Source organism: Pantherophis guttatus, chromosome 8 (genome assembly GCF_059756535.1).
Source record: "Pantherophis guttatus breed Tessera chromosome 8, ASM5975653v1, whole genome shotgun sequence".
In the NCBI taxonomy this organism is placed as follows: domain Eukaryota; kingdom Metazoa; phylum Chordata; class Lepidosauria; order Squamata; family Colubridae; genus Pantherophis; species Pantherophis guttatus.
In genome coordinates, this window is record NC_142070.1 from 69393173 (window position 1) to 69912969 (window position 519797).

Sequence of the window (519797 nt, forward strand, 5' to 3'; positions counted from 1 at the left end):
GGGAAGGATTTACGGTAATATATCTAAGGCAAAGGCCCCCTTTTCAATATTCATTCCCCTATCATTAATTAATCATCAAAGGCTAGATCAATAAGAAAATTATCTTTTTATAATTAAGATAAATCATGTGACACCAGAAGTTCTGACAGATACCAGGGACCAAGACAATAATGGGAGATTTGAAATTAAAAAAAAAATCTAAATTGCCTTTGGCAAACCGTAGAAAAACCATAATAGTGCTTGTATTCTGCTTATTAGATTTCCATTAGTGATCCGGTTGGCCACTATGAGAACAGAAATGCTGAATATGATAAGATTTTTTTAATCTGACATAAATGATGGTTCTGAACTAATCTAACCCTGTAACATGGATATATTTCAAGTTGTTCATTCCACTTAATTATCAAGACCTTCCAGTTACCAGATCTCTTGAAATCTGTGACATTAATATAACGCATTAATGAAGTTCCTACCAATCAAAGTCAGCAACAAGGAGACAGAGGAAAAGAGATAATAAACTTTAAAGTGTTACAATAGTCCAGGCGGGAGGTGACGAGGGCATGAGTGACCCTACGCACGGTCACTCATGCCCTTGTCACCTCCCGCCTGGACTATTGTAACGCTCTCTATATGGGGCTCCCCTTGAGGAGCACCTGGAGGCTCCAACTGGCGCAGAGTGCGACCGCACGGGTGGTAATGGGAGCGACGTGGCGCTCCCATGTAACACCTCTCCTGCGCGAGCTGCACTGGCTCCCGGTGGTCTTCCGGGTGCGCTTCAAGGTCTTGGTTATCACCTTTAGAGCGCTCCATGGCTTAGGACCTGGTTATTTACGGGACCGCCTGCTACCACCAACAGCCTCCCACCGACCAGTACGCTCCCATAGAGAGGGGCTCCTCCGGGTGCCGTCGGCCAAACAATGTTGACTGGCGGCCCCCAGGGGGAGAGCCTTCTCTGTGGGGGCACCTACTGTCTGGAATGAGCTCCCCCCAGAGATACGAAGGATCCCAGACCTGCGCACCTTCCGTGAAGACCTTTTTATTCCACCAGGCGAGCTTGGCCTAATCCTTTCCCTCTTTTTTTAATATGTAAATTTTAATTTGTTTTAAATTATTGGCGTGTTTTAATTTGTCAGGGCCAAAACTATTTAATTCGATTTTATCTGGTTTTTAAAAATTTTTGTATCTATGTATTTTATTGTTTGGCTGTTCACCGCCCTGAGTCCTTTGGGAGTAGGGCGGTATACAAATCAAATAAATATAAATATAATATATAATATAATATATAAAAGATTTGATTCAGATTGGAGATTGATGATTTGAGAAAGGCATGAGTCAGTTTCAAGTTTAGTGATCTAACTTAATTCAAACTGCAATGAAAGTCCATTCAAAGAAGATTTGTATCCACTGGAAAAAACACCGAATAATAAAAGCTGCCCCATTGTTTGGGGCAGAATAGGATGAAAATTGCATAGATGGCAAACCGTTTTGCAGGTATTCACCCTGCTGTGTTTCAAATAATGCTTTTTTAAAAAAACGTAAGGCCCTCTTTTTACATTTGCTTTTATGGATGCCAAGCATGAACACAACATTAAAAAAAAAAAAAAGATTGTTTTCTTTCCATCATGATTGCTAGGCTGCCTCTGATTGCTTGGGTTTTTTTGGAGGGGAATGCCAAGAGAGTTGCCAAGCTTGGGCTCATTCATCACCAGTTGTGATGCCAAGCTGTATGAGCCACACACATTGGCAAAGTTTGGCATTTCCTTGGCAGGACTTTGAAGAATGACTGTTGACTTTTCCTTATGTGGAATGTAGATTTTGTTGCTTCTAATTGCTGACTTTTGGGGATATCTGGTTGGCAAGCCTGGCTGATCCTGAAAAGGATTTCAACCAGTATTGGCAGAACTCAGTTATCATCAGAGTTGCCATCATTATACAGCAGGAGTCTCCAAACTTGGCAACTTTAAGACTTGTGGACTACAATTCCCACAATATCCAAACCTCCCAATTCTGAGAGCTGAAGTCTACAAGTCTTAAAATTTCCAAGTTTGGAGATCCCAGCTATACATCAATAAGTGTATAAATATACATCTAAGTGCCAGAGCTCACTGTAACAGCATTGTCAAAAAGGCATTAAGAGTTGTTAACCTAATCTTGCGAAGCTTCCTCTCTGGTAATATTGTATGCAAACTAGGGCATACAAAACCTTTGCTAGAGCAATTCTTGAATACAGCTCATCTGCCTGGAACCTGCACTGTATATTGGACATTAATACAATTGAGTGAGTCCAGAGGTATTTCATGAGAAGAGTCCTCCACTCCTCTGCTCGCAACAGGAAACCTATGCCACCAGGCTTGGAATTTTGGGATTAGACAATTTAGAACTACTCTGCCTTCGGTCTGACCTAAGCGTAGTATACAAAATTATCTGCTACAACGTCCTACCTGTCAATGACTACTTCAGCTTCAACCACAACAATACACGAGCACACAATAGATACAAACTCAAGGTAAACTGCTCCAAACTCGATTGCAGAAAATACGACTTCAGCAACAGAGTGGTCAATGCCAGGAATGCACCACCTGACTGTGGTTACTTCCCCAAACCCCCATAACTAACCTTAGACTGTCTACTGTTGACCTCACCCCATTCCTAAGAGGTCTGTAAGGGGCGTGCATAAGTGCACCAACGTGCCTACCATCCCTGTCCTACTGTCCTCATTTATTCATATCCTTATCCTGTATTCATAATCATGTTTATACTTATATCTGTTATCTTATACGTGTTTGACAAATAAATAAAATAAATAAATAAATTATCAGATGCAGAAGAATAATGTTGGCAAAGCGAGATTCACTACCACAAAGACAGGTAGACCACAGAACAAATGGCATTTGTAGTTTGTCCACATATACAACACACTCCATTTTTGGAGCAACATGTATCTGTATTGGCTTGGCATCATTCATTCCTTATAAAGAGCTTTAAATAAAGCCTTTGAATTTAATGTGACTCCTGGTGAATGAATCTGTATAGTATTTCTGGCAGCATTATGAAAACACCTTGCTATAGTCTTTTTCCAAGTTTTTTTATACTTCCCAGTCTAGCCAACACCTATCCAAATAATAACCGTGGCTTAACTTCTGAGACCAGCCAAGATCAGCTAAGAACAGCCATGCTGATGCATCAAAACACTGAAATTTTCTCAAATGGATGCAGAATTCAAAACTACGGTTTGATCCAAGTGTGTGTCCTGAAATTGAACTTGTCTTCAGAATACTGAGAGCTGACCTGTATCTCCGGGACAAGCATGGAAATGCAATATCCCATTAGCACAAAAGAAAGCGGAATAAAAGGTGACCTCATTAATGAAAATAAGATAATCAAAGAAAAATCACATGTGAATTCCCAGATTCCTTGTTCCAAGAAGGAATGAAACAAACGTGGGATCAGGAATAATGTTAAGTTTTTGGAAATTGTACAACAAACTGGCTCGAGCTTAATTATGTTCCCTATTCTCAAAAGGGGTAAAACAAGTTTTTGCAGCTTAGCCTAATATTAGCCATAGTTATTAACTAAGCCATAATTCCTTATTTCAAAACAGTGACTTTTGACTCCTTAAAATCAATATACACTTGTCAAGACTCATTATCGTACCCCCCACAAAAGTGCCTTCAACAACTAGGGGCCAATCCATTTATTCAGAGTTCAATATATACCTGCCAAGGGCAAATCAGGTTCTTTGTAAATTCTGTTCTATCATTTTCCACAAATAAATAAACCATCAGAACAGCACGAAAGTGCATTTCCAAGTGATTTGGAAAGAAAATGATAATACAAGAAGCCAAGATACGAATAACAGAAGAAGATCCAGGACCCATGGCTGCTAAATTAAGAAACAAGCTTAATATTTGCATAATGAAGAATTATAACATTGTACTGAACCTTCAACACAGCTTTTTTTTTTAAAATAACCAGCCTCTGCATACAACTAAGTCTGGACATTTTAGCTGTCTGTAGATTTAGGGTCACATGCCCTAGAAATCAGAGCTTTTATTTTAAGAGCATCATGCCTCAGCCAAATAATTTTCCCAGGATTTTTTTTTCAAGAAACAGTGGTCTCAACTCTTCCAAGCCATTTCTCCAAAGCAAAGAACAAACTTCCTATTTGCATGTTGTTGTCAAAATTGCATTTTCAGTTTTCCAAAAACTTTCAGATAATAATGACCCAATTTCTTCTCAGCTACCCTGAATATAGTTGAAACAAGACAAGTATTTGCAAAGAAAAACACAAATAGATTAAAATTCCTCCTCTATCCCACATGCACATATTTATTCCAGCTATTCATTTAGACAAGAGTGATGGTACCATCTGGAAGGTATCCCTATATGAAAAGAAATAGGCTGATCAGGGGTGAAATCCAGCAGGTTCTGACAGGTTCTGGAGAACCGGTAGCAGAAATTTTGAGTAATTCGGAGAACCGGCAAATGCCACCTCTGGTTGGTCCCAGAGTGGGGTGGGGATGGGTATTTTGCGGTATTCTTCCCCTGGAGTGAGGTGGGAATAGAAATTTTACAGTATCCTTCCCCTGCCACGCTTACCAAGTCATGCCCACCAAGCCACACCCACAGAACCTGTAGTAAGAAAATTTGGATTTCACCACTGAGGCTGATTACCCAAATACATAGAAAAAATTAAGATAGCAATAGCACTTAGACTTATATACTGCTTTACAGCCCTCTCCAAGCGGTTTAGAGAGTCACCATATTGCCCCCAACAATTTGGATTCTCGTTTTACCCACCTCGGAAGGATGGAAGGCTGAGTCAACCTTGAGCCTGGTGAGATTTGAACTGCCAAATTGCAGGCAGCCGGCAATCAGCAGAAGTAGCCTGGAGTACTGCACTCTAACCACTGAGCTACCGTAGCTTCAAGATGAAGATGCTTCAATCATATTTCTACAGTAGGAGTCCCCAATCTGTGGGCTGTGGCCCACTAGTGGGCTGTGAGGGGATTGCAACCGGGCTGTGGAAATAGCTGGCGAGCACATGCCTACACACGTGCATCCTCATTTGCATGAACAGTGGGCGAGCACGCGCATGCGCTCCAAATCGTTGCAAATTAGGCTTGTAAATGCATTTGCTGGCATGCAGGTTACACAGCAGTCTGGAAATATTGGATTTAATTATTGGAAAATCTGAAGTGGATAACTTTTGTATAAGCAGTCAAATGCTATACATTCTGTATACGGACACAAGAATGATTTTAGATCATTTGAGTCTAAATGCTTTTCATTGCTGGATCTGATAGCTTTCACTTAAATGAAAAAGTCCAACTTGGCTTCATAAAACTGAAATTACAAAAAGAGTTTCCCAAGAAGAATACATTATTTGCTAAAAACAGTTAGATTTTGATATAAAGACAAGACACATTAACCGGGTATCAGCAGCTAGCATCACATGGCCAACCTTAGGTAGTCTTGTAAGCTAGGGACTCAGTGGCTCAATGGCTAAGATGCTGAGCTTGTTGATCGAAAGGTCAGCAGTTCAGCAGTTCGAATCCCTAGTGCCGCGTAACGGGGTGAGCTCCCGTTACTTGTCCCAGCTTCTGCCAATCTAGCAATTCGAAAGCACGTAAAAAATGCAAGTAGAAAAATAGGAACCACCTTTGGTGGGAAGGTAACAGCGTTCCGTGCGCCTTTGGCATTTAGTCTTGCTGGCCACATGACCATGGAGACATCTTCGGACAGTGCTGGCTCTTCGGCTTTGAAGAGGAGATGAGCACCGCCCCCTAGAGTCGGGAATGAACTAGCACATATGTGCGAGGGGAATCTTTATCTTTAGCTTTAAACTAAGCTCATTCAAGGGTTGGGTAATAGTTAGGAACCGTCCCAGAACTATAAGCTAAAATGATGTCAAAACCATTCCAGAAGAAGATAGTGGCAAGTTATTGTCCTATCATTGCCAAGGAAACAGTCACCTCCAAGGTTCCTTAAAACTCTTATTATTCTGTTAATTTTTTTAATATGTGCAATAGCTCCTATTGCCACAAGATGTCTCCATTTCTTCAGTCATTTCTTTTCCGCCCCTGCTATTTAGATAATGGTTTGGTTTAGGTAGTTTAAAACTGACCATAAAAACAAAATCTGGATGAAACATCATCTTAACAGCTTTTTTGAGTGGTTCATTTCTAAAACATGCATTTCTCCTCCATAACTTTCCTGGCAGTTGTCTATTATTCCAGAGCCCTTCTCCGTTAAGATGTTTATATTGCTGCATAGATAGTAGCTATATATTTGCTAAAAATTTTTATAAAATATTCCCTATAGTGTAATTAATGTTGAGCAATTAAAATCTAAGAACCACCATGTCTACCTGCTACCCCTAACAGATATTTTGCTTTTAGAAACTAAAAAGAATATAATTCTTTGGTACCCCGGGCACTGATACTATAAGCTGTGATGGTGCAGTGTTTAGAATGCAGTATTGCAGGCTAACTCTGCCGACTGCCAGCAGTTCAATCCTGACCAGCTCAAGTTTGACTCAGCCTTCCAATCTTCCAAGGATGGTAAAATGAGGACCCAGATTGTTGGGGTCAATGTTGAATTACAGATTACAATTACAATTGCAGATGTTGAATCTGTAAATTGCTTAGAGAGGCCTGTAAAGCTCTATGAAGTAGTACGTAAGTCTAAGTGCTGCTGCTATTACTATTATCTGTGCAGGCTGAAGATGATAAATTTTACACCACTTTGGCAAAGGTTGATATATGGCATGGTGAAGACACAGAGCAGGCTTGGGCTGTGGAACAAAGATGGGATGTAAATCTAATAAATAAATGAATAAATCTGCCACTAAAAAAATGGAGAGATTATAAAGTTTAGAATAGAGTAACCTTTTTACCTGCTTTCTTCTTGAAGCAGAAGACATAAATAACATGTAGAAGTCACAGTGATTGAGATGAAGAAAGATATATGGAGGGGGCCAGTTTGGGAAAAGAGAATAGAGTTTCTTTGATGTCTTTTTTTTTTATTCACTAAAACCAAAACAGGAAAGTGTTACTGATAATTTTGTTGCAAAGGGAAGACTCAGAGCAAAAACAACAGTTAACAAATATCCTTTCATTCATACGATTTGGTCTTCTACAATTCTGGAATAAAATAATATTCTAGTTAAGTATCTCAGTGTAATCTTAAAATATATTCCTAAAACTTGGAATCTTATCCAGAGCTTTGAATTTTTAAATCTGCAGAATGAAACAATGAAGTGGACATTTAGCACGTGTGCATTCATTCAGCCTTCCAGACAAGGGATGGTTGTCACTTACCTTCGCTACCAGTTCGCAAATGTGAGCGCATGTCAGTGGTGGGTTCCTCCCGGTTCGGCCCGGTTCTCCCGAGCCGGTAGTGGTGACGATATGATGTCACCAAACTGGTTCTGCCCCACACACACACACCCTGCGCCCCCCACCCACCCCCCGCGTTATTCTTACCTTTTATTTGGCCCCACACCCAATCTATTGCTGCCACATGAGTCCCAGCTGATGGCTAGAGGGAAAAAAACTGTTTAAACTCTTGCTGTGGGGCTTCAAAGGGCCGCCCTACAGCTGATCAGTGTTAAAAGAAAACAAATGAGTAGACCAGTGCCTGCAAAAATACACGAGTAGATCAGTGCCTGCAAAAATAAATGGGTAGACTGGTACAGCTCTGCAAGCAGTTAAAAACCTGGTAGACCAGTACCTCTGCTAAACCCCAAATAATTGTCACATGACCATCAAGCCACGCCAACAAAATAAGCCATGCCCACAGAACCAGTAGTAAAAAAATTTAGAACCCACCCCTGGCACACATGGCACCTCCAGGCATGCGCAGGACCTTCTGCAAATGCGCAGACCATCAAAAATGGGATGTGATGACATCTGGGTGGGTGGGCGGAGCCTCCCACAGCCGACGCTACCGATTTGCCCAAACCTGATAGAACCAGCTAAATACCACCACTGCTTCCAGATACTTTGTGGCCCAGATGATAAGGATAAAATTCAATTCTGAACATACGTGGAAGAATTATAATCCTATTACTCTGGACTTCTCTCAATTTGTTTCAAAAGTGGGTTGACATCACCGGGTTTATACCTATGGCAGCAGTGCATTATTTCCCACAACTTGGAACTCAAACTGAGAAAGACATTGCTCTTTGAATAACAGAAGAACAGAGTTGGAAGGGATCTTGGAGGTCTTCTGGTTCAGCCCCCTGTTCGGGCAGGAGACCCTATATCAAGGGGTGCTATTCAGCAGGTTCTGACACGTTCTGGAGAACCGGTAGCGGAAATTTTGAGTAGTTCAGAGAACCAGCAAATACCACCTCTGGCTGGCCCCAGAGTGGGGTGGGAATGGAGATTTTGCAATATCCTTCCCCCAGGAGCGGGGAGGGAATGGGGATTTTGCAGTATCCTTCCCTTGTGACGCCCACCAAGCCACACCCACCAAACCAGGCCCACAGAACCGGTAGTAAAAAAAATTGAATTCCACCACTGCCTATATCATTTTAGACAAATGGCTAACCAGTCTTATTTTTTAAAATCCTCCAGCGATGGGGCACCCACAACTTTTGAAGGCAAGTTGCATCACTGGTTTATTGTTCTCACTGTCAAGAAATTTCTCCTCTTCTTATCTTCATCAGGATTATGGACTTCTTCAGCAGAACCGAACACTGGGCGTATTTCTTTCCATGAACAATGCACCGATAATTTCTGGGCTCACACTAGCTATATTTTGGACCCGTTTTAACAAAATTCATGGTGGCTGCAGGTAGTCCTCAATTTGTGACCACCATTGGAACCAGAGTTTCTATTGCTAAGCATGTTGTTTGTTAAGCCAGTTATGTGTTAAGCACCAGGAAAATCAGGAGGTCGAGATAGTTCAAATGGGCGTAAAGATTTATGGTAAGTTTTAGCTCTCAACAAGAATCTGAACTACTAGTGGCCAAAGGGAAATTAGCAGGAGATAAGAGTGGAAGGAATTCAAGGTAGGGCGGTCTTAGATCTCTTGTGGATGTGAAGAGACTCATAACTGATAATGCATTTGACCCCTGCCTTGGGCTCCGCCTGGTCATCTCCTACAACACGTCTGATTTTACAACCCTTTTTGCGATGGAACGTTAAGCAAATCATTCCAGTTGTTAAGTGAATCATGTGACCATTAAGCAAATACAGCTTCTTTCATTGACTTTCATTTTCTATTGGCTTTGCTTCCTGTAAGCCAGCTGGGAAAGCCACAAATGGTGATGTCATGAATTGGGACCGTGATGGCGAACCTATGGCACATGTGCCGGAAGTGGCACACAGAGCCATTTCTCCGGGCACGCGAGCCGTCACCCGTTGTTCTTCCAGGTTCCGGTGCGCCAGCCAGCTGGTCTTCACACACGCGGGAGCACCAGAAACCGGAAAACCAGCTGCCCAGAGCGCATGCACATATGCATGCGTCTGCGTATACACATTGGGTGGCTTCTCTTCCGGTTTCCAGGATGCGCATGTGCACCAGCCAGCTGGTCTTTGCGCTCACATGCGTGCCAGAAACCGGAAGACTAGGTGGCCGGTGCGCATACGCACACTGAGAACCAGAAGAGCAGCTGCCCAGCGCACGTATGCGCACTGGCTGGCTGCTCTTCCGGTTTCCGGCACATGTGCATGCACACACATGTGCTCCAGGGGTGGGTTCTAATTTTTTTTACTACTGGTTCTGTGGGTGTGGCTTATTTTGTGGGTGTGGCTTGGAGGCCATGTGACTAGGTGGGCGTGGCTAGCTGGTCAGAGTCATTTCTGGAACGTCCTCGCACTTACGACCAGTCCTCGCACTTACGACCCAACTCATTTGTTTGCTTTTAACACTGATTAGCTGTAGGACGGCCCTTTGAAGCCCCGCGGCAAGAGTTTAAACAGTTTTTTTCCCTCTAGTCATCAGCTGGGACTCAGGAGGCAGCAATAGATTGGGGGTGGGACCAAATAAAAGGTAAGAATAACGTGGGGGGGGAGAACCGGTTCGGTGATGTCATATCGTCACCGCTACTGGCTCGGCCGAACTGGACCGAACCGGGAGGAACCCACCACTGATGTACTCTCATTTTGGCACTCGGTGCTGAAAAGGTTCACCAACACTGATCTGAGACATTGCAATCCTTGTAAATACTTGCTGGTTGTCAAATGTCTGAATTTGATCATGTGATTATGGGGATGCTGCAACAGTCATGGGAGGGAAAACCAGTCGTAATTCATTTTTTTTTCAGTCCCGCTGTAATTTTGAACAGTCGCTAAAAGAATGGTTGTAAGTCGAGGACTACCATTAATGCTATCAGGCATCGCCAGTCAGCGCTAACTCTCTAACAGTTCTGGAATCAGAACAGAAATCTTGTATGTGCCCATTGTTGGAGATCAACAAAAGTATCTGATTGGGCACTTAAGGAAATTGATTTTATGGAAGAAGACTTTGTAATCGATGCTTGCTTTAGCATGTGTACCAGTCAGAACTTTCAAAGTGTAGACTGAAGGGGAACAAGAGATACCAATACATCTATTCTATTCTATTCTATTCTATTCTATTCTATTCTATTCTATTCTGTTCTGTTCTGTTCTGTTCTGTTCTGTTCTGTTCTGTTCTGTTCTGTTCTATTCTATTCTATTCCTAATGAAATCCCCACTCCTGCCCTTCAAACTATCATTTCCAACAGCAATTCCAGTTCTTGCTAATCCCACTTAAAAACATCAGCACTATATTTAATAATTGTTTACAGCTGTCCAAATTCCAGCAGTAATATGTTAACATGTTTTTCCTCTTGCAAATCTATTGTTCTCCCTCATCTCTTAAACAATTAGCATTTTACAGATCCTAAGAAATAATTTCAAGCTTTTGTCAGATCATTTCAAGATTTCTAATATTCAGCTATAAATCTGAAGAACTGCCGACAGCAAGATATGATGTATGCTTGCTCATACCATCTGGCAGAAAGGGTTCCTATCGGGAATTGTAGAAATCTGAAGTCTTATGTGAAAATCAATTTGGCATACACAACCACAAATAAAGAGGCAAAATTAAAATAGCAGATGAATGGACAACTTCCAGATGACTGCTCCTAGCGTAACTATGCTTTAACATCTGTTGCTATACAAATCTTATAAACCTTGATAACAAGCCAAACGTACATATTACACACTTCTTTCTGAAATCTAGAATTATCCATTGTTTTATGCCTTTGGTGAGATTGTGGGTTTATGTACATGCATGCATCTATATATTCACATGCCTTTCCTTTCATATCTACTTCAAGCACATGGTAAATTTAATCCTCAATTACACAATCATAAGTCATATATAGTATCTATAGAGAAGTAAATCCATGGGAAGGACTTCTCAATATGATTGTAGAGTAAACTTTCTCAACATGGCAACTTTAAGACACTAGTATAGAGATTGCAGCCACAGATACAAAGAAGGAGGGGGGGAACCCCATCAATCTGGAAAGCTACTTTTAGAAATAAAGAAAGTAAATCAACTTGTAAATATGGTAGTAATCTCATGATATGAAATGCTGGCCTTCTCTTTAAAGTGTATCCCTAAATTGCAATAAATTATAGACATGGATTGGATTACTTTGTACGGATACTTTTTTTCCTGCCAAAGATCTTTCATTGAAATCATTAAGAAGTCAGCACACTCTCTAAATCTTGTGCCCTGAAATTATGTTCCTCTAGTTTTCTATGTGGAGCAGTGATCCTGCTTTGCGCGTATAAGCCCCTTTCCCAAAATAAGACTCCATCAATTTGCTGTGTGGTCACAACCAGGGATGGGTTTTACTTACCTTTACCACCGGTTCGCAACAGGATCGCACGCGCACGCTCACTTCACTCAGACACGCACCTTCTGCACACGCACAGATCGCTGATGATGACATGTGGGATGGTGGGCGGGGCCTCCCATCGGTTTTACTACCGGTTCTTGCGAACCGGTCCAAACCGGGGGCAACCCACCACTGGTCACGACCCACAATTTCAATACAGTTGGTCTAGATTCATAAGAAGGTAGGCCTAGGCCCGTGATGGCGAACCTATGGCACAGGTGCCATAGGTGGCACATGGAGCCATATCTGTGGGCACGTGAGCGTTGCTATACCTCAATCCAGCACGCATGTGTGCGCTGGCCAGCTGATTTTCAGGCCTTCCGGGCCCACTGGAAGTCGGGAAATGGGCTGTTTCTGGGCCTCCGGAGGGCCTCCGGGGGGATGGGGAAGGCTGTTTTCGCCTTCCCCAGGCTCATAGAAAGGCTCTGGAGCCTGGGGAGGGCAAAAAAATGGGCCTACCGGGCCCACCATGCCATCACGTGCCAAAAGCAGGGGGAGAACTGGGGGGTCATGCGTGCATGCATGGGGGGATGGGGCACATTGAATGATGGGTGTGGGCAAGTGCGTGCGCAATCCCCCCCACTACCCCCGCTTTTGGCATGCAATGGCGAAAAGGTTAGCCATCACTGGCCTAGGCTAACTCAGAAATCTTCATGAATTGTTCCCCCCCCCCATTATTTTTAATCCATGTAATTAATATCTGCCACTTTTTTTAAGTCAAGAAAAATATACCGTATTTTTCAGAGTTCCTAGGTCCCTTCCCTGCAGCCCTGCCATGCTTGCCAGCCTTCCATGTGGCCTTCTGCTTGCCTGCCTTTGCAGGCTGGCCATGGGGGCACTGGGAAGGCAGCGCGGAAGGCAGGGAAGCATGGCAGGACTGCGGGCCACAGACCGGTTTGGAGGCATGGCCAGCTAGCAGTAGCTACCAGTTCAGCGAACCAGCCCCAATGTCCGCTACCAGTTTGTCCAAACCAGTCTGAACTGGTAGCATTTCACCCCTGTTCCCCAGGCTCCAAAGGCTTTCCTCGAGCCTCTGGGAGGGCGAAAACAGCCTCCTCACGCTCTGGAGGCCCTCTAGAGACCAGAAATGTTTCCAGCCTTCCTGAACCTCCAGTAGGCTTGTTTTTCACCCTTCCCAAGCCTCTACATGTGCCCTGCACTTACCTACATCTAAAACAGGCTGCGTGGGGACTCCTGGGAGGAGTGGGGTAGGGTGGGAAGGGCCAGCCAGGAGTGGGATTTGGGGTTCTCCGAACTGCACAGAATCTTAGGTAGAGGTTCTCATGACCCGCTGTGAACCCCCAGCAGCCCACCCCTGAGGACCATCTCAGCACCTATTGTCTTTGGAGACTGGTGTAGATGCGGAATGGGATACCTTACCACAGTCAACTCACTGCAGGACAACTTACCATGGCCAACTCACGGGACCAACTCATGGGACAATTTAACAATCCTATTTAATTATTTAAAGTAAATAAAAAATATTTTAATTTTTGCCATTCACATTTCATTCTGTCCTTCCTTTTGAATCCTTTCTTTAATGATTCCATTTCACTATTTCTTCTTCTCTTGTCCTGCAGTGAGTTGGCCACGGCAAGTTGGCCACGGCAAGTTGGCCATAATGAGTTGGCCGTGATGAATTGTCATATACCCTGCAGATGTGCCCAATCATTCTCTCCACCTTGGGGACATTCAGAGGGAGTCAGTCTTCCTTGCAAGCCTGATTCCCTCTGAATCCACAAGAGAGCCAGTTTCCATTTAATCATGGTCAAATATTGCATGTACTGAGCTATGATGGCTTGTTCAACAAATCAAATCATGACATCATTTGATATGTAAATAAGATCAAAATTTTATAACTATGATGCATTGACTTTGTTGCTTGCAAAGAAAAAAATAATTATTTCTAATGAATGTCACTTTTACATGTTTTTGATATAAATCTTTCTTTTTTGATGCCTGTTTTAATTTGCAATTAAAAGAACGCAAATGAAAAGCTTCATGTAATTATTTTTAAAGTATGTGTTCTGAATGTATTTTTTTCAAAATATACATTTTTATTTACATCAGCTGAAACATTTCCTGAAATATTCAGAATTCAGTGCAATGGAAATCCAATAAAAAGCTAGGTTCCACAAGATACTGTATATTTGGGAGATACAGAAATCATGAATATCAAATATCTGTTTATTGCATTTATGATAAATATTGGGGGGGGGGGAAACAGCTAATTACACCTGAAAGTAATTTTGTTACTATTAAAAGATCAAGACTGCAGATCTATTGCCATCCAAATTCTCTTATTTGTTCAAAAGTATAATTGGTTCTGTCTATGTTTGTCTAATGTCATAGACACAAAATTGATATAAACAACTCACATAAATATAGTAGTATTTTTCTTTCCTTAATAGAATGTTGCTTAAGCATAAATATTATAGTTTTAGAAGAATCTCAAATTAATCCAGAAGACCTAAGGCATAGAACCTCAATACACTCCTACACAAACCCAATGACTATTTTGATTATTATTTCACACAAACCAAAAAGTGGACATTTTACCTAATAAAGAAATTTGTGGATAAGACCAGAAATAACTGTATTTATGTAAAATGAGTCAGAAAAGGTTGGACATTTTTCCAATAAGTCACTTAACTGCTTATATTTTTAGAGCAAAATGTTTTGTGAAAGGAAACAGGAATTTAGAATGATTTATCAGAATGATTTGTCCTTAAATCATTCTAGCTTTAAAATGCCACTCATTCTGGTTATGTTTTAATATTCTAAGATTAATATTTTCAATTAATGATACCTCTTAATCCCATTATTTGATCATAGGGCATCTGAAATTAGGGGTGCATTTCAATAAAGCATAAAATTATTACACAGAATATTTAAGTATTAAAGTATGAAGAATACAAAGGACAGAGTAAGAAAAACTATTTTTTCATACATTTGAATACAAAATCCTTTTTGATAAAGTCTGGTGACAGTGGACTTCCATCGAAATCCTTTCTATATAATGTTTGAAAAATTATATAAATACCTCCAAGTATTAATTTAAATTTTAGCTTATGTACAAAGAATGTGTGATTGAGGCTACATCAAATTCCAATCATTATTTCCATTCAGATATGTGATTTATTTCAGTTTATCCCACACTGAAATTTAGTGGATAAATTGTTCTGATTCAGTTTGATTTGATTTGAGTTTGGATCAGTTTGAAGAATTCTATACCTAAAGAAAAGCCATCCAAAGTGACAAAATCAATAAGAATTTGACTCAACACTTGGAAAAGGACTGTTGGTTTGATTCAGAAAAGCAATTTAATTTAGAAATTATCTATTTGCCTATTGACAGCCATACAGATTTTGTAGTAGTGATGAAAATGAGTGAAAACAAGACATGTTCCCATAAGATTTCACTCTCCTATTTGCCTGTATATAAAGTTCAAGCTGTCTGCTCCTTTGTTCGGGAGATCTAACATGCCAAGAGTAACCCATGCCAAGATGAAGCCAAGGTTAATTTAAGATTAACATCTTGAAGCTTAAGGATATTTGATATCTATTGTTTCATTTGGCCTATTATAGTTTTATAAAACCAGAAAGACACCAAATACTTAATTATGTCTGACGCATCACTTTAATTGATGAGGTGATCCAGGATAGCTTTGCCTTTATAATAAGTGTCTGATGATGTGAATTCTGAGGGGATTTGTTTTTTCATTTCTTGGTGTCTTAAACCTGATATTTTCTCTTAGCATTTTTTTTAAAGCCTTGGTTAATTGACTGTTTTTGTAGATTCTATTTTGAGAAAAAATAATCTTGGTTCTTTAGTTTATCTCAATTTAACCTCTTTTGTTCTGTTATTGTTATATTAAGGCAGCAGGTTGAAAGGCCTTTGGGAGCTGAGACTTTTTGAGTATCAATACTACAATCAAAATTCACCTAAGAATCAAATAAATATCATAACATCACCATTTCTCTCCCTACACACCAGTATGTGACATTACCATACAAGAGCAAAAGAGACGGAGCTTGTATTATGATGCAAGACTCATTTCATCATTTGTCCCTTCCTGCAGAAAAAACAATTACTACCAACCTGCCTTCCATTGAGGACCTGTATACTGCACGAGTCAAAGAGAGGGCTGTGAAAATATCTACAGACCCCTCGCATCCTGAACATAAATTGTTTCAACTCCTACCCTCAAAATGATGCTACAGAGCACTGCACACCAGAATAACTAGACGCAAGAACAGTTTTTCCCTGAACGCCATCACTCTGCTAAACAAATAATTCCCTCAACACTGTCAAACTATTCTCTAAGTCTGCATTACTATTAGTCTTCTCATCATTCCTATCACCCATCTCCTCCCACTTATGACTGCATGACTGTAACTTCGTTGCTTGTATCCTTACAATTTATATTGATTGTTTCCTAGTATGATGTGATTGCTTATTAGTACCCTATGACTATCATTAAGTGTTGTACCTTATGATTCCTGACGAATGTATTTTGTCTTTTTATGTACACTGAGAGCATATGCACTAAGGACAAATTCCTTGGGTGTCCAATCACACTTGGCCAATAAAGAATTCTATTCTATTCTATTCTATTCTATTCTATTCTATTCTATTCTATTCTATTCTATTCTATTCTATTCTATTCTATTCTATTCTATGTATATGGGTATCATTGCCAAATTTTCCCAATATACAGTTATCCTTTAGAAAGAGCATATGTCTAATTTTCTGTAACAAACTGCATCATCTGTTTTTATTTTAAAAACTCTTCATTTTAAAATCCAGTGCATCCAAAAATTAGGTATATAATAACTGAAGATTACTAACTGTCCTAACTGCTCTTAAATGAGAAAGAAAAAAGTAATTAGAGTAATTAGGAATAGAACAGCCTGTAACAGATATATATTGGAAAAATGATCTCCAGCTGTAATGTTGTTACCTCTTACAGCAATCTGCAAAGTGGCAAGGAGACAAAGGGACAGCTAGACAGTAATTTAATACAAGGACAACCAATATTTCAGGCATATTGTTATCAAAAGAAAGTCTTACAATTGAATTGTGTACTTGATTTTTAAAAATTAGATTATTGGAGCTAATCTGTTCTAATGGTTTGAGGTACTGGAAGTAAAGCCCATTAACCTGCCTGAATAACTAGGGAGAGGGGTTTTATTCCCAGAATAATACAAAGGTTGTAAAGGTCGAGTTAATACAGCTATTCAGGGTTGGGCTGCTGGGGGTTCGCAGGGGTTCGGTAGAACCTCTAACTAAGATTCTGTGCAGTTCAGAGAATCCCCAAATCCCACTCCTGGCTGGCCCCGCCCACCCCGGCCTTCCAAGGAGTCCCCACGCAGCCCGATTTGGATGCAGGTAAGTGCAGGGCGCACACGGAGGCTTGGGGAGGGTGAAAAACGGGCCTACCGGAAGTTTGGGAAGGCCAGAAACGGGCCCGTTTCCAGCCTCCAGAGGGCCTCCGGAGCCTGGAGAGGCCGTTTTCGCCCTCCCGGAGGCTCAAGAAAAGCCTCCGGAACCAGGGGAGGGCAAAAATCCCCCACACACCATGGTGCATGAGGCCGACTAGGACACAACCACCATGGCCACGCCCACCCAGCAACCGAACAGAGAACCCCTTGCTAAAATTTTTGAAGCCCACCCCTGCAGCTATTCCATCTGTAACAGTCTCGTTCAACTTTCAACAATGGCTAGAGAGATATAATCATACAGCTCAGGCGTGAACCCAAGAATACTATTCTGGGATTGGCTTTGCATAGGAACATAAAAGGCACCTTAGCAATGCTAGAGGTGATCAGAAGAGCAAGATGGCAGTTGTGACACCATGATTGAAGACCTGCCCTTTTGTATGAAAGCACAGGACAGGGCTTTGATCAAGTAGCTGTGCCCATCGTATTGGCTGTTTTGCTGATTCCCTACAGACATCCCTTCCATGGTGAGAGAAGAACAGGTTTTGGGAGCTCTTGGAAACATGGCCCTTGGTCATGATTCTTGAAAGTGGCTGATATACTTTCCTGTCATTTTGAGCTGAAAAAGTCACAACACCGGGAAATAGAATATAAGTCAATTATTCTCAAACAATGCAGTATCATAACCCTTCCACTGATAAGAGTGGGCATTGTGGGCTTGAGAGGTGGGTACAGGGAAGATGGTTACAGCAGAAGAAAAAGCTTGGGCATGTTGATTTAGGGGCTGTTGAAGGATGGCATTAAGTTAGCTAGTTAGTTTAGTTAGTTTATTATATTTATATACCGCCCTTCTCCCGAGGGACTCAGGGCGGTAAACAGCCATGGTAAAAACAATGTACAACAAAAATTAAAAGCTTATTCAAATAATTCAATCATTCGGCCAAATTTAAAACATCCAACTAAGTGCACCTATTTGTTATTGTTCAGTCACTAAGTCATGTCCAAATCTTTGTGACCCCCATGGACCATAGCACATCAGCCCCCCCCCCCATCCTCCATTGTCTCTCTGAGACTGCCCAAACTCATGCCCACTGCATCACAGACACCATCATAACCACCCCGTGGGTGGTTATGGGCGCGATTCGTTGTGCCCACGTGACACCTCTCCTGCGTGAGCTACACTGGCTCCCAGTGGTCTTCCGGGTGCGATTCAAGGTGTTGGTCACCACCTTTAAAGCGCTCCATAGCTTAGGACCCGGGTACCTTCGAGACCAACTTCTGCCACCAGTAGCTTCCCATCGGCCAGTCCGCTCCCACAGAGAGGGGCTCCTCAGGGTGCCATCGGCCAAGGTATGTCAGCTGGCGACACCCAGGGGGAAGGCCTTCTCTGTGGGAGCTCCTGCCCTGTGGAATGAACTGCTCCCGGAATTGTGCAAGATCTCCGACCTCCGTATATTTTGCTGTGCCCTCAAGACCCTGCTGTTCCACCAGGCCGGGCTATCAATGTAAATGATTTTAAATTGGGTGTTTTAAATTTTCAGGTTTTAATTTGGGCCGAAATTATTTAATAATTTTAATTATTTTTAATTGATGTCTGTATATTTTTGTCTTTTTAATAGGCTGTACACCGCCCTGAGTCCTTCGGGAGAAGGGCGGTATAGAAATAAAATTATTATTATTATTATTATTATTATTATTATTATTATTATTATTATTATTATCTCATCCTTTGCCATTATCCTTCTCCTTTTGTGTTCAATAAGGGCACCTGTAGAGGTATTGATTGATATTGAGTTTATGATTTTGGAGCTTGTTGGAGAAGAATTGGTTAGCTTTGAAATGTGCTCTGCCAGTAATGGATTTTAAGGAATGGAGAGGAAGAGAACAGAACTAAGGTGATGATCGATGGCAATATGAAGCATGCAATAAGTTTTAAAGAGAACAAAAGGTTGGCTATTTGAGAACTATCTCCTTTCTGGGTCAGCTGCTTAACCTCAGGAGCCAGAAGGTTAGGCCATCAAGTTCTGGCTGCTGCAAATTTTATTTTCCTGGGCTCCAAGATCATCGCAGATGGGGACTGCAGACAAGAAATTAAAAGGCACTTGCTGCTGGGGAGGAAAGCTATGGCAAATCTAGACATCATACTAAAAAGCAGAGACATCACCCTGCCAACAAAAGCGCATATAGTCAAGGCTATGGTTTTCCCAGTTGCAATGTATGGCTGTGAAAGTTGGAGCATAAGAAAGGCTGAGGCCTTTGAACTCTGGTGCTGGAGAAGACTCCTGTGAGTCCCTTGGATTGCAAGGCAATCAAACCAGTCAGTCTTAGAGGAGATCAACCCTGACTGCTCTTTAGAAGGCCAGATCCTGAAGATGAAACTCAAATACTTTGGTCACCTAATGACAAGGAAGGACTCACTGGCAAAGACCCTCATGCTGGGAAAGATTGAAGGCAAAAGAAGAACGGGGCGGCAGAGAACGAGGTGGCTGGATGGAGTCACTGAAGCAGTAGGCATGAGCTTAAATGGACTCCCGAGGATGGTAGAGGACAGGAAGGCCTGAAGGAATGTTGTCCATGGGGTCGTGATGGGTCAGATACGACTTTGCAAGTAACAACAACAAATAGTATGTAATTGTGGACAAGAGGACAAATGTGCCTTGAATTACCAACCTTTAAGAGGTTGAATAGGGAAATATTCTCCTTTCTGGAGATCCCATTCATCTGGATTCTGAAATTTAACAAGCATTGACCCCAGATCAAGGAGTTTGGGGAGTTCTACAGGCAGTTAGAAGTACTTTTCCACAGACAGACAGACATATAACCCTGGATGAGTGAGTGTCTAGCACAGCCTTTGCACAGCTCCAGTTGTATTCCAATTTTAACTCCTTCTGGAGCAAAAGGTTTTATTGATAGTTTCTCATGTCCTTCATAGTTCCTATCTTAGCTCTCCAGAAGCTACAACTGATTTAAAATGCAGCAACTCATGTGCTGACAGGTTCTGTCCTATTTTATATAAGTGATACATCCCTTTGTGGGAGCTTCTGAGTACAGTTGGCTTCTGAGTACAGTTTAAGGTGCTAGTTACTATATTTAAACCTTTATATGGTGTGGATCTATGACACAGCATTCTCCAAATTTATTTTCTAACCTAATTTGCTGTGAAAAACAATAATTTATGTTACTTTAATTGATTAAAGCTTCAATAACCCAAGCAGTCAGTACTCAACTGACAGTTTTTTGTATTTTCAATTTTAGATTCTATGTTCTAATTCAGTGTTGATGAACCTTTTCGGCACCGGGTGCCAAAATGGGAGCGCACATGCGTGCACAGGAGAGCATCAGAAACCTTGTCATCTAGTCTTCCGATTTCTGGAGCGCATACGCGTGTGAGGACCAACTGGTCATGAAACTGGAACCTCAGCTTCCTGGTTCGCGCATGCATGCCAGGGATCTGCTCCTCAGGTTTCCGGCACTCCCGGCCTCGCGAAGACCATCTGGCCAGCACGCATGTGCGTGCCAGAACCCAGGAGAACGACGGGCGATGGCTGGCGTGCCTGGAGAGATGGCTCTGCATGCCATTTCCGGCATGTGTGTCATAGGTTCACCATCACAGTTCTAATTTTTCAGCTTTTCAGATGAACCAATAACGCTGTAGCTAACGCATAATACTTTTATACAGACATTTAGTTTAATATGATAATTGGTAATTTATACCCTGTTTCTCCCAAAATAAGACATCCCCTGATAATAAGCCCAATTGAGCTTTTTGAGCGCATGGCAATAAGGCCAAGCGCTTATTTCAGGATTCAAAAAAATATAAGACGGGGTCTTATTTTCGGGGAAACACGGTAATCTCACAGTCACAAAGTTAAACTCCAGCAATTCAGGTTTATTCCTGCTAAAATCAGCAGGACACAGAAAGATGTTCTTAGTTTTGGTTTAATTGTGCTCACTGATATTCAATCATTTCACCATTTATTTAATAGGACTCTAGGTCCAAGAATAAAATATATTTCCTAGGTCTTCAGCTATATATTCAGCCAGAGAATTTCATGCTGTTTCTCTCTTGCTAATTTGCATAAGAGGTATTTTCACCCAGAGGGCTTGTGCATCCTGATGTCAATACCAGGAGCTTTAGAAATTAGATAGTATGGATGAAAAGCGGTACATTTTTAATAGTAATGCCTATAGCTGGAATTTTCTTCCTACTACTTTTGTTGCTTTCTGCTGAGCTAGAAGCAAGAGCCAGCATACATTAAAGAAATATCGACAGTTCTTCACATAGATTGATCTCTGTTTTTCTTTTTGACCTAGAGGCACTGAGGGATTAGAAGACAGCTGGCAAACTAAAGCTCAATTCAAATAAGAAAATGGTAGAAGATTCCCCAAATCAGGAATTAGGTCTTTCTTTGAAAGTTAGAGCACTATCTCTGAAGGGACAGGTACATAACTGGAGGGCTCTCGTTAATTCCATAGTGTGATAAGGGGCCCTTCTCTCCATTTCAGCTGGTACACCAGCTGTAGCTCTAGCCTAGCCTGAAGGATATGTATCTTAATAACATTACAAGTGAATTAATAACATTACAAATGTGGAGTAGGAATGGATTTCCAGAGGAAAAAAATTGCAGACTACAGGAACCAGGAGCACTACTCAGGTGACCCCGAGGACACAGATAAACCTCGAAGTGCTTCAACAACCCTCTAAAAGGATGCAAAGGACCAGCTGTTTGCAAGGGGTATAAATCCTTCCATTCCCCACTATCCTGTCAGAAGCTTCTTGGATGAGAAGTGAAACATCTTCAAAGAAAAAAAAAACAAGGAAGTGCAGTTGCCTCCTGAAAAAGCACCTTTGGGACATGATTTGAAATTTGCTGAAGGTATCACCAACTCTATGGAAGGCTATCCTTGAAAATGTTCTGTAAAAATTTATAGAATACTATTGTCTGGTTGTTAATCAGGGTAGCCAACCCATAAGGCCACTCCTAAAAGCTCTGCATGGCTAAGGTGACCAGATTTTAACATTGGTAAAGAGGGACATTGTGGGCGTGGCTTATTTTGTGGGCGTGGCTAGCTGGTCATGTGACCGGGTGGCCGTGGCTATGTCTATAGGGTAAGGTGAACAGATTTTAACATTGGTAAGAAGGACACCATTGTGGGCGTGGCTTATTGTGTGGGCGTGGCTTGGAGGCCATGTGACTGGGTGGGCGTGGCTACCTGGTCATGTGACCGGGTGGCCATGGCTATGTGTATAGGGACTACTCAGAGGGCTGAAAAGTCATTTCTGACAGGTCCTCACACTTTTGACTGGTCCTCACACTTATGACCATCCTCACATTTATGCCCGTGCACTATTCTTAACAACCATGTCACTCATTTCACAACTGCTTCTCTTCAACAAGGTGACAAGATAGGGCAAAAATGTAAAATGTGAGGACAGTCGTAAGTTCGAGGACTGGTCAAAAGTGTGAGGACCAGTCAAAAATAACTTTTTCAGCCCTCTGAGTAGTCCATATGCACAAAAGGACTAACCAGAGGGCTGAAAAAAGTCATTTCTGACAGGTCCTCGCACTTTTGACTGGTCCTCACACTTATGACCATCCTCACATTTATGCCCGTGCAGCATTCTTAACAACCATGTCACTCATTTCACAACTGCTTCTCTTCAACATGGTGACAAGATAGGGCAAAAATGTAAAATGTGAGGACAGTCGTAAGTTCGAGGACTGGTCAAAAGTGTGAGGACCAGTCAAAAATAACTTTTTCAGCCCTCTGAGTAGTCCATATGCATTAAAGGATTACAGCAATAGAGAGGGATGAAGGAATGGAAATTAGAGTAGGAGTGAGGGTAAGAGAGGGAGGAAGAGAGGAGGAGAAGGAGAAAGAAAGAGGAAGTAGGGAGGAGAAAAAGAGGGTGGGGGGAAGAGAAAGTAAGAAGGAAAGAAAAGAGAGAGGTGGTAGGTTTGAGGAGAAAGATTGCTGTACAATAAAAAAGATGAAAGGGAAGAAAGCCAACCCCAAGCAAATATAAAGATATTAAGATAAAGAATGAATGGTTAGACTTTAAAGAATAAAAGAGAACAAATATGAATAAATAGCAATAATTAGAAACACACATACAAACATACAATGTATTTTCTTTGAACAGAATATTTGGCTGGTTCACAAATTTAAACAGCGTTTAGTCATTTCAATTAAATTTACAATTTCTATATTTCCTTTTTGCCATATTTATTCCTCATCTATTTTTTAAAAAAACCAATATTACCCTTCATCCTCATCTCTAATCTTAATCAAATTCAATTTTTCCCTTCTATTCTATATTATATCCCTTCCCATTGTCATCTATTTTTATATCCATCCTCACATTGTTTAATTATGTAATTATGTAATACAGTTGTTTAATACAAATTCAACATTTTAATATAAATCAATTAGTTATAAAACTATCTTTTTTGTATATTAATCAATATGAACATGAATATTCCAATTATTTCCATGCAATCCAATTTCTTACAAATCAATTAATTATATTTACCAATAATAATAAACCAAATAATTTCTCCCATATATTCCTCCGAACCACAACTTAACCATTTCTGCTTTCAACACAATATACAATTAATAGTATCTCAATTATTACAATTCCCTAGTTAAATACAGCTTTTTTTCCTTTGTGTTTTAAAATCTTGAACTCTCCTTCTAAATTTCCCATTGTTTGCAGTTTTTCACCTACCTTTTTTGGGGAGGAAAAATAAAAATAAAAATAAATCTCTCTCTGCCTCATTTTGTCACGCTGCACCAAAGACCCTGGTTTCGGTTTCGTTTCTGAAGCTTAGCTAGGGGAAAAAAAACTGCTTTACACTGATTGCCTGTAGGGCGGCCCTTTGAAGCCCCGGGCAAGAGTTTAAACAGTTTTTTTTTCTTCTAGCCATCAGCTGGGGCTCAAGAAAAATCAGGACTTTTTTGAAACGCCGCGGGACGCGGAACAAATTGCTCAAAAGCGGGACTGTCCCGCCAAAAGCGGGACGTCTGGTCACCTTATGCATGGCTTCCTAAGAGCTGCTAGGCCCAACCTGAGGACTTTATGCTAGCCAATAAAGCCTGACATGGATTTCACCCACGTACGTGCAGAAAAATCAGATGGAACAACGACTGATGACCACTTTCTATCCGTCTACAATAGAAAGTATCCTTGCATACTGTATAACATGTAAGGTTATACTGTACTGTATATGGTACGCTGGTTTAACAGCTGCAGACAGGAAGGCACTACAGAGAATGATTAATTCGGCACAAGAAATCATTGGTTGCTCTCTAACAACACTAGATGACATAGCCATGTCTCGCTGTTTCAGCAGAGTAAGGAAGATACTTAGGGACGATTCACATCCTGGTCACTGTCTTTTCTCACATTTACCATCGGGCGGAAGACACAGAGTATAGTCAGCTGGACAAGCAGGTTTAAAAACAGCTTTTATCCACGGGCTGTCAGACTCCTAAATACAACTACAATCACTCCATGCATACATGGAAACATATGACTGGTTTCTCCCTAATTACTTGTATAAGGACCATTTTCTATATTATTCATGTTGTTTTGTATTTTGTTATGGATTGCACCAGTGGAGGCTAAATCAATTTTGTTGTATATATGTACAATGACAATAAAGGTGGTTGTTGTTGTTGTTGTTGTTGTTATATACATTATTCATTAAACATGAAACTCAGTCAACTGAACATTAAAAAATGCATCACAAATACCATTGACTGGTGCTAATGGTTGATATGCATTGCTGCCAGCGTCCTAGGTATCAACCAAGTACCTTCTTAAGGTGTACGATGTTCTGAGTAGCGCATTTTTTTGCAGTTCTGCTGCAATTATTATTATTATTATTACTTTTAAAAAAGCTTTCTTAATATCTTTCGACTCATGTGCTAAGATCAGCTGGAGAGACCATACCTACGGTTGCGCAGTTTAGCTCAAGTGCTATGATAACCACCACCCCTCCCACTCTGTCTTTCTCAGACAAGTGTTTAGAATGTTTTTCTGAGCACTCAAGCCCCTTTATGCAAACCAGTGAGATGCCTATACCACATCATAGTTTCCAAATTTTCAAAAGCATTCAATTTAGCATGCTTCAACTTTCTTTCTTTCTTTCTTTCTTTCTTTCTTTCTTTCTTTCTTTCTTTCTTTCTTTCTTTCTTTCTTTCTTTCTTAGTTCCATTTATGTGCTGCCCTTCTCCAGAGACTCAGGGTGACTTACAATGCATTAAGCAATAGCCTTCATACTTTTGTATATACCTGTTTAGTAGGGCTTTTTGGGCCCCCCCTAAGCAGTGTTCTATTTTATACAAAGTCAGCTTATTTCCCCCACAAACCTGGTCCTCATTTTACCTGTCTCGAAAGGATGGAAGGCTGAGTCAACCTTGATATTCTTCCCACAATAGTTTGGAGCAGAGGTGGGTTTCAGCAGGTTCTGACCAGTTCTGGAGAACCGGTAGTGGAAATTTTGAGTAGTTTGGAGAACCGGTAGTAAAAATTCTGACTGGCCCCGCCCCCATCTATTCTCTGCCTCCCAAGTCCCAGCTGATTGGCAGGAAATGGGGATTTTGCAGTAACCTTCCCATGGAGTGGGGAGGGAATGGAGATTTTACAGTATCCTTCCCCTGCCACGCCCACTAAGCCATGCCATGCCCACCAAGCCACACCCACAGAACCGGTAGTAAAAAACGTTGAAACCCACCACTGGTTGGGAGTGCTGATATAAAAATGTTTCCTATGAACCGAGACCATGTTCCTGCGGACAAGGGGCTGATGAAACGGCAGCTCATGTCCTGCTATATATTGTATCCTTTATAAGGGCTTAAGGATCCCTCTTATAATATTTTATCTGGTAAAACAGCCAGGAAATTGTGCTCTTTTTTATGTACAGTTGTTGTTATCTGATCAATGATTTAGTTTCCCTGATTTCCCTAGCTAAATGTTGTTATACTACCTATACAACTTGATAGGCTTTCATTATCCACTGACAAAGCCATGAATTTTAATATTTTATCTTGTTTTGTTTTTACTTTGTTTTTATGTTTAATTTTTGTTTGTTTGTTTGTTTGCGATTCCAGTCATAATAAAAGTATTATTCATTTAGATCAGTGTTAGCTAGTGCTGGGGAATTCTGATTACTGATACTGATAATAGAGATGTGATAATTCTACAGTAGAAATACTGGGGTACTCTGGGAGTTGAAGTCCACACATCTTTAAGTTTCTGATGTTCTCTTACTAACAAAGAAAGATATGCCTCCTTTCACTGAAGTAAGATAACAATAATTTCAGACCAGCCTAGAATTTTCAAAATGAACTCAGTTTTATTTTTTAATTATTATTGTTTTATGAAAATGTATTTAAAATGCTTTCATTGCTTTCTTGTTACACATCTTGGGGAAATAAGTAAATAAATAAATTTATTATTATTATTATTGTTGTTGTTGTTGTTGTTATTATTATTATTATTATTATTATTATTATTATTATTAGAGCCGTAGTGGCACAGTGGTTAAAATGCAGTATTACAAGCTAATTCTGCCAACTGCCAGCAGTTTGATTCTCACCGGCTCAAGGTAGACTCAGCCTTCCATCCTTCCGAGGTCACTAAAATGGGGACCCAGATTGTTGGGGGCAATATACTGACTCTGTAAACCGCTTAGAGGGGATTGTGAAGCGCTTTGAAGAGGTATATAAGTCTAATTGCTAATGCTATTGCTAATAATAATTCTGTTTGCACTACTTCATTTCTCATTACACCTGTAATTATATAGTGAAGGAAAGGCAGTTTGTCTAGCTTCATTGACAAAATCTTTATTAGTGTCGCTGTTGTTTTTGGGCACTGACACCTCTAAGTATATTTCATATTAAAGTGTGCAGGGGGAAGTTGGAATTCTGTTTTGTTGAATATATTAACAACCATCATTTCATTTGCAAGTCTACCAACTTCCGGTTGAGAGTTTTACATGAATTCCCTTTTTATTCTCTGTGGGTAGGCTTATTCCACTAATTTGGAAGAAACATTTCAGGAATAGCACCTTCCAGCTATTTATTAAAGAAACCACATCTTTGTTTTCAGGGTTCTGGATGAATCTGAAACAAATGATGTAGTTGCCTTAAATAAATGAACCATTAAAACAGTGCATCTTTAGTACAACTCTTAAAGCAGTGTTTTCATTTTGTGTGGAAGTGGAAGCTGAGAAAAAGAGATGACCACTTTAATGAATAGCAGCAAAATGAGGTGCTTCTATGTGGCCCATAGTTGTTGTTGTTAGTTGTGAAGTCGTGTCCGACCCATTGCAACCCCATGGACAATGTTCCTCCAGACCTTCCTGTCCTCTACCATCCCCCATTTAAACTCCATTTAAACTCATGCCAACTGCTTCAGTGACTCCATCCAGCCACCTCGTTCTCTGCCATCCCCTTCTTCTTTTGCCCTCAATCTTTCCCAGCACTAGGCTCTTCTCCAGTGAGTCCTACCTTCTCATTAAGTGGCCAAAGTATTTGAGTTTCATCTTCAGGATATGGCCTTCTAAAGAGAAGTCAGGGTTGATCTCCTCTAGGACTGACCAGTTTGATCGCCTTGCAATCCAAGGGACTTGCAGGAGTCTTCTCCAGCACCATAGTTCAAAGGCCTCAATTCTTTGGCGCTCAGCCTTTCTTATGGACCAACTTTCAGAGCCATACATTGCAACTGGGAAAACCATAGCCTTGACTATATGCACTTTTGTTGGCAGGATGATGTCTCTGCTTTTTAGTACGCTATCTAGATTTGCCATCGCTTTCCTCCCCAGGAGCAAGCGTCTTTTAATTTCTTGGCCCAAATTTCCTAAGGTCCCAAGTACTCCTGAATAATTTTCCAAACCATGTGCAGATCTAGTGACTGGAAATCTATATCATATCTGAACACTATAAATGTTGCAAAAGAGCAGTTTTGTAGTCACAAATTATTTTCCTCTCCACATAAAGTAGGGGTGGGGAACCATGGTCCTTTTGTGGACTTCAATTCCCAGAATTCCTGAGCCAGCCATGCTGACTCGGGGATTTTGGAAATTGAAGTCCACAAGTCATAAAAGGGCCATTGTTCCTTACCACTGACATAAAGCTTTCATGCCTGTTTAGGGCTGAAATTTCATTTGGATTCAGTTGGGAATGGATCTGAGAAAAAATAATATGTAATCGAATGTAATTCTATTTCTACCATATATTTTTTTTAAATTAGATTTATATGCCGCCCTTCTCCGGAGACTCAGGGCAGCTTACAATGTGTTAAGCAATAGCCTTCATACTTTTGTATATTTTATACAAAGTCAGCTTATTGCCCCCACAAACTGGGTCCTCAATTTACCTACCTTAGAAAGGATGGAAGGCTGAGTCAACCTTGAGCCTGGGGAGATTCAAACTTGCAATAATTGCAGACAGCTGAATGTTAATAACAGGCTTTTAGTCTCTTGAGCTATCCAGGCTCCTAATTTAAATAATTTAAATAATTAGCAAAAGCTAAAAGAGGAATTCCGGTCTTTGGGCATTGATCCATATTATGAACTGGCTGAGTCAGGTAGAATTATCAAAGATGCATTAGACAGAACACTATCTTTGGGCATGCAGTACAGTAGCTGTAGGAATGTAGTATTCCTCAAACCTCACCATGTGGATAAGAGCTTTCTTCTCTTTTGTAAAAAATATTCTAACCAATTTGCATAGGTGTATATGCACAGAACTTGTGTACCTTAAATACAAATGCTGGCATCAAGAGGTACAGTGTGATTACCTTTTCTGTTAAGAGCAGTACTTTGAAATGAAAGATTTCCTGGTGAATTCATTATCAGCCTTCAGTCCCACCCCTTCCAGTTGCTATATACAATAACAGGATTACTTCTCAAGAGTTGGCTGGGTTGTGAGGAAAAAATAATTGCGTTCAGTCAGAAAGCAGCACTGCTTATAACCAAGGTAAGAAAAGCATCTTTCTACTTCATACATACTGATCATAAACTGTTGAAATCTAAGCAATGTTTGTTGAAAGATGTATAAAAGCTGTTATGAGAAGTCACTTAACTGTAGCGAAATAGAAAGAAGTGGGATGAACTAGAGCACCTCACTTTTATAGATAAACATCTGATTGTGGATAAATTGATGGCTTTCTCATTTAATGGAAAATAATTTACCACAAGAAACAAGTTGGGCATTCATAAATACAGGGTTAATAATTTCAACTACTTTTATTATATGTATTTCTGTGTGTGTGTGTGTGTGTGTGATTTGAAACAAAAGGTTTGAGTCTGTGCGCTATTCTTCAAAACTGCCTATTCCAAATATCAGTGAAGATTATGTAACTTGTATGTACCCGTAATTTTCAACTGGGTAACCTTTTCACAATTTTAGTTTGAGATGTTTTTAAAAATATAATTTTTTTTATTCTCAGTTAAGTTAATGGACTGAGCACCCAGCATCTTTCTAAGAAACTAAATGAGTTAAGTTTAATAAGCTAATGGCATAGCAGCATTTGCAAAACCCAGCTAATCAGTAAAGTGACAAATGGAATAATCTCTGCTCTTCAGGGTGAAGAGTTAATTGAATGAGTGGACTATTTTTTTTTTACATTCCTAATGGATACCTTCATTTCAATCATCTTTAAAGTAATAGATACCCATTCTTAATTTAAAGTCTCTTATGTTTTTCAGCCAGTTGCTTTTAGCTGGGCAAAGGTCTCAGATGTTTATATTTTGAAGATTAAAATTGTCAATATGATGTACTAGAAAGCATGTATTTATAACTGTAAAGAGATCTTATTAACCTGTACTTGGAATTACAGCGACATTCAAGAAGTAGAAGCATTAAGTAAAAGTCAAGAGCTGTAATAGAGCTGTATATTTAGCCCCATTTTCTAAAGTTTCAATATTCAGTATATAGAGAAAAGAATGATACACTAGGAACAGCCAGGTAGCTTCTTTCAAAGAACAGAAATAAGGCATTGTTTTGCATTCAAGAAATGGCAACATTTTGGGGCTGAGATTGGGAATACTCATATTCAAAGATCCCCTCAATGGTTGATTAGATGAATTACTTTCAGAAGAATGTTGTAAAGATAAAATGTCTATTAAAATATACCACCTTAAAGCACATTAAGAAACAAAGGAATGGCATAAATGTAAGAATATTTATTTTAAAAGGCAGCTAAAGTTGAATATTTCTAAATCCTATTGATTTCAGTGAAAGAATTTTTTTGTTGTTGAAGCCGGCAACTTCGGTCTCTAGCATGATTCAATGAATTATTCTTTAATCCTTTGACATTTTAAGTATATAATAAAAGTCAAACACATATACAATATAGCAGTATCTTTGGTCTAAGATCTGGGATTGAAATGTCCCTTAATACAACAACGAGCAGCATGAAGGCTTATTCTACAAGTCAGACAAATAAGACATGATAGTGTTGAAATGATAAAACAGACCAAAGGTGGACTAAGAATCCAAATCTGAAATCATTACCATCAGGAGAATCCATATTTCCATCGTTCAATTTCCTGCATATATATCATGAAGGAAAAAATACAAATAAAGGAAGGTCATTTGGAACAAATTTCCATTTACCCAGGGAGAATGAGCTAGTCTGAGCCTTTTTTTTTTTATTCTCCATGAAAATCCATTCCTAATCTGCTTTGCAGAGACTAAAACCAGAAAAAATGTTTATGCAAAATGATGAGAAAGGTAGATGCAGTAATGAATTCAAGTCCCAGTTGCAGTATCGAGAAGGGCAAGGAAAGGAGTGGAAGAGATGGGTTTTCAGGATGGAGATAATACTTAGCATTACTATTTTTTTAAAAAAAATAATCTTTATTTATTTACATTTTCCATTAAAAACAAAAGGAGAACAACACAATATATAAATAACATACAAGACAACACAACAAAAACCAACAAAACTAGCATACCTATAAACAGTACCTTAATAACCTAGTACTCGGTACTGTATATCTATATTATAATCCGGAGAAGACAGAACATCTTACCTATCTTTATAAAACAATTAGGTCTATCCGACCTCACTTTACTTGTATAATATAAGTTTCTCAGTACATATAATTCCTCTTCTAATTTGGGTTATATTTTCCTTTTCTCTAGCCACCTATAGAATTTTTCCCAAGATAAACATATTTGTGTTTGATCTCTATCTTTTAATTTTTTGGTCAATTTATCTGCATTACTATTTTTTTTAATCCCTTACCATCAGCCACTATCTTGTTCTAATAGGTGTATGATATTATTTTGTTGGTTGCTTTACCTCGCTACTCTTGAAACTCATTTATTTCATAGAGGACCTTTTAAATGTATTTCCAACTCAATCACAATATTCAGAAAAGAATGTCATCATTTTTTATAAGCATCCTTTTCCCACAGAAGCCTTTTAACCCGTTTATCAGAAATTGGCCTCAGTGCTTGGTTTGTGTGTGTGTGTAAATATATATTTATAGTATGTACAAATGTATAAAGGCATATATGTCTATTCAGGTAGTCCTCGACTTATGACCATAATTGAGCCCAAAATTTTTTGTTGCTAAATGAGACATTTTGCCCCATTTTATGACCTTTTTTGCCACAGTTATTAAGTGAATCACTGCAGTTGCTAAATTGCTTCTCCATTGACTTTGCTTGTCAAAAAGCCACAAAAGGAGATCGCATGGTTCCAGGACACTGCAATCTTCATAAATATTGCCAAGCCTCTGAATTTTGATCATGTGGCCATGGGAGTGCTGCAACAGCCCTAAGTGTGAAAAATGATAAGTCATTCTTTTTCAGTGCCATTGTAACTATGAACAGTCACTAAATCAGAGGTGGGTTTCAGCAGGTTCTGACCAGTTCTGGAGAACCAGTAGCGGAAATTTTGAGTAGTTCGGAGAACCAGTAAATACAACCTCTGACTGGCCCCATCCCCATCTATTCTCTGCCTCCCGAGTCCCAGCTGATCAGGAGGAAATGGGGATATTGCAGTAACTTTCCCCTGGACTGGGGAGGGAATGGAGATTTTACAGTATCCTGTCCCTGCCATGCCCACCAAGCCACACCCACCAAGCCATACCACGCCCACCAAGCCACACCCACAGAACCGGTAGTAAAAAAAAAAATGAAACCCACCACTGCACTAAATGAATTCTTGTAAGTCGTGGACTATCTGTATGTACATATGTACATACACAGAGAGAGAGAGAGAATACAGTAGTGGCCAAAATTGTGGAAACCTTTTTGGAAAAGTGTATTTTCTAAAACTAGCTAATAACACCATTTTTATTATTTTTTTTGGATTAGTGCCATAAAATTATATATCAATGGAAAGATAATTTAATCAAAAATGTAATGCAATAACTTTTATGAAGGATTTGCTATTAGAATAGCAGTTACAGTATAAAGAAGAAAAGTGAAACACGGAGAAAAAATGAGATATACAAAAATTATCACCATGTCAGTTAATACTTAGTTGAGTAACCTTTAGCATGAATTACGGCCTTACAACATCTTCCCATGGAGCGAACCAAGTCTTTTAGCTATGCAGCTGTTATAATGTGAAACCAAGATTGAATGCTTGTTTCTATTGACTGGGTTTTATTGCTGGGTCATTTCTGACTAACAAGTTTCTTTAATCAGCTCCATAGATTTTTCAATTGGATTAAGGTCTGGGCTATTCCCAGGCCATTCCAGCCGTGGAATAGGATTATCTTGAAACTCCCCCCCCAAAAAAGTGGTGTTATTAGCCATCAAACCTCAAAAATACACTTTTCCCAAAAGGTTTCCACAATTATGCCAACTACTTATACAGACATATAAAACACACACACACAGAAACATATGCACACATGTGTATGTGTATAACAATTGCATTGTCCTGGGGTCATGTGATCTCTTTTTGTGACTTTCTGAGAAGCAAAGTTAATGGTGAAGCAAGATTCACCTAACAACTATGATACTCATTTAACAACTGCAGTGATTCACTTAACAACTGTGGCAAGAAAGGTCATAAAATGGGGCAAAACTCACTTAACAAATGTCTCATTTAGCAACAAAAATTTTGGGCTCAGTTGTGGTCGTAAATCGAGGACTACCTGTATATGTATATATGCCTTTGTAGATTTATAAATAGACATATACTTACACACATTCACACACACACATAAATATATATTCTAAAAAAGAAAAAAATCTGTGTATCTTTTCCGGTGACTTTATCATCACACGATGAGTCCAAGTTGCTGAACCTTTAGCTTCATTTCTAGTGCTTCCATGAATAGTGTGATTTTTTTTTCTTCATCTAATTGAGAAAATTGAGAATATCGTGTGCAAGATATTCTCAATTTTCTCTAGCAATACAAGCTGAAGGCATCTGTTTTATTTTGTCAATTTTTTTCACAGCCATACGTTGCAACTGGGAAAGGCATTGCCTTGGCAATGTGTAGCTCTTTATTGTTTTGCCATTTGAAAGAACATTTTAAAAAGTATATTTTGCACTTGCTTTCTGCAATGATGTAGTCCATTGTATTATCTTGGATTGCTCTCCTTCATTTGTAAACCAGACTTGAATTTTGGCACATTTCTATTACAAAGTATGGGGCTGTAGTAACATGCAAATTTTGCCTCTGCTGTTAAATCCATGACTCCTTACACATACCAAGATGTCATTTATTTATTACATCTTTCTGCCAAAAGTGTTTAACAAATTATCTTTAATGATGAGTCTGAGAATAGGTATGAGAAAGCCTTGGCCGGGAGAGGGTTATGTTTTGGCAGCCATATGCCATATTTTACATTTTGGGGGAGGAGGGTATCCACTGCAGGTTGATCCAAGGTGCAAAGTGGTAAGATTATCATCTATATCTATATTCTCTGTCTCCCTCCCTCCCTCCCTCCATCATCCATCCATCCATCCATCCATCCATCCATCCATCCATCCATCATCTATCTATCTATCTATCTATCTATCTATCTATCTATCTATCTATCTCTTATCTGCCTGTCTATATCTATCTATTCATCCATCGATTCATCGATTCATCGATCCATCCATTGATCCATCTATCTATCTATCTATCTATCTATCTATCTATCTATCTATCTATCATGTTTACCTGAAAATAAGATCAGGTCTTATATTAATTTTTGCTCCAAAAGATGCATTAGGGCTTATTTTCCAATTTGGGTCTTATGTTTCAGGAAATATGGTACTAAATGTGTCCGTCTTGCTGACGATCTTAACTGGGGCTTATTTTGGGGATAGGGCTTATATTACAAGCATCCTGAAAAATCATGCTAGGGTTTATTTTTTGGCTGAGTCTTATTTTGGGGGAAACACGGTATCTCTCTCTCTCTCTCTCTCTCTCTCTCTATCTATCTATCTATCTATCTATCTCTATCTATCATCTATCGATCTATCAATCTATATCTATATCTATATCTATCTATCTATCTATCTATCTATCTATCTATCTATCTATCCATCCATCCATCCATCCATCCATCCATCCATCTTCTTGATGCTTGAACTTCTTTCTTTTTCACCCATCCAAAGCTTATTTAGAACTATCACATAGCTTTTCTGGGTGGTTGTTTTTCTTTTTCAAAATAATGGGAAATTTTACCATCAGAATTCAATAACTGTAATCATAAAGATTTTTGTGGGTGAGAGTGCAAAGAGAAGTTCAGAGGCCACATGTGGCCAAGATCTCAGATTGCCCATTTCCGGCCCTGAGGAATTTAAAACCAGAACTGGCTTTGATGTGTGGAATCAATCATAGACCCACATAAAAAGGTTTGAGATACGAATGTATTTTTTTTTAAATAAAACACATTAAAACAATAATTACACAAAAGTAAAAACACAAAAATACACTTAAAAAGCATATGTGTATGTGCACACACATACACGTATACATATAGTATATAGATGATTGATAGATCATAAATCCATAAGGAGGGGTTCAAAACATTAAATAAATATCAAAAAGCTAGTTAAGATATGACTATCACCATACAAAACCCTTAATTATTTAAATACCCATTAAGGTTAGTTTGATGCACTAGTCATCATCTGATGCATTTTATTTGCTACTGCACAGATTGTATATTGGGCAGGATTAATGTCTGCAAGCAGCAGACAAATACGGAATTGCCTTGTGTGCACTGGATATTTATTCAACAATGATGAATGGCTTTGATGCCATGCTTTAACAAGAAGCTTCTTGGATGAGAAGCAAAACATCTTCCAAAAAAACCCAAGAAAGTCCAGTTGCCTCTTGAAAAAGCACCTTTAAGTCTGTCATCTGCATCTCTATAACTGTCTGGTTTGGTTCCGCAACCCAACAAGACAGACACAGACTTCAGAGGATAATTAGAACTGCAGAAAAAACAATGGCTACCAACCTGCCTTCCACTGAGGACCTGTATACTGAACAAGTCAAAGAGAGGGCTGTGAAAATATTTACAGACCCCTCGCACCCTAGACATAAACTGTTTCAACTCCTACCCTCAAAATGACACTATAATTCAGATAAATAGCAATTTTAAGCAGGCTATAAAAAGTACATTGGCTACCTTTATTGCCAAAGATTGTTGTCTGGAATATCGCAATGCTATCTTTTTCAATGATATACATACTGTCATATTGATAGAAACTGAAAGAAAACGGGCACAGGAGAAGCATAGGTGTGTTTTCAGTTATAGAAACCCTCTTCTTTGAAAAAAATAATCCCAAAATATGTAAATTGCTTTCCTTGTATATACAGTAAAAGCACAGGGCACAGAGAGTTAAGAATGCTGAGTAAATCAGAATAGTTATGGAATAGTGAATGTAATTTATATTTTTAAAAAGTAGAAATCAAATAGTGAGGCAATTGGAGGCCTCTAACAACCTTGCTGTATTATTCAAGAGGAAACCATCCCCATTAGAAAATAGGTTGGGATACAAAACCTTCATGGTGGAATCTGTTTGTTTATACTTTAATTTTCTCAGCTAGAGAAAAACCATAGGATTGTAAATAATTTTACCTGAAGTCCTACTGAAACGATTCATGCTGATTGTATTTACCTTTGAAATTCAGGTATTCAAACCATTTCTGATTCCTATTTTCCTTTTACATCCTTTTATTTTAAATTGTATATTTCTTTACACAACTTAAGCACATTAACAAAGCCATAAGGACATACTTTTGCCTTTCCTCTACAAAAATGAAAACCAATTTGCTTGATAAGTCTGTATCTCACTTTTTCCCCCCTCGGAGCTAAGATAGCTTGGCACAAAGATGGCCAAGAATTCCTAAGATAATTCTTTCTTGATTGATATTAAAGAGTTCTGTATGATTTTTTTTTCCTGTTTCTCACAACAACAGAAAAGTAAGTTGTGACCCAACTTTTTGGCATCAACTATTCAGTTGTGTTTGCCCTTAGTCACTCTTGGATCAACACTTTCCATGCCCCTCTGTCTCTCATGGGCTCCTTCAGATCCGCCACCGTCATCCCAATGTCATCCTTTATAGTGTCCAGCCAGCAGATACTAGGGCAGCCCTTTCTCCTTTTCCCAGTGATCACTCCGAGCATGATTGACTTTTTGAGTGCATCAACTCTCATGACATGACCAAAGTATGACAGCCTCTGTTTGGTGAACTCGTCTTCAAGTAATATTTTTGGTGATGTTCAGTCTAGGACAGTGATGGCTAACCTTTTTGCCATCACGTGCCAGGAGGGGGGGCGGGGGAGGGTCGCGTGTGCACGTGCCCCCCCGCTCCTGGCACATGATGGCCTGGTAGGCCGTTTTTCTTTCTTACCTGGTTCCAAATCCTCTCTGTGTATCTGGGAATGGCGAAAACAGCCTTTCCCACTCCCTTGGAGGCCCTACAGAGGCTGAAAGGGCCCATTTCCCAACTCTTGCTGTTCCCAGCCTCCAGAACCTCTCTAGGAGTCTCTAGGAGCCTCTCTAGGAGTCTGTAGGAGCCTCTCTAGGAGTCTCTGGAGGCTGGGGACAGGAAAAAACGTCACTTTCTGTCCCACTGGGAGTGGGGAAATGGGCCCTTTCAGCCTCCGTAGGGCCTCCAAGGGAGAGGGAAAGGCTGTTTTCGCCGTTCCCAGATACACAGAGAGGATCTGGAGCCAGGTAAGAAAGAAAAACGGGCCTTCCCCACCCCCCCAGGGCCTCCAGAGGCAGGAAACAGCCTGTTTCCCTACTTCTGGTGGGCCCAGAAGGCCCGAAAATCAGCTGGCCGGCATGCGCATGCACCTCAGAGCTCAGCTGGCGTGCCCACTAATATGGCTCCGTGTGCCACCTGTGGCACGCGTGCCATAGGTTCGCCATCACGGGTCTAGGACTTCTTTGTTTATTATTATGTATGGTATGTGTAATAGTTGCCTCCAGTTCCACAGTTCAAAGGTGTTTCACCCTTCTCCTGTCTGCCTTTTTCAAAGTCCAAGTTTCATAGCCTTAAGAAGTAGAAGTTGGAAAAATTATTGCTTTAACTACCCTGTTTCCTCTAAAATAAGACATCCCCTGATAATAAGCCCAATCGGGCTTTTGACCGCATGCGCTAAAATAAGCCCCCCCTCAAAAAATAAGCCCTCCCCAAAAATATTTAAATGCATGTGCAGCCGCGGTCCCTGCCATTTCCTCTGGTTAGGGTTAGGGAGACAGAGCTGGAAATCAGGTAAGACGGCAAGAGGAGCCCCGTCTTGCTCCACGCAGCCCAAAATAATAAGACCGCCCCGAAAATAAGGCCAAGCATTTATTTTGGGGTTAAAAAAAATATAAGACAAGGTCTTATTTTCAGGGTCACATGGTAGTCTGCGTTTGGTTGAGAGGATGATGCCTTTACTCTTCCATATGTTATTCACGTGGGACATTGCAGTTCTTCCAAGTGATATATGCCTTCTGATCTCAGGGCTGCAGTCACTACTTTGGCTGATTTTAGAGTCCAGGAAGATGAATTAATTAGAATTAGAATAGAATAGAGCTGGAGGTCTTCTACTCCAACCCCCTGCTAAGGCAGGAGACCGTATACCATTTCTGTTGTGGCCCCGCCCTCTGAGCCTATCCCATCGGAGGAAGAAAGCTCCGAGCATGAGGAAGAGGAGTCAGCCAGGCCTCCCTCTCCAGGCCCCTCCCCTCTGGCACTGTCTCAGGAGCCGGCCGAGGGAGAGGAGATTAGCCGGGAGACAGGTGTCTCGGATGAGAGTGAAGGAGAGACGTCATTCCTGGATGCACGCCTCCGAAGGCATGATAAACGATTGCAGCAGCTCAGGAGGCATGCTAGGGATTAGAACTGAGTCACTGGACCACACCCCAGAGACTATATAATAGAGGGTGGTGGCCAGTGATCCCTGTGACGAACAAAAATAAACCTTGGATAGTTCCGGTTTCCTTGTCTTCGGCGACGGCGGCGCTCTTTGAAGCTCCGCCAGCCCCGCCGCCTGTAGAGCCGCTTCGAGACGAAGAAGCGGCTCGAAAACTTCTAAATCCACAGGATTGAAGAAGGAGAGATCGCAGGGCACAGGTTGAGCCCCTGTAACCCCCCAGGGAAGTTTCTGGGGAGAGAACAGGCGTGGCTCCCTCCCAACCTGCTGGAACTCCGGGCGACGTGGGACGATTCTGCTTTTGCAGAACAAGCCGGCTGCAGGAAACTTAAAGCGAAAGAACCAGCTTTAATAAACAGCGAAACTACCTGAATCCTGAAATTTGGAAACGCAAGTATTAGCACTTTGTTGACTTTTCAATCTGAGAAAATGCGAATGAGTGAAAGTGCTTTGAAAAAACATGGCGCCTAGCTTCAGAGTTAACGAGCCAGCGAGTGTGGATTGGTGAAGTTATTTTGTTTTGCTACAAAGTTTCCAAGTTGCTACTAAGCTGCCTTGCTTGTTATAAGAGAAATAACTGGGAAATTTTTTCCCTTTTCAATATTGGACTTTGCTTTATTTTAACCCTTGTTTGATCAAATCTGGGGGACTTTTTTAGAAGTCTTTGTGCTGGAGGGAAAGGAAAAGGAACTTCCCTCTTTAGAAAAACTAGATCACGAGCCAGGATGGCTTCAAAGAAGCAGGAAGGGAAGGCATTAGGGGGGGGATCCCCCACACACAAACATCAAACGCAACTTCCCCCTGCTCAACAGCTACAAACTCAGAAAAAAGAATTTGATGTGGGAGATTTAAAAGAATTTATTTCTAAAACTCTGGATGACAAATTTCAAAAATGTCAACAGGAGATAGATGATAAACTTCAAAAATCACATCAGGAATTTATGCAGGAAATTAATGAAGTTAAAGACATGGTGAAACAGAATCAAAATAAGGTGACCAAAAAAATATCAGAAGTGGCGTCTGGCCTGGCAGAATTTATTGGGAAAGTTGATTTTAAAGTTGAAGAATTCAAATCAGAAGTTAATGTTAAGATGAAAGACAATGATTATAAAATTGATGAAGTTGACAATAAAATGCAGAGAATTGAAGATGAGATTGTTATGATACAATTCCGGGCGATGGAATTTGCCATACGGCTTCGGGGAATTCGAGAGGAGGAGAGACAGGATTTGAGACAGGTTTGCTCTGAAGCCTTGGCTAAGATTTTACAAGCTAATCCTGATTTGGTATTTCATAAAATAGATAAAATTTACAGAGTGAACTCTTGGGTGGCCAGACAAAGACAATTGCCTAGAGATGTGGTCATATACTTTACTGAGAGAGAAATTAGAAATGATATCCTGCAAAAATCTTTTCACACTTCTGTACAAGTGGGGGGCTCACGACTTGAAATTTTTAAAGAATTACCTCCTAAAATGCTGAAAGCTAGAAAAGAATTTGGTTTTCTTGTTAAGGAATTGAGAAATTAACAGATACCCTTCCGGTGGGATGCACCAGCTGGGATAATTTTTAGATATAAGGGAGAAGGATATCGGTTGAATACCGTGGAGAAGGCACAACACTTTTACAGTACTATTCTTAAGGAAAGAACACCATCTCCACGTACATCTACAGTTTTGGAGATTAAGGAGAGTGAAGAGAGGCAATTGAAAGAACAGTCTAAGCAGGAATTAGAAAACGTGCAAGGTGCAGAAGGAGGTTTTCTGAGTGAGCCCTTGTTGGATTCTTCTCCAATTTTGGATTTGATTCAGTTGACAGAAGTTAAAGATCAACGTATAACTAGAGCCCAATCCAAGCTACTTAAACAAAAGCAACAACAACAACAGGAAAGACAAGACAAGAAGGCAGTTAAGAGTACCGTACAAGAGAGTGGAGCTATGGGAGGAGCGAGATCGAAGCTCTCGGATGAACTTCAAATATTTTGCTCTGTGCTCCAGAAAGAGGCTGATGACCTTTAAGTGTCTATCTTGGAATGTCAATGGGTTGAATTCAGCACAGAAAAGGAAGAAATTATTTACATATTTGAAACAATTTAATAATGATATAATATGTTTACAAGAAACGCATATCACAACTCAAGATCAAAAATATTTGATAAACTCAAAACTAGGAGCACATTATATATCTTCAACTTCGCAGAAAAAGAATGGTGTGGTTATTTATGTAAATAAAAAATTAACAGCGAAAGTTATAGAAGCAGATCAAGATGGTAGGTTTGTAGCAATTGAATTGCTCACAGCAAATGGTCAAATTCTTTTGATTGGAATTTATGCTCCCAACCAACAACAGGATTATTTTTATAAGATGTTACATACTAAAATATTGCAATGGGACTATAGATCTATTTTAATTATGGGAGACTGGAATGGAGTAATTGATTCTAAACTAGATAAAAAGAGCTTGGCAAAGTCTAGAATTAGACTACCACAGACTTTTTTTGATATGAAAGAAGATATGGAATTAAAAGATGTTTGGAGAATACATAATCCAAATGAATTGGACTACACTTTTTTTTCGGATAGACATAGATCTTTTTCTAGGATCGATTTTATCCTGTTGTCAAATGATCTACTTGTTAAGACAAAAAGAACAAAGATTTTTCCAAGAACTCTGACTGACCATAGCCCTGTATGGATAGAAATTGAGATGGATAAGGTTGAGAGACGTTCTTGGAGATTAAATGAGAACTTGTTTAGATATGAAAAAAATACAATAGAACTTAAAAAGCATTTGAAAGAATTTTTTGAAATAAATTTGAATAAAGGTACCCCAATTGAAATTGTTTGGGATGCAAGTAAAGCTTATATGAGAGGGGTACTCATCTACATGAATTCTAAACATAGACTGTTCCGACAAAAGAAAAGATTTGAGTTGGAAATGGAAATAAAGAATAAAGAACAGTTACTTATTAAAAACCCAACAGATGAAAGAATACGAAGTGCTATAAAACTTTTGAAAGACCAATTTCAAATGCTTATGGCGGAACAAGTTGCAACAAGTTTACAATACGCGAAGCATAATACATTTTGCAACGCTAACAAACCGGGCAGATGGTTGGCTTACACATTGAGGAAAAAACAAGGTATACGGACTATTGATAGTATTGATATTGGAGGGAAAGAAATCTTTCAACAAAAACTAATTAAAGAAGCTTTTGTGGATTATTATACTAAACTATATGCCAAAGAAGAGGTGCAGAATGGACTTATAGAAAAATATTTAAAGGATAAGAGAGTTACAAAAATTACTGATCAACAAAAGGAAAGAATGAATTATCCTATAACAGAGGAGGAGATAACAGCAGCAATTAAACAGCTAAAAACAGCCAAAGCTCCTGGCACGGATGGTTTGACCGCAGTGTATTACAAAACTTTACAAGCTGAAATGGTGGGACAACTTAGAGATTTATTTTGCAATATTCAACAAGGGGGCAAAATACCCCCATCCTGGACAACTGCTTATATATCTTTGATACCAAAAGAACAAGTTGGTCCTAAAAAACCAGAGAACTACAGACCAATATCTCTTTTGAACACAGACTATAAAATTTATGCGAAGGTATTAGCCAACAGGTTGATGCCAGTAATCCAAAAGGTGATTCATGCGGACCAAGCGGGATTTATTGAGGGCAGATATATGAAGGACAATGTAAGGCAAGTAATAGACTTATTGGAATATCTTGACAAGAATAAACAGATTTCTGCAGTGCTGGTTTTTTTGGATGCGGAGAAGGCCTTTGATAGAGTGGATTGGAATTTTCTACTAAAGACTTTAAAAAAGATGGGCTTTGGGGACCAATTTATACAGGCGATCTCAACAATTTATCAAGAGCAAAAAGCACAGATTATTATTAATGGAAGTTTGACGACAGAGTTTAAAATTGAAAAAGGAACAAGACAGGGATGTCCGTTGTCCCCACTTTTATTTATTTTAACATTGGAAGTCTTGCTAAATACAATACGGGACTCAAAAATTTTGAAAGGCATAATGATAAAGCAAGAGGATTATAGAATAAAGGCATTTGCAGATGATCTGGTGGTTACCCTATCACAACCAATGGAATCAACAATCCTGATGAACGACATTATACAAGACTATGGTAGAGTTTCAGGTTTTAGAGTGAATTCAAAAAAGACTAAAATGATAGTCAAAAATATGACACAAGATCGTAAACATGAGTTTGAAAGGAGGGCAGGTTTTGAAATTGTACCTAAGGTAAAATATCTTGGAGTTCAGGTTGCAGAATCAAACATGAAATTGTTTCAAAATAACTATGAGGTGTTGTGGCGAGAGGTTCAGAAAGACATGGAGACTTGGAAAAAGCTGCAACTGTCTTTACTTGGAAGAATAGCAGCAGTTAAGATGAACATTTTGCCAAGATTTCTGTTTTTGTTTCAAATGATTCCGGTGCTTAAAAGTGATAAACAATTGAAAGTTTGGCAAACTGGACTTAATAAGTTTGTCTGGAACGACAAAAAGCCGAGAGTGAAATTGAAAATTATGCAAGATGTTCCAGAAAGAGGAGGCCTTAAACTTCCAAACCTACAGTTATATTATGATGCAGCAGCTTTAACTTTAACAAGTGATTGGTTTGGAAGTAAAAAGGCTGGAATATTGAATGCAGAAAGTTTTGATCTTGAATTTGGATGGCATGCTTATCTATTTTATGATGACAAAGTTGATAAAGTATTTAAAAGTCATATACTTAGAGACTCTTTGATGAGAGTTTGGAAGAAGCACCGACTCAAATGGGATTATAAAATACCGCTATGGCTGGATCTTGGTCATACCTTGTGGAATACAAATATAATGTCACTCGGGGGGTTTTTATACAAAGAGGTTCTTTTTACAGATGTGGGCAGATGGCAGCTGAAGACATTGCAGACACTGTTGGACGAAGGGATTAATTTAATCTGGTTACAATATAATCAATTACAATTGAAATGGAAAGAGGACCAAAAAACTGGTATTATGTTGCATGAGGAAGAATTGGTTAGACATATAAGAGAGAAAGGTCCAATGCATATTAAAAGGCTTTATAATGTTTTGCTAGAAAGGGATTCAGAAACGGAATTAGTTAAAGATTGTATGATTAAGTGGGCACAAAATTTTGAAGAACCAGTGATGTTGGAAACATGGGAAAAAATTTGGGTTCAGAATGTTAAATTTACACAGTCGCAGAATCTGAGGGAAAATTTTTATAAAATGTTTTATAGATGGCATTTAGATCCTAAAAAGCTGTCATGTATGTACCCTAATGTTCAGCCAAAATGTTGGAGATGCGAATGTTTGGATGCTACGTATTATCATGTTTGGTGGACCTGTAGGAAAGTTAAGGCTTTTTGGATAAAAATATGGTGGGTCATGCAGAATGTTTTGAAGAAAAAAATTCAATTTTCTCCACAATTGTTTTTATTGGGTATAGTTAAGGGTTTTACACGGGGTGAAATAAAATTAATATTGTATATGATAACAGCAGCAAGATTGTTGATAGGTAAATATTGGAAGAATGAAGCTTTGCCTACTATCGAGGAATGGACTTTGAAGATGGCCAGTTTTGCAGAGATGGCGAAGATTTCAGCATATTTAAAAGATTGTTCACAAGAGACTTATGAATGGGAATGGAAAAGGTGGATAGAATATGTTCAGAACAAATACCAAACTAGAAAGTACCAAATAGCTTTTATTTGAAAACAATGTATTAGAAATATCTTAATGTAAAGAGATAAAGAGGGAAAATTATATAGGGGGAGGGATGGGTTCAGGTATATATATCAGTATTATTAGTTATGAGTACATAATAGGGAAGTCTGGGGGGGAGGGTTAGGGAGGGTTAGGGAGGACGGGAAGTTTGGGGAGGGAGGTGGGGGGGTGAAAAAAGGGGTGAAAATGTAATTGTAAAACTTTTGCAATAAAAAAAATAATAAACCTTGGATAGTCACTAAAGCATCGTCCGAAACTGCTGAGAGGAATATTATTTCTGTTGGACTCTTGTACGCTGAGTATATTATCTTTCTGTTTCTGTGGAAATAAAAGCACTTGGCAGACGGTGTGTATATCGCTGCCAAGTTGGAGATAAAGACCTGGGTGTGTGCCAAGTGCTTCCTTAACCCTCGGCTGGCTGTGTTTGTGTGTGTGTGTGGACGGGGACAGATCACATTTCAGACAACTGGCTGTCTAGTCTCTTCTTTAAAACCTCCGGTGATGAAGCACCCATGAAGCAATGATGAAGGCAAGCTGTTCCACTGGCTAATTGTTCCCATTGTTAAGAAGTTTCTCCTTAATTCCAGGTTGCTTCTCTCCGTGATTAGTTTCCATCCATTGTTTCTTGTCCTTACTGTTCTAATGGTCTCATTGTCGGTCTCCATTCTAACCTGTGTGGTCTTTGCAGTTGCCATTATCTCTCTTTTCTTGATGTTAAGGTGTAGACCAAATTTTTCACTTTCATCTTTGACTTTCAGGATTAGCCACTCCAGATCATAATTGATTTCCGCAATGTGGTATTTTGGCGGCTGTTGATATTCTGTTAGGATATTGAATGTAGTAGCTAAAACAATAAAGTGTACAATAAGCCAGAACACACAGTTGTAGTTGATTAGTTAGAGAAGGCTGACTCATGTATGAGGCAATCTACTCTCTGATTGGTTGCTGTAAATATAAAGGGGGCGTTTCCCTTTTTCCCCTCTTTTTTTCTTCTGTGTGTTCTGTATATTGTTTAATTGATGTCATGATGTTCCTCTGCTCCTGACTATCTTGGGTTTTTCCTTTTCTGAATGATGACAAAGACAGCTGTAAATTTGGGTGTTAAATATATTTATATTTACATAAAAACTACAAGTTAGTGTCTGTGTCTCGGACTTCATCTGGACAGCTGCTGTATAATTCCATGACATATACTGAATTTAAAAAAATCATTCTTACCACCGATTTTATCCCATTTTAATTTTAAAAAGACACAATTTTTAGTTATTAATAAATACAATATTCAATACTTGGAGCCAACCCCAGCCTTCTAAGAATTGCATGGATATATATGATTAAAACACCAGACAAGTATTTATGATAAGCTGCCAGAAATTCTGATCTCTCCACGCCAAATGTTTTTCCTTTCCCTCTGAATCCAGTTTAAATAAATGTTCTATGTCAGTTTTATTTTTGGTATCCAGAACTTCAAGGAATAATTGTTTAAGAGGAAAAAAACCATTCCAGAATAATTAGAAACAACATTTTGGACAAGAAGGACACGAAAATCATGGGGCCTAATCTACTAGATGAATGGAACTATTTTAAGATTCATTATTTTACCTGGAACTTATTTTTCCAAGTACAGAGAGAGGGCTGGAAGTATGTTAAAACTGAAATTTAAGGATGTTAAAATTAATAAAATTTAAGTATAGACAATATCCTTTTAAAAAAAGACTACATTATATAAAATTTGTACATGGGAGCGTACAATAGTTGGACTGGTTTTGACAGTCTAAACAGCTTTTTTATAAATATAAGAAGATTGCCATTTTTTCTAAAATGTAAATGAGACATAAAATTGTGGCATTTTTTTAAAAAAAAATCCAAAGTAGTTGCTTTACTTTTTGGTTCACAGAAATAGCCATGCAGGAACAGTACACATCTTCAATAAGGAAAGTGACACAAACTCCTTATACATATGTCCTCTAACATAAACATTCATTAGTGAGACATAGGAACTTATACCAAGTCAATCCAAATGAACGGCAGCCATGTTTTAGATTCCAGAGTGGAATCTCCAGGATCCCTAATCCTTTAATTAAGGACTACAGAACAAGTTGGTTAGTGCTAAGTCATGGCAAACCATGTAGACTTACGCCTTCATGCAGATAAAGTTCTTTCAAATGAAAAAACAAACCAATATAAGTCCCTTATGCAGTATAAAAAAATATATCGTTCTGCTCACAACCAAGTTAAAAATGCTTTGCACGAAAAGCAGATGATTATATGTAGGGATGACTGGATTGGATTAGGATTACACGGTAGGTGGAATTGTTCATCCAGATGTGTTGTTGCATCCACACACCTGTAGAAATGCTTTGGTGATGTCTGCAAAGGCAAGCCATTCAATTTGTTAGAATCATTTTCAATGAAAAGCAAATAGGTAATTTATTTATTTATTTATTTATTTTATTTTATTTCTATACTGCCCTTCTCCTGCGGGACTCAGGGCAGTGTACAGACAAGATAAAACATTGCATATAAAATTTAAAAACAATTTAAAAAACAATTAAATAATTTCGGCCCAAGATTTAAAAACAACCCAATTAAAATCGAATTCAATTAAAACTGAGAGGATGGGATCAAGCCAGCCCGGCTAGATGAAATAGGTGTGTTTTCAGGGCCCGACGAAAAGTCCGGAGGTCTGATATTGTGCGTATCTCAGGGGGTAGGTCATTCACTTCTGGGTGCGCTTCAAGGTGTTGGTGATCACCTTTAAAGCGCTCCATGGCTTAGGGCCAGGGTACTTAACGGGACCGCCTTCTGCCACCAATAGCCTCCCACCGGCCAGTTCGCTCCCACAGAGAGGGCCTCCTCAGGGTCCCGTCGGCTAGACAATGCCGGCTGGCGACCCCCAGGAGGAGAGCCTTCTCTGTGGTGGCACCTACCCTTTGGAACAATCTACCCCCAGAGATACGAGTGATCTCCGACCTCCGGACTTTTTGTCGGGCCCTAAAAACTCATCTCTTTCAGTTAGCCGGTCTCTCTTGATTTTATGATTTTATGGTTGGTTTTAAATTTTGATATGGATTTTAAATTGATAAATTTTAAACTATGGGCCAAATTTAATTATTTTAAATCTATTTTTAATCGTACTTATGTATAAATGTTTTTATTTTGGCTGTTCACCGCCCTGAGTCCGAAAGGAGAAGGACGGTATAGAAATTTGAATAATAAATAAATAAATAATAATAAATTCCAGAGGGCGGGTGCTGCCACAGAGAAGGCTCTCCCCCTGGGGGTCACCAGCCGGCACTGTCTGGCCGACAGCACCCTGAGGAGGCCCTCTCTGTGCGAGCGAACCGGTCGGTGGGAGGCTATTGGCGGCAGAAGGCGGTCTCGCAGATACCCTGGCCCTAAGCCATGGAGATGAAAGGGATGAAATGAAAAGAAGCCTTAGAATTCCTTGGAGTCACAGAAAGTCACATCTGTAGTGTTAAAACTGAAGGCCTTTTTTTTTTTACCACTCTAATTACCACTCTAATGGCAGAAAGTGAAGAAGGAAAGTGCAAAAGTTGGCTTGCAACTCAACATTAAGAAAACTAAGATCATGGCACTCGGTCCTCTCAATTCCTGGCAAATAGATGGGGAAGAAATGGAGGTAGTGACAGATTTTATTTTCCTGGGCTCCAAGATCACCGCAGATGGGGACCGCAGCCAAAAAAATTAAAAGACGCTTGTTCCTGGGGAGGAAAGGTACGGCAAATCTAGACAGCGTACTAAAAAACAGAGACATCGCCCTGCCAACAAAAGTGCATATAGTCAGGGCTATGGTTTTCCCAGTTGCGATGTATGGCTGTGAAAGTTGGACCATAAGGAAGGCTGAGCGCCAAAGAATTGAGGCCTTTGAACTATGGTGCTGGAGAAGACTCCTGTGAGTCCCTTGGACTGTGAGGTGATCAAACCGGTCAGTTCTAGAGGAGATCAACCCTGACTGCTCTTTAGAAGGCCAGATCCTGAAGATGAAACTCAAATACTTTGGCCATCTAATGAGAAGGAAGGACTCACTGGAGAAGAGCCTAATGCTGGGAAAGATTGAGGGCAAAAGAAGAAGGGGACGACAGAGAATGAGATGGCTGGATGGAGTCACTGAAGCAGTAGGTATGAGCTTAAATGGACTCCAGAGGGTGGTAGAGGACAGGAAGGCCTGGAGGGCGTTGTCCATGGGGTCGTGATGGGTCAGATATGACTTCGCAACTAACAACAAATTGTTGTCATAGAAGACCACTTGGCCTACATTCTACCAGACAGAAAACCTACAAATTATCTTTTTTTTAACCTTAAATCTCCTCCAAATTATTTTTGAAATGGGCCGCTTCTGTAAAACTCCCAACATTCTTGGTAGTCAGCATAAAGGGAGTTAATCTGAGAAAAGTGTTGGGGTAAGAAAGTGGGAAGTCAAGGGAAAAAGAGAGAGAAACAATCTGGTAAGTATGGGGGAAGCTGTTTCATTTGAAAATATCAAACGAGGATCAGGGATTGCCAAGGAAAATACTAAAAATTTTCATCAGAGAAAGAACATCAGCAAGCGATGAATAGGAGGTTTATTCTTTGGTCGTAGGTAGCGGAAGTTGTTTGAGTTGAGAAGCCACACTAGGTCCTATTTTCAACGTAAAATCAACAGGGCATTTTAGCGGAGAAATTTTATTTCAGAGAGCACAGCATTGCTTCCGTAAGGTAACACCAAGCAAATTACTAGGTGTTTCTTTCTCAAGGCTTTTCTCTTCGTTTGCCAGCATAAGCTTCCTTTTATCACTCTAACTGCTACCTGGCAGGAGTCAAGAAAAGTTTAAGAGCATAATAGCACAAGAAAAATCTTTTTAGATCCACCTTCCCTGGACTGGAGGATGACAAATCCCTTCCATTGTTAGTTCTCAGAAATCAAAGCAGAATGCATCTCGCTTGTGATTCAAGAAATGGTAAACATCAATTGATAACTTGATTCTCAATGAACCTCTCCAATCTCTCTTTTTAAAAACAGTCCAAATTTGGTGCTATTGCCACAATTTTACTGTTACACACCATGCACTGGTGGGTTAACAATATTCTTACTATTGATTTGCCGCCCGCGCACGCCTTCCACATATGCATCCAGCCTTCCATGCATGCTCCTGGCCTTAAAAACGTGCCTAAATAGCACGGCATAGAGCTGGGGCGGGGGGGGGGCACCCGTGATCTCTGCTACCTGTTTGCCCAAATCAGTACCACCTCTGACACCCTGAGGGGGAAAGGGATTTCCTTCTGCTGGCCCTGATCCCCACACATTTAGTTCCATGAAATGACTTAATTGTACGATTGTGAGAGAGTTAGGGAGAAAAATTCTGTGTCTTCTTGCTATCTATGATGTGCATGGTTTTATGTATCTCTTTATGCCTCCCCTTTTCTAAAACTAAAAAATATATATATCAAGTGATGTAAACTCACCAGCTGTCGCCTAATTTTGGTTCCTCATATTTTGATGTGATATTTGTGATTAGAACTGTACACAACGCTCCAAATGCAATCTTAACCATAGATTGATATAAGGGTGTTTTTATATTAACAGTTCAGTTCTGAATTGCTTTCCTAATGATTAGCAAATTTGCTTCTTCAACAGTTGAATTGCTCTTTATTTGCAACACAATAAATCGCTGACAGATCTAACCTGTATTTTCACTAGCACAGAATTACTGTTCTCCTCATAATATATAACAATGTTAATGAATTATGTTAGTTATACTTATTATCCTGCTTTTTGAGACACTCTAGAACAGGGCTGTCAAACTCCCGGCCCGCAAGCCAGATGCGTCACGCGTGGGCCACTCCCCCGCCAGGTTTAGCAAAGGGGGAAAAAGTCCTGATACGTGACGTGACACCACCATGATGATGTGAGTTTGACACTCCTGCTCTAGAGTAATGGATTGGTAGCTTTAGTCAGCAGCAGATAAACTAACGTATTTAAGCTTTCATAGATAATATGCCGGGCAAATTGAAAGAGATAAATAAAAATAAGAGAATTTTGTTAGTGTGGGGTGGGAGCAGGGGTGAAATCTACTTACCTTCCTTACTGGTTCGGAAGCACACACGCCACGCAGACGTTCTGTGCATGCGCAGAAGATAAAAAACACATTACACTCGGGCGGGTGGGTGGAGCTTTGCTCCGCCATCGCTCCCGGATCGTCGAACCACTGGCCAAGATTGCTACCGGATCAGGCGATCTGGTCCGATCCGGGAACATTTCACCCCTGGGTGGGAGTTCAACTTCCTTGAAGAAGAAGGTGGTTTGCATCTTCTACTGGAAGCTATTGCTCAGCCCACCAGTTCTGAATAATTTTTTGCTTAATCTATAACCTCCATTTTTTGGGTAGTCAGGGATAATTTCAGAGCCCTGAAAAAACTTAATTAACTGGACCCTCTTCAGTCAGGTTTCAGACTACAACATAATGCTGAAACGGCATTGGTCACACTTGATGAAGAGTTTTGGAGGAGCTGAGTCAGGGGTGGTGCCCCTATTCTGGCCCTTCTCCTGTGTAGGCAACTTTCAATACCACAGATCATGGTACCAGCTATAGGGATTTAGGAGTGAGGCAACACAGTGTTATGGTGTTCCATTGTGTTAGTTATCTTTCTTTTTCTGTGTTTGGTTTCAATTGGAGTTGGCAGAGAGTGAAGATTGAGCCCAAGACTTCTGATGTGTCAGGTGCCATAAAGCTCCTACTGTTTAATATCTACATGAGGCCACTGGGTGGTTGAGGTCATGTGCAGGGTGGAGGTCAGATGTTATCAGCATGCTGATTATACCCAGGTATATCTCTCAACTTTGAACTGACAAAGGGAAGCTGTCAAGGACCTGTCCCAGTTCCTGGAGGATGTGGGGGTTTGTATGAGGAGGACGACACTCAGGCTCAACGTTGACAAGATAAAGTGGCTGTGTATATTTAGACCATCTGGAACCAGAGGCCTGCCATCTTCAGTTGTGAATGAAGTTGCACTTCTACAGAATATTTGACATTGATGTATAATTTGGGGGTCTTTCTGAACTTTCAGCTCCTGTTTGAAGAGCGGATGGCAGTTACAGCCAGGAAGGCCTTTACAAACCACCTTCTTGTGTGCAGTTTTGCAAACAATTACTCACTCTTTGATCATCAAACTGTGGATGGTTCTTAATGGGAGTGCCCTTAGAACCACTCAAAAGCTTCAACTGGTCCAGAATATGGCATTACAGGCAGATATGGGCATGATACCCATGTAACAACTCTGTTTCATTAACTGTACTGAGTCTTACCAGAAGACTTCCAAGTACAATTAAAGGTTATTATTTAGAAAATCTTCATATCATAGGGACTGTCTATCTGAAGTAGTCTATCTCTGTAGCATGTTTATTCAGTTCAAATCAATAATAGTGCCATGCTTGAGGTCCCATTAATTAAATAAACAAATCAGTAGTGGGTTTCTATTGGTTCGGCCCGGTTCGGGTGAGCCGGTAGCAGCGATGGTGAGCTGAGAGAGAACCGGTTCTCTCTGATGGTTAGCTTGGCCCTCCCACCCGCCCATCCTTGCTTTATACATACCTTATATTCAGTCATTTTTAGCCCAGCTGAAAGATGCGGCAAAGCAGATTGCCACGTCTCAGCTGTTCCGTAATACGTTGCCCAAGACTGGCGTGCATAAGAGCAAAGCGAGCGCGAAGTGAACCGGTGGTAACACCGGTTGAAACCCATCACTGAAACAAGCCCTTAAAACTTGGGACTTACCCTAGCCATCAGGTAATGGCAACACTAGATATCTTGTGGGAAGGTTTAATGCTAAAGGATGTGTTTCTATGGCTCTACCTTGGATATACAACATGCTTTTCTGTTTCATAATATTCCAAACTGCTTTAATTGTGAACCCTATCTAGAAATGTTTTTTTTTACTTTTTTTTCGATTAAAAGTTTTTATTTTATAAACAAACAAACAAACAATACATAATCAATCATTCAATATATCTTCTGAATACATCTTTTATATCTTCTTTTTACTCCTCCAATATTTATCATATCTTAATATTATCATTTCCTTTATTATGACCTTTTCCCCACACTTCTTACTTCTATTAATACATTTATCTATCTTTTAATTTTATTAAAAATTAAACAACAATTTTATCCCCAACAACCTTCAACCCCCTCCCCCTTCCCCCACCCCCAACTTCCCAGAGCAAAAACAGGGTGTGACATTAAACAAGCATAAGCTAAAATATACTAACTTACTACAAGATTCAAAACTCCCTCAGACTCTTTAACTCCTCTTTTAAAAATTATTCATCAGCCTCCTCTTTTAAAATTCTAAATTAAACATTTTAAAACTTTCTTTAAAGCATATCTTTTTAAAAGAAAAGAAATATATATATATTATTTTAAGTTAAACCTTTTAAAATCTCTTAATACTTTTAATAAGACATTCTTCAAGATATAAGTTTCAAAACTTTTTTTTTTCTGGTGTGGTCGCGACCCCTTGTTCTGCATAAAGCAGAATCATCCTGAATCCAGAGCACTGAAGGGCTTTCAGGGAGCTCTCACCCTGCAAGCCCCAGGCTTAAAAAAAAAGCCTGGGGGTCTAGGGGAGCTCTACCCAGACCTTTCTACTCTTCTCTCCCCCTTTTTCCCTGGGGGAGAGTTTCGAGCCGCTAGAACAGCTGATTTTCGCTGTTCTAGCGGCAAACGGAATCACAGGGCTGGAGCTCCTAAAGGAGCGTCCATTCGGGGAACGCGGAGCCACCAGAAGTCCTATCTAGAAATGTTTTGAAGTCAAAATGAATAATAAACAAATACATTATTCTGTTAGAATTTTCCCTTTGTATTCATCACATAGTCCATGTGTTAGAGAGATTTGAAGTTCCCATCTCCCAAAGTTCAAATAATTGGGTATTATAGAACAATAATGCTCTATTTATACATGTACTGCTATTAATATATGCACTGCACTGAATGTATTGCTGAATTGCTTTATTTTACAAGTGCTTTAAGGAGATGCAACTCTTCACAAAAGAAGTAGAATGATACCCATGTTGATTTAAATCAATAGTACATTTCCTCACTTTGGGATAGCAGTGAAAAAGCAGTATCAGCTTCCTCCATTCATCCAATATCATTCTTTTTTTTCTCTCTCTCTCTAACAGATGGATACATAACAATGACCTTCCAAAATAGATAAATATGTGGTGCAAATGTGTTATATAAATAGTCCCGTAAGAGTAGATCTCATTTGTATGATGCTAATAATGATGCAGAGATTTGATTGGTTCAGAGAATCTGAGGCCAAATAAATTGCAGTAAATACTACAGGTAGAAAGATGAACTGATCCTTCCAAATCATAAGAAATTCTAACAGAGATCAAGGATCTTTTACTATTGATCATTGCAGGCTGAAACATGAGTTGTAATCCAAAACATTCGCAGGCACTAAAGTATATAGGTGACTGACTAGGTGGCTCAGTGGCTAAGACACTGAGCTTGTCAATCAGAAAGGTTGGCAGTTTGGCGGTTCAAATCACTTAGTACAGGTCTCCTGCGTGAGCAAGGGGTTGGACTAGATGACCTCCAAGGTCCCTTCCAACTCTGTTACTGTTATATATTCCCAAATTAAATAATCTGGTAAATCCAAAGGCTCTAGTGGCACCTCTATTAAGGAGATGAAACACTATTTATTTATTTTTATTTTATTGGTTTGATTTATATGCCGCCCTTTTCTGGAGACTCAGGGCGGCTTACAATGCGTTAAGCAATAGCCTTCATACTTTTGTATATACCTGCTTAGTAGGGCTTTTGCCCCCCATTCCCCAAGCGGTGTTCTTTTTTATACAAAGTCAGCTTATTGCCCCCACAATCTGGGTCCTCATTTTACCTACCTCGAAAGGATGGAAGGCTGAGTCAACCTTGAGCCTGGTGAGATTTGAACTCGCAGTAATTGCAGGCAGCTGGCAGCTAAGTGCTACTTAACAGCAGTTTACTCCGCTGCACCACCAAGGCTATGAGGTATTATTAAAATATTTTCTATAAAGAATATTGACACGCTGTGTATAAAGTACTTTGAAAACAGAGAAAGTGGTAGCAGAAGATGATGCTTTGAGCTATATGGCGTCTATATATTAAAAGTTTGGTCTAAAAATGCATGTACTATGCTGTCCGGGAATTTTAATTTTCTGTGCAAGGCAAATGAGAGGATCTAGGTGAAACAGAACAGCCATTTTTAATATCTAATTGCCACATAAAATATTAAACTAAGTCATGTGAAAGAGATGAGTAAGTACCATTAAAACTAAACCACTGTTGTGGTGAATACTTTCTTTCAGAAAGTGTAGCTCTGTGACTTATGTAGGTTAAGAGATAAATATAGCAACCAAAGTATAGTTTTTTCTCAACATAAAACAGCTTCAGTTTCCCTCAGGAGGTACAGTATATTCTCTTGTCTATCCAACATCAGTGCTGATGTTAATGATATTAATCCATCTGCACTCTGCTGTGTTATGCTTGTCTTGTCTTCTTGCCTCATGATAAATATGGTCATTTCAGAGTTCATTTCTTCTTGTTATCACGTTTTTAAGTTTACAGAAAAGAAAAGAAAGTATTTTATAAATAACAATTTGCAAGGGATGTGATGGCTCGGTGGCTAAGATGCTGAGCTTATCGATCAAAAGGTTGGCAGTCCAGCGGTTTGAATCCCTAGTGCCGCGTAACGGGGTGAGCTTCCATTACTTGTCCCAGCTTCTGCCAACCTAGCAGTTCGAAAGCACGTAAAAAATGCAAGTAGAAAAATAGGGACCCCCTTTGGTGGGAAGGTAACAGCGTTCCATGCGCCTTTGGCGTTTAGTCATGCCGGCCACATGACCACCGAGACATCTTCAGACAGTGCTGGCTCTTCGGCTTTGAAACGGAGATGAGCACCGCCCCCTAGAGTCGGGAACGACTAGCACATATGTGCGAGAGGAACCTTTACCTTTACCTAAATAACAATTAGCAGTAAGTAAGATGAAATAAGAGGCGCATAAAGTAAAATATGAATTGGATGTTAGTCTTCAGTTTTGGAATACGATAATAATTTCAGGAACACTTACATAATGTGTATCTCAGTAAAGACACCATCCTAAAATAAAGCCAACGCAGGGGACAGTTGCAGGGAAGACCTAATTACTGAAGGCAATCAAGATGATTATAATCGCCTTCTGCATTCTCTTCCTTTACAGATAAAAGTAAATAATGTGGAAAGGAAAGACTTGTTGGCACCACTTTCCCCCCACCCCACCCCAATCAAAGCCAGGGGACCTTTTGGTTATATTCCCACAGTTGGAAACTGGTTGGAAGCTGGTTAGATTCCCACAGTTGGAGACCTTTCCTGCAAATCTGAAGCGCTGACTTTATACACCAGATGTAATTTATTCTTCATAAACATTTGTCTTCAGGGAACATTACCTCAGCATTAGAGCAGCAGGCGAGCTCCGAGTGTAGATGCTGCCAAGGATTGCTATAAGTCCTTCAGCCATGTGCTTCGGGTGCAGTCCAGAAAATAAGATGGGCTGGGAAAAACTGAGAAGGAATAAGCTTGAGCCTTTAGGGAAAGTTGTACACCGCAGATGGCCATATTGTGGGAGGTTGGCCGAAGGAGAAAATAGAGGAAACTTCAAACTCCTTCTCTTTTCTTTAGATCCCCGTAGTGCCTCAAAGTGATATTATGTTAATTAAAACCAAGATCACCGAGAAGCAAAGTGAAGTTCATTTGGCAAATATGGGTTTCATTTCAGAGTGTGCCATAAACTCTTTTTTTCCTCTTTTTTTTTGGTACATGATGAACATTTTCAAATATTACTTCAGAGCTTCTCTGTGAACCTGTCTTTGGGGTACTTCCAAACTGCGAGAAATGCAAATATCAGGCAGTAAAATTACCCCATGAGAGATTCCTGCATTGGAATAAAGCTTAAAAATTGACAGGAATAGAAATACTGAGCATGTAGAAGTTATCTCCCCAAATAGAATATTTTGAAATTCATTTGTGTCTATGTTACACATCCATGTCATTACAATGTCCCTTTCCCTTGCCACTTCTCAAAATAAAGTAAAGTAAAAAGTAAAACAAATAAAATAAAATAAAATAAAATAAAATAAAATATAAAACAAAACAAAAAAATAAAATAAAATAAAATAAAATAAAATAATAAAATAAAATAAAATAAAATAAAATAAAATAAAATAAAATAAAATAAAATAAAATAAAATAAAATAAAATAAAATAAAATAAAATAAAATAAAATAAAATAATAATGGGACCAGGAATTTCAAATATATTGTCAGGAGTTTCACTAGGTAACATTTTCCAGAATCTCAGAGAGGCGCCTATACCAGAGAAAGTAATTTTAAATTGGCAGAGTTCATTAACCTGTGCCTGCTAACAAATGCAATATCACTTATGCTAATGTAGCCTGAGAATTTCATTTGTGCTTTATAGATTATAGTGCCATCTGGTGTAGACAATACCAAATCAATTAGTTCAGAGTCAGATTAGATAAAATGATTAAAGATCTAAGCTTGAACTCTTTCTTCCCTACTTCTCCCTAGGGTTGTTTTGTTTTTTGTTTTGTTTTTTTGCAGCGAATTGAGATTGTGGGGGATAGCAAAAAAGAATGATTTATATAAGTCTTTGCTCTTCTACTTCTCCTAATCCCAATCATCCTCCTGAAAGTAGTGCTTTTCCAATGGAGAAAGCAACATCACACTTTCCTCTGCCAGACTGTCCTTACCAGATAGATTAATTCTACAGTTCCTACCATTTCCATCGATCATGTTGGATGCCTATATGGGGAGTGTAGTTTTTCTTTGGCTATTTCTTTGGAGTAGCACTTCTCCCACTGCCATGTCGCTGGCGTCTGCTTGGGTTGTTCGGAGTCAGGATGCTTCAGCACCGGTTCCTTTGCAAGAAGCTCTTTTAGTGTTTCAAATGCCTTTTGGCACGTTAGGTCCAGGGGTGGGTTCTAATTTTTTTTACTACTGGTTCTGTGGGCGTGGCTTATTTTGTGGGTGTAGCTTGGAGGTCATGTGACTAGGTGGGCATGGCTAGCTGGTCGGAGTCATTTCTGGAAGGTCCTCGCACTTACGACTAGTCCTCACACTTACGACCCGACTCATTTGTTTGTTTTTAACACTGATCAGCTGTAGGATGGCCCTTTGAAGCCCCGCGGCAAGAGTTTAAACAGGTTTTTTTCCCTCTAGTCATCAGCTGGGACTCAGGAGGCAGCAATAGATTGGGGGTGGGACCAAATAAAAGGTAAGAATAATGTGGGGGGAGTGGGAGGGCGGGGGGGAGAACCGGTTCGGTGACGTCATATCGTCACTGCTACCGGCTTGGCCGAACCGGACTGAACCGGGAGGAACCCACCACTGGTTAGGTCCCACTGTAGGGGCTGCCCCGGATGGGTCTTCGTCCCTGGGCCTCCTGTCTTTAGGAAGTCTCTGGTCTGGTTGACCTTTTTCTTTGGTGTCCAGTTGCTTTCTCATGTTGTTGGTGCGTAATCCGCCGTCAACTTTAATGGCTACTCGGAACCACTCAGACAGTTGGTTCAGGATGTCCCGATAGGCGGTTATTTGAGCAATTTGCTTATCCAGGCTTGTTCTGAAAAAAGGACTAATAGCCACTCCGGAGCCTCTCCCCCTCCTTAGGCCAACTGGTGGCCCTTGGCTCCCTAGGGATCACCATACTGATGCCGAACTTGGTGCGGACACCAGATCGGCATAGCCCACTGGAGCTGAGCTAGGGCAATGCTCACGTGCCCACAAATATGGCTCTGTGTTCCACCTGTGGCACGCCTGCCATAGGTTCACCATCACCGGACTAACTCAATCCATCAGATTAGAAAATCCATCAAGTAGAAAAATAGGGACCACTTTTGGTGGGAAGGTAACAGCATTCCGTGTGCCTTTGGCCTTTAGTCATGCCGGCCGCATGACCATGGATACATTTTTGGACAGCGCTGGCTCTTCGGCTTTGAAATGGAGATGAGCACCACCCCCTAGAGTCGGGAACGACTAGCACATATGTGCAAGGGGAACCTTTACCTTTACCTACCAGAATTAAACTACAGGACTACGACAGCATTGCACTGTCCCGTTGTCACAAGGACAACCATCTGTTTTTAGTGGGCATCTTAGCATGTAACAGATTCTTATCTACCCATGCCATGTTGTGTGCCTGACATCAGTGTAATTTGATTTAAGGAGCGTAGTTAAGCCATGCACAGTCAAGGGTTCAGGAACTCCTGCTAATTTCTGTTCAGCAAGTTTTATCGTTTACATTAGAGCTGTTCGGATCTGCAATAATCCAACTATATGACAGAAAATAAATACAGAAAACTCGAAGACTTTGCTGCAAGCGAAGGACTGAAGTTTTGCAGTCCAGAGTTTTAAGCTTGGCAGTTTGGACCATTAATTCATTGTCACGGTGGGTCTCTGCATGTATGTGAGTTTTCACCAGGGAAGCCTAGAAGTAGTTTTGGAACTGCAGAAAAATATGTGATGGCCAACCTTTACAAGACTGTTATATAAATGTGAAATGATTATGTGGGATTCAGGTATATTTATATATGTAGAATATAAATATTGCTTGGGGGAAGATGTTAATACCTTAATATGAAGCTTTACCCGTTTGGCCTCACTCACCCTCTCATAAATCTGGAGGGAGAAAGGTAATCCAAAAGATATGTTATTGGCAGCTTCAGAAATATTTCTCAAGGCTCCCCCCATCCCAAAATCTATTACACAAAGTTTCATTTAAAATCAGCATTATTCTCCTCTATAATTAGTAGGACAGAAAGGGAATACCAAGTAAGGAAAGAAAAATCAAGAAATAAACTTAAAATATCGTTATATAATGGAAAATGTAGATAGGTATATAGAGAAATATAGAATACCGAAGTAACTTTCTTTTTTCTTAAGACGCAAGTTGCAAGACTTGATTTAAATGTATAGTTTGTTTATGTTGTGTATTGTATGTGAGCCTTGGTGGCGCGGCAGACTAAAGCTCTGTTAAGTAACACCATCTGCCTGCAATTACTGCAAGTTCAAATCTCACCAGGCTCAAGGTTGACTCAGCCTTCCATCCTTTCGAGGTAGGTAAAATGAGGACCCGGATTGTGGGGGCAATAAGCTGACTTTGTATATAAAAAAGAACACTGCTTAGGGGCCCCCGAAAGCCCTACTAAGCAGGTATATACAAAAGTTATGAAGGCTATTGCTTGATGCATTGTAAGCCGCCCTGAGTCTCCGGAGAAGGGCGGCATATAAATCGAACCAATAAATAAATAAATAAATAAATAAATAAATAAATAAATAAATAAACAAACAAACAAACAAATAAATAAATAAATAAATAAATAAATAAATATGTATGTATGTTTTTGTTTATCTATTTTTAATTAAATAAATAAAAAATAGATAAAAATAAAATCAGCATGATTGATATACCTCATTGTCCGATAAATCATGTATCACTGGGGCTAACGTTGGATGAATGTTTTCATTTTGCGTTACAGTATATAATGAGGTATGCAGTATGTGACAGGTATATTTAATCCAATATCCAAGAGTCCCCTTTTTTCAAACAGTATTGAAAATGCATTTTGGCCAGAAGAATTTTTTTTAGACTTTGATTTAGCAAAAAGAAAAAGAAAAAAAAAGTTCCTAATAGCCATGTGGAAATCACATTTGGTCTGCAGACACTCACAAATAAAGAACCCTTTGACCTCATTAGATTTAGGTGGTAGCCAATGAAATGTAGCAGATTGAAAACAGCCCCAATACTTCTTTTCAGATGAAGTATTTGGTGCTCACCACAGGCTGTGATTATAACAAGAATGTATTAGGTGGGTTCAAGAAAATAAAGAACAAAATACTGAATTATTGATAGATAAATAGCCTGTCTGTTCTCAAATGGGCCACAACCTAAACAATGTTAGGCCAGTGCATTTTGCTGCATTCGTTACCCTTCTGTCAAAGGACCTGTATACTGCACGAGTCAAAAAGAGGGCTGTGAAAATATTTACAGACCCCTCGCATCCTGGACATAAACTGTTTCAACTCCTACCCTCAAAACGACGCATAGAGCACTGCACACCAGAACAACTAGACACAAGAACAGTTTTTTCCCGAACGCCATCACTCTGCTAAACAAATAATTCCCTCAACACTGTCAAACTAGTTACTAAGTCTGCATTACTATGAGTCTTCTCATCGTTCCTATCACCCATCTCCTCCCACTTATGACTGCATGACTGTAACTTTGTTGCTTGTATCCTTACGATTTATATTGATATTGATTGTTTCCTGATTGGTTATTTGTACCCTATGACTTTCTTTAAGTGTTGTACTTTATGATTCTTGACGAATGTATCTTTTCTTTTTATGTACACTGAGAGCGTATGCACCGAAGACAAATTCCTTATGTGTCCAATCACACTTGGCCAATAAAGAATTCTATTCTATTCTGTTCTGTTCTGTTCTGTTCTGTTCTGTTCTGTTCTGCTCTGCTCTGCTCTGCTCTATTCTATTCTAGAAGGAAAGAATGTCTCACCCCAGAAGTTATAAGATTTATAATTAGTCTGCTTCCTCAAGAAATGGTCTTCCTTCACTATGATAATCCAATGCAGAAAGGCAGTTTTTGTGTAAGTGTTGCCTTTCATGTATTGGTTTGAGAAAAGTACACGAGAGTGGTATTCCATGCCCATAATAAAGTTTTACAAAATTTATTTTACCTACATTTATGACATCCATGAACATTAAAGCAAAATATATGCGCTGGTCGTGTCAGCTAATAGAAAAATAAAATTGTAGTTAGTTCATGTCTGAGAGCTATCTTAGAAAGTCTATCCCATGCCATTTATTCATTATAAATGTCCAAATCTTCCTCTTTTTTTTTCTTAACCTCAGGAAACTAGAAATTAATGACATACCAAGAGTCTGCACTCATTCCATGTTTAGCCTTACATCTTACAAATTGCTACATTATTTTGGAGTGAAATTTTTTAGAATTCAAGAAAATTCAAGAAAACATTTGTATAAGCACTTCCACCCATAGTGTGTATCAACAGCCTAGAATGCCTGTGAATAAGATGGCATATAACGTTGTTGTGTGTATCCGTTGGGTACATCTCTTTCTCCAATATACACAAACTTTGAACACATAGATAGTTGCCAACTGTTTTGAAAAATATAAAGAAATGTGCTATTCAAAGCAATAACTGAATTCTGTTGAAATTACCTGATAGATTGAATTTTAAAAAAATCTGATATCCTTGTTAGAAACAAATCAAATTGCCTTTTATACTCTACTTTTACAAGTATCATATTTTCAGACTAATATATCCTCTTGGAGGGACGCAGTGGCTCAGTGACTAAGATGCTGAGCTTGTCGATCGAAAGGTCGGCAGTTCAGCGGTTCGAATCCCTAGTGCCGCGTAACGAGGTGAGCTCCCATTACTTGACCCAGCTTCTGCCAACCTAGCAGTTCAAAAGCACGTAAAAAATGCAAATAGAAAAATAGGGACCACCTTTGGTGGGAAGGGAACAGCGTCCCATGTGCCTTTGGTGTTTAGTCATGCCAGCCACCTGGCCATGGAGACGTCTTCGGACAGCGCTGGCTCTTTGGCTTTGAAACGGAGATGATTCAGGAACGACTAGCACATATGTGTGAGGGGAACATTTACCTTTACCTCTTGGAAGTGTTTTTGTTTATCAGTCACCTGATTCTGTTCGTTACAGATTTGAAGTTAGAATGTCCTACATGTAGAACATCTGCTAGACTACTGAGCTAGCATTTCTGTGTTGTTGAACAAGGCACTGGGTTATCTAATCATGCTCACAAGCTCCTCTCCTCCCCATGAACCCCCACTCCTTCTTGAACAATCTTCATGGCTACACAAAGAATAATCTTAGTTAAGATGTCTTTTGCCATTCCTGTAACATTCCAAAGGAAATACTTGAAGACACATGCTCATTTCATGTGTAGGGGCAGAATAGTTTTCTTGATTTGATATGTCCTCATTGAGATTGAGCCAATTGTTCATTGTTTGTGATTCAGCTCTAATTTCAGGCTTAATATAATGATGTGGTACATTAAAAACATCATGTGGCTTTTCCTGCTGCCACTGAATAGATCATATGATTACTACTTTCTTTTTCTTTTTTTTTAAGTTTAAAAACAAACTTTATTGAATTTAAAAATATTAACAAACAAAAACGAAAAGAGAGAATGTACAAATTTTCTCTCTCTTAAAATTTACATTTTCAATCCATAATTACACTAACAAACTAAGTACATATGAATATATAAACATATATATACAAATCTACAAACAGTGACTTATTTACCTTTTCTATCTATCTTGCAGTGCATTTTTTTTTTTTGCATTTCCTCTAATTCTTATCTTTACCCTTTTTTCCTTTGGTTTATCCACTTATACCATCTATTCCATACTATAAAATATTTTGAGTCTTCCTTATCTTTTAATTCTAGAGTTAATTTATCCATTTCTGCGCATGTATAATTTTTTTGTATTACTTCCTGATCTGTTGGCATACAGCATTCACAAGCTATGTGTCTGTGGCTTAGCGTCTTTACTTAGAATTGAGATATGTGTCTGACATTTGACATTTTCTGCCACTTATTATATTTTTAAAAAGGCCATTAATGTAGAAATGGTCACCGGACAATCAGAATAACAAAAGAAGATGGAGATAGAAGACTAGTGAACATTGGTGTATATTCCAGAATGTGCAGTTTCTATTCCTGTTGTTTCAATTACTGGTGAATAATTCATGTTTGAAACCATGGAAAGTCGGAAAAATTTGAGCTACATGAACCAGTGCTTTGATTTGATATAAGTCAACCTTTTATGACTCACTTTATCTCCACTATTTTTTACCAGTTAGGAATGGAATAGAATAGAATAATAGAATAATAGAATAATAGACTAGACTAGACTAGACTAGACTAGACTAGACTAGACTAGACTAGACTAGACTAGACTAGACTAGACTAGAATAAATAGAATAGAATAGAATAGAATAGAATAGAATAGAATAGAATAGAATAGAATAGAATAGAATAGAATAGAATAGAATAGAATAGAATAGGGGTGGGCAACTGTGGCCCTTTTACAACCTGTGGACTTCAACTCCCAGAATTCCTGAGACAGCCAAGTTGGCTCAGGAATTCTGGGAGTTGAAGTCCACAGGTCATAAAGGGGCCATATTTGCCCACCCCTGGAATAGAATATCTGTATTCAATGACTATCATTAAGTGTTGTACCTTATGATTCTTGATGAACGTATCTTTTCTTTTATGTACACTGAGAGCATATGCACCAAGACAAATTCCTTGTGTGTCCAATCACACTTGGCCAATAGAAAATTCTATTCTATTCTATTCTATTCTATTCTATTCTATTCTATTCTATTCTATTCTATTCTATTCTATTCTATTCGGAATAGAAATAATAGAAATAGGAAGGCACCTTGGAGATCTTCTAGTCCAGCCCCCTGCTCAAGCAGGAGAAGACCCAATACAATCTCAGACAAGAGACTGTCCAGTCTCTTCTTAAAAACCACCAATGATGGGAGCACCCACGATTTCTGAAGGCAAGCTGGTTCCACTGGTTAATTCTCCTTACTGTTAGGAAGTTTCTCCTTAATTCCAGTTTGCTTTTCTCTTCGATCAGTTTCCAAGCATTGTCTCTTGTCCTGCCCTCTGGTGTTTCCCCCCTGTTAGCATTAAACTAACATATCTATTAATTTTGGGGCGACTGTGTTCATTATTGCTTAACTCAGCTGGAAATGAAACTCTGGCAGCTTTCAAAGAGAGAGCTTCCTATTTAAGGTCTGACCTTCACAGAAACTTTGCTTCACTCTTAGGTAAAGATGTGGCTTCAGCAATTAAATCATTATTGTCTTTCTCTACAAACTAAAACTATCTCTCTCTTTTTTTCCCTCAGCAGAACAAACTATTAGATTAGGCTAATTACTCTGCTGAATTCACTGAGCTGAAATTATTCTGGCAAACGCTTCTCACAGTGGCTTTGAATTGCCCTGGTAGAGCAATTTTCAGTCTCACCATAAATATTTCCTCCTGGAGACTGACATTTCAAATACTAGACCCCACAGCTCTTTTGTGAACTGAATGCTGGACTTGGTCCTAAGAACATAAGAACAACGCTGCTGGGTCAGACCAAGATCCAGCTTATTCCAAAAGTTTGCTTCCACAGTCGCCAACTAAATGTCTCTGAAGCTCTTGTAAACTGGAAAGGAACACAGGCCAATTTCCTACCCTATTGTTCTCCTGGACCTAGTTATCCTGGCTTCCTTACCAGTAGTTAACCCTAATTTGGTACTTAAGCTTGGATATGAGTAAGCAGTGTCCTCCTCCCCTGCTGAATTCCCTCATAAAGACCCTCCCCCACTCTTTTGTAGGAAGTTAGCACCCACCCCTTTCCTGGAAGAGTGAAATATTTTGGGAAATATTAAAAAGGCAGAATATTATATTTCCCTGGATGAGAAATGGAGAAGCATATTTTACAGACAAAGCAGCTCCCACCTTCCTGCCCCCCACCCTTTGTTAATGGGCCAGAGGCAGAAACCCAATCCTTTGTCAAAGGACATTTGCAACACAATAGCAACAGAAACTAACACAATGGGCCCCATCTAGCAACGAAACTCACCACATGTGACCTGGGAAGCATGTGACCTGGGAAGCACATGTGACCATCAGACAGCAAGGCTAGCTAAGACCCCAACCCCCTGGGAGTCTGACAACCAATCAGGATACTCTTTTGGGGCCCCAAGAAATGCAGAGCCAGAGAGAGCATAAAAACCCAAGGATTTACTGTATCTGCCCCTTTTCTGTTCAGGAACTCAAGCCATGTGATCCTGTCCACCATTAAACCATCTTTCCAAGCAGTCTCCATATTTCCAGTGTCTTTTTCCCCACTTGGAGCAGAACCTAGAAGGAGATTTCTTCCAACACTTTACAAATCACATTCACTGGGAACGTATCCACGATCCCCTCCAATTATAGACACAAAGAATTATCTAAATTATTGCACCCAGAAAATAAGATGGAATTTGTAAAGTTTGTGGTCACACCGTTTTCCTATGCGTCATCCCTGCCAGAAGCAACTGCCCACGTATTTAGCCAGGAGTCTATTCTTCTACAAAAACTAAAGTGAAACACACAAGCTGCATTTCTACCTAATAGCTTTCAAGTTATCTGTTCAACACCTACTTTGGGGCCTGAGCCCAAGACATATTCAAGATAAAAGGTCCTGTATTGTATGACATGAATGGGGAGCAGTTGTTGTTGAAGGGATAGAATCAAGATCAAGTGAAGTGTTAATACCACTTTATAATGCCTTGGTAAGGCAACATTTGGAATACTGCATTCAGTTTTGGTTGCCACGATGTAAAAAAGATGTGGAGACTCTAGAAGGAGTGCAGAGAAGAGTAACAAAGATGATTAGGGGACTGGAGGCTAAAACATATGAAGAATGGTTGCTGCAATTGGGTATGTCTAGTTTAATGAAAAGAAAGACTAGGGGTAACATGATAGCAGTGTTCCAATATCTCAGGGGCTGCCAAAAAGAAGAGGGAGTCAAGCTATTCTCCAAAGCATTTGAGGGCAGGAGAAGAAGCAATGGGTGGAAACTAATCAAGGAGAGAAGCAACTTAGAACTAAGGAGAAATTTCCTGACAGTTAGAACAATTAATCAGTGGAACAACTTGCCTCCAGGAGTTGTGAATGCTCCAATACTGGAAGTTTTTAGGAAGATGTTGGATAACCATTTGTCTGAAGTGGTGTAGGGTTTCCTGCCTTAGCAGGGGGTTAGACTAGAAGACCTCCAAGTTCCCTTCCAAGTCTGTTATTCTATTCTAACTATTAGTATTCCTCGCTCTTACCAATCTGGTTCAATTTTTTATATAAGGCGCAATTCCTTGGCTATTTTTGGTTACTTGCATCCTGTTCCAGTTCTTCCAAAGAAGAAGGAGAAGTTGTACCACTAGGATCTTATAATTTGCAATTGAGAGTGAGGTCCTCTGTAACCTAATGCTTTTTTCATTCTACAATGAAATGAGTTCCTTCTGCCTCCTTCCAATCCTTAATGGCTGATTATAACCAGTAGGTCTGCTTAGAACAGCAACCACAATAATTGTGGGGCAATACCTTCCATGCATCCTACAGGGACGCGGTGACTCAGTAGCTAAGATGCTGAGCTTGTCAATCGAAAGGTTGGCAGTTCAGCTGTTCGAATCCCTAGTGCCGTGTAATAGGGTGAGCTCCCGTTACTTGTCCCAGCTTCTGCCAACCTAGCAGTTCGAAAGCACATTAAAAATGCAAGTAGAAAAATAGGGACCACCTTTGGTGGGAAGGTAACAGAGTTCCGTGCGCCTTTGGCATTTAGTCATGCTGGCCACATGACCACGGAGACGTCTTCGGACAACACTGGCTCTTTGGCTTTGAAACAGAGATGAGAATTGTCCCCTAGAGTCAGGAACAACTAGCACATATGTGTGAGGGGAACCTTTACCTTTACCTTTACCTTCCATGCATTTCAATACTTCCCAAGCGAGTATACAAAATGTATATTTCCTGTAGCTTCAACAATTTTACAGGACTTGGTATTAACACTTTTCCACAAATGCGGGTCTGTCCTATGTTTGGCATTCATAAGAAAGCTCCTTTCTTTGGTGCATTGTATTAAATTGAAACAAACAAACAAACAGGTTAACTAGTTAAACCCCCCTCCCCAATTACGGCATTCTTCTCTTTAGAAACGACAAGAGTTCTTCCTGATAGTGTGTGCCATGTAAATAGTTAACATTTATTATTAATTGATACTCTAATTAAAACCATGCCAGTGCTTTCCATTAACTTACTCTCAAATTTTGACAGAGCTGTCTGTCTGGTTTTAATCAAAACCAAATGGCAATCTGAGTTCCCAGGCTGGAGCAACTAAGAGGAAATCGTTGTGAGGAGGCAGAAGAAGCAGAAAAGATAAACAGCAGATAGTTTCACCAAATCTGTATAGAATGGAGGATGTAGTTGCGGTGGGCAGCCTCAGAGATATGATTCAAGCCCTCTGTCAGATTGCAAAAGAGGAATTACAAGTGCTTTATGTCAACCGAATTGAAATGTGACAAGATGGAGTCTATCTATGTGCTTTCCCAGAGTTTGGAGGATTCTCCATAGAGGTAACGTGGTACGTTCACATATGAACTGCAACTAATTTTAATGCCAGTTTTTGTTGTTCTTTCTGTCATTTTTCTTCGTTTTTGTCAGTTCGTTGATTAGAACGTTGTCACTGAAATTTATCTGCCTAAGCTTTAACTATTTTCTATTCTTTTTTTTTATTATTATTTATTTTACTTCTTTCTTGACTCTCTCATTCTTTGCTGGGTGTACTAAATTGCTTTTAAAAGTTTGCTGTGTGTGTAGCATGGTTCTGTCAGCATTCTGTTTGCATTAAGGAAAAGAGTCAAGGAAATTAGCGTTCTCGATATGTGCCTGTGTTCATGAAATGGCACATTTAGAAAATTTGGGAAATTAGGAAATCCTGCAATAAATACCATAAATCAGGCTTTTAATGTGTAATCACATTTTCCTCTCCCCCCTCCCTCCCTCCCTCCCTCTCCCCCTCTCTCTCTTCCTCCCTCCCTCCCTCCCTCTCTCTCTCTCTTTCTCTCTCTCTCTCTCTTTCACACACCCACATGTACACACTTTCACATGCCTACAACTCAACAGCAGGAAATACTTTTCAAGCAATCTGGACCTACTTCTCAGAGGCCCCGTCTCACAAAACATCAGCCTACATTTAGTAGACAAAAGTAACAAGGGAAAGGTTGGTTAAATTCCATTTAGTTAAGGCTCCTTCCAGCTGCAGAATATGTTTTGGTCAGAATCACACATCTAGAGCAAAAGTGCTGAGAATAGAGCAATGATCTCAGCTATGAAATCTGAACTTTATGCTGGTGGTTGCTGAGACGGATTCTGGGTGGGTTCCCCCTTCTTCTCTTCCCTCCCTTTTTGTATACACAGCCAGAGTATTCAGAGAAGTAATTTTGACTATTTCTACCTCCCTTGCCATTCTATGAGGTCAATTCTGGAAGCTTTTTACCTTTTAAAAAATATAAGTCGGTCTGAAATATACAGATGTTTTCTGGAATCCGTTAAGCCAAATACTAGGACTCTGTAATGAATCTTTCAGCGCTGAGGATTTCAACTGTATCAGTGGATTGAAAAAAAGTCACAGTAAGTGGAATTTGCATGCCAACAGTATCTTTAAATCTTGTCTGACACCCCCATATCTACCCAAACCAAAGTCTTCTTTTCTCTTTTTAAGCGTCAAATTCCATACATTTATGACCCATTTACAGTATAAGTAGCATTCACAATGATATTTACAATGAATATAAAGCCAAAAAATTAGAAAATATTTTCTCTTTTGTGTTTTCTTTTGTTTTTACTATTAAGAAAAACAGGCATTGGAGAAAAAAGTCATGTAACCCTTTGGTTAACACGTTGATTTATAATGCTTATTTGGAAACAAAATTTCAGCCTTTACTGTTCTTACCAGCTATCTGTCCTCTGAGCTTGGTTTCTTCAACCCACAGCACAAAAATTGTGATATAAGTCTGTTTGTCATTCAGTATTTGAATGTGAAGTTATCAGATTGAACAGCATTCACTGTCAAATGCAGTAATTTTAATGGTACATACAATTTAAGAAATTATTTATCATGATACCAAGATCATTGCCTAAAATACAGTCCAAAGTTTTCATTCAAAATTCCATTTTAGTTTCTTCCAAGTGCAAAAGTTGTTTTGTGCCCTAAATGGAGCCATTGCAAAACTGAGATTCTTTCTCATACATAAAATCTTAGCGGCAAAGAAAATATTGTGCAAGAATTCCACCCATTGATTAATAAAGATTTATCTGGTCATCAAATGTGTCTGAGAGAAACTTAGATTTAAAAGAGGATTAAAAGCCAATGATTCTGAGTAAAAATGCCATATATATCAATCCCTCTCCCTTCTTGGTCTTAAAAAAAGATGACAGAGGAAACATATGACGTTTTCCATATGTCATTAAAATCACATTGTTTTGTTTATGAACAAATATTAACTGATTATTGTTTGGAATCTACGGACCATAACTTATTATAGTGTTCATACTATATGATATGCTGGAGGGTCATTATAATGTTTAGTTAAACTTAGTTTTAAAATAAACTATGTTTCTTGTTACTGATCTATTTCTATAGTAATAGAAATAATTCGCGTATCATTCTGAGTTTAATTGATATTTGCTTGATAGTAGCTCCATTGAAATCAATGGAGATCTGTTTTGAGTAAACTTTTATAAGTGAGTAACTTATTAGGGTCATGCAGTGTCTGCTTAGCATCCTATTTCCATCAGCAGCCAGACAGATGTGTGGGTTTGTGTGTAGAGATAACTCTGGCTGACTGCTTCCAGCAGCTGATATCAGAAGACATAAAAGCTTTATTCTGCAATCAGAACTCTTAGAACCCCTTCTAAAACTATATCTCTATATTAAATTATTTATTTACTGAATTATTTTATTTTATTGCTGTTGCCATAAAAGCTAACTTGAGAATAGGCTCTTTATAGAGAATCTTCCATAAAGTTACCTATCTAGATGTGGCCATGCATCTTGGTAAGGATCAATTAAGGAATGGCACTGCTCATCATTGTGCAACCTATTTCTGGTGCTAATCATTATCATCAGTTATGTCAGATGATAGGAACCACAGACCAATTATGTGTGAAAAGCCACATATAATCCATTATGCAGGGCTCTGAAGGAGTGCTTCAATTTGACAAAGCCTAATGTATCCTCTACAGGTGAAGAAATGGGATGGGATGGGATGGGATGGGATGGGATAGGATAGGATAGGATAGGATAGGATAGGATAGGATAGGATAGGATAGGATAGGATAGGATAGGACAGGACAGGACAGGACAGGACAGGACAGGACCTTGGAGGTCTCTAATCCAACTCCCTGCTGAAGCAGGAGACCTTATACCATTTTAGACAAATGGCTGTCCAGTCTCTTCTTACAAACCTCCAGTGATGAAGCACCCACAACTGAAGGCAAGCTATTCCACTGGTTAATTGTTTTCATTGTTAGGAAATTCCTCCTTGGTTCTAGGTTGCTTCTCATTTCCACCCATCATTTCTTGTCTTGCCTTCTGGTACCTTGGAAAATAAGGTGACTCCCTCTTCTTTGTGCCTTTGCAATACTGGAACACTTTGCATACATGTCACCCCTGGTTCTTCTTTTCTCTAGACTAGCCATGCCCAATTCCTGCAACTGTTCTTCATAGGTTGTACTGCAAAACGTCGTATCTGTGCAGTTGGTCAGTGAAAGTGGATTGTACAGTACATGTGTTTTGCACGTGAATGCAAGTCATTTCTGGTGATTTAAGGCAGAATGTCAAAAGGAATGCTTCTCCAGTGCTTTGTCCCATGAAGCAATGCACCTTATTGTATCAAAGTGACTTGTAAAGCAGAAGGACTCATTCATAGAATAGAGGATCCTATCAAGGTATGCCATTGTTTCTCAACCTCAGCTACTTGAAGTGAAGACCTCAACTCCCAGAATTCCAGAGCCAGCATGCTGGTTGGAGAATAGGAATAGCAATAGCACCTTGACTTATATACCGCTTTACAGTGCTTTACAGCCCTCTCTAAGCAGTTTACAGAGTCAGCCTATTGCCCCCAACAATCTGGGTCCTCATTTTACCCACTTCGGAAGGATGGAAGGCTGAGTCAACCTTGAGCCTGGTGTGATTCGAACTGCCAAACTGCTGGCAGTCAGCAGTCAGCAGAAGTTGCCTGCAGTACTGCACTCTAACCACTGTGCCACCGAGGCTCTTAATCCTAGGAATTGTAGTCTATGCTTCTTAAAGTTGCTGACATTGAGAAATACAGTCGTATACCCAAAATACAGTATGTCTCTACCGTATAATTCTTTTTTTAAAAAAAATCTTAAATCGGTACAATAAATAAGCATAGAACCTCAATGGTTGTAGAAGGCCTTGAAACTGACAATTGTTCTGCACCGCTTGCATGCCAAAGCAGTTATTTGACCACATGCTAAGGATTGCAAGTTTTATTTAAAATGCTTCCTTTATTCCTCATGAAATGTTACATTAAAGTTGAACAAAATGTGGAGACCAGGCATTGGATTCTGGGACTCCGTCACAGCAAAGAACAGCACACAGTTCACACCGGTTCAGGCAAACCGGTAGTAAAAAAAAAAATGCTACCAGTTCGTCTGAACCAGTATTTCCAACGATCAGCTGTGCCGCGCAATTTATATTCACTAGAAAGCAGGAAATCTTGCTTTCTAGTGAATCTAAATCTTGCGGCACAGCTGTTCCCCCTCTCACTGTTCTACTTACCTTCTTAAGCCTCCTTTTTCCACGCGAAGCATGTATTTGGCGCACACCACGCATACGCACGTAGCAAACCGGTGGCAAACCTTGGAGGATTTCAAATCTGATCTAATGGGAGACCATTAGGACATCCTCCTTACTATAGATTAGACTGGGGAATAAAAGTCTTGGAAGAAGCCGTTAGCAAAAGAAGAAGAAAAAACTCTTTATATTGTTACCAACAAAACTAAACATCATTTTTATGTAGGCTCCATGATTTGGACATCAGGGAAGCTTTACTTTTTTATTAGTTCTTTACATAAGTCTCGTGATTAGATTTGTTTAGATCTTTATCCTATTCTGTGCTACTTAGAGTACAGTGTTGCACGACAGAATATATTCTACATCACTTTTGTCCCTTTCTCCATTTGTCTCCTTTCTTGCCTATTCTGTTGTTGGCCTTCCTTCAGAAATCTTTGGTGCTTCACATTTTATAAGCCAGATAAACTAAAATCAGGGAATGCATGCCAATATACTTAACTTGTGTAATTTGTTTTCAATGCACAATTTGGATTTCCTGGAAGAAAAATCTGGATGAATTTGGCATTACCACCACATTAAAAAAACAAAACAATGAAAACTTTCTTTGTAGGCTATGTCAAAATGGTACATGTAGATGCAATTCAGGTATCTAACGTGACAAAATGTAACTCAAAGATTGACCATAAACTTTGGTTGTCTTCTATGAGCTGTGCATTGCTGTGAAATATTTATTTATTTTATTTTATTTTTATTCATATATCAAACTTAGAAACCACTCTTCTCACTCACAGAACAACTCTGGGCAATGTACAATAAGTGGCTGGCTGGAAAGACCCAGAAGGGAAAAAAATATCAGCTGTGCTGGCATCTTTTTTTTTGCTCAGTAATAAATCTTGTTTTGAATTCATTGCTTCTTTTCCTGAAGAAAATTCACATATTAGCCATCCGAGGCTTCTGAGCAGTGTGAAGAGATTATAAATTGGGTGAACATTTTTCTATATACAGTCGTATTTGATATAATTATAAGGAGCTTTGGTGGCGCAGCGGACTAAGTGCTGTTAAGTAGCATTTAGCTGCCAGCTGCCTGCAATTATTGCGAGTTCAAATCTCACCAGGCTCAAGGTTGACTCAGCCTTCCATCCTTTCTAAGGTAGGTTAAATGAGGACCCAGACTGTGGGGGCAATAAGCTGACTTTGTAAAAAAAAAGAACACTACTTAGGGCGGGCCGAAAGCCCTACTATATATACAAAAGTATGAAGACTACTGCTTGACGCATTGTAAGCCACCCTGAGTCTCCGGAGAAGGGCGGCATATAAATCGAACCAATACATAAATAAATTAATTAATTAATTAAGTGATACAGGAATGCTGAGAGCCAATTTGGTCTAGTGGTTAAAGTGCCAGTTTAGAAACCAGAAGACTGTAAATTCTAGGCATCCCTTAAATATGAAAGCCAACTGGGTGAGTTTGGGTCAGTCACTCTCTCTCTCAGCCCTGCATACCTCACAAGGTGCTTGTTGTGGTAAAATAAAAGTGCATGTGTTCACCACCTTGAGTTTCCCAAACTATATTAAAAGATGAGGTAAAAATCTAATAATAATCATAAGTATGAAAATTTAGAAGAAATAACTTGGTGACAAGACAAAAACAAAATAACATCCTAAATCAGGGGTCAGCAACCTGCGGCTCTGGAGCCACATGTGGCTCTTTCACCCCCTCTGCTGTGGCTCCCTGGCACTCAAAATATGCATCACAACCATCAATGTGTGACACCCGCCGGCACGTGATTTATTGAGCTTTTCAACCCCCGGTAGGCCAACCATGGATAAATCCAAGAAAAAAAAAGTTCAGAAGAAAACAGAACATTTAATTCAACTACCTGGGCCTGGTGGCTCAGCAGACTAAAAGCATTGTGATTAACACCAGCTGTCTGCAATTACTGTAAGTTTGAATCTCACCAGGCTCAAGGTTGACTCAGCCTTCCATCCTTTCTAAGGTAGGTAAAATGTTTGTGGGGGCAATAAACTGACTTTGTATAAATATACAAAAGTATGAAGGCTATTGCTTAACACATTGTAAGCCGCCCTGAGTCTCCGGAGAAGGGCGGCATATAAATCAAATTAAAAAAAATTAAAAAAAAAAAACTACATATGCTAATTTTGTGGCCGCTCAAGAAATAGTCAGGCACGGGAAGGGTTTTGTGACTCCCGGTGTTTTCTTTTTTGGGTGGGAAACCGGTCCAAATGGCTCTTTGAGTGTTTAAGGTTGCAGACTCTTGTCCTAAGTTATAATGGAAGGAAGACATGGAAAGAGAAGAATCCTATTGCCTATAGGAGCAGTGGTGGTATTCAGCCTGTTCTATCCGGTTCAGGTGAACCGGTAGCGGAGGCTGAGGAAGGCTCCGTCCACCCGCCCGGACATAATCACGTCCCATTTATCCACGTTTTTGATGCTCTGTGCATGCACGGAAGGCCCTGCGCATGTGCAGAGGTGGTGCGTGTGAGCGAAGTGAGTGTGCGGGCACACTCGCATTTGCAAATTGGTAGCGAAGGTAAGTGAATACCACCCCTGTACAGGAGACATCATTTCTACCATCAGCCTCTGCATAGGATAATAACTCCAAAAAGTTTGACAGTAGACTATAAAACTATGGAACAGGTATGTAGCTGAACTGGGTAGAAACAAGAATAAAACTGTATTTCCAGAAGCACTGTTTCCTGAGCAGTCTATCAGCCAATACAAGTTTATAAAAGACTATTAAGTTGGAGCTTTTTCCTTCCAAGAACTGTTCTTGCTTCCACAGTATTTATTTCTTCCATATGGTTATACAACAGTTTTCCATGTGCATGCAGACATTCACATATATTGTAGCTCAGCATCAGAGGTGGTATTCAGCCGTTTCAGTCCGATTCTCCCGAACTGGTAGCAGAAACTGCCCACCTGCCCCAGCTCTATGCCATCCTATTTAGGCATGTTTTTGAGGCTGGGCGCATGTGCGGAAGGTGCATGTGAGAGCAAAGCACATACGCGAAAGGCCGGGAGCATGCACAGAAGGCAGTCATGCGTGTGAACCGGGCACACACATGAAGCGAGTGTGCGCGGTGAACCAGTAGTTGTTGTGGTCCACCAGCAGCCTGCGGAGCTGGCAGCGGAGTCGGACAGCGATGAGGCTGAGGAAGAACATGGGCCAGTCCTGGAGGCTGGTGAAGGCCCAGATGAGGGCTCTGTGCCAGAGGCAGAGATGGGGCCAGGGCCATCGGGGAGTGATGTGCAGACTTCGGAGCCTCCAGAGAATGACAGTAGAGAGGAAGAGGAACAGGAGGAGTCTGTTCCTAGTGCACGTATGAGAAAAGCTGCCAGAAGGCAGGAGCAGATAAAGCAGAGAGGATGACTCGGGAGTAGGGCCAAGAGATCCCATAAGGCTTAAAAGACCAGCAACGGCTCTTGGCCTCTTTGCTGGAAAACAACTTTGAGAGAATTGGTTCTTGTTTCACTGTATTCATTTCTTGTCGGCATCTTCTGCTTCTGAACTTTTGCCAAGAAAAGCCTTTGGCAGTTTGCCTAATTATCCCAAGGTCGGTGATAAACTGTGGAATGGTGTTTTGAAGAATTTGCTTTAATTTAGTTTGGACTACACTGAGAATGAGTTAATTCTCAGCTGTTCTAATAAAGTCTGTTTGTTTTCAAACTGTTTGTATTTAATACTAACTACTTGGGCCTGGGTCACAACAGTAGTAATATAATCTGAAACCCACCACTGCTCAGCATATAATATACTGCTCCTCCTAAGTGGCAAATAATAGACTGATTTCCTTGAGGTTGTCTATATTTTAATTCACCCATAGAGACATGTCCACTCACCCGCACTCAGTGCAATTCTGTACATGCTCATTCAGAAATAGCTTTAGAAAGGGCTTACTCAAATAAATTTGAATTTAATTACATATTAATGCTTCTAATTTTCCATGTGTGGAAAATTGTGTTCCATGTGACACACTGTACTTGTGTCATTTTCCAATTTAAAAAAACCCTTCATCTTTGAACTTTGTGAGACTTGGGATAGCTTTTATGAGAATACTCTACCCAAGAGAGTTCTCTGCACTCTTTCCAGAGTCTTTTCTAAGTGTGTTTTTCCTTTCTCATTCTTTTAAAGAATCCCAGCTATTAAAACTCTTGGTCTTCTTTAGCAGAAATGAAATGATGGAAGTCATTCCATCATATGGAAGTCCAGGTAAAGCAAAGCAATGGTCCTTTCAATCAACCATTGTCCACATTGTATAGTCCACAGAGACTAAAGTATACTGTATCTTCCTTTCTGCAGTTCCAGAGCACTATCTATTAGGCACTATCTATTAAGGCTGTGTGGGACGCAGTGGCTCAGTGGCTAAGACACTGAGCTTGTCGATTGAAAGGTCAGCAGTTCAGCGGTTCGAATCCCTAGTGCCGCATAACGAGGTGATCTCCCATTACTTGTCCCAGCTTCTGCCAACCTAGCAGTTCGAAAGCACATAAAAAATGCAAGTAGAAAAATAGGGACCACCTTTGGTGGGAAGGTAACAGAGTTCCGTGCGCCTTTGGCATTTAGTCATGCCGGCCACATGACCACGGAGACGTCTTCGGACAGCGCTGGCTCTTCGGCTTTGAAACGTAGATGAGCACCACCCCCTAGAGTCAGAAAAGACTAGCACATATGTGTGAGGGGAACCTTTACCTTTATTATTTTATTTATTTTTATTTTATTATTATTATTTATTATTAAGGCTGCATACAGCCTCAAAGGGGCAGTTTTCTTTGACGATGCTTTGAGTTCCTTTGAAACTGGTTTTGAAGCAATATTGCAAATGTCCACCTTGCTTTTAAGGAGCAAACATTGCGAATGTCCACTTTTCTTCTAAAGAGAACTGTATAGCTCCAAATAATCCCAACTGCTTCAGGGGTGAAATACTCCCGGTTCGGACCGGATCACTCGATCCGGTAGCGATGGAGGCAGGTGGTTTGGAGAACCGGTAGCAAAAATCCCTGCTTCCCCCCCCCCCCATGCCCAGCTGCGCTGCGCGATCATCAGAGGCTTTTTTTTCTTTTAAATGCCTCTGACGATCCAAGCTGAGTTGCCTGATCGGCAGAGGCTTTTTAAAAAACCCTCTGACAATCAGGCAACTCAGCTGTGATCATCAGAGCCTTTTGAAAGCATTTCATTTTTTGTAGAAAAAATGGTTTTAAAAGTTTTTAAAAAATTGGCCACACCCACCCAGTCACATCCCCCCCACACACACACCAAGCCATGCCCACAGAACTGGTAGTAACAAATTTTAGATTTCACCACTGAACTGCTTGTCCTGGCATGTCCAACAGCCTTCAGTTTGTATGTAACATACTGTAAATACAGAACTGTCTTCTGGCCATGCTGGACTGATGCAGAGTACTTTAACAAGGTGAATAATGTTACGTCCACAGTGCCTTGCCACTAATCGAGTCAAATCTGGCCGTCGGGCACAATCTGACTATTATTCCACTGGCATTTAGAATGTGCTGTCACAAACCCTTTGGCGCAAAGAATTCCCTAGGCTTGTGAGTAATAACAACTAACATAATGCAACTTTGTGATTTTTCCCTTATAAGCTTCTGTTGAAATGAATAAGAAAGTTGTTCGGATTATCACAGCCCACGCTGAATTAGTGTAGAATTGATGCGTTGAAAGCCCAGCCTTCCTTAAATCTAATCAAAACCCCTCTATAGAAAGCCTTGATTGGATATGGAGAACTTGAGACTTCCCATGACCTGAATAATTGGTTAGGTATGTGAAGCATGCAAAGCCTAGCTTTTGGGTTTCTTTCCAATTTCTAATCATATTTTATAGTGATTTTGCTCCTTCCTGAATTAACAGTTCCAGTCTGTGTTATGGGGGAAGGATGTGTGTCTACCTATTGGCTGCTGCCTCAAAGGTGCTTTTTATTTTCTTTCAAAAGGCAACTGAACTATGTTTTTGCCTTGAGGAAGAAGACATTTCGCTTCTCATCCAAGAAGCTTCGTCAGTTCTGATTGGATGGTGTTGCGTGATTTAGACTTAATCCTTCAATCCAGTGATCGGATTCAAAAAATTCTACTACCGGTTCTGTGGGCGTGGCTTCTGTGGGCATGGTGTGGCTTGGTGAGCATGGCATGGTGGCGTGGCAGGGGAAGGATACTGTAAAATCTCCATTCCCACCCCACTTCAGGGGAAGGTTACTGCAAAATCCCCATTTCCTCCCGATCAGCTGGGACTCACGAGGCAGAGAATAAATGGGGGCGGGGCCAGTCAGAGGTAGTATTTACTGGTTCTCCAAACTACCCAAAATTTCTGCTACTGGTTCTCCAGAACTGGTCAGAACCTGCTGAATACCCCCTCTGCTTCAATCCCCCAGAACTAATCTTTGCATCCCTCCTATCGTCTAGTCAGAACTGATGAAGCTTCTTGGATGAAAAGTGAAATGACTTCTTCCTCAAGGAAAAACATTTCTTCCACAAGGAAAAATACATTTCTTCCACGAGGAAAAAGTCATAGTCCAGTTTCCTTTTTTTAAAAAAAAAGCACCTTTGAGTCAACCATAATCTGGCCACAGACATATTAGCTGCTGCCTTTTCCTCTCTCTTTCCCTAAACATTTCTCTGAAACATTGTGGAGAGGTAATACATTATGTGGACTGAGGTATCTGAAAGTATTTATTCCAGGAAGTTTCCAGCACTGGTCATAGGAGGCAATTTTATTTTTCTCTCTCTTAAGGAAGTAGAAATTTACACCTACGTACACTTTTTCTCCAGGCTTTAATAAGGATGTGTGCATACATGTTGCCTGTGTGTATCTTTACCAATGAAAGCTTAATCAGGAAATGATTAAGCCATGATGTTGCTGTGGTTAGAATGCAGTATTTCAGGCTAACTCTGCTCACTGTCAGGGGTTCGATCATGACCTTCTCAAGGTTGACTCTGCCTTCCAAGCTTCCGAGGTTGGTAAAATGAGGACCCAGATAGTTGGGGGCAATATGCTGACTCTGTAAATTGTTTAGAGAGGGCTGTAAAGCACTGTGAAGTGGTATATAAGTCTAAATTCTATTGCTATTGCTATTACATATACTCCATCTTGAGTCATGTGATTAGATGGAGAAGATAAGTGGGCTTAAAGAGATGGCTGCACTCGAGTCATAACCCAGTTGCCTCTCTCATGGAATGAACTGGGGTGATATTTTATTTTATTATTATTTTCCCCCACATAACTCTCAACTAGATCTGGCCCCTTTTCAAATTTTTATTTTGCAAGCTTCTTCCTCACCTCAAAGCTGCTCCAACTCCATTCTTCTTTTCAGACAGATGCTCTGTTTAAGGATCGAGAAAGACCCAGGACCCTTTATGTGATTTCCTTCCAACATTCTGTTGGGTTGAAAAGAATAAAAAGGGTTTCAAATTCTGCCAAAAACTAAGCTCTCTTCCTGTGGTAACAAGACAAATCTTCTTTTTTGGACCTAGAATTACCCTTTTTGAATGACCTTATTTTTATTTTATTTTTTTAAAGTTCTATAACCAGAGAAATATTACACTCCTTTGTTGGTTTACTAATCTCTCCTGCTTGTTACTGAATCTTCATCTGTAACTCAGAATGATTTTAGAAGTCATTATTGTGATAAATGATGATTGTCTAAGTCTAGTAATAGAGGGTTCCTTTTTTACATTGCCATTTTCAATGTAGCTTATCCTAAAGATTTGTCTAAGCACATGGGGACTTCCTTTTTACTTTCTTCTTCATCCCTTGACTCCAACACCAAGGTTACTCATGCTCTTTCCCTGAATTTGGGCACCACACAAAGAAAAATATCCACAATATCTCTTCCCTTTTGCTTTTTGGTTCCCACTTCAATTTCCCGCCTTTTCCTCCTCAGAAGCAGTCCAAGGAAATATTGTGTCTCTCTTTGACCAACTTCACTCCTTATCTCCTGTCTGATTCTCTCTGTGGTGACCTTAAAGGTAAAGGTCCTTCTCGCACATATGTGCTAGTTGTTCCTGACTCTAGGGGGTGGTGCTCCTCTCCATTTCAAAGCTGAAGAGCCAGCACTTTCCAAAGTCGTCTCCGTGGTCATGTGGTCGGCATGACTAAATGCCAAAGGTGCACGGAACGCTTGTACCTTCCCACCAAAGGTGGTCCCTATTTTTATACTTGCATTTTTTACGTGCTTTCAAACTGCTAGGTTGGCAGAAGCTGGGAAAAGTAACGAGAGCTCACCCCATTACACGGCACTAAGGATTTGAACCACTGAACTGCCGACCTTTCAATCGACAAGCTCAGCATCTTAGCCACTGAGCCACCGCGTCCCTATGAGACTACCTTAGGAACTACTAAATTGCTGTTTAAAAGCTATCTTTGTGAATAGCACTATTTACTTTCCATGGTTCCTTGAATATGTTATGAATGGCCATCTTTCTCTTGAAAAACAAGCTGTTAGTTGTGCTATGCTATTATTGTATTTTGCAAGAATGTAAATCAGCTTCTGGGTACAGCCTATTCTCGAGCAGAACAGAGTCGGGCTCAACATGGGAAATGTTTCTCCTTACAGCAATAGGCTATGTGGTGCTCTCCAGATGTTTGAGCTATGAATATCCCAGTTGCTTCTAATTGGTCTTTTTGGTTGAATCTAATGAGCTTTGAAGTCTAGGACATGTGGAAAGCACCTGGTTCCTATTCCTGCCCTGACATACTTGAATTTGACTTTTCTCCAAGCCTTCAAAATCCAGATAATCTCCAATTCATAAAGGAAATTCTTTCAGAGAATAGCTCATCTTCCTCCTGGTTCTCATCTCTGCATCAAACATGGAAGGATCCACATACACATTGGCATCCTTCAGTCTCAAGAGACAATGGTATCGTGCTCTGGAAAGAGGTCCTAAAACAGCATCTAGTGTGACTAAAAAGGCCAATTCGAGAGTGGCCATCCCTTCCACACTGAGGGCAGATACATTCGGTCCCCTGCCCAACCCCCAGATTTTGCTGGTTCCAGGACTGCCTCTTTGCCTCAGCCTGCTGAACAAGTGTCTCCTCGAATTGGAGAAGGCCATGCTGCGTCTTTAGCCTCCAAGCTGAACGATCGGAGGTCAAGTTTTCCCAGTTATTAATCTCCATTCCCAGGGCCTTTAGATCCCTCTTGCAGATATCCTTATATCGCAGCTGTGGTCTCCCTCTGAGGCGCTTTCCCTACACTAATTCTCCATACAGGAGATCTTTCGGAATCCAACCATCAGCCATCCTCACGACATGCCCCAGCCAGCGTAGACGTCACTGTTTCAATAGTGTATACATGCTAGAAATTCCAGCACGTTCCAAGACTGCGCTATTTGGAACTTTGTCATGCCAGGTGATGCCAAGAATACGTCGGAGACAGGAAGGATCCAACTCAAATGAAATTAAAGCAAGAAACTCCTACTTGAAAATATTTTATACTTTCTGCTTCGGCTAGACTGTCAATTAATAAGCTTTTCACTTAATGGAATTAATGTGAATATTATGGTAACTTTGCATAAATGTATAGCGAAAGGTTAGCATGTCAACACTGTTATGGTTTAGCATATGAACATAAGGGCAAAAGTGTTCATGATTGTATGGTATGTCACTTAAGATCTAGTGTGTTGAGATTTTCTATTTATATTTGACGTCAGTCTTTAGGAATTATTTATCCTGTTCTATGATATATTTCCTCTCTGCGTGTAGTGTAAAATGAACCATGCTACTGTTTGGCTGTCTTGTTTGTGTAAATGGGCTGAAATAATCTCAATCTACACTGTTTAACCGTAATTATTTATTTCTAAAGTTAAGCAAAAAATTTAGCAGACTATAAACATATAGTGAGCGAGCTCCCTCTTTTGAAGCACAATTTCTGTTTATCACTTAAAAAAAACAATTGCATAATAGACTGATAGTAATTCATACGTTGCTACAGTTAAGTGACTCCACAATCTTAATCAGAATTTGCATTTAACTACTTTGGTTTTCTCTCTCTGTAGCTGCTATCTTTCCTTGACCTCCAATTTGTGGATGCAGAAATGCTAATTTGTTTTTAAATAGCTTTCTCGCCTTAAGTTTTAGATAGTAGATTTTACTTACATTTTATCCTTTCTTTTAAAAGGGTTATTATTGTTTTTATTTACATTAGATAATGCTACTCCCCGCAGCTCCTGCATTCTTCTATCAGGGCAGTTGATCGTAAAGTTAATTAAAATTTTAATCATGGGTTTTCCTCATTTGTTTCATACAAATGTGACATATCGAGAGATGACTGGAAGTCTTGGGGCTAGAATCGGGCTAGTCAATGATCTTCCTAATTGACTAAGGGTTTAAATTTAGTGTCCTGATTTTAAGAAGACCTATTTACAAAACAAGGGACGCTAAGATGCTGAGCTTGTCGATCAAAATCAGTGACTAAAATGCTGAGCTTGTCGATCAAAAGGTCGGCAGTTCAGCGGTTCGAATCCCTGGTGCCGCGTAATGGGGTGAGCTCCCGTTACTTATCCCAGTTTCTGCCAACCTAGCAGTTCGAAAACACGTAAAAAATGCAAGTAGAAAAATAGGGACCACCTTTGGTGGGAAGGTAACAGTGTTCCATGTGCCTTTGGCATTTAGTCATGCTGGCCACATGACCACGGAGACGTCTTTGGACAGCTCTGGCTCTTCGGCTTGGAAATGGGGATGAGCACCGCCCCCTAGAGTCAGGAACAACTAGCACATATGTGTGAGGGGAACCTTTACCTTACCTTATTTACAAAACACTATGTGTATTTCTTGAAAAAAAATGAGATGTTTGAAATGTTTATTTGGGATAGAATATGATGCTAAGAGTTTAACTAAGATCACACTGAAATAAGTCTTTTCATGTTTTTAAAGGCTTCCCATTCATTTTGACCCCCAAGTGACCTCCAAATAAAAGAGAAGAGTACAGGACTCAATGCTCAGGAAAAATACTCCCACTTAAAACGTCCAGTAAACTTACAAAAATTTCTATAAATTTATAATTATAAACGTGGCAGAGCAAAATTATTGAATGCAGGGGAGCTAACACAATAACTGTATTTCATTACAGATGGCCAGATTTGGGAAAGCATAATTTTCATCCAGTTTCCAACCTTCCCTTCTCAACAACTCTCCAGGCAGGTTGGCGAGAAGTTGGCAATTGCACAAGTTGTGGGGAGAGGAGCTGCAAGAAGTGAATTATCTGAACCATTTTTAGTTGGGTTTCAGGCCAGGTTTTAACACAGCACTGGTCATACTTGTGGATGACTTTTAAAAGGGTCATGATGAGTCTTGCCATCCTAGATGTCTCTACAGCTTTCAATACCATCAGCTACAATATTCTTCTGGAATGGGAGTGAAGGGCAGGGCCTGGAGTTTAAAACATATGAAGAATGGTTGTAGGGATTGAGTATGGCTAATCTAGTTAAAAGAAGGACTGGGGGTGACATGATAGCAGTGTACCAATATTTGAGGGGCTGCCACAAAGAAGAGGAGGTCAAACTATTATAAAAATGCCTGAAGGCAACTGAGAGAAGCAATGGGTGAAAACCAATCAAGAGAAGCAATCTAGAACTAAGGAGAAATTTCTTAACCATGAGAACAATTAACCAGTGGAATGCCTTGCCTTCAGGAGTTGTAGGTGCTTCATCACTGGAGGCTTTTAAGAAGAGATTGGACAACCACTTATATGAAATGGTATACGGTCTCCTGCCTGAGCAGAGTGTCAAGATCCCTTCCAATTCTGTTATTCTATTCTATTCTATTCTATTCTATTCTATTCTATTCTATTCTATTCTATTCTATTCTATTCTATTCTTTCCAGCTTATGTATGTATGTATGTATGTGTATGTATGTATGTATGTATGTATGTATTTTCTTTAAGAATCATTGATAAAAATACATACATACATACAAATATCTAGCTAGCTATTTCACATTTTCTCCTTTCTTAGTTAAACTAATATATAGTTTAACTAAATCAGATCTATTTATAGCATGTAGGTCCACTTTCGTTCTGTCTGGAAACTTCCTCCCACTATCTATCTCCTTAAAAAGATCATAGCAGTGTTTTTCTTGTGGAAAGCCACAATTAGCAATCCTCTCGTTTTTAGTCTGATTCAATGCGTTGGGGAAAGACATTTTTAGTGTCCAAGAATAGGGAGTGAATCCTATCACCTCTACATGCATGTCTATGTCTTCTGTTTTGCAGACATAACAATGTGAACGCAGGATAGAAATAAGACAGTCTTAAAAAAGAGATTAAAGGCTTCTGTGCAGCCAGACATTACATTGTAAAAATCACTTTGTCCTAGCATATATCCTTACTGAAACTCAGTCGAATGGACATAATTCTGCAATTCTTTCAAGGCTGCCTCTTTTTCTACTTTTAGGCATGTGATTTGTCAGGACAGTCTTGTGGTCTGGACTATGCAATTGGAGCTTCCCTTGGTAGAATGAAATGACCCAGAACAAATGCAGTAGTTAATCTTCTTTATTGCTGAAATCAATAAGCAGATCCATGCAAAGTGTTGACAGTTCCTATGGAGGGAGCGAAAAAGGAAAAATAGCAGTTCCTTGAACTTGTAAAATGTTACAGCCAATAAAGCTCTTTACTCTCATTACACTTATTTCATCAAAAGGTAGAGTTTTTTTTCCCCAGAACATAACAGCATGAAGGGCAGGTATAAGTATTCACACATATGCATAGACCTACAGGCATCATGAATAGAATAGAATAGAATAGAATAGAATAGAATAGAATAGAATAGAATAGAATAGAATAGAATTGAATTGAATTGAATTGAATTGAATTGAATTGAATTGAATTGAATTCTTTATTGGCCAAGTGTGATTGGACATACAAGGAATTTGTCTTTAGTGCATATGCTCTCAGTGTACATAAGAAAAATAAAATACTTTCATCGAGAATAAAAAGATACAACACTTAGTGATAGTCAAGGTTACTAATAAACTATCAAATCGTACTAGGAAACAAATAAAAACAATATGAATCGAAAGATACAAGCAACATTGTTATAGTAATAAGTGGGAAGAGATAGATACCAGTAAGGAAGAGAAGAATAATAGTATTACAGTCTTAGTAAATTATTTGATAGTGTTGTGGGAATTAGTTGTTAAGCAGAGTGATCGCATTCAGGAAAAAACTGTCCTTGTGTCTAGTTGTTCTGGTGTGCAGTGCCCTATAGCGTCATTTTGAGGGTAGAAGTTGAAACAATTTATGTCCAGGAAGTGAGGGGTCTGTAGATATTTTCACGGCCCTCTTTTTGACTCGTGCAGTATAGAGGTCCTCAATGGAATTTAAATTTAAATTTATTATTTAGAGATTATTTTGTTAGTTTTACACCATAGACAATGTGGATATTTGTAGAGTCTCTTTATGCTTATATCAAGGGGAAAGAAACATTCAGTGGCATTGGAAGATATCACATCCAATCTTAATTTTGCAGGAAATCATGGGTTACAGAAACATAGAGTTGTAGAGTTAGAAGTGACCGCAAGCGTCATATAGTCCAACCTTTTGCATAGGAAAAGTTATTAAGCCATCTTCAAGAGAAGGCTATCCAGATTCTTCTTTGAAACCTCCAGAGATGGAGAACCCACCTCTATAGATAGACTGTTCTACTGTTATATACATCATGCCATCAAAAGATTTCTCCCAATATTTAATCAAAATTTGTTCTGTAGGTTTGCAGCCCAGCACCAAGTCTTCCCCAATTAAAAAAAAGAGAGAAAATTATTTTAATGAACAGTTTAGAACAAAAGTAGTTAAATAGGGTCAAAATATCTGGAATTTTAAGAAGGAATAGAGTATGAAAGAAAAAAAAGTCAATATGAAGAAACTAGGCATAGATACCTTAAAACAGAGTGGGCAACTATGGCCCTTTTATGACTTGAGGACTTCAATTCCCAGAATTCCTGAGCTAACATGGCTCCAGTAGAGACCTGTATTTCATCACAAAGATTAAAGGAAACCACTAAAAGCAATGGAGCCACTATAATTTTTAAGACAATACATTTTAGCAATGGATTAATGGATGAAACTGATACTGTGGGTAGTGATCCTGAATGGATTAATGAACGAAATTGATCAGTGTGTACTGATCCTGAATATATACAACTGTACAGAATTCAAAATAATTTGAGCATCAGTGATCCAGATACTGTTATCAGATTAGGATTCAACTCTTGAAGACATTCTATTTTCTGTCAAAAAAACAACAACCCTATCTTGTTTTGCAGTGGCAATGAATACAACTCAAGAGCAAATAAGACATTACAATGGATGTATCTGCAAAAGGGACGCAGTGGCTAAGATGCTGAGCTTGTTGATCGAAAGGTCGGCAGTTCAATGGTTCAAATCCCTAGTGCCGCGTAATGGGGTGAGCTCCTGTTACTTGTCCCAGCTTATGCCAACCTAGCAGTTCGAAAGCACGTAAAAAAAATAAGTAGAAAAAAATAAGGACCACCTTTGGTGGGAAGGTAACAGCGTTCCATACACCTTTGGCATTTAGTCATGCCGGCCACATGACCACGGAGACGTCTTCGGACAGCGCTGGCTCTTCAGCTTTGAAACTGAGATGAGCACTGCCCCCTGGAGTCAGGAACGCCTAGCACATATGTGCGAGGGGAACCTTTACCTTTACCTTTTATCTGCAAAAACCAGCCAGTATCATGAACAGTTATACAAAGAAAAGCCCAGGGTGAGATCATTTGAAACTTTTAAAATATTTTCATTTGTGAAGAAGCTATACAAGGGCATTGAGGGAAGAACAAGGCTATTGTGAAAGGTATTCTTCAAAATACTAATGATGGGATACATTTTTTTAAAAAAAATAAGGTACTGCTAAAAGGGGGAAACTCTGTATGCTGCAAAGCAAGGGTCCCCAGTCTGTGGCATGCCAGAAACCAGGCCGCACAAAAAAACGAAGCCCAATCCAGGCAGTACACAAAACCACACCCACTCTGGTCCACGGGAAAACCTTTCTCCATGGAACCGGTGTCTGATACCCAAAAGATCGGGGGCCGCTGCTGTGAAATTAAAAGAGTACATTAATACCAATTGATATAACCAGTGGTGGGTTCCTCCCAGTTCGGCCCGGTTCGGCCGAGCCAGTAGCGGTCACTGAACCGGTTCTCTTTGTTCGGGAGCTGGGCCCTCCCGCCGCCCCCTGCATTATTCTTACCTTTTATTTGGCCCCACCCTCAATCTATTGCTGCCTCCCGAGTCCCAGCTGGTCGGCTAGAAGGAAAAAAACTGTTTAAACTCTTGCTGCGGGGCTTCAAAGGGCCGCCCTACAGCTGATCAGTGGTAAAAAGCAGTTTGGTGGTAGACCGGTGCCTCCAAAAACAAATGGGTAGACCGGTGCCTCCAAAAACAAATGAGTAGACCGGTGCCTCCAAAAACAAATGGGAAGACCGGTGCCTCCAAAAACAAATGAGTAGACCGGTGCCTCCAAAAACAAATGGGTAGACCGGTGCCTCCAAAAACAAATAAGTAGACTGGTACAGCTCTGCAAGCAGTTAAAAGCCTGGTAGACCAGTACCTCTGCTAAATCCTAAAGAATTGTCACATGACCATCAAGCCACACCCACAAAATTAGCCATGCCCACAGAACCGGTAGTAAAAAATTTTAGAACCCACCCCTGGATATAACGGTAGCCACTGCAGCATATAACAACCTGATCATTAAAGTGCTGAACAAAGTCAGACTTGCTTTTAGTAATTAGATGGAGAACCACAAGGAATCCCAAATCTTTAGTGTAGATGTGAAGTTAAAAATTCATCCCAAAAGAAGATTATATCAAGGATGAAAAAAAAATGTCATAGAGAAGGATATAGACAAGTCCATGTAATCAGCTCAATTTGAAAAAGATTTTGGCTATTTGAATCCCAAAAAAGTTTTTGCTTCTTAGTTTTTTACCCCCAAAGGCTACTATCTAAATTTCCAGTTGCATCTATGTAGCTTGGATGTCTTCAAACAAGAAGAAATGAACAGGAGTTACCCCCAAAAACATTCCATTTATTGTTAATTTTAAAAAAATCTTCCCAATATATTCTTGATCCTGCATTTCACAGCCTAATATCCATTTTCTGGTTTTTCTTCAGAAGGAAAGGGAGAATGATTTTATGGGAATTGGCTCAATGTGACTTTAAAAATCTGGATTGAGAAAGCTATAAAAGAGGAATTGGGAGAAAGAGCAGACAGGAAAAGGGGGGTCTCTCTTCTGTTGCAATCCTCCCTCTCCATGAAACTCCTGTTCATTTCTTCTTGTTTGAAGACATCCAAGCTACATAGATGCAACTGGAAATTTAGATAGTAGCCTATGCTAGTTCTTCTACATCAGGGATGTCAAACACAAGGCCCACAGGCTGGATCCAGCCTGCGATGTGGTTGGATCTGCCCCGTGAGGCTGTCCTGGAAAAAGTAAGGAAAATATAAGGGGCTGCCCCACGTTGCTTTGGCCCAGTCTCTTCAGTGCAAAGAGGAAATATGGTATTGTGGCTCCGTTACATGAGCCTGTGTCATCGGCAGGAGAGGACTCCGAGAGTGAAGGAGAGGAGTTGGCAAGGCCTCCCTCTCCAGGACCCTCCTCTCTGGCAATGCCTTCGGTGTCCGCCAAAGGGCAAGAGATAGGGCCGGGGCCAAGCACGTCCACGCAGCCACAGATGGACAGTGATGAGGGTAATGAGTCTTGGCTGGATCCACGCCAGCATCGCAGAGATAAGCGCAGAAGAAAAGGCGTGCCCGAGATTAGACTGAGTCACTGGACCACACCCCACAAGGTATAAAAGGGTGGCCAGTCAAACCTTGTGATGAACAAAGCTGAAAGCTTCCACGCCATTCTGCATTGCTGGACTTTTGCTATAGACTTTGCTGGATTATCTCTGGATTTGATTGACTCTGTAATTATTGAGCTGTTTCCTTTGATGAACCAGAAGCGGGGAGAAGTTATCTCTCCTCTTCATAAGTAATAAACTCTTGGCAGGCAGCCACTAGGTTGTTGCCAAGTTCCGTTATCATAAGGAAAAGGATTTTGCCGGCTGGTTTGGTCTTTAACTCTTGAACGTCTGTTGGTGTGTGTGCGTGTGGGACTGGGACAGAACATATGGCAGCAGTTTGGGGAGTGGTGTCAAGCTGGCCACGCCCAACCAGTCAGCCATAGCCAACCAGTTGGCCATGCCCACCCAGCCCCCTGAGGTCAACCACAGCCCTGATGTGACCCTCAATGAAATTGAGTTTGATACCCCTGTTCTACATGAAAAGACAGATTTTGTATGAAGCAGCTGGATTGTTTGCTTATTTCCTCAGCAGAAACAATAGTTTTATACAAGGATGTCATATATCTAAGAGATGCTTTGTAGCAGCTCCATCTTCATTTAGTAAAGGTCTCATGTTCTGGTCAACAGAATTCAATTAACTCACATATCCATTGACTGAATGATTATGTGCGATCAAGTCATTTTTGACTGATAGTAACTACATAGATAGATTTTCTCCATGACGATATATTGTTAATATGTTCTTTCAAGCCTCCCAAAGATGCACTGATTGCCACTTCAACAGAGTCCATGCACCTTCCTCCTGGTCACCCACTTCTTCACCTTCCTTCCAACTTTCCTGGTATTAGAGCCTTTCCCCATAGAGCTGGGTCTTTGCATAATGTATCCAAAGTAGGGCCTGGTCATTTGGGCTTCCAGTGCAAACTCTGTTTGTTTCATGACCCATTAGTTTGTTTCAGTGGTGGAATCTTCCGCGGGTCGCGACCAGTTTGCTGCCACGCATGCGCAGTGCACATCACACTCATGCTGCACACATGTGCATACACAGTGCACGCCAGATTCATGCTGTGCGCACATGGGCAGTGCAACCAAATGCATGTTTCAAGCACATGTGCAGTGCACACCAAATGCGCATTTCATGCAGAAAAATGAGGTTGAAGGTAAGTAGAACAGCGGGGGGGAACAGCTGTGCCGTGCGATTTAGATTAGCTAGAAAGCAAGATTTCCTGCTTTCTAGCTAATATAAATTGTGCGGCACAGCTGATCATTGGAAATACCGTTTGGGACCAACAGGTAGCTTTTTTTTCACTACCAGTTCACCAAACCGGTAGATTTTATCACTACCGGTTTGCCCGAACTGGTGCAAACCGGTAGGATTTCACCACTGGTTTGTTTTCTTAGCTGTTCAGGATATTCTCAGGAGTCTTCTCCAACAATGTGCTTCCTATCCTGATTTTTCAAAGTCCAATTTTTGCTTCCATAGACTGTCACAGGGAACACCATGATAATCCACATATCACATATCCATTAAAATAAGAGGAAAATCAGAGTTAACCAAACCCTACCTATATTCAGGTTTCTTCAAATAAAAAAAAAAATCTTGTGTTTGAAAGAGAAGGACTGAAGCTTGAGATTGATAGAAACATATCATAGAATAGTTCCTTTATCAAGAATAAAAATGCAACTTTGGAGAAATAGGCTGAAAGTAGCATAATGAAATTGTACAGAAACAGAAACAAAATTATTTACTTAGGAAATAAAAATCAAATGCACAGGTTTAGGATAGGAGTGTAGGCATTCTACCTACTTTAAATAACAACCCACTTAGCAAAATGTCTCTAATTGTTAGCATCCTAATCAAATCTAATTTTCTTCAAAGGTTTTAGGTAGGTTTTTTATTCCATTTACTTGGGTATAGCTTTACTAGTGTAATAAATATGACCATTTAAAACATAAGAGTCATTAAAACCCAGCTTTTTGACAATAATGCTAGGCTTGGCTATTTTGAAATGTTGACTAGTATCATGAACTCACAAGATTTGATAGCTTTTAAACCCATGGAAAATGGTTGTCTTATGATTGAATCAATGAAAAAGGGTCATTGTCAAAATTTGGCTTAAGGAACCTGTTATGTTCTCATAGAGTTGTTTATAACATTCTGTTTACTTCATTGAGGGAGGATTCAGCAAAGAGGATATGCTTGATTATATCTATTTAACTACTTAATAGTTTGCAAACGATTAAAACTGTTCTACAAAACCATTTCTTCCTAAAAGTTTAAGGAATATGTGAATGCTTTCATTGCTTCTTACACTGGAATTCCGTCTTTTTTTAAAAAAAAATACAGATATGCAAGAGCAAGAGCCATTTCATTGGATGGAAAAGTTTATAGAATCCATAATGTTTCCTCCAGCGTATATTATGTCACACTTCGGAACCAATTGTTAAATGCTATGACATGTCTCTAGCAATCAGAAAAAGGAGCTGGGAAGAACATGTGACCCAATGGATGAGCTTGCATTTTGGATCTCTTGATTCTAATATATTATGCAGACATGGCTTAGTAGTTGACAACTTGCAAGCCGGAATGGAAAAGAAGGAACTTCGGTGTGAAAATCTGAAAGAAAAAAGTGCTTCCTTGCCAGATTGCTGTCATGTTGGAGAGTTGGTCGTCTTCCCCTCGAAGCTTTTCAGCAACGTTTCCAAAGAATTGGATGAAAATGAAAATCATCAAGAAGAAGGAGACTTTCTCTCATTGGAAGCTAGTGTGGAAACTTTAGTCAATGTTTCTGTTGGAAGCGATGATGGCAATGGTGGCAGCAAGAACACGGACCTCCCTTTGGAGACCATCAACTGCCAGTTTATGCCTGTTGAAGATAAATTGTTAGCTGAAAAGAAGAGCTTAGAGGAACCTTCAGTGAAGATCATCTCAAGAGCAGAAGCAAAGAAACAATGCGATCATACTGCTGAACCAACTGAAAAAATGAGCACTTCTCATGAGGGAGCAATGAAAAACAATAGCAGAGAAGAAGTTCTCATACTTGGATACAACAACTCTCATGAAAGTAAAGATGTCTCAAAAGAAAAAAATTGGGAACCTGCTGTGGAAAAAAGTATATTGGAGGAGCAGATAGTTTGTGGAGCTACCGCCCTACAATATGAAAAATCAGATGAGAAGAATGACTGTACTTTATTCCATGATGAAGATACGCTTTCTCAGCATCGGGGCAATGATGCGATTATAAGAGATTCCAATCATTCTCTTGCACACTTACCTGGTTCTCACATCTGGTCAGAGGATAATAATGTGGATGTGCGTAATGTTACAAATGCTGAGGATGAGTGCATTCTGAATGCACCCTTGGTCTCGGAAGTATCTGATTTAAAGAGTAAAACAGTCACATGCCAACCTACAGACTGTCAAGTTGTCCTGCGCAAAAAAAAGGTAAGTTCATGTTTCCAGACTTACACAGAAAGATTAGATAGATAGATAGATAGATAGATAGATAGATAGATAGATAGATAGATAGATGAATGGATGGATACATACATACATAGATGATAGATGGAAGATAGATAGATAGATAGATAGATAGATAGATAGATAGATAGATAGATAGATAGACAGACAGACAGATAGATGATTGATGGAAGATAGATTGGTAGGTAGGTAGGTAGGTGGATGGATGGATGATAGAAGAATGGATGGATGATAGATGGATGGATGGAAGATAGATAGATAGATAGATAGATAGATAGATAGATAGATAGATAGATGATAGATGGAAGATAGATAGATAGATAGATAGATAGATAGATAGATAGATAGATAGATAGATAGATAGGGATGGATGGATGGATGGAGGATGGAAGGTAGGTAGGTAGGTAGGTAGGTAGGTAGGTAGGTAGGTAGGTAGATAGATAGATAGATAGATAGATAGATAGATAGATAGATAGATAGATAGATAGATAGATGATGGATGGATGGATAGATGATAGATGATAGATGGCTGGCTGGCTGGCTGGCTGGATGATGGATGGATGGATGATGGATGGATGGATGGATGGATGGATGGATGGATGGATGGATGATGGATGGATGGATGGATGATGGATGGATGGATGGATGGATGGATGGATGGATGGATGATGGATGGATGGATGGATGATGGATGGATGGATGCATGCATGCATGCATGGATGCATGACAGATAGATAGATAGATAGATAGATAGATAGATAGATAGATAGATCATCAAAAAGATATTATTTATTGTTTTTTCTTGGACTAGGCAGAAAGATTTGGTGATATAGTTCAGTAAAACAATCAGTCCAATCCAGAATGAAATTCAGACTTCATGAGCATGCTTAAAATAACTTGTTTAATTGGAAATAAAGCTAAAAAAATGGAATAAGATACTGTATGTAGATCCATTAGGAAAGGGAAAAATTAAAATTCTACTATCAGGTTCAATCTCAGTATTCTTAAGTGACAGCCACAATTCAGAATTGATTTTACAGTTGGAATAAGCTGAGCTGCTGCTGCAAGAGTCTTCATTGTCATCATAATTGTCAGTTAGCCATGTATCCACTCAAGTGGCATGCCAACAAACTTAACCAGCTTGTTATTCAGTGTTTCAAATATTTTTCTGAAGTTAAAAATCTAGTTATTGAATTGTTTTCAAGGTACTTACTGGGTCTACAGCATATTGGGATCAAGAATTATGGCCCCTTTATGACGTGTGGACTTCAACTCCCAGAATTGAAGTCCACACACCAAAAAGGGACCATAGTTCCCCACCTCTGGTCTATGTGTTCTTCAGATAAAGTTCCTTCAGTACCCTAAAATGTTCTCATCTATTCCTAGAAATGTAATGTTTTAGGAATAAAAGATCAGGGGAAGGTCAAAACTGAGAAGCTGGTAGACAGAGCACTGTGATGTCATAATGCAAACTCCACCCCCTCCACCACATAGTAAAAGTGTAATCTTTTACTAGGAGAATCATTTTCATTTCACTTTAATTAGTATATAAAATGTGTTCATATGAGAAAAATCTAAAAATCTATGGAAAGCATAATTAAGGCTATTATTTTTAATGGGGGAAGAGGTCAACAGGATAAGGGACCTAATGGAAAAAAAATTTTCACTCAGCTGATTTAATTCAAATTTATGTTTTGTTGTACCCTTGTTAAATTTATTTAGATTACTATGCAATTTCTACTTGGAATTTACCCGCAAACAGTCATAAATATTATTTTTGTCCCTTTGGAAGCCGTGGAATGCTATCCCACAGACTTTGGCCATGTTTGGATAGAAGAATGATGAATTCCAAACAATCTGAAAAGTATTTAAAACAAATGCCGAACAAAACACAGTTAGGGATGATCTTTATGACCATTACACCACCACATTTATGCAAATTTGAATTTTGACACATTTTTGTGACAGCAGACGGTGATAAATTTTACAGACTGCTAGTTTTGTCTAGACTGTGGACCCAAAAAATCATACTACTGCAGTTATGCCCCAAGACAGGAGATATTTGAGTTTCAGCTGCCTAAAATGGTAATAAATGCAGCTTTATATATGACTATAGAAGCATATGCCAGGATTTCGTTAATTTGGATTATGGTTTTAAAATGTAGACGAATCGTTCAAAAATCTACTGTAGTTTCTCTGATTATTTCCTGTTGAATGCGTATGTGTGTGTGGGCATGTATATATTTAATCATATATTATTTTTAAGGATCCATGTAATCCTGTAGTATCCATATGTGTAGTTATGTTAAATGGAAAGAAGGCATTTTTAGGAGCAAATTCACACAGCTTTTGGGGTGTCCTACCTTGGCAACTTTAAGACTTGTGGACTTCAACTCCAAGAATTCCCTATCCAGCATAGCTAGCTAGGGAATTCTGGGAACTGAAGTTCACAGGTCTTTAAAATTGCCAGAGTTGGACACACCATGTATAAATAATTATTTCTCAGTTCTTTCAGAAAACAAAGTTCCCTAATGAAGTTATATCTCTATGTCACTAAGACCATCTTTTCTTAATTTCCTACCTGTTCCAAATACATATTTTATTATTTTATTATTTATTATTATTAGTCATATTTCTATGCCGCCCACTCTCCGAGGACTCTGGGCGGCTTACACCAAAGACAGTATACTAAATAGCATATTGCACCCTAACAATCTGGGTCCCCATTTTACCCACCTCGGAAGGATGGAAGGCTGAGTCAACCTTGAGCTGGTGAGATTTGATCCGCTGATCTGCTGAACTAGCAGTCAGCTGAAGTAGCTGCAGTACTGCACTCTAACCACTGCGCCACCTCGGCTCAGACACTATAGTTATTCCCTATTCTAATCTCCTCCTCCTGCCTCAATCTTTCAAGATACCTTTAGAGCAGCATTTCTTGGCAACTTTAAGGTAGAATTTCCAGCCAGCACCTAGGCTGAAGTCCACTTATCTTAAAAGTTGCCAAGGTTGAAAAACGCTGATTTATAGGATAGGAGAGTACGTCATTTCACCGTGACCAATGTTTTGTTCTATGTAGCAGGAGTCTCCAACCTTGGCAACTTTAAGACTTGTGGACTTCAACTCCAAGAATTCCTCAGCCAGCTGTCCACAAGTCCACAAGAAGTCCACAAGTGTTAAAGTTGCCAAGGTTGGAGACACCTGCTATGTAGGATTGTGGGGGACAGGAGTCACTTTTTAACATGACATTAAAACGGCAGCCTCCATTTTAAAGAATGATAACTTGAAAAAAAAACATATTTTTTTCAAACATGGCAGAGGCTGTAAGTATTCTCAACGTTTCTTCTAACTCATAGTAGATTTTGTTATCGCTCAAGACTTCCTTTAAATCATAGTTGACTTTCATTATCACAATGATTTCCAGTGCAGGGATTTTTCCTATTTTACCACAAGGATTTCCCAAGTACATTTTTTTTTCTCTTGGGAATTTTTTTTCCTCAAAATTTTCTCTTGGGAAGTTTTCAGCAATCAGAAATTTCCAATTAATCAGCAGCTAATGGAAAGGAAGAGGGTGGGTTTTTTTTGTCTGTCTCCAGAGCTTTAGAATACAGTAGCCCCTACTGATGTGAACAGATATTATTTTAAAGGTAAAAGTAAAAAATAATGGCCCAATTCCTACATTTGGGGGTCATGCCATTTTCCCCCTTACTGGAGTTATTGGCTATGTTCATATCACAAAGCTTTCCCATGGACATTTCACAGAAAGAATTTCACAGCCGTTATGAAAGGTTTTTTTTTTTTAATATAACCATTTTTTACCATTTTTCACTATTTTAGAAAATATAAACAATAATATAACTACATTTTTTTTAAAAATTATAGTTTCAGAATACAGGTAATCCTTGACTTACCACAGTTCATTTAGTGACCGTTCAAAGTTACAATGACAACTGGAAAAAGTGATTTATGAACTTTTTCACACCTATAACCACTGCAACATCTCCATGATCATGTGATCAAAAGTCAGAAGCTTGGCAACAGGTTCATATTTATGACAGTTGCAGTGTCCTCAGGTTACATGATCTCCTTTTGCGACTTTCTGACAAGCAAAGTCAAGGGGGAAGCTAGATTCACTTAACAACCAGGTGACTAATTTAAAAACTTCAGGGATTCACTTAACAACTGTGGAAAGAAAAGTTCATAAAATGGGACAAAATTCACTGAAATGTTTCACTTAGCAACCGAAATTTTGGGCTCAATTGTAGTCATAAATCAAGGATTGTAACCCAGCCATATTAAAAGTATCTCTGAGGCTACACACTGCAATCAGGGGTGAAATCCAGCAGGTTCTGACAGGTTCTGGAGAACCGGTAGCGGAAATTTTGAGCAGTTTGGAGAACTGGCAAATACCACTGGCCCCAGAGTGGGGTGGGAATGGAGATTTTGCAATATCCTTCCCCTAGGAGTGGGGAGGGAATGGGGATTTTGCAGTATCCTTCCTCTGGAGTGGGGAGGGAATGGGGATTTTGCAGTATCCTTCCCCTGCCAAGCCCATCAAGCCACCCCCACAGAACCGGTAGTAAAAAAATTTGGATTTCACCACTGGGTTACTGCTTATCTCCCTGACTCTTGATGGTGAATGTCTAATTATGAAATAGACCTTAGGTTGTTTGTTGATGAGATGAGCTTTTTTTTAAAAAAAAAATGATGCAATCTGCTTTTCTGCATTATTTTCTTCATGGTTCGTTTGATGTTGCATTCCTCATGGGACTCATTCTTTTCTTTTCCTACAAAAATATACCTTGAGGAGAAAAAAAAATGGAATAGTCACACAGTATGGTAATGATTGGAAGAGTTCATCTAACAGGAACTAATTGGGACTACACATTTTTAATGCTTCCAAACTTTTTTTTTTGAAAATTCTTGTTCTTGTGTCTTAACTGTCAACACCTAGAACTACAGCAGTGGGAAAGGGAGTGGGCCAGCGATCCAAAATTTAAGAATAGGCCATTCCCAGATTGTGTCATCTTCGATGTGGCGTGTTCATTTCCAGAACTCCCAGTCAAACTTCCTCCCTGCTATTTCATGTCTGTTGTCAGATTCTGCAAATATTTTACAACGTCAAGTGGGAAACAAAAAGGCAAGCGTGAAGAAAAAAGTTCAACAAATAAAGCTGAATTAATATTTGCCTGGGGTGATTTTTTTTTTTCTTTCTGGATTCTCACAGGATTTTTTTTTTTTCATTGACATTCCAGCCTGGCTCAATTCTCTGGTCAGGAAAGCAAAAGAAAATTTAGGTGAATTGTACAACTGGAAAAAAACAACAACCCTAAGATACAGGAATTTATTTTCATCTCATCAGTCTTTCCTGTCCAAATTTTCTTGGCATGGGCTCATCTCAAGACATTCTACACTCCTACTTCCTAAGCGGCTCTAGATATTCATATCGTATTGCAGCTATGATCTGGAGATGTAGGAATTCACATGAAGTATAGTACTAACTTGAGGTGTGCTTTATGTTGAAGTTAGAATCGGCCCACATTTCTAGAATGCCATTTGTTGTGGTATCATTCTTACCTCCTCACATTTCCTGTCTTAAGCCTCATCTTACCTCTGCCAGTGCTTAAATAGGACTTTCCTACATTATGTTCTTTTTTTAAAAAACATCTGCTATTAAATTTTCATAATTAAATTAGAATCTCCTCATGTCTGCCCTGTGGACCATGGCCTTCTTCAAATCTTAACTATCAGGGCTCCTATCTCTCCTCCTTCCTGTTTTGCTTTGACTTAAATCAATCTATCTTAGAAATGTGAAGGGACATAGGACATAAACATTAAAAGGAACTGCTATTCACTAGACCAAAATACTCTAGCTGAAACTTTGAAGAACCACAGCTGTGGTGGTTATAGGTTCAGCAAGACTATATGTTAGCAAAAGGAGCAGCTGTGCCATAGAATGAAAGCAACCCAATTCACTTCTCCTCATAAAGCAGGGATCTCCAACCTTGGCAACTTTAAGCCTGGCGGACTTCAACTCCCAGAATTCCCCAGCCAGTTCCCAGAAGTCCACCAGGCTTAAAATTGCCAAGGTTGGAGGCCCCTGTCATAAAGGACCTCTGAAGTTTATCTAGGACACCAAGTTGTAGAAGACTTCTAGGTATTTGGTCTTAAATCAGCCTTCCACAGCATAATTGGTTTAGGTTTTGGAAGGCTTACCCAAACACCATCTTATTAAGACATTATTAATTAAGACTTATTAACAGTCTGTAGAGATTATCAATCATCCAGGTCATGGTTGTCCCAAAAGTGCTTTTTCAGGAGGCAACTGGACTTTGCTGATTTTTCTTTGAAGACATTTTGCTTCTCATCCAAGAAGCTTCTTCAGCTTTGACAGGGAATGTGGGGAATGGAAGGATTTATACTCCTTGCAGACAGCTGGTCATTTGCATCCTTTTAGAGGGTTGTTGAAGCACTTGGATGTTTATCTGTGTCCTCAGGGTCACCTGAGTAGTGCTCCTGGTCCCTGTAGTCTGCCATTTTTTCTCTGGAAATCCATTCCTACTCCAACGCCATTCAAAGGGTGTGCATCCCAAATTGTATAGCTAAAGGTCTGTAGAGATTCTCAGTCATCCAGGTCACGGTTGTCCCAAAGGTGCTTTTTTCAGGAGGCAGCTGATCTTTCTTGGGTTTTTTTGAAGATGTTTCACTTCTCATCCAAGAAGCTTATTCAGCTCTGACAGGTGGGGAATGGAACGCTACAGACTTTGAGCTATACAATTTGGGATGAACATCCTTTGAATGGTGTGGGAGTAGGAATGGATTTCTGGAGAAAAAATTGAAGACTACAGGAACCAGGAACACCACTCAGGTGACCGTGAGGACACAGACAAACCTCCAAGTGCTTCAACGACCCTCTAAAAGGATGCAAATGACCAGCTGTCTGCAAGGAGTATAAATCCTTCCATTCCCCACCATCCAGTCAGAGCTGAAGAAGCTTCTTGGATGAGAAGTGAAACATCTTCGAAGAAAAAACAAAGTCCAGTTTCCTCTTGAAAAAGCAACTTTGGGACTTATTAACAGGTTATCTGGTAAAATCAACAACAATCAAGAATGATTGATTACTCATTTTCTGCAGTTGCTTTGGATAAATTGCATACAGATGATCCTCGGATTATGGGTAATACCAGGAGCATTCAAGTGGTTAAGTCAGAATAGATGGGAGTCCCATGCAAGTAAGCTGGTGGGAGAGCTCTGGGTGGGAGTGGGCAGGAGGAGCAGGCACTATGGAGCACAGGAAGGCAAAAAATTATTTCTAACTCCCAGCTAGCTTCCCCATTTTCTTTGCTTGTGGAAAGCTGGGGGGTATTTTGAAAATCATGGCCACTTTACAATGGAACTTCAGAAACCAGTCCTAAATCTCCCTTGTTCAGCGCCATAATAACTTTGAATGTTTGCCGAATGAGTGGTCACAACCTAAGGCCTACCTGTATAACATATAGCAATAGCACTTCAATTTATATACCGCTTTACATTGCTTTACAGCCCTCTCTAAGTGGTTTACAGAGTCAGCATCTTGCGCCCAATGGTTGAAGTTGGCTTAAGAAACAGAAGGGAACATCATGGAACAGAACCCAGATTAAGTTGCAATGTGGAATTGCCTTACTCTTACTAGTATCATTGGAAACTTCAGTTAATTGTGAATAGCAGTGATTGTGAATATAGTGCAGGTAGAATATAGACTAAATTATTTAGTGGGTACCTAATGAGTCAAGGTTGACTCAACCTTCCATCCTTCTGAGGTGGGTAAAATGAGGACTCAAATTGTTGGGGGCAATATGCTGGCTCTGTAAACTGCTTAGAGAAGGCTGTAAAGCCTTCTGGGTTCTCATTTTACCCACCTCGGAAGGATGGAAGGCTGAGTCAACCTTATAAGTACAATTTGACTAGCATGCTCTGATAATGGAGCAAACAAATGAAAAGAATAAAACCAATAACTACAAATTTACTTTCCGATAACATCAGGAAAAATTCGACAATTCTTCAGTGAAATTGCTACTTACAAATGGGAATTATTAGACTCTTCGGTCCGCAATTCAACCCATATTTTCCTGAGTATAAATGTCACTTTTATGTGATTTTTATCAAGTTTCATTGCTACCTAACTGCATTTATATCCATTTTTTTCATGCACATGGTGGACATTGCTCCTTTCCAGTTCTATCAATAATATTAGCATGGGATGTTCCTTAACAGGACATTATGGTGGGTGGTTAAACATTAAATATAAAAACAATTTAAAGAAAACAGTTAAAAATACTGAGTTTACTTTAGAAAGGAATATATGAATTCCCTTAGCAAAACATGAAGTGGGCTGTACAGTACAGCATCTTATATTTTACTCATTCTTTAAATTTTAATTAATTTCAGTCAATCTATGACTTTTAGTTCACCTACAAGTGTACCTTTGGGAGTCCTGAAAGAACAGATTAGGGATAAATCGTCATGAGGGAAAAAAATCTTTCTATGTGGTTGCTAGGAGTTGAAAATGATTTGATGGCATACAACCAATCACAACTTTTTAAATAATTTTTTCTAGTTTTATAATAATTTTATAAATTTTATAAATTTAACTGTTTCATTACTGCTTTTACTGGTTCTTGGTGTAGACCAGAGGTCTTCAAACTTGGCAGGTTTAAGACTTGTGGACTTCAATTCCCAGAATTCCCCAGCCAGCATAGCTGGCTGGGGAATTCTGGGAGTTGAAAGTCCACAAGTCTTAAAGCTGCCAAGTTTGAAGGTCTCTGGTGTAGACTATTTTTCTGTTATAATTAGTCAGTTCCACACTGTTGTTGTTGTTGTTGTTGTTGTTGTTACTTCATGCTGGGCAAGGACTAAAATAAAGATGTTGTGCTATAAAATATAATTTAATTCATTAATTCAGTTAAGCAGGGCTGCTGCTGGTAAAATACAGGTACAACATCTGAGGGAAGCCTGATTTTAAGATCCAACATTATTCTCTGGTGAGATCTATTTTGAGTCACAGCTCTGACATTTACAAGTTTCCTCTCTCTCTCTCTCTCTCTCTCTCTCTCTCTCTCTCTCTCTCTCTCTCTCTCTCTCTCTCTCTCTCTCTCTCTCTCTCTCTCTCTTCTGGCTTTTAACCCTTTCCTTTCCTTTCCTTCCCTTCCCTTCCCTTCCCTTCCCTTCCCTTCCCTTCCTTTCCCTTCCCTTCCCTTCCCTTCCCTCTTCTCCTTCCCTCTCCTTTCCCCTCCTCACTTCTTCTCTCCTCCTCCCTTCCCTCCCCTTTCCATTTGTTCATCTATTTATTTATTTACTTACATCCTTATTTATTCCCACATCCTAATGCCTTTCCTTTCATCCTCTCCTCGGTGATGCCTCCCTTCTTGGCTAATCTTCCTCAGCCTTCTCTGTATATATTTATTTCCTGCCCTTTCCTTCTTCCTGTCCCCTTTTGCTATGTCAAAAAGATTCCTTCCCAACAAACGCAAATAATGATGCTTTGTGGATGACACTATTAATTACATTGGGCATAAGGGATCCGGAATACTAATTTAAGGCAGTACTGTAATTAACACTTCAGAAAATTCTACACATTATAGCAATAGCACTTAGACTTATATATTGCTTCACAGTGCTTTACAGCCTTCTCTAAGCGGTTTACAGAGCCAGCATATTGCCCCCAACAATTTGGGTCCTCATTTTATCCATTTCAGAAGGATGGAAGGTTGAGTCAACCTTAACTCATTAGGTACCCACTAAATAATTTAGTCTATATTCTACCTGCACTGTATTCACAATCACTGCTATTCACAATTAACTGAAGTTCCCAATGATACTAGTAAGAGTAAGGCAATTCCACATTGCAACTTAATCTGTGTTCTGTTCCATGATGTTCCCTTCTGTTTCTTAAGCCAACTTCTGACATTCCAGATTGGGATGCAGCTGGTTGACAATGGGTTGGGCTGGTGCTCAGTGTAGAATATGGCTGATTTGTCATTCCTCCGATTCATGTTCTTCCCATTTGTGCTGAAGGCAAGACACACTAGCTGGTTTCTGTATAGACCAGTCTACCAATGCTGGCTTTCCTTTTAGAGATTATTCATATCTCACTTTGGCTTTGTTTTACTTTCCAGATGTTTACACACCTCCTTACCACATTGTCTCCTTTGACATTACAACAGAACCATTTCCCAGCCCCCTTAAGGTACTAACGATGCTCTGATGCTCCCATAATCAAATCAAAAGAGAATGACATGTGGTGTTTTCATTCTCAGCAAAGAAGAGCTGCTCATTCAATTTAGTAGAACTAAGATACAACATTTCTATGTTGCAACTTTCTTTTTTTTATGGAAAAGCGGGGAGAAGATTGCTTTGCAGAACTCTAACTGGAAAAGTAGAAAACCAAAGAGTATATATCTCAGGTGCTTTTTCAAAAGACAACTGAACTTTGTTTTCCATGAGAAGACATTTTGCTTCTCATCCAAGAAGCTTCTTCAGTTCTAAGGAAGCTTCTCGGATGAGAAGTGAAGCGTCTTCAAGGAAATACAAAGTCCAGTTGCCTTCTGAAAAAGCACTTTCAGAAGGACAGAATGAGATGAGAATGAGAATCTCCATGGACAAAGAGAGCATCCTTTGTCTAATCTGAGCAAAACTGAAAAGATGGTGGGAATGTAAAGGTTGAATGAAAGTTGAACTTGTAAAAGTGAGGGCAGTTCATTGATTTAATTGATCATCAGTGTATCAACAACAACACAGGACAAAACAGATGCCCAGGCAGTGATCACTGGAAGAAAGGGATATGCCAGGCTATTGATATGCAACCCCAGATCAATTGAATGTGAGGTTGCTAATAGATGAGTACATTTCTTTTGAGGATTAAGCACCAGAAATCAGAAAACTAAAGCTGGAAAACACATGTGGAAAGTACATTTCCAATGGGTTAGAAGGGGGAGGAAGAAAATGTCTATTTTTGCATCCCAAAAGTGGGTGGCTCATACTGGTAATGAGCCAAGCAAAAATCTTCCCAATGTCTGAATTTAACCTTATTGAGCTCAGCCTGTTCAAATATGTTTGATATTGCAGAAATTAGAACTGTGTTCATTTAAAACTGAATCCTAGCTAAGCAACAGCACTTGGCTGACCAAATGCAACAGTAAAAAGGTAAAGGTAAAGGTTCCCCTCGCACATATGTGCTAGTCGTTCCCGGATGAGCACTAGGGGGTAGTGTTCATCTCCGTTTCAAAGCCGAAGAGCCAGCACTGTCTGAAGACGTCTCCGTGGTCATGTGGCCGGCATGACTAAAAACCAAAGGGGCATGGAACGCTGTTACCTTCCCACCACAGGTGGTTCCTATTTTTCTACTTGCATTTTTTACGTGCTTTCGAACTGCTAGGTTGGCAGAATCTGGGACAAGTAACGGGAGCTCACCCCGTTATGTGGCACTAGGGATTCCAACCACTGAACTGCCGACCTTTCAATCAACAAGCTCAGCATCTTAGCCACTGAGCCACCGCATCCCACAATGCAACAGTAGGATGCACCATATCAGTGTAACACAGAATACTACTCTAACTCTTACTCTTCAAACTCTTTTTATTAGTTGTGAAGCATATGATATATTTCAGGATCCAAATTTTACAGAACCCAGTTCTGTAAAGAGAACCCAGTTCTGTTCAGAACCCAAGACATGCTTCCAAAATCAGGTTTCTTTGTAGGCTCAGAAAATTGCTTTTTATTACCATTTTGTAGCCTTCACATAGATCAGAGGAGAAAACATTCTGTAATACAGGAAGATAAAAGTCTTTAAATTCTCATTGCAAATGTTGAATTGTGATTGTAATAAACTTTACAATGCCCGATTAAAGATGAAGCATCTAACAATAAACACAGAATTTTAGCTTTAGTTTTTCTCACTTCCACATCTGGAGTTCAAAAATCTGGATAACTATGGAGTGGGCATTTGCTATACGTTATTGACCAAAAAAAAAATCTATTGTCATAAGTTGAAGTTCAAAATACTGAATTATGGTAATTCTATATTCACATACAAAATAGAATTGACCTTGATATCAATTTGTTGTGTGCTGTTAATGCTAAAAATACTATAATATTCCAAGGAGTCTTTGAACAAACTCAGTGGCATGCATTGTTAGTTTTTAGTTCTTAAAGTACAAGGGAAAATAATTTGTGCTGGGAACAACGATTGACTTTATTTGGCTGGAATAAAATCAAGACTCTGAAGGTGAAAGGACAACTGATTTTGGCTCATTCAGTCATTTCCTGTGAAAGTTAAAAATAAGTTTTGCTGGGGGGAAATATGGCTTTTGTCCTTTAAGAAAAATGCTTTACAATATTGTAAGAGCAACTACACGCAGTAGAAATTTCTTTGTCATATGTATAGATTTTCCCATGTTTCCATCTTAATAATGCAACTAAACTTGGAAAAGATTTTTCAGATATAAGCTTTCCATAGTATGCTAGAATTGTGATTTTTGCATCGACTTGTGATTTCCAAGGGGGACGTACCAACAGTTTTGTAAGTCATCTCATATTGTGAAAGAAAAAACTGCTGGGAACTTAATTCAGAACTATTAGGAGCAATACGCAAAAGGAAATTAGCATTTTTTTCCAGTTATCACTGAAGTATTTACTTACAGTCACCACAAAGCTTCCTTTCGGGAAAAAAAATTACTTTAGCCAATGCTTTAAGGCCAATAAACTTCATTACATTTTACTGCTGCTTAGTGTTCCTGCATCCAGGAAAAAAGGAGAAAAAGCTGAAATCTGATCATGGAGGCAGAATTTATTTTTTAGAAACACAATCTGTATACAGTGTATGTAATCACACCTGTCCCATTTGTTATAGTTCACACCAGACAACAGAAACCCAACTGGGATTAAACTGACAATTAAATATAAATTCCATGGAGCTAAGCATTTATGACAGTGAAAGATAAATGTTCCTTGCATCGTATATCATGTGATTGTGTTTTCATAAATTTCTTATAAAAGATAAGGAATTCAAGCAAGGTTCAGTAGGAATATTCAGCACAACCTGATTAAGCCACAACAATCCAGATAATTTTGACATGGCAGAAAAGGTTTCTGATCTTACATGACAGGAATTTTGCAGCCTAGACTTGAAAACCCACATAATATCTCATTTATGTTCTTGAATAAGAGAACTGGAACAGAACTGACAGCATGAATATGTTCAAAAGAAAATAGAAATGCCTTAGCTCAGTAGCTGAAATCAGCCTATCCTCAAATAATTTATCCATCTATGGTAGAATATACATATCCTACCATAATAATACCTTAAGAGATAATGGAAATAGTAGAGAGTTAGCCTTTACAGGAAAAGAGTCGCGGTGACTCAGTGGCTAAGATGCTGAGCTTGTCAATCAAAAGGTCAGTGGTTCGAATCCCTAGTGCTGCGTAACGGGGCGAGCTCCCATTACTTGTCCCAGCTTCTGCCAACCTAGCAGTTCGAAAGCACCTAAAAAATGCAAGTAGAAAAATAGAGATCACCTTTGGTGGGAAGGTGACAGCGTTCCATGCGCCTTTGGCGTTTAGTCATGCCGGCCACCTGACCACAGAGACGTCTTCGGACATTGCTGGCTCTTCGGCTTTGAAACAGAGATGAGGACCGCCCCCTAGAGTCGGGAACAACTAGCACATATGTGCGAGGAGAACCTTTACCTTTACCTTTTAGCCTTTACAGAAAGAAGGAAGATCTGTTACCAAAAACACAAACAGATAAACAAGGCTTAAAAAGAGGTTTACAAAAACACCCATGGCAGGTAATCCCTTAATTCATATGAAGATAAAAAAGGAAGCAGGCAGGGGAAACACATTCAAACTTGCAAGCCATTCCAATAAAAGTAATTTTCGGCATAGACAACATGTTTCTTGATCTGATCTACCTTGTGAGTGCTGATAAGAAAGAACCTTCATTTTTCCTTAAGTTCTCTTCTTGGAGCCTCACTTCATCATCTTTGTACCAATGTATTCCACTGGATAATTATTATTTATACAACAGCATTCCATCTGCAATTTTTCAACTCACATCTTTAAAGTCAAGCCAAATGTTGACAATATACTGTTTTAGCAGCACCCTGCAGAAAGAATCACTGAGTTTTATAAAATCTTTGATATATTCACCACTGTCCTGTAGGCTATGTAGGGAGACACTAATTATACAAGCAGTCTGAGAACAAAATAAACAATGTCTTAACAATTGGTCAACAACAAGTCAAAAAAGTCCTATTGATTCCTATCCATTTATAGTAGATCAGCAGGTGATATGAAAGTTGACTTGTGGATTATTTGGAAATATTTGATGTGGAAAACCTATTAAGCAGGTGGATGTTGACAAGAAATTACCGGTTAGCCTTTTTTAACTTGTAAAATTGAGACAACACAAAACTCCCACTTTCATCTTTGAAAGGAAAAAAAAACTATTTTCTGTTTTAAAATCCTTTCATATAGAATTTCTTTCCTTAAAAAGTTAAAAATTTGGTAAGAATAGAAATACATTTATTTTATCCACTACAAACTCAGAGAGCACCAAGGACTCCTCATTTCAACCCTGAGCTACAAATATTCTCCTTTATTGGGTTTTTTTCCCACTGTACAGTGTGATGTACTCAGGTAACAAAGTGTGGTGTTACTCAGGTAACAAAGCTCCTGACAAAATATTTGAATATCCTATCAAAGTCTCTTTGAATATAATATGCATAAACAGTTTTCAGGGCTTGGGCTTATTTTTTTGTTCTTTCATTCTCATGTTACTAATACAATGTCAGGAACCCCGGATCTCTGTTCTTGATCCCTTAGAAATGTATAGTCGTGTTTAACATTATACTAGCATATCATCTCTTTGATCTTCTTTGTCAACATCTGTAGGCTGGAGACTGAGCTGGATAAGATAAAAAGAACCTTATTGTTCTCCATGCATTTTTTTTTCAAAACCGAGTGAAAGTAAAAAACACATCCAGTATCACAAGCTGTATTGTGTACCTAGGTTATTTTTTCAGATGGAGTCCCAAAACAGTGTAATTACATAGCTACATTTAGAAATGTTAGTTACTATAAAGAGTAAGAGGCTCAAGGACTTTAAGATATAATTCTACTTTGTAATTTGGGCCCTATAATAGACCTGGAGTTGGAATGACTTCAAGATCTTGATGTATTTCTCCTCCTTGTAAACACACGTGATGACACCATGTCATTACCAATTCACATCATTATGTGTCAGGGATGTGGTACCTAGTAGAATACTATAGAGTACTATAGATCACACCATCTTTATCTTAAGTAAAATCAGACTTGACAGTATATCCTTTTGTTGAGGATTTCATTCCCACAGACCAGTAGTGGATTTCACTTACCTTCACTACCGGTTCAGAACTGTGAGCACGCACGCGTGCATGCACACAGTCAGGGCCGGATTTTCCTATAGGCTAACTAGGCTTCAGCCTAGGGCCTCAAGATCAAGAGGGGGCCTCAAGATCAAGAGGGGCCTACATTCAAATTGTTAGCAAAATTAAAATTACACTTTCATTATAGGTGAAAGGGCCTCACAAGTGGAATAGCCTAGGGCCTCTTTTCATCTAAATCCGGCCCTGCACACAGTGCTTCTGTGCATGCGAAGAAGCATCCATTATGTCGTTCGGGTGGGAGGGTGGAGCCTCCTGCCACCGCCACTACCGCTTCGCCCAAACCCGGGGTGAACCAGTAGAAACCCACTACTGCCACAGACCTTATACGAGAGAATTTGAAGACTGAAACAAGGCCAGAATCAAAATTGTATGAGGCAGGGTGGATTTGATTTAAATCGAGTTGATTTAAATCACAATTTAAATCAGGATTTAAATCACTAGTAAAAAGGCTTGATTTAAATCAACTCGATTTAAATCATAATTTTTAAAGAGCAACTGTCATCTCTGCTACTCCTTTGACCCACTGTTGACTCACCGATAGTCCCAGTGTTGCAGAATATACAGCCTCATGCTACATAACTAAGCTCCAGTTCATGCTGAATAAACTAAATTATTTATGTATCTTAAATAGAAAACTATCTTACGATAGATTTTTACCCCAGAAGATTTTTATTAAAATAAATTTGATAAAAATTTAAAAAAATCCGATTTAAATAAAAAAAAATCTGATTTTTTTGATTTTTTTTTTTTTAAAAATCATTGATTTTTATCCACCCTGGTATGAGGAACATATTGATTCTTTTGCTTTTAAAAAAGGCATTTTCTTCCACTTTTCTGACTCTCTTTAGAACAAAAGGCTAGAAAAGGGGCAGATCATTCCTTTCAGAAGTCTGCTATGTTTACAGAACATTTTGAAAGTACCTGATGAGTTCGTGTATAAGAACAACATATAGTCCAAGGGTTGCAGAAAGAATGTACAGTATTTATTGCTTAGAGAATGTGAAAAGCAAATGTAACTTATTGCTCTGTAATCCACATAGTACTGAAGCTGTTGTTGCCATGACCTTTAACTGGGAGTAACAGCGCATCATAGGCCAACAATTTTTGAACCGGAGTACCTTAAATGGGATCACTTACAGAATGTGTCCAAAATCTGGGATTCATGACTCAGGAGGAAATGGAATTTTAGGAAGGTTGTGGTTGCTTCAGTGATGCTGGCTGTTGCTGCAGTCGTGTAAGCCTCATGTTCAACGTTACTGACAGTTTAAATAAATATACAGAAAAGCAGAATAGAATAGAATAACAGAGTTGGAAGGGACCTTGGAGGTCTTCTAGTCCAACCCCCTACTCAAGCAGGAGACATTTCAGACAAATGGCTATCCAATCTCTTTTTTAAAAGCCTCCAGGGATGGAGCCCCCACAACTTCTGAAGTCAAGCCATTCCACTTGTTTATTGTTCTTACTTTCAGGAAAGTTCTCCTTAGTTCTAGGTTGCTTCTCTCCTTGATTAGTTTCCATTCGTTGCTTCTTCTCCTGCCTCCTGATGCTTTGGAAAATAAGTTGACCCCACCTTCTTTGTGGCAGCCCCTCAAATATTGGAACACTGCTACTACTGCAATGGTCTCTACATGGGGCTCCCCCTGAGGTGCACCCGGAGGCTCCAGCTGGTCCATAATGCGGCGGCGCGGGGGATTATGGGAGCGACGGGGCGCTCCCATGTGACACCTCTCCTGCGCGAGCTGCACTGGCTCCCGGTGGTCTTCTGGGTGCGCTTCAAGGTTTTGGTGACCACCTTTAAAGCACTCCATGGCTTAGGGCCGGGGTATTTATGAGACCGCCTTCTGCCATCAATAGCCTCCCACCGGCCAGTGCACTCGCACAGAGAGGGCCTACTCAGGGTGCCGTCCGCCAGACAGTGTCGGCTGGCGACCCCCAGGGGGAGAGCCTTCTCTGTGGTGGCGCCCGCCCTCTGGAACAACCTCCCCCCAGAGATACGTACAATATCAGACCGCCGGACTTTTCGTCGGGCCCTGAAAACTTATTTATTTCACCTAGTCGGGCTGGCTTGATCCCACAGTTTTTGGTTAAATTTAATTGGTTTTAATTGGGTTGTTTTAAATTGCGGCCAAAAATATTTAATCATTTTTAAACTGTTTTTAAATTTTGTATGTTCTGTTTTATTCTGGCTGTTCACCGCTCTGAGTCCTGCTGGAGAAGGGTGGTATACAAATTAAAACAAATAAATAAATAAATCATGTTGCCCCTGGTCCTTCTTTTCATTTGACTAGAAATACCCAATTCCTGCAACTGTTCTTCATATGTTTTAGGCTTTTTGTTGCTCTTCATTGCAGTTTTTCCAGAGTCTCAATGTCTTTTTTATATTGTGACAAAAACTGGATGCAGTATTCCAAATGTGATCTTACCAAGGCCTTATAAAACAGTACTAACACTTCACATGATCTTGATTCTATCCCTCTGTTAATGCAGCCTAGGACTGCATTGGCTTTTGGGGCAGCTGCAGCACACTGTTGGCTCTTATTTAAGACTCCAAAATCCCTCTTGCGATTCTCACTATTGAGCCAAGTTTCACCTAATCCGTACCTGTACATTTGGTTTTTCTTGCCTAAGTGTAAAACAGTTTTTTACATTTAGTATTACAGTTTCCCAGTCAGTCTTGCAAACCCTCCCCACACAACAGCAGCTGTTCACCTGCTTGGAGGTAAACAGGATGGGAAGGGGCTGGGAGGTGAGAGGAGGGGAGGGGATTTTAGATGTTCTCTGCAGAGGTGGGTTTCAGCAGGTTCTGACCCGTTCTGGAGAACTGGTAGCAGAAATTATGAGTAGTTCGGAGAACTGGTAGTAAAAATTCTGACTGGCCCCGCCCCCATCTATTCTCTGCCTCCCAAGTCCCAGCTGATGGGGAGGAAATGGGGATTTTGCAGTAACCTTCCCTTGGATTGGGGAGGGAATGGAGATTTTACAGTATCCTTCCCCTGCCATGCCCACCAAGCCACGCCCACCAAGCCATGCCACACCCACCAAGCCACAGAAATGGTAGTAAAAAAATTTGAAACCCATCACTGGTTCTCTGCCAATTCCCCACAAGAAATTCAGTGGGGAAGCCAGTAGGAAGTCAGAAGTCGCACTTGCTGCCACTGCTTTTTGCGCACCCATGGACATTCTGTTTCTTTGTTAGGTAAGAAAACAATCTGAAGCGATGTTCCAAAATGGAACAAGTTGTCTAGTCCAGGGATGGGCAACTGTGGCCCTTTTACAACCTGTGGACTTCAACTCCCAGAATTCCTGAGACAGTCAAGCTGTCTCAGGAATTCTGGGAGTTGAAGTCCACAAGTTGTAAAAGGGCCACAGTTGCCTACCCCTGGTCTAGTCTCATCTAAATGAAGATAAAAAGCAAAAGAGAAAGTTTTGGGTAAAGAACTTTTCTATTGCCCCTAATTTAAAAGAAGACAACATCAAAGCAAGCTGTCAGGAGGAACAAATTCTATTTTTTTAAATTAATTTGGTGTGGGGGGGACACAAATTCTGAAAACATAATATTCAACTTTTGTAGACTGTTCTTACCTGCCTTCACCTCTAAATTATTCTGCATGAATCCCCATTATTTGTTTTCTGTTATATGCCTCCTGCTGAGTTTGTTTTTTTGTATTCACAGCTTTTCCTCTACCCTAAATAGCAAAACAGTCCTGAATCCATGGGAAAATTACTAGTAGCTGGTCTGGGAGAATTTATTTTATAAAGCCAGGGGAGGGAGAGAAGAAGTTTAAATTTCATGTGAATAAACTGCTCTTCAGTTCCAGGGGCTCCTGTAAGTAGACTGTCTCAATTAAATTACACTGCAGTGGAATTTGCTAAGCAGAAAGCTAATCCATGGTCCTTTAAGGAAAAAGGATCCAGTAATTAGCTCTCAAAGGACTCAGCTTGTTATTTTACAACTGAGAAGAAAGCACAGAAGAGAATTTATTTATTGATCTAACTATCTGATAAATCAAGGAAGAGAGCAGAGCTATGAAATCTTTTTGAATAGACCACCTCCTGCTCCAGATGAGGTCAACACCCCCCCACTCAATTTCCTGTCCCAGAATGTGGAGAAAGTCTGGTAAACATAAAGCTGAACGGGATTTAAAAGTCTCCAGAGAGGGTTTGTGGAAGTGGGTGGCATTTGAAGGAATGGATCTTTTGTTAAGTAGAGTTCTCAGGGAGGGAGAGAAGAGTAAAAGAAAGAAAAGGGAAGAAAAATACACCAAAGATGGATTGTATTTAGCATATTGATTTAAAGTTTAGCAACAGTAGGATGTACAGGAAGTCAGGAGAGCCATCACTTCCAACCCCATGCTGGCACTTCCTCTTCGTATAAGAAATACACTGCTAAATTAGCATCCAACTTCCAGACCAAGATAGTGAGATGCAAGGACTCTCCGCAGTGCATTTTCCACGTAGTGCACTCTGTGAATAGAGTTCTTGTGTTGAAGAAAGATTATTCTCTTTTGGTGCAATATTTACATCATCTATATGTTCTAGCCATTGCTACATTATAGCAGGATATATAATCTTTCTGTGGATTATATTATAAACAGGATTTTATTTTGTATAATAAAATATCTGAGGGACCATCTCTTGACGGTCACATCTACTGTACCTGACCCATCGGTTGTGGGGAGGCAGGGAATGTTGTGGGTCCTATCCCTGAGGGAGATACACCTGGTGGGACCCAGAAGAAGGGCCTTCTCCGTGGTGGCTCCCTCTCTCTGCTACATCATTCCCCCAGAGATTAGAATGGCCCCCACTCTAGCACTCTTATGGAAGGCACTGAAGACCTGGTTCTGCCAGTGGGCCTGGGTAACCCAGAGCGGGATGGAGTCCATTAAATGGCTTGTGTGATCTGCTGTCGCCGGGGCGGGGACGGGAGGTGGGGGTGATTTTTTTAATATTGTACTATATTACTTTATTTGATTCTTTTTGTTAGTTTTTATTGTTTTAAATGTGGTTTTATATTCTGTAAGCCGCCTTGAGTCGCCATGAGCAAATAGGCGGCAATATAAATTCAATAAACAAACAAACAAACAAATAATATAAGCAGAGCTCATAATCTTGCTGTGGATTACATTATAATCAGGCTTTATAGTCTTAGAAATAGAATAACAGAGTTGGAAGTGACCTTGGAGGTCTTCTATTCCAACCCCCTGCCCAGGCAGGAAACCCTATACCACTTCAGACAAATGGTTATCCAACATCTTCTTTAAAATTTCCAGTGTTGGAGCATTCACAACTTCTGGAGGCAAGTTGTTCCACTTATTAATTGTTCTAACTGTCAGGAAATTTCTCCTTAGTTCTAAGTTGCTTCTCTCCTTGATTAGTTTCCACCCGTTGCTTCTTGTTCTACCCTCAGGTGCTTTGAAGAATAGTTTGAGTGCTTCTTCTTTGTGGCAACCCCTGAGATATTGGAACACTATCATCTCTCCCCTAGTCCTTCTTTTCATCAAACTAGACAGACCCAGTTCCTGCAACCGTTCTTCATATGTTTTAGTCTCCAGTCCCCTAATCATCTTTGTTGCTCTTCTCTGCACTCTTTCTAGAGTGTCAACTTGATGTGGAAACCTCCATTTCTGGAGGTTTTTAAGATGAGATTGGACAACCGTTGTCTAGAATGGTATAGGATCTCCTGCTTGAGCAGGGGATTGGACTAGAAGACATCCATGGTTCCTTCCAACTATGCTATTCTGTTATTCTGATTGGATCCCTCAGAAGGAGTTGGAGGAGGGTTTCCCTAGCAACTGGCAGCCCCACAAAGATTGTGTGAGCAGAGCTAAATTATTTGGCATTTTGAAAGGGTTGTAGGAGAAAGTTTCCAGCTTCTAAAAATCAAAATATTTGGGAAACCTGAATCTTCTATTTCTTTATTGTGAAAAGTGATGTCGCTTATTTTGTGTAAGAGTGAGAGTGTGAGAGTGAGTGAGAGTGAGTGTGTGTGAGAGGGAGAGAGAGAGAGAGAGAGAGAGGTGTTAATGCAACATCACGCTGCCAATCAGAATAAAGACTGTAGTACAGGAAGTGCATTTTTTTATAGGATAAAGAATGGCCTGCATGTTTTAATAAGACTTCTGGGAAATGACTGCCATTGTCAGGAAGAGGGTTCAACATTTCAGTTCAGTGTGTGTCTCTTATTCTCACTCGATAATTAAAAACTCTTCTAATGACAAGCAGGAAGATACAGCCTAATTGTTCAATCAGACCTTCAGATGAGGACTCGGAGCCCCCAGAAATCATGAAAATAATTGGGTTGTCTTATCCTAAACCATAAACTTGTCGTGAAGACAAAATGAGAGGTTCCTTGGGTGTAACAATGGAATTGTTGTGATCTATCATGTGTGTGATTTTGGCACAGAGTCAAGCGTGAAGGACAGTTTAGAAATGGCAGAAAAGCCTGAACATTTGATCCTCTTTACACATCAAAACCAGGAAACAAGCTTTGCCAGAAAACTTAGTCTTCAGACAAATGAAAGCTTTTCCACTGGACTGAATGTGTTATAGTATGTGTGGGAACCATGGTTAAGTGATACAGCATTTGTCTGCTACACAAAATCCCAGGTTTAATCATTGGCACTAAGAGGTCAAATTACGGCACCAACATGTTGTGTGTGGACCTTTGATGCCCATCAGATTCCCTTCCCCATAATTTTAGATTATTATGGAAAACTGCAAAACAATGTCTCAGCCTCTATCCTCATTTTTATTTTCAAAAATGCAGCTGGGCCCTATTTGGAAATAAAAAAAGGTTGAATAAAAAGGTGCTTTGCCTGGAAGTGTGCTATCTGTAAGAGAAAAGGACAAAAGTAAATTGACACTGCTAGGCAGCATTCTGAAGGACTAGAAGAGACAAGCAATTTCACCAGTTTGGCTTCTTATAACAGGCCACATCTAGCCATTGTGTGAAAGTTTCCTGCGGTTTTGGGAGAGTGAAGTTGGCATGCTCCTATGTTCTTTGTCCAAGTAGGTAGGAACTGTTACATGAATATTAACCCACATCCTCCAGTTGCTGCATTGGTTGTCAATAGACTTCCACAGGGGTGGGATTGAAAAATTTTAGCTCTGCCTGGTTGCTGGGTGGGCGTGGCCATGGGGGTGTGGCCTAGTCATCTTCCTGCACCACAGCGGGGGCATTTTCACCCTCCCCAGGCTCCGGAGGCTTTTCTTGAGCCTCTGGGAAGGCAAAAACAGCCTCCTCCAGGCTCCAGAGGCCCTCCAAAGGCCGGAAATAGGCCTGTTTCCAGAATTCCGGTACTTCCAGTAGGCTTGTTTTTTGCCCCCCCCCCAGGCTTAAGAGAAATTAACCAAGGAGAGAAGCAACCTAGAACTAAGGAGAAATTTCCTAGCAATGAGACCAATCAACCAATGGAACAGCTTGCGTGCAGAAGTTGTGGGTGCTCCATCACTGGAGGCTTTCAAAAAGAAATTGGACAACCATTTATCTGAAATGGTATAGGGTCTCCTCATGAGCAGGGTGTTGGACTAGAAGACCTCCAAAGTCCCTTCCAACTCTATTATGCTATGTTATATTTACTTGTTGATGTTTCTAATTCTTATTTTGTAGCCTGTGAACAGCCTGGGATCTGATTATGTTGGGTGACATAAAAATACTGTAAATAAATAATAAAACGTGCTGTGGTTGGGATTTTTGTCTCTTTGTTTGTTACACACGCAAAAAAAAAAAATCAATGTTGATTTTTCATATCTGAGTCTCAGGACAATGGTTTACATTGCCTCTTCCCTGCAACAGGTTTGTTTGGAAAGACTGCTATGTCTGTTCAACATTGAGAAATATTTTTTAAAAAGATTTGTGTGTTTCCATAAATGCCATAGAAAGTTGAATGCAAAGCCCTTTTCTCTCAGGCCCATCTTTATAACTCTCTTAAAAGTTATTATCTCTGACCAGAATGTGTTCATTCAGATTGCTTTAAGTGCTACCGAAGCCTCTTGAAATATGACTCTCCTAGCAAAAGAGGAAGATGTTCTTTTTCAATCAGGCTAAATGAAGTACTGTTAAAGACAGAGGAAAAAATACAAACATGAATTGATTATTTTTTGTTGTTCCTATTTTGGGTATCTTACAGCTGCCTAGTTTTGACAAAGGAACAATATAATTAAGATAACAGGTTTAGCAAGGTTCAATAATTTCTGGTTAGTCTTTTAGCCTTATTCAGACAGAAGTGTGACACATTGTGTGAAGTGCCCCTTTGTCTTTATTGTAACTTTGTGCTGACAACCAGGTGTTTTAAACTCCTACTGTGTAACCTCCATTTATAGAATGGATTTCCTCACTCTTTTTTTTTTTTGTCTCTATTTTTATTTATTACCTCAACTCAAAAGCTTAGATATCATGTGCCTCACAGCTGTTGCTCTATTCCCTTGCTGATGCTTTAACAGCACATTTTAACATTTTACATCTGTAGGTTTTGTTTTGTTTTGTTTTTCTTCTACATCTGTGTTTTCATGAGGGATTGGGGTTGTTTTCTAATTGATTCCGCTGTAAGTGAATTCCAGAAGTATCATTCATGTTATAAAAATTGTGATAAACATGCTGACCAGTGGGATATGTTTTTCGAAAAATAATGCATGTTATTTCGGCCATTTTAGTTGTTTTCATCTTTGGGTTTAGTAGAATTCAGTCTGTTATGTGGATCTTCCCTCATCTATCATCTGAATCATTTGCCTTTTGGGATGGCTGAAAATTTGAGGAGATTCTTGAGCTAACTGAACAGCTGGGAAAAACCACAGAAAGTGTATTGTGTATGTGTCGAGTAAAATATATGATAACTGAATCAGCTTGAGTTGCGTTTTGCATGAACATGGAGTTGAAGGTTGAATGCTGACTCTAATGAAAGCAATACATAATGGAAGTACACGTGAATGGAATGGTTGCCATAAATGATTCAACACTGAGCAGAGAGTAAGTCAAGGGAAATATATTAATGGATAAAAGTATAATGATGCTTATGGTAATCGTAGAAATGTATTGGTTTGAGACACAGTATATGTCTACTTTTGCAGGTGGGTGATGCTGTCTTATCAGCTGACAACTTGAATGTTTCATTGTGAACATTAGATAGATTACATAAATGGAGTAATAGATTTGAAAATTAATATACTAAACACCTAACTAATTGTGTTTGACAGGGGAAATGGAACAAATTGTTGCAAAAATAGCAAAAAAAAAAGTAGAGCAAGTAAGGAAAGCCGTATTCTTTGAAAAAATGTCTACGAAAATGGGAAACTAGAGAAATTTAAGACAGGCAAATACTGATAAAATGATAAGAAATGAACAAGTGTTGAAAGAATTTTTTAAAAAAGGATCTGAGTGTAAGAATGTACTTCTGCCCAATTGCTACATGGAAATGAAAGTTAAGTGTATAAGCAGAAATATGACACTAAGTTATAAAAGCAGAACTGGAGAAGCAAGAAAAGATATGGTCAAGAATGAATCTATGTTGGCTCACTGAGGGCCAAACACAAACAGAGTAACAAGTACAAAGGAAATAAAAATATATCTGTCTGTCTTCTACCTGTGTATCATTGTAATCAGTCATAATTTGCTAGGACTCCTGGATAATTAACAAACTTTAATGCATGACTTAAAACGTTCATGGAAATCTAAATATAGTATCCATACATTTATATCTTTTGAAACAAATGAAAAACAATAAAACAGAAACCTAGAAAGCATCAGCTCAACCCCAAAAATCTGTTTGAAAGAATTGCATCTTCAGTGTCTCCCAAAATCAATACACCAAGTAGGCCAACCTATACTCATCTGATAGACTGTTCCAAATGTTTTCCACATCTCAGTTCCTCAGGCCCCTTACTTCACAGAAGAGTAGTCCTACTAATAGCTTCTTCCAGGACACATAAGTCAATTCCAGTTGCAGAATGCAGTCGGCACTGACATTGGATAAGACAAATGCTCTGTTTTACACATTGGCAAAAAAAATCAGAACATAAAATACAAGCTAGATGGACATGACCTTGTAGACGACCCTCACTCTGTCAAGGACCTTGGAGTACTCATCTCTAAAGATCTAAGTGCCAGAGCCACTGTAACAACATTGCCAAAAAGGCATTAAGAGTTGTTAACCTAATCTTGCATAGCTTCTTCTCTGGTAATATTGTACTACTAACTAGAGCAAACAAAATATTTGCTAGACCAATTCTCAAATATAGCTCATCTGTCTGGAACCCGCACTGCATATTGGACATTAATACAATTTAGAGAGTCCAGAGATATTTCACGAGAAGAGTCCTCCACTCCTCTGCTCACAACAGAAAACCTTATGCCACCAAACTTGAAATTGTGGGCTTAGACAATTTAGAACTACTGTATGCCACCTTCAGTCTGACCTAAGCGTAGTACATAAAAGTATCTGCTACAATGTCCTACCTGTCAATGACTACTTCAGCTTCAACCACAACAATACACGAGCACACAATAGATATAATCTTAAGGTAAACCACTCCAAACTCGACTGCAGAAAATACGACTTCAGCAACAGAGTGGTCAATGCCTGGAATGCACTACCTGACTCTGTGGTTTCTTCCCCAAACCCCCAAAACTTTAACCTTAGACTGCCTACTGTTGACCTCACCCATTCCTAAGAGGTCTGTAAGGGGCGTGGCATAAGCACACCAACGTGCCTACCGTCCCTGTCCTAATGTCCCTTTTTATTCATATCCATTTCATGTATTCGTAATTATGTTTATACTTTTATCTGTAATCTTGACAAAAATAAATAATTTTTTAAAAAACAAACCAGAGATAAAAAAAAAAGACCTGAATTGTAGAGCAAATGTATAAAGCATGAGTACATTTTCAAGAGGAAGGGGAAATCCAAGATAGTTTTATTTGGATGAAGTTGAGAAGATCCTCAAAAAGAGAGAGAGAGAGAGAAGTGAGAAATTCAAGATCAAAAAGCGGTCTATGAAACAGTGCATGGACATGGTGAAACAAGGATGTTTTGCAAGATAGAAAGATGTAGAGAAGCATAGTGAATGCTGTTGATGTGAGCTATTTCCCTTTCTTCTCTTATCTCATACGTTTTGCTTCCTTTGCTTATTATTTCATGTCCCTTTTATGCGCTTTGCATAATATTGGATATCGCAAAAATAATAGCAGGATGGGTATTTATGTTACTCTTGGAGAAGATCCCCCTTGGATCACTTTGTCAAGATTTTTCTCATCATTTGGATCAAGATTTCCTTTCTTCTGTAGTCATCTTCCCTCTTATAAAAAAAATAATGCGTTAGAAAAATAATATGTGTCATTCATCATAAATATAAAGACTGTATGTGTTCATGTCAGAAAAAAATCATCTACCTGTTTAAATTATGCTTCATCATATTTAAGTGTATGTATGTGTAACTAAGGTCTCCTTTTCCGACCTTCTGCCAAATAAAGCCAGGTTCACTTAACAACCGTGCTACTTATCTTAACAACTGCAGTGATTCGCTTAACAACTGTGGCAAGAAAGGTTGTAACACGGGACAAAACTCACTTAACAAATATTTCATTTAACAACATAAATTTTGGGCTCAATTGTGAGTCGTAAGTCGAGGACTACCTGCATTTACAACATCACAATAAAAAAGGAGGAAAGCCCACAAATCTATACCAAGTCTTAAGTATGCATTTAGGTTACATTAATCACACTATATATGTATTTTCTTCATTTCATTTTTTTTTTCTTTTCAAGGAGAAGAGGAAAAAAAATGTTCCCTAGTTTTCAATGTTCAATTATGCTTTGTTTTGTTATAAAGTTTCTGGAGGCAAATCAGTGGTGGGTTTCAATTTTTTTTACTACCGGTTCTGTGGGCGTGGCTTGGTGGGCGTGGCATGGCATGGCTTGGTGGGCATGGCAGAGGAAGGATACTGTAAAATCTCCATTCCCACCCCACTCCAGGGGAAGAATACTGTAAAATCTCCTTTCCCTTCCCAATCCAGGGGAAGGTTACTGCAAAATCCCCATTTCCTCCCAATCAGCTGGGACTTGAGAGGCAGAGAATAGATGGGAGCAGGGCCAGTCAGAATTTTTACTACCGGTTCTCCGAACTACTCAAAATTTCCACTACCGGTTCTCCCGAACTGGTCAGAACCTGCTGAAACCCACCTCTGGATGATATGTACTGTGATGACAGAATATATAGCAATTTTCTTTTACCCTTTGGAATTAAACCTCTGAGCAAAATGCATTTAACCAGTTTGAATGCACTCTTAATTATTTGGTGTTTTTTTTTAAGAGAAAAGAATCCTGGCTTACTCAAAATTAACATCCCCAGGTTTTTTTGGGGTGGGGGTGGGAATCTTGGGACAGACACTTCTTGTTGAGACTATTGGCCATATGCTTTGCCTCTTTCTTATCCTTTTTTTCTAGCTCTTTTTCTGCCTGAAATACACACCTCTTCCCTTGGATGTGAAAAACAAGGGGAGGAAAAGCATGAATTACCTGTCAACATTATGTTGAAACAGCTCATATAATTAATTCTTTCCCTTCAAGAATATAGCTCCCATGGACTACAATAAGAAAAGGAGTAAAAAAGAAAGAAAAGAAAGAAAGGAATCTTTAAACATCTGATTCGATTTAGTAATGTGGGAAATATTCTTGACAAACTGGAAACCAAGAACAGCTTTACACATATTACCTTACTGACTACGTATGCATAGTTACAGCACTGGGCTACCCACCCCTAAATCAAGTCAATCTTTTCTACACCCTGAAATCTGGAGCAAACATTTAAATTCCAAAACAGAGGGCTGTCCTTTAATTCAAAACACAAGGCTCGTTTCTGCATGCAAGACACTCCCAAAAAACAGCGAAGAAAGGAATAGTTTGCAGGAGATAGTTGGATGACCAAGATAGAAAACCAGATGATAACCTATAAAAATGAATTAATGATGAGCATTTAACAATTTATGTGCTAGGGGCAGAAATATACCGTAGGTTTTTTTTTTCCTACCACTTGGTGCATGCTAATATACCAGTGCCCTAATTGTAGCTAAAATTATGGCCAAAATTATGGAAATCTTTTGGGGAAAGTGTATTTTCTAAAACTGGCTAATAACACCACTTTTTTTTTCCTGAGTAGTACTATAAAATTATATATCAATGAAAAGCTAATTTAATCAAGAATGTAATGCAATACCTTTTATGAAGAATTTACTATTAGAATAGCAGTTACAGTATAAAGAAGAAATGTGAAACACGTAGAAAAAAGAGATATACAAAAATTATCACCATAGAAAAAAAGAGATATACAAAAATTATCACCATGGCAGTTAATACTTAGTTGGGTAACCTTTAGCATGAATTACAGCCTTACAATGTCTTCCCATGGAGTGAACCAGATCTTTTAGTTCTGCCGCTGTTATAATGTGAAACCAAGATTGAATGACTGCTTCTATTAACTGGGTTTGATTGCTGGGTTGCTTCTGACTAACAAGTTTCTTTAGTCGGCTCCATCGATTTTTAATTGGGTTAAGGTCTGGGCTATTCCCAGTGGAATACGATTATCTTGAAACTCCAAAAAAACCCGTTATTAGCCATCAAACCTCAAAAATACACTTTTCCCAAAAGGTTTCCACAATTTTGACCACTACTGTGAATAGTTAACTTCTACTGACAACAGAAGATGGAGGGAATGGGATATTGAAGAGCAGGTAGCATTTATGTCCATTTATTTCCACATGTTTGGATACAAATTGTGGCTGTTCCTTAATTGGAAGGTGCTTCATACACTACTCATATATTAATCAATTCTCAACTGGATTATTGTAATGGCCTCTACATGGCTGCCCATGAAGAGCACTCAGAAACTATAGCTAGTCCAAAATCCACCAACTCAAGCAGTAATAGGTTTGTGCATGTGTCCCCAAAGCTTCATAAACTTCAGTGGTTTTCTCTTAGGGCAAATTATACTATCTAGCTCATGTTATTTCATAAACATGTTCCATGTTGTTCAGTGGAATTTAATTCTGAGGAAACCTACTTTAGAAACAAGATTGTTATGTGTACAATTTGCTACACAACATACCTCAATTCTGTTTCTTATCAGCAGGAATTAAGTGGCTTCATTAGGAACAAGATAAAAGCGTAAATTTGGTTAACAGCTTGTGTGAAAAATATGACAGACCATGGATCTTTATTCAGAAACACAGGGAAATGCATTTGAAATCATTAAGATCTGTCACTCACTTTGCAGGAATGATTAGTGAAACGGACAGAATCTGCTGAGATAGCCAAACTAACCCCTTTAATTAAGGAGAACTCATTATTGGAAACCCTTTATGGACTGTTTACATTAAAAAAGAAAAAAAATTAACTTATGGCTTTGATGATTAGGAAATAAACGATTATAGAAAGAAGTGAATTGTGAGGTTTAATTATAACTGCATGCGTAACTACTGAGAGAAAGATCAGAAGTCATTACTTTATATTTCTTTTTCATATTTTCTGTTCATTTATTTTCTCCGTTTTCCAGTCTTCTTTTTTAATATATCTTTCAATATATATTTTTTTCTTTGAACATACTTATTGTTATACATAAAATCTTTTAATAATTAAGATCTGCCAATAGAATTGGAAGTCATGAAATGTAAAAGAGCGTATTAAATACAAAGCAGATACAGTTTGATATTTTTGTGACAACCAGATAGGTTGAAGGCTGAAATAGTTCATCGTTTGACAACTTTTAGAAAGTCAGAAGATTATCAAACTCTAGTGGCCTGGTATGATCTCTGCATGCAACACCATTTCTTTTCTTTCTTTCTTTTTTCTATTGAAAGTTTTATTGCAGAAAAAGTGTGCAGAGAAGACGCACAAAGATGATGAAGGGTTTGGAGGCTAAATTTTATGATGGACAGTTGAGGGAACTAGGTATGTCTAACCTATTGAAGAAAGGATTATGGAGGACATGATAACCATCTTCCAATACTTGAGGGGCTGTCACAGATAATACTGCAGTGACTTATTCTCCAAAGCATCAGAGGGCAAGACAAGAAATAATGGGTGAAAGCTTGTTAAAGAAAGATCCAGCCTAGAAGTAAGGAGAACTTTTCTGAATGTGAAACAATTAATCATGGAACAACTTACATCCTGGAGTTGTAGCTGTTCCATAACTGGAGGTTTTCAAAAAATAGATTGAACAACTATTATACAGGGATGGTGTAAGATCTTTTGCCTTGAGAAGCGGGTTGGACTAGAAAGTCTTCCATCTCCATGTTCATTACTTCATTTAAATAATCTGGAATCATTTTTCTGATAAATTAATTATTTATCTGCTGAGAAGAAATCCTCCTGCATTTTTCTACCAATGTCATCATTTAATTTGGAAAAAAAATATATATTTTTTCTCAACAAGAATTTCAAATTCTCATGAGTAATACAGTATGTGGTGTTTCTGCACTTATCTACACTATTTAGAGGGTGACCAAGCGATATGGTTTCTCATATTTCAATTACGTCCCAATAAAGATATAATCACAAAACCCTTTCTAATGTGCTTTTTAGTTGTAGGGTTGACATATATTTCAACTTCAATGTCAAGGCTCATACTGTTGTGGCCCGCCAGCAGCCTGCACAGATAGTGGCTGATCCCAACGACGAGGAGGCTGGTGTGGGGTCGCGCCAGCAACCTGCACAGCCAGCGCTCGCGTCGGACAGTGAGGAGGCTGAAGAGGATGTGGTGCCAGAGGCAGAGACTCAGCCAGGGCCTTCAGAAGCTCCAGAGGCTCCTTCAAGTGGAGAGAGCAAAGTGGAGGAGTCTCTCCTCAATGCTCGAGCATGCAGGGCTGCCAAAAGGCAAGAGTGGCTACTCAGGAGGAGGAGGTCTCCTCGAGAGTAAGGTTTGAGGATAATTGGCCACTCCCTTAGCCTATTTAAGTCGCACGCAGTTAGTAATTTCTTGCTGGAAACAACGTGTAATTATTACAGAGCATTTGGGAGAGTGAGTGTCTTATCGTATCTTGTTTTCTGGGCTGGTTGCCAAGCTTTACCAGACTTTATTTATTCTTGGCACATTATAATTTTGTTAAGGACCGTTGGTGTGTGTCACAATCCTTGGGAATCTGAAGCTGGGGCAGAATACATACTTACAAACATAAAGCCTACAACCACTGTAACACTTATCAAGATGCATTTAATTATAGGAATATACTGTAGCTCTCCATAGAGCATCAGCATTCAGGTTGATTGACAGACTGATATGGCCATATGTATCAAGGATGCTTCATAGTTTTCTGACAGGTCAGTGTGATCATTTGCAGGTTACATCTTCCTTAAATCTTGAGAAGTTACCTAAAGTGACTTACGACCATTTTTCCCACTTACGACCATTGCAGTATACCCATGGTCACCTGGCCAAAATTCAGATGCTTCACATCAGGTTCATATTTATGACAGTTGCAGTGTCCCAGGGTCATCTTTTGCAACCTTTTTACAAACAAAGTCAATGAGGAAGCCAGATTCACTTAACAACGGGGTTACCAACTTAACAACCGTAGTGATTCTTCAACAGAGTAGCTGCTATTAGAGGACAACTGAGGGGAAAAATAGAAATCAAATGGAACTACGAGTCTCTCAACAGAGTTAACTGTTTTCCATCATTTGCTACTGCTGCCAAACGGATAGTGTTCGTGATGAATAATATGCATAGTTCTGAACTTCAGACCATAAAACTGGCCAAGCTTGTCAAATTATGAGTCAAGCCACCAGGGTACATGACAGCACCTTGAGAGAGGAAAGTAAGAGTCCAGAATGAAGATTAAAAGGAAGTTAGTGGGTGGGACAGAATCATTCTTTTGCTATCACAGCGCATAAAACAAGCAGGAATTTCATGAAATCATCAGTGACGAATTTGGACCACAGAATAAAAAAACGCCCTTTGGAATGTGGCTTTCTTAAGAGGTCAGCTATTTAATCTGATGCCTAATGAAGTTCAGTCATTTCTCTTATGACACTTGATTTTTCCTTCCAAGCCTCTTGTTGAGGTTTAGATTTGATGAACCCAAATTAACTCTGCCAAAACCACTAATACCAACTTTCATGTCCAATTCTGAGGGGAAAAAAATGCTACTTGTCTCATCCAATTCAGGTTAAATAAGCCATCAATAGCATCAAGTTTCTTAGGTGAGTCCTGCAGATATAAACCTTACTAATCTGTCATTTAGATTCTTGAAATGTCTACTTAATAGCAAACAGAGGTCTTCCTTTGCAGGGGCCTACAAATAAATCTTTTGGGAGACTGGGGTTAAAGAATGTTTCAACCTCACAATCTAATATATTCTGAAGTCAAAAGAAATAGTGAGCTCTAAAAAAGCCCAGTATTCTAAGTATAAAAACATATCCTTTAATATAAATAGATAGAAAACAGTGTGTTTTAAGGTAAGAATATAACAATGTAAAGTTTATGAAAAAATACAGATTGATGAGGAAAAAGAACATGCTTATGTATAAACACATCCAAAATTAATACAGACCACAAGAATGTTCATTTCTAAATAGCTAGGTTTAAAATAAGCAAGTTATTACTATAAACTCAAACTGTGAATCTTCACATCCAAAGGTAGCTAATACTGTGAAAGATGTCTTGAATTTCTTTTTTTCAAATAATTTTATCAAAAATTAAAAATGAAAAGAGTAAGTCGACACAGGCTACAAAAAATAGAAACATAAAAGTGCAAAAGAAAAAAGAAAAATTGGATGTGAAAAAGAAAAGGAAAGAAAAAAGAGAAAAGGATAGAGAAAAAAAACTCCTTCCTTTAGGTAAAAATGATGTTAGTTGTTTATTACTAACTCTAAATAAAACTCTCTTCTCCTTCTGCTCATTTCTTAGATAAACTCTTAAATATAAAAAAGGCCAAATGCTATACAATCAGTATTTAGCAGTAACAGTCCAGTAAGGAAACAAACATAATTTTTTTTTCTTTTACGCCTGATCAAACAAGCCAATCTTATAAACCTTCACTAATTTTTTAAAATTTGTTCAAAAAAAAGTCTCAGAGGTAATTTGCCAATGATGTCTTTCAAAGCAAAACCCATCTTTACAGATTTCTTTTGTATCGGTAAGTAAAATTTACTCCTTTGTCACTTCTGAAAAAGTCCTTTCAAATCTTAGCAGAGTTCTTTTATCTATCCAGAAGAGAAAAAAAAAACTTAAAACAGTTTCCTTCTTTAATATTTATTTGTCCCCTTTAAGGAATAAGTATCCATTGGTATTGATTTGTATTACATTTGAAACTCCCTTCTCATTAATTTCATAGACATCCATTGCAGCTTGTTCTTATTTTGCAACTTCATTAGAATATGCTTTGTTAATTTGATCAACCATTTTGTCCAAAAACCTGAATGATTTCTGTTCCATTTTTTAAAAAAATTGATTTATATGCCGCCCTTCTCCGAAGATTCAGGGTGGCTTACAATGCGTTAAGCAATAGCCTTCATACTTTTGTATATTTATACAAAGTCAGCTTATTGCCCCCACAAACTGGGTCCTCATTTTCTTTTTTCCCTGGCAAGTCCAGTCTTCAAGGTCTCCTTATCATTTTTTTAAAAAAAAATTAAAAAGCCATCTCCATTTTTCAATGCAAAAATATATTCTAATTAATTCAAAACTGTAATTCCAAAACCCTCTGTCCCTTAATCCAGGGGTGTCAAACTCAAGGCCTGGGGACCAGATCTGGCCTACGAAGTGCTTAGATCTGATCCTTGGGCCACCCTGAAAACAGTGAAGGACCGGCCCGCAGTGCCTCCGCCAGTGAAAATGGAGTTTGGAAGGGCCACACATGACCCTCCCAAGCTCTGTTTTCGGCTGCGACAGCCTCCTGAAATCCTCTGCCAGCGAAAACGAAGCTCGGGAGGGCCTCATGTGACCCTCCCGAGCTCCATTTTCACTGGCACAGTGCTTGTACCACCACAGAATCCTCCAACACGAGTGACATTGAGCTGGCCATACCCACCCTGGCCACACCCACCCAGCCCCCCTGCGGTCAAACACAACCCCGATGCAGCCCTCAATGAAATTGAGTTTGACACACCCTGCCTTAATCCATTGTTAACTTTTCAAAATCCACCTACGAAGCATCCTTTTGCTGCATAGTAGAAATCATATATTTTAAAAAACTTTTAAAATAAAATTTACAGCATTGCCTATTAAAAGGAGGTGTAAGACTCACCCAATAAATACAGTAGAACCTTCCCAGTTCAAACGGTCATAATCTTTCTAATATAGAAAGAAATTAAAAAAACCAAAAAAAGTAACTAAGATATAAGGCTTGGTCAAGTTTAATGGTTGCTTCGCAAGTGCAAACTTGATGTAATCCCAACTCCTAGTCACTCCGCTCATAAACCGACTATAAAAACAGCAGTTTCCATGGTCTACTCAGGAGAAGCAGCTTAAAGTTCTTTCCTTTATTCCAGGGAAATTATGCTAGCTTGAATCCAGCATCCAGCTGTGATTCCCTTCACAAAAGTTATCTTGCTAGCCAACAAAAGCCACTGAGATGTCAGCTCACCGTAGAAGTCATGGGAAATAGGAAGATGTTTTGAATTTCTAATGATGGTACCTAATGACCCCATGATTTAATTTTTACCCTGATTTCTTTAGTAACAGAGTAGCTGCACAGAGGTTACAGTAGTGGCCAAAATTGTGGAAACCTTTTGGGAAAAGTGTATTTTCTAAAACTAGCTAATAGCACCACTCTTTTTTTGAGTAGTAGAACCATAAAATTATATATCAATGGAAAGATAATTTAATCAGGAATGTAATGCAATAACTTTTATAAAGGATTTGCTATTAGAATAGCAGTTACAGTATAAAGAAGAAAAGTGAAACATGTAGAAAAATCAAGATATACAAAAATTATTGCCATAGAAAAAACGAGATATACAAAAATTATCACATCAGTTACTAGTTGGGTAACCTTTAACATAAATTATGGACTTACAACGTCTTCCCATGGAGTAAACCAAGTCTTTTAGTTCTGCCGCTGTTATAATGTGAAAGCAAGATTGAATGATTGCTTCTATTAACTGGGTTTTATTGCTGGGTCGCTTCTTCTGACTAACAAGTTTCTTTAATCGGCTCCATAGATTTTCAATTGGGTTAAGATCTGGGCTATTCCCAGGATATTCCAGCAGTGGAATATGATTATCTTGAAACTCCAAACAAAAAAAAAAAGTGGTGTTATTAGCCATCAAACCTCAAAAATACATTTTTCCCAAAAGGTTTCCACAATTTTGGCCACTACTGTACAGTAGATTTAGCTCCAAGTAACTACCTTGTAAAAGGTAATGTAAAGGAGTCTCTGTAGATTTTACTAGTCATGGTCAACTATAGCGGACGGTGCTCATCTCCATTTCAAGGCCATTAAACCAGCACTGTCTGAAAACATTGACATGTGATGTGGCCAGCATGACATCATAGACCACTGTTACCTTCCCACTGAAGTGGTACTTATTTATCTACTCGCATTTGCATGCTTTCGAACTGCTAGGTTTGCAGGAGCTGGGATGAGGATCACCCCTCCGCATGGCATTCAGGTCTCAAACCTAGGCTGTCAGGTTTCCTAATGACAAGCCCAGCATCTTAGCTGCTAAGTCACCATGCCACCTCAATTACCTTGTAGGCAGGGTGGGATTCAAATAATTTAACAACCGGTTCTCTGCCCTAATGACTTCTTCCAACAACCTTTTCACCAAACTGCTCAGTAAATTAACAACTGGTTCTCCCGAAGTGGTGTGAACTGGCTGAATCCCACCACTGCTTGTAGGGACTCCAAAACTCCTTTCATAATTCTGCTTTATAGTCATTTGCTATATGCTGCTGCCAGATACTAGCTCCCTCCCCCAAAAGCCTCTGTGCAATTATTAATTGTTTAACTAATCCTTTTCTAGAATGAGCACTGCTGGTTCATTGAATAAATCCAGCACAATGCTGGAAAAGAGATATCTTGCCTATGATTTCAGAGTGAGAGACTAACCCTGGAAAACACACTGCAAGGCAAAATTGACAGTATATATCCCCAATAGAGGTTTAACAAAATCCAAGCAGAAATAGCTCCCTTGTACACAATATATCACCAGAGCAAAGCTGAATTAGACATCTGGAATATGGTTTATAGGGCTTAAATAGGAGTTAACAACAATTACTAATCTTTGATGCAAAGTTTAAATGTTTAAACTGCGGCTAGTGGTTGAGGATACAATCAGAATGGAAAGGGGGTGTGGATTGTATCAGTACAAAGTCTTTTTCTTAACTGTGTTTTTAAAAAATCAAAAGGTAGCCATTTTTAATCCTGATGGTTTTTTCCTCCTGTTTTTATATTTCTACCCACATGACACTGATTTTTTTAAAAACAGAATTTTAAATAATTACCTATATTTTTCAAGAGCGGACAAAAAAGGAGAAGGAATAAATTGTTTTCAGAAAAGGTTGATTTTGGTCTTCTGCTCTCTCCATCAAAACTTTATAGAAATCCTTGCATCAGAACAAATTCACCCAACCAGATCCCAGCTCGCAAAATAAAATAGGATCTACTTCACCATAACTTGATTCACTGATCTACTTTGATGTCCAAATTCACTGGATTTGTTTTCTCCACTATGTGGATTTACTACACTGTGATGTCACATACATCTTAATTCACCTTAGATCAATTTGGAGGCTGTGTAATTCCACTTAGGGACTAAATCTGAATATCAGTTCAGAAATCCAAATATCTGTCTTGCCTTACTATAACTGCAAAACAAAACAAAACAAAAAACCCCCAAAGCCTTTGAACTTATTGAAAAATAGTGTTGAAATAAATGTGACTAAAAATCCTGAATGCTCCCAAGAGCAAATAAATATATGTTCTGTTTTCAGGAACACTAGTCCTGAATGGGAGAGCGATGTCCAGAAATGGTATTCAGCCATTTCGGACCAATTCGCCCAAACCGGTGGCGGAAATCATGGGTGGGCCAGCCCACCTGTCCCTGCTCTATGCCATCCCATTTAGGCACATTTTGAGGCCAGGCGCATGCACGGAAGGTGCACACACCAGCAAAGTGCATGCGTGGACATTTGTGAACCAGTAGGGAAAGTAAGTGAATACCACTCCTGGTGATCTCCTTCCTTCCTTCCTTCCTTCCTTCCTTCCTTCCTTCCTTCCTTCCTTCCTTCCTTCCTTTCCTGATAAATGCAAGGATGTTCAAGAAAGCAGAAAAGGATTTTGTTTTGTTTTCTTCCAACGCAATTGGAAGCAATAGTATATGGTTAACATATAGAAAATGCAAGGGAAAAAATGGAGAATGTGGCAGCAGAAGGACTTCATATTTAGTCTTTTCTAAGTAAGCTTTCCATTCATAATGCTCCATAATGGTCCTTGAAACTCCACCAACCTTCTTTCAATATCCTTACTCCTAAGGGAGAGAACAAAGACTTCAGTGTACTGGAGCAAACTTTCAACATATAATTTTGATACCTACACATATAAGGGAGACCTAGTAAATTTATTCAGCAAGGGTTCCAATGATAGCACTGTGGTATATTTCTCTCACTCTTCTCCAATCTGGCGTTATCATTATGGAGAGAGTTGGAAAGAAATGTATCCAGACTTACTTAGGGCCAGGGGTGGGCTTCAAAAATCTTAGCAAGGGGTTCTCTGCCCGGTTGCTGAATGGACGTGGCCATAGTGGGGAGGGGGCATTGTTGCCCTCCCCGGGCTCCGGAGGCTTTTCTCAAGCCTCGGAGAGTGAAAACAGCCTCCCCAGGCTTTGGAGGCCCTCTGGAGGCCAGAAACAGGCCTTCCCAAACTTCCAGTAGGCCCATTTTTTGCCCTCCCTGAGCCTCTGTGTGCGCCCTGCATCCAAAACGGGCCGCATGGGGACTCCTGGGCGGGGTGGGGTAGGCGGGGCCAGCCAGCAGTGGGATTTGGGGGTTCTCCGAACTGCACAGAATCTTAGCTAGAGGTTCTCCCGCCCTGAGTCTCTGAAGAAAGGCGGCATATAAATTGAACTAATAAATAAATAAATAAATAAACTCCTGCGAACCCCCAGCAGCCCACCCCTGCTTGGGGCTCTTCCCCACATTCCTCTAATGTCAGAAGAGAAACTGTTATGCCTTTTGTCATGTCCCCAGAACGTTGCTTTCTTTTTATTCCCCAGCCCATAGAGGTCATTTAAACTCCTCCATAACTGTTCTAGTTTTCAATAGTGTTTTCCATTTTTTCCTCCCCCAACCATGGATAGGAGTTTAAAACACTTCATCAACGATGTGGTTGTTGGCAAGAAAAGATGCTTGGCTTCCACAGAGACATTTGCCTGTAATGCCTGACCAACACTTTCCATAGCACTTGTCAATTCTTCTGTGGGCTTCTCATAAATAGAGTTTTAGTGCTCTTTGGGGGGAAAAAATGCTAGACCTGTTTTGAAAAGCAGGTGTTGCAATCTTTTGAAGGCTGTGTTTAAAAACAGAAATTACACTCCTTCTGAAATACATTGAGGACGGAGTTAAAGAAAGAAAGACATCTGGATTCTACCAACTGCGTGCTATTGGCTCTGTCATCATTGGGTGCATGGCAGGTTTTCTGTTATTTATGACATCCAAGGGTCTTTCTGTGGCAAGCCTTGTTACACTTTGCAGGAATTTGGGGAGTGGGCTTTACCATTTTATCTTCGGTGGCACTAAATATTATCCTCCACAAGATCAAGAAGCCAACCCTGAAGAGAAACCTGGCTGATGCCATCTTTGTGACTTCAGGGTTGCCACAAGGCAGAAGAGGGGATAGGGAGGGGGAATAGTTAGCTGGGGCTTTACAGTCAAAACAAAAAAGTTTTCCTGTGGGAACCAAGGTCATTCCAACAGGTGTCAGGGAGAGGAGGAGTGAAGTAACCAAGCAACCGGCCAGCACCTCTATTGGATGATGTAACTGATGACTTGGGGAAAGGGGGAAACTTTCCCTTTTTAATTAGGTGAAAACCCCAGGAATGTTCAGAGTCGGTTTTCACGAGTTGTGCCAATATGATGTATCCAATAATTTGTTCTTTGAGGAATCCATCTGTCTCAGAGTTCTGCTTTCAATGGGTGCATTACTTGGAATGCTGACACAGAAGTCAATTTCTTCTTGATTCATTATTAGTAATAAGATTCTCTTGAAGCAGTGCTTTCCTGCCTATTATCATTGCCTCCTGTTTCATTCTGGATTTTTCCTGCATGGCTGTCATTTCTCAGCATGTCTATTTTGAATTCTTCTTTTTTTAAAATGTGCTAATTCCTGGCTCAGAAATAACCTGATTGACAGATCATAAGAGAAGAAGGAGGGTAGCTGTGAGACGGTCGTGAGGGGAATTTTCTTCCACTTTACCCCATCCACATAAACACACACCTCAGTGGTGAAATGCAAAAAAAAATTGCTACCGGTTCTGTGGGCATGGCTTGGTGGGAGTGGCTTGTGGGGGGGTGTCATGTGACTAGGTGGTGTGGCCAATTTTTTTTTTTACTTTTTTTTTTTTTACTTTTTTTATTTTAAATTACTAACATTACAAACAACATATACAATATTTCACCCTGTGCTATACATAAGAAAGGAAGATTTGGTTCTTCGGATATATCCTCATGATCGCCAAAATCCATGTTCTCGGGGTACAGGTACCGAAGCATCCAATTTTCCCAGCGCATAGTCCACAAATGGTTTCCAAATTTTCCAGAAAATGTCTTCTTTATAGTCACCATTTCTAATTTTAATATCACATGTCATTTTATCATTTAAAGCTAATTTCCACATTTCACAATACCATTCTTCTATTCTAAAATTCACATCTAATTTCCAATATCTGGCTATTATAATTCTACCCATTATAATCATAATTCTAATCAATTCTTTCTCATATTTTGTTGGTTCTATTTCCTTAATTATCAACAGTAATATAGTTTCTGGTCTCAATATTATTGCTTTCCCCATCATTTCAAATATCATTTCCTCCAATTGTTGCCAAAACTTTTTAACTTTATCACATTTGTACCACATATGTTCATAAGTCCCTAATTCCATATCACATCTCCAACATTGTTTACTAATTTTTTTATCCATCAATGACAATCTTAATGGAGTCAAATACCATTTCCAAACAACCTTATAATTATGCTCTTTAATCCTTACAGATAAAGTCTTCATAATTCTACTCTTCCAATTCACGTTCCAATCTAAATCTGATATTTTAATATTAAGTTCTTTTTCCCAATTCATCTTCATCACCCTTTGTGGTTTTCCATCAAAATTTATAATCTTATATATCTTACTAACGAGTCCCTTTAGCCCAATTTCATCTTTCATAATTTGGGATACTAAATATTCAAATTCAGTTTTACTTGTACTTATCGAACAATTGTCCCTTACCTTCTTAGTCCATTTTTCTATCTGTATTTTTTCAAACCAGCCTAAACCCAATTTTTCAATGATTTCTTTTTTCCTCCTTTCATTTTCTGAAGTTTTTAACCAATCTATTATAGTTTGTATATTTTCATCTTCCATTACCCTATCACGACTTATATTAGTTTTAATCGGCCAATTTTCAATTGTCTTCCCTAAGAAAATTATATCTGGAATTAAAATTTTAACAAATTTGTTCCAAATTTTACTCAGTCCCTTTAACCAATAGCTATTAATTACACATTTTGATTTTGCTTTATCTAAAAACCATGTTGAGCCAAATCTCTTGATGTCCTTTAATTCTAAATCTCTCCAATGACTATCTTCACCTTTAAATATTTTTACCACAGTCCGAATAGCATAAGCCCAATAATAATTGAGTAATTTGGGGATTCCTAATCCACCTTCCTTTTGATTTTGATACCACATTTTCTTCACTAATCTAGGTCTTTTCCCACCATTACAAAATTTATCCAATTTCTTCTGATATCCTTCAATATCTTTCTCTGTCAAGTTTAACGGTAACATCTCAAATAAAAAATTAAACTTTGGCAACAACATCATCTTACACATTGCAATTCTACCAAACCAAGACAACTTTATCATTTTATATTTATCTATCTTTTTCTCAATTTCATTCATCACCACATCATATTTTAATTTTTTCATTTCTTTAACTTTGAGTGAAAGTGTTATGCCCAAATATTTCAATGTTTTTTAATCCTTATCCCAAGTTGTTCTTGCATATTCTCCCACTCCTCACCATTATTATTCATTAATAATTCCGATTTTGACCAATTTATTTTCAAACCTGTCATTTCCTCAAATTCTTCCAAATGCTTATGTATCCTTTTCAAATCTTTCTCTATATCTTTCAAAATAATCAAAGTATCATCCGCATACAGATTTATCTTATATCCCTTATACCCTTCCAATTCTTCATCTTTTTCTATCATTTTAGTCAAAATTTCCATAACTAATAAAAATAATGTTGGGGACAGGGGACATCCTTGTCTTGTACCCGCTTCCAATCTTATCTCTCCTGTCAGCCTTCCATTCACCTTCACTCTTGCACTACTTTTTTGATACAGTTTTGAAATAACATGTATAAACTTATTACCAAAACCTAGTACCTCAACAATTGTTTTAATAGTTTCCCATTGTACAGAGTCAAAAGCTTTGAAAATATCTAATGATATTATATATTATATGTGACTAGGTGGTGTGGCCAACTTTTTTTTTTACTTTTTTAAAGTATTTTTTTACTACCTATTCATCCGAACCGGTAGTAAAAAAAATGCTTTAAAAAAGGGGAAAAAAGGTTTTGACGATCACAGCTGTGCCACGCGATCGTCGGCACAGCTTTAAACTTTTTTAAAGCATTTTTTTACTACCTGTTCGGGTGAACAGGTAGTAAAGAAATGCTTTTAAAAAGTTTTTTAAAAAGGTTCCGACGATCGCACGGCACAGCTGTGATCATCAAAACCTTTTTTTTTTTACTTTTTAAAGCATTTTTTACTACCGGTTCACCTGAACTAGTAGTTTGTTTTTTTTTAATTTTATTGTAATTTTTCTTTTCCAAAACTCCAAAAAGTGTCATTTTTATAGATGTTGGATTAACAGTTCATATGAAATCTACATTATATACATATATATACATCTTCAACTTCCTTATAAACATTACCTATTTTTATTTCTGTTATCTATCCACCCATACCATATTTCCCACACCGCATAATATTCTGAATCATCTTTTTATTTTAATTCTAAGGTTAATTTATTTATTTCGGCACAAATATTTTTTGAATAATCAATCCCTCTGGTGATAAGTTATGTTCTTTCCAATATTGCACAAATGCAATTCTTGCTGCTGTGAATATGTGCAGAATCAAATAGCTTATTTTTTTTTATCATATTTGGTTTTTAGTACACCCAGTTTTTATCACTACCGGTTTACCCAAACTGGACCAAACCGGTAGCATTTCACCCCTGACACACCTGTACAATTGTAATCTGCTACAAGCAAATTAATAGATGGAAAACGGATTTAAGGCGAATTATTGCAGTTGTTAAGTGAATCACATGGTTGTAAAGCAATTCTGGCCCATTGATTTTGCGTGTCAGAAGCCCCCTAGGAAGATCCCAAATGGCAATCACATGACCCCAGGATGCTGCAATCATTATAAATGCAGGCCCGTTGCCAAACATCTGAATTTTGGTCACATGACTGTGGGGAAATGCTGTGATGGTCAAAAGTGTGAGGACTGGTCATAAGTCACTTTTTTCAATGCCAGTGTAACTTCGGTCACTAAATGAATAGTAAGCCAAGGACTGTATGTCTGAAAGAGATTTCTTCTTGGTTGATAATATACTGTATTTTTCGGAGTATAAAATGCTCTGGAGTACAAGACGCACCTTAGCTTTTGGGGAGGAAAATAAGAAAAAAAAAATTTTGCCTTTGCCTACCAGCATCCATTGGTATTCATCTGCCTAGCATCCTGTCAACATGTGAGAGTTGAGGGCTGTTTGGAAACTGAAATAGTATTTGCTGTGTGAGCAACAAGGAGATAACAAGGAGCCTGGGTGTGGCTTAGTTCACCTGTTTTGTACTTAAGCTGCATGCTGTGCTGAGCTCTGAAACTAAAACTGAAACTGAAACTCCTCTCCTCTGCTTGTGTTTTACTTGTATTTACTACCACATTGGAAAACCTGCTTTTGGTATTGTATATTTATTTCATATGTTATATTGTATATAAAGAGAAGTTATTGAATCCTGCTGAATCAGTTACTTGTGTGTGCTTTCTGGATGTGATTGCTGCTGCAAATTCTGACACGTCCTTGCAGCAAACAGAGAACAGCCAGGTCAGCTTCAGAACATTATTACAGCCTGATTCAGCACGAGCAGCTGATTGGCGGGTGGATCGGCCTCCCGGAATACCCCCAATCAGCTGTTCCAGGCTGCAGGGATTGCCACAGATTATCGCCACCTCCGTGTCTCACGTTTTTGGCTACATTCGGTGTATAAGACGCACCCAAATTTTCATCTTCTTTTGGGAGGGGAGTGCGTTTTATACTCCAAAAAATACGGGCTTCAGAAGAGTTGGAATTCAGGTGTTCCACTTTGAACAGATTCACTTCGATTTGGGTACCTGCTTTTTTTCAGATGAATATTTTAGGTTCTAGATTTAGAATGATCTGAATCTGATAAGCTATCCCAGAGAAGAAAATCATTAAGCAACGGAGGGCACTAGGTGGGAGAAGATTACTCCATGCCTTATAGTTGTAGTAAAATATTCTGGATGTTCCCAAACACATGTAATTGGCAAATGAATTGCTTTATTCTTAATCCGACATAAGAAGAATTTGTCATTGCGTATGACAAATTAGGAATCACATTGAGAGATGAATTCAGTAGCCAAATATTGTATCTGCAACTTTTCAAAATTTCCAACTTGTGTTACAAAGCACACAAACATAATATTGAAGGTGGTTATTGAAATAGACAGCACAGATGAACAAGTGTAGATGCCAAGCTTCTTTTCTGTTCCCAATTCTATTTTTTTTTTTTTGATGATGATGCAAGAAATCCTATCAAATATATTGGACGCTATCTTAATAGTTTCTTTTATAGTGTAGTAATTGTAATAAAATTATATCTCTATGTAAAATCTGCTATTTTCATGAGCAGCTGCCCACACTGATGTGTCCTTGGCTGAGGATCAATCCAGACAGAGTTGGCTTTTTATTTCTTTTCAGTTTCCATTATGAATGATTGTTGGCTACAATTCTCCTGATTGGGACAAAACTGTGCTTATCTTGGAGGCTTGGCAAAATTCTCAATGATCAAGTATGATTGCAAATGCTGAATTTAATAACTACTTTGTTTTGTTCTGTGTCTTGAAATATGGTTCCCTTGTTCATTTCCCTGACAGTTTCACCTTCAGTTTTCAAACTTGAATATACTGTCTTTCTCATTATTGTGCAGTTGGTTTCAATGGTCTTAGAGCAGTGATTTAAGTGGAAATGGACAAAGTTGGAAACCACTCGTGAAATTAGATTTACAAGAATGCTTCTGATTGTTGATCACTTTTCACTCTGCACATAGCATCAAACAAGCATGAATCTATGCCAAGAGTTTTCTGGAATCTGACATTAAAAGGCTAGCAATAATCATGGGACAGAGAACAAATCCCTAATAAAATGTAATAAAGGATTGATTGTATAACCAGTTTCATAACTCAATTCAGGAGAACTATAAAGGCAAGCCACACAGATATACACAAATTCACATGGTTGACAACAGATTCTACTGACATATTGCTTGGAGGATTTTGATTACAGTGTTATGTACTCAATACTCAGTTTACTGGTTTGTATCCTGTACTTTCTCACAACCTACATTGCTGATGATAGCAACTGCAATTGCAAAAACCCATGGGGACTCTCTAATATTGTTTCTTCTCCTTTTTTGGATAGCCTTCTGGTTGTTTGCATGCATAATCAGGAGAAGCTTAACATGTAGTGTCACTAGTACCCATATCCCCCCTTTCTTAGGACCTCATTACACATCTCCTCCCTCCCGTCCATCCTCTTTTTCTGAAGAGGGAAGGAGGGAGGAGAAGAAGGAGAAATGGAGAAGGAGAAGGAGGATGGGGGAAGGAAAAGAATTTAAGATGTTTTAATCAGTTATGATGTAGTTCATAGTAGAGAACAATATAGGACACGCTGCTGATCCAGTTCTACAGAGGAATTATTGAGTCTATCATCTGCACCTCTATAACTGTCTGGTTTGGCTCTGCAACCCAACAAGACAGACACCGACTTCAGAGGATAATTAGAACTGCAGAAAAAACAATTGCTACCAACCTGCCTTCCATTGAGGACCTGTATACTGCACAAGTCAAAAAGAGGGCTGTGAAAATATTTACAGACCCCTCACATTCTGGACATAAATTGTTTCAACTCCTACCCTCAAAATGATGCTATAGAGAAATGCACACCAGAACAACTAGAACAGTTTTTTCCCGAACACCATCACTTTGCTAAACAAATATTTCCCTCAACACTGTCAAACTATTTACTAAGTCTGCACTACTATTAATCTTCTAATCATTCCCACCACCCATCTCCTTCGACTTACGACTGTATTACTGTAATTTTTTTGCTTGTATCCTTACGATTTATATTGATATTGTTTCCTGATTGCTTATTTGTACCCTATGACTATCATTAAGTGTTGTATCTTATGATTCTTGATGAACATATCTTTTCTTTTATGTACACCAAGAGCATATGCACCAAGACAAATTCCTTGTGTGTCCAATCACATTTGGCCAATAAAAAATTCTACTCTATTCTAAATTTTATTTATTTATTTATTTATTAAATTTATATGCCACCCATCTTGTAGCTCAAGTTGACTCTGAGCAGCTTACACTGACAATTATAATTATAAATAAAAGCATATTAAAATTATAAAAAATTAAAACAAACCAAAAAATATGGGTTCAGGTGGAGACATGGTGCTGCCTTGTCTGTTACTACACTAGATCTCAGCTTCTCCTGCAGGACCCCATGCCAGCTAGCAAAGCCAGGCTTTTCCTGAAGGCTAAATGTGGGGGTAGATCTTACCTCCTGTGGCAAGATGTTCCAGAATAAATAGATAGATAGATAGATAGATAGATAGATAGATAGATAGATAGATAGATGATAGAATTCTTTATTGGCCAAGTGTGGTTGGACACACAAGGAATTTGTCTTTGCTGCATATGCTCTCAGTGTATATAAAAAGAAAGGATACATTCGTCAAGAATCATAAGGTACAACACTTAATGATAGTCATAGGGTACAAATAAGCAATCGAATCATACTAGGAAACAATCAATATAAATTGTAAGAATACAGCAACAAGTTACAGTCATACAGTCATAAGTGGGAGGAGATGGGTGGTGGGAACGATGAGAAGATTAATAGTAGCGCAGACTTAGTAACTAGTTTGACAGTGTTGAGGGAATTATTTGTTTAGCAGAGTGATGGCGTTGGGGAAAAAACTGTTCTTGTGTCTAGTTGTTCTGGTGTGCAGTGCTCTATAGCATCATTTTGAGGGTAGGAGTTGAAACAGTTTATGTCCAGGATGCAAGGGGTCTGTAAATATTTTCACAGACCTCTTTTTGACTCGTGCAGTATACAGGTCCTCAGTGGAAGGCAGGTTGGTAGCAATTGTTTTTTCTGAAGTTCTAATTATCCTCTGAAGTCTGTGTCTGTCTTGTTGGGTTGCAGAACCAAACCAGACAGTTATAGAGGTGCAGATGACAGACTCAATAATTCCTCTGTAGAACTGGATCCTTGGGCAGTTTGAGCTTTCTCAGTTGGAGCAGAAAGAACATTCTTTGTTGTGCTTTTTTGATGATGTTTTTGATGTTAGGTGTCCATTTTAGGTCTTGAGATATGATCGAACCTAGAAATTTGAAGGTCGCTACTGTTGATACTGTGTTGTCTAGTATTGTAAGAGGTGGTAGTATGGGAGGGTTTCTCCTAAAGTCTACCACCATTTCTACGGTTTTGAGTGAGAAGAAAGGATCCATGGCAGAAAAGATTCTCCTGGATCCCACCAGCCAAAATTCCTTGGCGAATGGGATCCCCAGTAGCTGCTTCTGCCAGCATGAGTGCGGTAGGCCAATCCCATTGGCAAAAGACAGTTCCTTAGATATTCTGGACCCAGGCCATAAATGGCTTTAAAGGCAAATAAAGGTAAACTTGGAAGCAGAGTGGAAGTCAGTGCAGCTCACACAACAGTGGCACTTCATGTGCCATCCTAGGGGCCTCCAAAACTGTTCATACCACTGTGTTCTGGATCAATTGTACCTTCCAAACACTCTTCCAGAAAGTCCCATGTAGGAGTATGTTGCAATAATTCAAGTGGGAGATGATCAGTGCAAGAATGACAAGGCCTCACAGTCCAGAAAATAGCACAATTGATGCACCACACAAAGTAATGCAAAGGCTTTCCTAGCCACAATTGCCACCTGGTCTTTGAGCAGAAGCTAGAAGTCTAAAAGAACCCCCAAGTTGTATACCTGATCTCTCTGAGGTAGGGCCAACCCCAGTGGTGGGATTCAAACGTTTTTACTACCGGTTCTGTTGGTGTGGCTTGGTGAACGTGGCCAGGGGGTGCAACAGGCAGCACTCAGCCTCCTGGAACCCCCCTATGACCGAAAACAGGCTGTGGTGGGGCGACGTGCCCACAGAAGAACAATGTGTAGCACTTCTCTTCACTGTTTGTGCTGATGATGGCTGCTGGTAATTCTCAGCCTTCCTGTGCCAGATTGAAATAATGATTTAGAAGACTGCAAATATTCTACAGAGCACATTATTGTTTGTGACACAAAGGGAATGAAAAACTCAACTTCTCTTGAGAAACTCTGATTTTTTTCCAACTCTAGGTATCAGGCTAAAAGTTTGTTGAAAGACTGAAGTTGATTATATAGCCTTTGTGAAGGAGAAAACACAGCGACACCTGCACGATTCTTTTAACATGTGAAAAGGCTTACTTTTTTATTTTGTCTGTCACATACAACATTGTTATTACTGTGGAGTCTAATGAAAGGTAACCCCCCTCCACCCTTTTATCAGAGTGAGACAAAATACCCACACCAGTTTCTCAGCTTAATAATTATTTATTTATTTATTTTATTCAATTTATATCCCGCCCTTCTCCAAGTGGACTCAGGGCAGTGCACAGCCAGAACTAAAACACATATCAATACAAAATTTAAAATTATTAAAAGAATTAAATAACTGTGGCCCAAAAATTTAAAACATTGAAAACTAAAAACCCCTTTGACAATTTAAAAAGCTAAAAAACTAAAAAAAAAAAAGCGGGGGGGGGGTTCACGCCAGCCCTGCTTGATGGAAAAGAAAAGTTTTTAGGGCACGGCGAAAGACCCAGAGATCCGATATCCTTTGTATCTCTGGGGGCAAATCGTTCCAGAGGGCGGGAGCTGCCACAGAGAAGGCCCTCCCCCTGGGGGTCTCCAGCCGACATTGCCTGGCTGACGGCACCCTGAGGAGTCCCTCTCTGTGGGAGCGTACTGGTCTGTGGGAGGCTATCGGCGGCAGAAGGCGGTCCCGCAAATACCCAGGTCCCATGCCATGGAGCGCTTTAAAGGTGGTGACCAACACCTTGAAGCGCACCTGGAAGACCACTGGAATAATGGTTGTTGTTCCATGAAGAAAGGATTTAGAATCAAGCTGATCTGATTTATATCATTGCTTGCAGAAAAGGGCAGATAGCTCTGAATTAGGATGAAGACAGCAGTTCAGCCGGTTCGTACTGGTTTGGGCGAACTGGTAGCAGCGACTGCGCCCCACCTGCCCCGGTGTAATGCCGTCCTATTTAGCCATGTTTTGCACATGCGCAGAAGGCGTGCACATGAGCAAAGTGCATGTGTGGAAGGCCGGGTGCATGCGTGGAAAGCGTGCACACGCATGAAGCGAGCGTGCACGCGTGCGGAGAACCGGTAGTAAGAATATGTGAAAATCACCGCTGGATGAAGAGTATTGTCTTCCTTGCCTGTCTTGTTAGTTCAGTCGAAGAAAACCTTGCATAACTGTCCAATTCTGCTTGAGTAACCCAATATTAAGCAAAGCAAGACAGGGATGAGAACATCCACACTTTATGCAACGTGTAATATTAGTGCAAAATTTAAACCGAGTCCAACTGGCACCAGATTAAAGATGTTCAAGGATTTTTTGCCAACAATCTTTGTAAATGAACTCTTTCTTCTGAGGATGGATAAGCAAGGACTGCTTTGCCAGTCCAGAAAAGTGACTGCTGGTAGAACTGAAGGCTTACAGTACAGCATAATCCTTTGTGCATTTTTTTTTTTTTTAGAAATCAGTTTCATTGAGACGTAGAACTTATAGTGCACTTGTAAACTTTCCACAAGACAGTATTCTTGTTATTGTTCTGCCCCAGCTACGGACCCAAAGAACGCAGCACACACAAAGTCTGTACAAATTTTAGTTTACTAAATCAAATCAGTCTTTTTCAAACAAAGGCTGTTAATTAACTTTCTTAACAGCCTACAAGAATCCAAAGAATAAATAATCGTAATCTTACTAGGATTGGCAGAAAGCCCAGAAGCAATTTGCAAGACACTGATAAAAGAACTAAGATCCAGACGCGAAGGAGAGTGAACGAAGTTGTTCCCTGCAAATTGCCTCAGTCGTCGTCCATTCTTAAATAGGCTAAGGGAGTGTCCAGTTAGCCCCAAGCCTTACTCTCAAGGAGACCTCCTCCTGAGGAGCCACTCCTGCCTTTTGGCAGCTCTGTGCGCCCGTGCATCGAGAAGACGCTCCCCCTCTTCTTCCTCTTCAGCCATGGAAGCTTCTGGAGGTTCTGAAGGCCCTGGCTGAATTCCCACCTCTGGCACCACATCTTCTCCAGCCTCCTCATTGTCCGACTCAAGTGCCAGCTGCACAGGCTGCTGGCGCAGCACCACACCAGCCTCCTCGCTGTCCAAATCAGCTACTAGCTACACAGGCCACTGACGGGCCACAACAGTTATATTATACAGTATCTTCCACTTGCTGTTTACCATATCAAAAATAGTATGGCTCAGTGGTTGAATGCTGCTAATTTAACAACTGGTTCGGTGAGCACGTGCTAAAAATGGAGCATTTAGAAGCTCAGCTGCTTACCTTCCAAGTCACCAATGGTAAGTAGAACAGTGAGGGGGGGGATCAGCTGTGCCACGCAATTGAGATGAGCTAGAAAGCAGGAAATAAAGGACAGGATAGGGCGGGGGCAGGTGGGCAGGTGGGCAAGGACAACTTATCATCGGAGTTACCAGTTTGCCCAAACCAGTCTAAACTGGCTGAATTCCACCTCTGGTATGGCTATTATCTACTAGCAGATTTCTGTATTCAGTCTTTGATCTTGAATGGGGTCTCCAAATTTTAAGGTATATGGACTTCAACTCCCAGAATCCCCCATTGCTGGTTGGAGAATTCTGGGAGTTGAAGTCCACAAGTCTTAAAGTTGCCAAGTTTGGAGACTCCTGATTATGAGTAAGAAAATATAAAACTTGCTAGATACGAAAAATGTTGTGTCACAGCTCTGAATACTTGATCCAATTTCTCATAGACAGCTACATTGGCATGAGAACTACCACTTGCACATGTAATGTAACCATGAGTCATCAAGTTGGGCATGACTGCAGATGACAGAGAGCCAATCTGATATGGAGGTCGTGCCATCAAACCAGAAATTAGGAGTTTGTGTGTTCTAGTCCCACCTTAGGCACAGAAAGCATGAGTGACCTTGGACCAGTTATTCTCTCTCAGTCCTAGGAAGGAATATCTATGGAGATTCTCAGTCATCCAGATCATGGTTGTCCCAAAGGTGCTTTTTTCAAGAGACAATTGGACTTTCTGATTTTTCTTTGAAGACGTTTCGCTTCTCATCCAAGAAGCTTCTTCATGTCTGAGCTGAAGAAGCTTCTTGGATGAGATGCGAAACGTCTTCAAAGAAAAAACAGAAAGTCCAATTGCCTCTTGAAAAAGCCCTAGGAAGGAAGCAATCAGGGGTGAAATCCAGCAGGTTCTGAAAGGTTCTGGAAAACTGGTAGTGGAAATTTTGAGTAGTTCGGAGAACCAGCAAATACCACCTCTGGCTGGCCCCAGAGTGTGGTGGGAATGGAGAATTTGCAATATCCTTCCTCCAGGATTGGGGAGGGAATGGGGATTTTGCAGTATCCTTCCCCTGCCATGTCCACCAAGCCACGCCCACCAAGCCACGCCCACAAAACCGGTAGTAAAAAAATTTGGATTTCACTACTGGAAGCAATGGCAAACTACTTCCGAAAATGTGGCAAGAAAACCGTAGGAACTGGTACACACAGTTGCAAGGAATCAATATTAACCGAAAGGCGCTCACACACACACACACACACACACACACACACACACACACACAAATCCAAGAATCAGAGAAGACCTCTATGCTACTTGTACATATACAGCACGTCTGCTACATAAGAACTGAAGCATCAGAGTTCATCACATTGCAGTGTTTCAAATGAATTTGCTTTCAATGAAACGGTTAAGACTTGTAAGGCTATTTTTTGTGCATCTGTTTGTGTGTTTATTTCATTGGGATCCCAGTCGCTTAGATGAAAATAACTCCATAATTGCTAAGCTATTTTGTTGATTTTTTTTTTTTTTTGGCTTTTGTAGAACTATATTTTGCTCTTGCTTTTCCTCCAAGGAGCATGAATAATTTGTAGATGGTCCTATTTTAAAAGACTTCTTACTAAATAGGTTGGATTGGAGGGGAGTTACTGGCTTCAGGCCACCTAATGACTGAAGTTTAGAACTCAGGTGCGCTTGGCCTAAATTCAACACACCTGCTTCCTGCCTCTATGTTTAAGCTGCCCTTGAATATGTCTGAAAATACAACAATAACAAGTCATCCTTGAACCAGAGAACTTCAGGAGCTGCTTATGATACTGGAAATTCTCTCATCAAGCTGATTTTGATAATGGAAAATACGAAATAGTATATTCGAGGCACTAGTGTTATTAGAAATCTCTTTGGTTTCTAAAAACCCTGTAAAGAATGTATTTTCAGCACATTTTCTAGATTTCTCTTTATCCCTAGTCTCAAGAAGAACATACACAATCCATTACGTAATCGGTTTTCTCCACATGCTTATATGGGATCATTACTGAAAATAGTGGAAATTGCCAAGCGTTACCTCAGAAGCAGAATTTACATTTAAATAAAGGAATGTTGAAAATCTCAGGGTGACTGTGACCAACCCAGACTCAACTTTGACGCTAATCAAACATGGCATTTATAATATTACCATTTTAATCTTACATCAGATCTTCCATGTCGGAAAATATGCACTGTATAGTATTTCCCAGAAAACCATGGTAGCCAGAACTATCTTTCCATATCACAAGTATTATGTCACTCCAACTGTAACCGAGTAGAAGTAAATAATTTGAATTTGTGAAATGTTTTGTGTGTGGAAATAAAGGCAGCTTCAGATTAGAAATTGGTCCTGGGAGCAGAAAAGAAAGATTTGTCTCATTAGGAGACAAAAGTTGGATTTAGATTTAGTTCTATGTGAAAACATTGGTTCCAATCAGTAAATCATGACTTAGTTTCCTATGCCTTACCGAGTTCAAAGATGGCAATATAGACATAGAATATAAACAGATATGAATGCTGTCCCTTTCAACATTCTGGTCAAGATTTTCTACATACTGTAGGTTTTTATGTGTATCAGCTTTAATTTTTTACGAGTGCATTTACTAGCTGTTTAAAACTCTGCAGTATACCATGTGGAAAAGTAATAAATGCAAAATATTTGTTTTAATGCCTGAAGTAGAATTCAAATAAAAACCAAAGTATTTCACAGCATACTTGGCGATCAGAAACCTAAATTTCTGAACGTGCCTTTAACCAAATTCTTGAATGTGAGTATTTCTCCTTCTGCGTGCAGTACTGTAGGGATTTCTGAAAAAAAGGTTCTGCTCAACTCTTCAGGGCAGCCCGAGGTATTTTGCTGCCTAAGATAAAGGACAAAATGGCATCCTCTCCAATGAACTTACTGGCAAACAAGTTGTACTTCAAGAACAGCAACACCAAAGAATTTCTCTGAGATGAGCAAGCTAATCTAGGCGATGCTGAACAAGTGGAACAATGAAACAATAGTTGGAAACTAACCAAGGAGAGAAGCAACCTAGATCTTAGGAGAAATTTCCTAACTCTGAGAGCAATCAACCAATGGAATAGCTCGTCTTCAGAAGTTATAGGTGCTCCATCACTGGAGGCTTTCAAAAACCTTTGAAATGGAATGGGGATTTTGCAGTATCCTTCCCCCAGGAGTGGGGAGGGAATGGGGATTTTGCAGTATCCTTCCCCTGGAGAGGGGTGGGAAGGGAGATTTTGCAGTATCCTTCCCCTGGAGTGGGATGGAATGGGGATTTTGCAGTATCCTTCCCCTGGAGAGGGGTGGGAAGGGAGATTTTGCAGTATCCTTCCCCTGGAGTGGGGATGGAATGGGGATTTTTCAGTATCCTTCCCCCAGGAGTGGGGATGGAATGGGGATTTTGCAGTATCCTTCCCCCAGGAGTGGGGATGGAATGAGGATTTTGCAGTATCCTTCCCCTGGAGAGGGGTGGGAATGGAGAATGGAGATCCTTCCCCTGCCATGCCCACCAAGCAACGCCCACCAAGCCACACCACACCTACCAAGCCACGCCAACAGAACCAGTAGTAAAAAAATTGGATTTCACCCCTGGACAGAACCAATGGTTTCTCATATATTTCTCAGAGTAGAGGAAAACAATCTTCATTTATTAAGAAATGATAACTTGGGCCAAATCTCTCATCGTTACAGTTCTAAATATAATAAAAAGAAACAGAAACATAATTAGCTTCTTCCATGTAGTCAGGTAATATTTGTGCTTATGAAGGGAATGCAGCAGAATCATTTCCAACATGCATGCATTTAATTTACTGTCTGTATAGCCAGTGGTAAGATTCAAATAATTTAACAACCGTTCTCTGCCCTAATGACCAGCTGGGTGGGCACGGCCAGGGGGTGTGACAGGCAGCACTTGGCTTCCTGCACCCCCCTGGGAGCCAAAACGGGGGAGTGTGGGGACTCCTGGAAGGGGCAGAGAGGGGAGGGGCCAGCCAATTTAATAATCGGTTCAGCTAAACTGGCCTGAACCGGCTGAATACCACCACTTTGTGTATAGCGCCTCATATAAAAAGTGATTGTCCTGGAAAGCAAAATTCCTGATTACAGTATATGGAAGAATTCCTGCACACCTAACCATAGAATGCTGTTTCAAGCATTATGAACGTACAGCAGGGGTGGGTTCTACTTATCTTTACTATCGGTTCGCAATGGGACCGCGTGCGCATGTGTAGAAGCGTTTTGATACGTCGGGCTCGGTGGGCGGAGCCTCCCTCCGGTTTTACTACCGGTTCTATAGAACCAGTCGGAACTGTGGGCAACCCACCACTGACCTACAGTACACAATATAAATGTAAAGCATGCTTACTATTATGGCGTCACTCTCCTGATTTTTAAATCCACCGTATGTAAAAATGAAAAACATATATTTCGAACTAATAAAATATATTTCATGGATTTTAAGATTTAGTTCATTTTATGAAGGTCCTGTATGTAATCTTGAGAACAACTTTCCCAACTTTTTATTGTCAAATCTGTGTTGGATTATAAGTGCCATTATCCTCAGTCTGCTTGGCTGGGATATATTGTGCTCAAGAGCAGCAAAGCAATGAATATGGCAATAACATTAAATGTAAAAGTTTAGTAGGATTCCCATTGTAGCTAGCAACATTGGTGAATCCCTCTTCTTAATTCTCACTGTCCAATTGCAGAATAAATTCCACTCTGGACTTCGTGATTTACATGATGTCTGAATAAATATTTCCACAGCACCAAAAAGCTTCAAGTGTTGCAAATCGTACTCAATGCAGGCAACATGTGATCAAAAGAAAGTCAAGACATTTTCTTGTGCTCCAACTATGGAAGGCTAAACCTCAAATTTTTATGTGGACTTCCTGAACCTACCATGGAAAAATAAAGCTCTTATATGGAATTTGGGGCATACGGCAAAAAAAAATGTTTCAGTAGAATGCTTTGCTTATTCCAAAGAAGTATATTTCCTTTTTCCTTTAGACTGGAATGTATCGAAAAATATGTGAGGAAAAGCATGTGGAGTTTCCTGTTCTATATGCAGGAATGTATATAGTGGAGCAAACAATATGGCCTGTATTTATCATGGAGGAAAAGAGAATTTGGTATGATAATGAAATTGGGATCATCAAATGTGAAAGCTGGTCCATGATGTCCATAAGCAAAGAAGACTCTGCTCAACAGTTTGCAGCAGGGGTGGGTTCTACTTACCTTTACTACCAGTTCGCATCGTGCCCGCGCGCACGCTCTTCGGATCACCTGTGATGACATCCGGGTCAGTGGGTAGAGCCTTCCACCGGTTTTACTACCGGTTCTTACTACCGGTCTGAACTGGGGGTAACCCACCACTGGTTTGCAGCCTGGAGAACTCTCAAATTTAGTCTCCTTGGTTCAAAGCTACTCACCAGCTGATGGCCCTTTTCCCCCCTCTATTCTTGATTTTTTGTTTCAACAAAGGGAAAATTAGGGACAGGCAGAAAAATTGGAAATAGAAATTCTGTTGAACTGACACGGGGACAGAAATAATCTTTTCCAGAATACTACAAGACCTGAATAACAGGTGAACCAGAACAATAAGAGTCCAAATATACTTTGCAGTGGTGGGATTCAAATAATTTAACAACTGCTTCTCTGTTCTAATGACCAGCTGTGTAGGCGTGGCTTGGTGGTCATGTGACCGTGTGGGCGTGGCCAACTCAATGTCACTCACGTCAATGGGCGTTTCGCCTTAGTTGTTACAATGTAACAAGGGTTAACCAGAGAGGGAGTTTCTGTAAGCAGGGCAATAAAGATTAGGCTAGAAACACCACCAGAATGTTTCCTTCCTGCCTTCCTTACAGGATTAGCCCTGTAAAGTGGAAAAAACAAAATAAGATTTCTTCCAACAACCAGTTCTCTGAACTGCTTAAAAAGTTAACAACCGGTTCTCCCAAATAGATGCTAACTGGCTGAATCCCACCACTGATATTTTGCATTAAATATATAGCATATCCTCCAATAAATTTTTAAAATAAAAATTAAAGAGGGAAGCAATGTAAATAAAAGTGAAAGACATGAAGCTCAATACTGCCCTTCCCCAAATGCATTATCTTCTGTAAGGCAGTGAAAGTTTTACTAAATTTTATCCCTGTGGATAATTCTACCTTAGAGGAATCAGGCTATGAAGAGAAGCTGAAATGTCCACTTCTCTTGTATTGGCATTAGCATCATCTCAATTATTATCTCCGTGTTTTGAGTAAAGGCTGTACAGCTCTATATGAAATAATGTGCAGCTTGATATTTTAAAGTTCAGAATTCTAGAATCCAGTCTGGAGCAATCATCAGGACTAGAGGTTTAGCCTTCCAAGCTTTCGGACTTGTGCTGGAACCCATCCTCAAGAAACTTCTCTCCAAAGTGTGTGTTGGGCTATTCTATGTGTAATATTTATGTGGTATCTGGATGGGTATGGCTTCTTATTGGTTGATTGGGGTATTGATGGCTGGCTATTATGTCATTGGCTGTTGTTTCCTTCTGCTGCCAAGTCCTCAGCTCCTAAGTACCTGATAACAGTGGTGAGTTGCTCCCGGTTCGGTCCGGTTCTATAGAACCGGTAGTAAAACAGGTGGGAGGCTCTGCCCACCCGCCACAATGTCATCATGGGTGATCTGAGCATGCGCAGAAGCATACACTTGTGCGTTCCTGCTGCGAACCGGTAGTAAAGGTAAGTGGAACCCAACCCTGCCTGATAAGCTGGTGGTAAATCAGCATTCCTGTTGACTGATGAGGGGCCCATTTCCCAGGCTTTAATCACTTCCCTGGCTATTTTTGTACCTGCTCGGCCAACAATCTAAGTAGCTGTGAAATAGAATGTATGTCCTTGTTCATTGCAATGTGTGGCTACCAATGAATTTGGCTCTCCTTGTCTGACGGTTCACTTGTGTTCTTGCAATTTGGTGGTTAGCATCTTCCCCGTCTAGCCTACATAGTCACAGGGCCAATCTGTGCAGGGGATCCAGTAGATTACATTAGAAATACCTTCTTTGCAATGCTTGATTTGTCCTCGTATGGTAGCCTCTGGGCGATGTGTGATGCCAACTTTCAGATTTTGTATCTCTCCCTTTGGGACTGTATAAAATATTCCAGTATTGTTTCAGTGGCTCTGGAAAGTTCTCTCTTTTTGACATATAGGTTTGAGATAAATTGATATATAGATTTTCAGAGATTGACATTAAATCCCTTTTTTATCTCTTGCTTATTGTTCATGTCACTCTCCCTACTTTTGCCTGTGTTTTTTGTTGTTGCTGTTGTTCCTTTTTTGACTATGAACTGTTTTTGATATTTGCCAATAAATAAACACCAAGCTATATTTTTGGCTAGCTGCACTGAGTAGCCTTCGTGCCTGTTCTGATCTGGATTGACTGGGAGTGTGCTAGGTGGAAATTAAATTGGAAATTACTTTTAGGAATTTTCTCACACTTGCCATGTGCCAGCTATGAACACATACACATGCCTTGGTGATAGACCCTGGTAAGAGAATATTTATTTATTTATTTATTGGTTCAATTTATATGCTGCCCTTTTCTGGAGACTCAGGGTGGTTTACAATGCGTTAAGCAACAGCCTTCATACTTTTGTATATACCTGCTTAGTAGGGCTTTCGCCCCCCCCCAAAGCGGTGTTCTTTTTATACGAAGTCAGCTTATTGCCCCCACAAACTGGGTCCTCATTTTACCTACCTCAAAAGGATGGAAGGCTGAGTCAACCTTGAGCCTGGTGAGATTTGAACTTGCAGTAATTGCAGGCAGCTGGTGTTACTTAACAGTGCTTTAGTCTGCTGCGCCACCAAGGCTCAATATGTACATGTAGAAACAGATGTGAGATATTATCAGTGGTGGGATGCTGCCGGTTTAACGACCAGTTCAGTGATCGTATGCTTTGCGCTCACGTGTGTCAAACGCACATTGAGCACACGTGCACAGTTTTACAAATACTAACCTTTTGTGTTACCACTTGGGAGTAACACAGCTGAGGTGTGGCAATCCTCTCTGCCATGCCAATCAGCTGAGAAGATAAAGGTAAGTAAAGTGCAGGGGCGGGGGGGGGCAACCTGATCATCAGAGCGAACCGGTTTGCTCCCAGATGATTGTTGGAGCTACCAGTTCACCCGAACTGGTAGAATCCCATCCCTGGATATTATTCAGAAGAAAATACAGTTGCCTCCTATGATGGCAGCTAAAAAGGGGATGGCAGCATTTCCAGAGGCCAAGCTCTACATGTTTTCCTACCTTCTTCTCTTTGCTTATTTTACCAATTGAAGCAAAAGGATGTTTTTGAGACCCTCGTCCTTTCCAACGAGACTTTGCAAGAAAGTTGATACGTCAACCATCCCACTCCACCATCTAGCAAAGAAAGACTCCCGACCCATTGTTTTACCAAGAGTTTACTTTACTGAAGCCTAAGTGGTTACAGAAAGTAGTGAAGCTGGATCTGGCGTTTTGCAAGCAAATGATATGATTAACTTTTCCTTTTCCCCAGTTATCAATTAATGTCCCTGTTACCAGTTAATGTGCAATTAGATGTTTGTATATTGTTCGGGTAACGGACCTTCAGTTTGTGGGCTTTCCAGTTCTGCATTCTGATGGTTGACCTTGGGCTGGCTGATGCTTCTTACGCCTTGGGCCAGCACGGCTTGGTTTCCATTCCCCCCCCCACTTCTTCCCTACATTATAATCCTCTCTTCCCTTCCACAGTTGCTAATGTCAGGCTTGTGATGCTTGGCTAGCAGAATGGCAGCCATGACAGGATATTTCAATGTCCCCATATTATCAGGCATTATGTATGTTCCTGGTCAAAGTTAAGTCCAGTTGATCTAGAGCTGAGGTGGCGCAGTGGTTAGAGTGCAGTACTGCAGGCTACTTCATCCGACTGCTAGCTGCAGTTCGGCAGTTCAAATCTCACCAGCTCAAGGTTGACTTAGCCTTCCATCCTTCCGAGGTGGGTAAAATGAGGACCCAGATTGTTGTGGGCAATATGCTGACTCTGTAAACTGATTAGAGAGGGCTGTAAAAGCACTATGAAGCAGTATATAAGTCCAAGTGCTATTGCTATCTTAATAAATATGGTCTCGTGGCATTGACTCCTCAGGAATGAACAATATGTAGGATTTAGCCATATTGGACCGTAATAGCCATCTGCTAAATTATGATTCAAGGCTTCATCAGTTATGCCTTGGCCTTAGAACTGGATGTTTTGTGTGGGATGATTCCCATATAGAATGGGACCAGACGGACTGCAATCTAAATAAGGCTCCTTTCCTATTTCATGCCAGAATTCAGAATACCTAATTCTGAGTTCTCCAGTGAACCTGAAGGACTACCTGTGGCTTGCTGTGGGGGGGAAATTGTAAGAAAAGGGGGCATCGGGCTACAGGGATTGGTCTCAGCTAAGCTAGCTTAGTTCCTATCTAGTTCCAGCCAGAGATGCAAAATGGAGGGAAAATACTTCTCAGTGAAGTCAAGGCTTGGAGTGAAGAATGCATTGATGAGAGAATGCAGCACAGTGCTCCCTCCACCCCTTTCCTCCTCCTCCTTCTTTTCTCCCCAAATGTGAGCTTGTTGCCTATTATCCAACCCTGTTTTGTTAAATTAGAGAACAGAGACTTTTTTATTCCTTCCCAGAAGTGCCCTTTCAGATTCTGTAACTGCGTTTTCTAATCCTCAGGAAGCCAGAGACCAGGATCAGTCACAACTGGACTCCATGATACTACTCATTCTGAAACTGGATCAGCTGGACCAGGATATTGAAAATGCTCTCAGCGAAAGCTCTTCGCCTTCCAGCACATTGACACAACCACAAAAGCCCATCCCTGTAAGTCTGGTTGCTGAACCTTCTTTCCCCCCCCCTCAATTATTTATATTTACTTGCCACGTTTTTTTCTTGTTGCTTCTTTTACTTTTCTTACCCCTCCCCATTGTCCTTTCAGCTCAAGTATCTGCAATTTCCAAAACCTAAACACCAAGATAGATTTCTTTTTCTTTTTCTTAGACCTAGCTCTGTCTTCCAGAGCAGTGGTGGTTTTCAAAATTTTTTACTACCGGTTCTGTGGCTGTGGCTTGGTGGCCGTGGTTTAGTGGGCATGGCAGGGGAAGAATACTGCAAAATCTCCATTCTGTCCCCACTCCAGGGGAAGGTTACTGCAAAATCCCCATTTCCTCCTGATCAGCTGGGACTTGGGAAGCAGAGAGTAGATGGGGGCAAGCCCAGTCAGAATTTTTACTACCGGTTCTCCGAACTATTCAAAATTTCCGCTACCAGTTCTCCAGAACTGGTCAGAACCTGTTCAAACTCACCTCTGTTCCAGAGGCACAGAATTATTGTTCTCATTGTGCCTCCTGGGAGTTCCAGTCTAGAACAGGGGTCTCCAACCTTGGTAACTTTAAGACTTGTGGACTTCAACTTCCAGAATTCCTCAGCCAGCAAAGCAAAACTGGCTGAGGAATTCTGGAAATTGAAGTCCACAGGTTTTAAGTTGCCAAGGTTGGAGACCCCTGGTCTCGAATATCTGGAGGCCACAAGGCAGACCTAGCTTCTGTTTCTGCCTTTGGTCTTTCTCCGTGCTTGGGGAATGATAAGACGCTTAGCCCAATTCTGGTCTAAACTTTCCAAACTTGCCAGAGCTTCTCTATTTTTAAAGGTAGAATTAAAGTCAAGCCAATCAGGTGATCTGATGTAGTTGGTGCTGAATTGGAAATGCTTTGGAAGTATAGATGCAGCTGTCCTCAGTTTACCTATTATACATTTGAAATAAAGGTTCAGGGACTGCTTTAAAATCCTGCCTTTCTAAAAAAGAAGAATTTCAGTGTCTGGCCCCAAATAAGTCCACCCAGATTTATTGTGCCCAAAGGATTATAGAGAAAGGATAAGTAATTATTTCTATAATATTCAATAATATTTAGGGATTGGATTGAGTCGGGTGCTATTTAAATTGATTAAATTGAATTTCTTCAGATTATGGATATTATAGTATTGCAGACATTCTGCTACATACAATGATTGTTTATTGGATCCTTTCAAGCATTTACATGACATCTTTCACGATAGAGTTCTTTCTATAGTGATCTTTAGATATAAAGATCTTTCACATATTTCCTAAGAAAGGCTACGAAAACTAACTTTATGTATAAAGCAAGATAATTGAATGACATTCAGTTATCGTATGCATATTGCTAAGACTAAGCATTTATAAACTTCAAGATGTTGGCATATTTTGAATGATTCCCTATAAAAAAAATTTTCTTACCTCATGCAGCTGGAAACATGCATTTGATTATCATATCTTTTTTTAAAAAATGCATTGATACCCATAATTTGAAACGGCATATAGCCAAGTATGAGCTTCTGGGGGTTCATGGAAGTTCGGGAGAACCTCCAGCTAAGGTGGAGGTAGGGCACGTGCGGAGGCTTGGGGAGGGCAAAAAAATGGCCTACCAGAAGTTTGGGAAGGCTGGAAACAGGCCTCCAGAGGGCCTCTGGAGCCTGGGGAGGCCGTTATCGCCCTCCCGGAGGCTCAAGGAAAGCCTCCGGAGCTCAGGGAGGGCAAAAACACCCCACCCCGCCATAGTGCAGTAGACCACACCCACTATGGCCACGCCTAACCAGAAACCGGGCAGAGAATCCCTTGCTAAAATTTTTGAGACTCACCCCTACATATAGCCCCTTCTACTTCATAAGCACCCCGTATAAGCCAATATGCAGTGTGGTGCGCATGTCCTGCTATATTCAAAGGGACTTCATTGTATGCAGTGATTGTGTGTTGGCTTGTGGTCCTTCCTGTAAACGGTACAGAGGGTTTAAAACCCTGAAAAAAAATGAATGTTATCAGATGTTGGTTTGCATTTTAAGTGGGAAAAAAAAGAAGCAACAAGAGATTTCACCTGCACAAGGTTCCATCTGATGATGTCACTCCAAGTGGCTAAAGATTTCCAGATGTTACAAAAGGTTTCAAATGCTTCCAAAGACAAAAGATGAAGATATAACATGATATGCACAGGAATTATCAAGAGAAAACATGCCAGAATTTTGAAACTCCAAACTCCTGAACGAAACTACGTTTATTCTTTTATTCTTGTAGGACACCAAAGCTTTGATCTTTAAAGTACTTTTCAGTAACAGAACAGCAGAGATAGGCAGCGCTTTTAGGCGGGGGAAAGAAATGAACATGCTTTAATGTATTCCACAAAGTTAACAGCACAACAGCATAAAGAATTTGACTTCTCTTTTAAAGGATTCAGAATCACTTCCTGGAGGCACAGTCGACATCATTGCTGTAAATAACCAGCAAATGAACATACCATCACCATCACCTCCTCTACCTCCTACTCTCTATGGTGCAGATAAAGTATTTCCTACTCCAATGGCTGGTTCTGGAGCAAAACCAAAGATTGGGGTGAGCTAAAAAAAACCTTTTAATATGTATGTGTGTGCTGGGAAAGGGATCTCAAACCATGGTTCCATCCTATAGTTTTTATACATTTATGTATAGTTTATTTTTGAAGAAACTGGGATATTCCATAATGTCAAAATCTGTTGTGCAGCTAAGGTTCTTTTTTTTCCCCTGATTCAGTACCAGAACAAGAGGGAGAAGGAGATTTTTCAAAGTATTTGGAAAGTTGGCAGTCAGTGCACATAGAAAGTAATGATTATACATATTAGATTTTGGCAGTGGTGAAATTCAATTTTTTTTACTACCAGTTATGTGGGCGTGGCTTGGTGGGTGTGGTGTGGCTTGGTGGGCGTGGCTTGGTGGGCATGGCAGGGGAAGGATACTGCAAAATCCCCATTCCCTCCCCGCTCCTGGGGGGAGGATATTGTAAAATCTCCATTCCCACCCCACTCTGGGACCAGCCAGAGGTAGTATTTGCCGGTTCTCCGAACTACTCAAAATTTCCGCTTACTGGTTCTCTGGAACTTGTCAGAACCTGCTGGATTTCACCCTTGGATTTTGGTAAATATGAACCACTATCACAGGCATTATGTTCCACACAGCTCTTATTATCTTGAGGATGTAGATTATTTATTAATTATAATAACTAGTAAATCATAATGACTGCAGGCAGTTCCTTATTTTACCCATATCTTTTCAGAAGACAGTCTGGGTTTTTAACTATAGCACTACCAATAGCACTTAGATTTATATACCTTTACACAGTGCTTTACAGCCCTCTCTAAGCAGTTTACAGAGTCAGCATATTCCCCCAACAATCTGGTCCTCACTTTACCGACCTCAGAAGGATGGAAGGCTGAGTCAACCTTGAGCCGATCAGAATCGAACTGGTGGCAGTGAGCTGACAGTAACCTGCAATACTGCATTCTAACTACTGCGCCATCATGGCTCAGTGGTTAGAAGACAATAGCTTATCTTCTTCCCTTAAGTTGTCTGGATAGCCACTTATTAATACCTTTGAAATCCTATAAAGTGCTACATTTTAATCTTAACAGGAATTATGTGATTCTTCAGATGCTTACATATTTGGGTAATGAATTGAAATTTGAAATTATTCTCTTTTTATAGTAACTGTATTAAAAAATATAATTACAACAATAAAGAACTGATACAAACTAAAGAAATAAAACAATAAAAAAATAGAAGGTGCAGAAAAGGAAAAAAATAAAAATGAAACAAAAATCAGAGTATAGTAAAAATAAATAAATGTATAAAATGATTTACTCTTCATCATATGTATAAGTAATGTATTATTTTCTCTTATAATACAACAAATATCTCTTCTTCCCACGTCCCATCTCTTATCAATAATCAAATCCTTAAAATATAATCATTTCAATCCTGATCAGTAAAAGCCCATTGAGGATTACCAAAAATAACAACGTATTTATATTAACTTTGATCAAATAAACCAACCTTATGTTCCTTCCTTTTACTTTTAGCAATCTTGATTTTAGTCCTATAAAGTAATGTCCTAAACCTTGGTTTCTTTTCATCGTTTAATGTCTCTAAACTTGTATTTTAAAATTTATTTTGCTATGGATTGAAGGAAATTAGCCCAGTTCTGCAAGGCTTATTGATCCAAAGTTTCCTAATAAATAAAAAGCAGTTAATAAGCAATTTCTGAAAGTTATTAAAAAAGGAACTTTGCGCACCTAATGTCCTTTTGAAGGTGTCAATTGTGATTTGAGCAAGATGGCTACTTCCTCAACTCCCAGAACTCTAAACCTGCTGGTAATTGTTCTCTTGTGCTTTCCTCATGAGGAGCAACTCTCTGGAACACAATTCCCAGAGAGAAATCCCACAAAGACCTGGTCTATTTGCCAGCTCTTCATTCCAGTTGTTGGCTCCACTTTTGAGGAGCCATCTTCCTTTCACCATTTTTTCCCTAGAAATCTAACTTTGATCTTACTCTCATGAGAAATGCTTTGGAATAAACTTCAATTAAAAAAAAAAAAATAGTGCCAAAACCATTTTTGTATGGGAAGGAGGGGATGTATAGATTGAAAATTGGCTAAGGTAGCCACAATTCATACTATTTCAAAGGCTTTTGAAATATCATAAGAAGAATATGATTTATCAAATTATATTGAATGACAATGTATGTAGCTAGCAGTATCTAATTATGAGAAAAAGAAGAAGATAACTGGTATATGGTTATTTACAAAACAAACCTCTCAATCCTTGAACAAATGCAAACCAAATTCTTGAAATTATAGTACATAATCCTTACTCAACTACTGATGCTACCACCAGATTAGAAATAGACTGCATCTCATTTAGATGGCAAGATTATGTCGGTTAAGATTTTACTTGCTTTGGGCGTAAAAAAATCTGTGTAGAAAATAAAGGATTTATACATTTAGGTAGACAAAGCCAAACTTTTCTATCTTCCTTAGAGATCAGTTATTCTCTCCCCTTGGAAACCCTCTAATGAAGTTATGTAGATCTAGTGCTGCTGATTATGCTTCTTTTCTTGACAACCTCACAAGGCTGATAATTATATAAATGAACATAATAATCAGACTTACTGCCACGATACTGGAATAAATTACTTTTTTGATTAATCAGGCTATTTGCATAAAGAAACATAACTGTATCATAGGCTCTTCTCAGTTTCTATCTTAACCTGAAATTAAAAGGGCTTCTAATATGTATGGTTCTCTACCCTTGTAACAGGATACTATTCTTACATTCCTCCAAAACAATTACTCTTTGTATTTGATTGCAGTAATGTGGAATAATGTATTCATTATCTATTAAATTACCCATTGTACTTGGGCTTTAGAAAGAGGGCCTGTCTGTTATTTTAAAGCAGCATTGTGATAAATCTTCCATTGTAATCAGTGGTGAATGCTTAAGAGAGATGTTCCCGCTTTTTTTGTACTGGATGCCCCAACCAAGAAAAAATTAATCATTTCTTATTTGAACATTTTAGTTGTTAAATCTTGAATTATTATATATTTCATATATGTTTGTTGCAGCGATTTATTCTTCAAACGTAATTCAAGTACAATTGACTAATAGATCGACTAAATACAATTGCCCACACAATAGGGTGTGTGGGTGGCGATCATTATATTTCAATACAGGTAGTCCTTGACTTACAATGGTAATTGACCCTGGCATTTATGATAGTTATGACAGTTGTAAAGTGGGTCACTACCAGTAGTGAAATTCAAAAATTTTCTCTACTGGTTCTATGGGTGTGGCTTGTTGCGGGTGGCTTGGTGGGGGTGTGACTGGGTGGGCGTGGCTTGTTGGTCATGTGACTGGGAAAACCAACTATCACACTTTGCACAAAAATAATACAAAAGCTACACAACTGACTCACACAGACAATGCAAAAGCAGCTGTCAGCATTCCAGAAAAACCCTAACCTCAAGTAAAAACTTTTGAAACAAGCGTTTTTCAAAGTTCTATTTACTAGAATAGGTAAACTGGCACATCTGGGAAAACCTGAATCTGAGAGGTCCGGGTTTTCCCTCAGTAAATCAAAACCCCCAAAACCATCCCCTCACTCCTCAGTCGATCACATGCTCCAATCACTATCCGTCCCACCTCGAGACATCACTCCGACCACTCCTTCTCCAGATGCAGGATCAGCCTGACCTTGACCGAGAGGAAGAATGCTATTATGTCTAAAGGCAACCCCTCTACTAAATCCCCCCTCCTACTTTCCCACACGTGAGAAGGTGGCAGCATGGAAGCTTCCGGCCTAATATGGCTTCCAAAGCTGACAGCAGCTGGACTTCACACAAAATGGCCCCTGCAACAAGCAGGAACCTCACAGACTCACAGAGGGCTCAAAAACAAACCATCACACTTTACACAAAAATACCAGTTCAGGCAATAGGTAGTAAAAAAATGCTTCAAAAAGTAAAAAAAAAAAAAAAGTTCCTACGGATCGCGCAGCACAGCTGATTGTCACAGCTGATTGTCTAAACCATTTTTTTTTACTTTTTAAAGCATTTTTTTATTACCAGTTTGGGCAAACCAGTAGCATTTTCACTACCGGTTCGGGTGAATCACCCCGAATCAGTAGCATTTCACCCCTGGTCACTACATGCTTGAATCTGTTTTTATTACTTTTTTTGTGATGGTAGTTAAGCAAACGTGGCAATCATAAAGCAAATGTTGCAGTTATTAAGTCAAGGACTTAATAACATATAGTATATGTTCAATCCATTGTTTGGGGAAATATTCTTCCAGAAAGCTAATGCTGGAAATTATAGGTATAGGAAAGTAAGTCTGATTTAGTTTCATCAGATGTTCTATGAACTGTTTGAACATGCCTATTTAGAAATTTTGTGGGCTGGGCGGGTGTAGGACAATTTGCCATGGCCAACTTGCTGTGACCACCTCACCACCGCCCCAGCCAACTCGCCGCAGTCATCTCGCTGTGAGACCAACTCCCCACAGGACAACTCACTGTAGCCAACTTGTCATGGAACAACTCACCACAGAAAATTCCACACAGGATAAATGTTATCTGTCACTGTTCCTTTGACATTATTTTTATTGACAAAAATAGAAATTATGTCAAAGAAACAGTGGCAGGTAACATTTTCTGTGTTGAGTTATTCCGTGTAGAATTTTCCGTGGCAAGTTATTCTGTAGCAAGTTGGCCCTGGCGAGCTGTATCGCAGCGAGTCAGCTGGATCGAGAGGGCTGTGTCGAGTTGGCTGTGGTGAAATGGCTGCGGCATGTTGGGCGCAGCAAATTGTCCCATTTTGGGGGCAAGTATTGCCCCAAAGTCATCTCTAATGTAGCCATCTTTCTTATATTGAGTAGTCACTGACTGTAACAGACAATCCCTGTCTCTCCATCTATTCAGGAGTAAAATTCAGGATTTACCATTTGTGTGGCAAACTAAACCCTATCTGACTTAAAAAGTGAGAAACTTCTTTTTATATCTTTATGTTCTTCTTCCACAACTAGGATGGTAGTGATAAAGCAGTGGAATTTTTTTCATCCCTTCTACCACAATCCAATTTGAATTTCCAACCTATCAAGGTCCGTATCGCTGGCAAATCAAAGTAGCAATAAGTCATGCAGAGTTCAGAAAGGCCTCATTAATCCTAGCCTGGGATAAAATTATTGCAATTACTGCAAGTTCAAATCTCACCAGGCTCAAGGGTGACTCAGCCTTCCATCCTTTCTAAGGTAGGTAAAATGAGGACCCAGATTGTGGGGGCAATAAGCTGACTTTGTATAAATATACAAAAGTATGAAGGCTATTGCTTAACGCATTGTAAGCCGCCCTGAGTCTCCAGAGAAGGGCGGCATATAAATCAAATCATATATATATACATAAGCCTGATGATGGCAGATGAGATTCTGTCGAAACGTCGCTTCTACCCTTTTAGGGATATATCCACAATTACATGGGAAGAAACCCGAAATATTAACTATACACACACACACAGACACACACACACACACACACACACACACACACACACACACACACACACACACACACATATATATATATATATATATATATATATATATATATATATATATAATCTTAGGAACTCTTTTTATATTTAGTTTATCATGAACAAAGATCAACCCAAAATAGTACCATTTGGTACAAAATATAAATTGAAACATAAATAAACACCATTAATACAAACTATATTTATTTATTTATTTTGTTCATTTGTTTGTTTGTTTAGTGTTGCTGCCTGATACAAACCATAGATCAAGATAGAAAAATACTATAAAGAGTTATTTCATGGTTTGTATCAGGCAACAACATAAAAGGAAGGAAGGAAGGAAGGAAGGAAGGAAGGAAGGAAGGAAGGAAGGAAGGAAGGAAGGAAGGAAGAAAGAAAGAAAGAAAGAAAGAAAGAAAGAAAGAAAGAAAGAAAGAAAGAAAGAATCAGATCTGCCAGGATGACATACAAGAACTGAGATATCAAGTGATAAGCATGTATCTATATACTATTGCCAGGAAATTAGGACATTTTCAATTAGTTCCACCTCTCCAGAGCCACATAGATAAAGCCATTCAGAGAATGAAATGCCCACATAGGTTCAATAAAAGTGCCATCCTCGATTTTATGCCAAAGTCCACATTAATAGTTTTCCAATTTACAAGAATTCTGCCAATGGGTCATGGCCTTTTCATAAGTCCTCTATCAGTCTGGACAGCAATGTCTCATAGAGACTATTTAACCATTTATGTTGCCTCAGAAGAAGCTTCTTTGAGGTAAGGTTAATGACTATAGAACTTTATTAGCTATTTTCACTGCATATATTCAGCTTGACAGGTAGACTGGTATCATGGAGTTTCAGAAAGATAAAGTCAAGTACTTTGATATTGCAATCTGAGGTAGTATGCAATATTTACTAACAAGTTTGCTCTGCTCAATTCATTGTCCAATAATTCACTAATTACTGTATATTCCTTATAATGGCTTTGGAAGATGAGAAATTTGGCCTTTTTACTAAGAGAAAAATTCAAACCTCTATGGAAGCCATTTTCAGTCAAAGAAAGAATCATTGTATTATCCAGTAGAGTTTGGATTTGGGGGGGGGAATTACTCAGCTATCTTTGGGGAATGGAAGTTAGCTTCATTTCAGGATGAAATTAGAGAATCAACATTAAAAACTGAACAAAACTGAAGCCAGAATTGCAATTCTGTTTGGGTATTGAATGGGTATCTTTTTAATCAAATATCTCTGGGGAAAAAATACCTCACGTTGAGTTCCTTTCCTATAAAGGCTTCTGAGAAGAATAAAAACGCGACAATCCATGGAACTAGTCCCAAGGTTTTGCCAAAGTCTATTTCTATTTATAGCATCAAAAGCCAACATAGAATCCTCAAAAGCAATAGAAAAGGCTTAAAAATGGAAAATTCCAGCCAGGCTTATAATGAGTTAATTAAGGCAGAGTCTCTTTGAAAAGCTTCCTTCCCACAGATGTCACATCTGGACTGTGTTGCATCTCCTCAGACCAGCTGAACATCCCTGTCTGCCTTTCAGTCTCGCAAACAATCGCTCACCCCACATTACCCCCTTTAACATACACAGACATGTCTACTTTTAGGTAACAAAACACATCTTGGAAGGTTTCCAGATACCGTGTTGTCATCCTTCAGCTAAAAACCTGACGGTTAGTTAGGTATTCTGCTGTGCTGTGAAACACGGTACAAGAATCACTGCATCTCATTCTCCTCCTGGAAAAATATCTGAGTGTACCAGATGAATAGAATAATTATTCAGAATTACAGGGTGATGGTACATGTGACCAAAACTGTCTGTGTCCCACATACTTTAGCTGCCACTGCCCCCATCCCACAACCCCCCCCAAAAAATACTGGTTACAGATGATCTGGTTCTTGCTTCAGACCAATGGAAGCACATTCCCCACATAGTCAAAACTGCACATCCCAATTGTTTTCAGGCACCATATAAACTGCAGATTGGGCTAATTTGGGAATTAATAGTGAGGAAGCAAAGACTAACGTTTCTTGTTTTACGGAGTGGCTGTCTGTCCAAATGCCCAAATCATAATCCAATGTGAGATACAGATAGACCACAATTTACGACCACAATTGAGCCAAAAATTTATGTTGCTGAATGAGAAATTTGTTGCCACATTTGTGGCACATTTGTTAAGTGAACCACTGCAGTTGTTCAGTTAGTAACACGATGGTTAAGTGAACCTGGTTTCCCCACTGACTCTGCTTGTCAGAAGCAGTGGTGTGGGTTGCTCCTGGTTCTGTCCGGTTCTTCCAAACCGGTAGTAAAAGCGGCAGGAGGTTCCGCCCACCTGCCCAGAGGTCATAAGCAGGGATGGGTTCTAAATTTTTTTATTACTGGTTCTGTGGACGTGGCTTATTTTGTGGGTGTGGCTTGATGATCATGTGACAATTCTTTAGGATTTAGCAGAGGTACTGGTCTACAAGGCTTTTAACTGCTTGCAGAGCTGTACTGGTCTACTCATTTGTTTTTGTAGGCACCAGTCTACTCATTTGTTTTTGTAGGCACCAGTCTACTCATTTGTTTTTGTATGCACCAGTCTACTCATTTGTTTTTGGAGGCACTGGTCTACCCATTTATTTTTGCAGGCACCGGTCTACTCATTTGTTTTTGGAGGCACTGGTCTACCCATTTATTTTTGCAGGCACTGGTCTACTCAATTGTTTTTGGAGGTACCGGTCTACCACCACATTGCCTTTTAACACTGATCAGCTGTAGGGCGGCCCTTTGAAGCCCCGCAGCAAGAGTTTGAACAGTTTTTTTCCTTCTAGCTGATCAGCTGGGACTCAGGAGGCAGCAATAGATTGGGGGTGGGGCCAAATAAAAGATAAGAATAATGCAGGGGAGGGGCGGGGGGAGGGCAAAAACGGTTCGGTGACGTCATATTGTCACCGCTACCAGCTCGGCAGAACCAGGCCGAACCGGGAGGAACCCATCACTGGTCATAAGGTATGATCTGCGTATGCGCAGAAGCTTCTGCACATGCTCAGAAGCGTGCGCATGTGAGCAAAGCAAGCATGCATGCGCGCTCCCATTGCAAACTGGTAGTAAAGTTAAGTAGAACCCACCCCTGGTCAGAAGGTCACAAAAGGGGATGTCATGACCCCGGGATCCCCAGCAACCATCAAAAATATGAACCAGTTGTCAAGCATCTGAATGTAAATCACATGGCCACGGGGATGCTGTAACAGTCATAAGTGTGAGAAATGGTCATAAGTCACTTTTTTCAGTGCCATTGTAACTTTGAACGGTCCCTAAATGAACTGTTGTAAGTCGAGGACTACCTGTACAGACTATCGGCTGGTCTGAATTGCAGTATGTTGGCTCAAGACACCCATGGTAGTGCTTATTCTGGATTAAGGTTTTTAAGATGAGACTGGACAGCCACGTGTCTGAAATGGTACACTCATAATTCAATGCACCCCACTCCCCCTCCTTTTGGCACGCGATGGCCCGGTGGGCCCAGTAGGCCTGTTTTTCACCCTCGTGAGGCTCCAGAGGCTTTCTTGGAGCCTGGGGAGGGCAAAAACAGTCTTCCCCACACCCCCGGAGGCCCTTCGGAGGTCAGAAATAGCCCGTTTCCTGACTTCCGGTGGGACCGGAAGGCCTGAAAATCAGCTGACTGGCACGCACATGCACGTTGGAGCTGAGCTAGGGCAATGCTCGCGTGCCTACAGATATGTGCCACTTGTGGCACCCGTGCCATAGGTTTGCCATCACGAGTATAGGGTCTCCTGCTTGAACAGGGGGTTGGACCAGTGGTGGGATTCAAGTAATTTAACAGCCGGTTCTCTGCCCTAATGATTTCTTCCAACAACCAGTTTGCCAGACTGCTCAGAAAGTTAACAACCGGTTCTCCCGAAGTGGTGCAAACCGGCTGAATCCCACCACTGGGTTGGACTAGATAACCTCCGGGGTCCCTTCCAGCTCTATTCTGATTTTGAATTTGAATGTATCACTAGTGCAGGTTCTGACGGGCTCTTTCCTGCTTCTTGTCCTTCTCATATATACCTCCGTGTATTTCGCTGTGCCCTCAAAACCTTGTTGTTCCGCCAGGCCGGGCTATCAAATATAAAGATTTTAATTGGTTTTAAATGTGGGATTTTAAATTTGGGGGTTTTATAATGGAGCCAATTATTTAATAATTTTAATTATTTTTAAATTTTGTCTGTCTTTGTGCTTTTAATCAGGCTGTACACCGCCCTGAGTTCTTCGGGAGAAGGGCGGTATAGAAATAAATTATTATTATTATTATTATTATTATTATTATTATTATTATTATTATTTATTGGTTAATCTTTAGTGAGATTCACAGCCTTTGAGGCTGGTTAATAGATCAGCAGCTCAAGTCCTAACCAAGGACCCAGGAACTGTTAAGGTATCGTTGGAGGATGTAAGCTGTTCCGAGTAAGGTGGTTTTTTGTAGAGTCAAAATGTTCAAGTCCGGCAAATTTTTATTATTATTATTATTTAATCTTTGGTGAGATTCACAGCCTTTGAGGCTGGTTAATAGCTCAGCAGCTCGAGTCCTAACCAAGGACCTAGGAACTGTTAAGGTATCGTCGGAGGATGTAAGCTGTTCCGAGTAAGGTGGTTTTTTGTAGAGTCAAAATGTTCAAGTCCGGCAAATTTTTATTATTATTATTATTATTATTATTATTATTATTATTATTATTATTATATGCGGAGAAGGGAAACTTTGCTGGCTGTGTGGCCCCATTTTGGATGAGTCTGCCTGTAGTTGTCTATTAAGCATTGTTGCCTTCTTCCTTTCATACCCATTTCCTTTTTCTTACACAGAATACTTACACAGACTCTTTCTCCCTCCCCCCACTATATTGTTCTATTGTTGCTCTGATGCTACAGCAATTAAAACAAAGGGAACAAAGGGAATGTTCCTTCATTCCTATATTTCATGTACTTCCATAGAAACTTTCTTGCAAGGAAGGGAAATTGTCCAAAGTCACTTGTTCTGAGATGGATGACTACATAAATAGAATGAATGGGTGAATAAATAACCTGTAGTTCAGTGATATGGAAGCGAAGAACTAGTCAGTGAAACTTGTACTTCCATTTCAACCAGTGGTGGGTTGCCCCCGGTTCAGACCGGTTTGCAAGAACCAGTAGTAAAAACAGTGGGAGGTCCCACCCCTCCGCCTCGGATGTCATCGTCGGTGATCTGTGCATGCGCAGAAGCTTCTGCGTATCAGCACATCTGCAGCGAACCAGTAGTAAAGGTAAGTAGAACCCACCCCTGATTTCAACATGACTAGATTGCAAAGATTTGAACAGAGGAGGGGACAAAATGGAAGGGATGCTTTGCAATACTGTGGGGATAGGTGAGGAAAGCAAAGGAAACTGTCATGGCCCCATCGTAGCCTGAGTCTGCGGAGGAGGACAAGCCAGAGGTCAAGGGGGCAACCTCTTTGGCTCCAGAGGAAAGTGGGGAGGAACAGGATGAGGCATCTCTGGGTCTCTCAGGTCTGGGACGACTTGCCAGCAGGAAAGAATGGGGGCAGTATGACCGAGAGCGTGGGGAAGAGAGAGCAGGCAGTGGAGATGAGGAATGACAGACCTCAAGCGACAAACAAGGACCGCCCCTCCTGATCCTTGAGCACGGAGAGTGGAGAGGAAGCGGGAGTAGCATAGGCCAGCCTGACGACTTGGGAGGAGAGCGCCCCGCCCTCCTTCACAAGGCACACCTGGGGACTGAAACTTAAGGAGATGCTGTGGGGAGAGGCGTCCATTGGGAACAAGCACTGAATTCATGGAGTTTTGTGTGCTGTTGCTGACGTCTGGAGTTTGCTGGACTTCTTGCCTTATTGCTGCCTCATTCCTTTGCCTCATTGGACTCATTGTCTTATTGCTGCCTTGATCCTTTGCCTCTCTGGATTTCTTGCCTTGAAGCCATTGTGCTAACTATTTTGCTGGACTACTCATAGCCAGAGGCTACTGGGGGTGTGTGTGAGAGCATTTTGCTCTGGGACTTGCCATAAATGTGGGAGTGTTTGGGGGAAAGTTTGAGCAATAAAGGGCAGTTTGAACTATCAGCTGGCTGTGTTGCCTCCGTGCCTTGCCCCAGGTCATCACAGAAGCATTCAGAATAAGAGAATAACAGAGTTGGAAGACTTCTATTGCAGGGGTCACCAAACTTTCGAACCTCAGGGACCACTAACTTCATAATTTTAAATCCCATGGACTAATATGATCTGGTGAATGACCGGCTGGGTGGGGGTGGCTAGGTGGTCATGTGACTGGGTGGGCGTGGCCAACTTTATGTCACTCACATTGAGGGGCATCTTGCTGGCCTCTACTCACCCCTCCCCTCCCAGCCACTCCTCACCTGCCTGACTGGACTCCTTAGGGCCCCAACAGGAAGCAGTTGTTGGAGCTAAGCAGTCACCACGAGAAAGAGTTGGCAAAACAGTTCAGTTCAAATTGGATCTGGCCAAGAAGGGGGCTCAGCAGAAGCACCTCACTGAGGACTATGAGCATAGGCTTTCCAAGCAGAGGGAAGACCTGCGGGAGTGCAAGGCCAGGTACCGGCACCTGGAAGTTCAGCAGGCTGAGATGGTCAGACAGTTCCAGGACATGATGCAGTCCTACTGGAACAAGGCCCTCCAGCTCTTTGCCACCAGCGGTGCTTCCCTCCAGCCTTCACCCAAAGCCCCGCACCAGGAGGCTGAAGCAGACCCCAATTTGGAATTTCTGCCCCCCTCTGACCCAGACAAAAAGACCCCGAAGGGGGAGACTCTGCAGCAACACAAATGTTCATTGCACGTATCCTGCCCGGGGCCGTAGTTTGAGGACCTCTGATTTAGTGCAATATTTTTCTGCAGACCACCAAAATTTTCTTGCAGGCCATCAGTGGTCCATGGACCACCAGTTGGTGACCACTGTTCTAGTGCAACCCCATGCTCAGGCAGGAGCATGGGGCACTATTTCAGACAAACATAGTGAAATAGGCACTATTTCAGACAAACGATTGCCCAATCTCTTCTTTAAAACTTTCAGCCAGTAAAAATTGAAGGAAGTAATGAGCTTTAAGATCATGAGCAAGGAAAGTTAATTGGCTTAATGGGCCATTTTTGCATCAACTGCAAGATAATAAAAATGGCAGCTGTTGATCAGTAGACAACATAAAAGCTTAGCAGGATGAAATAGTTGAAGGAGAGGAAACCCTACCAAATGCTAGAGCCAACTGGAGTTGAGACTTCATTAAAAGGGAAAGAGGCACTTCAGGCCATCCACTGAAGTAGACATCACTGTCTATTGGAGATGGACAGTCAACTCTCTGATCAATTTGGGCAGATGTATCTTTTATAACTATTCCAAACTCAAATTACTAGAAATTACTAGAAATCTGTTATTCTGATATAGCAAAATTCAGCAAACATGGATTTTTTTTCCCTCAGGATTTAATTAGTTCCACTGTAAGTGCAGAAGGATATCATAGTCAATACAGTACTTAATGTTTGAATAAAATCCAACACAGCTGTAATCTTTCTATCATTTCATATATTAAAGGAAATTACATCACTCATTGGCTTTCACTTTTTTTAAAAAAATTCATTATGGATGTCAATTGCAAGAGGAATTGCTATGTCATGTCCCCTTCTCAATAAAAACTGTGAAATGTTGGAGTGAGTAGAAAAGGAACTCAGCAAATGTGCAGATAAAACATACAGAAAGATCTTGATAGACTTGAACATTGGGCACTATCTTACAAAATGAAATTCAATGGTGAAAAAAGTAAGATTCTACATTTAGGCAAGAAAAACAAAATGCACAGGTACAGTATATGTGGTACCTCGCTCAATTGTAGTGTGAGAGGGATCTTGGAGTCCTAGTGGACAACCATTTAAATATGAGCCAGCAGTGTGCAGCAGCTGCCAAAAAAGCCAATACAGTTCTAGGCTGCATAAACAGAGGGATAGAATCAGGAACACGTGAAGTGTTAATACCACTTTACGATGCCTTGGTAAAGCCACACTTGGAATACGGCATCCAGTTTTGGTCACCACGATGTAAAAAAGATGTTGAGACTCTAGAAAGAGTGCAGAGAAGAGCAACAAAGATGATTAGGGGACTGGAGGCTAAAACAAATGAAGAATAGTTTCAGGAATTGGGTATGTCTAGTCTAGTGAAAAGAAGGAGCAGGGGTGACATGATTGCAGTGTTCTGATATTTGAGGCGCTCCCACAAAAAAGAGGCAGGCCAACCTATTTTCCAAAGCACCAGAAGGCAAGATAAGAAGCAATGGATGGAAACTAATCAAGGAGAGAAGCAACCTAGAACAAAGGAGAAATTTCCTGATAGTGAGGACAATTAACCAGTGGAATAGCTTGCTTTCAGAAATTCTGGGTGCACCATCACTGGAGGTTTTTAAGAAGAGATTGGACAGCCATTTGTCCAGAATGATATAAGGCAGTGATGGCTAACCTTTTTCCCATCGCATGGTAGGAGGGGGGGACGGAGGAGGTGTGCGCGTGCATGTGCCCACACCCATAATTCTATGCGCCCACCCCATGCATGCACGTGCGACCCCTTCTCTCCCCCCTCCCCCCGCTCCTGGCATGCGATGGCCTGGTAGGCCTATTTTTCTCTCTTACCTGGCTCCATATCCTCTCTATGCGTCTGGGGAGGGTGAAAACAGCCTTCCCCACCCCCTCGGAGGCCCTCCAGAGGCCCGAAACGGCCCATTTCCCAATTTCCGGTTGGACAAGAAGTGATGTTTTTTGCTGCCCACCCCCCAGGAGGGAGGTGGGGGCACCCTCCAGAGGCAGGAAACAGCCTGTTTCCCTACTTCTGGTGGGCCCAGAAGGCCCGAAAATCAGCTGGCTGGCTCACGCATGCGCGCCAGAGCTGTGCTGGTGTGCTCACTGATATGGCTACGCGTGCCACCTGTGGCACGCATGCCATAGGTTTGCCATCACGGGTATAAAGTCTCCTGCTTGTGCAAGGGGTTGGACTAGTAGCTCTCCAACTCTGTTATTCTGTTAATTGACTGCTCTACAGTCACTCACTGATTTTCACAACTGAACATGGACTGGCTTTCTCCACCTCCTGTTTAACCACCACATTACACATTTAATTTTGATGTATTCCATTTTGCCCATATCTGGTAAGCAAAGATCTATCTTGCTGTAGCTGTGAAAGAGGTTCACCACAACAAAGTTGTTTAGCTTGGTATGTGCTTTCAGGGTCATCTGTATGTTATTGATTTAATCACTTTAGGCTTTTATTTGCCAGCCTCTGACACAGACGCCGATTTCTAAACGTTTAACTATGCATTTGGCAATTCTAAGCCACAAAGGAATGTGTATCAGTCTGAAAAACACAAGAGTCAGCAGTCTTTTGCCCCAGTAAGCATGAGAAACTTTAAGAAAGCAAAGTTAACAAGGACAAGGGGAAAGGAGATAAATATGCCAGATGTCACTGTCTGATGAAGAAACATGTCACACAGCTCTGGGCAACTACCATAGCTCTTCCTTGCATTTAGAGAAATGCATAGTCTATGTGACTGTAAAACTATAGTTATCCTTTTTGCAGTCTACTACATTAGAGATAACATCAAGCAGGATTCAAAGCTACACAAAATCCCTGCCTCTGAATTGGAAGCCATGACAGTGCTGGCAAATGGGAGGAAAAGGTTGCCCAAAGTTGAATGACAACAACAACAACAAAAGTTTTCTGCATTCCATATTTTTAATTTCCATTGCATTCGCTCTCCTTCTCTGCATTACTATTACTATTAATCTTCTCATTGTTCCTATCACCCATCTCCTCCCACTTATGACTGTATGACTGTAATTTGTTGCTGTATCCTTATGATTTATATTGATTGTTTCCTAGTATGATTCGATTGCTTATTTGTACCCTATGACCATCATTAAGTGTTGTACCTTATGGTTCTTGACGAACGTATCTTGTCTTTTTATGTACACTGTGAGCATATTCACCAAAGACAAATTCCTTGGGTGTCCAATCACACTTGGCCAATAAAGAATTCTATAAAGAATTCTATTCTATTCTCTTAATAGTGACTGTTATTTCGTAATTTGATATTCTTAAATATTTTTGAAATCATCATAAGTCTTCAACTTTTCACACCATGGGAGCATTTAGGTCCCACAAATATATATATTTACACAGGATGTAATGCCTGTTGATGTCAGAAGCTTAGGGTTCAGTGCCAATTTTTCAACTGACAGATGAGAAATGCTTATAAAAAAAGACACCTTTTAATGTTCCAATCACAATTTTGGGTGTCCTTCTAAGGGATGATTGTTAGCAGTGCAGAACACAGTATTTGCTACAGCCCCAAGGTGCTTATTTTTCACATCTTATTGAGGAAGATTTTGCCCTAATTCAGGTAATCCTTCCCTTGCACTGTCTCACTGCAAGTTTGCAGTAGAGCATTTCCTTTCAGAGGAAGAGAGAAAGATTTTATTATTTATTTATTAATTTATTTATTATTCATATTTCTATGCCGCTCACCCTCCAAGGACTCTGGGCGGCTTACATCAAAGACAGTATACTAAATAGCATATTGCCCCCAACAATCTGGGTCCTCATTTTACCCACCTCGGAAGGATGGAAGGCTGAGTCAACCTTGAGCCGGTGTGATTTGATCCGCTGATCTGCTGAACTAGCAGTCAGCTGAAGTAGCTGCAGTACTGCCCTCTAACCACTGCACCACCTCAGCTCAGTGGTTAGATAGGTGGTTAGATGAGAAAGAAAGAGAAAGAGAGAGAGAAAGAGAAAAAGAAAGGGAGATATGATGGAGATGAAGATAGAGATGTTGAGAGAGACAGAGGGAGGGAGGGAGGGAGAGAGGGAGAAAGAGGGAGGGACGGAGGGACAGAGAGAGAGAGAGAGAGAGTTCACTCAGAAATCCATCTCTTACCATAATGTGTTTGATTTCTTTACTTGCAGAACTTCTGCACCGGAGACAAGTTCCTTGTGTGTCTAATCAAATAAAGTATTCTATTCTATTCTATTCTATTCTATTCTATTCTATTCTATTCTATTCTATTCTATTCTATTCTATTCTATTCTATTCTATTCTATTATCATATGCAATATTGACAAGGTTGCATATTTTAATCTGATAATTTTATTTGATCCCTGCAATGAACTCATTCCCCCTTAAAATATCTGAAAACATTGCATTCTTTTGGACCTTATTACAGAGAATACTTTAATACATTCTTTTTTAAAGCAAATAGCACTGGCACACTAATTTAGCATGATACATTTGTAATATCTTCTGAATCATATATGCATCAGTTAAAAAAAGAGACAAGAAAGAACTTTTTTTGAAGGGACTTGCCACAATTAAGAGATATTACATTTTCAGTAAAGTTTTCAATGTTGTTTCGGTCGGGCTAATCTAAAGAAAAGAAGATTTAGGAGTGACATGATAGCAGTATTCCAGTATTTGAGGGGCTGCCACAAAGATGAGAGGGGGGGGCGTCAAATTATTCTACAAAGCACCGGAGGGCAGGGCAAGAAATAATGGTTGGAAACTAACCAAAGAGAGAAGCAACCTGGAATTAAAGAGAAACTTCCTAACAATGAGGACAATTAACCAGTGGAACAGCTTCCAGAAATCGTGGGCACTCCATTACTGGAAGTTTTTAAGAAGAGACTGGACAGTCACTTATCTGAGATGGTATAGGTTCTCCTGCTTGAAGAGACCTCCAAAGTCCCTTTCAGCTATTCTAGTCTAGTCTAGTCTAGTCTAGTCTAGTCTAGTCTAGTCTAGTCTAGTCTAGTCTAGTCTAGTCTAGTCTATTCTAGTCTATTCTAGTCTATTCTAGTCTATTCTATTCTAGTCTAGTCTAGTCTAGTCTAGTCTAGTCTAGTCTAGTCTAGTCTATTCTATTCTAGTCTAGTCTAGTCTAGTCTAGTCTAGTCTATTGAATATTTAGTCTTGCTGTAACATATGCGTGATTACATGTTTTCAGTTATTCACAGAATGGTGCCATCTACTGCCTAACGGTGTTCATTAGAAGAGCAAACTGGCTAGGATCTTCAAAGATTACTATATCCAGCGTAATGTTAATTATATTATTTATAAGATGTTCACATTTATTTGTGCATTTATTACACAAAGTTGAATATATTTCTTTTTAGCGAAACAAATACATAGAATTAATGGCTTTAAGTTGGAAACAAGTGCCATTTATCCCAGCTTTAAATAATCTAAACAGTTAATTTTGCTGTATGAAAGAGCAACTGAGTTAAAGTTGTACTGAAAATGTCACAACAGTATACAAGTTAAATTCTTCTGACTCTAAATGATTATCTCTTTGGTTTACATGGAAATTTTATTTGCCGAATATAAGGATGGCAAGTCTATGACATTTAAATGGTTTTACTAGAATAAATATTTCATTCTGCTTTATATTCATATTTCTGTTTCACAAGAAATAAGTTGGAAGATTTCCCTCCTTTTCAAAATTCTCTGGCTAATAAAATCAGTTGGAGAAAGCAATTTAGAAAGATTACTAAGGAAGTCTGTAACCATAGGTCAGATTGGGAAGTTTAAAAAACCTCAAAGAAGAAGATAGCAGTACACCACTTGCTATCAAGAACTTCATAAACATATAATTCTTCCATAATTCTCTATGAAAGAACAAACAGTTATTTGATTTCATTTCAGTCTGATGTCCTCCCAATAGGTTAGAGTTTAGTTCATTATACACCAATCAACATGACTATGATGACTTGGGTATAGTAGGAATTAATATGCAACAATGCTGGAAAGCACTACTTTTGTGTATAGTGTTCTAGAATTTTGAAACAAGAGGCAAAGAAATTATTTTCCAGCCCTACAATGCACATTTTAGTGTCTTGGAGGAAAGCCTCTGTTTGCAGAATTAACCCATGAATTAAAGTACTACCAAGTGGGAATTGGTGACATATAAAGGTGTAACTTCTCTGGCACTGCTTATCACCCTGAATATCTGGAAACCTGTGAATTACCTGAACATATTCTCTCTTTCCAACCTAAGGAAAGAATTTTTCAGAGTGAGACATATTGTGTTTCTGCCCTTCTCTATGACAGTATCATAAAATACTTATACATAAAAGATTATGTACCTGCAGTTCTAGAGACTAGAAACAGTCAAGCATGTACTCTTTTATTGCAATTTTCAATAGAGATTTCAGAAATATAGCATCACGGTCACTTTTCTCAGTGCTGAGGTAATTTCAAACGGTCACTAAACTAACTCTTGTAAATCGAGGACTACCTGTATTTGTGTGAAGAATTAAAGGTTTTGAAATTGTATGGTTCCCAGGGGATCTTTTTGGAAATCATCAGCTTTTAGGCCTTAATCAGTAGAGACGTTGTTGGAATCTTTTCTATAAACCCAGAGGTAGGCTGCTGGGAGTTCACAGGGGTTCAGGAGAACCTCTAGCAAAGATTCTGTGCAGTCGGAGAACCCCCAAATCCTATGCATAGCTGGCCCTGCCCACCCCGCCTCTCCCAGGAGTCCCCACGCAGCCCATTTTGGATGCAGGGCGCGTGCGGAGGCTCAGGGAGGGCGAAAAGCGGGCCTACCAGAAGTTTGGGAAGGCTGGAAATGGCCCATTTCCAGCCTCCAGAGGGCCTTTGGAGCCTGGGGAGGCCATTTTCGCCCTCCCGGAGGCTCAAAAAAAGCCTCCGGAGCCTGGGGAGGGCAAAAACACCCTCTCTGCCATGATCCAACAGGGTGACTAGGCCACGCCCACCATGGCCACGCCCACCCAGCAACCGGGCAGAGAACCCTTTGCTAAAATTTTTGAAGCCCACCCCTCCATAAACCATTTATGCCCCTGTCAATAAAGATTCTCAGTCAACCAGTTAGAGCTTTCTGGATGTTTAATCATGGCAACTGGCCTTCTTTCTTTTTTTTTGGTTTGAAATGGGGAGAACTCACCGCTGCCAACTCACTATGGCCAATTTGCCACAGCCAAGAAATTGTGAAGTAGAATCATTAAAGAAAAGGTGGAAAAGGAGGGACAAAGTGAAATGTGAATGACAAAAATTAAAATAAAAGTTTAATTATTTAATTAAATAATTAAATAAAATTGTTGAATTGTCCCAAGGCGAATTTTCCTGTTGCTAGTTGGGTGTGGGGAGCTGGCCAAATTGGGTGTGGGGCGCTGGCCACGGCAAATTGGTAGCAGTGAGATGGCCGTGGCAAGTCAGCCTTGGTGTGTTGTCCATTTTGTTGAAATGTTTCCCTGCTGCGAAACATTTCGAAGAAAAAGAAGTCCGGTTGAGTCACGACTCAACATCCAGACACTCATGCCCTTAGTTTCCCTGCCTTGAAATATGCTGTTGCTGAAAAGAAGAGCAATGTGTGAAGTCCCTTCTGTTCGTACTTTAACCTGTCATACCGTTCCTTTTCATATTGTTCCGTTCCTGAACAATATTATGCAGTAGACTGAAAAGAAGAGAAAAAACAGAAAGTTAAAAAGATTAAAGACATGAAAAGACAAGGGGGGCAGAGGAAGGAAAGAGCACAAGAAGATTCATTATAACTCAACATACTTTATGATCCTCACATACTATCCGTACTTTCATCACATTCATACACGGTTTCATATATTGGATTTTTACTCATTAAACTCACTTCTGTCTTTTTGAATATCTCATCAGCCATGAATGTCCCGGCCTTTCTTTTTCTCTCAGCCTAACTCATTCTTTCTTTAAATATTTGTTTTGGAATTTGATCCTCATTCATTCTCTCTCGATGACCAGACCACTCCTAATCTGCTTCTTTCATATTGGTTACTTGCTTTTGTATTAAATCCTCATTCATTCACCACCCGTTAATTTTTTTTACTCAATTGCTTCTTGTTTTGCCACATACCCTTCTACCATACCCCGTTCTCGTTGCATTTAGCTTCCTCCTGACATATCTGACTCTCTCTCTTCCTTATAACCAAGTACAAAGAAGCATGCCATTTATTCACGTCATTCTGGTTCCTTTCAACCCATGTTCATTCATCGCTACAGATCACACACTATAGCCTACATTTCTATCAGCACTGCATATATTAAAATTTCTCCATTTCTCCATTCTTAATATCAAGGAACATATAATTTGTTTGCTCTAATTTATCCACACTGGAATTATGATGGAATTTATGACCTCCTTTTCAACATTTAAAAGGGACGCAGTGGCTCAGTGGCTAAGACACTGAGCTTGTGGATCGAAAGGTCAGCAGTTCAGCGGTTCGAATCCCTAGTGCCGCATAACAGGGTGAGCTCCCGTTATTTGTCCCAGCTTCTGCCAAACTAGCAGTTCAAAAGCACATAAAAATGCAAGTAGAAAAATAGGGACCACCTTTGTTGGGAAGATAACAGCGTTCTGTGCGCCTTTGGCGTTTAGTCATGCCAGCCACATGACCACAGAGACATCTTCAGACAGCACTGGCTCTTCGGCTTTGAAACAGAGATGAGCACCACCCCCTAAAGTCGGGAACGACTAGCACATATGTGCAAGGGGAACCTTTACCTTTATCTTTCAACATTTCTTTGGACAGTATAGTGTTAATTTCATTTCCACCCTTCAATATATCACTTGTTCTTTTCACAGAGTTCATTGAAGTGCTTCTTCCAGCATTCCACTACTTCAATTTCATCTCATGTAGTTGCCTTATTTTTATTTTGAATTCCATTCACCTGTACTGCAGCTTCTGTTATTGTCATCTTCATCCACTTCTCCCCAAAATTTTATTTCCAGGAAAAATCACTCTGCATTTTTTCTGCCTCTTTAAATCTTAAGCATCCGTCACAAAGTTTAGACTCTTTATAGCCATTTTTTCTGTATATACAGTTGTATACTATCTTTCATTCACACTGTTTGCAGGAATCATTGTGTTATATGCATTTTTTTTCCTCATAGGCAGATTCTTTACCTCAAGCATTTTTTTCATATATCCCATTAGCCCAACTCCACATGCATCCAAGGTAGTGGTGGAATTCAAAAATTTTTACTAACGGTTCTTTCCATGTCCTTTCCGGTACTTTCTGACATACATTTTAAGCCACATTCATAATTCTATCTTTTACTTTCCTACATATGTTTATCAATTCCAGGGGCAGATTTTATTCAAATCTCTTACATCTCACAGCTTTAACTCCCACATTGTCAAGGAATTGTACGTTCTTCCCCCCTACCCAAGAACAGCATTATTGTAAGAGAAAATCAATGTAAACTGTAGTTTCTCTTTTCCCCAATTGTGTGTCATCAATCCATTGGCATAAAACTGCATAGTTCTTCCATCTCCTTTGTCCAGCTATCTTGAAGAGATTGCAATTGGCAAGAAGTGTTAAATGGTTAAGCCAGTTAGATCTTGCTGTCTGGATGAAGACAATTGGGATACCCAGCAACTATGTCAAGCTGAGATTATCGTGCCTTTTGTTCAAGACAGGAGAACTGCCAGCTCCATAAGGAAGCACCTGAACTTTTGCTCCCTATTTAGTCTAGGTAGCTTAACATGTTCCAGTCCTCCCTTATTCCTTACCCAATCTTCTTGTCTGGGTTCTGCTCAAAGGTTGTGCTGGAATATGTCCTTGGACGCCTGTCAAATATTTGCAAAGTGTATAGCTTGCCTTCTATAAAACAATACATTTTACATGTATTGTAAACAATACATTACAATGTAATACAACGCATTCTAGCAGACAGAAGTACAAGAAAGTTCTACTCAGACCGGCTTCCTACAACTTTATCATATTTCAGTTTTTAGCAGTTTGTATGAATTGTCTGCTAATTTCATCTTCCAGTTATGCACATGGATGTTATGTGGCAGAGTACAACTTCAGTCCCACCTACAGGATCTGAGCTAGATCAGCAACATCAACATATTTCAAGAATCCAGGAACACAATATAGATTTTCTGGAAGAATTTTAATATTCCGTAAGAAATGAAAAATAGACATTTTTGCAGAATGAGGATCAAATATACACACAGTGCTATCTGAAAGGAAATAAAAGCCAGGGGAGATTCCCAGCAGATTGTTCCAATGGGTTGAGACTTATACAAATATTTGTTTCTCCAGCATGTCTTGATTATGCCAGAAAACAGACTTTGACTCTTCTATAATGCTTCTATAATGCTCTTCTATAATACAATTCTTTTATTTCCCCCTTTTTTCAATGAATAATATAAGTATGAAAGACTATTTTGCTATCCTTCCATTTCTCATTTTAGCAACCTTCACCAACTACTAGTTCCATTCGATAATTTAAAACATTTTTAAAAAACTTTTTATAAGGATTTGCATGCACTCGAATGCATCTTTCTATAGCTATTTTCCCTAATACGCATTTATTTGCATTATTTTCAGTGTTTATGTACACATTTTTTAATTGGAGAACTGTATTGCAAAACCTGGAGACGAGTGTATTGTGAAGAACAGCTCCCTTTCATTTTACAAATTGGTTCAAATCTACAAAATTCAAGAAACGTCTTCCCGTCCCTATTTACTGATACTTAACACTTCAAAAAAAAAAAAAACACACACACACACACACTCATGGGCTTCTGAGGTATACAGGAAATTCCTGAACTCTCAGAATCTCAAAAGCTGGGAAAACATTGCAAGCTTTAAGATTAATTTGGTTTATTTAAGACAAAAGTCGCACTCAGCTAAAGATCATCTCAGCAGGACTGTTTTGACAGGAAATAATGATCAAGAGGTATTAAGTTATAGAGTTCTCAATTTAAATACATGTCCTTGATTCACGTCGTTAATGGTAATAATATTCAAGAATAATCATTTAAAGGGTGCAAATTTCTAATGGGGCCAGATGGCATGTCAAAAAATTATTTAAAGATGATTTACAATCATTATTCTCTGGAATGGTTCCGCTCTCTGATATCCTTATCTCATCTTCTTATATTTCATGAAAAAGAATCAGTTGCATCACACCCCCACCCCCACCAAATTATAAATTGCATTAACAGCTCACATTTCTAAAGGCGAAAATAGATGTGTTTTTTGCAGAACATATATCTCTCAGTTGGTGCCAAGATCTTGGTGTGATAAACCTGCCACTCATACAGATACATGTGAAATATGAAGTAGTGAGTCACCTTAGAAGATTACCTGTGTTTCCCCGAAAAGAAGTCCCTGTCTTATATTTTTTTGAACCCCGAAATAAGCGCTTGGCCTTATTTTGGGGGAGGTCTTATTATTTTGGGGCGTGTGGAGCAAGATGGGGTTCCTCTTGCCATCTTACCTGATTTCTAGCTCTGTCTCCCTAACCCTAACCAGAGGAAATGGCGGGGATTGGCTTGGTGGCGCAGCAGACTAAAGTGCTGTTAATTCCATCGTTTTGAGGTAGGTAAAATGAGGACCCGGATTGTGGGGGCAATAAGCTGACTTTGTATAAAAAAAGAACATTGCTTGGAGGGGGGGCAAAAGCCCTACTAAGCAGGTATATATAAAAGTATGAAGCTATTGCTTAACACATTGTAAGCCGCCCTGAGTCTCCGGAGAAGGGCGGCATATAAATCGAACCAATAAATAAATAAATAAATAAATAAATAAATAAATAAATAAATAAATAAATTTAAATATTTTCAGGGGGGGCTTATTTTAGCGCATGCACTCAAAAGCCCGATTGGGCTTATTATCAGGGGATGTCTTATTTTTGGGGAAACAAGGTATATCATGACAAACAACAGATATCTGAATTTACCTTTGGATTTTTCCTAGGGACTGTATGGCAGTACAAGTAATGATGTTGATAATAACAAACTGTCTTTTTGGACATGCTAAATCTGGTAACCAATAATATAAACACAAATTTGTACAATAATAAGAAAAAGAGTACATTAAATATAACTCCATTGTACAAACAAGTTGTTATTATCCTGTTTCCCCCAAAATAAGACATCCCCTGATAATAACTCCAATTCGGGCTTTTGAGTGCATGGCAATAAGGCCAAGCACTTATTTCAGGGTTCCAAAAAATATAAGACAGGGTCTTATTTTCGGGAAAACACAGTAGCTTAAAAAATGTTAAAATGTAGCAATTAAAAGCGATGAAATAGGAAATACTATTATTTTCTAAAAAACCAAGTGTGAAAGGACCAGACAAAATGCATTTAGGAAAAATGTTACATTGAATAGAATTGGCTCATAGCATCTGATAACCTGAAAGGTAAGCTAATAGGATTTCAGATGCTGGTCTCAAGTCATGGGCAGGTTCATATGGACCTGTGCATTTCTAGATTTTATTCAAGGTGGAAACTTTGACCTTAATAAATTGAGGGTGGAAGTTCGTTCTCTGAGCTTATGGGTTGGTTTCTGATCATTTCATTACCAAGCTAGGTAACATCTTCAGTGGAATTTAAGGGCATGTCAGTGTCACTGTTCTTCTGCTTATAAGATATAGAGTATTAAATATAGAGTATTTCCTATTTCATCACCTTCTGCTTATAAGCAGAATGACATCTCATAAATTCCTCTGAAAATGTTACTTAGCTTTTTCTGGGAAGTTAGATATTCTCGCACCGTGTGTGTGTGTGTGTGTGTGTGTGTGTGTGTGTGTGTGAGAGAGAGAGAGAGAGAGAGAGAGAGAGAGAGAGAGAGAGAGAGAGAGAGAGAGAGAGAGAGTGTTTGTGTGTGTACATGTATGTGTGAAAATTAGGAATATACAGTATATTTTCACTGTGTCTAGACCAGTGTTTCTCAACCTTGGTAGCTTGAAGATGGGTAGACTTCAACTCCCAGAATCCCCCAGCCAGCAGCGCTGCTGGCTGGGGGATTCTGAGAGTTGAAGTCCACCCATCTTCAATCTACCAAGGTTGAGAAGCACTGGTCTAGACTTTCTCAACTCCTACTTGTGCAAATGAAATATGCTTCATTCCTCCTAAAATATATGTTGTATATGTAATTTTCTGCCAGCAAAGTGAATAGATAAAATGTAAAGTAAATAAATAAATAAAGCAAGGGTAAAAACTCTCACACATTTGCATTCCCTCCTGTCTTCTGCTCTAATAATATGATCAACCATTAGAGTATTAAATTCCACAGGATCATCTTCCAGAATGACAGGTGGCCACACTGCTCTCAATAATTCACATTGGATAAACCCTTGTGGAATATGGACTTTGTTTTCAAAGCATAAGAGAAATTCCTCCATAACTGCCTTGGGTTTCTTCTTGTGCTAGTTCCCACAGAAACCATGAAAGCTGTTAAATGATTTTCATATCATTTCTACTTCAGATCTGTTTCCCTAATGCTGGCTAGCTAGTTGTCATAGTATTTCTGATAGTCTCAGAGTGAAGATTAAAACAAAGCCATGCTTCATACTGGTTCCACTGAATAATCCAGTAATGGTAAAATAAAAACTAAAATAACTGGTGGCCAGAGTGAGGGATAGAGCGATGCATGTAATGTACTGTAACCTAATCTTCTCAAGTTACAGTTACTTGAGACATTTCCATTCAGAAAATTTACAGTCTTTATATATATGTTATTAAACATACCTATGACATTCTCATATGATATTTCTCTGCATTTATGACTATTGGCATACATAACATTCCTTCCTCCATTTGTCTCTACAACAAACCTGTGAGGATAGGGTCGGCTGAACATGGGAGCAGCCCAAAGCCATCTAATGATAGTTTGTGTTTTGGGAGTCCCACTATTATTTAATATACTATATCTGCAACTTTTTCATGTTATTTACGGGCTAGCTAGGCAAAACAGATTCTGTATTTATATTTTACAAGTTAGACATGTTGAAAAGATGTAAATTGCAACTGCTTTATGGAAGCTGCTTGGCCATAAGTCCAAAAGGAATTGTATCCTGTACTTAAGGCACTAACATGAAGGCCACCTGAAATGATACAAGCCAAACATATTTCTTTTAGAGTCAAGAATCTATGGGAACAATCAGATTATGACAAATCTCAAGAATTTCAAGAAAATCTTGAAATTTATATAGAATAGAATAGAATAGAATAGAATAGAATAGAATAGAATAGAATAGAATAGAATAGAATAGAATTCTTTATTGGTCAAGTGTGATTGGACACACAAGGAATTTGTCTTTGGTGTATATGCTCTCAGTGTACATAAAAAAAATACATTCATCAAGAATCATAAGATACAACACTTAGTGATAGTCATAGGTTACTAATAAGCAATCAAATCATACTAGGAAACAAATAAAACAATATAAATTGTAAAGATACAAGCAACATGGTTATAGTCATAAGTGGGAAGAGATAGGTACTAGGAAAGATGAGAAAATTAATAGTAGTACAGACTTAGTAAATAGTTTGACAGTGTTGAGGGAATTATTTGTTTAGCAGAGTGATGGCATTCGGAAAAAAACTGTCCTTGTGTCCCAGTTATTCAGGTGTGCAGTGCCCTATAGCATTCCAACATTTAAATATTTTGGGGTGAAATCACATTTATTTAGTAAAAGTGTGATGTTCATGTGAACCAGTGGTGGGTTGCCCACGGTTCTATAGAACCGGTAGTAAAACTGGCGGGAGCTCCGCCCACTGACCCTGATGTCATCAAAATGCTTCTGCGCTTGCACAGAAGAGCGCACGCGCACGCGAGCAAAGCAAGCGTGCGCAGCCCTGTTGCAAACCGGTAGTAAAGGTAAGTAGAACCCACCCCTGATGTGTACTTGTGTATTTATGAATACACAAAGTGACAGGCAGAAAAAATAAGACAAAATAATACAGAAGATCTGTGCGAGATTTTTGTCTTCTTTTGTAATCTTGATCAGTTTTGTTTGTTAGAAGTAAAGAACTACTTCTCCACACACAAGAGAATTCCTGATTTGGACCATCCCCCTTCCAGTAGAAATATTCATTGACCATGAACTCAGAAGGGCCTGGCCTAACTTTCTCCCTCTTTTTAAACATTTTTAATTTTTTAATATTTTTTAGTATTTTTAATATTCAAAGTTTAAATTTGTTTTAAATTGATTGGGGTTTTAAATTTGTCCGGGCCAAACTATTTAATTCGATTTTATCTCTGCTTTTTAAATTTTCTATATATGTATTTTATTGTTGGCTGTTCACCGCCCTGAGTCCTTCGGGAGTAGGGCGGTATATAAATCAAATTAAAGTAAAGTAAAGTAAGTAAAAGAAGGAGAAAGTCACCTGGTCAATTAATTCCAAAGTGGCAGATGATCCACAATCAGTATCAAATTTAGCACTTTGTTGGACATGAAAAGAATTATGGAGTGGACATGGCCATGCATTGAAAACTCACCCTCAATCCTCCTAGATCTTTTCATGCTTAGCATGAAGGGTTGTGAAAGTGCTATCAGTGCAACAAGTGTACAGACATCCAGATAAAAAGATATCTCTGACAAGCAGTTCCCAGTCGTGACAGCTGGTGCCTAAAAACCTGTAAAGAAAACAGGTGGATGGAGCCATTGGGGAGTAGGATTTTCATGCATGCTACGTTATACTCACATTCTCTTCTTATCTTAGTTCAAGTTTATTATGCTGCAATATTAAATAGCGCTTGTTGAAAAAGAATTTGTCGAAGTTACTGTTCCGGAAAGTGTTAGAGCTAAGATCAAACATGTTTTTTCTTAGAAACAGTCCATCCTTGTGGGGGCTAATGCTTCCCATCAAACATAAAGGTTCAATTGAGATTCATTCATTTATACAACAGCAGGGTTTTTATTATTATTATTCTACCAGTCATTTGTTTAACTAATGTTTTTCTTGGAAATCCTTTTGCCACCCCAAACACATCAGTAGAGTTCTAAAATCTGGCAAAGTTAATTACAGGAACATAAAAATGTGCTGGTATTCTTAAGAGCTGAAAATTGAAATCTGATGTTTCCTTCTTCCTTTGGCAACGGTTAAAACAGACGTATCTATAAATACAATTTTATTGTAAAGTTTTCCATTTTTTATGATAGAGCCTCAAGAGGGCTCATCTATGGTTGAGATAAGACTGGAATAATTTGGGCCGCTGCCATTTCCTTTCAAATGAAAATCTGTCCTGAGATTTGAACTGGCTGTTACGTGTTATTAAAATATATTTGTAATTTGTAATGTCCTCGAATTACATCTGCTTTGAATTTAATATTAGTTCACTGTCGAAAGGGGCAAGGATAACTCATCAATAACTTATGCATAGTATTTCAGTGTATGCCTTACATCAGGGATGGGCTGTTGGGGGTTCGCAGTGGTTCGAGGGAACCTCTAGCTAAGATTCTGTGCAGTTCAGAAAACCCCCAAATCCCACTCCTGGCTGGCCCCGCCTGCCCCGCTCCGCCCATCCAGGAGTCCCATGCGACCCATTTTGGATGCAGGTAAGTGCAGAGCGTGCACGGAGGCTCAAGGAGGGCAAAAAATGGGCCTACCAGAAGTTCAGGAAGGCCCGTTTCCGGCCTCCGGAGGGCCTCCGGGGCCTGGGGTGGCCGTTTTTACCCTCTCGGAGGCTCGAGGAAAGCCTCTGGAGCCCAGGGAGGGCAAAAATGCGCACCCCCGCCATGGTGCATGAGGCCAACTAGGCCACACCCACCATGGTCACGCCCACCCAGCAACTGGGCAGAGAACCCCTTGCTAAAATTTTTGAAGCCCACCCCTTCCTTACATATGACATAAGCCCAACTTTGCTGCTTGATGCTCAAGATGGAGGATATGGTAGGAAATACTATCTTTGATGCACTGATTGGACATGCCCTTAAGAAATGTAAACTTACTCACTGTAATACATATTCTAGTAAACTCAGAATAGTAATGTATTCACTGTGAGCTAAATTAGGGTTTACAGTCGGGCTGCCCTGAACATGACATAAATATTTTTTTCCTTCGGGTTTAAATGATATATTTTTGTGGTGTGACATTTATCTCATCTTCAGCTCACAGCTGAGATATCTTTACCCTGTACAGATATTAGCTGTTCTAGATTTAGAGGATTTTTCCTTTTTCTCCTGACACAAGCTTTGCCTTGGAGACAACCTAACGCACTTAATTAATAAAGTGGTTGATGAGAAGGATTTGCCCAGCTCCTGTCAGCCATTTTAGATTGCTGTGGGCATGTTCTTTCCCCTCTAGTTGCTAAACTAGGGGGGAAATGATGGTTATGGGAGCGACGGGGCGCTCCCATGTGACCCCCCTCCTGCGCGAGCTGCACTGGCTCCCGGTGGTCTTCCGGGTGCGCTTCAAGGTTTTGGTTACCACCTTTAGAGCGCTCCATGGCTTAGGACTGGGGTATTTACGAGACTGCCTTCTGCCACCAGTAGCCTCTCACCGACCAGTACGCTCCCATAGAGAGGGGCTCCTCAGGGTGCCGACGGCCAAACAATGTCGACTGGCAGCCCCCAGGGGGAGAGTCTTCTCTGTGGGGGCACCCGCCATCTGGAACAAGTTCCCCCCGGAGATACGGAGGATCCCGGACCTGCGTGCTTTTCACCGTGCCATCAAAATATTTCTTTTTCAGCAGGCCGGCCTGGCCTAACCTCTCTTTTAAACTTTTAAAAAATTTTAAATTCTTCAATTTTAAATTTGTTTTATGAATTTGGGGTGTTTTAAATTTTGTTTTCCGGGCCAATTATTTAATTGTATTTTAATGCTTTTTTAACATTTGTATTATATGTATTTTATCTGGCTGTTCACCGCCCTGAATCCTTCGGGAGTAGGGCGGTATACAAATTCAATAAATAAAATAAAATAAATAAATAAATAAACATTACCATCCATAACAATTTGGCTTAGGCTACAGAAAAGACCAGAGTCCTAGCTTCCACAGAGCCATCTGCCTAGGCAGTGCTTAATTGGTGCTCTCCAACTCATATATCAAGCCCACATCCATGTCTGTACAGAGAGAGATGCAGGTTTGGTGCTCTTTTAGAAGAGTATTGGACCTATGTTTCAAAACAAGACTAGTGTTCACTTGAGACAATGTTGCCTGTACTACAGAGAAAGGCTGTTTACTTACTTCATTTAATATTATTGCAATTCACTTAGGACTTCACTTAGGTTGACAAATATATACCTGTATTTTTCGGACTATAAAATGCACTGGAGTATAAGACGCACCAAGATTTCAAAGAGGAAAACAAGAAAAAAAAGGTTTTTGTCTCCATGCGTCCAGTTTTTGACTTCCCTGGCCCCCAGAAGCACTCTGCAGGCCTCCTAAATCCTCTGTACATCCCATTTTTGCAAAAAATGGGCCTGTTTTTGCTGAAAACGGACCTGGTTTTGCTGGAAATGGGCCTATTTTTGGCCTCCCAAACCTCCCATGTATCACGTTTCTGCCTTCCCCAGCCCCCAGGAGCACTCTGCAGGCCTCCCAAACCTTCTGCACGTCCCATTTTTGCGAAAAATGGGTCCGTTTTCACAAAAAACAAGGCTGTTTTTGGCCTCCCCCCCCCCATGTCACATTTTGCCATCCCCAGGCGCCAGGAGCACTCTGCAGGCCTCCCAAACCCTCTGCGCATCCCATTTTTTGCAAAAAAAAAGAGAGAGAGAGAGAGGAGGGGCTTGTTTTTGGAGAAAACGGGATGCGCGGTGTGGGGTTTCGGGAGGTCAAAAATTGCCATATTCGGTATATAAGAAGCACCAACATTTCCACCCTCTTTTGTGGGGGAGGGGGAGTGCGTCTTAGACTCTGAAAAGTACAGGTATATATTTTTAAACAAAATATAAATAAAATGTTCTTAGTAACATCAGGAAAAAAAACAATACCAATAAGCAATAACGGAACAGAGACAACATAATCATTCTCAAATGACATTATTTCAAATTAGGAGGGAATACGTTCAAATTTTCTACTACTTTTATATGGTGATAGTTTTTGTTTGTGTTACTGGGAATGGGGAGACTTGTTTTTACCTGCACCACAGGTACTTCCACGTGCTACCATCCTTCTCTTTCATCCCACACCCAGATGACAGGTGATAGAATAGCTACAAAGGCCAGAAGATGATGCAGAAGTCACCTCAGTATAGCAACCTGATAATTGGGCAATTTGACAAATTCACCTTCAGAGGAGCAACCCAAATTCATCCAGTTCTGCTTCATCATTAATTAATTAAGCAGAATGATTGATGGTGGAGGATTTCCCCACAGATCCTCTCTTGGTGAGAGCCACATACAAACCAAGAGGATTCAAAAAATCTTTTTCCATAATTTGTCCCACATTAAAACTATCTAGACAACACCATGTACCTGTCTTAGAAGATAGCATAGCTCTTGGAGCCCCAAATTTAATGCCATCCTACTTCTCTTCTGGGGGGGGGAATTATACTTTAAGATGGTTACTTGGTTGTGCCCTTACATAAGGGCTGAGGAAATACTAAAGATCTCAGACCAGTGGTGGGTTGCCCCAGTTCAGATCGGTTCACAAGAACCAGTAGTAAAACCGGCAGGAGGCTCCGCCTACCACCCCGGATGTCATCATCGGCAATTTGCACATGTGCAGAAGCTTCTGCACATGTGCAGAAGCAAGGTGCGCGAGTGAGCGAAGCCAGTGCATGCGATCCTGTTGCGAACCGGTAGTAAAGGTAAGTAGAACCCACCCCATCTCAGACCCAGGAGGATGCAATCTAGGTTTCTGACCCTTAGCAGCTTGAGATTCTCATGGACAGGGATGGGCAACTATGGCTCCTTTACCTGTGGACCTCAACTCCCAGAATTCCTGAGGAGGCTGGCTCAGGAATTTTAGGAGTTGAAGTCCACAGGTCATAAAGGGGCCATAGTTTCCCACCTGTGACCATGGGAGTCTGTGGAATGGAGTAAATAACAAAATGAGTGCTATGGCATTGTGATCCAAGCTCTGTTCCTGTGATGCATGCATTCTGAAGCTGCATACATGCACAAAAGGAACAGTAGATATGTCATAACCTTTGTTTTTGTCATTCTAATAAAAATAATAATAAAAGTATAATCCCTGTTTCCAAATAATCGCATGTTTAGCCGTGTAGTCACAGGCATAACTCAAAGTATTAATTTAAATTTTGGGAGTTCTAAACTATCAGACCTATAGTTCTTTGGAAGAAGGCTTCTACCTTTCTCTGTTATTGCTTAAGATTACTTGGAAAGGGCTTTGTTTTGGTCTCTAAGAGGTGCTGTCAGTGGCATCATATATTCCAGCTGTACTTGGGCATCCTTTTTCTGAAGGCTTCTGCTGCAACTTAATAGTTCTGTTGCAAATATAGTTCTATTGTTCATCTTTCTATTTTAAGGTTGTCTTTTGTGCTCCGTACTTTTGTTTTACAATGTGTTTTGTTCTTGTTTTTATTATCATGTTTTGTCAGTTTTATTTAGCGTTTGAGTATAGAAAGCCACTTAATGGTCCTGTTTTACAAGCAGCTAAATAGGGAACTGTCTTTCCTCTACAACTAAGACTACGTCTTTGGATGAGACTTCGTAAACTACTCCTTAGCAGGCAAAGCTTTTATTTAGCACAATAATGATGTCTTGCCATAAAGCCTGGGCCTGCATACTTTCTGCCTGTCACATAAACAGTTCAAAGCCCTGGAAAGGTGGCTTTAATTAGGCTAAATGTTTTAGTTAATTAAAATGTTAGATTTAGTCAAGAATTAACTAAAGCTTTAGATGGTTAATTAAATACCCTTTTAAAAATCCTGAGGTTATACAGCTGGTTGATCTTCAAAGATACACAGTTAGCTTTGTTTTTGCTGTTAGGAATTCTCTGTGGAGGAAGGAAAATCTATAAATCTACAGGGTGAAACCCCTGGCCCACAGATCATCTCTGAGGTATATCTCTGGCTATTGAATCTTAGCCTCTCTACTGACAATTGTGGGTGACCTCTGAAAGCAAAGCTTACAAAGAAAATGTTCAGAAAGAAAAGAAGATTGAGGACATCAGCAGTGAGAATGCAAAAACAAGACTCTCTGGGATCATTTCGTTCCTATGGAAATCTAACCAGGAAATGGTGGGGTGCGGGAGGCAATCTTGGATGGGTTTTTTGTTTTTAACTTTGACCTCCCCCTGGAATTCCAGTAGCAACAATCACAATGAAGATGACAGTATGGTGCCTCTGACAAATGGGATGAATCTGTGAGAAGATGGGATCTTTTTGTGAGGATCCTCTGTTAGTTGAAGTATTTTGTTTGTTTGTTTGTTTGTTTTATTTGTCAGACATGTATAAGGTAACAGATATAAGTATAAACATGATTATGCATACAGGAAATGGATACGGATAAATGGGAACATTAGGATAGGGACGGTAGGCAAGTTGGTGTGCTTATGCACGCCCCTTACAGACCTCTTAGGAATGGGGTGAGGTCAACAGTAGATAGTCTAAGGTTAAAGTTTTGGGGGTTTGGGGAAGAGACCACAGAGTCAGGTAGTGCATTCCAGGCATTGATCACTCTGTTGCTGAAGTCGTATTTTCTGCAATCGAGTTTGGAGCGGTTTACCTTAAATTTGTATCTATTGTGTGCTTGTGTATTGTTGTGGTTGAAGCTGAAGTAGTCATTGGCAGGTAGGACGTTGTAGCAGATAATTGTGTGTACTATGCTTAGGTCAGACCGAAGGTGGCGTAGTTCTAAGTTGTCTACGGCCAAAGTTTCAAGCCTGGTGGCATAAGGTATTCTGTTGTGAGCAGAGGAGTGGAGGACTCTTCTTGTGAAATATTTCTGGACTCACTCAATTGTATTCATATCCGATATGCAGTGCAGATGAGCTGTATTTGAGAATTGTTTCAGTTCTTCTCTGCTTTTATTGCTCTCATGTGGTCAGTGGGTCATGTGACCAGCTCGTCATACCATGTGACATGTCATATAACTGGTCATGTGTGAAGGTCACCAAGTGGAGAGATGGCCCATGCCATTGTCGGTTGGTCGCTCAATTGATACGGCTCCTTAGGTGTTCATATCATACCATATCAATATGGAATGTATGGATGTTGCAAATATTCCAGGATCTGGTCTATTTGCATGCTGGCTCAGGAATTCTGGGAGTTGAAGTCCACAAATCATAAAGGGGCCATTGTTTCCCACCTCTGTTCTAAAAGGTGGAGATTATCTTGGTTTCAGGAGAAGAGCAAAGGATTTTGACAGATTCAAATGCAAACTACCATTAAATGAAGATACCTTGGGAATTGTGTGGCTGTTCTACTTATTCTAAAAAGCATTTTTACCTGGGAATTCTGCATTTCTCCAGGATGAATTTCAAAACCGACTACTGTCTACGTTCAGCAATAGAGCAGAATATTTTCTGATTCAGCTGTGATACATCCACAATTACAACAACAAATTTTTCTCTTTGTAATGATGAAAATATGCAGAGCTATATGGTCTGTTTTCCCAGTGGTGGGAACTCTTGCTACACTCCACTTCCTGGCTGCTGGACTTCAGCTGGTGTAACATTCTGTGCATGGGTCCCTAGAGGAAAAAAATATCTTAATGGCTTCCCAGGTCCTCCTTCAAGGCAGCCACTTAATGTTTTGAAAAAAAAATTGAAATACATCCAGACAAGTGCATGCCATCCTGTTGATTCCAAGCTAAAAAGTTGGATTGATCCAAGCTGTTTTCACTCTTCGTGCATCCTTGTAGCTAATAGTCCATCATTCACGGAACACTCCAATATCCCAGCTGAAGGGACTTTTTTTATTATTAATTTTTTTTATTAACATACATAAATCATAATATATAATATATAACAATATACACAATACAAACAATCAACAAATGCTCCCCCACCCCTCGGGATCATTCCTGCTTCCAAAATCTTAAAGCTTCTTCTGGTGGTAGTATCCCCCTTCCTCCCGAAAACACATATTTATTTATTTTTATTTTTATTTCCAATTTATATACCGCCCTTCTCCCTGAGGACTCAGGGCGGTGTACAGCCAAAATTAAGAACATGAAATACAAATATTAAAAACAATTAAAATATATATAAATTTGGCCCAAAAATTAAAAATCACAAACCAATTAAAACATTTAAAAATTTCTTCTTATATGTTAGGAACTGTTTCCAGATTCCATTGAATTCATTTACTTTCATTATGACCCTCCTTACTTTAATATTACAAGTCAGTTTATCATTTATGGCAATATCCCATACTTCCTTATACCATTCTTCCAAACAATAATCACCTCATGTCTTCCAGTTCCTAGAAATCATTAACCTTGCTGCAGTCAACAAATTTGTTATCAAGTCTTTAGTCTCTTTTTTACACTTTATATCTTCCAATAGTGATAGTTTCATTGGGAAATTTGGAGTAAATATAAAGGGAGGCTGCTTCTGAAGAACTCTCCATTATCACCGGTAGTAATCTTGGAAAAGTTCCCAGGGAATTTGAAGAATAAAGTGAATAAAAAGAGAAAAATAAAATGAAACTAAGGGAATGGTTAGGAGGAATGAGGACACGTGGGGAATTGGAAGAGGTTCTAGGAGGAAAACGGTTGTCTTGGTTAAATTACAGCCAAGTGGAACAATGGACTAAAAACTGGATAAGAGAAAATGGAGAGTGTAGAGAGTTAACAAGGTTCGAGGAATTAATTGAAAAAAATGAAAGTGTAAAGGAAGAAAATAAAGGGATAAAAGGCTTAATGAGTGGAATTTATAAAATATTGTTGGAGGAAGAGGAGAGGGAAAATTCAGGAAAGATGGTATGGGAAACTGATTTGAAGATACAAATAGGGCAACAGAGTTGGGAAAGAATTTGGCAACAAAGAGTGTTGAGAAATATGCCAGTAAGAATAAAAGAGAATTATTATAAAACGGTATGGAGGTGGTACTTAACTCCGGTTAGATTAAGCAATATGAATCAGAACTATTCAGATAACTGTTGGAGAGGTTGTGGGGAAAAAGGAACGTATTTACATATGTGGTGGGATTGTAAATTTGTGCAAAAATTGTGGAAGATGGTGTTTAAGGAGATTGAAGAAATTGTAGGAATAAAGGTAGAAGAGGCACCAAAGGTAGCTGAAGGGACTTTAAGTGAAATAAAAAAGTTATTTTCTCTTCCTTTCCAGTAAAAGCTCAGCGAGTTTCCAAAGGCTAGGCTGCTGATTTAGGGTTTATTTTTCAAGCTACTGCTGCATAAATTTGGTTTATGAGCGCATATATACTAGCAATTCAAAAACTTGCAAGAAGTTTTTTAAAATGGAAGGATATCTCAGTGACTTCAAAAACTCTGCCCATATTTATTTGCATACCACTAGACAAATGTGTACAATATGCTTTGGTAAATTAGAGATATAAAAGTAACATTAGTGTCCCTTGAGCTTAATTTGCACAGCAACAGCATAGAGAAAGATCCAGTCAAAACTGGTTATACAAAACTCAGATAGGGATCTTGATTATGTTATCAATATATCAGTGGTGAAATCCAAATTTTTTTACTACCGGTTCTATGGGCATGGTCTGGCTTGGTGGGCGTGGCAGGGGAAGAATACTGCAAAATCTCCACTCCCACCCTACTCCAGGTAAATTATACTGCAAAATCCCCATTCCCTCCCCACTCCTGGGGGGAGGATATTGCAAAATCTCCATTCCTACCCCACTCTGGGACCAGCCAGAGGTGGTATTTGCCGGTTCTCCGAAGTACTCAAAGTTTCCATTACCGGTTCTCTGAACTGCTCAAAATTTCCACTACCAGTTCTCCAGAATCTGTCAGAACCTGCTGGATTTTATCCCTGCTACAGTATATACTAACAGAATAGCAGAACAGAATAACAAAGTTGAAAAGGACCTTAGAGATCTTCTAGTCCAGGGGTCTGCAACCTTAAACACTCAAAGAGCCATTTGGACCCCTTTCCCACAGAAAAGAAAACACCAGGAGCCACAAAACCTGGGTGGGCGTGGCCAACTCGATGTCACTCACTTCCACCAGTCACATGACCCCCCCCAGCCATGCCTACCCAGCCGATCATTAGGGCAGAGAACCAGTTATTAAAAAACACCGGGATCCACAAAATCCTTTTGACATCTCTCTCTCTCCCCCCTCCCTCCCTCCCTCCCTCCCTCTCTCCCTGTATCTCTCGATGTGTCTCTTTCTCCCCCTCTCTCTGTATCTCTCTGTCTCTGCCCTGGCTGCTTCTCCATCCCCCGCCATCGCCCTTACCTTCTCAGGCCAGGGGAGGAGTGATTGGAAGGGGAGGGCAAGGGGCAGAGCCAGCCAGTGGTGGGCTCACTTGACAGGGAGCCACAGCTGAGGGCACAAAGAGCCACATGCGGCTCCAGAGCCACAGGTTGCTGACCCCTGTTCTAGTCCAACCCCTGCTCCCGCAGGAGTCCCTATATCTATGATGGTGAACCTATGGCATGCCACCAGAGGTGGCACTCAGAGCCCTCTCTGCCCCGGTTTCAGCAGTCAGTGCCGAAAAGGTTAACCATCACTGTCCTATATAATTCCAGACAAGCGGCTGTCCAGTCTCTTCTTAAAACCTCCAGTTGATGGAGCATCCACAACTTCTAAAGGCAAGCTGTTCCACTGGTTAACTGTTCTCACTGTTAGGAAGTTTATCCATAGTTCTTAGTTGCTTCTCTCCTTGATTAGTTTCCATCCATTATTTCTTGTCCTGCCCTCAGGTGCTTTGGAGAATAGCTTGACTCCCTCTTCTTTGTGGCAACCCCTGAGATATTGGAATGCTACTGTCCAAATTGCCCATTCCTTTGAATGTGTTCTTTTTTGTTAAAGTATTAGGTGACCTTATATTGTGATCAGAGGTGGGTTTCAGCAGGTTCCCACCAGTTCTGGAGAACCGGTGGGTGGAAATTTTGGGTAGTTCGGGGAACCGGTAGTAAAAATTCTGACTGGCCCCACCCCCATCTATTCTCTGCCTCCCAAGTCCCAGCTGATCGGGAGGAAATGGGGATTTTGCAGTAACCTTCCCCTGGATTGGGGAGGGAATAGAGATTTTATAGTATCCTTCCCTTGGAGTGGGGTGGGAATGGAGATTTTACAGTATCCTTCCCCTGCCACGTCCATCAAGCCACGCCCACCAAACCATGCCACGCCCACCAAGCCACACCCACAGAACCGGTAGTAAAAAAAATTGAAACCCACCACTGATTGTGATCCTTGACTCAAAAAAACTGTATCTCTGTTAAATGATTATTACACAGGCAAATTATTATTTTTAAACTGTAGGCAGCTTTATTAGTTGTAGTATGGTAGTGAATTTTATTAGAAAACAAAGTGTGCGAGAATGACATAACTAGTAATTTAATTTTATTTTTCTAATCACACACTATGACAATATGAAACAGGAAAAAACTGAAAGTGTATTTATTGTTCAATCATATGGAAGGTATTAGAATTGTTCTTTTGTTTCATCATGTTTAAGGAGTTAGGAATAATCTGAAGCTGTATTAGATCCATCTGGCTGTTCAGGAAAATCCCACTTAATTGCTCTTTTGCCAAAAAGGTTATATCACTTCCTGGGAATGCAATTAATATAAAACATATGGAAAGCACTGGAGAAGGTCCACAGTGAATTCAAAGATTTTTTTTTTTTTTAGATGTAGCCATTTTTCATAAGTAACAGTAAGGCATGCTATCCTACAGGGTTGAGAATTAACAAAGTATGTCAGTGTTCCACCTTAAATCATATGGAGCAGTGGTGGGTTTCAAAAATTTTTACTACCGGTTCTGTGGGTGTGGCTTGGTGGGCATGGCAGGGGAAGGATACTATAAAATCTCCATTCCCACCCCACTCCAGGGGAAGGATACTGCAAAATCCCCATTTCCTCCCCATCAGCTGGGACTTGGGAGGCAGAGAATAGATGGGGGTGGGGCCAGTCAGAATTTTTACTATCGGTTCTCCAAACTACTCAAAATTTCCGCTACCGGTTCTCCAGAACTGGTCAGAACCTGCTGAAACCCACCTCTAGTATGGAGCTTGTCAGCATTTTTTTTACAACCTCTTCAGCTGAAGAGGTTGTAGAAAAAATGGTTTTAAAAGGGAAAAAAAAAGTTGGCCATGCCCACTCAGTCATATTACTCCACCACCACCAAGCCATGCCCACAGAACCGGTAGTAACAAATTTTGCATTTCACCACTGGATTCAAGTATTTTATCTCTCCAAATGCTCCTTGGAGAAGCAGACCTTGGCGATAGTATTTCTGACTCCAGAAAGCATCTTTCTTCAATAATTCTGCCGAAATTTCAGAAGTTGGCTGGAACTACTGGCAAATATATAGACAGTTGATCAAGATGATGTGGTCAGAGTCCTGTTCGGCTGTTTGGTTTTTAATGCAAGTAATAGTTTCCAGGTGATATTTCCACATGAGCTATGAAACAGGAGAGGAATATGCTACTGAAATGCAATGTGACAGTCTGGGGGTTCTAACACTGCTGATAATAATAGAATACGGCGCACATATTTTTGTATATTTGATAAGTAATATTGGTTGCTTCAGGGGTGAAATGCTCCCGGTTCGGACTGGATCGCCCGATCTGGTAGCGATGGAGGCGGGTGGTTCGGAGAACCGGTAGCAAAAATCCCTGCACACACACACACACACACACACCATGCCCAGCTGAGCTGCACAATCATCAGAGGCTTTTTTTTTTTTACTTTTAAAAGCATTTTTTCTACAACCTCTTCAGCCAAAAAATGCTTTTAAAAGTAAAAAAAAAAAGCCTCTGATGATCGCGCGGTTCAGCTGGGATCGTCAAAGGCTTTTAAAAGAAAAAAAACCCCTTTTTTTCTTTTAAATGCCTCTGACGATCCAAGCTGAGTTGCCTGATCGGCAGAGACTTTTTTTCTTTTAAATGCCTCTGACGATCCAAGCTGAATTGCCTGATCGGCAGAGACTTTTTTTCTTTTAAATGCCTCTGACGATCCAAGCTGAGTTGCCTGATCGGCAGAGACTTTTTTTCTTTTAAATGCCTCTAACGATCAGGCAACTCAGCTGAGTCGCCTGATCATCAGAAGCATTTAAAAGTTAAAAAAAAATTGGCCACGCCCACTCAGTCACATTACCCCACACACACACCAAGCCACGCCCACAGAACCGGTAGTAACAAATTTTAGATTTCACCACTGATCTGAAGAGCAGTGTTTTCCAATTTCTGTTGCATAGTGATGCTGTGTGGCCCAGCTGCTACACTTCATTTTCTTCTTGGCACTCTATTTTTTAAGCAAGTGGATTCTGAAATTCCTCTTCCACTTCAAGTAATAGGAATATTGCAAAACCATGGTTGTTTTCTTTTCTATCCAGAGAGATGAATAGACAGGTGTCGATTATAATGGGAGCTTGTACAAGAGCTATATTGATGGAAACCACATGGTCTTAAAGATCCATGCATGGAAGGAGAGTAAGTGGTCCTTGCTTTCCAAGCATTGGGGAGTGGGTTAAAGATATGGCAGTTCACCAATGCAATCCTAAATTGCATTAACAGAGGGATACAATCAAGATCAAGTGAGGTAATAATACCACTCTATAAAGCCTTAGTAAGACCATGCCTAGAATGCTGCATCCAGTTTTGGTCACCACACTATAAAAAAGATGTTGAGACTCTAGAAATAGTGCAGAGAAGAGCAATCAGGATGATTAGGGGACTAGAGGCTAAAACATATGATGAATGGTTGCAGGACCTGGGCATGGCTAGTTTAGTGAAGAGAAGGTCCAGAGGAGGCATGATAGCAGTGTTCCAATATTTGAGGACTGCTACAGAAAGGAGGGGGTCAAGCTATTGTCCAAAGCACCTGAAGGTCAGACAAGAAATAATAGATGGAAACTGAACAAGGAGAGATTCAACCTGGAAATAAGGAGGAATTTTCTGGCAGTGGGAGCAATGGAACAGAAGTTGCCTTCAGAAATTGTGGAAGCTTCATCACTGGAAGCTTTCAAGAAGAGACTGGACAGCCATTTGTCAGAAATGGTGTAGGGTCTCCTGCTTGGGTGGAGGGATGTCCTCTTCCAACTCTGTTAACCTGTTAACCAGTCAAGATATGTTAATTGATAGTGTGCATTTGCCAAATCTGAAAAACATATTAAAATGCAATTCCAGTTTTTTATACTGGCTTTTTTAGCCCTTTTCAGTAGAGGAGAAAGAGCTTAGAGCTGTTATGCAAAAGAGCCCTAAGCTTCTTCTTTTGACTTTCCATTCTCCCATTATGTTGACTACAGTCCTCCTAATTCCCTGTAGAATTGACTTATGGGAGATATGTAATACAGCTGGAAGGTCCGTAGAATAGGGATACCAGTCAAAGCTATTGAGAGGTAAATAGCAGCAAATGTCAAGTAAGTAGAGAACAAATGTCAAAATATCAGAAGCTGCAGAGGAAGCAAATTTTCAACTTTAAAAACAACATGGCAATTAAACATAATTTAGAATCAGAATCTAAGGATGAATCTAAAGATAGTTCCAGGGGTGGGCTACTGGGGGTTCGCAGGGGTTCGGGAGAACCACTAGCTAAGATTCTGTGCAGTTCGGAGAACCACCAAATCCCATTCCTGGCTGGCCCCGCCCCGCCCCTCCCAGGAGTCCCCAAGTGGCCCGTTTTGGATGCAGATAAGTGCAGGGTACATGCGTTTCCGGCCTCCAGAGGGCCTCTGGAGCCTGGGGAGGCCGTTTTTGCCCTCCTGGAGGCTCAAAAAAAGCCTCTTCAGCCCAGGGAGGGCAAAAACACGCCCCCCCCATGGTGGTGCAGGAGGCTGACTAGGCCACGCCCACCATGGCCATGCCCACCCAGCAACCGGGCAGAGAACCCCCTGCTAAAATTTTTGAAGTCCACCCCTGGATAGTTCCTAAAATGTGTGCTTTACCAGTGCCTATAAATGTTTTAACCTTTTCATTCTTAAATTTGATGTTATGCTCTTAGTTCAAGATGGATTACTTATCTGCTGGGTTCTAGGAAATTATGTGCACTTAACTGCAAAAAGATCTCATTGTTATCTCATTGTCATGTAGAATCTTAGAAACAATAGGAAACGTTTATTAAAAAAGTGTTAAAAAAGGAGGTACAAAATTATGAAAATATAACAATGTTATTTTATTTTTTCCAGGCTGTGCCAATTATTACAGAAAAGGTGAAAGCTGGTGAGTGGATAAAGGCATACTTCTTTTGCTCTTCTTCAACTGATTTTGTGCAATATTACTTTAAATATCCCTAAAGAAACGAGCAGGCTTGAACTTCAATTTCAGCAGAAGGTGCAAATTATGAAATTAACAAATATTAAGTGCTTGCTGCTAATAATCTGTGTTTTCACTCCGCTGCAGAAAACAGCTTTACCACCACATTGGTGGTAAAGCTTTTCACAAAAGTTGAAAGATCAGTCCTGTTAAAAAAGCTAAATTTGGCCTGAAGCGATATGGCCAATGATCAGTCAGAAAGAGGAAATCTGATATAATAGGCTGGGATCTTGTTTTCTTAACCCTCAGTAACAAAGAAATTGTCTGAAATTGTCTCAGTAATCCAGAATTGTCTTCTGGATCATTTTATTGTTAGTACTTTTGTCTAGAAAGTATGTAATAGCAATTTGGAACCTATATGCAGATCGCTAAATGGCTTTTGATGGATCATCAGGCATTCTGCACATAGTTGGAAATTACACTTTAAAGCTTCTTCATTATTGCAAAATTCTCTCTTTCACTAAGAACTTAGTGTAACTTTATTATGATGGGTGGCTTTTTAAATATATATATATAACATTTTTCCGAGTTCAAATCAATTATGATTTGGCTACTTCAATAAAGGGTTGATTGTGCTCAATAAAGGGTTGAAGAAGGAATAGAACTACATTTTTTTGTTCTAGACCCTTAAATGCAGAGGTGTTATTCAGCTGGTTCGGACTGGTTCACGCGAACCTGTAGCTCCGACAATCAGTTGGCCCTGCCTACCAGTGTGCCTACCGTCCCTGTCCTACTGTCCCCATTTCGTATCTATTTCCTGTATTCATTATCATGTTTATACTTATATCTGTTATCTTATACATGCTTGACAAATAAATAAATAAATAAAATTTAAAAATAAATTAGGACCACCAGATTTGGGCTACAAAATCCAGGAAATAGGAGACACTTGCAATTTAAATTTCGTGTGTGTGTGTGTGTGTGTGTGTGAAAGAGAGAGAGAAAGAAAGAAAGTGGGAGAGAAAGAGATGGAGAGAAAGAAAGAGACAGAGAAAGAGAGAGAAGGAAATGGGGAAAAGAGGGAGAGAGAGAGGAGAGAGAGAGAGAAAGAGAGAGGGAAAGAGAAGGGGAAGAGGGGAAGAGAGCAGAGAGAGGGGGGAGAGAGAAAGAAAGAGACAGAAAGAGAGGGGGAAAGAGAGGGGGAAAGAGAGAGACAGAAAGAAAGAGACAGAAAGAGACAGAGAAAGAGAGAGAAAGAGAGGGAGGAGAGAGAGAGAAAGAGAGAGAGAAAGAGGGACAAGAAATAATGTGGGGGATCTTGTTTGCTGCTATCTACTGTAATGGCTACTGGGTTATTCTACATAGTTTTTTTTAATCGCTTTAATATACAGAGCTGAAAAGGAGATAATTCCAAGGAAGTCAATGTTAAATTTCATAAAGCATGAAGCCTTGTTTTCAAACACATTGCCAAATGTTGACTACACACAAAATGTTATTGATTTCTTTTTTATTTAAATTTATTTAATTTCACTTAAATAAAATTATTCCATTGATCCAATTGGTAAATGAAAAATAAACATATGTTAGTTATCTAAGATTATACATTTGAAGTGCACGATGTTTTCAAAAACTAATCTTCCTTGTTCTTATTCCCATGCCGGATGAATCCACGATTCTTCATTTGGGGGGGGTCTATAATTAATATTATAAACAGAAGTTTATCACAGAATCAATTTCTTAGGTTTTAAGACATAATGACATCCTTCATCATTAGGCTGTCGGGATTCCATTGATTTCAGGTCACTTAGCTTCAGTGAACTCTACACATAATACTTTTGCTCTTCAAACCATCAATACAATTTAATTTCTTCATAAAATGGAATTTTATCTCTACTAGAATCTGCCTTTAAAAGTGATTTTCTTTCCCCAATGGCCACTCAATATTTCATATTAGTCTTTAGTCAGCTCTGAAATCAATAAGCCAGTTGCGAACCGGTAGTAAAGGTAAGTAGAACTCAGCCCTGATGTGCAGTGCTCTATAGCATCGTTTTGAGGGTAGGAGTTGAAACAATTTATGTCCAGGATGTGAGGGGTCTGTAGATATTTTCACAGCCCTCTTTTTGACTCATGCAGTATACAGGTCCTCAATGGAAGGCAGGTTGGCAGCCATTGTTTTTTCTGCAGTTCTAATTATCCTCTGAAGTGTCTGTCTTGTTGGGTTGCAGAACCAAACCAGACAGTTATGGAGATGCAGATGACAGACTCAATAATTCCATACAATATGACTTCCACAACTGGAGTGACCATTGCAAAACAGCCATTTTATCATTTAAAGACAACCTTCTCATTACCTTCATTTTTTTGATAGACAAAAAGTCTTATTTTCAAATAAAGTACTGCAGTGTTCCCCTTATTTACTCTCCTCACTCTGCCCATTCAAACTGTTTTCTATGAATACCTACAGGGCTTTTGTGATGACGTCCTCCGAAATAAAAATCATGCTTTCTGATTTCCCAAGCTTCCATTTAATTTTGTAATTAAACAAAACACGGGTTTTTTTTCATAAAGTTATAGGGAGTTGAATCTTTGCTGATATCAAGGAAAATTTCTGTTAGCAAAATGATAGCTGCTATGTACCTGACATAAATGAAACTTATGAATAGAATAGAATAGAATAGAATAGAATAGAATAGAATAGAATAGAATAGAATAGAATAGAATAGAATTCTTTATTGGCCAAGTGTGGAGCCTGGATAGCTCAGCAGACTAAGCACTGTAATTTAACACCAGCTGTCTGCAATTAAAGTAAGTTCGAATCACACCAGGCTCAAGGTTGACTCAGCCTTCCATCCTTTCTAAGGTAGGTAAATTGAGGACCCCGTTTGTGGGGGCAATAAGCTGACTTTGTATAAAAATATACAAAAGTATGAAGGCTATTGCTTAACGCACTGTAAACCGCCCTGAGTCTCCGGAGAAGGGCGGCATATAAATCAAATTTAAAAAAAAAAGTGTGATTGGACACACAAGGAATTTGTCTTTGGTGCATATTATTACGGATAATATAGATCCTTTGCAGAATCAAGAGCTAGCATATAGACATCGTGACTATATTTATATAAGGTCAGGGCCTGGATTAGGAGGTCTAGTCATTAAGGCTAAAAACCAGGGGTTTGGGAGTTCTAGTCCTCCCTTACGCATGAAAGCTGGCTGGGTAACTTTGGGCCAGTAATTCTCTCTCAGCCCAACTCATTTTGCAGAGGAGATGTTGTGGGGGAAATAAGAGGAGAAAGAAATATTAGATATGTTTTTCCCCTTGAGTTTTTTTTTATAAAAATAATAAAGGCAGGATTTAAAAACAAAATTTAACACTTTGACTTAGCGAAGCATAATTCTGCTTTTCTTTGGTATGTTAATTCTTGTAGATGGCTGGTGTCTAGAAAAATCTTAGATGGAATGCAACTTTAAGTAATGTGGTAACACTTAAAAGGATTTTCTGTTCCTTGGTATACGCATGAGACTCAAAGCATACATACCTTTTCTTTTTTTAAAAAAATGTGAGTCTATCCTCCTCACTTTGTTAAAGTAGAGATGATCAGGGAATACATGAAGGTGGAGTAAGTACTTGTCTTACAATCACACAAGAGTCTCTTCATTAGAAGCTTTTAAATATAGGGACAAACCAGTGGTGGGATTCAAATTTTATTATTACCGGTTCTGTGGGCGTGGCTTGGATGTGGCATGGCTTGGTGGGCGTGGCAGGAGAAGGATACTGTAAAATCTCCATTCCCACCCCACTCCAGGGGAAGGTTATTGCAAAATTCCCATTTCTTCCCAATCAGCTGGGACTTGGGAGGCAGAGAATAGATGGGGGCGGGGCCAGACAGAGGTGATATTTACCGGTTCTCCAAACTATTCAAAATTTCCGCTACCGGTTCGCTAGAGCTGGTCAGAACCTGCTGAATACCACCTCAATGTACCAAATTATATTTATTGAATGATTTGTATAGTCAGAGGCCTTCCAATATCTGATAACTCTGAACAGTTTACAATTTAAAAAGTAAAAATAATTAGGGTAGATGGGGTAGGGTAGGATAGAGTATGGTAAAGGGAAGGGGAGAAGAAAGGAGTTTGTAATGCTAGGAAAGGTGGAAGGAAAGAAAAGAAGAGGGCAACTTGTAGCAAGGTGGATGGATTCAGTTTCAGTGGCAATAGGTACATCAGTGAAAAACCTGAAGGACGAAGTCAGGGACAAATCACCGTGTATAAAATCCATCTATGCAATTGCTAAGAGTCAATACTGAACTGATGATGCACAATCAAGAAAGGAATTTCTTTGTTTATGAGATTTATAATAATGGGAACTAAATAAAATAGCCAAATCTCAGGGCAGCCTTTTATGGCAAGAAATGAATACTCAAAGCAAGTTATTAAAAGCTCAAAAAAATAGCTATATCTAGAACTGTTTTATCCAAGATTATGTTCATTTGAGGGTGTGCTTGCTAGTGGGTTTCATCCAGTGGTGGAAATCAATTTTTTTTTACTATTGGTTCTGTGGGTGTGGCTTGGTGGGCATGGCAGGGGAAGAATACTGCAAAATCCCCATTCCCTCCCCACTCTTGGGGGAAGGATATTGCAAAATCTCCATTCCCACCCCACTCTGGGGCCAGCCAGAAGTGATATTTGCTGGTTCTCCGAACTACTCAAAATTTCCACTACCGGTTCTCCAGAACCTGCTGAATTTCATCCCTGGTTTTTCCTGCCTGGTTTTGACTTAAAGGTGATAACAGTAGCAGGGACAGAGAGTGGAATCCAGTGGAATCATCATTCCAATTTCTTTAGTGTCCCAGAAATACACTTTGCCAGATGCATTGTAGGAAATTTACAGTAGCTGGTGGTGCTAATTCCAATGGTTGAAAACCTATAAAAGGGAAAGAAATTATTGGAATGAGGAACATGCTTATTTTTATAAATGTTGTTATGCTATAAAAAAAGTAAGAAGTCAATTACTATTAGATTTAAAAATCTGTGGGAATAGTTTCTCCGCTAAATTAAAAATTACAGTTTATGCAAGCCAAGTTGGATGACTTGATTCTAAGAAATTGAATTCAACATCTGGAAAATCTCATATTACATCTGTGTTTGAATATATTTTTTTTGGTGGTTGTTGTTGCTTTCTCCATCAGTTCCAATCATTCTTTTACCTTTATCCTGTTTTCTTAACAGAAAAAAAAAACATTTTGTTGCTGAGATACACTCATCTAATGCAACTAAATATAGCAGAATCATTTCATTTCCTGGGATTCTGTTACTTACTCTCCTTGCTGATATTTAAATCCATTCAGGGAGATATGCTGCTTCCTTCCTTCCCTTTCCAGAAATAGAAGAGCATATTTCAAGATCTCACAATGCAAAATGAAATAAATTAAATTAATGTATACTGATTGACCGTTAGATAATAAGAGCAAATATTCTTACACCTTGATAAATAACAGTCATTTGGCCATGTAGTTTTCAGATTGTGTTCTGCCCCAGCTACGGACCCCAAAGAACGCAGCACACACAAAGTCTGTACAAACCTTAGTTTACTAAATTAAATCAGTTTTTTTTCCCAAACAAAGGCTGTTAATTAACTTTCTTAACAGCCTACATGAATCCAAAGAATAAATAATCTTAATCTTACTATGGTTGGCAGAAAGCCCATTTGCAGAGAACTAAGATCAAGGCACGAAGGAGAGTGAACGAAGTTGTTCCCTGCAAATTGCTTCAGTCGGCATTCCTCCTTAAATAGGCTAAGGGAGTGGCCAATTAGTCCCAAGCCTTACTCTCGAGGAGACCTCCTCCTAAGGAGCCACTCTTGCCTTTTGGCAGTTCTGCGCACCCTTGTATCAAGAAGAGGCTCCTCCTCTTCATCCTCTCCACTTAAGGGAGCTTCTGGTTCTGAAGGCTCTGGCTGAATCCCCACCTCTGGCACCACATCTTCGTGTGGGGACTCCTGGGAGGGGAGGGGCGGGACCAGTCAGGAGTGGGATTTGGGGGTTCTCTGAACTGCACAGAATCTTAGGTAGAGGTTCTCCCGAACCCCTGAGAACCTCCAGCAGCCCACCCCTGGATTGAGAGAGTTAAAACTCACAGATTATGGAACTGTTCTATTTATGAATGGTTTTAACACTTGAAATGTCTACTTGATAAAATTATTTTTGCGAGAATATACAATGTAGTTGTCTCAAACTACAAAATCATGTATCTCATACATGGTTTTATGGGACTGGATTAGGGGACTAAAACATATGAAGAACGGTTGCAAGAACTGGGTATGTCTAGTTTGATGAAAAGAAGGACTAGGGGAGACATGATAGCAATGTTCCGATATCTCAGGGACTGCCACAAAGAAGAGGGAGTCAAGCTATTCTCCAAAGCACCTGAGGGTAGGACAAGAAGCAATGGGTGGAAACTAGTCAAGGAGAGAAGCAACCTAGAACTAAGGAGAAATTTCATGACAGTTAGAACAATTAATCAGTGGAACAACTTGCCTCCAGAAGTTGTGAATGCTCAAACACTGGAAATTTTAAAGAAGATGTTGGACAACCATTTGTCTGAAATGTTATAAGGTCTCCTACCTGAGCAGAGAGTTGTCCTAGAAGACTTCCAAGGTCCCTTCCAACTCTGTTATTCTATTCTATATTCAGGAATACTTAAAATAATACCAAACCAGAATTTGTAACTTCTTATTCTCTAAACAAGAAATCTCTTCTGCTTTTTTTTTCTTTGTTTTGTTTTATCAGAACTAAATGATGGTTTTGTTTTGACTTGAGAGAGACCCAGGTGGTCATCTCACCTGGATTGTACTGTACAGCTTCTATTTTTCCTTCTATTGTGCATTTAATAAAGGAAAAGGAAACACAGCACTCATCCAAAACACCAGCTGAGCCAATCCATTGCTCAGCAGTTGCAGAAAAATGCATAGAGCATGGCTGCAGTCAATGTTTGAAGATGTCTTAATGTAATCTCCAGAAGGGTTTCAGTTTCTGGATGAATTTCAAAGACTTAAAATTGATGCATGAAGCATGCTGATTAGATGAAATTCATAAACCACCAATCTCATCTAAGTTGTGTTGGTCTTTCAGAAACTGTCTGGATCAGCACTAGATATTTCAGATGATTTATTCAATTTTAGCACAATTCATTATTTGAATTAACGATTCAAACTAGCTTAGATGAATCTTGGCTACGAAGGCTAGAGCGATGTAGCTGTACATCACAAATATCATCACATACATAAATGAACTGTTTAACATAGCTGTTCTGACCTAGGCTTCCTGAGTCATTAAAACACACGAGTAGTCCCAAAAACCTCTTTTATTGCAACAGCTGTGAATTCTGTTCATTCACAGATGAGTCCCAATTAGTTATAAAGAGTCCTTCGGGAGAAGTCCTTCGGGATAATCACCCACCTTTATCTCCCTTGACAGGCTGCCAAAAACCTAATTGGCAAAGCCACACGGAGTCCAGAATCAAACAGAGCTTCAGGCTTTAAGCTGAGCCGAATGAACAAACGTTGCTTCCTGCAAAGGCCCACATGCCTTTGCTCCTCTTTTAAGTCTTATGGGAGGGGCCAATCATCTCTCAGCCTTATTCCCGAGTCATCCCTTTTGTTTTAGCTGTTCTTGCCTTCTGGCAGCTCTGCGCATGCGCGCACTGGGAACAGGCTTCTCCTGTTCATCTGCCTCGCTGAGGTCTGACTCTGGAGGCTCCAGAGCAGCAGTTTGGTCCGGTTCAGCCAAGCCAGTAGCGGTGACGATATGACGTTACCGAACCAGTTCTCCCCCCCCCCCACCCTCCCACCCCCCACCCACCCATGTTATTCTTACCTTTTATTTGGTCCCACCCCCAATCTATTGCTGCCTCCTGAGTCCCAGCTGATGACTAGAGGGAAAAAACTGTTTAAACTCTTGCCCTGGGGCTTCAAAGGGCCGTCCTACAGCTGATCAGTGTTAAAAGCAAACAAATGAGTCGGGTCGTAAGTGCGAGGACTAGTCGTAAGTGCGAGGACCTTCCAGAAATGACTCTGACCAGCTAGCCACGCCCACCTAGTCACATGACCTCCAAGCCACACCCACAAAATAAGCCACACCCACAGAACCAGTAGTAAAAAAATTTAGAACCCACCCCTGCTCCAGAGGCAGCATGTACCTCCCAGATGGCCCTTTCTCTGCCTCCGACGCAGAGCCCTCGTCTGAGCCCTCCCCAGACTCCAGGACTGGCCCATGGTCCTCCCCAGCCTCCTCACGGTCCGACTCTGCTGCCAGCTCCGCAGGCTGTTGGCAGACCACAACACTAGCTGGTATTTTTTGTTCTTATGCATGGTTGTTTGAATGAAGTACCGTATTTTTCTGGGCGCAGATTCCAGCTTCTTTACATTGTTAACCTTTTCTAGTCCTTTAAAAGATGTTATTATACAGGTTGTCCTTGACTTACGACCACAGTTGAGACCAAAATTTCTGTTGGTAAGTGAAACATTTGTTAAGTGAGTTTTGTCCCATTTCATGACCTTTCTGGCCACAGTTGTTAAGTGAATCCCTGCAGTTATTAAATTAGTAACACGGTTGTTAAGTGAATCTGGCTTCCCCATAGATTTTGCTTGTCAGAAGTTTGCAAAAGAGGATCACATGACCCTGGGACACTGTAACTGTCCTAAATATGAACCAGCTGTCAAGTATCTGAATTTTGATCATATGGCCAATGGGATGCTGCAATGGTCATAAGCAGTGGTGAAATCCAATTTTTTTTACTACTGGTTCTGTGGGCGTGGCTTGGTGGGCATGGTGTGGCTTAGTGGGCATAGCAGGGGAAGGATACTGCAAAATCCCCATTCCCATCCCACTCTGGGCCAGTCAGAGGTAGTATTTGCTGGTTCTCCAAACTACTCAAAATTTCCGCTACCGGTTCTCCAGAGCCTGTCAGAACCTGCTGGATTTCACCCCTGGTCGTAAGTATGAAACATAGCCATAAGTCCTTTTTTCAGTGCTGTAGTAACTTCAAACGGTCACTAAATGAATTATTGTAAGTCTAGGATTAGGAAACAGGTCCTTCAAAGTAAGACACTTCTTAGAGATGGATGTTACCAAAATATCTAGGGACACTTATCATTTATCCTTTCCTTGCAATTTCATTAGCTGTCATGTGGTTAAGCTGGATGTATATTTATTTATTTATTTATTTATTTATTTATTTATTTATTTATTTATTTATTTATTTATTTATTATATTTCTATACCGCCTTTCTCCCGTAGGACTCAAGGCGGTGTACAGTCAAGAATAATATAGACACACAAACATCATAAAATTGCTAATTAAAATTATTACTTAGTTTGGTCAATTAAATAAAACCCAGAATTAGATCACATTTAAAAAATCATTCACATGTTCATATGTTTAGCCCCGCCTGTTGGAACATCAGGGTCTTGAGGGCACGGCGGAAAGCACGGAGATCAGGGATATTCCGTATTTCCGGGGGCAGTTCATTCCAAAGGGTTGGAGCCCTCACAGAGAAGGCCCTCCCCCTGGGAGTCGCCAGTCAACATAATTTGACTGATGGTACCCTGAGTAGTCCCTCCCTGTGAGAACGAACTGGTCAGTGGGAGGCTATTGGTGGCAAAAGACGGTCTCGTAGGTACCCAGGTCCTAAGCCATGGAGCGCTTTAAAGGTGATAAATAACACCTTGAATCGTATATTTAACTGTTTCATTTTTTATTTTTATTTTTTGGTACCTGTACACAATTAATTCTGACCTCATTTTTCAGACACCTAGTTGTAAGCATTCTGTCATCTTTCATATATTCATTTTGCACATGGTAAGATACACAACATATTAGCAGAAATTTATCTTCCTGCTCAATAAACAGCTGAATACTATCTTGGATTAGATTGCAAAGTCTGTACATAGTGATGTACTCGTGGTTTTTCAAGCTGCTGCAAATTTCTAAATACACTGAGGGAAAGACCTTAGCTATACTCTTTCTCTATGATTGTCAGCAGTTAGCAGTCACAGAGGGTGAAGCGATGAAGTCAATTCAGATTAAATAAGTGGCAGTGGTGGATTTCAAATTTTTTTACTACCGGTTCTGTGGGTGTGGCTTGGTGGGTGTGGCATGGCTTGGTGGGCGTGGCTTGGTGGGCATGGCAGGGGAAGGATACTGCAAAATCTCCATTTCTTCCCGATCAGCTGGGACTTAGGAGGCAGAGAATCGATGGGGGCAGGGCCAATCAGAACGTTTACTACCAGTTCTCCAAACTACTCAAAATTTCCCCTACCGGTTCTCCAGAACTGGTCAGAACCTGCTGAAACCCACCTCTGATAAGTGGGATCATTTTTTATTTATTCCATTATCAGGGAAGGGTTTCATTGCAGCTTTGCACATTATAAAATGAGAAAAACTGCTGTTAATATTCAGCTGTAAAAAAAAAAATTGGCCAAGCCACTGAAAACCTTTTTTTAAAATACTGTAAAAAAGGCTCATGTGGCCATGCTGCACTGATTTAGTTGACTTCAATCCACTATGTATATAGTAATAAAGAGTTCTACAATGTGTAAAACACTTGTACAGTAAAATAAATATAATTTGTGTAACAGGACAGCCAGTTGTTCTCCTTTATAGACTATGGCCTACTGATCTGCATCTCCAATGCCCTGGAACAAATTTAGGACATATGGGCATAAAACATTATAGGGAGGATATCTAAATAAATTTATCATTTTTTTTATCATTTTATTTGATTTCTATACCGCCCTACTCCCAAAGGACTCAGGGCGGTGAACAGGCACAGGATAAAACACATAGAATACAAAAATTTAAGAGCAGAAGTAAAATCAAATTAAATCAATTTAGCCCAAGACAAATTTAAAACCCCAGGTTAAGAACAAATTAAAATTTACATTAAAAAGAGAATGGGAGAGGTTAGGCCAGACCAGCCTGGTGAAATAAAAAGGTCTTGAGAGCGCGGCGGAAGGTGTGTAGATCCGGGATCCTCTGTATCTCCGGGGGGAGCTCATTCCAGATAGTAGGTGCCCCCACAGAGAAGGCTCTCCCACTGGGGGCCGCCAGCCAACATTGTTTGGCCGATGGCACCCGGAGGAGTCCCTCTCTGTGAGAGCATACCAGCCAGTGGAAGGTCGTTTGCGGCAGCAGGAGGTCCCGTAAATTTTGCAGAGAATGACATTGGATAGCTACTCATTGAACTCATTGAATTCAACTCAGTGTTCTAAGGTTAGAAGGCATATTCCTTTTCATTGACATTATGATGGGTCAAACTGTTGGTCAAACTATCAGATCATGGGTTATTGGGCACATCTAGAACAAGGTTTTTCATGGGACTTAATAAGTTCCCAGGACAAACTAAATGGGAAGGAAAAAAATACATGTATATAGTAAATAGAACTTTACTTTTGGTCAAATTTCTGGGGGAAATTAAGTAACACTTTCAGCAGCCTGGAAAAGTTTGAAAACTCCTATGCCACAAATCTGTCTTTTTATGCCTTAGACCAGGAGTTTGTCAAGTTTTTTAAAAAAGCTACCTATCACTTCGTTATTCCGTTTACATTTATGATACCATGTGAAATTATCCCTGCTTCTATTTTCCTAAAAATTCTATCTAAGCTAACTAAAGTTAATTGATATAAAGCTTTGTTAAAGCTCTTTTATGGCTAAACAAGAGTTTAAACTTGAAAAATCTTGCCACCTATAAAGATACAACATCCCGATGATTCCCAGAATGAAAAGGTGAGAAAAATAATATTCAGAATTAGATTAATGGAAGCAAAAGGTAAGGGATGCACGCACATGTGGGAGAATGGGGTGTATGCATGGGCCCGTGTGCGCATGCATGGGGGGAGGACGCATATGCGGGGCCCACACACAAATTGCATTTGGGGGTTCAGGCACACATGCACTTTGGGCACTTGGTCTGGAAAAGGTTAGACATCACTGCTATATAAGAATTATTAGGGTTAATGAACTTTTGTCCAATTCCTGAACTTCCTTTTCTATTCTGCTTTTTCTATTCCATTATTTTATTCGATTGTTTTCCTGCTCCCTGTTCCCAGGTATTCACTACAAAATATTTTTTCCCCCTCCAGAACATGGATTTACCTCTTGGGGTTTCTTTTCTCTCGACATTATTCCTATTCTTGGTCTCTTGTTAAATAATTTATTTATATTTTGTATTTCATGATACCACCCATCTCCCTCAAACTTAGACACTTCTTCTTCTTAGAGAGGGATATCCCAAAATATCTGGGAACACTTATCATTTATCTTCACCTTGCAACTCCATTAGCCGTCATGTGGTTAAGCTGGATGTATATTTAGCTGTTTCGGTATTTCTGGGTAAACCAATCTCATCTACCTTTCTATAATGTATGCTGTTATCCAAATCCTTTCTATCCTGCTTTGTAGTACTGAAGAGCCTCAAACTGTATGATGAGGTAGGAATCCATCTAAGCTTAGTAACTTGGTATTCTCTGGATATTGGGCTTAATGTTAGGGTTATATCTTTTAACTATCCTTGAATAAACTTTGGGATGTCTGTAAGGTAAAAAAATGATGATACAAAGGGATGTTTATGGTCAAGTAGGGTTAGGGTAAAAGACGCTGAGCTTGTTGATCAGAAGGTCGGTAGTTCAGCGGTTCGAATTCCTAGTGCCGCATAATGGAGTGAGCACCCGTTACTTGTCCCAGCTTCTGCCAACCTAGCAGTTCGAAATGATGTAAAAAATGCAAGTAGAAAAATAGGGATAACTTTGGTGGGAAGGTAACAGTGTTCCATGCAGCTTTGGCATTTAGTCATGCTGGCCACATGACCATGGAGTCATCTTTGGACAGCGCTGGCTTTTCGACTTAGAAACGGAAATGAGCACTGCCCCCTAGAGTCAGGAACGACTAGCACGCATGTGCAGGGAAACCTTTAGTTTTACCTTTTAGGAATCATACTGGCTGGGAAATTCTGGGAGTTGCAGTCCACACATCTCAAAGTTGCAAAATATTGCAATATGCAATTATAGTATGAAATAATATGTTTATCAAGAATCTTTACTTGATACTTACTTGGTAGCGCAATACTGGAAGAAGGATTCTTTGCCTACTATTGAAGAATGGACATTGAAAGTAGCGAATTTAGCGGAAAAGGGTGGGGGGAATATTGGGGGGGGAATTTTCTCTGTAAAACTTTTCAATAAAAAAAAGAATCTTTACTTGATTACCTCTGAATTTATTTATACTATCCTGTCATAAACGGAAGTACAACTTGAAAACTACTGTAACTTAGTACTATACCTGACAGAATAAGATTGAGAACTTTGCTTCTCTGGGCCGAACCTTTATTACTGAGAAGAATGCAAACAATGGTAAAGATGTGGAACTTGTCAAATTACAAGAGGTGGGATGTGGATTGTAAGGAATGGGAAGAATCCAGGGCAGAGTTTGCTTATATCATGATGTATTCTACAACTCCTCTACCACTGAGATGCAGTTTGTTGTAAAGCTTTCATCTTTCATGTTTAAATAATTGAATTTAATCTTTCATTTCTGTATAAATAACGTTTATGTTGACAGTCCTGAATACTGACAATTTCAATAAGTGACAATACTGAATATTGACAGACAAACACTGGGCCCTATCTAACAAAATGACATTCAACCTAGATAAAGGTAAGGTTTTCCACATAGGCAAGGAAAAACAGATGTATATGTCAGAGATGGTATTCACTTACCTTCACTACCCGTTTGCAAATGTGAGTGCATGTGCCTCCTCCACGTATGCACAGAGCCCTCTGCGCATGTGCAGAGGGTCAAAAACGGGACGTGATGACGTCCAGGTGAGTGGGTAGATCTTCTGCTGCCGGCACTACTGGATCATGCGATCCGGATAGAACCGGCTGAATTTCACCACTGGTACATGTACAGATTAGGTGAAAGTTGGCTCAATAGCAGTAATTGTGAGAGGGATCTTGGAGTGCACAATTTAAGCGCACAATCACTTAAATATGAGCCAGCAGTGTGCGGCAGCAGCCAAAAAAAGCCAAAGCAATCCTAGACTGCATTAATGGAGGAATAGAATCAATTCTAGATAGAAGTTCTAATATCTCTTTTCAAAGCTTTAGTAAGACCACACTTAGAATACTGCATCAAGTTTTGGTTGCCACAGTATAAAAAAAAGTTTTGAGACTCTGCAGAGAAGAGCAACAAGAATGATTAAGGGGCTGAGAGTTAAAACATATGAAAAATGGATACAGGAATTGGGTATCTCTAGTCTAATGAAAAGAAGGACCAGGGGAGACATGATAGCAGTATTCTAATATTTGAGGGGATCCTACAAAGATGAGGGGATCAAACTATTTCCCCAAACACTAGAAGGCAAGACAAGAAACAATGGATAGAAATTATCCAAGGAGAAAAGCAAGCTAGAATTAAGGAGAAATTTCCTAATGATGAGAGCAATCAACCAATGGAACAGCTTGCCTTCAGAAGTTGTGGGTGCTCCATCACTGGAGGCTTTCAAAAAGAGACTGAACAACCATTTATCTGAAATGGTTTAGGGCAGGGGTGGGCAATTGTGGCTCTTTTACAACCTGTGGACTTCAACTCCCAGAATTCTGTCTCAGGAATTCTAGGAGTTGAAGTCCACAGGTTGTAAAAGAGCCACAATTGCCCATCCCTGGTTTAGGGTCTCCTGTGCAAGCAGGAGGTTCAACTTGAAGACCTCCATAGTCCCTTCCAACTCTATTATTCTATATCCTATGTCCTATAATTGAATATAGATGTCCTATAATTGAACCATAGACTATATGGTGGTTGTTAGTTGCAAAGTCGTGTCCGACCCATCGCAACTCCATGGACCACATTCCTCCAGGCCTTCCTGTCCTCTACCATCCTCTGGAGTCCATTTAAGCTCACGCCGACTGCTTCAGTGACTCCATTCAGCCACCTCATTCTCTGTCGTCCCTTCTTCTTTTGCCCTCAATCTTTCCAAGCATTAGGCTCTTCTCCAGTGAGTCTATATTAGACTATATTAGAAAAGATTGTTTGCTCTTGTAAAAGTTGAATTTTAGGATAACTTGAAATTATCCTAAATTATCCTAATTATCCTATTGAGTCCAATAGGAGAAGGGCGGTATATAAATTGAATAAATAATAATAATAAGGGCGGTATATAAATTGAAATAATAATAATAATAATAATAATAATAATAATAATAATAATAATGTGCTTTCATGTGGGGAAAAACATGAGATTTTGTGCCTAGATTTTTTATGACAATTGTACATGCAATTTCTATCTTTTTTTTTTTCTTCTGTATGGAAGCACTGTCAGTGTTTTAAAGTCATAATATCTGAAGCAGCTTGAATTTATCTTCATAGAAACAATGGTTGGATGTATTCCATGAATGTTTGGTACATCATTGTTTACGGGGACTTTATTGTGGGTTGCATAAGTATGTTTTCAGCTAATGCGATAATTGCTGTAGTCATTTTAGGATAACTGTGTCTGACTTTTAATGAGTCAGCTTCGATCCTTGCTGGAATAAACTGACATGAAAATGGAGGGGGTGGGAAATTGTTTATCTTTAACACAAGTTGTAATTTGTTAGCAGTTATTACAAATTTTTGTTGGAAAAACTGGAAGGGTAAAAGACTAATAACAAAACAGATGAAGATTTAGTGTTCATCTAATATATCTTATATTCATCTTATATTCATCTAATATAACTCCAATTGCAAACTGTATACAATCTTATCAAACAGCTTTCTGTAAGACAATTATATAGCCTGATTTTTTTGGTTTCCATGGTGGAATATTTTGAAGTACAGTGAGTTTGCATTCTTAACAGCTCTTTCATCCTCCTGCTGCGGCTCCTTATCGCTAGTCGGCTCCACAATTGATAGGGCTTTTGGTTAGGACAGGGAGAGGAAAAAGGATGCTGCGCTAGGAGGAGATTCTATGGTGAGGGAACTGGACTTCCGGTTGGTTCCAGAACTGAATGGGGGGCTTCCGGTTAGGACCTTTGTGCCTCTTTGAGTGTTTAAGGTTGCCGACCCCTGGTTTATGGGAATGGCTTTCAAGACCCATTGAAGAATTCTAGAAATTATAACCAGAAAACCTCTTGAGGGATGCAGGTTGTGAAGTTTGAGATGGTTGCATTATGCCCTGCCTGGAACTCAACGGGTCTATTTTAAAACTGCTTTTGTTGATCACCGCTGTCTGATTCCACGGAAGTCAGCTCTGGCCCATATTGGTTCAGATGAATGGAGTTTTAATAACTTTCTTCCTGTTTCTAGGAAGTTTTCACTACGTGTCTTATTTCCTCTCGCTAATGCAGGGGTCTCCAACCTTGACCACTTACTTGAAGCCTGGCGGACTTCAACTCCCAGAATTCCCCAGCCAGCAAAAGCAAAAGCTGGCTGGGGAATTCTGGGAGTTGAAGTCCGCCAGGCTTCAAGTGGCCAAGGTTGGAGACCCCTGCGTTAATGCATACAACTTCAAAAGTGACTATCAACAATTTGGGCAAGGGCTAATTCTATGAGATGGCTTATGGCTGATGGCTTGAAAGCAGCAGGTGAAGCCAGAAGCTGGATGGCAAGATGGCTCAGTGGCTAGGACACTGAGCTTGTTGATCAGAAAGGTCGGCAGTTCAGTGGTTCGAATCCCTACTACAGGCCTCCTGCGTGAGCAGGGGGTTGGACTAGATTACCTCCAAGGTTCCTTCCAACTCTGTTACGGTTACCCAAAGTCTGCAGATGCACGCTGGCATTTTATGCCTGTTCCCTCCGACCATGAAGGAGTAAGTAAGATGCCTGTTTTCAACGCAGAGTTGATCTCTGACCAGTTTTCTTTTGCGTGTTTGTGGTGCTAGTCTTGCTTAGGCCTGAGAAGGTGACTTTCCTTTCACCTTCACCTAAGGAGTCAACGGTGCTTGTTACTCATTCTGTGTATCAGCTTCAAATTCAGGCAGCGATCCAGAAGAGCACTTAAGACACAGGCCACATTTTTTTCTTCCAACGATGTGGATTTGGTTGTGGTGGCGGGTGATGGTTTAAATAATTGGAGCTCATCTTTCTCCTTGTCAATGTGTCGTCCATAACAAGCAGATTGTGCTTTTTTGCTGCTGCTGCCTTGGCATTTTTGGGAAGAATGTGTACTCATAATGGGATAAAAGGTACCATTGGGATTTAACAGACAAAAGGGCAATTTTCTTCCTTGTCCAGGTGGAGCGTACGAAGTGGCTTGAGAGAGTGGACTTTTTGCCAAGAGAAGTGAGGCTGTCTGAAGACAGCAGAAAGCTTTGAAAGCGAAAAACAAACCACAGCTTATATAACAGGCTTACAGCCCACCACAAGCAGCTGCGAAATGGAATAATCTCAGCATTGTTATTTTGCAGAGTAATTGTCTGTATTCAGCCCTAAAGAGACAGATAATCTCTAGCGTTTGCGAGGAAGAGAAATAAAACCTTAACTGTGCATCATGTACAAGGATCTGTGCAATACCCAAGGATTCCCATTCTTGGGAATAGGAGCACATTCCTAAAGAGGCAGCATGTTGCTGCAGAGACAGGAGAAGGGGAAAAAAAATAAGAGTGGCATAAACTCTTTGCTTCTTTGCAAGGGCTTATGAAATTTGGAAGACGAGCCAACTCCAAGGAATGAAGGATTCAGTGTAAATATCTTGAGAGTTCTGATTGCTGAATGAATGTGGACAAGGAGAAGAGGAAAGGGCCTGATTTGGTTTTTCAGAGAAATCTGAAAGTATCATAGCATCCATCCATCTAGCTAGCTAGCTAGCTAGCTCTATCTCTATAATTTCTATCTCTATCTATCTATCTATCTATCTATCTATCTATCTATCTTTATCTCTATCTCTATCATCTCTATCATCTCTATCATCTCTATCATCTCTATCAATCTATCTATCTACCTTTCTATCTTTATCTCTATCTCTATCATCTCTATCTCTATCTATCTATCTATCTATCTATCTATCTATCTACCTTTCTATCTTTATCTCTATCTCTATCATCTCTATCATATCTATCTATCTATCTACCTTTCTATCTTTATCTCTATCTCTATCATCTCTATCTATCTATCTATCTATCTACCTTTCTATCTTTATCTCTATCTCTATTATCTCTATCTATCTATCTATCTATCTACCTTTCTATCTTTATCTCTATCTCTATCATCTATCATCTCTATATCTATCTATCTATCTATCTATCTATCTATCTATCTATCTATCTATCTATATCTGTCTGTCTGTCTGTCTGTCTGTGTGTCTCTGTGTGTGTGTGTGTGTAAAGGTAAAGGTTCCCCTCGCATATACGTGCTACTCATTCCTGACTCTAGGGGGCAGTGCTCATCTCCGTTTTTAAGCCAAAGAGCCAGTGCTGTCTGATGACAATTCTGTGGTCATGTGGCCGGCATGACTAAACACTGAAAGCGCACAGAACACTGTTACCTTCCCACCAAAGGTGGTCCCTATTTTTCTACTTGCATTTTTTACCTGCTTTCGAACTGCTAGGTTGGCAGAAGCTGGGACAAGTAAGGGGAGTTCACTCTGTTATGTGGCACTAGGGATTCGAACCACCGAACTACCGACCTTTCTGATCGACAAGCTCAGTGTCTTAAGCCACTATATAGCCATGTATATAGGTTTTTTAGTGCTGCTACAAGGTATTGGTGGCAAAAAAAAAAAACCCAGCAGTTTTGGTTGCATGGTACATTTATCTCATATTTCATAATTAGAAAGTTTCTGCTTTGGATACTCTCACACAACCGAGGTTAGAATCAGATGATTTCCTATTCAAAATGACAAAAATATATATTTTCCTGACCTTCACAGCAGAGGTGGGTTTCAGCAGGTTCTGACCAGTTCTGGAGAACTGGTAGCGGAAATTTTGAGTAGTTTGGAGAACTGGTAAATACCACCTCTGACTGGCCCCGCCCCCATCTATTCTCTGCCTCCCGAGTCCCAGCTGATCGGCAGGAAATGGGGATTTTGCAGTAACCTTCCCCTGGAGTGGGGAGGGAATGGAGATTTTACAGTATCCTTCCCCTGCCATGCTCACCAAGCCACGCCCACCAAGCTCACCACTCCCACCAAGCCACACCCACAGAACCGGTAGTAAAAATATTTGAAACCCACCACTGCTTCACAGAGTCTCTTTTTAGTTCAGACAATGAATCCTATATTGCTGCTATAATTATCTGAAACTTTTGCCTAGCAAGCAGACTATAGTTTGGTGTTCCAACCCAACCTGTTGTTCAAAATTGCATCATCTGAGTGCCGATAAGACATCTGCTATTCAGAATTTAATTCTGGTTGAAACAACTGGGTTGTATCATGGAGTTCAGACAGAGGGAGGCAAGAGTAGTTAATTCTGATGGCTAATTGTGTGATAGGCTAGGATTGCAGACAAATAGGGTTGAGGATGGGGAAACATATTGTGGTCTGCAATAGTCCAGCAGTTTTGAGCACCTGTTCATTTTTGGAGTGGCCGATACAATGTAGAGAACATAGAATATCGAATAACAGAATTTATTTATTAGTTCAATTTATATGCCGCCTTTCTCCGAAGACTCAGGGCGGAAGGGACCTTGAAGGTCTTCTAGTCTGCTCAAGCAGGAAACCCTATACCATTTCAGACAAGTGGCTGTCCAGTATCTTCTTAAAAGCCTCCAGTGATGGGGCACCGACAATTTCTGAAGGCAAGGCATTCCAGCTAACAATATTTCTTCCTGAAGTAGTCCAGGTAAACTTGGGCATTTCAGGTAAACAATGGCAAGAGAAGAGTACAGTAGAACTTCTGGTCACGACCATAATTCGTTCCATAACTTTGGTCGCAAACCGATTTGGTCGTGACCCGGACCTAATTTTGGAAATTTGGCGCTTGCAAAAAAAATGGCATGGAAGGGGAAATCAGCCGCGGGGGGGGGGGATGTGAATTTTTTGGTCGGAACCCGATTTGGTCGTGGTCAGAAGCATTCATGACCAGAGGTTCTACTGTATATCTTGACTTCTTGTTATGTGCATTTCACAGCAATCCGATTGGCTACTGTGACAAACAGAATTCTGCATTAATGTGGAACGAGAGAGAGAGAGAGAGAGAGAGAGAGAGAGAGAGAGAGAGAGAGAGAAAGAAAGAAAGAAAGAAAGAAAGAAAGAAAGAAAGAAAGAAAGAAAGAAAGAAAGAGATAGGATGGATGGATGGATGGATGGATGGATGGATGGATGGATGGACGGACAGACACATACACAGATAATACAGATGTACAGATGTACAAATATATATGTGTGTATAATTTTTCTTGAAACTTTTTATATAAAAGACAAACATCAAAATATATAAATTTAAAGAAAGAAAAAAGGTTTATAAAGTGAAGAAAGCAATATAGTTGAAGAAAGAAAAGGGTAATTAAAGAAGTGACTTTTGATCTTCTTTGTGATTGTTACCAATAAAGAAAATCCTTCTTCCTCCTTCCCTCAAGTTACATTACAGAGATCGCTTCTGCCCTTTATTCAACTCCTTTTTCAATCAGCAAATCCACAAATCATCATTTTACTTTATTCCGTTTTCAGCAAAAGTTCATAAAACATCAGTTATAGGTTTAGTGTTCTATAAAAAATATTCATTAGGATCAACAAATGAAATATTCCTCTTCTCTTCTCTTCATTCCCTCTCTCTGTGTCTCTCTCTCTCTGTGTGTGTGTCTCCCTCTCCCTCTGTCTCTGTCTCTGTCTGTCTGTTTGTATGTGTGTGTGTGTCTGTCTGTCTGTCTCTGTCTCTCTCTCTCTCTGTCTCTCTCTCTCTCTCTCATGTGACTTTTATATCGTTACTGAGTCTAAAATTTCAGATGCAGAAAAGTTCTCCTTTTGAAAAAAGCAACCAACTTAAAAATGGAAGGAGAATATCTGAAGACACAAAGAAATTGTTTACAACTTGTTCCTTATTTTCACTCCTAAGCCCCCCCACCACCACCACCACCAACCTATATATTTGTCACCGAGCAAGGTCCACTGTCTGTGCAAACATCAGGTTTCTGTTTAGCCCCTGGCAGATAAGCAAACCTTTGCTCATTCTAACAGAGAATTTGGCTCTGGAATGTGTGAAGTAATCATTAGTGGAACATTTGAGTCTTTGGACTGCATTTAATTGATTGTTAATCATGAGTACACAACCACTGAGCATGTTCAGAAGGAAGCGCAGTGCTTCCTCTTTGCATTAATGCTGTCCCTCTTTATCAAATCCAGGAATCGACTGAAAAATTCCATACAATATTTGCACAATACTTCTAGCCCCAACCATCACAACTTTTCACCGATTCATGCTAAATTAAAGCTACCTGTCTTATAGATGATCAAAACTCTGGTGCACCTGGCTCTGAAGCTGGAAAGCACACTTCCCAATTGTTTCTTTTCTCAGTTTCAGATGGCAGGGCTGGGCTATGGGCCATGAGGTAACAGTGATTGTTGTCTGAATACTCCTGTTAAATACTGCCATATAATCAGTCCACAATAACTTTTCACATGCCACTGAGCTGACATTGCCTATAGAGTCCTATAGATGGGTCAGCCATTTTTTTTTAAATTTGATTTATATGCCGCCCTTCTCCGGAGACTCAGGGCGGCTTACAATGCGTTAAGCAATAGCCTTCATATTTTTGTATATTTTATACAAAGTCAGCTTATTGCCCCACAAACTGGGTCCTCAATTTACCTACCTTAGAAAGAATGGAAGGCTGAGTCAACCTTAAGCCTGGTGAGATTTGAACTTGCAGTAATTGCAGGCAGCTGATGTTAATAACAGTGCTTTTAGTCTGCTGCGCCACCAGGGCTCTTGCCGTTCACTGTTTGTTTTGGTATTTCTCAAAATAACAGAATAACAGAGTAGGAAGGGATCTTGGAAGTCTTCTAGTCTAACCCCCTGCTCAAACAGGACACCATATACCAGCACTGTCAAACTGGCATGGCCACGCCCATGCCCAATTTAGCAAAGAGGAAAAAAGTCCTGATATGTCACATGATGCAGCCATGACAACATGAGTTTGACACCCCTGACATACACCATTTCAAATAACTGGTTGTCCAGTCTCTTCTTAAAAACCTACAGCGTTGGAGCACCCACAATTTCTGAAGGCAAGCTGCTTCACTGGTTGATTGTTCTTACTGTCAGGAAATTTCTCCTTATTTCTAGGTTGCTTCTCTCTTTGTTCAGTTTCCATCCTTTGCTTCTTGCCCTGCCTTCTGGTGGTTTGGAAAATAGGTCCTCAAGTATTGGAACACTGCTATCATGTCACCACTCATTCTTCTTTTCACTAGACTAAAAAGGTGAAGGTAAAGGTTCCCCTTGCACATATGTGATAGTCGTTCCCAACTCTAGGGGGCGGTGCTTGTCTCCGTTTCAAAGCCGAAGAGCCAGCGCTGTCCGAAGACATCTCTGTGGTATTGTGGCCGGCATGACTAAACGCCAAAGGCACACGGAACGCTGTTACCTTCCCACCAAAGGTGGTCCCTATTTTTCTACTTGCATTTTTTTACATGCTTTCGAACTGCTAGGTTGGCAGAAGCTAGGACAAGTAGCGGGAGCTCACCCCGTTATGCGGCACTAGGGATTTGAACTGCTGAACTGCCGACCTTTCAGTTGACAAGCTCAGCATCTTATAGCCACTGAGCCACTGCGTCCCACTAGACTAGATATGCCCAATTCCTGCAACCGTTCTTCATGTTTTAACCTTCATCCCCCTCCCAATCATCTTTGTCGCTCTTCTCTGCATTCTTTCCAGAGTCTCTACATCTTTTGTATATTGCCGTGACCTAAATTGGGTGCAATTTTTTTTTTATTTGATTTATATGCCGCCTGTCTCTGGAGACTCAGGGCAGCTTGCAATGCGTTAAGCAATAGCCTTCATACTTTTGTATATTTTTACAAAGTCAGCTTATTGCTCCCACAAACTGGGTCCTCAATTTACCTACCTTAGAAAGGATGGAAGGCTGAGTCAACCTTGAGCCTGGTGAGATTCGAACTTACAGTAATTGCAGGCAGCTGGTGTTAATCACAATGCTATCAGTCTGCTGAGCCACCAGGCCCTGGTGGTCCAAGTGTGGTCTTACCAAGGCATTATAAATTGATAGCATCACTTTTCTTGATCTTGATTCTATCCCTCTGTTAATGCAGCCTAGGATTGTGTTGGCTTTTTTGGCAGCTGCATCACACGGCTGGCTCATACTGTGTTTCCCCGAAAATAAGACCCTGTCTTATATTTTTTTGAACCCTGAAATAAGCGCTTGGTCTTATTGCCATGAGTTCAAAAGCCCGATTGGGCTTATTATCAGGGGATTGCTTATTTTGGGGGAAACAGGGTATTTAAGTGATAGTCCACTTAATGGGATCCCAAGGTCCTTTTCGCAGATATTGCTGTTGAGTTGAGTTGACCCAAGTTTCACCTAATCTTTGCCATAGTTTGTACCATCGTCTGAATAAGCATTGAATATCTATATGTTGGGAAAAGAAGTCATCAGTAATATCACTCTGGTTATCCATAAGTTAAAGTTGTACAGACCAGCTGTCCAGATTCCTGGTGATGTGTCACCGTTTTAGAAATGAAGTATGCATGAAGTACTGCAAATCATTCTTTCCTTTCACAGAAGGAGCTGAAGAATGACGCCTAGCTCTTTTGAGGGTCCATTGATAGCATGTGTGAGGGAGGGAGGGAGACAGGAGAGAGAAATGACGGGAAGCAAAACAAACATGCCATATCAGGAAAGAGGCAGCTTTGCAATTTGGGGCTGGGGGCTGGGGTCGCTCTGTTTCAGTGCCTGTCTCTTCTTTAAAAACGAAAAGAAAAATCACCGAATGTCAGCACAGCAAAGGCACGCTGCTTTGGGGGAAAGGGTCATGTGTGAATGGAGGAGAGAATCTAGTGTTTTACTTCATTGAACCAGCAAGCCTTAAGACCGTTGAGATTCTCCGTGCTTGGGGCTCCAGATCTAAACGAGAAGCTCATTGATAAGCCTTTCCAGATGTGATGGGCAGCAGCCTTAAGTTTGGCAGCCTGCCAACAGATTGCCTGCAGTCTCTCTGCTTCTCTGTATCTGCAGTGAGGAGAGCCGCAATGCTCGAGTCTTGAAAGAAAACACAGCTGACGGCAAACCTCTCCCCGTGTCATGAACCCACACCTCAGACAGAAATTATCCAGCAAACAACAGCACCACCAAACAAATACCTTTCTCACAAGGCCTGGCTTGTTTTAGTATTGTGGATGTGAGATTTTTTTTTTTTCCTGTCTGGCATTATGGATCACCACGCAGTAAGACCCCCTTTGAGAAGATCCTTCAGTGATCATATCAAGAACTCCACTACTAGAGCCTTGGATACTATCTGGAAGAGCACCAGAGATCGACGTCTGGCAGGTGAGGAGGTGGTTGGAAACGGGTTTTCTTTACACCAAGGGAATTGTGTCCCTTAGTGATAGTAAGAGATGCAACTGGACAGAATTGAGAAGATGCTGGTCCCGACAGTTTCTCCTTTACCCTCCTGCGTCCAAGAATTCGGGATTGTGGTTTATCTGTGCAAGATTCAGTAGTTGTGGGCTTGTAAAAAAAAATGCTTTCTTGAAAATAAGAAAAAAGTATTAGTAAAGAATCCCACGTCTTATGCCCTCGGATTTTGTCCTAGCATTTATTTTTATTTTTTTTCATTGCAAAGAAAACAAGTCCCATGTACCTTATATTGAAATTGCTTGCTTCGTTGGATTGCCTTAAGAATGGTTGTCCGTCGCCAATAGTGAGATAAAAGTTTCTGGGCAGAGTATTTTGAGACTGGGGGCTCATTTCCCCCCAATGACAAGGCTGCTTTGCAGTCCAAACACATGTCCTTGATGACACTAGCAGACACTTAATATGCAAATTAAATTGTGTTGACAACCTCTTGACGTTGTTGGTGGGATTTGAGACCAAAATCCAGGAGACCAGAAATGTCAAAAGTTTTCCTTATCTCATTGCTACTATCTTGTGGTCATCCAGTAGTTTGCGACCCAGATCTAATAGCATTAGGAGATGACATGTTATTTGGATATTATATTGTCAAGATTTTTTTAAGCAGAAAAGCTGAGAAATTATTCCTGATACAAGACAGCAAGTTGAATATTATAAAGAAAATGTGAATTCTCTTTAATTTCAACCAAATAGGGACAAGCCAACAAGGCAAACTCTTTTTATAGCTGTGCTAGTTTCTTACTGAACTAGATAGCCTCAATTTTTCTCTTACAACTTGTTTGTAAGTATTCAGTCAGTAACTAGTATGACTAAATACTTCCTCCTCCTCCTTCCCTCCCTCCCTCCCTCCAAATATTCCAGCATCATTTTAAGCTGCTAACTATTTTCCATGTTATATTTAAAATGAATGGAATAATTACTGCATGGAAAGGTTTAAACTTCTGAAGTAATTCTAAGAGGACATACCTATCTATGCTGGCTTCTTTAAAAGTAAATTTCAGGGTGCCTATAAACTTTCCTCTATAGCAGTGATGGCTAACATTTTTTTCCTCAGGTGCCAAAAGTGCGCCCACACCCATAATGCAATGCCCCCCCACATGCCCCGCCCCCCTGAGCATGCATGCATGACCCTCCCACACTCCCCCGCCTCCACACATGCGCATGCTCCCTCAGTGCTCCCCCGCCCCCTGTGCATGCGTGCATGCCCCCCGGTGCCCCCTTTCGGCCTAGCAGGCCTCCCTGAAGCCTCCTGGACCAAAATCGGGCCACAGGGGGGACATGCACGCCGCCCTCCATCCCACATGTGTGCGTGACCCCCCCGTCCCCTTGTGCATGTACACACGACCCCCCCGCCCCCACACATGTGCACGCATATCCACAGAGACCCAAAAATCAGCTGGCCAATAGGAGGCATGTGTGCATGCACGGTGGAGTTGACCTAGGGTGACGGCTCACGTGCCCACAGAGATGGTTCCCCGTGCCACCTGTGGCACACATGCCATAGGTTCACCACCATGGCTCTATAGGAACAGTAGATGTATACCAGAAGTCAGATTGAATTTGCTGAAATATAAGCCTCTGTAGAAAATAGAATTGTGATGGATTGTGGATGGTTGTGAAAATACATTGAGTAAGAGAGTTCAATGCATTATGAGTATATTTGTTTTCAGAGACATGGGGTGTCTTGCTGGACATCTTCCAAACACTGAAACTTATAAATTGGCAAGGGGAAGAAGGCCGAGAAGCCTATCTTTCTCTGGGAGCCATATTTCCTTGGGAGTAATTTACTAGCATGCCATAAGTGGGAAGGGTCAGAAGGAGTTATGAGCAAGGTATCCCTTCTTCTTTTACTATCACTCCCTTTTTTTCCCTTTCTTTTTGGCCCCCTCCCTTTTCCTTCCCACCCATCATGTTTTCAGGGAGGCATCGTTTACTCTTGCCAAACCTCTGATCTTATTGCTTATAGAAATTAGATCTGTAGTTTGTTTCATGTGAACCCACTCTTGTTCTTCTAAAATAAATGTTCCTTTCTATAATCAACTTATAATTCTATGAAGTAGGGTTGGCGGTTTAAGAATCTGTAACAAAGGAGTCTCCATAGCCTTTCAATATCAGATCTTTGCATTGTTGTGGCAGACAGAAATGATGACAGTGAAATGAATGTAAAATAATACATATTTTAATTATGTAAATTTGGCCTTCATTTTGCAGCAGTGACGAAGCAAGCATTCAATTGTCCTTTCGTCTTGGCAAAAACCTTGTTACCTTGTTTTTATTGGATTGTTTTTATTTATTTTTATTTTATTTATTAAATTTGTATTCCATTTCTTTGTTGATTTTACTTTGTTGTTAAGCCAGGAGTTACGTAGATGAGATGGGTGTTCATACGAATAAAATAAATCATCATATCATTTTGAGAATACGGTTTAATTCCTTTCTAGAAGCAGGAAAGATTGGAGTTCCATTTTCACATATTCTCTAATTTTTGTACAATTTAACAACTGATTAATGATATGATCTTTTGTGCTGGAATTGTCCACAATGGAGGGTGGTGCTGAGAATTCATATCAGTGGTGGGATTCTACCGGTTCTACCCGGTTCGGGCGAATCGGTAGCAGCGGTGGTTGGAGGCTCCACCCACCCACCCAGACATCACCATGGACACTCTGTACATGCACAGAGGTTGCGCGTGCAAGCGATGGAGAAGAGGAAGATCTGTCATACCGCAAGACTGAAAATCTGAAACTTGTGGGAGCTCGGTGGAAAGTAGTTAGATTTCGTTGTTATCCAATTTGTCCTGCTGGTTTTGAAAGCTATACAGGCTGCTCTGAAATGCTTTCACTTGTTTGGCAGTATATCAATAAACTCAATAAAGCCATTGAGGGATTTCATGGCAGACAATCAGCCAGCTGGGATTTCCGTCTGCTTGCTTCCTTAATATGTTTCATATCATAGAATATAGAATAACGAAGTTTGAAGGCACCTCTAGTCCAGCCTCCAGCCCGAGCGGGAGACCCTATACGAGTTCAGACAAATGGCGGTCCAGTCTCTTCTTAAAAGCCTCCAGTGATGGAGCAACCACAACTTCTGAAGGCAAACTGTTCCTCTGGTTAATTGTTCTCACTGTTAGAAGAAAATATAAAAAGATAAAGATATAAAGAAATAGTTTCCCATATCCTTTATAACATTTAATTTAATTTAATTTAATTTAATTTATCATATTTCTATGCCGCCCAACTCCCAAGGGACTTTGGGCGGCTTACAACAAAAATAATACAAACAATGAACATAATTTTTAAAAAAAAAACACATCATAAAAGCATTTTAAAAACATTAAAAACACATGCACACCATCCATGGCCGGATCTCGCAAGATTGAACAGCGAGATCAACGGCCCCAGGCCTGCCGGAAAAGCCAGGTCTTCACCGCTTTCCGGAAGGCCAAGAGAGTGGGGGTAGTCTGGACCTCAGGAGGTAACTGGTTCCAGAGAGCTGGGGCAGCCACAGAGAAGGCCCTCCCCTGCGGGCCCGCCAGCCGGCATTGTTTAGCTGACGGGACCTGGAGGAGACCAACTCTGTGGGATCTTACCAGTCGCTGGGAGCTATGCGGTAGAAGGCGGTCTTGAAGATAGCCTGGCCCTGAGCCATGTAGGGCTTTAAAGGTAATAACCAACACCTTGAATTGTGCCCGGAGACCAAACAGTTATAAGTACAATGATATTTTTAACCTCTACAGTTACATCATAACACTCTTCTTTCTTTCTATAGTCTATCCTGTCCTGCCTCAAAATCACGATTGTTGCATTTATTTATTGGCAAAAAAAAACCCCACCTCTCAATAAGGGTTTCTAGTCACCAATAAACATAGACGTTGTCCTTTCTCTAATCAAAGTCATAAATGAACGTGTGTAATAAACATTCTGTCTATGTTTGACTGAGGTCAATTCTTATGACTAAGTTAATGGAATAAAACATGGAGCATTTTTTTTTTCATTTTCATTTTATTAAATTTGTATACCGCCCTACTCCCAAAGGACTCAGGGCAGTGAGCAGGCACGAAATAAAACACATAAATACAAAAGTTAAAACATGATTAAAACCTAATTAAATAATTTTTGCTCGAGACAATTTAAAACTCCCAATAATTTAAAACAAATTAAAATTTGAGTTTAAAAATTTAAAAGAAGGGGAAAAATTAGGCCAGGCCGGCCTGCTGGAATAGGAGTGTCTTCAAAGCATGGTGGAAAGTGCGCAGATCCGGGATCCTCCGTATCTCCGGGGGGAGCTCGTTCCAGATAGTAGGTGCCCCCACAGAGAAGGGAATAGCAGTCTATTCCGTAGACAATGATTAGGTCCATTTCTGCTTCTGTATCCACCTAGTTGGAGATCTTTCCAGGAGGTGCTTGAGTAAAAGCTGTTCACAGCTCAGTTTTATTGGCCACTGATGTCAGCAGCTCCCAGGAATATCTGCCCAACCTCCACAAACACTCTTTGCAAATCTTATACCTTGCTTTTCCTCAGTTCTTTTGCAGAGAGACATGTAAAGGTATGTGCAATCTGTACCTTTGAACCTTCCATGACATACTTTTAAAACAAGGTAGGTGTTATCAAAGCGAAACAAGTGTCAATGTCTGCATATTTATTCTTTCCCCCTTGAAAAAAAAAAAAGCCAACAATTTAGGCTGGAAAGTATTAGACTGCTTGTTACAGAGACTGCTACATTCCTAGAATGAAACCAGAGCCATCCTCCCAGGCCCCTTGCTGTACGCTGATAAGGATGGACGTTTATATTCTTGATGGTAGACATTTACAATCAGTTACAGGGTTTTTTCTTTCTTTCTTTTTTCTTCTTCTTTCAAAAAGCCTCCTCCCCTCAGAGATTAGATGTTGGAGGACTGTAACAAAAAAAAAAAGCAGTGAGCATTGGATTTTCCAGAATCAGGCAAAGCTCTAAAGTTGACAGGTATAATAATATGCCTGGTTTTCATTTAGCAATAAAGCCATCGTTTATCAACCTGTGGCGGGCATCCAATCTAGCCTCTAAATTTTGACTGAAATCTATTTTAAAAGAGGGAGGGCTTTCAGTGCCCTCTGAAATTCTGGAAAGGAAAATTAAAAAGAAAGAAACTGTATGCCTCCCTTTTCCTTAAAAAAAAAAGAAGCTCTGACTTTTAATTGTTTATTTTTATGCTTTTTTTTTTTAAGCATGTGGAGTTCATCCTCACTCCAAACTTGAGAAATAATAGGCTAAAACAGTCATTCATTCTGTTTGCATGGTCAAATGGCAATTTGATTCAAGCTTGTCTAATTTAAGAGTTCAACCCCCACTGATTTTATGACATTTACTGTATGTAAATCAGAGATGGGTTTCAGCAGGTTCTGACCAGTTCTGGAGAACCAGTAGCGGAAATTTTGAGTAGTTTGGAGAACCGGTAGTAAAAATTCTGACTGGCCCCGCCCCCATCTATTCCCTGCTTCCTGAGCCCCAGCTGATTGGGAGGAAATGTGGATTTTGCAGTAACCTTCCCCTGGAGTGGGGAGGGAATGGAAATTTTACAGTATCCTTCCCCTGGAGTGGGGTGGGAATGGAGATTTTACAGTATCCTTCCCCTGCCACACCCACCAAGCCACGCCCACCAAGCCATGCCATGCCCACCAAGCTATGCCCAGAGAACCGGTAGTAAAACTTTTTGAAACAGGCAACTCAGCTGGGATCGTTAGAAAAAATGTTTTTTTAAAAAAAAAAAAGCCTCTTCCGATCAGGCAACTCAGCTGGGATCGTTAGCGGCTTTTAAAAGCATTTTTTTTCTACAACCTCCTGGGCCAAAGAGGTTGTAGAAAAAATGGTTTTAAAAGCCTTTGAGGATCCCAGCTGAGCCGCACGATCATCAGAGGCTTTTTTTTTACTTTTAAAAGCAGTTTTCTGGCGGAAGAGGTTGTAGAAAAAATGCTTTTAAAAATTAAAAAAAAGCCTCTGATGATCGCGCGCCTCAGCTGGGCACCGGGGGGGGCAGGGATTTTTGCTACTGGTTCTCCAAACCACCCGCCTCTATCGCTACTGGATCGGGCGATCCGGTCTGAACCGGGAGCATTTCACCCCTGCCATGGGGATGCTGCAATGGTTATAAGTATGATAAAATGGTCACAAGTCACTTTTTTTTTAGTGATGACATAACTTTGAACAGTCACTAAATGAACTGTTGTAAGTAAGTGTACCTGTATTGTACATGATCATGTTTATCCTTACCTTAGTGTTTCATTGGAATTTGCTTGTGCTACAAAACAAAAATGTGAAAGAATGATGCTAATCTCCAAGTGCTGGGAGATATATATGGAATTATATGTATCACTGTGTAGCTGCTGGATGTATAACCGGTATGTGTTGAGAGATGCATGGCTACTCTTCACACTTCTGTGTGTTTATTTGAGGAGACTTTGTGTACCTGTGGGAAGAGGGATTGCCCCATCAAGCTTTAGTTCAAACATTTTCGGAATGCTTAGTGTTAGTAAATAAATAACTTTATTGTCATTGTACGTGTATACACAGTATACCCATACAACTAAATTCACTTAACATCCAAAGACCAGGTCCAACACACATAACAACACACTCCCACCCACCACAAATTCCCCACCCCTAAACCACCCAAACATCCTCACAACAGACCAAGTAATACTGTCCAACAGCTCACTGATGGTGGCCCTTTAGTTCATTGTTGAGTGCAATTATAGCTCTGGGATAAAAACTATTCAGAAAACGTGTGGTCCGAGTTTTAATTGTTCTGTATCTTCTGCCAGAAGGCAACAGTCCAAAAAGATTGTAAGCAGGATGGGAAGAGTCTCTGAGAATGTTATGCAACTTTCTCAAATAGCAGGATTCGAAGATGTCATCCAGGGCTGGTAGCTGGAGTCCGATGATATTCTGGGCAGTTTTAATGATTCTCTGTAGAGCTTTTTGGTCTGCTACAGAGCTGCTCCCATACCATGCAAGAATGCCGTATGTCAGGACACTCTCAATGGTGCTGCGATAGTAGGACAGAAGTAGATGCTGAGATAGATTTATCTTCCTGAGCATTCTCAGGAAGTACAGCCTCTTAGTAGATCTTTAGTTAGTAGACAGGTTGTCTTTCCTTGAATCTAATGCTTTAAAAAAAATCTCTAAGAGATAAGCAAATCATTTTCCAACAAGAAGCCAAAACGTCCACCCAGCTTGAAATAAAAACCAACCAGTATCTTTGCCTTAATGCCTTCTCTTGAAATTGTCACTCTTCAAAGCTTTCCAATACTCCTTCACATTTTTCTCTGAAGAGGTTGTGGTGCAAATCTAGTGCTGTTTATCTTCAGCTTTCGGAATGTTTTCTTTTTCAACACCCTTGCCCTTCTCAACTGAAGGCTGATATGTGAAGTTTCCAACAGTCCTGCCACCCTACAACCAGTAGTATACTCGTTTTATCATGAATCTTGTAAATGAAGATTCAGCCCAAATGTATCAGACTCTGGCTTTCAGAACAAGGAAGATTGTTGTTGTTGTTGTTTCAGATTTTTGAAACACTTAAATCATCAGCCTACTAGAATATTGTGTTATTGTTTTCAAAAAGTGATCTTTTCTAGTTCTAAAACCATCACAGAAATCCCCAAATTTTTGGCTGATTAATCACTGAGGCCTAACTACCATAGAATAAATCTGTTAATTCGCCATATTGAAAATGTTACATTTAGGGATAACCAGATAAAATTTTATGCTTAAATGTATTTAAAAGATAGCTATCAAGAAAAACTTCAGTGAGGGAGGAATCACTAACCTTCAGGAAATTGGTTCCGTTGTTAAATTCATATGGCCCTTAGAGCTTTCCTAATACTTCCTAATAATAATAATAATTCCTAATATGCGGTGGCTCAGTGGCTAAGACACTGAGCTTGTCAATCGAAAGGTCGGCAGTTCGAATCCCTAGTGCTGTGTAACGGGGTGAGCTCCCGTTACTTGTCCCAGCTTCTGCCAACCTAGCAGTTTGAAATCACGTAAAAAATGCAAGTAGAAAAATAGAGACCACCTTTGGCGGGAAAGTAACAGCGTTCCGTGCACCTTTGGCATTTAGTCTTGCCAGCCACATGACCACGGAGACGTCTTTGGACAGCGCTGGCTCTTCGGCTTTGAAACAGAAATTAGCACCGCTCCCTAGAGTCAGGAATGACTAGCACATGGAGAACCTTTACCATTACCTTATACTTTGCTGAAACCTGCCCTCTATAGGAGCAAAAAGCAAATATTTTCTCTCTCCTTTTTAAGAGGCTTCCAAATATTTGAAAAGTAATATCACTTGCCTCCTCAGCCTTCTCCTCTCTTGACTCAATATGTGTAGTTCCAGTTTTGAATACCATTGTTAGGCATAAAGAATCAGAATCACACATAAGTTCCAGTTCGGAAGATTTATTGCTCATGCCTATAACACAAGAATCTAGCATTACACTCACACTACATAAGAGTTAACAGAATTCAAAGGTGGGCTGGATGTGGAGCATTTATGGACACGTAACAACTCTAAGCTGAGTCCTCTCTGAACTCCACCTCAGGCTCTGCCTCTTCTTCTCCTACAACCATTAATGATCTTCCCTGCACTATAGTGAACCTGTTTAAATTCGTCTAAATTAGGGATAGGCAGGGGTGGGCTGCTGGGGGTTCGTAGGGGTTCGGGAGAACCTCTAGCTAACATTCTGTGCAGTTCAGAGGACCCCCAAATCCCACTTCTGGCTGGTCCCACCCACCCCGCCCCTCCCAGGAGTCCCCATGCATCCCGTTTTGGATGCAGATAACTGCAGGGCGCGCGTGGAGGCTTGGGGAGGGCAAAAAACAGGCCTACCGGAAGTTCGGTAAGGGCGGAATGGGCCCAGAGGGCCTTCGGAGCCTGGGGAGGCTGTTTTCACCCTCTCAGAGGCTCAAGGAAAGCCTCCAGAGCCCAGGGAGGGCAAAAACGCTCCCCTCCCGCCGCCGCCATGATGCAGGAGGCCGACTAGGCCACACCCACCATGGCCACGCCCACCCAGCAACTGAGCAGAACCCCTTGCTAAAATTTTTGAAGCCCACCCCTGGGGATAGGCAACCTGTAATTTTCAACTCCATCGGACATCAATTTAGCATTGATTCAGGTCTCTCAGCAGCCTGTAATTTGGAAGAGAGAGCAAAGAAGGGATATCAAAGAGGAGAGGAAAATGTTACATGAGCATGGGTGTCCCCACTCACTCTGGCCTAAAATACTCATTTAGGCCATTTCCATTATGCATCTCCCAATGGATTATCTCCATGGAAACGTGGTTTATAATTGAAAAAGATTTTTTTTTTTAACCTCCAGGGTATATAGTCCGATGCTTCTCTGTATAATTAATTTTGCATGTAATTCTGCCAATGCCTGGGTAGGAGCAGACAGAAATACGATCACGCTGTCACTTTGTATTGATGGAAGGACGAAGTGCTCGGTTGTGTTTTGAATTTCTGTTTGCAAAGGAGTGGAGGAAAAATGGACGGTTACCACAACAATTATGTTTAATGTAGGTTGCCAAAATTATTATTATTATTTTTGCAGAAGGCCATGAGAACAAGAATACATCATTGGCTGTAATCAGGTCTGCTAATTATATTGGTGAGCTAGAATATACACAGCACATTAATCACACTCCCATTCAAAACATTTATTCTGGCAGTGACGAATGGCAAAACCTCAAGCTTTGTGCCTTTATTGCTCATGGCAGCGTTGGCTCTTTCTTTTAAATATATTGACCTACAGTGCTTCTGGCCTACCAAACCAAATACACTAGACAAGTATGATACCCCATATGATAAATGTTCTGGTTTGATGACTGTTTGGGATTGTAAAAACAGGGTATATGTTTCAAGCACTTAGTGGGTCACAATATATCTCCGCTCACTTATTGGAGAAACATAAATTTTGCAAACCTATTTTTTTTTTCCCCCACACCACTTCCAATGTTAACTTTTTAAAAAAAAATAACCTTGGGTGACTTAATGGCAAAGTATGCTTTGTATGCCTTAGAATGCCATGCATTATATCACTTTGTAAATGGAAATTGATTGATTTCTTTCCAATTTTTAAATAGTGCCATATATATATATATATATATATATATATATATATATATATATATATATATATATATATATATATTTGAAGGAATGTGCCATTTTGGCATTGCATGCATGCATTTTGTGTGTCTTGTGTATACACACGCACATAGTGTAATGTAGGAAATGTTCCCTTAGATCTAAAAGAGAATTCTAAGAAGATCAATGTATTCAACTTTCACAATATTTTGAAATACTTTTGGACATCCTTTTCTTTCAACACTATTCGGCCACAGGCCTCTGGCTACATAGATAGTATACAGTTTCTGCATTTCCATATGGGATGCCAAACATTGTTCCTTTGATGAGCTGAAGATAGAGGAGGGATAAGAAAAATGAGGCATTTGTACTTCCTGTTCTTCCATACCAAGTTCAGAGAAGTTCCAAAGCTGCTGTGAAACGATGTATTCAAAACACACATTGTCTGGTTTTTCTCAACAGTGTTCCAAAAATTAGGACAAAAATAAAATTCTAAAAAGGATCCTAGAATCGTTATATAGCAATAGCATTTATACATATACCGCCCCAGCCCCATACTGCTTTACTACAGCGCTCTCTGAATGGTTTACGAAGATCAACATATTGCCCCCAACAATCTGGGTCCTCATTTTACTGACCTCATAAGGATACGTCAACCTTGAGCTGGTCAGGATCAAACTCCTGGCAGTGGGCAAAGTCAGCCTGCAATACTGCATACTAACCACTGTGCCACTAATGCTCCTTATATGAAACAGACCAATGGTGGGTTGCTACCAGTTTGCCCCAGATTGGGCAAACCGGTAGTGGCGGCAATGGGAGGCTCCGCCCACTTGCCCAGATGTCTCTGCGCATACACAGAAGCTACTGAGCATGCACAGAAGTGGCACACGCGAGCGCATGTGCTCCCATGACCCAACCGGTAGTGACGGGATTTGAATCCCACTACTGAAATGGACAGTCCAGAGGTGGGTTCTACTTACCTTTACTATCGGTTCGCATCGGAGCCGCACACTGTTGGGGTCGGTGGGCGGAGCCTCCCACTGGTTTTACTATTGGTTCTGTAGAACCGGTGCGAACCGGGAGCAACCTACCACTGGGACAGTCATATAAGTTCTTTAAATAAATAATAAACATTTCCATTAATGCAAGAGCATGGAGGCAAGAATAAAAATTTCAGCCAAAATACATTCTGGCAACAGTAAAGCTTACTTTAAAATATAATAATTGTCTCTTAAGAAAATGGCAGGAAAAGCAAGAAGCCTTTGTGAGAAAACTGAATTGTTCCACAGTTACCTTAAAAGAGGAAACATTTCTGATTGGAGAGAAGATATCCATTTGGCATTAAGTATATGATAAAGAATTAAATATATGATGAAGACAGGGATGCATTCTATGTGAACAGCAATTATTGCCAGTGCAATGAAACTAATCCATCTTGAAAACAATGCAAGAAACAGTGTATATTTTTATTTAATATCTTTTATCATCTAACCCTCCAAAAACTATACTTACCATAACAGAGGCATAAAATGGGCCAGAATAAGTAACAGCTACATGTTTAAGACAATTCCAACAGCAGAACAGGGATAGAAAAATAACTCTAAGCTAATACTAGTCTGAATGATCTTAACAAAATAACCGAAAAACAGAGTTTATTTTTATTTATTTATTTTATTAGTCATATTTCTATGCCGCCCACTCTCCGAGGACTCTGGGCGGCTTACACCAAAGACAGTATACTAAATAGCATATTGCCCCCTAACAATCTGGGTCCTCATTTTACCCACCTCGGAAGGATGGAAGGCTGAGTCAACCTTGAGCCGGTGAGATTTGATCCGCTGATCTGCTGAACTAGCAGTCAGCTGAAGTAACTGCAGTACTGCACTCTAATCACTGCGCCACCCCCTGCACAAGCAGGAGACCCTATTCCATTTCAGAAAAATGGCTATCCAGCCTCATTTTAAAAGCCTCCAGTGATGGAGAACTCACAACTTCTGAATGCAAGCCATCCCATGGGGTTATTGTTCTCAGTGTCAGGAAATTTTTCCATAGTTCTAGATTGCTTCTCTCCTTGGTTAGTTTCCAACCATTGTCCCAAAGGTGCTTTTTCAGGAGGCAACTGGACTTTCTTTGTTTTTTTCTGTTGAAGACGTTTCGCTTCTCATCCAAGAAGCTTCTTCGGCTCTGACAGGATAGTGGGGAATGGAAGGATTTATATTCCTTGCAGACAGCTGGACATTTGCATCCTTTTAGAAGGTCCATGAAGCATTTGGAGGTTTAGCTGTATCCTCAGGGTCACCTGAGTAGGGCTCCTGGTTTTTCCTCTGGAAATCCATTCTTTCTCCACACCATTCAAAGGGTGTTTGCTCTACAGCAAAAAGTCTGTAGAGAGTTTCAGTCATCCAGGTCATGGTCATGTCCCAAAGGTGCTTTTTCAGGAGGCAACTGGACTTTCTTGTTTTTATTTACCAAGGAATTATAAAGCGGTGCTAAACTTCACACACTCTTGATTCTATCCTTCCATTAATGAAGCCTAGGACTGCATTGGTTTTTTTGTCTGGCTTAAATCTTATAACAGCCCATTCCAACCTTGCCTCAGGCAAAAGGAAGCACTTTTTGATGCAAGGCATAGCTAAAGCATGGAGTTTATTTCCACAGTTATAATGATAGAGTAGAGTAGAGTAGGGTAGGGTAGGGTAGGGTAGGGTAGGGTAGGGTAGGGTAGGGTAGGGTAGAATAGAATAGAATAGAATAGAATAGAATAGAATAGAATAGAATAGAATAGAATAGAATAGAATAGAATAGAATAGAATAGAATAGAATAGGATTCTTTATTGGCCAAGTGTGATTGGACACACAAGGAATTTGTCTTGGTGCATATGCTCTCAAAAGAAAAGATACGTTCATCAAGAACCATAAGGTACAACACTTAATGATAGTCATAGGGTACAAATTAGCAATCAAATCATACTAGGAAACAATCAATATAAATCATAAGGATACAAGCAACAAAGTTACAGTCATAAGTGGAAGGAGATGGGTGATAGGAACGATGAGAAGACTAATAGTATTAGTAGTGCAGCCTTAGTAAATAGTTTGACAGTGTTGAGGGAATTATTTGTTTAGCAGAGTGATGGCATTCAAGAAAAAACTTTTCTTGTGTCTAGTTGTTCTGGTGTGCAGTGCTCTATAGCGTCGTTTTGAGGGTAGGAGTTGAAACAGTTTATGTCCAGGATGCGAGGGGTCTGTAGATATTTTCACAGCCCTCTTTTTGACTCATGCAGTATACAGGTCCTCAATGGAAGGCAGGTTGGTAGCAATTGTTTTTTCTGCAGTTCTGATGGCCTCTAAGTTAATCATCTTTAGGAAGAGGGTTTCATAAATGAAAGGAGAAGGATACTAATGGACACTAGTCATGTAGAGCAATAGGTTTTGGGCATAGTAGGAGAAAGGTGTTTGGCTCTATTGTAATTTCATATTTTTGAAACATGAAAATGTAAAGTTAGTCTACCTTATTCCCCTATCATTTCGAAGTGCTTTGAAAAATCTACTATAACTACTGTTTTATTATTTATTTCATTTGCACACCACCTCGTCAGGAAATCACCACTAGTAATGCTCAGAGAATATTTTGTTATTCCATCCTAAACCGTGCTTTCCAATTTCCCCAGTTTCTTTTTATTTTAATTTTTTTTCCCCTCTCTTTTTGCTTGCCTTGTTTTAGGATTAGAGTTCTGCCATTATTTTAACTTTGTGACAAATTGAGGTGATACGTTTTTGTTTTGTTGTTCTGTTTTGCTTATCTCCTTTTGTTCTGCAGCCTTCCTGACTACTTGCGTTTTATGATCTAAAAAGGAGTTGGGAAAAGATGGCGGCTTCTCATTGGATATAATCAGGGGTGGGCTTCAAAAATTTTAGCAAGGGTTTCTCTGCCCGATTGCTGGGTGGGTGTGGCTATGGTGGGCGTGAACTAGTCGGCCTCCTGCACCTTGGACCCCCAGGCTCTGGAGGTTTTCCTTGAGCCTCCAGGAAGACGAAAATGGCCTCCCCAGGCTCCAGAGGCCCTTCCTAAACTTCCGGTAGACCCGTTTTTCACCCTCCCTAAGCCTCCACACACACCCTGCACTTATCTGCATCCAAAACAGACCGTGTGGGGACTCCTGGGAGGGGACAAGTGGGCGGGGCCAGCCAGGAGTGGAATTTGGAGGTTCTCCGAACTGCACAGAATCTTAGCTAGAGGTTCTCCTGAACCCCTGCGAACCCCCAGCAGCCCACCCCCGGATATAATGAACTGAGGAGAACTTTCCTGACAGTTAGAACAATTAATCAGTGGAACAACTTGCCTCCAGAAGTTGTGAATGCTCCAACACTGGAAGTTTTTAAGGAGGTGCTGGATAACCATTTGTCTGAAGTGGTGTAGGGTTTCCTGCCTAAGCAGGGGGTTGGACTAGAAGACCTCCAAGGTCCCTACCAACTCTGTTATTCTATAACTGAGAAATGAAAAACCACAAAGGCTGCAGACCAATGAAGAAGTAATTATACAATGAAAGTCAGACTACTCAAACAAACTTTGGCGATTTCAAACATAAAAAAAGGGCATGTCTTTGGCTTCACAGTTGTATTTGCCATTTTGATTTTCCCGACACACACCCTCCCTGCAGCTGCTCCTGCTCTCTACTATCCCATCCAGTTCATTACACTTCTTCCCTCTTAGATTTCATTTTATTTGGAAGCTGTTCTTTTCCATCAGATTAAATAGGAATGACTGAAAAGGAAATGACGTTCTTTTTTTTTTTTTTTAATTTGATTTATATGCCGCCCTTCTCCGGACACTCAGGGCGGCTTACAATGCGTTAAGCAATAGCCTTCATACTTTTGTAGATTTATACAAAGTCAACTTATTGCCCCCACAATCTGGGTCCTCATTTAACCTACCTTAGAAAGGATGGAAGGCTGAGTCAACCTTGAGCCTGGGGAGATTCGAACTTACAGTAATTGCAGACAGCTGGTGTTAATCACAATGCTTTTAGTCTGCAGAGCCCTTTGTGGTTTATACCAAGGTAGGTGGTATAGAGGGATTTTTGTGAGTTTAGGATAGCACTGCAGTTCTCTTAATGTACAAATAAACCTAGAATAATAGTAATAATAATATTATAATAAAACATTGACTATCTCCAAAAAAAGCCATATACAGGTGGTCCTCGTCTTACAAACAGTTCATTTAGTGACCATTCAAAGTTACAACATCACTGAAACAGTGACTGTTTTTCACACTTATGACCATTGCAACATCCCCATGGTCACATGATCAAAATCCAAATGCTTAGCAACTGATTCATATTTATGATGGTTGCCATTTCTGGGGTCATGTGACTCCCTTTTGCGACCTTCTGACAAACAAAGTCAATGGGGAAGCCAGATTCACTTAACAACCGTGTTACTAACTTACCTTCACTGGTTCACTTAACAACCGAGGCAAGAAATGTCGTAAAGTGGGGCAAAATTAATTTACCAATGTCTCACTTAACAACAGAAATTTTGCACTCAATTGTAGTCATAAGTCAAGGACTACCTATATATTTATTTTTTTAAAAAATAAGCACCTATGAAATTAGCAATAGCACTTAGACTTATATACTGCTTTATAGTGCTTTACAGCCCTCTCTAAGCGGTTTACAAAGTCAGCATATTGCCCCCAACAATTTGGGTCCTCATGTTACCCACCTCGGAAGGATGGAAGGATGAGTCAACCTTGAGCCTGGTGAGAGTCGAACTGTCAAATTGAAGGCAGCCGGCAGTCAGCCAGAAGTAGCCTGCAGTTCTGCACTCTAACCACTACGCCACCGAGGCTCATTTTAGAAGACAAGAATGGAGGTATTTCAAATAAATGATTTAAAGAGAAGAATCATCAGAACTTCTCTCTTCTCTTTTTCTCCTGCTAAACCATTTCACCTTCCTTTCCGTTGTTTGAGCTATTTTGGCAAACAAAAGTTTGGGAATACATTTGGCCTGGCATAGGAAACAATCTGACTCCCCCTACCTAAATCGAATAGCTTTACCTTTTGCTATTTCTTTCAGTCTTTTTGAAAGGGAAAGCAATTTGCAGGGTGAGTTATGAAAGAACCTTATTCAACAGATACTACAATACACTCTACCGAGCGGCAGACATCTGATGGTTTCCTGACGTCACTTGTTGGGTGATGGTTTCCAGATGTTTATGACTTATTGATGTTTTGATTAACTTCTAAGCAGCACGGTCTCTCCGTTTTGTATGCTGCATCCAACTTCTTTTGCACATGAGTGTTATTGGAAGAGAGTGGGAAATAAAATTAGTGTTTGGCATCCAGCCATGCCCTAGCTGAACTTTCCTGTTATCATCAGCAGGTTCAGCTCTGCTACAGGATGTGTGCAGTCTGTGAGAAGGTTGTTTTGAGATAAGGGGAAATTTTACTAGAATGCTACGTTCAGTTAAAAGGAGCTGCAGAATAATTAGCTAATTCTGCCTAAGATGAAGCATCGCACGCTAAAGCTATCCAGACAACAGGAAGCAAAGGAATAAGAAGAACAGGAATAGGTTGCATTTTAATCATTGTTTCACTGCTTGTCTTCCTAAAACTTCTTCCTATGCAGAGGACATTTATGAAAAAATTATGATAAACGTTTCCAAGAACGGTATCAGCTACACCAAGCTCCATTAAGAATGTTTGCTTTCTTTGGCTGCTAATGCCTGGAATTGTCTCCCAGGTACAGACCAGTGGTGGGTTCCTCCCGGTTCGGTCCGGTTCGGCCGAGCCGGTAGTGGTGACAATATGACGTCACCGAACCGGTTCTCCCCCCCACCCCCGCCACGTTATTCTTACCTTTTATTTGGTCCCACCCCCAATCTATTGCTGCCTCCTGAGTCCCAGCTGATGACTAGAGGGAAAAAAAACTGTTTAAACTCTTGCCGCGGGGCTTCAAAGGGCCGTCCTACAGCTGATCAGTGTTAAAAGCAAACAAATGAGTCGGGTCGTAGGTGCGAGGACTGGTCGTAAGTGTGAGGACCTTCCAGAAATGACTCTGACCAGCTAGCCACACCCACCTAGTCACATGACCTCCAAGCCACACCCACAAAAATAAGCCACGCCCACAGAACCGGTAGTAAAAAAATTTAGAACCCACCCCTGGTACAGACCAGGGGTGGGATTCAAAAATTTTAGCAGCCAGTTCTCTGTCCAGTTGCTGGGTGGGCATGGCCTACTTGTCCTCCTGCACCATGGCAGGGGGAGGGCGTTTTTCCCCTCCCCAAGCTCCGGAGGTTTTCTTTGAGCCTCTGGGAGGGCAAAAATGGCCTCCCCCAAGCTCTGGAGGCCCTCCAGAGATCAGAAATGGGCCTGTTTCTAGACTTCCAGAACTTCCAGGAGTCCCGTTTTTCACCCTCCCAGAGCCTCTGTGCGGGCGATGCACTTACCTGGCATCAAAAACTGGCCACGTGGAGATTCCTGGGAGGGGCGGGGTGGGGTGGGCGGGGCCAGACAGTCCTTGCAACTACAGGTTCAATGAACCAGATATAAAATTAGCATCCAATTCACCCGAACTTGTCCGAACCAGCTGAATCCCATCCCTGCTACAGACACAATACAGTTATTGCTAGTTCCCTATAAAATCTGTGTGTTCTTTTGTATTGTCAAAGATTTTCCATGTGGTGGAGTGTGACTTCTTATGGGGTTGTCTATGGAGATTCTCAGTCATCCAAGTCATGGTTGTCCCAAAGGTGCTTTTTTTCAAGAAGCAACTGGACTTTCTGGTTTTTCTTTGAAGACGTTTCACTTCTCATCCAAGAAGCTTCTTCAGCTCTGACTGGATGGTGGGGAATGGAAGGATTTATACTCCTTGCAGACAGCTAGACATTTACATTCTTGTAGCGAGTCATTAAGGTCACTTTGAGATTTATCTGTGTTATCAGAGTCACCTGAGTGGTGCAAATGGGGGGAGAGCCTTCTTGGAACTGTTGAAAGGACTGTGCCCTGTAAGATTGGAGATAGATGATGGGGTTTCAGTGAGGGAACATGAACAGCATAATTTCCTAATCCCGATGAGGATTTTTTCTCCCGATGCCAATAGTTTAGAAGGAGTGATTTTTATCAGGACTTCTGCAAAAGTGAAATGGAGTGGGAGTTTGTACAGAGCCGAGGTGGCGCAGTGGTTAGAGTGCTGTACTGCAGCTACTTCAGCTGACTGCTAGGTCAGCAGATCAGCAGATCAAATCTCACCGGCTCAAGGTTGACTCAGCCTTCCATCCTTCCGAGGTGGGTAAAATGAGGACCTAGATCAGTGATGGCTAACCTTTTTGCCGTCATGTGCCAAAAGCGTGGGGGAGCGTGGGGGGAGCGGGTGTGGGTGCCCACATCCATAATTCAATGCGCCCCACCCTCCCGCGCATGCACACGTGACCCCCACACACACTTCCCCCTGCTTTTGGCACACGATGGAATGCTGGGCCCGGTAGGCCTGTTTTTCCCCCTCCCCAGGCTCCAGAGGCTTTCTAGGAGCCTGGGGAGGGCAAAAACAGCCTTCCCCATCCTCCTGGAGGCCTTCCGGAGGCCGGAAACAGCCAGTTTCCCAACTTCCGGTGGGACCGGAAGGCCTGAAAATCAGGTGGCCGCTGCGCGAATGCGCGCTGGAGCTGAGCTAGGGCAACACTCGCGTGCCCACCAATATGGCTCCGCATGCCACCTGTGGCACCCGTGCCATAGGTTCGCCATCACGGACCTAGATTGTTGAGGGCAATATGCTATTTAGTATACTGTCGATTGTTGTAAGCCGCCCAGAGTCCTCAGAGAGTGGGCAGCATAGAAATATGATTAATAAATAATAATAAATAATAATGTACCTCTTTCACTATAGAAATTTATTCATAACAACAATAATAATAAAATGATGGTCATGATGCCACAATATAAGTTCTCTCCATTTGTATTTGCATCATTGTATTGCAAGCACAGTTGTTCTTACTCATTGTGGCAAAAGAACCCCTTGCAAATTTAATAATTTCGTGATAGCCAGTTGATTAAACATATCAGTGCAAGGATGACTTCATTTTTCATCTTACATGATAATGTTTGTGCTTAACTGCATACAGTAACCAAGCTATCTAAACTGACTTTTAACCCAGGAAAAGACTTAGTCTTATTACAAACTAGATCAAGTAACCATCTATCAACCCTGTAATGATCCGAAGTACATGAAGGCAATGTACAAAATTGAAGTTTATTCACAAAATTTCCACTGAATGGCTCTTGCGTTACACTCTGCATCTAATTTATACTATAAAGGTAAAGGTTTCCCCTATCCAGTCGTGTCTGACACTAGGATGGTGCTCATCTCCGTTTCTTAGCTGAGAGAGCCAGTGTTGGCCAAAGACATTTCCATGATCATGTGACCAGCATGGCTATACACCAAGGTGCATAGAATGTTGTTCCCTTCCCACCAAAGTAGTACCTATTTATCTACTTGCATTTGCATTCTTTCAAACTGCTAGGTGAGAAGGAGCTGGGGCAAATAATAGGAGCTCACCCTGTCATGCAGTACTCGGGTCTCAAACCCAGAATTCCAGCTGACAAGCTCAGTGTCTTTAACACAGGGGTGGTAATCACTTACCTTTGTTACTGGTTCGCAAATGTGAGCACGCGCTTCGCTTGTACGCGCCACCTCCATGCATGCGCAGAGCGTCAAAAATGTGGATAAATGGGATGTGATGACATCCAGGCAGGTGGGAGGAGCCTCCTGCATTCGCCCAAATTGGATAGAATCGGCTGAATACCGCCACTGCTTTAACCCCTAGGCCAGGGCTGTCAAACCCGCGGCCCACAGGCCGAATGCGTCAAGTGCTGCCCATGCCACGTCTGGTTTAGCGAAGGGGGGGGAAATCACAACATGTCACATGATGATGCCGTAACAACGCCCTAGGCCATCATACCCCCAGTTTATATTATATAAGCTCTGGAAGTCTAATTATTTTTTAAATGATTAACTAAAATTGAAACAGTTTAACAAACTAAATCTATTAGCTGAATTGTGAAAATGTAGTACAGTATGTATATATTTTGAAGATCATAACTATTGTGGAGAAGCAAGGAATTTAGAAAAGGGAATTAATTCATTAAATGAAGAATGAACATATTTCTGATTTTTAAAAAAACATACTGGAAAATAATTGTTCCTCTAATGGATGGCTTCCAAATCTGGAAAACAATGGAGTTTTTTTTAAAGTACATTGTGAGAACAGTTGCATAAGTCTTACTATGATAGTAACTTCCTATATATACCTGGGAGGATTGTTATGCGATGCAATAAATGGAAAAACATGTTGTTTTCTTTACGCATTTAGTTTGAATAGTGCCAACACTGTGATAATTTACTTTTATTAATAGTTTATTTCAATAGTATTTTTTTTTTCAGGTTTTCTTCCCCTCCCAATCTGGGCAAAGCTTGGAGCAATTTTCTGGCAAAATATTTAGAAGAATTAACAATTAAAGAACTGTTCTGTATTCTCCGATCTTCAATTTCAGTCTTGCATGGTCAAATTTTTGTAGATATGTTTTATGAGCTGAGGATTATAGAAATATAAGTCTTGGCCCCAGGATGGGGGAATGTTTTCCAAAATATTTGTAGTGAATTTGAATTGGATAAAAATGAGAAATTCTTTACAGTTCAGCCAAAATTTCTAAAGGTAGTTTAGACATTTAAAGACTGTGATGCCATATTATGTGAAGATCAACCAATCATTGTGCTTGGTCTTGGCAAGTGTGTGTGTGAGATTAAACAGAAAGTGGCCAATCATCTATACATCAGTTATAGTCTAGATCAGGGGTGTCAAACTCGATTTCATTGAGGGCCATATCAGAATTGTGTATGACCTCGGGGGGGGGGATGTGGCCCAAGTGGTTGTGGCCAGCTCGATGTCACTCATGTTGGGGCACCTGTGGTGGCCCCAGCTCTCTGCCAGCAAAAACAGGCTCTTGAGCTCTGTTTTTGGTTGTGATGGCCTGCTGCAACCCTCTGCCAGCGAAGCAGGGCTCCGTTTTCACTGACAGAGGAACTGGGGGCCAGTCCTTCGCTGTTTCCAGGGTGGCCCCACAAGCCAGATCTAAGCACCCCACTGGCCATATCCGGCCCGTGGGCCTCGAATTTGACACCCCTGGTCTAGATCAATGTTTCTCAACCTTGACAACGTTAAGATGCATGGATGTCAGCTCCCAGAATTCCCCAGCCAGCATGCTATTGGGGTATACTGGGAGTTGAAGTCCCCACATCTTAAAATTGACAAGGTTGAAAAACAGGGATCTAGATTCTTTCTGTGTCATGATTAATAACTGAGTTATGATCGAATGACTTGATTATAAAACTTGTGGAAGTTAACTTAGCATCTCTATTGTAGGCAAAAAAGCAAAATAATGCCCAATGACAATCTTAGCTTTTGTTCAGCTGATTTATCACACAGGTCAATATTCATTCAACCTCCCGTTCATACGTATAAGTGAGTGGTTTTGTTTGAAAAAATTCAGAGAAGGATTTGAGGGGTGAGGGCATTTCAAGCGGTGCCCACAACAGTAATTCAAGGAAGAGGCCATCGGATTTCATTGGCACAAAAGTTCTCTCTTTGTGATCCATTTCATGTTGAAGATCTACTTCATTATTTGCATTATTATCCTTTCTAATCATCCAAGTCAGTATTTCTCAACCTTGGGAACTTGAGGATGTGGGGACTTCAACTCCCAGAATTCCCCAGCCAGCATGACTGGCTGGGGAATTCTGGGAGTTGAAGTCCACACATCTTCAAGTTCCCAAGGTCGAGAAACACTGATCTAGATTGACGATTATTGCACACAAAGAAGGACAAACTAGGAGAAGAGTGTTACCAAATCATGTTGCTTCTTTTGACATGATCAATTTACTTGAAGTCTATGACATTTGATAGGAAAGGTGATTTTTTCATTAAATGCAGTTCATACGCTGTCTGGGGAATCCTGGGCAGTTGACGTCCTAAAATTGTAGAGTTGCTAAGGTTGAGAAACATAACCTTAAAGATATTCACCTTGTTCTGTCCCCGTACCCCACACGCACCCCCACAGACAGCCCGGAGTTAATAAGCCACACAACAAAACTGTTTGAAGATAAAGCTGGCAGCAACCCAGTGGCTAGCTGCCAATTCAGACTTTACTCACACAAAACAAAGATTAGACTGCAAGCATTCCGATAAAAGAGGCAGAGTGTCAACAATACAAGGATTAATCCAAATGCAGTCCGATAAAGCAGGCAAAGTCCAGTAACACAGAGATCATGGAGTATTTCCAGTTTTTGCTCATCACAAACTGAACCGGCCACCACACCCACATTTATACCCTGTGGGGTGTGGTCCAGTGACTCAGCTAATCTCTGGCACGCCTTCCCTTCTGCTGTGCACGCTTCTCCCTGCGCCTCTGTCGCAGGTCCAGCCAGCACTTATCTTCTTCGTCGCTGTCCACCTGTGGCTGCGGGGACGTGCTTGGCTCTGAGCCTATCGTTTGGCCTTCGGTGTCCTCCGGAGGCATTGCCAGAGAGGAGGGTCCTGGAGAAGGAGGCCTTGCCAATTCCTCTCCCTCACTCTCAGAGTCTGCATCTGTCGATAGCCCAGGCTCAGGCAACGGAGCCACAACACACCTTTAGAGAACAGTGCAATTCAAAATATTGTAAGAATTTTGTCTTCTGCCTTTGAAGATTTTAGCAAGATATGCATAGGACACCTTTGGATAAGTATCTGTAGGAGATGATGAGGCTGAGCTCAAGGAAGGAATAAAATGTGTCATAAGTCATGAGTCCCTGTGCACCTGCAAAGATCTAAGTTCAGCCCACCTTGAATGTCTTTCTTATTTCCTGTGCATTTCCTTAAATGCTAGTTGGTCAGATTCTTGTAGAGAACTTAAGCTTGCCAAAAATCTTTATACTCTCTTGAACTGCCTGAATCTCCTGATTTCTCTGAGGCTTAAAGGTAAAGGTTCCCCTCGCACATACATGCTAGTCGTTCCTGACTCTAGGGGATGGTTCTCATCTCCGTTTAAAGCTGAAGAGCCAGCGCTGTCCCACGATGTCTCCGTGGTCATGTGGCCAGCATGACTAAATGCCAAAGGCGCACGGAACGCTGTTACCTTCCCACCAAAGGTGGTCCCTATTTTTTTACTTGCACTTTTTACGTGCTTTCGAACTGCTGGGTTGGCAGAAGCTGGGACAAGTAATGGGAGCTCACTTCGTTACGTGGCACTAGGGATGAACTGAACTGCTGAACTGCCTTTCGATCAACTAGCTCAGCGTCTTAGCCAGTAGTGGGTTCCTCCCGGTTCGGTCCGGTTCGGCTGAGCCGGTAGCGGTGACCATATGACGTCACCGAACCGGTTCTTTCCCCCCCCTGCCCTCCCACCCCCCACCCCCCACGTTATTCTTACCTTTTATTTGGTCCTACCCCCAATCTATTGCTGCCTCCTGAGTCCCAGCTGATGACTAGAGGGAAAAAAACTGTTTAAACTCTTGCCGCGGGGCTTCAAAGGGCCGTCCTACAGCTGATCAGTGTTAAAAGCAAACAAATGAGTCAGGTCGTAAGTGCGAGGACTGGTCGTAAGTACGAGGACCTTCCAGAAATGACTCTGACCAGCTAGCCACGCCCACCTAGTCACATGACCTCCAAGCCACACCCACAAAATAAGCCACGCCCACAGAACTGGTAGTAAAAAAATTTAGAACCCACCCCTGGTCTTAGCCACTGAGCCACTGTGTCCCTTAAGTCTCCGAGTCTTGAGAGTACCTTTAGTATTTTATCACTTCTTAAGTCTAGTTTCCAATCTTCCAAACAAGGGACATCCCATGTCTATTCTTGATATCCTATCAACACCATTTGATGAAGCCAGAAAGCAGGGTGTGTACTACTATCTATTATCTTTACTATCATACTGAATATTGCAGTATTTACATGGTGATACAGCCTCCATCACTGGATCTTTCGTCCCCATTTTGCTTGCATTTCCCTTAATAGTTTAACATGTGAGAGGTTCATCAATGAGCATCTTTACACTCCTTCCTCCCTTGCTTGCAAAGGATTATGAAAGAAGTCTAATTCAAAGAACAGGTTGACATACTTTTCATTGAAGGTATGAAAACTTGTTTATTTCCAAAAACTGATGATGACTGTGCTGGCAAATATTGTTAGGACTTGGAGTTTGATAACAATTGGAAAGCCACTTATTAAACTTAACATTTTAAATTAAGAATCTCAGAGCCCATCATCCCCAAGGGAATAAAATATACTATATTCCACCTTGTTTTAGTTGGGCAAGTTTTGTTTTGCTTGTAATGTTCCCGTGGCTATGGGAACAGCGGTTTCTCGTAAGTCTCTTGTTAAAGTTGTAATGCAATAATATTGTGACATCACTTTTACATCCTTCAAATTAAGAAGGTCTAAACTAAAGCCAGAAGTTTTTGCTCTTTTGTAGCCTGGTCACTTTTTAAAGAGACCTCCTAAAGCATTGGAGCATTATACGTTTCCCTTTTTGTATATGAGAGTGGCCTGCTTAATGAACAGAGTAAGCTGTTTACGGCAGCTTACTCTGATTAGCCTGGTGGGTGGTGATGAATGCATTTTATTGAGCTTACATAGAAAGATTTGATCGCTTGAGCATTGCCTTTTCATACCCAGCAGCTGGATGAAATTCTCCATACAGATGGAGTTGTTCTGTTTGGCTTTTGTATGAGAGAGAGAATTGGAGAGAAATAGGATTTCCTTAAATTAGCCTAGTAATAATACAAAAATAGACGACTTGAAATCAGCTAAAGCAGGATTGTTTGTCGCAAAGTTACTTAGTATTAATTTTAGTTTATAGTGTGCTTAGTTATAAAAACATCTTAAAACCGCTGCTAAATGACTATTGGTAGTAATGATTTCATAGGAAAGGGATTCGTGAAGTACTCTACCACCCACTTTATTTTTGATCTGGAAAGTGAGTTCATTACAGTGGAATTTTTTAAACCAGAGTGGGGAAGGCTTCAGATTTGGAGAAACTACTTCATTTTTAATTAGCGTCTTAAGATTCATCGATAATGTCTTTTATGGACAGACGCATTCTAGAATTAAGATATAGGAATTTATGACAAGTAACTGGAACCAATCCCTTAAAATCCCTAAAGTTACTTACTTACTTACTTATTTGTCAAGCATATATAAGAAAACATATAAAAGTATAAACATGATTTTGAATACATGACAAGGATATGAGTAAAAAAGGACGGTAGGACAGGGACGGAAGGCACGCTGGTGCTCTTATGCACGCCCCTTACAGACCTCTTAGGAATGGGGTGAGGTCAACAGTAGATAGTCTAAGGTTAAAGTTTGGGGAGTTTGGGGAAGAAACCACAGAGTCAGGTAGTCCATTCCAGGCGTTGACCACTCTGTTACTGAAGTCGTATTTTCTGCAATCGAGTTTGGAATGGTTTACCTTGAGTTTGTATCTATTGTGTGCTCGTGTGTTGTTGTGGTTGAAGCTGAAGTAGTCATTGACAGGTAGGACATTGTAGCAGATAATTTTATGTACTACGCTTAGGTCAGACCGAAGACAGCATAGTTCTAAATTGTCTAAGCCCAAAATTTCAAGTCTGGTGGCATAAGGTATTCTATTGTGGGTAGAGGAGTGGAGGACTCTTCTCGTGAAATATCTCTGGACTCTCTCAATTGTATTAATGTCCGATACGCAGTGCGGGTGCCAGACATATGAGTTGCATTTGAGAATTGGTCTAGCAAATGTTTTGTATGCTCTAGTTAGTAGTACAATATTACCAGAGAAGAAGCTACGCAAGATTAGGTTAACAACTTTTAATGCAATAAAAGTTTTGGCAATTTTATTACAGTGGGCTCTGGCACTTAGATCTTTAGAAACGAGTACTTAGAAAAGCCTAGAGTAGCTTAGGAAAGCTATTAGAAAAAGAAGATTTTTCTCAAGCATTGTTTTTCAGCAGTGTACTCTATGGAATAAATAATAGATCTATTGTCTAGATCTGACCTGCCTTCCATGGATCTTCGTTTTAAATATCTGGAACTATGTATAAATAACTTGCCACAAACTGTAGAGATCTTCCTTCCTTCCTTTTCCTTCCTTCCTTCCTTCCTTCCTTCCTTCCTTCCTCCCTCCCTCCCTCCCTCCCTCCCTCCCTCCCTCCCTTTAAGCATAAAGTATGTGTCCATGTGGCAGAAGAATAATTTGTTCATCACTAAACACCTTGCTTGTTTTGGCTTATTTTTTCTCATTATCAGATGATACGATATTAATTCTTTGACCATAGCAAAGTAGAATTGGTATTCAATTTTACCATTGATCACTTAACAATTATTTGACGTTACAACAGACCTCCCCAGAGGTACTTATAACCCATATTCATGGTCACATAATTGCATTTTGGGCGCTTTGCACCCTGCTCACTATTGTGACTTTTTTTTTTTTTTTGACATTTTCTAATGTTCACTTCTGATTTCCAGCAAAAAAAAAGTCCATTGGGGAAAATAGATTTACTTAACAACCACCAATTCACTTAATAACTGAAAGTTTCACTTACTGACTATCATAAAAGCCAGTCATAGTGTCAAATCAACTCATTTGATGCTTCAACTTATGACGGCAATGATTTACAACCATAATTCCAGGTTCAACTATAGTTGTAATTGTATTAGAACCTGTACAGTTCTATAGTTTGTACAATGCATTGTAATATTAGTAATAGATATTTCAGAACAATTCATTTTTTTCCCTTTTTTTATTCTAATTAATTGTGATTTTCTTGTTTTATTTGCTGAACTACCACCAAATAAAAATTGATTGATTGACTGACTGACATCTGAACAGAGATTTCAACAAATAGTGCAGCAGATTTTAACCATCCAATAATGAATGTTTTAACAACCGATTGTAAGGTTGGCCAATTGTCAAGCATAATTAAACTTTGAATTCAAAATTTAAGCCTAATTGACATTGAATTCAAAAGGATTGATAATTTGCTTAAAATAGGGTGATGGGAGCTTCTAAATTGCAGGTACTTGTTATTAAGCAATGCATCTTATTTCAATTAAGATGCACTAAAGATTCATTCCAAGGGATGCGGTGGCTCAGTGGCTAAGACGCTGAGCTTGTCGATCGAAAGGACGGCAGTTCAGTGGTTTGAATCCCTAGTGCCACGTAACGGAGTGAGCTCCCATTACTTGTCTCAGCTTCTGCCAATCTCGCAGTTTGAAAGCACATAAAAAATGCAAGTAGAAAAATAGGGATCACTTTGGGTGGGAAGGTAACAGTGTTCCGTGCGCCTTTGGCATTTAGTCATGCCGGCCACATGACCACGGAGACATCTTCGGACAGCGCTGGCTCTTCGGCTTTGAAACGGAGATGAACACCGCCCCCTAGAGTTGGGAACGACTAGCACATATGTGTGAGGGGAACCTTTACCTTTTTAAAGATTCATTAATTTCTCCACCTTATCTCTTGTTATTAAATTGATATATAACATTTTGTTTTTTTCCATGTGCCATCTATTGTAAAATCCTGCATTTTCCTGCCATGGACTTGAGAAAATACACCCACAGCAGCTTTAGTGTTTGCAATCCCACACACTCCACAACACCTTCTGGAAATCAGATTTGAAACTCTGAAGGGCCTTAGAGAATGGCACTCCTTGTAGAGAAATGTGTGTTGCCTGGTTGAAAGGGTTACCTAGATTTAATTTCCACCTGGCCTTAACATATACTCAATAATGAGAACCATTTGTTGATTCTCAAACTAACCAACGGTTATTTTCAAGTGGAGGCGGTAGGAGTGGAACAATTTGTCATCTTCCAGAAAATGATATTAAAGAATCTTTAATCTTTAAAAGGTAGTTGTTCTGAATGTCAGTTGTCAGTCAAGGGAACAATATTTTAGCTTCCTTAACATCCAGGGGTGGGCTTCAAAAATTTTAGCAAAGGGTTCTCTGCCCCAGTTGCTGTGTGGGCGTGGCCATGGTGAGTGTGGCCTAGTCAGCCTCTTGTACCATGATGGGAGGTATTTTTGCCCTCCCCGGGCTCCGGAGGCTTTCCTCAAGCCTCCGGGGGGGACGAAAACAGCCTCCCCAGGTTCCAGATGCCCTCTGGAGGCTGGAAATGGGCCTGTTGCAGCTCCAGAGCCCCACTGGAGGCCCGAATATCTGGCAGGCCCATTTTTCACCCTCCCTGAGCCTCCGTGCGTGCCCTGCACTTACCTGCATCCCAAACAGGCGACGTGGGGACTCCAGGGAGGGGAGGGGAGGGGAGGGGAGGCGTGGGCAGGGCCAGCCAGGAGTAGTATTTTGGGGGTTCTCTGAACTGCACAGAATCTTAGCTAGAGGTTCTCCCGAACCCCTGCAAACCCCCAGCAGCCCACCCTTGCTAACATCATGTTCTGGATGATGTGAAATTCAGGTTGCACGGTAAGTACTGAGTCAGATTGACCAGTAGGAAACATTCAAAACAACTGTTGGGTTTCCTTGTTTTGTGTGTGTGTAGGGGGGGGGGCGTTCGTGTCTGGAAACATTCGCCCTCTCAGGAGTTTGCAATGTCAGTAGTCTTAAATTGCCTCTGTAGGGTGGATTTCAGGAAATGAATGAGGTGCCAGAATTATGCCGTGTGGAGAATAGATAATTATTAGTGTCTAGAATTAGAGCACCAGAGAGTTATAAAAGCAGAAAAGTGGCTTTAAATAGACTTCCCACAGCAGAGGCATCACTCAAATAAGTTTAATTTCAGATAGCGGGTGGGGGGAGGAATGGGTCCCACGTAGGGACAAAAGTGATTGTGGCTAAATACTTCTTGCCTGCTTCCTGTGATGTCTGTCGACTTTAAGATCTGTCTTACTCAGACATTGATAGTATCTTGAACGAGTTACAGTTGCCACATGCTATCTTCAAGGAATGGATTCACGTGCCAAGAAAATTCCTTCCATACTTGAAGAGGGTGTGTGAGATTGGAACAGAAGGCAAATTTTTGGGGCAGGGGAAAGTGGTAGCAAATAAGGTGAATGTATAGTTGTGTAAGCCGTAGGCCATTTTATCTATTGCTTCATGCTCTGAGGGGGAAAAAAAAGACAACAGTTTTATCTGATGTATACATAGAAGCTTCTACAGAAGTGCATTTCATAAAGGCAGATGAGAAGTGCATGGAATGGAAATATCCTACTTCTCTGTCTAATATCAACACATTCTTCTTGTTCTCTACCTACTTATCTACCTAACTGCTTTCCTACCCTGTTTCCCTGAAAATAAGACCCTGTCTTATATTTTTTTGAACCCTGAAATAAGTGCTTGGCCTTATTGTCATGCGCTCAAAAGCCCGATTGGGCTTATTATCACAGGATGTCTTATTTGGGGGGAAATAAGACAGGGTGGATTTGATTTAAATCAAGTTGATTTAAATCACAATTTAAATCATGATTTAAATCACTAGTAAAAAGGCTTGATTTAAATCAACTCGATTTAAATCATAATTTTTAAAGAGCAACTGTCATCTCTGCTACTCCTTTGACCCACTGTTGACTCACCGATAGTCCCAGTGTTGCAGAATATACAGCCTCATGCTACGTAACTAAGCTCCATTTCATGCTGAATAAACTAAATTATTTATGTATCTTAAATAGAAAACTATCTTACAATAGATTTTTACCCCAAAAGTTTTTTATTAAAATAAATTCGATAAAAATAAAAAAAAATCTGATTTAAATCAAAAAAATCCAATTTAAATCAAAAAAGTCTGATTTTTTTTTATTTTTTTTAAAAAAATCATTGATTTTTATCCACCCTGAAATAGGGTAGTTTATAATAGGAAAATTACTTCCATGCATTTATTTATAGTATTTTAAACTTTATTTTATAGTATTTAAACTCTTACTGATGACAGTTGTCCTGCACTCTTGAACTTGTTTTACTTAGCAAATAACAGCTGAGCCATTTAATAGTATATAATATTTAGAACGGGAACACGGTGGCTCAGTGGCTAAACTGAGCTTGTCAATCGAAAGGTTGGCAGTTCAGCGGTTTGGCGGCCGCGTAGCGGGGTGAGATCCTGTTACTTGTCCCACCTTCTGCCAACCTAGTAGTTCGAAAGCACGTAAAAAATGCAAGTAGAAAAATAGAGACCACCTTAAGTGGGAAGGAAACAGCGTTCCGTGCGCCTTTGGCGTTGAGTCATGCCAGCCACATGACCACGGAGACGTCTTCAGACAGTGCTGGCTCTTCGGCTTTGAAACAGAGATGAGCAATGCCCCCTAGAGTCAGGAATGACTAGCACATATGCGCGAGGGGAACCTTTACCTTTACTTTAATATTTAGAACATTTAAGACTTCAACTTTATTAGCTGTTGTGCATCTTATAGCACATCTGTATGTTGCTTAAGATAGCAATACTGTGTTTTCTTTGTAGAAGATATAAAATTTATTGGAGTCAGACTTTCTGTAAACTCATATAAACATTCTGAAACGAAATTGCCAAGATTATTCCACACTGAGACCGATAATCAACAATCTGGGAGCTGCATGCAGGTTCTAACTTCTTCTAAGCTCCTGAAGTACACTGACTTTCATTAGAAAAGTAGATGTGATGAGCCTGGATTAAACAGGTAGTCCTCGATTTACAACAGTTTGTTTAGTGACCATTCGAAGTTACAACAGCATGGAAAAGAAGTGATTTATGACCGTTTTTCCACACTTACAACCACTGTGGCATCCCCCACAGTCACGTGATCAAAATTTGGATGCTTGGCATGTATTTATGATGGTTGCAGTGTCCTAGTAGGGTGGTATGATCGCCTTTTGCAAACTTTTGACAAGCAAAGTCAGTGGGGAGTCCCAATTCCCTTGACATCTGTGTTACTAACTTAACAATGGCAGAGATTCGCTTAGCGACAGAAATTTTGGGCTCAGTTGTGGTCGTAGATTGAAAACTACCTGTATATCTAACACTTTAAAAACATTTATTTGTAATGTGTTGATTTAATGTTTAATGGGAAAAAATGTTGCTTGTGATCCTCTGGTGACATTGTTTTATTCTCTCTGTCTGTCTGTGTAATTGTCTATTTATCTTTCGTCAGTCTGTCTGTTTCTATCTATCTATCTATCTATCTATCTATCTATCTATCTACCTACCTACCTACCTACCTACCTACCTACCCACTCACCCACCCATCCATCTATTGTCTGTCTGCCTGTGTATCTATCTACAGTAGAACCTCTGGTCACAACCATAATTCGTTCCACAACTTTGGTCGCAAATCGATTTGCTCATGACCTAAACCTAATTTTGGAAATTTGGCGCTTACAAAAAAAAAATGGTGCGGAAGGGAAAATCGGCCGCAAAAAAAAAAAAGTGAATTTTTTTGGTCAGAACCTGATTTGGTCATGGTCAGAAGCATTTGTGATCAGAGGTTATCTATCTATCTATCTATCTATCTATCTATCTATCTATCTATCTATCATCTATCTTTCTTTCTATCTTTCTATCTATCTATCTATCTACCTACTTATCTACCTATCATCTATCTTTCTATCTATCTATCTATCTATCTATCTATCTATCTATCTATCTATCATTTGCTGCAAATAGGAGGCACTTGGCTTCTTGCACCCTGTTATCTGTAGCTGGCACTTTTTTTAAAAAAGGCATAGCCGAGCCCTGGCATAGCCGAACCTGGTTTAATGCAGGTTCGGGCAACTTTTGTGAATCTGGCCTCTGCATTATGGCATCTCCAATTCCTAAGAATCTGAGAACCTAAGAACACTTAAGTGACATGTTACAGCTAGAATGGAAGGAGGGAAACATTTCACCCCATTCTTTCTGTCTGGGAAAATGTTATGGTGGCTAAAATGCTGGTCTCACTGGAGCCAGGCCGTTTGCATCCCCCCACCATTAAATTTTGAAGCTAAAAATTGCTCCATCTAAATTCACCTTTTTGGGATGTGGGAAGAATACAAGTGGCAAGAAGGAAACCATAGCTGATTATTTAGGTCTTCTTTTACTTTTCCAAAATATTTGAGATCTGGTAATGGAAATTGAGAATCCAAAGAACTCTGTGTTTAGATAAAGGTCAACAGGACAAACAGGAAAGAATGTTAACTAATCTAGCTGTTCCTGTCTTAAATCTGTTTGTTCCCCGCAGCATTTTTCCTTTCGCCACATAGTGAGTTACAAATTTAATTCAGAGCTTTAAATCAAATACAATTAGCAAGTGGGAGAAGCTCATTGCTCAGGAAAAAAAAATATTTGTTTTGTTGTCCCATAAACAGATGATTATGTCTAAAAATTATATATTTTGAAACCTTCATGAAATGACATCTCAATACTCTGGAGGAAATGAAATATTGCTCTCTGCAGTTCAGCAAACTAGACAGCTGTACATTTTAAGGTGAATATAGGATTTTCCAAGTGAAACTATTCTTCCTGAGCTATATTTTCAGATCAAGAACTGCATTCATTCCATTTCCTTCATCAAATGGGCCACTCAAAAATATTCAAATGGGGCTGTTTGAAAGTTGAATATACTCATATACTGTATTTTGCAAGTTTACTTTTATATAAAGTTAATCTCTAACCTTTAAATACACACATATTTTTCATGCATTCTATTCTTTTTTCCTAACTGTCATTCAAAGCCTTTCATTTTACCTTATTTTATTCATTTGCTTATTAAATTTATAGGGCCGCCGATTGCATGTGATTCTGGGCAATCTATACAGTTAAAGCACAATCTACGAACCCAGCTTCCGATATTAAAAACCAATTAAAAACCGTTTTAAAATATAGGTAAAAATATGATAACAAAAAGATGGGGGATAGTGCAATCTAACTTATACAATATTCGGTGTAACACATGCAATTCTTGACCATGTTGTTAACATTTGTTCCACTCAATGCTTCTACACAGTCTTCAAGGGCAGTCCCGGAAACTTACTAACCTGAAATATAACTCTGAGCCACAGGGAAGAAAAATTGAAAACAGCACCCCAAATCTTCTGGAGGAGAAGGCTGCTTTAGCATTATATGAATTAATACTTCGCTCACACTGATGCGCTTTGGGAACTTCGTCTTTAGATGACTGGTAATTACTAATTCTTCTATATATTGTAGGCAGTGGTGGGATTCAAGTAATTTAACAACCGGTTCTCTGCCCTAATGATTTCTTCCAACAACCAGTTTGCCAAACTGCTCAGAAAGTTAACAACCGGTTCTGAAGTGGTGCGAACTGGCTGAATCCCACCACTGATTGTAGGTACAGGGGTGGGTTCTAAATTTTTTTACTACCGGTTCTGTGGGCGTGGCTTATTTTGTGGGTGTGGCTTGGAGGTCATGTGACTAGGTGGGCGTGGCTAGCTGGTCAGAGTCATTTCTGGAAGGTCCTCGCACTTACGACCAGTCCTCGCACTTACGACCCAACTCATTTGTTTGATTTTAACACTGATCAGCTGTAGGACTGCCCTTTGAAGCCCCGCGGCAAGAGTTTAAACAGTTTTTTTTCCCTCTAGTCATCAGCTGGGACTCAGGAGGCAGCAATAGATTGGGGGTGGGGCCAAATAAAAGGTAAGAATAATGTGGGAGGGTGGGGGGATGGGAAGGCGGGGGGGAAGAACCAGTTCGGTGACATCATTTCATCACCGCTACCGGCTCAGCTGAACCAGACCGAACTGGGAGGAACCCACCACTGTGTAGGTAGTCAATATAACTTGCCTTCCATTGAAGATGTATATATTGCACAAGTCAAAGAGAGGGCTGTGAAAATATATACAGACCCCCTCACATCCTGGACATAAATTGTTTCAACTTCTACCCTCAAAACTATGTTTATAGGGCACTGCACACCAGAACAACACAAGGACAAGTTTTTTCCCCAAATGCCATCACTCTGCTTAACAATTAATTCCCACAACACTCTCAAATAATTTACTAAGATTGTATTACTATTCTTCTTCTCTTCCTTACTACTATCTATCTCTTCCCACTTATCACTGTAACCATGTTGCTTGTATCTTTCAATTTACATTGTTTTTACTTGTTTCCTAGTATGATTTGATAGCTTATTAGTAACCTTGACTATCACTAAGTGTTGTATTTTTATTCTATTCTTGATTAACGTATTTTATTCTCCTTATGTACACTGAGAGCATATACACCAAAGACAAATTCTTTGTGTGTCCAATCACACTTGGCCAATAAAGAATTCTAATTAACAATGCTAATTGGGACAGAAACTCCAGCATTAAGGGATGAGTCATATGTTGAAAAACCTCATGATTGTGCTGCTGAGTGAAAGTAGTTCTAGCAGTCCTGGTAGCCGTCATTAAGCAAGGACCATACCAGTTGTTTAGTGAGGACCTCACATTACTGTGACTTCCACTTTCCTGTTGTCTTCGCATTGACTTTGCTTGTGGGAAACTGGCAGGGAAGGTCACAAATCACAAGAATATGACCTCAGGATACTTTGCCGGCCATAAGTACCAGTTCTAGTCATAACTACCACATTGTCATAATTTCAGTTGTTGAATGAGTGTTAAACAAGGATCATCTGTACAGATACTGCTTGATTGCTATTAAAATTCAGCATTGCCAAATCTCAGTGACAATCAGTGGCTCCAGGGACAATAAATGTGAAGAGAAAAATGAAGCATAAGATCTTATCTATGGAAACTATAAGGAGAAATTGAAGAAACGTACAGAAATGAAGGCTGGTTTTTAGAAGAAGAGTTCTGTTAGTCTACAGGGGTTAAAAAAAAATCAGGAGGAGTTTGGTTGGCACTTTTGCCAACTGAGAAATTTCATTAAAAGTCATAAGCTGTCATAAGCTTCAGCTCACAGCATCTGGGACACAAGATCAGATACCAGAAGAGTGAAGAAAACAAATTCCCTCCTGACCCAATGGTTGAATTAAATTTAATCTATTTTAGCTGGAGCAGGATAAATTTGGATGGAACTTCAGGGGAAAAAAAACATGTTTTAAGTGTAAGAGATATCTGACAGATTGTTGGCGAGATTGGCTGAATATCTATTGAAGATATTTTCTATCTTGAGTCCTGTACTGAGGATAGAGTTGGACAAGGCCAGAATCTTAGCACCATATTTTGTATCTTACTGTTATTCAAATCAAGACCACAATATGAATATGTTGAAAATATTTTGTCGATAATATGTTATATTATGACCTCAATGTTTAAGCAAGATTTTTATTGCAGTAAAATCTTTTATCCTTTGTTCACCTTACTTGTAAGTACAAGCAAAGGCTGCCAGATTCTACTAGCTCCTTTGCAGTTCTGTGAGTCAGTTAATTTTTTTTTGTTGTTGTTCATAGTGGTAGATCAGATTTTGTATGTGCCAATTGTTCTTTTAATAAAAACCTCTGCAGATTGATGATTCTGGCAAACCCGTTTTGAACGCAACAGCTTTTCCTGAGCCATTTATTTGAATTCTGAGTTCAGCACTTTTCGAGAAGTTGAAGAAGATGGAATAGGAAATCCAGAGATCCTTGTGCCACTTATGGAGACTGCTGATAACTTGCCTGGAACTTTCCAGGTCAGCTTGTAACTAAGCAAACTTCTGTTCTGAAGGAAATCCCTTCAGTTAAGGAAGGAAAAAGAGCAGTGCATAAACAAATTAGCGTCTTCTAAGTATAGCAGCTTGTAACCTAAGGCCATCCTATGATGTAGTCACTGCACCATTAATTTCAACTGCAAAACACAGATCATACATGCCTCAGCCTGCCTTCCTTAATACATAGCCATAAGGGCATTTCTGAAATTCAGACCACTGGCATTTATGGCATTCAGACATTAGCAATCATAATGAGCTCTGTGAATACGTGACAAGAATCTCCTGGAAGAGCAGGGTGATATCCAGATCAAAAAAGGTTTTGTTGTTTTTTTTTAAATGGGGAGATATGGCGAAAGAAAGAGGAAGCAATGGTCCATTTTTCTGAACTAATTTAGCTAGCTGACTGCTAGCTGCAGTTCGGCAGTACAAATCTCACCAGTTCAAGGTTGACTCAGCCTTCCATCCTTCCGAGGCGGGTAAAATGAGGACCCAGATTGTTAGGGGCAAGATGCTGACTCTGTAAACAGCTTAGAGAGGACTGTAAAAGCACTATGAAACAGTATATAAGTCTAAGTGCTATTACTATCTCCAAAATTCCTTTGCAATTGCTTTTATTCCTCATTGGCTTCAAATCTTGCTGCAGGGTGAAATCCAATTTTTTTTACCACCGGTTCTGTACGCGTGGCTTGGTGGGCATGGTGTGGCTTGGTGGGCATGGCAGGGGAAGTATATTGCAAAATCCCCATTCCCTCCCCATTCCTGGGGGAAGGATATTGCAAAATCTCCATTCCCACCCCACTCTGGGGCCAGCCAGAGGTGATATTTGCTAGTTCTCTGAACTACTCAAAATTTCCGCTACCAGTTCTCCAGAACCTGCTGGATTTCACCCCTGGGCTTAACAGTAACAGTAAAGTTTCGGAGAAGGCAGACCCTATAATTAGGCAATTTGAAATGGTCGCCTCTGCTGGAGATATTGGGAAGTATCAGTAGGATGTTTGGGCAAACATCTTTCCCATAAATTCAGTTATGTTGAAGAACACTGTCCATCTTGAAATAAGATTTATCTGCCATTCCAGTCAGGTTTGGTATGTGGAATGAAAATTTGGGTGCCATATTTTTTTATTAGCTTCAAGCAAAAAGTGATGTATTTCACCGAGCAACTGATAATGAAGGATTAGGGCCTTCTTCCTTGACAAGGCAAATATTTCGCTCACAAGAAAACATGTACCATTTCTACACACAAGAGTTTCTCCAGTCTGGTATCGGTGCCAAACTGCATTGACCCCTAGCAAAGGTGTCCAACTTGGAGAAGTCTTCCGACTCAGCTCTTACTCCAGAGAAAAGGCTCTAAAAACAATTTTGCAGAATTTGCTGTGGGAGGTGTTTGATTAATGAGAATTCCTGCTGTTAGGCTGGTTGGCATCTACCTAAACCCAAAAAGTGATGCTTTCCAAGCATGATACTTTCACGCCAAGATTTATTGAGAAGAGATGAATGGTGTTTCAAAAATTCCACAACTGAATTATATCATATCTAGGAACAATATGCCCCAATGTACATTGGGTTGAAGACTTTTTCAATTTCTTTCTAACTGTGTTCCATTTGTGAAATTCTTTTCATAAAATATAAAGAAGCTTGCAGGTGGCTGTACATAGAATAGTTTCCTGAATCTTCAGCCCAAGAATCAACTCTTACACCTGCCTTGTCTCTCAACTTCAGAGAGCTCATTCTTCCTCACACCAAGGCATCATCCCCATTCTTTTGATTAGGATTAGGGAAGGGGTGTCAAACTGGATTTCTTCGAGGGCCGGATCCAGGAATGGGTTCTACTTATCTTTACTACCGGTTCGCATCGCGCTTGCGCAGAAGCTTCTGCACATGTGCAGATCACCTATGATGACGTCCGGGTCAGTGGGTGGAGCCTCCCACCGGTTTTACTACCGGTTCTTGCAAACCGGTCCGAACCAGGGGCAACCCACCACTGGCCGGATCAGCATTGTAGTTCTCCACAGGCCAGTGAGTATGGGGGGGAGACGGGACGGACGCCTCCTGCAGCACCCTGCCGGCCAAAATGGGGCACAGGGGGCCATTCATGGCCCCCCGTGCCCCATTTCTGCTGCCACAGGCACCGTGGGCCAGTCCCATGCTATTTCCAGCCCACCCCCCTGGATTTAAGCACCCCGTGATCTGCATCTGGCCCATAAAAGTAAAGGTTTCCCTCGCACATATGTGCTAGTCATTCCTGACTCTAGGGGGCGGTGCTCATCTCCGTTTCAAAGCCAAAGAGCAGCACTGTCCAAAGACATCTCCAGGTCATGTGGCCGGCATGACTAAATGCCAAAGGCGCATGGAACGCTGTTACCTTCCCACCAAAGGTGATCCCTGTTTTTCTACTTGCGTTTTTACGTGCTTTTGAACTGCTAGGTTGGCAGAAGCTGGAACAAGTAATGGGAGCTTGCCCTGTTATGCAGCATAGGGATTCGAACCGCTGAACTGCCAATCTTTCGATCAACAAGCTCAGCATCTTAGCCACTGAGCTTATATTTACTGACAAAGAAATAAAAGGAGACTAGTATAGATCTGTTTCAAGCTATTTAGCTCTCATCAGCTAGCCATACCTTTCTGGGATTCAAACCTGGGCTTGCTTGCATATTAGGTAGATGTATTAACCTCTAAGTCTCAGGTTCTCCTCGCTTTGTCAGCTTGTACCAGGGGAGATTAAATGGGTTTTCTATCGAAGCAACTTGGTCTACCCAAATATGGGAAGGAGCATCCTGCTTCCTTTCGCCTGTCAGCCCCAATCCAGGAGCCCTCAGGCAGTCGCTTTCACGACAAACTATTTTGTGTTAAATTTATATTTACTGACAAAGAAATAAAGGGAGACTAGTATAGATCTATTTCAAGCTATTTAGCTCTCATCAGCCAGCCATACCCTTCTGGGATTCGAACCTGGGCTTGCTTGCATATTAGGCAGATGTATTAACCTCTAAGCCACAGGTTTATATATATAAATAGTTATATATATATAGTTTGACAGCCCTGGATTAGAGAGTCAATTATCCTATTACCATGGAAAGAGTCATTCATTTTTTTTTTCCTCCCCTCGTTGCCAAGCAGAATACAATGTGGCTGGAGCCAGGATGCTGACGGGAACACCGTTTTTTTCTGTCCTTTCATTCATAATTAGATGGACTTTCCATCTTCCTTTTTCTTCGTAGTGAGGACATTCACATAACAATGCAACAATGCTCTAGAAGGGTGTGGCCATTGGCTTCGTAGAAGTACCCTTAAAAAGAAAGAAGGCGCTGAACTGTAATCAAAGTTGTTTGTCCTTTTTTATGATACTCCCCCACATTTCTTGGTGAATTTTGATAATCATGGATAGGAATTAGAAGATTTATAAGTTTCTGTAGAAGATTTATAAATTCTCTTCAAGATTCATATCTACTTCCCTTCTTCCTTTTGCACATTGGCTGACCTCCCCCTTGTATTTGCTAATGTTTCCAGGACAAAGTTGTTTCCATGAGTGAAATATTTCATACGTCCTCAGCGCCTGAAACTATTCCAAGGATTACATAATATAAAGTTCATGGGAATTTGGGCTAAATTCGATACAGAAGGAAATAACCTCCCAACTGTTCTCCGGGCACAGCTACTTATTAAAGCTGACTTCTTTCAATGTTGTTAACATCTCTCTGGAACTTTTTTCTTCCCCTACCTTTTCATCCTGAGCAGATAAGTAGTCTATTAAAAAATTAAATACTTTGGTCCTGTTCTTTAGCTCTCCATATATTGGAAGTATGCTGCATTCTTACGATTCTCCAAGCAAGAACCAAAGCATAGAAATTGATTTGTTATAGATTCATTTACACAAATAATCTCTTTGGAGTTAAAGAAAAGACTTCATTCAGTCTCTCTTTCTTCAAAATAGTGATTAATAAGGCCAGAATTGATATACCAGTCAACAACAAGAATAATTTATTATTACAGACTTAGACCAGAAATCAGAACAAATAAAAGCACTCAGTCAGGGTTGATTTGATTTAAATCGAGTTGATTTAAATCACAATTTAAATCATGATTTAAATCACTAGTAAAAAGGCTTGATTTAAATCAACTCGATTTAAATCATAATTTTTAAAGAGCAACTGTCATCTCTGCTACTCCTTTGACCCACGGTTGACTCACCGATAGTCCCAGTGTTGCAGAATATACAGCCTCATGCTACATAACTAAGCTCCATTTCATGCTGAATAAACTAAATTATTTATGTATCTTAAATAGAAAACTATCTTACGATAGATTTTTACCCCAAAAGTTTTTTATTAAAATAAATTCAATAAAAATCAAAAAAATCCAATTTAAATCAAAAAAATCTGGTTTTTTTTATTTTTTTAAAAAAAATCATTGATTTTTATTCACCCTGCACTCAGTATATATACACTTAAAAATTCTAGTATAAAATAATAAATAACAACTAAAATCTATAATAAAATCCAGTGTCAATTATACATGGTCTGACTCAGAGGTGGGTTTCAGCAGGTTCTGACCAGTTCTGGAGAACTGGTAGTGGACATTTTGAGTAGTTCGGAGAACCGGTAGTAAAAATTCTGACTGGTCCCGCCCCCATTTATTCCCTGCTTCCTGAGTCCCAGCTGATTGGGAGGAAAGGTGGATTTTGCAGTAACCTTCCCCTGGATTGGGGTGGGAACAGTATCCTTCCCCTGACATGCCTGCCATGCCACGCCCACAAAGCCACACCCACAGAACTGGTAGTAAAAACTTTTGAAATCCACCACTGGTCTGACTATATGATAGTTGCAATTCCTAAACTGTGTGGCCCATTGTAGTGCCACAATTGTTATATAACATCGCTATGGTGAAGAAGACACATGTTTGCGATGAATCCTCAGTGATGCTGTACAGAATCTAACCACCTGTGCTGTAGTTAGGGACTGTTCCTCCTTAAGCAGCCACTGAAGATAGGTAGTGTTGGAACGACCAGGATACCTAGCAGTTATTGGCAGAATATGTTTCTTCCTAATCTCCATATAAAAGGAACATCTAAGGAGCATGTGACCCACAGTCTCCACTTCTCCTGAGCTGCAGGGAGAGTCTTTCAGTGAATACTTTAATACTTGTCCTACAGGACTGTTGATGGAAGCGCATGGCACCGTGCGAGTGCAAATGCTTTCCGGTGGTTTGCTGACTCCAACTGACTAAGATAGCTGGCAGGAGCAACAACGCATCTGATGTGTTGTTTTTGTTGTTGTTGATATACCAATCAGTGACTGGTCAAAGATGGAATGTTTAATGTTGGCATAAAATAATGTTTGCTAGCTCATGATGAATTATTTGGGCTTGATTAAATCATGAGTGGGAAGTTTGCATTCCCACGCCCCATTTTCGAGTGTATTTACCACCCCAGATCATACCGCTAGAATTTGGCAGGAAAACAGTCCATTTTCAGTAGTACAGATTTGGGCTTTCTTAAAAATCACAGTACAAATGAGAATTAACATGTTAAACAAATTGGATCCCACCTTCACTCAAAGGGAGGGAGGGAGGGAGGGAAGGAAAGAAGGAAGGAAGGAGGGAAGGAAGGAAGGAAGGAAGGAAGGAAGGAAGGAAGGAAGGAAGGAAGGAAAAAGAAAGAAAGAAAGAAAGAAAGAAAGAAAGAAAGAAAGAAAGAAAGAGAACCTCAATTTAAAAAGAGAGAGAGCTAAATTTTTCATCCTACCTAGTCCCTATTAATGTCCCATTCTCAAGTACTCTTGAAGTTTTTGGAGGCCAAAATATTTTTAAATTTAAAAAATGGCAATGCTGCTCTCCCAACTAAAAAGATCCCCTGCTCCTAGATTAAATGCATCGAAAACAAAAGCAATGTCTGTCAGATAAAATTATAGTAAAAATATTTAATTTGCACTGAGTGAGTGATTCCATCAAGCTATTATGCTTTCATTCAAATAGTGTTATGCTCAGTAACTAGATTATTAAAAAACTAGATTATTAAAATAAACATTTAGCCTAGTTGAGAAAAGACAAGAAAATATACCTCTGATGTAGATAACCAAGTTATGCTTATTATCTATACCTAAATTTCCAGGACTAAAGCATATGCCAAGGCAACCATTTTTCCACTTCTTCAACTATATAAATTCAAGATGTAGTCTGGGCATTATTTCAAGCCTATAGGATTTACTTTGTTTTTACTAGAATCCCAAGATTAACCACCCATAGAGACAAAAAATACTAGTTCTGGCTGCTCACAAAGCTATTTTTTTAAAAATAGATGTGCATAGAGTAACATAAGAATAAATATATAAATGTTACAGAAAACATTTATCCAGGGATTACCAAAAGACCTCAGCCAAAATAGTTTCTGCTTTGTCAGTTAGTAGATGCTATCTTGGATAAGAGCCATCACATAATTATAATTTTAAAAAATATTAAGCATACTGCATTAAATTAAAGCAATAAAAGGAAAGGGATAAAAAACAAAAACCTTTGAATCACCTGTTTACCCACAAATTAACTTTCTCTTAAATGATGATATAGATTATGATGGTGATGATGATGATGATGATGATACCAATTTATCTAGGTGCCAAATCAGCATGCAACTCAAATCAGTCTGAAAAAACTAGAAACTAAATGTAATAAACCATATTCCATCAGAAACAATTTAAAACAACCAAAACAAGCAAGATATAATCAAGAATTGAGGCCTTTGAACTATGGTGCTGGAGGAGATTCCTGCGAGTCCCTTGGACTGCAACGCGATCAAACCGGTCAGTCCTAGAGGAGATCAACCCTGACTGCTCTTTAGAAGGCCAGATCCTGAATATGAAACTCAAATACTCTGGCCACTTAATGAGAAGGAAGGACTCACTGGAGAAGAGCCTAATGCTGGGAAAGATTGAGGGCAAAAGAAGAAGGGGACGAGAGAGAATGAGGTGGCTGGATGGAGTCACTGAAGCAGTTGGTGTGAGCTTAAATGGACTCCAGAGGATGGTAGAGGACAGGAAGTCCTGGTAGAACGTTGTCCATGGGGTCACGATGGGTTGGACATGACTTCGCAATTAACAACAACAAATAATTAAGATGGACATAAGACCCATCTGATAAGAACAAGATCTTCAGATACTTCCAAAAGGCAGAGCGGATCAGACCCATATGAAATGCTTCCCACAGGTGAAGGTGTCTTGAATGGATCAATCAAATTTGTATATCTTCCCAATATTAGGGAGCATGTACAGAGAAGTACAGAGCAATCAAAAGTAATCTGTCCATGATAACATAATACACAATATCCTTCAACTCCAAATCATATCTCCACTTCCCCCAAGACAAACACCAGATCTAGTATGTGATTCCCACAGTGCATTAAACCCTCAATGACTTGGCACAGGTCTACTGTAGCCATGATAGTCACTTCAAGTTGTAACCATTATAATTTAGGTAAATTTATAATAGAATAGAACAGAATAGAATTTTTTATTGGCCAAGTGTGATTGGACACACAAGGAATTTGTCTTGGTGCGTATGCTCTCAGTGTACATAAAAGAAAAGATACGTTCGTCAAGAATCATAAGGTACAACACTCAATGATAGTCATAGAGTACAAATAAGCAATCAAATCATATTAGGAAACAGTCAATATAAATTGTAAGGATACAAGCAACAAAGTTACAGTCATACAGTCATTAGTGGAAGGAGATGGGTGATAGTTATAACAGTTCTATCAAAAATCATCTTCGTAATATAATAAAAATTAAAATTAGAGGTAATCTTTTTTATTACTGCAATTTGCTAAACTTTCTTAAAACATCTGAACCACCCACATCACCCAAGACAATAACACACAGAGAAGTAAATGGGCTATAAGGTATTTGTCAAATTTGTAGCAAAACCAATAGTGCCATTTGCTTGTTAGTAACTTTACTTCAAATCAGAAGATTGATATCCAGCTAAATAGCAATCCTTTTACAAAAACCACTACATCTGTATGATATTGATTTTTGAATTTATGACCTACTTTTAAAACTGTTTCCTTCATATTTGAGAAATGAAACCCAGATTAACACAGAGCCAGTTGCCAAATTAAATCCAAACCTTCGTTTTTGTTTTAGATTAATAATCCATCTCCCCAAATGCCTTTAAGACAATCCAGTTTTAGGATCCCATCCAATTCCAGTGTACAGTTTTAGATACAGCATCAGACAGTTTAAAGTTAGTCCACAAATTTATGAACAATACTAAAATGAAACAGGCGTGTTTCATACACTCTCCACTCTTCGTTTTCCCCTCGGGCAATTTTTCAGCAATCCCAATTGTTTTTATTGTTTCTTCATGGGAAGGTCTCTATCTAGAATATAGAACATAGAATCAGAGGGGTGGCAGGGATGTCAGAGATCTTCTAATCCAATTTCCTGCTCGACACCAGAGACTTTATACCACCCCAGTCAAATTATTATCCAGTCTGTTCTTCTTGTCCTGCTGTTTAGTGCTTTGGAGAATAAGTATGCCCTCTCTTCTCTGTGACAGCACCTCAAATATTATAAGGCAGCTATCGCATCAGAGGTGGGTTTCAGCAGGTTCTGACCAGTTCTGGAGAACCGGTAGCGGAAATTTTGAGTAGTTTGGAGAACCAGCAAATACCAGCTCTGACTGGCCACGCCCCCGTCTATTCTCTGCCTCCCGAGTCCCAGCTGATTGGGAGGAAATGGGGATTTTGCAGTATCCTTCCCCTGGAGTAGGGAAAGAATGGAGATTTTACAGTATCCTTCCCCTGCCACACCCACCAAGCCATGCCACACCCACCAAGCCACACCCACAGAACCGGTAGTAAAAAAAAATTGAAACCCACCACTGTATCACATCATCCCTGGTCCTTCTCTTTGATGGATTAGATTTATTGAGCACCTTCAACCATTCATTATACAATTTCCAGACTCATTATACAATCTCCAGACCCATTATGATCTTTGTTGTTCTTCTCTGCACATTTTGTAAGGTTTCAGCATTTCTGGTCACATTTGCGTGCTCACCAGAAATGGATGTAGTATTCAAAGTGTGGTAGCCTCATTAGTGCGGTATAAAGAGGTATTATCACTTCTCATGATCTTGATGCTATCCCTCTGTGGCTGAGGTCTACAGTGTCCTTCTTCCTCTTGAGCTGATGACTCAGTATGAGTTCAAGTTTCCACAAAAATTGTCAAAGATCCACCCCACCCTCCAAAAGAAAACCCAAATGCATACATAAACATACAGAGTTGACCCTTCAGACTGACTCCCTCAGGTGACAGATGGTGGTAGCAGCAGACAAAGGCATCCTTGTATTGGCCGTGATCCACAAACTAGGCTTGAATTCCTGCATGGAGATTGCCCTGAACTGGCTATAGAATAAGCACACAGAATGTTTTCCAAGACTAATAGTTAGTTTATTGTAAGAACTATCGGTAGCTTTTCACGATTGAAACAGTTACTCTCCACATATATTATGGCCTACAGCTGCGTAATTTAGCGTCTTGTGTTCTTTAGACAAAATCATGTGCTGATTTCTATATATTTCCCCTCTGACCTTTGCTAGAATTGGTTATAGTCGGTTTAGGCTGTGAAAGTGAGAGTAGAATACGTCCTTTGTTTTCCTTAAATTGCCCCAGAGATCTTCAGCTTTACAGGACATGGAGCTTTACAGGAGCTTCATGTAAATAGATGCTGGTGTTTTGGTGGTATCTAGCTGGTGATCTGAATTCTGTGTCAGACTGCAAGGTTCCCTTGAATGACCAAATGAAGTAAAGTAAAATGATCAAATGAAGTAAAGATAATGTTAACTGTAAACAAGAATCTAGAAAAAGGGAGAGTGTTTTGCTTGATAGGTAAAGGTAAAGGTTCCCCTCGCACATATGTGCTAGTCATTCCCAACTCTAGGGGGCAGTGCTCATCTCCGTTTCAAAGCCGAAGAGCCAGCGCTGTCCGAAGACGTCTCCGTGGTCATGTGGCCAGCATGACTAAAAGCCAAAGGCGCACGGAATGCTGTTACCTTCCCACCAAAGGTGGTCCCTATTTTTCTACTTGCACTTTTTACGTGCTTTCGAACTGCTAGGTTGGCAGAAGCTGGGACAAGTCACGGGAGCTCAACCCGTTATGCGGCATATTCACTCCGTTTGCTTGATATGCCTTATGTTATTCAATAGTGGTGTTGGAGTAGCTTAAATTGATCAAGTTAATGATGTCCTATTTTTCGTGTGTTGTATAATAGCAATAGCACTTAGACTTATATACCGCTTGACAGTGCTTTACATCCCTCTCTAAGCAGTTTACAGAGTCAGCACATTGCCCCCAACAATTTTGGTCCTCATTTTACCCACCTTGGAAGGATGGAAGGCTGAGTCAACCTTATAATAGCTGCTGTGGAAATTTAAAAACAGAGGTTTAAAACGATGATTGGGGGAAAGGGGTTCCTAATGCAAACTGATCATGCTCCTCTCATATGATCCTCCCAAAGAGGCATGCCCTTGTGTATTGTTAATATTGTTTTAAAGAAACGGGATTAAAAATAGATCTTCATGTATGAAATTTGAGACAAAAAGTGGGTCTGAAAAAGACTGAAAGTACTTGTGCCTGTTCAAATAAAACACTATAGTACTGCAGCTCATCCTTGGTTATATGGTATGCAAATACAAGAGAGCAGGTAAAAGCAACATAAGTTTGTAAAGATAATATTAGGAGGCCTAATGTGTTCAAAATGTAGACTTGGAGGGGGAGACTAGGCAGGGATGGGCTCCTGGGGGTTCGGCAGGGTTAGGGCGATCCTCTAGCCAAGGATCGCCGGGGTTGGGTGAACCCCCAAATGCCACCCCTGGCTGACCACGGCTGACCCACCCTGCCCCTCCCACCCTGCCTCTTCCAGGAGTCTCTACGCGGCCTGTTCATAATTCCAGTGCAGGGGCTGCGCAGAGGGTCTGGGAGGGCAAAAAATGGGCCTACCGGAGGTTCCGGAAGTCTGGAAATGGGCCTGTTTCCAGCCTCTGGAGGGCCTTTGGAACCCAGGGGAAGCAGTTTTTGTCCTCCCGGAGGCTCGAGGAAAGCCTCCGGAGCCTGGGGAGGTGAAAAAACACCTCCCCCCACCATGGTGCAGGCAGCCAACTACGCTACACCCACCATGGCCACGCCTACCCAGCAACGGGGCAGTGAACCCGTTGCTAAAGGATCTGAAGCCCACCCCTGAAACTAGGTTCTTGTTTGACCTCTTCTGCAGAAGTTCACTTAGTGGCTTTGGGACAGTCACACTTTTTCAGCCCAATCTATTTTACCAGGTTATCGTTATGGGTTGTAAAAGTCTTGCATAGTTAGATATAAGTGGATCACACATTAAAAATATGAACCATACTAGCTAAACCTACCAAGGACGTAGATTAGTTTGCAGTTGAAATGGTATGGTTTATTTCTTTATTTCTGAAATCCATTATGAATTTATCATTACCTGAAAATGTTCAATACTGATTTTGTTACGCAAAATATCAAGCATTAATTCTGGAAAATTAAGAGAAACACTTCTATATTCTTTATGCCTTTCTTCTCTAGTTTTCATGTGAAAGAAGTTAGATTTTCGTCGTCTAGAGATGCACAGTGATGAAGTGAATTTTCATGAGACAAACAGCATTGGGTATTATACGTTATAAAATAAAAAAAAGGAATGGGATGCCATTTGCTGCAGTAATGCTGGGCTGAACTAGACACAGAGAGGCAGACCGAGAGAGAGAAATAGATAACAGATAACAGATTAACAGAGTTGGAAGGGACCTTGTAAGTCATCTAGTCCAATCCCCTGCCCAAGCAGGAGACCCCACCATTTCTGACAGATGGCAGTCCAGGCCCTTCTTGAAAGCTTCCAGTGATGAAGCTCCCACAACTTCTGAAGGCAAGGTGTTCCATGGGTTGATTGGTCTCACTGTCTCAATGCGATAGATAGATAGATAGATAGATAGATAGATAGATAGATAGATAGATAGATAGCAGTGGTGGGATTCAAAAAAAATTATTATCGGTTCTGTTGGCATGGCTTGGTGGGCCTGGCTTGGTGAGCGTGGCAGGGGAAGGATACTGTAAAATCTCCATTCCCACCCCACTCCAGGGGAGGATACTGCAAAATCCCCATTTCCTCCCGATCAGCTGGAATTCAGAGGCAGAGAATAGATAGAGGCGGAGCCAGTCAGAGGTGGTATTTACCGGTTCTCCAAACTACTCAAAATTTCCACTACTGGTTCTCCAGAACTGGTCAGAACCTGCTGAATACCACCTCAGATAGATAGATGGATGGATGGATGGATGGATGGATGGATGGATGGATGGATAGATAGATGATACTTAGATAGATAGATAGATAGATAGATAGATAGATAGATAGATAGATAGATAGAGTTGCAACATTTGTGGACAAATACACAGACATGCAAATATCAGCAGAATATATTCGAATCCTCAAAAAATCTTGGGCATTTACATTAAGTTGCCTGAGTATTTACCACTCCCAGTAATTCTTGTTGTTGGAATAGGTCCGGAGCTGACTTGGGTGGGATTTTCCTCTCCTTGGTGAATGCTGCACTGTTCAGTTTCAGGCGAGATCAGCCAACACTTTTGGATGCCATTCTGCATTTCAGCACTTCCCCCCTCTCCCATGTGGTCTCACGGACAGTATCAAGCACACCTTAGGTTTACCCCTTGGTGGTTACTCTCAGCTGCTCTTCTCACCCTTACCAATTAGTGTGGGAAGGATTTGCACGCTGACTTCCCATCTATACTGTAATCAAGTGGTCTTCTTCAACCTGTCACTCCACGAGGCTGCTGGGACTGCAACCCCTCACATTCCCAGTTAACTCTTTGGTTGGAAATTTGGGGAGTTGCAGTCCCAAACCATTTACAGCACACTCAATTTTGGAAAGGCTATAAAAAGTATGGATCGGGGTGAAATGCTATCGTTTCGCTCCGGTTTGGGCAAACCGGTAGTGATAAAAACTACTGGTTCGGGCAAACCTGTAGTAAAAAAAAAAAAAAAAGCTACAGGTTTGATCGAACCGGTAGTTAAAAAAAGCTACCTTCCCAAGCCTCCTTTTGGCATGTGGCGCGCAAGTGCAGCCAGCAAACCGATAGAAAACCGGTTTAGATTTCACCACTGGTATGGATGTCTTACTTCATTTCTGGTGATATCTTAAATAATAAATGTTTGGATGGGGGTGTAGATGAAATGTTGGATGGGGGTGTAGATGAAAAGCTGAAATGCAGGTGAATTCATAGATAATGTTTAACTCACTTCATTGAATAAAAATGAATCTTTCAGATATGAACACCCAATGTGTAACTTTTTAACTATGTTTGAGCCAAAGTGTTTCAAGAATACTGAAAACATTTAAAGTGGTACTTTAATATGAGCATTAATATAGCATTAATGATGATAATATGACAATACAAATAATACTAATATAATAAACATCAGTCATGTTTAGAGGGGAAATGAGTTATATTAGCATTAGTTTGAAAAGCTATTTCTGTTTTCATGAACTGCACAGCGAGAATGATTCATGACTGAGTATGTGTAACTTTTTTTAAATATATATTTTGTTTTATCAACAAGAGTAAAATACAAACAAAAGGGGGGGGAGGTAATTCCAACGCTAACAACAAAAAGAAAAAAAGATGTGTACGAAAAAGGAAAAACTATGACCCAAATGTCAAATAAATCTAACATTAAACATAAAGAATCCACGTCGGCTAAATTCTGAAAAGAAAATTTTAAAAACCTGATGGATTCTCCCCCCCCCTTACATAATGGGTCTACAAATAGTTATAAGCTTTTCCATACTTATTTTAAAAAAATGCTATGATATATATATAGATGGATAGATAGATAGATAGATAGATAGATAGATAGATAGATAGATAGATGATGGATAGATAGATAGATAGATAGATAGATAGATAGATAGATGATGGATGGATGGATGATGGATAGATGGATAGATGGATGGATGGATGGATGAAGGATAGATAGATAGATAGATAGATAGATAGATAGATAGATAGATGATGGATAGATGGATTGATGGATGATGGATAGATCGATAGATAGATAGATGATGGATAGATGGATGGATGATGGATAGATGGATGGATGGATGAAGGATAGATAGATAGATAGATAGATAGATAGATAGATAGATAATGGATAGATGGATGGATGGATGGATGGATAGATGATGGATAGAGGGATGGATGATGGATAGATAGATAGATAGATAGATAGATAGATAGATAGATAGATAGATGGATATGGATAGATGGATGGATGGATGGATGGATGGATGGATGATGGATAGATAGATAGATAGATAGATAGATAGATAGATAGATAGATAGATAGATAGATAGATAGATATTCAAGAAGGGAAAATTTCTAATAATCAAATTGACCCAACATCTAATGATTACCAGTATATATGTGTGTGTGTGTGTGAAAAATAGGGAAAAAATCAACGTTAAACCAAACCTTACACTAATCTTCAAAATCCTCAGTTAACCATCTGTTATTGTATTTAACACATAGAAAGTCCACAAATGGCATCCAGTCTCTTTTAAAACTGTTCAGTCTGTTGCCTCTAATAAAGTAGTTAATTTTGCCCTCGCTGATAATTCAGTCAATTTTAAAACCCACTCTTCAACAATCAGCATCTCTTTTCCTTTCCAATCCTCAAGGAAGTACAATCCAGTTCACCATATAAAGGCATATGTACATCTCTTTTAATAAAATCAAAATTGTATTCTTTCGCGAGGTGATCTTTTAATGTCATTGTCATGAATCAAGAAGCATACACCAGTCTATTTGGTATCTTCTAGTGCAGTGATGGCAAAACTTTTCGGCACCTAGTGCCCAAACCGGAATGCGTGCATGTGCGCACCGCAGCACCAGAAACCCAATGACCAGCTGGCTGGTGCACATGCACAAGCTGGCCAGCTGGTCCTCGGGTTTCCTGCATGCGCATGCAGCCAGCTGTTCTTTGGGTTTCTGGCGCACCAGCACGCATAGCTGGCCAGCACGCATGCCGAAAACCAAAACAGCAGCTGGCAACGGCACATGTGCCCACCGAGAGGGCTCTGCCTGCCACCTCTGGCCATCACTGTTCTAGTGGATATAATCTTGAAAGACTTTAGAACTTTAATGTTCCTAATTAATTCTTTATCAGTTTATATACTAAACTATACTATGATTTCAATTTACGCAATATAACTCAACAATTCAGTAATCACTGAATGATTCAAACTGTCTTGCTAGATTTCTGTATTCCTGAATTCTCTCGGAGTAATACACAGACTAGAAGGCTCACAAGCAGAAATTAAAGGACGTTACATGTACTGGAAAATACTGAGGAAAACCAGTTCCTACCAACAGAAGGATTCAAGCTTTATGTCTAGCCTCAAATTCAAATTTTGCATCTCTTTCTCCCATCCTTAAAACATAACTGCTCATTTCTCACCAGAAGTGATTGATTCCTATGTAGTGTAATTGTAACCAACTAGTCAGCGACGCAGTAGCTCAGTGGCTAAAACGCTGAGCTTGTCGATCAGAAAGGTCGGCAGTTCGGCGGTTCGAATCCCTAGTGCCGCATAATGGAGTGAGCTCCCGTTCCTTTTCCCAGCTTCTGCCAATCTAGCAGTTTGAAAGCACGTAAAAAATGCAAGTAGAAAAATAGGGACCACCTTTGGTGGGAAGGTAACAGCATTCCGTGCGCCTTTGGCATTTAGTCATGCCGGCCAGATGACCACGGAGACGTCTTCAGACAGCGCTGGCTCTTCAGCATTGTAACAGAGATGAGCACCACCTCCTAGAGTCGGGAACGACTAATACATATGTGCAAGGGGAATCTTTATCTTTACCTTAGTCAGGTTCCATTTTGCCAGTTCTGACCTTGTCAGCTCTTGGTTTCGCAAGTGCTTTCAACAAGAAGCTTTCATTCTCCAGATGCTGTGAGTGTACAATTCTGATCGTTCCTGAACTATTCCATATAACTCTACTTTCCTTCACATTATAATACACCTTACTGATATCAGTCTCGTTGCTCTCCACCAGGTATTTCTGAAATACATGGTCTGTTTAAAAGTTCCCCTTTAAGAAACTCCATTACATAATTTCAATCCCATTTTGAGGCCACAATGAAAAGCTTTGGCAAGCTGTGAAGACCTTGTTAAACGGTACCAATGGTAACCTTTATCAGTTGAAACAAATCAGAATGTTGTCCTTAGCTTGTCCTTGGTGATATTCTCTCCTGGTTAAATTTAAATCGATCTCGTTGGAGTGTTGACTTTTCTAAAATATGCAGAGGAAGGAAATTCCTTTCCATTCTTAGTTTTATTATGGATTTACAAGATTTAATTTGGGCATTCGAGCTCTATAACTATCTTCTTTCCACGAACATTTTCAGTCAGGCTAACATAAGGCTTAATCTAGTCTGCATGCTTTGTTGTTGTTAGTTGCAAAGTCATATACGACCCATTGCAACTCCATGGACAACGTTCCTCCAGGCCTTCCTGTCCTCTACCATCCTCTGGAGTCTATTTAATCTCACGCCTACTGCTTCAGTGACTCCATCCAGCTATTCTCTCTCATCCCCTTCTTCTTATGCCCTCAATCTTTCCCAGCATTAGGCTCTTCTCCAGTGAGTCCTTCTTTCTCATTAGGTGGCCAAAGTATTTGAGTTTCATCTACAGGACCTCGCCTTCTAAGGAGCAGTCAGGGTTGATCTCCTCTAGGACTGATCGGTTGGATCATCTTGGAATCCAAGGGACTCACAGGAGTCTTCTCCAGCACCATAGTTCAAAGGCCTCAATTCTTTGACGTTCAGCCTTCCTTATGGTCCAACTTTCACAGTCATACATTGCAACTGGGAAAACCATAGCCTTGACTATACGCACTTTTGTTGGCAGGGTTAATGTCTCTGCTTTTTAGTATGCTGTCTAGATTTGCAATATCTTTCCTCCCCAGGAGCCTGCATGCTATTGTGCCATATATTTCAGTAAATCAATAGATAAGTCTTCAACTATCAAATCACATTGAGGCCTAAAAGTTAATTAAATATCACAGAAATTATGAACATTTTCTGTTCCAATGTAAAGACATTACCCAAAGAAGAATGGGATATCTCACAGAAATCTATGCCAGCAAAGAGTCCTGCCTGTTACATTTGTATAACAAATGCAATTTGCATTGTCTACGTTGTTTAGCTATGATCTAAGTTGCTAGTCACGAATTGCGTCTGGTATATTTATGTACGTAGTTTCTGTAATCAAAAGGAGAAGAGCTATGTGTAGTTTCTCATCCGCAGTGCAGCTGTTCACATGAATGGATTTTATGGTGTGCTGTCTATGCAAATAATACTTTTAAAAAACTATATAGTTTCTTTATCAGATATATATTGATGGTCGTGCTCATTTGGTTCTATGAGGAAGTTATTTGGTCAATACAGCTTCAGGTTCAAAAGGTTGTTTTTATTATTTACAAATATATACATGTATACGATAATGAACAGGGTGTCCTGTTACATTTTTACCCTAACTCTATGACTCAAATGTTGAGAGGAGAGAGAAGTTCACGTGTTATCTCACTGAGAGATAGACGAGAGAGAGAGAGAAAAAAAGGGGAAGATATCCAAGTGGTTTTTAGGTAAGAGTCCAATAAGAGAGTTCATTGGCTGATATAGTCACATGTGATGTCTGTAAAGACTTAACCCCTTCTAGTCTCTGGTGCATCATATGCAGGCAATATCTGACATTCTTCTCATTAGCTAGACTGCTGAGATACACATAGGATTTTTTTTTTTCTGCCAGGAGCTCATGTAGATGTAAAGTATATGAAAGACTCCTCTTCCCACCCTTTTTAATATAGAGGCTGGGTTTTTATATGCAGAAGACAACATTGCTGTCATATTGATTTTCCAATCAACTTATTTTCCAAAGCCCCAGAGGGCAGGACAAGAAACAATGGATGGAAACTAATCAAGGAGAGAAGCAATCTGAAATTAAGGAGAAACTTCCTAACAGTGAGGACAATTAACCAGTGGAACAGCTTGCCTTCAGAAGTTGTGGGTGCTTCATCACTGGAGGTTTTTAAGAAGAGACTGGACAGCCATTTGTCTCAGATTATATAGGTCTCCTGCTTGAGCAAGAAGACCTCCAAGGTCTCTTCCAACTCTATTCTGCTTGATTGATGACGAGCATCATTTAATGGTAACTGAAGTATTAAATGATATTACTTCTAACAATCCCTTTTAACATTGAGCTAACTTTCTTGCATCATGTAGGAGTTATTCCGTATTAACTCCTCTTTTTCTAACCCGATACTTCTCCAGCTGTATGGAAATTATAACTTTCAGAAACAAAAAATCCAGACCCTTTTCTCTGTCACATCATATCCAAATAAAATCAAGATGGGGTTATTTTAAATTTCTTTCACACATTAGCCTCTTTTTCAGGACAGAGTAGTCTTTTCTGAAGGTTGCTGAGAAGGGAATTCCCTGCTTACTGAGCAGGGGTGGGCTGCTGGGGGTTCGCGAGGGTTCAGGAGAACCTCTAGCTAAGATTCTGTGCAGTTTGGAGAACCCCCAAATCCCACTCCTGGCTTGTCCCACCCACCCACCCCACCCCTCCACTCCCAGGAATCCCCACGCGGCCCGTTTTGGATGCAGGTAAGATGCGCAGAGGCTTGGGGAGGGTGAAAAATGGGCCTACCGGAAGTTCGGGAAGGCTCGAAACGAGCCTGTTTCTAGCCTCCAGAGGGCCTCTGGAACCTGGGGAGGCCATTTTTGCCCTCCCGGAGGCTCAAGGAAAGCCTCTGGAGCCCGGAGAGGGCAAAAACGCCCCCCCCCACTGTGGTGCAGGAGGCCGACTAGGCCATGCCCACCATGGCCACGCCCACCCAGCAACCGGGCAGAGAACCCCTTGCTAAAATTTTTGAAGTCCACCCCTGCTACAGAGATGCACAAAGTCTATTATGTTAATGAAACGTTCTATTGCATACATAGATTAGAGAAAGGTAAAGACAATTCCATATTCTGCACTTTTTAGGTCAACTGGTTGGCCAACGGATGTAAAAGAAAACAAAATGACTGTGAAGCCAGGATTCCTGGCTCTCTTGCAGTCAAAAGAGCAGTGGAGACCAGCAGAAGGGGCTGGTCCTATACTGGAGCTGCTCAACCAGCTGTAACCAAACTGATGACTGTTTCTGCTGGGTCACAAGGTAGTTCCATGCACCATGAATTGTCTGGATAGAAGATTTGCCTTCATTTTCCAAAGGGTAATGCTACCTTTTGGGAACAGAAGGGGTTGTCTATGACAGAGGTCTCCAACCTTGGCAAGTTTAAGACTTGTGGATTTCAATTCCCAGTTGAAGTCCACAAGTCTTAAACTTGCCAAGGTTGGAGACCCCTGGTCCATGAGATCGAGGCCTCAATGTATAGACATTCCTTAGCAGACAATGTGGGGCTTCTTTGCACTGGGTTAAACAGGCTGTGTGGCAACCATTATTTGTTATATAAATTCAACACTATGTTTGCCAAGACTTAATAAACTCAAATCTGTCTAAGATTCATGATGCTTTACAGCTGATGGCTTTACATATCTGAACATATAATTTCGTCTTTGTGTGAGGTACAAAACAAAAAGAAACAGTTAACCACCCCAACGAAAATGTGGTGAATCCTACAAAATCAAGTTGGAATTATCTAGTATCAGTGACCAATTATTTGCTTTAGTTTATAAGCATCTTGGCAGCGACTGGAATGAGAATTTTGAGAATCTGCCTCCTTAGCAAAATAAAATGCTTGATTGGTTTTGGAAACGGGAGAAGACCACAATTAATAATCTGTGAAGGGGGATTACTGCTAAAAAAATTTTTTCTTCACCCACTGCTTTTCATTTCTAGGTAAAAAGTCAAAGGGAAGGAGTTTGAGCTTTGCCCGGTTTATACTTATCTGCAAAACACACTCAGATGAAGTTTGAAAGACAGAAACAAATAGCATGTTTAACCTTAAGAGCCGCTTGGGGCTTTTTGCTAATCTCAACCTGCCGCGGAGTTGAAAGTGGAAGACTTTGAAATGGTTTTACGAAAATATTTACTTTTTATTAAAATTAGGACTGCAAGAGATTAACATAGATTCCCCTTTCCCTTTCCCTTTTAACCTTGCAAACAGTTTAGTCATGGAGGGTTGGCAGGTCAGCATGTTCTGTTGTATTTATCTGATAGCAGGAGAACAAACTTCAAATATCCCAAGGGCTGCGTGCTCTGTTCAATCCGCCTCCCTTAATTAAGAGCAACCGCCTGTTCCCAAAGAAATGAGACCAGCAAATACTTCTTAGGGGACAAAATACCGTATTTTTTGGTGTATAAGACGCACTGGAGTATAAGACGCAGTTTAGTTTTTGGGGAGGAAAATAGGGGGGGGAATCTGCCTACCAGGTATTCATCTGACTAGCGTCCTTAGTCTGGTCAGCTTCAGCACATTAGTTTGCTGGTTTTTTATCCCCTGCTTGGGGATAAAAAACAGCTTCTAAGGCACAGCTGAGAGGAAGCAGCAATGAGAAAAGCAGGCAAAGCACTGGGAGATCGCTTCACTCGGCTAGCACCTAGTTAGGGCTGGAAAAAAGCTTCTAAAGAACAGCTGAGAGTCGGAGCAAAGCATGGAGATTGCGTCACTCTTTAGTACCTTGTTAAAGCACAGAGTCAAAGCACAGAGTCGAAGGAGCAGGCAAAGCTGGGAAGATCGCTCGCTAGTGCCTCGTTAGGGCTGAAAAAAAGCTTCGAAAAGCTACATTCGGAGTATAAAATGCACCCAAATTTTCAGCCTTTTTGGGGGGGGGAAGGTGCATCTTATACTCCGAAAAATACAGTAATAATATTTTAATATTATACAGAATTTCATTTCTCTTCAAATGGTCTAGGTGTCAGGTTTCGATGTCATCTCAAATAAATTGCACTCCCAAACAATTAATCTTTGCTGAAATATTCCATTTATTGAGTACGACAGATCTGGCCCCGACTTCGTCGTAGCCGATACTAACCCTCTGACCCCCAAACCCTTCCCTTTCCGTTCCCCAATTCTCATCTTCTCATTGGCCATCTTCCAAGTCAGACTCCCCAGCTTCTGACCTCACCCCACAGAAATGTTCCCCCCCCCATCCCATCTCCTAGGGGATATTATCTACAGAAAAAATAAGTAAGTGAAAAGTCAAGCCTCGTCTTTTTATGGCAGCATCAGAATGCTGACACTAGGAACTCTATGAAATGACTCAAGGGTGCTAACACTTATAACATCCTAAGTAGGCGTTCACTACCAACAGTAAGGAATAGATTGCCCATTAAATTAATTTAATGAATTGTTAGCCTGTCACTCTTACTCTGCTACAAAGCCAAAGAGTCTAAAGAGTATGTTCATCATGCTGCTATATCCAGATTTTGACTTAACCGTGGTTAAAAAAAAAATCATTTCTAAAAATTATCCAGTTGTTTTTTTTTCCTGGTTTCATTTAGGAACTAAACCAATGGTGGGATTCAAAAATTTGTACTACCGGTTCTGTGGGCATGACATGGCTTGGTGGGGGTGGTTTGGTGGGGGTGGCAGGGGAAGGATACTCTAAAATCTCCATTCCCGCCCCACTCCAAGGGAAGGTTACTGCAAATCCCTATTTCCTCCCGATCAGCTGGGACTCGGGAGGCAGAGAATAGATGGGGGCGGGACCAGTCAGAAGTGGTATTTACCGGTTCTCTGAACTACTCAAAATTTCCACTACCGGTTCTCCAGAACTGGTCAGAATCTGCTGAACACCACTTCTGAACTAAACTAACTTAAGAGATCAGCAAATATCATAGTAGCTACTTTATTGATTTATAAAATGACCAATATATGTTACCACTGTCCGTGTTTTGCTGTTATTATGTTGAGCCAGGTTGCCGTGGAAGCTACTCAGATACTGGTCTCAGAGCCTTAAGCTCGAGCTCAAATATAACCTCACAATTTTCTAAGTTATCTTGAGAAAAATCTAATATGGAGAGATTAATTTAATGACACTGTTTCACAGATCAGTTTTAAGAGTCCTTCGGGTGAAGACTTTCAACAGTTTTGTAAACTAAATATACAGAACTTTTTTCCAGAGTAACTCACACACATTTCTTCAATAGATATCTTGATAAACAAATATAGTTCAGATAGTTTTCAACTTCAAGACCAGATCTAGAATGCTGCATCCAGTTTTGGTCATCACACTATAAAAAAGATGTTGAGACTCTAGAAAAAGTGCAGAAAAGAGCAACCAGGATGTTTAGGGGAGTAAAACATATGAAGAACGGTAACAGGAACTGGGCATGGCTAGCCTAGTGAAGAGAAGGACCAGGGGAGACATGATAGCAGTCTTCCAATTTTTGAGGGGCTGCCACAAAGAGGAAGGGGTCAAGCTATTTTCTAAAGCACCTGAAGGCCAGACAAGGAATAATGGATGAAAATTGAACAAGGAGAGATCCAACCTGGAAATAAGGAGAAATTTTCTGACAGTGAGAACAATCAATCAATGGAACAGAAGTTGCCTTCGGAAGTGGTGGGAGCTTCATCACTGGAGGCTTTCAAGAAGAGATTGGACTGCCATTTGTCAGAAATGGTGTAGGGCCTCCTGCTTGGGCTTGGGGCTGGACCACTAGATGACTTATAAGGTCCCTTCCAATCTGTAAATTTACAACAGTTCACTTAGTGACCATTTGTAGTTACAACGGCACTGGGAAAAAAAGGATTTATGACCATTTTTTCATACTTACGATCTTTGCAGCATCCCCATAATCAAAACTCAACCAGTTGGCAACTGATTGAAATTTTATGATGGTTGCAATGTCCTGGGGTTATATAATAATCTTTTCACAAGCAAAGTCAATGGGAAAGCCAACTTCACTAAACAACGCTGCTAAGAACTTAACAACTGCAGTGATTCACTCAACAACTGCGGCAAGAAAGGTCATAAATTGGGGCAAAACTCACTGAACAAATGTCTCACTTAGCAACAGAAATTTTGGACCCAATTGTGGTCGTAAATCAAGGACTACTTGCATAGTGGAGCCTTAATCCCATCTAACTCTTCAGATAGGAATTTGTTTCAATCTAAATGATCTATTAAATCCAAACATTTCCCTTCCTTTTTAGTGTTACTTTCCAAAACCTTCCAAAGAGTGAAAAGCTCCCTTAAAGAATGAAGGTACAGTGGTAGTGGCCAAAATTGTGGAAACCTTTTTCAATCAGGAGGTGCCATTTTGTGCAATCAAACGCAGCATCCAGGTCTTAACTGGGCATTTTTCACGTCTGCGTTTATTGCACAGTAGTGGCCAAAATTGTGGAAACCTTTTGGAAAAAGTGTATTTTTGACGTTTGATGCCTAATAACACCACTTTTTTTTTGGAGTTTCAAGATAATCCTATTACACTGCTGGGATGGCCTGAGAATAGCCCAGATCTTAACCCAACTGAAAATCTATGGAGCCGACTAAAGAAACTTGTTAGTCAGAAGCAACCCAGCAATAAAACCCAGTCAATAGAAGCCATCATTCAATCTTGGTTTCACATTATAACAGCTGCAGAACTAAAAGACTTGGTTCACTCCATGGGAAGACATTGTAAGGCCATCATTCATGCTAAAGATTACCCAACTAAGTATTAACTGACATGGTGATAATTTTTGTATATCTCGTTTTTTCTACATGTTTCACTTTTCTTCTTTATACTGTAACGGCTGTTCTAATAGCAAATTCTTCATAAAAGTTATTGCATTACATTCTTGATTAAATTAGCTTTTCATTGATATATAATTGTATGGTACTACTCAAAAAAAAAAGTGGTGTTATTAGCTAGTTTTAGAAAATACACTTTTCTCAAATGGTTTCCACAATTTTGGCCACTACTGTACCAACAGATGACATTGATGCCATCCTTAAGGATTGTTAAAGAGTTGGTTTTTCCCAGCTTTCTGCCAATAAAAATTCTTTAGTTAGAGCAGAAAAAGAATCACTACTACTGGCCCATACATCTCACCAGCTCAATCATCTACCTCTTACTTGAGCAACCTTCCTGCTACCTTCTTTCCTTGTCAGCCTCCCCCTTCAGTTATTATTCCACTTCATCAACCACCCACCTGATATTCTCAACACATTCCCAATCTCTCTCTTTCAACTGAACCCTGCTGTTTCATCACACCATCCATTTGCCCATCCAATCTTCCCCGTGGCTTTCCTTCCTTCCTTCCTCTTTTATCAGGAACGCAATCATGAAGCAGGTGGATAGCCCACTGGCTCATCCGGTCTGCCTAGCATTTTTCTTCTGGTCCCCTGGTACTCAAAACAAAGTGTGTGCAGAAGAATATTCATTCTCAGTATTTCTCAGCTACAAAATAGGAATACAAATTTATTGCCTTCGCTCAGTTCGTGTGCACATTTCATACAAGAACCTTTGAATCTTTGGGTAAGAATCATGATCTACAGCACTTCAGTTCAGGGGTGGTTTCTAAAAATTTTTACTACCGGTTCTGTGGGCGTGGCTTATTTTGTGGGAGGTACTGGTATACTCATGTATTTTTGCAAGCACCGGTCTACTCATGTATTTTTGCAGACATCTGTCTACTCATGTATTTTTGCAGGCACTGGTCTACCCATTTATTTTTGCAGGCACTGGTCTACTCATTTGTTTTTGGAGGCACCAGTCTACCACCAAACTGCCTTTTACCACTGATCAGCTGTAGGGCGGCCCTTTGAAGCCCCGGAGCAAGAGTTTAAATAGTTTTTTTCCTTAGAGCCCATCAGCTGGGACTCAGGAGGCAGCAATAGATTGAGGGTGGGGCCAAATAAAAGGTAAGAATAATGTGGGGGGGCAGGGGGCGGGGGGGCAGAACCGTTCGGTGACGTCATATTGTCACCGCTACTGACTTGGCAGAACCGGGAGGAACCCACCACTGCTTCAGTTGTAGGCTTGTATTTGAAGGTGCAGTATTAATGGGGTAGCTACTACAACCCACATTTATATGTGAATCCATCCATACATGTAAATATCTTCAGGGGTGGGCTGCTGGGGGTTTGGGAGAACCTCTAGCTAAGATTCTGTACAGTTCGGAGAACCCCCAAATCCCACTCCTGGCTGTCCCCAATCCGCCCACCCCTCCCAGGAGTCCCCATGTGGCCCATATTGGATGGGCCCATTTCCGGCCTCCAGAGGGCCTCCGGAGCCTGGGGAAGCAGTTTTCGCCCTCCTGGAGGCTCAAGGAAAGCCTCCAGAGCCCAGGGAGGACAAACACACACACACACCTGCCATGGTGCAGGAGGCCGGATAGGCCATGCCCACCATGGCCATGTCCACTCAGCAACCGGGCAGAGAACCCCTTGCTAAAAATTTTGGAAACCCCACCCACCCCGAATGTCTTGTTCCTGACATTAGTGCTTACAGAGATTCAACCGACCTACGTCTGTTGAAACACACATTATCTAATTTTCTTTGCTAGTTTTATGAGCCCACTGACCTTTCTGTTACTTCTCTATCTTTGTTAACTTCCTGATCATCAACCTGAGTTTTCTTGCTCTGTACAAATAGCAATGTTTCTCAGCATGCGAGACAATGTTTATCCTCTTGTTTAATAACATGCCTGCTGGCTTCTTAGGATGGAAGGTGTTAAGGATATTGTTGTGTTACCAACCAGCAGAGTGTAGAGCATAGAGAAACGTTGCTGAGAGCAATGAATAAGAGATATGCAAACTGGTTTATCAAAAGCTTACTTTATAGTAGAAAAACAGTCTCACAGTCTTTAAACAAATTCCAAGTCTTTGCCATTTAAATCAGTCCAGTAGTTACAGGTATCTTACTAAACAAACATTAGTTGGTTAGAATAACAAACTCACTCTGGTTCACAAACCATGATGGTAGCAGATCCATCAAACTGATGATAGCACAATGGTTGCAACTCCACACACTATGGTAGCTTATCATCAACTGAATACGTTACAGTACCTTTCTTAAATACGTTCACAACCTGTGATTATCTAATTACAGCATGACTCAGCATTACAATGAATCAGCAGGAAAACCTTAAAGTCACACAATACATATTCACATTAAAGTTACAGTACACATATATTGCCTGGACAACTTGTTAGGCTCAAACCATATCCTAACAGAGAGAGATTGAAGTGGATTTCAAGTGTCCTTGTATAGTATACTCTGAGCCGTTCGTTTCAAAACCTTAAGGTCAAGCGAGACCTTCACTCATTACCTTCAGAGAATTCATCCCATTGCAGGATATATTTTTTTTTTCTTAAAGTGTTATTTTATGTGGATTTTTTGTGCATTCTGGTGACATCTGCTTTTGCTTACCTTCATAGCTTGCAGTGCTCTGCTCTGCTCGGTCTGCCTTGACTCCATTTCTGCCTGCTGTAAAATATTTGATTGCAAATTCCTATTAAAAGAATGTGCTTTCTTCAATGTTTGTATATATTGTAAATTCACACCAGTGGTGAAATCCAAACTTTTTTTACTACCGGGTCTATGGGTGTGGCTTGGTGGGTATGGCTTGGTGGGCACGGCAGGGGAAGGATACTGCAAAATCTCCATTCCCACCCCATTCCAGGGGAAGGATACTGCAAAATCCCCATTCCCTCCCCACTCCTGGGAGAAGGATACTGCAAAATCCCCATTCCCTCCCCACTCCTGGGGGAAGGACATTGCAAAATCTCCATTCCCCCCCCCACTCTGGGGCCATCCAGAGGTGGTATTTGCCAGTTCTCCAAACTACTCAACATTTCCACTAGCGGTTCTCCAGAACCTGTCAGAACCTGCTGGATTTCACCCCTGGTTCACACTTAACGGCTATGATCCAGTCTTCCATGTCTTTCGCTCTTCATCTTCTGCTTGATAGATTAGCCCTATAAATTTTCTCTGAGCATTCCTTTTTTCATTGTTTTCCCAAATTTATTCTGCTATCACGTTTCTCCTTAGCATTTTATTTACAACAACAAATGGGCAAGTTGATTAAAACACACTGACTATAGTTCTTATGTACTTATAGCTGCATCCTGTCCCCCACATTGCTATCATTTAACATCTATGTTGCCCTGTTCTTAACATGCCAATGGAGCCATAAACAACTAAAGTAAGTCTTTCTTGAACATGACTACCGTGTTACCCCGAAATTAAGACCTCTCCGGATAATAAGCCCAATCGGGTTTTTCAGCGCATGCGATAAAATAAGCCCCCCCCAAAAAAATAAGCCCCCCACCAACTACTTACATGCATGAGCAGCCGGTTCTGCCATTTCCTCTGGTTACTTGCCGCACAAACAACACAATGTGAGGAGGCGAGGCCGGAGGGGGGGGAATCGGGGAACATGCCCTCCCTTCCCTGTTCTTCGTGCCGGTCAAGCGGCCCAACACGTCCCACCCCACCCTAATGGCAACAGCAGCCTGGCTGCTTCCCTTCCCCGCCGTCTCTTTATCGAGAGGGGTGGCAGGTGGGGCAGGGAAGAAGCGAGACCCGTGAAGCGAGACGTGGCTCCCCTTGCTGTCTCTTCTCCCCCCCCCCTCTTCGCCGGGCATGACAGGGCTCCTGCCCCTCACTTAGCCTCCTTCAGGGAAGTAATTTGGGAGTGGCAGGTGGACGGGTGAGAAGCGGGACGCAGGTCTTTCAAACTCTGTCGCTTTCCTCGCCGTTGTCCAGGGAAACACGCTGTAAAACAAAACCTTCTCTCGAGTTCAATCAAACTTCTCAAACTCGCGAGAAGTTTTCTTTTACAGCGTGTTTCCCTGGACACAACGGCGAGGAATAGGACCTTGAAAGGTCTTATTTCCTGTCTTATTTTCAGGGAAACACGGTACTGACTAGAAACTTGTCTAGTCACATATAATCGAGGAAAGAAACTAGGCACTTTTTTTCCCCGATTAACCCTAACCACAAGTGCTTTTTATTTCTGTTTTGCTTATTACCTTGGTTTCATACAGAACCAAATTAATTCCCAGGAGGAGTATGTTTGCATCTATGGAAAGATACTGTGGTTACTCACCAAGTCTCTGGAAGGAGAAAAAAGGCAAAATTTGGAATGCTGCGGAACCTTCATGTGAAGAAATTTCTGGCCAGATAAATTAGTCAGAGGTTTTACGTATATATTTGGTCTCACATCTAAAACGTACTCTATTGGCATAAAGAATTGGCAGAAGGATACACATTATTATTTGGGAAATAGCCTAAAACCTATAAATAGCCGGTAAAATTGTTAGGTGGAGCAACCTATATCAAATAGAGGCTGAGGAGCCTCTTGATATTGTAAATAATTCTACAGGATTTGAATGCTATATCTAATTTCTCATCAGGGCATTTATTTATTTATTTATTTATTATTTATTTATTATTTATTATTCAAATTTCTATACTACCCTTTTCCTTTCGGACTCAGGGCGGTGAACAGCCAAAGTAAAACATTTGAAAAGGAATCATAACTAACAGCCGCGAGACTAGGGGTGTATTGGATTTCTGCCCTCTTATGAGCCATTTTGAGCCCCTGCTAGGGGTTGCACAAACTGTAATAATTTTAAATATGGTTCTTAAGGGGTTTTTAACTTATTTTGTTATTTTGTGATTTGTATTATTGATTGTTGTTGTAAGCCGCCCTGAGTCCTTCGGGAGAATGGCGGCATATAAATCGCAAAAATAAATAAAATAAAATAAATTTACAATGAGATAGGAACGTGGGAAATTGCCTTACATCAGAGTACATAAGAAACATACCCGTGTTGCTGTGTTTGTATGTTCTTAGTTGGTGTAGTCTTATAAAAGTATTATCTAGTTACAAATTCTGAATGTTGAATCTAATCAGGCACCTTTTACCATATATTAACTGGTGGTATTAAAGACCTACTTAGTTAAGTTCATATCGGCAGTTCAGCGGTTCGAATCCCTAGTGCCGCGTAACGGGGTGAGCTCCCATTACCTGTCCCAGCTTCTACCAACCTAGCAGTTCAAAAGCACGTAAAAAAAAATGCAAGTAGTAAAATAGGAACCACCTTTGGTGGGAAGGTAACAGTGTTCTGTGCGCCTTTGCTGTTGAGTCATGCCGGCCACATGACCACAGAGACATCTTCAGATAGGCTGGCTCTTCAGCTTTGAAACGGAGATGAGCACTGCCTCCTCGAATCGGGAACGACTAGCACATATGTGCGAGGGGAATCTTTACCTTTATTGTCCTTTTGTTTTGAAGAAACCATGATTGTCTGTTAGACAATTTTTCTCCATTCTTAATTGTAACTCAGTAACCTAAGATCGGGGGGGAAATGTAGCTATGTTTCATTGATTTGCAGATTACACTGCACAGATAGTACATATACTGCATCTATATCCATATCAATTTAAAAAACAATACCACTATCACCATTAAGCTGTTGAGCAGTAATGGCGCAGCGGCTAAAATGCAGTATTGCAGGCTAACTCTGCCCACAGCCCACAGTTCAATCCTGACCAGCTCACGGTTGACTCAGCCTTCCATCCTTCCAAGGTCGGTAAAATGAGAGCCCAGATTATTGGGGGAAATATGCTGACTCTATAAAGCACTTAGAGACTGCTATGAAGCACTATGAAGGGATATATAAGTCTAAATGCTACTGTTTTTTAAATAATTTCAAGACCTAATTCCCTTTCTTTATGCCATAGTGCTTCTAACAATAGAAAATTTGTATTCTAAGAAGCCTTGTGTGGGATTTAGTCACTTGAAATAAGAGGTTGTCCATCTTGTGGTTGAGGCACCTACTTAGTACTGTGTGGGCTTAGGCCACAGGACTCCTCCAGGTATTGGAAGAAAACATTATTGTGCAACATTAGTCTCTTCAACTGGCAAACAACATGGAATTAGCCAGAGTGGTACAATACTTGGGTTTGGCCATTCGTTTTGTATAGTCTACGGATCAGGACATTCTGTCTTCTCCATCTCTGTCCTCAGCAACCATAACAAATGTCAGAGAACCCCAACGGCAGAACAAAATTCCAGATGTGGATATAGATGTGTTCTCAAAGCCAAACTTGGCCCTAAATCTGATAACAAATGTGTTAAAGATACATTTTCAAATGAAATTCATTCACACCTATATGCACACTGTGGGAAGAAATATCCTTCTGGGTTTAGTTCCAAGTGGGGGAAAAGACACTGGATTCATGGAAGTTGTTTGGAAAGAAGGTTAATTGCTGAATAGGATCACATGCCTTGGAGATCTTGGGTGGAAAAAGGAGAAGAGATGCTGAGAGTCCCTGGCTTTTATCCCCTCTCTGGCTTTGAACTTCCTGGGGCACAGGAAGAGTTTCCTGATTGGTTGCTGTCAGAGGTCATAGCTAGCTTTTTAGGTTGTCTATGTGTTAGGTTTGGTTGAATCTTGCTGGGTGATGCAATGAAGGGCAATTAAATGGCTCTGCCTGAAGGAGGTAGATCTTTGTTATGGAGAATGGACTGGCTCAGGCCTTAATAGCCCATTAAGAAAGGTGGGTGAGCTGAGTTTCTGCTTCCCTTTTAGGGGAAATATTCTGCCCTTTTAATATTTCCTAAAACATCTCCTTTTCCTAGGAGAGGGGTGGGTTTTAACTTCGTGTGTGTGTGTGTGTGTGTGTGTGTGTGTGTGTGTGTGTGTGTGTGTGTGAATAATTACATCAATGCTTTCTGAATATAGCCAGAATTGAAGATCAGGTGCATTGACTCATGCTGATCAGTATTTGTAGAATATTGGAGTTATTCCAGCCCAAAATACACAGCTATTCAATTACTGTTCTGGGACAGCCTGACATTCTTTACGAAATACATGGAGCTGCTTTTTATGTCTTATTCCAGATTTTCAACATGCTCAAAGGTGAAGAGATGAATAATATGCTGGGTTGCTCTCCTCCACTCCCCTCCCCAACTCCCCCCCCCCAAAAAAAACACAATTCTAAAGCTAATGTTTTTACCCTTCCACAACTATGGTTATGGATTGGAAAGTTTATCTGAAACAGTGGTTCCTAAGAAGGAAAGTTTTCTTCTAAAATTGTAGCTGGATGTTAGCCAAAGATGTTCCGACTCATTTGGAATCGAGATGCCATTTCCAACAGCTGCAGACTGTATCATAATTTTACAAATGATATTTGCTTTAGTAACCAGTAACATGTTAAATATGTCCAGTATCAACTGCTTAAGACTTCCTCCTTTTTTATGTAGAATATCAGCAGCAAATATAGAGACTCTAGAAAGAGTGCAGAGAAGAGCAACAAAGATGATTGGGGAACTGGAGGCTAAAACATATGAAGAACAGTTGCAGGAACTGGGTATGTCTAGTTTGATGAAAAGAAGGACTAGAGGAGACACGGTAGCAGTGTTCCAATATCTCAGGGGCTGCCACAAAGAAGAGGGAGTCAAGCTGTTCTCCAAAGCACCTGAGGGTAGGACAAGAAGCAACGGGTGGAAACTAATCAAGGAGAGAAGCAACTTAGAAGTAAGAAGAAATTTCCTGACAGTGAGAACAATTAATCAGTGGAACAACTTGCCTGCAGAACTTGTGAATGCTCCAACACTGAAAGTTTTTAAGAAGATGTTGGATAACCATTTGTCTGAAGTGGCGTAGGGTTTCCTGCCTAAGCAGGGGTTGGACTAGAAGACCTCTAAGGCAGGGGTGGGTTCTACTTACCTTTACTACCGGTTCGCAACGGAGCCGCGCATGTGTCCTTGCTTCGCTCGCGCGTACACTCTTCTGCGCATGCACAGAAGCGTTCTCATGAGATCGGGGTCGGTGGGCAGAGCCTCCCTCTGGTTTTACTACTGGTTCTATAGAACCGGTCCAAACCGGGGGCAACCCATCACTGCTCTAAGGTCCCTTCCAACTCTGTTATTCTGTTCTGTTCTATTCTATTCTATTCTATTCTATTCTATTCTATTCTATTCTATTCTATTCTATTCTATTCTATTCTATTCTATTCTATGTTTTTCTTAAAATTATAAGGAAATATTAAGGTCAGAATCAAATTTTGCAGTGGGAAGGGTGGAATGTTGGCTGCTAAAAAAAATCGATCTAGTTTTGCCTCCTCATCTACCAAAGTAATATCTAACAAAAGAAGATATGCAACATTATTCAGTTTTCCAAAACTGGCCATTTACTGTATAAGAGTGGCCATAATGAATAGTATAAACAGAAAAGGCAGCCTCTTGTTTTCAATGGCTCTCAGGCACTTTTCATAAAACCTAAGGGTCCATTTATTGGAACGACCTACAGCTCTATTTTCACTGAGTCAAACAGCAGGATGGCAAAATCTATTTAGCCTAGCATTCTAGAGCAGCAACGCTTAAAGGAATAAATGCGACATTGCAATTGTCAACAGTCAAACAGTCTTTGATGGCAATATGTGCCATAATCAAATTTTGTGGGTGTGTCTGCATCTGTTCTTCTTTGTCCAAACCTCCTTGTCCAAAGTCATTCTTTTGGGCGGCCCGTCTTCAGCCTGACAAAACTTCAGATGGATTGCAATGCATTCCTATCGTCCCAAGACAGCAATGCTTATGATGGATGGTAGGGTTTAAGTTCCAAACATATAAAGGGCATAAAAGTTGGCTAAGGATTCTGAAAAGGATTAAACGTTGAGACAGAAAAAGCATTAATATGATTCATTCCGTATTTCATGTATACGTCTAAGAATACTTGGGGCTTTTTGGAAAATATCAGTGATATTGCTGTGGGACTTAAAGAAGTTAAAAAAAAAAAAGATTGTTCGTTTGTGTAATGAATCCAGATGGATCTGCAGGATAGAAAGCTACAAGTCTGGAAAAAAAAAACCCATGTTTTGGAAATTGTCTGGATTTTCACCATTTGGCCCTGCCTCTTTTACTAAGTTAAATTCTCATATATATATTTTTTTTGTGTTTCACTTAGTTTTATTAATTCTCCTTAATGATTTTTCACCCAAGAAGAAAGTAAAAATTATAGCCAATCTATGCTATTATTGCAACCTCCCTCCCTATGTACTCTGCTATTCTCCTGGGCTTAGAGTCAACTCTAAAGCTGAGATCTATTAGAGACGGAGTTGGGTGTCGTGGATAATTTTTAATGGTGCCTTCTGACTTGGAGATTCTTTATACTTATATGTTCAATCTTGGTTGTGCGGTATCATGTTAAGGTTTCCATTTGTATCATATCAAGGCTTTACCCTCTGTGTTACTAGATGGAAGCTACAGTAGAATCCCATTCACTGCAGCGGTAGTATTCAATTTCTTTTTTACTACCGGTTCTGTGGGCGTGGCTTGGTGGGTGTGGTGTGGCTTAGTGGGTGTGGCTTGGTGGGCGTGGCAGGGGGAAAATACTGTAAAATCCCCATTTCCACCCCATTCTAGGGGAAGGATATTGTTGTGGCTCCGTCCTCCGAGCCTATCTTATCGGAGGAAGAAGGCTCCGAACATGAAGGAGAGGAGACGGCCAGGCCTCCCTCTCCAGGACCCTCCTCTCTGGCAATGCCTCAGGTGTCTCCCAAAGGAGAAGAGATTGGCCAGGAGCCAGGTGTTTCCAAGACGTCTGATAGTGATGAAGAAACATTGTGGTTGGACCCACGCCAGTGTCGGAGAGACAAGCGTGCGCAGCAGAAAAGGAGGCGTGCCAGAGATTAAGCTGAGTCACTGGACCACACCCCACAGGCTATAAAAGGGAGTGTGGTGGCCATTCGGACTCTGTGACGGACAAAGCTAATCTCTGGCGAGTCACTTTGCACCTTTGGACACAACGCCTATTTGCTGTGGATTTAATTACAAACTGGACTATTCAAACTGTGTGTATTTTTGTCTGTGTTATCGGAGTAAAAGTTCTTGGCAGGCAGCCACGGAGTTGCTGCCAAGTTCCTTATCACTGACGTTGAGTGTTTGAAGAGTTTATTTAACCCTCGGCTGGCTGGTTGGGTGCATGTGTGGGACGGGGACAGAACAGATATACTGCAAAATCTCCATTTCCACCCCACTCCAGGGGAAGGATATACTGCAAAATCTCCATTTCCACCCCACTCCAGGGGAAGGATACTGTAAAATCCCCATTCCCTCCCCACGCCACTAGCCTGCTTTCCAGCGCCGTTCTCCTGTGCAGGGCAACAAAAGAAGACCCAGCCAATCAGCTGGGATTCCGATCAGCTGGAACTCAGGAAGCAGCAAATAGATGGGGCAGAGGTGGTATTTACCGGTTCTCTGAACTATTCAAAATTTCCACTACTGGTTCTCCAGAACCTGTCAGAACTAGCTGAATACAACCTCTGATTCACTGACAGATGCCATCTTTGTGGTCAGAATGAACCAAGGACCCTAATTCATAGAACAGTGATGGCAAGGAGCTGCCCAGGGCACATGCGCACGCTTGAAAAGGAACTTCCTGTTTTAGCTACTAAACCTCCGGTTTCAGCCAATTACTCTTCCGGGTTCCTGGCACACATGCGCACGCGACGATCAGCTGGCTGACGCGCATGCTCACGCAGGAAAATGGAAGATCTTCCAGTTTCCAGCATTGCTGCATGCAAAAAGGCCAGCTGATTGTCGCAAGCGCATGTGTGCCAAAAACTCAGAAGAGGAACATGCATGCCAGGCGACATGGCTCTTTGTGCCACTTTGGGCATGCGTGCCATAGGTCCCCCATCATGGTCATAGAACATAGAATAATACGGTTGAAAGGGTCCTTGCTTCTAGTCCAACTTCCTGCTCAAGCAGGAGACTATATACTGCAATGATTTCCTAGAGAAAATATAAAAGTCCGACTCTTGAGAAGTTGACTTCACAAAATATTTATTCTACTCCACTGTACCTAAGCTATGCTACTCTCCTCTGCTCTATTCTGCTCTCCACTCTTCTATGTTTTATTTATTTAACTCCTTTTTCTTCTTAAGTTTTATTCATAATAATTACAGGTTTATTGTATTTTATTTTTCTGCTCCCTGACCTAAAAGCCTTTTAAAAAATTGTGATTTGATTTGAATTCTTTTAAAAAAAATAGAGATATGCTAAGCATATATATTGAAGGAAAATTTCATACAGCTTGTAGACAATACATAGAGGGCTGAGGTGAGATGCTAAGGGAAAATTTCCTGGGTCCTGAATTCATTTCTGATGCTTCCATTTGTGTCTACCACATTGCTTTCCAAAACATTGTTTAGAACAATGAGATTGCACTCCAAATCCTTTTTAAAAAATGTCAAAACGTTCATGTACACTGCTACTACTATTATTCTCAAACAATGAACTTGAAACAAAATAAAATAACAATGGATTAAATAGTAAAGGTACTTACTATTCAGCCACAACAGCAGTCTGTCTTCTGCTGTAGCATTTGAATTTCCTGAGGTCTTTTTACCCCATCAAATATCTCCAGTGAAGATCACAGTCGTTTCTCATGTACCAATTGTTAAGTTTCCAGCAGCGTAACCATCTTCAGATGGGCATCTGCCACAGATTCAATGACGGACCTTGTTAAGGGCTTTAAAGATCTTTTCCGCTGTGTGTATCTGCATGCACACAGATGCTTTTCAATGTTGATTCTTGGCGATTGCCTGAACTAATAATCCCTGCAGTTTTCTTGGCAGCATTTTTACAAGTGATTTGCCATTGCCTTTCTCCTAGGGTTAAGAGAGAGCGACTGGGCCAAAGTCACCCAGTTGGTTTAATCTCTTAAAAGCCTTGGTAGTACAGTGGTCTAAGGCACCCTGTTATTAAGCTGGTTATTAAAACCAGATGCCTGCAATTACTGCAGGTTCGAATCTCGCCAAGGCTCAAGGTTGACTCAGCCTTCCATCCTTTCTAAGGTAGGTAAATTGAGGACCCAGTTGTGGGGGCAATAAGCTGACTTTGTATAAATATACAAAAGAATGAAGGCTATTGCTTAGCACATTGTAAGCCGCCCTGAGTCTCCGGAGAAGAGCGGCATATAAATCAAATTAAAAAAAAAAATCTCCAAGGTAGGATCTGGACTCCTGGTTTTTGGTCTTGTATCTTATCCACTATACTACACTTTAAAATAATATTCCAGACGCTTTCATCATTTTCTGCTCTGACTTTCTCATTAAACTCAAATTTATCTCATTAAAATCAAATAAATGCTAAGGAGATTTTTGGGAAGAAAGGGAAGGAGGAGACTGCATGTTTCTTTGGAAAAACAACAGACTTTCTACTGGTTTGTGTATAAGATTCTTCTACGGATCTTCTTTGTGAAGAAATTAAACTGAACTCTGAGTGAACCAACAAGTCTTTACTTTAGAGTTCAAAGAAGTTCATTTCACTTTGATTTGTTTTTCTTTAATTTCATCCTCATCTTGCTTCCAGGTGTTAAGCCAATTGGAATAAATCTGTAGTTATATGAGACAGAGGAACGTTTATAGTATTTTGGATTAGTCCAAAGTAGAAGTCAGTATTGCAGAACCTTCATTTTTGGTCTGCTTCTGATACCTTCGTAGAAAAGGTATCATGTTTTAACAAAACCCAGAAAATAACTTCTTCGAATTTCGTTCTTTGAAAATTAGCTGTCTCTTTAAAAGCGAAGAGGCCAAACAAAACTTTCTAGAAATAAAATAGTATAAGGTTGTAATGGTTATGGGTACTTATTCTTTTCTTTTATCAAATATAAGAAGGGGAAACAAATCTTTTTTGTAATGAATTGTGTATCCCTATCTCCAGCACATAATTCTTGCAATTCCAGCCTGGTTAAATCGTTTAGCTTAAATGAAAGAATAATGTTACACCTCTTGAGTCTGGTATGAACTAGTATTGCTGATGAACTGGGCATTTGTTTGATTCTTTAGTGTAGCACTATACAAGTTTCGCAATCCTTTTCTGTTTCTTCGTCGTATTCCATCCACCGAAATAAACATTATGTCCACCTCTCCAAATGCATCTGCTTTTATTCCAAACAGTATTGGATTTAACAGAGAAATAAAGGTTTAGTATAGTCTTAGAAGATGAAAATTATTTGGGCAGTATCTAAATTAAATTGATTTATGATAGACAGATGATAGATAGATAGATAGATAGATAGATAGATAGATAGATAGATGATGGATGGGAGAGAGAGGGAGAGAGAAAGATTTCTTTGCAATTATACAGTGGAGAGAACTTTTTTAGAAATACAAACATAGTAAACTTGGATTACAAGGTTTTCCTTATCCAAAAAGTTGTATGCCGTAGTTTAGATACCCTAGTTAACTGTATGTTTCAATCAGAGGTGGGTGTCCGCAGGTTCTGACCAGTTCTGGAGAACCGGTAGCGGAAATTTTGAGTAGTTCAGAGAACCGGTAGTAAAAATTCTGACTGGCCCTGCCGCCATCTATTCTCTGCTTCCTGAGTCCCAGCTGATCGGGAGGAAATGGGGATTTTGCAGTAACCTTCCCCTGGAATGGGGAGGGAATGGAGATTTTACAGTATCCTTTCCCTGGAGTGGGGTGGGAATGGAGATTTTACAGTATCCTTCCCCTGCCACGCCCACCAAGCCACGCCCACCAAGCCATGCTACACCCACCAAGCCACACCCACAGAACCGGTTTTAAAAAAATTTGAAACCCACCACTGGTTTCAATGAATCTATAAGTAATCAGTAACTAACATGGTCCAAAGTTAAACACAATATCATTCCCCAAATATGAAGACATAGTTATCAATAGATTCAAAGCAAGAAAATAATGAATATGGCAGGTCCAGAAGTTTGGATCTTGTTTCATTCAGTATTTTGTAACATCTTCTTTGGCAAAATATAATAGCTTCCAAACAGCCAGCTATTCTGTTCTGGCTTTTTGTTATTACTTCGTTTGCTTTTGTCATTTTTCCTAATCTTTCTTGGAGAACTCTAACAGCCCAGAAATATTCTTATTTTTTCTTCCTTGCTCTTTGCATGTTTGAGTTTTACAGACAGACAGACTTCAGTAATGGAGCGCAACATAACGCCTCAAAAATGCTTTAATGCCACTTAAAAGTTGGATTAAAAATAAGTAAGTGGTTAATGGAAGATATATATTCACCATGCTCTAGACTTTTTTATTTGTTGATGTAGGCTTAATAGTCTAGTGACTGTTGATTGGTACAATATTCTGGAAATGTCCCAAATCTTTGATGAACACTGAAAGGAATATTTTTGCAAATATTTGATCAAAGGAAAAGGGATCTGAATTTTGAAAGCTGACAGAAAATATATAGTTGCTTTTAAAATGACCTTCCTTCCTTCCTTCCTTCCTTCCTTCCTTCCTTCCTTCCTTCCTTCCTTCCTTCCTTTTCTCCTGTACTCAACGATGAAATAAACAAAGGCTACAAAAATACCATTTTCAATTCCAGTATTTTTTATCACTAGGAAAAGGCACATTTAAAAGTTAGACCCTTGTCGAATTTCCATGCTTACAAATGAATTGTCAGTACAAAATACCACTGTAGCATTTTTATTTATTTTTTAAAATTTGATTTATATGCCGCCCTTCTCCGAAGACTCAGGGCGGCTTACAATGTGCTCAGCAATAGCCTTCATCCTTTTGTATATTTATACAAAGTCAGCTTATTGCCCCCACAATCTGGGTCCTCATTTCACCTATCTTAGAAAGGATGGAAGGCTGAGTCAACCTTGAGCCTTGACGAGATTCGAACCCTGCAGTAATTGCAGGCAGCTGGTCTTAATAACCAGCTTAATAACAGGGTGCCTTAAACCCCTGTACTACCAAGGCTCTTAAATTATTAGGTATAATGGAACATATAGCTTACATTTTTTTCCCATTCAAAATGCAGGAGTGAGAGCTGATCCTTTTCTGGATGCAGCTTGTACGTGTTTACTTTGGTGTCAGTGAAATAATTGACATAGAATTTATTACATAAGCCATAACAATATATTTCGTTGACAGGGAACCATCCGTGATGTTGCTGAATGAACTTTGAAATGAAAAACATTACATCAATATTTTATCTCTGAGTATTGGAAAAGGCAGATCAAAGCACAAGCACATGAGAGTTGGTTGGAGGCCGTAGATTTCCGTCTATGAACAAAAGGTCCAATGTCTTGGGGTTTTCTTTTGAGGCTCCTTTGTTTCTTGTCACTCCGTTTCACAATTGGCTGTTCAATTCTGACAGTGCATCTATTGAATCCAGCATAATGATCAATTTATGTAGCGTGGCAGCTGTAGCTTCATAACAGGAACAATAGAACTGCCATTACCGGCCACCATTATAAGGGGGTGAACCTTCAGTTTAAAAATAATCTGTAGAGCTTTCCTTGCTAAACCCTGTGGGTATAATTAACCAGGCTTAATCCAGGGGGAAAAAATTATGACTTTGCACTCTTCTTTTCCAGTGGTCAGAAATGTGACTCATGTTTACCTTAAAAAGGAAGCATCCCTGGACTTGAGTAACTTTATTTAGCTCTCCTAGGAACATCTAATTGTTTGGTTTCTTTAAAACATAACGTTCCTGGAAAAAACAGAAAAATTATTGGCAATCCCCAAGGTCCTTAAAATACGATTTGGAAATAGACTCCACTGACTTCAATGGAATTCGCTATCTCAACATCATTTCCTGAGCCAATGTCACAAAAACCATTGGTCTCTGGTCCACAGACGCAGCTCCGGAATAAGCTTTATGAAGTAAAAGGCGTACCAGCCGCAGTCTGCACACAAGGGTATCACATTATTGAAAACCAGTATAATAAGGAGCAGGAAAATATTTATTTGAGGCACAAGATAATGATAGTTTTTTTTTTATTTATTTATATGGAGGAGGCTTGTTTGTTTTGCTAATTTGTGTAGCTAAATATTGTGCATGGGTTGTACAGCATTACATTCCACCCACCCAAGCTACTTCCTGTCTTGCCCACTGATAGAAGGAAGGAAGTCTTGGTAAATTTTGACTATAATTACTTTATGAGACAGAAAACATGGGGAAAATCCCTCCGGAGTTCAGGAAAACACCATGAAAAGTTCCCCATTCCAAATCCAGGATTGATTCCTTCTTTGCCACCTTTTAATTATTTGATTGCATGTTTTCTAACTCGATATACAAGGCTTCCAGCAATTATTGGTTTCACAATTTAGAAAAAAAAATCATCAGAACATTTTGTGACAGTAGCATGTCTGTTACGGAAGTCGCATACTGTTGTTATACCATGCAGATCAGATAAGGAATTCTGTCTATATTTCAGATGTGATTTAATCTTCAGTTATATTTAAGCTAAATTAAATGAAACAAGTACAGTTCATTATGGCATGTGCAATTCCTTTGAAACAAATGCCTAGGCTTCCTGATACAGTAAAAGCACACAATGAGTCCCAAAAACCCTCTTTTTATTTCAACGGCTGTGAATTCTGTTCATTCACAACCTGTTCATTCTCAATCTGTTCATTCACAGAGGAGTCCCAAATAGTTGTAAAGAGTCCAACAGAAGTCTGCCGCAGTCCTTCGGGATAAGGCTGATAAGCACCCACCTTTATCTCCCTTGACACGCTGCCAAAGATCTAATTGGCAATTAACTTTGCAAGGCCACACGGATCAGAGTCAAAATAGAGCTGCAGAATTGAAACTGGCCAGCATGAACAACGTTGCTTCCTGCAAAGGCTCACATGCCTTTGCTCCTCCTAATGTTTTATGGGAGGGGCCAATCATTTCCAAGCCCTACTCCTGAGTCGTCTCTTTTGTTTTAACTCTTCTTGTCTTCTGGCAGCTCTGCGCATGCGCGCACTGGGAACAGGCTCCCCCCGTTCCTCTGCCTCGCTGATGTCCGACTCTGGAGTCTCTGGAATCTCCACATAACTCCCAGATGACCCTTTCTCTGCCTCCGACACAGAGCCCTCGTCCGAGACTTCCCCAGACTCCAGGACTGGCCCATGTTCCTCCCCAGCCTCCTCACTGTTCGACTCTGCTGCCAGTTCCTCAGGCCGCCGGCGGACCACAACAATGCCTCAGAAAACAGAACAGCCCGTATAAAGAAGCTCTTTTCACATTGTTAGAGCAACCATGTATTTGTCTTGACTTCCATGGCTGCTTCACGTAGGCCCTCATACCACATCACTTTATTTCAAGATGGCTGGCAGACGATTCCAAAGCAGATCAATAAATCCAGAAAAAGTCACAACTACTTTGAAAGAGATGCATCTAACTCTACTGTTTTATTCCCCCCAGCCTTTTTCTCCCCCTACCATCACATTAAACATCTTTCTCTGGTGGCAATTTTAGGAAAAGCCCCAGGAGGCTTTTAAAGCATGGATGAATTTTCAATTTGCACACAGCTTGTATAAATAATAGGACTGCCTTATACTTTGGGGTATATAGAAATTTTTTTCCCAGTGGTTGGGTTAGAATTTCTGAGAGCCACTCAATGTCAGCATTCCACTTTAAGGTTCACTGAGGTTAGAGATGTTCAAATAGATGAAGCCTGTTTCAGTGTTATACGCTCCACAGAAAACTGGGCACTCTGCAAGATTTTTTGAGAGAATTCACTGATTCCAAGCCAGCCTTTATTAGAAATTCATTTCTCAGCTGATGTGGTGACTTGCGGTGCAGGGATAAAAGGCCACGATGAAAAGCCTTACTGTTCTCAAGATGTGCTTTGATTCCTGGCATTATCAAGCAGGAACGAAATAGTAAAAATAGCTGCCTGGAGAATAAGACATCAGTTTTCCTTCTTCTTCCCTAGGGAAAAAAAAAATTGTGCTGGAAGAAATGTGGCTGGTAAGCAAACTTTCAAGAATGCTACAAGGAAGAGGAAAAATGTATTGTCCATTCTAAGATATTTCATTCAGACCAGTGGTGGGTTGCTACCAGTTCGCCCTGGATCGGGCAAACCAGTAGTGATGGTGGCAGGCTCCACCCACTCGCCTGGACGTCTCTGCGCATGCACGAGCCCACGAGCGAACCGGTAGCAACGGGATTTGAATCCCACTACTGATGCAGACACAAACACATCCTAACTAGCAACCAAGAGTAGTTATTTGGATTTAATTAATTTAATTTAATTTAATATTTAAATTTATATACCGCCCTTCTCCCAAAGGACTCAGGGCGGTGAACAGCCATAGATAAAAAACATAGAATACAAAATGTAAAAACAATTTAAAAATATATTAAGCAATTTGGCCCAACAGTTAAAATCCCCCATTTAAAATTAAAATTAAAATTACACCATTGGAGAGTTAGGCCAGCCCGGCTTGATGAAATAAAAAAGTTTTGAGGGCCCGACGGAAAGTACGTAGATCCGGAATCATCCGTATCTCCAGGGGGAGCTCGTTCCAGAGGGCAGGTGCTCCCACAGAGAAAACTCTCCCCCTGGGGGCCACCAGTCGACATTGAGAGCCTCCCACCGAGAGGCTCCGGTGGGAGGCTCTCAGTGGCAGAAGGCGGTCTCGTAAGTATCCAGGTCCTAAGCCATGGAGCACATATCATTCAAATCTAAATGGAAGAAAATTTAGGCACACTTTTATTTGGTGGGCTATTTTTGTTCTAGACCAAGAGTGTCAAACTCAAGGCCCGTGGGCTGGATCTGGCCTGCAGGGTGCTTAGATCTGGCCCGCAGGGCCGCCCTAGCAACAGCCCGTGGTGCCTCTGCCAGCAAAAATGGAGCATGGGAGGGCCACATGCCCCCCCAAGCTCCATTTTCACTGGCAGAGGGTGTCAAGAGTTGCAACTGAAAATGGAGCTCTGGAGCCTGTTTTTGCTGGCAGAGCACTTGGGCCACCACAGATTCGCCCGACATAAGTGTGTGCCCACCCTAGGGCCACACCTACCCCACCCCCGAGGTCAAACACAACCCTGATGCGGCCCTCAATGAAATCGAGTTTTGACACCCCTGTTCTAGACCATCCTTCCCTACCTTTAACTGGACTACATTCAAATAACTACATGTCTGGTAGCCCACATGTTGGAAATTGTTGGATAAAGATGGATAAAAAAATTAAAATATTTTCTGTATATTCCATGCCTCCTTCAAATTTCAAAATGCAATTATTTTAAAAGGTTGGGGGTGGGCAAAATTTTAAGCATCCAATCCCATTTCATTACTCAGTTTAAGCCTTCCTAGCTCTGTTTACTGGAGATTTTGGGACTGTTTTCCTTAAGTGTTCAAAGCAAAATCCTGTGCCACTGAGTGACCTGTATTTTTTTTTCTTCTACAAAAAAAAAACAGTCAAAGATGGAGAATAATCAAAATTTCTCTCCTGGGACCTTCTGCTTCAATATATTCCAGGTCTATATTGTTCTCCAGGTGTAAGATCTCTACAAATCTTGATTTTATTTTGGTTTCCTTTTCTCCAGTTGATCTGCTTATCCTTCCATAACCTGGGCTTTGATGTCCATGTCAGTGGGCAGGGAGGCTTATGTTCTTTCTCTTCCAGCTTACAGTAATTAAGTTTGTGAGGTCAATATGGCATGCATGACAGATTCTAGAGAGGTACCACTAAATCAGTCCGAAAGGTCTATATACATACCTTTCAAGTCATTGTTTATACTTCCTGTCTAGAAATCAGATCTCAGTTCAAGTCTGTATTGATGTTAATAGTCCCTTCACTGGGTGGACAGAAGATCTCTCAACAGAAGCTCTAAAATGTCTTATACATCCTCAGTGGCTTTTTGAAATAGGAATCAATTTATTGCAAAGAAGAAGAAGAAAAAATATCTCATTAGAGAAAGAGACATTTGGTTTTCATACAGTGATATAAGATTGCTGTCGACATCAAATTACTATGGGTAATTGTCTGCTCAGTGACCTTAAGCAAAAGTCTGTGCTACATATTTTAATTCTTTAAATTGATTAAGCAAATATGCAAACCAGCACCGATTTTTGCTTTCTGAGACTTTTCATCCTTCCTGGTCTTCAAGTCAAATTGTACTGTAAAATGTGTTTTTTTTTTCCCCCAAGAATCTTGGGCCATGGAGCCCTGGTGGCGCAGTGATTAGAATGCAGTATTGCAGGCTAACTCTGCCCACAGCCTGGAGTTCGATCCTGATAGGCTTAAGATTAACTCAGCCTTTCATCCTTCCGAGGCCAGTAAAATGAGGAGCCAGATTGTAGGGGGCAATATAAGAGTCCCTTGGGAGTTGGGCAGCATAGAAATATGATTAATTAAATTAAATTAATTAAATATGCTGACATTGTAAACCACTCAAAGTGTGCTGTAAAGCACTATGGAGTGGCATATAAGTCTACGTGCTACAGCTATTCTAAGACTACAGAACTTCCAACACAGAAAGATAATTTGACCTACCGTTCTTCACTATCTGATCTCCAGGTCTGTAAACATGTTTTTCACATACCGTATTTTTAGGAGTATAAGACGCACCTTTTTCCCCTCCTAAAAAGGGGGTGAAAAATTTGGGTCCGTCTTATACACTGAATGTAACCCCGCCCACCCGCTGGCCCCCACCCTTTGGCCTCTGCCTCCCAGCAATTTACCTCCTTGCAGCAAGAAGAAACATCCCATTTCTGCTTCAGCACAGCCTAATTAGCACAAGTTGATTGTCGGTTGGATCAGCCTCCCAACTCTCAGCTGTTTCAGGCCGCAGGGATTCTCATTGCCTATTGCTGCGTGGGCCTCTGCTGCAAGGAGGTAAATTGCTGGGAGCAGATTTTTTTTTTCTTGTGCTAATCAAACTATACTGAAAATGAAAATGAAAGTAAAGCAGGCTTTTTGCTGTTTGCTGCAACGAGGCAAAATTGCTGGGAGGCAGAGGCAGATTTCTTTTTCTTGTTTTCCTCACCAAAAAAAGTAGGTGCCTCTTATAGTCCAGAGCGTCTTATACTCCAAAAAATATGGTAATTAGCGGCAAGATTAGGAGTTAGAGCCCATTTGGCATATGTCTCTGCTTAAGCTACTTCAGTACTCCCTTGGTATGCTATGGCAGATTTTTCCAATAGGCAGGGATGTCCAATCTTGGCAACTTTCAGGCATTAAAGCTGTTGAGGAATTCTGGGAGTTGAAGTCCACAAGTCTTAAAGTTGCCGAAGTTGGACATCACTACTTTAAGGAGTTTCTTTTTTTTTTTCCTTTTTTCTTTTTGGTCAGCTCAAGGCAGCACTCATATTTAATGCTTCCGCTTCCTCTTTCCCTCATAACAATATAGTGAAATAAAGTGGTTGAGAGGGCCTGTCCCAAAATCACCCGGCTAGCTTTCATACCTGAGGGAACCCTAGAACTAATAGGCTCTGCTGATTTCTAGGCCACCACCTTAACCATTACATCAAACTGTCTTTTAAAAGCCAACTTGGATAAGTTAATATGTTATCCTAAGGACATATTGGCATGATCTGACTAAGGAGAAGACAATTCAGTAAGCACACCTGACTTCTAGGTTTATCTTTGGAAACACAATTGGCCCCAGATTGATTTAAGAATTCCGTACACTCAATACATAGTATCCCTCTCTATATGGGCTCTGGAAATTCTTTGCATTAACTGAATAATCCATACATCTCACTGTACATCTCACTGATCTTTCAAATGTATATAAGCTCAAAGGGGGCTCCCATATAGAATAGAATAGAATAGAATAGAATAGAATAGAATAGAATAGAATAGAATAGAATAGAATAGAATAGAATAGAATTCTTTATTGGCCAAGTATGATTGGACACACAAGGAATTTGTCTTGGTGCATATGCTCTCAGTGTACATAAAAGAAAAGATACATTCATCAAGAATCATAAGGTACAACACTTAATGATAGTCATAGGGTACAAATAAGCAATCAAATCATATTAGGAAACAGTCAATATAAATTGTAAGGATACCAGCAACAAGGTTACAGTCATACAGTCATAAGTGGGAGGAGATGGGTGATAGTAACAATGAGAAGATTAATAGTAGTGCAGACTTAGTAAATAGTTTAAGAGTGTTGAGGGAATTATTTGTTTAGCAGAGTGATGGCATTCGGGAAAAAATCTGTTCTTGTGTCTAGTTGTTCTGGTGTGCTCTATAGCGTCGTTTTGAGGGTGGGAGTTGAAACAGTTTATGTCCAGGATGCGAGGAGTCTGTAGATATTTTCACATCCCTCTTTTTGACTCATGAAGTATGCAGATATTCAGTGGAAGGCAGGTTGGTAATAATTGTTTTTTCTGCAGTTCTAATTATCCTCTGAAGTCTGTGTCTGTCTTGTTGGGTTGCAGAACCAATTTTATTTTCTTGATAACAAGCAAGTATAATTTTCTTGCTACCAAGCAAGTAACATGAAAGCTGTTTAGCTCCAAGAATATAAAGGCATAATGTATTGTAATTGTGGGGAAAGGTGACAGAGTTTAAAAGATTGTATATATTTTATAGTTTGTAGTTCAAAATTGGGTAGCTGTTGTGTGGATAAAATTGAAGACCGTACAGAATACAGAATAGAGTTGGAAGGCACCTTGGAAGTCTAGTGCAACCCCATGCCTAAGCGGGAAAATCTATACTATTGTGGACAAATGGCTGTCCAATCTCTTCTTAAAAACCTCCAGTGCTTGGAGCACCCACAATCTCTGGAGGCAAATTGTTCCATTGATTAATGGTTCTCACTGTCAGAACATTTTTCCTTAATTCTAGGTTGGATCTCTCTTTGATAAGATTCCACCCAGTACTTTTAAGCACCATCATCATCATCATCATTATCATCATCATCATCATCTTACATCCTACATCTTAAGAAGGTACTTGGTTGATACCTAGGATGCTGGCAACAACCCGTATCAACCATTAGCACCAGTCAATGGTATTCGTGATACATTTCTGAATGTTCAGTTGACTGAGTTTCATATTTAATGAATAAAGATAATAATAATAATAATAATAATAATAATAATAATAATAATAATAACAACAACAACAACAACAACAACTTTATTGTCATTGTACATGTATACACAGTATACCCATACAACAAAATTCACTTAACACCCAAAGACCAGATCCAACACACATAACAATCCCCAAACACACCCCCACCCACCACAAATTCCCCACCCCTAAACCACCCAAACATCCACCCAACAGACCAAGTAATGCTGTCCAACAGCTCACCGATGGTGGCCCTTTAGTTCATTGTTGAGTGCAATTATAGCTCTGGGATAGAAACTATTCAGAAAACGTGTGGTCCGAGTTTTAATTGTTCTGTATCTTCTGCCAGAAGGCAACAGTCCAAAAAGATTGTAAGCAGGATGGAAAGAGTCTCTGAGAATGTTATGCAACTTCCTCAAACAGCGAGATTCGAAGATTTTTGTCTTGCCCTCAGGTGCTTTGGAGAATAGGTTGGCTCCCTCTTCTTTGTGGCAGCCATCTTGAGCTGTCAAAGTAGAACATAACACACATACAAAAAAAAAATGGGGAAACTACAGGGGTGAAATGCTCCCTGTTTAGACTGGATCACCTGATCTGGTAGCGATGGCAGCGGGTGGTTCAGAGAACCGGTAGCAAAAATCCCCGACCCCCCCATGCCCACCTGAGCCGTGCGATCATCAGAGTCTTTTTTTTTTAATTTTTAAAAGCATTTTTTCTATAACCTCTTTGGTTGAAAAAATGCTTTTAAAAGTAAAAAGAAAAAGCCTTTGATGATCGTGTGGCTCAGCTGGGATCGTCAGAGGCTTTTAAAAGCATTTTTTCTACAGCCTCTTCAGCTGAAGAGGTTGTAGAAAAAAAATGCTTTTAAAAGCCTCTGACGATCCCAGCTGAGTTGCCTGATTGTCAGAGGCTTTTAAAAGCATTTTTTCCTGCAACCTCTTAAGGTTGTAGAAAAAATACTTTCAAAAGTAAAAAAAAAAAAAAAGTTGGCCACGCCCACCCAGTCACATTAACCACCCACACACACCAAGCCACACCCACAGAACCAGTAGTAACAAATTTTACATTTCACCAGTGGGAAATTATCATAACCTTATCAGGCTGTGAAAAATAAATTCAGCCTTGTTTTTGGGTTGTTTCTGTTTTGCCTCTGATGGAATGGTTAAAAAAAAAAAGTAAGTATTAACTTGTGTTTTCCATTCTGTAACATTTTCCCCCTTTGTCATGTTTCTTATACTTTTTTGTTAAAACACTTTTTGTGTTTGTTTCTTCTCTTTGATAATGGATGCATCGCAGAGGTGAGTTTCAGCAGGTTCTGACCAGTTCTGGACAACCGGTAGGAGAAATTTTGAGTAGTTTGGAGAACCGGTAGTAAACATTCTGACTGGCCCCGCCCCCATCTATTCTCTGACTCCCAAGTCCCAGCTGATCGGGAGGAAATGGGGATTTTACAGTATCTTTCCCCTGCCACGCCCACCAAGCCATGCCACGCCCACCAAGCCACACCCACAGAACCAGTAGTAAAAAAAATTGAAACCCTTCACTGATGCATCGCTATCACTATTATCTTTGTGTTGTGCTTTTTCTCTTTTTTTTGTTATTAATAACAATAACAAAATTTAAAATGTGTGCTTTCCATTCTTTTTTTCATTTTGGCACCCGGTGGCATTATCTTCTACCCATCTGTACTCAGAATTAGCTGTCAGAGAAGCTTCAAGAATACTTCTATTTTTCCAAAAAGCAGTAATGAAAGGGCATATCGCTGCTAAAAGGCATGCTTGATTCAGGCACTAAAAGCTGATGTCAGGAAGTAAAACATAGCTGGGAACAAAAAGAGCCTCAGGTTTATTTGCCTATGGCCCTGGCATACACATGCCATGCTAAATCAACGGAATTATGGGAACTGAAGTCCACCTCATTTGAAAAGTACAGTGTCGATCAAGATACTTCTATGTGCAAGTACTCTACAACAGTCCCAAAAGTACTTTTTTAAGAGGCAAGTGACTTGCTTGTTTTTTTCTTTGAAGACGTTTCACTTCTCATCCAAGAAGCTTCTTCAACTCTGACTGGATGGTGGGGAATGGAAGGATTTATATTCCTTGCAGACAGCTGGTCATTTGCATCCTTTTAGAGGGTCGTTGAAGCACTTGGAGGTTCGTCTGTGTCCTCAGGGTCACCTGAGTAGTGCTCCTGGTTCCTGTAGTTTGCAGTTTTATCTTCTTTCTCTGGAAATCTGTTCATGCTCCCACATCATTTGAAGACTGTTCTTCCCAATTGCAGACTACCGGAACCATTAGCATTACTTGCCAAGGGCCCAAATTTTGATTACACGACTGTTAAGATGCTGCAATGGTCATAACTTTAAGAAGCAGTCATAAGCCACTTTTTCAGAGCTGTTGTAACTTTGAACCCAAAATAAATGAACGGCTGTAAATCAGGGTCTACCTGTATACCATCATATACAGATAAAGTGTTGTGGCTCCGTTATCTGAGCCTGTGTCATCGGCAGGAGAGGACTCCGAGAGTGAAGGAGAGGAGTTGGCAAGGCCTCCCTCTCCAGGACCCTCCTCTCTGGCAATGCCTTCGGTGTCCGCCAAAGGGCAAGAGATAGGGCCGGGGCCAAGCACGTCCACGCAGCCACAGATGGAGAGTGATGAGGGTAATGAGTCTTGGCTGGATCCATGCCAGCATCGCAGAGATAAGCGCGCAACAGAAGAAAAGGCGTGCCCGAGATTAGGCTGAGTCACTGGACCACACCCCACAGGATATAAAAGGGAGCGTGGTGGCCAGTCAAACCTTGTGACGAACAAAGCTGAAAGCTTCCACACCATTCTGCATTGCCGGAGTTTTTGCTATAGACTTTGCTGGATTATCTCTGGACTTGATTGACTCCGTAATTATTGAGCTGTTTCTTTTGATGTACCAGGAGTGGGGAGAAGTTATCTCTTCTCTTCGTAAATAATAAACTCTTGGCAGGCAGCCACTAGGCCAAGTTCCGTTATCATAAGGAAAAGGATTTTGCCGGCTGGTTTGGTCTTTAACTCTTGAACGTCTGTTGGTGTGTGTGCGTGTGGTTGGGGACAGAACATAAAGGCTCAAATGAACTTCATTGGCATAATCCAAATTGGAAGGCCTTCGGGTAAGTCTCATTTCATGTTTAGTGGGGACGTCTCCCTCATGAGCTTGCAATTTATCCTCCAGGATTTCCATTCCACATGTGAGTTCTTTTTGGAAGCTCTATTGTAGCGTAATACACCACACATCAAATAATCTGTCAGTTGTCTTCACTGTCTGTCAATTGCAACACTTTTAGGAGAGGACCGAATTTTAGAAATGCGAAAGAATGAATACAAGGGCTTGATTTTAAGTATGGGTGGGCTTAAAGTACCAGACTAAACTGTATATACACTCATGGCCCTATTCTCAGGTTATCTGGCTGGAACATCTTAAACACTGTACAACCACAATCTTCGCAAATGCTAACATTGTAACAGGAACATGCTTTGTGATACTCATGTTCCTGGTTCAGAAGGGAAAGCCATATATGGTAGAAACAGAACAATCAGTTGACTTGGATTTGTGTCACTGTTATGCCCATTCATCCACAATTCTTTTCCGTACTGTTTCTGTATTAATTTGTCCCACCAAAATTACAAAATGCAGCATTTTTGAAGCTGTGACAATTTAGAATTATTTCTAAATAATTCTGGGCTGCTGGGGGTTCGGGAGAACCTCTAATGAAGATTCTGTGCAATTCAGAGAACCCCCAAATCCCACTCCTGGCTGGCCCTGCCCACCCCTCCCCTCCCAGGAGTCCCCACGCGGCCCGTTTTGGATGCAGGTAAATGCAGGGCACGGCAGAGGCTTGGGGAGGGCAAAAAATAGGCCTACCGGAAGTTCAGGAAGGCCTCCAGAGCCTGGGGAGGCTGTTTTTGCCCCCCCCCGAGGCTCAAGGAAAGCCTCTGGAGCCCGGGGAGGGCAAATACTCACCCCGCCGTGGTGCAGGAAGCCGACTAGGCCACACCCACCCAGCAACCAGGCAGAGAACCCCTTGCTAAAATTTTTGAAGCCCACACCTGATTATATACGTTCATTTCTAGCTAAGAATGTCATTGAAGAAATGTAAAAGCCAGAGGAAGAATAAGTTCCTATCCATTCATTCATCCAGTAAATGCAAGTCAAGCTCATTCACATACATTATCTCAAGTATCTCTGTGAGTTGTGGGGTGTTGTTGTTTTTTTTTTTGGCCTATTTGTCCTAATATTATTCCATATCCTTGAATCCATGAGCTAATTTTAGATATTGCGTCTTATTCTCCCAAAGAGAACATAACACAAAAAAAGCTTTGTTTAAAACTGTGATGAAAGTAGCTACGAAAGGGAGCTTGTTTCAATTACCATAGCGATTGGGCTTTATTGAGTTATCGGTTTAAAATGATTTCCTCTATCCTACAGTTTCACCCCGGGGGGTCTAAATGAGCAGCAGCCTTTCCTATAATTGGCCAGCTACGCTAGGTAATGCTTATTCCTATTTCCTCCAGAGGAAATAAGCTTAACGGATGGGGGGGGGGGAGTGGGGAATCACTGGACTACAAAGCATTGGGTCGTCCATCAAGAAAAAATAAAATGGCCAAGTCTCTCTGCGATTGCTAATAATACCGTAGGTACTGTTTGCTGTTCAGAATCTTGGATCTGCAGTAAATTCCATTAGCGTGGAGCTTTATATTGGATGTTGAATGCCTTGGTGAATAGCTAGGCAGTATTACTCCAAATGAACCCTAGCTCAGCACAAATATAAGCTTTTATTAGCATTATTACAGGATTCATGTATGAAATGCTTCTATCTTCCTTTATCATAATGGACTCATCATCATTCTAGCCACTGTGGAATGAAGGCCTCTTCCCAGGGGTGGGCTTCAAAAATTTTAGCAAGGGGTTCTCGGCCCAGTTGCTGGGTGGGCGTGGTCATGATGGGTGTGGCCTAGTCAGCCTCCTGCACCACAATGGGGGAGGCGTTTTTGTCCTCCCCAGGCTCCGGAGGCTTTCTTTGAGCGTCCAGGAGGGCGAAAACAGCCTCCCCAGGCTCCAGAGGCCCTCTAGATAAGGCTGAACTAGCCTCAAGCGTCAAACACCCTATCATCCTTCCTGCTCGACAACATGTGATGAACCTGCTAGTCCAACACTACGACGAAACCGTCCACCATCAAGGCTGCCACATCACAGAAGGAGCTGTCAGAGCTGCTGGATTTTGGATCCTGGGGGCCAAGAGGACCATCGCTACTTTCTTGCACAGGTGCCTGCATTGTCGTAAGCAACGAGGTGCAACACAACACCAGATGATGGCCGGCCTTCCCAAACTTCCGGAAGGCTTGTTTTTCGCCCTCCCCAAGCCTCCGCACGCGCCCTGCACTTACCTGCATTCAAAACGGGCCGCGTGGGGACTCCTGGGAGGGGCAGGGCGAGGTTGGTGGGGCCAGCCAGGAGTGGGATTTGGGGCATCTTTGAACTGCACAGAATCTTAGCTAGAGATTCTCCCGAACCCCTGCGAACCCTCAGCAGCCCACCCCTGCCTCTTCCGCATATTTCCAACCAATACGGTCTTGAGCTTTCCTTTGCCAGTTGGGCCCGCAATACTTGCTGGTGTCAATCGATCCATCTTCTTTTGTGGATGCTTTTTATCAAGTAGGATCCATTCTATAACTGCTTTCGTCCACTTGCCATCAGTTGCTCTTGTTATTTCCATAACATTTTTTTTTTACTCTTGATGGCATTGTATATTTTCGTTTGTTTTCTAATCCATGTGCAGGTTCTTCTACCTAGCCTTGTGATGCTAAGCATGTATCTTTCCGTGGCTCTTTGCGCCACTCGTAGCTTTTTTATCGATTGTGCAGTTAGTGTCCGTGCTTCGCTGGCATATGTTAGAATGGTGAATAGCCTTGGTGAATAGTTATGTTGTATTACTCCAAATAATCCCTAGCCCAGCACAAATGTAAGCTTTAATTAGTATTATTATAGAGTTCATGTATGAAAGGCTGCAATATTTCTTTTTCATAATGGATTAACTTTGTCAAAACCGTTGCCAGATTGTAGCCTGGAAATTGGTCATACACCGTATTTTTCGGAGTATAAGACGCACCTTAATTTTTGGGGAGGAAAATAAGAAAAAAGCTGATTGGCAGGTGGATCGGCCTCCCAGAATATCCCCGATCAACTGTTTCCAGAGGTGAATTTTAGCAACAGGATCCTTGGTTATGAGCTCTGTGCCTTGCTTTTTTTTCAGCCTCTGAAACTTCTGAAACTCTGTTTCAGAAAAAACTTTTTTTCTGTCTCTGAAAGCCTCCAAAACAGAGCTTTTTTTTCTGAAGCTCTGTTTGGAGGGGTTTTTTTCTGAAGCTTCATTTCTAAGGCTTTTTTCAGCCTCTGAAACCTCCGTTTGAGAGGCTGGGCAGAGCTACATTCGGAGTATAAGACGCACTCAGATTTTCACCCTCTTTTTGGAGGGAGAAAGGTGCATCTTATACCCTGCAAAATGCAGTACTTTTATATTGAGAAATAAAGCTGTTCCTCTCTATCTGATTTCTTGTCTATTTTTCACACTCAATAAAGGAAATGGAAGAAAAGACCCAAAAGAAAAATTGGGAGAAGTTATGACTTGTTTCCTGAATCATCTGTGATTTAGTAACACGACTATCATAAGAATGGTGAAAATTGGCACCTTGAAGAAGATTGACTGTATCTTATGGGGCATTTTTCAGATCAGACTGTTCTCTTGCAAGGAGCAAAATTGGTACCTGCTAATTTTCTGTAGGCAAATTTTGTTCTCATTGAAAAACTTATTTTTCTACCGTAAGTACTGGTTCTCTTCAAGACACCTTAAAAGAGATGGATTAACTTCCTATCTTGGTTACATTTAAATGAAAAATAGTCGGTCTGGTGTGTGTACAATATACACAATACAATATTGATAAGGAAGAATTCATTCATTCTCCACAATGATTTAAAAATAATGGTAGTCCTCTCCTCAATATAGTCATTTTTGCAAACCCAGCCATCTTCACAATTCATTCCTCCATTATTTGTGTTTCTGCAGTCTTCCATCTTTGTGCATATGACTTTGCTGCAGTTAGATATATAAAGCCAATCTTCCAAGAACCTTTTCTAATTGAACGTCCTTTCGCATTTTTCACATTCCCAGTGGTGATTAGAAGGGCCTTGATATATCCTACTTATCTTTTTCACTTTGGTTCCTCTTTGCCTTCTGAATTTCAATCTCTCATATTAGTTAAGATCAAAATTGGGGAGAGTCAAGTTCAAATGATGATGGAGATCAGCCAATTTTCAAACAGTCACCGTCAAACAGTCAAAATAATGTGATGGCTAACCTTTTTGGCATCGCATGCCAAAAGCAGGGGTAGTGGGGGGGGGTTCGCGAGCATGTGTGCCCACACCCATAATTCAATGCGCCCCGCTGTCCCGCGTGCAACCCCCCCTGAGCTCCCCCCGCTTTTGGTACGCAATGGCATGGTGGGCACGGTAGGCCCGTTTTTTTGCCCTCCCCAGGCTCCAGAGCCTTTCTAGGAGCCTGGGGAGAGCAAAAACAGCCTTCCCCAGCCTTCCCGGAGGCCCTCCGGAGGCCAGAAAAAGCCTGTTTCCTGATTTCCGGTGGGCCCAGAAGACCCAAAAATCAGTTGGCCGGTGTGTGCATGCGCACCGGAGATGAGCTAAGGCAACACTCACGTGCCCACTGATATGGCTCCGCGTGCCACCTGTGGCACACATGCCTTAGGTTCGCCATCACGGCCCTATAGCATTTCAGATTGGCGGCTGACCAGTCTCTTTTTAAAAACCTTCAGTGATTAAGTCCCTACAACTTCTGAAGGCATTGGTTAATTGTCCTCGCTGTTAGGAAGTTTCTCCTTAATTTCAGGTTGCTTCTCTCCTTGATTAGTTTCCCTCCACTGTTTCTTGTCCTGCCCCCTGGTGGTCTGCAAAATAAATTGACCCCCCTCTCCTTTGTGGCAGCCCCTCAAATACTGGAATACTACTATCATGTCCCCCCTCGCCCTTCTTTTCTCTAGACTGGCCATATCCAAATCCTGCAACTGTTCTTCATATGTTTTGGTCTCCAGGCCTTTAATCATCTTAGTTGCTCTTCTTTGCACTTTTTCCAAAGTCTCAACATCTTTTTGTAATGTAGTGATCAAAACTGGATACAGTTGTATTCCATCTGTAGTCTTATTAAGTTTTTACAATTGCTATGAGGATCAGATGGTGGGAAGGGAACATAGAAGAGATGAAGGATCATAGAAGAGATGAAGGAACATAGAAGAGAAGAAGAGAAGCATCAGATGGAGGGAAGGGAACATAGAAGAAATGTTTTGAGCTTCTGGAAGAAAAATACGATGTGATGCAAATAATTATCACCACTACCGGTGTTATATTTTTGAAGCAAAAACAACTACTTGCTTCTGTATAAACTTTCTCTACTTATCTTCCACACCTACATTTGTATTATAAAATGAATTATCGAAAACAATTATTGAGAACAATTAAGAAAGAGAAATGCTGAGTATGCAGAGTGTCATCTGCAAAGACGCAGCCTAACCGCGCGAGCTGTTGTGGGTGCACTTACATACCCCCACATTACACCAATTCTCCGCAAGCTGCACTGGCTCCCTATTGGTCTCTGGTCACAATTCAAGGTGTTGGTTATTACCTTTAAAGCCCTACATGGCTCAGGGCCAGGGTATCTTCGAGACCGCCTTCTACCGCATAATTCCCAACGACCGGTAAGATCCCACAGAGTTGGTTTCCTCCGGGTCCCGTCAGCTAAACAATGCCGGCTGGCGGGCCCGCAGGGGAGGGCCTTCTCTGTGGCTGCCCCAGCTCTCTGGAACCACTTACCTCCTGAGGTCCGGACCATCCCCACCCTATTGGCCTTCCGAAAAGCGGTGAAGACCTGGCTTTTCCGGCAGGCCTGGGGCCGTTGATCTCGCTCTTGCGATCCGGCGAGATCCGGCCATGAATGATGTGAATGAGTTTTAACGTTCTTAATGTTTTTAATTTTTAAATGTTTTTTATAATGATTTTAAATGCATTGTGAGCCGCCCTGAGTCTTCGGAGAGAGGCGGCATACAAATTGAATTAATAATAATAACAACAACAACAACAGCAACAACAACAACAACCAAGCCTTGGTAGTACAGTGGTTTAATGCACCCTGTTATTAACACAGCTGCCTGCAATTTCTGCAGGTTCGAATCTTACCAGGCTCAAGGTCGACTCAGCCTTCCATCCTTTCTAAGGTGGGTAAATTGAGGACCCAGTTTGTGGGGGCAATAAGCTGACTTTGTATAAATATACAAAAGTATGAAGGCTATTGCTTAACGCATTGTAAGCCGCCCTGAGTCTCCGGAGAAGGGCGGCATATAAATCAAATTTTAAAAAAACCAAAAAACCAAAAAATACAGCCTGAAGCCTCATGAGACATCTAACACACTTTATGCGTGGAAGATGTTTATACTGTATTCATGGAAATGGACTAATATCTGTGGACTAATATTAGTGGACTAATAAATGGACTAATATTAGTGATAGGCAATCATAAGGCCTGCTACCAATTGCTTGCCCTCTGAAGCCTGTGTTTAAAAGATGCCACTGATTAAAAGCATGCACTTAGCAATAGGGAGGGAGGGAGGGGCACTTGGGCCCTGAAGGGAAAAGAGGATACAATGCAGTCCTTATTATCAATTTTCCATCCTGCAAAGGGTGACTGAAAATACAATGTACCTCGAAGGGAATTAAGGTGCCTATAGGGCCCTTTCGTAAATACTCTGCCATCCTTCGTGAACTCTCGTGACTCCATTAAACACACTGCTATGGCCCTTTGAAGGCATTCCCCCTTTCGTCAATAGGCATGACCTACAAATTAGTACATGATCATTAACTTTTTTCCACGGGCCAGCCTGTGACTCCCAGTTAATAATATTAAAATCCCCGAATACAAAAGAAAAAAGTGTCTCGATTCACAGCAGCGTTCGCACTCAGAACAAAGGCAACGTTGTGCTATTGCTGTTGTGGTCTTTAAAACATTCTCATTCTAAAGAGACAACTTCTTGAAAAGGGATTTTTTATTTTTTATTTTTTATTTATTTTGGTAATCCGAAAGGAAAGTTTTTGTGACTTTGAGATTTGCTGGGGGTTGTGCCAGAGCTGCGCCCAAGTCAGGTTAGATGCCTCCAAGAATGAAGATAATGTGGAAATAATGTGATGCAAATAATTATCACCACAACCAATGCTACCCTGTTTCCCCTAAAATAAGACATCCCCTAATAATAAGCCCAATCGGACTTTTGAACGCATGCGCTAAAATAAGCCGCCTCCCCTGAAAATAAGCCCTCCCCGAAAATATTTAACAGCATGCGCAGCTGGTCCCCGCCATTTCCTCTGGTTAGGGTTAGCGAGACAAAGCTGGAAATCAGGTAAGACGGCAAGAGGAGCCCCGTCTTGCTCCACGCGCCCCAAAATAATAAGACCTCCCTGAAAATAAAGCCAAGCACTTATTTCGGGATTCAATTATAGGGTTGCCAGGTCTGCTTCCAAAAAATAGCGGACAAGCGGGGGGAGGGGGGGTTAAGTAGTAAAAATATTGTTAAAAAATTTACCATTAAATTATATATTTTCTTACAAACATTTTAACACGTTAACTTTAATGTGTTAATTTAACACATTAAAATAATAATCACTTCAAAACTTTACTTAAAATTCAAAACATCAAATATATTATAATAATATGTAAAATATTAAATTACATTTTACTTTGCTGTCGTGTGTATTTTTTATTTGACTGCGCGGCTTTGATCAATTCTTTGTGTTTAAGGAATAATTCTTTAATTTCAGTACAACGTTGAGAAATATTAAAAAATATACAATCATAAAGCTTTTGAATAAAAAAAAATGTCCACTATTTTGTGAAAAAAAAATAGTGAACATAATGTGAAAAAAGTGGATTGTCCACTCAAATAGTGGACACCTGGCAACCTTAGATTCAAAAAAATATAAGACAGGGTCTTATTTTTGGGGAAACACGGTATATTTTTGAAGCAAAAACTACTACTTGCTTCTGTGTGAAGTTTTTCTACTTATCTTCCATACCTACATTTTATTATCAAATCAGATTATTGAGAACAATTAAGAAAGAGGCATTCTTTCTTAATAAAGAATTGTAACATTGCTGAGATGGACAACACACAACTTAATAAGAAAAAACTTAAGTTTCAGTTGTGTATATGCTGCAGGTTTATTTCCCATGCAAAAAATACCCGTAAAATAAATAATCAATGCACTCTAAAATACAGGTAGTCCTCGACTTACAACAATTCATTTAGTGACTGTTCAAAGTTACAACGGCCCTTGAAAAAAGTGACTTAAGACCATTTTTCACACTTACAACCATTGCAGCATCCCAGTGGTCATGTGATCAAAATTTGGATGATTGGCAACGGTCTCTTACTTATGACGATTGCTGTGTCCTGGGTCATGTGACCACTTTTTGTAATCTTCTGACAAGCAAAGTCAATGGAAAAGCCAGATTCACTTAACAACCGTGTGACCAGCTTAACAAGGGCAGTGGTTCACTTAACAACTGTGGCAAGAAAAGTCGCAAAATGGAGCAAAACTCACTTAATAAATGCCTCAATTAACAACAGAAATTTTGGACTCAATTATGATCATAAGTCAAGGACTACCTGTAGTATAATTATCACATTTGGAAAGCTAACCTACAAAATATTCAGTGGTGCAAGATATACAACCTACTTCACTTCAGAGATCATAAATTGTTGGCGCAAAATGACACAACAGCACAGAAAAGTGAGACACTCCACTTAACACTTACACTTAGGCTTAGAATAACTTTATTGTCACTTTGAATGTACACTAATCAGCATACATTAAAAAGAAATTTTGTTGCATAAAGCTCTCAAAAGGTCACCCCCTCCAATACATCAAAATAAACATAACAAAATAAATAAATACAAAATTATGCATATACTCACATACCCACATATATTATATGACACAGAGAAATCACACAGTCTAGTCTGGTTGTATACATGTACATGGTGAGAAAAATGAATCTTGCCAGTTATCAGATGGATGGCATGGGGAACAAAACTGTTGCAGAATCTGGTAGTCCTGCTAGAAACACTTTGAAACCTCCTCCCAGAAGGGAGCAACAGGAACAGACCATTAAGTGGGTATGTGGGGTCTCTAACAATGCTTTGAGCTCTAAGCACATAGCGCTTATAAGCAGTATCCAGAATAACGGGAAGCAAGCTTCCTATACTCTTCTCGGCTGTCCTCACCACTCTCTGTATGGACTTTCTATCTGAGGCACTGCTGCCACCAACGCAAACAGTGATGCAGTTTGTTAAAACGCTCTCAATCGTGCCTCTGTAAAAAGTGGCCATGACAGAAGGAGAAAGATGTGCCCTCCTCATCCAGTGTAGGAAATGCAGACCCTGAGTAAGGGGCTGTGCATAAGCGCACCAATGTGGCTACCATCCCTGTCCTACTGTCCCCATTTATTCGTATCCTTATCCTGTATTCATAATCATGTTTATACTTATATCTGTAATCTTATACATGTTTGACAAATATAAAATAAATAAAATAAAATAAAATAAATAATAAAATAAAATAAAATAAAATAAAATAATAAATAAAATAAAACAAAATAAATAAAATAAAATAATAAAATAAAATAATAAAATAAAATAAAATAAAATAAAATAAAATAAAATAAAATAAAATAATAAACAACTGGGTGACCTTGAGCCAGTCACTCTGTCTGTCCCAGAAAGCAGGCAATGATAAACCACTTCTGAAAATCTTCCGAAGAAAACTTCTGAAATGGCAGTCATCAGGATACATGGACTCCAAAAAAAAAAAAACCCTTTGCCTTTCTGCTGAAACAGAACGCTTACAGCTCAGGTACCCAACATCTCCCCTACGAATTAAGACAGCACAGCAATATAATGATATGGTACTACGTCGACCCCTAGCAACTTTTTTTCTCCCGTGGGTCAGCTAAATCCTAAACTTCAACTATTCTGAATAACTGTCAACAATAGGCAAATATAGTGTCATCAGACTCCAGGATCATATTACCATATGTGGTGGACATGTGTAGAAGCTAAGAGATATTGGACTAAGATACACACATGCTTGGAAAAAAATGATAAAGAGACATATTGACTTTAAACCAAAGATATTTTTATTAGGGATTTTACCAGAGACATACAGTAGAGAATTGCAATATTTAATTGTGAATGTTTTAACAGCGGCTAGAATTGTATTTGCTAAAAACTGGAAAGGAGAGAAGATACCTACTGATGATGAAGTCATTAAGAAAATGTTGGACTGTGCTGAAATAAGTAAATTGACATTTGAAATTAGAGAACAGAAAGATAAACAATATTATTTGATATGGGATTTGTTTTATCAATGGATAGATAATAAAATATGGAGATGAACTATGAAATATGAAGTGGATGTAAAGATAAAATATGTGAAGTTCTTTTTTATGAGAAATAAGCTTTTGTCATATATTGATATTTTGAAGATGGTTGAACACAAAAGAATGTTAACCGATCGACACACTGCAATTGTTTGGAATGATGATAGTTTTATGTTATGTTTTTGTTTTAAAATAAAAAAAATATTCAAAAAAAACCCAATAGGCAAATATAGCTAAACCACTGAAAACACGACAAAGATAATCGGCAGACTCGATAATCCATGAAAAGACAAACTTCGGGTTCCATTCTCTTGTTATCTATTAAAGCAAACTAATGATCTGGGACTTCCAAGGGTTTCCAGGAACGATAATGTAACCTGCCAACACAGATGGAGTAAGGTCTGCATTTTTGTCAGAAAATGGCTTATTCAGATTGCACAATAATGCCTTTTTCAAATCAAGCCATAATGCATAAATAGGGAAAACTTAGCATGTTATCTTAAGAAGAATCTCTTCCCCCACTTACAGAGCAAAGCCGTACCAACCAGGACAGTACAGGTAGTCCTCAACGTACGACCACAATTGAGCCCAATGTTGCTAAGTGAGAAATTTGTCAAGTGAGTTTTGCCCCATTTTACGACTTTTCTTGCCAAATTTGTGAAGTGAATCACTGCACTTGTTAAGTTAATAACATGGTTGTGAAGGGAATCTGGCTTCCCTGCATGAATGTGCAACCGTCACTGCAACAGTCATAAATGTGAGTCAGTTGTCAAGCATCCGAATGTAAATCACGTGGCCATGGAGATGCTGCAATGGTCATAAGTGTGAAAAATGGTCATAAATCAATTTTTTCAGTGCTGTTGTAACTTCGGTCACTGTTGTAAGTCAAGGACTACCTGATATTTAATTTAAACTGCCAACAGCTGTTTGACCAATCTGGTGGCAGGTAGCTGAAGAGCAGGGGTGAAATGCTCCGGGTTCAGACCGGATCGCCTGATCCGGTAGCGATGGAGGCGGGTGGTTCGGAGAACTGGTAGCAAAAATCCCCGCCACCCCCCCATGCCCAGCTGAGCTGCACAATCATCAGAGGCTTTTTCTTTTAATTTTTAAAAGCATTTTTTCTACAACCTCTTCGGTTGTAAAAATGCTTTTAAAAGTAAAAAAAAAAAGCCTCTGATGATCGCGCGGCTCAGCTGGGATCGTCAAAGGGATCATCAGCTGATGATCCCAGCTGAGATGCCTGATCAGCAGAGGCTTTTTTTTCTTTTAAAAGCCTCTGACGATCCCAGCTGAGATGCCTGATCAGCAGAGGCTTTTTTTTCTTTTAAAAGCCTCTGACGATCCCAGCTGAGTTGCCTGATCGGCAGAGGCTTTTAAAAGAAGAAAAGCCTCTGCCGATCAGGCAATTCAGCTGGGATCGTCAGAGCCTTTTGAAAGCATTTTTTTACAAACCCTTCGCCAAAGAGGTTGTAAAAAAAATGGTTTTAAAAGAAAAAAAATTGGCCACGCCCACCCAGTCACATTACACCCACCACCAAGCCACGCCCACAGAACCCGTAGTAACAAATTTTAGATTTCACCACTGCTGAAGAGCAACATTTGGAAGTCGACAAGTTTCCCAACCATAATTTAAAGAATTGGGAGGAAAAACAATGAGCAAGAGAGCCCTGTTGAGAATAAAGCAAAAATTTCTGAGGAAGGTTGAAAATCCTGAGCCAACTATGAATGACGCCAAGCGGTGCTCTCTCATTGCTAACGCTACACGGTATTAGGGAAATCAGTTTGAAGAATATAGCGATGCTGTGACTAATACCGCAAAGTCAGCCGTTGAAGAATTAAGGTGAGAACGATGCAGCAATTTCCTCGATTTAAAACAAATAGGTTGCAATCCATCTAAGTAAGAAGGCATGTCAGAAGGAATAAAGTTTGCTTCACTTGCGCAGGGTGGCATGCCTTATTGGTCTTTACATGTCAGATTAGCACCACCAAATCCCTAAAAGCTGAGTTATGCTAAAAGTATTCAGCTAAACAACCGAAAACAAACGTTTTCGTAGTGAATCAGATCTAACCATCCCCCCCAGATCTTCGCTGCAGAAGCTCTAGGATGAATCAGAACAATATTTGGGAAACTAGCATCAATGCTTAATACGCTTCTGAAGCAGAGGAACGGTTGTTTTAGACACCAGTCTAAAAAGGCAGGTGGGGCTGTGGGTACGACATACCTTTCCAAAAACAAAAATCTGAAGTGAGACATGCTGCAAAAATTAAGGTGTGGATTTTTGACATTGCTTGCTCCTCTGTACCAATACAAACTATTTCATGTAAAATACTTTTGGGGTCCTTTTCTATATTAAGGAGTGACACTGTAGTAGGGTAAAGGTAAAGGTTCCCCTCGCACATATGTGCTAGTTGTTCCTGACTCTAGGAGGTGGTGCTCATCTCCGTTTCAAAGCCGAAGAGCCAGTGCTGTCCAAAGACGTCTCCGTGGTCATGTGGCCGGCATGACTAAATGCCAAAGGCGCACGGAACGCTGTTACTTTCCCACCAAAGGTGGTCCCTATTTTTCTACTTGCATTTTTTACGTGCTTTCGAACTGCTAGGTTGGCAGAAGCTGGGACAAGTAACGGGAGCTCACCCCGTTACACAGCACTAGGAACTCGAACCGCTGAACTGCCGACCTTTCGATCGACAAGCTCAGCGTCTTAGCCACTGAGCTACCACGTCCCTGACATTGTAGTAGAACCATTATTATTTTTGTGTTTTGATTCCTGATGTATGTGTTTGTTTTATCACATACATTTAGGTTTTGGGTTTGATTGTGAATTTTTAAAACTTAAATTGAGGAATTAGGTTTAATTTCAAGGGAAATATACATCTATTTTGCTGTTATAGATGCCAGTGGTATTAAGCTAGGGCAAATGAATAGCATCAGTCAGCTTGAACTGGTCCCCAGAGTACTTTTATGTGACTCACAGAGATCTGTATGAAATTTTAAGCTTCCTAGTAGATCCTGCCTGAATTCTATTCCAGAAGTGGGAGGAAAATGTGTTCATAAGACAGCTGTATTCCTTTGGATTTTATATAATTAATATAACTGTATATATACATATTTACATGCAGATCCTTCACAACTCATTCATATTTATGATGGTTGCAATGTCCCATGGTCATGTAATCAACTTTTGGGAAATTCTGATAAGGAAAATCCATAGGAAAGTCAGATTTGCTTAAACAACACTTATTACCAGTGGTGGGTTGCCCCCAGTTCGGACCGGTTCGCAAGAACTGGTAGTAAAACTGGTGGGAGGCCCCGCCCACCGCTCCAGATGTCATCACCGGCAATCTGAACCAGTAGTAAAGGTAAGTAGAACCCACCCCTGCTTATGACGGTTGCAGTGTCCCAGGGTCATGTGATCAGTTTTTACAAACTTCCGACAAACAAGTCAACAGAGAAATCAGATTTATTTAACAAATGTGCTACTCACTCAACAACTGCAACAATTCACTTAACAACTGTGGCAAGAAAGGTGGCAAGAAAGAAATGGGGCAAAACTCACTTAACAAACATCTCACTTAGCAACATAAATTTCAGGCTCAATTGTGGTTGTAAGTCCAGGACTTTCTGTATAAATAAAACAGGAGATCTTACACTGGTCTGAATATAGAAATCAGAGTTCATCTTACAAATGTACCAATCCAGAATTTCCTATTTCATTTTTTTCCTCAAAGTTATAAGAATTAAATGTTTGGATCAAGGAAAACCATCTCATCAGTCCAGAAGTACTTTCTGCCTTGCTCCCTTACTAACTTCTGAATAGTTTACAATTAATTCAATTTCCCGTAAAGGGAATAAAAAAGTAAGTACTTAAAAAGCACTTAACAAATGTCTCACTTAGCAACATGATTTTTGGGCTCAATTGTGGTTGTAAATTGAGGACTATATATCTCCCTCTCCCTCTCTCTTTCTTTCTATCCCTCGCTCTCTCTCTCTTTCCCCTCCCCACCCCCAGATATCAAGAAGTAGAGATTTCCTCAGGGTGTGGTCACAAAAAGCAAGATGGCCACTGCCACAATCCAATCAAAAATTTGCCTGTTCGTGTGCATTGCTATCTATTAGCAGGATTGCACTGAAGAGAAAATCACGAACAGAGAAAACGTATCTTATAAATCAAATAAGTAAATAGTGATGCCTGGGCACAGAACAAGCCTTCATTTGCCAGGCCTCGTTCTCGCCAACCCAAGCTTGAAATATCGTGAAATCATGGCCCTTTATGAGATATAAATTTGATCCCTCGGGAGATGGGATGTGTGGAGGAGTGGAGTTGAAGTCCACACATGTTAAATTTCCTAAGGTCGATAAACACTACAAAGGGTTGAGGCTGATGAAGAAGGTATCTATCCCTACATACTGCTTAGATATTAAGCTTTTCTACTTTCTGTGACTCAGAATAATGGGTCACCAGAGACAGGGTGTGTGGAGGAGTAGAAATGCTCATCGGCTCAACTTCCTCTTTGAGAATTGACTTATTCTGAGTCACAGAACGTAGAAAAATTTAAGATCAATATCTAAGCCGTAGGGAACTTCTCCATCATCCTGAACTCCCTTTGCAGTGTTTCTCAACTTACTAACTTGTAATATGCGTTACAAGTGACATATGTATCGAATGCATGTGGACTTCCACTTCAAGTCCATACAACTCATATGTATGGACTTCAATTCCCAGAATTTCCCAGCCAGCTCGGAATTCTGGGAGTTAAAGCAGGGGTGAAATCCAGTGGTGGGTTCCTCCCGGTTCGGTCAGGTTCGGCCGAGCCGGTAGCGGTGATATGACGTCACCGAACCGGTTCTCCCCCCCCCCGCCCTCCCACCCCCCCCCACGTTATTCTTACCTTTTATTTGGTCCCACCCCCAATCTATTGCTGCCTCCTGAGTCCCAGCTGATGACTAGAGGGAAAAAAACTGTTCAAACTCTTGCCGCGGGACTTCAAAGGGCCGTCCTACAGCTGATCAGTGTTAAAAGCAAACAAATGAGTCGGGTCGTAAGTGCGAGGACTGGTCGTAAGTGCGAGGACCTTCCAGAAATGATTCTGACCAGCTAGCCACGCCCACCTAGTCACATGACCTCCAAGCCACACCCACAAAATAAGCCATGCCCACAGAACCGGTAGTAAAAAAATTTAGAGCCCACCCCTGGTGAAATCTAAAATTTTCCCCTACCGGTTCTGTGGGCGTGGCTTGGTGGGCGTGGCAGGGAAAGGATACTACACAATCCCCATTCCCTTCCCACTCCTGGGGGAAAGATATTGCAAAATCTCCATTTCCACCTCACTCTGGGGCCAGCTAGAAGTGGTATTTGCCGGTTCTCCAAACTACTCAAAATTTCCGCTACCGGTTCTCCAGAACCTGTCAGAACCTGCTGGATTTCACCCCTGAGTTGAAGTCCACACATATTACAAGTGGCTAAAGTTGAGACGTTCTGCTCTACAAGGGCGGTAATGAAACAGAAGAAACATTGGAGGTAGCCTACACCAGGTGTGCACTGTCGTGCATGAGTCACTGTGCGAATTAATATGGGTGGTGCTGGATAAAAAGAGTCTATAGTGTTGACAACACTGAACTGTAGTTTTGTCACTTTGCAAAGGTGAACACAACTACCCCAGTAATTCTGAGTTTGCGTAACCCAATAAACCATAAATTAAGGGTAAGGAGCAAGTACACAAGACGTAAGAAATCAAAACAGAGTCGGCTATGGCTGCTTTGCGACTTGCAAACTAGAAAACCTTGCCCATCTAACTATCACTCCAACAAATTCAGTTGTTGAGGCCAGTACAGAGGTTGTATTCAGCCGGTTCGCACCAGTTCGGGCGAACTGATAGCAGCGACCGCCCACTCACTTGGACGTAATGCTGTCCAATTTAGCCACATTTTTGAGGCCAGGTGTATGCACGGAAGGCCCGTGCGCAAGCAAAGTGCATGCGCGGAAGGCCGGGCGCAATCGAACCGGTGGCAACAATATGTGAAAGCCACTCGTGGGCCAGTACCTTCAGATGTGCCTGGAGAAAATGGTTTTCGGGACCTCACCTAGAAAACGACGACTAATCCCCTGTAAAAAATACAAATACTCCTTGGCTTATGACCACAACTCAGCTCAAAACTCTTGTTGCTAAGCAAGGCAGTTGTTAAGTGAGTGTTGAAGTCCACACGTGTTAAATTTTACAACTTTATTGGCCACAGTGAAGTGAATCTCTACAGTTGTTAAATGAATCATACGGTCATTAAGTGAATCTGTCTTCCTCCATTGACTTTGCTTCTTGGAAGCCAGCTGAGAAGGTTACAAATGGTGATTACATAACCCCTGGATAGTACAACTGTCATAAGTACATGCCAGTTGCCAGGTGTCCAAATTTTGATCACATGACCATGGGAATATGGAATTGCGGTTTGTGTGAAAACCGGTTAAAAGTCACTTTTCTCAGTGCTATTGTAACTTCAAACAGTCACTAAAGGAATGGTTGTTGAGGACTATCTGTAGTCAGGCCGACAGGGAGGATCAGTGCTGCTCCCACCGTCCAAATCCGTCAGGTTCCAGTAATAATAATAATAATAATAATAATAATAATAATAATAATAATAATAATAATAATAATTTTATTTCTATACCGCCCTTCTCCCGAAGGACTCAGGGCGGTGTACAGCCAATTTAAAAACACAAGACACAACAATAATTAAAAATTAAAATAATTAAATAGATTTGGCCGATTTAAAACCCCAAAAATTTAAAATACCCCAATTTAAAATTATTAAGTTGATAGCCCGGCCTGGCGGAACAACAGGGTCTTCAATGCGCAACGAAACACCCGAAGGTCGGAGATCTTGCGTATTTCCGGGGGCAGTTCATTCCACAGGGCTGGGGCTCCCACAGAGAAGGCCCTCCCCCTGGGTGTCGCCAGCCGACATAACTTGGCTGATGGCACCCTGAGGAGACCCTCTCTGTGGGAGCGGACTGGTCGGTGGGAGGCTATTGGTGGCAGAAGACGGTCTCGAAGGTACCCGGGTCCTATGCCATGGAGCGCTTTAAAGGTGGTAACCAACACCTTGAATCGCACCCGGAAGACCACTGGGAGCCAGTGCAGCTCGCGCAGGAGGGGTGTCACGCGGGCACAACGAGTTGCGCCCATAACCACCCGCGCGGCCGCATTCTGGACCAGTTGGAGCCTCTGAGTGCTCTTCAAGGGGAGCCCCATGTAGAGAGCATTACAATAGTCCAGCCGGGAGGTGACAAGGGCATGAGTGACCGTGCGCAAGGCGTCCCGGTCCAGAAAGGGCTGCAACTGGCGGATCAGGCGAACCTGATAAAAGGCCCCCCTGGCCACGGCCGTCATATGCTCTTCTAAAGACAGCCGTGCATCCAGGAGGACACCCAGATTGCGAGCCCTCTCTGTGGGGGGCAAAGATTCACCCCCAATAGTCAGTGATGGCACCTGCTGACTATATCGGGACGCCGGCAGCCACAGCCACTCGGTCTTGGACGGGTTGAGTCTGAGCCTGTTCCTCCCCATCCAGACCCGCACAGCCTCCAGGCAGCGAGACATCACATCAAGGGCATCGTTGCGGTGGTCTGGGGTGGAGATGTACAGCTGAGTATCATCAGCGTACAGATGACACTTCACCCCAAAACCACGGATGATCTCACCCAGTGGCTTCACATAAATGTTGAACAGAAGGGGCGAGAGGACCGACCCTTGTGGCACTCCCCATGCGAGATGCCTCGAGGTCGACCTCTGCCCCCCTGCCAACACGAACTGCGAGCGGTCGGAGAGGAAGGAGGAGAACCACCGCAGAACGGTGCCCCCTATTCCTAACCCTCTTAACCGCCGCAGCATGATACCATGGTCGATGGTATCAAAAGCCGCTGAGAGATCTAATAGGACTAGGACAGAGGAGCAACCCCTGTCCCGAGCCCTCCAGAGATCATCCACCAACGCGACCAATGCCGTTTCTGTGCTGTGCCCCTGCCTGAAGCCCGACTGGCACGGGTCTAGATAGATAGCTTCATCCAGGTGCCTGGGCAGTTGTCGTGCCACCACACTCTCAACAACCTTCGCCACAAAACGAAGGTTGGAGACCGGACGGTAGTTAGCTAATTCAGCCGGGTCCAGGGAAGGCTTCTTGAGGAGGGGCCTCACCACCGCCTCTTTCAAGGAGAGTTAGTCCTCAACTTACAACCACAATTGAGCCCAAAATGTAAGTTGCTAAGTGAGAAAAATGTTTTGCCCCATTTTACGACTTTTCTCGCCATGTTGTTAAGCGAATCACTGCAGTTGTTAAATTAGTAACACGGTTGTTAAGCGAACCTGGTTTCCCCACTGACTTTGTTCCTCAGGTGGTCGCCAAAAGGGGATCACGTGACTGGGACACTGCAAACCGTCATAAATGCGAGTCAGTTGTCAAGAATCCAAATGTAAATCACGTGACTATGGAGATGCCGCAAGGGTCCTAAGTGTGTAAAAAACGGTCATGAGTCACTTTTCCCAGCGCCATTGTCACTTCGAACCGTCACTCAATGAACTGTTGTAAGTCAAGGACTAGCTATATTGGAAAGCAGGCGACTTTCCGGGTTGGTGGGAATTCCTTTGAATGTGCAAGGAAAGCGAGAGGGTCACACTGGTGTTTATTGTATATAACAGAATAACAGAGTTGGAAGGGACCTTGTAGGTCATGTAGTCCAGCCCCCTGCTCAAGCAGGAGACCCTACACCCGTGATGGCGAACCTATGGCATGCGTGCCACAGATGGCACGCGGAGCCATATCTGTGGGCACGCGAGCACACACAGGCCAGCTGATTTTCGGGCCTTCCGGCCCCACCGGAAGTCAGGAAATGGGCCATTTCTGGCCTCCGAGGGGTGGGGGAGGCTGTTTTGGCCCTCCTCAGGCTCCAAGAAAGCCTCTGGAGCCTGGGGAGGGCGAAAAAACAGGCCTACCAGGCCCACCAGTAATCTTTTTGCCATTAGGTGCCAAAAGTGGGGGAAGCACGGGGGGTCGCGCAGGCATTCGCAGGGGGCAGGGTGGGACATTGAATTATGGGTGTAGACACACAAGCGCAAACGCCCCCACGATCCCCACGCTTTTGGCACACGACGGCAAAAAGGTTAGCCATCACTGCCCTACACCATTTGTGACAGACGGGCAGTCCAATCTCTTCTCGAAAGCCTCCAACGATGAAAGCTCCCACAAACTTCCGAAGGCAACTTATAATGTTCCTCAAATTGGGGTGTCGGATTGTCCTCACTGTCAGAAAAATTCTCCTTATTTCTTAGATCCGAATCTCTCCCTTGATTACTTTCCATCCATGATTCCTTGTTCTGGGCCTTCGGGTGCTCAGGCTGAACCCCCTTCCTGTCTGCGGCAACCCCTCAAAATGATGGCCCAGTGGCTAAGACGCTGAGCTGGTCGACGAGAAGCGGTTCGAATCCCTACATAGGTCTCCTGCGTGGGGGTTGGACTAGATGACCTCCAAGGTCCCTTCCAACTCTGTCAAACTGTTATTATTAAATATTGGAGCCTCTCTGTCGTTGTCTCCCACCCTGGTCTTCCCCTTCAAGTGAAGGGAAGGGGCCGCCACAGCGAGGGGCGGTTTTCCGAGGAAAGCCCCACGCACGAGAGGCTCCCCGTCGTCTTTCCTCCCGGATCTCCTCAGCGGAGCCCCCCGCGGGTGGTGGGTGGGCCCGGAGGCTGCCCCGCCGTTTCCTTGACGGGAAGGAACCTGGAGCGAAAAAGGAGGTGGAGCGATGGGCTTTGCCGGCCCCGGCGCCGCCTTTGCCTGCCTGGCGCCTGAAGGCTTCGCGCAGCGCCGTCGAGCGAACCGCGCGCGGGAGGCGAGAGGAAAGATGAGTTGAAGAGGAGGCGCTGCCCCGCGGACGAAGGAAGGAAGGGAGGAAGGGAGCCGAGCGAGCGATCCTGGGGGGACGGACGGAGCCCGCTCTTTGCATGCAGCTGGCGCCGACGGCGACCTTCTTCTCCCGGGCGTGGGCAGCCAAGCGGCGGCGGATCATGATCCTCACACGTAAGGCTTCGGTGGGGCTCGGGTAGCCAAAGCCGGCGTGCGCGGCTTGGAGCGGCGCCTTCTCCCAGCCGCTTTTGCAAGACAGTTGAGGATCGAGATTTTTTGGGGGGCTGGGGGGGTGAGAGAAGCTTTGCTGGGGGGATTTTGTGTGGGTTTTTTGGCTGGGGCGCTCTACACATGCTCGGAGGAAAAGAAAAGGGGTTCGATCCCGAACGAAGCTGATGCGTAATGCAGAGTGGAGAGGATGAGGTTAAATTATTACACTCAAAATAAGAATAAGAATAAGAATTATTATTATTATTATTATTATTATTATTATTATTATTATTATTATTATTTATTGGTCGTGTGTTGTCCCGATTGTAATTGGAGCCCTCGGAGCAATACCCAAAGGGCTACCCCGCTATTTAGAAATTCTAAATTTGCCGAACTTGAACATTTTGACTCTACAAAAATATTATTATTATTATTATTATTATTATTATTATTATTATTATTATTATTATTATTATTATTATTATTATGGGTGTAATAATTTAACCTCATCCTCTCCACTCTGCATTACGCATCAGCTTGGTTCAGGATTATTATTATTATTATTATTATTATTATTATTATTATTATTATTATTATTATTTTGGGTGTAATAATTTAACCTCATCCTCTCCACTCTGCATTACGCATCAGCTTGGTTCAGGATTATTATTATTATTATTAGTAGTAGTAGTAGTAGTAGTAGTAGTAGTAGTAGTAGTAGTAGTACACCCAAGGGGGAGTTGTTGGGAGAGGGAACGTGTCCTATATGGATGGCAACTCGGCTGCATTTGAGATCCCCTTGGGTGGCTTTTTTTCCTGGCGCCCTCCCGATCCTTTGCAAGCCGAGCGCAACGGGGATCGCGCAGGAGCCGTGAATGGAGACTCTTTGCGAAGGGATCCCTCTTTTTTTTTTTCTTTTTTTTTTTTTTTTGGCGCACCGCGAGTCTGAGCCGCGGGTGCTCCGGGTGGTTGGAGACTGACTTGAGTCGAAAGGGCGAAGAAGACCTTCCTCTCCGCACGTAGGCAAGCGCCTTGGCCAGGCTTTTCGGGAAGGGCTTCCCTCGATCTGCGTTTCTCGACGGGTCTGGTTTATTTCACCCCCCCCTCGATCCTCCTCTCTGGCTTCCCTGTCATAAAACTTATTTGCGGTTTGCATTTTCCCCTCAAGTGAGGAAACGCTTCCATGCCCCTTCATTGGGGGCTTCATTGAGCTGTTGCTCTTGTTAGCTGTGGGTTTTATCTCATGGCGAAGGTGGAAGTCCTCCTGGGCATTTTATATTCTGCAAGGATTTTGTTCAGTTCTGAATGGTTTTCTTGAGTTCTGGCTTTTCTTGCAAAGGTCACCCACAGCTATTATAGAATTAAAAAGTGTTCAATTGCCCAAAGGAGACATAAGAGTAATGAACAGAACAGAACAGAACAGAACAGAACAGAACAGAACAGAACAGAATAGAATAGAATAGAATAGAATAGAATAGAATAGAATAGAATTCTTTATTGGCCAAGTGTGATTGGACACACAAGGAATTTGTCTTGGTGCATACGCTCTCAGTGTACATAAAAGAAAAGATACATTTGTCAACAATCATAAGGTACAACACTTAATGATAGTCATAGAATAGAATAGAAATGGAATGGAATGGAATGGAATGGAATGGAATAGAATAGAATAGAATAGAATAGAATAGAATAGGAATGGAATGGAATGGAATGGAATGGAATGGAATGGAATGGAATGGAATGGAATGGAATGGAATAGGAATAGAAATAGAAATAGAAATAGAAGGGAATAGAATAGAATAGAATAGAATAGAATAGAATTCTTTATTGGCCAAGTGTGATTGGACACACAAGGAATTTGTCTTGGTGCATACGCTCTCAGTGTACATTAAAGAAAAGATACATTTGTCAGCAATCATAAGGTACAACACTTAATGATAGTCATAGAATAGAATAGAATAAAATACATTCATCGAGAATAAAAAGACTTAGTGATAGTCAAGGTTACTAATAAGCTATCAAATCGTACTAGGAAACAAATAAAAATAATATAATTGAAAGATACAAGCAACAGGGTTATAATAATAAGTGGGAAGAGGTAGATACTAGTAAGGAAGAGAAGAATAATAATAATACAGTCTTAGTAAATTATTTGACAGTGTTGTGGGAATTAGTTGTTAAGCAGAGTGATGGAATGGGGGGGGGACTGTCCTTGTGTCTAGTTGTTTTACTTAATTAGTAGTAATTAAGGCTGAGATGCATACTGTTATTTTAACATACTTTCTTTCCTCCAACTCCTGATTTATTTAATGAAGATAAACCCCAAGACAGCCAATCCACTCAATCTAACCAGATGTATAATTTCAAATATATTTCTATAGCCATCAGTCATACCGGCTGGGAATTAGAGGCCTTGTAGTCCAGCAATCTGAGCAGAGCATAAGGGGGAAAAAAAAAATCCCTTCTATATTTAACATTAGCAGCCTAAGGCTGCTAGGGAAACAGGAAAAAGGAAGGAATCCTTGCTTGGTTGAAACCATGTGGCTGATTCTCCTTGAAATGTGTTTTAAATTAGTAGGGTTTTTTTTTTCCAGTTTCGAGCCAAAATGCTTTCCAATGTGCCATTCATCAAGTTTCAAGCAACTGGGAAGGGTAGTGGGTAGATATTTAAAAGGAGGGATAGGTGAAAGGGTTAAATTTGGGTGGGTGGGTGTTAAGTGGCAAAGAAAGGAAAGCTTACAGTTCCCTTTTGAAGTTTTCCAGTAATTAGTCTGGTGGCTTCTAGGAGCCAGAGCCGCCCCCCCCTCCTCTGGTGCCCAAGCTCCTGATGTCATCTTAGGAGCCTTTGATCTCTTTCAAGGAGTAACACCCCCTGTGAGTAGTAAACAATGCCTTGTATTTCCAACGCAAACAGAAAACAAATTCTTTTTGTTCTCTGGCATTGCAGTGCCACCTTCATTTCTGCTTTTTATTATCACAAAAACTTGTCAATGACATACTTGTGGCATCATTGTAAGCAAAATGATTCCATTGAGCTAATGAAGATCATCCCTAATAGCAGTAAATTGGAGGCGACATATTTACATTAACTCTCACGTTTTGTTCTCTTTCCCTCTCTCTCTCTCCCTGTCTCCCACTTGAAATAGTAAGCCCCGAGTGACAAAATAAAGCATTTGGAGATGAATTTAAAGTTGGAAGTTATTCTGATAATTTTGCTTTAAAAATGAAGCAAGAGAATATGGGTTTTCAAAGGAGAGCCAAAATTCTATGCATTTTTTATTTGACTAGAAGCTTGTCTAAACCAATGACACTTAGTTATGAATATCATCCAGTGCACTGGTTAACTAGCATTTCTTAGCCTGGTTTTGTATAGATGTTTTGAGATTACAGTTTCCAGAATTCCCATTTAGTGAGAGGATTGACAGGCTAGCTGAGATTTATGGGTGTCGTGCATTGCACCGTTGGAAAAGTCTTAACTCAGCATAAGTTTGGTCTAGCTAGCTCAAGCTCATCAAGAGATTGAAGAGCTACTTAATTGTCCAATAGATTTACTTTTCAGTAGGTGGCAGCACCCTGCCACACTTGTCTGTATTTGAAGGCAATACACTGTCTCATTAGCACTTAGAAGGGTGACCACCAGGTAATAACAAATCTTTAGGTTATTTGTTCAGTTATTTTCATACTGGTTATACGCAGAAAGCAACAAATAAAAATCCTTGAGGTCATTTGCCCCTATTAGACTCTTTTTCAAGAGTCCAGCCCATTCTTAACATTTAAGCGAAGGAGGATGGCAGTAGGCAGGACAGCGATACAAATTTAGGATATATGATGCAAAAACAGGTAAGCCAAAATTTACATTTTAGAAGCATGTGCTCCTGTGAGGAAGGGACCGTCCTTAACAGTATCAAATTTATTTTCAGGCTTCCAGTGGCTTTTTGCATTTTCCCCATCTCAAAACAACATGAAAGTACAATACCAGTTTTTAATACAAATATTTAATACAAATAATACAAATATTTAGTGGCCGGTCACTCTAAGTTTTGTCAACCTTCCAGGACTCTGAGATATGCAAAAAAGAGAGGCTTAGAGGAAAAGTACATGATATGCTGCTTTGGATTTCCTCCGTTATCACAAGTTTTGAATTCTGTTTGTGAAGTTACTGCAAAGAGGTCCTTTTGCATGTAGGTAATGTTCTTGAACTTTTCCTGGCATCTGGATGCAAAGCGTTAGACTAGATAGATTCTGGGTTTGATCCAGAAAGATATTTTTAAGGCTGCTTTTAGGTGAAATAGGTCATTGTTCCAACTAATCCGTGATTTTACTTGTTGAATGTCCTGGGTTTCCCAACTGTACTTTCTTGAGACATTTAAATGTAGGTGCCAAAGGTTGAATTTGGAGTTTATCAATTGAATACTTCGAAGTACAGTAGATCCGTTTAGTTTATTCATTTTCAGTTCCTTTCAAAGCTATGAGTTGCATGGCCAGGAAAGGCAGTGAGCCACTCTTTCTGCATTAAATTTGTGTGAATTGTCAAAAATCATGCTTTTTCTGGCCCCAGGATTAATAATATAAAATGTTATGTTTTCCTGGCATTTTGATATTGGGATATATGATCCTAGTCAGGCATCTTGAAACCTTAAAGTTAGGTTTCATGCATTTTGTTAGTGAGTTTTCAGCAAAAATGCACGTAGCAAGAAACTATAGATAAATCCACATAAGCCTCACCTCAAGAGAGGCACAGAATGAGCCAATGCCAGCAACTGGCTTCTCCCTTTAGTGGTTTTTTAATCTATTCCCTCATTCCTCACAACAGTTACCACAACTCTTCCAAGGAGTTTAAAAGTACCTAGGGGGTGGGAAGGAAATCTTTAAGATGGAAGCTCTAGAACAGGGGTGTCAAACTCACATGGTCACATGATGTATCACGGCTTTTTTTCCCTTCGCTAAACGGGGCATGGGCGTGGCCAGCGCATGATGCATCTGGCCCATGGGCCGCGAGTTTGACAGCCCTGCTCTAGACTAATAAGCATTGAGATGTATGCATGCACTTCTTTCAATTCCAGGCTAGGATTGCTACCCATGGTTCAGGATTATTATTATTATTATTATTATTATTATTATTATTAGTTAATCTTTAGAGAGATTCACAGCCTTTGAGGCTGGTTAATAGCTCAGCAGCTCGAGTCCTAACCAAGGACCTAGGAACTGTTAAGGTATCGTCGGAGGATGTAAGCTGATCCGAGTAAGGTGGTTTTTTTGTAGAGTCAAAATGTTTAAGTCCAGCAAATTTAGAATTTCTAAATAGCGGGGTAGCCCTTTGGGTATTGCTCCAAGGGCTCCAATTACAATCGGGACAACACACGATTTCTTTTTCCACAGTCGCTCAACTTCAATTTGCAAGTTTATTATTATTATTATTATTATTATTATTATTATTATTATTATTATTATTATTCTGTTCAGTCGTGCCCAGTTCTCAGCAGCTGGCTAGACAAGTTCCTGCAGTTTTCTTGGCAAGGATTTCAAAAGTGGCTTGCCATTGCTTCCCTTCCTAGGGCTGAGAGAAAGTGACTGGTTCAAGGTCACCCATCTAGCTTTGTGCCTAGATCTCAAGGTCTCCCAATTTTCAGCCTTAAGCCTTAACCACTGCACCAAACTTCCTCTCATAATTCAGTTAAGGTAAAAGTTCCCCTCGCGCATATGTGCTAGTCGTTCCTGACTCTAGGGGGTGGTGCTCATCTCTGTTTCAAAGCCAAAGAGCCAGCCCTGTCTGAAGACATCTCCGTGGTCATGTGACCGGCATGACTCAACGCCAAAGGCGCACGGAACACTTCCCACCAAAGGGGGTCCCTATTTTTCTACTTGCATTTTTTACCTCCTTTGGAACTGCTAGGTTGGCAGAAGCTGGGACAAGTAACAGGAACTCACCCCATTACGCGGCACTAGGGATTCGAACCGCTGAACTGCCGACCTTTCGATCGACAAGAAGGGGTTAGACTGTTTGTGCCCCAGGCAAGCAAAGCATTCCCAGGATAAATGACATTGTCCAGATAATGCACCCACCCCACCCCGCCCTACCCCCAAAGATGAAATTTCACGCCCTAGAGCAGAAGGTTTTGCCTGTTAGGAGTATACCCCAGCTTTTGGCTTCCATCTTATCTCTCAGTAATGGTCCTTTTTTCCCTCTCTCTCTCTCTTCTCTTCCCCCCCCCCTTCCTAAGTGCAGCATTTGTGGTTTGTCAGGCTGTAACTTTATCCCAGACATCAGTTACAGATGGATTTTCTATCTTGGGCTATGGGGAGTCTCAGATGGATGGAGAAATTCCCCCAAGAGGAAAGATGCTGAAGCTCCAGTTACATTTGCAATGTTATTTGCAATGAACTAGAAAGAATATAATAGCCAAACAGATTGAGGAGTTGTGTGTTTGGGTATAAGTGTATCCAGTGTTCAGAGTTGGATTAGTTTAAGTGTCCATCTGGCCTGTTAATATGTTGATCAACTGTATTTCAGACTGAAGCCAATTGTCTTTGTGGTTTAACTTGCTGCTTGGAGCTTCTTACCCTGTTGTCTTTTTTATTGGTTCAGATGGAAGGGACATGTTTGACCTACCTAGGAATTTAAAAAAAAAAATCCCAGGAGAAAGTTCAGCTGCGAATTGACAGCTTTGAAAATATTCCACAAACTGAGCCTTCATTACTAAAAGGAAGAAAATACAGTCAATCGATGCATTTGCTTGGAAGCAATTGATAGCTGTGACCAGCGACCAGATTGTTATAATCCTGGATTATGTAGCCTTTTCCAAGTGGTTTCCCACAAGGGAAAGCAAGAAAAACCCTTGCCAGAAAGATTTTGCAAGATGTTTGGGATGTCTTTGTTTTAGATTTATTTCAGAAATACATGCGATGAAAAATCTCGAAGGAAAAATGTTTTTATTTATTTATTTATTTATATATATATATTTATATATTTATTATATTTATATACCGCTCTTCTCCCGAAGGATTCAGAGCAGTGAACAGCCATGATCAAATACATAAATATAAAAATTAAAAACAATTTAAAAGCAGATTAAATACTTTGGCCCACAATTAAAAACATCCCATTAAAATCCAATTTAAAATTTAAAACCGTTAAAATTAGGCTAGCCCGGCTTGCTGGAATAACAAAGTCTTCAGGGCATGGCGGAAGGTGCGCAAGTCCAGGATCCTCCGTACCTCCGGGGGCAGCTCGTTCCAGAGGGCAGGAGCCCCCACTGAGAAGGCTCTCCCCCGGGGGGGTCGCCAGTCGACATTGTCTGACCGACGGCACTCTGAGGAGCCCCGCTGAGGAGCGTACTGGCTGGTGGGAGGCTGTCGGTAGCAGAAGGCGGTCCCGTAAGTACCCAGGTCCTAAGCCATGGAGCGCTTTAAAGATGTTAATCAACACCTTGAATTGCACCCGGAAGACCACTGGGAGCCAATGCAGCTCGCGCAAGAGAGGAATTGCTTGAATATTTCAATCTCAGAGGCTTCCTAGGTCAAGATGTCGGGAATGGTTCTTAATCTTTGATATTCATGCAAAGCCACTGTTAAAAGTTCATGGATTTCAAATAAAATGCAGTACTGGGATGATCTTAATAAGATATTTCAATTATTTTATGGCAGCCTGGTACAAGTAGACTTAAGTATGACGGAGCCTTTTTTTAAGCCTATCAAAATACCTGAGAGAAAGAAAGTGATTAAAAAAAAAAGAAAACCTGCACATTTGCTTGTGACATCATCTTTCTTTCAAAAATATTTTTATGTGCTACATACTTTCAAGAAATCAAGCCTGGCTGAACCTCTCTCTGGCAATTCACAGGCCAAACGGCATCAGCCTTCTCCCAATTTTGGAGCCATTAGTATAAAAATCACTGTGCCATTTGGAGGAAAATGTATACGTTTCCTATAAGTATGCTTTCTATGGTGATACAAATATTTGCATCAGGTGCTAAAATGTACAACAGGATCAAAACATTTCCCAAGGCCCACCAAATTCTATACTGAGTTGCCCAGCCGGCACATGGGAAGAGAGCATAATGTTCAGAATGCATGTAATTTAGTTAGGAGGTATACTTTAGAGCAGGGGTGTCAACACAAGGCCCGCGGGCTGAATCTGGCTCATGGGGTGCTTACACCTGGCCCGCGGGACTGGCCTGGAAACAGTAAAGGACCGGCCCACGGTGCCTCTGCTAGTGAAAAATGGAGCACAGGGGGGCCACGCTCTGTTTTCACTGACCGAGGGGTATAGGAGCACTTGGCCATCACAGGTGCCCCTGACACGAGTCCTGTGTCACACCCATCATGGCCATGCCCCCCTGTTTGAGGTCAAACACACGCCTGATACGGCCCTCAATGAAATCAAGTTTGACATCTCTGCAGATGGGAACTACAGCCAAGAAATTAAAAGACGCTTGCTCCTGGGGAGGAAAGCTATGTCAAATCTAGACAGCGTACTAAAAAGCAGAGACATCACCCTGCCAGCAAAAGTGCATATAGTCAAGGCTATGGTTTTCCCCAATGTACGGCTGTGAAAGTTGGACCATAAGGAAGGCTGAGCGCCAAAGAATTGAGGCCTTTGAACTCTGGTGCTGGAGAAGACTCCTGCGAGTCCCTTGGACTGCGAGGCGATCCAACTGGTCAGTCCTAGAGGAGATCAACCCTGACTGCTCTTTAGAAGGCCAGATCCTGAAGATGAAACACAAATACTTTGGCCACCTCATGAGAAGGAAGGACTCACTGGAGAAGAGCCTAATGCTGGGAAAGATTGAGGGCAAAAGAAGAAGAGAACGACCGAGAATGAGGTGGCTGGATGGAGTCACTGAAGCAGTAGGCGTGACCTTAAATGGACTCCAGAGTATGGTAGAGGACAGGAAGGCCTGGAGGAACGTTGTCCATGGAGTCGCGATGGGTCGGACACTATTTTGCAACTAACAACAAATTGAAAATCTTCCTAATCTCTAGCATGAAACAATCAATACCACAATACTTGGCTTGTGGGCCAAGACTATTATGTGCAGTTTTGTGTCTCATTTCAGTTGCATGGTCCCGCAATCTGTAATATATGAAGGTTAAACAGGATGGTCCTGTACTGTAAACAACAGTTTCTCTAGCAACAGGAAGAAGGAAATGAGACTATGCAACAGAACTGACAGGCTCCAGACAATGCAAGACCCACCCTAACATTTTTAGTGGATCACCAAAGACCTAAAGGCACAAAAATAACTTCAGATGTTTCCCCTTCCTCTTTAAGCTTATTTCAAAACTATTACCAAAGGCCAGTGTGTAGCATCCGATTGCCTTCCAGTTTGGTATTTACAACATTGGGGTGAACAACCTATTGAAGTATCGAAGCCGCTTAGCATTTTTAAAAGCGAATGAGAGACACAATTTTTTAAGGGGGTGTGTGATTCAGAATGATTCAGTGTTGGGTGAAACTTGCCATTGCTTTCTTTTGGTTGTTATAAAGAGAAGGACTTTTTTCTTTTAACTTCATGAAGATTATACTAGGTATTAGAATGGTTGTGTGTTTCCTAACTCAAAATAAGAAAAGCTATCCATTTTCAGAACTAATAATTTTTGAAGAGGGCCCAAGAACTGTATACTGTGGGGACCCTCAGATTGGCCACCTCAGTCTATTGGGACAATTGTAAAGGGCAATAATAAGAAACCAAATAATTGCGACCGTGTCATTTTTCTTGTGTAATCCAGGTGAGACCAACAGATAATTACACACAGAATCATCATCATCATACTAACGTTTTTTTCCGTAGGGCAGCATCAGCTTTTTGGATCAGGAGGTGCCATTTTGTGCAATCAAACGCGGCATCCACATCTTAACTGGGCATTTTTCACGTCTGTGTTTATTGTACAGTAGTGGCCAAAATTGTTGAAACCTTTTGGGAAAAGTGTATTTTTGACGTTTGGTGGCTAATAACACCACTTTTTTTTTCAAGATAATCATATTCCACTGCTGGAATGGCCTGGGAATAGCCCAGACCTTAACCCAATTGAAAATTTATGGAGCCGACTGAAGAAACTTGTTAGTCAGAAGTGACCCAACAATAAAACCCAGTTAATAGAAGTGATCATTCAATCTTGGTTTCACATTATAACAGAATGTGCAGAACTAAAAGACTTGGTTCACTCCATGGGAAGACGTTGTAAGGCCGTAATTCGTGCTAAAGGTTACCCTACGAAGTATTAACTGACATAGTAATAATTTTTGTATATCTCGTTTTTTCTATGGTGATCATTTATGTATATCTCATTTTTTCTACGTGTCTCACTTTTCTTCTTTATATTGTAACTGCTATTCTAATAGCAAATCCTTCATAAAAGCTATTGCATTACATTCTTGATTGAATTATCTTTCCATTGATATATAATTTTATGGTACTACTCCAAAATTATTAGCTAGTTTCAGAAAATACACTTTTCCCAAAAGGTTTCCACAATTTTGGACACTACTGTATCTTGCCATCTTTGCTTTGGCTTCCCATGTGAGCGTTTGGGCTAGATAATTACACACAGCGAGGTACAAAAGTGCTGGCTTTGCTCAGAAAAGTTTCCTAATCCTTTCTTGGGTAACCATGGAAAGAAGCTTTTTATTAATCTGTTTTCTTTCTGTAATAGTACAATTTACAATCACCTTGGTCATCAAGCAACAAATCATCAAAATAGGCTATTCTGTCAGCCCGCAACATGCCAGCCTAAATTTTTCTGTGAACATTCAAGTGATCTCTTAAGCATTCCTCGGAGCAGGGGTGAAATCCAGCAGATTCTGACAGGTTCTGGAGAACTGGTAGCGGAAATTTTGAGTAGTTCAGAGAACCAGCAAATACCACCTCTGGCTGGCCCCAGAGTAGGGTGGGAATGGAGATTTTGCAATATCCTGCCCTCAGGAGTGGGGAGGGAATGGGGATTTTGCAGTATCCTTCTCCTGGAGTGGGGTGCGAATGGAGATTTTGCAGTATCCTTCCCCTGCCACGGCCACCTAGCCACACCACGCCCACCTAGCCATGCCCACAGAACTGGTAGTAAAAAAAAAAAATGGATTTCACCACTCCCTCGGAGATTGTGCGGTGTTTTGCTAGCATGCCTAGAAAAACTTTCATACCCAGTCAACTGTTTGCGAGTTGTGGCAGCTCTGCATTATATATTTATATATACACACACAAACAATATTTGCTGAGCATTCGTGATTTACTAGATATTTTAAAGCTTAGAATTCATGAATTGAGTGTTCAGTTTGGCCCAATTAATCTCATCAAGTTAAACCATTCCAGTCATGTTTCTTACCTTTTTTTTTTTTTTTTTTGTGCTCCGTGACTAAAATAAATCTCTGCAGTGAAGAATGTCGACCTGACTTTGTTTATTTTTGATTCTATGGCTGATAAATATCAAGGAATGTGAAGGCTGCTCTTTTTTCCAGCAGGAAGAACGGTAGATTAGTAGGATGGGTTATGCTGTTTAAGCCAAGTTTACACATATAATTTTTGATGTGTTTTCTCTCGTCCTCTGGGAAATTTAATCTTTCCAGCAATAATGGAATAAGATAATGTGTGCCTTTAGAAGTAGAATTATTAACTGTAGTGTACCATGGCAGAGGAATGTTTTATATAAGGTCCTTCTGGAAGAGTGTATATGTGTATGTTTATTGGGGTTATGCATTCAGAGGGGGGAGAGAGAGATGAGGAAAAAGGTATGCTGCTGGTTTTTTGGTAGATGTGGGGTTTAGAGGGCTTGCAGTCTGAGAACTGGCATGTTAAGCAGGTTGCAGACAGGGTGGATAAAAATCAATGATTTTTTTTAAAAAATAAAAAAAAATCAGATTTTTTAAATTTAAATCGGATTTTTTAAATTTAAATCGGATTTTTTTTTTATTTTTTTCGAATTTATTTTAATAAAAAACTTTTGGGGTAAAAATCTACCGTAAGATAGTTTTCTATTTAAGATACATAAATAATTTAGTTTATTCAGCATGAAATGGAGCTTAGTTATGTAGCATGAGGCTGTATATTCTGCAACACTGGGACTATCAGTGAGTCAACCGTGGGTCAAAGGAGTAGCAGAGATGACAGTTGCTCTTTAAAAATTATGATTTAAATCGAGTTGATTTAAATCAAGCCTTTTTACTAGTGATTTAAATCATGATTTAAATTGTGATTTAAATCAACTCGATTTAAATCAAATCCACCGTTGTTGCAGATCATAAATAGGTGGGACCAGTGGTGGAAATCAATTTTTTGGTTTTGTGGGTGTGGCTTGGGCGTGGCAGGGGAAGGGTACTGCAAAATCTCCATTCCCACCCCACACCAGGGGAAGGATACTGCAAAATCCCCATTCCCACCTCACTCCAGGGGAAGGAGCCGGTCCTTTGATATTCCTGGGCCGGAATTAAACACCCCTGCTGTACAATAACCATCCTAGAATTATATAGAATGGTTATCATGCATGTATAAATGAATTCTTTTGATGGTGTGCCATCAAGTCAGAATTCACTGTTAGCGATCATAGAGATAGATTTTTTTCCCATGGTATTGTATCCCTAATATGGACTTTTAGGTCTTCTAACAGAGTACGTATTGCCACTGTAACTGAGCAAATGCATCTTCTCTTTCCTTCCACCTTTTCCAAAATTAAGAGTCTTCTCCAGAGAGCTGATATGTCACAGTAATAATTTGAGCCCGGTCATTTGTAACTTGATTGGGAACACTGGATTGATTGATTGATTGATTTAATTATTGGTCCAGGTAGGAGCGAGAGAGGCTGAAGTATAATTTACGGTCTTTAAATTCTTGAGGATGTAATCCAAAAATTCTGGAGCTCCAGGTTAAGAAAGCCTAGTTTATAAAATTATTCTCATACCTATGAAGCAAAAAATATCTAGAGAAGTTCTTAAAGCAAAGTATTATAATTTTTTATTGTTTGTCTGGTCTCTGAGGGCCTGACTCTCCTGAGAAATTTACCCTGTAACAGAAGGAATGATTCTGCCTAACATTTTGCAAGTTATGTACTGTCTCCTTCTCTTAACTTGCTGACTGAGAATCTGACAGCCTGCCATATATCTTAGTCATCAACACATCTACTTGATTTCAACGAAAGTAGCTGTGATGACAGTATGTTGTTTTGGTCTTATAATAAATGCAACATTTGAATCCTTGGGACTTGGCCAAATAAATTCTTTTATGAAGTCTCATGAATGCTATCTATGAAATTTGGTCAATATGATTTTCACTTAAGTCTGCTAATGTTTGTTGAATGGTGGATATGATCCTAGTTGCTGCTTGGTTAACCTTTGTGTATTCAGGGGCATTTAGGAAGGGAAACTACTATTTATACTACTTAATAGAGACTAGATTATTATTTTTTTAGTAATCAAGATAGGCAGGTACAAATACGATTATTAACTCCTCTAAATGTACCATTGGCCTGTAACATTTTTGATGGTTGCAATGTCACAGAGTCAAAGTCATAACTAATATATTTACCAGTATGGAGAATGTAAACTTTGTTCCTGATCTATTTTTTTTCTAATAAGTTTGAGGGACAATTGGTTTTCCAGTTCAATTTTTAGTAGGAGCGAAGAGCCAAGTTTTGTTAAAAAATAAGTTTGAATTCACATTGCTGTGTTTATGTTGGGACAACAACAGAATACAATCAAATCATTATATTCCCAGAATTGCTCAATCCTCTGGATTTAGTTGTTCTCATTTTAGCTCCTGTTCCTTGATTTCTTAGAAGATCAGTTTCCTCTTCTGGTTCCTTATTCCAGGCTTCTGACACTTTTAAAATATTGACAAAATTCAAGACAAAGAGGGAGAAATTGTTGTTCTGTTGTTCTGCAGATAATTTGGACAATTGCCACAGTCCTTTACTATTGAGCAAACTAGCTGTCACCGAGGCAGATTAATATTCAAAGCATTTTAGAGATGCCAGTTTGCTAAACCCTCTTTCAATCCATGCAGTGTTTATGTGTGTTTGCCCATCAGATAGTTGGAATTGCTTTTCAGAACCTTCCATATTCAGCTTCTTGTTCTGGCATCAAGATTTTTCCAAGGTTTTTTTTTTTTTATTTCAACTTCTGATCTCATTGTGATATCCCCACCCATCTTGGATTTTTCAGTTGTTCTAACCACAGTCCTACAAAAGAAATCTTGCTTTCTTAATGACTCTACTCATTCTTCCTTCAAACTTTTTGTTCTCAAGTTGGTTCCATCAAATAATAGTAAAAGTTCGTTCTCAAAAATATGCTAAGGAAGTTCATGATCCTTGTGTGAGTTCTTCTCCAGAATTAATTGTTTATAGCCCATAGGTTAATTGGGGCTGGATGAATGGCATAGTACAAAAAGTGCATTCTGACTTCATGATGACACGATTGACGTACAATGCAGTTGATCTTTGTGGCAACTTCGTGACTAGTTGAGGTACCTATATTATTTAACTGTTGACTTCATGTAATTCTACAACTTGCTGTAAATGGTACTATGTAATATATATTTGTTGTTGTTACTTGTGAAGTCGTGTCTGACCCATCGCGACCCCATGGACAACCTTCCTCCAGGTCTTCCTGTCCTCTACCATCCTCTGGAGTCCATTTAAGCTCACGCAGACTGCTTCAGTGACTCCATCCAGCCACTTCGTTCTCTGTCATCCCCTTCTTCTTTTGCCCTCAATCGTTCCCAGCATTAGGCTCTTCTCCAGTGAGTCCTTCCTTCTCATTAGGTGGCCATAGTATTTGAGTTTCATAGTCAGGATCTGGCCTTCTAAAGAGCAGTCAGGGTTGATCTCTTCTAGGACTGACCGGTTGGATCGCCTTGCAGTCCAAGGGACTCACAGGAATCTTCTCCAGCACCAGAGTTCAAAGGCCTCAATTCTTTGGCGCTCAGCCTTTCTTATGGTCCAACTTTCATAATATGTATAATTCCATGCAATGTGTTAGCTGCTCTGTAATGATTGTTCTAAGGTTGGCTTTCAGATGTGATTGTGATTGCATGACTCAGTCATGTCAAAAGAGCTTCCAGTGCTTGAATAATTGCTTTCTCTGTAGAATTCTGTAAACAATTACTAGCCTGCAATTGACATATTAAGAGCAAGATAGGACAGAATAACTAGGAAAATGATTACACACTTTAGACTGGATTGTGAAGAAGTGTGTACAGGAAGTCTTCAACTTACAATCACAATCGGGATCAGAATTTTTTCATTGTTAAATTTTGATAGCAAGATGACAGATGCTTGTTAGCAGAACTTTTTTCATCAGCAGATTTTCAAGGAAGCATGATTCTTTTTATGCTGGAAGCTTTCTTTGCTTTAAACTAGCTTTAACCCTAGCTTCTATTCATTTGTAGCTTACAAAATGCTAATTTCTATTGTTTTCTCTCTTCCCATTACATGATTATATCATTCAGAGATGCTCTCGTTATTTTTGGCAACGTTCTTTTCGTTTTTATTTTTTGCTATTGAAGCTTGCTTTCTAGAAAGTGTATTTTATTCCTGGAAAGTGTATTTATTCCTGCTCTGCTTGCTAGGGAAAAAATGTGTCTAATGATGTTTTGGCAAGATAGAATGGAAAAGAAGTTGATATTTAATGCATCAATGGATTAACCTGACTTAACCATTGAATTATGCAAAGTTTACGCAGAATCTCAGTCAACATCACAGTTGGCCAGAGTGAATAAAACAGCAAATGTCCATTCAGGATTTCGCAGAAATAGATATTCTGAAGCATATAAGTGAGGGAATATTGGGGCATTCAAACAAATGAAGATGGCTGTGATTAAACCCCCGCTCTTTTTATCTGTCAGGCATTACTGTAAGGGGGTTGGATTGTATAGGGTCATGTCCTCGAGTTACATCCTTGAGTTACCACTCAACTGAGCCCAAAATTTATGAAATGTATGTTAAGTGAATTTTGCCCCATTTTATGACCTTGCTTGCCACAATTGTTAAGTGAATCACTGCGGGTGTTAAATTAGTAATACAGTTGTTAAGTGAATCCGGCTTTTCCATTGACTTTGCTTGTCAGAAGGTTGCAAAAGGCGATCACATGACCCCGGGACACTGCAGCCGTCATAAATATGAGTCAGCTTCCAAGAGTCTGAATGACCATGGGGATGCTACAAGAGTCATAAGTGTGAAAAACGGTCATAAGTCACTTTTTTCAACACCGGTGTAGCTTTGAGCAGTCACTAAATTAACTGTTGTAAATCGAGGACTACCTCTAATCTTGATTATTTTTTAAAAAAAATATTTATTTATTTTTACTCTCTGCAGATGCCCTTGGAATCAAATACTAAGAATCATATGGTCCCTTAAGGACAAACCAGTTTTATCACCAGTTTTTTTGTGTGTGTGTATATCTCAATCCATTTCACCTGATACGTTTATTGATTTCATTTGACTGGAGATTGCAGGTCTTAACTTGAAAGTTGCTTAAATCACATAGTTATATCCCAATGATGTGCGAATCACTTAAAGTGTTCCTGCAGTTTATTTTATATTTTTGGAAATTATTTAGGGAAGTTTCCCTTAAAAATGGTATTATTTTCAACTTCATAGAGGAGCTAAAATTTAAATAATATTCCTTAGGTTTCAACATTTATATATTTGCCTGCTGTGTATTTTTAGTTTATGAATATTTTGCAGGCTGCTGTCATAATTGTTCATATATGTTAGTATTGTCTGACATAACTTAACTGCATAAAGATCTGAAACAGATTCACATTTCTGACTCCGTTTAAATAGTGACAAAAATAATCAACACAGTATCTGGAGTAGGGTGATCGCTTGAATTGAATGAATGAATGAAATGCACAATATTTTCTTGCGCTCTTGAGTTTGCAGTCTAGCAACCAGGCTCAGTGTAATGTTAAACACATTTACACTGCAGTACATGAGCATTTTTTTAAAAAAATCAAATAACATCAGCTCAGAGGACTAATGTTTATGGATACTGCAGATGTGAAGGAAGAATGCAGCGCAGTCTTAAGAGATCTCTTTGGGAAAGATATCCCTGTCCTTTCCCAATGAATCAGATCCCATCAAAGGAGATTTTTTCCTGAGGACTGAAGCAGAGGAAGCCTTTACATAATCCTCTAGGCCTCTGGTTATCACACACCCAGCTCATAATATTGCTTCTTTTAAAATCTGAATTTTAAATACAAGATAAAGCCACATTCGATTGTTCAGAAATACATCTGATCTCTGCTCGGGTTGTTCAGTCACAGCCTAAGGGTGGAAATAGACAGCCAGATAGGTACCTGAACTATTTCTTTGTCTTTTTTATCTATAAAGGGGAAGGAAATAGCAACCAGCACAGAAATAGGCTGAAAAAAACCTTGGTCTTCCTTCTCTTTACACCATTGCTCTCTGTTGCTATTGAGCGGATTTTCTGTAGGCCAGTAATAATTAGTTATAATTATTATAATTAGTAATAATTATAATTGTAATTATTATATTATTATAATTATATATTATAATTATATTAGTAATAATTAGAATCAGGGTGCGGTGGCTCAGTGGCTAAGACCTGAGGTTGTTGATTGAAAGTCCGGCAGTTCAGCGGTTCGAATCCCTAGTGCCGCGTAACGGAGCGAGCTCCCGTGACTTGCCCCAGCTTCTGCCAACCTAGCAGTTCGAAAGCACGTAAAAAATGCAAGTAGAAAAATGGGGACCACCTTTGGTGGGAAGGTAACAGCGTTCCGTGCGCCTTTGGCGTTTAGTCATGCCGGCCACATGACCACGGAGACGTTTTCAGACAGCGCTGGTCCTTCGGCTTTGAGCACTTCCCCCTAGAGTTGGGAACGACTAACACATATGTGCAAGGGGAACCTTTACCTTTTAATAAGAGTGGAAAAGCAAAGACATTATGGTTTAGGATTTTCTTTAATTACCTGGGTTTTTCTATATCGGGAGTGGGGAACGATGGCCCCTTTATGACTTGTGGACTTCAACTCCTGCAGGATTTCTGAGCCAGCCCACCCCCTGTTCTATATGGTTCTTTATGTGTGAATAATTGAATTTTATATGACAGTTAAACCATGCATTAGATGCATTTAATTAGCCTGTTCAAGTCAAGCTTGGTTCAAAATACACGCCTTTGTAAAATTGGAGTGTCTTTCTCTCCTTCACTCTCTACTACAATGTTTATAAAGGACTTTGGGGGTTGAGTGACAGATTCCTTGTTAATTTGCAATGAATCAGTGTATTTATGGTTTCCTCTTGGCTAAAACAGTAAAAACGTTCTCCCCATCAAATAAGTTGAATAAGTAAAAAGGGGGGGAAGGGGAATGCTTGCAGAGAAACCATTGAATGAAATGAATTAGGGATTTGATGCATGATAGATCTTTCCTATTGAGTGTTTCCCTACATTCATAAATACCTTGTTCCTTAATGCTTAGCATATGTCTGCAGAGCTCCTATACCAGTGATGGCAAACCTTTTTGCCGTCACATGCCAAAAGTGGAAGGAGCGTGGGGGGGGGGGTCGCATGCGTGCGTGCCCATATCCATAATACAATGCCCTCCACATGTCCCGACCTCCTGCACTGCCCCAACCCCTGTGCATGCATGTATGACACCCCCTCCGTGCATGCGCGCACATCTCCCCCCACCCCCCATTTTGGGCCTAACATGCCGCCCTGAAGCTTCTGGAGGCCGGAAACAGCCTGTTTCCAGACTTCTGGTAGGCCTGTTTTTCACCCTCTCCAGGCTCCGGAAGCTTTCATGGAGCCTGGGGAGGGCGAAAACAGCCTCCCCCAGCCCTCCAGAGGCTGGAAATGGCCCATTTCCAGACTTCCTGAAGGCCCGTTTTTCACCCTCCCAGAGCCTCCACGCGAGCCCTGTACTTACCTGGCATCCAAAATGGGCCATGTGGAGACTCCGTGGAGAGGAGGGGCAGCATGGGCGGGGTCAGCCAAAAAATCAGCTGGCCGGCACACTCATGCGCAGTGGGGGGTGACCTAGGGCAACGGCTCGCGTGCCTGCAGAGATGGCTCCGCGTGCCACAGGTTCACCATCACGGTCCTATACATTGTTAAATTGGTGCACCTCAAGATAGTAGCATGAAATTTAGCAGGTTCTACTAAGTTTGATGTCTATGTACTGCTCACGTGGAAGAGAGCAAGGTGCTTTGCTGAGTTGATTCTCCAATATTCTGAAATAGAATGATTGCAAAGTATGTGTATGAGAGAGATATTACACACACAAATATATATAGCTAGCATAAAATGTAACAGAATGAATGAAACCTAATACTGCAGCTCGCCTGATGTGTAAGTTCTAAGCCAAGAATAGCCAACCTCCTTGTCTTGTGGGAACATCTGACTGTCTTATCTTAGAAAGCTAAAGGTCAGATAATACCTGAGTTATACCTGGATAGGTGACTAATAAAAACCCTTAGGATAGCCTGGAAAGTAGGAAAGCAATTCTCAAATAATGCAATGACAAACCACTTTTGTACTGTTGTGAAGAAAACTAATAAGGCCTTCATTAAATTACCTCAAATCAAGCCTGCTCAAAGACCCTGATGTTTGGGAAATTAAAAAAAGGCTATTGGAAAAGAAGATGACCAAAGACTTGGTGTCTAAATATTATCACTGATGACACAATCAGACCCTTGTAAGAGCTCAAAAAAAGCAGATATTGATAGGAGAAATGATGTCGATCAGGTCCAGGTGAGAATGAATGAATGACAGAACAACAAAACACTGCTGTGACTAAGATTTCTGAAATTGCCTTATGCGGCGTAATTGCAATTTTTAAAAAACGTGAGGGAAATCACATCATTGGATTGAAGTAATCTAATTTTAGGTTCTATTTAGTTGGGCCAAACTATGTTATAATAATAATTTTAATTAGCAATTTTATGATGTTTGTGTATCTATATTTTTCTTGACTGTACACCGCCTTGAGTCCTACGGGAGAAAGGCAGTATAGAAATATAATAAATAAATAAATAAATAAATAAATAAATAAATAAATAAATAAATAAGTAAGTAAGTAAGAAATAATAAATAAATAAATAAATAAATAAATAAATAAATAAATAAATAAATAAATAAATAAATAATAGCTTTCAAAACGGTTGTTTTCTGAGGTTTTCTATCCTAGCCTTAAACAAGATTAGATATGGGCAAGGCTGAATAAACAGTAAAAATTGACTGTTGGCCACAATTATTAGATCAGCTAAAATCTTGATGGCAGGAAAAGAAAATTGTTTTGAGCTGTCATTAAGGAGAAGAAAAGCCTTGAATGGAATGGTAACATTCTGCTGAGGAATTCTTTTAACTACCCATTGGTTTGCTTGACTGCTCATTGGATTAATCCCGTCACCAAATTCTTTCTGGGACATGAAAAATCTTGATTCAATTCTTTGGCCTCGGGTGCCCAGTTTGTCCTCAGATATGCAAATAGTATGAAGAAAAGGCAGTAAAGGAGCAAGAATGGAGCAATTATACAAGTTGGTCTACTAGAACAACAAATAAGCAGTCAGAAGCCTTCTAAGGATCCAGGATTATCCTTAGGGGTTGGAATTCCTGCAATTGTCTTTTTTTTTAGCCTAGGTTGAGTCTGATGGCAAAGTTATGCTTAAGGATGGACACCTGTATCGTCAATAATCAACTTCATATCATGCCACACAGCTTTTTGAAGGCTAATTAGAAGATCTAATCTTCAAATTAAGCTCAGCTCAGTGGTGAAATCCAAATTTTTTTACTACCGGTTCTGTGGGCGTGATGTGGCTTAGTGTGCGTGGCAGGGGAAGGATGTTGCAAAATCTCCATTCCCTCCCCACTCCAGGGGAAGGATACTGCAAAATCCCCATTCCTTCCCCATTCTGGGGCCAGCCAGAGGCGGTATTTCCCGGTTCTCCGAACTACTCAAAATTTCTGCTACTGGTTCTCCGAACTACTCAAAATTTCTGCTACTGGTTCTCCGAACTACTCAAAATTTCTGCTACCGGTTCTCCGAACTACTCAAAATTTCTGCCACTGGTTCTCCGAACTACTCAAAATTTCCTCTACCGGTTCTCCAGAACCTGTCAGAACCTGCTGGATTTCACCCCTGGCTCAGCTTCTCATGACTTCATAGACAAGTCCATATGATAAGAATAGAAAATCTACTTGTCATTGCCTTCTTCTGTCAATGCATATGTTCCTTAGGTTGAAAATAAATGTACATTTTCATTTTAGCTTGGAAATGTGAGGCTGTAGAAAGAGCTTTTAAATCTCTTCAAGTAATACATATATTTTTTTTAGTTTTCCTGCCAACCTCAATCTGTTTTCTGGGATCAGTACCCAAATAATTTAGCAATGTTGGCACACTTGATAAGAAAATCAAAGGTTTTTACATGTTCCCTTTCTCCTGGCCCCTTTTACCAAGCTGTATTCTGAACAAGGGAAAGCACAGTTGAAGCAAATAAGCTGGATGTAGATGGAATAATTCTTAAACGTTGTGGTGCTGCATAACTCTTTTTACTGTTAACCCGAAGAGTAAACAGGTTCTTGATTGAATGTAACACAATGCCTTAGTTGTTCTAAGGATCAGAGTCGATTAGTGTTATTTACATGCTATAAAAAGTGGGTGATACCTTTATTAGATGCAGTATTTCAGTTTGCAAGTAGATTATTGTGTATCAAAGAAACGTCATTTACTAAGTAAAAGGAATTTATTTATAAGACATTACTTGTGAAAAGCACAGAGAGACATTTGTTGAGCTTTGCATTTAAAAGAAAGCAATTTGTCTCAGGCATTTCCATGGAAGATTTCTTCTTGTTTATAATACCTTTTTTTTTTTTTAAATACAGTTCCAAGGCAGATACTACTTGCTTTCTTCTTGGTGCTTCTCAGATGCTTTTTTTTTCCTTCCATTTTGGATGCTTTTTGTAGTCTGTTTTATTGTTTTGAGTAACTACTCTGTTCCGTTGAGTTTTTTTGTACTTTATACATTATGCACTTTTCCTATCTGTTTTAATATCCTTTGTTCTGATTTTCATTATGTTCAGAGAATGACCTGTTAGTGGGTAGATTAAAGTATATATAACAATTACAGGTAATCCTTAATTTGCAACCACAATGGAGTCCAAATATTCCATTGCTAAGCAAGGTAATTGTTAAGTGAGTTTTCCCCCATTTTATGACCTTTCTTGCCACAGATAAATGAATCATTGCAGTTGTAAAGTTACTAACACGGTTGTTTAGTGAATCCAACTTCCCAATTTATTTTGTCCAAAGTTCACAAAAGGTGATTACATGACCCAGGAGCACTGCAACAATCATAAATACAGGCCAGTTGCCGAGCTTCCATATTTTGATCATGTGACCATGGAAATGCTGCGACAGTCGTAACTGTGAAAATGGTCACAAGTCGTTTTTTAGCTCCTTTGTAACTTCAGTCACTAAACGAATAGTTGTAAGTCAAGGACAACCTGTAAAATGAGATGATTGTGCTTGAGAAGCTTCCTTTACCACACCTGCACCAGCACCACGTGCATAAATTGCTCCTCACTGGATTGTAGCTATTTAATATAAAGAACGTTGCAAAGTTTGGTTTAATTTTACTTGGTCACCCAGTAGTAGAATTACATCATTCTAGAAAGCTGTGAAAGCAGAAGGGTTAAAATAATTACACTTGGACAATGAGTTGTATTTCAGTTCAAACCATTATGCTGTATAGGAACCCTGGTGGCACGATGGTTAGAATGAAGTATTGGGAGCTAACTCTGCCCACAGCCAGGAGTTCAATCCTGACAGTCTCAAGGTTGACTCAACCTTTCATCCTTCTGAAGTCGGTAAAATGAGGACCCAGATTGTTGGGGGGCAATATGCTGACAATGCAAATCTCTCAGAGAGTGTTTAAAGCACTTTGGAGCGGTATATAAATCTAAGTGCTATAGCTATTGTTACATGTGCACATTTTCTACATGTAATGTTTTAAGATATATATATATATATATATATATATATATATATATATATATATATATATAAAGTTTGCTTTCGTAGTTACCAATTTGGAATATTTTTTTTTCTTTTTCAGAGATTGAAGCGAAAGAAGCGTGCGATTGGCTGCAAGCAGCAGGATTCCCCCAGTATGTTCAGCTTTATGAGGGTAGGTAACAATGCAATTCATAGTTCTATAATGATAATCCTAATAATGGTATAATTGTATCATCATTACTACTTTACATAGAATAGATCATAATTGTAGACAGGTTGGAAAGTCATGGTATCAGTGTTAACTTCCATCTACGATCTCTGTGTATTCGACAAAATTAACATCCCGTTGTGTTAGATGACAGACTTCAGTACTGCTGATAAGGTAATCAGATTTTGGAATTATTTTGGAACAATACAGTGCTATTTTATATTGGAACAATACAGTGCTATCCTGGATCTGCGCACCTTCCGCCGCGCTCTAAAGACCTTATTATTTCACCAGGCGGGCCTGGCCTAATTTTCTCCCTCTTTTATAAAAGATTTTTAATTTTTTAATATTTTTTAGTATTTTATATATTCAAATTTTAAAATTGGTTTTAAATAGTTTGGGGTTTTAATTTGTCTGGGCCAAAACTATTTAATTTGATTTTAATTCTACTTTTAAATTTTGTATGTATGTGTTTTATTGTTTGGCTGTGCACTGCCCTGAGTCCTTCGGGAGTAGGGCGGTATAGAAATTAAATAAAAAAAAATAAAAAAATATCTTAATTCATGTTGTTCTTTTGTCCTAAGTAAGGACTTTTTACAACCCCACAGCTTACCAAAATTATGCTGCCAAAAGTTAGTAGCAAAATGACAACAACACTAGATAGATTAGACCATGAAATCAGTTCTACAGGATCTGTCCAACTACTGTTGAGGTTGGCTTATACAGAATCTTCAGTGACTGGTTTTGCGGTACCTCTTATTCCATATAGAACAGTGATGGCTAACCTTTTTGCTGTCGCGTGCCAAAAGCGGGGGGAGTGCGGGGGGGTCACACGCACGCTTGCCCACATCCATAATTCAATGCACCCCACCACCCCCACCCATGCGCATGCGACCCTCTGCACGACCCCCGCTTTTGGCACGCGATGGCACGGTGGGCCCTGTTGCTAGGTGAGACATTAAGTGCAGTTTGTCCCATTTTACAACCTTCCTTACCACAGTTGTTACATGAATCACTGCAGTTGTTGAAGTTAGTTAGTTGTTAAAGTTAGCAACACGGTTGTTAAGTGAATCTAGCTTCCCCATTGACACTGCTTATCACAAGGTCACCAGATAGGGTCACATGACACACACACCCCAAGACACTGCAACAGTCATAAATATGAACCAGTTGCCAAAGATCTGAATTTTGATCACGCAACGATGGGGATACTGCAACAATTGTAAGTGTGAAAAATGATCATAGGTTTTTTCCCCAGTGGCGTTGTAAGTTTGAACAATCACTAAATGAACTGTTGTAAGTGGAGAACTACCTGTACTTACCTATTCTAAATATTAAAAAGAGGTGGTGCACCAAAAATGCAGAGAATTTGAGAATTTGAGAATTTTCACTTCTTCTCCATTTGAGTTACATCATAGTGGTGGGAAGCTGCTGGTTTAACAACTGGTTTAGTGAGCGTGCACTTCACGTGCACACTTTGTGTCACGAGTGAAATGCTCCCAGTTCAGACCGGATCACCCGATCCGGTAGCAATGGAGATGAGTGATTCGGAGAACCAGTAGCAAAAATCCCTGCCCCCACCCTCCATGCCCAGCTGAGCCGTGCAATCATCAGAGGCTTTTTTTTTACTTTTAAAAGTATTTTTTCTACAACCTCTTCGGCCGAAAAAATACTTTTAAAAGTAAAAAAAAAGCCTCTGATGATCGCGCGGCTCAGTTGGGATCATCAAAGGCTTTTAAAAGAAAAAAACCCTTTTTTTCTTTTAAATGCCTCTGACGATCCAAGCTGAGTTGCCTGATCGTCAGAGGCATTTAAAAGAAAAAAAGCCTCTGCCGATCAGGCAACTCAGCTGGGATCGTCAGAGCCTTTTGAAAGCATTTTGTTACAACCTCTTCACCAAAGAGGTTGTTGAAAAAATGGTTTTAAAAGTAAAAAAAAAAAAAATGGCCACGCCCACCCAGTCACATTACCCTCCCCACCAAGCCACGCCCACAGAACCTGTAGTAACAAATTTTAGATTTCACCCCTGCTTTGCATGCATGCGTGCCTAAGGCGCTTGCACGCAGCACTGAAAATGGCGTATTTAGAAGCTCAGCAACAGTAAGTAGAACAGTGAGGGGGGAAAATCAGCTGTGCTGCACGATTGAGATGAGCTACAAAGCAGGAAATAAAGGATAGGATAGAGCGGGGAGTGGGTGGGCGGGCCAACTGATCGTCGGTGCTACTGTTTCGCCCGAACCGGCTGAATTCCACCTCTGATCACGGTTCTTGAGTGGCCAGTTCATTTTTTAAAAAATAACTGTGATTTCTCATTGGGAAAAAAAATCTTCCCTTATTCTAAGGCAAGCATTGAATTCAGAACCGGGAATCCCAGAAGCTGTAAAACAAGGATTAGAGGCCAATAAAAGGCTTAAATCCTTCTCTTTCCCAATAATTAACCATACAAAACTGCTGATGCCCTTTAAATAAGAATGAGAAGGTCATATATTTACATTCAAGTGGCTATAGGGTAGTTTTTCCTTGAAGCTTTCTGGAGTGGGAATTTTCTGCAGGAGGAAAAGCTGGTTTAAGAGTTATTGTGGAGATACAAAAAGAACGGGGGGAAAATTGGGAAGGCAGAGACTGAAGCTGTGCGTTGAGCTTCCAGTCCTGTCACAATTCTATTCTATGCTGATTAACTTTTTTTATATGTAACGGACAGCTTTTTAAAATTCATTTCCTAGTTTCATTCTGGATCATCTTGCAACCTGCACCTTAAAACATTTCTAAGCTTTAAGCCTGAAAATAAAGTAATAGATAATTTGTATTTGCCTGCATCCCTATATACTCAACTCTTTTGTTACGAGTAACTCATCCTGACTGTTGTAATGCTTCTTGGTGTTAAAAGTTCTTTAAACATTGCAACTTCTAGATATTTGTGTATTGACCTGTTAATCCTGTTAAAAGCCTGAATATGGAAATGGAGAGGTGGGTTTCTATTGAGAATTTACAGCTAGGATGTTCAGGGTGAGTTATACTTGCCAGACCATGCAAGATTTAATGGGATAAAATATTTTAAAATTGTGCTAGTGTTGGGTTAACGTCAGTGTGACTCAGAAAGCTTTTTCGTTGTCTTTTGCTCCCTAAAAATCTACAGCCGAGATCAGAAGTTTTCTTGTAGTTGGAAGGAAACTTCCATTCACAGCTGTTTGGTTAACTGAATAGAGATGCTTCATTATTTACTGTTGGACAACTTAGCACAGCTAAGCGGAGTGTTCTTAAGAAATGATTGATTTAAGGCTTTAACTCACAGCTGCATTGGCAATTGTAGAGAATAATGGCACTCACGGAGACAACGCTTGGCAGCTCTTTTGTTTATCTATTTAAGAACTGAGTTTCCGCCTATTATATTCTTTAGATTTGGGCCAGAGACCAAACCAAGGAGGTTCTATTTTAGAAAATTGAAGTAATAATAACTTTAATATAAAATATCTCTGCAGGATAGCTCTAGCTATTGTCTACCTCTCTTTTTTTTTTTTCCCCAACGTTCTATATTTGGCTTTGATTTCGTTCCTCTTGCCAAAATGTCTAGGAAGTTTTCCTTCGAAACAAGCATAAACCTTTTGCTGTTTTTCATAATTTCGGCAAATAAAAATCTTCCTACCATGCCATGCTAGAAGCCAAGTTGTTGCCGCAGCCATCGATACTGCGGAGCAGAATGTAAGGCGATTTAGAACTCCAAATATTTTTAGTCAATATGGCAATTGTTTGCCAAAATGTTGAGGAGAATGTGTAGTTCCCACTCATCTGAAGGATACCAAAATAAGGAAACTTAATTTTTCGTGTGCCAAGATAGAATGCTAAAATAGGAAAACCAAGATAGGAACTGTGTTGGCTCAGTGGTTAGAATGCAGTATTGTAGGCTAATTCTGCCAACTGCCAGCAGTTCGATTCTCACCAGCTCAAGGTTGACTCAGCCTTCTATCCTTCCGAAGTGGGTAAAATGAGGACCCAGCTTGTTGGGGGAAATATGTAGAGAGGGATATAAAGCACTGAAGCAGTATATAAGTTTTGGGGCTATTGTTAAAGAAAAGGCATGACAATAGTAACGTCAAAGTAGCCTTCGTAGCACAGTGGTCTAAGGCACCCTGTTATTAAGCTGGTTATTAAGACCAGCTGCCTGCAATTACTGCAGGTTCGAATCTCGCCAAGGCTCAAGGCGAGCCTTCCATCCTTTCTAAGGTAGATAAATTGAGGACCCAGTTGTGGGGGCAATAAGCTGACTTTGTATAAATATATAAAAGGATGAAGGCTATTGCTGAGCACATTGTAAGCCGCCCTGAGTCTCCGGAGAAGGGCGGCCTATAAATCAAATTAAAATAAAATAAAATAAAATAAAAGTAGCTCATGAATTTCCAAAAGGAAGGGCAGCAAACCAGGACATTCACTAAGCTTTTGACATTGGGCCCATGTTCCATCTGGCTTTGATAAAATGCAGATTGTGCAGTAATCCAAAAGACTTGTTGTGTGGCGACAATAAATGACACCTTTTGCAAAAGAATGTGCTAGAATTCACAAAGGAGCATAGACGCTAGTAACAAGGGAAACCAGGTTCGGTTTTATTTTGCTTTTTTGTTGTCTCTTCCTCCCGTAATTGTGTCGGTTGAACTTAACTGGCGAAGTTGCTAAGGGAGAACTTTGCCAACTGCCTCAAGCTCCTGGAGGAAAGCTAGAGAAGCCGTGCGGTGATACAAATACACATCTGTAATCTATGATTTAGAGCTGTTGTCAGTTCTGTAGAATACAGGATCAAGGGCCATCTGCCACTCAGCGATCTGCAGATGGTGGAAAATCCTACTCCCCTCTATTTACCACTGCAGGTTACTGGTAAATTTCCAGGCTTCTTTTCAGATTGTCACTGTTGTTGCTTCATTCTTGCTCTCTCCCAAGTGTTTACCTAAGACAGGTTTGCACAACTGACAAAGCAAATGCAGCTCGTCCCTCGTGCATGGTGGCCAAGCAGGTGTTTGTGCAATCCGGGCAGGCAACACAAAGAATAGACTTAACTAAACCCATGTGGAATGGCCTAGTAAGACTGCCTTTTGCTTGATGGATCACAAGAGCACAACATCCACCACCCCAGGAGAGAACATAAAGCTTATAGCAGTTGATCCTTTTTCATTCAGGACATTACTATCAGTCTATAGGTAGTCCTCGGCTTACAACAGTTCATTTAGTGACCGTTCAAAGTTACAACGGCACTGAAAAAAAGTGATTTACAACCATTTTTCACACTTGTGACCGTTTATTTATTTTTTTTTTTATTTATTTATTTATTTATTTATTTATTTATTTATTTTTAATTTTGATTTATATGCCGCCCTTCTCTGGAGATTCAGGGCGGTTTACAATGCGCTAAGCCATAGCCTTCATCCTTTTGTATATTTTATACAAAGTCAGCTTATTGCCCCCACAAACTGGGTCCTCAATTTACCTACCTTAGAAAGGATGGAAGGCTGAGTCAACCTTGAGCCTGGCGAGATTCGAACCTGCAGTAATTGCAGGCAGCTGATCTTAATAACAGGGTGCTTTAGACCACTGTACTACCAAGGCTCTTGCCTTGGTTCAATTTATATGCTGCCCTTCTCCGGAGACTCAGGGCGGCTTACAATGCGTTAAGCAATAGCCTTCATACTTTTGTATATACCTGCTTAGTAGGGCTTTCGGCCCCCCCTAAGCGGTGTTCTTTTTTTTTTATACAGTCAGCTTATTGCCCCCACAATCCGGGTCCTCATTTTACCTACCTCGGAAGGATGGAAGGCTGAGTGAACCTTGAGCCTGGTGAGATTTGAACGCACAGTAATTGCAGGCAGCTGGCAGCTAAGTGCTATTTAACAGTGCTTTAGTCCGCTGGTCCACCAAGGCTCCTTGGTGCAGCATCCCCGTGGTTTACAGCTCGACAACTGGTTCATAGTTATGACGGTTACAGTGCCCCAGGGTCATGTGATTATCTTTGGCGACCTTCTGACAAGCAACGTCAGTGGGGGAAGCCAGAGTTACTTAACAACCGTGTTACTAATTTAACAACGGCTGAGATTCACCTAACAAACATGGCGAGAAAAGATGCCAAATGGGGCACAACTCAACAAATTTCTCACTTAGCTGCACAAATTCTTGGCTCAATTGTGGTCATAAGTCGAGGACAACTGTATTTAACATATTCATTTGTCTCTTGCCTTGTTTTTTAAAATTTGTGCTTTGTTGCTTTTCGGTGTTGCTAGAACTGCAAATCCGCTACCTAAACAGTGTACATACCAGGGATGGGATTCAACCGGTTCGAGACGGTTTGGGCGAACCGGTAGTTGTGACCTGCGGGTGGGCCTGTCTACCTGCCCCGGCGCTATGCCATCCTATTTAGCATAGTTTTTAAGCCGCATGCAAGCACGCGCACGGGCAAAGCACATGCGCAGAAGGCCACACACATGCACGTAAGGCGCTCAAGCGCTTACATTTTCAGTGCTGGGGCGAACCGGTTGTTAATTCATGTGCCGCCCACCTCCGGTACATACAGATCCCAGGAAGGTTTCTTCATAATGTTAATATTTGTTTTAAGGTCCAACTTGGTTTTTCACAGCTCACGCTATTTTGCCTTTGGCTTCCTACAATATACCTTCCCTTCCCCGCTGGCTTTTCCTTCCTGTAACGCATGGAGATTGTTCATTTCCCCCTTAAAACTTCTGCACGTTTCACCCAAGAGGGTAGAAATGTTTATTGTCACAGTTGGTTACTTGCATCTTGGAGAGAGATGGTTTCTTTGAAAGAAGTTATCTATGAGGAGAACATTTTTTTCTGATTGCTCATCCATCTTGATCTTTGCAGATCTTATCTTTCCCATTGACATCACTGCCGTGAAGAGGGAACATGATTTTCTGGACAGAGATGCCATTGAAGCCTTGTGCAGGTACGTAAAAAAAGGCTGCTATAGGAACTTCCTGGAGGTAGGAACACAAGGTGGGGTGTTTCATTTCGTTTTGTTTTTGCCATGGTTGTTAAGTGAATTATGTGGATGTTACGCTAATCTAGCTTCTCCCATTGACTTGTTGGAAGGCTTTTTCTGATCATTTGAAGAACAGTATACTGAATTAAAGAGACACGGTGGCTCAGTGGTTAAGACACTGAACTTGTCGATCGAAAGGTCGGCACTTCAGCGGTTCGAATCCCTAGTGCCACATAACGGGGCGAGCTCCCGTTACTTGTCCCAGCTTCTGCCAACATTGCAGTTCGTAAGCACGTAAAAAATGCAAGTAGAAAAATAGGGACCATCTTTGGTGGGAAGGTAACAGCGTTCCGTGCACCTTTGGCATTTAGTCATGCCGGCCATATGATCACAGAGACGTCTTCGGACAGTGCTGGCTCTTTGGCTTTGAAACGGAGATGAGCACCGCCCCCTAGAGTCAGGAACGACTAGCACATATGTGCAAGGGGAACCTTTACCTATACTGAATTAATGTGCTATAGTAAAGGAAGGTCAGCAATGGTGAACACATGACTCCAGGACGATGCAAATAATAAATACATGCCCGTTGACAAGTGCTCAAATTTTGATCATGTGGCTACAGGGACACCGTGCCGGTCACAGGTGCGAGTATTTTTCAGCTCTGTCGTAACTTCGAATTGCCATTCCATAAATGGTCATAAATCCATCATGTAAATTTGGAATGGAGTAATAATTTGACATCAGCTGGCAATTCCACATTATTTATTCTAGATATTTCAGAAGCGTAATGCTCATGACGCTTAACTTTATCTTCTGTGCTTGGGTTTAATCTTAAAAGCATCTAATTTGGTACCTTTCGCCTCGTTTTAAATTCCAGAGGTACACATGTGAAGAAAGCAGTGAAGGAAGGTTGTCACAAGTCTTTTTGTGAAAGGGATAAAATTAATCAAGCTGTTTGCAGCAGGATCATATTTAAGAGCCTTGGTAGTACAGTGGTCTAAGGCACCCTGTTATTAAGCTGGTTATTAAGACCAGCTGCCTGCAATTACTGCAGGGTTCGAATCTCGCCAAGGCTCAAGGTTGACTCAGCCTTCCATCCTTTCTAAGGTAGGTAAATTGAGGACCCAGTTGTGGGGGCAATAAGCTGACTTTGTATAAATATACAAAAGAATGAAGGCTATTGCTTAGCGCATTGTAAGCCGCCCTGAGTCTCCGGAGAAGGGCAGCATATAAATCAAATTTTAAAAAAAAATGGTTTTGTGCATTTTAATTTTGGTTGACTTAGATCTGGCACATCCAGATTGCTCTCTAGTCTAATATAACACTGACCTAACTCTGCTATCACATTCAATCTGCTGAGCAGATAAAGCTGTTTAAAATAGCATTGCTTTGAATGCATTGCTTAAATAAGCTTTGAGATAAATTTAAGCTAATCTTTTAACTTTGTGGATTGTACACCAGCCGCTCCAAAGTACAATGCACATGTATACGTGTCCATAATACATTTCAGTTATTCTCTACGCACATTTTATTATACATGATCACTCTCCATGTTACTTCAGTCATGAAGGCTTAGCATGTGAATTTCTTTTCTCCAAACTCTTGAATCCGAAACAATTCTAAATAGGTGCAAATTTCTGTAGCTATAGAAAGCATTCATGATTTTTTAAAAAAATCTGTTATGTGATCTGAAGTATGGAGAAATAAAAACAAGAACAAGAAAAGTTCTAAGTTAGATGTAGACTAAGGTAAAGGTAAAGGTCCCCCTCGCACATATGTGCTAGTCGTTCCCGAATCTAGGGGGCGGTGTTCATCTCCGTTTCAAAGCCGAAGAGCCAGTGCTGTCCGAAGACGTCTCCATGGTCATATGACCGGCATGACTAAACCCCAAAGGCGCACGGAACGCTGTTACCTTCCCACCAAAGGTGGTCCCTATTTTTCTACTTGCATTTCTTATGTGCTTTCGAACTGCTAGGTTGGCAGAAGCTGGGAGAAGTAACGGGAGCTCACCCGATTACATGGCACTAGGGATTCGAACCGCTGAAGTGCCGACCTTTCGATCAACAAGCTCAGCGTCTTAGCCACTGAGCCACCATATCCCTAGTTGTAGACTATACTTCATAATTAAATATGTATAGTAAGCCAGCCCTCTAAAAAGCTGAGATTTATGCATCTGTAAGGAAAATAAAAATCTCTTAGGTGAGATTTGGCATGTGCATATAACACCTATCTGCCAATATGCTACCAGGAGAATTTATTTTGGATTAAATGTATATTACTAGAATATTATATGTGTATATCCTTGTTCTTTTCCTCTTTGGAGATGAAGACGTTCGATAACCAATATTATGTGACATATTTGAAGAAATCCCTGTATCTCTTGATCTTTCCTTTTCCCTCCAATTTCCAATTCCCCCAACTGATTGTAATGCCCAGAATTCAGAACTTAATATTTTATTAAATGAATGTTTTATTAAATATAGAGCCATGATTGAAAACTAATACTTCATTGCCTAGAAAATGGTTATCCGCCTAAACCTCAGTTAAATTTTCACCTGAAATGTAAAAATTGTATTCTTATTGAAGTTACACGTCTTTGTGTCCTGGAAAAAGAAAACAAAGATGTTTTACCCTTCAGGACAAGAACAAAATCCATAAATACAGATGTGATTTTTTTGCATGCTCTTGTTGTGGCCCACCAGCAGCCTGAGGAGCTGGCAGCAGAGTTGGACAATGAGGAGGCAGGGGAGGACCATGGGCCAGTCCTGGAGTCTGGGGAAGGCCCAGACGAGGGCTCTGCGTCGGAGGCAGAGATGGGGCCAGGGCCATCTGGGAGTGATGCGCAGACTCTGGAACCTCCAGAGTCGGACAGCAGAGAGGCAGAGGAACAGGAGCAGCCTGTTCCTAGTGCGCACATGTGCAGAGCTACCAGAAGGCAAGAGCAGCTAAAGCAAAAGGGACAACTCGGGAGTAAGGCCAGGAGATGATTGGGCCCTCCCATAAGGTTTAGAGCAGCAAAGGCACGTGGGCTCTTTATAGGAAAGTAACGTTGCTAAATCTGTTTCCAGTCGGCATCTCTTGTTTCTGAATGTCGTGGGGCTTTGGCAATCACCTCATTAGCTGTTGTTTATAAAATGTAATTTACATGTTAGTCCAGTGGAATTGCTATTTGCAATTGACTTTGTAACATTGTTAATATTGTGGTACAGGATTACAGGCTTTGTGTAGTGATGGTTTGCAAGGCAAGAGTATTTGGGACTAAGATGAATGTATGAAACACTCAAAATTTTCAAATGTTGTGGTCTCGGAAATGATAAATGAACGTTTGTCATGAATAAAACTAGATATGTCTCTCCTTGGTAGCAGAGCTATACCAGCTGTCTCCTTAGTACCAAACATACCTGATTGGTAGTGAGGAGGCTGGGGAGGAACATGGACCAGTCCTGGAGTCTGACGAAGGCTCAGACGAGGGCTCTGCATTGGAGGCAGAGAAGGGGTCAGGGCCATCTGGGAGTTATGCGCAGACTCCGGAGCCCCCAGAGTCGGACAGCAGAGGCAGAGGAACAGGAGGAGCCTGTTCCCAATGCACGCATGCGCAGAGATGCTAGAAGGCAAGAGCAGCTAAAGCAAAAGGGACGACTCGGGAGTAAGGCCTGGAGATGATTGGCCCCTCCCTTAAAAGAGCAGCAAAGGCACGTGGGCCCTTTGTAGGAAAGCAACATTTTTAATTCTGTTCCCAGTCGGCATCTCTGTTTGATTTTGGACTTTGTGTGGCTTTGCCAAGTAGGTCTTTGGCAGAGTGTCAAGGGAGATAAAGGTTGGTGATTATCCCCAAGGACTTCTCCCAAAGGACTTTTTGCAACTAATTGGGACTCAGCTGTGAATGAACATAATTCACAGCTGTTGCAATAAAAGTGGTTTTTGGGACTACTCATGTGTTTTAATGATGCAGGAAGCCTAGATCACAACACTGGCAATGTTCCTTACTTTTTTTCCCCATCCTTCTGAAGCCAGCACTGTCTTTTGTAATTGTAGCTTTATATAACTTTACACGAGCACAGTTTTACGAATGGCTGTGTGCTGCCTTCAGATTAGAAGAGTAAAATCTAATGTAAGCTAAATTGAAAGAAAAAAAAAGGAAAATGGAAGGAGTAAAAATGAAAGAAAAAAAGAAAGAAAAAAGTAAATATATATAAAGAAGTGTCTTTCCACTTTGATCACTATTTGGTAACTCTTTATCCTCTCTAAAGTTACAAATATTTATCTCTTCATCCCGTGTCCCATCTCTTATCTATAGATTTGTCAAAACAAATATCAACATAGCCAAATATACAACAGAGTTAGGTTAATTGTCCTGAGTGAGGTGATTTCTACCGTTTGGGGGTACACTGTTATAATTTTAAATTGTTTTAATAGGGTTGCTGATTTTAATTTTTATTTCATTGTGATTTGTATTGGAAATTGTCATTTTGTAAGCCGCCTTGAGTCCTCAGGGAGAAAGGCGGCATATAAATTGCAATAATTAATTAATTTTGCCGTCATCTTTGGTTGTGATCAGCCAATCTTTCTCAGGAAGGTTTACTATATCAAGGTAATGACACAGTACATCAAATGCAAAAAATAAACTCTGTCAGAATGTCAGAGCACGTATATTCAGAATTAATATTAATTCTCTACCGTCCTCTCAATTTTTGATTCTTCAAACTCCAGATCTTTCCTGCTTCTTGAACAAAGTCATCCTGTAAGACAAAATTTGGAGATTCTTCCAAGCGGCACCTTTGACCCAGTTATAGGTTTATACATTCTGCCTTTTGTTCATGGTTTCTTGATTCAGGTTGGAAACTTATAGGAGCCCATCTTCATCAAAATGTGAATGTTTATTCTGATCTCTAACAGGCTATAAAGTTTTTCCAACAGCGGAACTCAACTTCTGTCGAAGTTCTTGACCAACAGATTCTTTGGATCGAGAGGTGAAATAGATGTACTGCTATAAAAAGATACTGTAGCTGTCTAAGGTCCATAATGATTCCATCTGTTTTAGTCAAGCACATCTACTCTTCCTAGTCCACCAAGTGAACATACATGCATCAGTAGAGTTGCACACTTTATAAGAGGATGCCATAGTTAATTTTAAATTTTTAAGCCAAATCTCCTCCCATTTTTGAAGATCCAATGAATAACCCATATTTTGCCCCCAAGCAATCATGGACTCTTTAACGACTTCCTCACCCGCTTTCAATGATAATAGATAAGAATAGCATTTCGATAAGACTTTCCTGTCATTATCTAATAAGATTTTATCCAATTCTTGTTTTCCATGATATATCCCTTCACTCTCGTGAGCTTTCTTCCACCTTGAGTGTATTTGGGTGTAGCCCCACCAGCCTATGTTACACCCCTCCGACCTCAGTTGTTCCTGTGTCTTCAGTCTGCCCCGGGTATCCAAAATATCTTCATAGGTCAAGACCTTCTCTCCTTTATATAACGTCGGGTATACCAGGGCCTCCTGAATCGAGATCCAACATGGTATCTTCAGATACAACTTTCTCATAAGTCTTTCCCAGGTATCCCCTAGGACTGTGATGGCGAACCTATGGCACGTGTGCTACAGGTGGCACACGGAGCCATATCTGTGGGCACGCGAGTGTTGCCCTAGCTCAGCTCCAGTGTGCATGCACGCACCAGCCAGCTGATTTTCGGGCCTTCTGGGCCCACCGGACGTTGGGAAACAAGCCAGCCTCCAGAGGGCCTCCGGGGGGGTGGGGAAGGCCGTTTTCGCCCTCCCCAGGCTCCTAGAAAGCCTCTGGAGCCTGGGGAGGGTGAGAAACGGGCGTACTGAGCCCACCGGTAACCTTTTTGCCATTGTGTGCCAAAAGCAGGGGGAACACGGGGTCGTGTGCACATGCGCGGGGGGGGTCATTGAATTATGGGTGTAGGCATGCACGCACACGACCCCTGTGCTTCCCCTGCCTTTGTCACGCGATGACAAAAAGGTTAGCCATCACTGCTCTAGGATCTTACGTAAATAGTGATTCCGAAAATACCTCGGTTGGGCTGACTGTCCTGGCCATATAAAGTGGTGCCAACTGTGTTGAAGGCCGTAACCTTCTGCCGCCAATAGCCGCCTCCTTTTCAGGGCGATTCAGTCCTTCACCCATATCAAAATGGCTGCCTGAACAAGAACATTCTACTATTTGTCCTAGGCCAGTGATGGCTAACCTTTTTGCCGTCACGTGCCAAAAGTGGGGTGTTGCGCGTGTGCGTGCCCACACCTATAATTCAGTGCCCCCGTGCCCCCCCCCTTTGGGCACGCGATGGCAAAAAGGTTACCAGTGGGCCTGGTAGACCCGTTTTTTGCCCTCTCCAGGCTCCAGGGGCTTTCTTGGAGCCTGGGGAGGGCAAAAACAGCCTTCCCCACCCTCTGGAGGCCCTCCGGAGGCCAGAAACGGCACGTTTCCCAACTTCCAGTGGGCCCGGACGGCCCAAAAATCAGCTGGCCGGCGCGCGCATGCACGCATGTGCACTAGACCCAAGCTACAGCAACACTCACGTGCCCACAGATATGACTCCGCGTGCCACCTGTGGCACACGTGCCATAGGTTCGCCATCACGGTCCTAGGCTTTCCATCCGAAGTCCTCCCATCTTGACTCTGAGTAGAACCATAAGAATTCTGATAATGTTTGTGATAGCTGCCCATCCATCATGGTAGAGTTCAGGTCAGATATGGTGTTTTGAAAAAAAAAAATCAGGCCTTCAAGCATTCCCGTCTCTTTAGATATCCATGCAACCAATTGAGGGTGGACCAGAATCGGTAATTGGACCACCATTTTCTCCTAGACCTCTATGGTGAATGCTTTATGAAATGGATCGTTGATCTAATTCTCAAAGCCCATTGGATATCGTGTGAAACTTTTTCCAGAATTTAAATTACTGACCTTGAAAGTGGTATCTTTCATGGCAATAACTTAAACAGATCAGGCAGGTATCCTTACCCATATACTCAATTTCATTTCAATGTGCTCATTTTGAAACCTTACACTTTCCCCAAAGATTGTCTTCATACCTAAATTTTAAGTTAATCACTGTTTCCTTCCTCTCAACCTTTTTTTTTTTTTTTTTATCTCCAATAATCCTGGCTGGAGGATTTGCTGCATGAGTTTGGTACTCATAAAGCTTTGTTCTTCAATCTTGATCAGATTAGTCAGTTTCAAAGACTATTTATGTGCTGTGGAGGTGATAAGAAAGGACTTCCAGTTTCCACTTAACACAGTGTTTCTCAACCTTGGAAGCTTGAAGATGGGTGGACTTCAACTCCCAGAATCCCCCAGCCAGCGCTTAATTTATATAGTATGAAAGACAATGACCTTAGCTGCCATGATGTCACCTGTGCTCATTGCCTCAATTTTATCATGCACAGTATGCTGGTGTATTTTTCTTTTATGGATGATCACATTAGGTTTGTAAACGTTACTATGAAAAATTTATTGTGCCAAGTATTTTGAAAAAAAAACAACAGTGAAATATATGGGAAGCAAATCCTATTTAGTGTACATATTATGTTAAATCTCATACTTAGATTATTTCTTACTTCCTCTGTAGAAAATTCAAATTGTTAATAGAGCCATGGTGGTGCAGTGGTTAGAATGCAGTATTGCAGGCTAATTCTGCTGACTGCCAACAGTTCAGTTCTCACCAGCTTAAGGTTGACTAAGCCTTCCATCCTCCCGAGATCAGTAAAATGAGGATCTAAATTGTTGGGGACAATATGCTGACTCTGTAAACCATTTAGAGAGGCCTATAAGGCACTACAAAGCTGTATATAAGTCTAAATGCTATTGCTAATTGTTGCTTACAAACACCATCACTGTTGGCTGTCACATATACGCCATATACAGTATAAATTGAAAACTTAAGAATTCTGTTTTGATGACTACATATATACAACCATGATTGGGACCAGAATCTCAATTCTTAAGCAAAGTAGTCATTAAGTGAGACATGTGATTGCTTTGCTCAATGACTGCAATCCCGATATTTCTGGTTGCAGTTGTTAAATGAGGGTTTTTAGCATGCTTGCGTTTCGGCAGGCAAGATTTTCAGCACCAGAGCAGAGAGGCAGTAGTAAGGTAAGGAGCGCAGGATCCCTCACGGCCCCTGGTGGCCCAGTTCAGGCCATACACATATGTCTCTTCAACTCAGGACCAAAATGCCTCCTTGCCAAAATCCAAGCAAAAAGTAGCAGGGGAAATTCAAATGGTGATCACAATTGTGGGGTACTTGTTACCCAGTCATAAGGGCGAACAGATTGCCAAGTGCCTAGATTGCAATCATATGATCGCAGGAGGAGTGGTGAAACATTTTGGGAAAGTTGGCCGTAAAGCACCCTTGTAATTTCAAGTGGTCATTAAAGTAAATGTAAGTAAGTAAGGGACGCGATCGAAAGGTCGACAGTTCAGCAGTTCGAATCCCTAGTGCCGCATAACGGGGTGAGCTCCCGCTACTTGTCCCAGCTTCTGCCAACCTAGCAGTTTGAAAGCATGTAAAAAATGCAAGTAGAAAAATAGGGACCACCTTTGGTGGGAAGGTAACAGCGTTCCGTGCGCCTTTGGCGTTTAGTCATGCCTGTCACATGATCGCGGAGATGACTTCGGACAGCGCTGGCTCTTCGGCTTTGAAATGGAGATGAGCACCGCCCCCTAGAGTCAGGAACGACTAGCACATATGTGCGAGGGGAACCTTTACCTTTACCTTTTTAAGTAAGCTATAAACACATGAGTCTCAAAGACTACTTTGTGATCGGTTTAAAAAAAAGCCTTTTTCTTTTCTTCTTACTTAGTGTGTATTTTCTTCTCTGTCTTTCTGTTAAATGTTATTTATGGTGTACATTTTATTTTTAAAGATTGTTCGGTGGAAATTGTCTTTATAGAGTATCTCCCTTGTTCTGGTTCAGCTGGCTCAGTTGCACAACAGTCTCGGTGTTTTTTTTTTTTTAAAAAGAGTTTCTTCTAAAACAGATTATATTTTGGAATCCAATGCTCCCTTATCAGGCCAACCGGAAACTTGTTTCTCCAACAGATCAAAGAGTTTGGGCTGCTTGAATGCAACAGGCTGGAATTAGATAAACTTGAAGAGAGACACTAATATTGTAAAATGTCTGCGTGTTTATTGTTTTAAAGCAATGTGGAAATCCAGATTTACCGGAGATCCGTTTGTACAGAAAGGATGGAAGAGCAGTTTTTAATTATCTGAAGTTCATTAGGATACTCACAATATTGTAATCAAATAACCCTTTCCTTTGGAAACATATGGCTTTATTTTTTTATTCCCTTTACTGGAAATTGAATTAATTGTAAACTATTCCGAAGTTAGTAAGGGAGCAAGGCAGAAAGTACTTCTGGATAGATGAGATGGTTTTCCTTGATCCAACCATTTAATTCTTATAACTTTGAGGAAAAAATGAAATAGGAAGTTCTGGATTGGTACATTTGTAAGATGAACTCTGATTTCTATATTCAGACCAGTGTAAGATCTCCTGCTTTATTTATACAGATAGTCCTCGACTTACAACCACAATTGAGCCCGAAATTTATGTTGCTAAGTGAGATGTTTGTTAAGTGAGAGTTTTGCCCCATTTTATGACCTTTCTTGCCACAGTTGTTAAGTGAATTATTGCAGTTGTTGAGTGAGTCAGCTCATTTGTTAAATGAATCTGATTTCTCTGTTGACTTTGTCAAAAGTTTGTAAAAACTGATCACATGACCCTGGAAAACTGCAACCGTCATAAGTATGAGTCAGTTACCAAGTATCTGAATTTTGATCGCCTGACCATGGGGATGCCACAATGGTCATAAATGTGAAAAATGATCACAGATCACTTTTTTCAATGCCGTTGTAACTTTGAACTTATCCCTATAGTAGAGCTTTATATATTTGCTGCAGGGAGTTTATAATACCTTTATTAGGATTATTAAGACCCAATTCTTACATGATGGCTGTAAGAATGTGAAAATGACACAGCAGGCTATTGGATTGTTGCCTTGGAATTTAAGAACACAGGTGTACAATGGCCTCCTGTAGCCAGAGCACCTTCCAAGTGGCCCTGATAATGACGAAAAGGTGGCAGTGGAAGATTATTAAACTCATATAGTATTGGTTATATTTAATGAATCTACTTTTCATTTAATTGCAACTAAATTAAGTCCTTAATTTGATGTGAAGGCCCTGCTTTTTCTTTCTTGCTTTTTTTTTTTTTTAAAAAATAGAGCTCCTGGTATGTAATTCAAAGGTTGAAGTCGATATATATCAGGGGTCTGCAACCTTAAACACTGAAAGAGCCATTTGGACCCGTTTCACACAGAAAAGAAAACACCGGGAGCCTCAAAACCCTTCCTATGCCTGACTATTTCTTGAATGGCCACAAAACTAGCATATGTAGTTGAATTAAACATTCTGTTTTCTTCTGAAACTTTTCTTTTCTTGGATTTATCTATTGTTGGTCTACCAGGGTTTGAAAAGCTCAATAACCGCCTGCTACCACCAATAGCCTCCCACCGGCCAGTACGTTCCCATAGAGAGGGGCTCCTCCGGGTGCCGTTGGCCAAACAATGTTGACTGGCGGCCCCTAGGGGGAGAGCCTTCTCTGTGGGGGCACCTACGATCTGGAACGAGCTCCCCCCGGAGATACAGAGGATCCCGGATCTGCGCACCTTCCGTCGCGCGCTTAAGACTCTTTTATTTCATCAAGCTGGCCTGGCCTAAATCTTCTCCCCTTTTTAAATGTAAATTTTAATTTGTTTTAAATTATGGGGTATTTTAAATTCAGCCAAATTATTTAATTCGTTTTTAATCTATTTTACATTTTTGTATTTATGTGTTTTATCTTGTGGCTTTTCACCGCCCTAGGTCCTTCGGGAGAAGGGCGGTATAGAAATTTTAAAAATATAAATATAAATATAAATAAATGAATGAATGAATGAATGAATGAATGAATGAATGAATGAATGTATGTACAGTCAGGTCCAGAAATATTGGGACATCGACACAATTCTAACATCTTTGGCTCTATACACCACCACAATGGAGTTGGAATGAAACAAACACAATGTGCGTTAACTGCAGACTGTCAGCTTTAATTTGAGGGTATGTACATCCAACTCAGGTGAACGGTGTAGGACTTAACAGCAGTTTGCATATGTGCCTCCCACTTGTTAAGGGACCAAAAGTAATGGGACAGAATAATAATCATAAATCAAACTTTCCCTTCTTAATACTTGGTTGCAAATCCTTTGCAGTCAATCACAGCCTATGTGTCTGGAACACATAGACATCACCAGACGCTGGGTTTCATCCCTGGTGATGCTCTGCCAGCCTCTACTGCAACTGTCTTCAGTTCCTGCTTGTTCTTGGGGCATTTTCCCTTCAGTTTTATCTTCAGCAAGTGAAATGCATGCTCAATGGGATTCAGGTCAGGTGATTGACTTGGCCATTGCATAACATTCCACTTCTGTCCCTTCAAAAACTCTTTGGTTGCTTTTGCAGTGTGCTTTGCGTCATTGTCCATCTGCACTGTGAAGCGCTGTCCAATGAGTTCTGCAGCATTTGGCTGAATGTGAGCAGATAATATTGCCCGAAACACTTCAGAATTCATCCTGCTGCTTTTGTCAGCAGTCACATCATTAATAAATACAAGAGAACCAGTTCCATTGGCAGCCATACATGCCCACACCATGACACTACCACCATCATGCTTCACTGATGAGGTGGTATGCTTAGGATCATGAGCAATTCCTTTCCTTCTTCATACTCTTCTCTTCCCATCACTCTGGTACAAGTTGATCTTGGTCTCATCTGTCCATAGGATCTTGTTCCAGAACTGTGAAGGCTTTGTTAGATGTTGTTTGGCAAACTCTAATCTGGCCTTCCTGTTTTTGAGGCTCACCAATGGTTTACATCTTGTGGTGAACCCTCTGTATTCACTCTAGTGAAGTCTTCTCTTGATTGTTGACTTTGACACACATACACCTACCTCCTGGAGAGCGTTCTTGATCTGGGCAACTGTTGTGAAGGGTGTTTTCTTCACCAGGGAAAGAATTCTTTGGTCATCCACCACACTTGTTTTCCGTGGTCTCCCAGGTCTTTTGGTGTTACTGAGCTCACCGGTGCATTCCTTCTTTTTGAGAATGTTTCAAACAGTTGTTTTGGCCACGCCTAATGTTCTTGCTATCTCTCTGATGGGTTTGTTTTGTTTCTTCAGCCTAATGATGGCTTGCTTCACTGATAGTGACAGCTCTTTGGATCTCATCTTGGGAGTTGACAGCAACAGATTCCAAATGCAAATAGCACACTTGAAATGAACTCTGGGCCTTTTATCTGCACATTGTAATTGGGGTAATGAGGGAATATCATACACCTGGCCATGGAACAGCCGAGAAGCCAATTGTCCCATTACTTTTGGTCCCTTAACAAGTGGGAGGCACAGATACAAACTGCTGTAAATCCTACACCGTTCACCTGAGTTGGATGTACATACCCTCAAATTAAAGCTGACAGTCTGCAGTTAACGCACATTGTGTTTGTTTCATTCCAACTCCATTGTGGTGGTGTATAGAGCCAAAGATGTTAGAATTGTGTTGATGTCCCAATATTTCTGGACCTGACTGTATGTATGTATGTATGTATGTAGAACCCAGCCCTGTTTGCGGTCCCAAGTAACTTCAAAGGGTCACTGAATGAATGGTTGTTAATTGATGACTGTATGTGGAAGCGATAGTAACAACAACAACAATAATACAAAATAATAGTATTTTTCTAGGAGGTGAGTCAAATGAAAACTGTAATATAATACTTGCTATAATGACATCCCGGATGGTGTGTCAAGTCCCTGGCCTATTTAGGACTTTGTACGAAACTATTTTGCAGCGACAAGAAAGAATTCAAAAGCTTTTGCTTTTATTTATTATTAACCACAGCTATTCACTCAGTCTGAACCTAATCTGTGATTCATCTAACTGTAGTTTAGGAAGGAAAAAAAAGGCCAATCTACACTATTATTTTCAGGTTACTTTTTTTTCAATAAATCAAAATTAAGATAAGCTGTGTTTGTTTAATAGTTGCTATAGGAAATAATATCATTTACATACACATGGAATGTATATTTATCCTACTTTTTAAATTAAGATCCCCAGAAATATATATTTCAGTGAGCAACTCTAGATTGAAACAAAAAAACTCAGCATTGTATCTAAATAGTAGTTACAATATGCAGAGATAACACAGAAATAGAAACATACAGCTGTACACATGTTGTAAGGGAATATGAGAAAATGACCAACTTTGGAGAGGGTGTGATGAGTTAGTGAAAATAATTGTATTAGACAAGGTAATAACACATATAAAGAACAATATGGATGCCTTTTGTCTAGAAAATGAATTTTTTTCCTTTTTGAGTTTTGTTGGTATAGGACAGTGATGGCTAACGCTTTTTCCCTTGGGTGCAGAAGGCGTGCATGCTATCACAGATAGTCTGAAACGGCCCGTTTCCGGACTTCCAGGAGGCCCGTCTTTCACCCTACCAGAGGGTCTGCGCGAGTCCTGTACTTACCTGGCATCCAAAACGGGCCATGTGGAGACTCCTGGGAGCGGAGGGGCGGCATGGGTGGGGCCAGCCGAAAATCTGCTGGCTGGAGGGAGGCGCATGTGCGGTGGAGCTGACCTAGGGCAACGACTCGCGTGCTCACAAAGATGGCTCCATGTACCACCTATGGCATGCGTGCCATAGGTTCGCCATCACGTGTATAGGACAACCAATAAAAGCTATGCCACCAACACTGGGGCTGATTGAAAGTATTTCTTTTTTGTGTGATGTCCCCAGAAAAAAAAAATCCATCTTTGCCTTGCCAGCAAGTTGTAATATGTAAATAAAAGTCATACTGGTGATAAGTTATGATTTTTGGTAGTTTGAGAGTTCACTTAACAAAGGGACCTGCCCTTTGGTTGTTAGAAAATACTTATTTTTCTTGATGATTCAGCGTATAATCCAGCAAATGGTTCCCATCAAACACAACAATCAAATATGGAATTGTGTGGTTCAGTGAGCTGCTCAACTACCAGGGTGGATTTGATTTAAATCGAGTTGATTTAAATCACAATTTAAATCATGATTTAAATCACTAGTAAAAAAGCTTGATTTAAATCAACTCGATTTAAATCATAATTTTTAAAGAGCAACTGTCATCTCTGCTACTCCTTTGACCCACTGTTGACTCACCGATAGTCCCAGTGTTGCAGAATATACAGCCTCATGCTACATAACTAAGCTCCATTTCATGCTGAATAAACTAAATTATTTATGTATCTTAAATGGAAAACTATCTTATGATAGATTTTTACCCCAAAAGTTTTATATTAAAATAAATTCGATAAAAATCAAAAAAATCCAATTTAAATCAAAAAAATCTGATTTTTTTTAATTTTTTTAAAAAAAATCATTGATTTTTATCCACCCTGTCAACTACTACTACTTCCAGAATCTAACATCCGTCCAGCTTTCTTGAAGGGAAGGAAAAAAAGGGTTCCTAAAGGATAAAATACTGCAGATCAGGTGTATCTGTGGCCCAGTAAAATCAATTGTGTAGTATTCTGCGTCGGATGGAGTGCCGATATAGAATAGCTTGATGTAAATAAAACCCTGGATTTCTGTTGGTTAAATAGCACTAACAATTCCAGATGTGCCTTGAAATTCATTGTCATTCTATTTCAATTCCACTTAGTGCTATACGAAAGCAGGTTGTTTGTTGCAGAATAATTTACTATCATCATGAATATCAAGTGCAGCATCCCTGAAGTTTTCCGTCCCTGAAAGGCACTAGTAGTTTTCCACGATGGGAATAAGAACTTCATATTTACTACATTGCAGCTGTTCCAATGTAATGACTCCTGAGTTGAACAAGTTATCCTTTATGGTTTTGATTCAGAAGGAATCTGATGTAGTAAGGATGTTTCTCTGTCCCACCCACCCACTCCACAAAATCTGGTCTCCAGCTGATGTATCATGGAGTTAATTAAACAGAAATGTTATTTTTTAGGATCTTCTTTCCCTTAGTTTCTATGTAAATAACCTTAGCGAGAGCTTCTGCAGTAATCCTTTAGTTGGAAGAGCAGGTAGCACAGAATGAATTATTTACCGTTCATCTTGTTTATTTGGTTTTTTTTTAATTCTCTCCGTAGGCGTTTAAATACTTTAAACAAGTGTGCAATGATGAAACTAGAAATCAGCCCACACAGGAAACGGGTAAGTATATTTGACAAAACTATTGCAATATTGTACATAGTTGGTGGGAATGACCCTGAAAACGCACTTGTAAACCACATCTCTATGTATTGACATAGAACAGGGTGTCAAATCAAGGCCCGCAGGCCGGATCCAACCCACAATGTGCTTAGATCTGGCCTGCTTAGAAACAGCAAAGGACCAGCCCGCGTTCCAGGCCCCCCTAGAAATAGCAAAGGACCAGCCTGCGGTGCCTCTGCCAGCGAAAATGGAGCTCGGGGGGGGCGCTGCACGAGCTCTGTTTTTGCTGGCAGAGGGCTAGCAAAACAAGCTAAAAACAAAACAAAATGGAGAAAGTGACATAGAACTGGCCACACCCACCCTGGCCCCACCTGCCATGCCCCCCCCCCCCCCGAGATCAAACACAATCCTGATGCGGCCCTCAATGAAATCGAGTTTGACAACTCTGACATAGAAGCACATCTGGTCTCTTTTTAGAGGAAGCACAACTTCTGGGAGTTGAAGTCCTCCAGGCTTAAAGTTGCCAAGGTTGGAGACCCCTGCTCTATAAACCAAGACAATACCGTTTGCATGTCTAATGTTGTACAGTGCAGGTATTGCCAATGGAAGCAACACGTTTTATCAGGCACGTTTTCAGGGTCTGGGGAGTAACACTATGCCCTAAAGGAAGAAGCCTGACCTGCCCATCCACATAACTCTTCCCCACCTCCCACCCCTTAGGAAAACACATGCAAATGGAAAGCCAAGCTTATCAGTTCTGAAAAGTTTGTGCTTTTAATTTTCTAATTTAAAAGTCAATCAGATCGTCGTGTTTTAAATTCCTCTCTCTTTTTTTTTTTCAGTCTCTAAATAAATAATTGGGGGCGGGGGGTGCCTGGAATGTAATATGGATACTGTATCCATTTCTCCAAATGCATCAAGTGAAATATTTTTAAATATCTTTTTTTCCCCCAGGTTTTTTGTTTGTTTGTTTATTTTTTATAAAAAATATCAAATCAATGCGTGAACAGTGTGGCATCTGAGTGTCATACATTCTAATACAAATAAAACTAATCAAGTTAATCATAATCCTTACATTCAGTCCGCTTATCTATTTCTAATAATAATGCATACTTATATTAAGTTATAGTCTATCATTAAGATATGTCAATATCTTAAGTGAAGCTTGAAAAGCACAATTTTATATTGCTGTGGACAAAACTGAAATAGGGAAAGGAAAGGCCTTAGCTTCAAAAAAAAATCTCTCTTGGGTCTTATTAGTTATACTTTTTAAAAAGATTTCCCCCCTGCCTTTATTATATTCATAAATAACTCAAGGTGGCAAACATTAAATGCTCCTTCCTCCTCCTATTTTCCCCATAACAACAACCCTGTGAGATATGTTGGACTGATAGAGAGAAGGACTGGCCCAAAGTCACCCAGACAGCTTTCATACCTAAAATGGGACTCGAACTCAAAGTCCTCCTGGTTTCTAATATGCTCCTTTAAACATTAGACAAAACTAGCAAACTTGCCAGACCTTTTAACATGAGCAAAGAATTCTAAGATGCTACAATTCAAACATCTCATAATTCTAGTGATGGCACAACGATTAAATTGCAGGATTGCAGGCTGCTGATTGCCAGGAGATTCAGCCCAAGGTTGACTCAGCCTTCCATCCTTCTCGGTAAATGAGGAGCCAGATTATTTGGGGTAATATTCTGACTCTGTAAACTGTTAGAGGAGGCTGAAAAGCAGGGGTGAAATCCAGCAGGTTCTGACAGGTTCTGGAGAACCGGTAGCGTAAATTTTGAGCAGTTCGGAGAACCGGCAAATACCACCTCTGGCTGGCCCCAGAGTGGGGTGGAAATGGAGATTTTGCAATATTCTTCCCCCAGGAATGGGGAGGGATGGGGTTTTGCAGTATCCTTTCCCTTGAGTGGGATGGGAATGGAGATTTTGTAGTATCCTTCCCCTCTTGAGCTCTTTGTAGGAAATCTGTTTTCCAGTCGGCATCTCTTGTTTCTGAACTTCATGGGGCTTTGCCAAGAAAGGCCTTTGGCAGCGTGTCAAAGAAGATAAAGGTTTGTGATAAGCCCGAAGGACTTTTTCTGAAGGACTTGTTTTGGAATTAATTTGGACTAAGCTGGGAATGAAGTAATTCCCAGCTGTTATAATAAAATAGTTTTGTTTGAGACTAATTGTGTCCTGTAATGACTAAGTGAGCCTAGGTCACAACACTGACTCTCAATCCTTTGAGAACAATTTAAAGTGCTGATCATCATCTATAAAACACTAAAGTTCTTAGAACCTGGGTGTGCCTAACCACACAAACTTGCCACAAATTCTTCAGTTCCCATCACTGCTTGAAGCTAGAACTTTCCAGATGGAGAAATATCTGAAATGTCCTTCTAGAAATCTTAATCAGACGTTACCCATCCCTATGTTAACTAATCATGGTACCCTATTTCATTGCAGAGTGAAGATTCAGATGAAGATGAGCCTTGTGCAATCAGTGGGAAGTGGATGTTCCAGAGAGAGAGCAAGAGGTGGTCCAGACTGGAAGAATTTAACATTTTCCCACCAAAGTTTGATATGAATTCCACATCCCCGGAAGTGGCTCATCTTAGCAATGCGACCAGTCATGAGAGCATGCTGATGGAGCAGAGTGAACATCATGAGGTAGCTTCCATCCACAGCATGAGTAGCAACAACAGCCAGCCAACTACCTCCCAGAGCGATGCAGTCACCACCAGAACAAACTCGGTCATTAGCATCACCTCTTCAGGAAAACTTGTGGAAAACGAAGGCAGCCTGCCCTCCACCAAAGAGTTATCCAGTTTCGTTTGCAACGTGAAAGCCAACGAGAAGAACACCAAATCCAAAACGAGGAGCCTGTTAAAGAGGATGGAAAGTCTGAAGATAAAAGGCTCTCATCATGGGAAAAGCAAAGCTCCTTCAAAGCTTGGCTTGATAATCAGTGGTCCGATTTTGCAAGAAGGGATGGGCGAAGAGAAACTGAAGCAACTTAATTGTGTGGAGATCTCCACCCTCAACGGCAACCACATCAATTTCCCGATGGTTCGCAAAAGAAGCGTTTCCAATTCCACGCAGACCAGCAGTAGCAGCAGCCAATCGGAGACGAGCAGTGCGGTCAGCACACCCAGTCCCATCACAAGGACACGTAGCCTGGGCGCCTACAATAAGCGCGTGGGGATGTACCTAGAAGGCTTTGATCCTTTCAACCAATCGACATTTAATGATGTCATGGAACAGAACTTTAAAAACAGGGATAGCTTTGCAGAAGACACGGTCTTTTTCATCCCTGAAGACCACAAACCTGGAACGTTTCCCAAAGCCCTCTCCAATAGCAATTTTGCACCACCAAAGAGTAGTTCGGTCAACTGGAGAACGGGAAGCTTCCACGGACACGGACATCTTTCTCTCCGGCGTGAGAACAGTTCTGACAGCTCCAAAGATATGAGCATAGGAAGGAGACGCAACTCCTCCAGTTCGGTGTGCAGTCGGCTCAGCATTTATGACAACGTGCCAGGTTCCATATTGTATTCCAGCACAGGAAATCTGGCCGATCTGGAGAATGAGGACCTCTTTCCTGAACTCGACGACATCCTGTATCACGTGAAAGGCATGCAGAAAATTGTGAACCAGTGGTCAGAGAAATTTTCTGATGAAGGGGACTCTGATTCAGCTTTGGACTCCATTTCTCCCTGCCCTTCGTCCCCCAAGCAAATCCTGCTAGATGTGGACAATGATAGGACCATCCCTAGTGACCTGGACAGCACGGGAAATTCATTGAATGAAACAGAGGAGGCTGTAGGAATCCCGGAGAGAAGGGATTCTGGGGTTGGGGCATCACTGACTCGCTCCAACAGGTCAGTGGACACAGATTTTAGTCTAAGAAGAGTAGCACGTGTGAGAATAAAGTACATGTCTGTTTATTCATATGTGCATACATATTTTTAATATTTGACTTTATTAATCAAAGGTGGGTGTTGGGCATAGAAAAGTTATTACCCTGCCTTTAATGCCAGAAGGTAGAAAAGTTCAAGGTCAAGAATCAGGTCAGCCTGTCATGCATAACTCTCGAGATTGTTTGAAGGAAGCTTCAAGACTTTATGAAATGAAAAGTAAATTTAAAATGCCTTTCATATTTACTAAATAAACAGTCGAGGCAGGGGAAAAAGAGCAATTTGAAACAGTGCCATGAAATCTGCTTGTTCATCCTTGTTTCTTCTGTGGGAGATGACTTCCAAACATAATTTTAAAATATGCAGTGATGGGAGGCATCAAGAAAAGTTTTCAGTATTCATGTTTTCCAAAAAGAAGATAAATACGGTAGGCATGTTCTTGAAAAGCTACAGATGGATGCAGCCAGAAGCCATCCACTGGGTTGGAAATGGTTTACCTCAGAATATTTTTGGCTTGATAAAGGATAGTGCAATATATTCTTACATTACAGCTGTGATGTTTTAATTTTTCTAAAATAATCAAACTGGTAATTTTTTTAGACAAGATTTTTATTACTTGGCGATTATGTTGCAGAAGCTTTATAGAAATTAATTGCCTTTTCCTTAAGCTACAACATTGTCTATAAAAAGGGATGAGCAGATTCTACGGTAGGAGTGACACAAAATAATTCTTAATTACTTTCCATAGAATAAGAAAAGTTTAATTATCCAAGTGTGGTGGTGTAGCTGGCTAATATTACTGATTAGGTTATCATTGAATGCCAAATTATTTTTTTTCTGTTATGTTCTGTGTCATGGATTATCTGAGAAACACTGGATACAAGGAGACTTAGGTTATGCCAAGTTGTTGCATGTTAGAATGTCTAGATAACTCTTCCTCCTCTGTCATTTTATTACAAAATCCTTTGAGAAAAATTTGATCCAGATTCATGAATTCTTTGTTCAGATGTTTGTGTTCAGGTAAACAAATCAAATTTAAATTTTCTCTATTTGGTTTATCAACATGCATACTTTCAATGGGGTCAGTGCAGATAAAATTCTTACAGTATAAACAGTGTCTTAAGTACAGTAATATTCCAACATTTGACAATTCAAACAAACTCTAGTGCCATACATTCTGCACAAATAGATTTAAAAAATTAATATCGTAGAAATCTGAGATTCTGAAGCAAGATTGTTTAATAATTCCCATAGGCAAGTCTATACAGGTAGTCCTCGACTTATGACCACAACACAGCCCAAAATTTCTGTTGCTAAGTGAGACTTGTGTTAAGTGAGTTTTGCCCCATTTAACAACCTTTCTTGACACAGTTGTTAAGTGAATCACTGCAGTTGATAAGTTAGTAATCCGGCTGTTAAGTGAATCTGGCTTCCCCATTGACTTTGCTTGTCAGAAGGTCGCAAAAGGTGATCACGTGACCCCCGGGACACGTCATAAATATGAACCGCTTGCCCAGCATCTGAATTTTGATCACGTGATCATAGGGATGCTGCAAAGGTCATAACTGTTAAGGTCGTAAGTCGCTTTTTCAGCGCCGTTGTAACTTTGAACGGTCGCTAAACGACCTGTTGTAATTCAAGGACTACCTGTATTGGGATACAATTCCAAACCACTCAGTTGCTTCGGCTTTCCATATGTTTAAACCCAGTGGTGGGTTGCCCCCGGTTTGAACCGGTTCGCAAGAACCGGTAGTAAAACCGGCGGGAAGCTCCACCCACCACCCCGGATGTCGTCATAGGCGATCTACGCATGCGATCCCATTGCGAACCGGTAGTAAAGGTAAGTAGAACCCACCCCTGTTTAAACCCTTTGTAGTTCACAGTCACTCAGTGTTGTTTCTTTCTGTTTTTAAAGGCAAAGAATGAGGTGGCATAGCTTTCAGAGTTCCCATCGACCCAGCTTGAGTTCAGTTGCCTTACAGATTGACTGCCAGTCCGTTGCGCAGATGAACTTGCTGCAGAAGTATTCCCTTCTGAAATTAACTGCACTCTTGGAGAAATACACACCTTCCAACAAACATGGTTTCAGCTGGTAAGGAACTGTGTGCATCTCTAGCAAGCCTGTGACTAGTCAGAACCTACAAATAATAGGACCTACGAATCATAAGACTTACTGTTAATTCTTGAGTCTGGATTCCTATCCAACCCAACTGATTTTTTTTTTTAAGGGAGGAAGTACATTGGCTCTGAAGGATAAGTATTGGTTTTTTAAATACCTATAGGGAAGATTTTCACAACTAAAGGGTATCAGTTGTTAATAAATCTGTATCCTATTGGAACTCCAATTTGCTGATAAATGCATGATCATTACCTTAAAACAGGCATGGACAGGCTGATGCTCTCTAGATATTTTATTTATTGTTCCCAAGTCTTTTACCAATGGCCATGAAAATTGGATAAAATCCAGAACATTTGACAGAAACTGCCTGGCCTTAACAGGGACGCGGTGGCTCCATGGCTAAGACGCTGAGCTTGTCGATCGAAAGGTCGGCAGTTCAGCGGTTTGAATCCCTGGTGCCGCGTAACGGGGTGAGCTCCCCTTACTTGTCCCAGCTTCTGCCAACCTAGCAGTTCGAAAGCACGTAAAAAATGCAAGTAGAAAAATAGGGATTATCTTTGGTGGGAAGGGAACAGCGCTCTGTGCGCCTTTGGCATTGAGTCATGCCGGCCACATGACCACGGAGACGTCTTCGGACAGCGCTGGCTCTTCGGCTTTGAAACGGAGATGAGCACTGCCCCCTAGAGTCAGGAATGACTAGCACATATGTGTGAGGGGAACCTTTACCTTTACCTTTTTTACCTGGCCTTAAGGGTTACATTAGAATATACAAACATTCACGTCCATTGGCTAAATAGATGAAAAATGTTTGTTTTTAAATAAATCACTTCATAATTTCCATTTGTAACACCCAAAAGGTACAAATAATTTTTTCAGGGGGTATCAAATTTAATTGCTACTTCAACATCTGGCTGACCCTTTTTCCTCCCCTCCCCCCTCCCTTTTGTCTAGGACTGAGTATTTTAAGTCCATCATCAAAGTTCTTCCTATTCAAATGCTATTATTAAGGGAACCTGCGCTAAATTCAGAAGTTGTTTGTCCTGAAGGACCGAAATAAGCGCTGAGCGGTTTGCATGCTTGAGATTCTCGGCGGGCGTCGTAATATGTGTCTGTTTCATTTTTCCATTGCATTCCACCCCTGTGTATTTTAACCAAATGAAAGCTACGCATAGGCTTATATCAATAACACGCTTTCAAACCGTGGAAATATAAATGGGGCGGGGTGCTCGCATGTGAACTAGTCATTCATAGACCTAAAAATAAGCATCCCATTGAGTTAGAATTTCTTTGGCTTTTGACATTCCCAGGTCTGCCGAAAGCTTTTGGTTGCTCTCCACTAAAAATTCTTAAAACGATTTAAGTAAAATAGCAAGGCTCTGATTTATGGGATAGTTGAAAGCAACCGGAAAGGCCTTTTTACCCAAGTGGGTAAGAAGAGGTGGTTGGAAAGGAAGAGGCCGGGGAGGGAGAGGGGGGAGGGGGGTCGAGTGGGGGCTGTGTCTGAAAAGGCCATTTGTCGAAATGAAGTTTATTTCTGGCAAACACCCATGTATTACATCAATTTCCTGCTGTGACACAAGCTGCTGGGTGGTAGAACATGTTTGAGAGCTTTCTAAAGCAAACCATTTAGTACACAAAACGTCCATTGTTCACGTGTCCATCTTCTCTCAAGAGTCCTGAACAAGCAAAGATTATAAAGGGTCATTGACTGCTAGATCTGTATTTGATTCTTATTTGTGTTGTCAGGGCCACCCTCATTTTCTCCTCTTACCTATTGACCTGGCAGATTAACTAAGCAATTACTACTATATTCATTGATTTATTCTCTTGGTAAAGCTCTTAAGACTTCTTTTTTTTTTTTTTTAATGTGAGCAGCTAATTTGTTCTGGTGTGGCCCCAAAATTCAAAATGGATTTTGTTTTTTGTTTTTTAAAAAAAAGTCTGTACTGGTATTGGCCTGGTGGAGGGAAATGATTTGCTAAGTGAATGGATGGATTTTTTCAAAGGAAAGACAAGTCAACTCGCGGAAAAGACAACAGCTTTAGTTTAGACGGCGATGATGCGGACGGAGAGTGTATTGGCTTGCTTTTCGAAGCTCTGCTGCTGAATTTTTGAAAACAAACGAAGGAAATGCTGACTCTCCAAGTTATTGCAAATTTCTATTTTATTTTAAAATAAATTTTTATTTGAGTATAAATATTAAAAAAACATAACATAACATATACACAACAAACATTTATACAACATATAAACGAAAAGATTATGTTTCCTTCTTAAGCATTTTTTCAAAGTGACATTCTACTTACAATATATTTCTTCACCTCTCCTTAATCTAATAACATTTTTTTTAAAAATCGGTAATATTTCCCCCTATATTTTTTGTTTATTTCTCATTTTTAACCAATTATACCAATTGTTCCATATTTTGTAATAATCTGATTCTTCTCTTTTTTGTATTTCTTTGGTTAACCTATCCATTTCAGCGCATTCTAGACTTTTTTCTATTAATTCTAATTAATTAATTAATTATTAAGTTATTGCAAATTTCTATTGCCCTATGTGGCTACTATTGAAATATTGTGGAAATGCAGATCCAAAAACTCCTTGTTGCCAATACTGGCAGTCCTCGAATTTATGACGACCACAATTGAGCCCAGAATTGATGTTGCTAAGTGAGAAATTCGTTAAGTGAGTTTTGCCCGATTTAAACATTTTCTTGCCACATTTGTTAAGTGAATCTGGCTTCCTTGTTGACTTTGCTTGTCAGAAAGTCAAAAAAGGGGATCAGTGACCCTGGGACACTGCAACCGTCATAAATATGAATCAGTTGTCATGCACTAGAATGTAAATCACATGACCATGGGGATGTTACAACAGTCATAAGTATGAAAAATGGTCATAAGTGCAGTTGTAACTTGAAACGGTCACTAAATGAACTGTTGCAAGTCAAGGACTACTTGTAATAATAATTTCTACCTCAGTCTTAGACTGTGAATCTAACTATAGATTGCATGATGATGATGATGATGGTAGAAGACTTCGAAGTAATAGCTAAAGGAGTCCCACAGTATCTGGAAATATTGCATTTATGAGACCTAAATATCCTAATTTTAAACAAAACCATCCTTCTTGGAATTGTTTATATTCTTAGATGCTGGTTTGAATTATTAAGTTTCCGTCCGTCTTAACTGTTAATCTAAGCGTAGATTACTCACACAATATAAGATAACAATAACAGCACTGATTAAAGTGCAGATAGTCCTCGACTTACGACCACAATTGAGCCCCAGATTTTAGTTGCCAAGTGAGACTTTTGTTAAGTGAATTTTGCCCCCTTTTTACAATCTTCCTTGCCACAGTTGTTAAGTGAATCATTGCAAGTTCTTAAATTAGTAAATTCACTTAACAAATTAGTTGTTAAGTGAATTTGGTTTTCCCCATTGACTTTGCTTGTCAGAAGGTCACAAAAGGAGACCACATGACCTGGGGATCAAACAAGGGGTCATAAATGTGAGTCAGTTCCCGAGCATCTTACTTTTGATCATGTGACCATGGAGATGCTGCAACGGTCATAAGTGTGAGTCACTTTTTTCGATGCCATTGTAACTTTGAGCAATCACTCAATGAACTGTTTTAAGTCAAGGACTACCTGTACTAATAAAACTTCTTCACGGCTTTTCTCCCTAATATTACACTTACATTTTAAGGGGTTCCCCCCCCCCCATGCCTTTTTCTTAACATCACAGAATGTTGCAAATTTCAGGGCCTTAATCGGGTTTTCTATGCTGCTATTTTCAGCCATGTGAAATGTTTCCTGGCATATTTTTTTAACCCACAGCCAAAGAGTTGGAAACAGAACCATATGGGGCATATTTGAGAGAAGCAACACATTTGAGAAGAAGCAAGAAATTGTGGGCATCCATTACTGGAGGTTTTTAAGAGGAGACTATAAAGACACACGTTTGTTTATGAGATTATTTCTGATCTTCCACAGGGCTGTGCCAAAGTTTATGAAAAGGATAAAAGTCCCAGATTATAAAGACCGAAATGTGTTTGGCGTTCCCCTAATAGTTAATGTCCAACGTACCGGACAACCTCTTCCGCAGAACATACAACAGGCGATGAGATACCTTCGTAACAACTGTTTGGATCAGGTGAGTGTCTTTGCATTGGGATCTTCTACTCTTAGAGATGTTTTGTTTTGTTTTGTTTTTATTGGATTTATATACCGCCCTACTCCCGAAGGACTCAGGGCGGTGAACAGCCACAGAATAAAACACATAAATACCAAAATTTAAAATAGAATAAAAACGAATTAAATAATTTGGCTGAGACAAATTTAAAATACCCAATAATTTAAAAACAAATTAAAATTTACATTTAAAAGGGAAAAAGATTTAGGCCAGGCCAGCTTGATGAAATAAGAAAGTCTTGAGCGCGCGACGGAAGGTGCGCAGATCCGGGATCCTCCGTATCTCCGGGGGGAGCTCGTTCCAGATCGTAGGTGCCCCCACAGAGAAGGCTCTCCCCCTAGGGGCCGCCAGTCGACATTGTTTGGCCGACGGCACCCAGAGGAGCCCCTCTCTATGGGAGCATACTGGCCGGTGGGAGGCTATTGGTGGTAGCAGGCGGTCCCGAGATGTTCATTTCCCGTTGTCTGCTAGTGCTGAGGTTGCATTGTTTAAGTTACTCTATTAGTATAGATCAGGGGTCTGCAACCTTAAACACTGAAAGAGCCATTTGGACCCGTTTCCCACAGAAAAGAAAACACCGGGAGCCACAAAATCCTTCCCGTGCCTGATTATTTCTTGAGCGGCCACAAAACTAGCATAAGTAGTTGAATTAAACGTTCTGTTTTCTTCTGAAACTTTTCTTGGATTTATCCATGGTTGGCCTATTGGGGTTTGAAAAGCTCAATAAATTGTGTGCCGGCAGGTGTCAGCCACATTGGCGGTTGTGACGCATATTTTGAGTGACAGGGAGCCGCAGCAGAGGGGTGAAAGAGCCACATGCGGCTCCAGAGCCGCAGGTTGCTGACCCCTGGAATAGATAGTTAAGTGAATATATTTATGATTAGATTGTAGTCGTGTTCCCACACACACACACACACACACACACAATTATACTATAAAACCATACTACAAAAAAGATGTTGAGACCTTGGAGAAAGTTCAGAGAAGAGCAGCTAAAATGATCAAAGGCCTGGAGACTAAAACATCCGAAGAACAGCTGCAGGATTTGGGTTTTGGCTAAAGAAGAATTAGGGGTGAGGTGACAACAATATTCCAGTATTTCAGGGGCTGCCACGAAGAAAAGTGGGGGTCAACTTATTCTACATAGCACCGGAGGGCAGAAGAAGAAATAATGATTGGAAACTAACCAAAGAGAGAAACAACCTGGAATTAAGGAGAAACTTCCTAACAGTGAGGACAAATAACCAGTGGAACAGCTTGCCACCAGAAATCATGGGCATCCATCACTGGAGGCTTTTAAGAGGAGACTAGACAGCCACTTACCTGAAATAGTATAGGTTCTCCTGCTTGAACAGAGGGCTGGACTAGAAGACCTCCAATGTCCCTTCCAGTTCTATTCTATTCTAAATATGTCGAAAAGATCTATGTCCAAATATCAATGTCTAGGCCAGGGGTGTTAAACTCAAATTTCATTGAGGGCCACATCAGGGTTGTATTTGATCTCGGGGGGGGCGTGGCCATCTTAACGTCATTCGTGTAGGCGCCTGTGGTGGCCCGAACGCTTTGCCAGCAAAAACAGGTTCCCGAGCTCCGTTTTTGGCTGTGACGGCCTCCTGCAACCGTCTGCCAGTGAAAATGGAGCCCGTTTTCGCTGGCAGAGGCACCGAGGGCCAGTCCTTCGCTGTTTTCAGAACGGCTCTGCAGACCAGATCTAAGCACCTTGAGTTTGACACCTCTTGTCTAGGCCATCTAACCATTGAAGCACAGCACTGTTTCTATTTTTTTTAAAAAAAAATACTGGACTGCTATATGCCCTCAGCTAACAACCGAGTGTATATACAGGTAAACCTCAACTTACAACAGTTAGTTTAGTGACCATTCAAAGTTACAATGGCATTGAAAAAGGTGACATCACTATTTTTCAGTTATGACCTTTGCAGCTCCCCATGATCACGTGATCAAAATTCAGATGCGGAGCAACTGGTTCATACTTACGACCGTTGCTGTGTCCCGAGGTCATGTGATCACTTTTTGCGACCGTCTGACAAGCAAAGTCCATGGAAAAGCCAGATTCACTTACCAACCGGGTTGCTAACTTGTCAGCTGCAAAGCCAGATTCACTTAACAACTGAGGCAAGAAAGGTCGTAAAATGAAGCAAAACTGACTTAAGAAATGTCTTACTTAACAACAGAAATTCTGGGCTCAATTGTGGTCGTAAGTCGAGGAACTACCTGGACATTACCCGTGTTATGGGGTTCTACTAATCTAGGTGAAATGTTAATTTATATTGCTATTCCATGTATGATATGTCATGCACTAAATCTGGGGTCAGCAACCTTAAACAGTCAAAGAGCCACAAACGTCCTAACCGGAAGCCCCCTGTTCAATTCTGGAGCCAACCGGAAGTCCGGTTCCCCCATCATAGAGTTTCCTCCTAGCACGGCGTCCTTCCTCCTCTGCCAACCGGAGATCTGGTTCTCCCACCATAGAGTCCCCTCCTGCGCAGCATCCTTTTTCCTCTACCAGTCCTAACCGAAAGCCCTATCAATTGTGGAGCCGACTGGCAACAGGGAGCCGCAGCAGAGGGATGAAAGAGCCACATGTGGCTCCAGAGCTGCAGGTTGCTGACTACTGCACTAAATAAATAAATAAGTCCCCTAAACACTTTACCTCTCCTATACAGGTATCCTAGCAAAAAGAGCTAATAGTATAATTCCAGACCGGCCTGTGTGTAGTACTTTTTAATGCAGTGAGACATGATTTTTCACATCAGGATTAATGTAACGAAATATAGAGAGGGTTTGTATGTACGGCCTATTATTTACTCACCAAAATCAGATCTTGAATTTAATCCCAGTGCCACAGGTAAAAAGTGTTATTGGTAACAGCTTCCTGTTTTGTCTAATGCGAACGCTTTCCTTTCGTCGCACAGGTTGGCCTTTTCCGAAAATCTGGAGTGAAGTCAAGAATCCAGGCGTTACGACAAATGAATGAGAACGCAATAGGCAAAGTCAATTATGAAGGCCAGTCTGCTTACGATGTGGCCGACATGCTCAAACAGTATTTCCGCAACCTGTCGGAACCTCTCATGACCAACAAACTTTCAGAGACGTTCTTACAGATCTACCAGTGTAAGTCACTCATGTTCGTAGTTTCAGTCGTTCCCAAATATTCCCCTTTCCTCTAGCACAGACAAAGGAATGATTTTTAATGTAACTCGTAGTTTTATTGGGTTTTATGCATTTTACTTTTATGCATTTTGTTTGATTATATACATTGCCCAGAGTCACTATATGAGATGGGCAGCTGTCAACAAATGTAATAAATGAATAGGTCCATATAAGGTCAGCCGATGCTGCTGTTTTTAACAGGGAGCTTTAATCCATTGATTGGTGGAGGAGTTATCATTTCCAGAATATACATTTCCGTGGATTTATGTTCCCCTCTGTAAGAGTATGAAGCAGACTCCTTGTCCTGACAAAAAACCCTTTTTATTAAGTAACTGTAAGAATTTCCCACCTCCAAGAAGAATTTACTACGGTGGTTTGTAACTGTTGTATTTTGGGAAGATCTTGTTCTGACCGAGGCTTCCGAAGAGCATGAAGCAGACTCCTTGTCCCGACAAAAAACCTCTCATTCACATCCAGCAAAGTCTTTCAAGGGAGAATTTACAGTCACAGACCTTATCTGGCTTGGACAGCTGCCAGGCCGATATCTTCAAAACTTCAAACCAAGAAATCTCTGAGAGTCACGAACCAATTAAGTGAACTAATTGTCTCCTACAAACTCCACTCCCCTTTCGCTCCTCTTTTATTCCCTCTGGGAGGGGCCATTCATCGTCCACCTGTGGCCTTACTCCCAAGGCGACCCTTGTTCTTTAGCTGTTCCCTTCGTCTGGCAACTCTGTGCATGCGCACACTGAGAACAGGCTCCAGCTGTTTGTCTGCCTCACTGATGTCTGACTCAGAAGGGAGCTGAAAACTGGCATATGGCTCTGGCCCCCTCTCTGCCTCCGTCGCAGAGCCCTCATCAGAGCCTTCCCCAGACTCCAGGACTGGCCTATGTTCCTCCCCAACCTCCTCACTGTCCGAATCTGCTGCCAGCTCCACAATGATACTCCACAATGTATCTTTCCTTTAGTGTACCAAAGTGTACACTAAAGTTTACCGAAATATATCAGCTTCTCTTCCAACTTTGTTCCCTTTTATCAAATTTTATGCAGTAAACCAAGGCAAAGTGTGGCATTAGAGTATTTGTAACCAACGCATTGTATGGTGGTCATCTCTACAACTCCCACAGAGAGGGCCTCCTCAGGGTGCCATCAGCCAAACAATGTAGGCTGGTGACCCCCAGGGGGAGGGCCTTCTCTGTGGGGGCTCCTACCCTCTGGAATCAGTTGCCCTCTGAGATAAGGAGAATCCAAGACCTCGGTGCCTTCCGTCGTGCCCTTAAAACCCATCTTTTCCAGCAAGCCGGGCTGGCTTAAGAAGAAATTTTTAAATTCTTTTAATCGGTTTGTGATTTCTTAACTTTTGGGCCAAATTTATATATATTTTTAACTGTTTTTAATATTTGTATTCTATGTTCTTATCTTGGCTGTACACCGCCCTGAGTCCTTAGGGAGAAGGGCGGTATATAAATTGGAAATTAAATTAAATTATTAAATTAAAATTAAACTACAAATTCTTTTCTTTGCTCTGTCATCGTTCATCTGTTTGTTGAAGCACAGCTGGATATTTTGTTGGGTCAAATCAGATATACATTTAAGGGCTACTTATTTTAAATTGGCTTTCCAGTTGAGGAATATGCTTCACTGGTGTATCTTTATTTCAGTTCTTGTTCGATGGACTTTAATGATAAAGTATCTGTTGTTATGCCTGATTCATAAACTAGATTACATAAATCTAATTTGTAAAAGCCCTTTTTTAGCTGTTCTGCTGCTCTCCAAATTAAATTCTAAATTTAACTCTGGCATATTCAGGGCTTTGTTTTAACCTTGAGTCTCTGGCTAAGCAGGAAATACCTGAGGGCAGTTATGCTGTTGACCCAAAAAAAAAAAATGAACATTCTTTCATTTACCATGAATGGTATGCAGCACACTAAAGGAAATTGCTTGAGACTAAAGTCAAAAATAGCCAAAGTTAAAGAGTTTGCTTTGGGATGCATTCATGCTGCATGGGTGGAAAAATCAATGAGCTGATGAGAGGACTTCTAATTTTGTGCAGATGTGCCAAAAGACCAGCGCCTCCAGGCAATCAAGGCGGCCATTATGCTTCTACCAGATGAGAACCGAGAAGTCCTACAGATTCTTCTGTATTTTCTGAGTGACGTCACAGCTGCTGTGAAAGAAAACCAGATGACGCCAACAAATCTGGCCGTGTGCTTAGCACCTTCTCTTTTCCACCTGAACACCCTTAAAAGAGAAAATTCATCTCCAAGGTGAGTCTCCATATTGGTTCTACCCAAGTTCCAGCACTAGTGGGTTGCTACCCCGTTGAAGAAGCTTTTGCTTTTAACTCTGTCGTTCTTTTTTACAGGGGGGGGGGCGCGAGGGGCAAAATGTTTCTACCAAACTGCTTTGTATTTCATTTTCCATCCTGAAAAAATTACAAGATATTGGGTTTTATTTATGTAGGGCTATGATTTGTAAACCACCAATTTCAGAGATTGGGGATACAGGGACGCGGTGGCTCAGTGGCTAAGACGCTGAGCTTGTCGGATCGAAAGGTCGGCAGTTCAGCGGTTCGAATCCCTAGTGCCGCGTAACGGGGTGAGCTCCCGTTACTTGTCCCAGCTTCTGCCGACCTAGCAGTTCGAAAGCCCGTAAAAAATGCAAGTAGAAAAAGAGGGACCACCTTTGGTGGGAAGGTAACAGTGTTCCGTGCGCCTTTGGCATTTAGTCATTTGGCCACATGACCACAGAGACGTCTTCAGACAGTGCTGGCTCTTTGGCTTTGAAACGGAGATGAGCACCGCCCCCTAGAGTCAGGAACGACTAGCACATATGTGCGAGGGGAACCTTTACCTTTACCTAATTTCAGAGACTGAGCATTGCATGTTATCATGCCCATATGTCATCTCTCAGTTCTTTTGCCAAAGAAATTTGCTCATCACCTGTATGTGAAGGTTTTAGAATCGTAAAACTGGACGGGACCTCAGAAGTCTTCTAGTCCAGCCCCGTTCAAGACAAGAAACTTATTCCATCCCAGTCAAATGGTTATCCAGTCTACATCGATATTTCAAAAATTGATCAAAGCCTGGTCAAAAGAGGTTGGTTTTGACTCGTAAATTATCTTAACGTTATATAAAAATAATTAAAAAGACAGTCCGATGAATAAAGAACTAAATAAATAAATAAATAAATAAATAAAAAGAATAAAGACTAAAGAACAAAAACACCACTCATTGTCGTGAGTGGTGTTTTGTAGGTGGTTGGCCAGAAGTTACCAAAATTGTAGAAACCTTTTGGGAAAAGTGTATTTTCTAAAACTAGCTAATAACACCATTTTTTTTTTTTGGAGTAGTACCATAAAATTATATATTAATAGAAAGATAATTTAATCAAGAATGTAATGCAAATAACTTTTATGAAGGATTTGCTATTAGAATAGCAGTTACAGTAGAAAGAAGAAAAGTGAAACATGAAGAAAAAATTAGATATACAAAAATGATCACCATAGAAAAAATGAGATATACAAAAATTATCACCGGGTCAGTTAATACTTAGTTGGGTAATGTTTAGCATGAATTACGGCCTTACAACATCTTCCCATGGAGTGAACCAAGTATTTTAGTTCTGCAGCCGTTATAATGTGAAACCAAGATTGAATGATGGCTTCTATTAACTGGGTTTTATTGCTGGGTTGCTTCTGACTAACAAGTTTCTTTAGTCGGCTCCGTAGATTTTCAATTGGGTGAAGATCTGGGCTATTCCCAGGCCATTCCAGCAATGGAATAGGATTATCTCGAAACTCCAAAACAAAAAAAAAGTGGTGTTATTAGCCATCAAACCTCAAAAATACACTTTTCCCAAAAGGTTTCCACAATTTTGGCCACTCCTGCAGGTGGTTTTTAATTTCCACATAAGATTGCAAAGGAGATCAATGGGGCTTACTTCTATTTCAGTACATATAGTTGTGGATTATGAGAACATTAATCAGGGTCATTTCCATCCATTATATTACCCATGACAAGTAGAAATCCATGAGAGAAGCTGAAAATAAATACACTTACAGGCAGATAATCAGATATAAAAATAGGTTTTAGGTGCAGTCGCTACCATTTGCTTTAATTATTCATTTACATCCCAGACCATTAGTGCATTCTGATCTGCTTTTATTGATTAGACTTGTTCATTCGTTGACAGGGTAATGCAAAGGAAACAGAGTCTGGGCAAACCAGATCAGAAAGACCTAAATGAGAATTTGGCTGCAACTCAAGGCTTAGGCCACATGATTGCTGAGTGTAAGAAGCTTTTCCAGGTGAATATTTTGTCTATTTGCTCATTTTTAACATCTTGAACTAATATTCTGTAGAGGTTGTATCTTTGTTCTTGGCACCTAATGTTTTTTTTCTGGCTGCTGCCCTTGCTGGAATGCAACGTAAGGGCTTACAACGGGCAACTGTCAAAAACTGCACTATTCCCACTTAAAAATAATTTGTGATTTCTAACTCTGTGTGTGTGTGTGTCTGTGTATGTGTGTCTGTGTCTGTGTATGTGAGTTTGGGTTTGTGTGCATGCAGTGATGGTAGAACTCAGTGGTGAAAGCCAAACTTTTTTACTACCGGTTCTGTGGGTGTGGCTTGGTGGGTATGGCTTGGTGGGCGTGGCAGAGGAAGGATACTGCAAAATCCCCATTCCCTCCCCACTCCAGGGGAAGGATACTGCAAAATTCTCATTCCCTCCCCACTCCAGGGGGAAGGACATTGCAAAAACTCCATTCCCACCATACTCTGGGGCCACCCAGAGGTGGTATTTGCCGGTTCTTCGAATTACTCAAAATTTCTGCTACCGGTTCTCCAGAACCTTTCAGAACCTGCTGGATTTCACCCCTGGTAGAACTATATCATATTTCTGGGGATATTAGATATGGTCCTGCTGACACTAAAACACTACAATATTAGTTACAGCCACTTTCAGAACAAAGAAAACAACGCAAATGTCCGCTCATCATGTGAACCTCCAATTATTTACTCCTTGTTTTATTCATTTCCTGACTCTTAGATCCCAGAAGAAATGAGCAGATGTCGGAATTCTTATACAGAACAAGATCTTAGACCTCTCAGCTTTGAGGACTTGGGACAAACTAACAACTCAGAGTCTGCCGGTTATCATTCTTACATCCAGGACTGTATGGATGATTTTTTCAAGGAAATAAAGGATAAATTTAAGGGTTGGGTCAGTTGTCCCACCCCAGAACCAGCAGAACTTGCCTATAAAAAGGTACAGTACATTGGCATATTTCTCGTGTTTCTGCATAAATTTTAACAGACAAAATTTAGTGTATGTGGTTAATATTCCTTCAATCTCATGCGTTGTCTTTCTGTAATCTTAGATCATGCATAGATGTTTGTGTAATGCATGTATTCTAAGACATGGCATGTTTTATTTAAGACCTTTCTATCATTCTTCATTAGAATGATAGAAGAACTGAATGAAAAATGAAGGTTGTAGCAAATCCTAACATTTTGATTTGGGGTTGTCATGAGTCAACCACTGATTTAAATATTACATCTATAAAGTAATCTAATACACCACCAACAGTAGACCATTCTCCTATACCAAGCTCAATCCAGTGGTGGGTTGCCCCAGTTCACACTGTTTCTATAGAACCGGTAGTAAAACCAGCGGGAGGCTCTGCCCACCGACCCCGACGTCATCAAAATGCTTCTGCACTTGCACAGAAGAGTGTGCGCGTAAGCGAGCGAGTGCGCGCGCGCGGCCCCGTTGCAAACTGGTAGTAAAGGTAAGTAGAACCCACCCCTGGCTCAATCCCTCTGGTAATTCCAGAAAAAGATGTGGCAGGTCTATTTAATAGGCAAAAGATCAGAAAAGCTCCAGGGCCAGATGGATTGATTCCTTCTTGATGGAAATCCTTCCATTCCCCACCATACAGTCAGAGCTGAAGAAGCTTCTTGGATGAGAAACGAAACGTCTTCAAAGAAAAAATAAGAAAGCCCAGTTGCCTCTTGAAAAAGCATCTTTGGGACAACTATGACCTGGATGATTGAGAAACTCCATAGACATTCTTGATGGAAAGACTGTGCTAAAGAGCTGGCCACTGTCTTTACTCAGATTTTTAATAAATCACTGAGGGTGATTTATATCCCTTCTTGCTTTAAACGCTCTACCATCATCCTGTTTCCTAAGAAATGTCCCATCAGGGAGCTAAATGACTACAGATTGGTTGCTCTGACATCCGTATTCATGAAGACCTTCTAGATCAGAGGTCCTCAACCTTTCGGACCTCAGGGACCACTAAATTCATAATTTTAAACGGATCAGCAGACGTCGCTATCGATATGTCATTATAGTCTATTCTGCAACATCTTGACTCTCCCTTTTTTGAGGACTTTAGCTCAGCATTCAATACCATCATTCCATAAATTCTCTATATTGATCTAGCTTACTGTATCTGCTCATATGAGTAGGTGGATAATCGGGTTTTTTTGACAAATAGGAAGCAACAGATGAGGCTAGGGAAAGTTACATCTAGTACCCGTTTCCTCTACCAATGACCACCTCAAGGAAACCTTAATCCGAAGTCTGCAGACAATACAACAGTCATTGGCCTCATTTGAGATGGTGATGAGTCTGCATACAGATGGGAGGTTAAACAACTGGTGCAGGAGCTTAAATCTGGAGCTTAAAACCATAGAGATGCGTGTGGATTTTAGGAGAAACTCTTGTGTTTTACTACTTCTTATCACGTTGGACAGCATAATATCAGCAGAAGAGTCCATCAGATTTCTATAACCTCCCAGGATTTGAAAGGGACAGTTACACAGCATTAAAAAGGCACAACAAAGAATGTTCTTCCTGGGTCCACGCAGGAAGTTCAGACTGCCCCAGGAACTGTTGATACAGTTTTACAGAAGAATTGTTGAGTGTGTCATATATACTTCTATAACAGTCTGGTTTGGTACAGCAACTAAACCAGGACAGGCACAGACTCAAACGGATTGCAGAAAAAACAATTGCAACCAGCCTGCCTCCCATTGAAGATCTGTATGTTGCACAGGTCAGAAGGAGGGCTTAGAAATATCTGTAGACCCTCACATCCTGGACATAAACTGTTCTTTGCTACAGAGCATTGCAGGCCAAAACAACTAGGCACAAAGGCAGATTTTTCCGTTGGACCATCACTCTGCTGAATATCTAATTCTCACAGTGCTGTCTAATGTCTGTGTATATTTACCCATGTAGTATGGCTGTAGTATTAACATTATCATTCTTATTATCTTGTTTGCTACCCTCTCTTGTTGTCGTCATCATCATCATCATTATCATTCTTTTGGTTTGCATGTACACTGAAAGCTTTTGCACCGGAGACAAATTCTTTGTGTCACACAAATCACACTTGGCCAAATAAAATATTCTAATCCATAAATATGATAATGGCTCTCTCTCGCTCTCTCTCTGAACATTGCTAAATAAGGCCGTTGTTGTATTGTTTTGTGCAGTGTGTTCTCTGCCAAACTGGCACAAAATTTTCGTTGCGATATAGAACAATCAGAAATGACTTGATCTTTTATTTTGAATCAGTGTGGTTCCAGTGACTAAATCAATCATGATTATTCAAGGAAAGGACTGTTGCAATAAATTATTATTATTATTATTATTATTATTATTATTATTATTATTATTATTATTTTATTTCTATACCGCCCTTCTCCCGAAGGACTCAGGGCGGTGTACAGCCTATTTAAAAACACAAAACAAAATAACGATTAAAATTTAAAATCATTAAATAATTAGGCTCCAATTAAAATCCCAAAAATTTAAAATACCCCAATTTAAAATCGTTATGTTGATAGCCCGGCCTGGTGGAACAACAGGGTCTTAAAGGCACAGCGAAACACCCGGAGGTCGGAGATCTTACGTATTTCCGGGGGCAGTTCATTCCACAGGGCTGGGGCTCCCACAGAGAAGGCCCTCCCCCTGGGTGTCACCAGCCGACATAACTTGGCCGATGGCACCCTGAGGAGACCCTCTCTGTGGGAGCGGACTGGTCGGTGGGAGGCTATTGGTGGCAGAAGTCGGTCTCGAAGGTACCCGGGTCCTATGCCATGGAGCGCTTTAAAGGTGGTAACCAACACCTTGAATCGCACCCGGAAGACCACTGGGAGCCAGTGCAGCTCGCGCAGGAGGGGTGTCACGTGGGCGCAATGAGTTGCACCCATAACCACCCGCGCGGCCGCATTCTGGACCAGTTGGAGCCTCCGAGTGCTCTTCAAGGGGAGCCCCATGTAGAGAGTATTACAATAGTCCAGCCGGGAGGTGACAAGGGCGTGAGTGACCGTGCGCAGGGCATCCCGATCCAGAAATAAAGATGATTAAACTCTTTAGCATCGATGTACTTGCAGGTTTGTGAAGGTCCACCTCTGCGGCTGTGGAAATCCGTGGTTGAAATCCCCGCGACGCCTGAAGAAGTATTAAACCGTATCGTTAAAGAGCAGCATCTTTGGGATGAAGATCTTTTAGATGCTAAAGTCATTGAGACTTTGGATAGCCAGACTGATGTTTACCAATTTGTACAAAACAATATGGCGCCACACCCAGCAAGAGACTGTGTCCTCCTCAGGTAACTATTCAGACTGTATCCATAAAACAACTTTCTTAAGATTTGGCAGCTGGGAATAAAAACACATTTGGATAAGCTTGCTCACCTTCCTTTCACCCTCATCCATTCTTACAGAAGTTGTGCTTGATTCTAACAGGACTTGGAGGACCAATCTCTCTAAGGGAGCATGCGCGCTCTTAAGTTTCTCAGTGGAACATGACCGTGCGCCCGTCCTTGGTATTAGAGTGAATGTGCTGTTGTCCAGGTATCTTATTGAACCTTGCGGGATAGGAAAATCCAAACTCACCTATATGTGTCGAATTGATTTAAGGTAAATCGTGTCCTCTATTTTCCTTAGATTGGGCGGGAATTTCTATCTCTAGTATGACATGTTTGGGGAACGAAAAGTTACAGGGCCCAAAGCTAATTATTGTATATTGTAAGACAGCGTAAGAAACGGTGACCTCCAGATATCTTGGGTAATCATAATCTTCTACATCAGGGGTGCCAAACTCACGGTGGCATCATGTGATGTATCGGGACTTTTTTTTCCCTTCGCTAAACCAGGCGTGGGCGTGCCCAGTGCGTGACGCATCCGGCCCGCAGGCTGGGAGTTTGACAGCTCTGCTCTACATGGTCATTGGCAAGGGATTGTGTAAATTAAAGATTCCACCTTCTGAAGGGCACCTCTTTGCCCACTCCATAGTAGAAAAGCCAATTAAAATTAATTTGGTTACTTTTGATTACTAATCGGCATTGTTGGCTTGTTGATACTAATGGTTCCAAAGAAATTTCCCCTGTTACTTGGCAATTTACTTTCTTAAGAATCTTTGAATAAAACTAAATGCCTTGTATGTGTTTAAACAATAGAAACCATGCTTCTGTTTTTGGAGAATGCATTGGGAGCCCAGAGATAGTTTTGTAGATGTTCCTTTAGCAAGGGCAACAGGCTTCTTGGGAACAAGAGCAGATGGAAAGGAGCAATCTCGTTTGCTGCCATCTCTTATTTGCAATTAAATTTGTTTACCTGCTTACCACTGCAGCCTTTTTACTTGATTTCCCACAGCATGCTTTCAAATCGGCTCAAAAGATTTGCTTACCAAAGAATGGTCTAGTCAGAATTTGTAAGTCTTTACAAATTCTGCTTTTCAAGGTCTCTTTGGGATCCTAAATGGAGATTTTGGGGGAAATACATAAAATTCTAAAAGGCCATCTTTCCTTGAGTCAGCCTTAAGGACTTATTACCTCTTTGGTTGTTTCTATTCCATACTTGTTTAGGATAGGATGGGATGGGATGGGATGGGATGGGATGGGATAGGATAGGATAGGATAGGATAGGATAGGATAGGATAGGATAGGATAGGATAGGATAGGATAGGACAGAACATTTATAAACCTTTATTAACATTTAAAATCCAAAAATACAAGTTAAAATACATCTATAACAAAAATACATCCGTAATTTAAATGTTAATAAAGGTTTATTTAAAAAAAATACAATGGAACAGAATAGAATAGAATAGAATAGAATAGAATAGAATAGAATAGAATAGAATAGAATAGAATAGAATAGAATTCTTTATTGACCAAGTGTGATTAGACACACAAGGAATTTGTCTTTGGTGTATATGCTCTCGGTGTACATAAGGAGAATAAAGTACATTCATCAAGAATAAAAAAATACAATACTTAGTGATAGTCAAGGTTACTAATAAGCTATCAAATCGTATTAGGAACAAATAAAAACAATATAATTGAAAGATACAAGCAACATGGAAATAGTAATAAGTGGGAAGAGATAGATACTAGTAAGGAAGAGAAGAATAATAGTAATACAGTCTTAGTAAATTATTTGACAGTGTTGTGGGAATTAGTTGTTAAGCAGAGTGATGGCATTTGGGGGAAAAACTGTCCTTGTGTCTAGTTGTTTTGGTGTGCAGTGCCCTAAAGAATCTTTTTGAGAGTAGAAGTTGAAACAATTTATGTCTAGGATATTTGGAGAAAAGTTATCTAAATCCCACCTTTTCTTTCTTTGAAACAGGGGACATAAGCCTGACTGGTACACAAAAGCATTTGGGCACTTGTGTGCAGCGGAAGTTGTGAGGATTAGAGACTCTTTCCTTAATCAAAATCTTGAAGCTAAGGAAGCAACATCCAGGTGATGGATCAAGGGGACCAGCACAGCACCGGCCTGTCTAAAGATTTTCGGGGAAGGTTGATTATCCACCCTAGGACGGATCATATATCCAGTAGATCCTGAAGAGAAACTTTCTGGAATGGGTTTGAGATTGTCCCTCAGGGACAATCCCTAGCGTTTTTTAAAGCTGCTTTTTTTGTCTGTGTTAGGCCTATAGTGTAGGTCTTAACTGGAAAATTTTGGATGGTGCAACTTTTGTTGTTGTTTTTTTTAAAGGTAAGATTAATGTTCGCTTAGGTGCTGTGAATTGCTTCTGAGAAGCAAAGCTCTAAGACTTAAAATATATTTCTGAAATACAGTGAAAATTATTCATTCCTATATTATGTTAGCTTTATGTATGTACCTGTACGTCGTTTGTTGAGGGACTGCTGCAGCCACTGGATTTGGTGTTGTTCCTCAGTGGATTTTCACGAGAGTAAGTGAAGGAAGGTTTGCACGAAGGCAGAGGTGTGAATGATTGTCTTAACTTGTTGACTGGAGTATGAAGAGCCAAAATGGCAGAATCAGAGTGTCTGGTACACTTGGAAGGCATTGGGAAGAATTTAGCAGGTGGGAAGAGAATCGGCTTAGAATCTGACTGAGAGACCCATTACAACAGAGATCTTCAAACTTGGCAGCTTTAAGACTTGAGGACATTCAACTCCCAGAATTCTCCAGCCAGCTATAGCTATAGCTGGCTGGAGAATTCTGGGAGTTGAAGTCCTCAAGTCTTAAAGCTGCCAAGTTTGAAGACCTCTGCATTACAAGCTTCAACTCTTCACTCCTCTTGAGTTCTTATTACTCACGTGTGTATCTAAAAATTGAAAAGTGTTGGGCTACATCAGCCAGGGCAAAGAATGGTGAAAAGCAGAACACTTGAAACTTATTTAAAAATGCCAGATATATTTCAGTGTGTGTCTTTTGTATGGAGATAATTTTGTATGTGCTCCCAGTTGAAGGGTCTCAACTTTTCATAGCTGCCATGTAAGAATAACCAGCCACATTTGCCACGCTCAGACCTTATATTGTTTGGAATACTTTCTTAACAATCTGTAAAGAGCATCTCAAGAAAATGTGAATGAAGTCACTTTTCCTACCGCCTATTTCTTTTAGTATCCGTTCATAAACAACATCTTGGTTTAATTGACATAGGAATAAATGCTTGTCGTTTGACAGCAGGGCCGAAACTGCTTTCCGTAGCTGAAAAGGGCAACACTGTAAAATTCCATAACTGGAACATTATAAAGTTCTAAAGTGTTTCCGCATAGCAGATACTCCTAGGAGTTAAACATATTCATATAACCCATTCCATTCTTGTAACCATATAACCTCATTTATCGACAAGGTTTGGAGGAAAATATATCCCCCAAAGTTAGAAGCAGTGTAGTTGGGTAAAAACGAATATTCGTGCCACAAAATTATAGGACATGATGCAAAGAACTGCAGGTTAAGATAAACAGATTAAAATGATCTCATAGAGTTCTATGGTGAATTTTGTATAAGACATCCCAGAAGTATAAGCTAGAGCAGAGCCGTGATAGCAATAATAAATGAAAATAGGAAAATACATGTAAGATGTTGTCATTTAACCAGTCTAAAAACTACAGATTAACTGTCCAATGTTTGGGGGGGGAATGGAGAAGAGTCAAATTATTATTTTGCATGTAATATTTGTCAACAGTTTCTGCACATCTTAATGAGCATTATTAGTAAGGAATCTTTTAAAAAAGCCTTTAGAGAATGACACTGTTTCAGTGATAGGTTTTACTGTAAAAACAACAAAGCACAGGGAAGATAAATACCGTCCTTCCTCCTTGTTTCAGAATATATGTATTTTATTCCAATGCGTTGGCGGATGTGAAGAATAGAAAATCATTGTAATCCATGCTGTTAAATAACATTGCTGTCGTGTAATTCAAGGGTAAAAAACCTGCCCCAAAAGCAAGACACTTCATGTCTTGTTGTGAATCCATCCCTCACCCTTTCCAAATCTGCTGTGGTGCCCCACGACAAAAATTACACTTTGATTGGCGGATGTACGACTCAGGTGTGAATGCTATGAAATAAAAGGAAAGGTGGTTTATCTGTATATTTGGAATAAAATCATTGTATAGATCCATTTGAATAACTAAAACCAGCCCCTTACAGCTGTAAATTACTGCCAAGATGTATGTTGTCACCAAAGATTAGGTGAAATTAGCAGTTGGCGTGCTTTGTTCATTCAGACAAGACCTGTGCGATTTTCACCTGGTCTTCTTTCCCAGCCTTGGGACTGTGGCACATTTAGAAGAAGCTCTTAGATACCATTGTCAGTATTATTATTATTTTCATAGAGTGTTTGAGATTACTTTTGAGAGTATTGGGAAGAGCTCTTCCTAATTCTGCACCTGTACTAATGCCTTGGGTTACTTTATTTTCCCTCTGTGTTCAATCTATAAGCAGTGTTATCTCAAGAGAGGGACTATATCCGTGATGGCAAACCTATGGCACGCGTGCCAGAGGTGGCACGCAGCGCCCTCTCTGTGGGCACACGAGCCGTCGTCCCAGTTCAGCTCTGCCATGCATGCACGCGCGCCTCCTGCCGGCCAGCTGGTCTTCAGGTCTTCGCCACGCATGTGCGGGGGCCCATGCACGCATGCACTGGGGGTGGGGCGCATGCACTTTGGGCACTCGGTCCAGAAAAGGTTAACCATCCCTGGACTATATGGTAGGTTAGAATTCTTCCTTGTATCTGTTTCAGAAAACAGTGTCCTTCATGAACTTCCTTTTGTTGGGACAAAAGCGCTGCTCTGTTCAAACAAATAAATTATATTTTCAAGGGACACCATAACCGGAATCAAAAATAGACTGGTACTGACTTTTCAGGGAAACGGGAAGGGGGAGTGCAATGGGGATGAGGCAGGAAGTGTTCTAGGTCGTATCTTCCCATTACAGGTAGTCCTTGACTTACAAACAAAGTTGTGTCTGCCAATTACAGTTGTAAACCGCAAGTGATGGGACCTGGGAGTCATATAGCAAATGCTGCAGGCGTTAAGCGAATCTATTGTTCTCTGTGGGCAATTTTTTTTCTGGAAACTGCAAGTAACTTCCTGTTTCCAGAAAAAAAGTCATAAATTACAGTCACGTGACTGCGGGACACTGCAAACAGCCATGTGGCCGACTGCCCAAAATGCGGTCATGTGACCAGGGACAGCCATTGGAACTTCAGAACCACGTCATAAGTATCTTTTTTGGGGGGGATCCATGGTAACTTCGTATAATGGCTAAGCAACCAGTTGTAAGTTGAGGACTACCTGCTTTCCAAATGTCTTGTACTTCAAACGTGAAGCGTAGTCTTTGGCTGTAATCTGATGCCCTTCAATTGCCATTTGCATCTGGAGGGCAACCGGTGAATAAAGACAGCCTTATTCCTAGCTAAAAACCCTGGCAGTCATTCCACTGATGTCCTTGTAAAATGTGTTGCCAGGTGGAGGTTTTAGGTATTGTGCCATTTACAGTTCTCATCAATAGGTGAATTGTGTATTCTTTGTATGCTTTTCGTTTCTTTAAATATGTAAAAAAACAAACAAACACGTATGTTGTACATACCATTCTGATGTAAACGTGTTCACACTTTATTGTCCAGCATAGATTAAAGCATGGAGATAATTATTTAAGATATACTTGTATTTATACCTCAGATATTCTTTGAAGGAGAGGCAGGGTGTTTGTATCTCAAGTTTGGCTGTCCTTTCCTCCAGTGTAAATATGTTCTACACAATTGAAGAAAGAAAGAAAAAGATAAAAGAAGAAAAGGTTTATAGCTTGCTATTATATGCCCGTACAGAACATAGTCAATAAATGCACTATTAAGTGTTTGTGTTTGTGTGATATATCGAATTCTTCTCCATTTTCTGTGGCCTTTTGCAACTGTAGAGTCTACCCAAGAAGAAAAAAAGGTGGGCATTTGATCCATGGGCCAGATGTCTCAAATGTGTCTTACCATACATGCAGATCGTGTCGATGTAGGTTTTTAGGTTTTTTTTATCCTGATGTTGGAACACACAGTTTGTTGTAGATATTTCTAGTGTTGTTCAGCTTCCTGTAATCACATCCTCTTTTAACTAGCAAAGTCCTTTCCAAACTTTAAAGGAACAAAACCTCCTCTTGAAGTATAATCCCATGCAGAGGTTTTAACAGATGAACAAGCTTGTAAGAACAGCTCTTAAAGCTTCCACTTAAACAATTTAGTGTTCTTGTTGCAGATTTTGCTTTATCCAGTTGCATAAAGACCCCAGATAAGCAGGCTGCATCCTTATTTTTTAGTTCATCAGAATAATAATGTGGAGCTGTTTAAACAAAAAATTGTTCAAAAGCACAAAGGAAATGCTGCCGGCCTGTCCAGGAAATGCGAAGGTTCCTTCAAAACAAAAGACAAAAGGAAAAAGGGGGAGGGAGACCCCCAACGATAAACTGGTGAAAGCAAAGGAAGGAAGCCAAAAGCAGAGCTTTGGTCTTTGTCTGTCATTCTCAACAGGATAAAAGTGCGGCATTGAGGAAGGTCAACTACAAAATGTTAGAAAGCAATCACTAGAGAGGACACTGTTTTTGTGCCCTGGAAATAAGTTCCATTTGGGAATTTCTTATTATTTTTTTTAAAAAAATCATATATAACCACGCTCACATGCTTACACATCATTGGAGGAAGATACAAGCAGGGGATCCAAAAAGTCAAGATGGCTATGACTACCATATTTTTTGGAGTAAAAGACGCACCTTAGTTTTTGGGGAGGAAAATAAGAAAAAAAATGATTGGCGGGTGGATTGGCCTCCCGGAATACCCCCAACCAGCTGTTCCCAGAGGTAAATTTTAGCAAAAGGTTCCTTGGTTGTGAGCTCTGTGCCTTGTTTTTTTTTTCCTGCCTCTAAAACTTCTGAAACTCTGTTTCAGAAAAAATTTTCTGCCTCTGAAAGCCTCCGAAACAGAGCTTCAGAAAAAAAGCCTCTGAAGCTCTGTTTGGGGGCTTTTTTTTCTGAAGCTGCGTTTCTGATGCTTTTTTCATCCTCTGAAATCTCAGTTTGAGAAGCCGGGCGGGGCTACATTCGGAGTATAAGACGCACCTAGATTTTCACCCTCTTTTTGGGGGGAAAAAGGTGCATCTTATACTCCGAAAAATACGGTACATGGTTATAGCCCTGCCTCTTTTTTTATTAGGTTGAAAGTAAAAAATAAAATAATAAGATTCTAAGAAGTTCCTTTCCTCCAATTTTGTTGACCTTCATTTAGACTTGCAGCAGATTTAATCACTTGGGTGAAGACACAAACTAGGCTGAAGTTACAATAACTAACAAGAAAATCTGTATTTGTTTATTCACTTCTAACTCTTGTCTATTTAAAATTCTTAAGGAAGGGTGGCCGAGCCTCAGTTGTATTTCAAAGGCCTTTGAGAAAAATGTTGCCGATGAAAAGAGATGTAGAAATAGTAGGCATCCAAGGGACATTGATTTTTAAACCTCTGCACCGACAGGCTGAGGCCTTCTGTAAAACCAACACTCAGTCTGTAAAACAACAATTTTCCAGCGTATGCTGTGCTGTAATTTTGCTTTCACAAAGAAGATGGTATGTGTCAGGTAAGAAATACGTTAGCCCCCATCTTTCATATTGTCAATAATTGGGAGCCCTGAGTGGTCTGTTGTTTGTGCCAGAAGCAACTGACAATTCTGTCAACCAAGAAAGACAGAATAAAAGGACGCAAACTGATGCCTTCTACATGCGTTTGGATTGCCACATTCGTACCGCTTGCCATGCTGGCCAGTTCCAAGCATATAAGCATCGTACTCCAAGGTAGCTAGATGTACCACATTGCATTACCTATCCTCAATCAGATGATAGGAATTTCACGAGCTAATGATCCGCAAAAGAAACATCTGTCCATTTGTACTGACTTCTTGACCAGGATGATTACTCGTAACATTTTCTTGCCAAGTATATCTTCTGAAGGAAATTCACTAGAAAATTGGCTCTCAGTCAGGCAGGTTTTTTATGCTCTAACTAATACGGTGCACAATCCACTGCTCTTCCTCAATAGACTGAGTGCCCTCTAGTGAAAAACAAGCTGCATAACCTTTCTGAAAGGTTAATTCTCCATTTCATAACTGTGTGTGTGGAATTGTTCGATGGCTGAATAATTGCCCTGGATGTTATAAACAGAAATAAAATCAGCAAACGTGTGTCTATGAGCAAAAAGAGAAACGCTGGTTCTCAAATTTTGTCAAAAGGCGTATTTTGTGAGCAATTCACTTCATCAAATGCATTGGGGGGGTTAGACCAGTGCTTTCCAACTTTTTCCTTCGTGGCCTAAAATAGTTCATCAGAAAGTCCTTATTTCAATAGCAATAGCACTTAGACTTATATACCGCTTCACAGTGCTTTTACAGCCCTCTCTAAGCGGTTTACAGAGTCAGGATATTGCCCCCAACAATCTGGGTCCTCATTTTACCCACCTCAGAAGGATGGAAGGCTGAGTCAACCTTGAGCCTGGTGAGATTCGATCTGCCAAATTGCAGGCAGCCGGCAGTTAGCAGTAATAGCCTGCAGTACTGCATTCTAACCACTGCGCCACCATGGCTCTAAATATCCCTGTAGTTACTGGATAATAGGTTTGTGTGTCATTATCACCACCACCACCCAAAAAAAAAAAAAACTTTTACCCAATTTTGGTTAATTTACTTTGGGAACAAAATCATTCTCTTAGGTGGGGAAATATTTTCTGAGGAGAATGCTATACTGTATTCACAAAAGAAGCTAGTCTTTGATTTGCAAAAAGGCCATAAAGTGGGGCAAAACTCAATAACTTCCTTGCTTATTAATGGAAATCTGGGGCTCAGTTGTGATTGTAAGTTGAGGACTACCTGTACATTTTAAATTTTACCTCATAATAATCTTAAATGCAAAGAGATCAGGTGGGAAAGGACCAACAGAGGCCACATAAAAAGAGCAGCTTTATTTTACAATCGTGTGCTGTTTATTCATTTGAAGTACATACAGCCCACTCCTCCTCCTATGCACAGAGTTTAAAGGAGCAAGCATTCAAAGACTGTGTTGGGATTAATGGTGGGTTGCTCCAAGTTTGGTCTGGTTCTTGCGAACTGGTAGTAATGGTGGCGGGAAGCTCCGCCCACCAACCCCAACGTCCTCGCTGACGATCTGCGCATGCACAGAAGCTACCGTTGCGAACTGATAGTAAAGGTAAATGGAACCTACCCCTGGTTGGGATATGTCACTCTTGCGTAGGCATGGCATACAATACCAACTGCACTACCCTGTTTCCCCCAAAATAAGACAACCCCTGATAATAAGCCCAATCAGGCTTTTGAGCGCATGGCAATAAGGCCAAGCGCTTATTTCAGGGCTTAAAAAAAATATAAGACAGGGTCTTATTTTTGGGGAAACACAGTAGATACACTTACATAGGTGGGCTTTCACAGCTGTTTTGACTGGCAATCGACAAGGCAAAAGGTAACCTCGAGATTGGGATGGCTAGTAGATGTGTCACATTAAAAGGAAAGCACTGATTAATACAGCAATCCACATTTCTCCACTGATCGAGGGCAATATTTTGTCATGTATTTTTAGTTGCAATTTAGACCTCATTCAGTTATGTGCGTCTCCTATATTTTTTAGGTTAAGAGCTTAGTGAATAGGAAATTGTACAATCAAGTAATGTAGGGTGTTTGTAGTCCAGAAGAGGGCCATCTAACATCAGTTTCTTGAACATTTACAGCTCTAGACATATTTTTGGTCACGGTCATTCCTAATTTGCAACTTTTAGTGCAACAGCCAACTTTTTGTTAATGATGACTGCAGAATTATTCAATGGAAGCCTTTCAATTATGTTGAATTTCAACCCCATTTTCTGCCCTGTAGACTTAAGAATTCTTAGGTACATGTTTTTAAAAAATTGAAGCTTTGTTGTATTTTAATGAAACGAAATACAAAATGCAGATTTTCATGATCAGTCTAATATATACATTTTATTAGTTACCAGAGTCACTAAAAACCTGGACATTTTCAATGAAATGATGTTTAACTTTTAAATAACAGTTAAGACAGTTACAGAATAATATTTGGTACAAAGTTGGCAATTAAGATATTGAGAATTGCTACTCAAAATACATGGCAAGAAGTTACCCAGTAATGAATTGGCATTGAGTTCTAAGTTTTTAATAGCTTGGATGAAATATGTGATGATATTTCTGTCATTCTGAGGTGCACAGCAGTATCTTATAGTGTGGCATCCAGTGAATTTGGACTATATGAATTCACCACTACAAATGCAGTTTCAAGAATAGTTGCCTATCATTTGAATAAAATAAGTCTAATTCTTCACAATTATCTCCAAGTTAAAAGATGCACAAAGCAGGCACATGATGAAGAACGAATGAGAACATTGTAAGCCGCCCTGAGTCTCCGGAGAAGGGCAGCATATAAATCAAATTAAAAAAAAAAAAACATTTCCCACAAAAAGCAACTATAGTTTTGAGAGGCCACCAACCGGTGTCTCCAGCTTGATTCCTTTTGTGGCCCCTTCTCAATACAGAGGGAATTCATTTCAATACCGTTTGCAGAAAGCTAATCCTGCCTTCTGCTTACAGAATAAATACCACCATTCTAGTTTCATCAATGGCAATCATGTGGAAGAAAGATTCCAAAAGTTAAATTTGTTCACTCTGACCAATGGTGTGTTGTAGTTATTGAAGTAGCAGGACAGAACAGAAGGAGGTGACTCAATCAAGATGGATCATTGAGAAAGAGAGAGGCCATTTGGGAAAATGTTACTTCCTGAGCCCAAACTTTAGATGCCTACAAAGTCTAAAGGTTTCAGCCATTATTCCCATTATTGTGTTTTACTGTAATTTTTTTAAAACTAGCCCAGAAATATACTCTTACGTGCAGGGGGAAGTGGGATGAGAAAAATATATATATTTTTCTTTACAGGGAGGATACATGAGATGAGGGTGTGGCTAACTGATGAGGCCTTATAAGGCCGAAATAGATCTATCTTAGTCTCCCAGAAACTAGTGAATTGTGATTTCACTGAACTAGGGCTGCATAATATCTTGGTTTACTTAGGTAGAACCTGGCTAAAGAGACATACACATAAAACCTACGAAAAAGAAAGAAAAACAAATGTTGTACCTTTACAGGGAGGATACATGAGATGAGGGTGTGCATTATTGTATGCTAGAACAACTATTGTTTGCCATGATAACTAAGCCAAACTAGACCTGTTAGGATGTGAAAAAGAATGCTTCAGGAACATCATCACCAAGAGCCGTGGTGGTGCAGTGGTTAGAATGCAGTACTACAGGCTAACTCATTGCTCACTCCAGGAGTTCAATCCTGACCGTCTTAAGGTTGACTCAGTCTTCCATCCTTCTGAGGTACATAAAATGAGGAGCCAGATTGTTGGGGGCAATATGCTGACTCTGTAAACTGCTTAGAGAGGACTGTGAAGCAGTATATAAGTCTAATTGCTATTGCTACCAACTTCTAAAAGCTGGAAGGCATTAAATCCTGAAATGGTCCATCTATTGGCAGTGTGTGAGCATGAGTGTTATATATGCATACACCTACAGGGTGAAGTCAGGAGTAAGTAGAATCTCCATCCCATGCTACTGAAATAGCATCAGAAGCTTAAAAAAAAAATATTTAGAACAGTTAAGTATAATCGTGTCATCCCATAAAAATGGGATGGCCTAGTTGCCATGAAGAAGTATTTAAAAAACACAAAGGATTTGATGGGTTGGCAGAGCAACGTGACACGATGGCCTGGTTTGCCCATAAAATGAAGTCAGTCAATCAGTCTCAATTTGTCTGTGTTAAGATCACAATTCGTAAGGCAGGGTGATAATTTGCACATTTTCATGTTCTGCAAAGCCAAAAACCACAAACCACAGGATTTCTTTTTTTAACACAGTGGCCGGCATCTTTTCCACACTTGTATTCTGATTTGTGTTCTACTTCCGTACCAATCTCACAAAATTTTGCGTATTTTAAACTTTGGCAAGGTCTAATATGAGATTTCAGTATTTTTCTTTGAGGTTTTTTTTAGCAAATTCCTTTCATTTGGGGAGGTAAGTTGGTTTTCTGACATTCACAGGCATTTTTTGTGAGTCAGGAAATGGAGTCCAAACCAGCAGAGCTCAAATGCAACAGGTGATGTCAATGGTGATATTGGATGACACTCATTTACACAAGCAAGAGTAGTATTAGCACAAAGCCACTTGTCACAATAGCAACTAGAATACACGTCTGTCATTATAAATGGCCATTTGTAAAAGATACAGAAATCTTGCATCTCACAATTAGCTGAAGTATCATGCAGTTCACAAAAAAAGCAAGAACTCTCATTTTGATTACAAAGCCGAGAAGCACATCCTTTGAGGTTTAGACATAATTTCAACAACATTATTTTAAGGAATTTGTTTTTGGATAGAAAAGCACTGGCAATCTTGAGTGTAAAGTAGTCCCTTTATATTTCTCCTAATTGTAATTTTAGCACCCCAGAAGGAGAGTCATTATGTACGGAATAACTAAACGAAGAAAACATTATCCTTGTTTAAAAATCAAATCCACCCACAAGCATACAACATTCCCATCTCCAACTTTATATACTGAATAGATCAGTTTCCCTCGAATCTTTTTATTTCGTAACCACCCTATAGAAAAAAAGACCAGGTGAAAAAGACAATTGATATGGAGACATGAGGTTAGGGTTTTGGTTTAGTGAGGAATTAAATGGAAAAAGAAAAATCAAATGTTAAATTTAGTCTTCAGTCTAAAAGAAAGCAATTCAACATAAAACAAATCAACCACGATTTTCCCAAGGTTATGGTCAAAAAATTAAGATGACCTATGCAACATATATGTAATAAACGGATCTTCAAGCACTCCATCATGGCTGCCATTTTGATTTTTTAAAATCATATCTTCTCTTCAATACACCCCATCCATGAAGAAAAAAAAACATTTCAAGGTTTTCCATTTTAAAGTGATAAATTCTTAAAGATAGTTAAAACAGTTGCTTCACTGTTGCTTTTAACTAACTGGCATATATCCAGTCAAATACTTTGACTGTATTCAAACAGAATTCTAAATATTTTCTGCTACGAGAATGGATAAACTGTTGTGGTAATGAGGACAAAGCACAGTTTGTATAGCTTTGGACATGGCTTGCTTTTTTGACTGACGGTATGTTTTAAATTCTGGTTTCTGGTCCAGATTTGTTTCCATATATCTTACTTCCGAAAAGTCATAATCCTAAATTTATACATCGCAACAAATGGAAGCAAATATTTATATTCTTCCCCTTTCTTCTTATATAGTGGAGAAGACAGGAGAAAACACACAAGCTTAAAATTATTGCTAAGTTTTACTCTCTAAGCTTGCTACTGTAGGTGTGTGTGTGTGTGTGTGTGTGTATATAATATTTATAGTTAATAAATATTAACTTCCATCTAAACTTAGTTGTGTAGGGCTTTATTTACACAGCTGGTGATGACATCGGGGTGAACTTGGCTGATCTCAGAAAGCTAAGCATTGTTATTACTTGCTTGTGTCCGGAATCCTCTGCACCCAGATTGTAAAAGTGGGTTACAGAGGAAAATAATAATTGCATAATGGAGATTTTTTCCCTCTGCAGAATACTGAGGATGATTATGTTCTGCAAAGAGAAAGACATTCTCTACTTCCTTTACTTTGGAAGTCCTGTCCTCCTAGTCCAGGGGTCTGCAGCCTTAAACATTCGAAGAGCCATTTGGAGCCATTTCCCACAGAAAAGAAAACACTGGGAGCCACAAAACCCTTCCTGGGCCTGACTATTTCTTGAGCAGCCAAAAAACTAGCATATGTAGTTGAATTAAACGTTCTGTTTTCTTCTGAAACTTTTCTTTTCTTGGATTTAATTCATGGTTGGCCTACCGGGATTTGAAAAGCTCAATAAATCGTGTGCCGGCGGGTGTTGCACATTGGCGGTTGTGACGCATATTTTGAGTGACAGGGAGCCGCAGCAGAGGGGTGAAAGAGCCACATGCGGCTCCAGAGCTGCAGGTTGCTGACCGCTGTCCTAGTCTGTGTACCAGCGAAATGGGGCTTCCTTAAAGTCTTACCCTTCCAACCTTCAACTCACCAAGGGGTAAATCAAATGCTAAAATAGTCTAAGTTCAGCTCCATACTTTGGTCCTGGGATCACTGTGAGTTCTAGACAAAGAGCAGCAAATATCAGAGAGTATAGAATATAGAGCCATGATGGCGAACTTATGGCACGTGTGCCACAGGTGGCACGTGGAGCCATATGGGTGGGCACGTGAGCTCAGCTCCGGCGCCTGATTTTCGGGCCTTCTGGGCTCACCAGAAGTCAGGAAACAGGCTGTTTCCAGCCTCCAGAGGGCCTCTGGGGGTGGGTGGGGAAGGCCCATTTGTCGCTCTTCCCAGGCTCCTAGAAAGCCTCTGGAGCCTGGGGAGGGCGAAAAATGGGCCTACTGTGCCATCGCATGACAAGTGGGGGGACCGTGTGTGCATGCGCAGCTGAGTGGGATGCGTAGAATTATGGGTGTGGGCACATGCGCGCATGACTCCCCTGCGCTCCCACTTTAGGCTCGCGATGGCAAAAAGGTTAGCCATCACTGGTATAGAGCCGTGATGGTGAACCTATGGCACGTGTGCCACAGGTGGCACGCGGAGCCGTATCTGTGGCCACGTGAGCATTGCCCTACCTCAACTCCAGCGCATTTTCGGGCCTTTCGGGTCCACCGGAAGTTGGGAAGTTTCCGGCCTCCAGGGGGTGGGGAAGGCTGTTTTCACCCTCCTAGAAAGCCCCTGGAGCCTGGGGAGGGTGAAAAACAGGCCTACCGGGCCCACCGTGCCATCACATGCCAAAAGCGGGGGGAGTGCGGAGGGGTCACGTGTGCATGTGCAGGGGGCAGGGCGCTTTGAATTATGGGTGTGGGCATACGCGCGCACAACCCCCCTGCTCTCCCCCCACTTTTGGCACGCGACGGCAAAAAGGTTAGCCATCACTGGTATAGAGTATCCCCTGACTAAATGTGTATTAGGGATTCTTTCCTGTTCACTAAGTATCTGGGAAACTGCCAGGCACTCAACACTTTACAGCTTATTATCCTTATACTATGCCAATTTCTAAAACCCAATGTTCCCCCTCCCCCCTCCCGCTATTTGGGGCTTTTCTGAGTTGCAGGATTTCTGAGTGTTAATAACTTAGATGTGTCCCAACTAAACAATGCAGCATCTAGGGGCCAACTCAAATGGTTTCAAAACAGCAGAACCTGTTTTGAATCAATTTTTTTTTGCTCCAACTGAGCTGATAGGGAGGGAATAGAAAGGAAATCTATGATTGTTTTGCATCTGTTCTCCTTTAACAGGTGACGTAGTCAATTCGGTTTTGTTTTCTTGGTTTTGAGGTTAAATGCTTTCGTAACTGGCCAGCTGTGAACAGATCCAAAACATCTTTTTGCTTTGGCACACATATATTGACCAGATTTAATTTTTAAAGTTAGCATGAACAAGCAGTAAAACTGAAGTCTTCTCCCATCTTTGGATCCCCATGTTTGACTTGTAACATGCAATTAATCTACCCAAGTAACGGATACACAACAGGGATGCTATTCAGCAGGTTCTGACAGGTTCCGGAGAACCGGTAGCAGAAATTTTGAGTAGTTCGGAGAACTAGCAAATATCACCTCTGGCTGGCTGGCCCCAGAGTGGGATGGGGATTTTGCAGTATTCTTCCCCTGGAGTGGGGAGGGAATGGGGATTTTGCAGTATCCTTCCCCTGGAGTGGGGAGGGAATGGGGATTTTGCAGTATCCTTCCCCTGGAGTGGGGTGGGAATGGAGATTTTGCAGTATCCTTCCCCTGCCACGCCCACCAAGCCACACCCTGCCCACCAAGCCACACCCACAGAACCGGTAGTAAAAAAAATTGAATCACAGCACTATTATTTATGTAGTTCTGCTGATTGTGCTCCAAGTAGAGTTTTCCTTAACATGTTCAATTGTGATGTAGAAGTAGGGGGAAATAACCCACTGCAATGATGCCTCAAAAACAAGGCATGTTCTAATGGAATTCTATTCAGAGAAAAAAAAGACATGAATTGGATTTTTTTAAAAATTGCAGGAAGATAGGTTACTATGAGGAAGGAAACACAATAATGAATGGCAGTGCAATCTTCAAGATCCAACAAAGCCTTTCAAAATTCTACAAAATTGATTTTGTAGAATAAATAAAATGGTCTCATACCACCTAGCCAAGCCTGATCATCTGACCTTGAAAAAGCCAAGCATAATAGTGAGGACCTAGGTGAGAGCCCGTCATGAAATCCCTGGATTCTACTCTAGATTGGTGATTTGATAAAACATCCAATAGAAGGCAATGATGAACCACTATCTTGCCCTCGCCAGGAATGGAATTCAATTCAAAACCTTCCTTTGAAAAAGAATATGGATAATCTCTCTCAGCTTGTTGTGTGGATGAAAGGTGAGTGAAACTCTGCCAACTGTAGTGTGAGTACAAGACCCAGGCCATTCTGACAAAAAAACCCAGAATGTAGTAACATTGCTGAGTATAATTCTAGACTCTAGGAGTATCCAACCTCTGCAACTTTAAGACGCGTGGACTTCAACTTCAAGACTTCCCTTGGCTGGGGAATTCTGGGAGCTGGAGTCCACAGGTCTTACGGTTGCCAAGGTTGGACACCCCTTGTCTAGACAAAGCAACCATCATGATGGTTGGAGATAATTGGAGATCACTTCATCCCCCAAACCGCAATTGGTTGGTACCTTTCTTGGAATCAATCAGAGAGTTTCCAGATTATTAAGAGACTGGAATGATTACAGATTGGGTGTTTAGCTCGTGCTTGCTTCCTTTGAACTGCTTTGCATTCAGACTATTGTCTCAGTTATAACTGAACTGTAAAATACAAAATTTAAAGTTTCAATATTCAGCCTAATTTTGAACTACTCTCTTTTCCCACCCTGTTTTTAACATATGTAGCATCCTGTCTGTTGGAAAATCCTCACGAACTCAATAATGTACAGCCACTTGCCCTTTAAAGCTAACCTCCAGAGTTTTGATTAGAATTAGACACTTTAAGCATCAATTGTCTTTTCAGTTTAAGATAAATTGAAGTTTATTCCGAAGAAGTTGGGTTTGTTCTCAATAGAAGTCAAAAAAATATTAATAAATCAGTAATATTATATAGCAGAAAGCAATTTAGGGAGTGAGGCTTTCCCCTATTATAAAGATAGAGATTACATATTTATTTAATTTATAGGCCACCCATTTCACTATCAAGTGACTCTGGTCAGCTTATTGGTTCACCAGAGGAGGGGAAATAGTTCCAATTGAAACTAAAACTGTATTTGTAAACCTCTATTTATCTTTCCTTTGAATTAGAATGTTCACCAGCTTTATCCAGGAGGAAAAAAACCATTCTATTTGAAACAGCAACCTTCCAAAGAAACAATTATTTTCAAAGGGTACAAAATTCCAGTATTAAACTAAGGTGTTAGGAACTGCTTATCTGTAATTAATGTTCTTATATATCAGATAAAATCGGGTGTTATCTGATGACATGCTATCAGATAACATTTTTTTAAAAAAATCAGTAATTTTATCCTGTGAATTTAAATAACTGGTTTAATTTACTAGATAGTTCATCAAGACCTCATATGAAACAGATTTTTTTTTCTTTTTTTCAGATTAACTTGTTATTGAATACACTGAAGGAGCAGGTGCAACAACTAAATCTAAAATAGACATTCAATGATAACGGTTTGGATATTCTAAGACACAGTTAATTCACTGCAAAGAAAGACACTATTTGAGCATAATACTAAACAATGATTTAGGGATACAGGCATAGAATTGTTTCTTCCTCTAGCTCTAATTTTTTCAGTTGGCATCACAGGGAAGATGGGAAATTTTTTACTTCCACTTTTAGGTAACAGAGTTCAAGCCAAAGTGGTTGGCACTAAAAGTAAGGTTTGGGAAAACAATGATGATAGAATATGGCTTGAAGTCGATTCGTTTCATTAAATCCTACTGAAAGCTAATCACAGCTTATGTAGGTTTGGAAACACAAAGAAAATTGTCACTGAATGAGGCCTATGGAAAATTTAAGTTTTCGGAGTGTTTGAAATATTGCTGCTCATCCAATAACACGTTAGACCAGGGGTCTCCAACCTTGGCAACTTTTAAGACTTGTGGACTTCAACTCCGGGAGTTCCTTAGCAAGCTGGCTGAGGAACTCTGGGTGTTGAAGTCCACAAGTCTTTAAGTTGCCAAGGTTGGAGACCCCTGCTTTAGACAGAAACACTCACCAAATTTGCTCAGATCTCATATAGCAGCCGTAATTAGGACTGGCAACTTGGTCCTTCTGGCAGTGACGTCACGCTGTTGCGGTGTGAACGAGTGGGGCTCCGTTCGTTTATATCCATAAAGTTACTTTTTCATCACCATCATAACTGAACTCTTGTTAAACGGGGACTATCTATGGCTGTTGTGAAACTCCAGTTACAGATTAGAAATCACATTCTTGCTGAGTATTTGCAATCAGCAACTCTTCTACAGAGATTAATTGCTTGTTTTTCCTGCAGATATTTTCTGGACAGTTCTTTTTGCTCTCTTTTGGTATCTGGGCCTTTTCTGCCTGACCTCTTTAAAAATTCCACAGGAAGTAGCTTTCATTTTTTTTAGTGCACTTTTGCACTGTTAGTTCTCTGCAGTCTATTTAGATGGTAAGATTTCTTTAAAAGAGCATTTTAAAAATTAAAGGTGTATTCCACCAAATTTCTGATCAAAAAAAGCTGAGAGTAAAGCATAAATTGTACTGCCATTTCATTGGGAAGATACTACAGGTAATTGTCAACTTACAACAGTTCATTTAATGATCAAAGTGACAACGGCACTGAAAAAAGTGACTTACAACCATTTTTCACACTTACGACTGTTTGCAGCATCCCCATGGAGACATAGAATTCAGACGCTTGGCAATTGATTCATACTTATGATGGGCGCAGTGTCCCAAGGTCACATGATTCCCTTTTGCAACCACCTGACAAGCAAAGTCAATGGGAGAAAGCCAGATTCGCTTACTAGTTTAACAACCACAGTGACTTAACGGCTGAGGCAAGAAAGGTCATAGAACAGGGCAAAATTCACTTAACAAATGTTTTACTTAGCAACAGAAATATTGGGCTCAATTGTGGTTGTAAGTCGAGGACTACCTGTATTTTCAGGGGATGGGGGAGGAGGGGGAATGAAGAAATGTCTCCTTCCTTCGCTTGTAAAAAGTTTTATTTATAAAATGCTTTAAAAAACCCAAAACACCTCACTCCCAAATTTCCTAAAAAGCAACTGAGGATGGGTATTTGAAAAAAAAAAAGAAGAAGAAGAAGAAAGAAAGAAAAAAGAAAGAAAAAGCTTGTTTTTCAACAAACTGTTAAGTGCTATTCTTTCATAGTGGCATCTTCGTATTCAAACTGTACCAGTGCACACAGAATAGGTGATTAAAAGGCTGGCAAAATGTATAACGTTCCTTCGATCGCAGCTTCGGAAAGCCTAACTTTTCAGCTGTTGCATATTGTTTTCTTCACAATAATGCACCAGTTACCATGGTCATAGCTTGAACTTACTATGCGAACCTCAGGAACGTTTTCTTCCAGCAGAGAGCACAGCTCCCCTTCGCGAAAAACATGGTAATAGCGCATAAAGGCTCTGGCGTCCTGTCCATTAACCGCACAGTCTCCTACCGCTACCGCTGATTCTACCACAGACTCGCTAGAGCTAACGGATGAAATCCTTTTGAAGGGTTTTCCTGCAAAGGAGTGACTATTGCTTTGATGGCTACAGCTATTCTTGACGTTTTCCACAGAACTCCTTAGAAACGAGGTTTCCCCGTTACGGTGTTGGACTAAGGTAGCCGGCTCCCCGTCAAAACCCCTCAGGGACCCTGAAGCTGCCAGCCACTGGATTTGTTTACAGGCCACACACTTTGTAAACACGTCGTCATAGTGATCTAGCTGTCGTCCTTCCAGCAGTGCTGAGTGACACCCTAAGTCTACGCTGCAGTGCCTGAGGGGCTGAACAGAAATGGCGTTGCTTGTCCATCCCACCACATCCTTCAAGGGTTCCATCTTTTCGTTTTGCTTTCTTAAGGCAGACTCGTCAAGAGATCGGGAGGAAAACCAGGAACGAAAAGATCTCCCCAGGGCACCATAAAATCTTTTTTCTTCGTCTTCAGAAATTTTCACACAGCAGGATCCAGAGAGGCAGTTACCCAATCTCAGAGGGGGGTTCTGATCAAGGGGAGCAGGCTGGCAGCATTTTGAACTCATCGGGGGTTTTGAGTGCGTCGTCTGAGATTCTATAGGGGGTGCAGTATCCGTTTTAGGCCTGGGTTTATTGGATTCTGAAAGCAAACGGGAACATAAGGCTTTGTTCCAAGGAACAAATACATCCTGTTTCTCAAAATGTCGAGTTTTTTGCTCCATAGCCCAGACGTAAATCATCATTTGGCCACCTGGTACCAGCACCCTGACCATTTCTTGGATCGCCTGGATTCGTCTCTGTTTTGTGGAGAAATGATGAATCACTGAAAAAAGAAGAGGAAACGTGTTCGTTAGGGATATGCATATCTTAAATTAAATGTCTTTATAATCATGCAATCGAGGCATTGTTCATTAGGAAGCATTTTCAGTATTTTCAAAATTAATTCTTGGTTCTACGATGTTGCATGATAAAAAGGAAGAATAACCTTGACCACTATTAGAGGGCAAAAAAATAATAACCAACTCATAAAATATGTTTAATTCTTCTATTTTCGGTTTATGGGAGATCTACAGAAATGCCGCTATGGACTAGACTGGGAAGTTTAAAAAAAAAAAGGAGAAAGAAAAGAAAACTGTAAGAAGATAATAGCATATGGCTTCCATTTGTTACCAGTAGCAGCACTAGCAACAGCAATACTACTATTAATATTATTACAAAAATATTAATAATACACCATTGGCATAGATAAAATCACCATCAGTCAATTGCAGAAGGCAGCTTTACTTGGAACAGCTTACATCCTGCAATGGTACCTTTAACACCATCAAATAAGAACATCTGCCTGTCTCAAGTCCTTGGGAAAAACTCGATAGGTGAATAAAAATGCCAAATCCAGTCAAAACATCTGGCTGACTGTGTGACTAACTATAATAATAATATTACTGGTATGTCTGTGTGGTTACCAGAGCAAGCTTGAATCAAAAGAGACTTCATCTTTTTAAACTTTTTTTTAATTAAAATTTTAAAAGATTAACATTTCTTGAAAAAACGGTACCAATTAATATGTGATATTGTATATGAACAAAATAGCTACATATGTATGTATCTTTTGTATTAAAAACTATATAGAGGAAACCAATTGTATAGAAAAACCTATAGGTGAAAAAAGATTCATGTTAAACTAATGGAAAAATGAAAATGAAACATAAAATAAAATAAACTTTAAACAGGAAACTAAACAAAACTAAAAACATACACATGCAAAATACATCTCAATTATATTAAAAGTGTAAAATTCAGGCTATGGGAATGATTTAATTCTCTTAAATTTTATCATCACCTCTCCATTTTGGAACAAAGCACCGAACATACTGGTAGATACTATACATTGATACAGAACCTTATTATCCTGTCTTTCTTGCCTCTTTTTCATTGCAAAGCTAATTCAAAGGCTGATCTTGGTAGTACAGTGGTTTAAAGCACCCTGTTATTAACACAGCTGCCTGCAATTACTGCAGGTTCGAATCTTACCAGGCTCAAGGTTGACTCAGCCTTCCATCCTTTCTAAGGTAGGTTAAATGAGGACCCAGTTTGTGGGGGCAATAAGCTGACTTTGTATAAAATATACAAAAGTATGAAGGCTATTGCTTAACGCATTGTAAGCCGCCCTGAGTCTCCGGAGAAGGGCGGCATATAAATCAAATTAAAAAAAAAAAAAGGGAAGACTTCATGTCACCTATTTTCTGAGATTTTACCTGATAGCAATAGCACTTAGACTATATACACTTCACAGTGCTTTTTTATAGCCCTCTCTAAGCAGTTTACAGAGTCAACCTATTGCCCCCAACAATCTAGGTCCTCATTTTACTGACCTCACAAAGATGGAAGGCTGAGTCAACCTTGAGCCGGTCAGAATTGAACTGCTGGCAGTGGGCAGAGTTAGCCTGCAATGCTGCTTTCTAACCACTGCGCCACCACGATTCAGATGACCATGTCTAATGCACTTTTCATCTTTGCAGATGCCAGTTTTTATGGGGCGAAAATGCATATTGTAGCTTAGATTCCTTAACAACCTTTTTTTCCCTTTGTCAGGGGTAACCCATTTTCCTACTCCCCCCTTTTTCTCATTTTCCCATGTTGTTGCAGCTTTACAATTAAAGCTGTTTCTAATTCAGTTCTGCCCGCTATGTACCCAGGCAGTTCACCTCTTTAACTTACTGATATATCACACTCTCTAATCAACAAAGCATTGCATCCTCTTGTTCCTTCCAAGCCCAAGCAAATTATTCTGTGCCCCCTCCCGATTTCTAAGCGTAGGGGAATCATTTTATGGATGTTTATTTTGCAAGATTGTGAGTTTGCTCATACCTAAATAAGGTCAGTTAAAAAAGATTGGTAATAAAATGAAGAGAAACATTGTCAGAGTATATTCATGAACGGGAATAGGACATAGCAACAAGGTCAGCCAAGGTCTGGGGGCTGTTTCCTGATTCAGACAGCAAGGAGCCTGGGCGTGGCTTAACTGTTCTGTATATAAGCTTGAAGGCACTAGCTTCTCCCTCCTCCATTTTGCCTTCTCCATTTTGTGCTTCCATTTTGCGCTGTGTTTGTACTTGCTATTTCTCTTCTCTACAACGTGGAAAAACGTACAAGGGCATTGTACGCCTTGTGTGTTGTTATGTATATAAAGACATTTGAATCCTGTTTAATAGTCTGCTTTTGTGTGCTGCAAAGAACTCTGACAAACATTCCTGGTTAAAATTTCCAAACATCAGTTCTTTTCTACTGGGATGGGGCACTTTTTTCAACTGGAAATTCCGGGAAGGAGGTGTAGGATGTTTCCCTGGATGTTCTCTCAATGGGAAAAAAAACTGACTGATTCATAAATTAGCTACCCAGAGAAAATGACATCCTCAGAATATTCTTTGGGGTTTTTTTTCCTCAGTAACCTCAGTAACGCACCTTCTTGGTTTTTCAAGAATGTTTATATAAAATCCCTGAATTGGACTGACAAAAAGCCAAAAAGCCTTCCTATTATCTAATCTTCCTATAATAAGTAAATTAGGAAATATTAATGTAGTGTCATGTGGTGCATATCGAAAGTGTTTCCTCCTATGTCAGCTGTCCAGGCCATTAAAATCTCTTACCTCCCACGGAGATGATGGCGTTGAAGCACAAATCCCGAAAAGGGAGGTGTAGGTTATCACAGATCATCACTTCACAGCCTTTATCTCTTGCAATCTCGATTAAGGGGCCACAATAATCGCATCCAAGATTATACACTAGGTGGTTGACATCAAGATATTTTCCAGTCCCACAACCTTAAACCAAACAAAAAGAGAATTTTTATGTGAGGTTGATTGCTTTCATTTGTGGTACAAGAAGAAACCAAGAAATCAGAAAGATGATGACCATGGCGAACACAACAGAGTCCTACTTAGCTCCCCTGAACATCTTTAAACCTAAAACTTGGGCAGTTGTCCCAGGACTTCTCCACTTTCATTTGAACATCAGGAATAATGATGGGTTTTCTAATTTGGGGGGGGGATGATGGGAAAGAACTTAGACACCCCTCCCTGCTGGAAATGGACTGGAGTCTTGACAATAAAAAGGAGGCCTGACAGACATTCAACAACAATTTTGGATTGGTTTCCATCATCAGATCTCTCTGTGCGCTCTGTGTGAAGAATGTAGGGTTCAAAAATGGACCCTCAAGACAAAGGATGAAGGATGTTAAATGACTTTCACTTCTACTCCTCAAGGAGAGAAACATTCCTGTGCTTTAGACAACGTAGATCCTATATGATCTAAAGCAGGGGTCTCCAACCTTGGCAACTTTAAGGCTTGTGGACTTCAACTCCCAGAGTTCCTCAGCCAGCAAGGAATTCTGGGAGTTGAAGTCCACAAGCCTTAAAATTGCCAAGGTTGGAGACCCCTGATCTAAAGTACATACAGATAAAAAGTTCATTTCCTCAGAGAGAATTTGAACCATTCTGGCTTTCTATATCCGAGGAGATCAAATAAGAAAAACTAGTCAACTAATACCAATGGTGAAATGTAAAATTTGTTACTACCGGTTCTGTGGGCATGGCTTGGTGGGAAGTAATGTGACTGGGTGGGCATGGCCAACTTTTTTTTTTTTTTTTTTACTTTTTTAAAGCATTTTTTTACAACCTATTTGGGCAAATAGGTTGTATAAGAATGCTTTTAAAAGGTTAAAAAAAGGGCTCCAATGGCGGCACAGCTGTGATCATTGGGGCCTTTTTTTTTTTACTTTTTAAAAGTAAATATACATATTAAATATAAATAAATTTAATAAATTTAATATAATATTATAATATAATTATAATATAATATAATATAAATTTAATATAAATATTAAATATACAAAAGTATGAAGGCTATTGCTTAATGCACTGTAAGCTGCCCTGTGTCTCCGGAGAAGGGCGGCATATAAATCAAATTAAAAAAAAAAAAAGAATTTTTAACAACTGGTTCTGGAGAACCGGTAGTAAACAAAATCCTAAAAAAGTAAAAAAAAAAAAAAAAAGGGTCCGACAATAGTGCGTCGCTCAGCTGATTGTTGGAACTTTTTTTTTTACATTTTTTACTACCGGTTTGGGCAAACCGGACCAAACCGGGAGCATTTCACCCCAACTAATACCTACCTTCTGGTGATCAATATCATTCAGAACAAGGAATTAAGAAGTTTTTCCAATCATTCTCCTACACACATCCTGTTCTGTCCCCTCCCACGAGTGGCCTTGCAAAGGCTCAAATAGCCCGGCAGTAACAAACGCAGGCTAGAGAGACTGAAGCTGGCCCTTTAACAAATTAAAATCTTTTAATTGGGGAATTTTATGGGCAAGGGGTTTTAAATTGGAGAAGCCAAAGATAATTTAATTTCGTTTTAATGTATTTTAATATTTGTATTGTGTGTTTTTAATTTTGGCTGTTCACCGCCCCGAGTCCTTCGGGAGAGGGGGCGGTATAAAAATTTAATAAATAAATAAATAAATAAATAAATAATTCTCTTCCAAAGCGTATATCAGTCCAATAGTTACCGGGCAATGTTCCAAAGGTCTTGGCAGACAGCCAGCAGGCTAATGCAGGAATGCAGACTCTTATCAAAAACTCCAAACTAACAGCTGTAACTCCACTGCATCCAAAACGCCAACAAATTGTTCACCATGCCTTTCCAGTCACACCCCTTTTATACTTTGTAGGGTGTGGCCCTATGTCTCCTGACCATACCTCTTGGGACGTGGCAATAGCTGTTCTCTACGACGTCTCCTACGTCTCTCTCTTGCATCCAATAGGGGCTCCTCCTTGTCGTTACTGGCCTCTGTTTTCTCCTCAATTTGGCTGGGATCCATAGGCACATCAGCAACTGTCAGTTCTTGCTGACTCACCAGTGAAGACGGCTCCTCCGGCACATAGCTCGTGACAGCTTCCTCTTCCTCCATATCATCCTCCGAATCAGTATGCGAAGATAAATCAGCCTCCAGGGCCGGGGTCACAATACATCCCAACCTGCCTATGAGCTCTTCACACAGTTGTGATTCTCTTGTCATTTCTTTTCCTCCATCTCATTCAGAGAGCTGGAAGAGCTTTATTTTTTTAAAACAACAACAACAACAACCCAGAACTTACCAATATCTGCAATCAGGCTGCCAGGCTTCTGTTCAAGTAAAAACTGCCGGACGCGAGGCCACGCTTTGCCTTGCAAATCATTGAAATAAGAGGCTGTGCTTTCATAGACTTGATGGACATGCTGCTTTTCCAACTGGTAGGCCTCATGTTCCATTCTACAAGAAACCAAAGACTGAGTATGTATTAAAACGGCAAAAAATCTACAGACTATGATTAATTTCTAGAAACACAGGAATAATAATGGTCAATCCATTATATCAACTTGAGACCCCACGAATTATAGTTTATTGCCCTTCCCTGAATGCAATTGATCCTTTTTTTTCTTTTCTCAAAGGGAACCTAATTGGCCAATTGCAATTTTCATCCCATCTACATCGACTGCATGTTGTAACTGAGGCACCTGACTTGTCCCATTGCAGTCCTGATTTGTCACTATGCAAGAGGAATGGAGAGGGCCTTGAAAAAAAAAATGGAACTGAGGAGAAACTTCCATAACAGTGAGAACAATTAACTAGTGGAAGGTCTTGCCTTCAGAGGTTGTGGGTGCTTCATCACTGGTGGTTTTTAAGACAAGACTGGACAGCCACTTGACTGAAATGGTATAGGGTCTCCTCCTTGAGGTTGGACTAGAAGACCTCCAAGGTCCCTTCCAGCACTATTCTGTAAACTGATTATATTATTATAGTCTACTCTATATTAATACTATACCCTATATAGCTAAAGGTAAAGGCTCCCCCTCGCACATATATGCTAGTCATTCCCAACTCTAGGGGGCGGTGCTCATCTCTGTTTCAAAGCCAAAGAGCCAGCGCTGTCCGAAGACATCTCCATGGTCATGTGGCTGACATGACTAAATACCAAAGGCGCACGGAACGCTGTTACCTTCCCACCAGTGGTGGAATTCAAATTTTTTTTTTTACTACCGGTTCTGTGGGCGTGGCTTGGTGGGTGTGGCAGGGGAAGGATACTGCAAAATCTCCATTCCCTCCCCACTCTTGGGGGAAGGATATTGCAAAATCTCTATTCCCACCCCACTCTGGGGCCAGCCAGAGGTGGTATTTGCCGGTTCTCCGAACTACTCAAAATTTCCGCTACCAGTTCTCCAGAACTTGTCAGAACGTGCTGAATAGCATCCCTGCTTCCCACTAAAGATGGTCCCTATTTTTCTACTTGCATTTTTATGTGCTTTCGAACTGCTAGGTTGGTAGAAGCTGGGACATGTAATAGGAGCTCACCCCATTACGCGGCCCTAGGGATTCGAACTGCTGAACTGCCGACCTTTCGATCAACAAGCTCAGCATCCTAGCCATTGAGCCACCACGTCCCTCTTATACCCTATATAGCCAGTCTCAATAAAACAGAGTTCTAATATTTCTTTTCATGTCTTTTATAACTTAGTTATGTTGAATAGCTGATAGTGGGGGTTCAATACAAATGAGACTCTTCCAACCTTTCCTGTAACCCTCGTGAATGGTTCATAAAGAACCATCCAAGTATCCTTTTCTGTGCTCTGGAAATGTTTTCTTCTACTCCCTGGAACAAACTGCTCCTCACATTGAATTCAAACCACTTTAGAGAATTGCCAGCCGATGCCAAAAGTGCATTATATTTTCTTGGCTGAAAATCGAAACCAAAGTCTTCGGTCAAAGCTCAAAGTCAACACAAACTTTTTCTAGGGATTCTTCAATGGTTGACGTGGAAGCCCGAATAAATTCTGGATAAATAGGTAGCATGTGAACTGCGATTCAACAGATATTGAAATAGAAAGTAGCCCTAGGCTATTTAGGAACCCCAGATATAAATAACATGCTTAAATAATAGTTTGTATTGCTAAAGGATATGCAGAACTGGTCCACACGTAACACCAAGTCATCATCAGCCATTTTATTTGCAGTTTAAGGCAGTGTATGTGGACCTGGCTAATATTCCTTAGATTAAATTATGAATTCAGTCACTGAAGCTCAATTAACACACCATGAGCCGTGGTGGCGCAGTGGTTAGAGTGCAGTACTGCAGGCTACTTCTGCTGATCATCGGCTGCCAGCAATTTGGCAGTTCACATCTCAACAGGCTCAAGGTTGACTCAGCCTTCCAGCCTTCCGAGGTGGGTAAAATGAGGGCCCAGATTGTTGGGGACAATATGCTGACTCTGTAAACCGCTTAGAGAGGGCTGTAAAGCACTATAAAGCGGTATATAAGTCTTAGTGCTATTGCTGTTGCTATTATCTTTAAATTAAAAAAAAAAAACCAGGAGATATCAATCAACATTTTAGACAAGGAAGAGAAGCTTTGAACTCCATCTTTAAAAAAAGATGGTTTAGTACTTAAGGACCAAACCAGAGAGAAAGGTTTGCATGACCAGTGTGGCAGATCAACTTTCAAATCTACTTGGTCAAAGAGCACAGAAAAGGACGTTCCAAGTAGAATAAGCTACATACTTCTGAATATTTCTAAATTAACAGAGCCCGATTGATTGGGCCAGCTCCCATTTAGAAAAACTTCCTCTATGCCTCTCAGTGTGCATGGCAAGGATATTGGCTTCTGTCACAGATAGTTTGGGCTCCCCTATGATGATGAGATTCTGTATACTGCACAAGTCAAAAAGGGGGCTGTGAAAATATTTACAGATCCCTCGCATCCTAGATATAAACCCTCAAAATGATGCTATAGAGCACTGCACACCAGAACATTTACTTTACTTTTACTTTACTTTTATTTGATTCTCAGGGCAGTGAACAGCCAACAATAAAATACATACATACAAAATTTAAAAAGCAGAGATAAAATTGAATTAAATAGTTTGGCCCAGACAGATTTAAAACCCCAATCAATTTAAAACAAATCTAAACTTTGAATATTAAAAATACTAAAAAATATTAAAAATATTAAAATGTTTAAAAAGAGGGAGAAAGTTAGGCCAGGCCCGCCTGGTGAAATAAAAAGGTCTTTAGAGCGCGGCGGAAGGTGCGCAGATCCGGGATCCTCCGTATCTCCGGGGGGAGCTCGTTCCAGATAGTAGGTGCCCCCACAGAGAAGGCTCTCCCCCTGGGAGCCACCAGTCGACATTGTTTGGCCGACGGCACCCGGAGGAGCCCCTCTCTATGAGAGTGTACCGGCCGGTGAGAGGCTATTGGTGGTAGTAGGCGGTCCCGCAAGTACCCAGGTCCTGAGCCATGGAGTGCTTTAAAGGTGATAACCAAAACCTTGAAGTGCACCCGGAAGACCACCAGGAACCAGTGCAGCTCACGCAGGAGGGGTGTTACCTGGGAACGCCATGTCGCTCCCATTACCACCCACACGGCCGCACTCTGCGCCAGTTGGAGCCTCCGGGTGCTCCTCAAGGGGAGCCCCATGTAGAGAGCGTTACAATAGTCCAGACAGAAGGACAGTTTTTCCCGAACGCCATCACTTTGCTAAACAAATAATTTCCTCAGCACTGTCAAACTGTCAAGGTTGACTCAGCCTTCCATCCTTTCTAAGGTAGGTGAAATGAGGACCCAGTTTGTGGGGGCAATAAGCTGACTTTGTATAAAATATACAAAAGAATGAAGGCTATTGCTTAACGCATTGTAAGCCGCCCTGAGTCTCCGGAGAAGGGCGGCATATAAATCAAATTTAAAAAAAAAAAAAACTATTCACTAAGGCTGCATTACTATTACTATACTATACTTCTCATCGTTCCTATCACCCATCTCCTTCCACTTATGACTGTATGACTGTAACCTTGTTGCTGGTATCCTTACGATTTATATTGACTGTTTCCCTATGACTATCATTAAGTGTTGTACCTTATAATTCTTGATGAACGTATCTTTTCTTTTATGTACACCGAGAGCGTATGCACCAAGACAAATTCCTTGTGTGTCCAATCACACTTGGCCAATAAAGAATTCTATTCTATTCTATTCTATTGTCATCTGGCATCACCCATGACATCAGCTGCAAAATAATATCAGCAGTCTGCCCAAAGGCCACCACAGTAGGAAGAAAACATAATTTGATTGATAAATTTATTTTCTGATTCCCATCAGGGATGTGGAAAGAACAAAAGCCACCATCTGGCCACTGGGGGGGGGGGCGAGGGGGGCGGGAAATCCACATGAAGCTTTCAGGATATGAGGCTAATTGAATCTGGACTTAAGTCTGCATGGCAGCAATCTTTGCCAGGAGCCACTGCAGGAATTGGTCCAGCTGGAAAGTCAAAAAATGACTGTTGCCTTCTTTCTCTTTTTCTCACACATATCCCTCAATCCCACACGACTTCTACGTATTACTATAGGAAAAAAAATCAGCAATGAATTTCCAAAACTTCCAAGACACCTGCAATGATATTATACATTTCATACTCTTTTCAGAACGGTGGGCCCTGAATGTCAGGTTTAATCTTTTTCTAACAATAAAATAAATATGTTCACACAGATTTGCAATTTCCCCACCCGCATACATTCAACACACACCAACTTTTCTCCGTAGGATATTTCTTAAAAACAGTGCAGGAAATCCATTTTTGGGTTGGGCCTATAGAATTTTCAGCTTTCAACATTTGTCACATATTCTATCAAGTTAAATATACGCTGGGGAAGTGCTAACTTAATTAATCCGTTACACTACAATGCTATTGGTTAGCAAAAGAAGGAGCAAAGGTTTGTTCCCAGGAGTAACTCAGTAGAGACTGCTTATCTCCTGCTGTAAGTCCAGGTTTGTTCAAACATAGGTAGATACGAACAGTTATCAAGGGCATAAGTCACTGTGTAGCTGAGAGTCCTTTGAAATAATTAAGGTGAACTATGGATGAATCATAGGAAACTGGGTTTCAAACTAAAATTCAAGGGTCTTGTGTCAAAATGCTCCCAATACATTTTCACAAAAAGTAAGAGTCCAAGATGAAGATCCAAGAGTATGTACAATATAGCTTCTTTTTGCCCAACCGTAAGTCTGGCCTTCAGATTTAGATGGACGACTCTTTTCTGTTGATGTACCGTATTTTTCAGAGTATAAGACGCACCGGAGTATAAGACACACCTTAGTTTTTGGGGAGGAAAATAAGAAAAAAGCTGATTGGATCGGCCTCCTGGAATACCCCCAATCAACTGTTCCCAGAGGTGAATTTTAGCAACAGGTTCGTTGGTTGTGAGCTCTGTGCCTTGCTTTTTTTTTCTGCCACTGAAAGCCTCCAAAACAGAGCTTCAGAAAAAAAGCTGAGCTCACTCTACTATATAATAAGGCTGATTCCTTCCTTCCTTCCTTCCTTCCTTCCTTCCTTCCTTCCTTCCTTCCTTCCTTCCTTCCTTCTTTCCTTCCTTCCTTCTTAAATAAAGAAGAGCCCAGTCTCTCCAGAATAGTGAAGTGCTGTTGTCTTGAGGAAAAAACCCTATTCTGATCACTCTGCCAATGTAGATTTTTATTTATTTATTTTTATTTGTTTTAATTTGTATACTGCCCTTCTCCAGCAGGACTCAGGGCGGTGAACAGCCAGAATAAAACAGAACATACAAAATTTAAAAACAGTTTAAAAATAATTAAATATTTTGGCCGCAATTTAAAACAACCCAATTAAAATCAATTAAGTTTAACCAAAAACAGTGGGATCAAGCCAGCCCGGCTAGGTGAAATAAATAAGTTTTCAGGGCCCGACGAAAAGTCCGGAGGTCTGGTATTGTACGTATCTCTGGGGGGAGGTCGTTCCAGAGGGCGGGCGCCGCCACAGAGAAGGCTCTACCCTGGGGTCGCCAGCCGACATTGTCTGGGGAACGGCACCCTGAGGAGGCCCTCTCTGTGCGAGCGTACTGGCCCGTGGGAGGCTATTGGTGGCAGAAGGCGGTCTCGTAAATACCCTGGCCCTAAGCCATGGAGCGCTTTAAAGGTGGTCACCAACACCTTGAAGCGCACCCGGAAGACTGATGTCACAGCAACAGTTTGAAGCACAACTTCAATTATCCATACCGCATTCTCCCATCTCTAGCATGTGTGATAGGTTTTCGTGCCATGAACAAAGTGAATTCAGAAATAGAAATACAGCTTGATCAGGCCATTCCATTTTTGCCAGTCGTTCACTTTTTAAAAGCACGTACAGCATGCCAAGGTTGCAGATTGAAACTGGTTCTCCACAAACCACATAAAGAAGTCTTTTTTACCAAACATAAATTTGGAAATTTAGTAGAGGTTTTATCAACATACCAGAGGGGCATTTCATGAAGTTTTAAGGCAGCCCATTCCAAACAAGTCTCTCAAATTTTTTGGAATTTTCATAATTCTAAAACAACATGACCAAATAGGCATTTTGGTTGAAGATTACAGAGGATGAAGGCCGAATCCCTGGAAAAGCACCAAACTGGAGGAATTTGACCTAAACTTCCATTGAGATGATTAAGGCTGGGACATATTCTATATTATTAAACATGATGAGCTGCTTTATTGATGGTATTTTATATAAAGCAACAATTACAGTCTGCACTTTGAAGGTCAAGTAGCAATTATATTTTTTATAAAAAGCAGCAAAAATAGTCTGTACTTTTTTCCTTCCAAAATGTCATCCTCTTCACAGGATGTGATTATTTTTTTTTGATTCTACCAGACTAATTAAAAGTGCATTTGCTGCCATTTTGTTCTCTTTCTTTCTTTCTTTCTTTCTTTCTTTTTTTAATATGAATTGATTTATTTTCTTTTGGATATGATTCATCCTTTGAAGTATCCATCACAACTTCCAAGCTGAGGAAGATTTCATTATATTACAAACCTTAAGATTATTTTAGTGGAGATGCAGTTGCAGACAAGTACAGATTTGGGATGAGTTATAGATCACTGAGGATACATGCTGTATTATTTTAATTACAGCTGTAGATGACAAGAAACATATCATTTTCTAAGTCTCTCCTATAATAAATTATTCTTGCCTATTCTGGATATGATGATCTCCCAAAAACTGTGCTGTCCTGCTCTCTCTCTCTCACACACACACACATACACACACACTCTCACACATACACACATACACACACTCTCTCACACACATACTCACTCACTCACTCTCTCCCCCACACACTCACTCTCTCACACACACACTCTCTCTCCCACACACTCTCTCTCAGACACACATACACACACTCACACTCTCATACACACACACACTCACTCACTCTCTCACACACACACTCTCTCTCTCACACACACACACACACTCACTCTCACACACTCACTCTTTCTCTCTCCCACACTCACTCACTCTCTCTCACACACACTCACACTCTCTCCCACACACACTCACTCTCTCTCACACACACTCACTCACTCTCTCACACACACATACTCACTCACTCTTTCTCTCTCCCACACACACACTCACTTACTCTCTCTCACACACACTCACTCTCTCACACACACACACTCACTCTCACACACACACACACTCTCTCTCTCACACTCACTCTCTCTTTCTCTCTCACACATAGAAACTCACTCACTCTCACACACACTCACTCACTCTCTCTCACACACACACTCTCTCCCACACACTCTCTCTCAGACACACATACACACACTCATTCTCTCACACAGACACACACACACTCTCATACACTCTCTCTCTCTCTCTCTCTCTCTCTCTCTAACACACACACAGAGACACACGTAACTGTGGTTTATTAATATTCCCCTGCAACTCCCTTCACCAAAAACCCAGAACTGTCCCAATTATGGTAACTCCAGCCACAAACAGACCATACTAGTTCCCAGAGCAATGGCCAATGAGTCCACAAGGCACTTGAAAGTTTCCCAATCAAAATAAAGTCACCAGGCAAAATTAAATCTACAATACAAAAGGGTTCATGAGGCAAATCCAGAGTTCCAAGACGTGTTCCAAAGTCAAGCTACGGTGTCAATCCAAAACAAGGCAAGAATCACAACAGCCAGAAAACACAACAGCTAGGAAATGAATGTGTTGTTCCCAGCATCGCCTCCATCTGTCTCCTGTGCTAAATAGCCACCTTCTGGTGCATCCCATCAAGAAGGGCGAGGCTGCCTCCTCGCAGGTAATCTGGCTGACCTTCCCTGCTCCTGCCTTTTCTCTGCCCTACGTGTTCTTGGATCAGGTGCAGAAGGCAGTTCCTCTTCCTCATCGCTGACTGGCTCCATCTGCATGCTTTCCCCACCTGAAGCCTCGGGGCTGTCCTGCTGCAGCTGTGTTTCAGCCAAATCCCTCTCAGATGGCTGCTTGGAGCCATTGACCAACTGTGCCTGGAACTGGTTCATCTTCCTCTGAGCTGACATCTGGAGAGGTATCTGGGGAAGCTTCCGGGGGAAGTCATCACAAACTCCCATCTTCATGTCAGTGTAATTAAATGGTAATCTAAGAAATATCTCTTGCAAATCTTCACACTAACAGACCCAATTCTACACGTTGTAATGTATATAATTGAAATCACAGCCTCTGAACTAATGGATAAGCCACTAGAAAAAACCATGGAACTTTGTGATATGATAAGTTTCAGCAAGACTACTATATGCTCAAAAGTGGACAAGTTCAACAATACCCACAACGGAGTAAGGGTTGGTTAAGATGACGGAACTTGAAGAGATAAATTAACTCCTTTGCTTAAAGAGGAAACAATAGCTACATTTATGGATGACTGGAGACCTATGATAGACTTTATACATAAAATGAAAAAATGCACTTACAATTTGTGATTTTGATTATTTAAAAAATGGATAGTAGAAAAGAGTAAGCATAGAGTAAGAGATAAATTTTTAATTGTAGTTATATTTGTTAGAAAGAAAATCTGAAATTTTTTCTTTCTACTCTTTTTCTTCTTCCTTTCTGCACTTTTGGGGTTTTTTTTCCCTTCCTTTCCCTTTTCTATCTTTTCTGCTTTTTTCTTTTTATTAGTTTCTTCTAGTTTTTATTATTTTTGTAAAAAATTTAATAAAAATTTATGCTAAAAAATATTGGAATGTAAGAGTTAAAACACATCGAATACCGAATTTGACAAGTTTTGTCCTCAAGTTACAATAAGGCGTACAATCAAGAGCCCTGATGGTATAGTGGTTAGAATGCAGTATTGCAGGTTAATTCTGCCAACTGCCAGCAGTTCGATTCTCACCAGCTCAAGATTGACTCAGCCTTCCATCTTTCCTAGGTCGGTAAAATGAGATCCCAGATTGTTGGGGGCAATATGCTGACTCTGTAAACTGCTTAGAGAGAGCTGTAAAGCACTGTTAAGTGGTATATAAATCTTAAGTGCTATTGCTACTAACGAACAGTATTTACCAGGTGGCAGGACATGTTATCAGGACCAAAAATAAAAGGGGCTAGATCTGATAAGTACTAGAATGGGAGACCAGAAGGGATATAGATTAAATTTATATACTGGTCCCAAGAAACCTGATTGGATTGATCTTTGAAGCCACCTGGAGTCAAACCGAGCTCCAGGAGATTTAGGGACAGAATCCAAAGCAGCCATCCTGATGCATGTGGAGTTGGGAAATAGAAAACTGAAGTTAAAAATGTTTGGAAGACCCCAGGTTAAACAAGATGAATATCTTACCCAGGGGTGAAATCCACTTACCTTCGCTACCAGTTTACACATGGGAGCGTCCGTGTGACACCTCTGTGCATACGCAGGACCTCCCACCTCCCACCGCCAGCACTACCGTTTCACCCAAGCCGGATAGAACCAGCTCCATTTCCCCATTGAACTTACCACTCCCTGCAATTCCTCTGGGGTTCATTTTCAGAATATTGCATAAGCAATCATAGGAAAAGTACTGGTGATTTTCATGCAAAGCTTTTTGCATAATGCTTGTGTGCATCTCTAGCTTCCTTACTCCTGTAAATGTCTGTCCTAAAATCGTAGAGATGTGCATACAGTTTTCCATCACTGCCAAGCAGAGACGGCATAATGAATGCTTAGGCAGAATGTTGTTCTGTGACCACTTATCCCTTGTAGAACAGTACTCATCTTTTTCTGCTTATCTCTTTCTTTGTAAACCGTAAAAGAACAAATGACCTAATTTGGCAGGATATTTAAAGGCACTCTGTGTTGCTGCAAAACAGAAGAGCCCTTTTGTCTTCGGATGGTTCATACATTTCTGTTACATAATGCTGAAAGCAAGCAAAAAAAAAAAAGGAAATAATTGGACAGAAGACTTCTTTGCAGCATATTCTAAGCCACTGAAAAGCAACATTCTAAATACCTTGGGTCTCATATTTAAAAGATAAAGGTAAAGGTCCCCCTCACACATATCTGCTAGTCGTTCCCGACTCTAGGGGGCAATGCTCATCTCCGTTTCAAAGCCAAAGAGCCAGTGCTGTCCGAAGATGTCTCCGTGGTCATGTGGCCGGCATGACTAAACACCAAAGGTGCACGGAACGCTGTTACCTTCCCACCAAAGGTAGTCCCTATTTTTCTACTTGCATTTTTTACGTGCTTTTGAATTGCTAGGTTGGCAGAAGCTGGGACAAGTACCGGGAGCTCACCCTGTTACGCGGCACAAGGGATTCGAACCGCTGAACTGCCGACCTTTTGATCGACAAGCTCAACGTCTTAGCCACTAAACCACCACGTCTCATATTTAAAATCCTGTAATTTTCATGCAATACAAGGACTAGTGTCTAAAGGGTTCAGTGATCAATTCAGCGGGCAAAACACTGGATGCAATGAGTAGGCTTCCTTCAGAACAAAAGTAAAAAAAAAACCTGGTTTCCAGTACCAAAATGGGAAGCAACAATTGGGATTATTTACCTTTTCTAAAGAGAAAGGAAAGAAAGGTAGCTATAAAATTTGATAACCAAATACCTGAATAATCTCTAAACCATCAGAACTTCATGTAACAAGGGAGGAAGTTCTACAAAATTCTAATATAGCACCAATAACTGGACAGCAGTTATTGTGCACCTGATGTCCAGGTTCCTTCCTTCTATTTCCAGTTAAAAGGATCACACTGGAACTGATGTGTAAGGGACATTCCAGCAGCCTTGAAAAGATGCTGTCCAGCTGAAAAAAATGCTGGGTTAATTAAACAAATACAGAGCCAGTTTAGGGTAATGGTTAAGGCGACAGACTAGAAAGCAGGACACTGTGAAAACCAGATCCAGCTTAGGCACAAGACCTAGGACCAGTCACTCTCTCTCAGCATGCAGAAGAAGGAAATGGCAAATCACTTCTGAAAAACCTTGCCAAGAAAACTGCAGGGACTTGTCCAGGCAATTGCCAGGAATCAAGTCTGATTCTCAAAGGCATCAAGGCATTAAAAAAAAAAAAGGTGAAAACAAGCAAAAGGAAAACATGACATTTATGGGAAGCCTGCTACCTTTTCACCACACAAGATTACAATTAATTCCCTTTGTTGGAGAGGGATATGAAATCCTTCCGTAGAATTGGACTGGGATGAACTTACGCACCTTACCAACTCTACCACATCTGCCATCCCTGCTTAGCACAACAAATGGCACTTTTTAAAAAACCCAAGGTATCTGTTAGCCTAAGCCTTTTGTGGATTATAATCTAATTCTTCCAGTCTTTTTTTTAAAGTTTTTTTATTTTTCAAAATACAAACATTCCATCTTTCCTTAAACAGTGTGTCATCTGGGTTCAAATATCTCCGGGCGCCAACCTTCAACATTTACAACATCATTCACTTAATATAATCCTCTAATCTTAAAATTATATTGTAGTATGTTAAACAGTTATAAGCCTATTCGTTTTTCCTCTTAACATGTCTTCTAGTAACAATACAATAATAATAACATTACACATAATTATCCTCCTCATCCTAATACTAACAATTATCTTTTTAAAAAAAAATATATTTATTAAATTTTTCCAACATTTAAAACACAAAACACAAATTTACAGTCATTAAAGCATTTCCATCAGTATCAATATCATCCATAACATTCATATTTACATAATTATCATCTTATTTATACCTCTATCTTAACATATTTTCTATTCTTCTTTAATCTTCTTTTATTTCCAGTTTCCCTTTTTACTCTCTAACCATTGATAGAATACTTCCCATATCATATAATATTCAGTTTGTTCTTTCTCCTTAATTGCTAAGTGTTAATGTGTTCATTTCTGCAATCTGAAGTCTTACATCGCCAATGCATATATTTAAAAAATATATATTTATTAAATTTTTCCAACATTTAAAACACAAAACAGAAATTTAGTCATTAAAGCATTTCCATATTAGTATCAATATCATCCATAACATTCATATTTACATAATTATCATCTTATTTATACCTCTATCTTAACATATTTTCTATTCTTCTTTAATCTTCTTTTATTTCCAGTTTCCCTTTTTACTCTCTAACCATTGATAGAATACTTCCCATATCATATAATATTGTTTGTTCTTTCTCCTTAATTGCTAAGTGTTAATGTGTTCATTTCTGCAATCTGAAGTCTTACATCGCCAATGCATATATTTAAAAAATATATATTTATTAAATTTTTCCAACATTTAAAACACAAAACAGAAATTTAGTCATTAAAGCATTTCCGTATCAGTATCAATATCACCCATAACATTCACATTTACATAATTATCATCTTATTTATACTTCTATCTTAACATATTTTCTATTCTTCTTTAATCTTCTTATTTCCAGTTTCCCTTTTTACTCTCTAACCATTGATAGAATACTTCCCATGTCATATAATATTCAGTTTGTTCTTTCTCCTTAATTGCTAGGTGTTAATGTGTTCATTTCTGCAATCTGAAGTCTTACATCGCCAATGCATATAATGTCTCATGGGAAGGAGAGAGAGAACTGTAAACAATGTGATGGGAAGAAAATGAGGCACAGAAAAACCAGACCCAAGCAATTATTATTAAAGGGCCACAATATTTTGTAGTTTTGGCCAAAGGAGAGAATCTCCCTTTTCAGGGGTAAAAAATGAGCATGTAAGGCTAAAAGGGAGGCTATTCAAGGACTGTTACAGCTATACAAGGATGGGCATTTATTGTCTCTAGGGCTTCACCTTTTCCACTCTGAAGTAATATCTATATATGGATTTTAGCATCAAGAAAGCAAGCTCCGTTTCATCCATTACTGTTAATGGATGGCCAAAGAAATCAACTTGTAAAGAAAACTGGCAATCTTGCAAGGCTGGGAATGGAAGTTTTTCCAAGCCAGCCAGTGATCCTGAAGATTAAACAGCAGAGCAGCAAAATGCTTCTAACCAAAAGGATGCTGAAAAGCTTCCTTAAGAATCAAAGCTGCCAATAAGACAAGATTTCCACCCCAACCAAAGATCGGAGCTATTTTAAGATTTTGGCAGCCTGCAAAATAAACCCCGTCGATCAGAGGATGGAGAGGGGGTGGGGGGTGGGGAGGAGATGCCAACCATCAATAGAGAATTCTTTTCTTTCTTTTTCTTTTTCTTTTTTTCTTCTTTTCTTTCTTTCTTTCTTTCTTCTCCCTCCCTCCCTCCCTCCCTTTCTTTCTTTCTTAATTTCTTTCTTTCTCTTTCTTTCTTTCTTTCTTTCTTTCCTTCCTTCCTCTTTCTTTCTTCTTTCCTTCCTTCCTTCCTTTTACTTTCTTCTTTCTTTCCTTCCTTCCTTCCTTCCTTCCTTCCTCTTTCTTTCTTCCTTCCTTCTTTCCTTCCTTCCTTCCTTCTTCTTTTTCTTTCTTCTTTCTTTCTTAATTTCTTTCCCTTCCTTCCTTCCTTCCTTTTTTTCCATTTCCCAAAACCGGAGAGCCGGTGGAGGAATGAATTAAAAACCAGAGGGAGAAGTTGTTGGGAGGATGAGATTTAAAAAGGATCATCAGATTTAGTAAACAGGCAAGGAAAGCCGACAAACTTGCCAGGAAATAATGGGAATGATTTTGTTGTGCAAGAATATGTGACCTATTCATATGTGGAGTAGGTGGCATATAAGAATGGGGGGGGGGGACGGAGAAGTAGGAAGCCCCATAAATCATATTCAGGCTAATTTCCTCAGCCTGAAATCCCCAAAGGAATTCCTCCACCCAGGAATCAGGTAAGTAGGCTTTGAAATGGGGAGGGGGGGAGGAGGAAAGACCTCCGTAGTACCCATAACGCGCAGCAAGTCAGTCAACCCTTCACAAAAAGAGACCGCGCCATACGAGGGACCCAACCGGATACCGTAAACCTCCTAGCAGACCCGCAAAAAGACGTGGTAGGTATTCAAAAGCAGAGCTGGGGGGAAATAATAATAATAATAATAATAATAATAATAATAATAATAATAATAATAATAATAATAATAATAATACAATCGGGGTTTTTTTTTCCCCAATAATAATAATAATAATAATAATAATAATAATAATAATAATAATAATAATAATACAATCGGGGTTTTTTTTTCCCCACCTTTACCTGCACCGGCCAGTAGGAGGCAGGGCGGAGCCCGCCTCATCCGCCCCTCGTGCACCGCAAGCTGCCGGTTGCCAGTCGCCGCTGCCGCATCCCGCCTGGGGGAAGAGTGGAGGGGGCGGGCGGGGGGGGGGGGGGGGAGAGAGAAAGGAGGCGGTACCTGACCTGGAGTGGCTGCCGGTGAGGGGGCTGCCGTCTCCCAGCCTCCTGCGGCGGCGAAGGAGAAGAAGAAGAGCGGGCTTCGGCGGCGATGCCGGCAGGGGACCGGAGAGGGAGGGAGGAAGGGGGGGGGAACCCTGACACGCGCGCGCGCGCAAGAGGGAGTGGGGAGGGGGGGTTGCAGAGCGCGCGCGCACGCGCTTCCCACCCCCACCCCACTCTCCCACCCCCGCCCCTCCGCCCGGCGTTTGGCTTGGCTTGGGCGAGAAAGTCGGGCGCGCGCAGAGCGTCGGGAAGGTCTCGGCCGAAGAGGGGGGGGTGTGAGGCCGAGGGGGGGGACTGAGCCCGCGTGACAGAAATGGGAAGTGGGGGAGGGAATGGTGGGAATTCCCCTGAAAGAAGCCGAGCGAGAACGGGACCGGGACCGGGGACCGTGGGAAATATGTTTCTCCCCCCCTCTCCAGTCCACAGTAAGGTGCAACTTCTGCCTTGGAAATCCTGCGGGTTCACACGTTCCTGCGGTGCCCTGGAGAAATGCAAGGCTTGGATGGGGGGGGGGGGGAGCCCAAGACCCAGGGGTGAAATCCAGCAGGTTCTGACAGGTTCTGGAGAACCGGTAGCGGAAATTTTGAGCAGTTCGGAGAACCGATAGCGGAAAATTTTAAGTAGGTCAGAAAACTGGCAAATACACCTCTGGCTGGCCCCAGAGTGGGGTGGGAATGGAGATTTTGCAATATCCTTCCCCCAGGAGTGGGGAGGGAATGGGGATTTTGCAGTATCCTTCTCCTGCCATGCCCACAGAACCGGTAGTAAAAGAATTTGGATTTTACTACTGCCAAGTCCCAGTTTTCTACCTTCTCAAAGACCAGGAGGAGAGTAGCAGTTCTCTGGCAAGCCCATCTTCAGAGTACAGGTAGCCCTTGACTTAATAACAGTTCATTTAGGGACCGTTCAAAGTGAGGGCGGCGCTGCGAAAAGTGACTTCCTGCCGTGTTTCACACTTACGACTTTTGCGGCATCGCCGTGGTGACAGGGATCCACGTTTGGGCACTTGGCAACTGAGGGTAGGTGGCTCGGGGGCTAAGACACTGAGTTTGTTGATCAGAAAGGTTGGTGGTTCGAATCCCTAGTGTAGGTCTCCTGCGTGAGCAGGGGGTTGGACTAGATGACCTCCGAGGTCCCTCCCAATTCTGTTTGCTTGGTTCCTATTTATGACAGTTGCAGTGTCCCAGGGTCACGCGATCACCATGTGCAACCTTCTGAGGGGCGAAGTATATGGGGAAGCCAGTTTCCCTGAATTAACTTAACTGCAGTGATTCACTTAACAACTGGGTCGTAAAATGATAACCTGGCTGTTAAGGGAATCTGGCTTCCTCATTGACTTTGCTTGTCAGAAGGTTGCACAAGTTGACCAGATGACCTTGGGACGCAGCAAACGGTCATAAGTGTGAATCGGTTGCCAAGCATCTGAATTTTGATCACATGTTCATAGGGATGCTGCAGAGGTCATAAGTGTGAAAAATGGTCGTGAGTCACATTTTTTTCAGTGCTGTTGTAAATGAACAATCACTAAACGAACTGTTGAAACTCAAGAATCCCCTGTACAAGTGAAAAAACAAGCAAGCTCGGACGCATCTTCACTTTTTTTAACCATATTCTGTGGACTGTGATGGTTACATATTAATTTCTGGGTAGCAATAAGCTTGGGCCACTCTCCTCCAGATGGTTCTTCCTTGCCTTCCATAGATTTCCTGGTGGTGGTTCATCCTATGATATCTGACTCCTGGGAGGTTTTTCAAGATGAACTGGGAGCTGCCAAACATTACTATCCAGTTCAGAGTTCAGCCCAAAATAATACAATACAACCCAAGATCAAATTAAAAACATTGCATGTCCCCTCAAAACAGTAAATAGGACACAGTAAACTTACCTCACATCGTTGTGGGGAAAATAGCAGAAGGAAGAACTATTAGGTAAAGTCACCCGTCTGAGTTACGAAGCAACCTAGAATGAAGGAGAAACTTCCTAACAGTGAGGACAATTGACCAGTGGAACAGGTTGCCTTCAGATGTTGTAAATCAGGGGTGTCAATTTCGCGGCCTGCAGTCTAGATGCGTCACATGCTGGCCCCACCCCTGCCCGGTTTAGCGAAGGGGAAAGTCCCGATACGTCATGTGACACCGCATTGACGACGCGAGTTTTGACACCCCTGTTGTAGGTGCTCCATCACTGCAGTTTTTAAGAAGAGACTAGACAGTCACTTACCTGAGATGGTATAGATCCGTGATGGCGAACCTATGGCACGCATGCCATAGGTGACTCATGGAGCCATATCTATGGGTATGTGAGTGTTGCCCTAGCTCAGCTCCAGTTGATTTTTGGGCCTTCCGTGCCCACTGGAAGTCGGGAAATGGGCCGTTTTTGCCCTCCCCAGGCTCCAAGAAAGCCTCTGGAGCCTGGGGAGGGCAAAAAACGGGACTACCGGGCCCATCAGTAACCTTTTTGCCATCATGTGCCAAAAGTGGGGGAGCGTGGGGGGGTCACGCATGCATGCATGGGGGGGAGGGCGGGGGGGCATTGAATTATGGGTGTGGGCAGCCACGACCCCCCCACGCGACCCCCACTTTTGGCATACGATGGCAAAAAGGTTAGCCAGCACTGGTATAGGTTCTCCTGCTTGAGCAGGAGACCTTCAAGGTCCCTTCCAGATTCTGTTCTGTTCTGTTCTAATAAAGACAGGATGAAAAATCTGATAAAAATTTTAGCACAAGGTAAAACTAACATCTTAGGTTAGTCAGAATTTCCTGGCTCTCTCCCATTCTTTTTGTTTTGCAATGTGGCCTTACAGCTAGGGACGGTTTGATCCAGATTAATTTCATTTACGCAGGCAAAATGGACTGAAAGCACATGAAAGGCCAAAGGAAAGAATGAACTTCAATGCGGAAGGAAAAAGTGGAAGGAAAAGCAGTGAGAGATTTGTGTCCCAATCCGTCAGTGTTTTCAGCTGAATTGCTCATATTGCCCTAGATCAGGGATCTGCAACCTTAGACACTCAAAGAGCCATTTGGACCCGTTTCCCACAGAAAAGAAAACACCGGGAGCCACAAAACCCTTCCCATGCCTGACTATTTCTTCAGCAGCCACAAAACTAGCATATGTAGTCGAATTAAACGTTCTGTTTTCTTCTGAATTTTTTTTTCTTGGATTTATCCATGGTTGACCTACCAGGGGTTGAAAAGCTCAATAAATCGCTTGCTGGCAGGTGTCATACGTTGCTGGTTGTGACACGCAGGGAGCCGCAGCAAAGGGGTGAAAGAGCCACATGCAGCTCCAGGGCCGTAGATTGCTGACCCCTGCCCTAGACTTTTCCAATATGAAAATTTTTCCTTCTCTTCCAACTTTGAAACTGATATAGGTTTTTTTTAATCCAGTCAAACCAAAGCACTTCAAGAGTAAGTGTTATGGTACAGGTAGTCCTCGACTTACAATAGTTCATTTAGTGACCATTCAAAGTTACAACCTCACAAAAAAGTAACAAAAAAGTTTTTCACATTTATGACCATTGCAGGTTCTCCATGGTCTCACGATCAAAATTCAGAAGCTTGGCAACCGACTCGTACTTATGACAGTGGCAGTGTCTCAGGATTATGTGATCAGCTTTTTGTGACCTTCTGACAGGCAAAGTCAATGGGGAAGCCAGATTCACTTAACAATGGCGTTACCAACTTAATAACTGCAGTGATCCACTTAACAATTGAGGCAGGAAAGGTCATTAAAAATGGGGCAAAATTCACTTAACATCTGTCTCACTCGGCAACACAAATTTTGGGCTCAATTGTGGTTGTAAGTCAAGGACTACCTGTATATGCTTTGAATATAATCACATAGTGCCCATGTCCGTATTATTTGCACATAAAGGTAAAGTTAAAGGTTCCCCTCTCACATATATGCTAGTCGTTCCTGACTCTAGGGGGCAGTGCTCATCTCTGTTTCAAAGCCGAAGAGCCAGCGCTGTCCGAAGACGTCTCCGTGGTCATGTGACCAGCATGAGTAAACGCCAAAGGGGTACGGAACGCTGTTACCTTCCCACCAAAGGTGGTCCCTATTTTTCTACTTGCATTTTTTACGTGCTTTCGAACTGTTAGGTTGGCAGAAGCTGGGACAAGTCACCCTGTTAGGCGGCACTAGGGATTCGAACCGCTGAACTCCCGACCTTTCGATCAACAAGCTTAGCATCTTAGCCACTGAGCCACCACGTCCCTTATTTGCACATACACAGAGATAATTTCATTGGCAGTTGCTGGGAAGCGTAAGCAGGCCACATTGCCATTGTGTTCAAATCTGGTGTTGGCTTCCTTTCAAAACATAGTTGGCTGCTATAGGAACAGAATGCTGGATTCAATAGACTTCAAAAGAGCCAGCATATCTTGCTTTCGCATAAAGGAAATGTGAAGTTTGCTTTTTACAGTAATGGGTCTCATTGGGTTAGCGGGACAAAACAAGCTGAATTCTGGGTCAGAAAAGGGATAGAGTCATAAACCAATAATCCAGAATTCCCGTTGGGTTCCTACTATTTTTCTATTCTGAGCAAGCCCCAGAAGAAAGAAAAGAGGTCATAAACTTAACACACAATAAAAACAAACAGCTCATATGTTACCTCCAGGCTGCTCCTAGCTGCCATAGTTTCTTGATCATTCAGCTAATATTTAACAAGGTTGTTGATGCCAACCAAGTGGGCACAATGAATGGTTCATTTGTAAACAGTAGACCTAGCAACAAATTCATGGAATGCTGGAACTTGCTGGATGTTTCAAAATGGATTTTGAAATATGGTAGGCAGAAGAAGAGGGACTAATCAGTGCCAAAGTCAAGGAAACTCTGCCTGTTTTTAGGTGTGTCACCTTTTTTGATTAACCTGACTTTCAATTAAGTAAGAGTTTAATCTTCATCTCTACCCTCGGTAACCTCTGAGATTAACAAAGAGAAGCAGTTGCTTTGGGAACAGTATTGGTACTTGCAGGATGCTATCTGTAGGGCCAGCACATATCCTAGAACTCTGCAGGTGTACATTCATACGTACACAGGAGCATTAGAAGCAGCATGGCTCCCTACTTTGGTTCAGTATTTTGCAAATTATCCCGAGCAGAGAAATGTGTATAGGAAAGTCAAAGTTGACATCCAACGGTTACATATTGCAATTGCATCCAGATTCATCCTTGGCGATTACAGGATGTAATTTATCATTGCTTTCCAAATACAAGTGTCGAATTTGTAGAATGTCTAATTTGAAGAAGGGCTCCCCTTGTGGTGAAGGTATTCCTGAAACCTCAATTCATTATCTTGTCATATTGCTCCTATTACAAAGATGTCCAGTGTACTTAATCAAACACATCTGACTGAGTTTCCAAGTCACCCAGATCCTTTTTATTTACAGCTGCTACTAGCCAATAAAAAGGGACGCAGTGGCTCAGTGGCTAAGACGCTGAACTTGTCGATCGAAAGGTTGGCAGTTCAGCGGTTCGAATCCCTCGTGCCGCGTAACAGGGTGAGCTCCCGTTACTTCTCCCAGCTTCTGCCAACCTAGCAGTTTGAAAGCATATAAAAAATGCAAGTAGAAAAATAGGGACCACCTTTGGTGGGAAGGTAACAGCGTTCTGTGCGCCTTTGGGGTTTAGTCATGCTGGCCACATGACCACGGAGACGTCTTCAGACACTGCTGGCTCTTCGGCTTTGAAGCGGAGATGAGCACCGCCCCCTAGAGTCAGAAACGACTAGCACATATGTGTGAGGGGAACCTTTACCTTGACTTACTATCCAATCAACATTTATTTATTTATTTATCTATTTATTTATTTATTTATTTATTTTATTAAATTTCTATACCGCCCTTCTCCCGAAGGACTCAGGGCAGTGAACAGCCAAAAGATAAAACACAGAGATACAAAATTTAAAATAGATTAAAACAGATTAAACAATTTGGCTAAATTTTAAAAATATCCCATAATTAAACAAATTAAAATTTAAATTTTAAAATTTTAAAAGGGAGAAGATTTAGGCCAACATGATTTCTCTTAACCTGACTAGGCTTTCTTTTATCGTTTGTAAAATACATCACATAGTTATAATTATTGGGCCTTTCGTGTTGCTCCGCACTTTATTTTATTTTTGAGATGGTTGGTCTGTGGCTGTAATAAAGTCAGCTTCCATTGTTTTCTACTAAGGCATAGTTTTTAATCTCCCAATGTAGCCTATAGACCAGAGCAGAGGTCTCCAACCTTGGCAACTTTAAGACTTGTGGACTTCAATTCCCAGAATTCCTCAGCCAGCATGGAATTCTGGGAGTCGGAGTCCACAGGTCCTAAAGGGGCCATTGTTCCCCATCCCTGTTCTAGAACAGGGGTCTCCAACCTGGGCAACTTTAAGACTTGTGGACTTCAATTCCCAGAATTCCTCAGCCAGCAAAGCTGGGAGTTGAAGTCCACAAGTCTTAAAGTTGCCAAGGTTGGAGACCCCTGGACCAGAGGACCCTACCTAAGAACTGACTAGCTTTTTTCAAGATCAACCCTACTATCACCTTGCTATCACCTACTTTGAAATCCTTGTGAGCAAGTGTCAGCTCAAAATACCAATAGCACTTAGACTTATATACCGCTTCACAGTACTTTACAGCCCTCTCTCTAAGCGGTTTACAGAGTCAGCCTCTTGCCCCCAACAATTTGGGTCCTCATTTTACCCACCTCGGAAGGATGGAAGGCTGAGCCGGTGAGACTCAAAACTGCTGGTGGCCGGCAGTCAGCAGATGTACAAAAGGAGCTTGTGGATTAAAAATAGCTTCCGTTCTTAAATAAGATACAAGTGCCATTTCCCAGATACCCAAGGAACTGAAACCTATCCCCAATTTCTTACATAACAGGGACACTGAAGAGATGTTAACAAGCTTTGCTTCCTGTGCTATAAATAATGTAAGGATGATTATAGCTATTGCCAGCATGCCTTTTTATGTACATGATTAAGAGCTCTTACTCATTTGACCTGCCTTTGGTTCATTTCACTGAGAGCTAATCAGAAAGCCAGAGAGTTTAGGATTATTTACAGTTTAACCTGTTAGATGTTGGTCTGGAGGATCTGTGCCTGATCTCTGTAGGCTAAATTGGATGTGGTCCAACAACTTGGGTGGAGAGGATGTTGCCCGGTTTCCCTTAAAGCAGAAATGAGGAAATTGTGGCCTTTTCTATGGTGTAGAACTGTGTTTTCCAGCCGCCCCAGACAACGTGGAAAAGGATGAGATGCAAGAATTCTGACTCAGCAACATTTGGATGGAGGGAGCCTCCTTGATGTCCTTTATATTCATCAGGGTCCTTTATTTATTACTTAAAAGATTTAAATCTGTTTTTTTTCTTCAGGAACACAATCTATTGAGAGCCAGTTTGGGCTAGAAAGGGGGCGGTGGGCTATGAGTTCAAGTCCCACCCTAGTCATGAAGGGTGACTTTGGGCCAGTCACTTTCTCTCAGCCCCACCTCATAGGGTTAACAGTTAACAGTAACAAAGTTGGAAGGGACCTTGGAGGTCATCTAGTCCAACCCCCTGCTCTCGCAGGAGACCTATACTAGGGATTCGAACCGCCAAACTGCCAACCTTTCTGATCGACAAGCTCGGTGTCTTAGCCACTGAGCCACCTAGTCAGGCACCTAGTCAGCATTGAGCCACCTAGTCAGGGTTGTTGTAGGGAAAATAGGAGGAGGAAGGTGTGCTGGATATATTCACTGCCTTATTGCAGAAATAATAAAGGAAGGATACAAATAAATGAATAAATAAATATACTACTCCATTCTCCATGATAACTCAATAGGTTCGGTTGATAAATCAACTCTCTCTCTCTACAGAAGAAAATAATCTGGCTTTGGCAACTAAGTCACAAATAATCTCAAAATTAGATATGGTTGTACCCTCCTTTTAGGGTGACTCAAAAGGTCAATCCAGATATTGATCTGAAAAATTAGCTTCTTCTGTAATTCCCACCTAACATGTTTGTTAAAAGGTTCTTTGATTGGCACTTGCCTTGTAACCCAATCTAGAATGCTCAGAGTCAAGTATAAAGTTTCGTGTACATTAAAACTGAACTAGTGAACAGAACCATCTATTCTTAAAGTTCTCCCCAACAATAGATGCTTTCCATGCGTCCTGCTGTTGCTATCTGACACCTACCGCTAATTCCACTTTCTTCATGCCGATCTCAGGTAGTGGAACAAATCGCCTTTGGGGACCAAACACAAGAAGAGTTACTAAGGTCAAGATGATGGATGCAGTCGTATGACTCCAATCATCACGAGCAAGCTGCAACATCTTAACGTTTTTGAACATCTTCAAACATCTCTGCTGTCTTTGGACCTGAAGGAGTTTAGGACACTGTTTCTCAGTCTTGGCAGCTTTTAAGATATCTGGATTTCAACTCACAGAATTGGGGAATCCTGTGAGTTAAAGTCCACATATCTTAAAGTTGCTAAGACTGAAAAAGAAAAAGAAAAAACCCTGGTTAGGAAAAGGCTCAACATATAATTCTTATAAGGGATGTGGTGGCTCAGTGGCTAAGACGCTGAGCTTGTCAATCAAAAGGTTGGCAGTTCAGCGGTTTGAATCGCTAGTGCCGCGTAACGAGGCGAGCTCCTGTTACTTGTCCCAGCTTCTGCCAACCTAGCAGTTCGAAAGCATGTAAAAAATACAAGTAGAAAAATAGGGGCCACCTTTGGTGGGAAGGTAACAACGTTCCGTGCGCCTTTGGCATGTAGTCATGCCGGCCACATGACCACGGAGATGTCTTCGGACAGCACTGGCTCTTCGGCTTTGAAACGGAGATGACACCCCCTAGAGTTGGGAACGACTAGCACATATGTGCGAGGGGAACCTTTACCTTTACCTATAATTCTTTACCGAAGCCTGTTAATTTTATCAAAAGTCTTTCAATGTACTAGGATGTTATTTCAATAAGGTTTTTAAATTATTTGAATGGTACTTATGGCATTTCCATTTTATTTCTATGAACTGCTATGAGCCATTAAGGGAATGGGCAGTATAAAAAATACATTTTTAAAAAAGTAACAATCAGGATTCAATTATCAAAATGCTACAATTTTATATGCAGCATTTTTAATAAGCATAATAGGTAAGGGATTTATTTTGTTTTAGAAATGGGCATGGTATTAATATGCATTGGGATTTGATTTTTTTTTCTTTTTCTACATAAAAGGGAGATTTGTATTCTGGCATACATAGAAAATGGAAAGTTTGCAAACTACAACCTTCATTTTATCCTCTAATGTGTCGCTGAGGATTCTCCAGTTAAGATTCATAAACTGTCTGAAGATCATAAAGCCTTATGTTCTATAAGTGTTAAGCATTATTTTTAAATATGACCGACACATATTGCTGACTAGAGGTCCTTTATTATTTCTTTAAATATACAGGTTTTAGCAGATTGTGAGCCAATCCTCTTTCAAAGCAGATATTAAGATTTTCTGGTTTGCATGCTTTCCATCTAGGTTTGCAAAAATATGTGGTATTATAGGGATTTCTTTTTACTGATAATCCCAGAACCAATATACCCAACCAGTGAAGTGAGGGTTTTTGTATTTTCATGATTCAGTAAATATGCAAAGCCACGTTGGAGAAAAATGAATCCTGAAGAACAGTAAGAAAAACCTCTGCTGTGGGGGAAAAAAGTGCATTTAAACACTTTATGGTGGCTGTATTAGTTATGCAGGAAACCTGTATTATTTATTTATTTATTTATTTATTTATTTATTTATTTATTTATTTATTTATTTATTTGTTTATTATTTAAATTTATATACCACCCTTCTCCCGAAGGATTCAGGGCGGTGTACAGCCAAAAATAAAAACATAAAAATATAAAATTTAAAACAATTTAAAAGTATATTAAACAAATTTGGCCCATATTAATTAAAAAACCCCTTTTAAAAAAAACAAATTAAAAACAATTAAAAGAGTTACGCCAGCCCGGCTTGCTGGAATAGAAAAGTTTTGAGGGCACGGCGGAAGATGCGTAGATCCGGAATCCTTTGTATCTCCGGGGGCAGTTCGTTCCAAAGGGCAGGTGCCCCCACAGAGAAGGCTCTCCCCCTGGGGGCTGCCAGTCGACATTGTTTGACCGACGGCACCCTGAGGAGCCCCTCTCTGTGGGAGCGTACTAGCTGGTGGGAGGCTACCGTTGGCAGAAGGCGGTCTCGTAGATACTCTGGTCCTAAGCCATGGAGCGCTCTAAAGGTGGTAACCAATGTAAATGCTTGATTTGTCTAAACATTCAAAATTGTATTAATACAGATGCATAAAGTGTGTTACAGCAACGGTCCTTTAATTTGGAAGTCAACCTTTCTTAAGTCTACATCGGGGCATGACAGGCTGGGGAATGTTGGGAATTGAAGTCCACAAGACTTTAAATGGTCAAGATTGGACATCCCTGGTCTACATCATTGATTTAGTGACCCTAGAGTGGGGACAAATTCAATCCGAAATGCATTGAGCCGCCACTGCCAACACATCAAAACAAACAAACCCTAGTGAAATTTCCTTGTTTGTTGGTGTTAGAATTGCTGTTCCTTCCTGTTTAGGTTTGCAAAGCTACTCCGAAGCTAATTGGCTACACTGAAATCTGCACTCCCTAGAAGCCTTTGCCAACTAACCAGAGGAACTGGTTGCCTACAGGAGATTTTTAAGAAGAGATTGGACAGCAATTTGGCCAGAATGGCGTAAGGTCTCCTGCTTGAGCAGGGGATTGGACTAGAACAGGGGTGGGCAACCTTAAACACTCAAAGAGCCACAAAGGTCCTAACCGGAAGCCCCCGTTCAATTCTGGAGCTGACCGGAAGTCCGTTTCCCCCATCATAGTCTCCTCCTAGCACAGCGTCCTTTTTCCTCTACCTATCCTAACCAAAAGCCCTATCAATTGTGGAGCCGACCAGCAACAGGGAGCCACAGCTGAGGGATGAAAGAGCCACATGCGGCTCCAGAGCCGCAGGTTGCTGACCCCTGGACTAGAAGATCTCCAGCGTCCCTTTCAAGTTTGCTCTTCTGTTATCTGGTAAGATATTGAAAAATTGTGAATGAAAATATTCTCTTTTTCTTTCAAGCCATTGAACTCTCAGAGCAAGCTATGTGGAATTTACCAGAGGAAGAAGGATATGGAGGAAACATATTGACTCCAACATTTCCTAGAGTTATGGCTGCAGTCCATTGTGTTGTATCCACTATGGCTTTGAAAATAAATTTAAAGGAAATTAAGTCATAGCTTCCCAACCATTTGTCTACTTTGGTCCACATTTTTAGGGCAGCTCCTGGGTTGCTGACAGAATATTCCATGATGATGAAACGGAACTGCAAATTTTATCCTTTTTTTAAAAAAAAATGATTTATATGCCGCCCTTCTCCAGAGACTCAGGGTGGCTTACAATGTGTTAAGCAATAGCCTTCATACTTTTGTATATTTATACAAAGTCAGCTTATTGCCCCCACAAACTGGGTCCTCAATTTACCTACCTTAGAAAGGATGGAAGGCTGAGTCAACCTTGAGCCTGGGGAGATTCGAACTAGCAGTAACTGCAGGCAGCTGAATGATAATAACAGGCTATTAGTCTGCTGCGCCACCAGGCTCTTCTCCTTTGAAGCTATTTTCTCTCCCCTGTTCCATTGGCACTATACTCTTTCATTATAGGACATTTGCAGAAAGTTAGAAACTCTGGAGTTAATGTGGAATTTTCTTCACACTGTTTTCAAGGTAGGCAAAAGTTGATGTGATTTGCTCTCTTTTAACAGAAGAGCAGAGTTGGAAGAGACCTGGATATAAAACCTCTGATGATCGCGCGGCTCAGCTGGGCATGGGGGGGGGCAGAGATTTTTGCTACCGGTTCTCCGAACCACTTGCTGCCATCGCTACCGGATCGGGCGATCTGGTCTGAACTGGGAGCATTTCACCCCTGATGTCACCCCTAGCCCTTCTTTTCCTTAAACTAGATATATCCATCCCCTGTTTTAGCCTCCAGTCTCCTAATCATCTTTGTTGCTCTTCTCTGCACTCTTTCTCGGTTTATAGCCACCATCTCCCAGAATCTGTGGATCAATAATAGAACATGCTGCTGCAAGGGTGCTATTCAGCAGGTTCTGACAGGTTCTGGAGAACCGGTAGCAGAAATTTTGAGTAGTTCGGAGAACCGGCAAATACTACCTCTGACTGGCCCCAGAGTGGGGAGGGAATGGAGATTTTGCAGTATCCTTCCCCTGCCACGCCCTCCAAGTCACGCCCACAGAACCGGTAGCAAAAAAATTTGAATTCCACCACTGTGTTGCTGGGAGAAATAGTGCTCATCTCACGTTTGCAGCTAACACACTGGACAACTGATAGTTGGATTGGCAAATTTGCCCTGTAAAAGAGTCTCACTGTTTTCTAGCAGAGCAAGTCCATCAATGAAAATGGGTCAGCAAGAGCAAAGTGTGGTGGTGTTATTGAAGAAAAAGAACAAAGGAAGTGTATGGTTTAGCAATTTTGTCCGTGCAATGCTTCTTAAACCCTCATTTCGTTGAGCTTCTTTAGTTGGAAATGCCAGACTGAAATCAAATAAAGGCAGCTTCAGTATGTTGCTTTGACATCATCTGCAGGCTATAAGAATCAACGAGGGAGTCCAGAATACCTGGGGGTTTAATCGTTAATGAAGGACTTATTTTATGTCATTTCTGATGGTAGGTACTTGGTTGAAAATCTATAGAATATGTGTGTGCAAAAGTTACAAATGGCTAGAAAGTCACTTGGATGATCTGTTAGGGATGATTGCTTTGAGTCTTCTCGGTAGGTGTAAGAAGAAAAAATGTAATTTTAAATGAATTTCTTAGGCATTAAGACTCATTGAATTTCCTTCAATTTAGTACTAAAAGAGAACTACCTAAAACACTTCTACCTATCTGAATTTTGGCACTCCCCATTATAATCAAGGGTGCATAACAGGCAGCTGGTTTTTTTCTTCGGGTACAACCGGTTTTTCTGTTGAGCAATTGCAGTTAATAAATTATTTTACTTCCTCATATAATACTAAAACCCTGTGGAGAAAATCCTTCTGACTCTAACAAAGCAACATTCAGTGTTTTGTGTGAAACACAGAGCGTTTCGATTCTGTACAACTTCTTATTCCAATTCTTGGTGGGAATGATTTCAATCTGGTCAATTCATTCAAACGCATATTTCTTGCAAAGCATTGAAATTATAAACATATTCAAATTTTTGAAGCTGCATAATGCTAAGAGCAAAGGTTTTACCTGCTGATTTAAGTCAATGTATTTGCAGCATTTAATCCAACTAAACATTATGTACAGTTCCTAAAATACTTTTTATACTGTCCTACTGGTTATCAATTCTAGTTGTTTTCCATCAACAGCATTAGTGCGTCCCCAGTTTAACTGTTTTCTAAAAATCCCTTCATAAAAAGGACAGCTCAGAATTGTTATATTTTTTAAATAGTGTCTTATTCAGACTGTTTCATCTATATTATATATTATTATCTTGTAAATATATAGATGTAATACCGGTGGTGGAATTCATATTTTTACTACTGGTTCTGTGGACGTGGCTTGGTGAGCATGGCAGGGGAAGGATATTGCAAAATCTCCATTCCCACCCCACTCTGGGGCCAGCCAGAGGTGGTATTTTCTGGTTCTCCAAACTACTCAAAATTTCCACTACCCGTTCTCCAGAATCTGTCAGAACCTGCTGAATAGCACCCCTGTGTAATATTTGTACATGTATCTCTCACCCTTCCGAGATGGCGACAAGTAAGGGCAATGGGGAAGTGAGGTTTTGGTCAGGGATGATGGATCAAGGGGTTGAGGCAGTTTAAGGGAGAGAAAAGACAGATCATAAGATCTCAGTGCCCCACCATCAGGGTCTCTCTGCCAGGCAAGAAAGGGGAAAAGCTATGAACTAGCAAGCAAGTTTATAGTATGTAGGTAAGTAGATCAGTAGGTAGGTAACAAGGATAGATGGATGGATGGATGGATGGACGGACGGATGGATTCCACACAAGGAGAAGAGTAATGAAAGCAACATACAGACAAAAAACAACCAAAGGAAAGAAATAATTCTCTACTCACTAAGAATGGGGAGAGAAGACAAGGTGCAGCATTTGGGCAGCTTTTAGTGGGTTTCCTGGATTATACACTAGACTAGTCAGACTATTAAAAAAAATAGTGCCTCTTGACCTGGCAATAATTTGCATACTTAAATTAAATTAAGGAAAATTCAGTCAGCTAAGTAGCCAAAGTGAAGTAGCAGTTTCACAGGAATATATTTTTTTTATTTAATAGATGTTTGCTTAATGACATACCATACTACTAGTAGTACTATCATTGCACTACCATCTTATACCATAACATTACGTCATACATTTTTTTTCTGAATTTTTCATTCATTAGGGACTTCTGGATCAATGTAGGAAAAAGCTTCAGGTTGTTCCATAGGCAAGTCCTCATTCTACCTTCCTAACCATTAATGGTTGAGACTCTCTCTTCAGAGGTGAAATTCAGCAGGTTCTGACAGGTTCTGGAGAACCCGTAGCAGAAATTTTGAGTAGTTCAGAGAACCGGCAAATACCATCTCTGGCTGGCCACAGAGTGGAGTGCGAATGGAGATTTTGCACTATCCTTCCACCAGGAGTGGGGTGCGAATGGAGATTTTGCAATATCCTTCCCCCAGGAGTGGGGAGGAAATGGGGATTTTGCAGTATCCTTCCCCTGCCACGCCCACCAAGCCACGCCCACAGAACCGGTAGGGAAAATTTCACCCCTGCCTCTCTTCTATTCTAATAAGTCTTCCTGCATGGCTGAGAGGTTGTCCCAACTTAGAGGTCATAAATCATAACAGCTTTTCTAAATCAGTTGGATCTACCAGGATCACCCAGAATGGATGGATTCATGAACATCTAAAGCAGTGTTCCTCAGCCTTGGTCACTTGAAGATGTGCAAGATATAAACATCAGTCCATCAGTTCATTATGCAAGCTCAATGCAATTGTTAATGCAATTCACTCTGTTGTCATATATTTCTTTCTTAATGTGGTCCTTTTTCTAACAAAGTTGGAAGGTTAATAGAGTTCAAATGCTTCTAAAATGTGCTTCTTTAATTACATCCTTTATTTGGCACTAGGAATTATGAACCTAATTATATGAAGAAATGGTTTGAAAAGGCATGACTCATATGTTCTAGTATTATGAAAACTGACTAGTTGGTCCATAAAAGTCACAAAAGAGTACAAAAATATTAATTATGTTGTCTGAAACTGACTGGCCCCATTCTTTAAACAGCCGAGCTACCCTGTGCATTTATTTCTGAAATAATTAATTTTAAGCACCAGAAAAGACATGTTAATATTTACAATAAGAATGGCATTAAAGAGGTTTATTCAATCCATCTTTTGCAAAACATAGACTTTTGTGTTTGTCCCAGTAGCATTTGAGGTTAAAGCAGTATTAATTTAATTTCATTCACACACTGTGCCTCCACATCATATATCTCCTGGCAAATTACAATCATAAACCCATCACACAAAATTACACACACACACACAACAAATTCAACAGACAATTTAGATACATAGGAAACTTTATAAAATGCAGTGAACAACATCAATTCTCAGAAGCACATTGGCACATCATCTTGGCAGCTTTTTGAAAAACTACCAGGGGGTACCTGCCTGATCTGTGGAGAGAAATAATTCCATAAAATGGAGACCGACACAGGGAAGTGCACTGTTTCTGAATCCCCACAGATTTTCCTTTGAACATATAATAAATAAATAACCATCTATCTGCCTGCCGACTGTGGGGGAAAAACCGCCTTCTTGTCTTCATCAGCTCAGCAATCCTCAAAGGAAAGCAAATGAGAAGCAGCCCTCAAAAGGGCTGTTTTTGTTTGAAGCTCAAACAAAACTGTAGCAATAAATAGTAAATAATATTCATTATTTTTTTTTTTAAAAAAAGACAAGTTTCTTGTATTATCAACCCAAGTCTGATAACGTCCATCCCTTTTTGAACATTCTTTAAGAGGTTCATTGAGCCCAAAGCAAAGTTTTCTGAGTCAGGGAATTTTCTTAAGAAAATTCATATACTGTAGTTATGAATGCAGTCACGAAAATGTACATAGCAGGGGTGAAATTCAGCCGGTTCTTTCTGGATCGCGCGATACGGTAGGATCCGCCCACCGTAGGATCCGGCAGGTGGGCGGGGCTTTGCTCCGCCCACCTGCGCAGACATCATGACGTCCCTTTTTTGCGATGATTTTCAGCCTCTGCGCATGCACAGATGGCTTTGTGCATGCGCGGATAATGGCATGTGTGAGCGAAGTGGGCACGCGCATGGCGCACACACATTTGCGAACCAGTAGGGAAGGGAAGTGAATTTCACCCCTGGTATGTAGCCAATGAGCAAAAGAAGGGGAGGAAAGACTAGAGAGGTATTTTGAATAATTTGGATTTTGAAGATTTAAGTTCAACTTAATTAACTTGGTAATCAAAATTCAGATGGTTCCAGCTAGATGCTGAACCTCTGAAACTAATGTATTCGCAATCTGGGTGTCCTCCTGGATGCATGGCTGTCTTTAGAAAAACATATGACGGCTGTGGCCAGGGGGGCTTTTTATCAGGTTCGCCTGATCCGCCAGTTGCAGCCCTTTCTGGATCGCGACGCCTTGCGCACGGTCACTCACGCCCTTGTCACCTCCCGACTGGACTACTGCAATGCTCTCTACATGGGGCTCCCCTTGAAAAGCACCCGGAGGCTCCAACTGGTCGAGAATGCGGTCACGCGGGTGGTTATGGGTGAAACTCGTTGTGCCCACGTGACACCCCTCCTGCGCGAGCTGCACTGGCTCCCAGTGGTCTTCCGGGTGCGATTCAAGGTGTTGGTTACCACCTTTAAAGCGCTCCACGGCATTGGACCTGGATACCTTCAAGACTGTCTTCTGCCACCAGTAGCCTCCCACCAGCCAGTCCGCTCCCACAAAGAGGGTCTCCTCAGGGTGTCATCGGCCAAACTATGTTGGCTGGCGACACCCAGGGGGAGGGCCTTCTCTGTGAGAGCCCCTGCCCTTTGGAATGAGCTGCCCCCAGAAATTTGTAAAATCTCTGATCTCCGTGTATTTCGCTGTGCCCTCAAAACCTTGTTGTTCCGCCAGGCTGGGCTATCAAGGTAAAGATTTTAATTGGTGTTTTAAAAATGGGATTTTAAATTTGGGGTTTTAAATTGAGCCTATCATTTAATAATTTTAATTATTTTTAAATTTTGTCTGTCTTTGTGCTTTTAATCAGGCTGTACACCGCCCTGAGTCCTTCGGGAGAAGGGCGGTATAGAAATAAAATTAATAAATAAATAAAATAAATAACCCTTCTCACTTGGACATCATATGGTCCCCTGAAAAACCTAGGATTATTTCAGGGGGCCCCACAAGTGAAAAACATGTAAGAGGCTTCCGCACATGCCAAGCAAATACTCTTGTTGGTTTGATGGTTGTCTTGTAAATCTCAGATTTAAGACGGGTTGGCATTTGTCTGCCACATAAGACACCACTGAGTTCTCGCCAACGCATCCAAGCTTCACCCTTGCTCACATCTTGCCATTGATGTTATTATTATTATTATTATTATTTATTTATTAGATTTCTATACCGCCCTACTCCCGAAGGACTCAGGGCGGTGCACAGCCAAACAATAAAAACACATACAATACAAAATTTAAAAAATAGAATAAAATCAAATTAAATAATTTTGGCCCCGACAAATTTAAAACCCCAAACTTTTAAAACCAATTTAAAATTGAATATATAAATACTAAAAAATATTTAAAATTTTAAAAATCTTTTATAAAAGAGGGGGAAAATTAGGCCAGGCCGGCCTGGTGAAATAATAAGGTCTTTAAGGCGCGGCGGAAGGTGCGCAGATCCGGGATCCTCCGTATCTCTGGGGGGAGCTCGTTCCAGATAGTAGGTGCCCCCACAGAGAAGGCTCTCCCCCTGGGGGCCGCCAGTCGGCATTGTCTGGCTGACGGCACCCGGAGGAGCCCCTCTCTATGGGAGCGTACCGGCCGGTGGGAGGCTATTGGTGGTAGTAGGCGGTCCCGCAAGTACCCGGGTCCTAAGCCATGGAGCGCTTTAAAGGTGGTAACCAAAACCTTGAAGCGCACCCGGAAGACCACCGGGAGCCAGTGCAGCTCGCGCAGGAGAGGTGTTACATGGGAACGCCATGTCGCTCCCATTACCACCCGCGCGGCCGCACTCTGCGCCAGTTGGAGCCTCCGGGTGCTCCTCAAGGGGAGCCCCATGTAGAGAGCGTTGCAATAGTCCAGGCGGGAGGTGACAAGGGCATGAGTGACCGTGCGTAAAGAGTCCCGATCCAGAAAGGGACGCAACTGGCGAATCAGGCGAACCTGATGAAAAATCCTCCCGGTCACGGCCGTCAAGTGCTCTTCTAAAGACAGCCGTGAGTCCAGGAGGACGCCCAAGTTGCGAGCCCTCTCCGTGGGGGCCAATGATTCGCCCCCAATAGTCAGTGATGGCGTCAACTGACTATATCGGGACGTCGGAAACCACAGCCACTCAGTCTTGGATGGGTTGAGCCTGAGCCTGTTCCTCCCCATCCAGATCCGTACGGCCTCCAGGCACCGGGACATCACTTCAAGGGCATCGTTGGGGTGATCCGGGGTGGAGATGTACAGCTGGGTGTCGTCAGCGTACTGATGGTACTCCACCCCGAAACCACGGATGATCTCGCCCAGCGGCTTCACATAAATGTTGAACAGGAGAGGCGAGAGGACCGACCCTTGCGGCACCCCACATATGAGGGGCCTCGGGGTCGACCTCTGTCCCCCTGTCAACACAGACTGCGACCGGTCAGAGAGAAAGGAGGAGAACCACCGCAACACAGTGCCTCCCACCCCCAACTCTTCCAACCGGTGCAGCATGATACCATGGTCGATGGTATCAAAAGCCGCTGAGAGATCTAACAGGACCAGGACAGAGGAGCACCCCCTGTCCCGAGCCCTCCAGAGATCATCAACCAACGCGACCAATGCCGTTTCCGTGCTGTACCCGGGCCTGAAGCCCAACTGGAACGGATCCAGATACGTCGTTTCATCCAGGTGCTGGGGGAGCTGTTGCGCGACCACACTCTCAACAACCTTCGCAACAAAGCGAAGATTGGAGACCGGACGATAATTTACCAACATTGCCGGGTCCAGGGAAGGCTTCTTGAGGAGAGGCCTCACCACCGCCTCTTTCAAGGCGGCGGGAAAGTCACCCTCACTCAGCGAAGCGTTTATAATCCCCTGGAGCCAGCCTCGTGTCACTTCCCGGGAAGCCAGTACTAACCAGGAAGGACACGGGTCCAATAAACAAGTGGTCGCGTTCAGTCTACCCAGAATCCTGTCCACGTCCTCAGGGGTCACAGGATCAAACTCATCCCAGATAACATTCTCAAGACCTGCCCCCGTCTCTCCCCCTGAGACTACCCAGTCGGAGTCCAAATCTTCCCGAATCTGAGTGATTTTGTCATACAGATACTGAACAAAATCCTCGGCTCTACCCTCCAAGGGGTCCTCCCGCGCTTCCTGGTGGAGCAGGGAGCAGGTCACCCTAAAGAGGGCGGCCGGGCGATTATCTGATGACGCAATAAGAGCAGCAAAATAACTACATTTCGCTGCTTTTATCGCCACTAAGTAATTCCTAATGTGGGATCTTACTAGTGTCCGGTCAGATTCAAGAAGACTGGCCCTCCAACTACTCTCTAGGCGTCTTTTCCTGCGCTTCAACTCCCTCAGCTCCTCGGTAAACCAAGGAGCCAATTGAGATCGGCGCCGGGTCAGAGGCCGCAAAGGCACGACCCGATCCAGAGCACCAGCAGCCGCCCTATCCCAGGCGGCCACCAGGTCTCCAGTCGAGGTGTGTGCCAGAACCTCAGGAAATGGCCCAAGCTCCGTCTGGAATCTGTCAGGTTCCATCAGGCGCCTGGGGCGGAACCATCTGACCGGCTCCGCCTCCCTGCGGCGGGGTGCAGCGGTTCGAAAGTCGAGACGAAGGAGAGAGTGATCTGACCATGACAAGGGTTCAGTAACTATATCCCCTATATCAAGATCCCTCAACCACTGTCCAGAGACAAAAACCAGATCCAGCGTGTTTCCCCCTGTGTGGGTAGGGCCATGAATTAACTGGGTCAGGTCCATAGCTGTCATGGAAGCCATGAACTCCCGAGCCATCTCTGACGTCTCACCCACGGACGGCAGGTTGAAATCCCCCATAACCATAAGCTTAGGGGTATCAACCGCCACCGCGGCGATGACGTTGAGTAGCTCGGGCAGGGCTGTTGCCACGTGGCAGGGAGCCAGGTACGTGATCAGCAAACCCATCTGAACCCCATGACCCCATTTCACAAAAAGGGATTCACAGCCGGCCGTCTGAGGAACAGTGGCCTCCCTCGGTCTCAGACCTTCTTTAATGATAACCGCTACCCCCCCGCCCCTCCCCTGTGACCTCGGCTGATGGAATGCTTGGAAACCTGGCGGGCACATTTCAACGAGGGGAACCCCCCCCTCCTGGCCCAACCAGGTCTCCGTAATACCTGCCAGGTCCGCACCCCCCTCCTGAACAAGATCACAGATGAGGGGGGCTTTATTTACTACGGACCTGGCATTGCACAGCATCAGCCGAAGGCCTGGGTCCTGAGGGTCTATGCAACCTGAGGAGCGAGTAGAGCCTTGGGGGCCGGAGCACGCCACCGCTCGTAGACAGCGAGTGCGCACTCCCCTAACACGATATGGCCCCCTGCTCCCGCCATATCTACCCCTCCCACCTACAGTACTGATGTTCAAAAAACTATCCGGACAAGCTCTAACCCCCCCCTTGATCCCGGGTCCCCCATCCCCCACACCACGCTTCACTGCCAGACCCGACCCTCCCCCTTGTGGGTTATCCCCCATACCCACAGCCCGAATTCCAATCTGACCCTCCCCCTCCCTAGGACCCCTTAAAAATTTGACTAAAAATTTTGTTAAAAAACCCCTCAATCCCCTCGTTTTCACATGCCACCTCTCTGGGTCCCAAAACCCTTCCTTGAGGTGGGCCCTCGATAGTGAGGAGGGCCACATCTGCGAGAAGGGGGAATCTCGCAGCGCAAGAAGATCTGCAGTCGTATACATCTCCAAAATGCAGCGATGGAGGCCCAAAGCTCAGACAGGGGACTTCACAAAAGATGTAACACAGCCAATTGTTCATCGATGTGCTGTTGGTGTCTCAACTGTCCTCCCACAACAGCAGGAGGGTCCTAAATTATCTCCTCCAATGGGGGCGACCTCCGGCCCGCCCTCTCACAGCGGAACCCCACGGGGCCGTAGATTGAAAAAGTTCTCCCACAGACAAGAGCCATGATGTAATAGAGGACCCCTCAACAGTTGCATCAATTTGGCTGACCATGGTCGGAAGAAAGATTTATCAGTCTATCAGTCAGTCTATGAGTCACGCCAGGGGTGAAGATGGAAAATCCTTGGCAAAGTCTTATACTCAAGATCATATTCGAGTAAGTCCCGATGAAAAAGGGAAAGAAGGGAAGGGGAAGAAGGAAGAGGGGAAGAAAAGGGGGGGGGAGAGAGAAGATTCCCTCAATTAGGGCGAATAATAAGCCCATTTAGGCAGACACAGTACCTGGGAGGGGGAGGAGAAAAGGGCTGGTATCTATGTGACGGAAAACTCCTCCGTCGCCCCCCAGCCCTACATTCCTCAGATAGTTCAGTTCTTCCGGGATAACAAATCCAAACCCCAGCCTCCATTGGATGTCACAGGGGGCCTCCAGGTCCTCTACAGCTGCCAAGATATCCCGGGAGGGGGTCTTTCTTCTCCAGTCCGTTATGCTCCTCTCAGTTTTCACCCTCTAGCAAGGCCCCTTCTCCGGCAATAGGGCCTGAGAACAGCTCCAGTACTTCCATGGGGTGTGCCATGGCCCAGTTTAATGTTGGGGCCGGCCTCACCACCCCCGCTGATGTCCACGCCACCATTCCCGGTTTCCAGGGGCCGCTGAGGAAGTTCCTGAGTGGGGCAGATGAAATTTCAACAGGCTGCCACCACTCGCTGCCCCACAGCCATACTTCCCCTTTCACCTTGCTGCTATCGCTGCCCACAAACAAACCACCATAGCACCACTTTCGGCGGCGTTGGAGCAGCGCAGCCAACTTCTTCGCCGGCGCCTCTAGGCATGTCCAGGGGCGAGGGAGATCTCAAAAACCCTCGCCCCCTCCGCTGACTGACCCCCCCGCCGCCAGCAAGCCGCATCTCCATATCTCCGTTCTCCGCTCTCTGCTCTCCGCTCGGCTCGGCTCCACTCTCCCTTCTCCTTCTCCTTCCCAGCAGCGCCGCCGATCTCCACTCCCCACTCGGCTCGGCTCTCGGCGGCGTCGGCGGAGTCGGAGCAGCGCGGCCACATTCTCCCTCGCCGCCTCCGACTCCGGGGGCGTCCAGGGGCGAGGAAGATCGCAAAACCCTCGCCCCGAAGCCATCCAACCGAATCAGGGGTCGCTGATGGTCGAGCTCCCCTGCAGCACCCCCTCGAGCCCCAGAAAGTCCTCCATCCAGCCGCAGCACCTCACCTCACGACTGCCATCTTGCGCATGCTTAATCTAGTCAATGTTGCCATTGTCTTGGAGGTGGGATCCCAGATACCGAAAAATGTCCACCTTCTTTAGGTTTTCTCCATTGATTTGAAGCATTCCAGGGGTGGTGACAGACTCTAAGTACTCAGTTTTCTTCACGTCTAAAATATCTTCTGCCAAGAAAACAAGATTAGAAGCATTCCAATGAAGTAGCCATAAGTAGTCCATCACAACTGAAGAGAGGTGAAGCCAAAGATCAAAAGATGAAAGACATAATACCCAAAGGTCATGGCCCAGGTGAGTTAAACTCAAATCTTTCTGAAGGGAAAACCAATGTATTTGTTTCTGTGGTAGCAAAAAAAAGGTTTGATCCTAGAGAGAATCACCAGGGAAAGAACAATATAAGCAATATCTCAGATGCAGAGGGAAAAAAATGGGTTTTTGGTATTGAAGGAGACAGTGGCTGCGGGATTGATGGCAGACTCCCCCTCACGCTTCTTGCTCTCTGCTCTCCAGCCATCCATCTCTTTGATGTATTTATTCTCTTTGTGTTCCTTTGCCATGGTTTATTTTAATCTATTATTTTACTTCTATTCTGTTTACACCTTTCATTTTTTTTCCCTTTTTATTATTATAAGATGCCTGTAGTGGACTTGTGGTGAGATAGGCTACAGGGATGGTATTCAGCTGGTTTGGACCGGTTTATTTATTTATTTTATTTTATTTTATTAAATACCTATACTGCTCTTCTCCCGAAGGACTCAGGGCGGTGAACAGCCACAAGATAAAAACACATAAATACAAAAATTTAAAATCAAATAAAAACGAATTAAATAATTTGGCTGAACAAATTTAAAATACCCCATAATTTAAAACAAATTAAAATTTACATTTAAAAAGGGGAGAGGATTTAGGCCAGGCCAGCTTGATGAAATTATTATTTTTTTATTTTTTTATTTTATTAATTTGATTTATATGCCGCCCTTCTCCGGAGACTCAGGGCGGCTTACAATGTGCTCAGCAATAGCTTTCATCCTTTTGTATATTTATACAAAGTCAGCTTATTGCCCCCACAAACTGGGTCCTCAATTTACCTACCTTAGAAAGGATGGAAGGCTGAGTCAACCTTGAGCCTTGGAGAGATTCGAACCTGCAGTAATTGCAGGCAGCTGGTCTTAATAACCAACTTAATAACAGGGTGCCTTAGACCACTGTACTACCAAGGCTCTTAAGCGGTTTGAGGAAACCGGTAGCTCCAATGATCAGCTGAGAGTGAACCAGTTCACTCCAACGATCGGCTGGGCCCGCCTGCCCGCCCCTGCGCTATACCAACCTATATTTCTCTTGTTTGAAGCCCAGCTGATAGGCGCGGCAGAGCGGATTGCCGTGCCTCAGCTGTTTTACTCAACGGGGCTGCAGTAGAAGGTAAGTTTTAGAGCTGTTTTCAAACGTACTGCGTGTGTGTGGAGCTTGTATTTAGTGCACGTGTGAGTGAAGCCAGCAGGCATGCGCAAAGCGTGCGCTCAGCAAATTGGTTGTTACATCGATTGAATCCCACCACTGGATAGGCAGCAAATAAATGTAATAAATAAATAAATGTGCCTCAGGATATGTCATGCTCCTTCAAAAATAACTAGTATATAAAAGAGGCGCATTTAAAGCCTTTAAAGCGCTCCTTTAAAGCGCTCCATGGCATAGGACCCGGGTACCTTCGAGACCGTCTTCTGCCACCAATAGCCTCCCACCGACCAGTTCGCTCCCACAGAGAGGGTCTCCTCCGGGTGCCATCGGCCAAGTTATGTCGGCTGGCGACACGCAGGGGGAGGGCCTTCTCTGAGGGAGCCCCAGCCCTGTGGAATGAACTGCCCCCGGAAATACGTAAGATCTCTGACCTCTGGGTGTTTCGCTGCGCACTGAAGACCCTGTTGTTCCGCCAGGCCGGGCTATCGACATGATAATTTTAAATTGGGGTATTTTAAATTTCTGGGGTTTTAAATTTGAGCCAAATCTATTATTTATTTTAAATTTTAATCGCTGTTTTGTCTTGTGTTTTTAAATAGGCTGTACACCGCCCTGAGTCCTTCGGAAGAAGGGCGGTATAGAAATAAAATTATTATTATTATTATTATTATTATTATTATTATTATTATTATTATTATTATTATATTAGTTAAAGAGTAGAAGACTGTCCCCTTAATGAAAAACGATAGCCGTTCATCCAAATTTTAATAGCAAACCTCTGGTTTACACAGGCTTTTCCATCTTTAAACATTCACTTTTCAGAAAAAGAAAAAGAAATCCTCTTTGGATGCTAAAAGAAAAGCTATTTCAAAAAGAGCCATTGCCACTAATTGACTTGCCGACGTGCTTTGAATACCAGAAAGGAATTATACAAGAATGTTTTATAAGAACCCTAAAGGGCTAGAGATGGTAATCTCTGGAGAGAGAACAGGATAAAAGCTTCTTTTTATCCAGCTTTCACATGGAGAACCAACTAGCTTTCTAAACTCGCCACCTTTCCTGCTTTTCCTGCAGCCATTTACATTTTTCATCTCCTGTGGGGTTTAGTACGCTATAACAGCCAAAGATCTCTTAGCGCACAGGGGGTCACAGGCGTTTCTTTTTTAAGAAAGAAAGCAAGCAAAAGAGGCAGAAAGCTTGATTAGGCATCACAAAGTCTTGCTTTAACCCAGTGGGTAGAACAGAAGGAGACCTACTTCCCCAGAGTGAAAAGAGAGTAAGATGAATAATTCCTTAGCCAAGGTGGTGCCAACAGAATTAAGAAATATGGGTACAGAAAGGAATCATGGCTGAGGTTCCTGCTCACAAATGACGCAGAGTTTTGTAGATTTTAAAGATTAAACCCATTCTTCCAAATTGGGCTTGAAAATAAAAGGGGACCTGGCAAAGCTGTTTGAACAATGAACAATGTTGCAATGTCCTCCTTGGGGGTAAAGGTAAAGGTTCCCTTCGCACATATGTGCTGACCTACGTACCTTTCGCCGTGCCCTTAAGACTCTACCATTTCAACAGGCTGGGCTGGCTTAAGAACGGATTTTAATGGGTGTTTTAGTTTTTAATATAGGGCCAAATCATTTAATACGTTTTAAACTGTTTTTTAAATTTTATAGATATACATGTTTTAGTATGGCTGTGCACCGCCCTGAGTCCCTCGGGAGAAGGGCGGTATAAAAATGTAAATAATAAATAAATAAATAAATGTGCTAGTCATTCCTGACTCTAGGGGGCGGTGCTCATCTCCGTTTCAAAGCCGAAGAGCCAGGGCTGTTTGAAGACGTCTCTGTGGTCATGTGGCCGGCATGACTAACCGCCAAAGGCGCACGGAACGCTGTTACCTTCCCACCAAAGGTGGTCCCTATTTTTCTACTTGCATTTTTTACGTGCTTTCGAACTGCTAGGTTGGCAGAAGCTGGGACAAGTAATGGGAGCTCACCCTGTTACGCGGCACTAGGGATTCAAACCGCTGAACTGCCAACCTTTCGATCGACAAGCTCAGCCACTGAGCCACCGCGTCCCAGATAGATACATCACTGATAGATACTTTTAAAAATTACAGGGGTAGCAAAAGTGCCATCTTCATCTTTGAAGGAAATCACATTGTTACTAGTTACAGATTCTCAGATGAGGTCTTCTGTTGTTTTTTTTGTTTGTTTCTTTGTTTTTGGCAGAAGCTGGGACAAATAACGGGAGCTCACCCCGTTACATGGCACGAGGGATTCAAACTGCTGAATTACTAATTACCGCATTACTAATTAATTAATTAGTTAATTACTAATTAATGCTAATTACTGCAATTAACCAGATGTTTTGTACTGCATCCATTGAAGCATCTTATCAGTCTTCCAAAGCAAACTCATACCGAGTCCCAACAGAATAATAGAGTTGGAAGAAACCTTGGAGGTCTTTTAGTCCAACTCCCTGCTCAGGCAGGAAACCCTATACCAGTGATGGCTAACCTTTTTGCCATCGCGTGCCAAAAGCAGGGGGAGCATGGGGGGGTCACGTACCCGCGTGCCCATACCCATAATTCAATGGCCCCCTACGCACCACCCCCCACGCGACCCCTGCTTTTGGCACGCGACAGCAAAAAGGTTTCTGGTGGGCCTGGTAGGCCTGTTTTTTGCCCTCCCCAGGCTCCAGAGGCATTCTTGGAGCCTGGGGAGGGTGAAAACAGCCTTCCCCACCCGCCCTGGAGCCCCTCCAGAGGCCGGAAACAGCCCATTTCCCAACTTCAGGTGGGCTCGGAAGGCCCGAAAATCAGCTGGCTGGCGTGCACATGCACACTGGAGCTCAGCTAGGACAACACTCATGTGCCCACAGATATGGCTCCATGTGCGACATGTGGCACACCTGCCATAGGTTTGCCATCATGGCCCTATACAATTTCAGACAAATGGTTGTCTAATCTCTTCTTTAAAATCTCCAGTGTTGGTGCTCCCACAACTTCTTGAGGCAACTCATTCCACTGATGAATTGTTCTGTCTCCTTAGTTCTAAGTTGCTTCTCTCCTTGGTTAGTTTCCATCAGGGGTGAAATCCAGCAGGTTCTGACAGGTTCTGGAGAACTGGTAGCGGAAATTTTGAGCAGTTTGGAGAACCAGCAAATGCCGCCTCTCGCTGGCCCCAGAGTGGAATGGGAATGGAGATTTTGCAATATCCTTCCCCAAGGAGTGAGGAGGGAATGGGGATTTTGCAGTATCCTTCCCCTGTCACGCCCGCCAAGCCACACCCACAGAACCGATAATAAAAAAAATTGGATTTCACCACTGGTTTCCATCCATTACTTTTTGTCCTGCTTTCAGGAGCTTAGGAGAATAATTCACCCCTTTCTTCCTTGTGGCAGCCCCTCAAATATTGGAACACTGCTATCATGACACCCCTAGTCCTTTTTTTCATTAAACTAAACATACCCAATTCTTACAATCGTTGTTCATATGTTTTAATCTCTAGTCCCCTAATCATCCTTGTTGCTCTATACTAGCTCTACGCTAGTTTGGCCTGGAAGTTAATGGCCATGGATCCCGTTAGTTGGAATTCAGTTTATGAACATCAGATGAGAACTTTAGCTAAGCCAAGATTAAATCACCATTTTCCTATTAGATGTAGTATAAACAGATGTAGTATAAAACTGTGGTCCAGAAAAGGAAAAGAAGGTAAGTGAGCAAACAACAAGCTCTTGACTTAATAAACAAAAAAATAGAGTATCTACAGTTATAAAACTAGCTTAAACTGTTGAAAAGTATTTTAGCTGGATCCAGTCACTACAACTTAACAGGATATCTGCCCATCCTATTATAGGATAATTACTCTGCCAACTCCTAAATGAATTGTCCCTTCTATCATTAACAAGTCAATCTTGTTGGGCGTGATTTTCATATTATCCAGTTTCCCAGCCATCTGGCTGTTGAAGTCCATGCATCTTAAAGTTGCCGAGGTTGAAAAACACAGATTCTAGTTCAGCAGAACTTTCTGGGAACTTCCTCAACTTTGCCCTCTGTTAAAAGAAGTCAGTGCCTCCTCATCTGTGAGAGAAAAGTTATTTCTCAATTGCTGTGCCTATTAATGGCTTTTGGAACGGACAAGTAAATAAGCCAACCAGAAAGCAGCTAATAGGTTTGAATCTCCCAGGCTTTTATATTCCCTCCCCTAACTGTCACAGTTGACAGTATAAAAGGAGATTCTTGACGGAAAACCGAGCTCTTCTGTTAGAAAACTGTGGGCAGTTTGGAAGTCAGTTAGAAAGGCAGTTCTGATGCAGTTCTGATGGTTTACAAGACTTTCTTCTGAGGAAGAATAGCCAGAACTAACATTGCTTAGAATATATATATATATATATATTTGTTTTCTCAGGTTTTCGCGGGTGTTTGTATGTAGGTCTTTGGTTATTCGGGTCTTCTCCCACGTAAAATTGGAAGTGTCTTGGCGACGTTTCTACAAAACCTAGCCAAATTTCTCGCCAAACAACTACATTGCTCCTGGAAGCACGAAGCCGAGAACACCAGCCTGAAGATGACGAATGAGACTTCGTCGAAACGTAGCCAAGACACTTCCAATTTTACGTGGGAGAAGACCCGAATAACCAAAGACCTATATATATATATATATATATATATATATATATATATATATATATATATATATATATGCAAAGTAATGGACATTTATTGTTAACTGCTTCAGAGGCTCATTTGTTAAAGTAGATCTTAATAGAGATAAAGGTTTACGGTACATTGATTTATTTACTCCTCGACATCATCCCAACTTACCCTCACAGACCAATATCTCCCAGAACTTTCATATCTAGAGGACAAGCCCAACCCTTGCAGAAGTTGGTAGAATAACTTCAACAGATGAGAAAAAGAACAGCATCGAACCTACCAAAGAGATTTTGCTACAATGCCATGCCTCAAAAGCCATCAAAATATCAAATAGGATACTAAAATTTGCATTTTAGTATCCAAACTCTACATCAAATTGTCGAAATGCGAGATCCACAAGTCGCGGTTAGACTATTTGAGATTCCGTATTTCTCCAAAGGGGGTAGAGATTTGCATTTTAGTATTGTATGGTAATATAATATATAGCTGCCCCAAGTCCTTCGGGAGAAGGGTGGCATATAAATTTGACCAAATAAATATAATATAATATAATATAATATAATATAATATAATATAATATAATATAATATAATATAATATAATATAATATAATATAATATAATATAATATATTATGTTATATTAACATTCAATACTAAAATGCAAATCTCTACCCCCTTTGGAGAAATACGGAATCCCAAATAGTCTAACCGTGACTTGTGGAACTCGCATTTTGACAATTCGATGTTGAAAATCAAATATATATATTTGACATATATATATGTTTTTGTAGTTTTTCACGGGTAGAGGTATGCAAGTTTTGGTGTATTCGGGTCTTTTCCCGTGTAAGATTGAGAGTATCTTGGTGACGTTTCGATGAGGTCTCACTCATCATCTTCAGGCTGGTGTCTTTGGCTTCGTGCTTGTGCGAGGAAAGTGTGATCGGAGCTGCCGTCTCTCTATAAATACTGGTGGGGAGGTGTGGGGTGCTGGCTTTGTTGCTGTGAGCGGGTTGGTTGCCTGTGTTGTTACATCTTGATTGGTTGATGGAGTTAATGTTTGCAGATTAGGCAGCTGTTTTGTAAAATCCTGTGTGGACCTCGAAACGTCGCCAAGATACTCTCAATCTTATACAGGAAAAGACCCGAATACACCAAAACTTGCATATATATATATATATATATATATATATATATATATATATATATATATATATAATATTGATTAGTATCAAATATTAACAATGAGTATTGATGTATATTAATATTGAACATTAATTGGGATTATAGCAGGCCAAATTAAGGAGAAGACTAAAAAGCCATGCCTGTTTAATAAAAGATAAATATTCCATTCACCAACTGGTGGTCCGTGGACCACGAGAAAATTTTGGTGGTCTGCAGAAAAATTATTTGCATTTTTTATATTGCACTAAATCAGGGGTCCTCAAACTATGGCATTTGTGTTGCTGCAGAGTCTCCCCTTAGGGGTCTTTTTGTGTGAGTAAGAGGGGGGGGAGAAATTCTGAATTGGGGTCTGCTTCAACCTCCTGGTGTGGGGCTTTGGGCAAAGGCTGGAGGGAAGTGCCACTGCCGGAGGGCCTTGTTCCAGTGGATCAAGGCATCATGGCCTGGAACTGGCTGACCATCTCAGTCCGCTGAGCCTCCAGGCGCTGGTACCTGGCCTTGCACTCCCGCAGGTCTTCCCTCTGCTTGGAAAACCTATGCTCGTAGTCCTCAGTGAGGTGCTTCTGTTGAGCCTCCTTCTCGGTCAGATCCAATTTGAACTGAGCCAGCTGTTTTGCCAACTCTTTCTCATGGTGGCTGCTTAGCTCCAACAACTGCTCCCTGTTGGGGCCGTAAGGAGCATGGGAAGAGAGGCGAGGAGTGGCTGGGAGGGGAGGGGTGAATAGAGGCTGGCGAGGCGCTCCTCGACGTGAGTGACATTGAGTTGGCCACGCCCACTCAGTCACATGACCACCTAGCCACGCTCACCCAACCAGTCATTAGGCAGATCATATTAGTGGTCTGCAGGATTTAAAATTATGAATTTAGTTGTCCCTGAGATCCGAAAGATTGGTGACCCCTGCACCAGAACAACTCTTTGTGGCCAGAGTGTGGCTTATACAGGCTGTAACAGCTTTAATGCATGAGTTACTCAGACCAGATACACAAATAGGGTTCAGGACAATTCATTGTGGCCAACTCACCATGGGCAATTTGCCACGACCACCTCGCTATACGACAACTCATCACAGAACAATTTAATGCTATATTAATTGTTTCATTCAGGTACTTTTATTTTGGGGGAAATCATGTTTTCATCGAAATTATTGTAACTCTTGTATTTCAGGATTGATTTTCTTTATTTTATTCTTATTGGCCAGGATTCCATCAAAATTAATTTAACTTCTGCATTTGTTGAATTGTCCCTTAGCAAGTTGTCCCATGGTGATTGTGGCAACTTGTCCCATTCCATCACAAATCATATCAACAACCTATCCCAAAATCTGCTTCCAGCTGCATGAAATTCATTCCCCGTCCATGTTTTGCCTTGCAAAATTTTGCAGTGCTGTTACAGTACTTGCTTCTCCATCAGATCTGGCAAACTTTTCAGTACCAAATGATATAAAACACCAACGTCCAACTAGTTTGTTTACTTAAGGTGTTCTTACCACGTGTCACCATATGTCATTCAGTAGTTTAAAAGCAGTTACATTTAATTAAGCTCCTGGCACCCAGTGCCACAATCTGGAAACCTGCTGCCGAGTGCCAAACTCTTATTGTTCCAGCATGTCCTCACAGATACGCAGCACATCTAAAATCCTCTCTTAGGGCCTGGCAACAGAATAGTGGCTTAAGCCATTATATTTCATTTATTTATTTACCAAACATATATGCCACTCATATCATCACACTAATCTAGACATTGATTGAAATGCCCTATAATTTTTTAAAAAAAATAAATAGGGATCTTAAATCTTAAAAGAGCCTTGGTAGTACAGTGGTCTAAGGCACCCTGTTATTAAACTGGTTATTAAGACCAGCTGCCTGCAATTACTGCAGGTTCGAATCTCGCCAAGGCTCAAGGTTGACTCAGCCTTCCATCCTTTCTAAGGTAGGTAAATTGAGGACCCAGTTGTGAGGGCAATAAGCTGACTGTATAAATATACAAAAGAATGAAGGCTATTGCTTAGTGCATTGTAAGCCGCCCTGAGTCTCCGGAGAAGGGCGACATATAAATCAAATTTTAAAAAAATAAATTAAAATTCAGGTAAAGTAAGATTGACAAAGATGGAGAGGGAGGAGGCAAAATGCACAGGAGGAAGAGGCGGGGTGTTATCTGCTCCATTAGCTACCTCCAAAATGCTATAGCTTCATCGGGGCCCCAGGCTAATTAGCACCCACATTGGGGGCCCAGGACTTCTGGAAGATTATTCTCTTGGAGCTATAGACTTCCTGCATTCTTTACATTCTTCTCAACGGAGCATATCTTTCCTCAGAGCTGCGACAGCTCTGGAATGAAAAACTGCACTAAAACAGGTCAGGATTGGAAATGCTTTCAGTTGAGTTCATTCGCCTGCACTTTTTGACCTGACTTTAACCCTCATCTTGTTTCGATGTGTCAAGCTTGTGTTGTTTTGAGCTCTGAATCTGAATCTGAATCATAAACTGTGATTATCCATTTCCTCCTCTTGTTTTCTCCTGTGCAGGGAAGAATTAGAAAAACCAAGATGGTGGCTCTGGCAGTGGTGATTGAAGCTCACCCTGGTTTTTATGTCTGTCCAAGAGTTTTGATGTCACCATTACAGTCACCATAGTGACTTTTTTTTTTTTAATCATGCTGTTCGGACATCCCTGATATCATGTGGCCTTGTGTGTCTATTCTCTATTGCTCGGATCATCCATAGAGACCCGAAAGAAAATCCCTGTGGAAAAGCAAAATTTTTTAAAGTGGAGCTAGGTTTAAGTTTGTTGTCACCAACACCTTTAAGTAAGTTAAAGGTGTTGGTGACCACCTTTAAAGCGCTCCATGGCTTAGGGCTGGGGTATTTGCGAGACCGCCTTCTGCCGCCGATGGCCTCCCACCGACCGGTTAGCTCACACAGAGAGGGCCTCCTCAGGGTTCCGTCGGCCAGGCAGTGCCGGCTGGCGACCCCCAGGGGGAGAGCCTTCTCTGTGGCAGCACCTGCCCTCTGGAATGACCTGCCCCCTGAGATACGCATGATATCAGACCTCCGGACTTTTCGTCGGGCCCTGAAGACACACTTGTTCCATCTAGCTGGGCTGGCTTGATCCCATCCTCTCAGTTTTTTAATCGAATTCGGTTTTAATTGGGTTGTTTTAAATTTGGGCCAAAATTATTTAATTGTTTTTTTAAATGTTTTTAAATTTTATACGCTATGTTTTATCCTGGCTGTACACCGCCCTGAGTCCCGCAGGAGAAGGGCGGTATAGAAATATAATAAAATAAATAAAATAAATAAATAAGTTTTCAGCCTCGACTCCTTATTGGACAAGGCTTAAATAAGTCCCTGTATGACCAGCATTGCCTCTCAGGTTTCATATTCCCATCGTATTTCAGAGTTCCTTTCAAATAAGAGTAAATTAAAGGCTATATTGCTTTTTCCAAAATAATACAGGGCAAAAGCTGAATAACAATGATGTAACTCAATAAGGGACTATCTATACATCAAGAGCAATTTGAATTTAACAGAATGGGAATGGTAGAGTAGAGTAGAGTAGAGTAGAGTAGAGTAGAGTAGAGTAGAGTAGAGTAGAATAGAGTAGAATAGAATAGAATATAGAAGAATAGAATAGAATAGAATAGAATAGAATAGAATAGAATAGAATAGAATAGAATAGAATAGAATAGAATAGAATAAAATAGAAAATTTATTCTTTATTAAACTATAATCAGACACTGGCCAACAAATTTTCCCGCATTGGAAAATTGGATGTGAATTTTAGAATAGAAGAATGGTATTGTGAAATGTGGAAATTAGCTTTAAACGATAAAATGACATGTGATATTAAAATTAGAAATGGTGACTATAAAGAAGATATTTTCTGGAAAATTTGGAAACCATTTGTGGACTATGCGCTGGGAAAATTGGATGCTTCGGTACCTGTACCCCGAGAACGTGGATTTTGGTGATTATGAGGATATATCTGAAGAACCAAATCTTCCTTTCTTATATATAGCACAGAGTGAAATATTGTATATGTTGTATGTAATGTTAAAGTAATAAAAAATTATAAATAATAAAAGAAAAAAAAACAAATTTTCCCGCAAATTGCCTTGCAGAGTACATACATATACATGATGCTGACAGCTTATGGAAGAGACAAAGGATAATTACAGATTTCTTTAGTTTTTTGATGTGAAGCTCCAATTATGCCCGCTTGAGGGACATTCAGTTGTTCAACGAAGCATACTTCTTTTGCCCAAAGTAGGATGATCATCCTTGTTCTTCAAGATTTTTTTGAAGAAAAATGTCAATTGTCTTAGGTCCATCGTTCTCCTTACCCATTGCAGTATTTTGGCAAGGTCTCCTGTGTTAGGGAAAGTCATAGCAGCTGTTCTAACAAAAGAACAACCGTTGCTTGTTGCTTATCATAAACTAAACTAAAACTAAACTAATTGTGCTCTGAAGAAAAATTTCCATCAGTTTTGCCACCTTTGTGATAACGTACTGACTGAGTGACGAATCTCAGCAGATCCACAGACGTGTCTTACACAACAGTTAGAAAGCACATCATGTGACACAAAGAGAAGTCTTTTCTTTTGGGAGAAATGCAACAAGAAACTATTAGGGTTTGGCAACAGGACAAAAATATGCAAAGTATATGAAAATACTTCAGTAACTGTACCGAGATAGAAAACATTACTTACCTTAATACTATAGACTATGTATGACTGGAAGATTGATATTTGTTTAGTTAAGGTCCTGGAGAAATTCTGTGGTTTCTTTATTTTTCCCTCAACACTGATACCTCCTGAGGCTATTTATAAAACTACTTTACAGTACTCAGTAAAATGCTGCAATTAACATCACCTCTGAAAGAAGATGTACCAGGTAAAAAGGAGGAATGTAATGATGCTTAAATTCTTCTGTGTCCTTAAGGTTGGGACCCTATGATAATATGTTATTCCTGAAAAAGAGGCTAACTTGTTCCTCTGAAAGCAATAAAATTGTTGCAACCACTGACCTCATCTTCTCTTCTGTGAGCACAATACAGCTATGGAGCAGATAGCAGGATATTGTGGCTCTCCAGGTGCTGCTGAACTACATCTCCCAAAATTCCTTACCATTGATGATATCCTAGACCCAGGGGTGAAATGCTCCCGGTTCGCACCGGATCGTCCAATCCAATAGCAATGGAGGCGGGTGATTCGGAGAACCGGTAGCAAAAATCCCTGCCTCCCCCCCCCATGCCCAGCTGAGCTGCACAATCATCAGAGGCTTTTTTTTTTTTACTTTTAAAAGCACTTTTTTTACAACTTCTTCGGCCAAAAAATGCTTTTAAAAGTAAAAAAAAAAAAAGACTCAGCTGGGATCGTCAAAGGGATCGTCAGTTGATAATCCCAGCTGAGTTGCCTGATCGGCAGAGGCTTTTTTTCTTTTAAATATCTCTGACGATCCAAGCTGAGTTGCCTGATCGTCAGAGGCATTTAAAAGAAAAAAAAGCCTCTGCTGATCAGGCAACTCAGCTGGGATCGTCAGAGCCTTTTAAAACCATTTTTTACAACCTCTTTGAACTCCCAGAATTCCCATGGCCAGCTGGGGATTTCTGGGAATTGAAATCCACTTGTCTTAAAGTTGCTGGGGTTGAGAAGCCCTGATCTAAATTTCCACTTCCATATTCTCTGTAGTGAGAAGTGATATAAAAATGCTTTCAACAAATAAACAAACCATTACAAAGCAATTTTAGCAAAGCAGTCATATTCCTAAACTGGCTGAAGTTGATATTTTATCATTGATGGGGATTCTGGGAATTGTAATCCTTGCAAGTTATGACAAGCCTAGTTAAAAATCAGTGAAGGAATACGAATTCTTAAGAATTAAAACTGGAAAACCTGAATATGTTTAATGTGGGAATACTTTTATGTAGCTGAATATGCCTGCAAAAAGGAATAAAAGTAATGGAGCAAATTGCAGAAGGGTTTTTGGAAAGTGGAGTTTATTAGATTTTTTAAAAAAAGAAAAATCTTTGTGAGGAAATTATGTTTCGACTGAATACAGCTGGGTCTAGTATTTTATAAAAGAAAAGAATGAAAGACCATGTATTATGCTAGACCAGAGGAAGCTGAAATGGTATCAACTTTAGAGTACCAAAGGCGGGGAAAGGAAGTTTCGGGAATAAGGAGAAATTGGAAATGATTACGAATATGGACATAACAGTCTAATCAATAAGAAGCGTGCTTGGATTGGTATGTACAGGTGTTTTCTGTACTGACTGTGGTTCTGACCTAACTGTCCGACAATATCACTGTTGCTCTTTGCAACACATGAGAATGTTGAAAAAATATTACGTAAAATGGCTCAATGTCTGTTTTCTGTTAACAGCATAAATCTCAGAAAATAGATCAGACATGACCATGCTGGTATTGCAGGAGAAGCCAAGGGCAGATGTTGTGGATTTAATAAGACAAACACAACTTTTGGATTAATCAGAGACAAATTATATATTGCACAATAGGTTCAAAGCTCTGTACATGAAGCGTTGAACAAAGACAGAAATTAGGTACAATGGTTTTATACCCTTCTAGACAAAGGATTCTGTTAACTCAGCAATTCATATGGTCATATACATTTGTCATTTTAATTGACATTTCCTAATTACTGAGTTTCTTTGCAAAACAGTTATAATTCTTTTTGTAGATTACTGAAGCATAGACTCAAATCATCTTCTGACGATAGACAACTTTTAACTCATGTGGATCCCCTTGACCTAACCAACCTTTAAGCTGTATGTCATTAGAATGTTCCTTTCTTCTGACAACTTAGAGGCCTCCTAGAGGAACCAAAAGGATTTTGGCTGAGTTTGTACTTTTTCCAACCGGATGCATTGCTTTTTAGAATAGAGTGAATAGAAAGTTATCCAGTGGTCATCTATCAGAGCCCGCTTCATTTACATTACAGACAGGTTTAGAAAGCAGGCCCCATTTGGCCCTCAAAATCTAGAAAAAAATCTAGAAAGGAGGCAGTGGTGAAATGTAAAATTTGTTACTACCGGTTCTGTGGGTCTGGCTTGGTGGGTAATGTGACTGGGTGGGCGTGGCCAACTTTTTTTTTAACCTTTAAAAGAAAGGTATTTTTTTGTAAAAAAAAATGCTTTTAAAAAGCTCTGACGATCCCAGCTGAGTTGTCTGATCGTCAGAGGCTTTTTTTTTCTTTTAAAAGCATTAGAAAGAAGAAAGGGAAAAGGAGAGGAAGAAAAGGGAGGGGAAAGAGGAGCGGAGGAGAAGGTTAGAAGGAGGAAAGAAGAGACAAGTGGGGGAAGAGAAGGGGAAGTAGGAAAGAGAAGGAGAGGAAGAACAAAGGAAGTAGGAGGAGAAAGAGGAAGGAAGAGAAGGGGAGGAGAAGAAGAAAGGTTGGAGTAAAGGTAAAGGGTAAAAGAGCAGTCCCGAAAAAGCAAAAATTAAAAATTAAAAGAAAAGATGAATGAAAAATGATGGAAATTACTGAACATATAAATGTGTTTATGAGAAATAAAAATAAAAAACTTTTTTGGAAAAAAAATGTAAAAAAAAGCCTCTGATGATCCCGCGGCTCAGCTGGGCATGGGCAGGGGGCAGGGATTTTTGCTACCGGTTCTCCGAACCATCCGCTACCATCGCTACCGGATCAGGCAATCCAGTCTGAACCAGGAGCATTTCACTCCTGAAAGGAGGTAATAATTAGTCAGCAGCTCAGAATCTTTTCAACTTCTGCATTTTAAGTTTCTTTGTTCCCAGACATGTGACCTAGAGCAGAGTATTTTAAAGAGATTAGAAAGCACAGGTTTCTTTTCATAAAATAATCTTTCGGTTAACCTGTTGTTTAATAGCAAAAAAAAATGCCCTTTCAGGACAGTAGATTTGATTTATGACTGTGAAATCTGCTTGACAAACAACATAAAAAAACTCAAAACATCAAGTCCCATCACATTGTGCCTCATCTTACGACCCCAAATACTTACACCTGCAATTCTGGTCCCAGTTGGGTCATAAATCGAGGACCAGAAGCCACAGTTTGCATGATGTCTCAAATTATAATTTCTTTCCCTCAGCGTACTCTTTTCTTAGCTTCTTTTAAAGATATGCTAACAGATACACTATGCTCTGTTCTTGATTAAGGAAGAGACTTCTACCCAGAGGTGGGATTCACATACCATAGCAACCAGTTCAGCCAACATCGGAAATGTGAGCGTGCATGTGCACACGCTTGCTTCGCTCACGCACGCCGTCCACACATGCGTACGGCATCCTAAAACATGGCAATTTGCTTGCGTACGCTGTCCACACATGCTTGCGCCGTCAAAAACACAGCAATATAGGACGGGATTGCGCCCGGGCAGGTGAGCAGGAGCGGGCCCACCCGCAGGTTGCCACTACCGGTTCGCCTTAATGAACCGGTAAGTGGCAACCTTAATTCAGAGGCTGAATACCGTCTCTGCTTCTACCTTATTTTTCAATTGGTAAGATGATCTCTCAAACCTTCATTGTCCCTTTCCTCATCAGAATATGAAAGTAATGTCTCCAGTGTCCTCAGACTTGTGCTACTTTCAGCAACCTGATCCCTCTGATTTCCCCCCCTCCCCGGCGATCAGTTTATGTTCACTGTCAGGCTCAAAAAAACCCAAGAAAGACACTTTGGAGGTTCTTCTAAGCAGTTTCCTTTATTGTTCCTCACCTATAGACAGAAATCTTGCCAAGCTAAAGCAGATTGCTTGCACCATTAAAGATATACTCTTGAGAACTCCTTGGGAGGAGCCGCCTTAACTCTATCTAAATTGGAGAAAAGTAGACTGGTATAAAATTGGCCAGCTTCAATGTGTGGGGGAGGAGGTATATCAGGGGTGAAATGCTCCCAGTTTGGACCGGATCGCCCAATCCGGTAGCAATGGCAGTGGGTGGTACAGGGAACCAGTAGCAAAAATCCCTGCCCCCACTCTAATGCCCACCTGAGCCGCGTGATCATAAGAAGCTCTTTTTTTTTACTTTTAAAAGCATTTTTTCTACAACCTCTTCTGCCGAAAAAATGCTTTTAAAAGTAAAAAAAAAAAAGCCTCTGATGATTGCACGGCTCAGCTGGGATCATCAGAGGCTTTTAAAAGCATTTTTTTCTGCAACTTCTTAAAGTTGTAGAAAAAATGCTTTCAAAAGTAAAAACAAAAGTTGGCCACACCCACCAAGTCACATTACCCCACCACCACCAAGCCACACCCACAGAACCGGTAGTAACAAATTTTACATTTGACCACTGGGGTATACTATGCTGTCACAGGAATAATGGTGCCAAATGGAGATGGGTTATGTACTAGAGCCGTGATTTTGAACCTATGGCACGCATGCCACAGGTGGCACACAGAGCCCTCTCTGCGGGCATGCCAGCCATTGCCCCAGCCCAGCTCCACTGTGCATAAGCATGCGCCTCCCGCCAGCCAGCTGGTCTTCAGGTCTCTGCTGTGCATATGCGGGGGGCAGAGAGCATGTGGGGGACTCATGCTTGCATGCGCGGGGGGTCAGGTTGGTGCAGGAGGCTTTCCAGGCCTAAAACAGGGCACAGGGGGGCTCATACGGTGCCCCCACACCCCATTTTGGCTTCCAAGTTGGTGCGGGAGGCTTTCCAGGCCCAAAATTTTATTTATTTATTTATTTATTTATTTATTTATTTATTATATTTCTATACCGCCTTTCTCCCGTAGGACTCAAGGCGGTGTACAGTCAAGAAAAATATAGACACACAAACATCATAAAATTGCTAATTAAAATTGTTACTTAGTTTGGTCAATTAAATAAAACCCAGAATTAGATAACATTTAAAAAATCATTCGCATGTTTGTATGTTTAGCCCCGCCTGTTGGAACATCAGGGTCTTGAGGGCACGGCGGAAAGCACGGAGATCAGGGATATTCCGTATCTCCGGGGGCAGTTCATTCCAAAGGGTTGGAGCCCTCACAGAGAAGCCCCCCCCTGGGAGTCGCCAGTCGACATAATTTGACTGACGGTACCCTGAGTAGTCCCTCCCTGTGAGAACGAACTGGTCTCGCACCCAATTTTGGGCCTGGAAAGCCTCCTGCACCAACCTGGAAGCCAAAATGGGGTTGTGGGGTGGGGAGGCGGGGCGCATGTGCAAGGAGGCCAGGGAGCATGCACGGGGCTGGGGAGCAAGTGCGGGGAGCGCTTGCATTGCATTGGGGGGGTTCGGGCATGAGCATGTGCATTTGTGCTTTGGCCACACGGCACCAAAAAGGTTAGCCATCCCTGTACTTTCCTGTTTGAGCAGGAAGTCGGACTAGAAGACATCCAAGGTCCCTTCCAACTCTGTTACTGTTACTATGGGTACATTCAGGACAGGCTAAGGAAAGAAATTAGTCACTTCTTGGTTTTTGTTTCCCTCCCTTTCAAGCATCTTCAGCTGCTGGAATAACATCCACCAATCCAATTCAATTTATCTAATTATGATCAAATCTTTATCCAGAGCAAAGCCTGTGTTGGGTTGAAAGAGCAAATACTATTGTAGCATTGGAGTAAACTAAGGAAGATTTATGGTTGCCTCCGGCACTAGCTGGGAATCGGATGAAAGCAACATCATTAGGAAGCAATGCAAACAACAGCATGCCTGGATATGTTCATGTTGTGGTGGATGCCGGTGAGGAAAACCCCCAGGATGGGAATTCCCTATACCAGGGGTGGAGAACAATGCTGGCTGAGGAATTCTGGGAGTTGAAGTCCACAAGTCATAAAGGGCCCATCATTCCCCACCTCTGCCTTTCACTAACATTGAACTACATGTACTGTATTTTTCGGAGTATAAGATGCTCCAGAGTATAAGTCGTACATTAGTTTTTGGGGAGGAAAACAAGAAAAAAAATTCTACCTCTGCCTACCAGCATCCATCAGTATTCATCTAGCTAGCGTCTTTGCAGGAAACAACAAACAGCCTGGTCAGCTTCAGCATGTTATCACAGCCTGATTCAGCATGAGCAGCTGATTGGCAGGTGGATCCGCTTCCCAGAATACCCCCAATCAGCTGTTCCAGGCTGCTGGGATCACCACAGCCCATCGCTGCCTCTGCACTTCGTGTTTTTGGCCTCCACACATCACATTTTCGGCCAGTTCCAGGCATGGAACCAACCAAAACACAGAGGCCAAAAACGGGGTGTGTGGAAACCAAAAACGCAATGTGGGGAGGCCAAAAATACGACGCATGGAGGCGGGGATCGGTGGCGATGTGCTGTGTTGATCCCCACAGCCTAGAATGGGTCTAAAATGGAGTATATGGAGGCCGAAAATGTGCCGCATGGAGGCTGAAAACAGCTGAAGGGTGGGGGCTGGCAGGTGGGCAGGGCTTCAGCAACATTCAGTGTATAAGATATTCCACCCACTTTTAGGGGGAGAAGTGCATCTTATACTCCAAAAAGTATGGTATTTCCTCTAGTAGCCAATTAATTATGATTCCTGTCCAACTGGAAGTTGGGAAATGGGCTGTTTCGGGCCTTCATAGGGCCTCCGAGGGGGTGGGGAAGGCTGTTTTTATCCTCCCCAGATGCATAGAGAGGATCTGGAGCCAGATGAGAAATAAAAACGGGCGTACCGGACCATCGCGTGCCAGGAGCAGGGGGGGAGGGGGGTTGCACGCGCATGCACAGGGCGGGGCACATAGAATTATGGATGTGGGCACGCAAACCGCCCCCACCCCCCCTCCTGGCATGCGATGGCAAAATGTTAGCTATCACCGCCATATAATAATAATGATACCGTCCTGAAGCAGCATAATTCATAAACAACATAAAAATCAGGAGAATTACAAGACCAGGTAAGGCAGCCAGTGACTTTAAAAAGAGAGCATTCACAACAGAATATATTTATTTGGGTGTTTAACAGCATTCTGGTTTTCTGCAAGATTCTTTGTATTTTCTCCTGTTTGCAAGATCACAAAAATGAAAAAAATAAACCAAATGACAAAAATAAATGAGAAACAAAGAGTGTTGTTTTTGGAGAATTAGAAGAATTCTTTGGAGGGGAAATGTCATTTATGAACGCCATTCATTACAGAGAGTTGCTAAGGCAACTGCTGTTTTCAGATGTATTAAGCCCTCTGAAATTTATCAAGTATAATATTACAAGCTCCACAGGTGTTAGCTGCCTATCAAGCAAGACTCCACTTTGGCATGAGAATCATTATTTAATTGACTCACAGAAGAATGAATTTTGTCTTGATTCTTCTTGATTTTCTCCCCAAGAAAAATATTATCCATGATTTCTGAAAAAAGACTTGAGATACATTTCCTCAAATGGGAATTCTTCCTATATTTAAGAAACATTGGATTACTCTTCCAGATGTAGGTTCTTCCCATAAAGACAGTTTAGGGAACTGGGGAGAGACAAAGTCCTCATCCAAACAAATATAAAAAGTTGCTGAGATATGACTGGGTTCACACAATATGCTAAACTATAAACCGGAGTATCCGGTTGAAGAATCCTGTCTTCAATGTTATAATATCAGAACCCCCCCAAAACAGTAAAATAATTTGTTTAACCTTCACTCCCTGAGTAAAACTAATGGTTCCATTAGGAGCCGGGATTAGGGATTAGGAGTCGGATTTAAAAATTGGAGGAAGAAACATTAATAACCTGCTTAATGCTGACGGCATCACCTTGATGGGTGATAATGCAAAGGATCTGACAGCCTTAGGACGGAAAGTTGAGAAGTAAAGTAAAAAAAAGGGGAGGGGGGACTAAAATGAAATATAAGGAAGAGCAAACTAATGGCAACAAGTAGAATAGCCAGACTTAGAATTAGCAATGACGATATCAATGTGGTGGGTAGTTTGTGCATTTTAGGATCAACCATCAACCGTAAAGGAACACACGATTCAAAAAATTTGTCACATCCCAGTACTTGGTAAAGGAGCCATGAAAACCTTGGAAAAATTCAAATGCTATAATGCATCCATATTGTACAAGCTGTGGTATTTCTTGTGATACTCCATGGAACGAAAAATTGAATTTTGAAGAAGTAGGATAGGAAAAGTATTGATGACTTTGAATTTTGGTTCCTGAGAATATCATGGACAGTCGAGAAAACAACCCAATGGATTATTAAGCAAATTAACCCAAAGTTCTCAGTCAAGGGACAAATGACCAGCTTCATCCTACTTTGGACACTTTACTTGAAGATCCAGCTTTCTGAAAAAAGCTCTAAAGAAAAGAGAAGAGGATGGCCAGCATCAAAGTGGATGGACTCGGTTACAGTGGCAATGAGAGACTTGAAAGAAAAGGTTAGGATTAGATGATCATGGAGAAAATCTATTTACAGAAAGTAGACATTAGAAGTCAAATGCTTCTTCCTCCTCCTCCTCCTCCTCCTCCTCCTCCTCCTCCTCCTCCTCTTCTTCTTCTTCTTCTTCTTCTTCTTCTTCTTCTTCTTCTTCTTCCTCTTCCTCTTCCTCTTCTTCTTCCTCTTCTTCTTCTTCTTCCTTTTCCTCTTCTTCTGCTTCTGCTTCTGCTTCTTCTTCTTCTTCTTCCTTTTCCTCGTCTTCTTCTTCCTCTTCTTCTTCTTCTTCTTCTTCCTTTTCCTCTTCTTCTTCTTCTTCTGCTTCTTCCTTTTCCTCTTCTTCTTCTTCTTCTTCTTCTGCTTCTGCTTCTTCTTCTTCTTCTTCCTTTTCCTCGTCTTCTTCTTCCTCTTCCTCCTCTTCTTCTTCTTCTTCTTCTTCTTCTTCTTCTTCTTCTTCTTCTTCTTCTTCTTCTTCTTCTTCTTCTTCTTCTTCTTCTTCTTCTTCTTCTTCTTCTTGTATTCCCGCAGGTGCAGGGTCCACTTTTCGGATCATTGAGTGCCACTTTGCACGGTCAGCTGAGTCTCCAGGGCACAGGCCCGTGGTTTGCATATCTTTGTTGATGGTGTCTTGCCATCTCTGTTTTGGATGCCCGCAAGGTCACCGGTTGACTTCTATTTGATAGGCAGCCTTGGCCACGGTGGAAGGTGCTGCCCTCTGGACATGTCCATACCAGTGGAGCCAGCCTTCTCTCATCTTCTCTGTAATTGGTGCCACACCAAAATGTTGTCGAATGGTGTCAATTGTGATGTGGTCAAGAAGGGAGATGCCCGATATCCATTTCCATGGCATGGAGATGTCATGTCAAGTCAGAAGCAACTTGATAACACATAATCAATCAGAAATAAATATAGCAGTTCATTCAACCCAAACCTATACAGAGGTTCTCACACTTTGTTGCACTATAACTAGCCAGTGAGGAAAAGTGAGAAGCAACGCAATGGGGACCCAAGCAGAACTTGCTTATGTTTTGCCTGCAGATGGAAGGTTCACCAAAAGCAGGGAGCAAAGTCAGGGGCAGGCTTTGCCGTAGCAAATCTAAGCAAATTTAAAACATTTTTTGCAAACTTTCTTCTCAACTGCTCCCAATCTCATGGCGAGCTCACAACTATCGATTTGAAAATCCCTGAATGTCAGGGTTCCAAGTAACACCCCCAACAATATGGGGGTCTGATGCTGAATGCAGCTCCAGTAATCCCCTGCACATGATATCACTTTTGATTGGTTTTTTAAAGAAATATTGTTACATCCAGTTAAATACCTTTCACCTCATGTGTACTTTGGCTCCAAAAACTTAAGCAAGGTTAGCCTTGATTCATAGTTGGGAGCTTTCATGGAAGAGGAGTGTGAATGCTACAGAGGAAAAACCTTTCCAGAAGATGGGACTGCCAAACCTCTTCCATGCTGTTGCCAAGAAAACTGTATTATTGTCAGCGTTTCAACGCTGGCATAGAGAGCAGACCAGAGAGAGATAAGCTCTGAACTTTTGCCTGCTAAATCCCTTTGAAGTCGGGTTGTCGTGGAAATGAGGAGGGGGAGACATTCCTGGGAAATGACGAGACAAGAAGTCTGGAGAATGACTTGGAAGATAGCCAATGAGAAGCAGAGATTTGGGGATCGGAAAGGGAGGGATTGGGGGGCAAAAGGTCAGTCTTGTCCGCATCGAGTCATGATCCGGTGGCTGTGCTCAATTAAAGAAAAGATTTCCTTAAAGATTGGCAGTTTGGAAATTCATTTATTTTGAGATAGCATGGAAGTCTGACAGACGGACAAGTCTCAACTTTCCAAGCCAAACTGGCAAACCTCCAGCCCTCCAGCTCCCTTCCAGATGTTTGGACGGATTGGAGGCAAGGTTCTGAAGCCATGGCAGCAAGCCAGCTCTCTACTGAAAGTCTGACAATTATTTTATTTACTTATTTAAAATATTTGTATAGCTGCCCGTCTTAAAACCAAGCACTGGATGACTTACAACTCAACAATAAAAATGCATTCAATGAAAACCACAACCCTTCCCCCAGCAGGATAAAGTCTTTTCTGTCGTTTTGTGGCATTTTTTACTCCTTTCTATTCTCTTTTTTTTTTTTTACTTTAAGTTTAAGTTGTATTAGGTTTTACGATTATAATGAAAGTTCTTAATAAAAATTATATAAGCTAGAGTCAACCGAATTTGGTGATGTGCAAGTCGATTCTTGAAACAGAACCACTGTTACTGTTATCGTCCAATTTCATTGATTAAAGTAGTTACAACAATTTCAACAGCCATGTTAGCAAGCAGACTATATAGTAAGCTATATTGTTCATTATTTAGCTTGATAGTGCAGGGTTTTTAAAAATGAAGCAAGCAGCATGCAACATCAAATTAGTTGTGGAAATAATACAATAAAAAGAAAAGTCAATTACTCATGGCATCATTAGATGTGGAAAAAGCCCCTGGAAAAAATGATAAAACTTAGTTATATAGTTGAACCCCTTCGCTATAATATAATTGGCAATGTTACTAATATAATGAGGGACGCGGTGGTCAGTGGCTAAGACGCTGAGCTTGTTGATCGAAAGGTCGGCAGTTCAGCGGTTTGAATCCCTAGTGCCGCGTAACGGGGTGAGCTCCCGTTATTTGTCCCAGCTTCTGCCAACCTAGCAGTTCGAAAGCACGTAGAAAAATGCAAGTAGAAAAATAGGAATCACCTTTGGTGGGAAGATAACAGCGTTCCGTGCGCCTTTGGTGTTTAGTCATGACGGCCACATGACCACAGAGACATCTTGGGACAGCGCTGGCTCTTCGCCTTTGAAACAGAGATGAGCACCGCCCCCTAGAGTCAGGAACAACTAGCACAAGGGGAACGTTTACCTTTACCTTTTACTTACTAATATAATTTCAATATAGTAACCCTCGCCCCAACTTTGTGCCAATTGTATGGTATTTTCCCCCCTCCTGCCAGTTTCCTTTTAGCTGGACTGCTATAACTCCTACTAGCTCTATTTCCATATCTTACCTCCCTTGTTTGCCTGCTATTTACCATACATTAAACTTTTGTTTGACACAGTAGATGTTCCGTGGTTTACTGCCAACCTTTTTTGAATAGGATTTGCATGTACGATTGGGTACGGCATCCCACAATGCAGTAACAACTATCCCTTACATAGATGGCAAATTAAAATCAACAGGCGTGTTGTCTCAGCTCATTCTAAGCTACTTGTTGGCGATGCCCAGCCGTGGGCTAAGAAAAGAACAGGAACAGGTTTGATCTCCCTGCTTCCTTTGAAGGCCATCAATGAATAAATAAATAAATGGAAATTATAAACCGGGCTCTTGAAAACATTCATTATTTAAGCCTTGCATAATACTTACTCAAATTTAATGTACCCTATAATCTTTAGTCTTTATTTGATTTATATACCACCCTACTCCCGAAGGACTCAGGGCAGTGAACAGCCAAACAATAAAATACATGAGTACAAAATTTAAAAAACAGAATAAAACCGAATTAAACAAATTTGGCCCAGACAGATAATAGGAGAGTAAGGGAGTTTTCAAATTTCCTAAGTTATTTCTACACTTAAAAATATACATATTAAAATGAGGGCCTAGCAGGGAGTTGCAGTTAGATTTCATGGTTTATATCTGAGCAGAAATACTCCACAAAGGAATGCTGAGACAGAAGCAGCTGAGGCTGTAGCTAATGAATGACAGCAAATAGATTCTGCTTTTTAACGATGCCACTGCTGGTTAATTTCAAAGGAAAATGCACGGGTGGGGGGGAAGGTTCTGTCTTTTTCTGCAGTATAAAAAAGAGAAAAACATAATGAAAAGGACAGCAATTAAACAGATTTGCACCCATACCTACTTTATAAAATGTGAGGGAAACACAGTTCCTTTTCATTTTTTTTTTCTTTTTCGGATTTTCCTATTGTTCCATTTTAAATTATTTTTTTCCGGCGATATTTTGTCTGTGGAATGGTGCAATTCACATTAGGGTACTGTACAGAGAGGATTCCTGGCAAACATTTCTGGTTAAAAAAAAAAAAAGGTACATTAGGAGAACTGTGAAATTAGGCTTCTTTGATATCTAAGGTTAGATTTAAGAGAAGGATGAGTTTTTGATTTTTTTATTATTAATTATTGTCATATGATCATCTTATTGAAGCCATTGCCTGCCAGGTTAATATTTGAGATAAAAATTGATCTTATATTATAAGGATAAAATAATATTACACTTAAGTTTTTATGAGGTCTAATGGTCAGTTGTTGTGAGATTTAATCTGTGTGGAGTTTTGTGGTTAACGATAGTCATATATTTGGGATATTTTGGAAATACTGTTTAGGTCGATATAAAGTAAATCATTAGTACTTGATGAATTTGTATTTAGGGTTAGTTTTACATGAAGCATATAGGGAAATTTAGCTGTAGGCAGGGATGAAATTCAGCCGGTTCTATCCGGCTCGGGCGAACCGGTAGCGGTGGCTGCGGGAGGCTCCGCCCACCCACATGGAAGTCATGATGTCACTTTTTTGTGACAATTTTAAGCCTCTGCGCCAGGGGTGGGTTCTACTTACCTTTACTACCAGTTCGCAATGGGGCCACATGTGCGTGTGCTCACTTTGCAAGTGTGCATGTGCTCTTCTGCGCCTGCGCAGAAGCATCCTGATGACGTTGGGGTCGGTAGGCAGAGCCTCCCGCCGGTTTTACTATCGGTTCTATAGAATCGGTCCGAACCGGGGGCAACCCACCACTGCTCTGTGCATGTTCAGAAGGCTTTGTGCATGCGCGGACGACAGTGCATGCACATTTGCAAATTGGTAGGGAAGGGAAGTGAATTTCACCCCTGGCTGTAGGGTTAGTTTTGGATGAGTTTTTCTTTTAATTACTGGTTGTATTACATCCATTTTACAGTATAATATTGTGTCAGGAGAACTTTTAAGCAGAAAATTTCCTTTGGTAATAAGAGAAAATAAGAATTAGGGTTAAGATTTGGATTTCAGGAAAGCATTGGTTAATTTTAATGGTAGGATAGCTTGTGAGTTTGTGTTTAGTGGTAACAAATCTTCAGTGTAGATTGTCTGCCAGGATCCATTTTAAGATGGAAGTATGGTTCCTTATTCCTTGTATTTTGAGATTCAATTTGGTTGGAAGATTAAATTTGTTAAGAAGCTAATCAATTATGGGTTAATCTCTTGATGTATCACTATTTGTTATAGTAAATTTTGGGCATGTAGTCAGTTCAAATTGTTGGTGGTGATCTTCAGGGATGTGCACAGAGACATGCCTGATGAGATAAAAAACATGATTCACGCTCCCCTTTGCTCATCTTAATAACGCAACCATGATTAATTTGTTTTTCCTTATGATCTAATTGCCATCTCATTGAAAGGTTACTTTTCGCAGGATATTTATGGTGCCGGAAACATCTGCTTTCATGTTATTTAATATAGTTATCTAAAAATTGAGCCAGGAACTGCTTATATTGATGATGATGTATTAATAAATATCTTGCAAATGTCTTACATTGATTATTAGAGCTGTGGTGGCACAGCAGTTAGAATGCGGTATTACAGGCTAATTCTGCCAACTGCCAGGAGTTCAATCCTGACTTGCTCAAGATTGACTCAACCTTTCATCCTTCCAAGGTCAGTAAAATGAGGACCCAGATTGTTGGGGGCAATATGCTGACTCTGTAAAACTGCTTAGAGAGGGCTGTAAAGCACTGTAAAGCGGTATATAAGTCTAAATGCTATTGCTACCTAGTACAGCAACACTAGATCTGTGCTTCCATCATCATCATCATCATCATCTGAATTGACTGGGACCTTGGAGTTCATCTACTCCAACCCCTTGTTCAAGCAGGAGACTCTATACCTTTTCATGCAAATGGCTGTCAGTCTCTTCTTAAAAGCCTCCAGTAATTTTGCAATCTTTTTTGCCACAGTTAAGTGAATAGCTGCACTTGTTAAGTTACTAACAGAGTTGTTAAGTGAATCTGGCTTTCCCATTGGCTTCAGCAACATTCGGTGTATAAGATGCAAAGACATTTCCACCCACTTTTAGGGGGAGAAGTGCATCTTATATTCCGAAAAGTATGGTATTTCCTCTAGTAGCCAATAATTATGATTCCTGTCCAACCGGAAGTTGGGAAATGGGCTGTTTTGGGCCTCCATAGGGCCTCCGAGGGCATGGGGAAGGCTGTTTTTACCCTCCCCAGATGCATCTGGATTTCCCATTGACTTTGTTTGTCAGAAAGTCACAAAAGGTCACAAGACCCTGGGACACTGCAACTGTCATAAATAGGAACTAGTTTTTAATCATCTGAATTTTGATCATGTGACCATGAGGATGCTGCAATGGCTGTAGGTCATAAGTCAACAGTCATACTTTTTCAGTGCTGTTGTAACTTCAAATGGTCACTAAATGAATGGTTGTAAATTCAGAACTACCTATAATGATTTAATCTTATGGTAACACTAAAGAATGGTTTTAAGTCAGGGGTGAAATGCTTCCGGTTCGGACCGGATCATCCAATCTGGTAGCGATGGAGGCGGGTGGTTCGGAGAACCGGTAGCAAAAATTCCTGCCCCCTGAGTCGCGCAATCATCAGAGGCTTTTTTTTTTTTTACTTTTAAAAGTATTTTTTCAACAACCTCTTCGGCTGAAAAAAATGCTTTTAAAAGTAAAAAAAAAAAGCCTCTGATGATCGCGCAGCTCAGCTGCGATCATCAGAGGCTTTTAAAAGCATTTTTTCTACAACCTCTTTGGCCAAAGAGGTTGTAGAAAAATGCTTTTAAAAGCCTCTGACAATCCCAGCTGAGTTGCCTCATCGGCAACTTTCTTTTAAAAGAAAAAAAGCAGGGGTGAAATGTAAAATTTGTTACTACCGGTTCTGTGGGCGTGGCTTGGTGTGGGGGGTAATGTGACTGGGTGGGTGTGGCCAACTTTTTTTTTTTATTTTAACTTTTCAAAGCATTTTTTCTGCAAATGCAAAAAAATGCTTTGAAAAGCCTCTGCCGATCAGGAACAAAGCTGGGATCGTCAGAGCCCTTTCAAAGCATTTTTAAACCACCTCTTCCGCTGAAGAGGTTGCAGAAAAAAATGCTTTAAAAGTCTCTCTGACGATCCCAGCTGAGTTGCCTGATCATCAGAGAGATTTTTCAAAGCATTTTTTAAAACGATCAGGCAACTCAGCTGGGATCGTCAGAGAGCCTTTTAAAGCATTTTTTTTCTGCAACCTCTTCAGCGGAAGAGGTGGTTAAAAAAATGCTTTGAAAAGGCTCTGACGATCCCAGCTGTGTTGCCTGATCGGCAGAGGCTTTTCAAAGCATTTTTTTGCATTTGCAGAAAAAATGCTTTGAAAAGTTAAAATTTTAAAAAAAAGTTGGCCACGCCCACCCAGTCACATTACCCACCACCACCAAGCCACGCCCACAGAACCGGTAGTAACAAATTTTACATTTCACCCCTGATTAGAGTGTATGTCACAACATAGACATCCTTCTTTAGCTGCTTATCTCCAAGATCATCAGCGGTGAAGCTCACTGATTCATGCTTTCTCAGTCAACTTTCAAAGATCATACAAGCAGTTAAGGATAAAGTGGTTTTAAAATACTGTTTGAAAGGCTAACAAGCATTTTTAAACATGGGGTCACATTGCAGAGGCGGCAACAACACATCTTATTCATGAAGAAAAAGACATCTCAAAGATTATTTGATGATTCCTTTTGCTTATTTAAATCCACCCTCAGCTCAGGGCTGCAAAAAAGAGATAAGAACTCATTTAAAAAAAAAAAACTTGTATTTGGACTTCCTTCCTAACCATACTCATGAATTAGTGTGTTGCAATGGAACGATTACAATTTTTCCAATTTTATGTGAATTGCAATTTTTGCCACAGCAATTCAGTGGTGAAATCCAATTTTTTTTACTACTGGTTCTGTGGGAGTGACTTGGTGGGCATGGTGTGGCTTGGTGGGTGTGGCTTGGTGGGTGTGGCAGGAAAGGATACTGCAAAATCCCCATTCCCTCCCCACTCAAGAGAAAGGATACTGCAAAATCCCCATCCCCACCCCACTCTGGGATCAGCCAGAGGTGGTATTTACCCGTTCTCTGAACTACTCAACGTTTCCGCTCCCGGTTCTCTGAACTGCTCAAAATTTCTGCTACCGGTTCTCCAGAACCTGTCAGAACCTGTCCAGAACCTGTCAGAAACATGTTGGTTTTCAGAAATAACAATATTTCTCCCGATCAACTTCAGACAAACCTGATGCCTCATGGTCATTGTGAGAAGTTTTATATCAAAATATATTTTATTCTTTATATTGTTTCCATCTTCCCTTAAAAAATCATTATCAGAATCCACAATGGACTGACAATTGTGTCTCCACTAGATAATTGACAGTCAAGCTGAAACTAAATTAGCAAAGTAAAAATAGCAAAGGTTGCTCAAAGGTCTTCAAAACCCCAAATAAATTACTCACATCTAATCTACATATCAAAAGATAAGGCTTGTAAACACAAATAGAGTTAATTAAATTAGGTACCCAGCAGAACTGCATGGTCACAAGAATACATATCTACACACACACACACACACAACCCTCAAGTGTCACTCTAGAATCAGCACATAGACACTTCCACACCAGGACAAGCTCCCCTATAAAAGTCTGTTGCTGTACCCCACTTCTATGTAGCTGCTCCTAAAAGCAAACTGTTTGCTTTTAGGAATCAATATTTCTTCTTTCCTCACAGATGTCTGGATCTCATTTTTATTTATTCTTGTATAACCCTGGCACAAGTTGAAACACCGAATTATTTTAACACCATTCTTCAACACTTTTTCCCACACTCATTTCAGGCCATATTCTGGCTCTTTCTTTCTTTCTTTCTCTTTCTTTCTTTCTTTCTTTCTTTCTTTCTTTCTTTCTTTCTTTCTTTCTTTCTTTCTTTTTCTGTTTCTTCTTTCTTCCTTCCTTCCTTCCTTTCTTTCTTCTTTCTTTCTTTCACTTTCTTTTTCTGTTTCTGTTTCTTTTTCTTCTTTCATTCTTTCTTCCTTCCTTCCTTTCCTTCCTCTTTCTTTCTTTCTTTCTTTTTTTCTTTTTTTCTTTCTTTCTTCCCCCCCCCCCCTCTTTCTTTTTTCTTTCTTTTTCACTTATCAGATACCTGGCTTGCTTCTTACCCTGCAATCCAGAGTCTTAAAGCTACCAAAACTAAACAGAAACACTTTTGACTCAAGGTACGATACATGTCATCCTGATATAATTCATAAATGATAAAAATACCTCCTTGCTATAAGAGATGAAATGTTCATCTTTCTATGTGAATGTCATGATCACAGACATTTTATAGACGCCAAAACTATAAACTATATGCGGCCTCGTTTGCAATCACTCAGAAGTAACTACAGTATAGGTAGTCTTTGATTTATGGCTGGTTGCTTAGTTAACTATCCAAAATTAAAGCAGACCTCCTCAAGGTACTTACAATCCAGATTTGAAGTTCAGATGGCCACTGCCCCTGCCCTCTGATCACATTTTGGATGCTCAGCAATCAGCCCACATTTATGGCCAATTGCAGCATCCTATGGTCATGTGACTTATGATTATTATTATTTTGCCAGAAACTGGCATTTACATCCAGTTTCCAGCAAAAAACAGTCATTGCAGACCATGGATTCACTTAACAGCCATGGTGATTCATTTAACAACCATTGTACACAAAAAAAGTCATAAACTCAAGCATGCTTAACAAGTGGCAGGGATTTACAACCCTAGTTCCAGCTTAATTACGGATATAATTTGATGACTACCTGTATACAACTGAATATGACTAGTAACCAGTTGCAGAATCTGCTATTAGACAGGGGATGATGCATCAAAATGTCCAGGCATCTAGAAATGTTGGATGTGGCCCTTCAGGATGCCACATCCTCTCTGTGTAGAGTTCTACATTGTGGACCAATGAGAAAATGGAGAGAGCCATTCAATGAGACATCCTTCTATCCATTGTTTTGGAAAATAAGAACATGATTACAGCTGCATTTCTCTGTGTTTCTCCATTTTTAAATGTCTTTTAAAACTAAATTAAATTCAGTTTGAATTTTTAAAAAAATCTAAAATTAAGTATTTATTTACGTCTCAAATTATCTTAACAACATAATAATAACCGCTCTTGGTGCAAACTTGCTGATTAAGAATATTATTCAATAGTAAGCTATGGTACTAAGAAGCTAGTGGATCTCCAATCCAATTAAGTCCCATTTTTAAATATCCATTTAGTATTTCCCATTTGCATTTGAGTACATATAAGAGTTCACAAATTCCCTTCACATAGCACATGCAGACTTAGTGTACACTCAAGGCCTGTTCGCTATCCTCAGTTTTCCAAATATTCATATTCATATCGCTTCTTGTATTATGGCGCTGTGGTGGCACAGTGATTAGAATGCAGTACTTCAGACTACTTCTGCTGGCTGCCTACAATTTGGCAGTTTGAATCTCACCAGGCTCAAGGTTGACTCAGCTTTCCATCCTTCTGAGGTCGGTAAAATGAGGACCCAGATTGTTGGGGGAGGGGGCAATATGCTGACTCTGTAAACTGCTTAGAGAGGGCTGGAAAGTACTGTGAAATGGTATATAAATCTAAGTGCTATTGCTTTTGCTATTATCATTTGGACAGAAGAATTTGGCAAGTAGGTTCTGGCCAGCCAGTTACAGTCAATGAACATCAAAAGGGGATCATCTGATGATTCCCAGATCATAGTTTAAGTATCACTACTTGTTTAACTCTTCTCAAGGACATTTACAGAATTAGAAAACCATGATATGGGATTGGGTATCTTTATAAATAATGCAAAAAATATGAGTCAGAAAGTCCCCGATTCAAACTTCTCATCAGTCATTAATTCAGCAGTGACCTTAAACAGACGATAATGTCTCAGCTTCCTCCATTGAACCTGGAATTAATAATATTGGCAAAGCTTTCATGAATATTTTAAAGATTGCAGAGATAAAATATGTATGATTTTTTTTTCCAGACACTCAGCAAGCTTTTATAAATATTAACAATGCGGATATTAGTGTATTTAACCATTCAGATTTGATGGAGGCTTCCTTTCAGTTCAGCATTTATTCAGGTTTTATTTTTTTTATTTTTTTTTTAAAAAAGAGAAATTGTTATTTTACAAGGTCAAATTATGTAACAGCCATCTACAAATAGTGTTTAATAAATTGTAAATGCAGGTAGTCCTCAGCAACTGACTCATATTTACACCGTTGCAGTGTCCTGGGATCATATGATCCAGTGGTGAAATTCAAATTTTTTTACTACTAGTTCTGTTGGCGTGGCTTGGCGGGCGTGGTGTGGTGGACATGGCAGGGGAAGGATACTGCAAAATCCCCATTCCCTCCCCACTCCTGGGGGAAAGACATTGCAAAATCTCCATTCCCACCCCACTCTGGGGCCAGCCAGAGGTGGTATTTGCCGGTTCTCCAAACTACTCAAAATTTTCACTACCGGTTCTCCAGAACCTGTCAGAACCTAATGGAGTTCACCCCTGATATGATCCCCTTTTGCAATCTTCTGAGAAGCAAAGTCACTGGGGAAAGCCAGATTCTCTTAACAATTATATAACTAAGAATTGCAGTGATTCACTTAGCAACTGTAGCACGAAGGGTCGTAAAATGGGGCAAAACTCACTTGACAAATATCTCACTTAGCTACAGAAATTTTGGATTCAATAGTGATGGTAAGTCGAGGACTTCCTGTTCTGAATTTCTGTGACAATCATATTAAGGCTGCAAATCAAACAAACCATTGGGATAATTATCTATATGTGTGGTTGCTGAAAGCCAACAATAACTTAATTATCTTTCCATTTACCTCTGTGGGATCACGAAGAGGGTAAATTCCAAGAACATCCTCCAGCTTAGACAGAATGGAATTACATCCTATATTCATCAGCATTTACTGAATTTTAGAGCAGCTTTCTCACTACTTGGTTGCTTCTTTTTTAAAAGGATATTTGCCACTAGGTGACAGCACTTCCACAGATAAGCTGAAATGAAAGTGGCACAAAAGAACAAAGTGGAAAAAACTAGTTGATGCTTCGTTAGTTTGCAAACAGATGTTCTGTCCCCAACCACACGCACACTCACCAACAGACGTTCAAGAGTTAAAGACGAAACCAGCCGGCAAAATCCTTTTCCTTATGATAACGGAACTTGGCAACAACCTAGTGGCTGCCTGCCAAGAGTTTATTATTTACAAAGAGGAGAGATAACTTCTCCCCACTTCTGATACATCAAAAGAAACAGCTCAATAATTACGGAGTCAATCAAGTCCAGAGATAATCCAGCAAAGTCTATAGCCAAAAGTCCGGCAATGCAGAATGGCGTGGAAGCTTTCAGCTTTGTTCGTCACAAGGTTTGACTGGCCACCACGCTCCCTTTTATATCCTGTGTGGTGTGATCCAGTGACTCAGCCTAATCTCGGGCACGCCTTTTCTTCTGTTGCGCGTGCTTATCTCTGCAACGCTGACGTGGATCCAGCCAAGACTCATTACCCTCATCACTGTCCATCTGGGGCTGCGTGGACGTGCTTGGCCCCGGCCCTATCTCTTGCCCTTCGGCGGACACCGAAGGCATTGCCAGAGAGGAGGGTCCTGGAGAGGGAGGCCTTGCCAACTCCTCTCCTTCACTCTCGGAGTCCTCTCCTGCCGATGACACAGGCTCAGATAACGGAGCCACAATAACAGAAAACAAACATTATTTATTATACTGAAATCATTTTCTGACAGTGCTATTACTGCGACAAAAGATTAGCCACCCTATTATATCCAACGGCTGCTTTCCACGGAAATGAATCCTTCAAGCTTTCTTCGGAGTGTCAACAGACATAAGGTAAGCTCCACCCCCTTCGATGCCGCCATGTGCCAATGCTGCAACACTGCTTTGATCTTCACTCTGCCCCCCCCCAACCTCATCGGCTCTGAAAGCATTGCCTGCAGATTATATTTTACATATGTTTTGTGCAAGCTTTTAAATTTATTATTTTCCTTCTGTGCCACCTTATGTCAAGCACAATTCCTAGTGGTTAACAACAAAAACACAATAAAGAATCTTAATGAACAGAAGGACTAGGGGAGACACGATAGCAGTGTTCCAATATCTCAGGGGCTGCCACAAAGAAGAGGGAGCAAACTATTCTCCAAAGCACCTGAGGGCAGGACAAGAAGCAATGGGTGGAAACTCATCAAGGATAGAAGCAACTTAGAACTAAGGAGAAATTTCCTGACAACTAGAACAATTAATCAATGGAACAACTTGCCTGCAGAAGTTGTGAATGCTCCAACACTGGAAGTTTTTAAGAAGATGTTGGATAACCATTTATCTGAAGTGGTGTAGGGTTTCCTGCCTAAGCAGGGGGTTGGGCTAGAAGACCTCCAAGGTCCCTTCCAACTCTTTTATTCTATTCTATTCTATTCTAAATTTGGACTAGTCATTCCTGGGAAATTGTTTTCATTTCATACTAGCTGACAACACAACAGTGGCATTATTACATTACATAAGTAGTCAGCAACATTTGCAAAGAAGCTTTGATTTCTTTGGGAAGGAGGTTCCTGTCAATATAGAGTGGTGCGATTTAGGAGATTTAAACGGCAAAGCTTCTCTCAAGTTGAGCTGTGGACTTCATGGTTACATCTAGGCCAGAGGTCTCCAACCTTGGCTACTTTAAGACTTGTGGAACTTCAACTCCCAGAATTCTTCAGCCAGCTTGAGGAACTCTGGGAGTTGAAGTCCACAAGTCTTAAAGTTGCCAAGGTTGGAGACCCCTGATCTAGGCTGCTTTCTTTGCAATAATACAGAAGTGGCTTGTCATTCACTTATTCCATTTTTTAAAAAAATATATCCATTTTTTTAGTCTAAAACATGGATTTCTATTGCTTACTGAAACAGGTTTTGGTGAAGAAGTAATTCAGAGATCTCATGTGGCCTATGGAACATTCATTCTAATCAAAAAGTAAAAATGCAATATAAATATTTAAAAAACGTATTTTCTCCATTGAAATTAATGTATGTAAGACCTCTAGGTATGCTCCAGGATGTCTAATTTTCTCCAGTAATTTCTCCAATCTGGGAGGCTATTGTGACTACACAATCTGTCAGTCGAAAGAGCAAAAGGTTTTTATGATAGAGGAAACAGTTAAGGCATGAGAGCAACTGTCAATAGAGGGGAAATTTCTTGTCAGTCATACCACAACCTCTGCCTGAAGGTCCTCTGGCAAAGTTCTGAGAATAATCACTTATAGCTAATTTGAATCATGCTTCCCCAGATGCTTTTGATCAACTTTTGATCAAATGCCTCTAAATGTGCTGGTTTATACCGGTAAATTTCCAATGATCAGGCAAGATGGGAAATGTTATTTTTAAATTTATTATTAAAGAATTTGCGGATGGAAACGTTAGTATCACTTGGATAATGCTTTTTTATTGAATTATTAGTGACCACTTAAAATATGTACAATAGATCAGTGGCACCCAACCTTTTGGGCCCCAGGGACCGGTTCCATGGAGAAAAGTTTTTCCATGGGCTGGAGGGGGGCATGGTTTTGCATACTGCCTGTGTCCAGTGGTGTGATTCAGCCGGTTCAGGCAAACCAGTTGTTAAATTGCTGATTGGCCCCACCCTTCCCCGTCCCTTCCAGGAGTCCCCACGCGCCCCATTTTGGCTCACAGATAAGTGCACGGAGGCCTACTAGGCCCAAAATGGGGCATGGGGGGGTGCGGTGCAGCCCCCCCACCCCCTCCCCCCTGTGGTCTGATTTTGCTCCCAGGAGGCTGCAGGGAGGCCTACTAGGCCCAAAATGGGGCACGGGGGTGTGTGGCGCGACCCCTCCCCGGTGCCCTGTTTTTGCTCCCAGGGGGGTGCAGGAGGCCGAATGCTGCCTGTCATCCCCCCCCTGACCATGCCCACCATGGCCACGCCCACCCAGTCAGTCATTAGGGCAGAGAACTGGTTGTTGAATTATTTGAATTCCATCACTGCCTGTGTCCCACAGATGGGGCTTTGCTTGTTTGGGTGGCCCAATTGCTGGCATGTCACGGACCGATGCAGGTCCATAGACTGGGGGTTGGGAACCCCTGCAATAGATTACAAAGGAATAGAAACACATGACTTCACTTATCTAGCACTATAGAAGATACAGTTGTTTAGACTGATTTTAAGTCTATAGAAGCTCTTAAGGCCAGATAACATCAGTAGTAGAAAACTGTTCTTGTCCTAATAACCTAATTGCCTTCTATATGTTGTCAGTAGGGAGGATTCTATACTATTCCTCATGAAATTACAGGCTTCTCAGAAAATTCATATCAGAAAAAGTAGGGGAAATCAGGAACTCATTTTCCTTTTGTTTTCAGATTGCTTCATATCCCTCTGTGCATAGAACAATGTTCTTCAGTAACAATGGATGTGCGAAGTGATTCTATATGCTTTGAGTGGATTAGAAAGTCACACATGTCATATCTACCCCATTTGTGGGAGAGAAGGGAACAGTGGTGGGTTGCCCCCGGTTTGCACCCGTTCTATAGAACCGGTAGTAAAACCAGCTGGAGGCTCCGCCCACCGACCGTGACGTCATCAAAACACTTCTGCGCATGTGCAGAAGAGAGCGCGCGCACGTGAGCGAAGCAAGGACGCCAGTGGTGGATTCCTCCCGGTTCCGCCCGATTCCGCCGAGCCGGTAGCAGTGACGATATGACATCATTGAACTGGTTCTGCCCCCCCACCCCACCTCGCATTATTCTTACCTTTTATTTGGCCCCGCCCCCAGTCTATTGCTGCCTCCTGAGTCCCAGCTGATGGCTAGAGGAAAAAAAACTGTTTAAACTCTTGCCGCGGGGCCCTACAGCTGATCAGTGTTAAAAGAAAACAAATGAGTAGACTGGTGCCTGAAAAAATAAATGGGTAGACCAGTGCCTGCAAAAATACATGAGTAGACCGGTGCCTGCAAAAATAAATGGGTAGACTAGTGCCTGCAAAAATACATAAGTAGACCAGTGCTTGCAAAAATAAATGGGTAGACCAGTGCCTGCAAAAATAAATGGGTAGCTTGTATGTATCCAAGTTTACAATCTAAGTGTTGGAGATGTGAGTGTGATGAAGCCACGTATTATCATATATGGTGGACATGTAAAAAAATCAAAGCATTCTGGATAAAAATATGGTAGATTATGCAAAACATTCTTAAAAAAAAGATAAAGTTTACTCCACAGCTGTTTTTGCTGGGTATAATTACAGATTGTATGGTTATAGAGACTAATTTGATTTTAAATTTAATAACCGCAGCAAGACTTTTGGTGGCGCAGTATTGGAAGAAAGAAGATTTGCCTACTATTGAAGAATGGACACTAAAAGTAATGAACTTAACAGAGATGGCTAAAATTTCAGCGTATTTGAAGGACCATTCAAATGAAAGATATATTTTGGAATGGAGAAGATGGATTGACTATATTCAAAACAAATATGGGATTAAAAAGTTTCAAATATTTTATGAATGAATAAAGAGTCTTTAGAAAGTATTTAAATTTAGTCATGTAAAAGGGGAGTTAAAAGTACAAGAGGGAGATAGGAGTCTATAGATAGTTAGCATATGTGGGTATATGATTGTTAAATGTTATACCCTGTATTTTGCTCTGGGAAGTCGGGGGGGAGGGTTGGGGAGGGAGGTGGGAGGTGGGATGGGAAAACATTTGTAAAATTTTTAAAAACTTTTTAATAAAAAAAATAAATAAATGGGTAGATCGGTACAGCTCTTCAAGCAGTTAAAATCCTGTAGACCAGTACCTCTGCTAAATCCTATCCTTTCCTATCCGATAGAATTTCCTATCCTTATATTATTTTACAGCAATTTAGCCTATGGCTAAAGCTAAAGTCTTCTGAGAAAGAGACCATGTATTTTTATTATGTTACATCAGATGTGGCCTAAGCACACATCACCTTCTCATCAGAGACTCTGAAACACATTTTAAACCTTTTGGTTCTGCTAGATTTCACAAGCCATGCCCTGTGTTTGAAACATAAACAGGGTTCTGCTCACAGTTAATTATGTGTCGCAGCACAGGAAAAATTGGAAATGAGACAGCTGGCAAAGTAATTTTACTGCTTATTTCCTCATGAATAAAATCTCTTCATCCATGGTTTTGTAACCCATGAGAGTGATGCAGTCTAACACAATCATTAATCATCAAAATAGCTTAGGCTACTGGCATGATGAATCCATAGAAGTTAAGAATACTGCTGCTAGTATGATGGCATCTTGACTATGGAATGCTCTCTTCTCACAAGCCAACATTTATTTCATCTCAATGCTATGTGAAAAACCTATTTACCTATTCTTGACTGTAGCTCAGTATTAACTTGCCATTTTATTTTGATGTGCAATCCTTTACTATGTTATTGTGTGTGGATTATTTTTCACTGTTTCATTCATGATTATCCTACTTGGAGATCCACTGACACAAGGCACAATCTGAATATTCTAATTAATAATTTTAAATTCATAATGAAGATTAAGAGATGGGTAGAAATATATATTATGGAAGCATGGTAGAAAGCTGGAGCAGAGTTGATTTCCAGGTAGGAATTACAATTTAAGCCTTTAGTTTGAAAAATGTAAATAAGTAATCCAAACAGATTACTGTAGAAGAATTATGGATATTACGTAATCCTTGTCATCCAAAGAATGAAGCAATGATTTGGGCTAAGGAGGAAGCAATGATTTGTCAGGATTGCTGTGAGTGAAAGTCACCCGTAAAAGTATATCATACAAAAAGTCCACAGAGCATGCTTAATTTCACGAACAATTAACTCAACTAACTAAAGAACAGCTAAAATGGTTTTTATAGTGACCTTTGTCATCTAGTAGCCATATCTAGCCAGCAATAATCAATGAGATGTTTTTGACTTACGGTAAATCAGTGTTTTTCAAACTTCAAAACTTTCAGATGTGTGGACTTCAACTCCCAGAATTTTCCAGCATGCTAGGCTAGACTGAGAAGTCAAAAGCTATCCAGGAAGAAGCAACACAAATCATTTCTGTATTGTTGTACAGATTTATCCATTAAGCTCCCAGAAGACTTTCCTATCTCAAAGAGAGTTTATCTTAAGTTTCCAACAATTCAGATTGGACAATGTCTTGTCAACTACAGATTTAAACTAATATGTATTCATTACAAAATATCCATTTACCAGAAGAAAAATTAGTGTTCCCTGCTATACCTCTGGCCTTCTAAGACCCCAATTTACTATTGTCTTTTTTTTCTTTAATAAAGTACAAATAAAGCAATTGTGGCAATTACCCGTCTCTGTTTATTTTCCAATTCTTCTATGCCTTAGATCAGGGATGGGTTCTAAATTTTTCTACTACCGGTTCTGTGGGTGTGGCTTATTTTGTGGGCGTGGCTTGATGGTCATGTGACAATTCTTTAGGATTTAGCAGAGGTACTGGTCTACCAGGCTTTTAACTGCTTGCAGAGCTGTACCGGTCTACTCATTTGTTTTTGGAGGCACCGGTCTACCCATTTATTTTTGCAGGCACCGGTCTACTCATTTGTTTTTGGAGGCACCGGTCTACCACCACACTGCCTTTTAACACTGATCAGCTGTAGGACGGCCCTTTGAAGCCCCATGGCAAGAGTTTAAACAGCTTTTTCCTTCTAGCCGATCAGCTGGGACTCAGGAGCCAGCAATAGATTGGGGGTGGGGCCAAATAAAAGGTAAGACTAATGCGGGGGGGCGGGGGGGGAAAAACCGGTTCGGTGACGTCATATCGTCACCGCTACTGGCTCGGCGGAACTGGGAGGAACCAGGAGGAACCAGGAGGAACCCACCTCAGATGGGACCAAGATGTATTCTGGAAAACAAAGATGATTACAAAGATGAAAACAAAGATGAGTGCTATGATAGCGAACCTATGGCACGAGTGCCACAGGTGGCATGCAGAGCCCTCTCTGCGGGCATGCGAGCCGTCGCCCCAGCTCAGCTCTATTGTACATGCACGCACTCCTCCTGCTGGCCAGCTGGTTTTCAGTCTCTGCTGCACATGCATGGGGGCGCAGGGTGCATGCGGGAGACGCACGTGCATACGGAAGGCAGGGCGCACAAGGAGTGTCGACTGCACATGCACGGGGGGCAGGGCGTATGCAGGTCACACATGCATGTGCAGGGGTACGGGGGCCATGCGCATATTGCATTATGGATGCGCTTGCGCGCTTTCGGCACTCGGCGACAAAAACATCACTGGGCTACTGTTTCATTTTTACAATTTGCCAGACTCCTTTAGTTATTTTTTTAAAATCAAACATGCTTCAAAACATTTCAAATAAAACAGACTTTAAAACCAGTTAGGAAAGGGAACGATCGCTAGGCATTGTCTCACTGTTACCAATCTCTTTTCTAATTTCTAAACTGCCACCAGGTTTATTGTTCGAGTTGCTACATAGCTAATATAGTTACAGTAGTGAGTAATTATAAGATTAGAAAGACATCATAAATAGTCCTGAGACATTGATGTGTTGGCAAATGTTCCAGCTTTGTTCGAATTTCTGGTGGCTCAGCTACAATTGGGGCTTTGATGTTGGCAACAGAAGAGAACAAATCAACAGCTGTATGACTGTGTTAGGTTAGACAACTAAACGCACAAAAGAAATTGGAATTCAGTTCTAGGTAAACATGCACAAAATCCTAGAATTTAGCAGGATACTTTTTATAAATCTCTGCAAAGCAAATCTTTTCAAGGTTTTCTCATCCTGGCAAATTTCAAGTGTTGTTGCAAAGGGTTTGAACATTTATGCCACTGTGATATTTCAGTTTTTTTCTTCAACCAGGACTCTTCCAAGAGCTGCTCACCCGGTCAAACTAAGCAATTGGGAGAGAAGGGCCTTCAACAAAGTATTGAGCGAAGGGTCTGAATCCTTATGCCAATGTAATATTTCAAGGCCTTTTATTTTTAATAAATTTACAGATATTTTTAAAAAATCTGTTTACACTTTGTTATTATGGGGTACTTTTTCCATGAGAAAAAAAATTGAATTTCAACAACTGTAGAATCAGGCTGCAGCACGACAAAATTGATAAAAGTGAAGGGGCTCTGAATACTTTCTGAATGCACTGTACACGCTCATCCCAAGTTCAGAAGATTCACTGCAGTACGCGATTATATATAAGATGTGAGTTCCCAAGTAAATTGTTTTCTCTGTCAATATCTACAGAGAACATCTTATTTTTAATCCTCTGAACAAAATGGTCAAATCAGAACCAGAATGGAATTTTGTCATTTTTATGACCTAAAAATGGGATGAATAGCTCTTCTGTATTTCCGTCCCACCCCAAGCTTGTAAATATCTGGTTTATTTGTTTATTTGTGTGGATACTTTGAGAGAAGGACAACATGTCAATTCAACTATTTTCGCTAAGTAAAAAGGTTTGAGCGATATAATGCTGCCAACATGTGTGGCAGAATAGGCATTTTGTAATGTTAGGATACAAGACCCATGTATTTGAAATACTTGGCAGGAACATAGTGAAAATTAGATGACAACAGCAAGAGCTTCACAAACACAACAAGTTTTAACAGGATTCAAGCAGTCTGGTGGTTTCAATTGCATAAGCATATTTTATAACCAAGGCAAAAAAAAATGAGAGTCAAGTTCAATAAACAAGACAGGCTTGGCTGAAGAGACAAACAATTCATTTATATGATGGGAAAATGCTGTTTTAAAAGATGGATATTCAGTATTAAATGGAAAAATAACTGGATTCATTTTCAGAGTTACATAATTACTAACACTGCTTTATAAAATTAAGACACTGGCACATAAAATTAGTGCAACTCATTGCAAATAAGTGGATGAAATTATTGTGGAGTGGAGACCTACCTTTTGAAATAAACATATGCAAAAAAACAAAATGCACTGAAGTTGCAATAAACAAAAAGAGAAACACCGGATGCCTTTCAATCGGTATGGAATAGAAATTCCATCAACTCCTAGCCACTAATGCCAATAGTTGAGAGTAATGGATGCTGAAGAGTAATCCATAATTTCAGATCTGTTTCTGAAGAGTGCTCCTTGTCCTAAAATAAACTGTAGTCTGAAGTGTAGCAATATGGGGTGAGGGAGGGGGACCAAACAAAAGGAAGCATTAAAAAGTGAAAGTCAACAAATACGCATAAAGCATGATTCACATACAATCCAATGTAAAACAAAGTAATCACTCTGTCAAGGACCTTGGAGTACTCATCTCTAATGATCTAAGTGCCAGAGCTCACTGTAACAGCATTGCTAAAAAGGCATTAAGAGTTGTTAACCTAATCTTGCGAAGCTTCTTCTCCGGTAATATTGAACTGCAAAGTAGGGCATACAAAACTTTTGCTAGACTAATTCTTGAATACAGCTCATCTGTCTGGAACCCGCACTGCATATCAGACATTAATATAATTGAACGAGTCCAGAGATATTTCACGAGAAGAGTCCTCCACTCCTCTGCTCACAACAGAATACCTTATGCCACCAGGCTTGAAATTTTGGGCTTAGACAATTTAGAATTACGCCACCTTCGGTCTGACCTAAGCGTAATACACAAAATTATCTGCTACAACATCTTACCTGTCGATGACTACTTCAGCTTCAACCACAACAATACACGAGCACACAATAGATACAAATTCAGGGTAAACCGCTCCAAACTCGATTGCAGAAAATACAACTTCAACAACAGAGTGGTCAATGCCTGGAATCCACTACCTGACTCTGTGGTTTCATCCCCAAACCCCCATAACTTTAACCTAATACTGTCTACTGTTGACCTCACCCCATTCCTAAGAGGTCTGTAAGGGGCGTGCGTGCCTACCGTCCCTGTCCTAATGTCCCCTTTTATTCGTATCCATTTCCTATATTCATAATCATGTTTATACTTATATCAGTTATCTTATACATGGTTGACAAATAAATAAATAAAATAAAAATAAAAAATAAATAAAGCACTCTTAATGCTTGCTTTCAAGATGGAGAACTGCATTCCCTCAAAGGAGTAAGATCCACTTACCAGCAGGGCAGGTAACAGATTTTATTAACACCATTCTGTAATATCTGTTAAAGTTCTCTTTTGTCTCCATTTATTTCAGTGGTTTTCAAACTTGGCAACTTTTAAGGTGGGGGGACTTCAACTCGCAGGATTTCCCAGTCAGCCTAGTCATCTTAAAAGTTGCCAAGTTTGACAAACACTGATTTATTTTATGGCTGCCTCAAGGGAGATGTGTTCTAGGAGCCAAGCTGCAAGACTGCTCTGCACATTGCTGCTTTACTTCACTGCACTTCAGGTCCTATGGGATAAAGTAGCTGTGAAATGAGATGATGGAAGAAAAAAACAAGACATGGGTTAAACAAGACAATTGTGAGGATTGTGGGGATTTATGAAGGGGCCTGATTTCAGCTGACAGGGTCAGCCAGTGAGACAGATTTTGGAGAAATGCCCGCAAGAGACAAGGGAGCACAATGAATATCCAAAACTATTGTGCAACATGTTTCTGTAACAAATACACAGTTATTAGTTACAGGATGCACTTAAAATAATGTTTCATTTCCTTCTCCAGAACGTAATTCAAAACAGCTACTGGCCTTTTAAACAAGCCTTTAAAACCTGGCTCTTCTCCGAGGTCTTGAGTTATCGAGTGTCTGGTTGGACCCCTTTAACTTGGGGGATAAGGATATTTTTATTTTTTTATCCTATTCATTTGTTCGTATTCCATCTTTATTATTTTTACAAATAACTCCAGGTGGCAAACATGCCAAACATATCTTTCTGCTCCTATTTTTCCCACAACAACAGTCTTATGGGGTGAATTGGGCTGATGTGAGGGGGGGGTTTCTGCTCCCTCCAAGCAATTTTGTTTTTTAGTTGGACAGCCTCAATTTTTAGAAACGAATAAAGAAAATATCTTCAAAAAGGAGCTCTCACTACACTACGTTTACAAGTGTGTACTTGTAGGAAGATATGTACCAGTTTACTCACATTTAGTGTATTTCTATTATGATGTCATTATCGCGTTATTGAAGGAAAATGTGAGCTATTGGAGGAAGAATATGGATCTTCAGAGTATCTCAGATAACAGGGCTACAACCTTCTTCACCTTTGCATCATATTATTTATTTACTCTGTTCTGAAGTTCCAAAGGTAACGAGCCTACAAACAAGTTGGAGATGAAGATGTGTGGATATAAATTATTATTTTTTTCCAAATACAAATTGTTCCCTTTGTGTCTCAGTTCTGCCCTCTTTTAACATATGCTGAGAGGTGAAAAATCTCCAAGTCAACATACGTGAAACATACTCAAATCTATATTCTTCACTGAATGATCCTTCAAACTACATGAGTGCTAACTGAGAGGGAACCTTTCTTCAAGCGTATATATCAGTCAATTTTTTATCCACAGTCTTCTGGACAAGATATTTTATTTTCAGTACTGTGTTTCCCTGAAAATAAGACCGGGTCTTATATTAATTTTTGCTCCGAAAGACTCACTAGGGCTTATTTTCTGGTTAGGTCTTATTTTGGGGAAAATACGGTACTAAAAGCATCTATCTGGCTGACAATCTTAACTGGTGCTTATTTTAGGAGTAGGGCTTATATTACGAGCATCCTGAAAAATCATGCTAGGACTTATTTTCCGGTTGGGTCTTATTTTCAGGGGAAACAGGGTATTAGAATGACAGTTCCCCCCCTCTTTCCCCCCTCCCCAACTCCACACTAGTCTTCCAAATTGTGTGAATGAGGCTGTCAAAATTAAATTGTCTGGTTTGTCCTGTTGCAGTGAGACAGCATTTACAGTCTCCGTGTTACAAGCAGCAAAAATAGACTGCTTTGCAAAATACAAAGTATTTGTGGAGGCTCAAAACAAGGATTTTTCTTCACCCACTTCTGTAGCACTTATTACTTTAAATGAGATGGATGGCTGCAAAAGTTTTGGCAGGAAAAATAAATATTTATACTGGATCCCTTGGCCTAGTTTTGCACTGGTCTTGCATCTGGGAAAATAATAGGTTGCAGTTTTCTCTTTGCGATAGCAAACAATTTCAATAATAAACCCTGGGGAAACGTTGAATGTTGAATTCATAAATTGAGATAAAGCCTTTGGATGCCAAATCAGGGGTGAAATCCAGCAGGTTCTGACAGGTTCTGGAGAACCGGTAGCGGAAATTTTGAGTAGTTCAGAGAACCTGCAAATACCACCTCAGGCTGGCCCCAGAGTGGGGTGGGAATGGAGATTTTGCAATATCCTTCCCCCAGGAGTGGGGAGGAAATGGGGATTTTGCAGTATCCTTCCCCTGGAATGGGGTGGGAATGGAGATTTTTCCCCTACCATGTCCACCAAGCCATGCCCACCAAGCCACACCCACCAAGCCATACCACACCCACCAAGCCATGCCCACAGAACTGGTAGTAAAAAAAAATTGGATTTTACTACTGTGCCAAATGGTTAATATATGCACCAACTAAATTACATCCTTGTAGCTTTTTTCTCATTTCTCTGTTCTCTGGGTTTTTTGTTTTTTAAGTGCCCTCTTTGCAAATCCTCAGTGGGATATCCCTAAATCCATTACAGGATGAGAAGTGCCCAGAGCTGCCGACTGAGTCTGAGAGTGATAATATAACATCTAACATTTTGTATGGGGCTGGAAGCTGCAACAATAAACCAGGTCTTAGGTCTCTGCTCTATTACATAAGTATTATACAAGAGATGCTATTTTTTTCTACTGGAATTGCCAAATTGAACTCAAATGTCTTATGACTTTCATTCTTCCCATATTGTTAAGCTATTGCAAGCATAACACTTTCCAATATGCTTGCCAAAAGAAACTAATTTAATGAGGACTTTCCTCTATTTAAACCGGTATTATATCGTTAATATCTCAAATAGGGAGTATGTTCTAGGTGCTATTAACAGGAGATGCCAAGGCTGGTACCTTCTATAGATACATTTTTCTTTCTACAAATGTGCTATTATGGCTCCTCTCAAAAGAATTGGATGCAATCCTGAGTCCTAAGGTTTATATCTAATGATCTAAACTCAGTCTTACGTCTAAATAAAAATCTTTAGGATTAGACTGCAAATTTATGCTGCATCGTTTTATGGAAGGATCCCATCAGATTGAGCTGATGAATTTAATTTATTTTACTTTGGGGTCTTGTGTAATAGCCATCATTTTTCCAAAACTTTATTAAATGTCAGAAAAATATAAAATACAAAAAAACAAATTAAAAAGAATGAGGGCAGGATACGGAAAAGGCAAAATTGGAGAGTGCAAATAAACAGGAGAAAAAAGCTATAGAAAAAACCTTCAGACTTTCTTCAGTACAGATAAACGCCTAAAAATCAATAATTCTTTGAATGCAAAGAAACCATAACAGGCATAACAATACTTCTATCATCATAAACAAGTCATCAAAACCCAAGGTTAAAATTTCACTTCTTTCAGTTTCAAGTAAAAAAATATATATCCAAGAGTGGTTTTCAGATAAAAACAAAGCTAGACAGTCTCTTTTTTAATCAAAGCAGTCAATTTCGCCATTTCTACCAACTCCATTAATTTTACCATCCATCCTTCCGTTGTGGATATATGGAAGTTCTTCCATCTCTGAGTATGGAGAAGCCTTGCTGCTGTTGCCATATATAACAACAATGTCCCGTGGTTTTTTTTTCAACCTGTCCATCAAACCAAAAAAAAAAAAAAAGGCTCTAGCTTCAGTTGTACATTCCAATTTTAAAATTCTCTGAATTCTTAAATACATATCTGATTCCAATAAGTCTTAGCTTTCTTACATGGCCACCAGAGGTCATAAAAAGTGTCTTCAGATTGTTTACATTTCCTACATATATTTGACATACCCTTGTTCATCTTTGACAATTTATCAGGTGTTAAATGTCTATGGTACGCCATCATCTCCTAAATTTTTTTCCCTTCAAATTATAATGTAATAGCCACCATTTTGAGTTTACCTATAGGAAAGCCAATTATACAGTTTCTTCTACCTTTATTATATAACATTCAATTATAAGGTATTTATAAATTGTAATGCCACACCCCAAGTCACTGGGTTGAGGTGGGCAACTATAGAAATTATTATTTTTTAATTAAATTATTTTTTTCAAGTTTTATAAGCTCTTAGGTTTGTCAAAGAAAAAGATATGGCCACTTTTAATTTTTCATTTTTTTTAGCTTTCATGGGACACTTTGACAACAGCTACTCAAAACAGGCCTTGAGGCAGTTGCAACAGTTGTGCAATTTTTTTTAAAATTTGATTTATATGCCACCCTTCTCTGGAGACTCAGGGCGGCTTACAATGTGCTCAACAATAGCCTTCATCCTTTTGTATATTTATACAAAGTCAGCTTATTGCCCCCACAAACTGGGTCCTCAATTTACCTACCTTAGAAAGGATGGAAGGCTGAGTCAACCTTGAGCCTTGGCGAGATTCGAACCTGCAGTAATTGCAGTAATTTATGTTACTGTTACATCAACAGTATACAATCAGCATAAATACAATATATTCCTAAAGGACAGATTTTTTTTTAAGAAAAAGGGCATCACAATCACTCTTGAAATATTTTATTTGTAACATTTACATCTGGTTGATTCTTTCAACTCCTTTTTTAAATTTATTGCCTCTGATAGGAAGAGAAAATTAGTCTTGAAAGCAATTTTTCCAATGTAGTCTTAACTCAACTGCTAAAGGAAGGATAGAGAGTTCCTTCATTCCTTTCTCACTTTCTTTTAAAGAGGCGGAAGAACAAAGATCAATGAAAGAAGGCATGAAGAGATAGGAGAATAGTTGGGAAAAAAGGCAGGATCAAACAGAGCAGGACCTTGGCAGAACGGAAAGAAAGACAAGATTAGCTACAACCCAGAAGATATCAGCCAAACTTTTCTGAGTAGCCCAGGGGCTGGCAAAGTTTGACAGTGCTGGCAAATAGAAGCCTAGATTCCAGCAACTTGAAGCAAGACAGAAAAGTCAGATAATTGCATAGCAGCTCAACGAACTCATAAAGAAGTGAAGACCTGGATCAGTGGTGGGTTCCTCCCGGCTCCACCGAGCCGGTAGTGGTGACGATATGATGTCACCGAACCGGTTCTGCCCCCCCTGCCCCCCCCACCCCCCACGTTATTCTTACCTTTTATTTGGCCCCACCCCCAATCTATTGCTGCCTCTGAGTCCCAGCTGATGGGCTATAAGGAAAAAAACTGTTTAAACTCTTGCCGCGGGGTTTCAAAGGGCTGCCCTACAACTGATCAGTGGTAAAAAGCAGTTTGGTGGTAGACCGGTGCCTCCAAAAACAAATGAGTAGACCGGTGTCTGCAAAAATAAATGGGTAGACCAGTGCCTGCAAAAATAAATGGGTAGACCAGTGCCTGCAAAAATAAATGAGTAGACCGGAACAGCTCTGCAAGCAGTTAAAAGTCTGGTAGACCAGTACCTCTGCTAAATCCTAAAGAATTGTCACATGACCATCAAGCCATGCCCACAAAATAAGCCACGCCCACAGAACCGGTAGTAAAAAAATTTAGAACCCACCCCTGACCTGGATGCTGGCTAGAAGTTCAACAATCCTACTACAACATCCACCAACCAAGCCATGAAAGTAGTGTGGAAAGTTGGGCAAAGGAAAATCAGGGATAGATCCAAAATTCCAAAGGCCACATTCAAGAGAATTAAAGCAAAATAAAAGGAACAGAAAGCAAGGAATATACAAATCTGAAATGGTAGAATACAAAATAGTAGATTATACAACCAGTAAATAAACACTGGTTTTGTCTGACAGAATAGATCACAAGTTAAAACAGGCAATAGATATTTCAAACTAAATTGAGCAAAAGAGCTTCAAATTATAAGAACTTAGCAATAAAAACAAAAATGTTCTTTGTGCAGAAGTCTACATTTTGTAATACTTTCAAATAAAAACCCCATTCATTTTGTATCTCTGCCTTTAACTAATGCCATCTCACAACTGAGCCATCTCACAGCCTACAGCACTAATCTTCAAATGTTTGGACTAATTTCAACCTTTGGGAGATCACGATGACTGGAACTGATTTGACATCTAGAAGAGCCAAGTAGGAGAACACTAGTTATTAAATGCAGAAGAAATAAATCAGAAAATAGTTAGCATTGCTATTCTACTCCACCTTACCCCACGCCTTATGCCTGCGGGTAAAATTGGATTTAACTCATTTGCAGGCAGCATTTCCCTTAATTAGTCTGGATGGCTGAAGTGAAACACTGTTGAGTCTATTACATTCAGAAGCCACAAAGCTGATAAAGGCTGATGTATAAATAATGGACTATGTAAGCTAGATATAAGGCTGTATAGAGAGTACATTCTGGATATCTGTTTTTACCCCTATCGGTGGAGGTTTTATCTGAACAAGCTGGAAAGGGGCAGGTAGTCTAGCAAGAATTAAATCCCAGTTCTCTTGGAGCTAACAAATATTTAGTCAAAATACAAATCAACATTTGCTTATGAAATGGGCATTTGTTTATGAAATGAGTGATGCCAATATTCATGGTGAAGGCATAGTGATGGAGCCCAAAAAGATATGCTGTATTGGATGACTTATACCTCCATGCCTATTGGAAGACTATTTAGCACTGTCATTCTGAACAGTTTTAGGCATCGCTTTATATTTGCAATTCTGACCCAACTCAACTGCAACCTTTTATAAAAGTTCACTTTGAAAAGTATTGTAATGCCCTCAGCATTACATTATTTGTAAACCAAATAATCATTTTTCTGTCTTTTGACTAAAGTCCAACATCCACCAACCAAGTTTTTTAAACTCTGGAAGTTCAAAAGACAGAATGTTTATTTGAGTTACACAACTGTCTGCTAACTGGAAATGTTGTTATTATTAACACCTTGCTTTTTTGTCCATGTGATTCTCACATGGTTTATGGCAATCAAAAACACTAGCTATAAATACTATGTCGTTTAAATCCATGTACCATATTTTGTTCTTTGAGGTTAGTAATTTGGAAAATGAGAATTTATGAGGAAACTCCAAATTTTGGACTATATTTTAATGGATAGTTTTTCTCCCTTGAATGAAAAGTACTGATGCCGTAGACCAGGGGTGTCAAACTCAAGGCCTGCGGGCCTGATTTTTTCCATGGGGTGCTTAGATCTGGCCTGCGGGGCCACCCTCAAAATAGTGAAGGACCAGCCTGCGCTACCTCTGTCAGTGAAAACTGAGTTCCATTTTCGCTGGCAGAGGGTTACAGGAGGCCGTCCCAGCCGAAAACGGAGCTCAGGAGTCCATTTTCATTGGCAGAGCACTCGGACAACCACAGGTGCCCCCCAACATGAGTGATGTCAAGCTGGCCACGCCCACTCTGGCCACACACCCCATGTCCCCCCATGAGGTCAAACACAATCCTGATGCGGCCCTCAATGAAATCGAGTTTGACTTTCCTGCTCTAGACACTATGGAAACTAACTCAATAACCCACTCAACAAAAGGCTTGGTAATCTTTTATTCCTTATCTGAAGGTAGAACACAAGGATCATAATTCATAAAAATGATATATGAGTTAATACATGAGAATGACAAATTAAAATAACTGAATACCAAATCCTGAGTACATATTATGGGTATTCGTGCAAAATGACAGTGCTATGTGTCATACTTCTACATCACTCCTTCCAGTGGATAGACCCAGCCATCTCTATTCCCAATTTTGTCCTTTTTTAGGTTACTCTTCATAATTATATACTTTTTACTTTTCAAATAAACTTTTATTTAGGTTCTAGTGCCATTCTTGGAAATAATAATGATGGTAAATTGCTATCTCAAATTCCTGCATATGATTGTTATGTTTTGTAGAATACAAGTACAATTTTTTCCAGGAAAAAAATAGTTAGAAACCCACTAAATGAATTAATCTGTCCTTTTAATCTCAGTGAACTCAAGAGATATTTCCAAATAGAGCCATACAGAACCACACTGTCAAGCTATCATCATAAAATACATTTTAGGAAAAAGGATCATTAAATAAATTAGGTCTGCTCTCAGTGCAGAATATAAACACTGTAAAATTCTAATTCCAGACTTAAACTCAATAGGTTTACTTCCTAATCTATATATATAAAAGCAAAGTCCACTCACTCATCACGAAATCTCCAGAACGGTAAAGCCTACAAACTTGAAATTTGGCATGTACGTTCCTCTTGGTTTCTAGGTGCTCGCTAAGAAAGGATTTTTTGAAATGACCATCAGATCATTAGTATTTCATATACAGTATATTCATATACAGTACATTAACATGCTCGATGCTAAGGAGTTAGATGTTCTACTGCCCCTCCCCACCTGAAAAGAACTATGTTCCAACTGCCTGTTGCCTCACATTCCATTACCTCAGGTCAAACTTGCAGATGTTCCACTCCTTCACTTAGGAGCGGTCTGGGGCTCCTTACAGTACTAAACGTTGCTAAATTACCAAAATGTCTATGCCTTCCACCTATGGAACTGCTTCCAGACTCAAGGCAGCAGGAGAGATATTTCCTCACCGACCACCACTGAGCCAACAGATTGCGAACCAAATTTCTCCTGCATAGTGTCCCAGCCCCAACTCACTTCTTACACTGACCTTCTCAGTTCAGACAAATCTGTTCCTTCTACTGTAACACCAGTTAAAGGGAAAAGACTGTCTTTCTGCTATGCGGAACTACAAAATGACATCTTTTGGAGCCAGAGAGGTGAAGGAGGGAAATTTTATGCCAACATTCAAAGTGCAGGGGCAGGTCTACCACAGGATAGGGAGTATTATGGCGGGGCCACAGCAGCAGCCTTCATTTCTCCAGATATACTTTGTGGGTGATGATGACAATGAGAGTCTGTCAAGACCATGGGAGTGCTACAATGGTCGTAAGTGTGAAAAATGGTCATAAGTAGCGAAGCACGGGTATGCAGCTAGTAAACATACATATGATTGAGCTGCTAAAAAACATTTAAGCTGCTAACGACTGCCCTATGACTGTATTATGAGGACAGGGAATAAACAGTGTTAAAAACAGAATGTTACTGATGACAGTGAAAGCAGGAAGTGGATGGTTGGTTAGGAAAACATCTTAAGAAGTTTAATAGCCAGTGGAATTTAAAGAAAAGAAAGAAAGTTTGGAAACTAGGCATGAGGCTGGATTCAACAGACGTATTTGCAAAACTAATATTAACAGTTAACAAAAACATTTCATCCAGTGAAGCTGAACATTTCAAAGCTGAACCTAATAACTTTATAAATATTTTTCTTAATGAATATTTATGGTGTATTTTAAGAAGCTATATCCAAATAGAAAGTAGGTACTTCAAGAGAACAATGAAATGCCTTCACAATGACAAATTATGTCAAGAAAGACCATTTCTAGTTCTATTCAATTATTGGACATATATAATGCCCTTCAATTTAAAGAAATGGTTATTACGAGATATCTTTCTGCCTATACAAGCCAGTCTTCTCCAAGTGGATGCCATCCAATTGTGGTGGAACAAGGATTCCAACAAGGACATCATATACTAAAAACATAAAGGGAGAATTTAATTTGATTGGGTATAACACTATATATTTGGGGGGGGGGACATGACCCAATCTGAACTAAGGTAGATCTGTATCCTTCTAAATTAAGAAAATAAAAATCTCTCTGCTTCCTCATACTACTTCCTTCTGGTTATTGGATTCAGATTCCAATAACTGCCGCATGAAGCTAAACAACTTTCTAAAGCTGTCTCTTGTGTTTTTGGATTTACACCATTGTATACATGATCTAATATCAGTATAAAATTACAAAGCTTTGAGATTACACTTATAATGCCCAGGAAGGTATGACATACCTACAGGCAAGCTAGCTGGTTTAGAAAGTAAATGGCTACAGATCAAAGAACAAATTACAATTGCAGCAGCGGTTGAGCAGATAGCAAAACAATGTTTAACGACTATCTGGAATAGGTCAACTTTGGGTACAGAAGCATAACCTTAAAATATGAAAAGCAGCTCTGGCCAAAGGTTTGTTGGCAACATGGAGGAAGCTGAAGAGGGAGAATGGATATAAGAAAAGGACTGAAGTGCAAACAAGAGAATAGAAAGATGAGGAAGAAACCAATCAGGAAAAGTTACACTACCTTCTCAAATAATTATGGAGTTGGGGAGTTGGCAGAAAAAACTGATGGTGCTATGAGAGTGCAAAATCTTACCTGGCTTGGGAGTGCAAGAATTGCTCCCATGGCTTACCAGAAATCTAGTAAAAGGAGATGTTTTCTTTTTTGTCCTTGCATTTGCTGTGCAGCAGCACTGTCTTAAAATCAAATACCGTCCAACATTTTGAGTGTCTTGGGATATTTTTAAACAGTTTTCACAACAGCAGTGATTCAAATTTTCATGTGTTGTGATTTTGTAAATTGCTTCTTTCCTTTTTTTCCCTCATCCATCAATAAATAACAGCCTATATTTACATTATTTATTTCTTGATTCCAGAAATCAGCATCATTCCGGCCCCTTCAAATCAACTATCCCTGTAGTCTGTAGATTATATGACTTGTCATATGATCAAATCCAAAAAAGTACTATGTCATCAAGTCTTTATTATCACCATATTCTTAAAAATAAAGGTTTCTTGAGAAACGTCTGTGAGATTCTCAGTCATCCAGGTCATAGTTGTCTCAAAGGTGCTTCTTCAAAAGACAACTGGACTGTGTTTTTTTCCTTGAGGAAGAAGATGTTTTGCTTCTCTCATTTTTCATTTACTTAATAAGTTTGTCAGAAGACAGATGTCCTGGTCAACAGGAGAGAGAGAGAGAGTCTGTGTGCGATAAATCTTTCTAACAAATCCGATTATCTTTAAGTGGCTCTTAAAGAAGGTGTTTTCCTTACAGTACTGGATTAGATAGAAAGTAGGGATCTTAATAATGATTAGCAGGAATAGTTAGGCTATTAGCTGAATTAGGCTTTGGGTGGTTTTCAGGCTGACAAATATGTTAAATAATTTTTTCCCTATACAGTATACTATAGAAGCTAAATATTAGTCATATACATTTATCTCATAGAAGTTATGTAAAGTATAGTTTTCACATGAGAAGCAATAGTTAATATTTTATACTGTAGTAGCATAGATTATTTTCTTCGGGAAAAATACATTTCTGCCACTTTTTGGCCATCCATCCATCCATCGTATATCTCACTGTATTTACTGTATTTGTGATGCAACAGACTGAACCAAGCCATGTTCTATAATAAATAACTTCTTTCCATTCCAGAAGTCCCCTTCATGGATTACTGCCTTAGAAGAAGTTTATGTTCATCTGCAGGGCAATTCATCCCTTGATAAGTGGACGTACTTTTTCAAGAAAGAGCTCTGAGTTACTGAAACTGTTCCAGTATTGTGCATCAATTCCGGTAGCTCAAAGAAGACCATAAGAAAGGCTGAACGCCAAAGAATTGAAGATTTTGAACTAAGGTGCTGGAGAAGACTCCTGCGAGTCCCTTGGACTGCAAGATGATCAACCCTGACTGCTCTTTAGAAGGCCAGATCCTGAAGATAAAACTCAAATACTTTGGCCACCTAATGAGAAGGAAGGACTCACTGGAGAAGAGCCTAATGCTGGGAAAGATTGAGGGCAAAAGAAGAAAGGGGCGACAGAGAACGATGTGGCTGGATGGAATCACTGAAGCAGTCTGCGTGACCTTAAATGGACTACCAGAGGATGGTAGAGGACAGGAAGGCCTGGAGGAATGTTGTCCCTGGGGTCGCGATGGGTCGGACACGACTTCACAACTAACAACAACGAATTCCAGAAGTCCCAACCCCTTTCTAATTTCCAGACGGTTCAGCCCTTCTGCTAATTATAATAGGATCACTGGGAATTGCTCTTTTCAAAAATTCTCCATTACTGTTTCTCCATTGTTAGCAGCAGATGCCAGAAATTGGGAACAGGCTCACTGGGAATGAGAAATGATAAAAGCTCTACTGTATGTATACAGATACGTACAGCCCTAGGCTGGATTGCATGTATGGTCTGCAGTCTAAAAGAAAATGGTTTTTGTAATTTGTCTGATGTGATTTCTGATATTAGTCATTTTTAAGTGCAATGTTGAATTGCAATAACTGTTGTTTCTTTTACCAACCACCAGAGATGAAGGCACATCATCTCTTGCCTCCCATTCCCAAAATAGATTCCCAAAAAGAGTAGAAGAGAAGACCTAATATCTTGAATTCCTTTTGCCTGGAGTTGATTCTTGAGTGGGGATAGCGGATGGGCTCAAATCCAAACAGGATTTTAAGACCTTCCTTTTTGCTCACGTAGAAACTAATAAAATGAATATGAATACTTCAGCTTCAACCAAAACAATACAAGAACACACAATAGATACAAACTCATGGTAAACCGATCCAAACTAGACTGCAGAAAATACGATTTCAGTAACAGAGATGTCAACGTCTGGAATGCACTACCTGACTCTGTGGTTTCTTCCCCAAATCCCCAAATCCCCAAAACTTTAACCTTAGACTGTCTACTGTTGACCTCACCCCATTCCTAAGAGGTCTGTAAGGGGCGTGCAAAAGCACACCAGTGTGCCTACCGTCCTAATGTTTTCTTTTATTTGTATCCTTTTCATGTATTTATAATTATGTTTACACTTGTATCTGTCATAAAATACATGCTTGACAAAATAAAATTAAAAAAAATTAAAAATCAATTTGTACAAATTGTTTTGGATATGACTATATCCCCCAAATGTTATTTTGCTTCTGTAAATCTGAAAGTTCAGTGTTTGGGATTAAACTCAGTTTATAAACCGAGTTTCCCTTCAAACATTTAAGGCTTCAACACAAAGAAACTACTTGCGTATCTAGCTGGCCATGATTTCTAGAACAACTGAGGCTACTTTAAAGCAGTTACACCTTCTGAACAGTTCCGTTTTATTTGAAGTATTTATATTTTGCTGTTTACATGAACCACCTCTCATCTAGTCTACAGGCCAGTTAGGCTAAGGATATGCTAGTTCTCAAGCTTACACAATTAAAGGAAAGGAATGGGAAGTGAATACAGTGGGTGGGGACTTCTAACCCTTATTAATTGAAACGGTTTTTATAAGAACTAGCTCTTATGAAAGGGAGCTGTTCATAGTGCAAGCATCAGGTCTTGGTAGGTCTCCAAAAATACTCTTGTGACCAGACCTTCCCTGAAAGAATTGTAATGTAGTCAGAAACTCAAGTTTCACAGTACATTCACCTATCTGCTGACTGACCACTTTTGCTATGCAGATAGGTGTTCAGGAGATTCCATACAGGGCAATGGTGAAATCCAATTTTTTTTTACTACTGGTTCTGTGGGCATGGCTTGGTGGGCGTGGTGTGGCTTGGTGAGCATGGCAGGGGAAGGATACTGCAAAATCCCCATTTCCTCCCCACTCCTGGGGGAAGGATACTGCAAAATCTCCATTCCCACCCCACTTTGGGGCCAGTCAGAGGTGGTATTTGCCGGTTCTCCGAACTACTCAAAATTTCCGCTACCGGTTCTCCAGAACCTGCTGGATTTCACCCCTGATACAGGGCTATTGCTTTGAATGGCAATATGTAAGGACAGCAGTTATTCTAGAACAAGATGCAGTGACAATTCTTCTAGGATCAAACTCAAATGACGGAAGCCATCTCTCTCCTTGGAAAGCAAAATTAGGCTAACTAAAAGTCAGATATTCGTTTCAACCCAGCTTAGATTTTTTCCCCTCCAGTATGCAGTACCACTGATCCATGTCAACGAAAAACATGCAAATTATAGGTTACCTGTTCCCATTGCAGCTGAGTTCATAGAGATACAAAAATGACTCATTACTCTACTGTTTAGAAAAGTTTAACAATCCTCCAGGATGCCCCAGACACGAATATTTTGCCATGCATAATGGAAGAGATACCAGTACAGAGAGTCCTCGACTTACAACAATTCATTAGTGACTGTTCAAAGTTACAACACTGGAAAAAGTGACTTATGACTGTTTTTCAACTGTGGTAGCCTGTTTCCCCAAAATAAGACATCCCCTGATAATAAGCCCAATCGGGCTTTTGAGTGCATGGCAAGAAGGCCAAGTGCTTATTTCAGGGTTCAAAAAAATATAAGCCAGGGTCTTATTTTCAGGGAAACACAGTAGTATCCTCATGGTCACGTGATCAAAATTCAGACGCTTAACAACTGACTCATATTTATGACGGTTGCAGTATCCCGGGGTCATGTAATCTCCTTTTGCGACCTTCTGACAAGTAAAGTCAATGGGGAAGTCAGATTTACTTCACAACCATGTTACTAACTTAACAGTGATAGTTAAGTTATAGTGATTCACTAAACAACTGTGGCAAGAAAAGTAATAACACGGGGCAAATTCACTTAACAACCTTCTCATTTAGCAACCAAAATTTGAGGCTCAATTGTGGCCTTAAGTCAAGACTATCTGAATAGCAGCCCAGCCACAGCTCCCTAAAATGCCAGATTTACCAACCTGGTAACAGGTTTCCAACTAGGCTGACAGTAAGATTGCAGTCTCCAGATCATACATGTGATAAATACATTTTGTGTTTGCTTATTTTAAAACTAGCTGATAACCCGGCATTGCCCGAGTATTTATTCATCCCAATCCTGTATTAGACAGGAAGAGCAACTTCACCCTGAGCCCTGATTTCAGCAAGAATTAAATTAATTAAAAATGTTTTCCCTGTGCCCCCAGAAGGGTCAAGTAAAATGATACCACCTTGTTGTTTTGCTAGCTGATCCATGATCATTTGGTATGTTTTTTTCTGATCTTGATTTAGAAGTGGCTTCTTGTCTGTGATATACAGTATGCACTAAGCTGTTCAATGTTGTAATTCTTTTCTCCTATGTAATCTACGTGAAGTACATCGTGTCAGTCTCGTAGTGGTGCAGGAAGGCCAAGTGGCAGTAATGTTTTATTGATCGTGGCCATGCATTTGTCCTCAAGAATAATCAAAACCTTGTTGAAAATGTCCGGACCAAACGTAATTTCTAATGTTGGATTTTCCCCCTTACCAGAGGGACCCCCTTGTGGTGTACTGTGAAGCTGTTACCATGGCAACTCCACTGTGCTGCACAGTAAGGCCATTTTAAGGCAGTACAGTAGAAGCCATTTTAAGGCACAACAGGCTGTATCTTAACAGAACACATACCCCGAGGGGTGTTGGGGTGTCTTACCCTCACAGTATTTCTTTCCAGAGAGTAAGTCATCTGTATACCAAGTTTGGTTGAAATTGCTCAAGGGGTTCCAGAGTTATGCTGTAACATACATACACACACACACACACACACACACACACACACACACACACAGCCATTTAGATAGATAGATAGAAGATGGATGGATGGATGGATGGATGGATGGATGGAAGCCACCTCAGAATAACAATAATGGGGGGGGGGAGAAATTAAGGCAAAAGGATATATGAGCTACCCCAATTCTTACCCCTCAAATTCTTACAATCACTACTAAAAGTGGTTGTATAAATAAAAGCAGGGAGTATGGCCCTACACTATAAAAAAAGATGTTGAGACTCTAAAAAGAGTGCAGAGAAAAGCAACCAAAATGATTAGGGGACTGAAGGCTAAAATTTATGATGAGCTAGGTATGGCTAATCTAGTGAAGAGAAAGACCAGGGGAGACATGATAGGAGTGTTCCAATATTTGAGGGGCTCAATTCGGACCGGTTCTATAGAACCGGTAGTAAAACCGGAGGGAGGCTCCGCCCATCCCCACCCCCCGATGTCATCAAAATGCTTCTGCGCATGCACATAACAGGGCCATGCGCGCGCGGCCCTGTTATGAACCAGTAGTAAAGGCAAGTAGAACCCACACCTGGAGGGGCTGTCACAAAGAGGGGGTCAACCTATTTTCCAAAGCATCTGAAGGCCAGACAAGGAATAATGGATGGAAACTTAACAAGGAGAGATCCAACCTGAAAATGAGAAATTTTCTGACAGTGAAAACAATCAACCCATGGAACAACTTGCCTTCAGACGTTATGGGAGCTTCATCATTGAAGCTTTCAAGAAGAGACTGGGCTAACCTCTGTCAGAAATGGTGTAGGGTCTCCTGCTTGAGCAGGGGGTTGGACTAGATGACCTACAAGGTCCCTTCCAACTCTGTTATTCTGTTCTGATGCAACTGATTAACCACATAAATTAGATTATTAAACACACAGTTGCTTCATTTCCAAGAGAAAAGAAGACGCAGTAATGAGAAAAAATATTGTAATTTGCTATGCTGAAACATGTCTATGCCAGAGTTGGCAGTTGTCTAGGATAAGCAGGCTACAAGAACATCGCGAAGGGCTTATTATCTCCTTTCTCCTTTGAAAGGAAATATAAATCCTTCCGTTCCCCATGATCCTGTCAAAGCTGAAGAAGCTTCTTGGATGAAAAGTGAAACGTCTTCAAAAGAAAAAACAAGAAAGTCCAGTTGCCTCCTTAAAAAAAGCACATTTGGACAACCATGACCTGGATGACTGAGAATCATCCTTACTTAATTACCTGACTAGGTAATTACTAATTATCTGACTAGGTGGCTCAGTGGCTAAGACACTGATCTTGTCCATCAGAAAGGTCGGCAGTTCTTTCTAGAATTGTATTTGCTAAAAATTGGAAAAAAGAGAAAATACCTACTGACGATGAAGTTATTCAGAAAATTATGGAATGTGCTGAAATGAGTAAATTGACATTTGAAATTAGAGAACAGGAAAACAAACAATTTATTTATTTATTTATTTATTTTATTAGATTTCTATACTGCCCTACTCCCGAAGGACTCAGGGCGGTGCACAGCCAAACAATAAAAACACATACAATACAAAATTTAAACATAGAATAAAATCAAATTAAATAATTTTGGCCCCGACAAATTTAAAACCCCAAACTTTTAAAACCAATTTAAAATTGAATATATAAAATACTAAAAGATATTTAAAATTTTAAAAATCTTTTATGAAAGAGGGGGAAAATTAGGCCAGGCCGGCCTGGTGAAATAGTAAGGTCTTTAAGGCGCAGCGGAAGGTGCGCAGATCCGGGATCCTCCGTATCTCTGGGGGGAGCTCGTTCCAGATAGTAGGTGCCCCCACAGAGAAGGCTCTCCCCCTGGGGGCCGCCAGTCGGCATTGTTTGGCTGACGGCACCCGGAGACCCTCTCTATGGGAGCGTACCGGCCGGTGGGAGGCTATTGGTGGTAGTAGGCGGTCCCGCAAGTACCCGGGTCCTAAGCCATGGAGCGCTTTAAAGGTGGTAACCAGAACCTTGAAGCACACCCGGAAGACCACCGGGAGCCAGTGCAGCTCGCGCAGGAGGGGTGTTACATGGGAACGCCATGTCGCTCCCATTACCACCCGCGCGGCTGCACTCTGCGCCAGTTGGAGCCTCCGGGTGCTCCTCAAGGGGAGCCCCATGTAGAGAGCGTTGCAATAGTCCAGGCGGGAGGTGACAAGGGCATGAGTGACCGTGCGTAACGAGTCCCGATCCAGAAAGGGACGCAACTGGCGAATCAGGCGAACCTGATGAAAAATCCTCCCGGTCACGGCCATCAAGTGCTCTTCTAAAGAC

At 40.7% G+C, this 519797-nt stretch overlaps 2 protein-coding genes across 6 annotated transcripts; one reads left to right on the forward strand and one right to left on the reverse strand.

The window, feature by feature from the left end:
- Nucleotides 1–67294: 67294 nt before the first annotated feature.
- DLC1 (DLC1 Rho GTPase activating protein) lies at nucleotides 67295–402156 on the forward strand. 5 transcript variants are annotated; one of them, XM_087874937.1, is made up of 18 exons: nucleotides 67295–67741; nucleotides 91162–92259; nucleotides 152670–152816; nucleotides 155233–155394; nucleotides 197901–197934; nucleotides 351746–351817; nucleotides 358712–358793; nucleotides 374056–374119; nucleotides 376577–377991; nucleotides 379943–380119; nucleotides 384141–384300; nucleotides 387273–387471; nucleotides 389566–389779; nucleotides 391707–391821; nucleotides 392565–392783; nucleotides 395927–396144; nucleotides 396281–396454; nucleotides 398165–402156. In XM_087874937.1, exons 2-18 carry the CDS (start codon nucleotides 91273–91275, stop codon nucleotides 398283–398285), a joined length of 4560 nt encoding a protein of 1519 aa, XP_087731063.1. In that variant the 5' UTR covers nucleotides 67295–67741; nucleotides 91162–91272; the 3' UTR covers nucleotides 398286–402156. The 5 variants fall into 5 exon arrangements, with proteins under 5 accessions (XP_087731063.1, XP_087731062.1, XP_034267290.2 ...); XM_087874936.1 differs by having other exon boundaries at nucleotides 67453–67733; XM_034411399.3 differs by lacking the exon at nucleotides 67295–67741 and adding an exon at nucleotides 68256–68790.
- A 12827-nt stretch (nucleotides 402157–414983) lies between these two features.
- On the reverse strand, nucleotides 414984–436731 carry TRMT9B (tRNA methyltransferase 9B (putative)). The gene is made up of 4 exons (XM_034411396.3): nucleotides 436633–436731; nucleotides 422282–422436; nucleotides 419776–419949; nucleotides 414984–416951 (listed from the first exon to the last, which is right to left on the reverse strand). Exons 2-4 carry the CDS (start codon nucleotides 422433–422435, stop codon nucleotides 415927–415929), a joined length of 1353 nt encoding a protein of 450 aa, XP_034267287.2. The 5' UTR covers nucleotide 422436; nucleotides 436633–436731; the 3' UTR covers nucleotides 414984–415926.
- Nucleotides 436732–519797: the final 83066 nt, after the last annotated feature.

Coding starts and splice junctions, on each gene's coding strand:
- TRMT9B (XM_034411396.3), bottom strand. CDS start 422,435: ATGGAACATGAGGCCTACCAGTTGGAAAAGCAGCATGTCCATCAAGTC. Junction 419,950..422,281: donor CAGCCTGATTGCAGATATTG/GTAAGTTCTGGG, acceptor GTTTGGTTTAAG/GTTGTGGGACTGGAAAATAT. Junction 416,952..419,775: donor CGCCATCATCTCCGTGGGAG/GTAAGAGATTTT, acceptor TTCTTTTTTCAG/TGATTCATCATTTCTCCACA.
- DLC1 (XM_087874937.1), top strand. CDS start 91,273: ATGTCTCTAGCAATCAGAAAAAGGAGCTGGGAAGAACATGTGACCCAA. Junction 374,120..376,576: donor TCAGCCCACACAGGAAACGG/GTAAGTATATTT, acceptor ATTTCATTGCAG/AGTGAAGATTCAGATGAAGA. Junction 396,145..396,280: donor AGAGACTGTGTCCTCCTCAG/GTAACTATTCAG, acceptor TGATTCTAACAG/GACTTGGAGGACCAATCTCT.